Consider the following 576,716-nt stretch of genomic DNA (forward strand, 5'->3'; position numbering starts at 1 on the left):
GTGTTTGCAGGTATGATGATGACCAGTTGTCTAAAGAATCTGCTTGTTCTGAACTTGGAGATACGAGAATTGTAACTGTGAAAGAAGAGAGAGAGATGCCACATGGCTGCTTGTTAACAGAGACAGATGACACGTTAGTGATACTACTTTTTTTTTTTGCATGTTTTGCATTTGAAAATATTTTACATTGAATTTATTATCACATTTAATTTTGTTTATTAGAAACTCATGTCATTCATGCTCTGATTCATTATCTAAAACATCTTGGTATGTAGTGGTTGGTCCAGTCCTGAGGCAAAAATCTGAGAGAGATTTTGGAAAACTTGTAAGACTCTTAGGGAACACACAGCAAACCTGCCTGTTCAGTGACTGCCTTCTTTAATTGTTTGCAAGAATCATGAGTGGAACAAGAAAATAGCTAGTACTTCACATGTATCCTAGTGATTTTAGTAAACAGTTAGATTTTTTTACAGTAGTCCAGTCTCCAGGCAAGTGCAATTGTGCGTGCTTTAGCCTTTCTCAAAAGACAAATGTTTCATTGTTGATTAAGTGATAATACATACAAAGTGATGTGTTAACCTATCTAAAAATAGTGCCGTGCTCAACGAGGCAACCACACCATCAGTCGACTGCTGATTTCTTTTACCGCAGTGTCATCAGTAACTGAGGCATTCACAGTTGAGATCAGAGGAGCCTCAAATAGGTATGCTTGTCCATTACTCTTTATTTAGGTTTCAATTATCCACAACAGTGTTACTGAATAATTGTAATTTCATGCATGTCTTAGTGATCTGACCTTTAAAAAAATGTATCTTTTAATGTGTGCAGGGGGACACTGAGAAGCTAGGACATTACATTGGCATTGCATGGTGTGTCCAAACCCCTCGCTAATATGGTGAAGTATGTAATGCATGTAACATGTTTGTCTGATTCTCATTTTCTGCTGTGGTTTTGCTTGTGACTTTCCTAATTCTTCGTACTTTTGATTTCAGTAGGTGAACAAGTTGGGGTTCTGAAAGAAATTCTGTGGCACAGAAGAATTCTTGGAAGCTAGGTCAGGAAAAAATAAATACCAGTGCTGCTGAAGCTGACAAATTCAAGTACACTCTTCAAAATAGCATTTTTCTCTGGCAATATAATTGTAGTTTGGAGTGCAGCAATAATTGAATTCCTGGGACTGATTTGATACAGGTGAGATGGAAGGTTTGTTCGTAATTGATTGCTTATTTCAGACTTCTGAGATTTGAGACATTGTGAAAAGTTATTTGTCATGAGAAAAATTTTGTTACCTTAAAAGGTGAAGTATAGGATGCTTTGTTACAGTCTCATGATACCTATGTGGTAGCTAAATCACACCGAGTATGTAGACTTCTGGATAAATGGTCAGTCATGTATGCAGTGGTAATTGTATAAAGCTAAGAAGTGACAGCTGTCTAAGAATAAAGAGATTCAAAAATAAGAGTTTTACGGGACAGACATCCTAGGGCATACTCTGTTATTCTAGGGAATATTTACCTACCCTGAGTAGTTGTGTAGCCTCTCCAAGAGGAAGATAATTGTTTTGTGTTTCGGTGTCTGAACACTGCAACACTGGTAATGCTTTTGTGTTTGTTTTTCATTCCCAGTATAGCAGTGAGGTAGAGTGATGGTGTTATTCAGGGATTCTTACTAGCTCTGGAGTATCTGTGCAGTGGTAAAGTGATTTTGCCCAAAGTCACGTTGGTAGTTGAACTTGGATCTTAAAAGTAAGACTAAACTCAATTATTAACTCGGTGTTTTTAGATGGGTGGGCAGAATTCTTAATTGTAGAAAATAGTTGTTTTCCTTCAGAAAGGAACAGTGGTTATGTTAATGTATACTCTTTTTTTTCTTCTTGTTTTTAAAGGTGTGGTACTGCACTTCCTATTGAAGGGTGGAGATGAAGGCAGGTATTTCCTGCTTTCCAGGCATTTGAGTGTCATGTTTTCCTGTTGCTGTTACTGTTTTGGGCCTTACAGAGTATGTCTTTTCATTCTCTGCTGCTATATAAAGGACAGGAAAAGAACGTGGTCTCGTTGAAGGTGCTTTATTAGCAGATTCTGAATTAATAGTCACAAAGCAGCTGTTGCATTTTAGGCCTTTTACTATCTAGTCTAGTTTTAAGTTGGCTAAACACTGACTGTTAAGGAACTGGAAATATCAAAGGTAATGGAGCAAGAACACTTAAAGTCACTTGATTGATCAGTGGCTTTAATGTTTGGTTTCTGTCTTGGTTTTGGAGTATTGCCTGATGATGTTAGCTTTCAGAGGTTGCTGCTGTTGTAGAGAATTTAGTTGATGGAGAACCAGGGAGGGAATCAAGTAGTAGGGATTTCAAGATTCTTGCCAGGTGAAATGTTACGTTTTTTCAAATTCTGGCCATTGTGAAATGTTGGAATGCTGAAATAATACAGGAAGAAAAGAATGTACGGAAATCTGACTTAAAGTATTATTAGCAGGGCATAAGCAAAGGGAAGTGTTACTGAACCATTTTCATTTAGGTTCCTGAATACATTCAGTTCTCTAATGCTTCTTCAGTTAGTAACTTCAAACTCTAACACTGAGAATATCAACCAAACTAGATTCAAATTATTTTTCTGATTGACATGTAACAAGTACGAAACTGTCAAAGCAGGTAATAAACAATTTATTGTTTTTTCTTCTATGTTTATTATGTACTCTGACATTAAGATTGAAGAATGATGAATCAAAGTAGTTGAATAGGGGTTTTTGAGGAAGGTTCGAGGGATTTAGGTTCTTTTACTTCTGCAGTATTTGAGTGGAAGAGATTCAATAGCTCCTTTACCTGTACTTTTATTAATGAGACAGATATTCATGATAGAACTGACTTTCCTGGGATTTGATTATGGAATGTAGCTTTCTTTTTTTTCCTTGATTCACTAAGAAATGAAACGGAATACAAATAAATACTTGAAAGTGCCACAGCAGTTTGGCGAGGAAGACTGAAACCTGTAGGATGAGTTGCTGTCAGTCAGTAATAAATGATTAGTTGGGAAGCCCTGACTTTGAAGGTACACCTCAGCTTCAGGTTCTGTCTCTCCTAAAATAGTAGTGGCAACTCCTTTTATAACAATTTTTGTTACATAACTTTTCTCACAATTGAGGGATCTTGCAAGAGTCTGTATTGCAGAACTTTTCTTTATCTTAAGTAATCTTTTGTCTGAAAAGTGTGATTAATTTCCAGACAAGGCAGTTGTAAAGTATAATTCCCAAACTTGGAAAGAAAATAAACAATCTTGAGGAAAAGTCCAGCAAGCTGTTAATGCTAAAGACTTACCATGACACCAGTGTGAACTGCTAAGGAGCTTCTTGGCAAGCAGGAAAGTAAAACTTAAATTATGTTTAAAAGGAAAAAAAAAAAAACAAAACAAAACACATAAACCCCCTCCAAACAAGCAAACAAAAAACCACAAAAACAAACAAAGAAAACAAAACCAAACAAAAACCCAAGCATAAACAAACAAACAAAACCACAAACAAACAAAAAAAAACCCCACCCTGATAAAATAACCTGCTCAGTAGGACAGCTTCCTGTGTTCTAACAACAAACTGATTTTTGATGACGTGTTTTCTGCACGTGTTGGTTTTGGTGTTTAGCGTTCATAGTTTGTTTTTAATTTAGAAAAAAAAAAAACAAAACTAAAAAAAAAAAACCAACAAAACAGAACCAAAAAACCCACCACACCCCCACCTCCTGACAAACCCAGTCTGGTTATTTCACTAATGTAACTTGAAAGTGAATATGTAACACTGCTTTTCCTTACAGAAAATTTAGATTGAGTAGTTAGTCTAAGACAAATAATTTGCTTTATCGTAATGCTAAATGTTGATCTGTATTTCACTATAGTGAAACCTACATACATACATCATAAGATCAGGTGATGTTGGTCTGATTATATGTATTACACATACAAAAGCACAAATGGAATTACTGTAACATTTTCCATTATTTCAAAGTTAGAAGATTATATTGGGGGAATGTACTTGCTTAGATATACTTTGTGAAACAATGCAAACATATTTCATATTTAGATACTTGAATGTCGTATTGTAACTGTTATCATTGTGTTCCTTTCCAGGGTGACCAGCAAGAAGAAAATCAAGCTCTTGCATAACAATACTGGGACAGTTTCTGGTCCATTTTGATTTTGCTGTGAGGGTGTTGTGGCCTATAAAGAATTATTGTAAGTTGTAGTATTAAATTCCATGTTACTTGTTGAACAGCACATTAAACTTAATTACCTGAAGTTTTATTGCGTTATGTTAACATTAATAAAGTGTATGGAGTGGATTATTTCACTGAGAGTCTGTACATAGTTCTCTGAAGGGCAACAAGAAACAAGAAGCCAAAATGCTAATAGGTATTGCTCAAGCTTATTCAGAATTTATTAACTTTCTGTAGCTTGTGTTAATGAAAAAGTTCCTCACCTTTTATTTAAAGGGTTAAAATAGAAATAACATTCTAGTAGCAGTTGCAGCATCCAGCATGCTTCCATCCTGAATGGGTTTCTTGGAATGCTTTTTCTTAGGGAACAGATTTAACATACTAGAAGGTATCCCTGTGGTTTACAGATGCACTCAAAAATGATGGGTAAAAATACTGGACTATATAGTGTGTTCTGTTAGTGCCTTCTAAAAAATGAGTAATCAAGATCACATACTATATCATTTATCTAAATACATTTCATTACTGAGTAATTTGATCTCTTGCTTTGGCTTTTGATACTACGAAAGCTGATACATGATGCCTCTTAATTATTTTCTTTGCTAACAAAGATGGAGTAAGTGTGCAGTACTTTCAGTAACTGAAGTTCAACAGAGTGGTGTTGGCAGTTCTGAATTTGTTTTGTAGTTACTAAGTATGAGTAATCCTGGAAAGTTTTTAACTGAGAAACTGAAATTAATATGATTGTATTCAATGTATCTTGGTCAGAAGGACAGAAACTCCTAGTCTTCTGATTTTATTTTTTTTTTTCTTCAACTGCACACTTTCGTAAGTGTTTAGGTCTTGATCTGACAGTATTCAAGCCAGCTGGGTTTTCCTATGAACTTTCGTTAGAACAGCGTCTCTCTATGGAGAAGTTGTCCTAATTAGGTCATTACACTCAACATTCAGTTTTTTTAATGAGCTGCTTCACCTCCTATAAGAAACTGCTGCTCTTAAATATTCTTTTGTTGCTTTTGAAGTACTAAAATTGAATGTTGACTTATTAACAATAAATCTTTTGCTGAACGTTGCACAGATAGCTCTTTTTTTTTTTTTTTTTTTTTTTTTTTTTAAATCAGAGAATATAATTTGTTGAAGCTTTCACAAAATGAAAATGCCACTTCGAAGTTTTTCTGTGTTCTCTCTGCTCTGTACATTTCAAGTTCTTCTTACCAAGCGGTCATTAATGTAAATGACTCAGTTTGGCTCACAGAAAAATTATGAATAGTGACACTAGTTCTCAGTGAAGTGTCTTTCAGCACGCTCAGATTTTCTGTTGTCCATGTGATCACAGTGAAAATGGAAGAGGACTCGGCCTCCAGTATAATCAGTTATGTTTTCCTCCAAAGTCTACAAGATAATCTGCAACTGAAGTAACTTATTTCAGTAAGGACCTCTGCCCTTCTGTGGCATTTGAACACCGTATTGTCAGCCTGTTCCGCCTAGTTCTTGTGCCTTTGCAGAAGTACACTGAAAATTCTTACATTATTTAATGATTTCTTATTGTGGAAGTAAACTAATACTGCGAATGCACGATGTCTTGAGGTGCACTCACTACATCAAGTTACCGGTAGAATGATTATTCTGGTGTGTAGTACTTGAATATAGTATGATTCAGCCCATCCTGTGTTTCCCCCCAAAACCTCTCATTAGACATGATGAAGAAAAATCAAGAGAAAAGTAGACGTTTTAAAACTTCCTTTTGTAATGTTATAATATGCATGGATGATATATTTTAGGTTGTTACATCAACATATGCCTTTGAATATCTGACTTCTGTAGAGCAGGCTATTATCATTAGTATTTTCGAGTAAACTTTGCACTATAGTGAATGGTAATAATTCTGAAACAAGATTCTTAGTTCTGCCAAGAATGTGACGAGCAATGGCTATGCTTTTGTCAAAAGAGCTGTTTTTCTGTACCTATGAGTATGGGAATTGCTGAACTTGAATATGTTCAAATGTCAGAGCTAAATCTGTACTAATTGTTTACATTGTTGTTCCAATGATACATGAACAATATATACATAGAATAACTATTCTAAGAAAAATAGTTTCTTGCGTTCCTGGCAATACTGAGTATAGATTTCTGATTTAAGTAATGTGAAAATGAGAAAATTGTCCGTATGGGTTTATAGGGAAAGGCAAACAGTGGCTGTAAAAGCACAGAATTTTTTTGTGTTTGTAATGTGGCATTATGATCCCAGTTGTTTTCTTTAGAACTGTGGATCTATCAAACAAATCTTTTGAAATGTGAGTATGAAGTATGTAAACTGGGAAACTTCCATTCAAATAAGGACAGTTTCTGGGTCAGAACTTAAATTTCAAACCATTAGGTAAAGAACTTCACTTACAATGCACCAGATTTTATACTACTAACTGTATATTCCATTATTTTGCCTTTACAAGAAGTGATTTTCCAAAATCACAGTGATTATGATTGTGCTCTTAGCTCAATTAACTTAGTATTACATGAAAACTTCATATGTTTTGTTTGGGAAAGGCGATCTGTTCTATTTATGTTTTACTTTGACAGTAAAAAAACCTACAGAATGTGAGGAGATAAAAAAATAGCTCTCGCAGGGTTTTTTTGGTGAAATCGGTAGCTTTTGTATATCATCACAGACACCACTGTGGGGGATGGAACTGAGGTGAGACAGACTGGAGTAGGTGGTTTTAGAAAATAATAATGTTTCAATGTCCTGTTTTCTTACCATTTAGAATGGCAGTTTAATTCTTCAGCTCTTTTCTTACGCTGCATGCCTGTTTATGAAGCTTGATCATACAGTGAAAAGTTCAGGAGGAAGCAGAATGCTGCACCTAGATACATTATTTAAGAATATAACAGAGATATAGGAATCTGGGTTTATTCTGAATTCTTCAGGCTACATAGATCATCTTGTTGAAGTTGCTTCTCTTTCTTATATTGTGGTAAAATATGAATAAACTTCAAATTTAGCTTTTATAAGGTGTGATTGCTTGTATGTAAGAAAGATTTATGATAGTATTTCATACTATTAAGTGTGATAATGCTGGTTATTACTTTTTCAAGAGATTTTCATGTCCTGTGTCTGTTAGTGGCATGTCTTTTGGGCTTCTAAGTCAAGGCACCTTGAATGAGTTTCAGCAATGTGTCATGTAAACAACATTCTCTTGAGTCACTGCTGAAAATACTGATCAGAGGATGGCAGAAGGGAAAACTCATCAAAGGAGGAATTCCGAAGGTAGGAGTAGTGGAGTTTCAGTTTGAGATGTGTAAATGAAACGTGGGTTAGAGAGGAATGGTGAACCTGAACGTGTTTTGTGGTTTGAGTGGTTACCTGTCTTGGGACAAGCCTACTTCCTCTCTTTTCTGATGTCTCAGCAGAAGCAATTAATATTTCATCCCTTTATAATTCCAGAGAGATTCCTCATCACTACAGGAGTCAAAGCTCTGGGTAATGAGGACTGTGTTTTCATGAAGCTGAGGATTCGACAGATAAATTGGACAGTTCTGAGATCAGATAGAGCTGTTAAGTGTGAGAAGTCTTACATCTCTGCCACCTCACTTAAGTCATAAAGCCATACTTTCTTCTGTACTTGTTGTGTATAGATATAAAATTGTTGTGTATTTAAGATATCGAAATCAGTCTACCATTCAGTGTTTGTAATCTTGCATTATATGCAGTATTCAGTGTAGTTTTAGCTGTAGACTTGCTAGGGTATCTAGAAAGAGGGCAAGTGTGTTTGTGTGTATCTAGGTGTATACAAACACGCTCCCACTCTCCATTTTATTTTATAAAATCATAAACTAACATGGATTGGAAGGGACTTATGAAGGTCATCTCATTGAACCTTTGCTGAAAGCAGAGCTGGCATCATGTTTGGATCAGGTTACGTGGGGCCTTGGCTACCTGAGTTTTGAAAATTTCCAAGTATTTTATAGAACTTTGAAATGTCGTTTAAGATAACATAAGATCCAGAATGTAAGATTCATCTTGCATTACTGTTTTTAATTTTTCATTTGTTACTATTGCTCTAGTAGTCAAAGTCCTGATGCATGTTTTTTAATGGATGTGACCTAACAGCAGGGGAATGCTAAAAATGTGTTTATGTGGACACCTAAATTCTAAAACTGCAGACAATTACTGATTTTAATAGCTTTGTGCTAAATCAAAGTGTGTGCATGTGGAAAACGTTTTAAGATGTATCACAAAGACCTTACTTTCTCTGGCTTTAAGAGAGGATATGGTCTGAAGTGAGATGACCAGAGGTACTGTGTTCAGTATTCTTTCTTATGTGATTACTATTATATATGGTGTTTGTAATCATCTTGTGTTTATATTAGCAAAAAACTTCAGTGAATATGCAGTAGGTAGAGACATTGTAAAATCAGGGTATCTCGTATGGAGATACAATGATACTTAATGTAGTTACATTGGCTTTTTGGCTTTTATGAGATAAACTGAAAAACTGCATATATGTATCTTTTGCCAGACAAATGTTTTTTAGCCAAGTGATGGGTTAAGTTTAGGGTCTGGAACTAAACCAGAGTGGGGAAGCTTTTCTGTAATATACGACGGCTACAATTTTCTTAATGCCCTTTGAGAGACCCAACTTAACCATGTGCATTGTTATCAAGGCTTACCTCTGTGTCATAAATTGCCAACTAATCCAAATGTGTTTGAGCAACCTGGATCACCTGCAAATCAGTTACTCTTGACAGATGTCTGCAGCCCCCACAGTCGTTTGTGTTGTTCCAGGGCAAAACAGAGGAGGGAAGAGCAAAATAGAGAACAGAGGTTGAATGGTGTTTAAAACGCTGGAAAAACTTCCAGTGCTTTGTTAGGTTTTCTTAATCCTCATGATTCTTTTCACAAATTTCTTTTCTATCCTATATGTTCCTTCTTGGATGGTCAACCTTGCTGCAGATGTTAGAAGACATTCCAGCAGAAGAATTTCATCTGTGGTTGTAAGCTTTGTTTAAACAATCATTTCAAAACCATTCTTGAAGAGACCAATTTTTCAAATGAAAAAGTTGTGTAGCACTAAAATGAGAGGTGCTATCTTCAGTAGCAAAAAATAAAATCCTATTGTAGTAGTGGGATTTTATTGTAGTTTAAAAAAATCCATCATATGATAAACTTAACCTGGCTTTGAGTATAGTACAGTAGTTTCTATCTTGTGATTCAGCTGTTCATCCGGGGTGACAAGTTGAATCTGTACAAAGCTGCTCTGATACTTCCTGTGCTGTTTTTAATCACAAAATAGATAACTACTTGTGGACAATAGAGTGCAATTTATTTCATCTATACCAATGACTTGTCTTGTTTTTTCCAAAAAGGCAGCTGAAAGTACAGGTTGCAGTAGATGATATTCATAGGTGGAAATGTTTCTTGTCTCTTAACATCTCGATTCAGTATGTTAGTGTGGTCTCACAACTATGATCTTGGATGAGATTTAAGCACAAATACCTCAACAGATTGCACTTCGTGAACTTTGATCTACATTAAGACAGCTGTGGACGTAGCAGTAGGTGTGGTTTTGTATAAGTGTAGAAAACATAACTGTTCCTGTAATTCATGTAGCTGTTGTCTACCTGTATCTGAAATAGTCCTAAATCTGCATTTTTTTAAAAGTCTAGCCATAAAAGATTTGCAAAACTTTATTTCAAGATTGCTGAGTTTGCTGCAAATATACACACAGGAATAAGGTATTTTTTCTTTTTTATTAAGATAGCTTCCAAAAGGCATAGCCAGAAGAAGATCCCTAATCAGAGACTAAAAATGCTCTAGAGGATGTGCATAGTGTTCCTGTAAGCTTTTCATACCAAGACTGTACGCTTGCTGCAAGGCTGTCTATTCAGGGTAACGGGAATCCAGGGGGGTGTGGGGTCTGTGTGTGTGTGTGCAAGGGGAGGCCAGGCTCGCATTTCAGCAGCGCTGCCTACGCAGCTGCCATGCTCCCCTTCTCGTTCTGGGCATTTGTTCTGGTCTCACCATGGCTTCTACCCCTGATAGCACAGCACTTTGAGTCCATCTGGTAAACTGGGCACCAGAACTCATCTAGCTACAAAAATTCACCCTTAAAATGGTGGTGTCATTTTCCTTCACTCCTCATTTCCTTACTCTGGTTTAGTCATACAAACATCTGCTGGCACAACGGGAGGTGCTGCAAGGATGAGAACTAGTGGCAAGCCCAGGAAATGACACAACCACCGCAAGCTTGCTGTTGGAACTGGTGGCTAAATATTTATCTGTGATGTGAAATACCTTGTAGTCATTCATAAAAGCATTGAGGAGAACGCTGATCCAGTTACTTAAACTATTGTGTCAAGTTATTTTGAGATTTTAGGCAAATAATACCTATTTTCAGTGACAAAAACCTATTGCGTATTAGAAGTAGGATATTAAGGGTTTAACTTAACATGATAAGCCTCCAGAATGCTGGTTTTGAGAACTTTTTTTTCATTTGTCCACTTTGCCTCATCCCTTACTAAAACAAAAAAAAACAAACCACAAACTGGAACAGGGAGGTGAAGAGAAGGTTTGTGAAGATACTTAGTAAATGTTTTAAATTCATTTATTTTGAATGCTGATTACTTTTTGATATGTAAAGTGGCAAAGGTGTATTCCAAAATTCTGTGCAGTGTTGCAGTGTTGATGCATTTAATGGTGTAGTGAAAACATGAGTTGTCTAGAGTGTAAGTTTTCGTTTTAAAATTCTGTATTGGAAACTGGAAAGGGGAAAAAAGAAGATTATTAGATACAAATCTGTTCCTGTTTTGCATGTCTGGTGAATCTTTCTCTTATCCTGCTTGCCTTCATTCTAATGTTGTTTTATTCAGTTACAGTTTCTGGGAGATGAATATACAGTGTGTGCATCTGTATCAGGGTATATGGTTTTTCTTCCCCTCTTGTGTACTAAAACCCTGCCTTGGGAATTACTGTAACTGCTACACTGGAAATAACAGCCTTTCAGCCTTTTCTTACAAAGGAAGAAAATTAATGGAGTGAGATTTTCAGCTGCATTTAAAGTTTTAGGTTTGTGTAAAGATGGACAGAATCACAGATGTCTGATTTCCAAAAAAAGTTCAAAATCTGTGAATGGAAAATGCTATCTGTAGAAGTAATTGAAGACCGTTACTGGTGTTAATTATAGGAGGCATGCTTTTATCTGTTTTTGCTTGTTTAATCAAAATAGAGGAGAAATGAAGGAATGAGAATGTTTAAGTCATATGACATTACAGAAATATGCTTTAGCTGTACAGGGGCTATTAGCATAAGAGACTTTAAAAGCCTCTGAGCTGGTATCTTACCAAATGCAGTACTTACTGGTGTTGTCATACTAACACAAACTAAATTAATAATGCTGCCTTCAAAGCTTGTCCAAGCTAAGAGTGGGCCTAAGATCCCCCCTTTGAAATTAAAAGGGTGCTTTTATTTTGATCAACATTTCTATTAAAAACTAGAGGAAGTAAAACATGAAAAAAATGCTCCGAAAGGTCAGTCAGACAAGATCATCACTGATCCCAAACTTGCAAATAAAATCATTACTGGAGAGCTCTGTAACAGTGTATGACAAAGCAAATGCATTGAGTTACCACAGGTCAGTTTGCATAATTGTGCTTACATGAGTAGTCAATTTGATTCCCGCAAATGGCATCTTACTAAGTGTTTAATGGGGGGGGGGAGAGAAGAGAGAAACAAAGCTTTATTAAGCAAAATAAAGGCAATTTGAATGGAAAGTGCCATTAGGAATGTGATGGGGGGGAAATACAAATAGTTCATTGAAACTGGTTAGTAAAAAGTTAAAAATTCAGTTGAATCCATGGGCCTGCCGACACACTAATTAAACCATTGAGTTGCTGGCTTTCTGTAGTTGAATTTTTCCAGTCATCTGCCAGCACTGACCAACCACAGGGAAATCTGTCCGCAGTGTATGATTTGTGTAGCAGTTTTATTTACAGACATGTTCTAAAATTCATATTCTTACGTGGAGAGGTTCTAATGAATTAGAAAACTTAATGATGATGTGTGAAAGTTGGCTGATTTCAATTTTATGTTTGTGCTCTTGGGAGAAGGGGAAGTATGTATACTTTAACTGCAGCCTACTAGTATTTCAATTTACTCACAGTTTTTACGTTTGTTTATATCTTAGGATCTTGTTAGAAAATGGCTAGATTTTTTTTCCCACCCTATTTAGGTGTTATGGTTGCTATATTAGCATCTTGTATTTTGAGTAGGAAACTGCAAAGCTTTTGTACTTGGCAAGTTTCAGGATGCCTAAACAGCTATGATAAGACCAAAAAGCCCCATAGCTAATGCTATGGTATATGCTGTGGAGTTGATGCGTGTTACAGTTTTTTCTCTAATGCTATAGTCCATCCTCAGGAAAGCTTTATTTTTATAATATTTATTAATCTCTGTATATATCTTACATGTATATAAATGCTTCTATTCATGTTAGCTTTCTGTAACTTATGCTGAGAAAACTTTTCTTTTTTTCCTGAGCAATGTGTTGATTTTTCTTTGACCTATCTTTGCATCTTACTCATTTAATAACGAGCAATGGGGAACTGTATGTTGCTAACTGAAGCAACTGTAAAAATTAGAAGTGAATTGTTTCACATTCTTCTGTTCAGTTTTGTTATGATCCAAACAGGCAGTTTCTGTTGGCAACAGGGCTGCCTCACGAAACGCTGTGTAATAAATGTCGCTCAAACACTGGTAAGAAACTTCAGATCCTAGTCATGAGGGGGTTGTTTATTTGGTGATTTGCATAGTCTGTTACATCATTCTTTTTCTAACAGTTAAATGTGAATAGAAGAGTATCATCGCAAATTAACCATGGGCTAATTCAATCAGCAAAATAAATTGAGGTACAGTAGGTGATGAGCTCTGAAGAACTTGAGTCCTCAGAGCAGAGACAAATTTCTCTCTGTTGGACATCTATCAGTAATTACTGTCCCGGAGCTCCAGTGGCTTTCTGATCCCAGACTTGCTAGTTGGCTGTTCTCTGACACGCCTTCTGTAGTGGTCTTTCTGACTGCTGAGACTCATCTTAATATTTCTGCTCCTGATCTTGATGTTTCACTGACTGTGTCTGGTATTCTGAGTATCTGCAGAAGGGAACCATTTTCCCTGTGTTGTGCTGTTTTTCCCCAAGGGACTGACCTTTAGAGTGGTTATTATGTATGACCCAGGTGAAAATTTAGAAGTGACAGTTTCTGCCTCAACTTTATTTTCTATTTGTAGTAGATGTTAATTGTTTTTCATTTATGCTTTTTCTCGTTCCCAGTGTCAAAAGAATTTTGGTATTGATATTTTGACAACTCTTAGAAAAGAAAATAGTAATCTCAGGACCAGTCTGTGCTGTCCTTTATGTATTGCTAGACATATTAAGATGACCTTGAATCTTGAAAAGACTCCTGTTTGTCCCATCAGAAATATTTGTAGTTCTCCCCCACCTCTTTGGAGGTTGCTTGAACATCTCATGATTTGCACAGGACTCTAAAATAATCAGTCTATCGCAGCATTTGTTTGCATTTTTTTTTCTAAATTGTTTTAAAGTGCTTTTTGTTGTTCAGATAATTTATGTTATATTTTAGTTTTATTCTATATTTTCTGGGAGAAAATTATTCTATATTCTGGGAGAAAATGATCAGTTATTTCTGCCACATCCAGATTTCCGTAAATCCGTTTTCTTTCTCTGGCTGCCCACAGAGAAACTGGTTTACAAGAAGAAACTCTTCAAGTTTTCCCTTCCTCAAAAGAAGTTAATAGTGTGACGTTCTCTCTCCCGTCTATCAAATCTTTAAATGCTTTGATTTCTGTTGTGAAGATTAGGTGTAAACTTAAGTAAGTTTCGCAGAAAAAGCAATTAAATATGACAACCATTCTGAATAGTTGGAGATTTATTAGGAAGATAAAAAAAATCGGTTTGGCCAGACCCGAGGCTTACATACTTTAGTATTCTGTTTCTATAGTCAGGAAAAGAGATTCACAGGGAGCTCCATTTTATGCCAGTGTTAAAAATGCAAATACGGGCAAAACCAATTCTTGCTAGCTTTTGTGTAAATGGAGAAAAGAGATGGTCCTTGTATTGTATGACTTCTAATAGGGATGGAGAAGTCACTATTTTAAGTTGTTCAGGCTTTGGCTATGCAACTAAAAGTAATAATGCTAAATACTTCATATGGATATGAAAAATACTACCGCTATCATCATGTTCCTTGTAGGACCTATATTTGTGTGCTTTGAATTCAGCCAATTTTCTATCTTACAGGAATCTTACAGTATCTTTTTATGGATCATGAGGTTGTTCTCACTGTGGTTTTGCCTTGTTATATTATTTCAATAACATTTGTCTACTGAAAACAATTGCAATTTCTTAACCTTTGTGTAATAATGTTTTCGTACCTCATTATCTCATTAACTCTTCTCTGAACTTTTCTTAGTTCTGTAGTTATCCTTTTGGACAGAGTAAGAATTATTTCAGAGCAGACAGACATAAAGTATGTCTCTTTTTCACTGTTCTTTTTGGCTTTCTGCTGGCTGAGGGAATGGCATTCATTGATTTTAAAAACAAACAAACAAAAAACCAAACTAACACCAGTGGAACTGATTTTGAAACCTAGAGTGCTCTTTCATGAAAAGAATATTTTAAAGTACGTTTTTTTTACTGATGCTTATTAGTTTACACTTGGTATTGGTTTTAATTTGCCTCTGGTCGTTTCATTTGGCTTATTCACATTTCAATAATTCCTGTATGGTTTTGATTAATGTTAATAGTTCTATCATTTACTCATTTGCCTACCCTATTTTATACTCTCCACTCCCACTCGCCTGCCTTTTTCTGCCAACCAAACTACAACTTCTGTTACTGGTTCCGTAGAACTTGCATCTGCCATGTATAGTGGTACCGCTGCAGTTACCTCCTTCAGACGCCCAAAACACGAAACATCTCTTCCAGATGAACTGGACACTGGCAGCTTAATCTGCTGCTTTTTTTTTTTTTTTTTTTTTTTTGTGCAAGGTTTAGTTTGTTTATGATACAGTATCATAAAGGTACCTAATGTGGAAGTGCTAAAAGGAGACTGAAAAAGAATTCAGCTCAACATTAAGAGTAAAACTTCTGCCGTGGTGAATAGACTTGATGTTGGGCTGTTACTCTAAAAGACAAGTGCCAGCCTTTCTTAGTTTTAGTGGAAGGTTACATCATTTTCTTCAAATACTTACAGCTGTGTATGCATAGAAAATACTCTACACAGTTTGAGCTCTCAGAGAATTAAAAAGCCACAAAGATGCTTCCCACAGTGATGTTGTGGGACTGACCTATTCTGACAGCAAAAATGGAAGAGTTGTCAGTTTGGTCTCAGGTATGTTTTAACAGGTACTTCTAAGTGTTTACTGACAACAGAGTAGTTATACATCTCTTGATCAAGCCAAGAGATATGATGAATATCAAATGGCAAATTAACGTGAAGAAAAACCTTAGAGTTGTGCTTAAATGGGATCATAACTAATAGCAATAACTAATGATCAACATTAAATACAGTAAGTGTTGCAACTGGTGAGGTTCAGTTTCTCAAGACCTCATAGTGGTAGGACTCTGTTTAGAAGTGGGTAACAAAACAAAAATGTTTTTAATCACCAGGTCCAATTTTTTTCCGAGGTGTTAAAATTTTAAACATGAAATAGATGCATGAAGATTAATTAGCTATGTATTTGGCAAAGATCATACATCATGCAAGACTGAATTGCAAAGTAATGGAGGGTTTCACATTTCCAGTTAACAGAGTAATGCTGCTGTGGCTTTTCAAAATCCTTTTGTGGTGTCAGGATTTAGAGCTGCTTTATGAGTAATTATCCTTCGAGGGTGGATGGGATGCTTTCAATTTAAGGCACGCATTTGAATTTTCGTTGTTCGCTGTTGCTTGAAACAAGCCGAGGCGTAAGGGCTGTACATGCTTTATCTTTTTGGTTACTAACCGTGCCTACTCCATTCTAGTTTGGGGCGAGTCGACTACTCGCCTCCCAGAACCGCTTGAGGATGAAGGTCTCGCCTCGCAAAACTGCTTTTACAACCCAAGAAAGCGCGCTTTAGCCTCAGCCGTCAACAGGAACGCGGGGAGGGTGCAGTAACTGTAAAATACCGGAGAAAACGCCTCGCTCCGCTCCGCCCGGATCCGTTTTTCCTCACAGGAAACACCGGGGCGGCGCCTGCAGCCCGCGGCGGGGCCGCGCTGCCAGCACCGCCCCCGGCCGCGCAGTGTTTACAAACACGCGTCAGCGGCCATGGCAGCTCCGCTCCGCCCGCCTCCCCGGGCTGGCGGGCGGCGTGACCGGCGGGCGGGCGCCCGCGGAGCCCTCGGCCCCGGGCCGCCCTCAGGCAGCGCCGCCGGCGGGGGCGCGGGGCAGGCTGGGTAGGAGGGCGGGAAGCGCGCGGCGGGCTGAGGGGAGCGCGGGGTCCCGGTGAGGCGGGCGGCCGGGGCGGCCCCGGGTCTCCTGCGCCGGTAAAACTCGGGGACGCAGCGAGCGGCGGGGCCGTTGCGACTCGGACAGCACCGAGTCCCTTTCCCTCCGAGGACAGCAGGACGCGAACAAGTGGCTGGTGGAGGCTAAATAGCTGTTTTCGCCCTCTTCCGCGTTCCCCCTCAAACCCAACCAAAACGTGTTCATCTGGATATCTTGGGCATTTTCAAGAATATTACGCTTTCCGGTCTTTATTACTTACAGAGATTTGAAAGGCATCTGTAAAACCTATAAAAACAACTTATGAGGTATAGCTGTTTATTTTTTCCTATAAATTTTAAAGTCCCTTCAGGAGTTGGTTGGGTATGTAACCAGGCAGCCTCACACCATCCCGATCATTTGCTATTTTTAATATTTTGCAGTAATTACATGATGCTTCTTTAACGCTTTCCCCTTGACCAAAATGCGTTTGTGAGAAAATGACTAAATCGCAGCACGCGTCCTACTAAGTTTTCCACACATCGTTAAATTTAGGCATGTAAAGAGCTGCAGAATGGTTATCCGGATTACTTAAAAATGTGGTTGTGTATGGCAGCGGTTTTGAGGCTGTGTGTTGGAGGAAGTTATTACAGCTTATTATAGCTTCTCACCTAGTAAATTGAAAAAAAACTGTGCTTGTCAGGTGCAGGGATATCAATATGTGAAATCTTCATTCTGTTGTGCAGGTTTTGCTATGAAGTGCTTATCTTCTTAAATCGCATATGAATGCTACTGAGAAGTGGTTTTGCAAATTAACCTTGTAGGGTTTTGTTTAACAAATATCAAATCTCACTCAAAACTTGTGACACTTGCTGTAATAAAAAGATTATGGATAGCTTCTAATGGCTTTTAAAAGCTGTTTAATGCTGGTTGTGTCCAAGCAATTAGGGTCACTTAATGTACTTGATTATTCATCACATTCTTGTAGTAGTATTCCACGATTTCCAGAGCTGTGAAAATACTTCTTGAGAAGGCTGCTTCACCAATTCATAGCCCTCAGTACAGAGCACATATAATAAGAAAACCGAAGAAAGAAAACTTGATTATATGACAGTTTACTAGCCCCAAGCACAAGCAGACTGCAAATGGACACACTTTTGTTGCTATAGCATGAGCTTCAAGAAAAAAAGATCACATCTAAAAATATGTAGTCATTTTAAGGGAAGCTTGGTCAAATAAAATAGTATTAATGGATTAGACCTCACATAGTATTTATACATTTCTGTTAAGCTTAAATCAGATTGTTTTCTGTGATGCAGATGGGTTTTGATGTGGACTGGATAACACTGGGCTACTTAGCTCAGAGGTCCAAAAGTGGAGGAGTGCAGTGAGTGCTTGTTTAGTGTCAGTGGCAATTGCAGCAATTTGGTAACTCAGATTATATTTTGGTCAGTAACTTGGAGCCTTAGTTCTGTCCTTAATAGTTAAGGTGGATCCAAAGCAGGCAGAAAAAGAACGTCTTGTGCTTATACTCAGCTGGCAGGGAAAAAAATGTGTGGAACAGTAGGTATCTGCTATGCAGCTCTAACGTCAGGACAGGGTTATGTTCAAGAAGTGGGTTTCTGGGGAACCCAGACACCCTGAACAGCACTGGAGAGTTACATGTAAGCATGAGCTGTTCCACCACATCTAGCTGCTGTTTCTTGCTTTATACTAGTGGACAGGTTGGAATGACCTGTGACTGCATTTTTTTTTGGTCACAAAGAAAGTGAGTAAATCTGCACCAGTTCAGAAAAACATGGGCTGAAAGATTTCAGCTGTCCTCTTGAAATGAATATAGCTTCTGACAATGGAATCTGTTGTTTGTTCTACAGTGTTGGTAATACAAAAGTAAACCAACTTTCTGCTGGTGTTCAGTTGCTTTTTACAGAATAGCATACTGATGACTGGATGCTTGAAAAGTAATTTCAGTGTATATTACAAAACTCTGTTCAGAATTCTTTGTCAATAGCTGTGTTCTCTGTGCTGTTACATTATGAAAAGAACAGGAAGGTTTATCAGCTTTGTGGATGTTATTAATAAATTAATACACATTAACAAAGTTGTGTTTCACATAATGGAAAACGTTAAAGTAGCCTTTAACTTCTGCGAACTGAGCAACCGTAGGAGTGGTGGAAAGTGCTGCTGGCCTGATGGGAATTCACCTGGCTGCTCTCCCAATCTGCCTGTTTTCTCTCTGCGGGTGTGGGGGTGTGTTAGGAGATGGAATCCCATTGGTAATTTTCAGACGGCATACCCCTCAGGATCCCTAACCGATTGTTAGCAAAGCAGGCACAACATTTCTATAGTTGCAGCAGAGCCAAGGGATAAAAAAAAGCTGAGAATCAGGGAGTCATAACTGGCTCTCTGATGCTCCACATTTTCTGTGCCAAACATATGTTGGTATAGAAGAAAGTCTGATTCTAAATATCAAAGTGTGGGCAAGATTTAACTAAAGTTTTCTGTAAAAGAAACCAAAGCTCTAAACTGTTGCTATATTTTACTGCATCTGGTGTGCGTATGCGATTGTATAAATGGACTTAACCAGTATGGAATTGTGTTGTAGCTGCTTATAACAAGTGCCGATACAATCCTAGGCTAAAAACAAGGTTTGCTCTAACTTTGCAGGTAGCAGGCACTGTATTCTGTTCCTAAGCACACATAAAATATGTCTGCAATTAGAGACCTGTTGACTCAAATGTACAAAAACAGAAGTTTGAGTTTCAAATTTACTACTAAATGTTGTTAGCAAGTTGATTTTGTCCGGAACATAAAAATGTTATTAAAGGTTATTTTCAATTCCTGCAGAGCATGCGTGTACTACTGAAGGAAATATGTAAGTGTATTCTGAATGAGTAACAGTGAAATTCAGTACTGTAAAAAAGCTCAAATAAACAACAAAAAACCCCTTCTCAACAAAAAGTGCTTTAAAATATGGTAAGGCTAGCCGGGCTGTTACAATGAAGTGTTTATATCTGTATTTAGACATAAAGAAGTTTTAGCACCCTCTTCACAGTTTATATTCAAAAGTGTTTCTTAATTGTTTACTTCTCCATTCTGACAGAGTGCCTGGTCCTTGTAACAGTTAGAGGAGCACAGAGACATGTATAGAAGATTTTGATCAGGTAAAACATTCCCATTGCAGATAATATGTTTGATAAACCGGGTACAGTGAATGTCTTTGGTAGCCTGTAATATTTTAAGGTCTGAACCACTGTTGGGGATGCTCTATCAGTGTTTCCCATGCTGGTATTGGTGTAGTTTTCTCTCCCCTGTGCTGTGACCCCTGGGAGGAGTGACAGAGCACCAGCATTTGGGTGTTTCATTCTGTTTTGTCAGGTCAGATTGCTTGCTTGCTTTTTTGTGCCCTTGTGCATATGCGAAAACTACACCTAAACCGAGAGACACGTGTGCACAAATACACTGTCTTATCTGAAACTTTTAAATTTAAAGCACTGTCCTTGTTTTACGTGGATATTACAAAGCTACAAGGCAGGGAGTTACCTCTGGTTTTAACCTAACCCTTAAAAGGCCATCAGCTGTGTATGATGTATCAAACCTTCTTCCCCCCCGCACCCCCCCCGTGGTCTTTTGAGGCTAAATTTGAGGAGTTACAAACTACTTTGGCGGTGGTAGCCCACCCCCCAGCAACGGCTGGGTACTTGTATTTATTTTATTCTTCCTTCCCCCTCACCCTGACGCTGAGCGCCGTTTATGAACGCCCTGCGAGAGGAGGGCACGCGTGGTGCACGGTCCGCCGGGTGAAAAAAAAATCACGTCCATGGGCTGCGGCGGGTGCCGGCGGCCTCGCTCAGGCGCCCAGCGCCGGGGCCGCCCTCCCCGGGGGGGGCCGCCCGGCCTCCCGCAGGTGCCCGGGGCGGGCAGGGGCTCCGGCGGGGAAGATGGCAGGCAGGCCGGCCGGCCCCGCCGGGCTGAGCGAGCACGCTCCGCTCCGCGCCGCCGGGGAGGGGCTGCCCCGCCGCTCCCTCGGGGCTCGGTGGGACCGGGGCTGGCGCAGCCGCTCTCCCGGTGCGGCGGGGGGAGAAGGGTCGCTCCGCTTCCCCGCTCGCCGATCTGCTCCACGTTTTCCGGGCCTTTCCCGTCTCCTCCGGGCCCCGACACTCGAGCGTGCTGCGCGGCGCTGGCCGCGGCGCCGCTCGCCATTGGCCGCGCCGCCATAGCCCCATGGGCGTGCGGGCCGCGCATTGGCCCGGCGCCGCCGTCCATCAGGCAGCGGCGGACTGCGTCAGGTTGGGTTGAGCGGCGTCCCCTTCCCTGCCTGTGTCTGGCGGCGGCTGCGGCTGCGGGGCCGGTGCGGGCGGCGGGGCGCAGCGGAGGGCGGCCCGCTCCCTCCCTCCCTCCCTCCCTCGCTCGCTAAGATGGCGGCAGCGGCGGCGGCGGCCGTGGCGCGGCTGGAGGGCCGGGAGTTCGAGTACCTCATGAAAAAGCGCTCGGTGACCATCGGCCGCAACTCGTCGCAGGGCTCGGTGGATGTGAGCATGGGCCACTCCAGCTTCATCTCCCGGCGCCACCTGGAGATCTTCACCGCCGCTCCCCCGCCGCCGCCACCGGCCGGCGCGGACGGGCCGCCGCCTCCGCCTCAGGGGGACCCCGCAGCTGCCGCCGGCGGCGGCGGAGGGGACTTCTACCTGCGCTGTCTCGGCAAGAACGGCGTCTTCGTGGACGGCGTGTTCCAGAGGCGGGGGGCGCCGCCGCTGCAGCTGCCCCGAGTGTGAGTAAAGCGGGGGCCGGGCCTGCCGCCCTCCCTCATCGCGCCGGGGCCCGCCGGGCCCGGGCCCACCCGCGGGCGCCTCGCCGCGCCGGGCTGCCCCGTCCTCCCCGGCGGGGACCGGCTGCCGCGGCGGGGGTGGTGCCGCTGCTCATCCGCGCCGGTTGTCCCCGGCGCCGTTCGGCTGGCACATGGTGCGTGACAGGCGGGGAACCGGCCCGGTCCTGGCGACACAGGCGAGGGGTGCCCTAGGCCTCCTTTCTCCCCGGCGCCTCCGCCTGCCGCCCGCGAACGCGCCCTTCCTCCGGTGGCCCGGGCCCTGCCGGCAGCCGGTGCTGCAGGTGGGAAGCGCCGGGGCTGGCGGTTGACAAATGGTCACTCTCTTCCCGGGCTGTGTCTTGCACGTAGCAGCGTCTGTTGTGAATTCGGGAGCAAATCCGGCTGCAGCAGTGCTTGGAGGTATTGTAATTAGCAATCAGAATTGGATACACCCTTGAGTATTGTTTACGTCCTTCAAAGGAAACCAGTCAAGTGGTTATCCACATATCTGGGATTTCTGAATTTAAGATCAGTGCTGAGTAAATCTTGTAACACCCTCAGTGCTTTTGCACAATGTGGGGGGATTGTTTTGTGCGTGTGATTATCTTCTGGTTTTGTGGCAGTTTCTGCCTATTTGCAACGTTTATTTTTATGGGTAAACTGAATCATCCACGTGAAATACTTCTGCTAGTCTTCGCGTTTTAAAATGTGTTTCCTTACGTGACAACAAAACTATTAAGAGTCTTTAAATGGTAATACATTCCTGTACCATTACCAGACGTTAACTGTCTTTGCAAAATCATTTTCTGGGGGAGCATGTGAGGCCTACTTACTATCTTTAAGGATCTGTTTAACTGTAAGTAATTTATGTTTTGAGGAGTGGCATGTAGGAAAAGTGCAAGTGTTTTGGTTTAGTATATTTTAGTTGTGTAGACTAAGAAATAGCTAAAATATTATGAGTGTTTTACTTTTTATAAAACACATGCCATTAGTGACACAGTCTTTATGCCTCACAAATTTTTAAACTGTATTTAGGACATTGACAGTGCATGTTTTCCACCTTGACGTCTTAATGTTAGTTTCCCCACTTGGTTCCTCTGTGAAAATCAAATTGTCTTACCTTTGTGCTTTCTAGGAAACGCTCATTCTGAAAGGGTTTTAACAGTGCCAGTATGTGTGGAGTTGTATAATCATGAATACAGTTGGAGGACTTGTTTGACCTTTAACTGTAACTTCTATTTTCGCTTTTTGTTTTGTAATATTAATAATATTTTGGCATGTGGTTAATCTGTATTTTAATCTAACACATTTATGAAATACAGATCCAGTCTTTTTTTTTTTTTTTTTTTTTGTAAACAGAGGTTACAGGTATAATACACTAGTTGCGAGCAAGCCATTGTGTGTTACATGCATTGATTCCAAATGTAGTCTAGAATTGGTTCGAGTAATTCAGTCAGTAGCATTCTGTTAAATGCTTAAGACATCAGGAAAAAAAAGGTGCTGCTTCTTCATGCTGTCCGTGTAATTATTGACTTGTAATTTATTCTAGTTCTTTCTATCATTGTTGCTTTTTAAGTGGAAAGAAAATTCTGCAGGATTTTTTGTGTCACTTTTTTATTGAACAATGATGAAAACTTCTGTGCAGTTAAAATTTCTTCACGAGTGTACGTGGGTGGTGTTACAGAAACTAGCATTTGCTTGAAACTGTGTTCAGTGATTACACCATTTCTTAGACTGCACACTAGTAGCCTTCAGTTTCAAGATCTGTAATCTGGTTGAAGTAGTTATGTCCTGGTTACAAAATGTAGGTGTGATCTTCCATCAAGTCTTGTAAATAAAAGGTGGCATACTGTCAGTCCTGGCTGGAAACAATGGAGCTGTGTGTACACTGGGTGAACTAGGATTTCTTCAGTCAACAGGCGCAGGGATGAGTTTTATCTTGAAGGGCAGGCAAAATCTACAGGGTCATAGTTAGACTGGTGATTAAGATCAAATGCTGCTTTATTACTTTTATTAAAAAACCAAAACGTGTTTAAGAAAGGAAAGTCTTACTGGAGTTGTGTAGGGAAATAGTAGTTTCTTTATCTGCAAAGCTTTTTTTTTTAAACACAGGAGTCTTCAGGCAAACTCAAAGCAGACGTTATCGGCTTACAGCAAGTCATTACTGTGAATTACTGATGACTAATATTGTTTGTAACCGTGTTCTTGAGTTTCATTGTAGATTTAACTGGTCACACTGAAGATGATCTCCTGCATTTTAACAATTAAACTTAGTTACTTCAGTACAATGTAAACATTAATTAACAGTTAAAACATGATTGGAAAGAAAGTAGTTTTGGTATGAGTTCAGGATTGATGATTGCTAACCTCCAGCTCAAGTAATCACTAGATCTATTTTTGTTGTTGTTGTTTAATCCTACTATGTTGCCAGTAATATGCTTTGCCTGTGGCTGTACAATCATTTGAAATTTTAATGGCAGGTGAAGTTTTAAAAAAAATCAGGGTGGCCTGTTCCTTCTGTTTGTTTTTAAGGGATCTTGGAAACCAAGAACGGAGGGGTCCATCTCTGTTTTTTCTAATTAGTAGTGGCTTACAGATGACTCCAAGTAAAATATTTTTTTTATTATGTTATGGATTTGAAATGTCTTATTTAATTGTCACTAATAATTGTATAAATATGACTGCGTTAATAATGTTGTTGAACTTCCTGTTTTTGGAGGGGAAAAGCAGAAATACAGCTTTATAGTGTCCTGCAAAACATGTTTTTTTAACATCTGGGGAAATTAAATTACTAAGGTTAGAGTATACTTTTACCTGTAACAAAGACATCTTTCTACAGCTATAAACACCATGAAACACGGAATTACTGTGCATTAAGATAACTGTTCTGGTTGCTATTTTTAATGCTTCCCTGGAAGCTTCACTCACAATTCAAATGTTTAAGTTATCAAGCAGGAGGTAATAGCAGTGGGAAGTATGTTTTTGTTTTTCCGATTCTTGACAGACTCACATACTTGTGTATATACAAACCAGCTGTCATCTCGTTAGATGAATAAAATGAGGGCTGGGGGGAAATAACAATTTTTTTGTTCACGTCCGGTAAGTAGCTCTCCTGTCAATGTCATAGCATACAGAGGGATGGGATGAAAGAGGTTTTAGAGTCTCCTGTTAAATACACACAAATCAAAGCAGTTCAATTAGTCTTTTACAACTACCTTTAAGGTGCATGGACTATCACCGTCCAGTTCATAAAGGTCATGGTTTTTAATTGGTTTCATTTGATGCTTGTCAAATTTTCCCTGACTTCAGTGAAAGCATTGTTAGGATGTATTGCTAGGTAAATAATAACATTAATATTTGACTTTTGAGGTACTTGGCTTGAAAAATACCTTTTGTGCTGGGCACAGCGGCAGTTGTTGACAGAGCTCTTGTATTCAGCTTCTGAAGAGGCAGGATTCCAGACAGATGTAACTGATACAGCTGGAAAAAGCAGATTGACTTCTGGGTACAACTCAGCTTTGAAGAAGTTTTTTTGTTTTGTTTTTCTTTTGGGGTTTCTTGGATGTGCTCTGTATATTAGCATTTAAATTCACAACGATCCTGACTTCTTGGGCTTGACTGTTCCAAGAAATGTCATGTTCATTTTGACAAAACCTTATCTTCTGTATTTTAGTAAGTAGTTTTGGTTTTGTGCAAGTAGATTTGTGATTCTTTGTTAATTTGTTAAAATTAACATGAGAACAGCATTTCCAGGTCAGAGCAAAGATGCATCAACTCCATTCCTGCCTTCAGGAGTAGTCAGTAGCAGATGCCTAAGGACGAACATAAAAATGGATCAAGGTAAATGGTTGTGTATCCCTGGTTTTCTTTTGGATCAGAGCTGATTTCTCTTTGAGTTAAAACCATTTACTGTTTCCATTTTTTTCCTCTTTTTTGAAAAAAATAATGGTTTTGTTTTCTTTTGAATTTATATAAACCTCTTGTATCCACAGCATTCTTGGGCGGTGAGTTCCGCAACGTAGTTGGAGCCCATGTTGGGAAAAATACAACTTTTTGCTGAGTTTTTTTGAACTTGACACCTGGTAATTTCATTTGATGCAACTTAAGTTAGCTCTTTTATAATAAGAGTCAGTAAATAATTCTGCCATGCTGTCATTCATATTGTAGATGTATTTACATTACAAAGTATGGAAGCTCTTACAGTAACCTGCGATGACTATGTTTTACTTTAGCTTAACATCTACTAACTAACCATAAATCAAGACTATATGGCTGCAAACTAAAAATTTATTCGTGTTCTTCTGCTCTTCCTACTAGTATACAGAGGGCTGAATCAATATTTTTAATTTGGTCTTGTGGTCTGGATCTACGAAGTGGGGTTATTACTGCCTTTTAAATAGTAGCTGTTTTCTTGTCGATGAAGCCAGTAGATTTTGAACACGGATTAAGTATATCTATACACTAAGTAGATTCCTTGGAATATTTTATTGTGTTCAGCATTACCTGAGCAGGAAATAGCACAGCAGATTGTAGAGAATCTCTAATTTATCAGCGTACTTTTCTCTAGCATCTTCCTGCAGTTACTTAAATTATCTGCAAAGTTGTCATGGCTGTATGAGTTAGAGCTGTGGCTGCACACATGCCCAGTGAAAATTTCTCACTGGAAACAGCTGAGGTTTGATATAACAGGTGAGGTGAATGGATCATGACATCTCCTTAGGTAGTGTTACTTGGTAGCTTAGGAAGAATGTTCTTTCCTTAGTTTTGGCTTACGGTTTATGTTTCAAAGGTTTTCTTTATGGAAGTGTTAAATAGTATAAGAAATCAAACAAAACACTTTTTTCAAGCAATATATTTGCAAGTATAAATTAATACTTTAGGCTGGATTGGCACCTGCTTTTTCCTTTCTTGACAACACTTTTGATAGATACAGTCACTTGTAAGGAACACAAGTGGTTGAAATGTTTTTGAGACCTTATGATTGATTTGTGTTCAGAGGAGTATTCTGGAGTCCCATAATGAAACTGTTAAAATCCTTATTGAAACTGAGTTACTTATAAATTATTTCTAATCATAAAACTAAGAAACGTTGGAGTTGGCTATGGCTTCTCAATCACACTCCAGAAATTTTTATTGACTTTCTTTAGCATACACCGTGTCCCATGCCGTAGTGACTAATAAGGTTACCTGGGCTGTGTTTATAGGTGTTTTTTTGGCTACTTTGAAGTAGGATTTGCAAATGTCAAGCTCAGTAGCAGTACTGTTCTCACACAAGCAGATCTGATTGAAAAGGAACGTGGGAGGAAGAAGGTAGAGCGCATGTTATTTGAATTGAAAATAGAGAGATGAGCATGAAATTCCTATAATCATAATTTGTGCTACAATTGTTTCTGTCATCTAATTTTTTTCATATTTCCCTCTCAGTTGCACATGCCTTATGATTGAATTGGTTTTTTTGTTCCTGAAGCGGCGTTGCAAATTGCCGTACACCAATCAGGTAGCTGCAATAAAGCTTAAAGAGTTGTATATTTGGATTAATTCGCACTCGCTCTGCTTTTTCTGTTGTCATGATTGACGCGTATATGAAACTTCCTTACCCAATTCTGCAGTTTTACTGATCTTACAAACATTCTTATATCTGAAGTTAGCTATAGGAGTAAGTATATTAATTGATGGTTTCTTTATTGTCTGTTAAATTCCAGTTCTATGACAGAAGCAAGATTGGTCTTGTTTTGGTTTAAAAGTGCAAAGTCAGTATTAAAACTGTCTGTTCCAGGAATCTGTAGTTGAAAGTTTTGAGATTCTTACCTTCAGTTATAATAATGAGGTAAGGTATATTTAAATTAAATCATTCTTTCCCTTGCATTGATTAAATCAAATTCCAATACTGATCTTCGGCTGTGAAATGCAAAATATTTGAGTAGGAAGAGAAAACTTTTGCTATCAGATAAATGTAAGTTAAATAAGGTAATGAAGAAAATAAGTTAATCTTTTACCCTTTTCAAAATAAATATGTATGATTAATATCCATATAATTACGAAATAAAATTGTCTTCTAAATATTAGTCCTTCATGAGGGTAGATGTGTTTTTAAAAAAGAATTCTGCTGTGGAGGAATTCTGCAGCTGTTGGTTTTGGTTGTTTTTTGTGGGCTTTTTTTGTGTTTTTTCTTTTTTTTTTGAGCATGTGTAATTCTCATGCACAAAGCAAAAGATTTTCTCACAGTCATGGCTAAGCTATTCAAAATAAGATGATTGTTCATCTGATTTACTGTATTTTTCAGTAAATACAGCGCTGCCCTCAAGACCTCTCAAGTCCCGTTAACGTATGTAAAATTATGTAAAACACTGGAAAAATAAAATTTCAAAGAAAATTACAAATTTGTCATGTGGTAGAGCGAGGCCATCTCTTCTGCAGCCTATAAGGTGTTTTCACAACAGTCTTGTGTTTACTAATAAGCTGATGTCATTAATGCAACTTCATACTGAAGTATTGGGAAGGTGGTGGTTTTATCTACTGTCTTGGTTGTTTTCATGATAAAAAGTTGATGTGTAGTGACATTTGTCTCTTGCGACTTCCTGCCTTTAAGGAGTTTTTTGACCTAGATAAAGCAGTCAGAGGGGAGGAACCATATTTATTCTGCAGCTATTCCACACTGGGTGGCATAGAAAATAAAATGTTATATTCTTCAGTTAAGAATTCATCACTACTGTTTTATCACTGAAGGGTGCTGAGGCTTTCCAAAGTTACTTGAAGAGCTAGTGCAAATATTTTTAATTTTGTAATACATCATTTTTTACAGGGTTAAAGAAGGTCTATATATGATTGGAGTCTGTTTCTTCACATTTGTTTTTAGTAATTCTGCTGCAGCTACTGCATGTGCTTCTGTGCTGTTCTGTCCTCATTAGTACTGTGAATCATAAACTTTTACAAAGTGTTGTCTTCATGTATGCTGTACATTTGAGTATTTGTGGGAGTAAAACTTCCAGTATTCAGAATGTCTTAACATTTATATGAACATACCACCTTTTTGTTTGTCCATGTGCACCAAATAAAATGAAAAACATAAGCAGGTTGACAAACAGTTATCTCCATGCTAAACTAAACATTCCTGTTGACTCCAGTGAGATAGCTCATGTGGCTAAAGATGTATATGGAATTGAGCATTTGTAGAATCAGAGCTGTAAAGTGAAAAAGCCAGAGACATGTCATTATCGTAGCTTTATGAAGCATAACAAAATTAGTATAGAGTTGACTGGAATTAATTTTAAATCAGTGTTAATTTAAGGTTTTACATTAAGGATTATGGAAGGGACCTCCAGCCAAACCCCTGCTGAAAGCAGAAATTACTTCAACATTAGATTGGACTGCTCAGCACCTTGCCCATTTGAATTCTGAGTATCTCCAGAGATGGAGGTAACTAACTATAAAATGCTTCGTGTAACTACAACCCCATATTGAAAAAAACATCTGCATTTCCAATAGCAGAATTTTGGGAATGCACAGGCTGGTTAGAATAATGTGCAGCTTAGTGCTAAGTTGTCAAAAAAATACTTGATCGCGATTTGATATTACTACTTGATAACTTCTGTTGGTGATCTGAAGTAAATGCTAATGCTGATAAATATTTACATATTATATCAATGTTGGTAAATACTGTCCTCACAAATAATGAAGACAAAAAATGGACTTGGTCAATCTATTTGAGGGGAAAAAAAAAAAAAAAGGCATCTCAAAGGGTATGCAGGCCAGATCTACAGGGTAGGAAACTGTTCTGAAAAGTAATAATAGAGTGCATTTGAAACTCATGACTGTAGAGAAATTGATAGATGCCTGTACTGAGATGGTGTGTCAAAGCAGAATGATGTGAGGATTGTGTGGAAATAGGGGAGCTGTATCTGGGAGCACGGAGAGTGCTGGAACTTCATGTGGTTCTGGAATCAAAATTAGCGTTGAAGAATCTTGCAGAACTGCAAGGGTTTAAGGGGAGAATTGCTAAAAAGAATTGAAGGCTGCAGAAAATCCTCAATAGTGAGGGACTTAAGGAGTTCGGTATGTGTCTTACCAAAAAGGGGTGCAGGATGCCTGGGTGGTGTATCTACATTTTTATGGGAATGAGTAGAGTACTGAAAGGCTTGCTAATGGATCATGCACAGATATAAAAACCCAGAGACCGTAAACTAAACTCTCAAGGTTTGAACTAAGCATGTATTTTTGAGCAGTGTTGGAAGAGCTTACTAGGAAGAATGGTGATATCTCTATTTCACCATCTTGTGCTGATCAGAAATATATACCTTCTTAAAAAAGGTGCTTTAAGCAAAAAAATAAACTTTGCTATAGCCAGACCTGGTGATTTGGTGCGGTATAGGTATGGCTGGATGAAATTTCATGGCTTAGGGCTAGAAAATGTACAAGTAGGTGAAGCTTCATAGCTGTTCAGCCTTTACTTCCTCTGCAAGTCCTTTTTTTAATAATCTCCCATTGGGTTATAGCAAGAGACTTTTTTATTATGTGTTTTAACAAGGAGTCAGTACTTGGCTTGGGTTTTAATTAAAATTGTTTCTAAAGCATGAAACATCTAGTTGGGCAGTTGTTGATTTAAACTTGCCAGCAGTGTTTTCACAGGCAAATGATTTTGATGCTTTTGTTCATTATCTTAGTCTTCATAGTGGAGTACACCATAAAGTTTCAAAGATAATTTTCGTGTAATATACAGTGATTCTTCAAAAATTCTTGTTCTGCAAATAGGTCTTAGACATAGCTTATGAGGTATAAGTCTCCTAGTTCTTGTGTTGGTATGAAATCAGCTTAGCATGTAATAGAAAAAGTGTTTACACCTTGTTCTGAAATTAAAATCAGGTTTTCTAAATCACTTAAATGAATGTGTGGTTTGGCTCAGAGGTGATATGGATGAGCTAACATGTTGATAGAAGTTGCTTTTAAATTCTGATTTTTACTGACATGTTGCAGTATGGGAGCAGATAATTTGCTTAGCCTTTTCCTTTTTTTTTCTTTTTTTCTTCCTTTTTGTCCCTGTCACAGTTGGGAAAAAATAGTTTAGTTTCCACTGAAGCATCAATTTCCTCAAAAAAGTATGCCTGAAATATTAATGACTTAGCACAGTTTACGATACATTGTTTTACTACATGTAAAGTAAAAGTCTGATGTATTTATTAAGATACAGACACATCATTATCTGTTTTTTTTTTTGTGTGTGTGTTTTTGATTTATCACTTTGTATTGTCCGATGGACATATTTGGGGTGTTCTAGCTTGAATATAATTTGAGCAGACAAGGCATATATATTCACATTTTATATACTTTAGTAGTAGGCAAGCTTGTTGGTTACAATATCAGTGCAGTAAACATGCAAGGAAAGTATTTGGAAAGCATAAATGATGGAAGTTGACTCTTAAAGAATTTCCCTCCTTAGATGATACTGCTATCTTCTGGTCATTCTAGACAGGTAAAGGCCTCTGTAGCAATGAGGGAAGACAGAGACTTAGATTAAAAAGAGTAAGGCTTAGACAAAGGAAGGATGAAAGTACTCATGTAAAATTCTGTGTGGAGATAAGTTATAATTTGAATGAGAACAAGCTGATTATTTAAGAAAGCAAAAAAACTTGTAGGAATAATGGTAAAGAGGATGATTTTAGCATCATGCCATGTACAGATTAGAAAAGTGGAAGAGGAGAATTCAGTTACTACATGGTAAGGATGAGGACATAGGCCAACGTGGTTTGCATTAATATCTGGACAGGATATTAGTGGCGTTTGTAGTTACGTGAGGAGAAATGAAAGGGTTTGCAGGGAGGCTTGAAAACAGGGTTGGAAAAAGTTAAGGACTATCTCAAGTTTAAGAGCTGAGACTGAGAAGTAATAGATTTGTTACCCTTACAGAATATAAGGAGGCTCTGGCTTTTGATAATTGATTTGGGAAATATGATTCAGAACAATCTAGGGTCTCACTTCTTAGAAACGTAGGCTGTGTTGTACTGAGCGTCTGAGCTAATCTAGTGTTTCACTGCTGCTGAAATGGAGCATGGGAGGGGAAGGTCTTGTTTTCTGCAGTGCTCCCAACTGCAGGTTAGTGCTGGCTTTGAAGCTCATCAGATGTTCCATAAGTCGCTGATGTCTGCTTTTTTGCTATTTTTGGGTCGTTTTCTGTTGTGTTGAAGTGGCTCACAGAGAGGTCTGGCAAGCAGTGGAGCTGGCATGAAGTATGTGGTGGGCCTGCACAGAATTTCAGCAACAGTCAGCTTGCTGTGTCTTGTGGAATTGTACATTAAGGGATTGTAGTTATAAGAGCCGTTATGCTCTGTGAAATAAAAATGGAAAAGAAGAGAAAGATCCAAAACATTGGAAGACCAAAAATAATTTTGGTGTATTAAAAAAGCACTTGCAATGTAATATAAAAATGTTTAAATCCTAAAAGTTCTTGAGACAGTATGCTTTTTGATAAAGGGCTATGCTAAGTATTAGTTTTAAGTTAAAAAAAATAAAGAGAAATTAAGTAGACTGGATGCTGAGATGACGCAGTTGTGTTATACCTCTGGTTAATATGTGCTTTCTGGTCCTTTTTTTTAACCTCTGCATAAACACAAATACATAGAGAAAACCACTTGAGGAAAAGGGATACAAGTTCCTTGGCTGTAGATCATCTCATAACAGAGGACAGAATTAATGTATGGGCTTCATTCCATGTGCTAGTCATCGTATCTCCGGCTTTAAGGTTCTTAAAGGTCCTGCTCCATAGGTCATTATTTCAGTTGGTGGCTTAAGTATGTTGTAGACTGGGGAAGTCACAAGCTCTAGGGAGAAGTGAACATTAAGGATATAGTGGAAGTAGAGGTCCTTTTAAAAAATGTTATGTGTTGTTGTTCTTTGTAGTTTCCACCCCATCCCCCTCTCCCCCCCCCCCAGCAAAACTACTTTTATCTTGGAAAGCAGATTTCTCTACCTGTAAGGCAGGTGACTGAATAGAGTTTGTGCAGCATTCTATCATCTGCCTGGAAATAAAAAATACATATTTTGAAGAAAATGGCAAAAACCCTTCTGTTTTTTACATGTCCTTTACTGCAGGGGCTTCATATATCCACAGTATTTTCTCAGGAAATAATGTAAATCTGCTGAAGCTGGCTATTCAAGTAGAATCAGATGTGATTTAGATTTCTTACATTTTCTTTGAGGGTCTCTGCTTGATAGGATGCAGAAACATCGAGAGAGAGAGTGAGAGCGAGCTTTTTCTTTCCCTTCTTTATGCAGGATAGTAAAACCAGACTGCCATTTAAGGTGAACGTGTTAGTAGTCAATAAATAAATTCAGTGGACTGATCCTTCCAAATCTTTTTAGGTAGCAGGCTTGAAAGTAGCTGTGCATTTGCTCCTGGTTTTGATTTAACAGACTTCTCACTGTCACTCTGAGACTTCCTTCAGAGGGGATGAGGTGAAACATTTAAGAAAAATAATCATTTGAAGGAGGAGCAAATTATAACAAAAAGTGTCCTTCATTTCTAGTGCAGTGTTCAGTGGACTTGGACGCTGGCAAAAGTTAGTAGGAGTGAATTACATACATTATCATCAGTCAGAATCATCTTTAACTTCCACAGATGTAGGCATTAAATAACGTATTGATTAAAGATTTGTTAAAGGAAGCAAGTTACTTCCTTTCCTTACATGTGTGAATATACGGGGTGTGGCTGGGTTAGGTTCAGATAAGATTTCTGCTAGGTATTCCTCCTGATCTGCCTTACATGGTCATTGGTTGATGCACTTGTTTTCGGGTGACCAACTGAAGCACTTCGTGTGTGTGTGGAGATGTGACCCAAGATGTTCTTTTATCAGGTAGAGGGGGTCAATGGCTGTAGTCCTTTCTGCCTTTTCGTTTTAGGAAATGTTTGCTTTTTAGTAGCATTAGGGGCTGCAAGCGAAACGACGAACTGTTACGCTGTTCCAGTGGCATGAAAACACTGCTTTGAAGAGTGTGAAATCTATTCTTAAGTAACTTTATTAAAATTACTAGATTGGGTAATAAGATTCTCATAGAATGATGAAATTCATCCTCATATAGTCCTGCTCCCAGTGATACTATCAAGAGTACAGCCTTTTTCCTGGCAGCACTTTTGTAGCTTCATCACTGTGCTGAAGAATAAATGCATTATTTTAAGGTGGTTACCTTCTGCTCTGAATGTGTGTTCTGAAATGAATGCAGAACTGAATTCTGAGCTTAGGGTGGGCTCCACAGTTTCTGGTTGATTACAGTATTATTCATGCAGCTTTCTAGGTATTGATAATGGCTACAAACATTTTGGACCTGGAAACCACAGTGTGTATCTTGGCTGAAATGTTCAGATGACAGGCACATTTAGCAACACAGGAAAGAGATGCAATAGGTAAAAACCACAGCAGAACTTCAGTTGTTTGTTTATTCTCTGGAATTGAAATTCAAGCCTTTTGTTTTTAAAACCTCTTCCTGGTATTGGTCTGTCCATAAAGCTGAGAAATGCAACTAGTCTGTATTATCAGCAAATTCCGGAACTGTTAACAGTGCTCAAATGCCTTGTGAACCCTGGCAAGACAAAATAACCTTCTGCAGTGATTGGTACAAAGCTGTATCATTTCTTGCCTGTTTCATTACGTAGTTCTTGACTAGCTGCATCCCTTCTATTTTTTCTTTCCTCCCGAAGGACTGCTGGCCTCTGAGGAGTGCTGCTGTTTGAGCAGAATCACATAATGACTTCAGAAGTTTTTGTGAGCCGACTGAACTGTACAAGTTCTTGTGAGTGGTTAAGCAGGGGAATGGGGGTGAGATGGAGGGAATTGTGAGCAGCAAGCTGACAACAAAACAGGCTTTTCTGGAAGTGTTTCATTTTTATTTGTGTTATTTGCTTGACTATTCAATCCTATGAACGTCCAGGCGTCTGTAGCAAAGCTTTCTTCATTATAGCTGAGATTCTGACAGAATTCTGTTAGAACGTTTTAAAAAAAATAATTTTCACTTGTTTTCTGTTTTGTAGCTTTTTCTTTGGGCTAAGGTACTTTTTTCTCATATGGTATTTTTTCTTTAGCTACACCAGGATATAAGATATAGGAAATATTACCTGTTTCAGGTAGAAAAATTTGGCACTAATTAAACGTTAAAGAAACTTGTCCGAAGATGAAATGGGAAACATCATTCAGTTGGGAGAAGAATTCAGATCCTTCCACCTGTCTCTGTTTTAAAGATGCAGGTTAAATTCAGAAAGCAATTTGTGCTGAAGATTTTAAATTTTCTTCATTAATTTTGGCCTGTGTGAATAGCTCTTACTGTCTGCTGCAGTACAGGCAGCCAGAGCAATCATCTGCAAGCACACCCTAGTACACAAATGTTTACTTTTCTATCAGTAGTGAAATAACCGTGCTTGTTTTATGGTGTGGTTATTCTGAGGTTGGAAGATTGTTGAGCCTGGAAGAGATCACTAACCCCAGCTTGCTATTTAGCTATAAATAAGTTTGGTCTGTTGTGAGTTAGTAAGTACCCAAGATTCTTATGTGAGGTTATTCACTATTATCTAAGGTTATCATCAAAACGGTTGTTTTTAAGACTTTAAAGAAAAGAGGCATGCAAACCATGCAAAAAAAAAAAAAAAAAAAACCAAAACAAAACAAAAAAACACTTGTGAATGTAAATAATTCAGTCCTCAGAGTATAAAATAAAACTCTATAAAGATTTGCATTTGGGGCTAGTGTTTTAAAGTTATTTCAGCATAGTAGTATCTGAAGAAAACGTTACTCATTTGTCTATGCATGTTCTTTGTGTTAGCTGGAATGTAGCTGAGAAGTGTGCCATAAAATAATTGAACTTCATCTGAAAAGTTTAAAAGCATGGTTATATAGAATACAAAATCATAATGTGAGGGAGTGTGACTGACTATTTGGAGAAATAACAGGATAGTAGGTAGGGAGAAGAGACTGAGGAAGCTGCTTCTGAGCAATCGAATTTGATAGTTTAATCAGAAATGCTGATTGTAAAAAGTTAGGCTTTTCTACAGTTCTTGAAATAATGAAAAAAACCTTGCAGTTGTGGAAATGAGCATGGGAGATGGCAATGAGGAAATATGTTGCCCAAGTCATTTTTGTTTGGGGAGACTTGAGAAGGCAGAACATGTTTTTGGTAATTTTCATAATACTTTGATTCCATTCTTGCACTGGAATGTGGTTACGTGCCTTATCTCCAAGGTAAGCTTGTGTCTGCAACTTTCTCTTTTTGCAACAACATTTGTTATTAGGAGGAGGAGGGCTAGGTGGTTTTCTTGTTCTTCCAGTTAAATTTATTATCTTGAAGGTCTGAGTAGTTTAGGGTTAATTACTTTCAGATAAATATAGGTAAGTACCAGGGGGGTTGGGTGCCTGTTGCAGTGACATTGCATTTCAACTTGGAGATCCCTGGGCTCTGATTAAGGAAGTGTTGGTTACTGGATGTGTTACACTAATGCAATTTTGTCCTACTTAGGACTGTTTCATCTTTGTGGTAGCTGTTTGTTCACACTTTCTCCAAGAGATGTAAAGAAGAGAATATATGACTGCTTTGTGGTTCTATAGGGATGTTTTGTAGTAAATAAATTGCAGAGAACATACTGACAGTGTCTAATACAGAGGGAGCAAGAAGTTGGACTGGTAAAGTTCTTCACTGAGTGAAGGAGACTTTTATTTTTAAATCTGAAAGGTCCTTAGATACTTGTATTGTGATGGTTCACTCCATCTTTAAGTCATTAGAATAACCCTCTTAAAGGTGTTCTAAATGGAGACAGGATTTGACTTGTGCAGGTAATGATTTAATACAAAAATACAAAGGAAAGAGAAATTGCTGTAGGGGACTTAAAATTAAAATACTACAGGATGAGTATTTAAAAGGAAGTAAATAGATCTAATCATAGCCACTGGTTTGAATGCAGAAGGGGTTGACACGGTCAGAAATTAGCATAGAGTAGTGAGGTGGTGATCCTTTCTCAAATGATCTCTGTGTCAGCGCTAGATGCAACATTTTGTTACAACTTTGACAGAAATGGAGATGACTGTAGCTTGGGGAGGCAGAGCTGGCTGTTCCAGAAAGCGGGTATTTGAAGTTGCGTGTTTGAACTCCCAGCTGAGTTAGTCCTTTTCCTCTATGTTTTGGAGCCTTAAAGCTACACGGTTACATTTCATTGTCATCTGGGCAGTGCATTGCATCATGTTACTTACTGCCATGTGTGAGACTGTGAATGTGTAGAGAAGTTGTGCACAACTTCTAAGTGTGTTGCTGTTCTGAAGTTTAAGTGCATGCACATCCAGTCCATAGCATGGATCCAGGCAGAAAGTTGCCTCTAGGAATCACAGATACTACAATAGTCTTTTTATATAATCTTACATAAACTGAGTCTACTGGTTTTAAAAGTTGCTTCATACTACCACTGGTTATATTTAATATAAGCCCTTCAAATGAGTTAGTGCCAAGCAAAGCATTGTTTGGAGCATGGAGAAATAACCTGCAAGCCAAAATTAGCATGTATTAATTTTGAGTGGTGTGTGTTTCGTCAGGGCTGCCCAGATCATGTCGTCCCTGAAGGCAGCGCATTTCAAATTTAAATGTTTAAGCTATTACAACATGGAACATGCCGGTGAATGGTGCCAATAACATACGCTGAACATATGACCAGCACATGCCCTCTCTTCAGCGTACGCCATGAATTATTTAGTTGTGTTCCAAGCTGTTTATTTTTGAGAGGTTTTTTTCCCTCTGTCACTGTCAAGCACTGAGCCTTTTGGTTTTTGTTTTTTTGTTTTTTGGTTTTTTTTTTTTTTTTCACTTCTTTTCTACTGTTGCTATTGATGCTGTATTTCTAAAATTTCTGCTGTGTTTACCACCACCCTACCCCTATTTTGTGCTAGTTCTTTCAGGATGCGATCCTTGGTATCTCACGTGGTAGTGTCATAGAGACTGTGGAGACTATTCTGATTATTTTCAACTCGACATTGAGAGATAAAATGACCTTATACTTAATCTTTTGGGACTTGGTCTATATTCATTAGTTAGCTGTGATACCTCTTCTCTGTGTAAATTTTTTACCATTATGTTTAACATTTGTGAAATGGCAGGTTTTTTTCTCTATTCCCGTGTCATCTATGCTTAGATAAATGGTTTTAAGCATATGTTCCATAGGCCAGTTGTGATCTTTAAAACCATTTTTGATCACAGCTCATGTTCACAGGCTGCTTGTGTCTCTTCAGTTGCAGCAACTTTGTGCTGTGGATTCTGGTACAAAATGTCTGAATGAGCACTGACCTGGACTGACAGGCTGGGGAGTACTGGGGAGCAACAATAAATATAACTTCAATGTACATACAAATATATTGCATCTTTGCAGTACATTTTATAACATTTATGGGAGTATTACCTCTCTGATGGGGTCACGCTTGACACAAAGAAAATTTTACTCAGTGATCTTTTCAGAATGCAGCATCTTAATATTATTTGTGTGTGCACTGTAGGTAGCATGTTTAACAATGCATGCTTCTTTTTTAAATACCGTTTTTTCCTGAGAGTGCATTGAGTTAAAGGATACACTGCTACAGAAAGCTCTTGCTTTTCATGTTAAGTATATTGGTAAACTTTATTTTTCAAGCTTTTGCAGAAATTTAAAGTATCTTTCTCATTGTTCCTGTTTTTTAAAAGGGACTTTTTTAGTCGTCACATTGGATTTTTACAGTAGTACAGCTTTATTAAAATATGAACAGCACTTTCATCTCACTTAAAGCATACCTCTGTATAAGATTCAGGCTGTGAAGATAAACTATAATTAACCCTTTGGTTTCAAGGTTAGTTAGAACAAGGCAAATGGGAGTTAGAACTGAAAGAACCATCCTGTTCTGTCCCGTCTGTTAGCTCTGGTGTTTACATTGTGTGTTCAAGTCAGATTAGTTTACTGGTAGGCCTGAAAACCAATCTCTTGGAAGAGGAGAGGCAGGTTCAGGATTAGTTTTCTGTCAAGTCAGAAGTGCAGTTTTTTCCACTACCAGATGGGAAGAAATTAGTAAGATTGATAAGATATATTCACAGTATCTTACGTAGCAGCTTTATCAGCATTTGAGCTGCTGTAAAGTTTCTTTGCACCTGAAAGGCCTTGGACATTCTTCCTAATTCCTGATCCTGGCCCCACTGGTCCAGCCGCTCCCTTACACCAGCTCTGGTGCCACTAGGTCCCTTGTTAGCCAGTTCTCTCACTAGCGCCAGAGATTACTGTTTTCCTCTGAAAAATTTTGTTTTGCTACATTAGTTGGTGCTGCATTAGTGAGTTGAATCAGCTATCTGAGGGGCCTAACAAGCCCTCCACTTAGCAAAGTCGCCCCTGGTCTCCTACTCCATGGGCAAAAAAGCTACATGTTTCTGCACTCTGGTTCTGCGAGGAGCGCAAGTTTGTAGTCAGAGATGCTATCCACATACCTCCGAAGAAGGGGGAAAAAAATAAAAAAAGTAAAAGGTGACCATTGTGGGCATCACCACTGTGGACTGTAAAAGCAACAAAACTGTGCTTGTACTATTTTTAGTAGTTTCCAAAATGTTTGTACGATTGATGGTCCTCATTTTGCACTTCACCACAGAAATACCGTCACACAGATACTTAGAACTAGTTTCTGGTAGTTTCTGTTAAGCTTTGTGTTTTGTTTTTTGAGCAGTGACAAAGAGTTTGAGAGTTTCATAGTACATTTCAAGCTTTCTGCATCAGGTGATAGTGTCCTGTCTCATTGCCTTTACAGTTCTTATGGAAAAGTCACTGATTCTTGTGACACTTTCATATAAACTCACTTGTTTTCTCAGGAGAGAAAGCAGAACTGACTGTAAGAAATAATTTTGTAACTGAACTAATTAGTGTTCTTAAAGTCTTCCCAATGTGATTCCTGATGATCATTGAAAGAGTGGTAGTTTAAAAATACCTAGTGAACCTTTTCGACTCTTTCTAAAAGCCATGACGAAGATGTGCATTGAAGTTAACATTTAGGGAAATACTTGTAATATGTGGGGAAAAAGTCTTGATATTTTTTTTTTGTTGTTTTGTTTGTTTTGGGAAGGATGTTAAAAACCATAGTTTTATACAGATTGTTTTTAATCATCTGAGGTGTCTGTTGTTTTGGTTTTTAACTTCTCTGACTTAAAGCCTGTGCATTGTTCTCTATATACTGGAAAAGTGTACATGTTATTAGAGTACAGGATAAGGCCATGGTTATGCCCTCCAGGATTGTTAAAATGTCTCTTAGATTCTTCATATTTTAATTTTTATTCTCTTCTGTGTTTTTTTTCTTTGATTTTTTTTTTTTTTAATAGAATTTAAACCCAGAAATATTAGTCTTTCAATTTTCCAGATGGATGTTTTTAAGATCATAAAATAATTCCATGTATGGCTTAAAATTGAGGGAAATGGGCTCCAAATACGTAGTAGTATTTGTTACTACTTCTGTATTAATGATAACTTTAATTTAGGGGCCACCTTGGATAGCATAGTAAATGCCACATTTTTTTATGGTGCTTCGTGTACTAACGTATGAATTTTAAAAAAACACATTCTCAAAGGGAAGTATAGTATAATACCTTACACATCTATGGAAATTAGGAAACGCTTTCTATAGCTAGGGATTAACATTTCATTTCAACATAACACATCTTTCTGAAAATATGAATCTTTCAAATATTGGTTGGTTTTCAAGTCTAAATTGAAACATGTTAATTTAAGTACTGTGAAAATTAGTGTTTGCAGTTCTTTTTTTGTGCAGTAATTTATGCATGGAACTTATTTGCATCTTTTCAGCTTTGCTATACAAGTGGATTCTACAGTGGAATTTTGAGAAAATCACATGACTGATGAAATTGTTCTTAAATATGCAATCTTACATTCAGATTTCACAACAGAAATTTATGATTTTATAGCAATAAGTATTTGTGGATGACAGAAATTAAATAGTAACAGCACATGGCCTTTTGATATAGGGAAGATCCAGCCGATAGATACGTGGGGAGGGGAAGATGTGGAGTTTTTAATCAGTAATTTTTGGAGGATATTTTTATGACAGTTTTGACAGCCCCGTTTTGGGAATAATGATGCTCAGTTGATAATCTGGAGAAGCCTGACTTGAACAAGTGTCACTTCCTTTTTCCGGGCAGTGAAGGAAGGTCACATGGCTTTCTATCTATCCATCTTGGCAAATTTCTGCTCATCAAGCAAAGTTTAATTGTTTGAGCAGTTCAGCAGAATGTTCCTCTGTGTAGCTGTACAAGAACCTCTTTGGGATTGCTAGCAGCTTGCTTTTTTTCATCATTTCAAAGCATTTTATTAATTTAACCATATCAGTTTGGCTGCAGATGATGAAGAGAAGACTGGACTCAACATTAATTTTTATTCTGGAAGAGCTTAACTGTTGTGTCAGTTACTGCTTACGAAGTTGGTTTGGCTGTAGCATATCTCAGAAGGACCAGAGTTTAAAGCAGAGTGATGTACAGTGAAATAGTGCATTATTTACTGAGATAATTTTTCTCCATTTTGATGTTCTGTTTTTAGAAAATTTAGTGGTCTGAAAAAGCTAAATCACAGAATAATAATAAAGGTCTGGAATTTGAAGCTAAACCAAAAGAAACCGGCCTCAAGAGATGGTTGTTTTAGTATCAGAAAACCTCAGATTGGGTTTGGTTTACACAACCAAACGGCGTACTTTTTGGGTGGGATCGATCCAGTTATTGTGAATTCTGGTGCCTGTCTATAGGAATGCGATTAAAGTAAAAACAACTTGAATAATGTACGGCAGTGTTCTTTATCTAAGTAGGACAAAAAATAAATAGAGTGAAGATAGTACTTGTCATATATTTACCTCTGCAAAACAGTTCGGTTATTGCAAAAGAAATTAGTAATACGGCTTTTTTGGCCAGTGAAAGTTTTTGCAATTTCATTACATTGGTATGGGGCAATGTAGGAGTATGATTAATTTTGTTTATATATGTTATATCTGCTATTTTTAATCAAAGTTCTCCAATATAGCAACCAGGTAGGACCTACTCTTACTTTTTACCACCTCCAGCTGTGTGTTGCTGGGACAATTGCAGGTTCTGCACTAGTACAAGTAACAGACATGAATGAGTAACAGTTTTAGTAGCTTGACACCTATTCATCATCTTGAATGAGGAACTCTCATTTATTACTAAAGGAAAGCAAATGAAGAGTCCTTTTTCCCCAGTTATTTTTCAGTATTTAGGCTATAAATTTCAGCTTTTTCTGCTTTATTTTTGGTTTTGGTTTTGTTTTTTTTTTAATTATTTGGAATACTGTTTTAATTTTTTTCTGTTTAATAATGGAAAAACTCCCACCTGCTTGTCATAGATACATAGGAAATGAGGTTTGCGTAGCTTCACGTCTTCAAGTATTTCAGTATACAACTGTATGCATTTTATATGCAGTTTTCATGGTGTAATAGTGAAGGACTGGTGAAATGAAAATTACTTTGTTTTTGTGAGTATGTGGCATATTGTTTAAGATATAGGTGCATGGTTTACTTCTTGCCATGTAGTCTTCACAGCCACTACTTTTTTGCTCCTTAAGGAGCTACTCCTGTGCAACAAATGCTTAATTATAATTTAAATAATCTTCCTTTTATTGCACATGTGTGTTTCAGCTGGTATTCTGCCTCTTAAAGTGCTTGTAGGAGAAGGAAGACTTAAGGGATGATCCAGTGATTTAAACAAAGATTGGGTGTTGGGAAAAACTATGCTCTGTTCCCAGCTCTGTTGTGCACTTGCCAAAATTACTTGGCCAAGTCACAAATCTGTTTAATCTGTTTTTAAAAATGGGGATAGTACTTCATGGGCGGAGGCAGGAGGGATGATGAAATTTCAGTGCTCTTTTCTAGCACTTTTTATCAAGAGCTGTGCCTCGCCTTTTAAAATTAATTCCTTGGGTTAAGAAGTGGCTTACTTTGTCTGCAGTGTAAACACCTTAGTTCTCTCCCTTTCCAACTTGCTTCCCCTCTCTCTGTTTTTGAGGACTCTTGGTTCTGGTTTTGCCAGTGCTCCAGTCTTTCTTACATACACTATTCCTGTGTGAATGCTACTATCCCTAAACTTCAGTGTGCCTAGGGGAGGGCGAAAAACACTGGATCTAATGTGTCATGCTGATGTGTGCTCCATACTACTGTGTTTTCTAATGGAAGATGTTATGGAAATGTGGAGTGGTACGTTTGTTCAATTATAGTTGAGACCCTGAAAGTAGTATATGTGGGAACATAGAAATGCCTTAGTTATTTACTAATACATAGTTGCCTTTACTCTGACAAGCTTTATTCCTAGTGTAGTTTCTAGTATGTGTACATCTTTAGAATGGTAGAGATGTTGTGATGAACGCTTGACTTAAGTGGTCATAATCCATTCTGTTAACAGTATCTGCAGTCAAAATACTGACTTTCTTCATCAAACTAAAAGGTCCCGAGTTAAGCAGACTTTATTCTGTTGAAACACATTGAATATGTGCTCTTGTTTACAAACCGACTTCTGCGCTTCCTTTTACGACTAGTAACTTCTGGAAGCTAATTTTTCTGTATTAGTTCAAATTTTCATCCTTTCAAAGAGAACGGTTAGAACAGTCACATAATAAAACATTTTTTTATGTAGTAAATACAATAGAGCTTTAAAACTCAGGTGTCATGATGGTTTTGCTTTATCTTTTTGAAGAGAGATTAGACTGCGAGATGACTTAAACTTCCTAAAACATCAGCAAACTTCTAGCTTTGGGCTAGAGGAGTTTTCTGCTGGATGAGTAAATTAGCTGGAGATACCAGTGGCTCCTGGTAGCAGGTAAGCAGGGTAGTTGTGTGGCTGGGGACAGATGTGGTGCAAGAGGCAGGGAAGAGCCTGCCCCATTTGGCAGTGCTGAGCTGTGACATGGCTGTATCCCATGAAACCACCACCAAGGTGAAGCTTTTATTGCTAAGAGCCTGGTTGGTACCTGTGCCTCAGGAATATCGGCTTATATTTTTCATTACTTTAGTAGATGTTGGTCGGAGTGGGTTTCATTTTGCTTAATACTGGGAGGGGGGAGGTGAGTGGGAGTATATGTGTGTGTCTACACCTAGAGTCCCTTTAAATTAAATGAAAAAGAGGCATCTCTAGACCTGCTATCTCCAAACCAATTTAGGCTTTTCCATTCTATTGTATGTACACTGTTAAATGTCTGTTAATTTTCAGTTGCTATAAAGATAGATGACTAACACAGGTTTACACGTGGAGAAATTAATCCCATGCTTCATGTTTGTGTGCTATACCCTTTCCTTCTCTATGCTGTAGTTCCTTTATCAGTGCAGTGACAATGGTTAGCATATATTCTGATGAAGACTTGTATTTAGTCTTATATTTTTATTCCTGGACAGATTTTTCACTTGCATGACTATCTGACTTGTTAAATCATGTCTGTTATTTTTATTTGTTTTTATCCTTCTGTGCTTTCCTGCTGCCCCTTGCAACAGCCCACGATTTGAAAATTTGGCATGGTCTTAGAAGAATAGCTCAGGAGGAGTGCTTCTTGAGGAATACTTTCCAATAACAACGTGTTTGTTGTAGATTAAATAGTTTCTTTGCTTTGCAGCCTTTCAGGCTTATTGGAGTCTTGATTGGTTCTTGAGTGCCCACACAAGTGATTAAGGAAAGTAAGTTTCTGTAATGCTATGGAGCAATCCATGCATATAAAATTTCTAGGAGGTCTGCACCTTTACTAGAAAAGTTTTAGGAATTTTCAAATAGAAGAAAATTGAAAAGTGGTTTGAACACATGTTCTGCAGAGTACAGTTGGTTAAAAATCCCATCTCGGAATATAATATAAAATCTTGATTTCCATTGAGATACCCAGCCCAGCAGTATCACCAAAGTGAAGCAAGTATGGAATGGTCCTTGAACATCAAACATCTTTAGGTAGGTAATTGTGAAATGTAATTAATGCCCATAGCTTTTTGAGAGAAGTCTGAAAAAAAGTCTGTTCTTTGATCAAACAGGCAGATTTAAGGGGGAAATTAAACACTGCTGTCTACTGAAAATTAGAGTTGGTAGGAAGCAGTTTTTGTCACTCTTCAATGGCCTGAGTTAGTCATGGGTTTCTGAGTGAAATAAAGGACTGCTCTACTCTTGGAATAGAGTTCTGTCTTGAAAAGCCTATCTAAAATAAACTTTGCTTCCTTGATTCAGGAGTAACCTTTTTTTCTGTGCAGTCTTGCCTCTGTGGGTAGCTGTCCTTTTGGTCATGATTTGGAGTTTTGGCATAATTTTACAGTAGAATGCAGGTCTCTGATGAGGTAATAAATGAAGTCTTTTGTTACTGAAGTAATGTGTGAGTCATAAGAGCTTTTTTTATGATTATGCTTGCGTCAAAACACATCATGACAGCACTTGTTCACTGTACTTCCCCCTACTGTTTTAATTGTAAGGAATAGTAAAATGCCAAGTGCTGTATGTTTGGCTCTGAGCAGTTTTGTTTGGTTTGCCGATAGCTTTTTATTTAGCACTGAAAAATATTATTAAAGCTTCAGTGTTTCGGTATGAACTTTTGCATCCCCATGAGTACCCCACAACTGAGGGTGAAATGCCAGTCTCCTCTGTAACTAGCTAACTTGGTGATAAAGGATATAGTGGGTTTGGTTTGTCTACTTCAGCTAAGGTATGATTGTAAATGGTATGCTTTATGAAAAGTTTTTGAATGGTATTTACTGTCGTGGTGAAAGTTTGAGATTGCATATTTGATTCTAGGAAACCATTGTTAAATGCAGTTATCTGGAAGGAAGAAAAAATGGTGATTGATTTTTACTTTCCTGTTGCAAGTGTTTTCTGTTTTTTAAACAGGAAACTATTGTGTTATATAGTTATGTATGCTCTGTTGGGACTCAAAATAGCTATTTGAAATTTGGCAAAGATAGAGGCACACAATCTATTGGACATACTTTAATTTGTTTTTATAGTTTAGAATGAAATTTAGGAATAGAGACCACACAACCTGACTCTGCCTATGGCTTTTGTGTACAGAGATGCTAAATACCCGAAAATGCAGTGTTTCCATAGGCGGAGTTTCTTTTGTATTCACAGGCTGGGGAGCCTCAAATTCCAGAGGCATTACATGAGCAGTTTTAATGAATTAGTGTCTGGTTTTCCTGCAGCAGATGTGACAAGCAGCTTTATAAGCTGCTTCCCATCGATCGCTGTTTTCCAGCTCTTTTGTGTCTTTCTTTTGCTTAGAGAAAAGCAACGAAGAGCTTGGTTTCTACAGTAACTGCTGCCTACATTCTTGCCTGCAGGCCAATTTCTTTCTCAGTTCCTGCTGCCTGTGCAGGGCTACTGTATTGAATTTCTTTAGATTTTGTTTGGTATTTTTTTATTTCCTTCTTGCTGGTTTAAATATTTTACCATTTAAGAAAAGAGGAGAATGGAGTGGGAATTTGTGATTTTGAGAGATGTATTTTTAATTAACCATAGCACATTCCCATGACTGTAGGATAACATGAATGTTTTTGCTGCTGATCAATACCAATGTTTGTGTGCTTGGTATATAAAGAAAATGAAGTGTCTGATGGCTGAAACAAGAACCTTTGAAAATTTGTAATAGGACTTTCATTAATGCTTGTTTCTGCGGCATAATAATGCAAGGGAGGAGTGAGATCATCTTTAAGTTGTTAATAGAATCATTCACACTTTGCAGCAAAATTTGCTGTAGTTGAACAACTTCAGGACATGTCTTTTTCAGTCTCAACTCTTAAATGCCCTTAGAGAAGCTGTTGTGAACATAGGGTTAAAAATGCATTGTTCCTTACGAAGTTAGCTTTCTTAAGTGGGAAGGAAGAATTGAACACCATTTCAAACAAGAACATGTGTTTACTACTCCGTATGTGTTTTCTGTTAATGGTTCAGGAATGTTCCTGTTGTCGTCATCAATGCGCTGTTGTCATAGGATCATTTTTTGACGCAGACAGGCTTGTTCCAGATTCTTCTGAAAGTGGGTTAGCACAATTCCTGTAGCAGATACCAGCAACTTTACATACTACTTATGCACTTGCTAGAACATGAGTGGGGAAGCACGTAACCTAGGTTTTCTGTGGGGGAGCCATTAATTTACAACTAGATCATATCTCCAGCCTTTTCTTAGAATTTGGTAGAAGTGTTTTGTTGAATTAACACAAGGCTGCAGCAATATTTCATCACTTCTGATGATGTGTAGATCATTGCTTCTTAATCTTAAAACATCTGAGTCTATAGAGAGATCAGTGATCTTTTTCTTTACGGTGTTTTTTCATACTGCTTTATGTCACTGTTTGGACAGTGATGGCACACCTGAAAAACCACACAAATACTTGTGAAAAGGGTGCCCAGTGTTGAGAATAAAAAGTCTAACTGGTGGTTTAAAGAAATCTGAGTGTTTTGTTCCTTGTGGTATTAGAGGTTGAGCTTGCGATAGAGCCCTCACATTTTCTGTCTGTGGAGGACATGCTTTGCAACTATTGATCTTTGGTCAACAGAAATCAATTGCAAAGGATACAGAGAATTAGGGGAGACATGCATGAGGTCATGATTCACTCCCGGGAGGAAAAAGCTGCCACTTTTTAAAGAGCAGTTGCTTTTTGGGTAACCTCTAGGAATGTCCTGACTAATAATGGCCAAACATAATTGCATGTAAGTTTATGGTAAATTAGCCAAATTAGGACTTAGTTTAAAACCATGGAGGCAGGGAGGAGGAATCCATCCTAACATAACGTGTATGTGCACTTGTAGGAAGTGATGCTGTGTTCCTGCTGGGGTAGTTTCTCACATTGCTGTACAGGGTGTGGTCAACTGCAAGAAGAGCATTAAAAACTTCCTTTTTAAAAAGCTAGTAGAGGAGTTGGGCTTTATGTTGCTTTAATACACATTTTAGAAGTAAAATCTTTTGACAACGCCCACCCCCAAAGTCAGTAAAAGAAAATGGATACTCCTTTCTTCTATTGCCATCAATGTAGAAAGTTTTACAAATGTAATGTTAAAGCTAAAATTTCTGGTACAATTTGTTAATGTAGATGATTAAAAATTGCCCATTGAGAAAGTTTGCTCTGGTTTGGACAATAAAAAATAATCCGATTATATTATAATATATAGGATTACCCTTTTTCAGTGTACCCATTATAAAATTTCCTATATTCTTAGCATTTTTCTAATTATGGGTAAATTTTATAGGATCACTTTTTTATGTAATCCTATAAAAGACTTGGTAAAACAAACCTCTGAACAGGTATTTATGTTTAAAGAATTAAGAAAATGCTTACTACAAAAAATTGTGTAATTTTTTTTCTAATCTACTAGTAGTCATTTAGTGTTGGGAGTTTTTAGGTGGCTATTTAATATTGTGACTGTTTTGATGGATTTATTGATCTGTGTTAATTATTAGTTCGGAAACCCAGATTTTTAACTGTTGGGTACTTCAAGATTATCTTGGAATTTTGACCCTGCGCTGAAGCAGTTCAGTTCAGTTTGTCTCTTTTTAATAAGTTTTGGTTTTGTTGATTCTGTTTAGATCTAAAGGTGATGATTATGTTCTGGAAGCGGACTGCAGTATTGACTTCCAGTTCAATTAAACACAGCCCAAAGTCTTAAAAATAAATTCTGGATGTGAATAGTTTAGTATTCCTGCTCTTGGTGTTGAACAATCAGAAATGCTTTGATATAAAACTCATGAGGAAGTTAGAAAATGTAATTATGTTTCTTTTGGAAAAGGGTATAGGCTGAGTGAAGCTGCCACTTTTTTCTTGGTATGGGAATTGTTGCTTTTCTCCAAGTTAACAGAAATTACTTCTTTCAGGTATCTACAAGACATGGAGTTGCATCTCTTCTTACGGGTTTCCCAGTGTTTTGTATGTGTCACAGTTTGCTCAGAGAGGAACAGTGCTCAGCTGTTTCTTTAGAGATGCACCTTTTTCTCAGGGCGTGAAGGCACAATACACAGATTTTACACCGATTGAAGTTATATGTAATGGTACTTCTAGAACTTTTTTTACTTCTATGTTATTTCTAGTTGTTCAAATTGTTGGTCCTTGTTTTTTCATACTGAAATTCACCCATTAGCAGAAGTCATACAAAATGTCATTTCCAAGTACCGTGTTGCTGTGGACACTTGAGTGCCACCCAGTTTTGACATGCTGGTCTTAGATTTCATTGACAGATGTTACGTAGAACAGCGCAGAGGAAGTGGTACCCTTGTATGTCTTTCTAACCTTGTCGAGTTGGGGTGAGTGCTGTTATTCATCAGTAACCTGGGATATGGGACAGAGTACCTGTTGCAGGGTGCCGGTAATGCCGAATTGGGGGTGGGGAGTGGTTAACACTCCGGAGAGAAGTGCCACTGACAAGCTGGAGGGGCGGACTGACAGGAACCTGGTGAAGTTCAGCAAAGACAAATGTAAAACCCTGCATCTGGGGTTGGAAAGGCTGGGAATGACTGACTGGGGAGCAGCTTTGCAGAGGAGGACGGGGGAGTCCTGGGGGAGAGGAGCTTGTGTGTGTGTCAGCACTGTGCCCTTGTGATGATGGAGGCTGGCCTCGTACCGCGTGGTAGTGGTGTCTGGTTTTGGGCCCCCAGTACAAACAGAAGTGATGACAGACTGGAAGGATGAGTGGAGGACTGCAGAGATGTGTAGGGAACTGGCACATATGGCATATGAGGAGAGGCTAAAGGACCTTGGGGTTTTTTTGTTGTGTGGTTTTTTTGGTTTGTTTGTTTTTTTTTTTTTTTTCCCCTTTCCTGGAGAAGCCCAAAGGTGAATCCAATTGCGGTCTTCCCCTGCCTAAAGAGTGGTTGTAGAAAAGATGCAGCCAGGCTGTGCCGAGAGGCTCACAGTTTGAGCATGAGCAGCTGTAGCAAGTTGCAACTAAGAAACTTTACCTGGACAAATGAGAAAAATTCTTCACCGATAGAGTAGCTAATTACAGGGGTGAATTGCCCAACTCAATCCTTGGAAGGCTTCAGAATTTGATTAGGCAAGGCCCTGAGCAACCTGGTCTAACTTGGAAGTTAACCCTGCTTTGAGCAGGAGACTGGGCTAAAGAACTTCCAAGGTCCCTTTTAAACTCAGTTTCTCTGTGGTCCTATCTGAATGATGTAAAAAAAAAACAACAGTTTTTGCTTGACTTTTAAAATACAATTGAATCAAAAATGGGCCTGGAAACGTGCACTGTATTATTTTACTGGTGACTTAAGCTTCAGAGTGTGCATATCTTCTACCAGAAGTATAAATAAATTAATCGGTTGTGAGAATCATTTTTACTGGAGTGATGGGGAAAGAGTAATTGGGAGGTGAGTCATAAGCAGGTAGGTAAGAAGAATTGGAAAAGGGATTAGTTTCAAATCTCCCTTTCATGGGAGGGAGGCCATATCTAGAATATGGTGATTTCTGTCTTTTTTTGTTAGTTCACTGATCAAAATAGGGGAGAAGAAAGTACGAATAGCATCATCTTAGCCTGCTGTACTATCAGAGAAAACCTAAGTCACAAAAAGTCTGTTTAGTGATACAGGTGGTGTTAATTACCTCAGTCTCTCCTTGAGATGAGTTAGACTGTTGCACATGCTTGTATTTGAAGTAAAAAAAATGCCAAAATCTCCCAGATGCTGACAGGGTTCTTTTTTGTGGGCCTTACCTTTTTGATGTAAAAAGTTGAAGCTCTCCTTGGCTTTCAGTAAATCAATGAGTTTGAAAACTCTTACCTTGTTATTCTTTTGGATCTGTTTAAAAAACAGGGGGATCCTTAAGTTAACTAGTGTTCAGTGTCATAGTCAATGTAAAAGAGCTGAACTACACAGTTGTAGCTACCATGACATTAGTGCCGAACCCCTGTAATCTATTTGAACGTAAAATCCAGAGGTGCTGATAAAAGAGCAGTAGGATGGCAGCTTCTGTCCAATTTCTGTCCTGGTTCTTAATAGACAATTGAAACAGAGTAATGCAGAGTTTACTGAGGCATGGAGTGTCATAGCAGGGTTTACATACAGGGTGGAAATTGAATTCCTCTTTCTATGTTTTGGCTCCCCAGGTGGAGACAGGACAGAATTCCTCATCTTCAATCAGGTGGTATTTTCATATAGTCAGAATTACAAGTGTATAATTAGGTGTTACCTGCAGTACAGACTGAACTGCTGGGGGGAAGTGAGAAAATATTAGAAATACAGATGTGACAAAACTAGACTTTTCTCACAAGACACTTATCTTTCACCCTGCAAAGATGCTAAACTCTTTAGGGGTAGAGCCTAGATCAGTGCATCTCCGTTTTGCTGAGAGCTGTAGAGATAGTAAGAGTTTTATAGGATGTAGTTTGATATGGTTTGATGCTTCTTGTCTGTTTTCCAGTAGTCAACACAGAATGAACTTTTTACAAAAGAATAATTAGTATCATGAGTTGCATTTTAGTTGTGACAGCTCTACTGCAGTTTCCTAGATTGCACACTGTCCTCCTTTGTGATGCTCGGTAGAAAGCACAAAGCAAGTATTCATCATAATCACGAAATGTACAAAATTATTTAAGTGTGGGTACTCTGAATAGTTGTTTGAAATACATAAAATACAATGCTGGCACATCAGCTAAATAGTATGATTTGTTTTCATCACTTAGATACGTAACACACTTTTCACCATATAACTGTTTAAACATGGATGTTCTGTAAACATTTGTTTTAGGAATCTTTTGGATCAATCTTGGTGGCTCTGTTTGATTCCCTACTCAGAATGGCATCATCCTATAAAGGAAGAATGGTAGTTGTGTAGATGAGATATAGAGTGACAGCTTGCAAAACTTATGTTTTTCTTTTTTTTTTTCTTTTTTTTTTTTTTAAGTGGGTTGTTATAGATGAGTTTCTTATAGCAACCATCCTGAAATTATTGTAAACGCTTTAAACAGAGAGTAAAATCAAATTCAGCTTGCTGTAGACGAAATGTTTGATTAGGTCTCTCCCTGTGGGCGTATTGTGGTTTTTGTTTATTTCACTTTATAACTAAAGAATATGCCAAAACCAACTTGATTCTGATCAAAATAGAACACGTTCCTTACTTTGATTTTGGAAGTGTAATATGTTTGTATTAATGCAATTTATTCAGAAAATCTGTTGGTTAGTATACACTCTTTATTCTGTTTTTTGGCTGAATTCCAGCTATAAAAACCATGCTTCTATTAAAAAACTCTGTTTACAAATATGAATCAATTGACAGATGTGGTATCTTGATAATATTCAGGTTCTAACCAGATAGTGATTTGTAGGTATATTGTGTCTTCCTTAATAATGCCATCCTTTCAAGCACAGCATGTGAAATGTCATAAACTGTGATAGTAACACCCTTAGGTTTTAATATAGTTCCTGACTATAAGTTTCATGTTTGTTTGGCACATTTATAACCTATACAGTACCCTTGGTTAGTCAAAGTTCATGGTTTGGGGGGTGATTTATGGTTTTGTTTTTGTTTTTTTGCAAAACTTGATTGACGTTTGAGAGCACTGTGTCTCTGCTATACTTGGAAATCTGTGCTTTAGTCTTATCTGAGTATGCTGCCTGTACCTTGTTTGCAAAAGGTGCCCACAGGGGACATAATGCATTAAGGTAGTTCAGTAGTGTGAGAAGGGAGATATTTTAATATGCATACTTCCATGGAATTTTGAAGGAACTGTTGAGTATACCTGTTACATGTTTCTGTATTTTTGGTACTTGTGTCTAAGCAGTGAATATCTACCACCTCGCCATCCTTACCCCACTCCAGCACTGTAGGGCTCTGCTTGCTCATTATTATGTACTGGATTTTTTTTACTAGGCAGTACTAGTGAGAGAGCATCTAAAGCTATGTCCAGTTCCCCCGTTTTTCTTAAGTTGAAATGTTTGGTCTGAAAAGCATTAAGTGAAATTTGCAAGTATGGAATAGCCTCAAAAAAAATAGCAAACAGGTGACTAAAATTGAAACCTGTCTCTATGTCAAACAGATGTTGTTTTTCACTTTCTCACAGGGATTTTTATTTAATCTTTAGAGAAGAGGATGCCCTGGGCTACCCTCTTTGCATACACTTAAGGAGTAGTGTTGTCATTATTGCTGATTAACTGAAATGTTTAGAAAACATTTTTATTACCAAAACAGCTGACACATCTTTGAATTGTCGCTACAACAGTATAAGCAAAAAATAATTTCTACTGGAAAAAGCAAATAAATGAGTTGTCCCTGAAGATATAACAAAAAAAAAAAAAAAAACCACACCAAACTACCCAACCCAGAAACTGGTCCATTTAACTTTCTTGCTGAAATGCATGTGCAGTTTTTTGGCATAGATTCGGTTTCTAATTTAGTACATTGAGCATGTTTCAGAAATAGGTCGTCTGTTAAATTCGGACATGGTCCATACTGAGAAGTAAGACTGAGAGAAAAGGAAGGTCATTGTCAATTCTTTTTCCTTATTATTGGGTGTGTATTGTAAGAAAAAAGAATCACTGTGGTGCATGTGGAAAGAAACACTGTCAAAATCAAATGCTGCCTTTGTTCTATAAACACCCTTGGATGAATTTTAAGAAATAAAAAACAAAACTCATGAGAATTAGTATTTTTAAGGCTACTCCACAGCTGAGTGCTCCTTCCAATTCTTACATCACTTATGTTTAATATATTTTTCCAGAGAAATGTTCACTTTTGTTTACAGTCTGTATCTTGCATTCATAGCTATGTTTCTTAGGCCTGTTCGAGCATGCTGCTATTTCCTTTCTTTATAAAACTAGATCTACCTAAAATCACTTTAAAACCCCCCCAATTTCTAAGGCTTGTTTCTGGGTATTGTGTTGTCGGGAAGTCGTTTTCATCATGTGACAGAGGTGTGTAAATATAATTGTGGGTTTAGTGCTGAGTGTAGTCTAACAGCTTTAAGAATGAGGAGATAGTAAAGTTATTTGAACTGTATTTTTATAGATGCTTTTGTTGATAGAAAATTAAGTTTCTTGTTTGCTTAATTTACTGGGAAGTTATAAATAGCCTGTTCTGTTTAATTGGGCTAACTTCCAAATGCTATATACAGAGATGTAGAAAGGAAAATACTCAAAAGTGCATTCACTGTATTTTATTTTCCAAAGTTTTCATTTATCATTAGTCTTTAAATTTGGGCATGCAAACTTTACTAATACACAAAAATGGGCAGTTTATTGAAATTGGCTTTTAAATTCAGCTCTGAAAAAAGATATTTAAATGTAGTAGTACAACAGCAATATACTCTGTAAATGATCAGAAATAGGATTGATATGTGTTTAATTTAATAAGTATTTTAAGAGAAGAGAAACCAAATCTTTTAGTTAGACCAGTCTCTGAAACTGGGTAGACATCAAATTGTCCAACATTTATACTCCTGATTAATTTTGATATCATTACTTACTTGTTCATTTGCCAAAGCTGTTTGTTGGCATCCTAAAATAATAGACTTTTATCTTCAAAACAGTACTTCTTTTAGGGATAGTTGCAAGATCAGGATGAACCTCAAGAAATTTAGAGACAACGCACACATAAACTGCCCTTGTTAGAAAGAATTGTATTTGCTTATATTTCTTACCAGATTCTAAAATTGCTTTCTTGAGGATCTCTTTCTGGTCCCATTGATGTTTCTGTATGATCTGTAAAATGAAGATGGTTACACGTAATTACATAAGATACTGTACCTTTTAATTTTAAAATAAGGTTAGGTAATATGTGCAAGTTAAGCAGAAAATATTACATTCTGTAAACAAGTGGCTTATATATTTGTTTTTTATTTTTCAGCTGTACTTTCAGGTTTCCCAGCACAAACATCAAGATAACATTCACAGCTCTGTCCAATGAAAAGAGAGAAAAACAGGAGGCCCCGGAGTCCCCAGTGAAGCCTGTGCAACCCCAGATCTCTCCCTTAACAATAAACATTCCAGACAACATGGCTCACCTGATCAGCCCTCTCCCTTCTCCCACAGGAACTATCAGGTATTTAAACCTGCAGATGGGATATAGGGCAATGTATGGTTACAGACTGGAGACGGCTTTCTAATTCATTTTAAGTATTTTGCTTTTGTGGTTAAAGTTTAGGTGAAGCTCAGCCTTGGAGAAAACCACCATTCTGCTAACTAACCAGATAGTTGTATGAACAGCCTTTAATATTCAAATTTAATATGTTAAATGTGTAACAGTGTGCTCAGGAGCTTGGCGTTCTTAGCACAACAAAGGAGCCTATCTTTTTCTTGCATTCCAGATGATTGAGATTGCTTTTTACTCTTGCATACTTTACTCTTGCATAGCAACACTTTAAATGAGATAAGTCTAAATTACACCATTCTTAACATTCTGTTAATTACTGTCTCCCTGAAGTGTATTATCAGAAAAAAAGTTTTTTGCTTATCGTTAGTGTGGAAAACAGTCTGATCTCCTACTCCAGAAGATTAATTATTGATTAGTCATTGCTGGAAGTAAACAGACATTTTACTTAAAATACAGGGCAAGATGTAGAGTTTAGTGTAGGGGGAAGTCTTCTGCAGGGGAGATTAATCTGGGGTTTTTTACTTGCTGTGCTGCTTAATTTGGTAATTATAGCCATTGTTGGACTTGTTATTTGGGACCAAACTCAATTAAACGTAGGCAGGCTGTCCTCACAAACTGGTAAAATTAGTTTAGACACAATTTTAAAAATTCATAGAGAGTTCAGGAGAAGGCACTGAAAGTTGTGTTTCAAAGGCACATACGTGCTTTCTAAAGTTTTTCCGACCTCTCTCACTTCCTGTATCTTCACTTGAGGGAAGGACTGTTAATGCTTGATTTTTAAAAATGTACATCTTGTTAATGAAATTTGAATGTAAGGATAATTGAGTTCTTTCATGCTTGTCAAGATCTTGATCACAACATTGTAGTGTTTAATGAGATTTATATAAATGGTGGAAGTAGAGAGTAAAAAGCACTAGACTCAACTGGGTATCATGTTTGCTTGCTTATTAATATTCAGGGAAAACGTATCTTGCCCAAGAAACGACAGAGCAGCTCATAAATATTTTGGATAGTATCACATATATCATCACAGTCTTCGCCTAACTATGAATTTTGTAATTTTCTTCAGGGCTTTCATGCACCTGTTGAGTATAGTTCATTATAAAAAAAGAACCACTACAATTTTGAGTCTGTTTTCAGAGCAAAGCTTGACAGTTTCTCTACAAATCATCCTGTGTTGTAGAAGCCTTGTAAACTTGCTTTGATTATACCATATGTGTCGCTTTGTCAATATATGCTAAAGTGAGCACAGTAGAGGGATGTTGGCAGTTGATATGTGAAAACATAGAACAGCAATGACCTGTAGTTAAAAAAGAAAATAATTAGTTACACCTTTTGGCTCTAATCAAGGATTCTTCCACACAACACTTAAAAAAATCCAATCTCCTTTGTTTAGTAGATTACTAATAGCAAATTGTTGGTGGGTTTATTGTGATGTGAAACTTGAAGAATATTTTTTAATATATATTGCCCAATCTACAGTGCCTGCTTTGTTTCTGTATATAAAAAGGGAGGTAGCAAAAAACTTGAGAGGCCAGGCAGACAAACAAAACTTGACAGATGTAAATTTGTTAAAGCTTTTATTGTATAAATCTAAATAACATTCTCTAGCTTTATTTGTTACTTGATGTTTTGAACCATAGATTGAAGTTAGGTTAGAGATTGTCTTTGGAGATAAGGCTGGTTCTGGGGGCACAGCAGGTTTTGTTAGTCTGATTTTTAGGTAACTTTTTTGGAATTTCTGAGGTCTGTGTTGAAATCAGTTACAGTATGAATTGCTGAGAAGTATGCATCCTTGCAGAGAACTGCCAAAATTTTTTTGGGGGGAAGGGGACAGACATCACCGGCTGATTGTCTCTTTCCTGTTGGCTAAGTGGAAACTGTAGAAGAAAGCCAGATTTGTGCAGCTGTGGTTCCTGTGGACTGTGCAAGGCAGGAGGACAACTGTTAGGAAGATGTTACAGTGAATTTATATACAATTTTATCTTGGTTTTCTGTGACGCATAGCAAAGCAGGAGGTATCGAGAGACACTCCCTTTGTTTGGCACTCTCTTTTATTTTGTAACAGTGTATCTGCTCTGTTGGCCTAATAGTATGTTAAATGAGATGGGTCAGTGCTGATGCATCCCATTTATAGATAAGTTTATGTATGTGTGTGTATATATATATGTGTGTATGTATGTATGCACATACCTGGAAACACTTAATATAGTGTTGGTTTAGATTTAAGTGAGAATCAAAACTTTTTTTTTCCTCACTGCTTGCTATATTTTCTCAAATATGCAAAAATACTGCACAGGAGAGATGTTCTTTTTTGAGCAGACTGAATACAAGCATATGGCAGAAATTTCATGCAAAATCTGTTTCTTGTTTCAAATGAGTGTCTTAAATTTTGTGGTTGTTTATGCAGTTAAAGTGGTCTTTTCTGCTAGCAAATCTTAAACACACACGGTACAACCTAATAAATCAGTTAATCCTTCTGAGGAGGAAAGCCTGAGCTTCATTTGACGGGTTTCTTCCTGCAGTGATTTTAATTCCCATGGATGAGTTAAAAAGGCTTGGAAGATGGGGTTTATAATGGAAATACTGACAGACCCTTAACTGTAGCCTAGAAGCTCTGGTAGTGGGCTTTTCTGCAATAAGAGCTTTTTGATTAGACATAATGTGGTGATATACTGTATAACAAAATAGTAGGATCTTCTTTTTGTGCTCTACAGTGCTGCAAATTCCTGCCCATCTAGCCCCCGTGGTGCAGGCTCTTCAGGGTACAAAATGAGTCGTGTAATACCATCTGACCTACATTTAATGGCTGACAACTCACAGTCAGAAAATGACAAGGAAGCATCGGGTGGAGATAGCCCAAAGGTAAACAGTATTTGAAATCAATCCCATAAATTACATTGTAAGTGAATTTAAGACTCCTGAAATTTTGTTTTCTAACATATATGCATGTCATAATTGCATATTACAGACTTTAAAAACAGTTTGTAGGATTTTGTGATTAGATGTGAGATTTATTTATTTATTTGCTTTTCTTCCATTTGTGGGAGGGTCTGTATGTATTTTCAGTTCTGTATCTGTTTATAGGCTATTGAAAATTCTTTACTGTTGTATGTTTCTCTAAGTCTTTCATGTTATCTTAAAATCTGCTAATCAGAAGAGCAAAATTGTCTTAATTTCTTTTCTGGCTCAAGATTTTGGTTGTCCAAAAGTACCTTAAATCAAGTTAACTGTGCTTTGTAACATTTGATTTAGAAGGGGGGTGTATATCTTTAAAGTTTATTAATGGAGACTTCTCTTTTTCTTGTACAGGACGACTCTAAACCACCTTACTCCTATGCACAATTAATAGTACAAGCAATTACGATGGCACCTGATAAGCAGCTTACACTAAATGGAATTTATACGCACATAACTAAAAACTACCCATACTACAGGACAGCAGACAAGGGCTGGCAGGTAAATTTGCTTTCTGGAATGTGTTTTTGTTAGTTGTGAGTAATACTGGCAGCTATAGGTGGTCACAAGAAGTCAATAGGTGAGCCTGACAGCCCTTCATAAAAAGAATTTGTCAAATGCACGTGTTGTCTTTTTCCTGATTGTGAGTTCTCCAGCAAAGTAGGCAATTTACATTAATCTGTATTTGAAACGTTGCTTTATTCATGGAATGGTGTTCTCTAAACCTCTAGGAGGGAAACATACAGACACTCAAGGAAGAGAAGTACAGTTGGCACTGTAGATTTAAATACAAGTATGCTATCTAGGAATGTAGTTGTGTTCTGTAACTTATAATTGTGTAAACATCCATATTGTTATCTTGAGATAAAAGTAAAATATTAAATGTTACAAGCTCAGTTTTATTTGAAAATGGTGATCTTGACCATGCAATACAGTGAAGGAACAAGCGTGTATGTTATCTGTTGTTATCTTGCACTATTATGTGCCCTTTTTTATTTGTGCAGCATAGTCTATTTGTGAACATAATTGTTTCTGAACTGAGTTAGGTCAGGCGCTTCAATTCTGTAGAATTAATTTCTGCTTTCTTTTCATTTTTAAAGAGACCAACCTCAGTAGTTGCCAGGATGACTAACTGAGTATGAATCAGTCTGGCATAGTCCTTCCAGATACACATAAAGGTTCAATGTCTTTGCTGCTGTTTTTAGTTTCAGCAAAGGACAGAAGAACGCAATTAGCAGGACTGGCCAGTTTGCCCGAATAACATTCAGACTGCACTGTTGAACGTGGAGTATCGATTTCACTGTGTTGCTGCTTAGGACAGTCATGAGCTGCAGCAGAGGCATGCTCTGAAGTTATTTTCAGGGAAGTAAAATCTGGAGAGACTGGGGGAGGGGAAGAGTGAGGAAGTGTTAATACTCTGCTTGTACAAGTAGACTAAAGAATTACATGCCTTCTCAGTAGAGGAGTAGATTTTAAAATATTAGTCACACAGTTATTCGTCATAGGGCCTATTTGAAAGTTGAATCACTCCTAGAGGGATTCCAAGGTTAGTGGGGAATGTAACTGTTCCAAGCTTTTTTGCTGATGGTTTGGCTAGTAAAGGACTTTGCTGTTGTTGTGGCTAGGAAGTCTCTTTTGTTTCCCTTTCACACATAAGCAGTGCAGAATCCTGGCTGCAGTCATACTAACAGATCTGTTCTAGCAACAAGATTCCGTTTCTAAAATGTTAATGTTAGTGTGCTTTTTGCTCCCTGGTCTGGATACCCCAAATATCTGTGTGTATAATGCTTCTTTATGTAAGCATCATGGAACCGAACATGCTCACACATTGTAAGGATGGTTAAAGAATTCTGCCTCAGAACAGTGTATGTATTTAGATGTATAATACTTCACAAAACCAAGGTGATAGTCACAGCAGACATAGTATGTTCTGGAATAATTAGCACCTATTCATAAAAACAAGTGGAAAAGCTGAAAATCAGATGCTGTTCGGTCACTAGTTATATAAAGCCCTGCTGTAACACTAACAGGTGTACCTCAGGTAGGAATAGCTCTGCTAGGTTTTATCCATCAGGTGTTAGATTACAGTTAGGGTGGCTTACGGATAGATGTTTTAAATAATATTTGAAGCTATATATGTGCATATTATTTAAAACATAGAATACAAACATGTGTACAGTATCCAAATCCTGTAGCTTAACAAATTGTATTGAGGTATTGATTTCCTTTATTATATAAAGGTCTCATTTTGTTAAGCATTTGATGACTCCTCTTTGTGAGCTTATTTTAGCAGGTACTTTCAGATCTATTCTTTTCTTCTAGCATATGGAGAAATAAATACAATTTATAAACGTGTTCTTGGCATCTTTCTAGTCCTGTTTCAGTTTTTGGCAGGGAAAACCATTTCCGGTTTCATCAGTTTGCATTTAAGAAGCCATACATGGTTATCATTGCTTTAAGTTTTCCGAACTTGCTATCAAGGTTGTGAAATCAGACATTTGAGCAAGATTTGCATTTGATTTTGCAAATTTTTAAGAGCTTTTGTTGACATAAAGCTTTTTCTCCATTTTCCCTCTGTTCCCTCACAAGTATTTCAGTATGTGTGCTTATCATTACTTTCTTCTTGTCCAGTGGTAATATTTTGAGAGATTTTGGGTTTATCTATCTTAAAAAAAAAAAAAAAAAATTAAAAATTGTACATGCAAAGCCAAGCATGGATACAACTACTTCACGGTGTTAGCAGTTTTCTACATCTCTCTGATTGAAGGGTTGTGTGTGTGTGTTATAGGAAAGTGAGGATGAAGTAATGTGCAAACTAGAGTGCAGTAACAAAGGTCTCACTGAAGAGCTGTTTTAGGACCCACTGCCATTTGTTGTTTTTCTAGACACACTAAATCCTTGGCTCCTTTGTTGAGACAGACTGGACTGTGGGTGAACTCCCAACTATCTAGCTGCATTTGGAACTTGTGTAATTTAACCTTTTCTTTCTATATTGTGGAACCAGTAACAAGATTATCATACAAGATCGGAATCAGTATATGCTGTATTTTACTGGCCCTCCTAGAGTGAACTGACATTTTCTTTGACACCTGGGGAAGGGTGGTGTTCGAAGACTGATTTTTCTTTCTTTTTTTTTTTTTTTTTTTTATTACATTGCATTATGTGCAAGTATTTGTAGTGTGCTAACAGTTTGTTGCAATCGCTGTGTTTCCCATTAGAGAATCAAATGGGATTCCTGTTACTACCACATTAGTGTACTGATTTTTTAATTGTTGGGAAAGATTTGAAAAAATGCAAGAGTCCTTTCAGGTTTATGGCACTGCCTTTGTAGTGCTCTGAGTTCTGTTGAATTAAGGAATTAAAGTGCTGAACCCCGAGTCTCCTATAGTACAAACTGCTGCAGTAGGCCACATTCTGACTTGGAAAAGTTATATGAATTCTACATATTTTTTTATGTTCCATAGAATTCAATACGTCACAATCTCTCTCTGAATCGTTATTTCATCAAAGTACCACGTTCCCAGGAAGAACCAGGCAAAGGCTCATTCTGGAGGATAGACCCTGCCTCTGAAAGCAAATTAATAGAGCAGGCTTTTAGGAAAAGGCGGCCTAGGGGAGTACCTTGCTTTAGAACCCCTCTGGGACCACTCTCTTCTAGGTAAGGAAAAACAGATGAACAAAAAGACTATGGCTGTTGTTTAATCTTCAGGCTGATACAGACTCGATAGTTTTGGATACAGTCACAAGTTTAGTAATTTAATTTAATCCAGACTCAGTATTTGAATTCTGTATGGTTTACTAGGAGGCTGCCCCATACTCTAGGCTTGTTTTTATTGCTTGTTTTTAGTGTTAAAGAACTGACTCAGTTTGCATAACTATCAGATTGTTAACATAAGCAAGCCTTTCTGTACCTTTGGGCTTTTTCTTTTTGCAGAATTATAATTTCATTTCTAACTGACATCTACTGCATTTTAAAACTGTTTGCAAAGAAAATTACCAAATACCAACTACCATTTTATTGAACTTAGAGATGACAATGTATTTAGTTTGATAATGTTCAAGCAGAATTCATGCTGGGGAAATACGTGGGTTTAAATTGTTCCCTCTGTAAAGTTACAGCCTTTCTGCTGGTGCAGATCTTTTATTACTTGCCCTGTAGACTGAGATTTGCTCATCATTCTTCTCCACCAGAAGAAACGTTCATGTTTCACAGATTACTTAGAGAGTCTCCCTAAGAAGGCATCCAGCCACTTCTTCTCCATTAACTATACCTGATGTTTGCTTTTAAATTCTGTCCCTGTTTAACAGAAGCTTTATAAAACATCATCAGAACTGCTCTGGCTTGTAACTGTACTTGCCAGCAGGCAGAGGTGCCCTCCTGTGGGCAGTGTGTGTTATGGTCTCTTTAGAGGGAAGGTCGCTGTCTTTCACCATTCAGAAGTTAAAACACATCAGCTGCTGCTTTCATTTTTAAATACAGAAGTGCCCCAGCTTCTCCTAATCACTCTGGAGTGTTGTCTGCGCACTCCAGTGGAGTCCAGACCCCCGAGAGTCTGTCCAGGGAAGGATCTCCAGTCCCCATGGAACCTGAGCCTAGTGCTATCCAGCCAAAACTAGCGGTAATACAAGAAGCGCGATTTGCACAGAGTGCCCCAGGTGAGGAATCCTGAAATAAGCGTTTGGGCGTTGGAGGTGGGAGAGGGCTAACATATAAATAACACCAAGACTTCACATGTACACCAAAAAAAAGGGTTAACCTCTTAACGTTTAAAGCAAATCTTCGAAAAACACGAATACATGCCCGGGAAATTCTGTTTGCATGCATATAGACTGTTATCTGTGAGCTGTTCCGGCACCCTTGAGCACTTTGTTACTAAGCAGAGGTTGTGCTTCTGTCCTGTATAGGACTGTACTGTCTTGTAACAGTTGTCACTTCCTTTCAAAATGTATTCTTTCTGGTTTAGAAAAAAAACCCGAAAAACTAGGTCACGTGGGTTACAGAAATAAGCAAATGTCTTGCATGCCTCTACGGTTATGTCACCCTTTCAAAGGTGGAGGTAAAGAGTCGAAAAGATAAAGAGAGAAAGGATAAATTTGTGTGATAAATTTCCTATTTAAAAAAATAAAAAGAAGGAGCATAAGGCACGATGGGTTAAGGATGTATTTGTCTCTTTACCTTAGTTTATATACTTCTGCCATCCATTTTTTTAATTGTATTCTGGTACTACAGAAGAGCCAGTGATTGTTCTGTGGCAAGCATGGTCCTAAGCAGAGGCACCAGGCTTTCCCCAGCCTAGGAAGCTGAGAGTTTTGCCAATGCAGACATTCTCCACATAATACCTGAAGCACATATATGTTCCCACCTATGGAAAGGACTTTTACTAAATGAGTATCAAACATAGCTTTGGTAGCATAGTTACGTTTGGGGTGAGGGGGGAGGGGGCTTTTGCCCAAATGGTGTATGGGTCTTACTGAGCTAATACAGCACTTACCTTGAATACGTGGCTTGGAATAGCCACGTGCCATAATCTTCATTGTCCGGTTTTAGCTTTTGGATCATTCAGGCATTAGTGAAGGAGGTTGTTAATCCTTTGAGGCTTTAGTGTGAGTTTAAAAGAATGACTGGCTTTAAAGAAATAATTGAAATTGGCAGCCTAATTTTTATCTCTTTCTTGGTAGGATCACCTCTATCTAGCCAACCAGTTTTAATTACTGTACAACGGCAGCTACCACAAACTATTAAACCCGTCACCTACACTGTTGCAACTCCTGTGACAACATCAACATCCCAGCAGCCTGTAGTTCAGACAGTTCATGTTGTCCACCAGATACCAGCTGTGTCTGTTACAAATGTGACCGGATTAGCACCAGCAAACACTTACACTGTAGCTGGACAGGCAGTAGTCACGCAAGCTGCGATGGTAACCCAGCCCAAGGCAGAACCTCAAGAGAATGGAGACCACAAGGAAGTAAAAGGTGAGAACCTGTGGAGTTAGTTGGTTTGCTTTGTTAGTTTGTTAGCGCTGTATACAGAAGGATTGTTATTTGAAATTTACTTTCAGATGAATGCTTGAAATGTTTGGCTAAAACTGAAGATTTTGGATTAAGATTTCTCAGATATGTTGGAGCTAGTAATAAAACAGTTTACTTGTTCCCTGAGGATTGATTGAGTAAAAAGAAATGGTTCTTCAACACTTTCTGGTTTTTAAGAATGTTTTATCTTCTGTTTTTCAGTTAAAGTGGAGCCTATACCTGCTATTAGTCATGCTACAATAGGAGCTGCTAGTCGTATCATTCAGACATCTCAGACCACACCCTTACAGACAGTTACGATAGTACAACAGGCACCTCTAGGTCAACACCAGCTACCAATAAAAACTGTAACACAGAACGGAACGCACATAGTACCTATCACCACTGCGATACAAGGACAGGGCAACGCTGGTACGTACTGTGTTAAGGTGTTCTGTTGCTTTGTATGTGTTAAAACCTCGATGTGACCAGTGCAGAATTTTTGAATCCTGCTTTCATGTCTTTCCTAGTTACACTGAAAACTAAGTTCTACAAAAAAATTAGATTACAGCCCTGGAAGGGATTGTTCCCTCCCTGTTGGTAAGAACCAGTGTTTCTCTTCATTGACGATTGCCTGAACAGCTATTTATTCTCTTTGTGGTTATTATAGGGATGTACTTAGTGGTGACAACCCGTCTTCCCTCCTCATTAAACCCAGGATATAAACAAGTTTTAAAAGAAGTTCCTGTAAAACAGTGCCATTAAAATGGTAACTGCTCCCCAGATGATTTGTCAAGAACCAACCAACAGGAAAACAAGACAGAACTTGCTTGTGGGTTGGCTTTTTGAACTGTTACTTTTTATTGTGTTTTTATTGAACCTGTACTAAAAATGACAAAAATTCTGTAAGATTTTGAGAGCCTTGTCTGAATACCATCTTTCCCCTCTCAGACTCGGCAGTCTGAGTGCGTAGCAGTAATTTTTTGTAGTTTTCATATATTCACACTTGTTCACAGAATGTTCAGTTTTGGTTTGGTTTGCAGGTGCATACAGCTTGTTCTAACAGCTTCAGTTTGAGCTGTTATCTGATACTGATGGAGCTTTTCTGTCATAAAATGTGTTTACATAAATAGTTTTAGGCTATCTTATTTATTACCTGTATTTCTGCTCTGAAGTCTTTCTAATGGAGTGAATTATCTGCTTTGGTTTTTTTCTACTCGTCTTCCATCACTGACATTTATAGGTCAGTGTTCTGTCTGCTTCTACTTCATTTCCAACTTAAGTAAAGCAAAAGCAATTGCTGTCAGACTTCATATACACTTTTTTTTTTTGCCAGAAGGGATGTATGAATTGAGCTGAGAGTCATATGAAATATACTGAAAAGTTATTTTTTAAAAGTAAGAAATAATTCCTTTTGTCTTTTTCCTGGGCTCTGAAAACTCAGCTAATTTCAACATGTTTTCCTTGGTAGGGAAGCCTCATGGATGCTAGGTGTGTTTAAGAAATGTGCCTGAGCGTAGAATTGTGGTGCTTCTCACTGTTTCACTGTGTGCGATAGGGATGAGCTTGCAGTGATGGGAGTTTTTACTCTGAGATTCTTGGGCTTGAATACCTCATGAGATGTTTGCATTTTGAACAGCAAGTGAGGTGTATTCCAGGTCCTGGTCTCTCTGTTACAGTAACTCCTAAACCAGCAAGAAAGCAGTTCTCAGGAAAAGCATCTAAAGGGGGAACTAGGTCTACAGAAATACAGATTTGTCTGTATGTGTCTACAAATACGTCTGTGTTCACACTCATATATCTACATATGTCTGTATACATCTGTATTTACACACACATTTGTTACGTGTGTGTGTGTGTTTATCTCTGCCTTTGGGGAAAGAAGATTTGTACAGTGTGAAAGCTAAAAAGTCCAGAGCAACTACTGTTTCTTCTAACATCTATTTGTAGTAAGAAGGTGCTTTTGGATCTTAATCTCAGCAAAACAGTTTGGCAGCGCTTTTTACTACTTGTCAGTCTAACTGAAAGCTGTGAAGTCCAAAATAAATTCAGGTCTCTCATTGCAGAATAAAATGATGTAACTAGTTATTCTTTGTTTTGACTTTCAGTGTAGATTTCAAACATCCTTGCTCTTCTGTGTATTTTGTAGTTCCATGCAGCAGCTGTGGCTGCAGCCAGCAAGTCTCTTCCTACTAAACAGACCCCGGAGTGAATAGTGCTGTAATAGTCTTAATGCATGTTTGAAGACGAGGGGTGAACTTCTTGTTTTCATTTAAAGCAACAATAAATTTGCAGTAAAGCATTTGATTCAGAAGTAACTCTCTCTAAGACATCTATTCAGAAACTGTATAAGGAATAGCTTTTCTAATAGAAGCTGAATGAATGTTGAGATACAAGAACAAATTCTTTTACAGTTGCAGTGAAGCTTTTTGCATCAGGTAAATATTTTCTGAAGTATTTGTTCTACCAATAAAGACTGAGTACAAAACAGTTTGGTTACATGCAGAGGTGATATTCCAGATACTCCCTAGAATAGCTTACTAAGAACAAATGTAACAAGTTTAGCAAATAAGAATTCCCTATGGACTTCATCTTTAAGCTCCGCTAGCAGTGAGTGCTGTAATGATGTCATTAAAGCAGTGGTGCTGAAGGAAGGGAGCTTGTGTGTAAAAAAAGCAGGTGGTCTGATAATGTTTAGATAAATTTTTATGAAATGCAATGAGCAAATAAATACATAATTAATATTTCGCATTATGTGCAAAGACACTTGAATAGTTGGTTTAATAAAGTCAGGGTGGATATTGAGAAATAGACTGCTAACAGCAAGGAGAGGGAAGGAACCTTTGTGTGTCTCGGGGTTTAAAGGACTGTACTCGCCCATTAATGGTGACTTGTACTATCTCTTCCATGGAATGAGGAAGATTAAAATCTTGTACAGGATGTTTGAACTGTATACGTTTCTGTTGATCTCATTCAGTTGTACACTTGAATCAAATGTGTCATTTCTGAACTCTGCAACTTGTTAAAGCACTGCCTTTTCCTTACATTGTGCGTCAATGCCTCGTTATCTGTCCAAGAGGAATTGCTGCTGGAGTCGTGTGCATCTCATGGCTGTGTGAATTCCATAGGTTTTCTTAAATAACTCACGGCCCCAGATGAGTATGACATGGTGGTGCTCTCCTTCCGGGCCACGGAATGCGTTCTGCAGTGATCCACAGGCATGGCCAGAACCTACTGAAAGGGGATTTTGAATTTGCGTCCCAGTTCTGTCACAGATGACAGTGTAGATTGGCTTTCAGTCATTTAGTCCTCCTCTGTCTTCAGCTCCCCAGTGACAAAGTGGAGATACTTCCTGGTTTTCCTGCTTTTGTGCAAATCTGCATGAATGTTGAGTGGTTTGGGAAGATGTCCTTCAGGTTTGTACAAAGGTTAAACGTTTGGACCTGAAACTCAACTGGGATAGCTAATACCCCGCGTAGTGCCAATAGAGGAGTTTGTCATTTTAATGAAAATGCAAGTTTGCTTTCAGTATCAGCTGTTTTGACAAGGATTAGGGTGCTGAAGTTTTTATTATCTTTTCACAGCTGCTGCGAGTCCTTTGCATATGTTAGCAACCCATGCATCTGCATCGGCATCTCTTCCAACAAAGCGCCAGAACGGAGACCAGTCAGAACAGCAGGAACTCAAACGTATCAAAACAGAAGATGGAGAGAGCATAGTCATAGCTGTTAACGTGGACACCCCGTCTGTGGCAGTGAGTGATAAAGGCAGCCAGAACTAGAAACTATGGGGAGTTTTCTTTTTTTTTTTTTAAAAAAAAAAAATAAACTCCATGGTGCCAAAAGGAGACACTTAAATATAACACCTAAAATGTTGGAACATGTTCTCACGCAGTGGGGAAAGGGGCCCTGTGATCAGACTTCAACTTTCAGCACTGAAAAAAACCCAACACAGGTGGCCTTAAAACTTGGTAATTTAAAGTCAAACTGCAAAACATCTTGTTCCAGAGGCTGTGACCCCCGCTCCTCCCTGCCCCCTACCGAACTGTGCACACTGAGAAATACAGTGTTGGGGAGGGCTGCAGCTTTAAAAAAATCTTTATCAGATTATTTTAAGGACTGAGTATCTCAGTGTAACGGCAGCATGATAAGCGCTTAGTGTGAACTGGTTTCAAACGATTGTATATTCCTCAAAGGGAACAGAGGCAAGGAGCCATTTCCTACATCTTGGCAGCTAGCCTTTCATAATGACCTACCCGATGCAGTTGTTGGTAGATATGCAGTATTTTGTTGTTCACATGTGGAATTAGAAATTTTTGAGGTGTATTTTCATTTCTTTGCAAAATAATGGGGTCTTTGACATTTCAAATCACTCCATTTCTACTCCGGAAACTTTGGAATCACACAATACTTTTCATGTGAAATTTTGTTTGGTAAAAAACTGAATGTAGGGTTTTTTTAACCAATGGAATGATTTACTTTTGTCTGTCCTGTTAAAGTTCAGATAAAGCTACTTTATTACATCTGCAAATTTTCATATTTTAGCAGTTGCCTGATAAATTTAATCAAATTTTATTACCATGTGTAGTGATCAAATGCTTCTTTGGGCTTGCATGTAACTGATTAGAAATTACAATGTAAATGAGCCGTTAACTGACGTAAAGAACTGCTATGAATTTGACCAGAGCTGCACTTACCTGTTTCTCTTTCTGCTACCTTTTGCTGTTTGTTACTTTGTGTTGACTTTGACTGTCCCTGGCATATTTTTCCAGTCTAAAGTAAAACAAGAGTCTCGCTTAATATTGTGTATGTTTAAGATAACAGACTGTTCTTCATTTAGAAAGATTAAATTCTTTATCACAAGTCCTTTTAAAAAGAGTAAAATTATCTTGTCAGAGGTATATTCGATATTTTTAAGCTTAAGCACCCATCAGTAGAAATTAATCTGACCAGTTTCTCCATAACACTTTTGATGTCATACACTGACCTTTTGGGGTCTCCATTAAGAGTAGCTGTTGTGGTTTTCTAACAGTGGCTACCATATTATTATAATAATTTTTTTTAAGTGTGTGTTCTGCAGTTGAACATTTTAAAATGTATTGGTAATTTCTCACTTTAATTGTGGTAATAGATTCCACTTTACATTTCAAAATTAAATTTAAACGTAAGGCTGCTGTTCAGTCTTTAATTCACATAACGTCTTATTTCCTCATGCAGTAAGGTGAGTGAAAGCTAGATAGTTGGCTTAATTTGAATCTGATTTTTGTCATTTTCTGTAATAATGATGCATTATTTATATTTCCTTTCCCGCTATGAAAGGAAAAACTGTATTTTCATGATGGACTGAACAGTTTGGAGTGGTTTATTTAGGCAGCTTTTGGGAACTATTTACCTAAAGACCAAATACGAGAAATCTGTACAAGTTTTGTGTTCATCCACAAAATGGAACTGTTACAATGTCTCTGCAGATAATACATATTAAAAAACTATGAAAAAAAAAGAACTCTACACAAGCTGAATTTATAACAGGCATTTAAAAAAAAAGCATAACCTGAAAAGAAACATTTCTGTAAAATTGCAACATTTTCTTTAGAGGTTTTAAAAATAAAAAAAAGTAAAGTTTTAACATACTTTTTTTAAGAAAAAAATCCAGTACTAGTAATTTAATTTGGTGTTGAATGAATTGACTAGAATGTGGTTTATTTTCAGAAGTGAGAATCTGTTCACAACTAGGGCTAGGTGAATAATAGTGTATAAGATTTTTTAAATAAAATTAAATTTTATTCAGCAAATCAACTAAGTTGAAATTACTCAACAAGTGTGTTTGAAATATTGATGTACATTTTGGGGTGATGAATCCAGTTTATGTTGGCAGTGCCACAGGAAATGCTGCCAGGCCAGGCAGGCCCTGGTGATCCTGGCTGTCGGTTACCGGCTGCGCGTGGTGCCTCCCGGCTGGGGGGAGAGGGGAATTCGGCCCCTCCCGGGGGGGTGCCACCTTCTGCTGTGCGATGCGAGGAAACTGTTTACGTTCTTCCATAAAAATAACATCTGCTGAGCCGTGCTTTATCCGTGCTTTTGGTGATGCTCAGGAATGCTCCTGTGGGATCATCTCCCGTGCTTCTGTCTAACGCAGGCTCCTCTCCCTGCTGTGTCCGGCCTCCCCGGGCCGAGTCGTTGGGTTGTTGAAACAAACCCGTTCCCTGGTTTGTCTGTGTGTTTCTGGGCTTCCCACTGCTAATGCAGCGATGGGCACAGCGTAAGGGCAAGGGCTGAACGAGGCTCCCGTCGCGCCGCTGCTGCTGGGGGGACGCTCGTGACCTTAAATGGGTCTTACGTGCCGCTCATCCTGGACTCCTGTGGTCAGTATGATCTTTCTTTCGCAAATGGAAAATTTCTTCAAGTGATTCACATGTGTAGAGCTTTAACCTCTCTTCAGGAATTGATGTACCTTTTCCAGTTACCTTTTGGGTTTTATGATGTGTGGTATTATTTCCTTTTCTGCTCCTCCTAGGCTGCCTGTTCAGTGCTCTTTCTGTTAAGAGCTGTTGTGTAATCCTTAAAATTACTTCGGAAAAAAGACTCAGAATTCTGACATAGGGAAGACCTAGGCGTGCACCTGCTTCTGGCGACACAAGTGTTTGTCTCCACTGCTGGCAGCTTCTGCCCTCCTTGGGCCAGAGCCCCCTCCCTGTCCTTAGGCCAGCCTTGGTTTGGGGCAGGGGCCGGGGGGGCTCGGGGCCGTGGGCCGTTCTCACCTTCCGCTGCTGCAGTCCTGGCCCGGTGCTGCCCGGGGGGGGCCGGCAAAGCGACACCCGAGTCCCCAAACCGGCGAGGACACCGCGGGGGGTGGGAAAGGCTGATTCGCTGTGCTGGCCGTGGTTAATCTCTGTCCTGAGCTGCTGCTGCCTCCCCTGCCCGGATTGCAACACCCTTCCCCACCGGCAGCAGGGCTGGTTGTGCCGTTTCCAGCCGCGCTGATCGGGGCGAATACCTGCGCCCCGCTAATCCCAACCACCACCTGCAGCAGCGCTTGTGCCTCAGGAACCGCTTCCCCGGGCAGCTTGCCGTGCAGGGGGCAAGGCTGGGAAGGCTTTGCCTCTGCTTGTGTGGTTGTTACAGTGTAGGTTCATTTTAACATTAGGTTTTTATAATTGCTACATCCTCAAGTGGAACTTGAAGTTTCAACAATCGACTTGCAGATTTGTGTTTTGTATCTTGACTTAATTTCCCCCAAAAGATAAATTTTGAGGGGTTGGTAGTCATTAATACAGGTTGGGTTGTGATTTTATATAGTAGTGATTTTTATTTTTTATATCTATATGTGTGTGTATTTATCTAAAAATATTTCATATATATATATCATTTACACTAAGTTAAGTGCTGCTTTCTACTAACCTGATTGAGCCCTTTCTATACACATCTCACCTACATAATTTAACATTCTTACTGAGAATCCTGCGCTGTGTCTGACACACAATTGCTGATAGAGGGAGCGTCTGAAGTTAGCACGCAGGCTGCTTTTAACCATCAGGTTGTTCTTGATCTTATTTGTGGACTAGCAGATGAAAATAGACTTTATTGCTGCTTCTGCTTCTACTTGTTTTCTTTCCCAACTATTAATAATCAAGCCAGACTTTGAATTATTTTCTGCCTATGTCAGAGTCTGATTCCTCTGTAAGTTGTGCAGCATCTGGGGCTGATCTCAGGTATGCGGCCAGGGATTTGCATTAGTGCACTGATTTGACTTCAAAAAATGTTGGCCACGGATGTGTTGATTTAGCACAGACTGCTATGGTGACAGATAGAAGATTTTTTTTTTTTAAGAGTAACGAGCTGTGTGCTTTCTGGAATAATTTTCATTGATGTTGACTTGGTTTCTGATCCTCTTTTTATGCATTAGTTTTGTTCTTGTTTCTCATCATAGTTGGGGAAATGCTTTTGTCTGAAGTACTATAAAAACTTCCTAGGATGCTGGGGCAGGTTTTCACGTCAATACTTCCAAGAAATGTGGAGAAATCAAAGGAGGGCTATGAAACTGCTGTCCAGGGCAGGAATATCGGAAGCTGGAAGAGCATAACCTATTCCTTGAACAAAAAGAATGGTCTATTGTGTGACATTGCGCAGGATCTCTTACAGACCAGAAGAGTCGCTGGCTTGTTTAAACAAACACAACCTTTGGGGAAGAAAAACCAGAGCTGCAGTAGAATGGGCGCATTGAAACGGTTCAGTAAGAACGGGGCGGCTTCGCTAGCGTGGGGCTCGGCACGGGAGTGCCTGTCTGAAGCGCACGTTGTTCTGCAGCCTCTGTGTTCTGCTCAGCAGCGTCTGGCACAGCCCTTTCGGCCTACAGGTGGAACAGGCTTGTGGCTCGCCCTGTCTGACTTCACTGATTAATCTTTTATTTGCTACTTCAGCGTGAGTACATAAAACTTCTGAAAGAAACACTCGTTTCTGAAAGAGATGGCTCTTGCTGGCAAATACTTGGAGTTACCGTTGAATTTATTGCACTGGCTAATCTTTTTGATTTCCTTTCAGGATTTGGAACTGTGAAGCAGGTGCTACGGACAGAGACTGCAAAATAGGGGGAGAGAAGGCGTTTGGTTATTTTTAAATGCAAAATAAATTAATAATCTATTTGTTTAAATAGCTGATGCTGGTGGACATACACTGTTGTTCAGGAATAGTCATATTTTAGACTGACTTTGCAAATTCTGCCATTTCTTCCCAGCTGAGCACAGCCTGCACCCCGGCCTGTGTCCCTCCAAGTCAGCCGGGCTCCATTGAGCCGGGCCATCTCCCGCAGCCACGTGTTTCTAGCTGCGCGTTAAGACACCTGTACTTAAAGGAATAAATGCTGTTGGACCTCTGGACTGTAATACTCACCTTAAGCTAACAACTTGACATTTTTAAATCTATTTAATCCTCTTTTGTCGCATAAAGCAGACTTCTGACAGCTTGCCTTGCCCCCCTTTTACTCTGCACCTTCCCACAGAGCAGGGGGACGTTGGAGAGGTGACCGGTTGCTTAGTCTGGTCTTTTGAAATTGGCCCTCGGGCGCTGCGTGTCCCTCCCTGGGGAAAGCCGTTCCTCGACCTCCTGCCCGGCCAGTCTGGCTGCCCCAGCGCTGTGGTCAGAGGCGGCCTCTGGCTCCCAGGGCCAGTGCCGCTGCTGGGCCAAGAGCGGCTCACCCAGCTGCTCCTCCATTTGACCGCAGAGGCAGGTGTCCCCCCCTTTGGTTCCACTGTCCTGTGTAACGCACTGCAGCAGCCGCTGCTGCGCTCAAGTACTGGCAGGGCACTCTGGAGCAAACACCAGGTGCGAAGACTCATTGTTTTACTTAGTTTTCAATCCCTGTAAAATAGCCTAGATCATTACAGATACGGATTTGCAAGAAGGAATTTGAGATTAAATGTTCAGGTACAGCAGCACCAGTACCTGCCTGGGCAGGGGGTGTCTGCTTCGTTCTTGCTGTCACACTAGAGCAGACGTTTAGGGGAAGTTCTACAAGTTCACTAGACTTTTAATCCACCAAGATCTACGCTCATAGTCTCTCTGGTCAACTCTAGGATAACTTTAATGGGAGGGCAGGGGGATGGTGCTTCAGTGGATTAAGATACCTAAAACCTTCAAAGCACCGAGCAGAAGGCTTAATGTTTTAGTTAAAGCAGTTTTCTTGCTATTTACAGTGAGTGCAGCTGACGGGCTCATAAACAGCTTACAGCTGCACCAGAGAGGATTTAAATCATCCTTGGAGAAGGGTTTCTGATGCTTTCCTGTGTGTGTACTTCTCCAGGGAGGGGGCGGTTTCCAGCTGGTCCTTTGACTCCTCCAGCTGTTAAAAGGTAAGAAGCTTCAGAAGAGCAGCTGTGGAGAATGATGCTGTAAACAGTGCTGAACACTAACTGGTTTGCACTGGAAGTTCGACTTGGTTTGGTATAAATCCCCCCCTTTGTGTACTTCCTGGCCTCTGGTTACATGGCCTGTGCAGTGAGATTCACTTCTGTCCTTTAACAGCCACCACTGTTTACTCGGTTATAGATTTAGTCCCCAGAGCGTACAGCAGTAGGAACTGTGCCTGTGATCATCAGTGAATACAGCAAAATTAGTCACTTTTATTTAAAAGAAATAACATATTACAAATAAGTGTGCAAAACAAGTTCTGTGATTAAATACACATAAAAGCAACATGCAACCTTGACATCAAAATCTGCGTAGAAGTTAGTCCTTAGTATGTTACGTGACACTAAAAGAAACTTGTCAGATTTAGAGTTTGCAGCTAAACAATCTTAGAGTGAACTGGCGTGTTAGATTTGAAGCATTAGTGAAATTAAACTTCAGAAGAGCAAGAACTCCCTCCCCCGGTGTTCAGTGCTGAGCGGAGAGCTTGTGTCTAGTTCAGTTCCTAGTTCAGTCTCTTGTGCCTTAGTTCAGCAGTAAATGTTAATTGCCATGAAACAATTTCAGGAAAGAGTTTATAAGTCAGTTTAGTCTAACCTAACTGTCCCTAGGCCAACAGTATTTAGTATGCAACATCTCAAAATTAAAAAAAAAAAAACAGTTTGCAAGTTGTAAAGCCATCGCAGCCATGTGCTGTGTGCCACCTCGGTCACTGATGGTGCTGGCTGCGCCGGCTCAGCCGCAGGCCCCGACCCGGGGGGGCTGTTACAGCGGGAGTGGCTGTTTTGTTACAGAAGGAACCAGCTCAGGAGCTCCAGCTGCCCCCTGCCCCAAGGGAGCTCAGCCCCTCAGCACAGTTGGGCACCTGTGGCCGGTGGTGCTGAGCTGTTGATCCCTCACCCGGCAGCTGGGAGGGGGACAGGAGCCCCAGGGCTCCCCTGCCCCACAGCCCGGGGGCAAGTGGGGGGCAGGCTGCTCCTCTGTTACCCTAAGATGGGCTCGGGGAGGGGGGACAGCACTTGGGCTCCTGGCCCAGCTGCCAGAGGTTGATTTGAGCGTGATCCCTCGTGTTCCCCCCGCTCCCAGCCAGTCAGTGGAAGTAAAGCAATGCCTAGAGTCTTCTGTTTTCATTCCTTTTTTTCTAAGGCTACTTGTACATGTGTACAGCCTCCTGCAGATCTCTTAGTGTGGCAGGCACTCGTGTTTAATCTAAAGTCATTTCACAGTTTCGATTAAGAGAAACCCAATAGGCACAAGCTTGTTGAAAGCCACATCCTGAAAACGAGTTGATGACTGTAACCCAAAGAGATTTTAATGATGAATATTTGCAGAAATGAGAATAAACATACGTAGTCCACTACTTCAGAGCTTGTTGTGATCATGTTGGGCCAGGCTTCTCAGTGAGGTCTGCTAAACTTCTTGATCAGTATTGGACATTCGTATACTGTCCCTCCAAAGGTGTGGAAGAGCCAGGGCAGGACTTTGACCCACGCGCTCCCCTCACCTCAGTCAAAGCTTGTCATCCGTCATTTCTAGAAACTGAGCATAGACATCCCTTGAGCATTCCCCTTTTTGGTTGAATAAGAACTTGTAGTAGCTGCCATCTGCACATATTGCTGCAACAAAAACAAACATGCTCAGTTCAGCTGTTGAGAGGTTCCGTTCTGTTCCTGCAGCTCCAGCCTGAGCTGCCCTGGGGAGCCAAGAGAGCGACCGTGGGGCGGAGGCTCTGGAGGGACCCGAGGTCAGTCAGCACCTCAGGCTGGGCCCTGCTCTACCCCCCACCCCCCCCCCGGCGCTGCGTGATGGGTCGCACCCGCAGCGCGGGGCGGCCAGAGCTGGCAGGGACACGCACCCTCATCTCCTCTGAGCATTCCCCGCAGCCCCTGGAGGTCAAGTCCTGGTTCTCCAGCCAGAACCCCGGGGAGGCGCCGTTACTTACCTATGACAGCATTTGGCTCCGTTCCAAAGGCACAAATGCACGGAGAGCCTGAGGGAACCTGAAATTTGGAAAAACTCCATTTGGAACTGAAGTATTTGGGGAGAAAGCTGGCAGAGGCCAAACTGCAAGAGAGAAAGAAAAAAAAGTAACAACTTAGTAAGGTGTTGGTGAGTTAATTTAGAACTGCTGGCACCTTTGAACAAGTCCCAGGGTTCACACTACCAGCTGGTTTTGATTGGCTTTGTGTTTTCTTCTACCATGTACCAGGCAACACATACAATTCCCCTTCTAGGGAAGGGGGACCCTACAACTACCTTTCTGGCTTTATGTTTCTAAGTGACTGCAAAAACTGCCAAAAGGACTGATTTTCAGTAGAGATTGTTTTATGTGCAAGTGTCTACAAAGTATGTTCATTCGAAGCTGCTAAAAACACACCCTGACCTTCTGCTGGAATTCTGCAGCTCTGCAAAGGACAGCAGAAACCCGGCAGCTGCGATACAGCCCGAAGTGTGCAACTTCGCTCACGCACTGCAGAGGAGTCTTGCCACCACCCGTAGTGCAGGTAACTGCTGCCGCTTGCCAGGAGCCGGGTTTTAAACTTAAAAGGTCAAGCCCCAGCGCCCCCCCACCCCCCCCAAAGGCTTCAGAAAGGGTCAAATCCTACCTTGACTGCTTATTTCTTTTAGGGTCTTCTGCAGCAAAAATATGTACTGTGCCGTGGTCGCTGGACACGCAGATGAGGGAAGCATCCTGATTGAAGTTAATACTGTAGAGAACAGAGACAGCGGCCGGGTTTCCACTGGAACGCGGCTGCGGCCGGGGCCCGGAGCGGCGCCCGCCCGCCCCGCGAGGCGGCAGCAGCAGCGACACCCCCATCCCGCGGCTCTGCTGACAGGACCACCCCCCCGGGCTGGGTGAGCGACCGCCCTCGGAACCAAGGAGCTGCTTTCTCGGGCCCCGCGCTGCAGCAGGCGCCCCGACACCAACAGAGATCGGTGTGGGCTGCCCTGCTGCTGCTGGAAGAAACTGCCCGACCTCTGCGCCGAGGAGTCGGCAGGTTTTGGATAAAACCCACACGGCCGCTACCCCCGTGGTGCTCAGCAGGAGGAGGGGAGTGTCCCCACACCCGGGAAGGCGCCTCCAGCAGTGGATTAGAGCCAACCTCGGGCTCTCGCAGGCAGAGCGGCGCTGGGCCGCAACAAACCTCCGCTCAGCCTGGCAGGTGTCAGACCGCAGCCCTGCGCTCCCCACGTTTCGGTGGGAGGGTGAAGCGTCCCCCCGGCCCTTCTGTGCAGAGACACGGGCCCTGCCCCACGCACGTTTTGGTCCCAGCCCCCGGGGCCGGGCTCCCCAGCGCTGCCAGCCCCGCCTGGCTGAAGGACTCGGGCGCCGGTCCCCAGGCTGCCTCGGCACAGCACTGCCCGCTAGAAGACAAAGCAGAAGCAATTCAACATACCAGTAGATATTGGCTGCCTGTGATCCTCTTCGTAGCTCCTGGATTAAATGCCCTGATGAAGTATCAAATATTCTTATGAGGGTCCCCTTGAAAAGGAATCAAACATTATATTAGGAAAGACAGAAAACTCTTTATATCTGTGAACGCATCCTAAAATTCTAGCTGACCGGCGTGTCCCTACGTACACCGTTGTGTTTTTCAACATGGTGGGTTTGAGAGAACCTTTGGGAGAACCTCTCAGTGGTAAATTTTGGGAAGAATATTGATTCCCCCCACACCATCACCACACTGTTGTTACCTAGCTCCTCAAATAAGTTTCTCCCAAGCTATGTTCTGAAGCACCAGTGCAGCCCTGGCATTAGTCTGCAAATAAAAGGCTGTGCCCAGGCTCTGTGAATCATTTCCATTGTGCTTCCCACAGTCACTACTCTCCTGATTGCTACTGTCCAATTTTTTTTTCCACTGTGATCAGGCTGGGGCTTGTCTTGCCTTACAATTAGTTCAGCTGAAGGAATTAGTTACCTATCACGCTCATTATCTGCATTGATCCAAATCTGCAAGACCCCATGGATGGGTTGGGTTACAGACATAATACTGCACTAGTAAACTCAGTTTGACACCAGCGATGCAAAACAAGTCCATGTATCCCAAATAAAGTGATCAACAGTTCAGTACTTTAATCTGAGGAGTTGCATCTGCATTGTCACCTACAGCTCATGTTCTACACCTGGTTAACAAATGAATCTCTCTAGTCACACACCAGAAACAGAACCCAGCAGTGAGTTTTGGGTAAATGTCAGCTTAGTTTTGATTTAAGACACAAACTTGAGATGTTTGCTTACAGTATGCTCAGCATGGCAGTTGGCCCATACTCCCATTTCAGTTTGCAAGTGCTGTTTAAACTTTTTCTCTATGCAAAAAAAGGAATGTCTTAATAGAGATTCAGCAGATTATTATTCTATTTAGCAATGGAGTTGGCAGTTTTAAGAGTTTTGTTTAGAAGACGCACATTAATTAAGCTTAGTTAAGAGAGGCTATGGCTGCATTTTCTTTAAGCTCTCTGAGCTGTAGGCCGTGCAGTGTAAACTATTCTAAACGGGCTGGTTGCATTAACGCAGCTTGTCCTGGAGCAGCTCAATTCAGCTGAGTGGAAGGAGGCAGCGAGTACTCCACTCGCCGGGTGGATGGGGACAGCAGCTGGGTGCATCTGCCTTTGTCCCTTTGTCCTGCCACCCCGGGGTGACCCTCGCAGCGCTCCCCGCCGTGCCAGCGCCGGGACTGGCTCAGCGCTCGGCGCCCCGCGGCAGCCCAGCCCCGCCGGGCTCGCACCGGGCAGCAACACCAGGTCCCTGCCAGCACCCTGCCTTCCTTAGCCCCGTGTAACTCGTGGCCACACACAGTTTGGTAAAAATTCCAAGAATCATTTTATCGTTTACACTCTATGGAAACAGCTGCAGTGGGTGTATGAGAAAAACAGGGGCAGTGCACGTCCCTCCTGGTCTGTAGCAGGAGTTAAGCCACAGCAGAAATAAGTTCTCCAGTGTGACAGACCTATTTACAAGTACTTCTTTAGCCAGTGGTTTTACAGTGAATTTAAGCAGAAACTAATAAAGGTGAAAAAATGCAAATGAGCTTCCCCCCCCCCTCCCCCCCCATTATTTTTAAAAGGAATAATATTTCTTCAGGAATACATGAAACATGAACTGCTGGGGCCAGATCCTCATTCAAATGTCACTGCTACAGTCGGCTAAAACAGAACCAGCACCTCTGGCCCAGCGTTTGGATTGCTGTTTGGATATCCTAAAGGAGCAGTAAAGGTAAAGGAAGACCAAGAACACGTATTTCAGTGACAAATGGTCCAGTTGGTTATTTCTGTCTTTCCTAGGAAAGGATACGACTTCCTATTTCAGGAGGAGTTACTACACTAGAACACATAGGAAATCAGAGGTAGGAGGAGATTATTCTTACTTTTTCTGATGCTGTTGCAATTCTTGTTCCCTGCAGGTTTAAAGCTATACAGCTCAAGACTCCCTCGTGAGCAGGTATGTCTACAGGAGGCTTTTCTGTATTAGCGAGATCCACTATCTGCACATGCCCAGTATGTGTTCCAGGAAATGCAAGAAGAGAATTATTACTATTTGGACAAAGGACACAGAGACCTAAAAGAGAAAAAACAAAACAAAACAAAACAAAAACAAACAAACAACAACTGTGTAGTTTCCATAACCTAATAACATTTTCAAATACAAGCTTCTAAAATACCAGTAATTTCAGAACAAACATACATACGTGTAATAAATCAGAATTTCATTTTAAAGGCTACTGCAGTATCCCAAAACGTGATCCATCCATAAGTGCAGAGCACAGAGAAGTAGGGGAGTACTATAATTATATCTTGCTCTCGTGACTTTATTTCAAAGTAACCTAGTTGTGGTTATCCAAAACCTGGATGTTTTTGGAGATCAGCTCCATCAGTCTGTTACAGCAAAGCGATTTAAAGCACCATGGAAAGTCTCCTTAGGAGCTCGAAAAGAGTAGAGTTTATAATAGCTGATATTTTAGTTTCTCCTCTATCAATAAAACTGATTATTAATTTGTGTTTGAACTTGGTTCTTATGGCACCTGCACTTTTTTCTTCATAGCCTTTCACAGACCATTTAAGGTAAATCACCTCTCTCCCAGGTGTTCTGCTGTTCCCAAGTGAGCTCCTGCGAACCCAGCCCGCAGCGGGCAGAGCCCCAGGTGGGTGTCACAGGGAACATCATCCTTCCGCACCTTCCACCTTGCGCCCACCAGCCTGGAAGCGAGTCAGCACCCCGAACCCAGTGCGCAGCCACAGCCTCTCTGCTCGCTTCTGGCAGGCTTGAAAACCTCCGAAGACGCGGAGCCTGCGTAACCTCCCGGTGGAGAGGACATCTTCCCGATGCCCAGGCTGCTCCCCCCCAGGTACCAAGCACGGCCAACACCCCCTGATCCACCGGCTGCCGCTCCCCGGAGGAGTTTGGCTGCAGCGTCTCTGGGACTGTCCCTCGGGGAGCTGCTCATCGCCCTTCCGTCTCCCTTTCGCATGAGGGAACGAGGCCAAGGCCTCACCCTCCCCGTGCAGCCGTGCGCTTCGGGGCCCTGACCTGGCGGCAGATGCTCGCAGAGCTGCCATCACACCCCTCTGGTTTCAGACCTTCCCTGACACACCTAGTCTGAAGTGTGCAGCCGGCAGAGGAGTATGCTCATCGCTTCACCCTCTCGGCTCTCCTTCCAGACAGCACCTCCCTTTCTCAGCAAAACCTGCTGTAACAAAACCCTTTCCTTAGGTCAAACCCAAGCCTGCCTCCTCCCACACCTACCTGGGCCCTAGAGCTACACCGTACCGGGCCTGTGGCACTACTGCGCGGCTGGGTTCGGGATACCTTCTGCTCACTGCAACCAAAGACAAAGCCATGCCTTGCTATTTAAAAAGAACACTATCAGTTTGCTACTTAGGCTCTTGTTGACACTGTAGAAGATAGTTTGCTAGGCAGTTCTAGCTCTATTAGATGAAGTACTTCAGCAGAGTTTGTGTTTATGATTGAGCTTTCAGCACAAAACACATCAAGTTTACAGGTTGTTTACTGAAGAAAGGATAAAGCTCTTACAGAAACCCAATCTGTAATGTAACAGGAGTACGTGAAAAAGTTTTTATCTGGCAAGTATTAATACATTTTAATAACCATTTTATAATCACAAAAGTATCTCCAAAGGGCACAACTCCTGTGCAATAAGTAAACTGTTTAATGACTTAAAGAACTGATTCAGGAAGCTAAAGATAAATAGCATGTCAAGAACAGAATAAACTTGCTTCCATTCCCCGACCCACAGAATACAACTAACCTTTAGGGTTGTAGCAGGTTTCAAAGACGTGCAACTGGTGGGGATTGTGTGTGAATGTGAAAACTTTAATCATCGAGTCCAAGACTACCACAATTCTGAAACAGACAAGAAGTTCCTATGACTTGGGGAGGATAAAACAGGGACACAGATACCAAATCAGATCTGCAAAGGCTTTCAACTCATTTAACGGCTGTATTCTTTCTGCCCCCACAAAAGACTCACAGCCTTGCAAAAAAACACACAACTATGAGCCTGCAAAGCACTTTTATCCAAAGCTGTGACAGCAGAACCCCTCCGCCCACACACACAGACTCCAGCTGTTAATAGATGCTCTTGCTCTAAAGATCCACTTGAATTCCCTCCACACTCCTCCATACCCAGAACAGCAGCCAGCAGCAGCCACACGAGAACATTTCCCTACATCAGGGGGCCAGGAAGTCTTACAGGCTTTTCACCAAAGTTTCAGACACCAGTGTACTTGAGCTGTTAACACCTAACACTTGCCCCCAAAAGTCCAGTTTGCTTTTAATTGCTGGTGTTAAAGCAGGATCTTTTCTTTCTACAGTGAGTGTACAAAGCCCGGCTGCGCGTTTGGAACATGTTGGCTGTACCTACCTATCTCTCCGCAGCTTAACTGCTTTGACTTCTGTAGAAAACTCTATCTCGATGACAGTCTTCTTCTTCAGGTCATCCCAGATCATTACTAGAACAGTGCAGAGATCGTATCAGATCCTGAAGGCAGATCTGAAGAGCCGTATCCTCTCCCTTATAACAATTTCTAGTTTCGGAGAAGGCTAATCAAGAGGCGCACCCAACGGCCAAGCAGTTACACACTGGCAGCCTGCTAACCAGAAGGTATTCAGCTGCTACGTAGCAACCCACTCTCTCACGCTATGACTCATGCAGGTAGGAGTTGGTAAACTCTAACCACAAAAGCTGACAATTCAAAATACATTTTTCTAAAGACAATCAGCTCTTTTGGTTTGTTCTGAGGGTTATCAATGAAATAAGGCAGCAGTCAAACCAAGCAGCATGTTTTCCTGCAAAGCTTGCCAACCAGGGACCTTTCCCCCCTCAGGCTGCCGAGCCACAGAGTCTCGTCGCACAGTTCCCCGTGAGAGGCGCAGGCTGTCGGCAGGGCTCGGACGGGTTGCTGCAGGTAACCGCCTGCCAACACCGCAACAGCAGCGATGCAGCTTAGTTCACCACAGTGATTTAAACCTGCTGCAACACCCACTCCATCCAACCTTCAGAGTAGCAGATCCCAGCTCCAGGCATCTGGTTTGGGAGGTCTTTAGGCAATTTCACGCAGATAGCAAAGCAAACGTTGACGAGATCTCCTCCTCAAGACTCACCTTTGTTAGGTGGGTACTTCGGCTTTTTTCCTCCACCGACTAGTGCTAAATAGTTGCAACGAAACAACATTTCGACATGGCCAACACCACCTTCTAGAAATTCTGAAAGACAAACGTATTTTATTTAGGAGTGCCAGGACCTGTTAAAGTGCCATCTAATTTTTATGACTGTCAGAAGAAAACCTCACATTATCTAGCACTTCTCCCAGGCACCTGACAAGAACAGTATCATCCTATCTTGGCTCACCTTAAAAAGCAGAGAATCCTCCAAGAGTGAGGGTGACAGACAAAAAATCCTGACTAAAAGGGTGGGGGATTTTTCATTTTTGTTTTGGAGTGGTTTTTGCTAGTTTGTTTGTTTGTTTATTTTTTTGGTGCTTGTTTAAAATTAGGATTCTCAGCAAGGTTGCTTTATTTTTCACAGCAATGAAGATCACCACTGTTGTTAGCACACAGTTGGGACTGGCCTCATTTTCATATATAAAAAAAAAAAACCACAGCAAGGTTTTAATGTTATATTAAAACATGATGCATGAGAGGAGATCAAGCAATATCATGGCAGCTTGATCATTTCTATTATACAGTGGGCTTATAAATATGTTTAGAAAGCCTGTCCAATTAGCTCAAATTCATTGCCCACACACACACACGCATTTCAAGCCTGTTGTTGCTCTATTACGCTAACGCCATGCATTTAGAAAAGCACCAATAGTACTCACTAGTTGTGAACCTCTTCATTTGCGAGGGGATTTGTCTCTAAAGATTTGGTGCATTTGCAGAAAGAAGGCAAAACACACACGTATGTAACTGAACTGGAATCTTAGTGCTATTCCCTGCACCATACCTGTAGCTGCTAGAATAGGGAAGAAATATGGTCCGGCTCCCGCGAGCTTCTTATCAATGATGCAGAAAACATAGTGGAAGCAAAATAGATCAGGTGGTGCAGTATCTCTACTTACAGTGCAAGGAAAAGGGTTTTTTTTCTTTTTACAAATCTCAACTGCAGAGGAAGTAAAGTGCCATGCTTATGGTGCAAGTGGAGGAGCAAAACATCAACCAGGGGATTTTTATAATAATAGAATTTTTTTATTTGATGGCATTTGAGTGGGGTCATGTCTTTGTTTACATAGCCAAGAAGGCGGCTTGGCACTCCACTGGGGAGAGGGAACCAAACTATCAGGAAAGGCTGTAACTGTGCCCTTCAAGGTAGTTGAGCAGAGTTAAAAACAAACTTCAACCTTAAAAGACTGTCCAGTAACTCCACACACTGGCAGGTTGCAGCAGGAAAAGTGGATGACAGTAGTAAACAGTTTCAAAGCTAGAGAAGTTGAAATTTCACAAGGACTCAAGAAAGATCTACTGTCAGAAATAGGGATGGGAGAAAACTGCAAAAGTGTCTGAGGAAGCTCTACAGTGGAAAGATGTCCATGTGCCTGAAGGATAGGACAGAGGAGAGCCAGGGAGACATTACGCAGCACTGCAGTTTCTCTGTATGAGGAGTGTATGTTGGGACTTGACCACACCACGCCGAAGGTAGATGCCTGGACAGATATTCATGTTGGAGCAACAAGGAAAGCCTTGGATTTCGTGCAAGTCCTTGTGGTTTATTCAACAACACTTTTGACTGCCAAGTTTCCTTCCTGAACAGTTATATTTGGACACCACCCCCTTCTGCACTGGATCTTAACTCCATTAAAGTATTTAAAGCATGACAGCACATTTTGTTATGAAGAGGTATTCTCACCACAACAAAAAGTCTTAAAATATTTACCAGTTATAACCTGAGACAATATCAGAATATGCAATGTGTTCGGAATCTGTGCTACTACAGACACTTTAATCATTCTCTTTACAGTTCTGACAGGTGCTGTTTGAATGGGGAACTTCATGGAACTCCTGGATATACGAAAGGATATAATATATACTATTTACAATTTTATATGTACAAATTAAAATTTACAGAGGATATAAGCCAAGGTGTAGCCATTAAGACTTGGTTTCATACTGGGTTACAGAAATCAGACAGACCCAGTTGGAGCTTGTCTATCTCAGGTAAGTTTAAATACACATGAAAGATTTCTCTGTGTGCATATGCAGCCAGCACAGTCTGACCTCTCCAAATCCACAGGGGAAAGGCCATCTGACTTGTAAGAAATGTTTCATGATAGAAGTCCTGAAAGTATGTCTAGAGCTACTGTCCGGGAGAGTTTTGACAAGGAACTCAACAGGATTTCAAAGTCTGATCCTTTTAGCACACTATCACAGATGACAGTCCGATATGTTGCTTATGGAAGAATTTAGTATTAAGAACAGAAAACAGTTTGTCAGCTTTGGGTCACATGGACAGTGACTGAAATCTCTGACAGCACTAGAAAGTGAAGGCATGCTTGGTGTCACAGGAATTGCTATTTTAAATACATCTTTTCTTTTATTAAATCCTTTCTATTACCACAGGCTGGAAGTGCAGGGAAACCTAATCAGCATGGCAGCTTTCTGTGTGTATTTAGGGTTAGAATCACATGGCTAGGTTTAATTTTCCCATATTTTGGCTCAGTTATGTTTGCTTTCTGATAAAAAGCCCCACTACCTGTTAATATAGCTTATCTAGTTATTTCTATTAAGACATCATACTAGGTTTACCACCTTAAGATCCTCCCAAATTTTTTAAGCATACAGAGAATATAAAATTTAGAGTATTAGAGGTCTGAGCTCACAGTGCTCTTGCAAGCAATACTCTAAAGTACGAGAAACATTATTTTCAGATCTGCAATAAAGAGGCAGCAGTTTTATTGCTGTACTAGATCATCCAGATTACTGCCTAAGAACAGAAGAACTTCTCTTGATGGTACATAATACCACTATAGCGAGCAACACTTCTCCCACTTGTGAATAACACATAACCAGGCAACTTATCTCCTATTCAGGACTACAGACATCAGCAACGGCTAACACAATTCAGCTTCTGCAAGATGGTAAGAGACATTCATCATCAGCCAGCTTTATGCAAATTAACAGCATATAAACATCTGATCAGGCAGTGGCATAAGTGACAGTCCCTTTGGGACCAACACGGACTTCCTTTCTTGAGACTTTATTCAAAGCCTTCCAGTGAAGGAATAGTGAGAGCTAAGCAAGAATCTTACAGAAAAAAAAAATTGTGGAGGCTGAGCTTCCAACACAGAACTAGCATGGTATAATAAGTAAGCATTTTACCTTGTTTCTCTTTTTCTTTGAGTGGATCTGCATTATAAACTCGGAATCCATTTTCCATTCCACATGCAAAGCATCCTGTAGTAAAAAGCACATATATATATATATATATATATATATATACACACACACATATATATAGTAATTGTGAGATACACTCAAGAACTAAGCAAGAGCCAGAGGGTTAAGAGGATTGCTCGATAACTAAATTGTTAAATTCAAGCTGAAGACCACTTGCAGGCTTTGTTAGTGTTTCCAAGTGAAAACCGCTTAGAGGAGTATGCCTGTCTCTTTTGAGAGTGGAAAGTTCTCAGTATTCTATTAAGATAGGTGAGAAAACAATGGAAGGAAAGGAGAGCAATTCCCAACCCATCTTATCCTACTCCATGCACTATACAGAGAAGGAAACCTGCTTTTTAACTTTGATGGGCCAACAGTCATTATGAAGCAAACCCACTCCTTTCTTATCAGATCCAAATTTACATTATGACCCTATGAAGCATAATCTGTTGTTCATGTTTCCACAGGAGACAGGTTCTCAAACATAATTTTTAAGAATGCTCTAACGATGCCAGTAATTACATGCCAATAGTTTAAGTCTAAATCAGGGAATGATTAGAAGCCAGATTAAAATACTGTGGAAAATTATTTTAGCCACTTTTACATTCAGAATTATGCATGTGCCATTTTAGTGGAATCTGTCAAACTACCAGTATCCTGTCCTGCTGTTTTACTCACTAGTGGGTGAATGCAGTTACTAACATAAAGAGATGCCAGTGTGAAGTTAGAACAATTACAAGTCACTAAGAAGCAGCTATTGTCGATAGAGGCAGACTGACAGATTATCTGCACACAATTTATGTGCACTGTATCAAAAATCCAGTTAAGATCTTGAAGGCACTGGAACAGAGATATTCAAATGACTATTGTTTTATTCTTATACGTTACAACGGCTGCAGTGATTTGAACCCTTCAAATAAAAATTGAGAAGCGATGTCGAAATGCACCCCTTCCCCAAACTCAATACCCAAAAATCACAGGGTAGGTGGGGGAAGGAGGGAAGGAAGCTTTCACTCTTAACGTAAGGTCTCCAAACCACTTGCTCATAGCTCAGTGACCCATGACTCCCTACACACAAGACAAGACTGGTTTGCTGGGGAGCAGTGGCTCAAAAGCTGGCAAAAGGACTCAGACCACAGGAGACTGTTTCAGGTACTCCCGGTGTTAATGGTCACAAGCAGCCAACAATGGTCCTCACAACACAGGCATGACTATCTTGGTGGTTTGCATACTGTTAGCTTAATACGAGCTCAATTTAAAAAAATGCATGTGCTCACTGAAGAGCAAGTGAGCAACATTCAATATATGTCTTCCACTGGTCATGTCATGATGCAGGTTAAGATGTCAGAAGAAATAATGTAAGTGGTGACATCTTTGTTGTTGCTGTTGTAACAGAACAAAATCAATGTTATCACATAACAATACAAAACTGTATAATAAACTTGATCTTGACAACAGTATTGTTTTAAAAACTCCACCATTCGGGAAAAATAATGCAGCCAGTTTGAGATTCCTTTGTAATACTTCAAGAGTTTAATTCCAGGTAGGACCACTTAAACAAAACAAACCAAGAAAAAAAACCCAACCAAGCACACATCTTGCCAACCAACCAAAACCCAAGAGCAACAAAAAAAAAAGGCATCACACACATCCCCTGCTTTTACAGCCCAGTATCTCATGAGGTGTGGGGGTGTATGTTTGGCAGCATCCTTAGGGCTGCCATTCACTGAACTCACACATACAAAGGAAAAATTACTATAAGATCCATCTCTGCACCCTTCAATGTAGAAAGGAAAGAAATTAACCCTCTTATTTTACCTATAGTCACTAACAGACCCAATATACCTGACTGTCCTAACAGTACAAGAGTTACACAGTGAAGAAAAAAACCCAACAAAACAAAACCCACACAATAAATCTAGTCCCCCAACCCAAAAGACTCACAGGCACAACTTCACCCTGCCCAAGATTCTGTAATAAATTAAGTGAAAAAATATTGTGTGAAAAAACATACCTAGAAAGTGGTTAAGAGGAATATAATAATTAAAGAAAGATTACTAAACGTATTGAAATAGATGCTTTTAAATTAGCTATATTAATTTTACCTCCTCCCTTCTCGGTGCATCATTCATTCTTGAGTTTGCTCTGGCAGTCTAATACATAAGAGCATGCTGTGTTGAAATCACAGCACTAGTAAGCTGCCACCTCGTGCAGTATACCTTACTGGGATAACTAGAAAGCAAATTACATGGAAACATTTCTCTACACACAAAGCAATACTGTACAGGATGAAAACTAATTTGTTTCTGGTAGCTGTTGTGTGTATCCACATAATTATGTTTCCAGCAACAGTTTCATAATAAAATATTGTATTTCCAGGAGAGAAGAAGGACAAGGATGCTGGAACTGTTCTATAGTAAAAAAGCACTGTGAAGTTTTACTTGTGTTAATACCAGCATAAGAAACCCAAAGGGAGCATTCCTAACGGAATACAATGCAGATGTTACATTCCCTGTAGCACCACTACAGCTTTTCTGCAGGGCTAAACTCACAGCTAAGACGTGGGCTGCTTTTAATGCCTTGGGAATAGCTACATTTTTAACTGGAGACAATACACCAGAACTGAGGGAATGCAAGGAATGGTGATATTCCCCACAGTCGATTATTACTGAGAGAGGTATGAAGTTCTCAGTCAAGGCAGCCCCTGAGCCAAACAAGAAATAAAAAAAAACATAGAGGAAGATTACTGCTACTCATTCAATTCCAGGTTACAGGAACAGCTTCAGAGCCCAGTGTTTCCTATCTGACTGGTCCAGGTGTTTATGAGTAGGATCACAAATTCAACAGCTACAGCTAGAGCTTGTAAACTCTTACGCATGAGGGAGCTGGGGAAGGGCTGTCAGAAGAGGGAATTGCTGCAATAATGGGTACACTTCTTTCCACAGGAAGTTCACATGTTATTTTAAGAAGGGATAGACATGCTGTCAAAGAGCCACCGACAGAAGGCAACTCTGATACTTAAAAAAAACCCAAAAAAACAAAAAACCAAAAAACAACAACAACAACAAAAAAATATTACCCTAACCCACAGTTGTGCTTGTTCCTACTATTTGACAACAGTCCCAGTGAGGCCACAGTGAGTCTTGTTTGTTTTTCTAAAACCAAATTAAAAAGAAGGGTTAAATTAACAACTATCCTAGAAAACACCACAAGCTGAAGGGAGCATGCTGACATAAATCTGCGGTCTCTAGGGCCTAAGATCCAGAAATTGCAACAGTGAAGTCCAGGGAAGTGACTATGGCAGGTGCAGTTCATAGCATGTTAGTTTTCCTCACCACAGCAAATTTTGTCCAAAGCCGTAAAAGAGCACACAGAATCCTGTGTGGGGTCCTATAGCTAAGCATTTCAGTCCACTAAAGGAGATCATATGAATAATCCAAGTGTTTCAACACCAAAACAAGTCCACACCTCAGTTTTCAAATTAGCTTTAGACTATACCAGTGACAAAAGAAAAACTCGTCAGCAATATTTTCTAGTATGGTAATTTATTATGATGTTTTGTCCATTTGTTTCTGTAAAGCACTTAAACATCCTTCTGAAACCATTAGAAAAGTGCCTTAAATCAGGAGTATAGCAGCTTGAAATTAAGAACCTAAAGTCAGAGAATTCTGTTTTAAAACAATTGAAAACACCCTGCAATGTGGGCCTTACTTCTTTTGGGGGGGGCGGGGGGGGGGGGTTTACACTGTTTATTTTTTAATTTAAAAACGAAAAGCAGCAAAGGCACCCAATATAAAATTTAGTATCACCCAAAGAGTAAGGGAAGCACGTTTCAGAAAAACAGCAGGCGCTAGCTGTATCACTTGTCAGTCATGGAAGTTAGGACTTCAAGAGACTTATTAGATCATTCCTCCCATCTTCCCATCATTATGTGATTGGCTAATCTTAAATTACCAAGAAATTAGGTTACTGTGACAATATACACAGACACGCACACTACTAAGCTTCAGCTCTCAAATGACTCATTTCTATTTTTGGTAGAAGCAATAAGGAAGAAGTGAGCTTTTCCTCTTACCTACTCTTCTTTGAGCAGCCAAAGAATTACCTACCCTTTAACACTATACAAAGGTCCTAAACTAGTAAAAAGTTATCATGCTACCTACAGTTCAAAGCCATCATTCATCAGCAGGAACAGCTCCAGGAGCCTGCAAATGAAAGCCAAACATAGTTTTTCCTCAGGTTTTCTGTTGTTATTTGTTTGGCTGGCCAGGCTACGTAGGATGAGACTTGAATACTGTCAGCTCACAGATTCCCAAGACAAATTCCTTAACGTACTTTGGATGTGACATTATTCAAAAAAGTTTTTATTTTGCATTTATGGCTACAGAATTTAAAGAAGCCTTTGAAACAAAGAACAAGTTTTACATACTAAAATGGTGTTTGAAAGGCATTTTGCAGTAAAAGAGAAACTTATCTTCTTACACAGTTCTCTAACTCACCCTCATCGCAGGCCAAGCATCAAATATTACCACTTCATTCCAGACACCTGCAAATTTGAAATGAATCTCATCCTCACAAATCTATTTTTCCATCTCTGTTGCAAATGCAAGAGGAAAACAAGTTCAAACAGAGCTGCTGAAAAACAGACTACTCTGTTGCTTTCAAGTCAACAGGAGAGCATGAAGGCAGCTACCAAGAAACTCAGTTCATTCACAACTTGGTATACTACTGACAAAATGTCACCAGAGATGTTAGACTAAAATCAACAAGATAATTTGTGTTTACACACAACTGTGACAGCATCAGCAACAGGTATATGAACTACAGTCTACAATGACAAAAGCTGCAAGAGTGTCTTAGGCAACAGTACCATTTGTTAAGACAAAAGGATGTTACAAAATTATGACCTTCTATTCCTTATTCCACAAAAATGACACTTACTCATAATACCAGTGCTATTTTTATATTGCAAAAGCAAGATGAGGCGTATGCACCCTCCTTTCTAGAAGAGGCCTTCCCCTTTGTAACAAAGAAAAAGAATGAACTAAGCATACAGTGAAGCTTTTCAGTGATCCATTTATCTGCACTTGTCTGCCAGTATGATTAGTAGTCTTAACCATAATTTTAAAAATACAAATCAGGCAAAAAGAAAAAGAGAAGTTCCACCACTAATTTTGAACGCAAAGTCCTTACACTGAGGAAGTGGCATTCTGCGAGTTACCTTTTCAGCAATGCCGTTTCAAAAGAGCATCCCTTTAAACACAGATTTTAAGACGGACTACCCAAGGGAAGGTAGCCAGTTTTAAGCAGCGCAACTCGCCATCTGAGAAGCAGATGTATTTGAAGATGCACGTTAAACACAAGCGTTCCCCCTCCCCTCCCCCGACTCCACCCAACCAACTCTCTCCGAAGTGGCCGGGTACGCGCTGCCAGACCAGAGCTGGAACAAGGGGGGGGGGGGTTAAGGGGTCCCCCTGCACACACAGCGGGCTGGAGCCGGCCCCAGGCCCGGGCAGCCGCGGCGGGGGCACCACGGAACGGGACACGGCGCCCCACCCTCCCGCCGCCTTCCGCGGGTGGGCGCCGCAGGCCCGGGGCGGGCAGCGCGGGCCGCCCACGCTGGTCCCGGGCACCCGCGGCAGGCCCAGACGCCGCGCCCCCCTCAGCGGCGGCGGGCGGTTACCGCCGCCGGGCCTCCCCCGCCGCTGCCCGGCTCCCCAGGGCCGAGGGGCCTCCGGGCCGCGCCCCCTCACCGTGGTCCTGGTTGAAGCCGGCGTAGAGCAGCCCGTTGCCGTGTGGGTTGGCCGGGAGCAGGTTCATGGCTCCTGCCCGTTCGCTTCCGCCCGCCGCGCTTTAAACCATAGCGGCGCCCGCCCGCCTCAGCCCCGCCGCGGGAGCCGAGCCGAGCCGAGCGGCGCCGAGCTGAGCCGAACCGAACCGAGCGGCGCCGGGCCGGACAGGCCGGCGGCTGCTTCCGACCCTGCCAGGCAGCGCCGCCGGAGCGCAGAGGCCATCCAACCCGCCAGGGTGAGGAGCGCCGAGCAATGGAGTGGCCCCGCCCCACGGCGCGGCGGGCAATGGCGGCGGGCGCGGCCGGCTGCCGGGGCGGGGAGCGGGCCGTGCTGCTGGGCGGGAGAAGGGCCCCTGCAGCACCCGGACGCGTCTGTGGGGAAGAGGGGTTTTCTCAGGGGGCTGCGTAGGCCCAGCTGTGGGGAGGATGTGGCCGGAGCCCGCGCCTCGGGAAAACCGGCCCAGAGCTTTACCCCCCCGCACCTGGCCGGGGCTGGCAGGGCTGTGGGGATCCCCTCGCCCTCACAGGGCAGCACCCCGGCCTTCCCGCCGGGCCCGGGGCCGGCCCTGGGCCTCTCCCGCACTGAGGGGCCGCTGGGCAGAGTCTCACCTCGGGCACAGACCGAGTATCGAACTAGGAAGAATAGAAGAAATAGGACGTGCTAAAATCGGGGGGCCCCTAACCTGACAAGAACAAAACCACCACCACTACAAAAAAGCCTTGAAAAATTTTGAGTTTTCAAGACCCACAGCCCTAAGTAACCTGACCAGGGTTCAACAGTGAATCTACATTAAGCACAATGTTGGACATGATGGCCTGCTGAGGCCCCTTCCACCCTGATTTATTTCACAACTACAAATAGCTGTAAGCCCACATGTGTGTTCTCACACAAATGCCAGCTATACCCTATCCTTGTGCATTCACTTCCTTTTGTATACTTGTTCTGCACCTTCCATGGCAATGGCTTGATGTTGTATTCCAGATTTGTGACCAACTCTTCTCCAGCACAGACTTCAGTTTGAAAATTACTACAGCTTTTCAGTTTACAATGGCCCATTACAATTCTGGAACCATCTGCTTTCTGCACTTACATAAAAAAAAAAAAAAAAAAATCACGGTGCATCTTTACAAGATTTTGTCTCCTTGGGTAGTCAGGAGACTTGGTATATGAGATAACAAGCCTTTCTTTGCTTACTTTAAACCTCTCTCTTTCCAACTACAGCCTCAGCTTTACTTACTCCATGTGGAATTGCTGCAGGCATTACCAGCAGCGAGGAGTGCTGCTCATCTCCTCTTCACCTTGCCTTTACACTGCCTGGCAGCAGGAATAGAGAATCTGACCTTGAGGACACACACATGCGTATTAACACTCTCTCCAGCTGGGCATTCTTTCTGCATATCACATACAGAACGGAAACAAACTAATGACCTGGTGCTTTAAGAGGCCAAGATTATAATTCAGAAGAAACTTACAACAGTACAGCAATGTGCACAGAAGAGAACTCCATCCCGCACTCAGCCACGAGTCAACCACAGTCAGATTGCTGCCCGAGTACAGACGTCTCAGATTCAGGTTTAAACTCTTGTAGCTGTAGGCTGCTATGTACACTTTTTAAAGCTGTGGAGATGCAATCCCTAGAGCCTGCCAGCTGCATCCTGCCCCGCACAGCATTCCTCTGCAGCTCCCTCGGCAGCGGCAGGCACAGCGCGCTCGCTGCGGGAGCTGTCCCGCAGGAGTTCCCTCCACAGCGCTTTGCTTTGCCCTTTAGCCTTAACTACAGGAAGACTTGTTCTTGATTGTGCTTTTCTTTTAGTGATGCATTGATGGTCCAGGTCCTGGCATAACTTTGGCATTTTACTCACTTTGGCTTGAATTTTCTGTAATTGCCTCCACAGACTATGGATGTCTATGCTGATCCAGAAGGAATATTACAGATATGTAACTTGATGGTATCTCACAACAGTGAAGACACCCAAAAGAAACTGGGCATCTCAAAGGACTGTTATTACTCAGGAGAACAAGTCACACAGTTCCTTCACAAATGGAAGACTTGACATGTATTATTCTTCCATGTTTCAGTTAACAATATTGACGACAGATGTTGTATCAAAAGCATTACATGATGCTTTTAGGATAATGTCACATTCGCAGGGTCTAGTCCAGGTACATTGTTTTTCAAATTCTTCTAATGGAAGATAAAGACAACCTTCCCCCGTTAAAGAAAGCATAATAGGATTTATTTTCCAGAAACATTTATTTATTTTTTAAACAGTGTTCTTGCCTTATAAAGCAGATCTTCTAGTCATGTTCCTTTTACCACAGTGTCTTTGGCATTTTCTTCCTAGAACTTTCTTGTAGAGTGGTATAAAATGTAATTTATTTATTTTTTTTACCGAAAAATAAGTATTTAAACCACAAATTAATCCCCCAAAGTATTAAATAACATACCAAAAACTTTATCAAATCTATTACATACACTAATGGGACAAAACCTTGTGTATGTGCATAATAATTATATATACATTTTTAGCTTAGTTAAGTTAGTGCTTCAAAGTTATCAGGGAAGCTTTACAAAAAAATCCAAATGCACAATTGCAGTATTACTAGAATTTGTCACACTATTTGTAGAATTTAACAATGTATACAATACATTGCATTTAAAAACCTCTGCCTGAATATGCAAACCGATGACTCATTCTTACATTTTTGAATAGTTTGCAAAAAGACAGGATTTTATACAATTACACAGTAAGTCACTTTCCAGATTCCATGGATTTAAGAACTGAATATAATAATTATCCCCTACATGAAAACACATCTACTAGTAAAAACAATGGCATCATGCACATCAGAAACTAAAATGCAGTATGAAAATCCAACAGCAAAATGTCACATCCTTTCAGTTGCACTGAACATGTCATTCATTCCAAAGCAGCATTACTGTAGTGAGCAAGCTCTTAAATAAGACTTATTTTTCTTATTTTTGCCTATGTAGTGTGATACATACATAGAGTGTGCTCAACCATTAAACAACGAGACCTTGTGTTCAACACTTCACATGAGGGGATTCCATCCAGGTTCCTTTTCCCACAGAGAGCTCAAGAAATTTTACAGCTGTTTCTAGTACAGTTTTTTGGTGGGCTCTGCAGTGGACGGATAATTTTAGCTTTCTTTAAGCTGTTCCTTTTATTGATGTTGCTGGATGTGAGGGAGTATGAGCGTCCATGCATCATCCTGGCATTAAGGCCGTTTGCCATGGAGAAAGATTTGAGATGGCTTCTTAAGGCAACAGGGAGAGGCAGCTTGTCAACAAGATGCACAGGGGTACAGGAAACTATGGCACGGCAACAAAGGTCTTGCAGACTCAGTACTTAAAAACAGACATAAAACTTGCATTATAATAGCATGCTTCTGTCAGCCACATGGTAGTAGCATACCCAGCACACTGCATGCACTCTATACTTCCAGGATGAATTCTCATTTCTCTTCCCACACGCTTTCCCACATATACATTACCCAAAATATCTGCTGCCTCAGTTTCCTATTTATGTCTTAATACTTAGATGACTGAGCATCTAAGTTCTAGGAAAGGTAAGTTATTTCCCACAAAAGCAGAACAGGTTATGCCTGCAGAAATATATTTTCTCTTTAGAAAGTAAATTGCACAGGGTTTTTGACTCTTCTTTTTTGATGCTGTTGCATCAGGGTTAAAGCTTCTGAAAATTATTTTATACTAGTAAACCATAAACATTAGATAGGACTAAATTTACACATTTTCAGTGTATATCGCTTACCCTTGTTCGGCCTCCAGAGCCTGTCCATTCCATGTCTCATCAATACTATTCTTGCTAGCTCAGTAAAGGACTCTGTAATGTTGAAATTACAAAGTGGACTGACTTCAAAAAAAGTCATGCCCAACCTCTCAGCATAGGCTTGTGCTTGTTCAGTAGACACTTGGCGCTTGAAGGCCAAGTGAAGGCGATTTCCAACCAGGATTTTTGGTACACCAGGAGCATGCTGAGCAAAGAGAAGCAATAAAAAATTAATAGCTTGGCTTCCATTTCCATTCCGCCCCCCCCCCCCCCCCGCTCAATTAAAACAAGCAAAAGCTTTGTCAAGATTTAAAGACTAATTGGCAGGTTGGACCAGATGATCTCTAGAGGTCCCTTCCAGCTTAAATTACTCTCTGATTCTCAGATCTAAAAACATCCCTCCCTCAGAGAAGACAAGCTTGCACAGATGATGTGGCAGAACTATAGCAAGACTAGGACTACAATATGAAATCTTTGCCCTCCATATGGTTTCCATCAACACCTTTGAAGAAATCAGACACTTTAGCTGATAAGTTTTCAACTTTCTAGAATTGTAAACATAGAAAGAAAATTGTAAACTTGGCATCTCGGATAGCTCTGTAGTAAGCACTGCCTGAAAATGCCAGTAAAAAGAGTAGAAAAATATTATAAGCAGCTGGTCTTATCTGTTACAGGCTAGTGACACTCTGGCATTGTACCTTACCTCATCTATTTCTTTTATCCATCGATCGATTCCATCAAATGACCAACGATTTGTAATATCATACACTAGTATTACTCCCTGTATTAAAAAAAAAAAAAAATTCTAAGTTTAACAGAGGCATAACACAGAGAATACTATCTGTAAATTCTCCAATTCTGAAATAATATTGTAAGATGCTGAGCAACTTCTCATTGGATCAAAACCTCAGCATCCTGTGAAACCAAGCCCCATCTCTGCGTAGATTACAGATCAGCTAAGGGGCAGAAACCCTGATGTGGTTTTAGGGTCTAATGTATTGGTAAATATTTCTTTTTATAGCGGACAAGTTTGGTTGATCATACACACATCACAAGTCACAGCAAATAAGTATTTTTGGTGACATCTGGTAACTTGAAGAATCAATCCTGTTTGCAACTCTGGCACACAACAGATGCAACTCATCAGAACATGTCATGAATTATAGCAATACTTTGAAGTCTGAAGCTACAGTGACTTTTAGTGTGTCTTTTTTATTCTTATTATTAAATTTATTTCCTTACAAGTCATTGCACTTCATCACATTTTAGACTGTGTTTTTATTTTTCACATCACTCTTGACAGTTTTATGTTACCAATTTCTCTAACTTGGCACACAGTTTTAAAAAGTAGTATTAGCATTGCTTTCATGTGAACAAAGTAAGATAACTTGCTTAAGTTATTGAGGTAACCAACAAGAAGGCATAAAAAAAAATATATCCCTATATTTTACCCCGATTCAACTTCAATCTCATGGATTTTCCCTCCACAAAAGAAAATCCTGCCCATTGTTATTGCCCATGTTTTATGTTGTCTTCAGACTATTATTACTGAATCTGGACACAATCTACAAGTGAGCTATAGAAGCCATCATGATGGTTTGCTAACTCTGCTTTCATTCATCCAGCAACCATTACTCATCACTGAGAAAACTGTACTTTCCTTACCTGAGCACCTCTTGAGTAAGACCGAAATATGGTGCAGAATCTCCCTTGCCCTGATGTATCCCTAAACAAAATAAATTACAGATAGTTTTAAAAGACGTAGGTGGCCTCCTAAGCTAAAAGTTCAACTCGATTAACCTATCTGTACTGATCAGTATCAGCTCCTCTTCTATTAGTCACGTAGTAGCAGTCACTAATGCATAAGAGCTCTTCTCGCACTCAGCAGTTTTTCCCCACTGGCATTCTGCCCTGTCCTCTACATTTCTCAGATTTCTCAGGATAAGAGGACAAGAACTTCAAACTTTATTCTTGTGATTGCCCTTGGAAAACAAAGGCTATTACTCAAGTGTATGTATGCCACTAAACTTTGCATTGAGTTCAGCTTGAAGAGAGATTCTGTTTTCATAGCAAAAGAAAAATGGGAGGAAACAATAGCTAATCATCAAAGAAACTAATGGAAAAATGGTATATTCTTGATTACAGCAGCAATAGTTCATCATGAGTCTAGTATGCTGAAGGCATCCCATCCCTACAGAGACACAGACAGCGCAGAATTTCAGAAAAGCATGCACCAAAAAAAAAAAAAAAAGAAAAAATCACTGCATAAAGTATTTGGAAACAAAATCAAATTTATAGTGAATAATGTGATAAGAAGCAAAATTCCATAAAGACTTTTTGTGGTAGATTATAGATCTTCAAATGCAAGACACGTATTTCCGTATATGGTCAACTGCAGAAACATTTCCAGTCTGCTATTTTAAGGAGTCCAAAGAATATCCTTGCCCTTCACAAAAAGAATTAAAAATTAAAACATCACCTTCCTGGCTGCTTCTCAAATAAGCTTTATGTAGTGTCTTTGCTAAGATACATAAAGTGAAATACAGAAGAAGAAAAAGAAGGTAGGTGAACAAAATATCAAGTAGTGAAGATACCATATAGCAGAGTACTATTATCCATTATTGCATTTAACATTCAAAACATTATTTTTAAAATCATATGGGCAAAAACAATCAGTGAGGAATAAATTAACTTAGCTCTGACATATAGGCATTTAGCTCCAGTAATTAAAGAAGTTTCAAACAAAAATAAACACCAAAATTAATGTTAAAGATAAAAATGGTACAGAATTGTCTCTAGGAGGAAAAGGATATAATGGTAATAATTAATTTTCACCTCCAGTTCTCTACTCTATCTGAACACTACTTGTTCCCAGAACCTGTTTCTCTGATTTATCTAAATTATGGTTCCTGAGAAATCACACTCCATCTCCTTTTTGCTCTTCACTGACCTTACTTCTCCCTCTTTTATGCCATGAGTTTAGGGAAAGAAGAAAACAATGTATTTAAGAGGCAGCAATGTTGCTGCACTTTTCAAGTTGTATCACTTGCTGACTATTACTAAATGAACCAGAAGATGGCCATCTTCAAACAACCTGAACACAAAAGCATGCTGACATCAAATATTTGACCCTACAGGAAAACTACAGGCTGTAAAATAACTTTATTTCTTCTCAACATATTTTTGTAAGGATCAGATCACATCAGATTGCATATCAATTAAATTATATGAGCAGTAACACTGCTTTTTTTTTTTTAATAATACTGTGGTTATTTAGTTCATAATTACTAATAATAAACTGAGCAAAATAATGTTGCTATACAATCACTGTATGCTTTCTAAAGTACTTTCATGGTTCTCATTACATATTTTATAATCTTTGAAGGCACTTTTAATCTATCTTGAAGGCACTTGTAATATTTTATGCCTTTCTTCTGCATTTGTTACAAATCTCATGTAGAGAAATTGCAAAGTTCCCTGTTTTACATTAAATAGATGCAAAATGAGGTAAAGAGAAGGCATGACATACTCAAAGGGCTAGCTGCCTGGCTCACTCTTCCTCAGTTGACAAGATATTTCTGAAGCATAAGGGAGAACTCCTGCCCTGAAGAGCTGCAATTTTGTTTCTTTGAAATATAAATTATGAGGAAAGGTGGAGCACATGCTTACCAGAGTTGTAGCTTGATTCGCCGGCCATCCAGAAGAATTGTTGTAGTCTTATAATCTATACCTGTGGGGAAGACAGTCATGCAAATCTTAGAGCAGCTTGCAGGTGTACAATACACACACAGACAGTTACAGATTTCAAAGAAGCTGACCTTAAAAAAAGGTATCTGTCATTAGTACTCCATGAAATACATATGGATAACAACTGGTTCATATGAAGTTACAAAGACCTTTCATATTACTTAAGATTGGTCTGTTCAGAGCAGATGCCTCAGGTTCCCTTCAGGTTGATAAATGGCCTGTTTCATTCATTATCATGACAATATATATGCTGAAAGTTTTGTCTCATCAACAAAAGAAGGTAGAACTAGGTTTTTGCCTTTTCTCTCATACATGTGTTGCAGACTAAATGCTGCTCTCTTCCTCTATTCCCTAGCTTTACTGCCTCTATCATTTCTTCCTTCCTTATCATCTCTGACTCACAGACAGCTCTTATATCAGATACACGTGTCCCCCCTCATATAAAAGCCGCCAGTGGTGCAAGAAGTGGCTTGTATTTTGTCTTCCAGCCTTTCCCATTCCCCTTGATGACAGCCTTCTCAGCCCAAAGACCTATGCAGCCAGTGTCCAGCAGAACGCTGGCAGGTTCCATTTAGTCCTCTCCATGACATGCCCAGACCTTGTGGTGGTTGAGCTACAGTACCTCTATTGGATGAGCTGAAGTACTGCAGTGTTGAAGGGAAGTAGGTATTGTAACTATACATACTTACACATGGATACACGTGCACATATATAACTCACCTCACATCTTTATAGTACGTTTTTTAGTCTTTGCAAACAACTTTCAATACTACATAATATTACCTTTTTACTGATAACCTGACATGCCCCAGGAAGCAATTAAACTATGTAAAAACGAGCTCACATCTAGCATTGCTGTTTTCTTGGGCAAAATGGGTGAGTTAGTTTCAGTTATATTAAGTAAAACTAATCAGAAGCAGTTGTGTAGCTGCAGTTGACCCCTGAAAATATCCAACACCATGCTAGGCTTAATCGAATATGAACACTGTGCTTCAGTACTGCATCCACAAATTGTATAATTATAAACATTAAAAGAAAGAGAAGCTTTTATTTTATTAAATGTTATTTTAAAAGTGTGCATGTAGTATTCACACTGTGCAGCCAACCAACACAGTTTCACTGGTAAATGCATTTTTCTCATGTTTTCTTTGCTGTGTCATAGTTAACTTCTTGACTTGAACGTTTATTCACAGAGTCCTCATTATGAAGTTTGAAAAGCATGGAAACTACCTCTGAAAAAAAGTACTAAAATATAATGAGACTTGCACCTTTAAAAAAAAAGACGTGCTTTGTTTTTTCAGCATAAACAAAACAAGGGAGTAAGAAAAACACATTGTTGTAGAAAAACAAATGCATGCATAAGAGTGCCCTAATTACTAAAGATTTCAGCACATTTTTTACCAGAGGAACAGGGATGACAGTGCTGAAAATGATGCTCTAAGTGTAAGATTCATTATTATGGGTGGCGTCAACATCTGGAACAAAAAAGTTAATCTATGTATCAATGTTTGTACTGATAAACATAAAAATGCTTACCAATAAGATTTTTTTTTTCTGTATTTAAGGGGGAAAGAGAAGTTTGAAAGTTTAATAAGAAAATGTTTCAATTACTTATATCACTCTCACAAAGAAAAAGTATAGCATAGCATGGCACATAAACAAGGAATGAAAATCTGTCTCAACTGCAAGCACAACTCTGGGGAGACACCTACCATGCAGGAGACTTACTCTCTGGCTGAAAACCTGCTTTTTTCTGCAAGTTAACAAAACGGACTTCCTGTTACTTCTCCGGTAGAGTATTGCTAAAGTGCTGCTGCCAGTTGTCATGAAGAGATCCCTGAAGCAGTCACTGACAGTCAGTTACCTCCATTTTTGTAAACCAAAAATAGGTTTAAACCCTCTGGCAAAAATAAGCAGACACAGAAAAAGAAGCCTTACCCACCACTCTTTTCCTCAAGAAAGGAGTTTGTAAGACTAGGTCTGGAATAAAGAACGTATGTTAAATTACCAAACGCAAGTTAATGCAAGGTAACAGTTGTCAGCGGAGTTGGCTCCCCCTGTAGCCATAGGCAAAGGAAAGAGATGCATCATTTGTGCTTCTAAAATTTGCACCATACTAAACCGCTCAAAAGGCATTTGTCACATGTAAAACGCTGAAGCAAACAAAATTTGAGCCCATTTTATGAAAACAACCAGAAACCTGAATTCACTAAGTTATAATCACAAGACACTACCGTTTAAAAGGAGATATGGATGTGTTACCCCACAAAACATTCTCCTAGTTACAAATCAGGATAATTTCCTGCCCAGAGGTCAGTGCCCCATTACCCAGTGCAGCTATCTTCAGGTTTTAGTCTCAGGACAACTCATTTGTACACAACTATCACCAATTTGTCCTCCAGAACAGACACTGAGGTACTCTGAATGCTTTTATTACACAGCAGAATAGCATCAACTCCTTTTTTGTCACATACCTTTTGTAACATAGACACTAAAGCATAGAGTGAAACAAATTCTTTATTTCTAGTACAAATAACCTCACTTCTCTAATTTCCTGGCTTCTTGCATGCCAAAATCTACATCTGTAGATTAAAGAGCTTGTAGTCAAAAACTTTCATAGCAATATTAGCAAATCATTTTTACTTCTGTATTGTATTTGCTAATGTTATTAGTAGAGTTAAACCAGCTTTAAACTTTCTAAGTTGAAAGAGATTTAAAAACAATTTTTGAAGGACAGTTGCACTGCAGTACTATTAATTAAAAATATTTTTATCTACGAATTTGACTTCTTAAATGGTTTATGCCATTTCTGGCAGCAGTAGCAACTACTAAAAATCTGCCCAATTTGAAAGCCAAGAAAAACAGAGGAGTGTTAAGTCACCCTGCCATAGCACTACATAAATGGGTATTTGCAGTTCTGGGAGCAAGGGCATTTCTTAACTGTGAGAAGCCAAGAGGGATTGCCTGTTACCAAGAGCCTGGTAAGGAAGAAGCTAGCAATGACCAGAGAGGTAATAGAAAGTGAGCTTAAGAAGCAGTTTTGCTGTGATACAAAGACCAGGTAAGAAAGAAGATCAGGAAGACAGAGGCACTGTGATGCTAAGTCACACATTATTAGGAAGCATATTTCAAAGATGCCACTTAATTTCTATTGCCTGCAGGATAGTTCACTTGAGTCACATTTGCTACTCCCACTTTTACAAATGAATGAATGAATACATCTTATTGTTAAGTAGCAGTATATTAGGAAAGAATCTCTTGACACAGCTCCTTCTAGTCTGGCAGCAAAGAGAGGGAGCTAAATTCTTCTAATCATTCCAACTCCTATCAGAGGCTGGTTCAGTGCCATGCCAACTTCACAGTTCGCAGATAAGCACGGAGCTGAAAGGCCAAGGACGGCAATAATAGGCATTTCAAGCTTTTTGCTTACTACACAAGTATGAATTGAAGCATCTTCTGCATTTAATTCTGCCTCTTACCTATACATTTGGAAAGATACACACACAAAAAAACCCCCAATGTATTACACTTAGTTTTGGGAGACTTATTTTCCTTTATTGGCCAAAGTGTTCAAGTTCTCCAGCAGTATTAGGAAATAGTCAAATCTACAAACCACTAGTTAAAATAAAAAATAATAATTAAAAAGCCTCAAACCTATAGACAAAGTCTTGGGACACTGAACAGACTAGGACATTGAAACTGTGCACTGCAAGAACAAGTTTTATCATTTCAGAAATTCTTGAAAACATAAAACATGCAGAACAAACCCTGCATAACACTATGTAACTCATTCCGGCATCCTGTGATACTGCTGATATTTCCCGCAGGGTGAAATACCTCCACTAGTTTATCTAAAGTTAATGAAGAGTCACAGACCATGTTTAGCAAACACTGACACATCCCACACAGTGAACGGACATCCATCATTCTGTTAAAAGACATACCAAGCATAGAAAATTAGTATTGCATAGCTAGAGGATACACAGCTGAATAAACCTGGCACTGTGCTTTGCACCGCAGACCATAAACTGCAAGTTGCTCATGTTTATCCATACACATAATGCAAAATGTTACCCTTTTTTTTTTTAACATGACATGCACAAGACAAGTCTGAAAAATATACTATTACCAGCTGCTGTTTATGAAAGCATCTTACCAGTTTCTCAAAAAATTTTTCACGAGATGGATTCAGAAACTTCCTTATTCTTCAGCTATTATACAGACAGAGTAGTCGACAATATAACCTGAACATCTCTGCAATTAGCATTTGCCATTGATTAAGAATAAAACCAAAAAGCCTTTTGCCATGAATCATCAGGAACAGCATGAAACCGTAACAATGAGACCAACAGATGTGGATTGTGCTGCTGTAGAAATCAAATGTCCTTCCAGAACATTATTCACTCATTTAGTAGGACAGAATAGCTTTGTTTGGATATGCAACTAAAAGGTATCTCTATACAAGAAAGGGAAGAAAAGGGCTGCTAAATCAAAAAAGTTCAACTTTGAAGTAAAACAGAAAAACCTCCCAGTGCCTAATACTTTCACATGGATGTTTGTTAATAAAAAATATTTACCTAAAGCCACAAATTGAAGTTAAAGAACTTGAAACAAGTCACTATCCTTGCTGAAGGGTTTGGATTGCTTGGATCTAATTGATTTGTAACAGATTTTGTTCTTCGCAAACACAAAATTAACAGATAGAAAACAAAGAAATATTACTGAACCCAGGAATGTAGTAAGATTCCCAAAAAAGCATTCAGCTGTTTGGTAACAAGTGCAGTAAATAGGAAGCCATCCTCTCTGCATCGATGCTTCACAGCCATTACCACACTATCACTTATGCTTCACTGACCACCCTGCATTCGTGTCAACATTGAATATTTTAAGGCTTCCTGTGAATATCTGCTTCTCTTGGTAGTGTATCAAAGTTTCTGGGCTTTGTGATGGGTCTCTTTAGGGCAAGATCCTTCCGTCACTGAAGTTGCTCATTTTGTGTTCCACCAAAGCCAGTATTATTACACCAAAAGTATTTTCTCTTAATACTTGAGATTGAATGACCTACAGTGTGACTAACAGCCAGTTGTCTAGCTCTGCAGCAGTGAAAAACACACTGACTGACTTAAAATTTGAAGCAATGGACTACAGACCAACCACTGGTTGTATCTTGATAATATAACAGAGTAAAATCCATATTTGTCCCTCAAATTTTTTCATAGGAATGGGATGTTAACCTAATGTTTTAAAGGCTTGGAGCTTGTTCTGCATTTGCTTTGGACCCGTGTTTCAATTTTAATGTTATAGGAGAGGGGAGAAAGAAAAACAGGGGAAAAAACCCAAGAACTTTAAGACAGATTCTTCAGAGCTGTGCTTTACCAATTCAGCACTGAAAGATTTTATTCAGCAGCACATTTGTCTTAGAAATGCTCCTAAACCCAACCCTTTTTATACCTGAGAAAGTACAGAATATATAACTCTTCATCTTTGAATGTGGTGCTGTTGCATTTTAGCTCATAAATACTACAAGAACTGGTTTCATTGTTTTTACTCATTCCTCTTGATGTGTCCTTTCTTTAAAGTTTAAGGCATGTTGTTCCTTGTAGATGTCAGATTAGCAGCTTTCAGATTTAATTAAAACAGAATCTAACTACTTCTAAATAATAATAATTAACAATAATAAAACATACCAACTCCCTGCCTCCATGGCCTGACTGCCTGCCAGAGATTTCAGTGTTAAACACCTTCTTCAGCAATCATTCACTCCATTAGTTTGTCCAAATTAAACATTCAATAATAGTTATCTCAGACACGTACTAATGTCTCCTTCCTACTGTCTGTTTCTATGCCAATAATTAAGTGTCTACAAATAAATATATATACTCAGTGGGACTCTGGGCTCATATTTTACAAAGTCCACTGAAAACATCCTTCAGGTTCAAAGACTGCTGACTGCACTTCAAAAACACAGTTTTAGATTTCAGAGAGTGCTTAAAACCATTTTCTCGTAGGCATGATGAGAATTCAATGGTCTCATCACTTTCCACTTTAAGTTTCCTCAGCTCTTCATATACGTGTTAAAATTAAAGTCTAATATTTCTCTTCAGAACACCTTTGTAACTGTTTCAAGTGTATTTGACAAGTGGCACAACTTCCATTCATTTATTGTTCACAAATGAACCCACAGCATTCTTTTGAATCAAAATTCAACCAAATTTTAAAAACTAAGCCCCATGTTTTCAACATTCATGATGCAAAGTTATAAACTCTTTGTAATAAAACTGGACTATATCTTTTGATATGTAAGCACGAAGGTCAGGTTATGTGACAGTCATATCTGCCTTCTGCTTGCCATTTCAGAATAATCACCACTTTCCAAATCCCAGTTTTTTCCATCACACTTAATTACTGCAGTAAAAGCCATGAGTTTGAAAAGCACAGATTGCCTATTTGGATTGAAATAGAGACACTAAAATTTTAGATCTAGATTATATTCTTCACTTCATTAATCCAGCCATAAACAATTACAAAGTCTCACAACTAATTCACTCATTTCAATGATGTGACAATTATCCCATTTTTAAAAAGAAGATATTTGTATCAGAAAGCTCAGATTTATATTTAGCTTTGTTTATGGTCACAGACACATGCCCCAATATCACAATCTCTCCTTCAGTACACCTGTTTTCCTTTAAATATTCCAAGGAATTAAGTTTACAAGAAATCTACATTTAAAAAAACAAACGTGCACTTTAACAATTACATAGAAGCTTTTCACAGTTACAAAATTTTGAGGGCACCAGATTAAAATCTGAAGATCTCGGAGCACTTCTAGCTGGCTCTAGTCCAGACTGTTGTCCTTTGAACCACATCAAATGGTATAGGAGTAAGAAGTTTGACACAGCTTTATGGCATGCCTCCAGTACTAATCTGAAAACAAAATTAACTAAGACTCCAAAATCCACATAAACTCCTCAAAATTACTTAGTCAGGCTGCTAATGTACAGAGGCAATAACTCAATAAGGTTCTGTTCATCCTCCTAGTACCAGCCTTAATAAGTAAACAAGTCAATACTTTGCATATTAAATTCACACCCTCCCCCAAAACAACATGCAAACAACTTGTTACGTACATGGGGTTTTTTAATCATGCCTTAGCTTGCAGTATTTCTGCTTAGATGGCTAAATAAAAACTAAACATTCAAAGCAGACAACTGTTTGGAAAGAACTATTTGACATCAGCTATCAACTTTTAACCAAAACTAATGAAAAATGCATTTCCATTCACATTAAGAGGAAAGGAAATAAAGATCCCAAGATCATTGTTCATTCTCCTCTGTCTTAACATTTACTTGTCAACAACAAAGCAGCCTCCTTACAATCTAAGCCCTTAGAAATTCATTTTATAAGAAGCAAGAGAACTGTTCCCATCCCCCAGGTCAGGAAGAAGCAGAACCATCATTTCCTTTTTTCCACTCCAAGAGAAAAGGATATCGGATGCATACGGTAAGCTTGTCAAATCAAATGTTTACCTACAAGTTGCAGCTAACATCCTCAGATGAAAGATGCTATATATAAACACGTTGTTGTTTATAAATAGTAACACTGCAGGAAAAGGGAATGTTATTAATAGCACTACTGACAAAAAAAAAAAAAAGTTCTTCCTCTATTTCAGCACATTTTATTAATAACTTTGAAATAAATTGGGAAGAGATTAATATGTCAGTGCCAGCAATCTTGTAAGTGAGGTGGTTTTTTTCTTCACCCTTTTTTCCACAGATATGAAAGAATCAAGTGAAACAAGGAGCCTGGGGTGATCAGTGATCACCAGACACTCTGGTGCCTGGCACATCTATATTCTCCTGCATTTTCATCCTACTACTCATGCACAACACTACAACTCATGCTTCTGACTAGAAAATTCATGTTAAAAGACAAGATCCCCAAAACTACTGACAGCTCTGGAGAGGGATTGGGATAGGATTGTTATTGACTGGTAGCAATTATTAGCCAAAGTTTTTTTAAATAGTTATTTAAAGCCCATAACATCAGGTTATGATTTAAGAGTGAATGTGGATCACTCAGTTCCCTACACTGGGAAAGGAACACACTGCTGGCAGAAGACAACAGACACTAGCTTTATGATTTCCCTGCTTGTCTCCAACTCAACATACAAAAAAGTAACATCAAGAAGTTCCCAGTTCATAGCCATTAGTATAAAACAGCAACAATACTTTAAAACAGCTCTTTTCAACTTAGGATTTACATTTTATAAAAATAATTGCCCTCAACTTAGTCAATTTAATATCAAAGTAAAGCCAACCATAACCTAGCACCAGTGAATTTAATTTAGAAATTAACCTCTATTCTAAGTACAGGGGGGAAAAAAATGAAAAAAATTCTTCTACGATGCCATCTTCTTCCTGTTGCTGTTCATCAGTTCCTATAAGAGCTGAATTGCAAGAAGAGTTCCTATGCATACATCAGACATGTTGTTAACAGCATCCTATCTTCTTAAAAAACTTGGTTACATTATTTTCAAAGAGCATCAGCTCTCAAGGGCAGCCTCTCATTTACAATCCCATCTCTACTCTCCTTGCAATTAAATCAACTTTCAAACATGATTCTTTGCTTCATCTTCTTTGAGATACACCTGTATCCCAAGAAACAGCTATGATGTGGTGCTCTGCACATCCATGGAAAATACAGTGAAGAGAAGCTTGGCCAGACCCCCAAAAAGTGGAATAAGTTTTATATTACAGTTGATTGTCCAGTATTTTCAGTGCTTGTGGATATCTTCATGATGTATTAATTATTTATCATAAAGCTTAACAGTGGGGGTCAAATCATTCTGGTGCATGAGGAAAAGACCAGAAGGCAAGTTACATATATTTTAAAATCCTACAAACTGAGAAAGAAACGGGACACAGCCATGCAGAACTTGCCCTTAGTTATATCTTAAACACTAGGTTTGACATGAGGCCAGAATCTGGAAGGAAGAATAGTTTCAAACCTACCATAAAATATTAAAAACAGATGCAATATTTCACATTTTACAATGTTTTCCAAAAGAGGACAATGACCTTTTATGTCTTGACACTTCATTAGCAGCAAACCAGTTCAAAAATAATTGGCATGAGAAGAACTGCAAGAATATCCAGCCACCATTATTCTGAGCTACAGGTCTAAGAGCTCACTGAGAACATTTGCAAAACTCTCCAAACTCTCCCTAGGCTTTAAATCAAGTCTCAAATATAGGACTCTAAAGAATTAAACCACCACTTTCAGTTAAGCATATCAATACATCATAACAATTAGAAAAATCATAATTGTTTCATAAACATAAGTATGTTACAAAATTGTAAGTAATACTTATGAAAAATGTCAAGATATAACCAAAGTTTACAAAAAACAATCCAAAGAGCCTACTCTAAGATGCCATCAATACTCCCAGAAGTCACAGCAGTATGTGGCACCAAGCATAGTAAAAGAAAACAAACAAACAAACAAACAGATTTATTTTGCACCCTACAAAGCACTATTTGTTGAAAGAGGAAAAAAAAATTACTTGAAAAATAATTCTTTGAGCTGGACAAGTAATGAATTCTGTCATTATGATAAAGTGAAGATCAAAGTGGGAATTCACAACAAGTAGGTGTAAGTGCAATAATTTTGTTTTAAAGATGCCAGAGAGCAAAATTCATATTGTTATTGAAAAATTATTGTGGTTATCATGCAGAAAATATACAACCATCATTTCCAAAGGACAGATACTTGAAGAGGAAGAGCCTTCAAACTAAACTCCAAAACAAGTAACAGAAGACCAACTGCACTTCTTAAATTTGGAATTCCAACTGAAACACATGCTGCAGTAAAATGGGCTTTATAGATAAAGTTACAATTAACTCAAGGCATTCCCAAGTCATGAGGTATCTTCAGGACATAGATTTCCATTAGAAAAATGAAGAAAATTAAGTTTGGCTTGGATTATGCTTCCACTTCCGCCCCTCTCCTTCTCCCCAGTTATTCCAGCAGAAGAGCTGCCAAAGTTATAACTGTACTGCTTTTCCAGGACAAAAAAATCAACACAAAAAGCTAACAAACTATCTTTGTAAGGATTGAAAGGACAAAGACAGACTCTACATTAATGATAGAAAGCTCTTTTTCTATTCATCATTTAGTTTGTTTCAGTTTTTCAAAAAATTAAATTAAACTCATTTCAGGTGAATAGGATCAAAGGAGCAGCTCCCCTGGGGGGCCGGGCTGAGAGAGTTGGGGGGTTCAGCCTGGAGAAGAGAAGGCTCCGGGGGGACCTTCGAGCGGCCTCCCAGGGCTTAAAGGGGGGACAGGAAAGGGGGGGGGGGGGGGGGACTCTGGGTCAGGGGGTGGGGATGGGATGAGGGGGGACGGTTTTGCACCGAAAAAGGGCAGATTTAGATGAGATCTAAGGCAGAAATCCTTCCCTGTGTGGGGGGTGAGGTGCTGGCCCAGGGTGCCCAGAGCAGCTGTGGCTGCCCCCTCCCTGGAAGGGTTCCAGGCCAGGTTGGACGGGGCTGGGAGCCCCCTGGGCTGGGGGAAGGGGGCCCTGCCTGGGGCAGGGGGGGGTACTGGGGGGGCTTTAAAGTCCCTTCCAACCCAAACCATCCTGTAAAATTTCAGGTTGAAGCAATCTCAGAAAGTCATCTAGATCAACCTCCTGCTCAAAACAGGGTCAAATACGAAGTCTGGAGACTGCATAACCCCTCTGGGCAACCTGTTCCACAGCTTGGCTGTCTTCGTGGTAAAAATGTTTTTCCTCTAACACATTCTGAACCTCCTGTTTCAACTTACACCAGTTGTCTCTTACCCCCCCACCACGTACAGAGCCTCACTGTTCTCTTGCTGACCTCCTCATGAGTACCAGGAGGCTGCCCTTAGGTTACCCACCCAAAGATCTCTCTTCTCCAGAAAGGGTAGCCTGGAGCCAAACTTCATTTAAGTTGTTAAAGCTGCAGACTTTTCTTCACTTAAAAACTATGTAATTACTTTTCATGTAGTCTTCTGCATTGAACTAGCCTGTCTTGCAGATGTTGAAGACAAATACAGCATAGAGTGATAAGTGAGTCTGCCTGTAAAACTATAGTTCTCAAACAGTACTGGATTAAATCCCTGTTTGGAGACAAAACCCAGAATTTATATGGAGAAATTATTACACCATATATATTATTGGACTCTAGATTTTTCTTGCTCCGAGACTAACATAATTCTAAAAGGAACTGTGTCTCTTATCGGAATGGAAAAAGAAAATAAATTTTAAAGTTTAGAGGTTATGAACTTGTTTAAAATTCCATTTATCATGCTTCTATTTGACAAAGTACGTGTTCAAGTTAAACCACAATCTACTAATTCAGAAGTGGTTTGAAAAGTCAAGGTTGTGCTTTATACAAACTTCACTTAGCATATTTACCAAAGCAAACATACAGAAGGATTAGAAGAACAGGGTCTTGACTGACTGAGATCATGCACTGTGTATAGAGATTGCTAAAACAATTAGAAAATAAATTCATATATCCAGATATCCATGGTTTTGCACCACAGGACTCTTGGTACACTGACTCAATCATTCCACTGAATGCATCAGCTACATGAGCCTCTTTTCCTCAGTCTAGTCTCGAGAGAGTATTAAAAAGGCTGCCAGACCTGCTGGGTCTCTTCTGGGTTTTCCAGCTGGCAGTTTCATATTTCATGCACTTAAATATCCCATTTTAAGGCAGTGCATAAAGTCAGCTTGCAAACAAAGTATAAGGATGGGCACAAGAGATATATTAACACCTCATTATCCCTAAATTTTTGAAGGGATTATTTTGATTCAAAACTTATGGTCTAAAATATCTCTACACCTCTTTTTATTTCTTTTAATTAAACTGTTTCTTAAAAAATAGTTTCTGTATGGCTCATTCACTATAAAAATTGGCAAATTACACATATAACCCTCAAATACACTTATGACTGCTCCTTCAATATATTTTTTCAATATACATAAGCATTCTTTGCTATTTCAGATTTGCTGATCTGGGATTACAAGTCAAAATATGTTGGTAAGGTCAGGGTAGGGCTCTTTGTATGAAGTCATAGCCCAGAGAAAAAATGAGAGCAATGGCAGAAGCATAACAGCAAGTTACTAACTATTAAGATGTGCTCAACATACCTAATATAAAAACTGGGAGAAAATAAAGAGGTAAAATCTTAATCATAAACCTGGAACATGCCACACAATAAACACATTCTGGTTATTAAATACAAGTGATCAGATTGATTCAAAGTGTGAAATATCAGCTGCAATTCATCTAGTGCAAATGTGTCGCTCTTGGACTGCAGCTCACTTTTCAATGTTGCCACATGTTCAGTCTCCTCCACATTTACATCTGCACTCACATGGGGCTAGCTAACCATATATTAAGAATAACTGGAACTTTTTAATAGATAGGTTATCTTCTTCTGATCCAAGAATGAAAGTATTTTTACAAAACTTTTCTCCAAAGTTTTGTGTAGTAAAGTACATTTAAAATATATGCACTATTTTAACAAACACAGTTAAAACAGGCATTTATGGCATCAGGAGCTTATGTTATATGAGTATGAACCCAAGACCCAGAAATAATTTATTGGGGGAAACTCTAAACATTTTGATTTTGCATCAGTAAACATCTTATCTTACAGCTGCATTTTTCTGTAGGGTCATAGCAGTCCAGAGGTGTGTCTACACTAATCTGTATGGAAAGTTTCAAAGGAGGTCACAGAATCCCACTAACTCTAGTATAAGAGAAAAGAAATGCAGTGAAATGGTTTCTTTATATAAATTAGGAAAAAGCTATAGAAAGTTGCAACTATAATTTTTAATTTAGGAAGAGCACACAGATTACCCATTTTCATAAATGAAGTAGCTGCAAAGAATTCTAAATCTCCAAATATTGGATTAGGAAGGTTGGCAGGCACATGAGGGAAGCAGACCTCAGAAAGCAGCCAGATTTGCATGTTCCTCCTAAATAGAATCTCTCTTACCATTTTTAACAGTGCTAGGCTAAACGAGCTCAAGATGACACTTCTTATGTTCTTAATTTAGAAGTCAGTTACTTTTAAAAACACATGGAAATCTCTATTCCAGAAATTCTCATTATAGTTACTCCGCCTCTGCATATTAAACTACCAGTTTCTACTTTGAAATCCAATGTTATACAAATAATTTTAATGTCCAAGATAACTCTGGAGTAACAGCCTTGGCTCTTCTAGTGGCCTCATGCTCACCAGCTGTTGCTTCATCACCTCCATCTTCTGACACCACTTGCTGAGTTCACACAGCGCGTTCGTATCAGCACTCTTCAACGGCAAATCCCACGCAACAACAAAAAATAGCAAAGCTGTTATACTGGCTTTTTGCTTAGCACAAGACTACATCTCGTGAACAATAAATAGCTTTCTCTGCTTCTGACAACAAACATGATTCCAAAATCCTTCATCTTCACTGTTTATACGCCTACAAAACAGTAAGAAAGCACTGACTTGACAGAAACGTTTTTGTATGCATGCAAGGGTGTTTTCACTGCTAGGTCCTACCTGTCCTTCTCCAGTTGGAGAAGAGTTACTTCTCTGTCCTAGAGAGGACTCTCACCTGGCCTTGAGCACAGTTCAGACATTTGGTTCAGCCAGTCTGAATGTTATATAAACCAGAATGTGTTCTGCTTCCTTAGAGATCCTTTAGAGTTCATGCCTCCTGTAAAGAATCACTGACCAGATCCAGTGAGTCTCAGCTGAACACAGCACATACATTCCTTTTAACAGGGTGTATTCAAAGTAACAGTCTAATTAACATATCAAACAAGAATGTAATTATATCAAAAGCAGGTATGTACTACATTAAAGCTGTAAGGCAGCTGTTCTTCAACACACTTTGTCACTTGGCACAGCTCATTACTGATGATACTTTCTCTTTTCTGCTTAACCCACCCCACTAAAGTGGATACTCTCTTCAATACTGTCAAGATGAGAGCCAGGCTAGTGGCTGGACCTTTAAGCCTCCTCCATCCCTGGGCAGAAATGACATCCTAACTTCACAGTACCTAGTTTTCTAACTTTCCATAGATTTCCACAGATTTGAGTGACTATCTAGATTGTTCATGACAAACAGCTGTTGTGAACACCAATATTTTTGTGGACTTTGCCCTGAGTAGGTACTAAATTACAGCCAATACTGTCAGATTATTTTATCTTACCTTTCTGAAACACTGGACATCTAATATACAGTATATGTTGATAAATCAGTGTTTGAGCTGTAACAACTTCACTTATGAACTTGCAGCTCTTACTGGAGTATTTGACTGCTTAGCTTGCCCAGTTCATACTTCCATATTACAATATGTACAGACATAAAAGAAAGGAACAATTATTTGTACAGATGCGTTCTACTATATCAACAGATTTAGATGTAGATTTAAAAAGCCTAGCAAACCCAAACAAAACATGTTTGGTGTATTGTTTGAGATTACCCTTAAATAAAACCAGCGTGAGAAACATTAGCCCATGTTGAGTATTCTGTGTAAATACGGCATTAGTTTCATATTTTCAGTCTTATATTAAACAAAACCCAGAAGATCTGAATAAAATGGGATACAAACAAAACTTTGAAAGCTAGTTATTTTCTATTCTTGTTTAGCTCCCAGAACAAAAACAAATTCACAGCAATATGTAAACGTAATTTAACCAGCATATTGGATAAAAATTCTGGCACAGGCAAACACAATTTTGGTCAGGCCAAAACAGCTTAAAAGGACTCAATTACCTTGAAGTCTGACCACTTTTCAAAATATCCTGGACTTTGTCTTTCATGTTGCACACCTGTCTGGGAGCCGCATGGTAATTTGGGGGGGGGGGGGGGGGGGGGGCAGGCAGGTTTGTCACTTTCCCACTCCCTCACATCTAGGAAAAAAATAGGGGGGGGGGGGGGAAAGACAGCAGTAGCCCAAGGAAGACTGAGACAGGCAGCACACAGGGCTATTGAATGAACGTGCATGAGAAAGACAAAAAGTAAACTAGTGCCAGAGTGTCTTTTGCCACAACGATTTAAAGTATTACACGTAGCAATAACAGATATCAAATTCAGACAAGTGTGTGCAGGTTGGTGTTAGTCAGGAATCTGAAAAACATTTGCACGCTGTTAAGATTTCAAGGCTTCTTCATTCTGAAATTATACAATAATATGCTTGGCCAAAATTTAGGTGCTTGCTTTGTTTGGTCTTTTGTTGTTGAATAGGCCATGCTAAGAAACATAAAGGCCAGTTATTGGAAAAGAACAAGCTACACAAATATCTGGTTTGAATATGTGCATGCATACACAGTTTTGATTTTTTTCCTTCCGATATGGTTGGGTGAGGAGAGAGCTATGAAGAGAAATAACTCAAGCCTATTGGATTAAGTGCGTTTCAAAACATCACCATAAGATGACCCAGCTTCTGGCCTCCACGAAATTGTAAGAGACTTTTTGTCCATGAGATGGATATGAGTGCATGATACTTGAGTTGTAATATTAAAACAGATTATTCATATATTAAACCAAAGAGAAATGGACAGGTGTGCAATAAAGCAAAACTAATTTTATTCAATGTTTGACAAAACATATGAAAAACCATACACTGCCAAGCAGACCTAGGATGTATATTGCTCCATTAAATCAAGCAAGGTGAATATTCACTGTTTCAACAGATGTGCAAGATCAGCTAACAAATACAAAACCCATCCTTGACCGATTGACCTGACCGTCACAGGAAATGCTACAGTATCTTTTACCACATTGTTTACGAAGAATGTGGAAAATGAGGTAAAAAAGGTGTCAATTGGGTATGCTGCCACATGTCAGGGAAGAAAATATGATGTACTGGTCTCACAAGACAGGCAATTCCTAGCATGACAAAGTTAGCATGAGACTCCAAACTCAAGATTTGGGCACAGGGGAAAGGCATGCAAATGGAAGCAAAGAACAAAGCCAATGTGGATTAGAACATAAGCACCTTTTTCTTTTTTTCAGGATGTAAAGTATCTGACATAAGTAGTGAAATAATAAATGGTATCAGGTCAAACCAGGATTCACATTTTCAGCTAACATACACCTCATAATTGCCTGCCTATTAAAAAGAATTGCTACTCCACAATGCTACCACCTGGAAGAGACAAAATACAGTTATAGGTGATGGAAAAGGGGGAAATAATTTCCATTTTTCTCTTTTAAACACAGTGAAAGGAAAAGAGCAAGTACAGAGTGGGTAGCCATTTCTGTTTACTGAACTTTCTTCACATGCAATGGATAATACAATTTAAAATTCATGTCATCTTTCAGCAGTAAGCACAGATCTTGTAAGATCAACATTAAAGGGACAGTCATAACTAACATATTTAGAGTAGGATCTATTACTACTTTACAGACTCATCCCAAAATAGGTTAGATGTCCTATTTGAAGCAACTATTTCTTTCCACCAATGCCACAGAAGCCTATAGTAATGAGATAAGACACTAGATGTCTTTTAGGCACTTAAACTTGGCATAAGAAATCAAAGTTTAAATCCTTTTAAACTAAGATCAATGGTCATACAACTGAATTTTAACAAAATTCAAGGCCGGGGGGGGCGTGTCTGGGGAAATTCATGCCTATTCAACCTTTCAGGGAAAGTTACTTCATGACAGCTAAAAGTGATCAATTTTTGCTCTCCTTGTGCTGGGAGATAAAGTCTAGTCTATTTATAGGCAAGTATAATTAACCTCAAAAGATGTTTATTTACTCACAGATACTGGTGCTCAGCACCTTTAAATAGCTTCTGCTGGAGAAATCCTAATAGAATCAACTGAAGATTGTTCCTAAAGGCTGGTGTTACGTGCAAATAAATAGAGACATTTAATGATGTTGCCCTTAGCTTTATTGTAATCTTTAGATCATGTTGTGTTTAGGAAAATAATGGTTTCAAAATAAGTCAATGATAAGCAACTCTATTCATTATTATACTGGTAGGAAAACAAAACAATTTTATTTCCCCTTCCTTTCAGCCAAGCAACATTTTCAAAACATAGTTTTATGAAGACAGAACAGAGAAACTTAACATAAAATCTTAGTGTTAAGACTTTTACTTCTTTTAGTTCTCTATCTGGTCTTGGGTGCGAGGGGAGGAAATAACAGTCAGCTCACAAACCTGTCTTTTAATTTCGCATGTTAACAATATTTCCTTTTGTTTCCTTATTTTAGTTCGGGCCCATCCCTCCTCTTTACACCAAAGAATGGCTTTGATCTGCGTATTAAGTTATCAGGAAGAGCCACCACAAACTGTAAGTTTGTCTGCTGGGATGCGAGCAGCTGACAGCTATCCCAGTCTAAATGCTCCGGGTGCATAAGGGTAATCCCGCTCTCCCCGTAAGGTCTGTTGAGGCTGGGCCATCGTAGCTCCAGGCCTGTGTTCTAACCACTTCGTGATCGAGACAACCACTTGTTAACACCCACAGCTATTACACACCAGGATATTTTCAAGCATTCAGCTAAGGCAACGAATACCCCAGTAAAGTTCTCAATCTAGGTACAGACAGAATTTATGGGATGACAAACAACTGTGAGATGAACTTAAGAGGGTACAAAAAGGTCACTAGGTGAGAAAGGATGAGAGACAATTTGTCAGTTTAAAGCTGATGTTCCTGCACAAAAAGGAGTACAGAGCTCTGAACAATCATTCCTTTCAGTCCCTGTGTCACACAATCACACTGCAAGCATATGTTAGTATGAAAGCAAACCAGAATCCAGCTGGATAAAAATCTATTGGTACAAAACATCAAAATATTTTTCTAACTAGTCACAGCACATCTAGTCTAGAAGCAATTATTTCTTCTGAATTTATTCTGATGAGAAATTAAAAATGCTTAAAAGCAAAGTTTCAACAGCTCTCTAAGATCATTTTTGTGCAGTTTTTCTTACCAGGTTAGAGACCAAGTGTGCCCAATCCACTGTAATTTCAGTTTTGAGCAACACATGGGAGAACTATAAAGGCAGGTTACCCAGACAACTAACATTACTGCCTACCTGTCCATCTCCAAGATAGCTGCTTTCTAAATTATCTCTGTGAATCATATTCACCAATGCATCTTCCATGGCAGTCCTTACTTTGTTATGTTAATAAATCTTCTTTATAACCCAGAGCCTTTTGGTCATTAAGAAAAAAAATCAAAAACCAAGAGACTGTACTCCTTAATAGTTGAACTATGTCAAATGCTTTCAAACCATGGCTTGTGGACCAGCAGCAGCTTGCAGGGACTTGACTGATCACATGATTCTGGCTTCTCTTCCCATCTCCAGATTTCATATCATCTTTGTGTACTGACAGAAAACAGTAAGGTATAATGACTGCCATATTTTCTTGACAATGAGAAAGATGGCAGATTTATTTTTGAATAGTTAATAAAGTGCCTGTGAAAAATTAATTTGTGGTTTATATAATTAAAGTTTGAGCCCAGAGAGTTGAGATGAGACAGTTATATAGCTGCACACAAAGCCTTCAGGAATCTGATGGCTTAAAAAATAAAACACCCAAAAAACCACACCACAGCCCCCACTGTTCTAGTCAACTCCAGGTTTTATTTTACCTTCATTGTTTTCATCTGCTTAACTGTCTTTGATGCTGAAAACAACAACCAACCAAAAGGCTCTTGATCTTTCTTTGCTGATGAGTCCATCCTCACTCAGCCTTTCTTTCACCTCTCAATATCACATGGAGAATTTAGATTCTCCTCCTTCCCAAAGGAGAGACCACGCTCTGTTCAACACCCTGTCCTTCCCTATACCTACATACAAGGATCCTGTGACTCTACTTCTTACAGCACTGCAGTGCATCTTAGCAACACCTCCTTTTGTTTAGCACAAGAACAAACCCTATGTCAAAGCTAAATTCTAACTTTTTTTCCTCAACTCTGATGCGCTACTCTCCTTTCTGAAACCCAGCCCCTGTAACTTCAGGGTCTTCTTCCCATTTTATCCACAGAACTGGTAAGCTCTCTGAACAACTGGTCTTACTCAAGGCCTCATCTGTCCTTCATTTTGATCACCCTTTGTATCTCGTTCTTTCCAAACTTCTCAACGTTCATCTTCCCACCTTCAATTTACTAAATTTCAGCAGCACGAGTAACCTCTTTCCTATTGCAATACACATCAAATTCTGTCTCTCTTGCATACACATATTTAAACAACTGTCCAAATTCCCATGCTTCATCACATGAATTTGTTTGTTCTCATTTTCAAGGCCCCTCAGTACTCTTCCTCCCCTCAGTTGCTCTTGTCTTTTACCACATCATCTCTCTCCTCTTCCATTGTGGTCTCAAAGCTATTCCCTTTCACCAAGATCCACAACAAAGTTATGTCATTTCAAACCTTATACATGTGGCACATTTTGACAGAATCTAGACTTTCTCTAGACCATTAGACTTTCTCTTTAGAAACCTAGAGCTTTCTAGGCACCCAGCTGAAAGTGGTAGATCCTGGCAGTTTACTACAGACTTGAAAATGGTGAAAAAGTCATTGTTTATCAAGCTTTTTAATCAAGTTAAATTAAAAAATGAGTCATAATACCAACAGGATGTTTAACTATCTCTCCCTGCACCTCTTTTTTCATAGTCCTTGAGTCTGCACAGATTCCTCACAGATGCATCCTACACGGCCACGCTCCAATGATGTAGGGAAGACTGAGGGGATACAGACAAAGAAGGGATATCAGGTACAGACCACCAACTAAACTGGGCAACTTACATGCAGTGTCCAAAAGTATTTCAAGTTTGATGCATTCAAGAACATTACAAATTGAAAAGTGATAAAATATTTTTTACGAACTGTCACAGTTAAAATCCTTCCTTAAGTGAGACTAGACAGTATACTATGATTGTGTAAACACTGAGGCTCAGTGTGAACAAAAATTCTTAATTATGACACTAGTTGCATAAAATTAAAAAATCAGATTATATTCCTTCCACATTTTACTACCATCCTATCTGTTGTAACTGCTGTCCTCTTATAACTCATATCCCTCTCTTCAGACACAATCTCCTTCTTGGGGCTAAGAACTTCTTTCAGTCTCTGTAAAACAGTGACCTTTGCACAGCAGGCTTAAGTCCTGAATTACCATATTTGCCTAACCTTGTATAGTTCAGATTGACAAATATCCTGGTGAAGAGACTACTATTCATGAAATAGTGCATAAAACTTACAATCCTGTATGCATATATTCTGAAGTTATTAGTAGTGATGAAGAATTTCCAAGCTGCATGTTAAGTACTTGCAAAATAATTCAAAAAGAATATTTTTATTTCTTGGCTAGTAAGATATCTATTCACAGAGTTACAGTGTTAGCCACATGATTTAAATATTTTTAAGAGCAAAACCACAAGCATTACCAGGTTTACATGCATAAGCCTGAAGTAAGACTGATAAGCTCAGGAGCTGGTCAAATGTTCTCTTACTTACATCAAGACACATTGGAGACTGTGCTCCTCCAGCATAAGACCTTATAAACTAGATTGCAGAACAGAGCCAGACTAGGCACACTCTTCCCAAGCTTTCTGTCCCTTTTCTTCAACCACCTAAAGAGTAAACACACTGCAACACCCCAAGGAGTAATTCAGCAAAACTATTAAGCAAACATGTTAAAATGTACATTGATGCCTTCAAGGTACAGTCTGACTCATAAGCAATGGTACAGAGAACTCTCCTCCCTCCCTCCAGTTCTTCACTGTGAATCAGTACTATGAACTCAACATAATAACAGATCCTAAGTCAATGTAAAGCCTTCCAGTGAATTAACTAGTCACAGACCAGCTGTAAATCAAAGCAACGGGTAATTCGACAAGATAATTTGCTTTTTAATATGCCACGTGATAGATTTGCATGAGGGAAAAAAGTAAGTGAAACTAGAGCATGTTCTGGGCAAACAAGATTGGGGGAAAGAGGAGAATGGGAGGGAAGGAAAATAGAAAACCCCTCTTCCCCAAGCCATTAACTTAGTTTTAAATCAGTCTGCAATGTTCACAACTCTCAGTTCTGCAGACAGAATATATCTGGCATGGATGAGGCTCTTCAGTCGTGCCCTTTGAAAAGCTTAAGTGAAAGAACATACTACAAACATGAACCTTGATCTTAAAGGGCTACTATTCTGATATTAGGAACGTGACAGTGGAAAAAAAGGAGGAAAAAGCATGTCCTTTTCTGCTCTTTCAGTGAAACCAGTTTCACAGAAAATACCTTTGCTATGTAACAAAGATCCTTTACTAGAAAAACATTTTTTATTAGTATTTCCTTTTACTCACTGACCACAACAGAAAAACAACTGCTTAAGAAGATAAATCTTATCACCTTGATCAATACATTCTGTGCATCAAGAGCTTCTTAAACTTGAGCTCCAAAGCCACTTCTGCACACGAGATCACCTGCGTGGGGTTTTATTCCCCAACAACAATTCCACCTCCCTTCTGAAAACTATGTACAGCAGAACATCATTCCGCATGTCTTCGCCCTTTTCTCCTTCGGTGCTCCCTGGGAGCTCCCCAAATCAGCAGGAACCTGCAGAAGCAGCTGGTTTCAGCTGCTGGGGCGGTCGTGGGATTTCCCAGCCCGAGAAGCCGCCAGCAGCGGCCGGGGGGCCCGGGGGGGCGGCGGGCAGGAACCCCGGGGGTGCAGCTTACCCAGGTTGTACCCGTAGGGCGACTCGGTGGCCCCGTCCTGCAGGCTGGCCAGGATCTCCCCCTTGCCCACGTCGCTGTCACCCACCAGCAGGAATTTCAGCAGGAAATCGTAGGCTTTCACCGGGCTTCCCACGTGGCTCATCCTCCTCGTCGCTTCCCCCGGCGGATCAGCTCCCGCGGCCCATCCCGGGGCCCGGGGGGGCCAGGTCACGGCGGCGGGCGGCGGGGCGGGCGGGCAGCGGCATTCCGGGCGCTGGCGGGGCGGGCAGGCGGCAGGCAGCGGCGCGGTCCCGTCACGGCAGCGCCCGCCGCGCCATCCCCCGCCGCGGCCGGAGCGGGCAAGGCTGTCGGGGCGCGCCTCCTGCGGCGGCGGGAAACGGCGGTGTCAGCGGCGGCAGCGCGCGTCGTGCCGTGACAGAACGAAGGCGACCGTCTCCTCCAGCGGGGGGGGGGGCCCGCCCCGCTCCAGGCGGGGCGCTGCCCGAGAAGGCGAGGGAGCAGCGGGGCGGCCGCCGGGGCTCCGTCCCTCTCCTCCACCTGCGCGCTGCCGCCTCCCGCCGCGCTCTGACAGGCCGCCGAGCCCCGCCCCCGAACCCCACCATTGGGCGGCTTGTTTCCACCCCCGCCCTCCTCACCAGTCATTGGAGGGCCGGAACGGCGGCCCCGCCCCCTCCCGCGTCTACGAGGGCTCTGCCATCCCCTTCGCGTTCGCCTACTGGTGCGCCGAAAAAGCATTAGCCCCGCCCCCCTCGGCTTCCATTGGGGGAACGCAAACCTCGACCGCCCCCTTCCTCGTGGTCCCAGCGGCACGCAGCAGGCCAGTTGCTATGGCACTCTAAGGCGGCCATTGGTTCTTTCCCACATCAATCGCACTTCGTCACCCCGCCCCGCTGGAGGGGCGCGGTTTGCCGGCAGCGAAGAGGTGAGACCGCGAGTTGGAGCCCCGCGGCGGCCCGGGGCGGGACGGAGCCCGGTAGCCGGGACTGCTGCGGGCTCCTCGCCCGGGCTTGCGGTAACTGCAGTGTTCGCGGGAGGCGAACGGCCCCGGGACTCTGGTAGGGTGGTGGAGGAGCGGCGGGGGGAGGCCTTTGCGAAGTAACAGCAGTTTCTGGAGAAGGCACATTCCTGGGCTTCGCACCAGCACCCGCCCCGAGCAGCCGTCCCGCAGAAGGCAAGGATCAGCTGCTGCGATGGGCCTGCAGGTCACTCACCCTGCACACCTTAGTCTGGCTTTTACGATGTCCGTAGCCGAAAGAGACACACCTCCTTATCCACATTCAAATGTTACCACGTATTCATAAAAATCGGGGATGAGATTTGCCGAGAGGTCAGCAAGCCTCTTGGTCCTGTGATCCAGCCTGACCATAAAAGCATGCAAAACTGCCCTTGTCGACACTGCAAAACATATACTAAAATGAAGTACAGAGCGAGCTGAGGGAAAGGGGTCATCTTTAGAGTAACTGCTCATTCTTTATGTGGCATTAAAATAAATTTAGCAGGTTTCTAAAATGAGGTGCATCACCTCTAACCCCAGGTGTTGGGCCAGCGAGAAAACCTGCAAGCAACTGAACAAAGACTTCAGGAAAATCACATTTCTTAAACCTTACCCTAATGCATGTTTGGGGCCTCAGCTCTCCACTAGGCCTTTTATGACGTTGTTGCAGTTTGCTTGTAGTAAATCTCCCAGCAAAAAGACTTTTTAAAAAATTCTTTAAGAAAATTTTGGAAATTCTTTAAGAAAGTTTTGGTAACCCTGAAGAATTCCCAAATATGAAAAGAAAACTTAGTGGTATCAAACTGGTATAAAAATACATCTGTACAAAGACAGGAACAAACGTCAAAAATAGAGCTGTATGCACAAAGTATCGCTCCACATAAAAATTACAACTTAATGAAAGGTCTTTATGTCCATGTTTTATTAGACCTCACACACACTTTTTGCCCAAAGCACATCTAATTTAGAGGATATAACTACACTGTACACGTAGGACTTTGCATTATCTGCAGCCAAATGTAAACCCTAAATTCAAAGAGATATGTCTATACCTCATATTTCTACTCAAATGAAAACAAAGAAGTCCTTCACTAATGAAGTCTCTTTGTATTGGTACAATACAACATCAATTTACTGGTCTCTTAAAGAAAAAAAAAAAAGTCGTAACATAATTTCAAGACTGCAAAAAAAAAAATGTGAACTCATGAGTATCATTGTATCATTTCTCGGTAATTTTATTTGGTGCAAACAGTACAAAGTGTCCTGTAGCAGCCACCTGTGGCCAAAGCATCACATTCCCAGTGTCAGACAGGCGATTTTCCCTCTAGCATACTCAAGCATCCAATAATTGCACCTCTTTATAATCCAGTCATCACTTTATGGAATCAAAGTCCAATTGGAGGTGGGATAATAAATTTGCAGCAATGAACTACAGTTTCACAGGCTCTAGTGCTTTACTGTTGAAGGCCTGTGTACACATAGAATGATAGAGACGTGCTCTTCTTCCAGATGCGTCATCTGTCAGAGCTTCTATTTCAGATTTTAATTTGAAATAGGCTAAATGTAGTCGTAGTAGTCATTTGTACTTTTCCTGTGGAAGCAACTTCTAGACAGCTGGCGTACAGCCGTGGGCATCAGGAAACTGGTTGCTCTAATCCCAGTTCTAACACAGATTTCCTTCACAAACTTGGCCAGTTTACTCAAATTCTTTCTGCCTCAGGTTTCCAGACCTACCAAAGCTATTTGCTGCATCTATTACAAAGGAGTGTTATGGGATTTTAACCACAAATTTCAGTGAAGTGCTTTGAGGTGCCCTAAGAAAAATGCTGAAGTACAAACTAATCATCGTATCTTGCTTTACTGAAACTGTACGTCTGATTTCTCCCAAAGTTCACTAAGGAATAGTGGAGAATAAACCCAAGCATTTTCATAACAACAAACTTGGCAATTAAAGGTAATTTGCCCTTACTTTTAAATTAAAAAAAAAAAACATTAAGAGTTTTTCAGTTGCTCAAAATTAAGAGCTAATGCTTTTCAAATGTCTGTTTTGATGCCACAAATAACAGAAGTCTGGATTATTTCCACTTTCCTGAGTATTTCCACTTACCTGACATTTACATGTAATCATGTTTAGAACATAAATCTGTGCCAAGCCCAGGTTTATTTTGAGGGCAGCTCATGGTTATACTTTATACAGGAACTAATGACCTACAATACACCCACAAATATTTAACCCATCATCTGTCTGAACAATATAAAAGAAAATACATTTGCTAATCCACTTTCAAGCATTAAGATAACCCAGCTAGGGGCAGCTGAAAGGAGAAATAAAGACATGGATATTGCTCTTTTCCTGTGCCATACAGAACCGGGCTAAACAAAAGTCAGAACTGCAAACAATAATAGCTGTCTCTTAATCAGGATTAAAAAAAAAAAAAGGCTCTCAAACAGCTATATTTATGGAAACCCCTCACTATTTTACTCTCACAAAGAGCACAATTTCTTACTCTTTATTACTAAAGTGATCCAAAAACCCAAACATTCTCCCTGAACTTCTTGTTGATGGGCAGAAATTTGTGAACAACAAAACCCGCTGGCAATCTGGCATAGTCTGCATCAAAAAGAGAGAAAAGACAAAGCCAAAACAGTAAACTCTGGAAAAAAGTTCTCCGATTTCTGTTTCTGCAACAAACAAGAACAAGTCCTCTGGCTTTGGTCATACTTTCATTCAGATTGTGCCCTAAATCATGCCCCTGAAATCACTACAGAAACTGTTGAAAACTAATCCATGAAGGCATTAACTCTGCAAATGAACACACACATCAATGACTCTGATTCCGGTGTCTCTGCATAATCAGAACAATGGCCAAATTCTGCTCTGAGGTCTATTTCAGTTTGTTATTTTGATAATAGAACTTCTCATTCCATTTCCATTTATCTGCTCCTACAGCTGACCCCAGGAATTTTTTAAAAAACTTTGTCTTTTAGGGTGAATTATGTTTAAGGAAAGAGAGTGAAAAACAAACACCAACACCAAATCTCGATGAGTGTTTTATAATGGATGAGTGTTTTCTGTAATGGAAAGTCCTACATCCTTCCTGATCCACCCTCTCAGCCTATCCATGGATGTGGGAGAGGAAAAAAAACAGCCCAAAGCGCATTTCTCATAAATAGACACTTGGAGTTCTAAAAGCCCTAATGCTTATTTTTTATTTATATATATAAACCAACCAATAAAAGACTACACATACCAATTACCTTTTCTCTTCTTGTACATACTGTCAAGCAGTAAACAGAAATCAGCAGCTGCAGTGCTTTTTTATTCAGGATGTGTATATTAACTGGTGACTCACCAAATAATTTGCAGCCCAGCATGACAGTTGTCTTCTCCTCCACAGAAAGAAACACTATTTTAAACAGAAAGTTAACCACTGTGGAACTTGCAGGCAAGCCAGCATGCATCAGAACAAGATAAATATTGCTGGTGGATCCCAACAGGGCAGAGGAAATGGGGTGGTTCCAATAGCATATTGCAAGCTTTTTAAAATACTCAAATTGGAATAAATAATACATGGTGGGGAAAGCGGAGGCCAAGAAGAAAGGATTATCACAGAGTCAACCCACACTGCCACATGGCCTTTTGTGGCACATGCTGCCTTCACACAGCAGGCAAGACCTGCGCTGCATTAACAACTTCAGTATATGGCTAAGCTTTTTTTTTTGTAGTCCTCTGTAAGCACATTTGCGGTCTGACTCAATAGTTTATTTCAAGTAGGGAACAGTAATCTATGGCACAGAGGCCTAAGATGGCATGCAGCAGGCTTAGGGAGGGCTTCGATGTGGAACTTGCATGGAAAAAGGTATCTGTGAAAAGATGGCTCCCAAATCCTGGCTCTCATTGGGCTCCAATGTCTGCAGGAGTTGGGAGCCCGTGGTTCTTGCAAACAGATGCTCTGTAGCATCTTCAGGAATTGTGGGTCTTGCTGAGTTTCTTCCAGAACACTTAACCTCTCCTTTGGAGAGCAAGCTGACAGTTCTTCCTTCAGATTACGTCCACCATGTAATTAATGAGCTTGACATTATAATTTTGGCCAAACTTCTGTTACATCCTATCTGATCGGATGCGATCAGAAAGGAGTACAATCCAATTAAATTCTAGGAAATTAAGGGCAATCGCTCTCTACTCCTACAATATTCACTGTGCTGTTCTTTAGTGCAGCATGAAAAACTTCTTTACTGACAGTACAAAATACTACTATGACTTAAGTATTTTAAGACTGAACCACACATTTCATTCTGTTTTAACTCCATTCAAAATCTATTTAACAAATTCTGATCTGTTTCCAATTGCCTTGTCAAAAGAAGAAATAAAAAAAAAAAAAAATCAGACACAACAGGAATTCTCCAAGAGTTGCAGAAGTGTCATTTAATAAAAATGTGGGGTTTTAATTCTTCCTAATCTTATAGTTCTTTAAGAACTACAAAATGAGAAAGCAAGTCTCCTTGATCTCAGAAGAGACATTACTCCTTTGCTCTCTGCTTAAGAAAGAAGGTTCAAAGAAAACTCACAGCATTATTGTCCATAGCACCCGCTGCTAATTCCTAGACTCCAATATGCATAAAGTCTCCCTCTGTATAATCTCAATCATTGTTCATCAACCATTGCAGACATCTGAATCAAACTTTGGCAACATGGGTTTAAAGCTATTTTTACAGTCAGGAGAGCCAATATGTGGCAGAAAACAGATTCCAGCATACAAAACCACGTTCGCATTACAGTATTCTTGTGGTTCTCAATAAACCACAGGTTCTTCTGCTTTAGGATATCACTGTCACACCCCCAAAATACAACGCCCTCTGCAGCCAACTCTGTTCAGTGAAATCCCTGCTCTGCTACACAAAAAGGCAAGATAATACAAACCATCCAACCAACCTTCTGCAAGCAAGATTTAGCATGCTCATGACGTATTTGGAATGGCTAAAGGCCCAAGCTGCAGCTATCGTGTATCAGTTCAGGATTTTTTAGACTGATAATGAACGTGTGCTTCTAAAAAACACTGACTTGGTGCAAACAGCATATTGATGATTTGTTTAGCTCCGTAGAAATAGCCAGAAACATAGAAGTCTAACAAAAATATGGCAAGTCTGCCAGGACTGCTGTAGATCCAGAAATCCTGCCAAATTCAAAATATCAGCTTCTACATGAATAAAGTTCAGATTAAAAAAAAAAAAAAAGATGAAAGCTGTATAGCATCTCTTGAAAATGAAAGGTACACAGACTTCTATAAATAAAGTTCACTCCTTTCACCATTTGCTATTTTGCTGCTCCACAGGAACTACTAGAGGACTCTGAGCTGTAATTCTCCTGCACTAAACTCCCAAAAGAAAATTTCTAAAGCAAAATCCAGTTTAAAATTTGAAAGTACACATCAATAACTCTAAATTAAGCTTAACTGCTATTTGCATAAACTACTGTGTAGGAACAGATGTATATTCATAGGTCTCTAAATCATTCAGGCAGCACAGCAATACTCTTAAAAACCCCAAGCAAGACAAATCAGTATAGTGAATAGGGAGGTAGGTGGGAGTAATTAAAGATGAATTAGTGATTGTAACCATTGAGATCACAGACCTTTAAGGAAATAGTAGAAAATGAAAGCAATCTTGTACTAAAAGACAAACAAAAGATCAGTTGGATCTCTTCCAGATTCCAATATTCAGAAATGCGTATTTTAAATAAGAAGTTAGTTGCTAAATAAGTAACAAAATCTAATGGAAAAGAACATATTCATACTTCAGACCTATACTGGCCAGTGTCCAGCAATAGCAAGGTGTTCTTGCTGAAAAACAGATCTGAGCATGTACCTTTAGAATACCCAGAAAGCACATTAAATCCAAATACTTAAAAATTACTATCCATTGCCTTTGTTATATGTTTTGCCCTCCTCCAACATCTTTTCTTCGACGTGTGCATTCTCTGCATTTATAGTAGGAAAGAATTCACCACACACCCAAGGCAAATGAGCTCAAACAGAAACACATTTACAAGCTGTCTACAGGACAAAACACGTTCCAGGAGCGCGGGGATACTGGCAGACATTCTTTAGTATCTTGCCCAACCCTACGGGGCCGAGGCCTCTCCCGGGCGCGGCCGGCTGGCACAGCGGCAAAGCGGAGAGGAAGCCCCTTCGCCACCTCCAAACCGCAACCGCTTCGTTCCCCTGAGGCACAGATCGCTTCAGCCCAGCACCCCATTCCTCCCCCTCTGTCTCTGAGAAGCGCTTTTACACTTCTTCCCCCAGCTGGGAAGAAGCGGCTCCTTCCGGGTCCCTCCCCAGCGCCTCCCCCTTGGCCAGTCCCTGTGCTGGGCCAGTAGCCAACCTCTCCCTCTCCCCCTCAGCCGCCGCCGCCATTTTACCAGCCCCGCCTGCCCGCCCGCCGTCGGCTGCGCCGCGCAGGCGCAGTGCCGTGCCGGCCGCGGCAGGCAGCATGGAGGAGGCGCTGAGGCGGGCGCTGGGCACCGCGGTGCTCCGGCCGACGGGGCACTCGGGGGGTGGCTGCATCAGCCAGGGCCAGAGTTACGACACGGACTGCGGCCGGGTGTACGTGAAGAGCAACTCCAAGGCGGAGGTGTGTGGGGGTCGCGGGCGGGGTCCGTGTGGCGGGCCCGCGGGGCGGGGCGGGGCGGGAGGGCAGGCGAGGCCGCCGTGAGGGCGGTCGCGCTGAGGAGGTGGGCGCTGAGCTGGTCTAAGCCCGTGACTGCCTCTCCCCGACGGAGGGAGGTTTGCTGGCCGGCCTTTGGCTGTAAAATTTCTACTGCTGGTGTCAGGGAGGTCGCCTGCCGCCGGGCATAGAGGTCTGCTTTGTCTGGCAGCTTCTGCCGTGTGCGGGGTCTGGCTGGATGTTGCGGTGGGGGTGCCCCGGGACGGGGACGCCACGGTGCGGGTAGGCGCTGGGAGAGGAAGCAGCGTTTCTGGCGGGACGCTGTTGCGGGTTCAGTGTTATTTGTGTAGGGTAGGCAGTGCAGTGGCAGGCTGTTGTCAGTTCTGACGGGGATAATGATGTCACTGTGGCTGCATGTGCTGTGAAAGTGGAGCAACCCTGAAGGTATAAAATGGTCTAGTGAGGGTATGGGTCTTTCTTTGTTGTGACAAAACCAGTAATTCCCTGCACATAAGAAGGAGCTTTTCTCAATAAATTATATTTTTCCAGAATTGTTGTTCAAGACTTTCTTCTTTCAATATCTGGTACCAGCTACTGTAGAAGGTAGATATCTGCATTTGATAGAGATAAGTATAATGCACCATTCCTGTATGACATCCTTATTTTCAAAAGCAATGATCAGGTGGAATTACTTTAAAGGTACTCTACATTTGTGTCTGCCAAATTAGTAGCTGTATGGGAAGAACAAAATTCAGAATTTGTATCTACCCTTAAGAGCAAACAAATGTTTCTGAAAGCATGTGTGCAACTATATTCCAAATTTGTCTACGCTTTCTGATCATATCAGTGACCTGGATGGATGCACTGAGGTGATAACGTGTGAAAATATGGAAGGGTTATCCTGCTTTACATTAGACTGAAAATAGTTTGAATTGATAGTAATATAGCACTTCCACTTAGGCATTTGTTAATTGTTTTTAGGTATACAGTCCACCTAGCTGCAACATAGGGCTTGGAAAAGAAAAGATCTGTATAGATTTTTCTCTTCAGTAATCATTTCATTGTCTGTGCTTTTGCCTGTATGTGGGTTCTGCATGCTGATTAAAGCAAACTTTGCCATACTATTATAACATTGTGCTGTGTGTGCAGCAGTGGATATATATCAGCAGTTTCTTTACAAAACCAAAGTTCTTTAGAAAATACTGTGGTTTTTACTCTATTTAAAGTTAACAGCTTCATGGCTCAGTAATTCAGTAGTTCTTAATTCTTGATCTCCTGTAGGCTTTGGAATTTTTAGTCAATGTCTATTCCAAATTTACCTTTGACTGTTTCATGTACCAGTACTAAAGGACTAGTATTCTGTTTCTATTTTATTCATTATATTTCCTTGCTTTCACTTTTAGCAGATACCATAGATTTCCCACATACCCTTTTTCTGCAGCCTCTGCCTAAGTCTTCTAGAGTAGCATTTCTTTGTGTGACTAGTGTCACCGATGTCAGTGAAGCAACTCAAGAAAATAGATTTTTACTTGGTGTGGATACCAGTTGCAGAAACAGGTCCTAAATTCAGAATGCCTTCAAATCAAATGCAGTTGTTAGTGGCTTGGGTTCTAAGGGCTTCTGTGTGCAAGTGTGGTAAGGAGCATTTGGCTGCTATCATTGATATTCTTGTTTTTTTTTTTTTGGTTTTTTTTTTTTTTTTTTTTTTTTGTTTTTTTTTTTTTTTGTTTTTTTCTCCACATGAGGCAAAAGAAAGAGGCCAGGGAAAATAATTTGGTGACTGCAAATTAGAATATTTTGAAGATATTACTGAGTAGTCTGTGTCAGGAAAGTCATGAAGACTATGAATGTCAGCACCATGCTTCTAGTCTCTCAGCTGATGATGGATATTGCCCGTAGCTTTCTAGGCATTTGCTGCGTAATCCATTAATAAAATATTGCTTACATTTTATATAGATTCAGTTTGCACTCCTTCAATTGTAAACAGACTTTCTAAGTTACTTTTATGATTACAGAGATTTCTAGCACCTAAGTCACTTCCATGGAGTTTGTTTATGAAGAGAAATTTCTTTATTTGTAAAATTACTCTAAGTCTGGTGGTGTGGATCTATTTGTATCTTGTATGTGCAGTAACCACTTGCTCCAAACTTTTTATTTAACGTTTACAGCTTTGATTGGTTTTGTGAAAGAGCTTTGTTTATCTGGGACTGGCATTGGTAGAGACTAATGCTTTCCTTTAATATTTGACAGGCTAGAAGAATGTTTGAAGGAGAAATGGCAAGTTTGGAAGCCCTTTTGAAAACACAGACAATAAAAGTGCCTAAACCCATCAAAGTTATAGACCTGCCTGGGGGCAGTACTCTGTTTGTGATGGAACATTTAGAAATGAGAGGCTTAAACAGGTAAAACACAGTATTACCTTTGTTTCCTTTAGCCAGAAATTTTGACTATTATGACAATTAAATCACTTGTTTTCAGAGGGGAAACCTTTTTTTTTTTAAGCAAATCAAGATACAGGCAAGAACTGTATAAAAGGTTTCATAATACTTCACCTAGCAAATAGGTCATGCATGGAGATGTGAGTGTGGTTTTTTTCTTTAGTTTTGGGTTTGTTTTTTTATAAGCAATTAGTGATTTTTCCAGTCAGGAAAATTACTGACCTGATCACCTGTTTTGTGTCCTTGCCTTTGGTGTAAGAACCAATGTTTGATATTGCTTGTCATCATGATGTAGGGGCACTTCCCCAAATGAATACATTCTGATTTTAGTATTTTTACAACCCTCACTTTGATTCTTATAGTTTCAAACTTTTGTTCCTCCTCTGTGGCAAACACTTCAGCAAATTAAAATATGATGAATACTTCTGTCTGGTTCCTTAAGGGAGGTGGGCATGACCAATTTCTCATCCCAATCTCAGAAATTCTGCAGCCAGTTTAAAGTCCTATCCTTCATCCTGCTCATCCACAGAATTTCTAAGTCACGAAGCTGATGATTTAGTGAGCTTCAAGAGAAGGAGCTGAAATCCTGTTGTGTTTGGGCTGATTGAGATGAAAAGTGTGTAACTGCAACATTTGGCATACAAATTTCAGGGGATAACTACAGTCTGTGTTAACAGAAACAAAAGTAAGAAATAACTTTGCCTTAAATGACAGTGCCTTGAGAACAGGGAAAGATGTGGGAAGTGAGGTAGGAACAGAAACATACTTTTCTTAACATGTGAGGCAACTGGCTGTAAGAGTAGTTTGTAGTTGCGGCAAGGCTTTCCTGAACTTTGTAGAGGATGAGCTTTTATTAAAAATAGATGAATAAATAAGGCCCACCTGACTCTTCCATCTTCTAGGCCTTTTAGAGAGGACAAGCCAAAGACAGAGATATAAAGAGGATGAGTTTTGTTTGCCTCCATTTCCCAAAGATTGTTATTAAATTTATGATTGCTGCTCACTTTCACTTTTAATAGTGTTGTCAGAAACAACCATGTAGGTACATTTTGTTTTATGTTAATACATAATCTTTATAGGAAGAGAAGGCATTTATAGCTGGAATATTTTGAAAATGTACTTTGTTAGAGATACAGAATTTCTTTTACTCACTTGATAAGTCTTTTCAATTAATTCCTGGAATATCAAGAACTGGATTCATTCATGTGTGTCAGTGTTGCTAAGAATACTTTTGGTTTTTAGACATTCAGCAAAGCTTGGAACGCAACTCGCTGATCTCCACCTTCATAACCAGCAACTTCGAGAGAAGCTGAAGAAGGAAGAGAGCACAGTTGGTACAGTACACAACTGTTTGCAAATTTAATTGTTCCATAGATTATTATTAACTAGGTTAAAATAGCTTGTGTTATTTCAGGATAAGTTCATCTTCTTCCACTAAAGATATTACAAAAATAGATGTGGATGAAACACTCAGGGGCGGGTCTTCCTTTTGTTTTTGTTTGGTGTATTTGTATCTCTGTAAGCAAAATGTTTATTCAGTTTGGGACCCTTAGGATCCTGAACCACAGTTTCTGCGAGGACATGGTATCAGAGGAGATACATTACCTCAAAATATGATTATGAAGATTATAATATAGCTGCTTTACATCAAGCTTATAACTTAAAACCCAACAGCAACAACAACTATAACAAAAAGAGCATTAAGGTGCAATTTTTTAATTCTCAGTAGAAGAAGCATTGTACCCTTGTGTAGTTTTTAAGGTCCATTTGCATTGCAGATACCTAGAATCTTGTCATTAGTATTGGATTTTTGTCTTTGGTTTGAAAGGTAAAGGTCAAGGGCAAATGGAAGTCCAGTTTGTGGATCAATTTGGCTTTCATACAGTTACCTGCTGTGGCTATCTTCCACAGGTAGGTTGTACTTCATCAAACTGATAGAATTTTAAGTTTATCTTATTTTCCCTTCGGTGACACAAGGGCCAAAATTATCATAATGGAAATTAATTTATTTATGTGGAGTCATAAAAAGAAAAAACATTATTCAGCCTGATAAGGAAAGTAGTGCTTCAGACAGCACTTCCAGCTGCATTGGACATCAATAGCTCTTCAATTTCTTGGGTTTTATCACTTAAATTATTTATTCCCCCAATTTAATGTTTTAAGATAACAGTATTAAGTGGTAGCATTTACTTTCCTGGAGTGTATCAGCACAAAGGCTGTATAATCCTCCAAAGCTTTATTTGAAAAAGAAGAAAATCTGTATTTTGTGTGATGTAGAGCTAACATGGGCTGTCCTGTTCCTGCAGGTGAATGACTGGCAGAGTGACTGGGTGACTTTCTTTGCCAAGCAAAGAATCCAGCCCCAGATGGACATGATTGAAGAGAATTCAGGAGACAGAGAAGCAAGAGAACTTTGGGCACAGCTTCAGGTAGGAAAAGTTCTCTCAATTCTCATTATACTGATAGCTAGGTATCAGTTGTTTAGATTTTCTTTTCATAAAACAAAGTTTCTGTTTGTTAGTATGCTTCAGGTTCTGTTGGTAAGAGACTCCATTTTTTAGGGATTAAAATGACCTTTATTCTAACGCGTGATGGATCACATCACTCTATGCTGATATTACAAAGTGAATGTGTGCCAAGTAGCACTTTGCCTTACTGTTTGGGAAATACTAGATCGAATTCACATTTCTCATTTGCTGTAACATGTTTGTGATGAGAAATGTATATAAGCAGTTCAGTTCTACACATCATCTATTCATGTAAGGCTTGCATCTGATTAAGTGACTGCAGTATTAGCTATTTGGGTATTTGCAGAAGTCTCTTCAAGGTTGGTGAGAGATCCCTGAGCCTTCTAATGATGAAGTGGGTGGTGGTTGTTGTTAAAGCTGGTCAATACTGCAGAGCTGAATGCAGTTATAAATTTTTTGTTTTCTTGCTAAAAAACAGTTGGATGATTATTCTTCAGCTGCTGGCTTTTATGAAAAATAGAAATCCTCTTGATTTTCTTAGCATCTCTGTTGACTAGGTCCTATGCTGTTTAAAGTTTTGGGTTTTTTTTTAACTAACTATTAAGAAGTTTCCATTCATGCTCTGCATGTATGCAGATAAAACTACAATCATTCACCTTAAAATGTAGTACTTACACATCTTGTTTTTTTCCCCCTGCAGCTGAAGATACCCAGTTTGTTCTGTGATGTAGAAATTGTTCCTGCTCTCCTGCATGGAGATCTCTGGGGAGGAAATGTAGCTGAGGATGATTCTGGTCCAATTATCTTCGATCCGGCTTCTTTCTATGGCCATTCAGAGTATGAGCTTGCGATAGCTGGGATGTTTGGTGGCTTCAGCAGTTCTTTTTACTCTGCTTATCACAGTAAAATTCCCAAAGCTGCAGGGTTTGAGAAACGCCTAAAGCTTTATCAGCTTTTTCACTACATGAACCATTGGAACCATTTTGGTACAGGGTACAGAGGATCTTCTCTAAACATTATGAGAAACCTTATAAAGTGACTTGCTGCTTAAGCGGAATACTTTTTATGTTGCTTGGAAAACGCCATACTTGGCAGTGCAACTATGGGAGTAGTAATGTTAAAAAAACCCTACTAGACCCTTGACCTTGTTGCACAGCTAAAGACCTAGAGTCGGCAAGTCCTGCTCAATACCAAGTGTAACATAGTCACCCCTTTTTAGGATAGTTGGGAATAACTTTATGAGGGAAATCTCTAAGGAAGGAGTTTATTCAGTTGCACAAAAGATCCACGAGTGTCAGAAAAGCATTGAATGCTTGAGACTAGGCGAGGTAATACAAATCAAGCACTCAAGTGTAAATTATTTTGCAGTTTTCTCTTAGGGACCAGTTGTGCTTCAGAGTAGAAAAATAGCAGGATTTGCATTTGCACCCTAATGAAAAACATTAGAGAAGTGTTTGTGAAATGGAAAATTGCTTTTCTCGGTTACTGAGATGGCTAAAGAAGTTGTCCATTGCTTTTTGCTGTTCCCCTCCCACCTTTATGGTAGATTGCTCAGACTATTTCGGTTCTTCATGTCCAGTTATGTGCACGGGAACAATGTGAAGAAAGTATTTTGAAAGTCAGCAAGAAAATTATGTAATGGGAACTGTGAAAAATGGTTGGACTTGCTATTCATTATGTTAATGTGATTCTATTGGATGGAGACTGCTTCCTGTTCTGTTAGAAATCTGTGTGAAAATGCTTATAACTTTTCCTGGCATGTGCATTTTGGTGCCTCATGGCATTCATGTAGGCTGTTCTGTGCTTGCCGGTCAGTGGGCTCTTATCCACAGCAATTTTGTTTTCACCAGAGCTAGCTTTCTCTTCTTTTCTGGATTATGCTTTTGTCCAATAATGTGTATTCTTAAAGATCTTTCAGATAAGACACTTTACATGTGAAGATGTACTCTCTCACTAACACAAACAGAAGATGTACTTTTTGACTGTCATTGCCCACAGGATAATGCCAACTACTTGTGGTACAGGCTTCATATAAATTTTCTGTAGTTTAGGCTATAAGCCAACTTTTTTCTTCAGTCCCCACTAAGTGCACTTTGTAGCTCTTGGGATAAGAGACATGAAACCAAAGGAAGTTAAAATGTAACTCACAGAACAGCAGCTCCACACCGCTGTCAGAAGTTCTTCAAGGACAGCTTTGCAGACTAGCTATTTATTGTTCCTGCAAGATGGTAATAAAAAAAATTGTACAATTGTACTCTTTTTGATGTAGGCTGGTAATCATATTTCAGTGCAAGTGTACCAGGTAAGTGAGATGCATGATTCCTAACATGCATTTTGAGTGTGGGAATGACTTAAATTAAAAACTAATTTTTCATTGTATATTGGTAGGTTACTGATTTTTTTTTTTTTTTTTTTTTTTTTTTAGTTTCTGTTTTTGCAGTTATTTATACAAATTTGAAGGAAATTTAGAGAAGGCTATCACTTGATATAACTTTCTCTCCTTAATTCTACTACTGTTCTCACTGGCTGTTTAAATTTTGCTACAAAAAAGTTTTAAAGCCTTGCTTGGTAGAATAGCTTTTACTTTTACCTTGTTGCTTAAATAAAAAGTTTCCCAGCTGATTACTGTTGTCTGTCTTTTCTGAGTTAACCTTACAGCTTGCATTCGTTCTTGGGGAGCTACTTGCTCTAACATGTTAAAGGTCCCTAGCTTGTCAGACAATTATGGTCGTCAGAGGTGTTGATGGGTACATGGTTACGGATTTTTATCTGGAGCAGTGTGTCACTGAAGAGAACTTACATGTTGTTCAGTTACAGTATCATTTGAGGTCATACCTGTGCCTTCAAACTTTTATGTGTTGTACCAGCTCTTCAGATGTTTTTGATGTTATGTTTGTGCCCATATCCTTATCCCATTCACCCAAATTTAACACAGCTTAGCGCAGCTGACTGAAGAAATGCTGTGGAATTTTAGCCAGCAGTCAATCTGGCTAGATCACTGCAGTGTTTATTTCCATATGCTTTCATAATAAAGTTAGAAGTTATTTAACAAGGTCATTCTGTTTACAAGTCTTTGACAAATCAACATGTTTATTGGAATACCTAAATACTTTTTATTATTAGAAGGTGAAAAGTGATATGAAGGTAGATAAACTTGAGTGATAAATGGTAAATCTTCAAAGATCACCTTTTCCTAACAGAATTGAATCAAAATCTTTTTGTGATTGAAGGAAAATTGTGTTGTATGTGAGTTATGTAAATAGAAACAACTGTACTTAGAGTTTTCATTTAAGGGATAGTATGCTCACTTTTTGAAAACTATTTTGTGCTGCAATTAAAAATGGAAGGGGTGTAGGGAGGTATACAAACGGTATGTAGCAGCAAGCTCTATTCTACCACATTTCCCTTGGTTTTGAATTTTTATAGACAGCAGTTGAATCAGGGGATGAAGAAGGGGCGGAAGTCTTCTGAAGGCTGCTGGTGGACTCTTAAGAAATTGCTGCAGTTCCATAAGGTATATTTTTTTTTTTCTTATGCATTGTATAGTTCTGCATTGCTCTTAGAATTCTCTTTGATTATTTTGTTGCATTATACGTTCTAGGCATGCATTTGTTACTCCTTACCTCTTTCTGTCATAGTTTAAAGCTAATGTGTCCTGCTTTTCCTACTCATATGTTCTTGGCACCCTCTGTACTTTATAAACCTGGTGAGTGTGTTTCCTTGTACCCATACTCATTATGTATTTCCTGGTTCTGTATCATAATTTTTCTGTCTTTCCATTCCTGTTTGGACAAGGAAAAAAAGGGTAAAAGAATGACTGAATTTCTCTTAAATACACAGTGTACGTTTATTTATACATTATAAAAAAATTGTAATATCCTCTCATGATGCTTCTAAGTCTTCTCAAGATGGATCGCAATACATATGTTGCACATGTAGACTAAAGCATCTCAAGGCATTTAGTACTTTGAAATCTAGATCTCCTTTTTTTTCATTAATTTAAACTAAATTTTGAAATTAATTCCATAGGGAATTAATTAGTGGGTTGGCATATGATTCTGCATCATTTTAATAACATCAGCTTCTGCCCTGGAGAGGATTTAGGGGAATGGAAACTTGGAAGTCTGGACTCAATTGTTAGGATCATAATGAAATTCAGGTTGGGATAGACCTCAGGAGGTTACTTAATTCAATCTCCTGCTTAAAGCAGGATGAGTTATGAGGACAAACCAGTTACTTAGGTCTTTGTGTGATCTTGAAACCCCCCTGCACAACCTCCCTGGACTTCACTGTCCTAATTGTGAAAATACATCCAAGTGTGAATCTCTGCAAGAACCTGTATTTTTACTGAATTGCCTATAGTTCCTATGTACCCTACATTTCAGTGTGATTTTTGTTTTCATTCTCATGGACTGCTGCCATCTGCAAATAGCAATGTTGCACTCTAGTACTGGTTTTCTTTGTTTTTCATATTCACTGCTGTCCCAAGATATATCTGATGATTTTAACTGACGTTGGGCTGTTCTAGCAGAAGTAAAAGCAGGTGGGAAGTGATATATAATTAGCTGCTCCTGTAGGCACTGATTGTGACAGAAGATTTAAGGAGAAAATTTATTTCTGGTAATTAAGCCACACCAAAATTTGAGTAGGTTTATTATTTTTATTGTAAAATAATATTCAATTACTCTTCAACACATTTTTTCAATGAAATCTCAAAAGAATTCATTGAAATATCCCAAGATGTGGTTGATACTGTATACAGAGATCCAGCCTGTGCAGTTTTGCTGAAGATCAGATCTGTAGGATTAAAAGAGCTCTCAATTATTTGTCCTTGGATAGCTCTTTACTGAGAAACTATAACTTCTGTCAAAGGAAGGGAAGTTTTTATGATGGACAGTCTTTTCTTGCTCACAGCTTACACTGTTCTGTGTAGCTTTCTGTGGTTCTTTAGTTACTGTTGCTCCCGAAGGAGAAGTAAGCAATCCCTTTTTTCCGTTGTTACACACGGGGATATCAGTCTTCTGGACAGTGAAAGGCAACATATTAGAAGCAGATGTGAGCAAAACAAGGAAGGAGCTGGGAGACTGAACAGTTACAAGCTCCCCTCCAAGGATAACCCTGGGGCTGGGTCTCAGAGCAGGGCCGCCCCCCGGCAGTGGGCGCGGCCCGGGCGCTGGCCGTGGTGCTGAACCCGGCGGGCCGGGGCGGCTCCGGGCACCGGCGCTGCAAGCGCCGTGTTCCTCCGAGCCCAGCTGGGACGCTTTTCGAGTTGTTTTACTTCCAGTGTTCGAAATTGTTAGTTTGAAGTTGCTTGGCTGGAAACAATGCGAACAAAAGTGTTAGGAAACCAGGCCTCTCACCTGTGCGTTACTAGTTAAATACCGATTCAGTGTGGAAGTAAACAGATGGCTTTTCTATCTCTTGGCTTCTGTGTAAGTGAAGCAACATATTTGGGTTAACACAGTCCCATTTCTGATTTAACCAAAAATAAAATAAATAGAATGCTGAAAGAAGTGTTACAGTCAGTAATTATTAGCATTTTTGCTGGAAATTATAGGAGAGAAGTCCACGGCATATTAGACAGCAAAAATTTTGGGTTCAGTAGTAGTATTGTGGATGAAGATCCATTCTCCTTGTTTGTTTTGGGGCTTTGAGTTGTTTGTTGTTCTGTTTGGTTTTTTTTGTTTGCTGTTTTGTTTTCTCCTTAACAGGTAAGTAGAAAAATGAATTAGGGTACTTTTCACTATGCAGAAATATGGGTCCCCACTCACTGTCATTAATTTTGTTGCCAAAAGGCTTTATTCCTTTCCCCAGATGGTCCATTGCAACCCAGGGTATGATTACCTCCTTTCAGCAGTAGGGTTCTTTCTCTTCAGGGCTTCATACATCCCGAAATTCCAATTGCTTAGCATTTTCACTATCTATAAATCAGTCATACGAGTCATATTAACTGCCCCAAACTCCAAGATCTAGAGCCATAATCAAGTTGCTTTGAGTGCATGTGCACTGGTTTACTGGAATTTAATGTACATGCTGAGCACTTATAGTTTAAGTTTTATTTGGTCGGGGCATAGTTGTTTGCTTTAGCAGCTGCAGCTCACTTCCTAGGTACAAATGCTCTATAAGAGTGCATGGACAAACTCTTTAAGACTCCGACAGAAGTGCTGACTTCTTCTCTACCTCTCGCCAACATGACTTTTTGTAGCTCTATTTTGTGAATAATCTGTTTTGCAATTAGTATATCAGTGATGTGATGGTTATAAAATACTATAGCTAGACTTTGTAGAAAGATTGCCAAAGCAGTCATTGGTTACTTTAGATATACAATGCACAGTCACTGGTTACTTTAGACGTGTAATGCAAATGTCCAACCAAGATGTGTAACTTCAAATGTGACTTCTTGCTGTTCTTGAATACTCTTCCGTATTTGAATCACTGTTTCTGATTCCAGGTCATAAACTGCGCTTTTCCAGCTTGTGCTTTTACTTTATAAACAATGCCTTGCTCAGATAAATCTGGATGTTATAAAAGTTCCTCCTTAGCCAATCTGTCGCTTTGAGTTCTGCTGTGTTCCAGCTGCTCTGTACCATAAGGAACTATGGTCTGAGAAATCACTTGTACTATACCTGTATTTTTAAATCCATCTAGGCCTGGAACCATTTGTGAATGTAGTAAAAAGCCTACCTCAATGAAGCCAGTATTTGTCCAGTAATCATTCCTTTCTCTGTCGAAACCAAATAGCTTATATGAATCAATGCAAACAAATAGTAGAGAAAAGAGGGATAAATGCATGAAAGCACAGTGCGGCAGTGGCAACAGAATCCAGAAATTCCCTGGGGAGATGACGGGCATTGCTGCTCCAAGTGAGAGCAAGAACTGCAGCCTTTTCCATGTGCTAGGAGTCAGTCACAGCCACCTAACCAAATATATTTACACAGACATTATTAAAACAAATATTGTAGGGTCTGGGTTATGACATCATGTTTTCAAGGTTTAACGCTTTATACCTGAGGGTGTCAGTGCGCTTTGCAAGTATGAAGCGATTAAATTCAGCAATGCCCAAGGGATCTTTCTGTTACAAACTGTGAAAGGAGAGAAAAAGGTGAAATGACATCCTAAAGATCATGTTAGATCTGGAGAAGCATGTAGGAACAGTATCCTAAATTTATTACCAGCTTGATGATTTTACTATAAATTTTCACTTGATAATGTCCAGCCCTGAGCATGTTACTATCTCACTGAATTGAGGGCACTTTCAGGCAGTAGGAATCTTTTGACTGTGTCTGACGAGATTGAATTATGCCCCAAGAAGGGAAGGTGTTTTAAAGATGTTGGTGATGGCAACAGAACTCCAGCCCACACAAAGCAACTACAAGCAGTGAAAAAGCTCACTGATGTTTCCACATTTTTCTGGTGGCTGATTTATGGTCAGCAGCATGATTTAATTACATCCTTCTGGACTGCAACTTCAGTTTTCATTTTAAAAAAAACATTATACAACACGCGTACAATTTGTATTGTTACATTTAGACTCCCTCTAGTGGCTTGGTTTAAAAATGACCCCTTTCACAAAGCGATCACAGAGCTTAAAAAAGAAAAACGGGTCCAAACTACAAATACCAGCAGCTCTCAGCACAGTTGAGAGAGGACCCAGGACACACCTCTCGATTTTATTCTAGCAAGTATTTCGAAAATTTTTATTTTTCGCGTATAGCTATAAAAGCCCATGAGAAACAAAGCATTTTGAAACATTTTCTCTGGATTTCCTTTCTGTTTTTTTGGCTGCTATTTTTCTTTTTTTTTTTTTTTTTTTTTTTATTTGGTGGGTGGCCCTTTCTACCTCATAGCACAGTGACAGTGAAAGAAGGACCCAAACCTTTAATCTTGTTTTGCAGTGGATTTAGCAGAGAAAGCAGCTGCAGCAGCCTGGAAATTACCATGGAAAAAATCCTTAAAACAGAATTGAAAACTTCTCTTCTGAAGGCATTTGGAAGTTCCGGAGGAGGATACATTAGCCAAAGCCAAGGTTATGAAACAGACAGTGGACGAATATTTGTTAAAATCAACCACAAACCTCAGGTTAATGCTAGCAGATATTTAACTATTAATGCTATTGCATGTAGAGAGCTTTTTATTTTAAAAGCACCTGATTGTTAATAATTTAGAGTTCTGCATTTTTCAGGCTGACTGTTAATTATTCCAGTTTTTCTTTCAGTTTTATTTTAAAAGCTGTATTTCATATCAAGTGTTAATGCAGCAGGTTTGGTTAGTGCAAAATGAGGTGGAATGAAATGTGATAACCCTCGACAATAGCAATTGGCATTGCAGTATGTAAATTGAAGCTAAGTACAGAGCTGTTATTGTAGTCCTTAGCGTTTGGAAAAGCCTAAAGCTGAATTTGCATTCACTGCATTCTTTCCCATGTTTCAGTTGGGAGGACAGGATAGTCGGAGGGAGGAAACAGGGTCCCAGTGCTAAAACTCATACGTTATTTTTAAAGCTACAGAAGTGTTAGACTTTTCTGTACTTCTAGCAGTAAGATTCTTGCAGTATTTCAGACCAAGCTCTTGACTTCTGTTACTAAATTAATATTCAGTTGCTTTTGTAACGCCACAGTGCATCAGAAGTTTGCTTTATCAATATCAAAAACATCCTAAAACTGCTGTGAAGAATGGCATCTTTACTCAAAAATGCACAGTACAGGTTTAATGTTTGTACAGCCATCTCCATCTGGTGGCCACTGACCTGCATGGAAAGGAGAACCAGTTTAAGGATTCAGTCTTTTACTTAATTTAGAGTGGTCATCTGTGGTTTTGAAGCAGCTTGTCTTGGGTATTATCCTCAGAGATACTGTTATGTCTGAGTAGTTTGGTATCTCCATAAGCAACTGGAAATCATGGTGAAATATGACATATCCTACAATACTGGAATGAATTTGAGGAAAAAAATAAGTTAGAATTTAGGCACTGAAGTCTCCCTGTATGGACTGAAACCTTGCTGCAGCTACATTCTTTTATCAAGATGAATTAACTCCTTGTAACTTTGTAAAGAATGCTATTTTTTCCAAAGTAATTGCTTCAGACATCCATAGTTTAGCCCAAGGATATTCTTTTTCCTTGACAGGCTAGAAAAATGTTTGAAGGGGAAATGGCAAGTTTGGAAGCTATTCAGAAAACCAATATTGTGAGAGTGCCTCAACCTATTAAAGTAATTGACCTACCTGGAGGAGGAGCAATGTTTGTCATGGAGTACCTAAAGATGAAGCATCTCAACAAGTATGTCTGTACATCTCATTTTCTTTTTACTACATTTTGGGGCATGTTTTCTTACATCTTAGTCAGAAAACTTCAAGAGACGAACTTCTTTATTCTCTCAGAGATAGATCTTATATCTGTCAAGGTCTGCGTGTGTGTATGTGTACATACTAAAAAAACAAAACAAAACCAAAAAGCCAGAACAAACCAAAAACTTATTTATACATGTGTATGTATACACTCCTTCCCCATATTTTGCTCTTCCCTGACCCTCTGCCTGCACTAGAAATGGCATGCTGTCACTAGCCTAGAGCTTTGTATGCTGGTCCACATGTGCTACGTGCTACTGAAGCGAATGTGATAACAGCTGAATTTAGCCCATCTTTCCCTCATGAGATTTTTCATTTGAGTTTCTTTACCCAGACTATCAGTTTTCTTTAAACTTATAGGCTTCTTATGTCTTTGAAACCTCTGCTTCTGTAAGTATAATCTTCAAGTATGATTGGAGTCAGTCAACAAGGTCAAAGGCGCTAGGGAGAGGAAGAACTAAATGGGTAGATAACATGAAGTTCCATTTCATCTGTCAGCCAGCCTGAACATGGAATTCAGGAGTCATAGGCATTCAGGAGTTAGCTGCTTCATTCTGGGCCTCTATGGAACACAGCAATGCCTGTGGCTCTTCTGGCAGTTTTATTTCCAACTTACCTGTTTTTATTGGGAGAATAATGACAGTTCCACAGCCTCCCCAGTCTTTAGGAAAGACTTTTCTAATGTCTAACCTCCGTTCTCCTGGTTGCAATTTTAAACCCATTATTTTCTAACCATTCTGGGCCTGAAGAAGAAATTAGTTTCTCTCCTTGCAGCTCCTGTTGAGATATCTGTGCAATGTTTTAACTGTTTTTTTCAGTTTTGTCTTCTGCATTAAGCAACTTCAACTCAATCCTTGCCTATGGTGCTTTTTTAGACTTACCATTCTTACTGCTGTTCAGCTGATATCAAAGTATGAGGCCCAAAAATAGATACCATGTTCTGTTCTCTGCTTATTGATGTGGAGCTGATAAGCAGGACTACTTGATCCCCCTGTGCTCTATGCTCCTGTTTATACAACCTTGTGTTCTGTTTATCTTTCTTGCAAGAGCATTGGCTTGCGTTCATTTTCTTATCTGCTACAACCATTTCTTCAGAGTTGTTGTCTATTCATTTACTCCCTTTTATGTACTTGGGAATTTGATTAAGGTTCTATATTTGCCAAAAATTTTCTTGGTCAGATTTAATTGAGATTTTTTTTTTTCCCTGTAATATTTTGTTCATTTGTCTTTTGTTTTTTTGATCCTACAGATATTCTTCAAAGCTTGGAGAGCAGATAGCAGATCTTCATCTTTATAACCAGAAACTTGGAGAGAAATTGAGAAAGGAGGGAAACACAATTGGTAGAGTACTGATATAATGTACTAAAACAAAAATTAAATAATTAATTTGGCTGTGGTACAGTATTGCATTGTAATTTTAATGATAATTAAAGTTAATACTGGGACACTATTTCACGGTATAAGTCTCTCCTGTCCCTATGTCACACTTCTTAAAGGTACATTACATACACAGGAGCTATAATTAGTATTATAATTTTTAGGCCTATCATTTTAACCTTAACAAAACTAAATTAATTTATTTTTAATTCTTCATTTTGTATATACTTTGTCGTATAAAATTATGTGGATACTGAAATTTAGTAAGATATGGTGAAACTACTTGATAGTTAGAACTTTCAGCATTTCATAAGTCAAACAGAAAATTTGGCCTAATTGCTTTTTTTCAGTGTCAGTTAAACCTTTCAGCCTCATGTACCATCAATCTCTTAAAATGTTCTTGACCATACAGACATCCTTTTTTTTTGTTTACTGTTGGTTTAGACAATTATTATGGAATGTGGTCCCAGTTAGTAAACACTTAAGTTCCCCTTTTAAGATGTTGGGGATTACATTTTTGAACTCAGATATGTAGCAAAACATACAACTGCTGCTCCTTGAAGACAAATGTAATTCAGCAGTGTAAGGTCATGATCCAGTTTCTACTGACTCCAATGAAAGTACCTCTCATCGTTCTTTGGAAAGTGGATTAAGGCATAAATGGGAAAAAAGAAAAAGGAAACTGCAAATAATTATTCTTTCAGAGTTGTTGGTATTAAAATCTGAACCACCAATCTGTATCTGTGTCTCTCCCATGGCATCAGGAATGGACTGGATTTGAATCTTAGTGGTGGACATATTATAGTTCATTATTTTTGAGTGAGGCCAAATTACAAGCAGGTCACAAAAAAACCTGTAAGCCATGTTTAATGAGAATATGTTCAAGTGCCAGAACAGTAGATTGTGAGTCTGGTATCTGGACTCTGTTCCTGAATGTCGAACTCATTTATCCAAAGAAAAGTCACTAACTGTGCCTCCATTTCCGTTAGGTATCTTCAAGTTTAAGAGATTACTTTCCATCTTTATAGAGGGTTGTGACCATAAAATAAGTGTAACATATTGCTTAAAATTATTTTGTATGAATAGTCTCTGAAATTTAGTTGTGTGTTTGCAAACTTTACTACATAAGGATCTCAAAACTCCCAATATTTATTTTGTTTCTTAGGTAAAGGAGCAGGTCACTCTGAGTCTCAGTATGTGGATAAGTTTGGATTCCATACAGCCACTTGCTGTGGTTATATACCACAGGTATGTTCCATGCCTCTGAAAGCTATCATGCACTCATATAGTTCTATAAACTCCCTATACAAAAGTTTGTTTCATTGGCCTTCAGCTTTATGATCACAGTTTTGCTTCCACTGTTTCATTCTGACCCAATAGTGAAGGGGTTATGATGGATATTCAATGTGTGTGTCTTCCTACAATGCTTGTAGCAAGCAGACACTGTGGATGGAATAAGAATTTGAAATTATGTGATGGTTCTTTAGCTTGATGATACTTAATAAAATAACTATCCCTTCACATACCATGTCTAAGTTTTGTTTTTTCTAAACCTCAACTAGATGGATCTCAAGTGGCAAAATCCACTGCTTTTAGAGAGCCTCATCATGTAGCACATCACATAAGACTCTCAGAAAGGGCTCTCTCAGATGAATCAGTCATCTGCTGCCTCTGCACATGGTGGAATTTTGTTCTATTGTTTGACTGAATGAACTTCCAATATCTTAAACTCTTTGCTAAGTACAACTTTTCAAAAAATTAGAAATGCATTGCCTAGTAGAAATGAACAACTGCTTCTGCATTTCCAGAAAGGTTTTTGAATATAGCATGGAACAACTGAAATGATATTACCAGAAAATTTCCCTCTACAATACATTAAGAAAATTTGAGTGAATGAAAGTAACCAGAACCTCAATTTAAATCTCATGTTAAAGACAGCCCAATGTAATTATGGAAGAGAGCATCATACCCAAAAGATCAATCAACAAAACGTTGAATATTGTACGTAGGTAGTACTAATATTGTCTAGGCCATTGTGTCAGCATTGAATGTTTTGACTTGACATATATGTGTTATTAATACTCACTATGTATAAGTTAAAATTGTTTATTACAAACCTCTGTATCATATTTTCTAGGTGAATGAATGGCAGAGTGATTGGCCTTCCTTCTTTATTCGTCACCGACTCCAAGCTCAGTTGGATTTGATTGAAAAAGATTATGGAGACAGAGAAGCCAGAGAACTTTGGTCACAGCTGAAAGTATGAACCATGTCTTAAACCTGTTTTTTAGAATGTTAGAAACTATGTATCAGTGGAAATTTAAAGGTGTTTTATGAGATTTACATAGCTTTTAATGAACAGGGGTAACTGGACTAGCTTCACAGCTGGTCCAGCAACATTGTCAGCTGAAAAGAATTCATATTGCTCTTTCAGTTTTTTGAATAGATAGTGAAAAGAAACCTTCAATTCAGCACTGACGTTTATTTAGCAGAATACAGCTAATAATAAAAAGATGGTATATCCTACGAACTTGGTGTTACAAAGTAGGTAAGATTCTGCTGCCCAGGTAGATTTTTTTTTTTAATTTTTTTTTTTTCAAATTGATCTAGGCTCACAGCTGAGATTGTGGTTCAGGTCACACTCCATACAGCACTTAAGAAACAGCAAGGAATGTATTCTTCTGCAAGCTCTACATCACAAATTTGTTCCTTAATTGTGGTTAATCGGCACTGATGTTTACTGCTTCCCTTTTTGCCACTGAAACCTTTTAAATTTAAATGAAATTTTTATTTCTTGTGCCAGCCAATACTATCCATGTGTAGAAACAATATATTAATACTAGATGTTGATACTAGACTGTGAATTACATTATTTGCTAAGTTCTGTCAAGAACAATCAAGAACATTTATTGCTGGCATACTGTTTAGGTTTATGCTTGTAGCCATCAACTTCAGAAGTACTCCGAGAGGACTGAAGATAGGCGGTATTTGACCAGCTTAGTCTCTTATACACTACAGTATTTTATTTAGTATTTTCCTCAAAACTCTTTAATTGTTATGTGTTTGTTCATGCCTTTTCAGCTAAAGATTCCTGAAATGTTCTGTGATGTAGAAATCGTTCCTGCTCTCCTACATGGGGACCTGTGGGCAGGAAATGTGGCTGAAGACGACTCTGGGCCAATTATCTTTGATCCTGCTTCCTTCTATGGCCATTCAGAATTTGAACTGGCCATTGCTGGAATGTTTGGTGGGTTCAGCAGCTGTTTTTTTTCTGCCTATCACAGTAAAATACCCAAAGCTCCAGGATTTGAGAAACGAAACAAATTGTATCAGCTCTTTAATTACATAAACCACTGGAATCATTTTGGGACAGGGTACAGGGGATCTACCCTAAATGTAATGAGAAAACTTTTAAAGTAACCAGATAGGTTTGAGAAATTCTGACATAGTCCCTGAGTAGTGAACAGTCCCTGCTTATCAGAAGTACCACAAATGAGGAATTAATGTTGATGATAAAACATCTGACTGTAAAAGCCTTAGTACACTTTTGAACTTCACTAAATGTTGAGTGATTTTTAACTTATATACTAGTTTAGGAGCACAGATTCATACTGAAGGAAAAGACTGTGTTGTTTGTGAAGACTCCACTAGGTTGGAAAAGTAGCATGACAGTCAGCCTGACCTTACTCTCTGTGGAGAGTCTCCCTGCATAGCTGCTGCGTTTCCACAGTTGTTTGCATCTTCCCACTTCTGCTACTGCTCTATCAGCAGTTCATTATTGAGAACTACTGCTGTGGGATTGTGGTGCTGGAAGTAATAGCTAGTTCCTTACGTCTCCCCTTTTTTGTTCTGTTTTAGTTTTCTGTCTCTGTTTCCATCCCTTTTTCCATTTATGTTTCTGTCGTCTTCTACATGTTAAGTGTCCTAATCGAAAACTTAAATCAGATTCTATGAATCTGAAAATGAAAACATGCTCTTTTTGATTTAAAGAGGAGACAAGGCCCTTTGGACTGCACTTGGCAAACATATATAATTAATAACATTACTAATATTTATTTTAATTTAATGTAATTTATTTACATGATTTTTTCTCTTGCTATAAGAAATTAAATTACAGTGGTATTTCATAAAAAGGATGTCTCTAGTTCCCTGGTAATTAACTGTATGGTCTGAAAGTGGGTTATTACCACACAAGTTTGATAATAACATGTCATAGTTTTAGTATGATATTTTAGTGTGTCACACTATGATAGTAACATATTTAAATAACTTTGTAAAAAGATAGCAAAAAGTGGGAGGGAGCGTAGTGTTCTGATGACAAGAAAGCATCTGTTGCTGCTGTGTTGGTTGGTGCTTGATACATTTTCAATTTTACGAAATAAAACTGAGGCAAAGCTAGTCTGTTCTGCCATTGCTGGATTGCTGAAGGAACAGTGTCAAATTGGATGGCTTTATTATATTTTTTAATATTCTTAACTGCTTTGTTTTTACAGAAAACATAGGCAATGAGAATTTGGAGAGAAAACTGCAACAAAGATACTGGCATACAATGTCAGCTAGAGTACATTAGCAAATCTATGGGTTTTTTAATGGGAGAAAGTGGTAAAGAAAGTAAATGTAAGTGCAGTCCAACAAATGCTTATGTGAATCAGAAGACTTGAATGACTGTACTTAAGTATTTTGGCTTTAGACAGTTGCCATTATTAATATGTAAAATATATATTTTAAATGCTCAAATATGTTTAGACTTTTTTTCAATTTTAAACGGCTGTCCTACAAAGATTTCATATAGTTAGATGTTGCAATTAATACGATTAAAAAAATGCATTTAATTTCCTATAAATATAATATAAATAGATTTTTTTACTTCCTTCGAATTTGGGCTACAATTAGAGGAAGTTGTCATGGTGTGGTTATAACACTTAATAGTATTATAACAATGGAAAAGTAGAATAATAGAATACAGTTGAAATCCTAGCTGGTAACTAGAAGATCCGGGTCTGAGAAAACAGCAAAGTGCATGTGTACTAGCATTTATTAATGTTAACAAAAATACATGCATTACATTGGAAAGTACATGTGAACTTAAGGTCTTTCTCAAATAAAATACTTGCCTTGCAGAAACTAGGTGCTTGGTGTACCTGCATTTTGTGATTGTGGTTTGCTTTAATGAATTTGAGCTTGAAGATATGTTATTTGGGTGTGGATGGAGTTGCTGGGTGCAGGGAGAAGTTACCTGTCCTAACATCCTGGCCAGACTGAAGTGTCTGCCTCAATTTCCTTTATAATCAGTGGAGTGAAAGAAGCACCTCCTCGAAGTGACTTACCTCACCCTGAGCACCCATTTTAGTTTGTCAGCTGATCTGATCCTTCAAGTTTATTTTCTATTAAGTAAAAAGATAACCTAAAGCGAGTTTGCCAGTGTCCACTTCAGTCCCTAAGTTTGGTTTTCTAGTGGTGGCGGTGGTGTCAAGACAGAAGTGGCAAAGTAGCGGTTATGCTGTTATCTGGTAAAATATTGAGCAACTAGGGCAAAAGTGTGTGGGAAGAGTGGATGGAGATATGGTATGTCTTGGACTGAAATATGACAAAATATCTACCCGAGAAAGCTAACGGGAATGAATGTGGCATGTGAGATAATAACTTATGTGAGGGGCAGACATTTGTTTGAGTCTGCCCACTTCCTTTCTTCCCCCCCCCCCCCACCCCGTGGTTGTAGCTTTCAGCATTCCAACTTTGTTTCCAGAATTTTATAAGATTTAGATAATGCGTTATGACATTAACCATATAATTCAACGTTCTGCTGTGGTAAGAAACGGAGGCTACGGATAACTGCGTAATCCACCTGCCTTCCACACGCCTTTCGAAACCTGCGCAGTACGACTTGAGAGGCAAATTCAGGACCCTTCTTCCTGGCACGGCAGCACTTCTGTGCCCGGCGGCCTGGCAGAAACACGGCCAGAGCGGGGCAGAGCCTGCGCCACGGCCGAGAAAACGAGGGGCGTTTCCCCGGCTCGCTGAAGAAACGTAAAGCACGGGCTGTGGCGGCCGAGAGATCGCAGGATCCCGGACACAGAGGGGCCGCCGCCCGCCCGCTCCCCGCCAACCTTCCCCTCAGCCGCCCGCCCGCGCCCCGTTAACCTCAGCTCCCCCTCAGCCGCCCGCCGGCAGGGGCGGGGCCGCCGCGGCAGCGCAGCCGCCTCTGCAGCCGTTGGTCCCGCGCGGCGCCCCGTAGGAGGGAGGTTGCGCCCGGCAGCGCGCGCGGAGCAGGCTGCGGGGAGTGGAGCGGCGTTGCCCGGGTAATGCGGACGGGAGCTCCCGGCTTAGGGCCGGGGCTGGGAAAGGGGGGGTCGCTCGCCGTCCCCGGTGCTGTCGCCGACGCCTTCGCTGCTTCCGAGAGCCGCCCGCCGTGTGGGAGGGCCGGGCCGGGCCTCCGCTGCGCGGCGGGTGAGGGGCGCGGTGGGCAGCATGGCGGCGGGCAGGGCGGGGCGGGGCTGGGCCGCGGCTGGCGCGAGCCGGGGCTGAGGGGCGAGCGGCAGCGGGGGGCGACCCCCCGGCTCCGCGCCCCGCGGGAGGGACAGCCTGACTGACCGGCTGCTGTTCCAGGGAGCGCGGCCGGCCGGGCGCGGGCATGGCTTTGGGCGAGATGGATGGAGCGGGGCCGGAGGCAGAAGAAGGCAAGAATCAGGAGCCGGGTGTCATCGCCACGAGGAATATCCTGGAGGGTTTCACAGAAGGTCAGGAAGTCAGGGGGCTCATCGGCAACCTGAAGGGAGCCTTTGGGGATATGGTGACTCGGGAAATGACCGTGGAAAAATTCATAGGTGAGCACATCATCCAAAGTGAGCATGTTCTTATATTGCTTACAGAAACTTATTGCTAAAAAAGGACTAAACCGCTAATTTTGATTTAGTGATAATGCTGTAACTCAATCAACAGGTAGTTTAGATTTATTTTTTTACTATTTTTTTTCCCCAGATAGATATTCTATTACTACATGGTATTTAACCATTGTAAATAAAACCCCAGGTCTTAGATTTAAGAAATCTGTATTCAGCCCATGTTTAGCCTTCAGTTTTCTATTTGAATGCAGGCAGTAATTCAGTTAAAGTTTCTATGTCTGTCAAAGATATACCTAAGAGCTTGTTAAAAATGCATGAATTTTGAGCTTTAAAGTGGTAATTTAATATTTTTACTTTTATATTTCATAGGAAATATGAAGGGCATGTGAATCCATACAGATTATGTAATTGTTTATGAGTGGAGGCAACTTGGATCTGACTTAATAACTGAGCCTTTGTGCCATCTAATGAAAGTTGTTCTGCTTCTAGACCTCAGCTGAATATAGAAGTGGTATAATTACCCAGATGTAACAGTGACCTAGGTAATTAGCCTGTTATAATGCACATCTGTGTATTGGATCCAATATTGTGACCAGGTGATTTGCAAAAGTTAATTTAAGGTTTCATGCATTTGCAAATCAAATTAAGTGGACTAGCATTCTGCAAGTACTTTTGCAAGAATGGTGAAACTGCAAAAATTTACAGACAAAATATTGATCTTGTGTCTTTATTTTTGACAAGAAGAAACTAGGTAGGCAAACAATAAACCAGAAAACCCAAAATTTGGAAATCTGACCCTGCAGAAGTTACTCAGTAGTGTCATACTCAATTGACTTAACTGACTGTTCCATCTGGGGAGGTTAATGCTGAACATGTAATTGTACAAGAAAGAAGTAGCAAGAATGGTCACATTTGTGTTGATTGTTCAGTGTCACAGGTGAAATAGTTAGATGGGATAGAAAAGCCATTACTGAAAAAAATCTCAGTGTGTGAAAGGCCATCATCTTCTCCAACCGATCATCTTGCTGTGCCTCTTGGTGTTTCTTACTGTGTGTACAGTCTCTGTGTATTTAAATTGTAGCTATGAACTTTCTGCATGCATATCACTGCCCAGTAAATACAGTGTTAATATACTTAAAACTGATAGGTACTGTACATGTTCAATATTTGTGTATACTATTTAGAGTTGTAAGGTATCATTTGATCCTTCTCGGGCAAAATATCCCAAATATGGTAACAAGCTAAATGTGTGGGTTATAATGTTGAAGCTTATGGAATACCTTTAATGTTTGTTCAGATAACGCAGTAATCATCAGTTACAGAGGATTTTAATGCAGGTCTCTGAAACATTCACAAAAACATGTTATGCTCATTTTTTTGTGAACTGTTAGAGACAGAAGTTTAGAAGATAGTTTAATCTGCAAATATAATTTTGTAGGAAAATGTAGGAAGATTTTTTTTTTTTAATAATAGCATTATAATAACTTTTTTTAAGTTAATTCTCTTCAGCATTTAGATTTAGGGTTTTATTTTAAATGGCCAGACTGTGATCTGGGAGAACAATTCAGTGAGATAAGGAATTTGTTATTAAATTCCACTTCTGCTTGAGAGCTATTGCTTTATTACAGTGCGTAGTTAGTGACGATTGGGAGCTCAGGCTTCCCACTTGATAGGAGACAGCACTGTGGTACCCCAATGGAGTTGCACAAGTTAGTTCAAGGATACTGTTGGCAGGCTGGTGTCTTGAAAGTGGTTGCGCAGTATCATCAACAAGTCAGCTACAGCACTGTTGGAGTTAAGTCTTAAATCTGAGTGGTGATATGACAAGTGAAGAAGAGGGATAGAGAGCAAAAAAGTTTGAGAGAAACAAATACAGGAGAAGGACAGGTTAAGAAGGTATTCTAGTTTTCTTATAAAAAGGTATTTTCTGACCAAATATCTAAGATGATCCAGGCAACCTCCAGCACAGTGCTGGATCACTTGATGATCTCTTCTGAAATCCAACTTTAATTTCTGTAGCTTCTTTTCATTGATTCTAGGTTTAAATTGAAATGCTGTTATTTCTAAAAACTGTGTCAAGTTGTTCTTAGTTTCTTTTCAACATTCAATTTCAGTTTGTCTTTCCTCAAGTAGATTCTCAAAAGGAATCATAGACTTACAGAATACTAGGTTGGAAGGAACATCAAGGATCATCTGGTCCAACCTTTCTTGGCAAAAGCCCGGTCTAGATAAGATGGCCCAGCGCCCTGTCCAGCGGAATCTTAGAAGTGTCAAATGTTGGGGAATCCACCACTTCACTGAGGAGATTATTCCAGTGGCTGATGGTTCTCCTTATGAAAAAATTTGCCTCGTGTCCAGTCAGGATCTCCCCAGGATTAATTTGGGATTACCCCTCATCTTTTCCATGGGACTCTGTAAAAAGGGAGTCTCCGTTGTCTTTGTAGCCACCCTTTAAATACTGCAACATGGTGAAAAGGTCTCCCCTAAGCCTTCTCTTCTCAAGGCTAGACAAACCCAATTCTCTCAGCTTTTCCTTGTATAGCAGGCTTTCCTGATAACATATCACTGGCAACAAGATAAAGAAAACAATGTGAAAAGTTCTGAGGAGCACAGATAGTAATAGCTACAGTTTGTCCAGGTTAAAATTTGTCAAGGATTCTTTGATCTTTGCTGAATGATTTCCTGTGTTATATTTCAAAACAAAAAACTAGCTCTGAGAATTGTGAAGAGCACCTTCCCTTGCAAAGTACTACTATGTTGGGTTTTTTCTTGCTATAGTCAGGTAGCTCAAAAGAAAGATAAGAACTTTGCAATATCTATACCCTGTTTCAGTAGAGATCCTGAGTGGTGGAACTATGTCTTTAAATGTGTTCCAGGCATGGGAAGGAAAATAGCCTTGTGGTGAAACCCAGTGTGTCCAGGGAGAATTTCCCCATGGCTGCCTTAGCCTCAGGGTTGGAAAAGTGCTACTACACTTTGTGATGTTGAGGTATCTCTGTGTGTATATTTTTAAAGACACATTTAGTAATTTGACATGCTAACAAGTAGAACAGTGTGTGAAAGTAAGTGGGATTCCATATCTTAATGAAGAAGATGTGAACAGCAAGGCAGAAAGGTGTAAAGCAGCATTCTGGTTGCTGTGTGGGTAGGAGTGCAGTGTAAAGCTGGTATGCCTGGAGCAGCTACAGTCAATAGTGATTTAATGTTGTCCTCTGTTTGCCGAGTTCCATCAGAAATGGTGTGCTGGTAAGTTGTACTTGGGGAAGGAGACCCACAAAGAGCTCTGCAGTGAAGAACTGCAACAAACTGAGTGATTGCTTGTTTCATCTAGCTGTGAGGTTTGTCCACAATAATTTGAGAAACTCCTGAAGGGAGTTTATGATTCCATGTAGGTAAATGATTGCACTGTAGAAGTGGACAGAACGTATTTTTACAGTTATTTCTCTGTATTTTTCTTACTTTTTGACCTCCCTTACAGGTGGTGGCAACCCTTAGCTCAAGGATACTGAAATCTTAAGCTAAAGTTGTCTATAATTGAAATGTATCTCACAATTAATGCCTGTAAGATCCTTTAATTTGACTAGCTTATTACACATATCTTTTCCTTTTCCAGGTATAATGGACAAGTACCAGGAGCAGCCTCACTTGTTGGATCGCCACTTAGGTGGGAATGTCATGTTTAAATAATATACTTGAGAATCTAACTAGAAGTTCCATATTTGCATTACAAGATTGCCATGGTTGATATTACTTATATGTCTATTATCTCCCTCTTTATTATTAGAAGTATGAGAAACTGTAAGCTAACTGCATGTAATATCACTTTTTTCCTCTCCTTTCATTAGAGTGGATGATGAATTCCTTGTTGGATATAGTACGGGACAAGGGATCTCCTCCTCCGCTAGTGCACCTGGCTTTTAAATTTCTTTACATCATTACAAAGGTAAAACCCCCCAAATTTAACATGCTGTAACTGAAATGTGTAAGTCTCTAATATTTTCTTTGTTGTTTAAACAACTTTAAAACATTTCATGTTTTCAAAAATAGTAGAATAAATAAAGAGATAATTTTCTAAGTAAAGCTATGAAATGTTTTAAATTATACTGTGAAGGATTAGTTCTTTTTTTTATTGTTTTCATGATAGCTTATGCTATTTAATGATCCAGAGTAATAAAAATCAAAGTCTGAATGCAAAAAAAATTGCAGACATCAAGATACTGAGTGGTAAAACGAGTCCTAATGTTAAAAGAAGAGTAAAATATGACGAAGAATTAGATGAGTTGTGGAATTTCAATGTGAGCATAAGATGACATTTTTTTACTGTGAGGGTTGAACACTGGAGTCGATTGCTCAGAGAGGTTGTGGTGTCTTCATCTCTGGAGATACTGAGCATCCTACTGGACACTGTCCTAGGCAGCCTGCTGTGGGTGACTTTATCAGGAGAGTTGGACTAGACAATCTCCAGAGACCCCTTTTTTAAAGAATTATCATTCAATTAATTCTTAGTAAGTTTGTAAAAACATAAAAATCTCAATATCCTTATTGTTCTTACTACATGAGGATCATATACAAGAGGCTCCTCAGAGGGTCTTTTCTTGTTCTTCAGTACTTGATGATGCCAGATGCCTTACTAAATTTTGAAACTTTCTGTTATAGGTGAGAGGCTACAAACTTTTCCTCCCACTGTTTCCTCATGAAGTAGGTGATTTACAGCCAGTTTTGGATATGCTTGTAGACCAGAATCCAAAAGACTCTGAGGTGAGAACTTGCTGTACTCTTTGTTTAACTTTTGTGTCCCCAGCAGAAAAAGCTGATGAACAGTGCAAGAAAAAAATCTGAAAAAAAGTGTATAAAGTAGTGATACACCCTATCTGGTGTTAACTGAACATCTGGATTTAGTGCGAAAGTCATCTTGTCAGAAGAGAAATGTCGTATTGAAGGAGAGGTCTTGTGTTTTTCTTTTGTGGGATATATTTGAAGGATTTGGAAGTGATGGCAGTAGAGGAGCAAATGAAATCTTTAACCACTCATAAAAGGGAACAAATTAATTGAAACAACAGTAATAAGAAAGGCAGTGAAAGAGATTTAACTTCTAAAAGGAGTAACTGAGAAGTCCTCTTCCTGCTATGCATATCATTAATGGTCATGTTAATTTAGGTTGAAGTCATAAAAGTAAATCACAGGAAATGGAGGATGTAGATTTATGTATTTATTATTTCATAATGTGAAGAGGCTGTTTTGGGGTTTTGTCAAAGTTGGTATAGGAACTATTATTTTGATGAGGAAATGAAGATGATAGTTATTTTTCCTTGTTTAATTTCATAAAATGTTTTTTTCTTCTTCAACCCCCCCCCTCAATATCTGTCATCATATCTGTGAGGGGTTTTGTTTTGCTGTTTTTTTTTTTGTTGGTTTGATTTGTTTGGTTGGTTGTTTTTTTTTTTTCTTTTCTTTTTAAAGGGGGGAGGTGAAGACTGGAGAAAATTGCACAGTTATGGCGTGAGGCATGAATTGCTTGGATTTTTGCCTTTTGATAATATATTCCTGGGAATGGAAAAATAACACGGAATTTAAGATTTTTTTTTTTTCCTACCTGTTTGTAGTTTGAAAAACAGGGCAACACCACTTCATTATATGTCCTGATTCGAAGTTTTATTTGGCTGGGAATGTTCTTGGCAAGAATTCTGATTTGAAAAAATATTTAAGCAAAGAATTTTTAAGCATGTATTGAGATCATAGAGTCATAGAATGTCTTGAATTGAAAGGGACCCATAAGCATCATCGAGTCCAACTCCAAGATAACATAGTTCATAATCTTATATTTTTAAATAAGGAAAAATAAGAATTCCAGAAGGCTTATTAAGATAAATGATTTTTAAGAGAGAATATAATCTATTATAAGTAACAAAAAATCATGGATATGAAGACAGTAATTGTATTGCTGCTCTAAATTAAAACAATTTTTTAATAAACATTATAAGTTCTGACCACTTTGCTGTTGTTGTACATCTTTAAAGCTTGTCAGAGTTCCTTGCTGTCTGTCTGTCTCTCAAAACACATCTAAAGTTGTTTCAGTAAACCCATGAAAGCAATTCATAAGAAATTAGGAAGAAGAACACGTTTCTCTCATATTTGTGACTGGAGGCACAGATGGACTGAGGGAAGGAGAAAACATGAAAATGGCAACATGCAGTTTTCCTTTGGGAAGGAAATAAACTTCTAGATTTCAGATTGAGAGGGGAGGGTCCATTCATTTTGTTAGTGTTCTCCTGTTGGGAATCACTTGTAGTTCTGTCTCCTTTGGTGTTTCCGAGCATTCAGGTTCAGAGTTTTCTCTTCATCAACTTAATTTGAAAGTTCCTTGGAGCTAGCGGATAGTTTCTGTTCTAGGCGCTTTGTTGGAATATGTTCCAGAAAATGGAGTGCATATTTTGTTTTACCATTCTTTTCCAGACTTGGGAAACTCGTTATATGCTTTTATTATGGCTCTCCATGATATGCTTGATTCCTTTTGATCTGGCCCGTTTTGATGGAAATATTATTTCTGAGGAAGGGCATGCTCGTATGCCAACAATGGATCGCATACTTAAAATAGCTAAAGTAAGTGTAATACACCTTGTAATACTTTAAAGCCTGTGATATTTTTCTTACACTTCATCTTTCAATATGCAATAAGTTACTGTCTTTTCAGAATATTATTTGAGCCCATATTTTCTTATCTAATCTGTAAAGAATTTCTCCATAGTTTTGGAATCTTCAGTGTGTTCGTTGCTGTTTTCGTGTCAGATGAAACACTTCCTTTTCCTGAAGTAATAAACTGTCTTATTTTATGACTGTCTGATACGAATCCGTGCCTTTGATTATGTTAACAGCTTTTAACATATGAAAATACTAGTTAGCTTTTTCAGAAAGTCAAGTTTGATTCATGTAGGAAATTATAATTCTGTCAGGATGAGTAACACTGGAAGCTATGACTGCTTGAAGAATTTTCAGTGAAGATAATAAAGTTTCACCAGGCATAAGATGAAGTGGCTAACTTTTCATCCCTTTAAGATAAAAATAAACAACCACCCCCTCCCCATAAATACCTGAACAGTTTATGATTTCGATGCTTGCAGCACTTAAGTGGCTTATCATTTGTAGGCATGTGGTAGCACAAATATGACTGTAAGTTATGGTTTCAGTAAAGGTAAACCTGCTTTGAAAGATGCTAGAAGGGAGATTGTGTCTAAAATATGGTTTGTTATGGGAAATTTAATTTTTTATAATCTTAAACTCAGATTGTAATAATAATGTTTGTAATCATAATTATTAAGTAGTATATTAATGTACAAAGTTGTTACCTAGTTGTTTTTAAATCTACATGTATGAATTCTTTTACAGTTAGTTTTCTTTTACCTTTAGTGTTACTTGATTGTCAGTGATAAGGCTCGAGATGCAGCTGCTGTACTGGTTTCAAAGTAAGTCTCTTTTGTGCTTCTTGGCAGAAAGGAAAAAAGCTAGTTCCCATTTCTCCTGCCATTTTTTAGTTTGACATACTACTAATGACAGCATTGGGAGGACTGGAAGTTGCCAACTCTGTGTGGGATGTTTCACTTGCTTGAATCAGATCTAATAGTGTGTTTATTATTGGACATACCGTGTTTTCTTTTGCTTACTAGAGGAACAGGTATCTATCACAAGTGATACAGATCTTCACTGTTGACGAGATACTGTTCAGATTGCCTTCTAGGGATGGGTTTGTGATGCAGGGTTTCAGAAAGATAGAGTTACCTTGTCTTGCTGCTGACATTTGCTGTGTGTTGCATGGTTTATTACTGGCTTGATGTTTTATAGCAGTACTTAAGTTACGTGAAAGGAAATAGTAATGCTAGAACTTATTTCCTTAATATCCCTCTTGTCACTTCCTTCATTCTTTCATCCAAAAAACAGTGCTTCTGTTTTCTTACGGTTATTGTCAAATGATCAAATGAAACAGGTGTAGGTTAATGAAACTTTCTAAATATCATTGTTTTACACAGTTGATGTTCAGGCACTGAACAATTTGTGATAGAGGTGCACTTGTTCTGACATTTTTTGCATCACTTCAGTAATACCGATGCTAGGGTTGTTTTTATAAATTTGGAATAACGAACTTCTGTATCTGTTCTTTCCTCTACTAGTGCATTAGTGGAGATTTGGTTTCATTTGTGATGCATATGAAAATAAATTACAAAGACCATAAACTGTACTAGTACACACTGTCTTTTTTTCAGTATGTATCACAGTACATATTCCGATATATTCTAGTGGAAGGGGGATTTGATCAGCTCAGTTTGTCATTTGGTTTTTCTTTCTTTTTTCCTTTGTTTTAAAGCAAGAAAAACCCCAGAATCTTTACACTACTGTATACTCTGTCTACACTAGGGGGCTCTGCCAACACAGTTTTGCCAGGGTAGCTATAGGAGCAGAGGCTCTGTAGGGTGAACAAGATGAAATTATGATAGTGGATGTGGGTAGCTACTCTGAGCAATAAAATCTGTGTTAAAGTTTTTCTCTGGATTAAGAGGCATGAAATTTGTGGGACTGATTGTATCAAAATACTTGTTAAATGCAACATTAAGTAGAGCAGATCCTAACTGTCTTTTTGGGAAATAACTGTCCATGTACTTATTTAAAATCTGTTCTGAACTTCAGTCATGGGACTTAATGCTTTAGAAATTTGATTTTATTGAGTATAAGGCAACAATTCTGAATCTGATGACAAAATAAAGAATTTTTTTGTTTTAGAACTAACAGTGTCATGTGGAAAATTCGTGAAGGAATTGAGACTAGAATCATAGTTCTCTGGTGACTAATCCTGTACTTTTCTGATTTACTCTGAAATATTTCAGGGCAAAATTTAAGTGAATGCATGAACCATTTAAATAGTCTTTAATAAATAATCTTGCCTGTTACATACTTATTTCCATGTGACAGAACGTAGGTTTGTCTCCGTATCATAATTAGTTTTTTGCAGTAATTTTGGAAGTGATAATTGGAAGTTGTTTTTCTGGGATTTTTATGTATCTGCATTGGTAATGTGCTTTGTCACAAGTTGTCAGAAGCAGAGGATTTGAGGTGAAAGTGTGACATAGAGTGAATTATTCTTGAGCATTCATATGTGCCTGTATGTGTCTATCTTCTTCACTTCCTAAAAAGCCAAAAAAACGCCCAAATCAACCAACTGTGATAGGCTTTTCAAGGTACATCCAGTATTTGGAAGCATTCTCAAGTAAGGATGACTAATTTTAGAAGATTCTTTCATTACATTGTACTAATTGATTTTGCACTTCATTTGTACTCCAAGGTATTTGTAAAACTAAATTACTAGTGAAAGCATATATACAGTAATGTGATTGATTACAGCACTGCATTCAGCAAAACTTCATGTTTATGCAGTGCTCAACCCTGGATTTCAGGGGGATTTCCTAAGTGCTTGTCATCCTAATGCAGCATACTATACAGGCATATTATTAGCAGTTGTCTTATGCTCTCTTCACCTCTTGCTTTATTGGCTGAATTAATTCTTATTAAAAATATGTATTTGTAACAAATAAGGGGATAGAATACATTAAGGTGATTGTAGTACCAGCTGTATCAAGGTGTGTAAGGCTCTAATGGGAGCAAAATTACTATTTAATGTGCTTACAATTATTGAGTTTATTATGAAAACACCAATTTCAAAATAGCATAATGATTAAAACACTTCACCAGGAGTTAGAAGACTCGGTCCAAGGCCTTTTGGCGTTGGTGCACTTGAATTCATTGCTTTCACATCCCAAAACAGTTCATTAATGAATGGGTATAGTTATTCTGAGATGAGATCACTGTTTGATCTTCTTGAAGTTAGACTGTTGGGTAGGCAGGAATACAAAAGTCTTAGGACAGACAGATAAGATACAGGAATCTAAGTCTGTAACACGCCGAGTAGGAAATTCCTTGGGGAGGAAGAGGAAGTCTGGGTTCTGGTTCCTGCTCTAAGGAGTTTATGAATTTCAAGTGAAGTTTAGAAACATTAGAATCCAATATTTCCTGTTTTCCAAAATAATTTATGTTTCATAGGGCAAAGGAGCTGGAGTTTGTTTCATGAATTCTCTTTTTTGTCTGCTCAGTGACCTGGCTGCAGTAGGAGGAGATGAGGTTTATCCTTATCTTGCTTGTAGTCTAGAGGTTAGGGCGCTCCTTTGAGAAATTAAGATTTAAACGCCTTTGGGCTGAGAAGGGGTCTAGGAACCAGTTCATCTACTTTACAGGTTAATTCTCTTACCTCTGTTATTGTGCAAAAGCAGGCTTTGTCCTTGCTGCTCTGTTATAAAACAGCCCCCCACCCCCCAGATAACTCCTGCCCCAATCTTCATTGTTCTCTTGCTGAACACAATAGATACTGACTTTGAAGACAATTCAAGTGATCATATGTCAGCACACTGTTACCTGTGTTCTCTGTGTTTAATATTCCCCATCAGTTAGCTCTTGGTGCAGTTCCCCATTTAATTTGTAGGTGTATAACGTAACCAGATACAGGCTCTGCATACATCCTTCTTTAAGTGCTATGGATTGTACTTTGTGGGCTTTCCCATGTACCTTGTTTCCTTTGATTGTATTGAGAACAAAGTTTCTTAATTTAGTCTGAATCTCTGCTGGAACAGGACCCAAATTTTTAGGTGCTAAGAATACTGAATTAGATAACTGAAGCAGATGCCCTGACTGTAGCTTGGCTGGCGCTGATGGTGACTGAGTATAGGTTTACAGAACTAGTTTAACCATGGTGAATCTATTGCCCTCTCTAAGATGGGTAAAAATGCATCTCTTGACCCATCCATTGTGCTAAATAACAGGTGCTTGACCTTATCAAATATCTGAAAAAACAAATATGGCACTAATGATTACTTTTTACATGCCTGGCTGATAACAGAGTATGGACCAATTGTTGATTTGCACCAATATTTAGATTTGCAGAATAGCTGTTCCTGGTGAGAATGGTGTAGAATCCTCATATTGGTTTCAGGTTTTCACTAATTCTGATGGAAATAATTTTTATGTGGGACCTTTGGAAAGTTTGTTACTTTACAGTTAAGATGAGAAATCTCTAGAATCCAAGTTCATAGATTGGTTTGAAGTGAAAATGAAATTCTGGGTCAGAGCCTTGCTCAGAAACAGAAGGGCTGAACATATGATGGTTTGGAGTATTCGCACCCTCAGTGATTTAGGTAAATACCCATTGGAAAATTGCTTTTAGGAACTGCAAGCAGTTTGGATAGCAGGAAAAATTATTCATTAAGAGTCATAAAGTTAGTAACTGCAGTGTTTTGTGTTCTTCTGTGACAGATTTATTGTCCGCCCTGATGTCAGGCAAAAAAGGATGGCAGACTTCCTGGACTGGACACTTTCAATGTTATCTAAGTCCTCCTTCCAGACCATGGAGGGAACCGTTGTTATAAATGGCATGCTCCAGGCCCTGGTAAATACTGTTTTTCCTTTAAAAGATGATTGTATTTATGATCACACAATACTGTTATGGTAGACCTTCAATAGCAAATGTAAGAGATATTCCTGTTTATTAAAAAAGGGTAAGATTATACACAGATAGAATTTCCTCCACAACAGTTTTTAAGATGTAAATTTCCATGTATGTATATTTTCTTTAAGTATTTTTGTAATCACCAAATAAAAGTGAAGTTGCTGGTATAGATACTGATAAATCAAAAATGCTTTTAAATATATGATTGTATATTAGTAGTCATTTCAAAATTCAGTTTGGGTTGGTTTATTTTGCTTTGAAACTGTACAAAATTAAGAGATTGGGCTTCTGACATAGTGGTCTCCCCTAGACAGTTCAAAACTGATAACCAAAGTCCAAGTGATTCTTCAAAGTTGTATCCATTTTTTTTCAACTAAAATATTGTTCTCAATAGTTTTAATAAGACATACTAAACTTGTTAGACAGCGACCTTCAATAGTGTGAAAAAATGCACTATTTCCTGTGGGTTTACTCGCTAATCTGAAGAAGTTTTTCGTTTAATGCTCCTTACCTTGTGAAGTAACAATAGTTTATGATTCAAAGAGCTGAACTCTTAGTTTGGGTTTTAAAATTTATGTACTATGCATGGGAAAAAATCTGTAATACCTGAGCTACTTCTATATGATAGCACTCCTCTTGTACGTTCTAAGAATATCTTTTTATAAAAGCTTTCTTGTAATTTTACACCCTTAAAAGTGTTGGTGTGCATTTTGAAATACTTTGAATAACAGTTCTGGTATCTGTTCCAGTTTTGATGTTTCAATATATTTGGGTGGAATGGGGGAGTTTGTGTGGGTGGAGTTGTTCCTTCTTGGTTTTGTTGTTGACCAAGATTGAGGTAGTGCAAGCAAAGTCCGATGAGATGCACTTGTGTAGTCTTTGCACAGGTTTAAGGATTTGCTGGTGTTTGTACGAGTTTCTGTAATTTGCATAAATTTTCTGCTCTTTTTAAATAATTGCTATGAGGACTTGTATGCAGTGTGTTACTGAACATCAAAGCAAAGTTCTGGAACAGGTGTGTGGTGTGTGTTTTGGTTGATTTGTTTTGTTTTTTTTTTTTTTTCTCTAGCACCTCTTCCAAATCAGAAGATATAAGAAATGATCTATATTTAGAATAACTTAGGACTTGCTGCTTAAGCAGGAGGAAGCAATATTTGTATGCATTGCAGTATGTTTCAAAAGACAGAATGATGTTTCATCATTTTATTGTCAGATCTGGAAAGGGAGACTGACTGCCATTCTAGGTGCATGATGAGACCTGTAGGATGTATAATACATTAGTGTTTTGTCATAATTCCTTTGAGTTTGGCTTTGGCTCTATCCACCTGTTCATTAGTGCATACTAAGCGAAACAGGTGAATACTTAACAAGTAGAATCGAAACTAGAATGCGATACAATATACCTGGAAGCAGAAGCCTGCCTTCTTGCATTTATATGACATTTTCCTTTTCTCTAGGATAGGAGAAGGTATTTATCAGGCCAGTTTTATTTGTGTCCTACAGCTCATAACTCCTGTTCCAGTTGGTAGGTATGAGCAGCCTGGATTTTTTAAAGCCTTTTCTTGCATTCAGTCTTCAATTTTTAATTTCAGTTACTACAATGTAAGCATGAATTGTATCAGTAGGGAATAAAGGTTTTCAGAATGATACGTATGCAGGTATGTGTGTATGCAGACATGCTTAAGTGGAGTAGGAAATACTTATTTCAAGAGTTTAATATTCAGAATTTTGTAACACATTTGTAACAATAGCGTGTTGTCAAACCAAAAGTATCAGCTGAAAATAAAAACAGTGTTTAAAATAAGTAGACCTTTACTCTTAAACATAAAAGTTTCTAACAGTCTGTACAGAAACACAGGAAGTAATTACTAAGTGTGTAAAGCAGAACACATCCTCATGAGAGACGACTAAAACTGGTGCCATAAAGCTTCAAAATTCTTTGCCCTTGGATTCGTCCAGTGCTTTGTTACTTTGAGAGTCAAACTGTAGTTGCCTGGGCATTTCTGTCTGAGAAAGCAGGAGAAAAAAGACCATTTTTCTGTTTCTGATCAGTACAGCAAGGCAGGTTTTGGGAAAGTAACCCACCAGGGTGGGGATAAAAAGTCTTTCTCTCTCTTCATCAGATCTGTTTAGGGCTGCCCCTAGCAGGGTGGATTTCAGCCAGATTATGATATTATGCTGCTGATGGTCTGCATTTAGGAGAGAGTTTGTAGTGAGATCGGCAAGGAAAAACTGTTTTAAAAAGACATGAAACTCTTGCATTTCAATGAACTGAAACTGCAAGTTAGGTACGCAATGAGTAGTTCGACGTTGCTGCACTTTGATCTGCCTCTTTGTGGCCTTAAGTCTTGGTGATTAGGTATGCTACTGTTTAATCTAACTCAGCATTATGTGTAGAACAAGTACTACTGTTTCATGATTCTTGTTGAAACACGCAGCCTGCATTACATATTTTAATTCCACTGATGCTTTTTTCTTTTTTTTCTTTACACCTGTCGTCAGTAATATATCATTTCACAACAGGTGTGTTCTAGCAGAAATCTTTGCTTACAGTATTTCAGATTTGGTTTTAAAACTGGCCTCTCTTGATAAAACTAACTTTGCAATATTGAAATAAATTCTGTTTTGTGCTCTGATACTTTGTATATTTGAAGGATTATAAATGTTGGTTTAATAAGGAATTGCTACATTTTTTTATAACATTTGTTTACTTGAAGGAAACTTCTAACCTGTTTCACGAATCTGCATTTCAAATTCTCTTGGTCTGGAGGTTTGCTTTTAAACCTGCCATTATATCAAACAGCTTTTTAGTTATTGCTGCAGGGTGTAGCACTCCCAGTTCTTGCGTGACAGAGATGTCATCATGTTGAGGTAGCCTTGGGCATTGAAACTTATTAAACCTTATTTGTTTTATAAGTGATTCAGTATACAAGTGTGAGTAATAATTAAAAAAAATAAAACGCCCTACACAGTGATCTGATGAAACTTGGGAGTCTTAAGAACAGGGCATTTCCCTGAGCTGTCTCTAATGCAGAAGTTATTTAGCAATAGCTACATGCTTATGTAAATTTTGCTCCAGGGAAGAAAGAACTCTCTAACTCTATTCTTTCAGACCCAGAGGCACAGAAATAGAATATTTCCAAATAGAATGTTTCCCAAGTCTCTGTATTTTTGGCATTCTTGAAGAATTAGCAATGCTAGGATTGTCTTTTGGTGTTATTTTTTTAAAAAAGGTGTTGTTGCTTAGTGGTTTGGTGATAAAGGTGTACAAAAGCAGTGTTGATGTAAGGAGAAGAAAAAAAGTTCTTATGTCTGCAGATGCCAAGGACACAGACTCCTTGCTGGTAATATTGTTATCCCCTCTCTTTCTGGATGGCACAGAGTACTGTAACGTGGCCTTGTCTGATACTTCTGAGTTCTTTCCTTCTCACCAGGTTTGCAGTTAGTTCAAGGTTCAGAAGTTCTGTTACCAGAAGACTGTTTCTTTTTCCTGTTAGAATATAGTGTTGTCTCAAGCTGCTACTTTGTTTTTGTTTTTTTATTTCTTTCACATATTTCAAGTGTGTGTTTTGGGGTAGTCTTGTTAAGAGGGAAGGGAACCATTCTTTTACCTCTCCATGTGTTAGTCTAAACTTTTCAGGCTTTCAACTGCTGAAGAACTAAGATCTTAGGAAAAGTCAACTCCTTTTGCCACCCATTTACCTGGGCTCTGTATTGAAGTTTGTCAGCTGAAGTACCATGTTGATGATCAGTACCCTGACAAATACATGTGACCTATAGGAGGAGTACTGTTTGTGTTGAAGACGTAGTAAGAACAAGGGCTTTATTTAATCTATTTTATCATTATCTGCAAAGATTATGCATTAAATATTCTCTACTTTTAAGTGAATTTATTATTCTGACAGCATGTCCTCCCTCACCTTGTTTACCTCCCCACATCTGGCCTGAAGGCAGGGATGGCTGATAGCTTTCCCTGGACCTGGATTTGTGTGACTACTAGGGGGTGCTCCAGAGTAATGAAAGATATAATTCTATTCTCTTCCCATAGAGACTGAAATTATCCTCCCAATCATTGACTTGGTTGGTTACAACCAGAGGGTAGATTCAGACTTGTGTCTCCTGCTTTGCAGGAAGATATACTTGCTACCAAACAGTCAGGCCATCCTTAATGGTGATTTGTATAGCTTGGGGAACATGTCCTGGAGATGATCCTGATTGATATATCTCATGCAGGTCGGGCCTAAAGTGGGTTATGCAGACAATGGGAAGGTGTGGTGTGTTTCTTCTGTGATTACTAAGAAACTAGGCTTTGTTTTCCTTGCACCATGCTATTTCTAAAGCAAAACCAGACTTGACAGTCGTCATTGCTTGCACACCACTGATTTTCTCTAATTTGTAGGTGGCTTAATTATTTATAAGAGAGGGAGTCACATACTTTTCAACAGTTCAACAGGTTGGGTAAGTTGGTGTGTGCTGTATGTCCTCATTAAAGTGAAGAGACCATGGCGTAACTTTGATTGCCTGGATACTCCAATAGACAGGCTCCTTACTGTCCGTATTGTTAGTTGCTGACACTAAAATGTCTATGCAGGTGGCAAACCAAGCTTATTAATTATTTTGTTTGTATCAGATTTTTTGAAATGGTGTGTCTTGGATGTTTTTCTTCCTCCAAGGCAGGAAGTTTAAGCTGAATACTGTAATGCTGATTTGTCTTTTTTCTATTTTTTTTTTGATGTTTTTTGTTCATGCATCACATACTTCTTAGTATAATCCCTGTAAACTTTAGGTTTGCCAACATCAGTTAAAGTGCTCTTTTATTTCCTCTGGAAAATATATCCACTAAGCTCAAAAGTTTGGGAAATTTGGGCGTGTGAATATTTTGCATGCTTTGACTTATAAAGAAGTAATGAAACTTTTTTCCTTGACATTTCTACAATCAGAAAAAAAACCCCAGACACTGGATTTCCTGCTGTTTTGATTATATGAAGAGTAGTTCTCAACAGTTGGCTATTACCTCTTTACTTCTATAAAAATTGTTTTAAAAATGGCTGTTAAACTTTTCTCTGATGCAGAGAAATACCTGATATGTCACTTGCTGAAGCACCAGTAATCTGGTAGAAGGTTACATCTGAACTGCAATGTACATTTAGTGGGTTCAAACAGAACTTTCTTTTTTTTTTTTTCAGACAGTTGTCATTTTTCAGCTGTGTTTATTCTGAAATCAGTAGGTAACATACTTTAGTGAACAAAACCATGTAAACATTAAAGTCCATTTTTTAGAGTTTCATTGTTAAACTCAGTGTTCTTTAGCAAATTTTTACTTCCCCTGAAAATTTGTATTGATAAAATAAAATCCCTTAATCCATACCTCAGTTGATTTACAGCAGTTGCTACGATGACTTTAACATCTGAAATTATATTAAATCCTTGCAGTATTTTGTTTGAGAATAGACATTCTGAGTTGAATATTAGATGTGAAAACAGTTTGTTATTTAAGTAAGTAGTGAAACTGATGTAGGGAAACAATGTATGTTTCACTTCTTTGTTCAGAAAATAATAGAAATGGTTGTGAAATGGAATCTGTCAAGTTCACTGTTCTAAACTGACTCATAGGTGTGTGAGGCTGTTTTCTTACTTCTTTTCTAAAAAGCATTAAAAAAATTTCTTGTACAATATTTGAAGAGTTTTCTCATTTCCTGCTTGTGTGTTGGTTAATTTCTTCCCACATCTTGCTTAGAGGTTGTACCTTCTAGTTATGTTTCTCTTGGGGAGTCAGAACTGAATTCAGAGTTGGCCTTAAGGATGTAAAAACTCATGGAGAAGCTTGTAGAAAGGTGCCAGAATTTAGGAACTGCGTAAGACTGAGAATACATAGATGTTTTGAGGATTCTATTAAGTTTCTGCACCAGCTCCTAGACATTATGCTGAGAAGTATGAGTGTAGAAATTCAAAAGCATTTGTCCAGGAGCATTCCCAAGGCTATATTAAAAAGCTGTTTCTCTACATTATCACTACTTCAGGAATTATACTGTATTTTGTTTGAGTATGCTTGAATATAGTCCTAATAATCTGGAGACAGCCTGTGTGTGCCTTAAAACCAGTATTTGCTCTTCACTGGGTTTTTGTACGGAAAGAATTAATTGTGAAGGTAAGGTGCTGCAGAAATGCTGCAGTATCTCCTAACATCTGCTACAAACTTGCTATCTTGTGAAGAAACCTTCTGATAGGTTTTTGAAGCAGAACACAGGAACAAAGTTATGAAGAAATGAGCTTCTGTATGTTTCAGCAAAGAGGTAGAAAAATTTTAGAGGTGCTCTAGATTTGTTAATTACACAAAAGATTTACAGATTTTCTGTTGTTTTTTCTTTAGACTCTTTAATACAAGCAGAGTGTTGTTGTATATCTGTGGGAATTTTTATTTTTTTTTTTAATACTGATATGGTATATTGGTAAAATCTATGATATCCCATTTGTTTTGGTAGTTACTTGTTAGCAGTTCTTCTGAACCTGAAGTAGTTCTGTAGCATTACTGCTTTGTAAATCTAGTTTGTAAAGGGTGCCTTACAGTCACCTAGTTACTCATGAAAGCATTAAAAATTTTAAATAATTCAGTATATATTATCAGATTACCCTATATAGCTTGTAGTAGAGTTGATCAGAAGTGCTAATTTAGGATCCTAAAATGCAATTTAGTAACAAAACAAAATAGAATGGGTACATAGCCTAAAGGTGTTTTTATTGCCTTTGTTGCTCTTAACCACACCTGCAGTATGGGAGGCATGTGTGTGTTTGGTATGTGTGAGAAAGTACATATTTTTCAGGTAAGTCTGTTCTTGTTTAACTCCTAGGCATATTTATTGAGGAAGATTTTTCTTCTGGTGAGTGACAAAGCAAGGAAAAATAAGTGACTGAACAGGGTAGCTTTGATGCATACTAAGTGAACTGAGGAAACTTTCAGCGTGTAACATGTTTTTGTCAGGTGTTAATAGTCCATTTGTTTCACTGTAGTGCTGGGGCGTAATGTTACTGGAATATTTAATTGTATATAAAATTATTTTGGAAGCTCTTTGCTTCTTTAAATCCCTCAGCACAGAAATTAAAGGTTGCCTGTTGGAGGTATATTTGTAGCAGGCTTGCAGTCAGAGATTTCTGTAGCTGGTTTTGTTTAGTTTAACATGGACTTCTCAAAAGCTGTTGGAGAAACAGGGTAAAATACCCACCAATTTAGCTTGTACTGTGTCCTGTCTGTCAGCATGCGGTTGCTGCTACTAAGTTCACTCATGTGTGTCCACCTGCCCTGCTTCTTAGCAGTGACCAAAGTGTTGATGTGTACTGTGTGCTGGGTCATCTAAATCATGAGCAAGGCTTGTTCAGTTTGGAGGCATTCAGTGTCAGGAAGTCCCAAACAGGTTATTGAGTTCCCCTAGTTACTCTGCCTTTATTCATGTTCTACAAATTCTGCTTCACTTTTTGGAGGTTCAAAGCAACACGAGCTATTTGAGATAATAGGTGCTGTGCTTGCACCTGTAATGAGCTCATGTGACCAAGCACTGAGCTGGATGGTTCAGATAGCTGAGCTGGCTGAAAACTAGTGCCTTTTTCCTCTCTATTCTTTTTTTTTTTTTTTTTTTTACCCTATTTTTTTTTCTTTTCTCTTGAGTGTTTTTTGGCCAACTCAGCTTCCTGAGTTGCTTGCCTGCATGATTGTATGGGTGGGAGGGGAGGGCTGGGCTACAGTATCCTTGACTTGCATTGACTTAAAAAGAAGTAAAACTGCACCCTGAGACTCTTTTCCTTTTATACTATTTAAATTAGTAAACACTATAGATTATTGCAAGAACATTAAAAAAGTAGTTTAGAACTACATGCTTGATATATTGCACTTTAAAATCTCTGTATTCTCATGTCTGTTTTCCCTATTTTAATTGTAGGCACAGTTATTTAAACATGGCAAAAGAGAAGACTGTTTACCATATGGTGAGTCTGTAATATTCTGATTTCTGTCTTTAAGGCCATTCCAATAAAAAAAGGAAAGAAAGATCAAACTGATAACAAGCGGTGCTATAAAGAGTGAAATCAACAGGGAAGTTATAAAGCATGAAGAATGAGGGGGGAAAAAAGAAGAGATGACAGTGAGGGAGGAGCAGATGCCACTGGGGAATGTTATGTTGGAACAGCTCATGAAAGAATTTGGCAGGTGATCACATTGGCCATTGCTAGAATACAGGAGCTAAACAGAACACATAAACTATAAGATGTGGAAAATGTTTTTAAAAATTCATTAGAACATAAACTGGTTTTATACATATTACTGCTGAAAATTTTGCAGAAAATCTTCAAGTTTTAACATAAGCAAGGATTTTAGAAATCCCAAGTTTAAAGAACTTACTGTGTACAGGACCCAACTGGAATCAAGTAGTGATACTGTTGAAATGAGAAAAAGTTTTTGGTGAAAAGAGGTTATAATGGATGCAAATAGGGATAGGCAGATAACCAGAAGGAGAGCACAAAAGTTTCTGGACAGTGTAGCTTCATGTTGGAATTACGTTCATCTCATGATAAATCCTGGAATATAGTCAGAAGTGACTACAAAATAATAGCTTGGTTTTTATTGATAGAAATAAAGAGAGGTAGGGAAAGATGGTGGCTAATTACAAAACACTACAAAACACCATGTCAGTTTTGTGGAGCTTATCAAAGCAGCAGAAATGTAGTTTGTGCTATTCATAGGAATCAAGCAGTGATGTAAACTGATTTTAGAATGCTTATGATTTCACTTAATGGAATTATTTTGATGTCTGAGAAGAAACGTCATAGATCTAGTGCTGAAAACAGTTTTGTTCTCCCTGTTACTAAGTCTGAGCTGCAGACGCTTCCTTACAAAATGCCTGAGATATAGGTAAAGATGGAGATAAGATAGTGAAGACAAGCAGAATGGAATGATATATGTGCTGTACAGCTGGTCAGGAATGAACAGAAAGTACTAAGGAATGTAGTCACATAGAAATAGCAGCCAGCACTATGGAAGCTTAAAGAGTAATAAGGCTGCCAGATAACCAGAATAATAAACGGTCTAGATAAAATACAGTATAATACAAAATTATGTGATTTAAAAGATGCAACTGTACAACATGTCATAATTGATGCAAAAAACCCGATACTTGGCTTACAACATTAACGCTGCTGGGTAAAATGAGACGTTTTGGCCTATGGCTTATAGAAAGAATATGAAGCAGTTACAAATCTGGTAATAAGAGAAAAATCAGGGTCATACCAGTGAATAAATGTACCATAGAAGAGATAGAATGCTCACAATGAAGAAGCAAATATTCAAACAAACTATTAGGCATAAGACAATGACAAACACATAATATTAAAATTTTAAAATCATTACAGGTTATAACAGATCTGAGGATCAAACAGGAAAAAAATAGACAATTGTCAAAGGAAGATCCTATTTGAAATCTTTTGCAACATAGAACTTGCTATTCCTGAAGCCATCTGCATGGGTCTGTAGATATTTTAGTGATTCAAGAGTTGGCAGGACTTGGAAGATCCTTATATTGATAGATTCTTAATTTTTTTTCTATCTGTGAATATTTATGTTTCTGCAGTCTCTTCCTCTTAAACTGTTAGTCTCTAACTTTTGCAACTGCAAAAAAATCAGTACTGCTGGAACATATCAAAGTAATAGTCATTACTGGCTTTACCGTTTTGTCTGCTTGTATTATTTTACTAATATTTTAGTATGTCAGGATAAACCATAAGCCTTTTTAAAAACTGAGGCGCTTTTTAAGTCATGTCCTACAATTTCTGAGACTTTAAAACAGCTGTTTGGTGTGTTTGTTCTGTTAGTATTTTGAAAACCCTGATACAAGACTTGAAGAGGTTGCGGAGTATTTTGCTGGTATGATTCTATATTTGCAATGCTTATAGCAAGAATGATAGGTCCTTCAGAGTGCAAGTTGTTAGTCTCTATTAACTTAATGATCAGCCTTCAAAACAGTAATTAATTGTTTCAGGCTAAAAATGCAAAAGGACTATTTTATTTGCAACAGGAATGTGTTCCTTGTGAAAATTCTGAATCCTGGAACTTCATACTCATTAATCCAAGATTCTCCTTTCGTCTGTGTTTTTTTTTCACTGTGCTGGACAAATAACTTTGTTACCTTTGATGTGCCCAAATGAAAGGTTTTGTTGCTGATTGTTTACACATACACAGTATTTCTCATGTCTAAATGTTTATGGACATTCATCATAAAAATTTCTGTGCCAGAGGAGTTAAGTTGGTGCTGCCTGAAAATAATAAATGAAGAAAGGGAATGATTTCTTCGTATGCAGAAACTGGCTACAGAGTAAATTAATTAGTTTTCTGACTCCTGGTTCTGCTAGACTACTGAAAATTCTTAGATCCCAAAAGGTACTCGAATGTGTTACTTCCAGTGAGAATTAGAGGCATAAATGCTCTCAGAATCTGGATTCATTATAATTTTCATAGTCAAAAGTAATCCTTAAAGCAGTCCTTCCTGTTCAGTAGGTGAAGAATATTACCACTATTTGACCAGTGTCAAAGCTACAACAAAGTAGCTAATAAGGCATTTGCATTTCAGTAGTACATTTAAACATCTAAATCTTCCAAAGAACTTTCAAAACTTACCAAATATTCTTAGGTTTGGTTTTTTTTTTTTTTAACAGTTTTTCTAGCTTGTTTATTTTCTTTTACAGCTGCTACTGTTCTTGTGTGTCTTGATAACTGCAAGCTGTCACAAAGTAATCAAATGGTTCTTCGCAAACTAGGGATGAAACTTGTTCAGCGACTTGGACTGACATTTGTGAAACCAAAGGTAGCAAAATGGAGGTTAGTTAAAAAAAAAAAAAAAAAAAATCCAAAAGCACTCACCAAACTTAAAAATACCTGAATCTATACATTTGACTACTGGCTTTCTGCCCTCCTAACCTCTTAAAAGAAAAAGAAAGAAATCCCCATGTTACTTGGGAATGAACACATTCTTCATTTGCACTATTTGGAGAAGGTAGATTTATGCTGCTGTATTTAGTTTCCTGTAATTTTTTTTTAGTTTTGGTATGGTAAACTAGTGCTGTGACAAGCTAAATCTTCTGACTCTTTATGTTGCACGTTACACAAGCAGTAGCCTGTTCCTATATAATGCATAACTTGGTAAAGATGGGAAGACAGTGATCTTTTTAACTGAAGTTGATTTAGTACAATTTTGTAAGAATGAATGTAACTTTTTCCATTACATAGTTCTACCCTGATTCGATAGAAAGTTCACAGGGGAAAAGTGGTTTGCAATCCCACTTGTGTTTTGCATATTAGTCAGGTTTTGGTGTCTGGTTTTACTTACTGCCAGAGGGCGAACTCTTTTTCAGATTTCTCGCACTGATATTTTAAAATTGCAGGCTCCCTTGGTGACTATTTTTATTATATTTCTTTTACCAACTTTTGAGAACGTCCTTAGGCATAGAAAATTCTTTTTAGGTGGAGAGTGTACCTTGCCCAATGGCAAAAGTCAGTTTAGCATGTAAAGTATATCTTTTGTAAGAATGTATCTACACCACGGGCTAAATATCTGAGTACAGCTTGGTCAGAATGTACTAAGCTAGCTTTAACATTTAAAAAACAATTTTTAATAAGTTGATTTTATTAATTTTTTTTTGTTGTTTTTTTTTGGTTTTGAAGAGGTTTTTAGGGCATGGGAATTTCGCTTCTCTTTATTGTCAGCAGTGGAAAGTAGGTTATACTGAAACAGGAAAGGGAGATCATGAAAAGGAACCATTTAAATAGTCTAGCTCTTCTCAGCTTGGGAAAGAGACAGCTGGGTCAGGAGGAAGGAGAATGGCATACTTTTCGCTTTCCTTTAAGAAACCAGTAAACAACTGGAGAGCTCTACACTGGGAGGTGTAGTAACTTGACAGGCAGGCTTTATGACAGTATGTAGCTATTTCAGTTGAAACTTAAATCAGAAAAATCAATTAACTGTGTCTTTCTTGTGCAGATACCAGCGTGGCTGTCGATCTCTGGCTGCCAATCTGCAAGCTCAGGGTTCAGTTGTGCAGAATCAAATTATAACAGTTGCTGCTGATGATGCTGACGATGAGGAGGAATATGACATTCCAGGAGAGATTGAAAACGTTGTAGGTGTGTTAAAACTGGACAGAAATCATTGTAATGCCTGCAAATTAAACATATTGGAAAACAGCCTTCTTTGAGCTAAGAAAGTCATGTAGGTATCTGTGCTAATGTGAACAATTGGAAAGACTAAAATTTCAGTCTATTCAACTGATTAAAATATACTATATTTTTATCAAATTATTTGGATTTCAGAATCTCAAGCAGAAACTCAATAATGTAGCATTTGTTGTGGGGTTGGGGGGATGGAGTTACTGAAATATATTTTACTAATTTTATCCTGCAATATGAAAGACCTATCTTGAACCTTTCACAGATGAAACGATGAATTAATATTCATCATGAAAAACAAAACAAAAACTTGTGTTACATGAAAGCTAAAGAATTATTAAATTTTTAAAGCTGTGGTAATATCAGAGGAACAGAATTTTTTCTAGTAGTATGCAGTCGTACAGCAGGTTCTCTGCTAGCTTGCTGGTGGATATGCTATAAATAAATAGGCAAAAACTGCATCAGAAGGCTTTTATAGCTGAACATTCTAATGAGCCACTGAAAAAAAGCACCATGACCTCCATTTTGAATCTTCCACAGCACTTAAAATTTCAAACCAAATTATCTTTTTTAGAAAACAATTTTGACTTCTTTCTTCTTTCTTTGTTTTCAAGTCATACTTGTGTGACAAACAGAACTGTGGATACAAATATTTTTATTTAAGAGGCAGTTATGTTAAGAGGAAAATTAATTTTGAACATTTTAAGAAATCTTTCTGCTGTTAAATGAGAATAATCTGTTTTGTTCAACTAAAACTATCTGCAGAGCAATTGTTGGTTGGACTGAAAGACAAAGACACTATTGTCAGGTGGTCTGCAGCGAAAGGGTACGTTTCTTATGGTTATTCTAAACTAATAAACAACATAGAAATACAGTCTGATGTAATCCGTGATTGATAATTTGTGTGTGTTGTCAATATTCACAGTTACTTCAAATGATTTCAACACAGCTCAGGGTATAAAGATGTTTGTATCTTTTTCTGATATGAAATTGGGCTAGTCTTCAGGAAAACTTCAGATAGGCTTGGAAATAAATGTTCTGGATAAGACTTGATTTGAAGGGTATAAAGTAGCAATTCTTCAAAATGTTTTTTTCTCTTCCACTTTAGAACACGTATTTCTGTGTTAAGTTCACTACTGTGTTTGAGCTAGTTGTTTTAGGGTAATGGTGTTAGGGTTGTGTATTGTCATCTTGAGGTCAGTCATCTTATTGTAAGTTTCCAGTAGCTACATTTTTTTATAGAACTTATTAATCAAATGCAGTACTGATGAATCATTGTATGCTCTTTTCTTTTTTTTTTTTTTTCTTTTAATTTCTGTAGAATTGGTAGAATAACTGGAAGACTTCCAAAAGAATTAGCAGATGATGTGATTGGGTCTCTCTTGGACTGTTTTAGGTAAAAATCTTATTTAACACTTTACATGCATCTGAAACGCCTGCTTATGAAACAGGAGGACAACAGTTAGGAAGACAGGTCTAAAATAAATTTTGTTGCCCCCATTGTCCCAGATTTCAAGATCTTCTAAGGCATGTGTGTGCTAAGGGTGTTCAATAAAGAAATTATTCCTAATCCATCATCTTCACCCCATTCTAAAGTAATGTGGAAGAACTGAAGTTGTACTTCACAAAAATAAAAAACGCTCATTAACTTGCTGCTTTAAAAATTCCTGGTGTGCTCATGTCTTGAGCATTAGTTTGAATCTTCAGGAACATAGTAGGACTGGAAATTATATTCAAAAGGGGTTTGAGAATCACCAGAGATAAGAAGCAATCTCTATGTGAAGGGAGGCTAAAACATCTAGGAAGAGTGAGGAATAAATGGAGTATAATAGAGGTTTATGAAATCATGAATGGCATGGAAATGATTGCCCTCTAGATTTTGTGTTATTAGAAGCAAACTGAAATATCAGGTGGCAGGTTTGGAATAAAGAAATGGTGGTGGTCATTCACACAGCACATAGTTAAACTGTAAAAACTTCGCTTCTTGCTGTCAGGATGTTGTGGATGCTAAGAGTACATGCCTGAATAAAAAATGTTTTTCTTTTCTGCAAATTTGTTCATGATCTGCCAGAGTTTGGAAGTGCTTTGGAGAGTGTTGCAGTATGTTTGTTGTTATACTATACCTAAATCACAGTCAGATGTGACCATGTCAGAGTGAGACTTTCAAGCTAGCTGAAACTCTGATTTGATCACATATACCTACTAGGATGCTCTTCTGATGCTCTGCATTATTGGGTGTTTTGTTTCTGCCTCTGAAGAGTATGTAAGGACTAAATTATTAAACAAGTACCATATGCTTTTTTTTTAATATCAAATTGCTCATCAGGTCTGCTTTGTGTACTTGAGCTTTAAGATCTAAACTAGTGTTTTAGAGTAAGTTAATAACAAAAATAATTTTTTTATTGGCAAAGAATGTTGGTAATTTTCAGTTTGTTTTTAAAAAAATCTCATTGTTTGTGAGTACAGATCAAAAACCCCAGCTCAAAAGATAACACATTAAAAAAAAAAAAGGTATAAAATCTTAAAAACTTGCAAGGAAAGTATCTACTTAGCCAATAGTTCAACTGTGTTACTATGATTAATTTAAGAGGTGCTGCTGATCTCAATTATCCCTGGAGCTTCAAAGACCTGTACTCACTGTGTTTTCTTTCCTTGTTTTTCAAGTCATAGGGATGAGTAATCCCAACTAGTAATTGAGTGACCTGCTTTCTTCAGAAACACCTGGGAACAAATGTAGACAAGGACAAAGGGAATATCTTCTATATTCTTTGCACTAAGTATCTACTGACCAAAATAAAAATGTCAGTTTCTCATCAGAGGCATTTTGTTATTTCTGTTGGGATGAGAAGAAAGGATTACTTATATGTAGATAGATTAGAAGACAAGAGATGGGGAAGCAGTTTTCACTATGTAGTGAGATTCTCACCACAGTCCCACAGGGTTCTGTATGAGCACTGTGCTGTTCAACATACTCATAAAAATGATGGAAAAAAGGTGAACAATGTGGTAAGGAAATCATCAGTTGATTTAAAGTTAGCTAATGTAGTGAAAACTAAAGGTGACAGAAAAGATTATGTTATGTAAGCCTAAGTAACTAGACAGTAAATGACATGAAATACAATGTCTAGTGAATGCAAACTAATGCACTTAGGGAAAAATACAGCTAGCTATAAAACAGTTATTACTACTCAGGAAAGAGATCTTGAAGTCATTGATAGTTCTGTCAAAATGTCAGTGGAGTGCTCAGCAGCTGTCAAAAAAGAAGGGCAGATGGAACACTAGGTATTATTAGGAAAGGAAGGGATAATAAAACTGAATCACTGAGAAATGATTTAACTGATGGGGATTCTTCCAAGTGGACAGTAAAAATAGAGGGATATAATGGAGATATATAAAATCATAAATATGAAAGAAAGAGGGGAAAGTGAGTAGTTATTTACTCTTCACTTTTTCTCATAATGTGAGAACTAGGAAGCATCAGGAAGTACATTTTCATGCAATTATAATTAAACAGTGGAAGTCATTGCCACAGGATGTTATGGAAGCCAAAAGTGTAAAGGGAGTTCAAAAAGGGATTATAGAAATTAATGGAAGAGAGTCCCATCAGAGGCTATTAAGTATGACATTCTGGCTGCAACCTCTGGCTTCGGAAGTCTCTGTACTGCTGATTGCCAAAGCTAGGAGGAGGCTAATAGGGAAATGATCCTTGATGCTTCTTCTTTGGCTAAGCATCTGCTATTGGTCCATGTCAGAGACTGGGAGAGATGAACCTCTGATATGACCTAGTCTGTCTGTTCAACATTTTATTCTTAGATTCCTATGCCTAGTTTAATAGTAAATGAACTTTTTACATGTTTAGTCATGCAGCGTGCAACCTTTTCACTCCTCTATCTACCAGTCCACCAAAAATTGTGTACCATTTTTTATATTTTTTGCTATGTTCACTACAAGTTGTTCTGTTTAGTTTTATGTTTTTTAAGGATGGATAAACACCACCGTTGGCCCACTGCGTAAGCTCATATAATGGGTTTACTGGAAACTATCACTTGAACCTTCTTTGTTAGTTAAGGACTGTGTTTGGCACAAAATTCATTAGTTATTTTGGGTGTGTTCTGAAAAATATGCATCTTTTGCCAGTGTACTAGAAAGTTGTTTTCCTTTTCTAGATGAGTTTTAGGTATTGTACTCTTCTGTGTTGCGGTTACATTTATATTGATAAATGGAGTTTTTGCTTATTTAGTCATGTTTATAGCAGTATGTATGTTGCACAAAATGAGAAAGAAAACATGTTCAACTTGTCATTTTTATATTTTAGAAGTCTAACAGGATTAATAACACAATAAACACATGTTGGTTTGGATTATGTATCTTTTAAAATGTTAGGATTTGACCATGAAGAATGAAATCCCAAAATGAAAGGCTAGTCTTAACAAAACTTGTCTTTGTTCTGAAATTAGTTTCCAGGAAACAGACAATGCATGGCATGGTGGATGCCTGGCTCTGGCCGAATTAGGCAGAAGAGGATTGTTACTCCCTTCCCGAATTTCAGATGGTGAGTTGTAGTTGCTGAATGTCAGTAAATTCATGAATTAACAGTTTATAGTGTTAGAGATTGAATGTGTGGCAATAGACTGGGATTTGCTGATGTGAATGTGCTGAATAATGACTGTAGTATTGAATTCTAGAGTAAAAAATAGGCCTATGGGAATATTTAAGCTACTTCTGTCAAAAGTGTTGTCTTGGGTGTGCCTTTTTTATGCTTAATAAATTTTTCTTTCCAAAAGGAAATTAGTTTCTTGGGGTTTTCTTCTTTCTTCCTCCCTCCTATGTTTCTTCATACAGTTGTATAAAAATAATTCTGTATGTCTCTATATTGTGTCACTGCCATTATTTAAATAGAATATATTAAATAATTGATGACTAACTTGCACTTTAATAGCTTATGCTATTTGTTTCTGATTAAATTTCAGAGGCCAATTTCACATAATTCATACATGAATTGTTTAAGTTTTTAATGGGTTTTTGAAATATCAGGATGGAAAGAAAAACAGGGCAGAGGAATTGTTTCTTTGTGTGTTCTGTACATTGAAGTACAAAGATACTAATGTGAATGTAGTAGTTCTCTGGTTTGTGATTTTGGTCAATTTTTTATAAAATGACAAAAGCATAATGTGGTAGTACACATCCACTGTTGGGCACTTCTGCAGCAGTATCTTGGGCTAGGTGGTTCTTTTGATCCCGTCTGGTACTTCTGTGTTGAACAGAGAAGTTGAAAACTCATTTTCAAAAATGTTTCAAAACTGGTGCTTCATAGCAGTAAGTTAGGTTGACAAATCTTTTTTATTCCAAAGATTTGTTGACGTGTTCTAGAAGAAACTGTAAAATATAATATTTAACACAGTTTATTATTGTCTCCATTAAAAGAATTCATGTCCAATATAGTATTTGTTTTGCATGTGGGAATTTTTGTGCAGCTAGCCTTCAGTTGGTTTCCCTTTTCTAATTACTTTTGCCCTTCTATGATAAAGATGAAACAGTTAAAAAACTCCAACTTTAAGAATGGGAAGCCATTCAAAGGTAAGCCTCTATTTTAGTTCTAATAAAGCTGTATACCTCTCTCAAGAAATGAGGAAAGCCTTGTGTAATACTTTTTTTTGTTGGTTTTTTTTTTGTTTGTTTGTTTTTTTTTATCTAAACTGGAAGTTTCATGCGAATTTGATATTATATAGGACTGCAAAAGACATGAGTGAATCCTCACTGTGTTAGTGATACTACATGCTCTGTGAAACTATCTCTTCACTTTTTAGGTTGAGTTTTTGTATATGTAGAATGAGAATGACAGCTGTATTCTTCACACCCTTCTTTCTCTGCAGAGGTGTGGTGGAAATATATTGCTGCCTGTGAAGGTGATTTTAATATCCATAGGCTTATGTGCAGATTTTTTTATTTGCCACATTGTATATGATGTATCCTTCCTGGGGTGGAAGAATATAGAACTAAGATAGGGGAGGAAGGGAAGGAGAGAATCCAGTCATGGCATCAAGGTCTTTCTGCAAAAGAGGTAGGCATAAAGGTCTGAGGAAAAATTATAGGCATTGGAAGTTTCTTAATAAAACAGTGCTGAGAATTCCAGCAGTCATTCTAGAAGAAGATGGGTAAGAAACCTAATTGGAGACTGTCTTGACTAAACCGCAACTCCTTCAGTTATCTGATACTCAAGAATGAGTTACACAGCAGGTAGAAAGCTATGGTACGGTGGAGGATGAGTAAAAGAGGATAATCCAAATTTGTAGGGATAGAATGTGGAAAGACTTGGACATAAAATAGGATGCAGCTAGTGAATAATATAACTGGTAATGAAAAATTATCTTCATCAAAGTCAAACCTTTATTATTGCTGAGCAGATCTAGGCTGCAGGATAGCCCTGGCACACTTGACATCGCCCCTTCAGTACTTTTTTCCTTTTGCTTTAGTGGACCTTTTTTTCCATTTAAATTAATTAAAAAAAATAAGTATACTAAATACAGTATATTCTAGTTTTACTTGCAAGTCTGCCTTATTCAGTTTTGTTTTATTTAAGTTATCCAATCCACTATTAATGTAGCAATTCAAAGTCAAGTATAATAATTTGGAGAAAGACAAAGGATTGGATTTTGCAAGTTGGAAGAAAACCTAACTCAGTGATGTCAAGAGGAGTTGCGTGGTACTTTGAAAGACAGACTTATGTTCAAATTGTCCTTAGCAATTTCTTAAATCATTTTAAGACCAGTGCAAAGTAGTATTCCTAGTTAGGAGAAAGTAACTACACAATTCAAGATACAGGGAGTCACTTCTAGGCAGAAATTATACAGGAAGGGACTTTAAGAGTTCATGTGGGTCAGCCACATCAATCAACAATTTTATTTATCTCAGTAGAATAAGATGGTGAAAAAGAAGTCATAAACGCAGTGTGGTAATCCATCTCACTTGATACTAATGTTATGACACATAGGGCACTCATCCTAGGACATCACACTTAAATGATTATTTAAAGAAAGCTAGCCTAAAGCAGCAGGAATCATAAGAATAGAAAATAAGACCAACAGGGAAAGAGTGAAACAACCAAGGTTATTTGGTTGAGAGACAAAGCTGAAAGCTTATTCACTTCCTCTTAAAAGAAAACCTTTACTTTTGACAACCATTTTCAGTTACCAGCACAAGACTACAGGTAATGGCTATAATTTGCAGCAAGAGAATAGTAAGATAAGCATTAGGACTGGTTTTCTTATTCTAAAGGAACTGGAACCCTACAATATTTTGTTCATGGACATTGAGTTAGAAATATTTCTACTAGGAAGGACAGAAATATATTTAATCAAGGTATGGAGAGCTGTTTTGGTAGTTAACCTTCATGTTTCCCTTCAGCCCAGTTTTTATTTAATTTGAGAAATGGAGATGAGGTGGACTTCACCACTGGAGCTTGCGTTTATAAACAATATTTATATAGAGATGGTGAAGAATAAATCCCTGAACTGAATGGATAAACCACCAAACAGTTTTTCTTTGTAGACTTAAAAAAATTAAAAACAAGAGACATGGAATTTTTAAAAATCAGGGATAAGGGAAACTGTGGAACTTCCTGTTTCCAGAGATAACTGAGGCAGATATCTTAATGTAGTTAAAAAACAGCAGTGGCAATACTAGACTTCATATTTTCATGTTTGAAAATTATGGATTTTGTAGCATACATCCCTAAGGTTGAAACTTTAAACTTTCTTTCTCCTAGTTTCATCACATAATGATGTACAACTTGATATATCATGCTTTGTTACTGCCTTGCTGTTGTGATTTTAATTAACTGGACTTTTTCTGTTACAATATACCCCTTCTTCAAACTCAGATTGATATTATTGTCTTTTGATAATGTAGGAAAAGCTTTTCTCTGTGAAAGACTAAATTAAAGATTGATGTTGTTACTCTTTTTCTGTTTCTTAGCTCAGAAACTTAACCCCTGTAATTTACTCTTTGATGGTAAACTTCTTACAGTGTTCAGACTGAGCCAGTAGCTCAAAACACCATAGCACAAAAAGTTGGGAAAAAAAAAACCTGGGAACTCTACACTGCATTGAATGCAGCTCCGCTTCCTTACATAGGTTTATACCTATTGTACATTATTACTATTATAGTAATGTTTAGGCAGATGATGGTGTCATATCTGTAGTTTTAAGTGAATAATACTTGAGTCCAGGATTGTTTTACTTAGACTGATAGTGCATACTGTGCAAATTTACATGGGGTATTTATACAGTGGAACAGCCTTATTTTAGTTAAACTTTTATAGAAGTTTTGATAAGCATGACAGCAGCTTTAAGGCAGAGGGAATTCTGAGGTTTGTCATACGGAGCCAAAGTACAGATGAATCAGTCTGCATAATGAACTTCTTTCACTGAAGGAAGCTCCTTTTTTACAGTTGATTGGTAGTCCATGATGAATTCTACTTGTAACTTGAAAATTCAGTTAGCAACTACTTTGCCAATTTTTCTTCAAAATATGTGTTACAGATAGTGTAGTGAATGTATTGGCGTTCATTAATGACTTTCCATATATTTTAAGTACAGGTCAGATTTATTTGAAAAATTGGAAGTGTATATACACAGATATAGAAGCAGGAAGTAGTTTTAGGGTGTATGTAGCAGCACACTGAAACAGGTAATTAGTGATACATGTAAACTGAAATAAGACCTTCACCAGGAGAGTTTGCCTCAGGTGAAATAAATTATATAAATAACCTTTTAGGTTTGGAGTTTGAAGGTTGCCCAGAGTCTGTCTAGCCTCAGAGGATTAGGCAACTAAATTGTTTAGAACTTCATATTTTCAGGATTGTTTTCATAGTAGTTCAGTTAAATGTGAATATAACCTGCATTTGTTAAATTGGTGCAAGCTTTCTTTGGTTAACTTGAATCTTGTTCTTAGCTGACATAAGAAAAGCTTGCTCATGCAACGTTTCAGTTTGTTTAAACTGGCAACCGCCTCTGAGTAACAAAATCTGGTCTGTTGTTTGTATTATGGCAAAATGCATTAATACACAGAGCAGTTCTTACGGTAAATTCTAAATAGCCAGCTTTAATCATAAGCTTACTTAAACTACTGTACAGTGAAATAAGAAGTTTTTCAAAGAAAAAAGACAAAAACCCCTATTAAATGAAAATAAGACTGAAAAGGACTATGACAGCATGTTATTGAACAATATTGTTTCTAGAGCTTAAACATCTTTTAAAAGTTGTAGAAGTCATTTTACAGTAATACAATTGCAAAAACCCTTGAAGATTCATCTAATGTACTTTGGTTTTAGTAATGAATGCAAAAACTCACTCATCAAAATCTGAGCTTATACAAGGGAAAGTTCAGTTACTTAAAAATATTAATATAAAATTATAAACATTATTTACATGAGAGAGATTGAATGTCTCTTGTCGTGGACCAAACCCAATAAGAGGCTGTTTGTAGAAATTTTATGATGTTGCTGGTAACTAGCTTCTATGACCAGAAACTCATTGGCAAGTGAAATATTAAGATACTCTTGTTCTCTTCCTTAAAGTGAAGACTCTGCTACAGTCATTTGGCCTAACTCTTTTAGTGCCTTGCTGTGATTTTGCTGATTCTTTTTGATTTGTCCTTTTTTGTCCTTTTACTTTTTGATTGCACTGCGTATCCTGAGTATCAGAAGAATTAAGAGTAGCTTCTGTACATGAAGCATTACTGTCCTGAGGACTCTGCCCTTCGTTGTCCATTCTAACTTTGCTTGGGCTGTATGCAGCTAGCTGACAGAGAGCTACAGCTGCTGTTTGTTTCTGTTCATCACAGCTGTCAATTATTCTTAAGTCTTGAGCTTCATTAGGGTGAGCTGTGAAAGATTTGTCACAGGCACTGTTAATTGGGTTCTTGGCATTACATGCATCTGCTCCGGAGGTTTCGTTTTCAGTGTTTGGAGAAGTAGCAGCACCATTATTGTGAGATGGACTGTGGAATGAAGTTTTCAGGCTTACTGTGTTACAGGAATCTTTCACGGAGAGGTTCAAAGGCATGTCTTGCAATTCTAGAAAGTTCTGACTTTCTGTTTTGGATGTGGCTTTGTATGCATGCTCATTAATAGGTCCTGTGTTTGTGTCAGCCTTTTTTGAAAGATTAAGGGGAACTATCCCTGTGTCTTCTTCCGTGTTGGACAGTGAGCCTTCATTGTTACGGCATTCGTTCTGTGTATGTGAATCTTCATCAGTGACGTTAATGCTGGAAGAAATAAGGAAAAAAGAGAATTCACTATCAGTTGCTCTTTTAAACTGGGGCTGAGGAGGTGGACGGGAAGAAGAGAAAAAAGTCTGGCTAGAAGTCTGACAATTTTGTTGTTTCTCCTTTAACTCCCTCGAGTCCCTTTCACCATACTCATCACTGTAATACAGGTAATTTCCTGAAATACACAGACACATACATAGTAATGGTATTACAAATATCTGATATACTTAAGGAGAATGAGTGGTCTACTCACTATAGCAACAGTGAATGTACTGTGAGTTGCGCAGTTAATATACAACAAATTATCTCAATGCTGTAAATGTAAATCTGTTTTAGAGGTATTGCATGAAATGTGTCCATCTATCTTTGTGTGTCCCTAGTAAATATGACAAGAATTTGCAAAGTGATTTTATTATTTTACCTGGTAGGTGAATCTCCTCTATCTTGCTGTGTCTGCACACTTTGAAGTAGAGTTGGTTGATCAGTGCTTTTTCTCACAGGTCTGAAAGCTGTGAAGTTTTCTTCTGGCTGATCATACTTGCCAAACGATGTGGAGGATGACTTGTTAGAGAGGTCAAATAAGCCTTCACATGCATGGCTTGTCTGAGTGAAGTTGGTTGGGCTAGGTCTGCCAGGGGAGCCTGTTGCTGCACTTCCTGCAAGAGGGCTCATTTTAGCATTCTCTCTTTCATTTTGGTCATCTTTGGAATTACTTTTGGCATGCAATAATGTAATTTCTTTTTCATAATCTGCTTGTTTTTTATGTGAACTTAGAGGGTATTGTTGGGATGGGCTTAACGAAGCTGGATACAGCAAGGTAGTTTCTTCCATTAGATGAGAATTTTGATCTCTGTTAATACCAGCTACATGTGAAAATCTGTAAAATGGAGGATCTGTTGGCCTACAAAATCCATATGGTATCGGAGGAGTGGAATGATATTGTTGGAACAATCGATAGTGCTCATACGCTGATGGATTTATGGGTTTTGGAAGTGGCCCAGGGTGGGGAAGAAAATGTCTTTGATCTTGTGTGCCATAGACAGACAGAGCAGAGCTTTCACATTCTGAATTACCTGGAAGCAAGTAAGGTGTATAGATAGCCAGCCTGTGCTCATAAAAATGGGGTGAGTACTCAGGAATCATTGGTTGCATGTAAGGTGAAATGGAACCAAAGCCTTTTGTGGGAGCAACTTTATGTGGAAACTCTGGGAGGAAAGGAGAACCTGCTTTCCATGGGTGACTTGGTGCATGAAATGCAGACTTAGTGTGGAAAGGTGAACTTTTGTTAGAGAGCGATATAATTTCAGATACTTCAGAAGTTTCCGGGCCTTTACTATCTCGGTGTTCTCCTACAGGAACAAAAGCTGAGGGCCTTACAATGCTGTCCAAAAGGGGCTGCATGCTGATAGCGCTTTCTGTTGTAGTATTGGCAGGGGTTAATTCCTTCTGAATTGCAGGTTTTTGTCCTTGAATTGTTGTGTTTGTTGCCTGGTTTTGTAATTCAACGTTTTCCTTGGCATCTTCTTTTGCAAAAGGATATTGAGGCTTTGAATCAAGATTTGAGAGTCCATTTGTGACAGATTTAGAAGAAGTTGGTTTGACTGCAGATTCAAGCTGATTGATCTGTTTGGCCTCCAAGGAAGTTGTCTTTGGACACTTGATAACACGATCCTGCTCTGATACTAAAGTAATTGAGTTTTTGCAGAGGCCATACTTCATATGGTTAAAAAGATGTGATTTCTCATTGCAAGTAAAGGGGCACTGAAAGCACTTGTACTTAAATGGCTTTCCTGGTGGTCTTGGGATGTAATGAGGCTTCTTTGGTTTACGCTCTTTGAGGAGACTCATTTTTTTTTCTGCTTTAAACAATTAAACGTAATGATTCTTTATAAAAACTTTCTTGTGGTTAGCCTTCTTCAGTTTTAGCCTCTTGATGTTTCCAGTTTTTCAGGTTTCTAGAGTCCTTTTTCCCAGGTGAAGAGGGGAAGCCAACTCCCGCGGTGTCTCAGAGCAAAGGGGATGCCGGAAAACAACACTTTTGCAACTGGTAGTGCAGGAACTGTAACAAAAAGTTTAAAATTAGCTGTAGTGGAACATTGGAACTAAATACAAAGTAATACATTATTTTAACTGTATACCCCCTCATATTACATATGGTGTGTTGTAGGTTTTTTTTTAAACAAAACAAAAATGCTAGATGCTGAACTCGAGGTAGACATGCATTAAACTTTGTGACATTCTTACACACCTAAACGTAGTCAAAGAAGTGGCCTAATTCTCAGCAGTGCTAGTCACCTGCCACTGCTATTGGCTTGAAGGAGTTTTCTTTGAAAACTGAGGGAACATTCATTCAGAAGATGAAAGTAGAAATCTAGGAGGAGCTGTTGAGAGAGAAGTGGAGGTGGGTAGAATGAGAAGAGGCAGGTCCTGGCAGCAACTGGATATGGGGCAAGCCTGTCAGGCCGGTTGGGGAGAGAGAGGAGGGAATTTCCTGCTTTGGTGAAATGAGGGTGGAGTGGATTGGTTGCACTTGGGTAGCTGACTTGGCTCTTTCAGAGACTGACCAACCCCCTCTTTCAACTGGCATGGCATTTCCTAACAGCCTAATCTCAGTGGATACCTCAAAAGTGGCCAATCTCTCGAAGGATAAAACCACACCAATTTTCTTCCTCTTCCTAATTCAATTAAGAGAAACGAGTACTGTAATATCTGACTAATAGAATCTTCTGCTTGATAAACACATTTCACATTCTTCTGCCGTGTAGCATCCTACATATTGCATATAGTTAACACAGACACACAAGTGTATTAATTCAGGTAAAAAAGTGCCTGACAGTAATTGATTTATAGGGGAATAATCTGTCTGCCTTTCTTCAGAAAAAGTAAGGTTGTGGATACTTTATACAACCTAATGATTTGCTCAGTAGATAAGTCAGGAGGGCTTGTATCAGCTTGTTCCATTATGTTCACTGATTCTGAAGGCGTGAGAAACTCTCAGAGTCAAGTTCTCATGATTTTATAGGATGTGTTATGGCAGAGATCTAAAAACTGATGATTTCATCATGAACTATAAGCATCATTATCAAAATGATGACTGTTGCAAAACCACGTACTGTATCTATTGTGTTACCCGAAACTACGGGAATACTAATTGTAAGAGTGACTAGATAGCTTGATACTTATTTTTTTTAAAAAACAGCTTTTTGCATAGAAGTTTGAATTAGTAACTATAAAATACTAAGTTTATGAAAAGAATTGCTGGTAATTACATGCTGTGAGATTTTAGTTAAAGTAGAGATGTTTTGCATTTCTTAAATCAGAGATTATTTAATAGAAAATGACATGCAACACATTATGAAAACTGAAGGCAAACCTACAGAATTGCTGCTTGTTTCATCAGGTATAGTAATTCTAGCAAATTGTATTAAATGTTGTTTCTGATGTCATAGAAATATTAATTTTGTTAAAATAGTAATTGTAAAGGCGCCTTGAAAAATGCAAAGCTGTTCTGTAAGTAGAAAAAGCAATCAAGCTTTTTCTTAAAATTAACAAATTATTAAATATGCGGTAGCCTAAAGAAAAAGGAATGTGTAGAAAAGTAGTGCTTTGTTTTTCAGGTTTTAGCAAAGCTTTTTTGCTTGTTTGAGTTGGATACTGATACTGTAACAATGAAAAAAAATTTGAATTATACAGCAACATGTTAAAGTTGTCATGGGAGTCTGGTTAAAATGGTAGTTCAGGAAAATAAAAAAAATATCATATAGTGTTTACAAAATATTTTAAATAATGATAGCCAGAATTACTTTAAAATATTAAGAATAATGCTTTTACATAAAAAATAATAAATAAAATATTGATGCATAGGAGGGGAGGTTCAGGTAGGGAACTAGTTGTTTTTTTCTGCCTTCAGTGAGCTTGTTGCATTTATTTTTGAGTAGTGATGTATAACTAACATGAACAGTTTGTAAGGGAGTCGGTCAAGTCAGTTTGTACCTGCTGTTCTTTATATCTTCTCGGAAGTACCTGTACTAATTATTCTTGAAAAAAAGATACTGTTGTCAAAACTCCATTGCATTCTTAGTTAAACCAATTTATGATAACAGTCCGAATTTGCATTCAGGTGCAGCACTTATAATAAAGAGATGTTAATTAGATTTTCTTGTTCTGCTAGCTTTCCTCTGCTTAATAATGAAAATTCCTGTGTGTCCTGTTCCCCCCCACCCCGACTTTGTACTTGGTATTTAACTTTGATTCAAGTTATTCCTGTTCAACAGAGTATTAACTGTTGTTTCTTAATAAGATAAAATGCACTGCTGCAGTTTTAGTGTTAGAAATTTAGAATATTGGAGCTTCTCTGCCATGTGTACAGTGGGAGAGAATTACAGTAGCTTTTTTTATTTATTTTAAAATTTGTTTTGATGGCATGCTCAGCCTGCAGACAGCAGTGTTCCCAGAACCTGCTGCTCGGACTCGAGAGGTGTAAAACAAGCAGCTTATTTTAAAGGATGTTTACCCTTTCGTAAATTTAGGCTAGTGTCAGCCAGATAAATGTTCTGTTTCTCTCTTTTACTACTTAATCCCTTTTTTTTTCTCATGGTTTAAAAATGGCAGTAATAAAATATGTGTAAACTCAGACAAGAAGGATAATTTCTTTTCCAATCTCTAAGTAAAACACAAGAATATCTGGCAGAGTTACATATTTCATAATTAATAAAAACTATAACTACTTGATCCCACACATACAGCCGGAAAAGACATTAATGGTTTAAAATAGGTGCAACCAATTAAAACTGTCTCTATAATAATAATGTTAGTTGCTTACAGTTGTACAATATATGTTTTGTGCTCCCAAAATTAAAATGTAGTATTATAAAGAAAAATCAAAATAAGTAGTTGCTTTTTCCTTAAACTTGAATGCCATATTTTGTGATACCCTTTAAAGATGCAAAAAAGTTCTTCAGTAGCAGGATAATAATTTTCATGTAACTTTTTTTTTTTTTGGATTGAGATTTTATTTCCTGTATACTTGATTTTAGAAGTGCAGATAATTATATATTATTATAATTCTCTCTTTCCAGTTTTGAAATGTAGTAGTGTTATTTATATTTTTATTGGAAACATGCTATTCAGATAATATTGCTTAAACTTGAGGTTGTCTTAGTTGTTTATTGTCAATGGTATACCTCCTCATGGCTTTTTAATCTGTAGCCCTTTCCAACCTGAGACTGATAGCTACAAGTTTTCTTTCTTTTATTTTTAAAAGTATGTTGTTGCTACCTCCTTCCCTTTAACATATTAGCGAGTTCAGAAAACAAGAGTATCGTTTAACAGTGTGCATGTATGTGTGTAGTATAAATATGTAAACAAAAATGTACGTGGGTATAAGTATATACACACACATGCACATATGTATTCATACACACACATATATATGTACATATATATATGTGCATGTTGTTTTTTAGATTTTTAAGTAGTCTAAATTGTTTAAGATGCCTAGTTGATCAAAGAGGAAATTTCAAAATGTCTTTTATTACAAGCAGGGGTGGTAATTATATTTCTTTTTAGGACACTGCTTTAGCAAACTACGTAACAGTTTGTCATGCACACTCCATTATTACTGCAGTATCCTTTTGGTGATGTTGATCTCTCTGACCAGGAGTACTCACTGGGGTGGAACATTTTGAAGGACATGCTATAATTAAAATATTGTGATGTGGCATTATTGCATAACTCAAGGACGTGCCATTGTCACCTACCTAGAGTGTTGCAAGAACGAGATTTGTGAGTTTTATTCTAGCTGAGATTTTCCAGTGATTAACTACCACTCCCTTCTAAACTTCCAGTTCCTTTAAACTGAAAGACAAATTTTAATGCAACTGTTTGTTAATTAGGGGGAAACATGGGTGAGAGGAGTGGGTTGGCGAGGACTGGCAAGGAAGCATGTGTTGAAGGTACTGACCGAAGACGACTGCGTGCTTGTGTGTGAGTGCGTGCATGTGTCCGTGTGTGCATGTGTGTGAGAGGAAGTACAGAAACTGATTAAATACATTCGTTAGGCAGTGTGGATAAGAAATACAAATTGTTGTAAATACTAAGTTAATAATTTGATGTCTTAATACACTTTAATTTATTAGAGAGAGGATAACTCAAAACAATCCAATTTTCTGTGCTAAATTTCCAGAAGCTGGAAAAACTAATAAATCAAAATTGGAGTACCTTATATTCACACAAGCTTTTCAGGCTAACCCGACACTACTTAATGAAGAATAGTTGGCAGACTAAACATAGCAATTTTAATCAATACAGCTTTTTATCATACTTCAATACAATACATTAAATTCCTGTATGAAACAAGGTGCTTAAAACACTTTTCACCAGCAAGAGTTAATGATTGTAAAAACTTGCAAGAGTTAGTTTTTCTCTCAAACTAAAATATTTTCCTCTCCTGTTGAAACTTTCAGCTGAAAGCTTAAACTGGTGGAGTAAATGCACCTGCTCAGAGTAACCTAGGCTTTTGAGACAGCTGAAAAAGTAATACCTCTCATTTACTTTTTAGGTGTTAATATGAACACACTTTATTTGAAAAAAAAAAAATGCTCTAAAGAAGTGTACTTACCAGATACATAGATGTCTGAAACCTTCAAGGTGATCGCTGTTGGTAAGCTGTAGCTGTCACTGCTGAGGGAGAAGTACCTGTTCTCTGCTTGATCTCTAAGTGAAACTGCAGGAGGTTGTTTCAGGGGGAGGGACTTAAGAAGTGTAGGAGTTGAGCCCTCGGGGTGTAGAGATGCACCTGATATTACTCCAGCCTGAAGCTACGATTCATTTGTTTGCGTCCACTGCTTTCATTCAGCATTACCTCAGCATCTAAGCTATCGAAGAGAGCTCTTGTTGCTTTTGTGCCCTCCAACAACCAAGTTTTACTCTAAACTGTAGTGTCTGTTCTCTGAGTAGCAATCTGCAATTTGGGGTCAAAAATAGTTTAGGTAATATACTGAGCTTTTAATATATTTAACTTTTGTAGAAGTGACTCGTGGGCAGCAGAATTTACTGTACAGAGGGAGTAGCAAAGCTTAGAAATAATGGTTTTACTCTTTTATTAGAGACTAGACATTTTTTATTGAATGCCTTTGTGGCTTTAATATTCTCGCTCTTTTTTTTCCTTCTCCTCTCCATTTTTATTTAAATCTTTTTGTCCTTCATGAGTCTCCTTTCCGAAGGCGGGACTGAACTAACTCCAAGCTTGCTTGCCACAGGAACCTGCCAAAGCTTGCCTATAATCAACAGTCAAATGTACATATCCTGTAAATGGAAAGGAGTCACCTCAGTAAGAAATTGATTATCATGTCGATATGTTTGCTTAGGAGCTGTGAAATGGAATGGTGAAAGGAGAAGTCAACTGATCATCCACAGATTAGTGCTGGTACTTGCTTTCAGTTGCATTTTAGTTAGAGTAAAAATCACGAATTTATTAATGTATTTGCCAGTCATCTAGTGACATTGCTGAGTTGTTCGGTGAAATAATAACCTCTTACATACTGGTTGTTAAAAGGAAAATCTGAAAGATCTAGCTCTCTCTTAAAAACATTCTCATTACTGGATGTAAAACCAGGAGTTTGGGGATATTAATTCTAATATTATTGAGATGTTAAAATTTCTGTTCAGAACTGTTAAATGCAGCTGGGTGAGCATGATAACCCTCTTGTTTCACCCACTGCTGTATAAATAAGAGTTGCAGATTATTGAAACTTTTAAACATAGAAGTATGATGAATTTTATACTTAGCAAAAGTACGGCCTTTTGAATTAAAATTATTAAGGAATTGTCACTACGAATCCTGTTTAGGCAGTGGGTAAAAGTTGTTTCAAAATCAGTGTCTTAAAAATAATTTTCAAGGTGTGGCTTTTATCTTGATGGAATGACTTACGGACAGCTACTTTCCTATCTAGGTATGCAGATCACCATCCTTCCCCTTGCTATGCCAACGTAGTTTTCTGGAAAATTTTTCTGAATATAAACAATCACAAATTTTAAGGTAGAAAGGTGGCTTTTGGTTGTTTTGTTGTGGGTTTTGTTTAGTTTTTTAATTTTTTTTTTTAATTTAGTTTTTTAATTTAGTTTTTATGTTCCTATAATGAAGCTTAGCAGTGTTAAAAGATGTCATATTACTGTCTAGCTCTTTTTAAATCCTATGGCTTTAGATGGAATAACAAAAGAGTTTGTAGTCTCTTGGTCTTCCACTTAGTTGTAAAACGTTTTGAAAAAAAGTAGTATATTAGAAAATTATACCTGCAGAGAAAGATCTTGTAATGTCTGCACTCAGAAGCATTTCTGAGAAGACCTAAGGAGAAAAGTCTTTTGCTTTCTCAGCAGATGATGTTATTCAGTAATCCCCACTTGGTAACAAATAGCCTTTCATTCATGTCAGGAGGCTTGTGTGCCATATCAATCTACATAACTGTCCTATTTTTTCTTCTGCAAGTGTGGATCATTTTATATTATTGGTAGCTGAAGGAAGGTACGATCAGGTTTCTTTTTTTGCATGTGATGGGGTGGAGGTAGGTTTCCTTGAATAGAATCAGATCAGATTTTTTTTTTTTTTTTTTGAAAGAAAATTGTAATTTCTGGCATCTGGAGGAGGCTGTTGAAAGACTTACTTAATATAGGTGACTGAATACTTAATATAGGTGACTGAACTGGGATATAAGGCAGTAAATATTTGAACTTTGATTTTTATTGTTCCCCCCCTTCTTCTTATCCTCCTTCCTTGATCTGCTATGTGGAGGAGAGACATGATGCCCAGTTGCTGCCTTGACCCAAGGAAAATAATGTTTCAAATCTAGCTGCTTCCTGAAGTTGCTATTATTAGTCAAGTCAGTTGAAACCAGCTGTGAACAAAGTAGAACTGGACAAAAAAAGAACAGCTAATGTAAATGGTCCTTTTCCTGGTGCTTGAAGGGTATTAAAAATCCAAATCTGGAGGAGCAGATTCATTGATAGACCCCAGAAAAGGAATGTGAGAACTCCTGTTTATGACAATATTTCTAGAAGTAATAAATCTTGATTGCAGTGATGATGTTTCATCACTTATTTTTGTTAACTCATTATACTTGCATCCTGAATATTAAATAAACTGAACCCAGTCACCTGTTGGTAGCACCTCTTTTAGTTTACCTGAGCACAAGTCAGATTTACTTAAGAGCACAAGGATTGACATAGTTAAATTTGGATTTATTGATATTTTTCTTCCAAGTAGTTTTTTTTTTTTTTAAATGTGATTATTTTTGTATTTCTGGAGTGCTAAGGCTTTAGTTTATTATCTTCTTTAGTGTAGAAGATACTTCTTTGTTCTGTTTCAAATTCACTATCAAGTAAGTGTTGTTTAGCTGTAGTTGGATTTCATAGGTTTAAGTACTATAGCATAAAAGGGCTATTCTAAAAATGTTACCAACTTCCTTCTTAATGTTTTTATATTAATTTTTTGGTTCAGCTTTAGCACTGAGTAGAAAAAAAAATGCCACTATCAGAAATCATACATACTAATGGAATAAACTTAACCCATTCTCGATACATTGCTTACCTAATTTTTATTTTCCTCTTGTACTTAAAAATTCCATTCCCTAGATTTATGAAAGAGTGCCAAGTGTTGCTCTGGTCCGTTATCAACCCCTCTGTTGATCAGATAATTCTTAACTTTCTGCTCTAGTTCAAAGAATGGCCCTGGTGGCTGAGTAGTTCTGATGTTTTGACTTTACCTTCTATCAGTCAGATCTCTGGTACTGGCTTTCTGAAGATGTCCACTGGTTGTCAGTCATCAACAACGTTTCCATATCTTTCTAGAGATGCCTTACAAATTTGTGAACTAGTTAGTTATTCCAAGAAGAACGATCATAGGTGAATGTGTATAATCTCATGTAGTTGAATACTGACAGACACGGAGCTAGTTAAGCTTAGCTTGCCATATAAAGGAAACATCTTAGAATTGTGTGACTGGCAATATTCACTTCTGTCTTTTTCATCTTAGTTATCTATCTAGATGTGTTGCTTTGAGCTAAATGTTCAAGAAAGTAATTTTTCTTTCTTTGATCAGTTGAGCTGAAGTTATTGACAGATTTTGCTATCTGTATTAGCATGTTTGGACTAGGTTATTCCATACCATTCCCAGAAGGGGGCAAATGTATTTGAGTATAATTGCTATAACTCACACTATGCCCCAAAACATTACATGATTCTTGTACAATATTCTCATAATTATTTTCTTCTATCCCATATGAATAGTTATTAGTCTTAATGCTTTTCGAGTAACACCTTTGAAATGTGCCTTTGTTTTTCATAATGATTCCAGTTCCTGACTTTGGAGATATGTCTGGGCAGATTACCATGCTGATGTTTGTGAGCCACTTGTTCATGATTACGAGAGCAAATTATTTGTATGGGAAAAGAATACAAGCTCAGCAGTTAATAGCAACTGCAGATCATATTTTTAGATATTTATTGTGGCCTGTACTGCTAGTGTTTGGCCTGGAACTAGGATGATCTTCCTTCTGGTTCCTGTCCTCACCCTTGGGCAGTGAAACATCTTGGGGGAAGTAGGTAATATCAGAAATTGAGACTACATGCAAAACTATGAACTGTTTATAAGAAGGAGTTTTTCATAATCATTCTTTTCATTGTTAGTCATTCTAGCAGAGATGTAAAATGCACCTTTCTTCAGTTTCTACTTGATGCTTTGGTAATAATTCCCTTTTATTATTTTTAAAATATTTTTCATGCAGAATGTTTTTTCCTTTTCTGCCTTGATTTCAAGAATTATGTGAGAGATTCTGAGACAGTTCTCTCAGCTAGATGAACTTTTTCCTCATAGAATCCAGTAGTAGGACTGGAGTTGTGCCACGTGCAGTTTTAGTGTATATAAAGTCAGTCCTGCACATTTTTCTTTGAGGCATAATTGGCGTTGAACTGTGATGCCACTCTCACAGAGAGAGCAGTGAGGCATATAATGAATACTCCTAGTCTCAAAATATTTTTAGCTTTCAGTTATTCTTTGAAACATGTCAAATTTTATAAATATTATTATGATTAATATATGTTATCTACTATTTAAATAAACTTTAAAAGTGGAGAATACAAACCAGCAAGTGAAATCTGATGTTTTATTTTACTCTATTAAAACAATACTAATACTGCTGTTCTTGAACTGCAGTTTGTCTGTTATGGTTTTGAATTCAAAGTTACTTGTTACCATTTAGCTGTAAAATTTCAGTCGTTTTTAGGATGGATCATGCAGCTAAATTTGCAGATAGGGAAAACTTTTTTAATCAAAATGGTCAGAAATAATTTAAAATCTTACAATTTGATGAATTATTGTGTGATTATTATTTGTGTGAATTTCTACATTTGGAATTGTAGCACTCCCAAATGAAACATTTCTTACTGTACAGCATATGGTAGGGCCAAAAACTTGCATTTCAGTGTGGTTTCAGTATGATTTCACATCTTTTGTTTTGTGCTGTATTTGTGGTTTTGTAGGCTTCAGACTATTATTTATAGGGGTTTTTTATTTAATTGGGTGGGGATAAATACTAAACAAACGAGAATCCTCGTTTACTTGAATTTCTGGTTTGCTTGTGAAAGGACGTTATTAAAATTTCTCTTGATGACAGCATAGTATAAACTTTCTAGCTAATAAGGTGTGTCATTTATAGGAACATGAAACTTCCTAGGTGTTCTTAATATGTCAGTGGTGAGATTAAAAGTATTCCGGTGTTAAACTCCCTCAACGGCTTGCTGACCACTGAATAGTTGCAGCTGTATCTGTTAAATGGCTAGGGCCCTAACCTTTCTCTACTTAAAGCTATGGAGAGTCTCTTAAATGAAATCAGTGGTAGAACTATTAGTGTTTCACAGTCAAAGATAACTTGCTCTCTTTTTTTTGTTTGCTTTGCATTATGTGATCCTATTTTTGCTATAAAACCAGATATGTTTAAGATTGGAAACATTTGCGTCTCTCAAGAGTAAGAAAAGGAAGCCAGGGAAGGAATATTAGAAGAACTGCGTGGTTACGCTCGCAATGAATTGGTGCTTATTTTGGAAGGATTCCACTCAGAAAGATGTTATTTTTGACCTGCTTGCCTTCTTACATACTCTTACCCATTCACAGTGAATAGACTGAAGCAACCCAACAATCCCTCTGTCCTTTTTTAACTCTGGCAGCAATGAAAGCAACATTTAAACAAAAGGCAGTAATGCTGCTGAGATACACAGATAATGGCTGATTCAGAAGTGTGATAGTGGCGGGTCAGTGCAAGTGATCTAAATCTTGACTTTGATTTTTTTAAATCTCATAATAAAAAGAAAGGGTAGAAATAGAGTGGAAAAAAACAACTCATGAAGAGCCACGCTTCATTTCTTCTGTTTATAAATTACCTTCAGAATAAAAGGAGAAACAAAATTTTAAGAAGAAAGTAGGGAGCACTGAAGTCTGCAGTTAAGTACTGTTAGTGAGGGCACTGAAATAGAGTTGAGAGGGGACTCGGCAGGTTATGACGTCTTGGGAGTCAGTGACAAAATCTGGATGCTTTTTACCTTTTCAAAGAGGTCAGGCACAATACTACTAGGATCCAGAAAGACCCTGGCTTAGGGAGATATTTTGTCTATTATTTCTGCTGAATGGAAAGCACATTGTTTAAATAGGAAACACTGGTTATTTCAGTTGACATTTTTTCTCTTTTAAAAATGTCCCATTGTCAAGTATATCTTTTTGGTGAAAAGTTTGTATGAAATGAAGTATCTCATGCTGTCAGAAGATTTCAAATGGATGCAGCTAATTTCAATAGCAGATGCTATTGAGTATCTGTGTATGCATGAATTCTCTGTCTGCAATTTTAAAATTCTCTCAGCTTCTGCTGCAAATATCTTACTAATTTGGTTAGAGTGGATAGTGCTCTCTGGTAGTACCAGATTATCTGTTCCTGGTACAGAGAATGCTTGCATATTTGCTAGTATTGATAAGATATTGGATTCCTGTGTATTTTGTCTGAGAGTACAGAAAATGGGGCTTCCTGATATTTATATAGTGCTTAATATACTTGAAAAAAAACTGAAGTCTGAAAAACGCTGCACACAATGAAAAAAGCATTTTTGCTTGTCTGGTTGCACTGTGCCATTTATTAAGAGAAAAATGAAATAGTCTTATAGAAATATATAACTTCTTAAACTTGTTTACATACTCTGTTTTTAAGGATTACCTTCTGTGTTTTCATACTCCAGAGTAAGTTGTTTGATACTGATTTGCAGCTGTCACGGTTTATGGAGGAGGATGCATGAGGAAGTCAGGCTTCTGAAATGTGTTAGTCTATTCTGTGGTGGTAGTTAATTGTGAGGCTTTTGGCAAGATTCCAGGTACTTTTCATCATAGATACAGGGAAAAAAAAAAAAAAATCCACCTGTCTTAGGTGGACTCTTAGAAAATAGAGAACACCCAAACCTGAAAGGCTGGTTATAGAAGAATTCCTTTTCTCTAACACCCAGGTGAACTTTAAAAATGATGCGTGGTCTTGAAAAGAGTATTTTAAAAAGTTATAATGCATATGTCACTGTAATAGTTTTCAAATTAGCAAGGAAGAATTATAAATAGTGCAGATGGTTTGTTGTTTTTTTGTTTTTTTTTTTTTTTTCACTAGCCAGCAGGTATGAGCAAGAATAAATGCCGTAGCTGAAGTTGTAGCAGGAAAGATCCCTCCCCCGGTGCAACTGGGAAAAGGTATAAATACTAATCAGGGAATAAATGACAATGAATTGCTTCTAGCTTTCTCACTGTAGGGTTTATCTCAGTATTACACAAGCTTAGCCTAAAGGTTGGGGTTTCTTTGGTGATTTTTCTGACATACAGTGTTATAAGTTTACAAAATTTTTATACTCCTTGAGAGTAATTCATTTACTACTTAGGATTTCCTTGTAAGCCTGTTTCTTCATGTTCTTAACCTGCAGTTTGCAACTGGTCAAGTTAAAGTAAGAGCTATATTAGCTGTAAACCTCTGTGAAGGTCTCTAGTATGGCCTTGGGTATGAGTGGGTAGATGAATCCCCAAAATATTCATCGCTCTGTGTTTCAGAAAAGGTAGACCAATACTGTCCTAGGTCAGCTGCGGGCCTTTCAGTGTAAGCAGGTATAGGGGTGCTTGAAGATTTTGAGTTTTTATGGCTGTGTTACATAATGATGTTGAGATAGACTGGCCAAAATCCAGATTTGTCTGCTTCCTCATTGGCCCCTTGCCATACTCAAAAGTTCACACTAATTTCAGAGCTGTAGCAGTTCTGCAAACCTGGCATTAGTTTATTGAAGCAGATACCTGGGAAATGAGAGCCAGTGTCCATTTCTTTTAAATACTGTATTTAAGTAATGAGACTGGTATCAAACAGCAAGTCTTTGGCAGAGATGTAGTTAGAATGTAGTTCTTTAGGGCAACATCCAACCTAACCAACAATCCCTTCTCTCTGCCTGAAAGCCAGTTTTTGCAATACATATTTTCCTCCCTCAGCAGTGAGGCAGACAACAATCTTCTTTGCTGCCCAGCTGTGATTCATCGCTAGAGCAGGTCTTTCCTGTGTGCTGATTGAGATAGGTCCATGGAAAAAAAATATCACGTGATCATATAATTAAAGACTCTCTTAATTCATTACGTAGTGAGAGACTGAGCTGAGATTGCAACCAGACAGACACAGCCCTTCATAGTCACGGGTTAGAAAATACTTACTTGGTTTGTGGATATGCATGTATATAGCCTTCTGTACGTGGGTCAGTGTTAAGAATTGTGAGAAAGTTATGCTAGTTTAAGAGACTTCAGCTGTTAAATTCTCACGTATCTTCTGAGCGTGGATGAATTGTAATACTCTTCCTTTCCTCCCTGTCAGACTCCTAACTAGGTCAAACCTGGGTGCAGGAATGAGAGAAGAGAGGCCGCCTGTTGACAGTTTTTAGGTACTTGCCCTGCAGGATGCAGTGTTAGAGAATTGCACAGAAATACTGAAATTTTTTCAACAGACAAAGCAGCACATGTGTTTTCTGATCCTCACTGGAGAATTTATCCTCTGGATGAAAGTCATTTAAGAATAAATTCTGAAGTAGACAGCTTGTATAGAAAATGAGAACAAATTATAAATGTTTGGCAGAACTTTAAAGAAATACTTATTTCTGATAATCGGTCTAACCTGAAATTATCTATGTTTGCATCTGTGTTGATATATTAAATAGTAGTATAACAGCCCTAATGAAGTTACAATTAGGTCCTGCCTCTTTTTCTAGAAGAGGTTAGAGTGCCTTGTAAAAGCATGTGGTCTCAAATCTGAAATTCTTTACACTGAAAAGGCAGAGTTCTTTTTTTAGCATATGAATGATAGCGGTAGGTATGCTATTTAAAACATAGGAAGCTGACATACAGTAGATATGGCTGTTTACACTTTTTTTTAATGCCTGAGGCTCACAAAGAGGATGAACCTACCGAAGGACACTTCTGCAATTAGTTAGTTTAATTGAAGAAAAATTCGAAGCATAAAATTATTAATCTTTGTATTGATACTTATAACTGTGTTTAAGCTTTATAATTCATTAATAGTAATGTTCTTAGCTGCTCCTACAGTGATACTGTGTACAGTACTTCTTTCTGTAATGGCAGATACCCATTTTTTTTTAGAACTATATATAAGAAAAAATACTAAAATAGATTATTTTGCAATTTATTACTTATGAATTGAGAAGACTTCTCTGCATTAATGGTCCATGTAAAATGAAGAACTTAGATAAGAGGTAACATTAGCTTAATCTGTTTTAAGAGTGGCGTATTTTAAACAAAAGTTCTTAATTAACTTGAGATCCAGTGAAAATGTGTTTTAAATGAAACAGAGTTGACAGTTTTCTTGTGGACACAAGACCTAAGGCTAAGGAACAGTTTTTTATTGTTGTTGTTTGTTTAATTGCTATATTTGTATGTTTTTTATGATAAACATTGCAGCAAATTTTAAAAAAATTACAGTCTGAAGTTAAAGTAACGTAGGGCTCCTGATGGCATGTGTTATAGTCTAGGTTTGTGCAAAGTATGTTTTTAAAGGCGCTTTTTTAAAGGAATAATATGAGGCATTTTTTATTTGTGTACATGTGACCTTTCAGTAGACAGTATCTTCTGTAAGGTTTCTTAATTAGTTGTCTAGTGTCTATCACCTGCACCTGAAAGGTGCTTAGCATCTGATTGTTTAAAATCTGTGTTTAAAAAGCAAAATATCTGTGCAACCTGTATGAGGAAAAAAAAAAAAAATCTCTTATTTGTAATGCTTTGAAGCCAGAAGTTGTTTCTTTATTTTCACAAGGCTTGAGCAAAGAGCTGTGTTGCAACCTGCAGTTATGTTGTTAGGTAAGGCAGGGTGGAGTGTAACAGGTGCTTATTAATACCTCTAGGCTACAGGTAAAGGTGACTGTATTTTCTTGAGCATTCACAGACCCAAACAGGTGGATATTGTTTTAATAATTAGGTTGAGAGTGGACACTATTTGTCCTCTGATTTTAATGGCAAACTTTTAACATAGATTTGTGAAAGAAATGGTAACTTTTAAAGTTAACAGTTCAGGTCTTGTCCTTGTTGTATCTCCTAGCCTTCTACTTTTACATAGAAGGAGCATGCTCATAATTTCAAAAATGAAGAAAATTGTCTCCACCCTTCAAAACTAAAATAAGTTTCTTCTGGAATTTTTTTATTATAAAGCCTTTTTTATTTGTGGGGTTTTTTTTAATAAACTGGTTTTAGGTATTAATTCAACATGATATTAAATTTGAAAAAAATGAAATAGAGCAGCACAGAACAACACTGACCATCCTGAATATTTGAGAAGTGATTATAATGTTGAATTGAAATTGCATAGCAGATACAAAATGCAGAAGCTGACTACAAAGCTGTGGACTTCATTGCTACTTTGTATATCAAAAATACTTTAGAAGAGTATGAATGTGAGCAGTTTAAACCAGAGAAAAACATTAAATAAAATTCAACTTAGTGTTTTGTGTTTAGACTGAAGATGAAAAGTGAACATGAGATAATGTGAATACAGAGTCTGTCAAACTGTGGATTAGGAAGGTGTTTTCTAAGAGACTTCAGTTACAGTGGACTAAATACTACAGATAGTTCTGCCTGTACTGTTCCTTCATGACTTCCTTCAGCCAGGCTTTTCCGACACTGCAGGAAGCCGTAGCAAAAACAATCCCCACATTGTGTTTGAAGAACTGTATGGTAAATAACGAAGTGAAACCTGGAATTTTTGGGTAGTGTTTCTTTAGGGTTTTTATGACTCTTAAATACCAACAGGAAATGCAGTTCTGGATGTACTTTTTCAAACATGCAAACGTTTGTCAGGAGCAATTTTTTTATAGTATTTCCTGTAGTCCACAGTCCACCAGTAAATATTCAGTCAGTGATAGCACAAAAACTTTAACAGATGACCCCTAGATCAGTATTTCCCTTGTTGTCGTTGTTGTATTTATATTTACTTAGCCCTTACTGCTGTATACTTCACCTTGTTTTTCCTTTTTCTCCCACCTTCTAAATGTCCTTTTCTGTATCCTTCCTTTTCATTGTCCCCCTTCCCTCTCCAGACTTCGCAGTCGCATTGGTTCTCTGGCAGCAGCAATGCTTTGAGTCCCAGACACAGGAGTAGGACATCAGAGGTGTGAGTCCAAAGGCCTGCTGACAGATAATGGGGAAGGCTTGAGCTGCTCAGAGGAATAGTGCTGCTGTTCTGGCATTTTCTTAGTATCTGCTGTTACAGACCCCTGGAAGCATCACCTCTGTCTTAGACTGATCCTAATAAGCTAGGTGTCATTTAGTATTGGCCCTACCATTTAGGAAATTAATGCCCTGAACTGAAAAAAATTTGGTTTTTTTCTTTCATATAGACAATATAAATGTGAGGAGCTGGTAGTGGGGCCTTCTTCCACCTTTCCTTCAGTACACAGAGAGGTGAGAGTGCACTCACAGCTGTTGAAAGTAGCTGGAGTAATCACCCTGTGCTGAAGGAAATTTGCAGCAGCTTTGCAAAATTGCCTTTGGCATCTGTTTTAGTGTTCCTGTAGAACCTGCAAATGACTTTTTTTTTTTTTTTTTTTTCATCAGTTGATGCAGCATTTTTCAAAACAAGCTAGTCTACATTTTTAAAGATTTTTATTGCAGTTTCTTTCAGAACTGGAAAGTGCCCAAATATCCATCCATCTTTGCTATATCATTGTTCCTGAATGAGAATTGCTTTTTTTTTCCCCATGTAGTGCTAGTGCTCCTAATAGTCATATCTTGACCATCCCTCTAATTACTGCTTTATTTTCTTTAGTAGGTAAAAATGAAGCTAAATGGCATTTTAACACTTCTCCAGCTGTGATGCATAATTTATTTGTTTAAAACATCAGGCATACAGTGATGAACAGTACACTGAAGTTTAATTATTTTCTGATTATATCCACTCAAGTATATCCAGGCACAGTTTGCTAATGAAATACAGTTCAGTGATCCCATTTCTTGTACAGTGGGATCACCTTTTGACGAGCATTTTCTAAAGAAAAAAGATGCATTTGATAAATTTGATACAAGGAAGGAGAAAAATTGTTTCTTTTTATTTTTTTTTTCCTTCTTTCTAGAGGCTGTTGTTTCTGCAGACATTATTCATTTGTTAAAAGACATACCATCTAGAGAGAGACATATTCAAATTATATATCTGGATTTGTAGATACCAAAAGAAAGCCCTCCAGGGAGCCTTGCATATATACAGTATTTCTTAAACTCTGACAGGATATACTACAACTGTGCAAGAGATTCCTCTATAAGTTTTTTGGAAGTAGAAAAATTGTATTGACTTTTGCTGTTTTGATGGGAATATAAGCATGAAAGTGAAATTCTTAATCTACTTCTTTTCCTAAGTTTATTTTTGTCACTTCCTTATGATAACCGTATCTGTGTTCCGAGGCCTTTGTGATAAGGTTCTGGGATCTTCATTTGCCTTTACTTCTGTTTTACGACTTGTGTTTTCTCTGTTTTCCTCAATGAGACTGAAAACCAGAAGAGCTGTACTCCTACCACTGTCCCACCGCAACAGTATTGTATGGTTCCAGTGCTCAGCCCGGGCTTTTGCTCTGTGCAACTGCATTTTCTCTGGAGCTCCCTCAATAAAATGTGGCACAGAGACACGTTATACTGAGGTCTGCGGCTTTTAGGCCTTTGTTGGCTAAACGTACTCAATCCAAAGTTTTCTCATGTTGTTCATTAAATGGAAACAGTGCCTGATACATGCATTTCAAAGAGCTGCCTTGGATAAGATGTCTATCATATCAGTTGATTTTTGGATGGTGATTTGTTTCATGAACACAGGTAATGCCCCTTTTCTCCCAGAAGGAAGCTCTGTGTTCTGGAGTATGCATGTCATTAAAGCGATCAGTAAGGAGAAGCAGAGTATTCTTAAGAATACAGAGTATATTATTTCCATTCAGAAACACAGTGTATTCCTGCTGATGATCTTTCAAATTCCTATAACTAGCTGGATTCAAGTGTAACATTAACAGTCTGATGTATAGCTTAGTTTCTGTTAAATGTTGTCTTGTGTTTTAGTGTCCCTCCCTGTCCACACCATCCCAAATAAGCATGACTGTGAAATAAAAGGCACCTTCCCAGGATGGCTGTCTTGAGTCTCTCTGCTGGGCCTCATGAGACAGCATTTTCAGATTTGGACATTAGAATCAATTTCAGTGCATTTTGAGTACATTTGGAAGTGCAGTGCAGGATTCCATATTGCTGTTTAGGATGCAAAGATCTCCATCTTACTTCCTTACTGTCTAACAAAAACTGATGTTGGTGAAATTGATATAATTAACATGACTGATAGGAAAAAAAAAAAAAAAACCACAACACAAAACACGAACTAAAAATAGTAAATGTCTTTTTTGGGGGGTGGTGGTGGGTATACTGTTTTCCTTCATCAAAGGCTTCTGGTCTGTCATTAAATCATTCTGTGCTGGTGGGGAGGCATGTAGTCATCAGTGTTGTTTTGGATGTCTGAGCAGAAATTAGACCAAAGCCCACCTGTTTGCATTTCTAGGTTACGTTGCAGTTTATACATATTCTGTCTTTATAATCTGTGCAGTTTGGCAGTGCTGATAGGTTCAAGCTTAAAAGACTGTATTGTAGTCCTGCCAAGTATCAGTTCTATGGTGAATAAAGTATCACAACTTACTTGCTTAATGAAAGAATGATGTCGAATGTGTCACTTCGCTTTCTGATTATGCAAAAACTGTACTTAAGTCCCTTTCAGGATTGGAATATTGATGATTCACAAGAACTGTTAATTAAGAAGAGTTTGTCATAATAGGACCTCTACTGTGGTAACTGTTGCCTGCTAAAAGATGGATAATGATTCTTTTACTTTGTGGTAGCTACGATATTGTATTTCTTAAGAAATACTTTTTTTCTAGTAATAGGTGCTGCTGTAATAATTAAAGTCCAGTACTTTAAAAAGCAGACAGTTTAAAGTTTTGCATTTTAAAATTACTTTGACTTCTAAACGTGTATCACTGAGTAATAAATGATAGCAGTGTTACTTCTTATGTAGCCCACTTGCTTTAATCCTCATTGAATTATATATGAAGGAAATAAAAAAATAAACTGCTACAGAGAAAGAAACAAAATAGTGTATTAAGAAAAGAACCCGTCTTTCTAATCAACTTCAAAATTAGCACATACTAAGAGCCATGTTTTTCTTTCAGAACATACAACTCCACCCTGTGTCTTTTCTCTAATGATCACTGAATGCTCTTATACCTTTTGTTTTTGGTTCACTGTATGGTCCTAATTGTTGCTTTTGTATGTTTTTCAATCTAACAGTTGTTCCTGTCATTTTGAAAGCGCTGTCATATGATGAGAAGAGGGGGGCATGCAGCGTGGGTTCCAATGTAAGAGATGCAGCGTGCTATGTGTGCTGGGCCTTTGCTCGTGCTTATGATCCTGCAGAACTCATACCATTTATTAATCAGATTTCAAGGTAAGTTGTGGCAATAAGAAACCAAGCTATTCACAGTTAATTTTTAAACTTTGGTCAAAATTAGGAAGGAGCTAGAAGTTAATCTAATAGTCTAATTACGTATATTCTAGAAGTTAATAATCTAGGAGTCTAATGCTCTATATTTAAGACACTTAAAGTTAGATATTGATGAAAAGTGATACATCCATTTAGGGGAAATACCTTCATGGTTAAAATGTGTGTCCCATATAATGTGAATGAAATTCATTGATCTCTGGATATTGTTTGCCAAGGAATGTATATTTTTGCTTCTCCATGATAATTTTGAAAAAAGTTGATTAATTCATGCTAGCAGACATGCTGAATATCTTAAAGAATTTAATATGGGTGGGATGACGATGACATAAACGATACTGTTGCCTTTCCATGTCATTGTTGAAGTCTGAAATTTCTTGTCGTTGCTGTATGATGCAGTTTAACTTTTTGGATTGAAATGCATCTAAGTATTTCCTTATCAGTTGTGATGACTTAATTTCCTTCTATTTATCTGTCATGAGAAAACCAAAGAAAAATCCAAACAAATTCACTGTAGGAAGATTCAGAGAAATTAGTGGAGACTTGGGTTGGGGGGCAGGGGGAATGTCATCTGCTGTCTGCTTGATCATCAGCTTTAAGATGAAGAATTGGAACCTTAGTGCAGTACAGGTAGAAATAACAAACCACTCTAAAATTGGGGAGTTGCTTTATGGAGTCATAAAGAGCTAGAAATATTAGAAGAAGACAAAACTTATGGAAGAAGTTACTTTTTACCTTTTCAAGTGAACACATATTTCTAATGATTCAGGAGTTTTGGTACTATGGCACATGGGTATTGTGCAAAGAATATAGCATGTCTTTATTGACCAGCTTACAACTTGCAAGTTGAGCAGGTTTGGTCTAAAAGATGAAACTACACTTCAGCTCTTCTCTAAATAGCCATTTTGGAGCCTCATGGTTCTTCTGTACAGTTTATAATTTTCATTTTGGAGAGTTCCAATTCAAAGATTATTTTGAGTAAATCATGAGACCATTTCCAGTTTGTGGAAGTGATGGGAACTTTAGCTGTATATAGTAATTCTGAATTCTTAGTAACATATCACTTTTGAATAATGTTGTTATTATACCTAATGAGACGTTCTAAAATTAACAAATACATGAGAAAATTTTGTTTTTTGATACCTTCTGCTTTTACAGAGTACCCCAGTCCAGAACGACCAGGGTACTAAACACTACTTACAGTTGAACGGAAACACATGCATGTACTTCTTTTTCAATCTGTGGTTTCTGTTTTGAAGTTTTCAAAAATTTTCAGAAGATTCCAAATCAGAATCTGTGATACTGCAATGGTGAACTAGAGCTTGGTGCAGCTTTTCACTCAATACCAATGATACTTTTGCAGATAAAAATTGATTTTACCTTTTTCTTTTTTCTTTCATCTCATGCTTTTCCTCCTATTTGCTTGTGGGATTCTCTCTTTAGCACTTAGTCTTTTTGTTGGCAGCACACTGGCTGACATTTCAAGGTGTCTTTAATAGGTGCTTTGCACTGCAAGCACAGAGGGAACTTCTAACAGTTTTTTGGCAGATTTTTAGTATAAACATTGATAGTAGCAACTCAGGCATCTTTGTCTCCATTAGAGGGGTTTTGAGCAGTAGTTATTTAGTATTATATTTTTAAAAAATAAAAAAAAAGTTTGGACTATACAGTGATTTGTGCTCCTGGGCATCTGTCTAGGAGCTGGCTTGCTTTCAGATTGCTGACAGAAGTATGTCAATCTCATCCAAAAAGCCTTGTTTGGAAACACAGGACTACTTACTTAGTCCAATATGTGACTTTTTATTTCTTCTATAAAAGCTGATTTTAAAGTTCGTTGGGGCAGTCTGTGAGCCCTACATATCCATTTTTATTACTTGATCCTGATTGCACTGTCCCCTTGCCAGTCCCTGTGGTTCTTCATCCTTGTATCCTCACTTTTCAGTGCTCATCCTTTAGTGCAGGGTCACACAACAGTGTCTCTTATCTGTGTGGTACTTGCTCCTGGGCTTTTTTGAGACCCTGATAAAATCTTTCCATCCAAGAACCTGATGTCAAGTTTCTTTTTCAAAGGCCAAACACTGTTTTTCTTCTTTTTTTTTTTAAGCTGTCATGTCTTTTCTCTGAAGTGTGCAGAGAAAAAATTCTAAGACATCTTAGCCTTGTGTCTCTGATAAAGTAGTTTAATGTTTTTTTTTGATGTTTCATCTACAATAGTGTAGATGTTAAAGGAGAGGAGTCTTGTAACACAATGCTGTGCTAGAACATGATGACATCCACTGTTTCTGGATGACTTTCAGAAAGAGAATGTGGTGCTCCTGAGTAGACCTTATTTCAGTTAAGCATGCTAGAAATACTGATGTTTGCCATAGTAAGTCATTGAAGGAATATTTTATTTTGCAGGGTCATACTTAATTCCCTTCTAGCTGAGTTCATGGTAAACTACATATAGGATGAAATTCTTAACATAAAGGTACCTAAAGATGTGCTTGCACAGTGAAATAATATGATCATATCTTGAGTTGTATTCCTATTTTGAATCTAAACAGCACAGGTAGCAGTGAAGTCACAGTGACACCCATGACCAGAATGTTAACAAATGTTTCTAGCAGGCTGTTACCTGTGCAGAGTTATTTGCTGCAAGTTTAAGGACAGCGGTAATACATTTATGTTCTCACTGCGAGCAGATCTTCAGGATGAGTACAGCCATACCAGTACTAAAGTCTGGTTCAAAACTGGTGCTTTTTGTAGATTTGGTCAGAAGCCTTATGAAAATACATCCTCTGCTTCTATCTTCTGACTTTAAGGTTTCTTTTGAGGTCTGGTAAACTTGTTTCTTGTGAAATTTTAAAAAAGACGAAGTGGGAGTGTGTAAGCTTTCTATTTATCAGAATTTTTCTTCCACTCATGATGCTTTGAGGAATATATTTCTTTTACTTCTTTCACCCTGCCATGGTGAAGAATCATGTTTTTCTCCATACATTAGATGCAAGCTCATCATTTTAACTTCTCATGGTGTGTGTTATTTTGCTTTACTGTCACAAAGCAGTTAGTGGGAACTTGTGGACAGGTATGAAGGAGTTTATGCTTCTGAAGAAGCTCCTGTCTTTTAGCTCTCAGACTGTTCTGGAAACAAATTCTTTTTTTTCTTTTTAGGAAAATGTCAAATGCAAATAATTGATATCTTCTACCTAAGGTAGTAATACCAATTAACACTCTGGCTATGCCAGATACGACAACTTTGGAATAAGTTGGTGCAGTGGAGACAAGCACAGGGTGGATGGCAAGGGGGAAGCTGAGAATTGCTTATGATCAGTTGTAACGTGGTGTGGTTTGTACATGCTTTGTTTTCTAACAATGCTGGACAGTGTTTTAGCAAGTATTAATGCTATATTAAGGCTTTACTTAAATACCTTTGTAGATACCTTTGTAGTTATGTTAGCCGTACCTTTTCTAAATATAATCAACTCTTGAAGGTAGAATTGCCACTCTGAAGAGAAACGGTGAAAAAAAAAAAATTCAAATAAAGTATGACACACAGTTTCACCTATTGTGTCAGCAAGCCGATAATTACATACAGCTTTTTTTTTAAATCTAGCCTTAGGTGTGTCACTGTTTTACTTAAAGAAGAGTCATACTTCTAGCCACAAGCAAATTGTTGCTACCCTTAAAAAATGCAGAACTCAGCATCTTGAAACAAGGTATATAATATCCATTGTGAGCTGAATTACACAGCAAAAACATCTGCCTGTATAAGAACACAAGCTATTAGATTCTTGTAGAAAAATAATAAATTGTTTACCTGAAAGGAAAAGGCTACCTCCTTAAAAAAAAATTGAGTGATTGCAATGCTGAACTGTTTTCTTTGTCTTGGTGCTAGAAATTGCAGATGGTTTATCCTTCATTTGCAGTCTTTAGCGCTGCTGTTTAGCTGTTTGGAGGAACACAGATAATGCTGAACTTGGAGTGTAAGTAGCTGGCTGCTACGCTCAGACTTGAAAGGCAAGGTGGTCTCCATCATAGACTAAGTGTACTGGTGGTAACAAGAAGGTGTTGAGTTGAAGAGAGCTGCTTCATGTCTTCCTGCTTCATGTCATGGTCTTTGGCATGTTAGTGTGTCTTGTTGGGAAAACTCACTTGGGTACCAAAATACAGAAGTAGTACGCTACTTAAGCTGGGTCCTGCCCCACAACCCATTCAGACTGTGGTTCTGTAGTTACACATTAAAGCAGAGGGGTAATTCGATGGTGATTTTTTTTTGTGATGGAAAGACATTGTCTTCTGTGTTCTCAGCAGTCAAGGGAAATAAATATTTCACTTTTGACTAGTGAAAAATTAACCACTTAAATAGTATTCTTAAAGTACAATTTATGACAATATTATAAAAGAAATACCTGTCTCCGTATTCACTGATAGAAGTTTCTTTTCTGCTTTCTTATGACTGTTGTGTTATTAAGTGATGAAATTGTCAATATATTGAAGTTACAGACTTAAATTGCTGTAGATGATACATCAGACCTTTTCCTTCCTGACCTTACCACTCTTAAGGGGATGGGAAAAAAAAAAAAAAAAAGGACAGTTGTTAGAAATATTTCAACAAGAATTGAAATACTTCAACAAGATACACTTGCTCATATTTGCTTATTTACTTTCTAAAGCCTAGTTAAACTGGTTTCTAAAACCCTACCTGATCTATTCAAACTACAGCACCACAAAAAGAACCTTCTTGGCAAAGTAGATGAAACTTCACTTTTATTGCAGGATAACCCTATTACGTTTGAAATTGCATGTACTGGTGTTGCTATTCAAGCATATCTTATAAAAGCACTACTTGACTGAGATTTTGTTCTCTCCCAGTCACTACATGCATGCTGTCTTTTTAAGCTTACCTATGAGGAAAATTAAACATAATTTAATAACTTTGAAATACAGGTAATTTGATTCCTGCCCCCTTGGGTGTGGAAGTTACTGTGAAGTGGCAGGTGCACACTAAGAAGCTAGGCTGTTTTGTTTAAAACCCAAACTAAAAATAAAAAGGAAAACATATTTCTACTCTATTATACAATTATAGTGATTAAATTGTAGCTGGCTATCTTACTTATTTGGAACTGTTGCATAGTCAGAATGTAGTTTCATTTATCTGTCATTCGATAGTGTAGGTAATCAATAAATGAATCATTATTTAGGAAGATGTAATTGCTGTCTCCCGTTCAGCAGAATACTAATACAAACGGTGCGTACAGTGCAGGAGTGCAGGCGGCTTTGTCTTCCCTGAGGTGGTGCGTTGTTTTTGCAGAGGGGAAGGAAAAAAAAAAAAAGGAAGGTGTGGCTATGTATGGATGAATGGTGTAGCTTGCTCCAGGGCAAGATTGTCCTGTAGAATTGGGGAAATCTGAAGCATTGCTTTGAGCTACATCTTGTACCATGATGAAATACTGAGAATAGCTTTCTTCTTTTATGTATTTGAATGTTGCCTTCAGAAGAGAGTTGTGTGCTTACTGTGTCTTGCACTTGTGTAAAGTTGTTTCCTACAGGGGCATTATATGCCTTTTTCTGTTCTTTATTTTAACGGCAGCATTGGTAACTCCTGTTCTAAGCATTTTTCTTATTGCTTTTTTCTACATGTGTGTGTATTATACTTCCATCATTTTACCCCAGAACTTTGGGATTGGAGTAACACACCAAACAGTGTAGGTCATTGGGTGACTAGCAGGGTGTGAGCTGGATTAGAGGGACTGTGAAAGTATGCAGTGTAGAAGTGGAAATGGTCACTGCATTTCTCCTTTTCTTCAGACCTTCTCCTTCCTAGATAAAGAGGAGGAATTAAATCTGAAACTGTAGTCTGAAGGGCTTTTCCCCCTAGCAGTGCTGGCTGAAGCAGGCACTTTTGCTTTCTCCTTCACCTGTGTTGCTCCTGCAGCTGAGTGTAGCACAGCTGCATGTAATAAAGTGAATGGGGGGAGCTTCTCTGGTTTAAAAAAAAAACAAGACCTAGCAAAAGAAAAATTAATTGAGCCTCGATCTGTTTTCATCATCCAGCTCACTGTGTAGCCATTCCAGGTGGGGTACTGCCATGACTGAAGAGGTGTGAACAGGGCTGTTACCAGCAGCAGCAGCTCTCAACAGAGTTGGGTCTGACTCTGGTCTCACCTCCTTTTTTTTAACTTGCTGGGATTGTTCAAAACTATTTTGCTTGCGATTATTGTTATCATGCCTTCCCTAATGTATAGTAGGGAGGAGGGGTTTCTGACCTGTTACAAGTTAGACTTTTTCCTTTTTTGGGCTCAGGAAGAAAATTTTGTTTTTGTGCCAAATTGGCAAGAGGTTTGAGAGTTTATTTTTTTTCTTCCCACAGCTTCAGGGTGGTATGCTTGAATTAATAGTAGCAAATTCTCAGAGGTTAGCAATAATATAAGCTTCTTGCTGCTTGAGACTACTGTAGAATAGAAGTGCCTGCTACAGGTGATAAAGGAAATTCAGATTTATTGTCTGGTACATCTGGTGCTTATAAGGAGAGGGTAAACTGATATTTCTGTATTCTGATGTCTCACCTGGCTGGCCTCTGCTCTCCGATTCTTTATGCCTTGTTTGGGGGAAGGTAGTGACATTGGTGTTGGGCTGAGAAAATGAGCCGGTAACATACTTTGAGTCCTTTTAGCTTCCCTTGAAGCTAGTTAAGTGAGTAGCTGAGGGAGAGTGGAAGAGAGAGGGAAGAAAGGAAGAATTATGAATTGACTGATAGAATTGCAACTTGCTTTTTTAAAGTCCATTTGTGTTGTACACTTAATTGCTTGTTGTGCATACAGGCTAAATACACCTCAAGGAACTACAAAAAGTGTTTCTTAGAGACTGAAAGATGCAAAGCCATTCTTTGCTCTACCTGTTAGTAGTCAGGTGTGGTACATTTCAGGCAAGTCAAGACATGATTCTTTAACTGGCTTAAAAAAATATCCCACTTTGTTTGACATAAACAGTTTCTTTATGTTAGGAAATCCTGGTGGAGTATCACATAAACTCCCACGACAAAGCAGACAGGTGAAGACACCTTGGACATGTTTCATCTTAGGCATGTTGCTGTCCTTGCTAATCCCTGTGTTACGGCAGACTGTGGCTGCATTTTCAAATAGGAATTAACTTGAAAAAATTATTTGTGTAGTTTGATAAGTTTAAAATATTTAACATAAAACAGTGACTACAATATGATTTATAAATATAATGGGGCTATGGGGGCAATGAAAAATTCCTGTGTTTTTTTTTTTTATTGTTTTGTTTTTCTTGAACGTAGTATTCAGTTGCAGCACTGAATAACTCAGGTGGCATCACACAGACAGTATGTTGTTTTGCTTGTTTTATTTATATATGATTGTCTTAAGGTAACAGAAGCATCTCATTTAACTTCTTACCTGTCCTCTTAAAATTATTTTAAAGTTTCTCTGTATGCCAGAGAAGAAAATTAGCAAACCTGGTATGAAGATAATATATTTAACCCAGCACTTTTTTAGCAGTTAGCCATATATGCTATTTCCTAATGGAATGCTTCCTCAACATTTACTCTTTCAAATGCTATCGTTTGGATGACCTCCTTTTGTCTTATAATCACCTAATGTCTTTGTGTCAGAGAGAGGAATTGCTCATGCAAGTAGCAATAAGAAAGCATTAACTGTCTTTAGAACAATTTATTGAGGTTTATTTTCATTTCATTCTTGCTTTCTGTTTCTTGTTTTCCTTAATGGAGATAAACTGAAATTACAGAGGCAACATTGATTGTGCATTTCAGTGAATTTTAACAACACAGTATTCTTCACTATAGAAAACTGATAGCTACTACCTGGGGAAGCTTGATATTATCAGTGTAATTAATATCTTTATGCTAAAGCAAGGCTATCTTGGATTTACTTTTCAGCCAGTATTTATTTCATGTTTTGCCTGGAGTCAATAAATAATGTAATGAAGAGTTTCAGCATTTGAAAGGAATAATTTTCTGCTTAAATGATTCTCCTGAAGTGATGTTTATTTGTCACTCAAGTTAATTGAATGCTGGAGGTGGATTTCTAAAGCTGTAGACTTTGTGTCCTGGGATATATTCTCTCTCTTCTGTTGTCTAGCACATCTTTTAAAAGCAGTTCCTTTGAGGTAGAAGAATTAAACTGTGCAGGGTTACCAGACTACCAGACTTCATGCACAAAGAAATAGTTTCATATAATCATGCCTCTGTATCTACAGGTCACCTTTTAAAGAAAACTGCTTTGCAATTTATCTGGCAGGTCACATTTATCAGGATTTGCATATTGTTTTCTGATTTTTGTTACTTACAGGATGTGATTGTTCTTGTAGAGATAGCTGTAAGTTTCCATTGCTTAACTTCTAGTTTTGCTTAAGCCTTACATAAGACTTGCCATGCATTTTGTTATTGAGAAACTGTATTTCCAAGTTTTAATTTAAAATTGCATTGTAGGAGTCTCACATTAGAGAAGATAGTTATGTCCGAGTTTTAAACTCCTGCTATATTTAATATAGAAAACTTTTCTATGCAGGTAAATGTATTTGCATACTCCTTAGATTGCTTTGATACAGTAAGATGACAGTGGTCTGTTTATGCTATGGAAAATCCACAGCAAACTAGAGAAACGAGGAAGTACATGGTTATTTCACCTCAGTTTTTCGTTTACGCTTGTATTTATAAATAATACACTCCTTAGAGGAAATGCTACATGTTCTGCTTAGAAATCTAAATGTTGAAATGATGGTGTTACACATACCTTCTCATATTTTTGGTACTAATACTCAATATTGTATTTCCCCAGTGCATTGGTTATTGCTGCAGTATTTGATCGTGATGTTAATTGCAGAAGAGCTGCTTCTGTAAGTTACCACTTTCTATCTTGTACGTTTCTGTTATTTTTTGTTTTGTTTTCATTTAATTTAATAATTTGTAGACTTAGCTATGTAGAACAACAGTATATAAGCAATATATTGTGTTGTGAACAAAAATGTGCTTTTCAAAAAATCTTTAAAAGTATAGTATGGTGTGAATTTAGATTTTAAATTACATAATCCACAGATCCACATCTTGATTTATGGCCACAGTCCACGATCTGCTGTATTGTTGTCATGATGGTTAAGATAAAGTATCTAAGAAAGAGCTGTTTAGCATTTTCTAGTCACGATATCAGAGACAGAAGGGTCATACATAATATACAAGCACTGTATCTTTTTCAAGTCACTAAGCTGTTAAAATTTGTGATGTTATACTTACTTTTCTAATGGTTCATCAACTGTTAGTCTGTAATTGTGGTAAACTGAAAATTTCTAGAAGAGTATCTCTCCTTCAGTATGTCCTTCAAATACATTTTCAGTTGTATAAAGCTCTTTCTATAGGACTGGGAATTTTTAAAATAAAGTGATAAATCCATCAGGCAGATTATGTTATCTAGTTAGTAGCACTGACACCAAAGTATATTCTGTGGAACCTTTCTGTAGAAAATATTTATGCTGTTGAAAATTGAAAAGAATGTGTGATTGTTCTTAAGAGAAGGGACTATATGGAGGAGAGGTTATAGAATTTGAGAAGAAAGGTGGACAACTTATCTTTGAGAATTTAAGTCAATGAGTTGCTTGTATATATTGAACTTGCTTTCTTAAAAAAAAAATAAATTATGAGCTGTCTATTTCAACAGATAAAACAAACTCTCTTACACAAATGTAAAAAACTCACACCCTGTACCTGTATTAACTCAAACCTGGGACCAGTGTCTGTCAAAGAAGCAGATGTCTCTGTTCCTAAATTCATTGTGAATGCATTTAATACCAAACCAAAATAAAATTTCAAAAAAGGCAGTCTTTGCAACGTGCAAATTAATTAACAAGTCTGTCATATTTTTTTGACTGAAAATTTGAAAGTTAATGCACTTACAACATAAGAAGGATTTCTCAGATATACCTGGATATCATCCTTATTTTTTCCTAGCCGCAGCTCTGCTTGAGAGTTTAAACTGTTGAATGAAGCTGCAGCATAATTGCTGGGGAAGTGAGTCAGTTGCTTGTGTAATCATATCACAAATCACTTGTCTAAATAGGTTAAAACCAAAGCATGGAAGCTAAGATGCCGAGTACTGATATAACATATTCTTCACTGGACAACTAATGAACATGAGCCACGCTAATTTCCCCCACATTTCAATTCCAAAATTTTAGGAACTGTAGAATTTTCTGTTCTTGGCTAATTAAGTCACTTTATTCAAATAAAATCCTTAGAGGAAAACAGAGGTAGCTTTGCTTTCCCAAAAACTGCACATTAAGGAGTACAGACAGTGAAAAGTGAATTACTCATCGTCCCAGGAACCAGTGGTAATATATATAAAGAGGAGAATTCTTTTTAACGTGATTGCTACTACAAAGGTACTGCTTACCTTTAGTGGCTTGATCTAATTGTCATATGTAATCTTCATTGTGTTTCTGTGCTTAAACATAAACTAATAGTTTGACCATGGAATATGGTGCTGAACCTGATACATTTACTAATGCCATAAGCTTAATGCAGACTGTGCTTCCATATTCAAATTAGTACAAAATACAATACATTTTCTTCTCACTTTCTACTTCTACTTTAAACCAAGCTACCGAGCATTCCACAATTCAGTTATTTTCAGTCAAAGTAATTTTTTCATTAGTACTTTCTAATTTAGACCTGGTCAAAGTTTTCATTTGCTGTTTTGATGGATAGTTATGAAAGTACTGAAACCTGTTTTCTTATTTTAGAATGGCAGGCAAAAAAATACTTTGTGTTTACCAGGCATTGCTACAGTTTTGAAGAAAAATACCTGGGAGTCCTAATTATTTCCAATCATTGCTGCAGTTAAATATATATTTAAATAAACAAGTTTTACTAGATTTTCCATCTATTACAATATGCGGTATATAATAACGCAGAGCAACAATACAGCAAAATAGCTTATAGAGATATTTTGAACCCTGAGGTTAGAGAGAATAAAACAAGACTGTTCATTTAGAGTTCCCAAAGCATTCTGAGCTGACTTCTGCAATTCTTTCATGAATAATAATTAGAAGGAAAATTCACGTGAATAAGTGATCTCAGATTGGGCTCCATTCTGCTCTGACATGTTAAAGAGAGGGTTTTTTTCTTTTGGTTGATAGCTTTTAAAATCATGATTTAGAGAATGTTTTTGTACTTTTTCAGTTTTCGTGGGAAAGCAAAGTATTCAGGTTACAAGGCTAGTTGGTCATCTTCGTTCTGGTATAATGGAATCTTTAAATTAAGATTTTTGCATCCAATTTTTCCATCTCCAGAAGGAGACTGTATGAAAACTGAAAAATTATTATGATAAGACAGTTGAAGTATTTGGCATCTTTTAGGAATTGGCAGTTGTTTGTAAGTATGATTGAAATAGTAACATTTTCAGTTACTGAAAAACTCCCCAAGTATTATGAGAAAAAATCTTTTGTGAAACAATAAAAAAGTGATGAAGGAGCAAGGAAGGAATTCTGTGAGCATTAAATGAGCTCTAGAAAATTTTGTTTTCACTTGGATGAATACTATGTTTAATTATTTTCATATTCTGTTTTACTTTCTCTCACATAGCTTTAACAGAATAATATTGTCGGGGTGGTTTTCCTTGCAACTTTTTCTGTTCAGTGTACTCCTTGTGACCCAGGAAAAATAATTTAACATCTCACATTTTTGTTGCTAAAATTGGGATTAGATGCTCTTCTCCTAGAACAGTAAATGTGTTTAAATTATCACAGCTGGAAAGCTGCAAAGCCTTCTTAAAACAGTGGTGAAATTTTCCAAATATGACTCTAAACATGCTAGGGTTCTGTTTTTACATTTCTTTGTGGGCTTTCTCTGTTTTTGTTTTAATATCTTGGTTTTCATTGTAAATTTCCCCGTAATTGGCTGAAAACTTATTTGCAGAAGAGGCACCTTCTTGCTTTTTAAAATGCACAACAACAATGCAGAAGCTGAGACGTTTGTGGTGATACATGTGAGCCTCCCTCAACCTTAGCAACCAGCTGTGAATCAAATTATTATGCAGTTTTAGTCTGCAACTGGAATATTTTCTATTTACTGAGCTACAGATACAGGAATTTGCTAGTTATCATATTTCTCTTCAAACTTCTATGGATTATGAATTCATAAAACAAGTGTGAGAATCTATAACAAACTGATTATTTTTCTCCATGGCTATTAAATTGAAATAATCAACAAATGTATTTATAGTAAGGCAATACTAAGATTTATCTTTGTAAGCAGTGGTTAGTTATATGTTTTTTAATACATAAAGTAATAAAATAGGTATAAATTAACAAGTAAATTAGATGTTTAGAATGAACCAGATGAATGCTAAGTATTTTTGTCATGCTGCTGAACCATTTCTTAGACCTTCAGGATTGTTTTTCTAAGTTAAAATATGAAATGGTGATATAGCAGTGGAATTTTAAAATTCCTACATAAAGTAAACAAACCACGTGAAATGTTTGGGTAGAATAGCTTTTTTGCCGCAACATTGTCTATAGGCCCCTATACATCTTTTGCCAATGGTTTTGCCACAGTATACTTCAGTCCTGGGCCTACAGCTGTCTTGTAAATGTAATTAAACTTTCACTGTTTTGACTTAAATTGTTTGGATATCAAAGTTCCTGGTTTAATTACCAAAAAAAAAGGCCTTTACAGATTTTGTATCATTAAGGCACTGTCTGAGCAGTACATTTTTAAAAGAAATTGTAATGCAGTGATTAAACTATTAAATCCCTTGGATGTGATAGTTGAGAGCATCATCCTTGCTGAAATGTCCCTGTGGTGAGTAAAAGTGTCTCAATAGCATAAAAGGGGATCTAAAGCTAACGTGTAAGTAAAGAGAAATAAATGATGCGGGGTGCCATGAAACAATGCCCTGGCAAATCCTGGCTGGGAGTGTATGTTGGTAGAGAGGTAAGGAGTGAAAAAACCCCATGTCAGAAGCTGGGCTACAGCATACAACGAGGAACAAGTGCAGCTCATGTTCCTGTTCTGGAAGGCTGCTTTATGTGTTGCCCAAGGGTGTATCTACGCAGCCACCACTGCGGAGGGTAGCCCATGCAGTGCTACCCGAGGCAATCCTAAACTGGTTAGCTCAGGGGCACTGCTGGCAGCGCGGCTGCAACTGCGAGCAGGCTAAGGTGGGCTCCAGAACCTGCCAAGGTGGTGGGTAAGTGGTTTGGAGTCAGCCTGTGCTACGTGTCCTGCGATGGATACACTGCGAGCAGGAGCTGAACTAGCCTGGGCAAGTCTACAGGAACTGCTGTCATTATCCTAAACAGACATAACCTCAGAAATGCACTCAGAGACTCTGGCTTCATTAGGGCTTGCTTCACCTGGGTTCTGTGAGTGCTTGCTCCATATGTCGTGTATGATACCTTGGTGAGCTAACTTAACCTTTTGTTTTTACAGGTGGATTACCACATGTGTACTGTATTTATGTATGAAATAAAACCACTCTGTCTGTCAAAGTTCTTGTGGCATTTTCAGTAAAGATTGAGACTTTTCCCCCTGTATGTTAAATACAAGTTGTCAGGTGACAAGTGCTGTGTGTTGCTGGAGATCTGTGTTTGTAGATAGAGTGACATTTCCTAAGAGAAGTGTTCAGATAATGACAATCTCTCCTCTTTGAAAAGAGTTAAAATTTACAGAAGCTTTTATTAGTACTTATGATTGTATATCCTTTTAAGGAACAAAAAATAATTGGCTTTTTTGAGGGAGGGAGAAAATTCAGCTAGGGCATAGGGAGTTAAGTAGATTTCATTCTGTAGAGAGATTAATTTTATGGTTGTATTTGTTGCATTTTGCAAGATTTTGAGTTTATTTAATGCAAAACACAAGTAACATACGTGAATTTTTGTCTTCAGGTTTTATAATTTCAGTGTTTTAGCATGCCTTCAGATCTGTGTCTTTCAAATAAGTATTGCATTCTCACTATTTTTTGTTTGAAATTCTCACTGGCAAAGAATCAAACTTCGCCTACTATTAGCAAATTACATTGAAGTAGTTAGACAAAAACGAGCTGTCTCAATTTCTGTTGTCTACAGGTACTGACTTTCAATTCCAGAGCGAAGCCTTGTGTCACTACTCAAAAGCACTCTTGTGGGTGTGACTAGTTTAATAAACTTGCAGTCTTAAACTGCTGTAGTGCAACATACAGCTTTAAGAACACCAGAACATAGAGACGCAGAAACAAAAAAGCCCTGTGGGCTTGTTCTACTGACAAAGCTTACTTTATTTAAAAAAGAAAAGCCATGGGTCATTTATATTGTTGTGTGTTTTGAATTCATCATCTGGTGTTTATCAAAAAGCAAACCTGACTCGTTTTGGTATGTTTGTTCTCTGTTCCTTAGGCTGCCTTCCAGGAGAATGTTGGGAGACAGGTATGGTAACTTTCCTGAATCTTCATTCATTAGTGCCTTGGAGGTTACTGTAAACATGTAGTACCTAAAATCAAAATTAGATGCTGTGGCTTTGGAGAAATTGAGTAAAAGGATGTCACAAAATAATTATTTTCGTTATCAACAGACAAGTTCTTGTGGAATATTTTTCTGAGATGGGAGTTTTATTTTAGTAATCTAGTTTTGAAAGAAAATGAGCTTTCTGCTAATTTTCAGTCATTCTGAAAGGCAAAATCAGCATGTATGACAGCCATTATACACCTTGTAAACAGCAATGCTCTTAAAGCAGGAAAAGTGTAAATTTGGGTTTTTTTTGTTTCATTGACTTTCTAGTTTTTAATAGAAGTAGAACAGCTGAAGTGCTGCACCATCTTTGCTGTGGTTGGTGATGCAACAATGAGTTAAGCTTAAGAGTCTTCAACTCAATAATTTGTTTTTTTCCTGTTGTACCATAATGCTACCATCTAGATAAATTGTGAAAACTGTTAATTTGGAGGTATGTAAGTGCTTCCCTATACAAAAGTATATCCTACCCTAGAAGGTAGGTTCCCTTGTAACTTAGCAACATTTAAGTATCTAAAATACTCAGATAACTTTGATTTGCAACCTTGGAGGAGGAGCAAATAGAGTGAAGACCGGGATTTCAAAGTTTCCTGGTTTCTCATCAGAAATTAATAAAGCTGAGAATACAACTTAAAGGGAAAAATGGTGGGGAGCAAATGGTTCAGTGAATTCCTGTGACATGAGTCACATGAGTGGGGCAAGTGAGCATGGTTAAAGCAAACTTTGTTATCAATAAGCCATTCTTTAAGGGGTGTTTGTTAAAATGCTGTCTAGCTTTCCCTGACACCATTCCTGAAGATCTTTGTGTTGTGAGCCAGGATATTATTCCTTTAGAACTATGGGTATTAAGCAATGTGTCTATAACTGGTGTGTGTATTTCTAGATACAATTAGGTTAATAGAGGAGAAAGGATGCAAGAAGACTAGGAGGAAGAGGGTAGGTATTATTGGTGACCTGACCTGACTAGGTCAGTGATAAGTTGGAGCCGGCATGATTCTTCCCTGGGTCTGTAGTTACTGGTCTGGAGAGGTTAGTCATCACACAGCGACTCAGCCTTATTCTACTTCATGAGGTACTGAATGAAGTAAACACCTTACTGTGACTTCAGTTCCAGGTGAGGTAGGGCTCCTGGGTGCTGCAGATTTAGAAATGCTTCCATGTAGCAAAAGTTTTGTGGAGTTTTTTATTTCTTAATCAGAGTACAGTCTACATTAGTTTGCAACCAGAAAGTTTCCTTATTGACTCTGTTTTGACCCATGATTGAAATTTGTCAGGTGTTAATAGAACACACAACAATTTTAGCTTATATGTCAGCATGTTAAGGAGGAGTTATCAGTGAAATAGTAAGTTTTCACGCCATGAAGAATGCTACCAGTCTCCAGTTGGTTCCTGTAGTAGTTCAGACATTTTACTTACTGAACCATTCCTTACTGCCTGAGAAAATGATTACTTAATCAGTGGATACACTCTCTGTAGTTCTTTCCCTGGATGTAACATGTTGAAAGAGACACCTTTTCTCTGAATTGGAAGGAGCTAAAACATACTCTCCATCTGAAGTAACAATGCTGATATTAAATAGGTGGAGAAAAAATTTGTCCTTGCTTACTTCCTGGTTTCTGCCTGCTTCACCTTGGCGATTCAACGTGCCCCGATTCCAAGAGCTTGCTTTTATGGCCTCAGAAAAAGAAGCCATTGTGACTTAAACTTCATGGAAATGGAAATGGAAAAATTTAAAGATTTTTTTTTTTTTAAAGCATAATTCTTCAGAAATGCACATACTTCTCATAAGACAAACTTTTATATCTGAGTAGTAAGTTTAAAGTGTTCTGACAGAATGGAAACTGTTGGCTTTTCCTCTGAAGTCTGTCTCTCCCATCGGCCACGACCTCTGTACTCATGAACTTGGTGTCAGGAATTTTGCTGTCTCACTGACATGCACTGTGGCACCCCGACCTTTGGTGAGATGGCATCAAACTGGCACACTTACAGCCAAGTCATAAATAGCAAGGTCCAGCTAGCAGCTATAATTGAAATTGTTTAGCTGTGATTTTACTTTTATACAGTATGCATTCTTACGTATTTCATTGTATGTCTTGTTGTTTGGCTATAAATCATACTGAGGTATTTCTCATGTGTACATTTTTCTTCCTAATCAGTGTTTCATTAGGCTTTTGGGGAGTGCATTCATTTCAACTTTGATTTATTAGGGCTTGCCTCCTGGATAAGTTATAAATATGCTGTCTGTCCTTCATGGTTCAGTCAGATTCCAGGCCCTGGTTTTTTGGACTGTTGGCATTATGCTTCCCAGAATAAGACCTCTGCAGTAGCTCACAGCTTCCCACTGCTTGCAGTCTATACTAGTTTAATTATTCGGGCTTAGATCTAGAGATACTTTCTACTATTTTTGCATGGTTGTATGCTAATGTGGAAGGGATGAGTGAGCTGTAAACAAACAAAACTGTATCATATCCAGAACCTGTACTTCCACATAGCCTTACTGCTTAAATATCATATGATTGTCCCTTTTGTAAGCGAGCATAGTGTCTTTCAGTTGCCTGTTTTCCATTTGTACTTAATTATGGCTTGTGGAGGCTATGCTACCTCCTCCGTTCCAAAACACAACCTTGCTGCGTAATACAATATTAAATTAGTCATAGCCAGTCAAAAATCTGACTATCTGAAGTGTATTGCTTATATAAAAAGGCAAATTCGTAGGTTGCAGTTGCATATTTAGAAAGATAATTTATCTTCTAAAAGCATAGGTTTTGAGCAGTGATGTCAGAAGTGTGATACTTCGGTAGGATTCAATGTTTCAGGCTTGCTGAGAGCCAATGTCCTTTTTAAAAACAAACTAATCCCAGTTTTTTAATTCACTAATAAGTCATAAAACATAGGTGCAAGTAAAAACAAATAGAAGTAATTGAACTCCCATGTGTTCTATACGTGATGTATTTCTTGGTGCCTAAATCTCTAATTTTATACTTCAGAAAACTCGCATCAGATAATTGTTTCTTCACATAAACTGAAAACATGTTTACATTTACCTAAACCTTCCTTTAGAGAAATAATTTTTTGTGTACGTAGTCATGCATTCACCAAGTATATATTTGGGTATGACTTGAAGGTGTTAAGATATCTATTGCATAGTTTATTACCTGCTGCTATTTACTTTGACTGTTTATCACTGGCTCCTGAGCAAAGCTAGGTATTTTGCTGTTTATATTTCCAGTATCCTCTATATCTTTAGTACAAGTGGTTTTAATATAAATTAGAAATTAAATTGTATTTTTTCAGTGCTTGGAGAGTAGTAGGAGATTTGTTTTCAATAATGTTGCCTATTTGGAAAGTATTTTACATTTTAAAATATTTCCTTATTTTTTTTCCCTATTCCCTGTGATACTTGTAGGGCACTTTTCCACATGGCATAGACATTCTAACTGCAGCTGATTATTTTGCTGTTGGTAACAGAGTTAACTGTTATCTGACTATAAGGTAAGTTTGCAAGCATTCGTTTTCCTAAACATGAGGGATCTCTTTTACATAATGAAGTATTTGTCTGATTGTTTCACCTCACTGAACATTATGTTTATTACTGTTGTTTTTGAATAAATTAAAATTTGATTTTTCTAATTTCTGCATCAAACTGCTTATTACGTGTAAGACACACTGAAAATGTGACCATGATTTCCTTGTCTACATAGAGGAAGCAGCAAAGAGGCGAGATTTGTGGGTGTCACAAAACTCTCTAAACTGGTCAAGCTTAGAGAACACTAGGGGATTTTGAAGAGCTGCAGTAAAAGAAGAGGCTGTTATGATGGCAGATAGACTCTGATGTGGGCAAGAAAATAAACTAAAACCCTTTTAAAAAAATACTTCACACAAGTTGTTGCATTTGTGTTCTCTGCGTAGACTTTTAACTTGAGTGCTTATATTTTTCATAGATAGCTCAGTGAAAATCTAACCACAGTATTTAGTAATGTTTGAAAAAGCAAACTGATCACTGTAGTATGGAGACTGCAAAGAATGTAATGGGAAATACCGAAACTCATGTGGTGCTCTTATAAATCAGTGGCTTGTCTTGGAATACTGTTTTCTGTTCTGGTCAGCTATCTGAAAATACAATAATGCTGAAGTCAGGGGAATTCAGAGGCAAGCTGAGTGCACAGGATGACTAAAATGAACTTCCTCGTGAGAAGATGAAAAAGACTGAGGGCTGGGTTCTAGCTTTAGTTGTCTAAGACAGACAGTCTAGCCGATGTGTCTAGCCTCTCTCATAGCCAATGCAAAGAGACAGGCACCTACAGAAGGTGATTCAGACCATTTTAAGATAGGTCAGATAAATTGCCCTGTGGAGTTGCTTGTTATTCAGAAGCCAACAGGTTAGAAAGGCTTAAAGAGATTACATTCTTGGGGAACGTAAATAGCAAACAGGTATATGATGGCTTATGCTCCCTTGCCAGCTTTGTGACTTCCAGCGAGCAGTTTTTTAAGATAATTTGCACTGGAACCCTCTATCCTCTCCTCGTCTATTTTTTAAATTAATCTGTCCGCCTCCATATTGTCCTTTTTGTGCATAATCATTTCACTCTGTACATATCTTCACCTTTTACCTACTGTCATTCCTCCTGGGGTCCACACCCTCCTCCTACACTCTTCCCCAGAGCTCCCGCCTACTGAGCTGAGATGGGGAAATGCAGTGGCTTGGTATTCAGTGCTGCTCTAGATCCATAGAGCATCAATGTGATTTTTGAAAATGGCTGTTTGAACTAGTAGAAAATTGAAAATATTCAAAATCGACACAGCAGTGTTTATTTTTTCACTTTTATAATTTTGGCTTGGAGAGTAATTATGTTCTCCTTACATTTTGAGAGTTGAATTGTAATTTTTTTTTTTTTCCAAATGCTTATTTATTACTCCTTTCATTGTGATTTCCAGGGGTTTTGTAGGAGTGTTACGTATAAAAGTAAAAATTCTTTTACTCTTGATTTCTTTCTTGTGCCTTTCTTTAAATTGTGCGACAGAAAGAATGTTTGCAAGTTGTGTGCATGTAATTTATGCAGTTAGTAGCACGATTCCTTGAAACCATGTTCAGTGTTATTAGTCAAACTCTTCTTTGTAAAGTATTTGTCATCTCATTCATTCTATTACTTTTAAAAATCTTCACCACTTTGCTCTTCAAGCAGGATGTAATTATTTGGGTCAATATTTAATTATTTCCTTATTTTTGTCTGAGTAACATCAAAGGAAAAATACATAAGCATATATTTGGCTGCACAGAAAACATGTATCATTGCAGTGTGGTAGGAAGAATGGACCTTTCTGATCGGTATGCCTTAAGGTGGTGTAATTGTTTATGTAGCTGGAAAAAGCTGCTTGAGGTTCACATTTCAGATCTAGAATCTTCAGCTGTCATTCCCCCACCCAGATAAAACAGTCCTGGGACACTTTGTATGCCAGCACAGTGCCGCTATGTGCAAGGAAGCTGTGCAGGTGCAAGGGTTGGTACTACTAGATTCATCTGATCAATAAAAGCTCAAAAAAGAGGTGTCAAATTCTACAGCTGAATTTGGGTTTGATTAATAATTTATGATAGACAGGCAGTATCATGTACATTTTTATATATATATGAGATACGTGTGTGTGTATAAATAGTTACTTGTATCCTTTCTAAATATCTAAATATTTTTTATGCAAGTTTTTCATGCTGGGTGCTCTATTGAAACTTCTTGCTGATATTCTTTGATGGATTCAGCTCAAATATCACAATCTAGTTATGAGCATGGAAGGTAGAGGAAACCCATTTTGTATGAACTGAGAGTGAAGAGGTTGTGATTCCAGGAGTTCTGGGCTTGGTAAAAGCAGAGTTAAGGAAGAAGCTTCTTAATCAGAGTATGATACAAAAATCTTACCAGCAACATTATCAGGAAGGCTGGGCTCGTATTCAAGCCTACTTGCACTAAATACTCAAGGTACAAAAGATGAGGGCTGTATTTAAAGATAGTTCTAAACTAAAACTAAAAGGGGGATTGGACTGCAGACATGACCAAAGAGATCAACTTTGATGAGCTGGACAAGGAAATTCAGATTAAAATGGTTGGAAAGAAAGGTGAGTGCTAAAACTGAGACCCAAAAAGCAACTGCGAAGAAGAGAGGAGAACTCAAATATGGCAGGGGAAATGTGCCTATTATTGTATGTTCTTCCAAAATAGGGAAAGGAATCAAAGAGTAATGAGTGTTACCATTTCTCTGCTGGCATCAACAACCAGTTAAACCAACTGTCTAATCCCCTCTAGGGCTCATAGCAGCAGTAGATAGTTCTTCTATATCCTGTATTGGCTCAAGCGACTGAGGTCTGTGCTGTGTATTTAAGGATTCCTACTCTTCTGATGAACTATATAGATATCAGAATGGTAACATGCAACAGTATTAGGTTTTTGTCTTTGTTTTGCTTCTAATTACACACACATATATTAATGGAACACTATTATGGTTGCAAAATTAATCACTCAAAAGAAATAAAAAGGTGAAATTAAGGTAATCTCTTTCCTTAATTTTGTCCCCTTGTGCATGCCGTTTTGACACAAACGTGTTCTACTCATTGTTTAGCTTTCCAAGATTGTTTAACATAAATCAGATGTACTGAAAAAACATTTCACTTGACTTCTGTTGACCTTAGCTTTCAATAGTTGCTGCTGCTGACGAATGGAAAGCAAGTGTGTCTGTAAAGTTCAATAATTACGCAGGCTACCTAGATGATTAATTCTGGTGTTCCCTGATATTTTAGATCTTGACTTTGTAACACTAACATTTTTTGTCAGAATTGACTTTTTGTGTATGTTTTGATTTTTAAAAAGGACAAATTGAAAACCCATCTTCAATTTTGGACAGTTGTATTTATGAAGACGTAACACATTTCTTTATGTTAATTTTACTGTGGATTACATCATTAATGTTTGTTCAATCTGAAGTAATTGTATAAATTAATACACACATCTAGATTTTCTAGAATGTAACGATGGGAAATGAATGTTTATTTTTGCTTTTTGTATGTATAGCACTTTTTATAAAGAGTCTGAAAGTTTTACAAAAGTGATTTCATGTCTTTTTCAGTGATGGTTAAGTATTTCCTGTTATTTCATTCAGCTGCCTCTCATTTAGGAGAAGACCTGTTTAAGTAATTTTTTCTGTTGCTTTAAAACTAGAGGATTTAAATCTTTGGAGTAGCTTGTGTTAAAATGCATACAGATGTTGATTCTGTACTCTCTCTCTATGGACGTTTCTTTTTCAGCGTGTATATTGCTGGCTTTCCTGAGTATACACAGCCAATGATTGATCATTTAGTTAACATGAAGATTAACCACTGGGATAGGTAAGTTCATGAAGTCTAATTATTAACATCCAGGAATTGGCTGTTCTGTGTATCATGCTTTCATAGATTATTTTTATAAATTTTACTTTTATTAGAGTATAAGTTGACTGAAGGAAATTGGACAAGAAGTAGCTGATGTCATCTGTAACTCCCGAGCATATTGTCACTTAAAACATGTTCATGAATTTTGTCTTTTTGCCATGACCTCAATCTGTTAATAGATTAATAAAACACATTCATATGTTATATAGTATATGTGAGGGGTAAACACCGTCACCATACAATTATCATAATTGAACTAGATTTCATGCATAGAGATGGTGCTTAGTCATATTCAGTGTTCATGAAGATTAAAATGTGTCCATATAACACAAATGAGATTATATCAGTGTTGATAATAGTTTGCATCATGAGAAATAATAATAGTTTACTGTAGTGTCCCTGCCAATACATAGAATGAACCCTCAGGTTCTACCATCCACACTTAGATTTTTCTTTGTCTCTTTCAGCAATAAGTTCTATTCATACAGCTAAAAGCTAGCTGTAGGCTGTCTGTTTGGTCCACTGTTTTGTTTTCTTGTCTTTTTTTGATGAGGGGAAGCATGGGATGGACAGAGAGTACTGTAATTTTTAATATTACTGGGGTCTTTGTTTGTTCAAGGACAGGAGTCCCTGTCTTTTTTTTTTTTTTTCTTAATACATTACTTCTACAAAATTGCTAACCCAAAAAAATCCCAAAATTCTTTTTTACATCTTCAGTGTTATTCGAGAACTTTCAACCAAAGCTCTGCATAACCTTACTCCACGGGCTCCTGAATACATGGCAAATGTGGGTATGTAACAAATAAGTTCTGCATAGCATGCCATATCAAGCGCTCTAGCTAATGTAGCAAAATTGTATTAAGAAGATTTAAACAGGCACCACGACTTAATAAAAATTAAGATTTCCCCTAATACAGTGTAGTGGCCCTAGTAGTTTTATGAGTTTTCAGATTTTATGCAAAAATTAGAAAATGCTGCTAGATCTTTTTTTATCTGGGGACTGGACTTTAGTTATCTGGCTACGCTGGACCCTACTGGTTCCAAGAAGAATAAATGGGTGTAGTTCTGTTGCAGCAATTCAGGCAGCTAGCACTCAGATTCCTAGCTTTTGCTTTATTGATATGACTTTGATGTTGTAAAGGGTGGGGGGACCTGTTTTGTCTTGTCCATTCGGACATCTTCAGAAGAACTTCTTTTTGTCTGTTATTTGTGTAATCAGATGTTTCTTAGCATGAATTCAGGATCCTTTGTTCAGCCCACTTAGATTCTGAGGATGTACCAGCTGCTTTTTAATATGGCTGAAAGACAGCAGCTGATACCCAGGTGAATGCGTAGTTCCAGATCTTGCCTACCTCCCTATAGTGGACTGGGAGGGTGGCAGTTTTACATGGAAGTCCAAGCCCCATTTCTCTTACTGCTCAGCCAGTCCAATGCCTAATAGCAAGTATATTCTTTTATTTACTCTAAACATGGAGCTAGTTATGAGTGCAAATTTCTTTGGTGTGGTTTAGTATGCTTTGTCAGAATTTACTAATCTTTTTAAAACTTGGATTTCATATAATGGCCAGTATACATTGGCCTAATTTTCCAGAAACAGTTTTCCCATGTTATTTCTAGGCAGACATAATTACATTTAGAACTGTGATCTGTCACTATGCTTTGTCTAAAAAAAAAAAAAAAAAAAATTTAATCTCTTTCAGTTTTGCCAAGACTTCTGCCTTTATCAGTGGGCACAGATCTGCACACACGCCATGGGGCAATTCTTGCCTGTGCTGAGATCACCCATGCACTATGTAAACTAGCAGAAGAGAGTAAGAGGTATAAATGCAATATTATCTTGACTATAAATTTTCCTTTCATGTTTGGTCTATTGAAAGCTTCCTGAGTCTAATTATGGAAATCTCCATCTTACTGAACAACTTTTCCATTTAATTTTTGTTTGTTTTGATCAGTCATGCCAAACCTTCACATTTTATTTGGTGATGTTATAAACTTAAATTTAAATTCATCATCAGGAAAGTGAGATCATTTGCTGCCTTACTTGAAGAGTTCAAAGTTATCATTTAAATATAGATGTAACCCCCTTTCCCTATAAGTATGGTGTCTTCCTGGTGAGGGGAGTCTTTCATCTTCAGTTTCAGAGAAATATCTACTCAAGCAGCTTGTTGAGTTGAACCGATTCAAGTGATATATATATGGGCATATGTGTATGTACACACACACTTACTACATATAGGTGATGTAGCCAGAATAATTGACAAAATTATTTGGGAGATGTCTTTGCTTTAATGTTATGATTAAAGAAATTAGTCATTTACCTTTTCTTTCCTTCACAAGAATCACATGTGAAAAATGGTTGAAAAGTCTTTATTACAAAATCTAGATTTTGGAAGTTAGGTTAGCAGTAGAATTTTATACTAGTGTGATTTAAATTGGAATGAGCAGCTGTTTTAAGATCAAGGCAGTGGAAAATAAGACTCCAAAGTGCAAACTTCAATGAAAATAAATACACTTCTGCAGGAGTCATAGATATGCATACACTGAAGAAATATATTTTAAAAAGACAGACTTTCTGGGTCATTTTTGTTCTAAAAGTTGGATAATTACTCTGATGAAACTTTTACTTCTGAGAACATTCTGATGCAGTCATATAAAGATATCTAAAGTGGTGACACCTAACAAGTCTAATGTTGTCGTTGTTTGTACAAGTTAAATATACTGAGATTAATTCAAATAACAGATATCAAAAATGTGCACTGAATTTTATGGCTTTAATTATTGACAAATGGGAATTGTATTTGCCATCAGTGTCTATCAAAAGAATTTGTGTTAATCTTAAGAATTCCTTTTTCAAGTAAGTTGAAAAGTTAGAGAAAGATGCAGAGCATTTTTAGTAGTAGGAAATACTTGAAATGGATGGAAAAATCACAGAAGTGTTGGAGTCCAAAAATAAAACTGAGCTGAGAAGGGTTATTGGTGTATTACTGATTATAATGTTATTAGGAAGTGACACTAATTTTTATAGGCCTTTAAGAATGAATTTTCTACATAAGGGAAGATCTTATGTTTGCTGAACTATTTAAAATTAAATACTGTGTATTTCTGTTGAACATAATTTGGAAATCAAAATATTATTTTTCTATTTGAAAGTACAATGAAGTCATGGAAGAAAAATTATTCATAGCATGATTAGGAAACCACTCTTAATTTTGTATACCTTTGCAGATCTGTAACATATTATTTCAATGAAAAATCATTGGAGGGACTTAAGCAAATCCATCCAGAGGTTTGTAGCAAGTATAAATGTATCTTTTAACCTTGTATGTTATATTATTTTTTAAACAAACTTTTACAGTTAAGACAGTTGTTCTCCATCTTCCTCTTCCCCTTGCCAAAATTAAACAGTCTCACAAATACGAATTTGGACACACACTTCAGACTGTCTGATAGCTAGATATCCTTGACTGTGTGTCTTATCCCAATATAATTTTGTATTTGGTCCCTTTCTGTTTCTGCCAGCTTCTTAGCTGAGCCACTTTCCCTGATGCTGTCAGGTACACTTGTGAAAAACTGCATGGAGTTCTGCTTTTTCTTTTCCCTTTGTTTCTTCTCCCTTTCTGTACTTACTGACTGGCCTTGCAGATACAGGTACAGCTGTTGCCTTAATGTGACCATGCTCAAGTGAGATTTCCTAGTGAGTCTGTTCTCTGTTCTTTCCATTTTATTTATTTATTTATTTTTTACTTTCTTGAGATTTCATTGCTAAATCCTTGCATTCATAATTTACCTGTTTTTTGAACTTTAAAGGCATAGGCTGTATTTCAACTGTTGCATTGTCTTTATCTCTACTTATGACAAATTAAGTCTTGTCCTGCTAATAGCAATTTAAAATGCTTCTACTGAGGTAATTTTGCCTAACTTGTCCCTTTTGGCTCCTATTTTTTCACATTATGGAACAGACAATATTTCAGCATTCAGGCTCCTACTCATTTTCTGCAGTATCTGTAGTACCTTTAGTACCAGTTCCAGTGTGCTAAAGTTGTCAGACTTCACCATTTACCCTTATATTTAAAGTACACAGGTGCTTGGTTAATTCTCTGCATAAGTGAAAGCTGCTGCTACAGATTGAAAAAGCATCTTTGTCCTTGTTAAACTTTGTTGTGTTGAAATGCTTGAAAGCTTGATCAGCAGTTCTGTACTCCTACAGTGGCCTTAATTTGTTATGATACTTCCCAGTTTCTGCTGTTGTCTGTTCTTATAATTAATCTGCAAAGTCATTTTAAGGTCCTTTTTTTTAAAAATCTGTTTTTTCAGGTTTTTACTACATAGAAATTTGAAAAACTCCGATTTTTGAAGTTAGCCTACTGTAATGTTAAGAATGAGATAATGTTTTTCAGTCATATTTTAACTCTTATTTAAGTTTTTTCGGTTGCAATCTGTTATTTTCAGTTATTTTCAGTTTTCAGGCAATTCAGTATATCATCATTTTAAAAGGGCCTACTGTTTAAAGCAAATGTGTTTTAAAAAGCCAAACTAGCTTTCAGGGTATGTGCAGGAGCAGCTAGGATTTGGATTTAAGAAAATTAGTGCTTTATAAATGTGTTAAATTGATTTTCTTTGAATGTAAAATTCAAATGGATATAGAGATGTTTTTTAAAAAATACTTTTCCTTTGAATTTTACTTTTAAAATAATCCAAAGTGTTGCATAAGTCACAGCATATAGACGTTGCATGTGAAGAGGAAAAATGAAAACACTTATATCAAAAAACCCCTGCTAATATTAATATTTGCTTCCCTCCCCAGCTTTGCAGTCGTCAACTGTACAGGTAAGAAAATGAGGCAAAATAATTATTTTACATATTGGAAAGTATCAATTAGAAGTAAGGAAAACAGTAGAATCCTAGGGGATCTTTTGGTTTGTACAAGTTACTTACACCTACCATAGACTACCAGTCTCTCCCAGTTCATCAAACACAAGCATATACATTCTTTTGGCTTTTGTACCTATTACAGAGGCTGATGTTGTTTTATAATGGTTGTGGTGTTGAGAGAGTGCGACTCACAGGCACGTTAGATTAATGGGAAAGTGGGAAGGACCGGTCTCGATAATTGAGATAGAGACAGTGAAAGAATGTGGAGCACAGTATGCTCACTAATCCATGGCTTCAGCAGTGTGTAATGGATTTCTTTCCTATTATTCACTTGTACTGTAGTACTTGTATGGTTCAAAGAAGTCTATAGAAATGACATTTAACTAATAAGTTAGAGTCCAAAAGTTATTTATTTTTTTCTAAAGGAGCTTCTATTTAAATGCTAGAATTACTTTCTTCATCCTGTGTAATGAGTAGGCCAGGAGTATTACAAAAGGCTCAATGCAATTTTTCAACTCTTGTGCCAAAGAAAATGTAAATGAGTTTTCACTGAGTTGTTTTCATTTCCTATTTATTGACACTTCCAGGAAATAAAGGGAGATTGATTAGGTAACAGCTAAGTAAATGTGTTTGAAAACTTGTATGTGACTTCAGAGTTTGTTCCTAAATTTAAGGAAATCAAAACATAATTAATGACTTGTGTTCCCTAACGATTGTATATGTGAATGAGGGGTCTTTTGCTGCTATAACTGACAAATTCTTTGAGCTTTGGACAGTTCAGTTCACTTCTTTGCACATGACATATCTGAGAACAGTAAAGCTTAAGTAGTTTTTTTGTCTAATAATTATCATTTAAAGAATTTTTATGTAAGTTTTTGTATCCTGAAACTTTCTGGAAAAAATGTTAAAATGTAGTACTTGAGGGTCATGCATACTGATGTGAAACTTCCACTCCAAAGTTAGCTTGTACTGGCAGATGGTTTTAATGCTGATACTGTATATTAGTGTCTTTGTGGGTGGCTGTCTTGGCTCCCATAAATTCTTTAATGTCAGGGTGGAGCTTGGGTGTAATTTGTTTTTGTCATAATGTGCACTTCTTGCACTTAATGGTATTTATAAGATGCCTACAGAAATGTTTGCATTCTAGATAAGACTTCTAATACAACTCCAAGCAAAATTGATTCACTGCTATTTACTCTAATACTTAGGCTGAGACAGAGATGTCTACTATAATCCATATTTTAAAATATCGGCATGCATAAAATATTATAAAATAGGACAAGAAAAATAAACTAGGTTATAAAAACAAACCAGCAATTTGAGTATTGCTGGGCAAGCATTTAGTGAAACAAGCCAAACTTGTTCTGTGATGAGTAATTATTGCACATAATATTCCAAAGATTTCCATTTGAGAAATTGCTACCGGGAATTTTCGGTGTAACAACATCTTGTAGGAATGCTGAAAACCTGTGTGTTTTGTTTGTGTTTCTAGTTTTTAAACTGCATTAACAAAAAGCATCAGGCCACATGTCTCAACTGTTATTTAGGTATTTTGCTTTCACTTCTGGCAACAAAATAGCTGTCTTTTTGTGGACTGAATGGATTTTAATGCTTTGATCAAGCTGTTTTCAGAAATTGTGTTGGTCTGTGAGAAAGGGAAAAGGAAGTAAAGTGTAAAAATGCTATAATTTTGTTGTTGTTTAAAAGTTGTAAGTTACAAATTTTAAGCTGGAAAAATGGGTTGTGAGTTTCTTGATTGTCTAATGTCTAGGATTGCACTGAATCCATAAGTACATCAAGTCAAAAAAGATAAAGCCAAAGTGCTTTAATAGAGACCTTAATTTAACTAACCATCTTACTTTGTTTAGCAACTCTTGTAATGTCTTCAACCTGATTTTGAATGATGGTCATGAATTATCCTTCAGACAGGAAGCAGTCCAAAATTGAGTTACACTGCACAGTCTCTCAATTTTGAGTATACTTGGAGCAATCAAATTTGTTTACAGTAGTTGTAGAAAATCCTGTCCTCTACTGTATTAACATTTATTAAAAAATGCAAGTATCTTCTGTCTTCCTGTAGAAGTCCATTTCTGGGTTTACCATAGTACGTTGAAAGAAGGGAATGCAAGTCCAGGCACATCACTTTGTACTTCCTTCCTTAGTCTCGGTTCTGACACAATTGAAGCACTAGTTTGTCTTGAGGAGCTGGTTGGTTTAAGCATTTGCATGTGCACTTCCAGTTGAGTATTGCGCAGTGAGCCTGATTTTCTGTATTAAATGGGTACTAGTTATAGCAAGTCATATGCAAACCATGCCACTTAAACACAGTATTTGTCCATTGTGCCTGTTTTGCACTATATGGGTTGGAGAGTTATAAAAAGTGAGCTATATTTTATTTGCTTTAAACATTGCTTCTATATATAAAAACCTAAGACAAAAACTTGTGGCATCTGTTGCCTTAAGCAGTCTTACTTGGGACAGGAGGTCAGTCTGCCAGTTTAAACTCAGTGTTAATGATCTGCCTGATTTGTATTATGATATATATTCACTGAACCTGCATAGTTAGTATTTTTTTTTTTGTAGCAGATACATTTCTGTAGTGCATCTAAGACCTTGTACTAGTTCTCATTATGAAAAGTCCTCAAGAAGAAAGTATTTTTAATAGTAGTTCTGTTAAGATTCTTTAAAAATGCATCACCTGGTATAAGGTTCTTGACTGATTATTCAGCTGAATACATTTGGGTTTGTTTGTTTGTTTGTTTTTTTTTGTTGTTGTTTTTTTGTTTTTGTTTTTGTTTTTTTTTTGTTTGTTTTGTTTTGGTTTTTTTAACTTCCTTTCTTGTAGGCAATTCTGAGTCTGATAATACTGGTCTTAATACACAGAGTTGGGTAACAAGATAATTTAGGGACGGATATGGAAGTGCTGCAGATAGATATGCTGGGCTTCTTCCAGGCAGTTGCACTGCGCTTCTGTATTTCAGCAAATGTTCTATTTATTGGGCCTTCAGGGTTTCCATCGGAGCTGGGTATGGCAGGATGCATGGTGTTTGTACTCCCACACAGGATGATTCAGTTAGTGCAGTGTGCTGCATGCTGAGTTTTGCTCTGATCTCATTCTTGTAACATAAGAAGACTGGCTGCATGGATTACACAGTCAGCTATGTGAGGCAAGTAATTTTAGGTTTTCAGAATAGTAGGCAGTGTAAGTTGGACTGTCATCTCAAGAGTTTCAACTTTTCCAGTAGTGTAAGTTCACCTATAGGTGTTGACAGGTGCTAGGCAGAAGAGAAACAAACTTGTCTCATTTCAAAGACCTTTAAGGTTGCAACTAATCTTGATGGTTTCAGGGCAAATGTGTTTCTTAGCAGTCATCTACATAAAAGTTTTTAAGGCATATTAACTTAATCGGCAAATAATTCTAGCCTTGCAACAAAACTCATCTTAACAATTCTTCCAAGTTTAAATTATTTTTTGTAACCAGTAGTGTGATGGTTCTAGGAGATGGTGCTGTACTATGTTCTGAAGAGTCGCAAGGTGAAATTCTTTTGCCACTAACTGAAGTCACTGAGGAAACTCTTACTTCCATAGAGCCAGGATTTCACCTGTAGTCTTTTGGTGTTAGAATATAATACAAAATGTGTACGGTCAGCATATGAATTTATAGTAATCTAAAAATAGGTGTTTGTTCACGTAGTATAGTTTATTTTCTGCATCTTCGAGGGATGACCATAAGAGCTTTATTAAATACACTGGCTTTTTCATCTGTGCTCAGAGGTATCTCTTTCCTCCTCTGTGTACCTTGCGATAAAGCCATTTAGTACTTCCAAAGCCCAGTGTGTGTACAACCCGGACCTTTTAAGATACCTCTATTTGGGACAAAGAGTTCCCATGAAGAATAATTGGATATTATTCATATGGAGGTAGAAATACTTTTTCAGCAAGTGTTCTTAGCTTCCTGGAAATTGAGTATTTGCAATTGAATCTCTTCAGCTATTCCAGTAGTTTTAACTTCAGATTCAGATGTTTATGAAAACGTAGATGCTATTCAGTGCTAAACAGTTTCAGTTACTGTTATTTTTATAATCTTAAAAGATGAATTCTGAACTTTTCACAAAAAGCAGGTTTTAAATAATTTAAAAAAGAAAATCCACAGAAGTACGTTGAACTTTTGTATGCACTGAAAGCAGCACTGTGATTGGTTCTGATTCAGGCCTACATAATTTTAAGAGATACCAGCATTCTTAGGTCAGTAATCTTAATTCATTGGTTCTACAAGAGATTACACATTTTGATTACATTTTCCACAAAGAAATTGTGACTCATCCTAAGACATTTCTAGTAGAGAAGCATTGCTGTGGAACTGCACATAGGAAGGAATGATTAGGAGCTCATGAAACCTGGGCACTGCATCAGTCAGTTTACAAACTGAATTAATAATTAAACCTTGAAACAGGTACATCTAATAATGTGATGCAACTTGTGGATGTGTCTTTGGAAGAAAAAAGAGAATACTGACTGTACAGCAAAATTCAGAATCTCTGAATTAGGTAGATCCGTATCTTTTTAATTTAGTGAAATACTCTAGAGCAAGATAAAGTTAATAAAAAGATGTGCATCATGTTTGACAAACTAAACACTGACTGAGGGAAGATCTAGAATTACGATAGAATTCTCAGTTCTTAAAATTGAAATATGTATGAGCTGTAAAAAGGGGAGAAAAATTTAGATATATTGATGAACGTACTGTGATGTCTAGGCAAGAAGTAACTTGAAAAGTTTTGCAGAGAACACCACATGGTATCACAGTGCCTTCAAAGATAGACTTGATTATAGTTTCTTCATTACATGGAAATCTTACTATGCAAATCACTGTCACCATTCTTCATTCTCGCACAGGGACCAACAATCCTCAGTGAAGCTCTAAACTCTGAAATTAAATTGAGTTGATGTAATGCCAGAGGAAGGGATAGCTGTCAAATTATTAACATAAGAGTAGCTTTAAGTGGCCTGACTTCCTTATTGGCAGTGTGAAGAAGTGGAGAAGAGCAGCCTTTATGACTCAGTTCTTGCTTTGTAGTTTGAACAGAAGTCCGTATCTGAATCCTTACATCAGCAGACTGTTGCACACCAAACAAATTTACAAGATCATTATTTTATACTCATTTGCAGTAAGACAACAGACAAAAGGCAAGGAATGGGTGAGAACAAAATAAAGGGAAAAGAAGTGTTGAAGAGGAAGCAAGCCTTGCCACATCATTCTTCTATTTTTGCTGCTGTTTTGACTCCTTGCATCACTTCTTTGTTTTCTAATTTACATTTTTTAGAAGCTGGAGAGCGGACAACATGGCAGGAAGGTGGAGTAGATAATACAAAGCCCTTATCAGCATGGGGATGTGGAATCTATGCTTGCTTCCTACAATGATAAACTGAGATGTGGGTTATTACGTTGAGCTTAATATATTGATTGTTGAAAGCAAAAGTTTCCCAATTAAAGGAAGTGCTGATCTGTGGCAAATGAAAATATTGTGGAGTTGCCTTCTCTGTATTACCTGAAAAACCAATGAAAATGTTGAGCAGTCAAAAACCTAGTGCATGTTACAGGAGGCACCTACTTGTATGGAATAGAAAAGCTTGTTTAAAATGTTTAGGCTTTTGAAGCTCATATAAAAGGGTAAATTGGAGAACAAAGTTCTAAGAGTTGTTAGGGTTGCTAAGTTTGCCTTCTGAGCATAGCTACTAATTTTATTGTGGGGAGGGAGGAGGAGAGGAGGGAAGAAAATGTTTTCAAAAAAAAAAAAAAAAGGCAAGCAAATAAACAAAAAAGCCTTTGTTGTTCCTCCCCCCTTTTTGGGAGTTTCTGCCAGAGCATGGCCATACACACAGGTGATTAAAGGTGTGGCACACCTCAGGGAGGAAATATTCCAGCAGAAGTGAAGGGAGATGAGAATAAGGAATTGAGGGAGGAAATATCCAAAGGAAGGGCAGGAGTCAAAGGTTCATAAAATGGAAAAATTAAGCCACAGAGGGTGACACTGAGCAGAACACCCCGAGCAGTGCTCACAGCACCTTGAGGATATCCATGTAACCATCAGACATTGCTCAGTGGGGTGAGGAGACATGTCTGCTCAGAGACATGAGAAACTAAAGAATGGAAACAGGCCCTGCCATTTCCAGGACTCTTCTCCCTCTTCCTGCTGTCTGCCCGGTTCAGACTTCTTTCTCCGAGTGCTGCCAGTGACCAGGCTAATGTTCAGACAGGATAACTGGGCTGGATAAGCCTGAGGTCTGAAATGGTGAGACCATCCTTATGTAACATACACTTCAGGAGGATCTGAAGCATATCGAGCCATTTGTTTCTCTCCACTCTCTGATGTGTTGGAAGTTTTTACTCCCTTGCTTGTCGCGATGAATGCAAAATCACCTGGGAGGCTTTACCAAGGAAGGAGAGGGTGAGAAGGGCAAGAAACTTCACTAGGAAAGCAAACCAGTTACCATTTGTGAAAATGGAAACTGGTAAATGAAGTTCCTATTTAATGTTCCAGAGATGAAGATTTGTTAAAAAACTCCATGTAATTGCTTTTCGGTTGTGAAAGTCAGAAGTTCATAGAGACTGTATGACTGAAAAGTCCTGTGTCAAGTTCTACAGGCTTTGGAGTGCTCCTGAAACAAGTGAAAAGAAAACCAGGATGAACTTGACAGTCTTTTATTATTCATATTAAAAGTTGGAAAGACTGAGACTGCATTTTTGCAAGAAGAAAGTTAAATGTTCAGGAAGGTTTTGTATAAATCATGCTGAAGTCAAGACAACAGTTGATTTTAACAAGATGTGTTTTATAGTTGGTCAAATACAAAATTGCAGGTATTTTGTGATCTGCCTTCATTCTGAAATGGTTTTGAGGTTGTTTTTTTTTTTTTCTCACTAAGCAATGCACTTGGATTGCTTGTGGTAGATTATTTTCTGAAGGCTATGTTTCTGCTTTGCAGGGGTTTAGGTGGAGAACTGATGAGACCAGCTGGTAAGTATCACAGCTGCAGTGTGAAAGTAGAAAATGTGCAGCAATTAATTCTTCTGTTTACTTTCTCCCAGTTTGTTTTGCATATATTGTGTTGAATGCATAATTCAAGTATGCACAGCAATCAAAAAAATACAAAGTTTGGAGGCCAATCAGAAGACAGGTACACCAGAACATTGGTTGCCAGCACGCTTGTGAATAACCCTGTTTGTCTAAGAGTTGGAGATAGTTCTTGGGTTTATGTCACACATTCTTTCTTTCCATTGTTGCACATGGGGAACTTTCTCCAGGGTTGAATTGGCTTCCTTCATTGGTTTACTCAGATCTCTCTCCAGAAGAGAGATGATCTGCCCATTAAGACAGATGCCATCGTATAACTAATGATTTTATCATGATACATGTGTGCACAAAGGTGAAGAATAAACACCATATAAACAACAGGTTGTGGAGGTGCTGGTATCACATAAAAGATGATGGGTTGTTCACATGGATTTTGAAGGTTGCTATATACAGAACCACTGTAAAAAAGAAGGGCATTGCAGGAAAAAGCATCCATCCAGGTAGCCTGGGTGGATAAGGAAATGATGCCAACTTGTTTTCTGTTCACGAATTGAATAAAGGAAGTGCTACATAGCAGATTGTGGCTCTGAAGATGTGAAGCCATCCAAACATAGTGGGTAAAGGAGTTTCAGCACCAAGATGGAAGAATGATCAAATAGAAGGGGTGAAAGGGGCAAGGGGATTTGTGCAGTCTTTGAATGAATTCAGTCTTGTGGCATAACAATGCAGGCTGAAAGAATAGGTAGGTTTTTTTAATATGTTTTAGCTTTTAAGCAGCTGAATATTTCTTAGTTTTAGAGAAGTACAAATGGCAGTATTTTGGCATGACGCAGCTGTGTGGGTGGAATAAGAGCAGAATTGAAAATGTTCCACAAATTGCCTGCATGTCTAATGAAGATGATGGTCTTGACCACAATAGAGCATAAAGAAGTGTAGAGAACTGAGGAGGAACTTTAAGAGACTTGGGTTTAGTCATATAGTACTTAACCTTGTCTCAGAATAAATATTTAGAACAAAGAAGCTGACGTGTCGCATTGAATGAAGTTTGAGCACAGGGAGCCTGATTGTGTGACATTACCATGGTAAGGACCGAATTCAGGAGTAGACTTGGAGCCCAGTAAGTTGGTTATAAATGAAGAAGCTGATGAACTGTATACAGAGCCTGGAGTAAGATTGAAAGATTAAGTTGTGGGAGGAGAGGAAAACATAAAGGTGGCATTATATAGTAGCTTATTCTGTCCTCTCCACCAGCTCTAAAGCAGTCAGATAGCGAATATGGATGTATACCAATCTGTTCTATTTGCACTGATCACCAGGAGGTGAAAGATACTGTATTCCCTAAGTGCTGAGTTTTAATTTGAGCAATGCAGTCAATCTATGGTATAATAAAAGTTTGCAGTGTTTACCATGTTAATCTCTACTCCCCAAAGCAGCTTTGAAACACTAAAAAAATACTATTCTGAAAGTGGTTTTGTAAGCTCAGAACTCTTTTGAGTTTAGAGATTTAAAATAATGACTTAAAATGACATTTTCTTGTATTCCAAGTATCAAAGGAAATAAAGCTGCATCCAGTTTTAGAGCGCCTAGCTCTGTGCAGTGAATAGATGTCACTCCTTGCAGGTCCAGGAAAATGCCTGTTAAAAAGTAGGAAAACGTTTCATATATATTTGAATGGTTTATTAGTGGCTGTAGTAATATCCTTATCCAAGTTGGTTTACTGTCAATGATACTACATAGCCAATTACAGACTGGTACAGAAACAGAAAGACGGCCAATATATACGTAAGCACTTTAAATGAAAGGGGGAAAAACATACCACCAAACAATGGATTTGCATGAATAATGGGACTAACTCATGTCAGAGAACAGTTACTGCACAGTAGCATTTTTTGAATGTAAGAATCACAAGTTTAATTTCCTTTCAGTTTCTAACTTCACATATTTTGAACTTCTATTGATGGATTTTCTTCAACTTAATCCTAATGTAACCTGATGTGGTTGTATCTTCAAAATTGGTGCAATTTCAATTTTTTTTGTATTTATCCAATTATCAAATATATTTTCTTACAGTCTGCACATTAATTGAAAAGTTGTCACTATCAAAAATGCCATTTAGAGAAGATCCAATAATCGGTATGTCATATTTTAAATAACCTTCTGTTATCTTAGTAGTTATTCATTAAGATAAAGTACTAATTAATGATGTTTTCAAAGGAGCAAAATTAGTGAGATGGGGTGGCCTAACAAATAAAAAAATATCAAAAAGATACACAAATATCGCAACAGATGGTGATGTTATCTGAAGATTTGTTTTGTAGCTGTTTACTTATTCTTTTATTTTCCTGTCAAGTTTTCAGCATCACCAGACGCAGTGTTTGCGCTATGTACATTGTAAACCAGTCCAGAATAGCTGTACTAAGTGAGAATCAAAACCAAGGATATATATCAATATGTATAATTGCTGGTTTTTGTAAAACAAAGAGTGTTGAACATGAGAAAGTAAGAAAAATTAATAGCATTTTCTGTTCCTTACTATTTCAGGTGGCTGGCAGTGGTTAATAAATGACAGTCTAAGAAGTCTCACTCTTGTTTCAAGCACTGCACGACAGCATATAAAGGTACAATAGCTCCTCCCTCTTCATGTAGTCACATTAAATACGGAATTAGAAATATTTTTGCTTTTCATTGGTGGATTATTTTCCATGAAATCTAATCGGTTCTTGAATGTTTGTTTCTTAGATAGGTAAGAAGGGTTATTTTTTTGAAAAACTTTTAATTCCTCAAAATTCAAATGGACATTTTTGATTAATACTTGAACAGCTATTACGAAGGTTATTCCTCTGTGTATGTTGGGCCAAAGTAATTGACAGGTGCTGGCATCCACAGCGGGCTGGCGGTGAGTAGCCACTGATGGTTGCTTGAAGCTACTTGCTGTTGGCTTTCTGGTTACATTGATGCGGTGTTTTGTGTCTGTTTTGGTGTACCTCTAGTACGTATAAGATATCTCGCTTTTGGTATTTTCAGAGAACTTTTGTGTGAATTAAAAAGAATCTCTGGATGATGTCCTCAGGCCCTCATGTACTGAGTGCATGTTTGTTAACAGTGAAAACATTGGTATGATCAGCCAGAGTTACTCAGGACAATGTACTTAAGTTTTCCATTAAACTGTTGCAAATCCTTTTACTGTGTTCCCAAGCTACTCTGATTCTGAACATTAAACACACTGATGGATATGTTTCATGCTATTTTATGTACATGATCTTAACACCTCCAGTTATTTGCCTTAATTTTCCCAAGTAATACCATGACAGTTTGCTCTTGCACTCTTAAAGGCTCTACTGAATTATAAAGACCAGTTTTGTCTGCCCTGTTAGAACTTATAGTCATAACAGAGACAATTTGAATATAACATATTGTCTTAATTTTGTTTGGTTTTAAAAATAAGATAAAAAGCCATTGCAAGTATCTGATAGCTCATCTTTTAAAGTCTTCCTGGGAAGACAGAGTAGACTAGGATGTATCCAAATCACTGAAGAAAATTAAAAGATGAAATTTGAATTCTTGGAATATTCTTTTGGCATTAGCTATTTATTCAGAGAGTTTGTACGTCTTACAACTGGAACTTCTAACCCAAGCTTAGAGGAATTAATTATAGTCTTTAGAGAATTTTGACTTGTTTGGTTAACATGAATTATTGTTGAGCAAAGTATGTTTAGTAAATGCTAATTCTCTCTTGATTCCTGAATGTATTTTAGAGAGAAATAAGTTTAAGGGCAAGTTTAAGACATTGAAGAGTAATTTTTTTTTTTTCTGACATAAAGTATACTCTTCCACTATAACTTCATGTATTTAAGGTGAAAACCATTCTCTTCAGAAAACAACCTGATCTGAACAACCTGATCTAGTTGAAGATCTCCCAGCTCATTGCAGGGGGATTGGACTAGATGACCTTTAAAGGCCCCTGCCAACCCGAGCTGTTCTATGATCTACAGCAATTAGATAATTCTATATATTTTGCTACTGTAATGCCTGTGGTAGTTAGAATATTATTTAGGTGAATACTGGTTTTCTTTCAAGTCCTTGGTTTTGCATAGAGAACAAGGCTGACATGTCTTTGAGGGTAGAATAAATAGGCTGTACAGGACTCCGGTGTTATCATTTAAGATGTCTTGTACCTGGAGAGCATGAGTATTAATAGGTATTGTTCCTATTAATATAGAGTGACCGGTGCATAGTTTTTGTAGTCTCTCAAATTTATTGTAATTTTGGTCAGCATTGTATTATTAGCTGGAAATTATAGTTCAACCATAAATTTTATGAGAAAACTGGTTACATGTTTTTTGAAATAGCAGCTGTATTGGTCTTGTGTTCTGTATCAGTGACCGCAACCACTCTAAAGATGAGGAGGTTCAGGCATAATACACCTTTTATAATTTTCTAAACCAATTAAGATTGAGGCACAAGGACTGTGATACTGAATATTTTGGGGTTTTTGTTTAACCTTCAGTCCATGTTTTTCTTTTTTTCCCTTTTGGCTTTCTATAGCTTTCTGGGGAAATACAAAAATGATGAATCTGGCATCAATATACTGAAAATGAAGTAATGTGACTTCTGCATTTTGTAATACTGTGTCATCCTGGAGGTCTTTCAACTGAACTGAAATTACAGTTGATACATTACTATTAATGTCTTAAACATTAATTTAGCTTACTGGTGTGTTTGAAGGACTAAGAGTAGAATCTGTTGGAGTTTTTAATTACATAGGTTTCCTGTTCGACTGTTCTTAAATGAATATTGGGAAGGAAAAAAAGGAAGTAGATGTCAGTAGCTGAATGGAATGATTTTTTTTAAAGAATCCACTGTCTTTTCTTAACCTTTTAATTCTAAGCACAGTTATCATAAAGTATGACCTTATTAAATATATCAAGTTCACAGTTTTGCCTTTGTTACAGGAGTCTGCGGTCTCTGCACTGGCTGCACTGTGTAATGAATATTACATCAACGAAAAGGGAGAAGCTGATCCAGCTGTACAGGGTAATGACTCATGTTTACATTAGAGGCAGAAAATACTGGGCTGGACCTAACTTGCACTTTGGAGGTATTGAATAGAATGGGGAGGAGCATCACTAATGTTAAAGGACAGGAAGGAACAATAAAGCCAACTGAAAGTCTAGGCAATGTCTTGGGGGTTTTGCTTGTTTTAGACTGGAGGTGAATACAAGGTACCCTAATAGTGAATATTAGGAAAAACTGATTACTTTTCTATTCCATGCAGTAAAACAAAGAAACAAAGAATATGTGTTTGTGTCAAATCCTAAATTTTAATGAAGTGAGACATTTTCACATCATATTTTGATAAACTCTATGCCAGAGATCGTGGCTAGCTTGAAGAAGACTTGGTTAGGAATAAGAAGAGAAAGATAGCAAGGAGACCCAGAGTTTTTGCAAATGTGCATATGAAACCTCATCTGTTTGGATTTGGATCAGTAATACAGGAGTAGGTTTAAACTTTTGTTAGAGGCATATGAATCAACATCTTTTTTTTTTTATACTGGTTTTCTTGGATCTTCCTTTGTTTCAAGTATCAAATTTTATTGTGTCTATCAGAGACAGATTTCTGGATTGTATAGATAGAATTTTAAGAATAACAACATTTATGTTCTTGTTTTTCTAAATATGACAGTGAAATTACATATACTTAACAAAATAATGTTTTAATTTCCTATTTTTTTGCCACTACCAAGTCATTCCCAAATTGGGTAACAAAATGCCTTATTAGTTATTTCTATCACGGTACTTCCCAGAATGAACCTGATACCTATCACATATATAGGAACATGCAGTTATGCCCCAAAGAAGTTATGGCTGATACATAAAAGCAGCCTATCTTGATTTTTAAGTCTTCTCTGTATAGTTAAATCTCTATAATTTTGTCCAAAAAAAACTTTCTAAAAATAGCCCATTCCTTCATGCAGGTTGTCACTGCATGCCTGATTTTGTGTGGGCAGCATGGGAAGATGTGATATGGTACTGAGGCAGATTAGTTTTAAAAAAAAAAAAACACCTCAGAAAAGGGTAGTTTTGTAAAGGTAGAGCACTTTGGTCAAGAGAAGACAGTGCTGCATCAAAGAAAGCAAGCTAAAAATTAGTTGAAAGGCTAATAGGTCCCATTTTATGTAAGGATGAAGTTTCAAGCTTCTGTAAAAGTGGACCAGAAAACTCAGCCAGATGTCAAAATCAAGAAGGAAAGAGGATCTTCTGGAAGAACTTCCTATAGGTGGCTGCAGCTTTTCGTATGCTCAATTCTTTTAGATGCTTATGAAGCTTGGTGGTTTTTTTCCTGGATTCTGGGTTAGCTTTTCATCTGTCTTGTGCTTGAAGGGATCAAGGCGATGTAACCATGATGATCTAGGGACATAATTAGAGTCAGATTTGTAGGTACAGACAGATTTTTTCATCAGACATTCAATCAGGAGTGATTTAGAGAATCGAATTGTGAATTGGAAAATTTTCTGTTCTAAAAAGCTCTAGTCAGCTGGCCCTGTACTGCTCTAAAGCCTCTTCCACACATGGTAAGAAAAGTGCCATTATACATGCAAACATCTTTTAAAAGAAAAAAAAAAAAGTGTATTTTCATCTTTGTGCCAGTAAAAACTATGAATTTCATGACCATTGAATTCTGTATGTTGTGAGGTATATGTGTATGTTCTCTATGGTGAAATTCGCTACTAAAATTCCTCCCCATAATGTCCAATGTATGCATGTATGTGTGGAAGCTACAGTGCAGAAGCCATTCAGTGACAACGCAGATGCCTTATCTAAGTCAGTTAAAGCAGGTCTAAACATGATTCAAGGGGATTAGGGGAAAAAAACAAAACAAAACAGAAAAACAAAACAAAAAAACCCCCACCTTTTGGTAAAATTTAACAAGTAGTTTCACTGTGGCTTGACAGATTGAAATGAAAACACTAATGAAAGATACTTCAGTGATTCAGCATTCTCAATCTGTCCCTATAAGACTGCAATGTTACTGAATCACTTTTTGGCTTCTGTTTTCACCTTTTGTTTTATTTTTTCTGTCTTAATGTGTTCTGGCTTGGCTTTGATGACTTTCTCTTTTAATATTCTTTAAGGATGGGTTGTGTTGAATTAATGTTGTAGACACTTTATAAGCCATGTTGTTTTATGAAACTGAAGACTCTTGGAAGAATATTAACATTTGCATTACCCTCACTAGCATAATTACTAAGTAGTTGTAAGTAAAGAGCTGTTTGTTTGCTAGTTGTCATGTCTTAATTTCATGTCATTTGGCTAAAATGTCAATCTTAAATTTGCATCAATCAAAGGGAAGACTGGCCATGTCTTACTGTCTAAGATCATCTTGCTGTCTAAGCAAGCATTGCATCTTCATATGGCCTCAAGACTCTATCTTACACTCCAGTGGTTTAGAAATTTTAAAATAATAGATGTGCTTATATGAAGGTATTGCTAACCTCTGGTCAGGGAACTAGTTGCCTGATGTGAGGAACTAGTTGAGGCTTGTGATTCCATAGGGATTAAAAGAGAAAAAAAAAAAAGTCAATCATGAGTTATGATTAATGTGTAGTTTCTTATGGTAACTATTCTTTTTTCCTCTAGCAAATATTGGTCAGTCATTTAAATCTCAGATGACTGTAAACAATGGCACTATTATGTAATCTTCCTTGGGTCTCTGATTCTTTGAGGATTTAAAAGTGCATATTCAGTAAAGTGATTAATAAGACTGCCTTTTTCCTTTTTGAACCAGAGTTGTGTTTATTGCAGCTATCTTGGTTGTTCTTAGAAGGTTTTGTGGAGTACCTTGTTTTTCTCTGCATTTTACAGAAGAGGTTAATACAGTAGCTGAAAAATCTGGTAAAGGAAGTGCGTACCATCTGTTAGGTCTATGATAAAGACTACACTAGAAATACATAGATAGATTCCTGACTTTATTATTTTTTTTTCATTCATCCTCATTTTCTTCTCCTATTGCTTTACTGCATTGCTGAGCCTCCTTTATTGATGCCCAGTTCAGTTTATTCGAGTGCCTTTTGTATGTGCTAATGTTTGTAGAGCCATTGTCCTGTTTTGTCATGTAACAATGCACACAGTCTGATCACAGCATCCCTACTTAAAAGTGGTCACTTCTTTTTGAGTTTTGTCCCACAAGAAGCCCAACTTTATTTTTGTCTCTATATAAAAAGTGATACGAAATTATCTCATTGCTTTGGTATGATCTGGGTGTGTGTTTAAACCCTGAGTTCAATTAAGACTTTTTTGGGGGGGAAAATTGTCAAATAACTGACCTTTGCATATCCAGAGACATCTTCTTCCTAACACAGTATACTTGTCTAATTATGAAAAATGATGACAAGATAACTTGTTCCCCTCTGTTTGCATAGAAGTTTGTGCTTATTCTTTAGATTTTTAAAGCATTGTAACTTTTTAAAAATGAGAACTTTGTCTTTTCTCTCTCTGAATGACTAGGATTAGTCAGTCTAAAAATGTGACTTTATGTTTAGAAAATAAGAATTCATTCATGTAACAGTGAACACCTTAAAGTCTTTAACTTTTTTCTGTAGGAAGTGAAAGCCATTCTGTATTTTATTTTAATGAATTATATAATTTTCTAACTGCTCTGTTTTGACAATGTTTTCCTGTTTTATTTTTTTGTTAGCCAAACATGTAATGGTAATGTGGTAGTTGCTTTTCACTCTGCAATTGTATTTTTTCTAGATGAGCTGGTGACACAGTACGTTTCAGAACTACAAAACACAGAGGAAATGATTCGTTGTGGCTTTTCACGAGCTCTTGGGGCCCTTCCAAAATTTCTGCTAAAGGGCAGGCTCCAACAGGTGAGAAAATACGATCATTGTAATGAGAGGAGGGCACACAGTATTTTGAATGAAACCTATGATGGTAATCAAATAAATAATAAAAATTATAATTAAAGGTCTTTGTGAAAGGGGTTTGGATTCTAATGCATAGTAACTCCAGAAAATCATCATGAGTTTAGCTTGCTATAGGTTCTGATAATTAAAGTTTAGTCCTGCTTTGGTTGTGTTAATGGAAAACCCAGAGATTGACTTATCCCTTTGCTATGGAACATTCATCCAAAGGGAAAAGTGAGGCATACTTACAAGTCCTTGTGAGAAACCAAACACTGTTGCCTGCTTGGTTCTCATATGTGATTGAGTTCATTTTAATATGATACCTAAATTTAACATTTATCATAAATAATGCATTGGATTTAAATACCTCCATTTTTATATTTTTTCAGGTTTTGGAAGGTTTGAAAAAAGTTACATCAATTTCCCCTGCAGACGTGAGCTTTGCAGAATCCAGAAGAGATGCTCTCATAGCAATTGCAAAGTATGTTTATCGTCTTTATTTTTGTCTAATTTTAATTCTTTCACAAGAAGCTTTCTTCTGTTCATTCTGCTTTCTGTTGTGAGCTTGTAGAATGATTCTTGAAATCAGTTACACTATGATGTGCACATTTTTAGTGTGCAACTGTATGCATCTCCATTATTCAATATATCTTTGATTCAGAGGATTATCACCCATCTGAGAGTGGAGTACAATTCTGATGGGGTTGTGGGTTTTTTAGTCAATTAACTGACTAGAGTGTATTTTAAAGTTTGCCTTTCTCATGAGCTGCAATTTAGTGAGCTTTAGTGAGGAGGAAGAATATATGTTTTTTCCACGTTCTTAATAGAAGATTGAGTTGATTTAAAGAAACTGTACTTCTCTAAAGGAGTATTTTCTATGTTGACATGCCACGGTGTAGTTAGTGTTAATTATATCATAGTACATATACTCTTAAACTGTCACAGTGCAGAAAACCCATGTCTTCAAGTGTAAAGAAATTTGTTAATGTCAAATTCAATGCACATTGTATTAGTCTTTTGCTCTTCTTGCTTACTTCAAGGCTAGTTCAGAAAATGGCAGGTACTTTAAGTGTGTTCCTCTTTGTAGTATTACAGGCATAAAACCAATCTGTTGACTTTTTAGTCTTGCCAGTGTTCCTTTAAACCCACACGCTGATCAGAAACTGTCAGGTCAAATAAAACACAGCAGGCTCAGAAAGATTCTTCATACTGTTTGTGGCAGATGTTACAGGTGTTTAGAATACTGTATGTCTGGGGAATTTTATTAAACAACAGAACAAAGCTATGATCTTAATGTTTCTCCTTGCTGGCATTGTGTTTTTACCCCCCTCTTTTTTTTAAAGGGTTTGCCAGACAATAGGTGTAAAGGGAGAAGGATCCCAGGAAGAATATGTCTGCAAAGATAACGTTACTCAGATTTATGCTACACTACTTAATGGTGTGACTGACTACACCACAGACAGCCGGGGAGATGTGGGAGGATGGTAAGATGCCTTACAAACTGAGATGTAAACTTAATTGTCATGTTTGATTTCTAATTAGAAATTGATGTCTTTTGAAACCCTGTTAGAAATAGATAGCTCCAAATTTTTGGAGGTTTGAGGCTAGGTAGAAATAGACTGGGGGAAGAAGAGCAGAAAGTGAAAGGAAAGGCTGACAAGGATTTTTTCATCCCTTGCCTCCAAAGTTAGGAAGATGGGGGTCTACTGTGTTTTAAACTGAAGTTCAGCCTTATTCTGGCTTTGTGGATGACATTATTTTCTTTTAGTGAATATCAGCAATGTATTTAGTTGTAAAAAGTGCATAGACTTAAAACATTACTTCTATTTATTTGAAATACCACATTTACTCCTTAGTGAACTCACCTATTGTATGTTCATGTGGGGATTTTTTTGCCAGGAGAGGGAGTAGTTGCATAACGTGTCAGTGACAAATTTTCAAGGCTAGCGACTCTGAGATGAATAAAAACTTTATAAACTGTGCTGTGGTGTTACTGACTCTTTTGTAAGTTTAGGGTTTCAATGATTTCAGCTATGAGATTGCACGAATAATTAAATCGTAAGTCTGTAGGAAGGTATCTACTGATGTGAAGTCTATAGAGTAAGTATATGATTAAGTCTGTAGCAATCATATTATTGTGATCTTCTTCAGTCTTCACAGTTCCCTTAATATATTAAAGATTCAGTATATAATATTGCATTCATCTGAATTCGGTATTCCTTCAGTAACAGTGATCTGCAAATGCAGTTTATAAATTGATGAACCAAAGCTATAAAGGCTTAAGTCCTTCTCTGGATTAGTGTTTGATTTCTAAAGAAGCTTCAGTTGGGGATGTAACATCACTTACTGATTGGAAGTTCCTGCAATCTTTGTGGTGGACAGAGCAGCAATGAAGATTTCATGGTATTCACTTCATCCTGTAGAATTCCACAAGGTAGTTACAGGTTGAGAAAAACATCCGAAATATGGATCTTGGAGATCAAATGAGTACTAAGGAGACATACAGGCTCTCTTGTCGGGGTACTTTTCTGTGTATATTTATGAGCACAAATATGCCCAGCCTGAAATAGTACTTGTTAATAAAAAGTATTAAATTGTCAGAACTCAGGAATAAATCCAATATCAGCAAATTTAAAATACTTGGCAATTTTGTTGCTGTGTAGAAGGTTCAAAGCAGTAACACTTAATTGTTCTATAGAGAAGCCATAAACTAAGCAAATGAACGTGATAAATTAATTTTCATTGTCTGTTGTTGGAAATTGATTTTGAGTAAAATGCTGGTTTTGACAAAGACTTCTTAATTTTATTGTTTCAACCAATGATTTTAGTTTGAAAGTATGCAGATATATGTTGCTTTTAGATACGATTCTGTACATAAGATACCAGCACTATTTAACAGTATGGGTAATACTGTTTGTATGATGTGGTATGGTAATGACATGGCAATATATGTTTGACCTGTCTGGGAACTACATGAAGCATATCAGGGTACAGAGGTTCATGTTCAGGATTGTAAATTAACAACCTGTAGATTGTTCCTATCTAGTATCTGGCTATGCTTTTATTACATTTGAGGCAGGAAGGGGGGAGTGCCTGAGCAGTACTGGTATGAAATAATTTTGTTGGTTGAAAGTATTGCCTTATTTTCCTGGTTTACTGAAAAAGCTCTTGTCTAATAGTGCTGAGTCACGTTGGAGGGCTTTGGTGTTTCGTTTCAGTCATATGCTTGCAGGGTGTTTGTATGAAGTAACTGGTTTAGACTTTTTTTCAATCACTATCCTCTTCTTTGAAGGGTGTTTTCAACAGTAGTATATGAACATGAAGCATAATTTCCTTTAATTTAATTGAGTGGCATCTACTATATTGTAACTGGCAGCTGAGACGCAACAGGTGAGGAGGGATGGAGGACTGCTGAAATGAAAGGCTCCAAACTAGCTATGGTGTGGCTATAGCAAAGTTGGCAGAGCTCACAGATGATGGTTGCGACCTGTGATGGTAATTGCTGACTTGGGAAGGCTACAAAGGGTGAGGTGTGAGCTGTGCCTTTCAGGGGAGGGTGTGCACTCCTCCTTGCTCATCACACTTCTTTCTGCGGCCAAAACAGTCTTGGTCACTTGCCTGCTCCCTCCTCCCTGCTGCGAGCAAAACAGTCTGGTTCTGGAGCACTGGCTGTATTCAGCTTCAGCAGCCATGCATAGCATGCTGATCCGTGTTCAGATCCGGTACAATAATACATGATGCCAAATATGCATTGTTGTGAGTTTGGGAACATTTTGTTTAGGCTCAAATTTCTGGTTATCTGTTTTAGAATTCTGTCCCACTCATTCTTGACTTTAATGTCGTTTATTCTATTTAGTAGCACCAGTTTTGCTTTAAAAAAAAGACAAAAAATAATTACAGTGTCACTCTCCTCTTTAAGATTGCTTGTTAGGTAGATGAACCCAGGGGCAGGTGCTATAAAGTACATTTGTAATTACCATGAGGAACAGGAGCTACTATAACACACCCTATAACCAACTCTTGTCTTAGGTAGGAAAGAAAGTTGGATTGTGCTTTTTTTGTGCAATATGTATCATGCTAGAGTGTTTCATTGCCAGAAATCATTGGGTAGTTTATACTACTGTCAAACTTCAATGCTTGTGCTCTACCCAGTCATTATCAGTCACTGAGATCTCGTCAGTTCCAGCATGAGTTGCAATAGTTAGTTATAACTGCTCTGTCTTTGAACAGAAGGTGAAGTGTTAAATTCTACACTGCAAAGCAGAAGAAAGGTATTTTGTGCTATGTTAGCATTGAGCGCTTTTAAAATTGACGAACCTTGTTCCTTTAAGGTACTTCACTACAATATTTACAAATGTGTTGGAAAAGTACACAGAGCAAATAATCCAGACTGCTCTAACCAGCCTGAGTTAATACTTAGGTGTTTGTATTTTTCTTCTTTTGTATAATGATACCCAGATCCTCAGCCTTCAGCACTGGTTGTTAAAATTGTCATACAACAGGGAAATAATAACACAGGACAAGAAATCAGAGAAAAGTAGGTGTATGTGACTTCTCAAACTTAGAAGAGGAAACAAGGAATCAAACTAGTAAGGATCAAGAGTAGGTCATTCCAGCCTGCCCAAGGGAAGAAGGAGCTTGTCTTTCCCTCACCTCCTTCGTCAGCCATCAAAGACTCAAGAGGGAGGTGAATGGATCTCTAGCTCAGAGAATTTAGTAACACAAGAGAGAGGTGTAGCTGAAAGAAAATGTAAGAGCAACCATACAGGGTGGGGAGTCAGAGAAGGGGAAGAGATACTAAGCTTTTTGCTTTAAAAATTAGGCGAGATACTGAAGTAGATAAGAACCTAGCTAAGTATAATTAGGTATTCAGGTTAACTTCCACATCTGACAGCTCTCACTTAAGTTCCCCATACCTATTGTTTATCCTTCTGTCTATGCCCTAATTTAAAAACAAAACTCTACAAAGTGGAAATTTTCAAAGAAATCCTGAGGAAATTAAATTCCCAACAGCCATTAAAATTCAAATGTGCTTTGAGCACCAGATTCTTTTTAAGCTTCTTTGGCAATGCCAGCCAAAATCAAGTCAAGAAACATGTAAATTAAAGGGGGAAGGGGAATCCTTTCTCATAGCAAACTGTTGGCAGCTTAATACTTCTGTGGCCTCTCAAATATGAATGTTTTCTCATTCTGTTTCTTCTAAACCATTGACTAAGATGGAAAGATATGGGGAGAATTGCCATTTCTCTGGAGAGGCCTTGTCTTTGGTGTGTAATTGTTGTCTTTCTTTAATGGAATCGTGGGAAAGTTTAACCAACTTTAGTTTCCATATGCGAACTTTACATTTCTTCTGACAGGTTGTTTGCTGGGACTTGTCCAATCTGTCTACAGGTGTTAGACATGAATATCTAATAGTCAGATACTATATGAAAAACTAGGAAAACATACTTTGATGAAAGATTGCCAAACTTGTATTAAGCCCCTCATGAAAAAATGATGTAATTCACCTTTTTTTACCATTGCAACAAATGTCCCACCCAGTTTTAGATTGCATGGACAACTTGTTTTCAGCTGGTTTTGGAAATTAGAAACTGGAGTATTTCTTTTCACAGTAGGCAGGTGTACCTTTTCAAATATTCAAATTATTATTGAGAAGGGATGACACTACCATGCATGACTAATGTGATGAATGTGTTGGTCCTGGTCTTCTGCAGGAACCAGTTGAGAATCTGCCATAGTCTTAAGAAAGAAACTGCTTTTAACAACTCACATATTGACAAGGCGTGTGATTCAAAACAGGCGTATTGATTTTTTTTTTTGATTGAAATCAAACTGTTGTTGGCTTTTTTAATATTGATACTATATTTAGACATTTTGAAGGCAGAAAATCTTCACCATATAAAGAGGATGCACTTCAAGCACAATTTAGTATTACTTTAGCTAATCTGTTTCATAAAACTAATTATTATTTAGCATAGAGATTTAAGCCATTCTGAGTCACTGTTTTTTTTAATGTTGGAAATACTAAGATCAAAAATTTACAGGAATATGACACTTTTAACAATGCTTAAATATCTTAATGTCAAAATGTGGATTGGCCTTTTTAGAAGATGAATTAAAGCAGACAGAGCACTTAGGTTTGAATACATCTACTTGCACACTAAATATTATTATTCCTCGATTTCAGTCTTCTTAAAAATAAACCTGATGACATCTAGCTGGAATAAAAAATAAGATGATGAGGCAGGGGGCTTGCCTGGAACTATAATGACTGTTGTACCCTCACTGCAGTGAGGGCTTCAATTCCCAGAATGAGGCTTGGGGGTATAGCAGTACATACTCCTCTTCCTCCCAAAAATATGAAAGCTGCTCTTAGTGGTCATTGCTTTCATTATTTTGAATTTTTGCCAGTGTCTAACTTAACTGCTGATGTATGTATTTAAAAAAATACTGATGTAACTACCCTAATATGTGTCTGTTTCAACAGGGTACGTGAAGCTGCTATGACAAGTTTAATGGAAGTGACGCTTCTGCTGGTTCAGAATGAAGCGGAGTTAATTAATGCCAACATGTATGCTACTTGTACTATTCTTGTGTCTTATCTTGTATAACTACATTCCAATCCATACAAGAAAGTATTGCTTATATATTGTATACTTACTCCTTTCCTGAGTGTGACAAAACTTTTGAGAGAAGTGCATCAAGCTTACAGCCACAGAAATGGTGAGAATATCGTATCTGTTTTTCAGAGAGGCTAACCTTATTGAGAGAAACTGGGTGGCAGTCCCACCTTTGAAATACAGTGCAACTGTGAGATTTGGTCTATACTTGCTGCTTCTGTGGAGCTTGCCAGTTATTGTTCACTTAAATAGAAAACAAATTTGCCTCCTTGTTCAGAGCATTGCATCATTAATTTGGAATGTACTGATATGTGGAGATGAGTTTGTATTCATTTCTGTCTTCCTTGCAAAATTCTTAGTAAGGAAATACAGAAAAAGATAATTTATGCTGAGCTTCTGACTTTTAATTTCATGATACCTGTCACCCTGTTGATGTCTTAGATCACTTGTACGTTCATTATGTACTTTCATAGCAGGATATTTTTTATATCATTGAAACAATTTAAATAGACATTCTACTGATTAAATTATGTAATTAACTGTTTTCTTCTTTGTAGCTGCAAACAGATTATGTGCTGGCTGGCTCAACAGTCAGCTGAAAAAATAGATAAATTTCGAGCTCATGCAGGATCTGTGTTCCTTACTCTTTTACATTTTGACCATCCACCAGTTCCACACATACCTCATCGAGAAGAGCTAGAGAGGATATTTCCAAGGTAATATATTGAAAAACATCATAAACTAGTGAAAGTAAAAGATACATGCGCACACCTGATGTAAATTTTGTGCCCAAATAACCTAAGATGTGTATGGAGGAATATTTGGTGATGTTTTTCAGAATTTCATTGAGGTATCCAGTGAATATGCATAAACATATCAAATATTCAGAAGAAGAACTTACAGTACGGGTTTCTGTTAAAACCAGTTTCCTATGGAGATAGGTCTTATATGGTCTTGCCACTTAAGTCTTTCTCTAGATCAACCCCAATAATTTCTGAACCTGTCAGCTGATTTTGTGGTGGATGGTAGAGATCATGTCAGTAGTAGATTGGAGACCACTGGTAAGACAGAACTGCTGGGAGCTGTGTTTTGGTAATCCCGCTGTTTATGAAATGTCTGGTTTATAATTTCATTTTCTTTTCATAATGTGAGAGCTGGAACTTATTGGAAGTCCCCCTTCCTGATTTTATTTTTTTTTTTTTCCCCTGGCTGGAAAACACTGATTGATCACAATGATAATTTTTAATGAATAGTAGTATTTTAACCAACCTCTAGTTGCAGTAATTTTCCCAGATGGAATTTCTAGTTAAAGCAAGAGTGAGAGCAACTCATTCCTGAATGGTGATTATAATGCTTGATTGGGATGAGGAATATCCAACTTTGTGTCCCCATTCTGTTCAGCAGAATCTCAACCTCCTGTAACTCAAAAAGTGCTGTCTGCTAGGCTGCTGATTGATCAGTGGTGAGGTGCATGTGTGTCAGCCTTTCCTGGGTCTCTTTGTATCATTTGTTGACTAGCAGTTGGTGGGAGAGAACTCAGAGTGGAACACAAAAAAAGAGAACTTGTTTTCTTGGTGTAGAGAAAAGTGCACGTGGAAAGGAAACTAGTTCAAATCCCTTATCTGAATCAGAACAAGGACGTGAAGATTGCTTCACTTTATTGTCAGTGGCTGAAGTTTTGATTTGTATTTTCCCCATATGCTTAAAGTCCAATGATGAATTTAAGTAATTCGGAGACTTTCTTCACTGACATGCTGCTTGAGGATGAGGAGCTATTATAGGAATGTATGGAGAAGAAAGGCAGTACACACATACAACATGATTTTTTTTTCCCTTCCCCTTTACCCAGGTCAGAGAAAGAGACTCTAAACTGGAATGCCGCTTCAGAAGCTTTCCCTCGAATCACCCAGCTTTTGGCTTTGCCAACATACCAATACTATGTGCTTTTGGGTCTCTCAGTGTCTGTTGGTGGATTAACAGAGACAACGGTAAGAAAGCAGGATGGTTTTCCTGTTTGGTAGAAGAATGCATTTACCTGATAAAATTGCTCACTAAAGCGTTCAGTCTGTGACACTGGGTATTGCAAATAGTTATTTCTGTGAGATTTTCAGATACAAGATTTTTAAAAGAAAACAAGGCACACTTTTAAACCTGATGGGCTTTATATTTTTAATCTTTAAAAGTATTATTTTCTTGACTTACTGAGCATGCAGGAAACAAGGAGTAAGGACACTGTTTCTCATTCCCTGGCCTGATGGAACCTGAGAGTTCCAGCCTGTTGGCTCAATCAACTCTTAGGTTTATTTGCTCACCCTTCTAGCAGTTAACAGAGGAGGAGCCCTTCAGCTAAATGTTGTGGCTAAATGCAAGGTGATTGCTCTTTTTAAATGAGATGAATGCTTGTTTCATTTGTAACCTGATGCAAGGTGTTAACAGTTGTCAATATATGTTAGCAGTATGTTTAGATTTTTTTAAATTTTGATATGATTTCTACAAAAGTACCAAAGAGATGCCAGAAGTTACATTACAAACAAGTATTCAAATGGCTGCCTGAATCCTATGAGCTTTGCAATCTCTGTTTCATTCTTCTGTGTCTGAACAGTCTTTATCACTGGTTTTGGTAGTCTGTTATGTGGCCAAAATCTTGCAGACTTTATTGTAATTTTAGTGTATCCTTCTATCCTTATGTTACAGCTTGTCTTGTTAGTCACAGAATTATTGGTTTCAAGATATTTGGCTTCTAACTTTTTTGCTATTTGATGTAGCCAAAGATGTAACATACATGGAAACAACTATTGGGGTAAGGACGCTGTTCAGTATGACACTACAGAGAAATGTCAGACCACTAGCAGAATATTCTGGACTGTCAGTTAAATCTTTAAATTGTAGTGGACCTGCAACAGGAAGAGGAGGTAATGAGTCAGCACCCCAACAGTGTATAAGGGTGTTTCTAATTAAGATTGTCTCTAATTAAGACAGCCAGTAGAAAAGTGATAAGTGTCTGGAAATACAGGTTTTGTGGAGAGAGGACAGCTCCTGCTGGGTTCACAGAAGGAAGGAGGTAATCATTTCAAGCTTGTCTCCCATGGCTTCCACTTTTCAGTTTTACCATGAGCTGTTCAGAATGTGCCCAGATGGTGGGTTTTGCCTGGTGCCATGGCTTCTGCACTTGTGATCAAGAGATGTCCGTATGCCTTTGGGTTTCGTGTAGCTGACAATTTGGTGTCTGTGCAGTCTCATGTATTTAAACCAATTTTGAGAATTTTAATGTTTCTAAAATAGCAACTAATTATATAGCAATGGCTGTTTTAGAACCTTGAAAACATATGCTTATTGGTTTGTGACAATAATTACCGGATAGACAATGTAACTCCTAACAGATTTTTTTAATAGCAGACATGCACATCAAATTCAGCTTTTAGTCAAACACAGCTAATTAAAGGAGGCTCCACCAAAACCAAAGTTATTCATATAAGTATAATAAGGGAGGAAAGTTGTGGAGAAACAGACATTCTGACTGCTAGCCGAGGTCAGAGGAAAATTCTTATTCAACGTTTTAATATCTTTTGGGGTTTTTTAAGTTCTGGTTGTGCTTGATTTTGGAAAGTGTAAACAGTTCAGTTACTTTTACCTCCCTTCACTTATTACCATCTGACAGTATATTTAAGGGAAACCTTCTGTACTCTTTTCAAAATATGATTTTGAAATGTTAACTTTCTGTGACCCTGCATTTTTCTTTAATGCTAAAGGATTGTTCTGGTTAAGATATTCTTAAGGGGTTTGGCTTTAGAAACAAGATGACCTAATTCTCTTTTGAGCCAGATAGAAGTGCAAGAGAGGCTCAAAGTATGGGGTGCTTACACTTGGGATTACACAGTGTGTGGTGAATTACATTTAATATTTAAAGTGTGATATATAAATTAGAATTGATGTGTCTTCTAATGACTTTTGTTTCAAACCATTCTATCAAAGCTCATAGTGTTCTTTACTGAATATCCAGGGACTGATTTAAAACATTAATAGAAAATTTCAAGAACTGTTCCTATTAAATCCATATGAAAGAAGCAAATTTTTTAAATCTTGGATCAAGAAAAAGGATTATTCAAATACATGTTCATGCAATAACCTGCGTGGGCTCTTGTGATCTCTCCTTTATTCCCTCTCTCACATAAAAAAATATAAACACACATGCACAAGTGGACACAGAAGTTAGAAAGTTAGAAGATTCTTGTATACTAATCTGAGTTCAAATGTTAATTTGTCTTTAAATCATCTCGGAGAATTAGTAGGAGAAAGGCTCCATTGTAGTTCCATGTTCAATGGCTATTTTTCCATAGTTAAAATTGCTCTGCATATATTTAGCACGAGGAGTTCTTTGTTTTCCTTTTCAAAGAGATTTTCTGAAATGGGCTGTGTGGGGTATCTCAGAAACGTTTTGGTGACAGCATGGTTGCTGAAGGAATTATAGCATGAGCATTTGAAGTAAATCTGGAAAAACAGAAGATGTCATTCCCTTTGGGATTTGGCATTCTGCTACATCGCCTTGGTTCAAAGGGCACTTTCTCTGTGTAAAAGAATCTTTTAATTATATATCTGGCCCACAATGATGCATATTTCTTATGGCTGCATAAAAAATCCTCTCAGTATATGGAGATGAGAACTATACAATGATGTTCTTTCTCCAGTTCACAAACCCTGTAGTTCCAGGGGTCAGGATACAATTTTTATATAATTTCATTATTGTTGAACTGCACTACATTTAAAGTTTTGTTAAAGCACAGAATGTTCTGTGATTTCTACTCCCCCCATAAAGACTGAAGATTACTTTTTAAAATGTTATAGAAATTTTAAGTAAAACCTTAAGGAAGAAAAAAAAAAAAAGGCAGCAACCTATTTTGAAAATTGTCTCCCAAACTAGTACCAGGGTTCCAACTTGAGATGCCAAAGACCTTTAACAATTTGAGTATCCAGTTCCAAAACTATCTGATGGATGCATATGTATGTTAAAGCACCTGACCAGAATTAAAGCCCATCTGTGGCATATGGATGTCAACATTATCTATGTGCCATATACATGATACAATTTAAGTTTTACTTTCCTCAAAATGGACTCATTGTTTGCCAGTGCTATTTATGACTGTCTGCACCATTCAGAGCAAATACTGGGCTTTGAACAGCAGTGTTAGTTCTTACAAATGAAAATGTTGGGACATTTGTAGAGGATGTTCTAAAACATCTGGTTACTGTGACAAATTGTATGCAAATTAATGCATATTTTGTTTGAAAGAACAGGCCCTAAATTCAGTTTTCTTTGTTGATGATTGCTGAGCAAAATACATTTGAGAATAATTTTTCACGTTCTTTTTTTAAAGAAAAAATTAGTGGGAATTAAGCTATTCCTACTTCTTGTAAAATAGCACTGACTTGAGTCTTAGAGTTACTGGCCTCCAAAGACTTGATATCTTAAAAAGAATGTTGCAGGTTAAACAAGGGAGACATGGTTTCGCTTGTGCTAAAATTTGAATCTCATGCATTTTTTTCTAAAGTTACTGGGGAAATAGGCTACTGCCACTTCAGTGCTGTAAATTTGTCAGGATAAGAAATGATCTCAAATCAGTGTTACTTATTGAGCGTAACATGTTTTTTTCTGCATGTGTTACAGAAACGTTCTGACTCTGTGAGTAGGTCTTGCTCTGTTGAAATGCTTCTATGAAAACTGCAGCCTTCAGCAATTATTTATACATCTGATTTTGTCCAGGCTTCCCCAGTAGTTGCTCACTTGACTTCCATTTGTGGTGCATAAGACTGAATATTTTTAAGATACCTGGGGCTTCAAGGAGACTGGTTAGATGGGACACTGACAGTCATCCAAGTATATCAATCTACTGAACATCTTCGGTACAGTCTTTTCCTTTTTCATCATTCCCCACTGGCTTTTTTTATCAGGTCTGTCCAAGATAGTACTGTGAAGTAAGAATCAGAACCCTTATGTGGATTTAGCCTCTTTATAGCTGATGGATATCTGAGATTTTGAATGCTTTTTTACATACTAGGTGCCTAAACTAACTTTCTTCTGGCTGTATCAGTCCCACTTGCTGCCTTGAGACTGTTTTTAGAAGCATAGTACTTCGGCTTTGCAACAAGCTGACCAGGATGCAATTTCAGGAAGGTTGTGCAGGCACCTTATTTATACACCACGTGCCTGTCCAGAGCTGTAATTGCCTTCTCCCCTTGCTGTAGCTACACTTCCTCATGCTTTTCCCCTGGTTCAGGAGGTAAAATCATTAGGACTTTAGTTTTATCATCAAATGAATGGTCCCTTTGAACGCTGATCGCCTTATCGTGCATTGCCTATCACTGAAGTATCCACTATTGGCTTAAATGATGGGAGAGTCAAGCCTTGGCAAATCCTGTTTCTACTATGTTTAATAAGAACAAGGTCATTCTCAGGCCTCCTCTTAAATTCTTATTCAGAGTTGTCCCAGTTCCAACCCATTAACCTCCTAACTTCCTCCTCCAGTCCTCATGTAACCCCAGGGGAAGGTAAATGTCACACATTTGATATAGTGTGAATTCTGAGTTCTCAATTGGCGAGGAAGAAATTTGGAAATGCTCTTTTCTGCAAATACTCACAAGCAGCTAAGGTTGTAGTTCAGATGTTGTCCTCATCGGTTATCTGGGAAAAAAGGAGCGATCACCTGAGGAGGAAATACAAATTTATCCTGATCATATAATGTTATCTTGTTATGTTGGAGTTTCTTCTGGAAAAGTTTGTATGGTCTATGCTGACTGTTTGGAAAATGTCCCATTTTTAAATCTCCCAAGCAGTATGTGATGGCTTATCCATACCTGTACTTTTGTATTGTTTATTTACTTGCTAATGAAGAAATGTTGTCTTAATTAGACAGTTTTTTTGATTATCCTGCTACTCTGTCTTGGTTTTGCACAGCTTTGGAACATCCTATGCATAGCTATGCTGGCCCTTTTCTTTTGTGTCCATTCTTGCCTTTTCAATCATTTAAATCTACAGGTGAATCATTGAGTAATTAAGGTTTCTTTAAAAATGGTGTGGGATCTGCAAGGTAGTTTAAAAGACAAAAGAAATAGGAGAGAAAACTGCATAGTTAACCATATGTGTTTTAAGAGCTTTTCCTGAGACTTGACTCAGATATAACTTTTCTTCTGCTTATAATTGATCTCCGCTAGTGTAAGGTATTAAGAGAAGATATTTATTCTTTATTTGTAATGGTCTTAAATGCACAGATTGTTTTAAAGGGTAGTATACAATAATGAATCAGGTTTTAAATTTTCAGGAAATCTCTCTTCCTTACTGTTGTCTATCCTGTAAAGACCTTTCAGTGTAAGGATACAGATAATACTCAGCTTACAGGGAGACATACCAATGTTACTTCTGGCATATGGAAGAACCACAGTTCAATTCTGTATTTCAGTTTAGTAGATGTAGCTTTTACAAATGTTTAAACAATTTTTACAGAGCTTATACTGTCATTTTGAAATGCAAAATAACAGAATAATTTCTTATAAATTGCTTGACCTTTTTAAAGAAATATTTCTGCTGCTGCGTTGCCCAGGATCTTTCATTATAGAACAAATTGTTAAAATAGCAGACTGTGGTACGTTCCAGGTAATATGGATTGTTGTGCTATGGTGTTTACAGGTAGGCTAAAGCTTTTGAAGACTAGTTCAGAGTTTTGATTCAAGGCTAAAAGGTTTATTGTTCTGTGCTGATGCACCCATAAATGTTACTGATATAAAATTTAAATTAGATAAAAAGTTTAAATAGAGATTCCTCTCTTTTGCTTTCAGGAAGACACTTGTGGCACTTCTCATACTGATCTAATTTTTTTTTTTTTTTTTTATGATTCTTTCCTTGATAAAAGGGTCGATCTTCTGAGGGAACAAATTGCACCTGTGAATGAGCTATCAAAATCTGAGTTCAGAAAGAAAATCTCCACTGACTGAATAGGCTTACTTACTGCTTTCAGGCACCTCTTGACTCAACAAATATTATTTAACACTTGCAACCAAAACTGAAAGAAGTTCATATTTCAAAACTGCTCTGCCCCATCTACCCTTCCCACTGCCTCCTTCATTGGAAGCCAGTTTCTTATAGGGGGGCACCCCCTCCGCCCCCTTCCCTAAGCAACTTGACCAAGCCCCAGCAGGACTGATAATCCTTCACACTGGAGTCAGGAAAATTCGGAAATCTGATTATGTTTACCCTCAACGAGGTATTTTCTTTTGAGGTAGTTTCTGTAACAAAAAATACCAAATTCTTCTTTTTGTCCTCAGGGGAAGTCAATCAGTATTTGAAAAGATGACCCTGGAAACTAAAATCCCTACCTCTCCCAGAAACGGAAGATCTTAGCATTAGTAGTGATGTTCATGTAGCCTGTTGCAGTCCTTGTCCTGCCGCTGCAGGGTGGACTGGGGGCTGCCGGGGGGGGTTCCTGCAGGAGAGAGGGGGGTCCCGCAGGGGAGGGGGAATCCCCCGGGGCCCCCAACCGCCACCCCGAGCAGGGGCTGTGAGGGGCCGCAGCCTGACCCGCGCTGAGCCGCCGGCCCAGCCACGGGCACGAGTGCTCAAACCTCCTTCTGCCGTCTTCCTAAACGAGCTGATTAACACAATAAACTTCAGGCAAGAGTCATTATTTCTGAGGTGTTTAGAATTTTTAACCTGAGTTTACCACTGGTTTGTGTGGCCTGCACCATGTGCCCAAGAGCTTGCCTGCATTTTTCAATTACATCAGCTTGTTTAATAAATATTGCCTCTTGAACTTCTTGTGTACTCTTTAACTTTCAGAGACATAATAATATTATTATTTGAAGTAAAGCAGGATAATCACAGCGGTTTGGGGATGTTTTATTTTGAGAGAAAGAAAATATTAAACCTTTAAAGTGGTCTTTTTTTCCTACAATGGCAAAACTTTAACAGGGGAAAAACCCCTTTCCTTGAAAAAGGATTAATGAAAGTAAAATAGACATCTTCCTGTCAAATATCATTATTAAATTTATACACTCGGCTGCTGTTGGAAGAGTGTGTTCACAGTGCCGGTGTGAGCGATAAGCGTGATTCTGTGTAGTCGCCGTTTCTGTGAGTTGCAGCGGGGTTTAATCCTTGAGTCCTCATTTGAGGTTCCTTCTGTTGTAGCTCAGATACTCTGCCCAGAGCCTTTTTGACTACATGAAGAAAATCCAGAATGATTCCAGTGCTATGGAGAGCTTTTGTGAGACGTTGCTAAAGGTCTTTGAAGACAACCTGCGGAATGACCGGTAATGTTTTTCTTTTGCTTTATCTTTAACAGCAGGATTATTTGAAGTATCTGGGCATCTAATATTTTTTAATATGCCTAGATGAAGTATGCCTGAGCCATATAAGTTTGTTTTAATAAGTCTGTTTGGTACATCAGTACCTTTGGTAAAACATATAACAAAGGAGTGATGGTAGAATATTTTGCATTTACTGTAGTTTAATATTGTTCACAATGTGATAAGCACCAGTTTTTATATAATGCAATATTGGAGCTTGTATACTGCTGCACACTTTTCAGTGTAGTCCAGTCTGCATTTTGTTTAGGTAGTGTTTTTTCACAAATACTTGAAGTATAATTTTCTTGTGAAGATTTTTCTTTGAAAGTGACTCATTCTGCATAATGAGATTAATTTCTCTAAGCCTTGCTTATCAAACATGTGGAAAATAAAAAATTTTCCCTAGAGAACACACCCCACAATTATTAATATAATTTTCAGGTTTATTTTATTTTTATTTTGTTTCTTGTGTCAGCCATTGAAAGCATGACCAACTGGAATACAGTTGACGTGTGCTTATTCATTTGGTCATTACCTGTAGTGAGGTGTAACTTCTGTTACAATTCTGTTGTAGAATATGTCATTTATATACTGGAAAATAAATTAATATTTTCTGCTACTGTTAATTGTGTTTTCAGGACCCTGCAAGTTTAAACCAGGCATGTTGTTAATTGGGTTTTTTTTTCCTTTTGGCTGTAATGGAATGTCACGCTCTCAGCCAAGGCGGATGATTTAGCCAACACACAGAAGTTACCGAGCAACCCTCCTCTGTGTAAATTATTCTAATTTAAATATGTGTAGGTAGATAGGAAGTTTCTTTCTTTGCTTCTAATTAAAAATAGTGTGTAAATGTATGCCAAGAAGTGTATTTACATTGTTAAATTATTTTCTTTCATCAGGGTGTCGGTACCTCTCCTGACAATGCTGGACCAAATGCTGGCAAATGGCTGTTTTGATATATTTACCATGCAAGAGGAGTAAGTTGTTGAAAGTCTTTTTTGTTTATTTTCCACCATACAACAGGCCTTTTAAATCTTACGCTGACTGCCGCTGACTGTTGCTCTAGGTGTGGGTACATAGGACTCTTGAGTGGGAGTGTATATGGATATAATTTAATTTTCCTGAAGTGGGACAGCTCTGACAAATTGTGGACCAGATAGCCTTGAAAGGATCTTGATAAAATCTTCAACTCTCATATCAGTGTAGAAGTTGGTAATTGGTTCGTTGTTTAACAACCAGAACGTTAATCAAATTCAATTTGCATGTTTCACCTGGCAGACGTGGGCCACTAGCAGATCTATTTAACTTCTTTCCTTTACTAGTTTCCTCACTTCATGCTTCTTGGAGTACGTTCTTCACTGTACCGTGAGCCTTTAGCAATGGCAGTGTCCTGTTGTGATGCTGCAAAATAGTGTACCTACAAGCTGTCGCTTCCAAAATCACACTGCTTTTGTGAATGTGAGTATCTCCAAATAAGTTAACTAAGATTCTAGTAAGAATCATAAAGAAGGTGTGTCCCAGCTTTTCCACACCAAGTTCAGTCTTCTGGAAAGTATGTAGTTCAGAAATGGATAAACATGAATAAGATATTCCAATGTGAAATCATGTTTTTTTGCAGATGTTTCAGAAGAGAATTATTTTAATTTCAGTAATATTAAAATATATTCCACAAACTCTCAGGTAGCATCTTAGCACATCTGCAGATATTTGCAGAATTGTACAACGTGAATCCTACAAGCACATACACTGAATTTGGAATCCACTGATTCAAGAATTGTTCGCAGCAGATAAATTTGAAAAGCTTTTATCGCTCTAAAAGTTTAATTGAGTCTACTCTTGTTTTGAAGTGTGTATTTAGATAATCTCTCTTCAACCAAATTTGTCAGTCCCTTTTTGAATGGGAATTTAAAGTGAGTCAAGTACTCACAGATTGAATGAATATTGCTCATTCAGTTTGGTAATGATGGCAGTGATCTGGGACTTCCACATAGGCTCCAGTCTTCCCTGCTGGGGAAGATGGTAGATTACGGGTGGAAATCCCAGGTAAAGTCTGCCTTCGTGTCATGGGTCACTAAACAGAAAGCATGTGGTAGCATCACTGCATTTGCTGTGTAAGTGAAACTCAAACTCAATCCTGCAGTGCCATTATAATGTTTTATTAAAAAGCCCTGAAATAAAATCCAGGGGGGTTATGGGGGAAAAGAGGAAAGATTTTGAAGGTGACCCAAATGTATTTGCTTCCAGTTTGATCATGAATCCAAAAAAAGAGAAGTAATAATTATACAGCCCAGTGTCTCGTGGCAAAGGAATGAAATACTGTCATGAAGCACAAGAACTCATGATCATACAAAAACTCTGGAAGGCCAGAGCTCTATAAAGTTTGAAGACAGATGATCTGGTTCCTGCATGTAACAGTTTACCTTATGGTCGAGAGGTAATCATAAAAAGGTTACTGTGTGTACTACATGGAGAGCCAAGTGAGCCTGGCATGTTGGGTGCTGTAAGAGCCTGTGTGCAGGTCAGCTCAGTGTGGTAGATTGGGGAACCCAAAATTCTATTTAGTGCAATACTTGGATTTTCTTAATTTGGCAATGTTGTTTGGGTATAGCTACAGATGGATAAACACTGATCCTGGCTCCAAGGCCTGCCCGCCTGCACTGTTGGATGCCACATAGTCCTTATTACAGAGAAGAAAAGTCTGACTTTGGGCCTGGTTTCTTGAATGGGAGCATTTCCTCCTTTTTCAAAGCAGCGTGCTATAAAAATGTAGCAATACAATGCAGAATGAACCTGAAAACTGAGACACTGTTTGGTGGCATGAAAAGGCCATGTGTGCATGCAGGTTCAGATACTTTCATATTAAGTATGCCCGTAATAAGAGGGATGAGGTGCATTTTTTTTTTTTTTTAGAGAGGATAGTCTTACTGCTGGTAAACAACTTCCCTGTTGCTTCTGTTCTTCTATAAACTTCTCTCTTGTCATAGAGCAAATGACAAAACTTTTCTGAGAAGCCGGAAGTGAAGCGTTAGCATTCCTTGGGGTGTTTTGCTCCCATTTCATCTCCTTCCCTCATTTTTTTACCACATTGGGCTGAGTGGAGTTTTAGCAAGAGAACTTGGGTTGTAGGATGTCTGGCATCAGGATTATGCCTGTATCAGCTGCTTATTAGTCAACTGTCACACTATAAAAAAGTATTTGCAAGTGCGTTTTGAAGTTGTAAATGGATATTGTGCACTATCCTGGACTTTTTTTTTTTCCTAATGAAACATTAGCAATCCAGAGCAGATAATATCCTACGCTGCTCGATTTAAACAGGATAAATAGCTGTTGGCTGAATTAGTCTGACACTTGTTAGGAGCTCAGTGCTCCAGTTAAAGCAAATTGCCACATGGTGTCACTCCCGCCCTGCAGAGATCTAACCCGGGGTGCATTTTCCTGCCTCTTCGACCCACATAGTGCATCAAGTTTAAAATACACAGCTTGACATTTCTGGCGTAGTTTTGTAGATGAGTTTTAGTGTTTGGGAGGCTCCCTGTATGGCTGGTCTTGTGAGGTCTGTGCAGGAGGGCAAGTGAGCCACTGGGTGTTTCTCCTCAGTTACCGTATTTTGAATGTTTGTGTTTCAAGGGAGATTTATTTGTCATGCGTGGGTCATTTCTCTGCCAGGGCCCTGCTGAACCTGCCAGCAGGGAAGCAAAGTGTCCTGTCCGGTGGGGTTTGAAATGAATCAACTTTAGTATGATTGGGGTAATCAAAAGACTATCAGCAGCAGCTTTTCTTTGTTGTGCTTGGCTTAGCTTGAATCTGTAGTACGAAAAGCTCTGCCTGCCATTTTTCAGGCTGTTACCTCCTACTCATCTGATGCTGGCATAAACCTGCATGAAACTTTTCCTCTCCCTTGAACTGGCAGGAATGGTTTGTCTTGCTACGTGATAAATGGCATTACGAAACTGTTCCAGGTTAAAAATACCCTTCTTCCAGTAAAATTCAGCTTGAGGTAGTTCCTTGGTTTGTTCTGCTGGGTGCTCACAAGCTGTGCCAAAATGAGGGAGGTGGGGGGAAAACCATTTCTTCTGGCAGCAGTACAGGTGTCTGCTGGCTGACAACATTTGTGAAACTGCAATCTGTCATTCACCTGCTATTTCCTCCCTGCCCTGTGTGCCCTCCCACCCCAAACAGGGCGGTAGTTTTCAGTTGAAATGTAATTTCTTCCCTGAGGTAGCACAACCTGAAACCTCCTGATTTCATCTCGGGTACCTTGTGAATTTTTAGAGCCGTATTCATAATAATGTGGAGAGTGTTAAATGATTAGAGAGACTGCTGGAGGCCAAGGACAACGTGCTTGAAACAGAGCTGTCATAAGTAAATCAGAGCATGTTGGGCTTTTTTAAACTCGCCAGTGGCTACTCTTAAAAGACAATGGTAACTGTCAGCTCTCTGCCGGTAGTGGGACAAGAGATAGGGAGAATAAAGGAGATTGATCTGGAGCCGCTTGCAGAACTGGCACTGGAGTGTTATTTTCTGGTCATGGCTCGTGCAGTCATTCCGCCGGTCTCGTGAGTGAACGATCACCAGAGGTGCTCAGTCTGCCAGGAGCCCAGGTGGATTGCCAGTTCCGTAGGAAGGACGGTAGGACTGGTCTGGTACTCAGGCCCACGTGGACAGAATAGCCTTGGAACGACAATTCAGGGGGTCGTGCTTTCTGGAGTAAAAAGTAAAAGTGGCGTTTCTCTTTCTTTTGTGTGTATATTTTACATGTGCAGCAGAAGTGTGCATGCATTATACATGTAAGATATTTTTCTGGTGTTCTTAGTATGTTAAGATGGTACGTGTCCCCACTGATCTCTGACTGATGATTTCTGTGTATTACATGCTCCTGTAGATTTTTTTAAAAACTATATTTGCCTAATAAACCATAAAGTGAAGAGCACGGCAATGGCTATCCTCTGGTTTCACAGCCACCCCAGTTGACATCAGCTGAACTGGTGAAACCCTGTCTGCCTTCAGGAGGAAAAAGCCTGCACCTTTTTGCAGTACCACGTGCGCCCAGTTTACATAATGTAAAGACTTTAGACTGATCCCTTTTCCCCAGATGCCGACTCTGTTTCTGCTGGCACTGTGCCCACACAGGAGAAGGAATTTTCTCAATTTCCTTTAAAGAGGCCAAGCTATTTGAGTCATTTGAGATCACACATAGGTTAGGTTTAGTTATTACAAATGTGAAATTGGCAAATGACAGAAAGGAGAGTGCATCTGTTTTAAACAGAAAATGCTGCACATAAGGTTACGTGCATTAAATTTATTCCAGATGCTCTTATTCCAATTGGCCTCTTTGTTGCTGTACTTCTCAGCGATGTCCCAGTTGTTCGACCAATTTAAATCTCACCTAATTCACTCTGTTGCTGTTGTTCTGTGCTGATAGCCAGGCATGCATTGCAGGTATTGTAATTAGTTGTCCACACAGTGTCTTTGTGTAATTGGGGGTGGGAGAAGGAGAAATTTCATGAAGGTAAGAAAAACATGCCTCCTCTTAGTATTAAGAGAGCAGATACGCTCATTCCTCAACTACCCAGCCAAGTCAGTGGCTGCACACACACACAGAGTCAGTCGTGAGGTGTCTGCCACTCTCAGGACAGGTCTCCTACACGCGTGCTTTCTGTGCTTATCACACCCCTTAACATGTGGACATGGTGCTGGCGTGGCCGCAGGCAGTGGATGGCAAGGAGCTTGCTCTTTCCCCATCTGATGGAGGTATTTAAAATCAGCCCTCCCCAGCCTCTTTGGTCCTGAAAGCCACTCTCAGCTCTGGAAGTGTCTTAGGAAGCCTCAATATCTGGCAGTTCTGTTTACTCCTTTAGTGTGGTTTTCTGGACAATACTGAGACAGCCATATTCAGCATTCTTTAGCTTAATGATTCCATGGTTTGTTATTCAGGTTTTTTTAACCAAGTCAATATTTGCCAGTATATGCCAGTATTTTGGTAAGAATTTTTTTAAAGTACTTAAAAAACCCTAACTCTTGTCTGGAAAACTATATATAACAAGGTGCATTAACTTAACAAAACATCTTGTCACTCCTATAAGCATCTTGTTTTACGTGTTCTGGTTTTCAACAGATTATGCTACACTGTGCTTTTGGGTAGTTTTTATCCACAGCTTTGAATCATGGTACCAGAAAATAAATGTTAGTATTTTTGCTGTCTGCTTTACATAAACAATATAGTGAGGTTTCCAAAATATGCAGTCTAGAAGCGATTGTGCTTACTAGACAAATATGAAATAGTTTCTTTTGCATCAATGGCACTTCAGCTTTGAGTGTAGCAAGTAAAAGATTAAATAATTTGTACTGAAATAAAAGCAATATTCCCTCTTTACTTCTCTTTAATAGATCCTTGGAATACGCTAACAATACTTGTGTTTGTATGAGTGTCTGGGAAAGAGCTGTGAGAATCACGTTTCCCAGACTGTGTGGAAAAAGAAAAGAATTTGCTAAATATATTTAAAGATGGCTTCATGACTCGTACACTTAACAGAACTGTAAGCCCTGTGTTTAATTACGTTGTCTGGAATCACTAAAGGAATTTGGGCTGTGAAATGGTAGAGTATTTAAGAACAACATTCATCCCCTTTTATGTAAAGTTTGGTTGAAGACCCTAGGGAGCGACCAGGACACCACAAGGATACACAGACTAAATAAATTTTATTTGGCTATAGAATATTCTAATTCCTGACATAGTATTTCTGATCATGCCATGCTTTGTTGTAAACACAAGCCATGGCTAGGTGATTATCAGGCATCTGCTGAATCTGACCGGATAAATGTAGTTCATGCTTCACCATACAGGTAATAGGAATGCAAATAATTAATACTAATTTATTTCTTTCCCTATTTAAAAAACAAAACAAAACAGAGGCCCAGTAAGGTGGTGGCCAAACTCACCTGTATCTTCACCTAAAGCAGGGTGTGCAAGAGGCATGTCTTTTGTGCCTTTCCTTGCCTTTGAATGTTAGTTTTCTTTACAATCATTAAATGTGTTTGAAATTCTACTGAAATCTATTTCCAATCTTTTTTCTTTCCCATTTCAGCCATCCCTTTTCAGTGAAGTTATTTACCCTTTGTAAAGAAGAGATCAAAAGATCCAAAGACATCCGGAAGCTTCGCTCCAGCATTGGAGTGTGAGTTGATTAAATAATCTTTTCTCTGCTCATAAAAAGTGAAGAAAATTTAAGTGTAGTATATACCAGCTGTAACAGCTAAGTCTATTTCATGTGAAATTTAAATGCAAAATGCACACAAATGCATGTAATATAAGGTTGTGAGAGTTTCGTGTACTTCTGGGTGATTGGGGTGAAAATATATGAAGGATCTGATAAAATTTAACTACTTGTAAAATGCTGATATTCTTAAAGATGCAGCGAATCATTTGCTTTTTGCTTGTAGAGAGCTTGACTTGGTGCCAATGCAAAATATGTGTAAGATTAGATCTTAGATGTGCACTAGAAAGAGCTGAAAACATCTGCAAAATTATTGTCTGGCTTTCGGGTGAAATCCCTCAGTTCCAATAGCAGAGAAGGCAAACCAAACCGTAGCAGTCAGGAAAGACAATACTGGGTGAGGAGAGGAGGAGGAAAAAGACAAAGCATTGCCAAGTTGAACAAAGGTTCGTTGGCAGAAACTTGGCAAAATTATTCAGGTATAACGATGTCAAGCGAAGATTTTATTGACTCTTACTCCATTTCTTTATTGGCAATATTTTCGGAGTGCACGAAAGCCTAGAATGAGATGTACCCATGTTGCTGATTCGCCTTTCACGCTGAACGGCAGCACACCCCCACCAGCCTCCCCTGCGCTTGTGTTGTCTGGCGTCGGGGCCAGAGCTTGGCTCACACGTGTTTAGCACAGGCTTTGGTGCTGCTGGTCAGTAGTTTTAAAACCATGTTTGTACTTGGCACAGACGTGGGGCATCTCGGTAACCCTTAAGGATTTCATGCACTTACCTCAGTGTTTGCTTTCCCACAGCACTCGGAACTGACATTTCCTGGGGGCAGCAAAGCGTCCCCTCCCGCCCTTTTTTGTGATACACATCTTCATTCTGATCCTCAAAATGTACTTTTGCAGTCATAACACAAGATCTGTTTTTTTTCCTTATGTTTTCTAGGTTTTGTGGCCTGATTCAATTTCAAGGAGACATGAGGGAGAAAGTTTTCTTTCAGTTGTTTCTTCTTCTTTGCCATCCATTTCCTGTCGTAAGTACTGAAGACATTGCATATTATCAAATGTATTATTTAAAATACTTCACAAGTAGAAAGTAATTTAAAGTGCATGAAGGCAGCAATCGCTTAAACGTATTATTGTATATAATAGGTTTATATTCCTTAAGGGTCTGCTCTGTGCAATGCTGCCACCTGAAACAGGCTACTGGATACTTGCAGCGTACCTGGCTATTCCATCTGCTCCTCTTCCACCTTCTGTCCTTGCTGTTTTAAACTAGAAGCAATTTAGATGCTTAAATAAGTTGCTTGCTTCTTTTATGCAGCACCCAGCACAGTGAAGATCTGTTCACAGTTTAGTGCGGGAAAGCTCCAGTCAGATGAGTTACTGTTAGTTTTGCTGTATTTCTGACAGTAGCACCACAGTAGCAGTTCTGGTTCAAGAAGGTATCGGTTCTTTTTGTCAGGTGTGACGAAAACTTGTGAAACACGGGAAAGTCTATCAATCAGAATTGTACCTTTTTCCTAGAACTAACTGAAGGCAGGGCACTAAACCCAAGTTGTTACTCAGTATGTACAGGAGAAGATCATACGTGGGTGCTCCTGTGAGGGAGGGAGAGACCAGCACCTCAGCTGCCAGCGGCGGCCAGGACGCTGCACCTGTACTGGAGCGGTGCAGGAGGAACAAAGGCTGTCAGAAGTGATTGCAAGGGTGCACAGAAAGAACCTGAAAACCCATGAGGTCTTAAAGTGGTTTGAGAGCACACTGAAGAGCCTGGTGTCTGGCCAGTGCAAATCACCATTGTTTATTCTAACAGTGATTACTTTTGCTGATTACTTTTTGATAAGGTTAAAATCATACGGTACTTGGCAAAGTTCAGTACTTCAGATTTTCAGTCCAACTGTTTCTATGTTGTGTGTACTTGCTACAGGAAGGGCACAATGTAAGAACTGAAGAGAGATCATTTCAATTTCATGTTTTATCGGTATTTTACATCATAAATATGTTTTGTATTTACAGATGGGTCAACTGAATTTGGCTCTACTACTCCAGAAATAATCCTATAATTTCTTCGCCTTCCTTTGGTTAATCATCATCAGGCTTTCTTAAAAAAAAAAAGCAGTTAGTTTTTGTTGCAGTTTTGCTGTCTTCCATTTAGTGTATTTCTACACCTCATACTTCAGAAACCAGCCTAGCTGGCTTTTTCTGTATGCACACCAACATCTCTATTAAACAGTGCTCTGGGAAAAATACTTGCAAATTAACTGCTTCCGGAAACTGGAGTGTAAAAAGCTAATGTCACTCACGTCATCATCTATCTCCAGCAGTTTTTTTAAAGAGTTTTGCTGACTCTTACACTCTCCAGACTGGGAAATACGTTTTGTGAGCTTACAGCAACCAACATTAGAGCCAGACTTTGGCTCAGCCAGTCATTTCAAGAACAGAAATGTTCCTGTTTGAGACTGGCCTAACAGTTGAATTCCCTGTGAGGGACAGACAGAGCAGTAGCCTTCTTAATCTGAAATACTGGAAAAGTTTAGGGAAAATATGCCAACTGTAGTAGGATTCATTTCTTTGAGGTGCTAGAAATGAATTCCCTTCCTGCAGCTAATCACTGTTAGAGGCAAGAACAGAGTGTAGTTCTGAGCCCTGCAACGTGTCCACCATAAAATGGTTGTCAGGATGAGGAACTGGCGCTGGGCTCCTCCAGACACGACTCTGGACACTTACTTCACTGAAGCTTCCTCTGCCTTTTCCCCATAGATACGGAAGACGACAGCCAGTCAGGTTTATGAAATGCTGATAACCTACAGTGATGTAGCTGATCCTGCCATTATGGATGAGGTTATGACCATACTCAGCGATACCAACTGGTAAGTGAATTTGTTGCCAGATTGTAGTAAGAGCTGAAATAAGTTTTGTACCACTGAAGTTGAAAAAAAGTCAGTGCCTTTGAAAGGAAAGGATACTGTAGTTTTTAGCTATTTATTGCTTCTGGGATAGAAAAGCATTGCAGAAAATAATTCTTCTGTTCTAAAGAGCTATCTAGTATATTGTCCCAGTGGAAGTGGTATGTATAAAATCATCACTAGATAAAGTAAAATGTCTGTATTTTTCTAACAACATAAAGAGGGAGGAGATCTTGGAAATTCTCCATGAAATGGAGAGAGACGGGGCTGTGCAAACAGTCAAACTTCAATTGCACAGACAGTTTCTTGGCACTGATGAGCACTGGCAGGATTTTGGGAAAGGAAGGATCTCTGCAAGCTGGAAAACAACAGAATTAGCAGAACAGCTCAAATCTCCCATGAAATGTAATTATTCAAAATGCTACAAACGTTGTATTCAAGCAAATATTTGAATTGGAACAGTTTAGATGTTTCCCAAGCATAACGCTGCATGAATTAAACAACCATGTATATATAACATAATTCATTTTTTTACCTACTGTTACCTGTGACCTTAGTGTCTTCCAAGGGCGGGGGCAGCAGGGTCCCGTCCTTCCTGAGCGAGAGTCCCCCAGGTGCCTTCCTGGGGCGGGAGGGACTCGGTCTGTCAGCACCTTCAAAGTGCCAGGAGGAGAGAAAACTCACCATAATTTTGGCACTGTTATTCCCCGTGCTGCAGAGTTTAGCATTGTGCACTACAGGCACCTGGAAAAGTTTATGAAAGAACCGCATGACTCAGAAATTTGAGGAAATACGGAGTTTTAAGATACTAATTAGTTTATTAGTTTTGCTGCCATGTTAAACAATTTTCCTTGTTACAGATGACTCTCCTGGGTCATGGGTCTTACTAACCCACGCTCTGGCTGAAACAGTAGTCATAGTTAACACATGAGAATAGACAGCTACAAAAAAATATATAATTTATTTAGTCATTTTATTAAATGGCTTTTTGTCTTCAGCAACATTTCATAGAAATAAAAATAACCTAGACGTGTTCAGAGAACAAATACACCTTAAGGTTGTGGTTTACATATTGTCAGACTGCATGCTTACATTATTTAACTTTTGTTTATTTTCTAGTTTATTTCTGTGCTAGATCTTAAATAGTTTTCTTTTCCCGAATATAAAGTTCAGTTTGTCATTGTAAGGGGTGGCTGCTGCCGTTTGTCTGAATTTGATACTCTCATTTTGTACTGGAAGTCTCAGATTTGAAGAATCAGTTATCACAATTTTGCCTGTTAAAATTACTTGCTTATCTACATATTGCTGTTTAGTATTGTGTTTGGTGTGATTCAGTGCTTGCTTATGGAACCTGAATTTAAGAGCAGGCTTGCGTAGAAGTTTCAGGCAGAATCTGTCAACAAAAGCAGTTGTGTAGGATTACATTCCTGCTGTCACAAAGGGACGTTTACAATACCAAAATTAGAAGTGGTACACACCAAATTGCTACAGAAGCAGCAGTGGTAGTACAGCTCTACTCATAAATGGGTCACTAAAACAAAGCAAAATACTTCCTAAAAACACTTCAGAAACGTAACTGTTCTGTTTTCACCTTGTCATTTGTAAGGTGTGACTGGCTGCCTGCTTTAGACTGAGGTCCCTGGTACAATACATCCATTGCACAAAGATTAAATATGAAGAGCTAGTTCACTTAAAACTTAATTGTTTTATCTTGGTAGATTTGACGTGTTTACAAAAGAAGATATTTGAAGTCCTTGCGGGGTGTCAGAGAGCGCTGCTTGTTATTCTCAAGCGCTCTCGGTGCTGAAACAATCACTGTAAATTCTGAATTACAATAAGCATTAACATCAGGAAGTCAAATGAGAATTAATATTTGAGGAAGATGACAATTACTGGCATACGCATATTTGTTCCTTGTTGGAACTACAGACAGTTTATCATACAATTTGTAATTCAGCGTTTAAAGAAATTACTCTATAAATAACTTTTGTTTAGCTACAGGAAGGCTTCCAGTATTAAATATGGCAAATTGTCCAAGATATCAAAAAAAAAAGTTCAGGTTATTGATAACTTGCCCTTTATGCTTTTTCTCAGTAGTTTTGGACTCTGTTTATGTGCTAAGAGTTAAATTTTTAAAAGCCCATTTACAGTTGTTACTTAAGAAAAACAAAATAAATCTTCTGAATTGGTGAGTAATACTAGTGGTCTCACAGCATTCCAGTTAGAGTAGTCGATTTTTACACGGAAAAGAATGTTGTCTGTATGGATTTTTTGGCATTTGGGAGCTTCTTGTAACTTGGCAGTTCTTGAAGAAATTCTCATAGCCATGGTGCTATTTCAGAAACTTTTTGAAAGACTCACAAGTTTTAGGTCTGGATTATCGACTACAGGAGCAAGCGTCTTTCAATAGTACAATGTTCTCCAAATCCAGTGCCATTTATTTTAATTCTTAATGTGAAACCTTCTTAAGCAAAAAGGAGCTTGTAACTTTAGAGAATAAATCAGTGAATGTCTAGTCAAAAGGGTCGTATGAATAAGTGTTATTTTGTTTTTCATACAAAAACCTAAGAGAACAGTCTTGGACATTTTACTAGTAACTGGTCACTTCTGGAGGACGTATTTATGGTTTGTGTGGCTTAAGCTGCTATAAAAATGTTACATTAGTCTTAAAATGTGACACAACAGCTTCTACAATGTGAAATGTACATGAAAGTATAGATGCATACATAGCGATACAACACTGACATGGAGAGCTTGAGAAGCTGCATGCATGTAGCCAACTTCAGGTTTTCCTTTTTGAATTAACTGGAAAATACTTCCTCCTGCAGGGAAGCTGAGCTGCCAGTAGTAAGAGAGAAACGCAACTGTCTCTGTGATCTCATGAAAGTGCCCAAACCGCAGCTGGTGTCCAAGGTGAAGTATGGAACCGTGCTCCGGGGGGGGTTAAGGAAACACAGTGATGATCAGTTGTTCCACCCCATCTACCGCGTCCTTCTGTGCGACAGATGCAGTTCTCCACTGCGTCATGGATGTGTCAGTGTGCACCAGGAGGAACGTCCTCTCAGCTAACTACAGAGAATATACGGAATTGCTGAAGACTGTTGTCTTAAGCCCTTCCAGTCTCGTTTCTTGAAAACCTTCCAGACATGTAGTGTGACATCTTACTTGGGCAAAATGCAAGAATGAAATAATGCGGTACAGATGTTCCAGACACTGTTCATCTGCCCTTTCTGGGGAAATAAAAAGGATAAAAACTTCCCAGTCAATATCAACAACAAAATTGTGACGTGGTTGTGCAAGCCACAGAAATCTAACACTGCCCAAGAGGAAGAATATAATCCAAAAGCTAATACCGACGGCATATCCATATGTAGGTCCCATTTAATTTCGATAGGTTCGAGTTGCCCATCTGCTCTGTATTTCACAAGTACAGAATCTTCTGCTTTGGTAAGGGTTTCTGAGAGGTTCCTTTCCTCTCTGTCCAAAAATGAGGAGGCTCAATTATTACTGTCTTAGAGAACACGTGCTAACATGACAAGCTACTTCCCTAGGGTCACAAGCACCCACAGCATGTAATCTATCCTATAAACTGATTAAGTTTAAAAATAGCGGTATATCAATTTAAAAATTAGAAAGGCCAAGACTCTTACCTCGTAGTTCTAGAAAGTTTTATCCTTTGTAATTATTTTAGAATTCAGGAACATCACCTGTGCAGTCTTCTTTCTAAAGTTTTTCCTAGTAGGGTGGATCTTCGTTCCCTTTATTTATCTAAAATACTTGAACACCATTAAGTTTATTTTCATTACTAGAATTATGCAAAGCATTATTTTGTTGTTGCCCTGCACAGCTCCACTTCAGAATTGCATTAGCCTTTTTCACAGCTGCGGCGTCTAAAGGTGATCTTCGCTCATGGAGCTTTTAGAGGCCTTTGGACTGGCTCGCTGTGGCATTACCTTGTGCACATCAGCCAGTTCTTCCTCTGTAATATTCTGATAATCCTTTACACTGAAGATGCTTCCTAATGTAAGTAGGTCCTATGGTTTGAGTTGTCATGGATATAAAAATATATATGGATTTTTGAAATGTGTATTTTAAAAATTGGTCAGAGGACTAATAACTAACTAAAATATCTATAAATAACCCTCAAAGACACCCTGCTGTCCCCGTAGCAGTTTCTTTACTCATCTTCCAGTTTTACCATCGTGTCTACAGTCTTCTGCTTTTACTACAATTTTATGAAACTTGCAACTAACATTTTTGTAATTTTGGAAAACAAGAATCAGAACCTCTTGCCCATACAACAATTGTTTTTAGAGCAAAAATTGACCTGAGCATTGCTGTTTCAAGGTTTTCTAGTCAGCTAAGATAAATGTTATGTTTAAAATAAAGATATGTCACAAGATGAACTTCTGAACTCAAAAATAACTTATTTCAACTCCCTAATTATTGGAAGCTGAGAGAAGCCTGACAAGTTAGGAGAAAACCATCTCTAATATAAACAGAATAATAAGAAATAGTCAAATATACAGACAGGTATTTTGGATGCAGCTGTTACCAATAGTATCACATGCAGTCTGGAACTTAGCTGCTGAATTTGGAACTTTACCATTTCCTCCTCTTTTAACATAAGCAAATAGCTAGTGTAACTTTGAGCGGGAAGTTAAGCCTGCACCTGCACCGAGATGGAGCTCACTCTGAGAGCGATACTGAACGCGGAGCATTTCTCACAGCTGTCCCCATGTCCCCACTAGCAGCCACCGTGTGCTCACACAACACTCTGCTCTTCTTCAGGAGCTCGTAGACCCTGAGAACCGGGGAGAAACAGTAGAGGAAGCCAAAGTATAACATTATGAAAAGGTGAAATCAACACCTGCCATTCCTTTAAAATTTGTACAACTGAAATTGAGTAAGGGGCAGTCAAAAAGTAAATGTTACAGCTTTGTGCATCTGTATTTTCTTCGTTTAGTTTCGTTAACGACATGATTGGGATAATGTTAAATCATGATACGTGCGTACTCCGTGTGACCTCTCTTTTTTTCCCTCTCTCTCCTGCAGAGTTCGGCACAGTGATGCTGCAGGCAGGGGCTGCTGGTTTCTAAAGGGAAGCTCTTGGTTCCGGTGCCGTTAGGACTGGAGGAGTTCTGCTGCCGCATCCTCACAAACGGGATTCTCAGCACGAGCTGCGAAGTGCACTGGTTAACAGCATAAGAGGCAGAGATTGCGTCTTAAAGCATTGTGCAGATATGCCATAAGAAGGCAACAAAAGATTCATTATGTTTTCAGTTTTTAAAGTCATTATCTGTAGCCACAAGATGGCGGTTTCTCTTCATACTTCTGTCACAACTGACCTCGGGGTTTTTTGATGTCAATGATTTATACTTCTCTAACTGAATGGAGCCATTCAGCCTGTGCTTGCTGTACACACATCAAGTATTAAACCTGACTTGCTGCATTAGTCTCTTAAAATAATTGTCAGCGCTAAGAATGGCAATGCCCAGTGACAATGAAACCTTCCTGAGCATAAATTAGCTCTGTGGCTGAGTCTGTCATTCCTGTGTCACAGTCGAACAAAAATTCCAGGTTTCACTTTAGCTAAAGTCAAAGCCTCTCTTAATAGCTCTTTATATAACTAAATCAAGCAAATATTTTTTTTGTGGTAAACCAGCTTTAGGGACTGAAGCTTTATTTTTTTCCCATGAAGAAGAGAGGTGAATTAATACATTCAACAAGTGCTAGGAATTTAGACCATTTCTTATTGACTGTAAAATGAAATGGCTGTAACATTTATCTTTAGTAAGACTAACGTGATAGGGAGGACAAACACACAGGCAACATGATATTTTAATTACACTGTGTTATTTGACAGTTCTAATTAAATCCCACTGTCCCAGCACTACAAGTAGAACAGTGGCTGTGTGTGTGAATGAGAAGTTGAAAGGATGGAAAAATTTAGGCAGAGGAACTAAACAAGCCAGTTTCTCTGTGAAGTACCTGCTCCAAACTGCAGCGACCTTCTACTGCAGGTGTTCATTTCCCAAACTACAACCTATCTGTCTCAAAGAGCCTTTTTCCTTTTTAAGAAGGTAACTATGAATTATATTATTCAATGCTTCTTAAGTATACTTGCAACCTGGACTGGCAGGTGAATTCAGTGTGGGTCAGTGTTATTCACTGACCAACTGCTGAACAGCACTTAATTCACAATACTGTGCAACAGGCCGAGTTGGCCACGTGGCCGCACACACCACAGGGGCTGCTCCCGCCTGTTCCTGCAGAAGCAAAACTCCTGATCCCACAGCCCCCAGGTTTCTACGCTGTCATTAAAAGCAAGGTTTCTAGAACGTTCTTGAAAGATCTTGGTTCTGCAGAATCCATACCTACAGGTCCCTGCTGCAAGAAAAACGCAAGTTGCGTTGGCAAAGCCTGCTTAGTCAGAAAAACCTGAGACAGCCCAGTGCCAATTGTGAGCATCTGTACCTGCGATCAGCTGGCTGCCAGCTGAGGCTGCAGCCACGACTGTGCCCTTGGCAGAGCCCCAAGGGGAGGAGGCTGTGGCCGAAGGGCCCCCCCAGCCCCGGGCAGAGCTGCCCCTCGCCAGCACCAGCTGCTGCTCCCAGTAGCAGGAAACGAGCCAGGGGCAGGGAAGGGCTGAGGGCCCCAAGCAGTGTTTGACAGAAACCTCTCTTTACACTTCCAGTGGTTGCCGGCTTTGCTTGATGCATTTTTAAGGCTTCCCTATGGTAACAGCCCTCTTGTAATCTTACAGCCTATATTTGATGGTTATTTAAATTAGAAATACAATTTAACAATCAAACCAAGTTTGGTAAACAAGTGGCGTGCAATAGTAAAATGAGCAGATAGCATTAGCTGTGACATAAGTTGGACCTTCCTTAGGGGTTACTCAGCACAAAGATTAATGAAGCACAAATTTCTAAAAAACTCTAAACCTCTGAACGCTTTGGTCTTCTTACACCCAGGTACACAGAGAATAACACAGCTTCAGTATGACTGCCATACCTTGGCTTTTAGTTAAAGTGATAATAATCCACCCCTTCCTTCAAGTTCAGCGTGTTCAGGTTTGCTTCAAATGCTCCACCTGTCAAATCCTGTGAGGGAAGAAAAAGAGAATTAGATCAACCAAACTCATTTTGGGTTGTAACACATTTTGGTTATTTTGGTTCTTTAGAGCACAGAAGAAAGTCCCATGTGCGGAACTAAACATAAATAAACCAAGGCTCAGTAATGTTTCCATTCAAAAATTAAGTGTATGTTGAAAACTTAGTGCTCAAATTAATACGTTGGGGGCAGCGGGAGGGCAGGTTAGACAACTCATTCTCACGCTGCTCTCTAGAACACAGGGCTGTACTAAGCACAGCTCTGCCGACAGCTACCTGCACATTTTGTTTTCCACTGCAGGCGTTTTCAGAGAATGGACCCAGGGATTGAGTGACAAAACAGTCATTTTTGTAGATGTTGAACAATGATTACCTTAGCTGGTGAAACAAACCCTTCATCAAGCAACTGAAATACTTTGCATAGTTAAAGGTGTTTCCTTTTGAGCCCTAGTTATGTTAGCTGAACAGGAACCCGGGAGGTTTGCTCCATGAGCAATCTTGCAAGGCAGTGATGTCATTAAGAAAACACACCAACCTCAGTGTTTCTGAGCATTTCTACTTTAGTTGTCCTGGAGTCCTTAATTCTACAGATCTTAAGGAATGTCACCAAAAAAAAAAAAAAAAAAAGGAATTAAAGTTCACAATACTCTAGGAGGTAGGTAAGAGATTGCTAGTGTTCTTTTGGTTGGCCCAGAGCGGCGATACTGAAGTTTTCACAATGCACAACAGGACTGCAAGTGTTTAGGACAGGAAGTTACAAAACCAGAGTCCAACAGAAACTCTGGAATTCAAGGAGGTAGAACACTAGATTTTGGCTAGAATAATTGGATTCAAAAAATTGCTCTGGGATCTTGAATGAACCCGAGTTCAGAAACTTAAGGTTTCTGCCTCAGGCGGAGGACAGTACGTCCCCCTTCCCAGCTCGCCGTGGACCCGCCGGCGGAACGGCTCAGACATGCCCCAGCGCTCGGGAGCCTTCCCTTCGAGGAACACTGCCAGCTCCATCAGCAGGGATCTAATAACAAAACAAGCTGACTTGTCTCCTCCAAACCTCTGCATTGTTTCTGCTGCCTGAATTTGTATCGGAAAGGATACACACTGCGTGCGTTACAGACCTCTCGCCCAAAGCCGCGGGCCGGGCCTCGGGAGCCCAGATGAACTCCCCTTTCACCTGCACGATTCTCACCCACCTGCCGTGTTCTTCCACTGTCACCAGCAATGCCAAAAAATACAGAGATGACATACTCTGATCCAGAACGCCAACACATAACCACCAGTCATGAAATTCATAATTGAGCTCTGATGTTTACTAACTATAACAAAAAATAAGAATAGCTAATGAATAATTTGGAGAAGGGCAGGAAAGGGCCCATGGCACAAAGGCTCCACTTCCCTAAGGTGGCCAGATTGTTATCTGAGTGATAAAGCTCTGATTGGGAAAGATGTTGAGTACTTATAATTTTTACTTGAAATCAAGAACACTTGATGGTACTTAATACTTTGAAGGGCTGGGTCCTAGTTTTGCAATGCAGTTAAGGTCCCAAACCATCACTGGTCCATCTATTAAACTTCCTATTCACATCAACAGGGAATTCTACTCAAAAATGTAGGCTCTGGCTACAACCTTTAGCCTCCACTAGTGACTTCATAAACCCAAGATTTTGCAGGTTAGGACATCAGGTATGAAACAGTTGCATCTAGCTTGCTGAAAAATCAACCTGCTCTAAAGAACGGTTAAAAGAATACGTATATAAAAAAGCCCAGATGCTAAATTCAGCAGGAGAGTTAAAAGCAAATCTTACATTCCCAGAGCACAAGACTGAGGTGACAGAACAAGGCAGGGTTTACAATAACTGGTCTAACAGTAAATTTACTGAAAACTCGATACAATTAAACTAGTTTAATTACCGAGACAGAAAAATAAAAATCCCCTTCATTTCAAGCACTTGGAATCCACGCCAAAACAGGGCACAATACATGATTTCTGAGTGTTTTTCTTTTACCTCAAAGCGAGAGAAAATACACAGTTCAAGCCCTTAGGTGAAGTGGTACTGCAGGCTGCTACACAATTTTGACGAGCTAAAGCCCCACTTTTATTCTTTTCAGCAAAAACTTACGCAGACACACAGAGGAATTTCAGCTACAGCCCTTTGTGAAGCCATTTTAAAAAGCAAACTGAGCAAAGATCATGTAGGGTGGCTGCTTTTACAAAAATTATATGTTAACCAAGTAATGCCAATGCTAGCAAGGGAGGAACTGCCTAAAAACATAAATAAGCAAACACTGCTCCAAGTACATGGCCAGCAGAGTCATTTCTTGCAAACAACCCACTTCATAAACATATCTAATCTTCCGAATTACCCTCTTAGAGCTGCATATAAACATGCAATTTTTGTCTCTATCAAAACTAAAAGTAATCCCCTACTATGAACAGCAAAATAAAAGACAATAAGGCCCCAGGCCACTTTCTTCTTCAGAAGGATGGTGATGAACTTATGTTGGTAAATAATAAAGCTAAATTTGGAAGTCTTGGACGTTTAGGAATTTTTTAATGACTTTTGTTAAAGAAATTTGCTGAGAGGGTCTGTGGCTACGTCTGCCTTACATAAACTTCCAACAGTTCCATGCAGCATGGAGCTAGGTTGGAGTTGTTGCATTGACAGCTGTCTACACAAGAAATGTCTGTACGCTCACTGGGGATTTTGTATGTTTGCTTGCTGCGTGACCTGAAACAGAGCAGGGTAAAGCTACTTGCCCTAAATACTCTGAAAATACATGTCACTTGTAACCTCTCAAACACAGGAGTTTTGGTTTCCCCCCCACAGCATGCACAAGGATAGCAGCCTTTTTGCAGGGGAATTTTGTGTCTCTGATTTAGTCTTTCACATCAGCCTGGGACTTCAACTTGTAACAGCATTTTTTGCACAGTTTGATTTGATAAATCTGGGTGAATAGCATCAGAGAAGCAGTGACAGCTATAGCAAAAAAGTCCACATTTTTCATTTGATGCAGTCTTAATATTTTATGTACTTAGCCCCGAATCCTACTTTTTCCTGTGCTCCCACTTTCAAAAACTGTGTTGGAAGAACAAATGCAGAAAAGGTGTTTAAAGAAAAGCAAGTGGGAAATTTTGTCTTTAGGTGTTCCTTCAGGTGTGGGTTGCACAGAAAGCAAGGCAAAGTCAACCGATAAACACAGGGAAGACAAATCCTCAGCACTGTACTTGGCCTTCACAATATCAACACAGATGAATGAACAAGTTCAATACTCTGCTCTTCTCAACCCATTTAGAAACCATTTCTTTTAGTGGTCAGGTCTCAAAGCTCAAACGCTGCTGCTGCAGACAAGATACCTGAATATTTCAAACCACAGACCTTTATCAGCTTCTTTTGTTTTGGTAGAAGACTACTTTCCATGACAAAACTACTACTGAAAACTGTGGCCATTTCAATCCAGCCACAACCTTGCAAGTAGTAAGAGTGGGATTTCACAGATTCTGACAGTCTCCACGATGACTGTGAACAGTAACAGAATACAGCAAGCCTGACAGCGGCTGAAAGAGGTTGCTAAAAACCATTCTGTAAACCCAGCTGTGAAACCCAGTGGTACAGAAAAGGAGGGTCGAGCAGACTTGGTTCTGGAGTGGGACTGAGCGCTGCTGCTTGCTTCCTGAGACCCTCTGATTCCTTTTCTGTCTCCACTGGCTTTTACACTTCCCACACTTTGGTACACATCTATTTACGGTTGTTATTTCTTTCTTACGTTGCCTGTGGTTCCTCAGGTGATAGCAGGGTATTAGGCACCGCTAACAGAAAAATTTTGTTTCAGTTCTTTATTATAAGCTTGTTTTTCTAGCAACCCGATTCTCTGTCTTTGTAATATTAAAATAATAATATGGTATAATGACACTGGTGTACTGTGAGGTTCATATTATTAACAGGTATCAGTATGTTTAAAATCTGTAGAGAGGTAGCTCCATTATGGACTTTCACTGTGTTGTTATGCCAGTTTACTATCAGCATTGTTCTTGTCTGTTTGGCCACTATTTTGTTTTCCCAGTGTATAATGCTGCTAGAACTCCACCTGCACTGATCTTTCCTTACCTCTGCACGAGGGGGTGTTTGCCATCAGCTCTTGTAACACAACTTTCACAGTAGTCAACTGTGTAATTTAATCATGAAGTGAGAGGAGATAACTTGCCTGCAGTTTCTAGAGATTTGGCTCCACACAAATGGCTATTGACTTTCTTAAGTTCTCCTAAAAGGTGAGCTGCTTCAAAGAGATTTTAGAAGCAACTTTACAAACTCTGAAACTGTTTCAAGTAGATCAAATTGTATTTCCCAAGAAAATACTGTGAATTACTTAGACAATACCATGGCCTATAGTGTTCTGTGATCAGCAAGTAGAACACTCCCAGTGGCCGTGAGTGGAGAAATACACTGAAACCAAAACTGAAGTCGTGGACCAGAGTTTTCAGGGAAGATGTTGTATAATAGTCTCATTGTAAGGGCTTCACAAGTTAAATGTGCTTTATAACAGGTTGCACAGATGTTTTGTCTAGGGACTTCCACCCACCATTATATGTAGTATGAAATATTAAATTGGCTGTAGTATCACTAGCTTATCCAAGAGTTTATCAACCAACAGTACATGATAATGCCCTAAGGTACTTTCAGTCTGGCTTCGCAACTCATGATCTCAGGGTTGACTGTAAAGTCGGGAGTGCCAAGTTAAAAGCAGACTCTACCAGATGAGATTCAGCTAATCAAACTCTGAACAGATCTAGTCCAGCGTTAGAATGTCACTGTTTATATGTAGCAACAGGTTTTAGTTACTGTTAGAGACTTTTTCACTCGTGTTTGCAACTAGAATGTATTTGCCATGTTGCTTTAAAAGTTCTGTGTTATCCCATACACTGTGCTTTGCTATTTTAAATATGACTGCAAAATAACTGCTGGTTATCATCTTCTAGTTATGTTATTAGGTCAATTAAACTAGTAGAAATAAGAAAGATACCACAGTCAGGCACAGAAGAGGCTTCAGAACTGGCAGTGCCAAACAAAATGGCTTTTAAGGTCTGATTTAAAAACCAAAGCCTTTGCCATACATAGGGCTGCAAAATATTAGGAATAAACAAGGCCAGGAGGCTGACTGGGTGTGCTCATTTGTGTGTATAATGTTGCTGGGCAAGAAAGTAAAACAGATCCAAGATCTTTGACAGAAGCTGTACCTTTTATTATTCTTAATACTACTTCACTTAATACTGCCGTTTTGAATCCCTGAAATACTCTGAACGATCAGTTTGATAAAAAAGGCCATTCAATTGCATAATAAAAGCTTCTGGGGAAAGCTACTTACAGTAAATAGAAATTAAATTTCATAAGGAGCAAAAACTGATTTTGCACATAAAGCTGAGGCTTACGGTGGTACTCACCAGCTTCACGCAGATAATGAAAGGTGGAGTTGCGTCTCTGAAGTGACATACAGGAATTTTTGGTTTTGGTCTCTCCTGCAAGAAAAAGCAGTAGACTTCAGCAGAGAGGCACACAGGGTTACTTGTTCGCTTAGTTTCAGGAGCTACTAAACACTATAAAGGCAAAAAATTATTTTGAGACTTCATGCTAAGTAGTCCAACTGGTCACATGCTACTACTCACTATTTTGTCAGTTGTTTCGAGTATCCCTGATTTTCTTACCATAATTTTTCAATACAATTGTGTTTCTTTGAACAAAGTTACACATTATACCAGATCAGAATTGAGAGCTTTCTGCTATTGAAAGAAGGTCCGACTCCTCCACTGCTTCCTCCTCACCTCCAAGCTCTACTTTTAGCCCTTTCCCAAATGATTCCCTCTTTGCTCCGATTGCAAGGTATGCTGCTTTAATAGCCTTCTTCATAAAAAATACATTATTTTTTTGGCAGATTAATTTTCTGCTACTTTAGTGAGCTGCATCAGCTTACAGTGCCATCAGAGAAGCATCAGAGCAGGCACAATAGCAGATATAAAAGAGAATATTTCCCTCTCAGTGGGAGCTGCTAAATGGCTTATACCCAGCTGGGACTTCACCATGGATCCAAGCTGCAGAATCTTCTAAGGATTCACAACAGGTTGCAGTGCAAACTTCTTTACAACGATCTGAGAGGATGGGTCTGTCAGGAAGACCAATGCACAGGATCTGTAATAATTCTGCTGACAGAATTACTGCACTGGTCGCTCGTGACTCCTCAGCATTTCAGGTCAAAATCCTGAACTCCGGTTGCTTTCATGCAGCTGAAAGCACGCGTTAGCTTCCCCGTATGGAATTTGATTGTACAGTTACTCTAGCCTAACCACAAGCCGTATCTGAGGAGGTGCCCCTCCTCTCCCTCTACCCCTCCCTCAGTCCTGCTCCCATCAGATATAAGGATCGTGCAACCTCAGGGTAATTTGATTCACAAGATAACTTGCTGGAAAACTTTTTATTTTGAGGGTTCCTTTTCTGCCAGGTCAGCTAAGTGAATCAAGCCATCCTTTAGCCGCAGGACTGCTCGACCCACTCTAAACAAAGCAGCGGGGGGTGGCCGGGGCCGGCGAGCGCAGTCGGACCGGCTGAGCCCTAACGTCAAATCGCCCTCGCGGAAGGCGGCGGATCTGGTCACGGGATCTCATCCAATGCCCAGGGAAACCCAGAACTGTCCTCGCCAACTGTTGGGACTGATCCTGGATGAAACTTTAATGATAGCTGTTAGCTCAAGACCTGGAGTTAAATTAATACTGCTTTGATACAAGACTCTTTTTCTCTATGGTTTGTTTGTTGCCACCCAAATATCATGCTTCCTTGTCTAGGGAATGAAACGTTGCTGCGTACAATTTTAGGCTCCCAAGGAACCTAACAGGTTTATTCAGATACAGTATAACTATAATACACAGATAGGTTACAATTAGTCACAGAAGCTTTCTTTATTTTAATAGATATTTGACCTTTATCCATCACAAGCCAAATTCTACTTCCACTTAAGGGCAAAAACTGTCAGTGAAGGCTGTGTTTTTCCCCATCATCAGAATCCTTTCAGAGCATATATGTTTTTGTCTTTCTAAACTGACTTCAGTGAGTGTGAGGTCCATAGTTCTGGCTCCATAGTTTGCACTCCAGCATCAATTCCCAGCTCTCTAGTCTTCTGTCACAGCTTCCTTACCAAAATGAGTTGCTATACAATATTTAAAATCAACGATGTATTCTTTCATCACATTTCCCAGAACACTTCCAGATCACAGTAAAGAATGCAAGAGTACTTATAACTCACCTCAGATTCTTCATAAGTGTAGAATCCTTTTGTTATTTTCTTTTCATCAACATCACAAAATGCAGTTACCTGACAAAACAGAAGCAGATCATTTCCATACCATTCCTTGCTACCAGCAGACATTTCACCTGTAGGGTACGTATGGAAGCAATGCTACAGGCGTGTGAATGAACACAGGGACAGGGCAACGCACCCTGGTCCTCCTCCGGAGCTGAAAAGTTCATTAAATCCTTTCTGGGTGTATCTAAAGGAGATGGGCAAATTTTGCAGTTATCTGTGAGCACATTATGTTTTATGAATGTGAGAAAGGGTGATCTAAGCTACTGCCTGTGTAAGGGAAAACATCTGTGAGATCATCAACTTCATCCTCAGCGATATGCTAAGTAAACTAAAACCAGAGACTAGCCTCCTCATTTTGGCACTTCCACTAAACACCTGAGATCAGATAATGCAAACCTTGCTCTTTCTGCCCACCCCAAGCACATAATCTACCACCGGATACCTCAGTAGAGCAGCAATGCGCTGCTATTGCTTTGGATGCTCTGGTGATACCAGCCTCAGTTCTAAGTCATAACACACCAAGTTTGGGAATTCCTATGGTTTAGGACTTTGTATTTTTCACCTGAAAAGTTCAGCAGATTTGGTGTTTAAACACATATAATTACTGCTTCATTTTGGTTATTCTTACTGAAGTTATGGAAGCATTATTTGCAGCCCTAGTTGCCAAATATTTCAGATGTTTTTTTATTTGCATTCCTCATAAATATGCAGGCAGAATAAATGCCTGCAATCCAAAATACACAGTAGCCTCATTTTTGAACCATTAGGTTGCCAGTAACATTTCTGAAGACTTTTTAAAATAAGCAGAGTGGTGTTTTTCTCTGACTTCCACTGGATGTATTCATATTATCTACACAGAACTCTTACACTGAAGCAGAACAGTTAAGATATTTAAGGTCTTGCAGAAATCAATTATTCTGGTGAAAGCTAGAGAGCAGTTTTCCTATCTTTTTAATTGTTGCATTAAAAATTGATTAACAACACTTACTGCTGAGAAAATTTGAAAAGCCAAACAGCTGTTTATTAATTTATTAAGTTAGAGAAAGCTGCAAAATGCTGGCTTGCTTTATGTGTCTACAAATCTTTCTCACGCATTTTCCTCCTGTGGGTGCGATAGTTTTCTTTTACCTAAAGTGACCTCATTCTGTTTGTGCAGAGCAAAACACTGACACAAGAGCACTGGTTTCATAACGCCGAACTTTTGCATTCTTTGTTGCTACTTCACCCCTGCTGCAGCGCCACCTTTACAGCCCAAGGGCAAAACCCGCAGAGGAACTGATTTGTTCCATGTCCTTTCAGGCAATGGCCAGATAAAGCTGCATTCTCTTGCAACATAAAAGGTGGTTTTACATCAAAAATACTTTGCAGATATTTCCACTATCCAACGGAACAGTTTTCTGTCCAAATTCTTAAATACCATAATATCAGTTCTTCCATTAAACATCAGTGGAAAGAGAATACGAATAAAACCATCAAGGGACTACAAATAGGGCGAAGCGCCACCACCGTGCCAAGTCAAGGTGGAAAATATAGCCAGTAAAGTGGAGGGGGTGGGCAGGGATAGTCTTTGGAACCACTTAGAGGTAGACACACATACCTGGAAAATAGGTTGCCTCAAAACAGGCACCGAAAGAAAGAACAGAAGATTGAGGAAACATTAAATTTTCCCTTTGGGGCTCTATGACTAAAGGAATCACATTACAGGCCAGCAGATACGGACTTTTGCTTTGGATGCTCCTGATACAGGGATTGCACTAAGGACACTTAGCCCTGTTTCAGGCATTATAATGGAAATAAAAAGAAAGGAGGGAGTTCAGGGCAGTACTAGGAAGTTACTACACGTTGTACAAGGTCTTTGTGGCTGATGCAGGCTGGGTTAGACAGTAGCAAACACAAGCAACTCCTTCAAGCACAAAGACTAAGAAACAGGATCCTTCTGAGGCTTTCTTTTTTCTCTTAAACACAAGTTAATACACTTTACATCCCCGGCCCTATTTCCATGACCACCGTAATGCTTTATTGTACTGCAGACTGAGCGCAGTAAACTACATCCCAAGACTTCCTCTACCCATCTTATTTATGTGTGTGTATATATATGTATGTATAAGAAGGGAAGCAAATAGAAGCCACAGTGGAAAGAGAGGTTACTTAGCTGTATACTTTTTATTCTGTGTTAACCACCTTTAAAATTTCCCAATATTCTGCAGTTCTCAGTTCCACCACTAAGATTTTTTTGTCCTAGAAGCTCTGTTCATTATAAACAAAATTTAGCAGGTTGTCTTCACTGTCAACCCAACAGAGTTCGGGGAATAGAGTCCAATACACTGACTCATCTTGTGATAATTGAAGCTATTTTTTCAGCTGCTCACACTGCTGTAGATGTTAAAAACCAAACTAAAACACCAAAAGTTCTGACATAAGGTAAAGTGAATTTCTATCTATACTTTCATGTCAGTAACTGAGAATTCAGCTGTAAGATCTGTGCTGGAAAGTGTCACACTGTTCACCATGTTATGATACAGTTAACAGAAACACCCGACTAGTGCATAGATTTCTTCTTGATATGCACAGTGTTAGAGAACCAAAGATAGTTCTTGTATCACCAGATTACCAATAATCATAATACTTCCTCTTATTCTGTGCCATAACAATATTACCATGTGTAAAAAATTCTGCAAGCTGCCTTTGCCATACTAACCACCCAGGCCCCAGACAATCGAGCACACAAAACTCCCAGTAACAGCAGCTGTGTGAAAAAAACACTTGACAGGTAAGTCTGTGACAATTTTCCCTTGGAAGATGGAAATGACTGTAACCTTTTTTTAGAGTTACCACTAAGGTATCTCCACATACAATTTTTCAATGGATTGAGCCAGCTTAAATCTGATATTTACAGCATTATAAAACAGGTCAGACTTGAATGGGCAATTTTTCTGCCAGACTCTACACCACGTGGGTGGCCAAAATGCAAGTCAACTATTTTTCTGACACACATTATTTATTTTCCTATTAAAGAAAATCTATGTCTGGAGTCTAAATACAGGACTTACACACAGTTGTTTATCCTGTAAGGAGAACTCCAGGCATCAGGCTTATGAGAGATATTTACTTTATACTATTAGGATAAACCCAGAGTTACCTATTTATTTTCCTGCATTAATGGGCTGCTTTCTCGTATCTTTTATGAAGACCATCTATCCATACATGAACTACTGCCTCCCAGGAAGGAATTCAGGAATCGTAAACCTATAAAGCACTCTCCAGATGTTTTTTTTCCCCCCTCCTTCTAGCAAAATGGCTCTTTTGCAATGCCTCTAACAATATGACACCATTGAAGCTTATGGAATCCTCAGATCACACTTTATTTTAAAAATATATAAATAACTTATTTTTGTATAGAACATCACTTGTATGAAAATCATCATAATTCCAAAATAAGGAAAAAAGACTGCTATTTCTCTCAGCTAAAAACTGGAAGAGACTTCTAGATATCTGTTTTATACAAGCTAAATAATTACTGTAAGTGATTTTTATAAATATGGTTTGCAACACACATTAACAACAGTGTAAAGGAAAAAGGATAAATAGTTTTCTCCCTCATGAGAGAAAGTTTGTATGTCTTGAAAGATAAGATATTTACTCCAAAAAAACCTCTGCTAGGGGAAGACACATTTGCAGAAGATAAAAGCACTTCTCTGGCTGGTTCTTTTTAATAAACACAGCAGCTGTGTGAAGGGACACACAGGCTGTGCCTATCAGACCTCCCTGTGGTAAAAGGAGATTAATGTGCAGCAGATTAATCCTACTCCAAATGCACAACCAAATAAGTCAGTAAGAGGGGGCTTGTGGTACAACAGTAATTACCTAGCTGTTTGAGCTCTGCTACTATTACACAAGAATTAAGTTTGTTTCATAGTTGAGTTGTTTACTGCCTTGCTGGCTGCTGCAGAGGATGTTTCCTTACACTTCCCATTCAACTCAGATTTCCTAATGGAAAAACTGAAAGATTTCATCAGCCTAATAATGTCTTTTTGTGGTGAGTGGTCTTCATAGGATTTTATTCCCTCATCTTATTTTCACCTCTGGTCTACTTTAGGTCTGTAATGATCACTTACAGAAAACAACAAAACATAATGATGGCAAATTCTTCAGACCTGTTCTAGCTGGAAGGATATGAGAGGCAAGTTTTACAAGGGAGAGTGAATAACGTAGTAGAGCATGATAGAAAAAATGGACAACCCTTTTGATAAATGGTCATCTGCACATTTTCTCCTCTCCCTCCTCATTACAGCAATTGGTCTCAAAATTTTTCTTTAAAGAAGACAACCTGCAAACTCTCTACAAAATTCTGTATGAGCAGATCTTCCCTATTGCATCCCGTCCACATCTCAGGCAATCCATCCTTCACCCATTTGAAACTTCTAGTGACCCTGTTGATTCTCCTATTTATAATTCTTTCATTCAAACTTATATAAAGCCTTGGAAGCGTGTTAATATACATCTCCACAAAAGTTAAATCCATTTTGGCCATTCCTGTCAAAACAAAGTAACTAAAAGCATTATAATGCAAGTTTAAATAGATACAGTTAATGACAAACAGAAGAGACAAGCAGAGGCATAAACATCTTCCAGCACACCACAAGTGGAACCAGGAAACTAGCAAGCAACTCCGTCCCAGCCTGAGTGATTTTCAGTATCAGGGTGCTGCTTTTATTTCACCTCTTTAGCATTATAGCCATGACAGAAGCTGTGGGTATCTCTAAATTCCAAGCACATATTTCACAACTCCATTTAAAGACGCTATTCCATTAAAGATATCAGCATCATCCCCCTTTGCACATGTACATAAAAAGTCGCTCAAGAGAATTTTAATACCAGAATCCAATGTGCAAAATGAGCTTCTAAATATTGTACATACAAAATTTCCCTTATTACACACAAATGCCTTTATGTGTAACAGTGTAGGAACTAGTTGCAAGCGTCTCGTTTCTCTGGAACAGATAACTGCATTAGTTATGTCAGCAGCTTTCCAAGCGTGCATGCCTCTGTACTGACAAAACGGACATTGCAAAAAGCGCATCTTCCTGATTGGAAGCAGCAGGGAGATTTCCCTGTCCTATTTCAGCATGAAGTATTTGCTATAGTCAAAAATGAAGCCTTTATTTTACTCCACGTCATTTTAAGATCCTTTCTACCTGGATTTAACTGCAGCTTTCAAATTTCATGTCTCACTTCTTGTTCTGTACGCTCTCTTTTAACTCGCTTTCATGTTGTCATTCTATCTTTCACTACACAGTCAAGGTGGGTGTGATATTCTTCCCGTTAAGTTTCTTTGCTTTTTACATGTCCCCACTTCAGTCTCTCATACTGCCATATACTTTAGAGTAGTTAAAATGATACAAAACTTACACATTTCTTGCTTTTGTGAGTGAGCTGAAGAATCACAGTTGAAGTACATGGTTTAGTGATTTTGCTCTTAGAAAAAGGTGAAGGGAAACCGAGAGATGGTTCTAAATGGTTAATGAGCTAGGAAAAAGGGTGAACAAAATATTTCTTGAAGCTTTCAAGTTTGCCACTGGTGGATATGGTTGTCATAGAGAAACTTCATGGGCTGGCTGTGTACTAGTACTGTTTCCATGCCACTAATTAGCTGATGCTTATTTTGTCCTTTCTCCCTCCTTTTTTGTTAGTAGCTACTTGAGCACTATTTTCAGCTATCGGAAATGACACAAAATGTTAATGCTGAAGTTCTCCTTTTAGCTAAAGTTTGACGGAGAATAAAAGAGCAGACAAGACAGCTCAGAAAACCTCCAGGCATATGTAGCATCCCAAAAACATTTGGTTTCCATCTTCAGCTGCAAATTATAGAGCAGACGGATGTGTTTTAAACAAAAAACAAAAAAAGGTCTGTTCGACTTCATTCTTGCAGAAACGCTAATACTGAACCACTGTCAACTGCGTGAATCAAGAAGGGGACAGCCAGGAAACAGAATTTCCCTAAGAATACTGAGATCTGGTAATTAATTCATAAAAAACCTACTAGTTGAATAATTATTTTTTTTCTTGTGTTGCTGTTTAGCAAAAATACTGAGCCTTGGATTTTTGCCTGAACTCTTTGGAGACAAAGCATTATTTTAATATTCACCATACATATGTCTGAGGAAAAGAGACTATTGCTTAGGTGTCCTTTTCTCTTTTAACATAGCCATAATTCAAATTCAGACTGTTTTCCAAACAGACTAGACTAATAATTTGTTAGTGACTATGAGCATACACAGACTGCTGCTTCCTGGAATTGCCAAAATTTTGTTTTCTAAGAAACAATGCTGTTCAGTACGCAACATATTTATACTTTCCAGACAACCCACAAAAACCTAGTCAGTATAAGAAATACAACTGCTTTGTTTATCGGGTTCTAAAAATACCAGAAGCATTCTTTTTTGAAAAACATGTTTTCTTACATGCCCTAAGCTTAACAGTTCAAATTAATTAATTCTCTTCCTGAAGATTTAGTAGAGAGTTGGTTTTTTTTTTTTTTCCACAATTACAAAATAATACAAGCTGTATGTAATAGTTTTTTGTTTGGTTGGGGTTTTTTTTATTATTATTTATTCTAGGAGTATGTGTCCCAAAATTTCTACAGGTACTTTGTGCCAATTTAGAAAACACTGCTGTGATGCAACATTCCAAGCAAAATCAGTCTCATGACATTTAATGAAATTCTGAATCTCAATAAAAGTGTGCAGCAACGGTGAAGCAGAGCATAGGTGAAATTTTCAAGAGTCTAAACCAACTTAAAGTATAAACCCAACTGAAATTAAATTTAGACAGTTGAATTAAATACCTTAGTTAGATTATACTGCTTTTTTTGGCAATTTTACCTGCATTTCAAAGGGTATTAGAACTTCTAAGATCACAGTTTTACACAACTGGACCTTCAGAGGAGAAAATGGTATTTGTATTGATGTAATACATCATATTTTGTCTTAAGGGGCTTTTGGAATTGTATTTTAAAGGTCTCTGTGTTATATATTTGATTAATTCATATCCCAGGGCCTCCATTTACAAGAGAACACTAGATTCTACTTGTAGATTCAAAATGATACTGAATCTCTAGTGTTCTCATAATTAACAAAATATACGAAAGCTTAAATCTTGTTAAGGTAGTCTTTTAAGGGTGATACAAGAAAAGTATTTTATTTGGTTTAGGCCTGGCAAGGACGAAGCAACAACTATTTACAATCTTTGTTCATATGAGATTTTAGAGTCTTTGGCAAGAGTTGGAGATTAGTCACAAAATACCTGGAGGATTTTTGAGGAAAAGTATAAGATGAGGTTTAACTAGCCTCCTTTTCCTGTTTTTAATTTAAAATAAAATGAAGATTGCCATGTATTAACTACTGCAAATTCTATGAATTTGTTTCCTGAAAATCCAGCAGCATAATCCTTCGATTAGCACCTGGACAAGTGAGATATTTTAACTACTTCTACAGCCTTTTGCCAATAACTTACTATGAAACATTAGGATATCATTTAAGCTTCAGTTCTGACAGAGATGGAAAGACGGGATCTCGCTTTTGGCAAAGGTAGGAAGTTACAATGGCAATCATAACGAGCCTCAACAACTACATGAAACTAGGGCTTTATTCATTACAGATAATACTAACTTAATCAGAAATTAGCTATCCAAAAGCTAGATCTCTACTAGCACTTGGGATGATACAAGTCACTTTCTGAAACTATTTATCTTCATTGGTTATTGAGAAAACCACTGAATACTTCAGATGACACGTCCAACTTAGTGGATAAAATCTGAGTACTCTAAATAAGGTATTAAGGATCAGACTGTGACTTTATTTCAGCAGTAGTTTTCTGAAGTACATTTGCAAAATGAGTCACGCTTGGCATGTGCAATTGCATCTGGCATGTAAGCTTGCTAAATGTATCTGGTATAGTATCCAGTACTTAGTGGGTTAATGCTCAATGCAATATTTCAGTATCAAACTAAAGCATACTGGAATATGTGCAAATGTAACCTTGACAGAAGCAAAACAGTATCATGGCCTGCAACACTGCCAAAGCAAACGTTATGTAAAGGTCAGCTGGAAAGAACGTCAAATCCAGTTAATTAGAAGCACACTGCCGGTGCTAGCATCCCGGGGAATGAAGGTTGTTCCTTACTGAAGGAGAGGTAAACTTTGGTTCTTTGGCAGAAAAGTGGCAAAAAAAAAATATTATTTTTCTCTTGTCCTTTTTATCAACTCTGCAGTGACATCTTCAAATTACCATTGTGTTTGCTGAACAGGATGTGAAGTCCTGAATGAGTCACCTACAGAAGTAGGTGGCAGATGTAACCCAAACTAGAGAGATGGTTCTATCTTAATATCAATCTCCATTTTGGCTTGGCACAAAAAAAGCTAGAAAACAAAACAAAACCAAAAAAACCCAACGCCTAAGATGGTGAGACACTGCTACAAAAACAACAGTGTCTATTTTTTCCATAACATCTCAAAAATCTACCAGACAAGCTGCCACCTTTTCTCTTTGAACTTATTTTCTAATTCTTATAAATTTGCAGACAGAAAAGTGCAATGGTTGCTAGCAAGTTAGTGGAACTTGCAAAGTACTCTGCAAAATACTGATGAAATAGAACATTTTCCTAAACTCCACCCAAAGTCATGTGCACACTGTACTGCATGACCAAGGTAACTCAATACATTTAACGGACAGTTCTGTCCTCTTTGAATGAAGTAACTGATTGGAGACACACAGCATTTAATCTTCCTTCTTCATACAGTTCACCCACTGCCACGTGATGGCAATGAAGCAGGGATAGCACTGGAATATCAAGCAGGAAACTCAGGTTCAATTCTTGTGCTGTATATTTCTGCTGTGAGCGTCTCCCATGTCTATTCAGTAATTTCAACTACGGGTATACAAATTTCTTCCATTCTTTTTCATATGTGTGTGGTCTGAGGGCCATAACATTAATCAGGTTTACATATACATTTGTCATTTTGTCTTCCCATCCATATTTTTAAGAAAAGAAAACACATTCGGTAATAAAATGAATGTTCTGTGGCTCTTGATAAGAAACAGCCATTTGACATTAGCCCCAAAGCCTTTATCTAAAAAAAAGTTGTTACACAACAGAAAATGCTATAAAAGTAAGGTATTTAAACTCTCAGACAAATCTCTCCTGAGAAATATCTTCCACTGCCAAACATAAGTAACCTCCACATTTTCAAGTGATTGTGAATTAGATAGTCATGTACAATAGTTTCTACTTGCCTGTTCACCCTGCTCCCCACCCCTATTTTTAAACAATCAAGCTTTTCAGAAGGGAGTTACAGTACAACTAGTCCTCATAATACAAGCCAGGTTGATCAGCATCCGATAGGGACCTGTCCAGTATCCACTTCAGAACTGGGCAAATATTATTCATGTATATGTACTGGACATGAATAATCCTGGACAAGGTAGTTTAGTATTACAACATCCAAATAAAGAGTTATTCTACTCACCCTGGGTACTTGGCTACTACACTAGCAGGCCATAAACAGTTATATGGTGTGTCTAACTATTACTGTGCATAGCCACCAGCAAGCAGGAACACGGGTGCACATGTAGCACTACCTACAGACCGTACGCTCTAAATAAAGTAATACAGCATTTTAAAAGAAGAAATACATCATGGAGAATTTCCCCAATTTATCTTAATCATCAGCTAGTACTTTGGGGACAAAATATCCTATGAGAATTTTGCTACATTATGTTAGACGAAGCAAAAAGGCATATGAAAGAGAAGAAAGTGGGTTTGTATAGATGCTACCCACTCTTTCTAGCTCACCTTTTTCTGATTAGCTGGTGACAAGCTTCTGTAGAGCTTCTTGCCTTGTTTGCCAGCATTCCAAATGGTGAATGTTGTCCAGGAGCTCAGGACTCTGTCTTCAAGAAACCAGACTCGGTGATTCCAGATGGTTCCCCTCGAGAGTTAGGAAAAGGTTGGATTTTAGCATTATTAAAACTTTTAGCATTATTATATACCTATATGCATACGTACATAGTCACATAAATATAACCCTGACCAAACTGATTCACAACACACGATACAAAAAAAATTACACCAAAGCATTATACTTGAAATTTCCAAGTGAAATGTAAACTGTTGCTATAAAAAAAAGAAATTTTGTGGAAGTTCTCAGACAAAAATCATTATTGTGGGGCAGCTACAGTAACCTGCTTCTGGTCTGCAAGCACAGCTAGAGATTTTATAGAAAAATCAAAATCCGTTCAAGTTTCCCTGACTTAAAGGATCTAACTGTCCATGTGGGTAGTCCCCAGGTTCCAGTGAGGAACAGGAGCTGCTACAGCTATGCTGTTGTCAGTCACTGTCATCTATGAATCAGGCTGCTCCACCTCCTAGTTGCAGTTCTGATTATCCATAATCCTGTATGCATTACACCAATTTTGGTTCTATTACAAAACAGTAAAATACATGAGTATGATCACTAGAGATGTCCGATGATCTGGCATTACAGTAACATCTGATTTCTACCACAGGTTTTCACATTTCTCCTTTTCATAATAGATCATCAAATTTCACAAAGCCCCACAACAGATACAAATTTACTATTCCAGATCATTCTTATGAAGTGTACCTCTGAGGTACAAATATAGTATTTGAGCTTATTGAAGTCAATAGGTAACTTAATTTGGTCCCAAAAGTTTGTTAGCAAACTTTTCTAATATTTTAATGACAGGAATTTGGTGTTTTTATTTATGTCATTCCTTCACAGCCCTGAGTTATGGTTTGAAAAGCATGCAGCCTGCTTAGTACGAAGACATTTGGATTCTTGCTGGGATTATTAGTCAGCTCCAGAGAGCCCACTTCACGTTAGCATGCGATTCTTGAGCACAGCCAAATCCTGCTTAGCACTTCATCATTGATTGTGGTGTGATAACTTGGAAAGAACTTCACACACAAATAAATGTACCCAAGAAGAACAGCTACTTCACATAAAATTTCCACACTGTTTCGAGGACTACGACCGTGCACCAGCACTTCAACTAATGGAGAAAAAAAATCTTGGATTTGACTGCAAATTTCTTCTAATGCAACCACAAGCTGCATTCCTGCTGCAAAGCTTTAGCTGCTGCTGGCACCCTTTGACACTTGCCTTTTTCCATGTTCATTAGAGCATACTATATTCCCAGAAGGAAAGTTAAAGGAAAGAAATGTGAAGGTCAAGTATTTTTCCAGGATCACTTTACTGGAAATTTTAGAGCTTCTGCTAGCTTCTAAAACGGATGATTATTGCTTTACACGTAAGTGGAAAGGTTTTAAAACTGATTTTACTTTGAAATGCGACTTCAGAAGGATAACACTGTATTACACTCCAGAGTTACTTCAGAATCTGTTCTATTCAGTTGAGTGACACAGGCAAGTTTCTTTTCCACTTGAGTTCGCAAAATTAAGAAAGCTAAGGGAAAAATAGGCAATGTAAAGCATAAAAAGAATTATCAACTAACTTCTAGTTGTAGGGCAAACACTGGAATCTGTGTCCAAGCACACAGAAAATGTTTCTAATTATCATGGAGATGTCTCAGTACATTCACAGTACTAGTTCCTTCCAGACAGTATGCATTTACTGTCCAGGTGATGGGGGCCTATATTCCACAGGAGTCACTATGAAGGTAAAATTCAAGCAGACCAAATCTCATTGCTGGTAATCACCCACAAAAATTTCAGACTGAAGCAGATTTACTGACCCAATCTTATCTATGAATGTTATATTGAGAAATGCAAGTGGAGAAAGTATGTAAGAGAATTGCATTCAGAAATAAAAGGATATGAAAGTTTTTAAACTCCAAATTAATTTGATCATTGTTCAAATACAAGCATGTTGTCAGACAGCTTCACTTAAGCACCAATAAATGGCTTTCTTAAAGACCTGTTTTGAGTTGTGAAAGTGAAACTAATATACCCAGCAGTTGTGATTTTTTGTTTGTATCACTACGAGGCACTTAAGAAAATGCTCACAGAAAAGAATTTAAAAATCATATCTCCATATTGTGTGTGTCCTTTTTAATGAAAATTCTAAGTTATATCAAACACTTTGCAGTCCTGAGTTAACCCTGAAACACTTCCGGCAGTGCAAGGCAAGATCATCTGATAAATGCACAATTGAGGGGACAATTTGTGACTGAGCTTTAGAGTGACAGTCACAGTCTTTGCGAAAACTTGCTCTGCACAAACAATGTATCTCACATGTTGAGGCAAAAGGTGGCTTAAGGAGTGTCAAAAGAGAGTTTCAGTTACCCCCTTCAGGTTTCTGGTTCACCTAATTTGCCACATTTTTTTGATGTTTCCAGAACAGGTAACTGGGATTCCTGCCTTAAGGGAATGCCATTTTCCCACCCTTTAAGAGCCAGTGCAGGTGCAACAAGTGGGAACTGTAGCAACGTGCAAAGGATGATTAAAGAAAATGCCTGAAACAATCTAGAAGTTGTACAAACCACTGTGAGATGATTCTCACAGCTATTTTCAGATTTTGCATTATTACATATTCATAGCCACCAGCAAAAACTAGGAGGTATTACTACTCTGCATCATCCCAAATCAAGGCTGCTTTTCCTAGCCGTGTCAGAAAGGACTGAAGAAAGCCATTTCCCAGTAACCTTTACTATCATTTCCCAGCCGGTATTGAGTTAACAAGATTTTCCTCAGCCAGAAGGTAGGATCCAAATTCTTCTGACTATAGAAGTTTGTTTCCACATCCTAATCATCCTCCGTGATCCAAATTCTTGAAATACATTATTTTTCCCATTTCTTTCATTTTTTTTGTCACTTCTTAACAACAGAAATATTAGAAGTATACATTTTCCTACTTGGAAAATAATTCTTAAGGCTTACATAATTTTCCTAAGATCACACTTGCTGTGGCCCCTCAAAACCCATCAGTTATGTAGTCTGGCAGGGAGGAGAGGAGCCAAAATTCTGCAGGAGTGAAATGAGGGTATTCATGCAGTGGGTAAGTATGACTACGAAGTGTGTGCCTCAGTCCCAAGTAGTTATTACCATACCATGCACCCAAGTAATATAACAATGGAGCTCTGTTAAAATATGTGGTGACCTACTGACTGAATACAGGAGTCAAGAAACATCTGCTCTACTCCTATTTTGAAATGAAAGATAATGTGACAATAAAAGCTATATGATTTAATGTCTGAGCTCAGTTAAACCTCGCCATATTGTTTGACTGCCTTTCCCCTCCTTCCCCCAGTGAGGCTACATAAGTGAATCAACAGAGCAAGGACAGATGTACAAGTACTTGAGAAATGTGCAAATACCAGCCCAATGTCCTAAGCAGTACTGGAATTTTAGGCATTGATTACCATCCACAGTAATACTATAAATCTATAAATCTGACCTTTTCTATACACGTTGGTCCCGCACGCTACTCGGGTAACACCAGACAGGGAGAGGAGCTATTCAAGTGAATGGCCTCTTCCAGTGGTTTTTTATTCATGGCAGGATAAGAGAGTTCTATATTATAGGTGAATCTCACCTGATAGATAATCCAGAGGTGGGAGAACAGAGAATGTTTTTATCACAGTGAGAGCTGAAAGAACAGATGCCTTATACCTAGTTTTGCATGCAGAATTCAAGGACCTTACTCTGCACAGGAAATTCAGAAATGAATCCCATTTGAACCTTGACCATACTGGTGAATAAACTGATTTTTTTTTTTTTTTTTGTCGTTGTTGTTCTGTTGAACTTCATGTGAACTTATTAATTGCTGGCCTACATCGTCCCACTGAGTTATTACATTTACACTGTTAATAGGTTCTATTAATGTCTGAGTTCATCTTCAGGTCATGGGTCATTAACTGAGGCATGGTTTGCAATGTGGCCTATTTTTCATGAAAGGCTTATTAAGAAAGACAGAGACTATCAATGTTAATGCCATTTACTTTTCAAGAATCTAATGAGGTCATTAGTTTCCATGTTTAATTGAAGTGCCAAATGCAAGAATGGAAGATAAAAATGCAGTTGGCCTCATCTTTATTTCAGTTGCACAGGAATACGTTACGCTATTCCTCTCTCCTGTCTATTTTTGGACGCGTATGTTTTTGCAGGAAATGAAGCAGGCATTCCTGCGCTCATCAGTGACACGAGACCCATCCTCAGAGTCCCCCTAAAACAACCAAACGTATGTTTCAGACTAAGTGCCTGTTCTCCTTTGCTTAGATGACACTGGAAGATTCTAGTGCCTGAAACCAGATGGTTTCAATAGGTTATGTAATTTTGGTTATTTCTGCAGAACAAGCTCTTAACAATATTATACTTATTCTGAATACATGGCATATGAAATTACTGTAAGCCTTGTAAGTACGCTTCACATTTTCTGCATAAAAGGGAATCGCCCAAATCTCAAACGGAGGGTACAAACCTTATGTTCTGCATATATTAAATTTCTCTTGACCAAAAGCTTGTAAATGGCTACAGATTAGCTACCTGCCCCAGCTGTGTCTTCATGAGCAATACCACCTAAAGACAAGTACAGTGTTTTATTGCTCAACTGGTTCCAAGCTGACTTTTATCTCGCCATGAGGTACATTGTTTTATATACAGTTCATTTTTCTCCCCTTTGGTAAGATAAAAATCTATGAATTTTACAATGTTTTTATTATACACCAAACTTTCTTACTACAGTACTTCTCACTATAAAGCCAGCTCTGATCTTGCATCAAATCAGTGTAATGTAGCCATGTAGCACAAAGTACACACAGCCCTAGGACACAAGCTGTGAGATAAAATGATTTAGATTTAAGAGATACAATATGTAGGATTTTGTGTTGTAAATTCCTGGCTGAGGAGAAGTTTCTCAAAAATTATATTGCTCATTCACATTTAGCAGGTATCCATCATAGACTTTAGGTGAAATTACAATGAGAACGTTTATATTTCTGTATACACCTAATGAAATCTAAATATAGACACTGTACTTCATTCAGATTCTGTCACACACCCAAAACATTTAACACAGCCTGATGCCTCCAGGGAAAGGGAGAATGCAAGTAAGATTTTGTTTCCTGCTTCACAGATACTTTCACCTCTAGATATTTGTTCCAGAAGGATACTAATCATAGGAAATGACCTAGAAATCATTAGTGTTTACAATTATACACAGTAAGTAACAAGAACAAAATGTCACTTGCCAAGTAGTTTTATATGTATTTTAGAAAGTCTGAAAATGCAAAATAAGGCATTATTTTCCCCTGAACAGTAATGAAAGACACTCATGTACACTGAAATCAGCCTATAACAGGCTAGGAGCAACTGCTGTCTTCGCTGAGAAGACTGAATCACCACCAATTTTGTATAAACAAGTCCTATTAACCAGATCTATTTTTTAAGACTGAATCTAGGCATAAACTGTTTAAAATTTAAAAGAAACAACTTTCCTACAAGCATCATCTTGATTTCAGACAAGATATGAATCTGATTCATGAGTTATTACTCCAAATCCAGGTCTAGGCTAACTCTGAAAATTCAAAGACAACGTAGGCCAATGGTGAAAGGCAAAATACCACAGAAAACTGCTCAAACAAAACACACCATGAAAAAAAAAAAAAGGGGGGGGGGGCAAAAAAACAAAACCAAACCAGCAACCAGACTTCTCGAAAAGGTAGAACATGCATTAAATAAGGTGAGGTTACCAAAAGGCAAATTACTAAAGCCCAAATTTAAATTATAAACTTAAACCTTTGTGATGAGTCCACTGATCTCTCTTTGCTCAATGCACACCTCAGTCTTTAGAAACAAATGCTGGCCAGCCCTTCAGAACTTAGGCAACAAACAAGGGAACAAGCCAATAAGCGACGTTACACAACCTCATATTTGAAAGTTTGCACAAAATATTAACAGTAATACCAGCAAAAAGCCAACAGGAAGACTGGCTAGCCTGATGACTTAGAATGAGACAAGAAAGGTGCCAATTTGGACATGCAAACTGCACATCTGAAACAGCTTACAGTGTTTCCACATTCTCACAGTATGTTGTAATTCAGGGTGCTTGTGCCACACAACCTTGTAGATCTGAATAAGCAACAGCTTGCAGTAAATTCAAAACAAACCCATTTCCAAGAATAAGATGTTTTCCCACAGATACAAGCAACAGGCTTCCAAGAGTTCTAGCATCCCATGATGCATGGCTGAAAAGTTTGTAACTAACTGCCAAAATGATCACGTACTAAAAAATAAAAAAACCATTTACATTTAAACACCCATAAAAAGGAAAATAATTAACCTCATATTTGTTTGCAAAATTAAAAGAATATATTCTATTTGCTTGGAATGAGTGTTTCAGAGTTAAATGATTTTACATACATATGCATAGATATATATATATATTTATAAAGAATTATAGTACCATTAACCATGAGAATGATATTTATGCTAGCATACTATAGTATTTACAATAATATAGTGATATACAACTAAAATGTACATTAAAATGTTTAGTTTGACTAGTCAGTTCAACAAAGCCATACAAATAGGACTGACTGAAGAATGTACTTATATCATCAATCAGTAAGAAAATATTTTACTTAATTACCACTGTGATTCTGGTGTGGGACTCCTAAAGGACAGTAAAACTTGCATGATTTTTCATTAATGTTAATACATAAGAGAAAGAAACAACTTTGGCTCAGCCTGCAAGACTCCTGATCATGAAGAACACCTTTGATGGGTAAAATGAGCATGTAGAAGAATTGACAAGTGGCAATTTAACATTTTCTTTAAGGGTAGATGAGCACTGTAAAAGCAATAGGCAACAGCTTACAAGGAAGCACCTGAGATAATTGCTACTAAACATCCTCAGGTATTTTTCAAACCTCATTATCTGATTTAGATGATTTAGACCTGTTAAAATAGGAAAATAATATGTGTAAATGTAGCACATTATCAGATGAAAGGTTTTGGTTTTATATATTTTTTTAAAAGTAGCATTTTGTTGGTACTACAAGTCTCTACTTTTTTTAAATTGAGACAGTTCGTTTTGAAATTAGGCTTTAAAATTAAAAAAAAAAAAAACATCATGGTTCACATGATACGAGAATAAAAACCTCACATATTAAAAATCCTGATTAAAAATCCTAATAAAATTTCACCACTAGGATATATTTCAAACATGTTCTTGCAATTGTGTTCAAAGCATTGAAGAAGTTATTGCTTTACTTCTTGCTTTTGCCATGTTCAGCAGATGAGATACACAATCATACAAAGTATTCTTAATCTGCTTTGAGGGTAAGAAACTCGGATGCTTTTGATAATCAGCGAGGTTATTCAGGCAGATTACGAGGTCTCACGTGAGCAGTTAAGGGTCTGAGCTGAAGGAACGGTAACTAGAAGTTGAGAAACAGTACTGCTGTAGTGCAGTCCCCAATATGCTTCATTGCTCTTACAATACTTACTGTGAAATAATTTCAAAAACAGTTGCAAAGATGAAACAATTTCTTAGAATATTTGTCAAATGTTGAAAGTGCCCCCACCCCATCCCTGCCTCACTAAGTCATTAGCACAGGTACACTGACAGTGTATGGGCAACTGTACCCGAACCAAAGATTTCAATTCGTAATTTGATTTCCAGCATTATGGTATGTTACTCAAATTATAGCAAGAACAAACAGAAAATTAACCTTCCACCATCAAAAGAGGATACTACCAGTATATTATGTTATGCTTGCTTTTTAGCTTTTAAAAAAAAAAAACAAACAATTAAACACAACTAAGTAATTATTTTGCTGTGTGATATCTTGAAGAGATTAGCATCTTTACTGCCAATCATCCAAGATGAAGCTAATTTTTCAGTTCTACCAAAAAATGCAACTTACTCTAGGACGGAATGAGTTGCAGCCTGTGGATGGTAACGGTACAGCAGGAGGCAATGGTTTACTCGAAAGACTTCACCGCCCTTTTGGATATGTTTATAAAAAAACAACAAATCTTCTGGAACACCCTGGAAGAGAAGCAGTTATTTCAAACCAGGAAGTGGCCAGTATTCATAGTTACATGAGAAGACATGTTTTATTTTTCTGCCAAATTAATAAGATTTAACATAATTTTATTCATATTATGTCTGTATGTCTCCATGAAGTTATCTAATGGGACATTAAACATATCTGTAGAAAAGATAAAGCTATTAAAAAAGTAACAGTGCAATTTAAAAATTAAGTACAGCTGACCACAAGGACAAGGGTAGAATAATAAATATCATCTCATTTTGACAGGGATATAAAGCTTGGTACAGGTTAGTCCCAAAAGAGAGAAACCCAGCTGCTGTACAGTTACGAAGTCTGGATGCCACATAACCAAATAGTTTACTGAAAGGGATCCATGACTTCAGAAGACCGTTTTTTCACTTTACTAGAATTATCATTCTTTTTGGTTGCCTTACAAATATGTACATTGGTGTCTACTTAGGAAAGGTGAATCAAGAAAGAAAACTTTTTTTTTGTCTTGCAACTTATTTCCACAGTACGCTCTTTCTAACGGGATTGCAAGCAATACTGCTGAAACACTACAAGAAAAAAATCTCCTAGAATTGTGGATCTATCAGGCTCTAGGAAATATTAGAGATTTCATGATCATATACAACACTTCCCACCTAAATATCAGGAAATCTTCATGCCAGAGATACACCGTCAGAAGTGCAACCTTATGGCACACAGTATTCCATTACACATCATAGCATACAAAAGCATAAACCCACCGTTAAAGATACAGCCCTATACCGAAGGTAAAAAAGTAGCATCTATTTACATTTTGCAATGGTGCAACTTCTTAAAATATGGCTATAACATTTAAATCTTCTATGTTTAAATACAAGTTTTTCTTTACCCCAACCCAATGTTTAAAAGGTCTTTATCAAACTAAAAATGTCTGATACATATAACCAGGTGGTCTAAACAAAATATTTAAGTGTAGCATCAATAAAAAGCTGAAAGGTAACATGACAAAGTTGGGAAGGAAAAGTAAAAGGGAAATATATTGAAATACGTTTCTTTCTGTAGGCAATATCACATACATGAACAACAGGGGCATAAACCTCAACTTCAACTGTAGATATTCTATTTCAACATAGAAAAATAATAACAGCACAAGCTTAAAAAAAAATAAACTGCATTTTTTCCCCACATTGTTTCCCCATTACCACAGCTGCTGAGTTTCTTCCATAATTAAGAAAAGCAGATTCTCTAATTAAAGTGCTGGACACAAAATCCCTCTGTGGTTTCTTCTGGCCTTCTAGTTACAAGAGCAATACAGTTCAGTGACTGTTTCTCATACCCACCAGACTGAGCAGCCGAGGGGGTGTGGGGAGGGGAAGAGAAATGAGACAGAAAAAGCTTTGAACCCTGGAAAACAAATCCAAAAAACTCAATTGAACATATGTATCTTGGGAGAAATCAGAACCAAATCAAGCTCTGTACTCTGCAGCTCCAGACTTCGCTATATGATAGATTGATTTAAGACACTGAATTGGGCCATACTCCCAGATTCTGAAAAAAATTGATTCCAATGTGACTGCTTGCTAAGGGCATCTTATCTGTAGCCATTGTTTGTCTTTGTAGATATTTGTCTGACTTCTAGTTTAAGAGTTGCAATGCAGAAGAAAATTTTTCGACAACTTCATACAATTTATGTTTTACATGAATCTACTTTGAAAGCCACAAAGGAAATCTGGGGCAAGTTGGAGTAGCAGACAGCAACCACAGTCATCAAGAATATAAGGAAAATACAAACTCAAATTCTTTCCATTTATTTTGTAGCCCTTTCTTTTTCTTATTCTGGACTTTAATGGAAATACTGAGAGTTAGCAGCAGTTTGAACCTCTTTTCCAGTCACACACTAGACTGTGTCAGGCAGGGCACAAATTTTGCAGCACATATCAACTTACTGCAGTAGTCATATTTTGATTCAGATACATGATTGCATCACATACATATCTGCAATTCATTTTCTTTCAGATAAGCATTTACAGTATTCAAGATAACCGTTAATATGTATATTAAACAAGAGAGTTACTGCAAAAGTAAAAGATGCCGTTTGGTTCTGAGTGCTCTTTTCCTTTACTTTAACTGGCAGAAATACTTTGAAATAAAGTACATTCACCCCCAGGAATGAGCAGGTGCCTTGTGTTGCTCAGCAGTGGCCTCTCACATTACAAAGGAGCAGCACTGCCATGCATTTTTCAGGGAAGGAAAGATGTTGACTGTGTTATAGATCCTGCAGGGATGGGACTTCCTACGGCTCTTGAGCGTGTAAGCTTGTTGCAATACAAGAGTTTCTTCCCAATTGAGACATACTATTGGATCCAGATGGCATTTTAAACACCAGGAATCTTTGTCAAACAACACAAGAAAGCTGTTTAACCACTAAAGGAATATCTGAATGTATTTTTTGAAAATTAATATCTATAACTAAAAGTATCAAATTAACAACCCACCATTTCAGCAATAGGCTACCACATAATTAGTTTTCAGCATTAATAAATACAATTAAATTGCGCAGTTTACATGTTACTGGACTACATACAGAATTTTCCACATTATAGGCAAAACCAAACCCTACATGCTCTGCTGCACTAAGGGATACACTCACTAGCCTGCCTCACTCAAGGCATTGGCTCATTATTTGCTGATTACTCCTAGTGAAAACCACAGTCTGCGCCTGCTCTGTTCTAACCAGCATGCACTAGCCACATGCAAAATCATCATTCACTTTAATGTATTAACTACTAAGCAGGTGAAGGATCTGTCTTTACCCAGTGTTTTGGGCAGGTATCACTTGCTGTGCTGATGGCTATACAGATGAGGGGATTGATTTTGCACACTCATTGGGAGGACAAGTGGAACCTAACCTGAATGAAAGTAATTCCTTGTTGAGGAACCAAACTAAATATTCCAAGATTCTTCTCTTGCCATCTTCTCATTGCTTGCTGTTTCTCACTCCTAGCAGATTACTGTGCATGAAACTGTACTCCAACTACAGTGTCCTCAACATGTGTATTTGGCAAGGAGGTGCAAACTACCTACAGTTACAACAAGCAATTCTGGCTACGATTTTTGCAGCTCCACCATCAGTAATGGTGAGGAGGATCAGTAAGGATGAAGATAATCAGCAATTTTTGGAGGACTTCTAATGGAAGAGTGGCCCTCTGAGCAATGTTGTAACTAGTAACACCTGGTGAGAGATCAGGCTGTAGCCCTGGGATGACCAACAGTAACTACTGCAGAACTTCAGGCTGACGGAAGTCTTTTCTTCGGTCACTTGGACACAACTTACTATTAGGCTGTACAGGAATAAACACAATATAAGAGCTGCCTTTTACTGCTAAACCTAATACAGGAGATTGATTCTGTGGCAAAATCAATCTGTCCCAACTTCCTCATCCATCTCTTCTCCCTCCATTCACACTTCTCTCAACTATCTTTGACATGTCCTTTTCCAGCTGACAGGCATTATAGTAGAAGCAGCAGATCCTTGTAAGCAAAACCAGTGGAGATTTAGCCTATCCTGAGCAGTCTACCTAGTGAAAATGAGAAATCTAACACTGAATGTTTTGTATTTCAAAAATACATGCATTTATAACAAAAAGTGATGACAAGACAAGGGAAGTAAGTCTATCCACACATGAAAAGGACCCTGCAGGTTTTGGAAAGCTTAGCCGTTCCTCTTGACTAGAGGCATCAAGGAGAATTGGGCTATAGCTTGGTACACTTTTTGCAACTAAGACAGCAACATCAGGCTAATTGTTGGACAGAATTAGCCAAATTGCTTTAATTCCCCAGAGGATCCTAAACTTGGTGAATGGAAAGAATGTATTAAAACCAAAGTAACTTTTGATTCCATTCTAACCTGTTTCTTACAGGACTTTGGAAAGAGTTTGCTTCATTGCTATTTTTTAAACTAACTCATCTCATACCGCATATTTTAGAACATTCATTTAAAAAGAAAAACATTTCAGTATTAATATTATGCTATAGTTGCATAAAAAGCAGGTCAAATAGTTTATGTTACAACATCTAAGATTAAACAGGGAGAAAAATTTTAGACTGAGTCATTTAGCAACAAAGCAGAGATGTTGAGTAAAAAAATCAAAGTACTTTTTGGTGGGTTTTGTTTGTTTGTTTGTGTTGTGGCTTTTTTGTTTGGGTTTTTTTGGTTTTGTTTTGTGTTTTTTTAAATACATATGCCAACAGCTGTCCAACAGTATTTCCTCAAAGTCTTGAGCTAAATCTTGGACCTACAAAAATAACACATACTGAGGGGTTGGTTGCATGGAAGTCAACACAAAAGACATCCTACTTCAAAGGAAGTACTCCTGTCTCAGAAACAAATGCTGTTCTGTCAGGCATTAAACTTACCAACAAATCCTTTTCAAAGTGTGCTGCTAATGGGGAACAGCTATTAAGCTGCTGGAAGCTAAAATTAAATAAGAAATTGCAGCTCTTCTCCAATTTAAATGTAAAGGTGGAAAAAAATAGGAACTAAAGTAATTTATCAAGAATTAGCTGTCCTTCAATCTTTCCCTAAAAGCAAATTTTGTATTCAATGTCAATTGTATTTTTCTTCTGTAATGAACAACTTCTCATTGAAATTACTTATTTGCAGGTGAAATTATCATTATTTGAAAATAATCCTTATTTTAACTTCCTTTAGGATAGTCACCAGAGGTATTCAAGCAGACTAACCACAAGTTAATTCCACATTAAATAGCTATTAATAGCTTCTCTTCAGGATTATCCAAGATATGCTTAAGGCTCTTTCTGCATATCTGTCAATTCTTTTTTTTGGCTCCCATCCAGTTCATGTCTCGACATAATTTTTGCCTCCATTGTAAGATCTGAAGCCTCTGACATTTACTTTATTGTTTGGGAAGTAACAGGTTAGAGTAAGCTCCAAAAGATTGCTTTCATCCAGATCAGTTAAACAAAGATGATGGGTAAGTCAAATGGAAGGGAGGTGGTAAATTCTAAATGATATTTATTAACAGACTAGCAAAAAATGTCATCAGATATGGGATATACGGTGAATTTTCAAATAGCTTATCAAACGTACTTAATCATTGGCTCCATCACTTTTTCTTTCCTTTTTAGATCAAATATGGATCTCTGTTCAGCTTTAACTATATCAAGCCAAAAACATTAGTGCCTGTGTTTTATCTAAGATTTTTCCCCAGAGCACCTTGATAGCTTACTTGACAGACTGACCATATTTTAATTCATGTTCCAAAAACCCAAATTCCTACTTAGCCTTTTACCTTTTAGGCGTTATTGTAACTGCCTGCCTTTCTGGAGGGAATGACATTTGTGTGCTCTGGCAGAGAAAAATCGAAAAATGCATCAGTTAGTGCCTAATAGCACATGAAGTTATCTTAGAACTTTGCAGCATGTGCTACAGTCTCCTGTGCACCAAAGGGTATTTTGACACCTCCTCAATTCATGTTTTTTGTGACCTTTTATCACAAAAATAGATCAAAACAGCTCCAGACACTTTTTTTGGAGTCACATTTTGTGTTATGAAAGGCCGGTGGCTTATAATATGCTATTCCATCTGGGGCTCATTAAGAATAATTTCCCTCTGTTTACATTTTGAGATTAGTATAGAACTTTAAGGTTGTCACTACATTTTTAGTTTTCATACACTTAAAAAGGAAGGTTAAATACAGAGGTGATGGGAAATTTGGGACCAAGTTGTGGTATAACTCTAGAGAAAGAAACAAGTGTGGCATATTACAGTTGTGATGTCAAGAATAATACTGCTTGAAAAAAGCCAAAACTATACAATTTGCTGCATTTGCATGGAGTAGACTCTGCAGGTTAAGTAATGCTCATTTATACAGTTCTTACTGTACTGAAGAATTCTTACAGGATTTATCTAAAGCAACAAGCTAGGTTGTTTTAGCTTAGTGCCATTACACAGAAGTGACTAGAGCAAAAGAACAACATGCCAAAAGAAACAAATAATATGCCTTCTCAGCGATCTCCACTGGGACATTAGTAGCAAACAAAATCTGTTTTCCACCTGAAGAACACATTTTGGTAGAAGTACACAAGGTCAGTCATATACAACTACAAAACAGTGGTTTTGTAGGCAAATTGAAGTGCACTGTCAAACATATGAAGCAATAACATTGATTAGCTAGTAACAGACACCACGTCTACCACAGCGCATGACTAAGTTCCATACTTTAACAGATGATACTGCTTCGAAATCTGCTTTTCGTATTATACAAGACCATGTACGTTTTTCCTCAGCATAACTTTTTGTGACACTTTTGGACCCAGCTATGACTTTTACACAATGGTGCCACCTGTTAGAAGCCACCAAAACGTATAGGAGCAAGACCAATCATGCAGATAATGTTGCGCACTAATTTTCAAGTATGAGTTCTGAATGGTTTAGTAAAGTCCTGCTACTTCTTTCAGTAAGGAAGTATTGTACTCTTTATCCAAATCAGTTGGATAACAGGAAGATTATTTCCCTTCAGTTTTCTAAAAAAGCAAGTCAGAAGTATTGTTCACGTGACTCTCCTCTTAGCAGTGGATACTACTTAAAATTTTACGTCATAGGCTTGTGACCATTTCTATAGTGTTATCTTAGTCTCAGCACAGCATTAGAACTTGCTAAAATCAACTACTTTCTAGTACTTCTGCTTTAATTATCATATATCAGAGGTTGCATAAAACACACCTGTACCATTTTAGTTAATTAGTGCATAAAGCAAACCTGTCAGGCCCTTAGCCACCACTTATGAAGCATTTAGGATTTTGCTTGGACATTGCCACAGTGATTACATAAAAGGATTACATTTCCAACAACTGCAGGTCTTGACCAGAAAGAACATAATTTCTAAAAATATTTTGTAAATATTTTTTAAAAATCTGTTTCACATAAAGCCTGGATGGATGGAGAGATACATGCATACATGTATACCTACCTTTAATACAATAAAAATTACATCATAGCTTATATATTTTTATACTATCGGTCCACCCATACTACTAACATAAACAGCAAATCACAAATTTCTTCCATGAAAGAATTATCTTCCATTTGTTCTAAGCACTGAAATATGAAGAACAGGTGTTTGGATTTAATTCCAAATGAGAAATGCAGCTTTTTGGCATGGAAACTGCTTAGCAGATGGAGAAGGCTGAAATGTGGAGATTGCTGGCCTGTTTCTGTGTTTACTTGCAGCAATATGACACTTACAGGTCACACTGTTAAATACTAACCCAAAAATGGAGATGGAAGTGATCAAATTAACATAGTCAGATCATGGGTCAGGTCAGAACATACACACAGATGGATAAGATCCTTTAGAGTACACAGTAATAGTTTATAACAGCTCTATTGATACACAGACAAAATCTTCCTTTGCCTCAAAGGAATTCTTGTCAAATGAAAATGAATGAGTTAGATCAACGCTAAATACTTTACAGTGCTAAATGCTAAAACATTTAGGACTTGATTTTGTGTCCTCTAAACCCACATAGGACAAAGGTTTGACTCCTCTGCTTATGTTCATTGCTCTGTTCAGATCTGTCATCACCCTTGTACATAGGATATTTTTTTGAAGGTCCCCTGTATCAGCCAGAGTTTGAGTTTTGACAACTTCACAATAGGGGCAAACAAAAAGTTTAACTTATCACTTATAAGTTACTGAAACTGAAAGGACATATCACACATTGTAGCTGAAAAATCATTAGGATTATCACTGTATTACATCTGAATAACCAGTGGCAGAGCCCCTACACAACTAAATATATATGAAGCAAAACACACACACAAAAAAAATCCAAAACCCAAACCCAAAACTAAAAGCAAAAGCACACAACAATAGTCTGTTTAATTTAACCTCTTGTACTTTATCATTAGGCTTGCTGTTCTACTGCTGTTATTATGTTTTAGCTTGCTTTCTTTTTTGAGCTTACTAACAATGTTTAGGAAGTTAAGTCAAACATTCTCCAGAGAATGAAAATACAATGATAAGGAATAAAAGTAAAAAGGAAATAAAAAGCAAGGGTCAGCGAATGTAGATTGTATTGGGAGCCAGGCACCATTCCCAGCTCTTCCACTCACCTGCCATGTAATTAAGGGCAAATCTTTTCATCACTCTGAATAACTCTGTTCTCTGTCTGCTGTCTCCTTAAATTATACCTTTTTTGGCAGCCCAAAGAATAGCATTTGTATATGCTCATACATACATATACATGTGTGAGTATGTATGTATGTATATATACACACTGCATGGCACAGGAGGGCTCCATTTAGAGGCTATAAAAACAGTAATAATTATAATATGTTGCAGTTTAAAGAATAGGAAATAGCCTTAAGCACAATTTTTTTAGAGTACTATTAAATGAAGGCTTTCCAAAAAAAATTCAGAACCACCCATCCTAGCCCTAAAACCTCACCAAAACCACTGGAAGCAAAACCCCTCAGGCCAAAACCACACAGAATGGATCCAAATGCATCTGGAATTAGATCTATTTGCCACCATATTTCTTTTGGTACCACAACAAATGCCACCAAATGACATCCCTGGATTTTATTCTATAAATCTGCTGATGAGCCTAAAGCAACCAAATTGAACTTGTACACAAAAATCTATAAACAAAAATAACACCTAACTGTCAGCAGAGGAACAATTCTCAGATGACAATTGTTTCATTTGCAACCTCTCATTCATGATCCTTGAGAAAAAGCTACTTAACATCTTCCAAGGACAAGCCTGAGAACTAATATTGACAAGTGGATGAGACAAACAGTTAAATGAGATTTAATGAGAATAGTTTTACGGCACATTGTGACCTCCCCTCCTCCCTTCTTTCTTCATTTTAGGGATATAAATCTTTCCCCTTAGGAGAACATATTACCATCTCTTTGCCATCCTGTACCTTTCTTCCCTTCCAATCTCTTTCACCAAATCTATTCTACCTTTCAGAGTTGGTTCATAATGAAACTATGAGCTGACTTTTGTTTAGCTTTCAGATCTGCTACATCTATTTCAGGTACTGAAGAGAAGCTTGAATGTCTGAACCCTTTAATTTTTCCAGCTATGCTGACACACCTAACAAATGTGTTAGATTTATCTACAAAGCCCATCTCAGTTATGTTCTTCAATCACCAGAGTTACTCCAAAACAACTGTACTTGATTAACAACTGTTTGTTTGTTTGTTTGTTTTTAAAAAGTATACAGTATGACCCAGATTTTTTTAGACCTCAATTTTTATCTATACCCCTTTGCCTAGCATTTCTTAATAACAGAGGCTGATAGACAAAGAGATGGCACCTGGACTACGTATCATGCATATCATCTGTAGCACTCACCTTTCCACCCTCATCAAATTTTCCCACATGAAAAAACCATTCTCGAGAACAGAACCAGGTTGGCATAATCACAGTAGGTCCATGAGAGGTAAACACCTAGGAAAAAGGTGAAAAAAGCCAGTCTTAATTAATGAAATGTCAAAACCAGCATCTGTTGGGGAACAAAGTAGACCTTAAACATTCAATCTGAAAACCTGCAAATACTTATGCCTATACTTGATCTTCAGCAATTTTAAGTACTGAGAAATGCAAGTGCTTAAAATTTAGCATGTGCTTAGTGTTTAAAATGGGTTTTTTACCAACACCTTTGAGGTGTCACAGGCCAACAGATGAATCTACTTCTTGCTTCATATTCCATAACCTTCTCTTCTATTGTAAGTTGCAACACACGTAGAGAACTTCAAACTTTATTTCAAATTTTGAGAGTCATACTGAAAATGATACTTCTATTAATAATGGCAATGTTGATATTGAAGTGAATGAATTGAGAAGAATCTTAATGAGTTAAAGTTCTTAAACTTAACCCTACAAATTGTGCACTGATTTTCCATTTTATATTCCTTATACATATATTAAGGAGGAACTTTCATTGATCTTTGATTTCTGCCAAAGACACTTAAATCTTAATCAAGTCTGGACAAGTAAGATGCATTTTAAACATTACCAGAGCACTATGGGTTTGCAACCCAGTGGTACTTACCTTAAAAGGTTGTTGGAAGGAAAACGTTTTAGGGATTGAAAAGGGAGTGGCTATTAATTTCATCCTCTTGACTAGTGACAGCCAAGAACTATACAAATGATTCCTTGCAGCTTTAAACAAACTTGTTGTAAACACAACTATGAAATAAACCAGAATCTGAATTACAGAAGGTAAACTGGTTCTTTCTTTTATTACAAGATGAAGTATCTAGCCAAACAAGAGACTGAACTTGTCAAACAGAATGTGCAAAGTTAAGACAGGAGGCTGTTCCTGCTTCCAAGAACTACAGAGGAAATAAAAAGCACAGCCTGGTTTCCAAGGGCAGAAGAAAGAAACCCCACAATTACTGTCAGTCTTTAAACACTAATGAAAATGCTGATCTTATGAGCAGATGATTTCACAGCATGCTATAGTGGTAATAGTAATATCCCTGTATAGTTGAAAATTTTAAACATCAGTGCATGAATGTAAATTTTATCATGTGCATCCACACATTAGCATTTTAAAGGTGTTCCTCTTGATTTCAACCTGGGATGAAGCTCCTTAAACTATTCTTATGTCTGGCAACTTCAATTTCCACAGATATTGAAAGCCTAAATTTTACACACTCGGTTCTATACAGACACTTAGACCAACTCTCCAAGCAAATCAGATTAGAAATCTAATCAGAATTCAACACACGATCTACTCCCACTTTTCTTATGGCATGAATCATCTGACCAAACACAGGGATCCAACTTAGGGTGAAACATATCACATGCTAACCCCAGGAACGTAATGATAGAACATCACTGTCCGTAAAGGAGTCCTAGGGTGACCCATCTCGATATAGACACTTAAATTTTAGGCAGTCACATTTAGTCAGAATAATCCTATCACTTAATGCCTATGACTTAAAAATGAAATACACTAGCCTCAGAGGTGATGAATGTCAAAAACGCCCCCCAAAAAGTCAGTGGGAGGTGAAAGAGTCAAAACAATCCCAGAAAACCAGAGCAGACATGATTAGTCAGTACGTGGTTATTAGCTCCACACTAATTACAAGGGCAATTGAGTATGTCCTGAACCGAACAATGACCAAACAGTAATCCCAAAAGAAAACAGTAGGGAGAAAAGCTAGGCTAGAATGCATTGCATTGAATCTCATTTCTGAATGGAAGAAAATCTTCAAAAGAAAGTCTTGAGCCTGTTGGAAAACGTGAAATGTGTTTGGAGAGGCTAGAATGCCATTTCCTCAGTGCAGCCAGGTTCAGAGAACATAAATGCACTTAAAGATGTAGCTCGATGTAATTAGTCATGCTCACGTGCAAAGTATGCATCCTAAATATTTTAGATAATGTGTTCCATTGATGTATATACTTAAGTGAAACCAAATAGAACAAATTTGAAACACTGAGAAAACAAAGAAAATCAAAATGTCACTTCTGTTAACATAGATGATGATATGATGATGACTACATGGTAGGCCATCACACACTGCATACAGTGATGGCTTTCCTAAATCAAACAGTGTTCTATGGGTCACTGTCCATCCCAGAAAAGATACTAGAGGGAAATCACACAGACAAAACAGACTGATGATGAGGTGGCTGGATTGCCACATATGATTTCAGGGTCTTACCCTTCAAGAAAGTCTTCGTACCTGGAACAGTACACCAGCTAAGAGTCAAAGAATTGGTAAAAAAAGCTTTTTCTATATGAATATTTATCATGCGACATCAAAATAGACTTTAGGAAATATAAATTTGTGCTGCTGCCACAATGGACAAATTCATGCTGCCTTGTCCCTTGCTATGCCAAAAACAACATTTGTGAAGCTGAATTCTGAATTCTTTTTTTTGCTAGCTTAGTTTTCAGCTGGACCTGCCCCCTGATCCAACTAACCACAAAAACACTAGTGTTACCACAAAGGATCATGTAGGAAAAGAGGGCACAAAACATGGAGGACAGCAAGATCATTCTTCTCAGCAGCAATATAGATAATCCATAAGTAATCTTTAACCTGATAGGGGGAACTGTATGCTCAAAGTCTAGATTTACAGTACATTTATATTAATTGAAGAGCTCTCCCACTCCGCCTGCCTTTGGCTATGCATCGCAGTCACTTATAACAGCACTGGCACTCACCTGACCCCATGGTCAGCTAGATCCGAGCACTACATCATTAAGAAAGCTATTATTTTCTCTCTTTTTTTTTTTTTTTTAGTGTTAGTTTTCTACAGCTTTAGTTCTCTCAATCAGTTCACTGCGGGGTCAGACTAGCAATAGTGCTGACATACTGGAGGGGTAAGGAACAAGCTTTGGAGAAGAAAACAAGACCTCCCTTTTTGGTCGTTGCCCACAGTTAATCAGTCCAGTTGTAATATAAAACGGCACCCTCTGTCTGAATACTCACAGTGATGGGAGGAGAACTGGCTTAGGAAAAATACTAAACACCTAACAACTGTATTGAAACACTGCAGCATTTGCCAAACTTTTGAAAACTACCTTCAAGCGCTTTTGAAATTTCATCTGCAAGAGGAAAAGAATTAACCTCAACCTTCTGCAGTTTGGAAATTCCAGATTTCAGCTTGGTTTAGTCATATGGGAAAGTCTCCTCTGGATTTCTTTTTTGCCTACTCTTGTCATACAGACTTGCCAAGGTGTTAAAAAATGGTCAGATTGGCTGACTGTGGTAAAAACTGCAACTTCTCACTTTGTGAGATTGCCACCTAAGATTTTATCCATAAATCTTTTAGAATGCGTGGACAGGAACAAAAGAAACAAAGAGGACATCCTAGCCTTAATCTGAAAATCAAACAAAAATCAGAATTTGAATTATGATGCAGCTCTGCAACAGCTATGTTTAATTTTCTTGGAAACATTCTCCAGCTCTGCCCAACAAATGTCCTATATCACCTTGGAGCCTCAATGGGCTTTCAGTCCGCCTTGAGGAGTTAATTCAGTATATTGGAAAGCAGTTTGGACCTGTGAACCTTTCATACACAGCTCTATTGGAAGATTAATGCTTAATTATAGTTGTCATTCATTACAGTACACTGTAAAGATTATCTAAATAGAATATAGTTGAATGAAACCAACCTTTAAAAAACTAACTACAGAGCTTGTAGGTGAAGGTATAAATCTGTTTAGGATGTAGAATTCCTGAAGAACATGGTGCTGTCAGAACCAAACTGGAATCCATCGTCATCAGTTTCCAGGTGACAGAGACAAGCTGCTATTTCAGCACTGTATTTGTTAAATTATTTAGAACTTTTATTGTTCTCTGGTTTTATTCCAAGGATCAAGTAACAAGTAATTGAAACTGATTTACTCTAGTTTGTTCTTGCTAACTGCCTATCAAATTACAGTCAACTATTACAGAGATTCCCTGAAAGTAAATCTAAATAATGTAAAGAGTTGATAAAGTGACTTTCATTTGTTGTGGTTCAAAGCTGTCAACAACACATGTAATTCTGGTCCCCACTGATGCTCACTTCAGCTCATGTCAGCATTCAATATGAAACTGAAGTTCCAATACTGAGAAAGGCATTCATGTGTTTATAGGAACTCTTCAAGGAAAGTTCTGTTTCCAGAACCAACAAATCAAAATCTAAAAGCGATGTGCCAAAAGAATACATGCAGATGGTGAAACAACCTCATCTCATTATGTCATGCAGAATATAGAGAGGAAATCAGGCAGTTCACAAGAGCATCATACTTAATCAAGGGCCCAGACTGCTTTCCAATGTAACAAGCTAATGCCCCAAAATATGCTACACATTTAATTCTATTCATGCTAGAGCATTTATGAAAATTATATCCACACAGATCAAGGATTAGAAGCAACCTATGTTATGATAAATACAGTTTTCTAATACCCAGGGTCATATATTAACATGTTAGAAGGTGAAAACCAAACCAAAACAACACAAAAAAAAAATCACATGGCAGAAGGCCACAATGATTTTGTGACCTGTAGGCAGACTATAGGCTAAAGGATGTCACTCCTGACTTAGAAAAAAATTATGTGTTAAGATACCAGTGCATTAATTCAGCAGTGAATGTACCAGGACCTCACTACTAAAGATTACCAGGTTTACATCCAGAATCAGGTGTGTATATTAGTGTGACAGAAGAGGTATGGAAAACAGGGAAGAAAAGACTCCCTATCCTACTTCAAAAAAGTATTTGGCAAATAAGATTTTTCAAAAAAAAAGAATTACAGCAAACTTTATTAAGCTTTAAGGAACCTAAACACCCAATCTGGTATGGATTACATTCAGTTAGTTTATATTGTACTGAACTGTTTTACCCTTTCATATGCCTATGTAAATAATTGCCTGTATCACCTAATCATTGTATGCTTTGACATTAGCTGAAAATCCCTGCTCTAAAGAAGCGGGGATCTGGCACCGCAAAAAGTACATTTCAAAAATAAAACATGCCACAACTCTCCATACTGAAAGGTTGATATATACATAGTAATTCTGTTACAGGCTTGACTAAAAAATTCAGCATTACTCAACCTTCACAATCACAAACTCTGCTTAGCAACAAACTAATCAAAAAGAATTAAAGAGTCCTGAGAATTGCTAATGCCAGTGAAAGCAGAGAACATTCAGCACCTCTGAGAAGGTATTCCGGTCCTGCTCTTGGAAAAATTATGACCTACAGCTCCCCATGATTTCCTCAGGATTTGAAACTTTAATGAAGGCTGAAATGTTTCAGTTTGCAGGAAACACAGACTCTGCAAGAATGGAACCAATAACAGCAGCTGTAAGATGCTGCTTTCTCAGTTACTGTATCTGTTTTTCTATCTCGTGTTTCTTACCACTGTTTGAAGAGACCTATACTGTTTATTTTCTGTAATGACTTAACTAGATTATACAGCCAGTTCCCTTTTCAGTATATATCTGGAGAGCAGAAGTACTGCATTGCAGACATGTTCTCTTACAACTCTGAGTACAGTCCCTTCCAACAACGCAAAACTTAATTGAAGTTTAAATTAAGATACCATTAAAAAAAAAGTTATAAAACTTATAAAAAGGTTATAAAAGTGTACTCTCTCTTTCTTTCGTCAATCTTCCACACAAATACAGTCCAAGGATCAAATCAGTGTACAAGAGGTAGCAATAATAATTTACGTTTGATACTTTCACCTACACAGCCACTGTATGATTGATAGTTAACTTTTTTGAAATATATGTAAAAAGCCTTAAGCCTATTCAATGGTGCAGCCTGTCAACAGTATAATATAGAATACCTAAGTAACAAAGTATTGCATGATTTATTGAGTGCCAGGAATATACATAAATATATATAAAAAAAAAAAAGTAAAAAAGATTCTTCATTCAAAGTTATTAGAAGCCTAATTATCTAGGTTAAATAATAACACTTGAAAGTGTTCACTTTCATACATAGCCAGTTTTCCTGAAAGCCCAGAAGGTTAACCAAGACATAAATATTATTACATGAAAATCTGAAGTTTGCTTTTTGTTTTATCTTTTTATGCAGATTTAAAAGAAAAACTGTTAATGAAAACATTTATGGTATATTTAATTACCTTCTGAAGCATGCATAAAACTCTAGGGACAAGATGCATGAATCTTTCATACAAATCCCTGCTTCCCACTTCCCTACATCCCAACACTTCCAGTTCTCATGATGTAAGCAGACAACAGTAATGGGAGGCAAGTTGGGAGACCAGTAGTGCTGGGAGAAAAAAAGTTTAATTTTTTTAACTGCTCTAATGAACTCTCCTGTTCCTCACAGTTTATTACCTTCTTAGTGCTTTTCATTAGGCCATTCACTTTAAGAGAAGTATGATAGTCCTCTTTATACCTATTAGTCCATTTTACCAACACATGACATTCTATATGAGTAGTATTCCCTATGTTACATAAAATTGCAGTATCAAGTCTCTGCACTGTTGCATGTGAAACCACCATCTGAAATAAGTGCAACAGTGAGTATTAACATGGCATCACCTCCTCCTGACATCTCTGGCTACAACAAAGCGCCACAAAGAATGAAGTGCAGAAAAGATTGCTTACATCCAGCTCCACTTTACCTACTTTTTTTAAAAAAAATAATTTTAAAAAATCTGCTGCTGAAAGGAAATCTGTTTACAAACTTTCTAAAGGTAAATATATTACCTTTGGGTTTATAGTCTAATACATACGTATTGAATTAGCTGTGCTTTTGCTTTATGTGAGCTAGCCCATGCCAGCCTCATTGTGCTGGATAATTGAGAGCTGACTATACTGCTGAATATCTCTTTTTTGTAGTTGAATGCTCCCAGTAAAACCCAATAGCAAGCACCATTCTTCTAGTCTTTTTCAGAGCTTTTATCTATTAATAACGATGAATTAACCTACTGCTCAAACCAAAAGAATAGATGCATACAAAGGGAATAGCCTGTATGATTTTAGCATGTCTTACATCTTTTTTTCTTGTCTGTAAGCTGCTAAAAGTGGTCTTTATAACATCCATGCCTTAACAAGTCTCTCTAATTTTTGGAGAGTTTCCAGTATTTAAAGAGTCAAGTATTTACAATGGAAGAATTACTCCCGTCCAGTAAAATGAAGCATTCTGTACCAAGAGGCTGCCTACTTGGCTTGCTGTTTATGCTGAGCTTTTAATGCAAAAGGAAGAAAACAATCTGCTTAAAGTCATATTAGCAGATACTAAATTGTGATTAGAGCAAACAAGAAATCTGTTAAGAAGCAACACTGACCAATGCTCATGTTATAAGTCTTAAAAATGACCTTTCCATTTGACTTTTGGGCATGTGGGCATGTCATTTAGTATTTTCACAAGATGAAGACTGAATAGGTCTTTTAGATTTTTGAGACATACTCAAATGAAGGTAACATAACTGAAATATTCTAAGTTATTACAACAAAATTTATAATTAAATAGTGATTTTCATCTCATCCATGAAAAACAAAACAACACAAATGTCTTTTTTGCAGTGATAGGACAATTCTGCTCTTACAAAGTTATAAAATATGTAGTGTTCACAAGATTATTTGAAAGTATGATTCATTTTCTGTCTATAAAAACCATCAGCTATGTTTGCAACTTAATAGTATTTAATAGACAACAACACTTACAGCACAAAGACAATCATGCTAGCCCTGCAATGGTCTGGAAAATCCTCTTTCCTTTGCATTTACACTGTTACTTCTGAAGAACATGTCCTGCTTCAGTAGTAAGGAGTGCCAGCTCTGAGGAAGCACATGCTGCGGTTTGATGAGCATTTTACTAATCTCTTCCTTTCCTTCCCATCTTCCTGACTACTTCTCTTCCAACTTCATCTCCCTACATGGTGTGCAGCAAAAAAAAAAGTAAGACTATCCTGCCTTTTAAAGTGCATGACGCTATGTCCACAATTAACTAAGTAGTCAGTTGTTAGCTTCTCTAAAACTTGCTAGTAAAGAGGAAAATAAATTCACATAAAAAGCAACATAAGAAACTTTTCCACATAACACCTTCTAAAATTAATGTTCAGCTGATATGTGAATAAACCTCCTGGCAAAACTCAACTTCAGCAAATTTTAAATGCAGGCACATTTTGAGAGAGAAACATTAAATATTTTTGAGTGTTTGGGTTTATCCAAAAGCATAACATATCCTACCTACTAATGCTCACCGATTCTCCTTTTCAAATGAATGCTCATGTTATAAAAGTTGTATGCAACTTGGAAGCGGGGGGACATAAGGAGATCCCTTCTGAATTTTAAAAGTTCAACTGTGTGCTTTGTACATGCAAAAGCTCCACGGGAGAAATATTAAACATTCATGCAAACTTGCTGTATTTATTCCACAATAAATGGTATTTCTTTTGTGTGTGTGTGTGTGTTTTTTTTTTTTCCCCCCTAGATACTTTTAACATTTAGAGTAGGCAAAAAGAGAAAAATTATATTCTGATTATTTGATTAACAACTGCAATAGTAGAATGTTTTCTTTAGAAAATCAAAGCAAACTTTACCCTAAATATTTCCTCATGTCTTCCATCATATCACAAGTCTTTGAGGGGTATTAAAGTACCAAATGCATTCCAGTGCCCAGCGAGTGTTTGATTTGCATTCTCTATCACTTCAAAATTGTGAATGGGAGAAAACAAAGAAAAGACAGAAAATAAAAATCAGTTATTTAATTATTGTAGAAAAATAAATTGCATTGCTAGCACAAAAACCAGTAATGCAACATATTTCACATGGAGGGGAGGAATTAAACTCTTCTCAGAGTGTCGTTTTACATAAATGGCCAAATACTAGTCTTCTCTACACTGTTTTAAATCTTTTACCCCATTATACTCTCTCATAATGTTCTTTACTAACTGAAGGGAAAAAAAATAATCCAGTGCCTCAGCAAAAGTTTCTACACACACATACGTTTTTGATAATGAAAGTGACCTAATGCATGGCAAGAGCCCAGTTATCTGTTACAATAGTTTGTTTTCAACAGTGCCGAAAACAAAACTAGAAAGACCTCAGCCAATCCTGAGGATACACAGAAATAAAAATTAAGTGCCCATCAATTTGTAAAAGTCTGAGAAAAAACAGAGCTGAGAGCACTACAAAGCTTTTCCCTCCTATCTGCATTCTCTTGTTTCAGCCTCCCTAATAACTTGTTGATGGGTTTATATGTGGGATTTGATTTTGTAGGTTCTTTCACTGCCGCCCAGCCAACAATCTGACCAACATTTCCTTTTATTTGTGACTGCTTACTCTATAATCAAAACTCTCATAGCATGGGTAGTTTGAAGGTCATATCCTATCTTTGAAATTGGGCTCTAGGCATGCATCGTTCCTGACATTTATTCCTATATTAAATTCTGTCTGAACTTGGCATTCCCTGTCACTGGTTTGAATTAGTTAATAGTCACTCAATCTATCCAGCATGTTAAAATATTTTCAAAGTGTCAAGAATTCAGTGATAAGAAGGAAGGTAATAAATACCTTAAGATCTTCCAAGTGGATGCTGCTATGAGTTAGCTTCAGGGCATCTGTGCTCCAATTATAACAATACAAATCAACACTAAAGAGCGAGGATTAGGGCCCAGATTCATCCTACATCAGCAGTGTATAAGCAAACAGTCCAGGCAATATGGGTCCTCTCTACTCAGAGAATTTCTGCCATGGGGCAACTCAATTCATCTAAGATCTCTGCTGCTATCACTAATGAATACAGTGGAGGTCCTAAAGAGTGAGGCTTCTAAATTCACTAGTTTAGGTAAACGCCTTTAAATGGGTGAGTATCCCCCTAAGCCCCATGTATCCATGCATTCCTATGATCCAACTATTATAATTATCCTCAAATTGATTAAATGAATTTCTGTAAAAAGAAATTATCTCTAAAAAACTGCTTCAGTATGCTATGTGAATCTGATAATAAGCAAAGGGCAGCTACAATGTTCAAATAATTAAGAGGAAGTAATTTTTGCTACCTATATGAAAAAGGTTTTTTACATTATTTTTTAATACCTTATTTCTTATCCTGTCCTGCAGAAATATATACACCTACAAGGATAGTGGACATGTACTATTCAGCACTCAGTGTGTATCATCAGTAAATCGTAATGGCATTGTAGAAACATGGAAGCAAAAAGTGTCTTACTATAATTTAAAAAAAAAAAAAAACCAAAACACTATCTAAACAAAGCCAACTGAATCAGAAAATAAAATGTTGATTTTTTCAGATGCCAAAAAGCTGAAAGTCAGTGGAGGAAACAGGTGCTAGAGTTGTACTTAACGTAATTTAAAATTTGAAAACAGAACAGCAGTTTGCTATACTGAAAACCAAATATGGCAATAGCACCAGCTGGGAAGAATCTAGTAAGCAGCTCTTGTGATTTATATCTTTGAAAGTTTCATGGGTCACTCAGCATAAACACCTTTGTTTGTCACACGCATCCTGCTAAAAATGATTAAGATTTAAATGAGGTTTCAAATTTCTGAATTACAAATTCTGAAAAAAGGTAGTGCAAAACACAAAAGCACAGTAACAATGTATCTTACAAATACTGTGTTTAAAAATATTTAATCATCCTAATTTCCCTGTCATTATTTGGTAAAACTTAGATAAAATCTTTGAGAATTTTCAAAAAAACTCCATGAAATTGGTAACAAGAACTTTGCACATGCTGCTTGTAAAAAAAAATAAAATGAGAAGAAACACAGCAATCCAAGAGGAACTGCCAGCAAAGCTTTCTTTGCACTTTTTTCTAATAGTTGTTGATGCAAATTATTATGAAGGTCCAATCTTTCCCATAGTAAGGGAAGACACCAGTTTGGACATTCCTATAAGGATGAGCAAATCTCTGCCAGCATGGATGGAGTGTTCAGTGTTACAAAACAGTGTTTCACTGCAACAAACAAGTCATGGTGACAAAACATCTACAACTTTGAAGCTCAAGTACAATGCCAGCATAACAAAAAAATAAAAAGAGTAAGAGCACTAATCAGATCTCCCCATAAAGCTTTATCCAACTTTACTTTGTATTAAGCACAATCAATATATCAACAATACTTTTTCCTATTTCTTATATTTACTATTCTTCATAATTGTTGCACTGAGACATTATGACTTCTAAGTACTATTTTGACTCCAGATACCCATGGAAATCTGTAAGAAATTAAGCTCCTAATTAACATCTATGATTTCTAAGCCTGAAGCTCTGAGTCCCTGTGCATGATGCAAAAAAAGCACATTTCTAGACTTCAGGCACTTCTGCCCTGCAGTATCCCCAAACACTTTTGGCTAGAGTTCCTCCTGGCCAGCACAGGCAATTCTGGCTGTTCCAAATCCAGTTCAGAAACACCGACATCCTTCCCTTCATTGCATAAGAAACTCAGCAAATCTAACACTCTGGTAATTAAATTCCTGTGTTTGGTTTAATAATATCCAACATAAGCACTTTGACCTCTTTTTGGAAGCGGGGATTTCTGCCTTTTTCAAAACTGCACCATTTCACAGGGAAATCCTATGCAAAAATAAATTATAGAACCGTAAGTATCCACATATTGCAGTAACGGAGTCTAAGTTCCAAAATCAGCATAACCTCAGAAATAATCCATTAAATCCTGATTCAGGAAATCATTGCTTTAGTAGCATATACATAGGCAAGCTACATATGTTTAAATATTTATCTAGGTTGAGACACTTATGAACAGCAATTTTTCACACGTGCACATGAGTTATTCTGCCCCAGCAAAATTCTTTGGAGATTGGAAGGAGAAAAAAGCAGCCTTTTAAAGAGAAAATGGATCTTGAAAAATATGTCAATTCATCTATAAAAACTATATTTATGTTCTGAAGGTTACTCGCATCTTCTCTACTAGCAACAAGTCTTATTTTCCAATTTGAATTCAGCAAAAGAACAGCAAGTTGTGATCTTCTAAAAACAGCTGAAGTATTTTTGCCACGCACCCAGTTTCAAGATAATAAACATGTTCTTCCCCTTCAAAAAAAAACTTCAAATACTGCCAAAAGACCATAAAACTAATGAGGTATAATACCTTCAGGACTTGTTATTCTGGCATATTTCAACCAACACCCTGTGAAAAATGACAGCGATGCTGAACCTATGAAATACAGCCTGTGTTAGTGCAATAACTGGTCACTGAGGTACCAGTCGAAGAAGAAAGAGGGAACTCCAACAGCAGTCCTCTGGACTGAAACCTTCAAATTCAGCAACATCATTTCTAAATCCACAAAAAAATACTGACTGGCAAGTCTTCCAGCTTGCTAAAAAAAAATGAGAAGAAATCAGCTCTTTAAAGCTTATGGAACATGAGAAGACATCCTGTTTAGCTAAAATTTCGCTTTGTTTTCCTACTTCACTGAAATGTGAGAAAACTTAATTCTAAGAAGTAGTAGAGAATGTGGTGCTGTATGTTATTGCTGCTATTTGTACAGTACAACTGCCATGGAGGATGAGGAAAGAAAATATCCTCCAGGCTGAGAAAAACCTCCCTTTAATAGGAGTACCAGAGGAAATGAGGGAAGGACATTTACTTTAATCCCTACTTCATGCTTTAGGTTCTTCCCTGCACCAGGTCTGCCAAGCTTTTAACATTGAAGCAAGTGTGACACTTCAAGCACTTTAATTTGAATTAGGTTGTTTATAATAACCTCTTCCTTTCATTTCCAAGGGGAACTTCTCACATGTTTCATTCTATACAATGATACTATGTTTATACCAACTGCCAGTTAGAAAAGACATAAACCAGGTTTATATACAGTATCTGCAAAATGTAAAGTTAAAAAATTACACAAAACGGCTGTACAGTGTTTTTAGTTAAATAGAAGAGGTTTCTGTTTCCACTTATATCAGTGAAAATATAGACTACCTTCGCTGACTTCAGTAGAATTACTGCATCCAGTACATAACTGGATGTAATGTTTATACCTTCTGATCCATAATACATTTCTGACATAGCTACAAGATCCTCTGCAGGCAGATACAAACTCTTGGAGGGAGGAGGGTGCAGGCATTGTGTTGTGCCAAGCCTGGACACAGGGCTTCCAGTCAGACCAGTGAGTCAGCAAAATTAATTCATCACTACTATGACCTCAGATAAAATACATCAGCATTGAATGCATCAACATATACCCACAACAGGAGGCACTTCTGCTTACTTATGAGGCCTTCTAAAATGGCCTGCCCAGACACTAGCTCATTTGGACATCAAGAACGTACCTGAAAGTTAAGCAAGCATAAATATTTTAAAGCACAACTGCAAGTAAAATACTCCCAGTTGCGTACATAAAGAACAAAATAGAATAGAACAGAACAGAATAGAATAGACTATTTCAGTTGGAAGGGACCTACAACAATCATCTAGTCCAACTACCTGACCAGTTCAGGGCTGCCCGAGTTAAAGCATGTTATTGAAGGCATTGTCCAAATTCCTCTTAAACACTGACAGGCTTGGGGCATCGGCCACCTCTCTAGGGAGTCTGTTCAAAAATAACAGACACTTTTATTTTATGATCACCAAAAGATAATTGGACAAGTTTTACTCAGCCTCATCATATCACTTTCGATATTTCTGTGACAGGCAGGGTTCATTCTCAATTTCCAAGTTGTAAAGTTTCCAACTTCCAAGCGATCAGTCCAGATAAACTTCTGCACATCCTTTCCCTTCACATTTGCTCTGCTAATTCCACTGGGCCCCGCTGGCCACCCCACCCCATCTCACCAACTCCTCTGAAGTGTCTGCTCCCACACATCAACCCCGCAGTGGGATTACCAGTGGGATGGCAGCAGACAGCAGTTTGCCTTTCATGTCACTCAAATTCAAGTATTCCTTCCTACGCTTGAAATTTTCTTTAAATGAAGGAAGGGTGTGTCTTCCAGTTTTAGGTTAGGGAGCACAAAATAAACAAGCTGTCTTTTGAAGGAAAAGCATAAGAAAATAACAAGGTCTTCCAGAAAAGAAAAACAAAGAATAAAAGAAAAAAAGGAGAAAACTTGAAACTTCCTATGCTGTCACAGCTGTTCTGGTCCTTTCATTCTGTTTAAATATTTTTCAAGTCTAACAGTCAAACAATTCAAAATAACATAACGCGTATGCTGTACAACAACTATCAGACCTGGGTTATCTCATTTCTGCTGCAACATGACACCTAGCACCTCTTCACACAAATTGAAATAAATAAATAAAAAGAAGCTTTTAAGATCAATGTCATGACAAATGATTCAAACTTCATCTTTTGTTTTTCTAAATCTTAGAAAGCTAATTATAACTTTTGATAACAAAATTTCCATTGTAGCTCAAAGAAAATACTGTATTCATGATCCAAGTACTTTTGGCAGAAGTACACTAATACAAACTATAATGCTATGGAATTCGTAACAAATTTTTATTTCAAATAAAAAGATATGTACCTCAAAGGGTTAGTTTATCTTTTGAGCTACACAAAAGATTACAAGGATAGCAACCAGTGATTCAAATCAACTTATTCAAGCCAAAAACCACCATGCCTTCTTCCTAAAAACCCTGCATTTCCTAATGATGACACTTTACAGAAATTGAAAATTAATCTAGCTTCAGTAGTCATTTACTAAAAATGAATCTCAATGTTTATTGTACTAAACTAAATATTACAAGTCAGAAGTACTAAGAAAAAAAAAATGGGTACATAGAAGCATGTTCCTCTTGGATTGCTGTGTTTTAACAGATGTTATTTTCACAGGGTGGCAACTTTCAAAATCTCAAATGAAGTTTTTTCAGTGATGAACACTAATACAAAGGTTTGCTTTTTAAGCATATTTAATTCCTTCCCTTTATATAAACAGGTCTGGGTCAATGATCTTTTTCTTTAAATCAAACTATGCATAGTTTTGACATCTTAGTGTTTCACTAATTTTTTTTATCACCTACTGTCACAATAGTCTTGTCATTCTAAACTGTTCTGGACATAATTTCTTTTCTTAATTTACTAAGAATAATAAGGTAAGTAATTAGAATTTTCCAATTCAACATAATTTCTTGTTAGACAGCTGCAATCAGAAGATATCCTTAGCATTGCAGCTGCTTCACAAGTCCAACAATTATTTTAAACATCAATATTTAAAACAGCAACAGAAGTTAAAATCCAAAATCTATTCCATATTAAAAACCATCATCTTGTCAGGAATGTCCTTTATGTTCTAAATATTTCCATTTAGCTGAAATAAACCATTCTCTTGACAAGACTGTGAAAGCAAGGCTTTTTCTAATGCAAAAGAAAACTAAGAATTTTTATGCTTCACGTTTGAAGCTCTTTCCAAGCGTGCCGTTTCAAACCCAGTTTCTGCCAATCCTTTCACCCAGTGAAGACCGCGCTGCTCCTAAACGAGCCCTTGGACTGCAAACGAACCCTGCAGCTTTAAAGTAATTGTGGAACCACAGAAATGTATTATATGCCACTACGCGGGCCTGTACTGTAATTCATTTTCAGCTGGAGCAAAGTATGAGCTTTTTGCAGCATATTACTTTGCCATTGTTGTTGCTTTTCAAAAACAAGATAAATAGACCTGCAATGCACTGGCCCGTGTCCTACAATTCCAAGGCAGCCCAGACCTTGTGCGGTGGGTTGACCTTGGCTGGCTGCCTGGTGCCCACCAAGCCGCTCCCCCACTCCCAGCTCCTCAGCAGGATGGGGAGAAAATAAGATGAAAAAGTCATGGGTCAAGATAAATGCAGTTTACTGGGGGGGGGGGGGTGGGAAGAAAATGCTGCACAAAAAAAAAAAAAAAAATATTCTCTACTTCCTACCAGCAGGCAAAGTCCAGGCACACCTGGGAAGTAGGACCTCAGTACACATCCTGGCTGCTTTAGAAGACAAATGCCTTAATAACAAATGCACCTCCCCCCTTCCTCCTCTTAGCTTTTATTGCTGAGCGTGACCTCATAGCAATGTCCCTTGGGTCAGCTGTCCTGGCCGTGTCCCCTCCCAGCCCAGAGGGGTGGTGGGCACCCGCAGGGCCAACCTCCAGGCTGTGCGCGCCCAGCTCAGCACCAGCCAAAGCACTGGTGTGTTACCAACACCCTTCCAGCCTCACCCACAGAGCACAGAACCGCATGGGCTGCTCCCAGTTCGAACCTTTAAAAAGTTTTTTAAAAAAGGGTTTGCACATCCTGTCAGTAAAATCAAGAAATCTCCTTAAGCTGCAAATAGTTATTCTGTTAGTAGTTTTTATCAGTGAGCAAAACCATGAGGTTTTTAAATTTAAATCTTATCTAAAAATTAAAAGCTTGGCTACATATTTAGCCCTCAGTTAAGAGGAATAAATAGCTTCCCTTCAGTGCATCAAAAGGCAGAGCATAGTGCTAAAATCTCAAATAAGTAACTCATGATCTGATGACAGATCACAAGTTTTAATTCTGTAAGGAGAAAGTTCTTTACTTAAAAGAAAGGCTCTTGGAACACACAGATGATTTATGTCACCCGTGGGCATTTCTCTCTTGGTCTCAAAATAAAAAATAAATTGTTAACACAATCTTCTGATCAAAGAGCATCACAAGGAAACAGAATATAAATTTTTCTTTTTGTGTTTGAAAAGGTAAAACCTCAGTGTCCTCTGGGAAAAAAAGAAAAATAATCACAAGTAGAATTATGAAAGAAAGTTTCAAAGGTAAAGGAAGATTAAAAATCAGCTCTGCTGCTACATATTCTGTCAGCCTCCTATGCAGGCGTTCCACACTAAAAATGCTCAGGCACTCTTCAGGTGCAGGTTCAATCTCTCTCAAGATGACAATTACAGTATCTGACCTGTATGCAGCAAAACCAAACTATATTCAAGTTTCAGTATGGAATAGGTAACTGAAGCAAAATGTAGAGACAGAAGGAGAGAAATGGAGCAGGAGGAAAGTGACAGAAATACAAACACCCTGCGGAAGACTCTTGGGCAGGACCCAAAAGCTGCAGAGGGGACTGCAAGAACTTGCAGAAAAACCTGCAAAGCTGGAAACAGTGAGCAAAGAAATTGCTTACCTTTGCTTCACTTTATGCTTTATTCAGGAAAAAAATGAATAAATCAGATTTTGCACAGGTAAAGAAATTAGACTATGACAGGAAATACCTGCTGCTTTCATCAGCTTAACCCATAACAGAAACAACTCACAAGACCCCGAAGTCCGCCCATCTACTCAATTCATGAGGTGATGCTGTGTATAAAGCTAATGACTTTCAACATCTTCCAACACATCTTGTAACTCCACAGTTGAGTCTAATTCACATAAAGTCATCTTAAAGAAAAACAAAAGTAACGTGATATGCTCATTTATTTTATAAATGTCTGCATTTACAGACTAAAACATGTGGATTTAGTTTTATTTTAATCTACACAGTTTTATTGATGATCTTCCTAAATCACCCTACGTCAAATAGATACCAATAAAGTAGAATCACAGAGTGGTTTGGTAAGAAGGGACCTTAAAGATCATCTAGTTCCAACCTCCCTGCTGTGGGTAGGGACACCTTCCACTAGACCAGGTTGCTCAATATAGAATCATAATTAAATCAATTTTAATACATTTTCTCACTCTTTGCTAAGCTGTTGAGACTATCAGAATATATCATAAAAATGTCTTTCACAGGTTTCATGAGATACACAGAACATGGAAAGAATAATTTCAATCATTAATCAGAAATTACTTCCTTGCCATTAATGTTTTTGTTTTTCTCTGAAAGTTTATCATTCACAGAAAGCAGAAACAACAGATGAGTAAGGAAAAGAAACAGGTTTTATTTGTCTTTTCATAAACATTGCCTCTCAGTGGGATCTGCCTGAAGCGTAAGGTTTAGCCTGGTATACAACACATTCCTAGTAAAAGGAATTGAGATACTGGTCTGATAGAAAGGGTCACAGTAGCATCTTACAAAGAAAATCCAGGGGATGCACTTGCATGGAATATATATCAGCATATATCAAAATAAATCCAACCAAACATAAAGCTTGTTCACAGTTACGCCTCATTTCATATTTGAATATAGACCACATGTTTGAGGATTAAGCTGGTGAACCCAATCCATCTCTTCCAGGAAACAGTACTGTAACAATTGGGTTGCAGAACTGTCAATTATAGTCCAGCTGTGCACAAAGTATGTTGTGCTCCAAAACACAGACCTTTACTACAAGAAGATCTTCTGTAACAAGAGCCTTAAACTCAAAACACACCCACATGTAATTGAGCCAGTAGTCTTTCCACAGGAGAGAAGAAAAATAAACCTACACACGTTAATACTTCAAGAGGACATTCACTACATTTCAGAGTTCTCCCAGTCTGAAGTGGACTTCAACTATCCCTATTTTCATGTAATACTTCATTTACTGGGAGCTTCTTTCCTATGCAGAATGGTCAAAAAAGACAACAAAAAAGGGAAATTGCACTTGTACTTTCTCCATCTACTTTATTGCTGTCCAAATTATGTTTCACCAGACAGCAAGTAAGACCTGTATGGAGAAAACAGCCTGCCAAATTCTAGAACTACAGGTTAAAAAACAGACACGAGCCAAATGATCAGCACAGGATCCATAAATCTCAGGCAACACTAAATTGAACTGAAGCTTATTTTTCCTTTTGATCTCACTCAGCAGATTAACCAAGCTTTTCCAGCAATCAGTACCTAATACTTTGAAAAGAGACACACAGAAAAGCTGACGGTTTTTATAAATCATTTCCAATACTTATGCTTTTTTTCAACTCTTTTCAAGAGTTAATACTTGCACATGACTTCAGAGGTATACAGAAAAGATGGATAGTAAATCCTGAGGAGGAAAAAGGCCCCTATTGCTTCTTGTCTTGCACTTCTAAAAAAGTAAACGTTAATGTTATGAGTTATGTTAATGACTTATGTTAGTAAGTCACATTTAATCATACATGTTTTGTAAAAAACTTCCAGACAATAACAGCTGAAGGAAGAGCCACAGTCTTGTCACATGGGTACCTCTTTTCCCTTTAGAAGACAAACTTATAAAGTAAATCAGGTTGTTAAATGAACTATAGAAGTAAGTCAACGATGTCTCATCTAGGAATCAGCATCAAGTGGAAGAAATAACCACAGGTACAATTCAGATAGTCACAACACCCTTAAAGAAAGCATGACTCACAAAGTTACTAAAAAATGTCTCTTTTAAACTATCAAAAGCTTCTTACTTTTGGATGTACGTTGATTTTCACTATTCGAAGATTTTCCCTTTAAGAACTTGCCACATGTGACCATATTACAGTAGCAGGGTACAGTTCCTTCAATCTTTTTAAAAATTGCACAAGAAAAGTCTCTTGCAGTGCAGGATTCATTTTCATCCTTCAAATCACCTGTCTGACTTACTAAAACGAATATGCATAAATTTACATAATCTTATGCATAACATAACCTCATTCTGCATAGATAACCTTATTACATAACAAACATGCAACAGTAAAATAGACACATTTTAGAAACGTCTATGTAAACATAAAAATCTACATGATTTTGTGTAAGAATACACCTGAAATTCTGTTCCAAGATGACACCACAAGACTTTTAAGTCTAAAGTTCCTGTGCCTATGAGTAAATATTTTCACTTACAAGCAGTACTACTGCCTGTCACAGTAGTGTTTCTTTTTTTATTTTATAATGAATGATTCAGGAATACACTGATTGCAAGAAAAAGGTAATGATAAAAGCGTGTACCTTATGTTCCAAAATTATACTTTCTGTTTGCAGAATTTGTATTCATCTCCATATATTTCCAGTCCTATGACAAAAGTTTGTGATACAAGAATAGGGCCTAAAATGAGACTTAGAATACTTTAATGGAGTATTGCTTCAAGAAATTAGGTAAACATTTTACTTCTGTTATGAAACACTGACATAAACGGTTGAAATGCAACTCCATGTGGGTCAGAAGTATGCCTTCTCTCAGTAATCAATACAGAGTTAAGATCGTAGGCTGTAGACTTTGGCAGCTTCCCTGTGTCACACTGTGGCAAGCATGATCTGAAAACTCTGAACATAATTCAGCATTGAGACAGGAAAAGAGATTAGAAATGAAAATCTTGTTCAAAGTTGATACTTATGCCAGACCCACCAAGTTGCTTAGAGAAAGCTTTATACAGAGAGTTAAAGCTGCTTTGTTAGGCAGCTTTAGAAATATTTTGAGCTGTGGGAATTTCTCCCCAGTTCTCCCTTCTCCCCTCCCTTTTTTAAATAAGAACTTTTATGAACCAGTATTCAACTCCAAACTTCAGAAAGCATACAGGGCCATTAGGTCATCTGCATTACAATGCCTGATTCATCATGTATTTATAACGTAAATTACGTTTCACTATAAGAAAAATAATTTCCTGTCAAAATTAAAATGCTCCAATTTTGACAGTTAATTTATATGCCTGACCAAAAAATAGACCCCAGCCAAAAAGCCTCATTAACTTAATTTTATCTAATGCATACCCATATGGAGGCAGAGAGGACAATTACAGATTCATAACTTTATTATCTGGATCAGAAGATTATTTTTGAATAGGCAAAAAATGGTCTTAAATAGCTGTAAACATAAAAAATGTTAAGATACCAGACTATTAACCACATCTGTATTGGTTATATCCATATTTTAGTAATCTTGTCGGTTTTTTCCTTATGAAATCTAAAATACTTACCTTAGTAGTTTAGAGCTTCAAGTGATCTCAATTTTTCTCTTAGAAAAATTTTGTTTGAGACAGAAATATTGTATATTACCAGTTTTATTTTGTATTGTTCCCTTACAAAATAATAGATTTCTGGGGCCTTGCACTGTTCTCTCCAAAGCAAAGTAATGCATGAGTAAAACAAGTTATATTTGTGTATCTGTGAACATAAATAAATCAGTGCTGTCAAGTTTCATTCAGTAACTATGGAACTTTCAAAAATGCCATTCTCCAAATGCAAGTTATTTCTCAGCAAAAAAACTTATACAATTTTACAGTTTAGTCATACTACAAAGTATCTTAATTGAGATAGTAATGTCTACATTTTTTTTGCCCTCTTCCCCCCAACGCCCCCCCCCCCAGTGAGTTCTTGGCTTGAAACTTCAGAATCTAGTAAAACAGCCTATCCTGTCCCTGAGAGGAAAGGTCCAGTTTATAACCTTCTGACTTTCAAAAGTGCCACTATCAAAGAAGACAAGGAAGAATCAAACAAACAACCAAAACAGAGGTAGAAAATAAAACGTGGGGGATTTTTAGAAAAATAAATACACCCCAAAAAGTGAGCTGAGAGCTAAGCTTCTACTCAGCAAAGTCTGTGAAAACTCTACATTCTGCTGAGTGGTCAAGAAGGTTTTAAGGTACGGAAACATTTTAGCCACTTGTATTCTATTGGTACTTGCATCTTTACAGATACTGCTTTGACCAGATACTTTTACAGATCTCTACACTTGGAGCCTTGCAAACCTCTGAACATGCACATGTGGAAACTGCTCATGGAGACCACTGACTTCCTTTAGCAGAATAATCAGAATGATGGAAAGCAGACATCACAATGGAGTTTTATTTCTAATAAACAGGCTGAAATATTAGGAGGCTTACTGACAGAAATCTACTTTCTAAGGTGAGAAAGTTGTATTCTTGATTCACCATCTACTGGCATCTACTTCACTGTTTTCATTGGAGGAGCTGCAATGAAAATCAATCTCCCCTGAAGAAGTCAATAGGAATGGCTAAGCCATTTCCAAAGTCAGGATCTTGTACCTCCTTTCTGTTAGCAGAAACTCTCCTATTATGTACAGACCCCTACTGTGTATCAGCAGATGCTGCCAATATTTTGAGGCATTTTTGAACATGTTTGTTTCTCTATATCACACTAGAAAAACTTCCTCATCCCTCAGGAAAATTATACATCAGTCCAAGTGTTTGCCATCCTTCTTGTTTCAAAATAACAGACAAGAAAAATGTCCACGTAGACATTTCTCCTCCTGTATACTTGTAAGTCAACTACTAAGTCTGGATGAAAATCCACAATGAACACAAAGCACAGAATTAGGGCAGAAAACCAGCATTTGCTCTTAATGCCACTCTGAACAAAAAGTGGCAAGTAAGCTTCATCACTTTCAGACTTAAACTATTCCAGATTAATGCATCTGGAATTAATACACCTGTACTGACACATTAATACAGAGCACATAATAAAAAACAGACCTTGAGGAACTGTTGGAACAAGGGTAAATATAACCAGGTTTCTACTTTTCTACTTTTTTTGAATAATATTTTCTGATTTCTACAGGTTTTAACTTTGGTCTTAGATGCAAACAATACAGCTTCAGAATACCAGCACTTCCCAATAGCTTGAAAATGTAAGTGTCACTGACAGATTTCATTCAATGAAAATGATATTAACTGTCAACAAACCAAATAGTATGAATGAATTAGAATTCCTTTTCTTCATTAAACTCTCATAATCACACAATTACTGCTTGTTAGGACAAGTTCCCCACACAGTCCTTCTGTCAACAACAAATAATCAGCCTCACCCACCTGAAAAGTCAGATAAACTATTTGAAGTAATAATGGGGAGCCTGCATGAGTCCACTCTTTGTCTTCATTCAAGGTATGTCGAAGCAAACAAAAAACAGAGTAGATTCAATGAGATTGAACAGTGCACTCATCTGCTCAGTTATCTTTCTAAAATTCAGGTATTTTGGGTTCATCTAGGCAGCTATACAAAGCATTACCAGCTCAAAACATGATTCATTTTCATCTGACCACCTTTTAAACTTGTCACAGCATTATTACATCCAGTTTAATCAGTAGGAAGATACACAGCCCCCTGCTCATGAGCCTGTGAAAGTGCAAGCCTGAATTAACCTCAGATATAACAGCAGTCTACCAGCACTACTACCACATCAAGGTAATTTTCTTCCCTTGACCACCTAAGGCAGTTTACCACATTTTCTGATAGGCAAGTGCTTTGGCCTGGGATTCACCTATAATGAATCCTCAAGTTTCTCACTCAGATCCATGGGTCCTGCCTTAATTTTCTCAGTAACTCCCAAAAGAGTGAACCCTGAAAACCAAAGAATTATTCTGCTCAATTTCTCTACCACAGTTTACTGGAAGGAAATCAGATTTGGAGCCACTGTCTTACCCAATATAAAACTGAACAAGTCAGCTCAAATTAAAAATTGCATGTGTAGAGCAGAGTAATGCATTTTCAAGAAGGTATTAGCGCTTTTAATACAGGATTACTGAATGCGGCATTGGAAGCTGTGATGATATGAAAATAACTGTACGAATCCAGTAGGAAGAGAGCTTTGCTGGAAATCTTACATAAGGACAAATTCCCTAGGTTAAAGGATTTAAACAATGAACTGTCAAACAAGACTTCTAAGAGTATTTACAAGATGAATTACTATCTTAAAATCATAGCAAACTTTCCTGTACTGCCCAATGAAAGCAATATAGCTATTTGTTCTAACATTCATGCTAACAGCCCAGTCAAGCTGTGCCACATTAACAACTGTAATACTTAACAGAGCACAAATGAAGAGGTATCCTCCTCCTTAGGGGAATGAGACATAAAAAGGATATTAGAATGCTCAACTGCCAGATTCTTAAGACCTGGATTTGGATTCTACACAACTACAATCACAGAAGCAACAGTTGGAACATGTAAAATGGAGGAGAAATTAGATTTACTAGAACAGTGCAAAGTTTCTCTAGCGGAACAAACATATCCAGTAATTCTGATATTCTGCTGCCTGCACAACATAATCAGAAGGAGGATTTAATGCTGTTAGAAAGCAGTAAACAAGAACCACATAGCCTCATACTTGTTTTTGTCTTCTGCTCTAAACATGCAGCACATCTTCAAGAGGAAAATGCGTTATTCTGCATCCTGCCAAAAATATGACAAAGGTTACCAATAATCAGTGTTTGAGATGACACAGACGGTGTCAACGTTGAAAGCTTCTACAATAGAAGTTGTTAATTTAAATTCTTCTCTCTTGTCAGGGCTTTAATATCATCTTATCACCACCTATACGGTATAACATCCTGCATGTCTTTTTCCTAACTTTCATGCTTTTCTATCCAAATGAGAACATTATAAACACTTATTTTCCTAGTATTACTTATAAACCCACTGGCATTCCGTATTTTTGTTGTGCAACTCAAATGATGCATATGTATGAATAGATGTACATGCAAAGATCTGAAAAATACCCAGTGCTTGCAGGTGCAAAATTGCACCTGTTGCATCCAGTTTTTATCTTTTTATCTTAACACTGGGCTCAATACTATCCTGGATACATGTAGAAATAGAATTTACTTTTCATTTTTGAAGAGCTTTAAGAAAGTCAGAAAAGCTCTAAGGAACTGAGATGTGCACCTCTAACTTTTGTTAGAGCCTTTGAAGCTTACAGCAACATTTAATTGACTGATATATTTCCATCCAGTTCAGTAATTCAGAGGCTAAAGGGGAGAAACTGGAGGGAGGAGAGAGGCTTCAGCAACTTCTTGGCAGTATTGAATTGTAAATAAAGGTTTAAGCCACTCAAAATTCTGTCTTTTGTGTGGATTTCATAAAGTCTTCACAGATATCAATTAGTATTATTCAAGGCCTACAGGTGTCTCAGATTCCTTAGATGTCCTTGTGATTTTAAAGTGCTTTTAAATGTATGCTTTATAACCGTTGTTATGCTTTCTAAACAAGCAAATTAAAATTCCATAGACTAGGAATGCAGGGATTGTTTCAGTTCATTAGAGTTTGATCCCTAACTTCCATTTTCTGAAAAGCCATTTTGCTAGATAAGACTAAGTTTACATTGCATTAAATAGTTACCTTATTTTTTTCCAAATACTTGCCTCAAATTAGCTCTACAAGTTCCCCAAGAAGCTTGTCAAAAGTATGCACTTTTGCTTTTAATCAAGGGATACTAGTCTAATGGATAGCACATTGAACATATAAATGTTCTACACTCCCTAACAAAACCAAAGCTGATTGGCAATTTATTTTCTTAAGGGAAGAATCACAGTAACTGCTACAATTTCCAGATGTAACTACGGATTCCCTAACAAAGAGCAGTTTAATTCTCCTATGCCAAATAAGCATGAAGGTTAGGAACTGGTAGGAAATAAACAGAACAGATTAAAACTAATGTTAAGAGAACGTATTTGGATGACCTGTGAATAAATCAATGAAATGACTACAGATGACAATCTATCAAAATCCGCTAAAACAGAGATGATCAACTTATGGTCTGCAAGAAAATACATACCTCCTCTGCATCAGCAGCAATCTTTGCTAGCAACTAATAAAGACACCTATCAGTTTAGAGGTGTTTTCTTCATGCTTGCTAGTTAAAGATGAACAGAACCAGAAACAAAACCCATGGGAAAATTTCTGAGTTACAGATAACATCAAGCCAGGATCAGCTCAAACTGAAAGAGGAAAAAAAAGGAAAAACATTTGTCTGAATAATCCCTTTGAAGTTTTTCAATAGACAAATATCGTGTAGGTTTTGTTCATAGTGCAAGAATACTGTAAACTCAGAAGCATTACAGCTGCCAACTGAATTTTCCCCAGCTACATCTGAAAAAGGGCTGATATCAACACACACCATTGTTAAAATGCTTTATTAAATGGCGCACTACCTAATACAATGTCTCAGTTGTGAAAAAGCCTTAAATTCTCCTGTTGCTAAAACTGCAAGTAGACATTTGTCCTGATCACGATGATTCTGTGTATATATTGTATTGCCTCTTTTGCTTTATGAAAGGGATGCTCATATCTTCCTGGAACACTTTATAGAAATGTGATTATGAAAGTGAAGCCAGAGAAAAACAGCTAACATTGCAGAAAAATCTCTTATCTAAGCAGAGGCTCAACTAACGCTTTTGTAACATAACAGGCTTTGTTCACCTACAAAATATCTATGATATTTTAAAAAGACATTAAAAAACATTATCAGTTACTGTCTATACAAGACCTATTGCCCTATGTTCTTCTGAAACATATATACAATTGCCAGTAATTTTTTGTCTGGTACTTTACTGTATAAACAGCCTGTTAGAAAAGTCACCATCACCAGCAATGCTCCTCCCCAGCTAAATCCCTCTTTTGGCTTTGCCACACTGTCTTTTTAAACAGGAAGCTAAAACGTAAGTTTTCTTCTTTCTTTTCTTTTCCTTTTTTTTTTTTCTTTTTTTTAAATAAGGATGCTCTCTCGGTTTATTTTTTTTTTTTTTAATAAGTATGACTTCTAAGTCTTTATCTAAAAATACTTCAAACATTGAGACTACCCTTCACCCAACTGCTCCACCTACACATCAGTAATACAATGCTAAAAGAAAAGCAGAACTTTCCATAAGTCATATTCATAAGTCTATGAATCAAATGTTTAAGTTTCTTCATCATTTTTGCTTTAAAATAACGTGCATAGAAAATACTTCCTAAAAACTGCAATGATCAAGTGTAATTGTAAGAACAAACTTGTTTTATTATATACCTTGATGTATATCTAAGGCAACTAAGTTCTGAAAACCACGTCAAAGGGCAAGAGTGACTGGACTGGTGACATTAGAAAGGAAAACAACATATTAGGGCAATAAAGAGGCACTAAGTTTGATTACTCATGAAAACAAAGAGGAGTCAAATTTGGATAAATAACTTCTGTCAGATTGCTATCACCCTCCCTTTTGATTGAAAGTGCTGCACCATGAGTTCAATTGCACTGTTTATAGCCAAAAAGGGAAAAGGTAGCCCCGTATTCCTGGCCACAAATGCCCATTCCCTCCCTTGCATTGGTTTTGGCACTCCTTCAGCTATATGATGAACTGATTCAGCTTGCTAAACCGGCAAAAAAAGGATATGACCAAATGAGGAAAAAAAAAAACAAAAAAACAAAAAAAAACCCAAAAAGGACGTGAGGGGAAGAGAGAGGGAGGAGCTTGGCTGAAATTTTTGGTGGCAGTAAGCCACGAGATCAGCTCTGCTGCATTATGTAGCTGCCCCATGAACGTGAAGCTCTACAAGACTGAGCTGATGTAACTGCACATCACTGCGGTTATGCAGAGGATCTGCTGCTCTTTCCCTCCTGGCCACACATTCCCCACCATTTCCCTTGCTACAGCCCTACTGTTTGTCTGAATCCTCAGCAAGTCAATTCAGCAATTAAAAAAAAATATATTTATCTCTCTTTATTTCCTACCTGACTAACAAGCTGAATTGGCATTGAGAAGCACCAGAAATGGCTCAAGAGAGGGTGCCGGGCTGCCCTGCTGGCACTCAGGTTTTTTGGGTGACACTGAATTCTTAGACAAGCTCAGCAGCTCTTAAGGAACCTTAGGCCGCAACCCTTATACAAATCTAAGTCAACAACTGCCTTGTTTCTGCCCCCTCCCTCCATTGTGCCAGTGCAGGTGCTCCTCCACACCTTGATAAAGGAGTTAAGAATATTAAACAAACAGGAAAACTTTTTTTCTTTTCTTTGTAAAGAGCTGAATTGGCTCATTAAGAAGTCTGTTAAATCCTTGTACCAGCAAGGAAATGGGTGGGATCATGAAGAAAGGAGAGAGAGAGAGGGTATGACTTATGTAAACTAAAATATCAAAGCACCACATCTTAAAAATACAGTGAAGTGCATTTAGATACAGAGGCTGAGATTTTTCTGAATTCAGTCTGAAATAGGTATTTACTGCAAGACATTCTTCATGCTGAATGATGCTTCATTAAAAAATAAAAATGGCATTGCTGCTTTGTTTAGACTAACAAAGTACAGAAATAAACACAACTTTGCTTTACAATTGTGTAAAAATAAAAGATAGTTTGCAGTGTTTTCTGTCTTCCAAGTATTACTATTAACTAAAAGTCTTCTACGCATTTACCTTTATTTTCACAACTTTTGTAGGTAATACAACAGCATCTACAACACAATCATAAAGGATCTAATACAAAACGACCTGGAGACATGTCAGTGCTATTTTCTCTGTAGTATACACAGAGATAACAGCCACTTACTTTCTGATAACACTAAATATTACCTACTGTCTGAGCCATCACTTCTGAGAAGATGGCTTCCCCAGTAAGGACCCTTCTCAGCAGTTCACTATAAACAGAGTACTACTAAATAATATGAAAAATCCTGTATATCAAAGCTGTAATTGGTTCAGTTATAAATAGCAAAGGACTTACTGATTTCACATTTTTACTTCAAATTTCCAACTACATATGGATACTGGTGCTCCAAGTAAACAGTCAGGCTAATCTGGCAACTATATAATACATCAGCCCAGATCAGACTGATCATATTTCACTTTTAATCCCACATATAAAATCAACCAAGTGAGCAAAGTGGAGGTCTTCATTCTAATCCCAATTTTGCTCTTGCTATATATCTCATCATAGTATTCATTTCTCCTGAAAAGAAGGAGACAGGACTACTATGTTTTACAGAAACTAGAAATTTGGAAATGCTGCAATCATGAACACTGGTTGAAAAATGTCACAAAAAATAACTGCAGGAATGTAGCTTGTTGTGCAGGCTGGGGAAGGCAATGAAAAAACAGAATACTCCCCTCTTGGACACCACCAGCAGAGTGGTGTGGGAGTCCTTAAAGGATGAAAGATCTAATCTGTTCCTAATTCAGACACTTTCCCTTCAACATGTAGGTCTTTCACAGAGGCTTGCACTTACTTCCATGGAAAGCCTGAAACTCAGCAAAGTCTGTGGGCTGGCAACCAAATGGGATGCATATTCAGCAGCAAAGATTCCTTTACCTGACTTCCCCAGAGTAAATCCATGGCAAACGTCTTTGAAGCTAACAAGGTTGGAATTAGGTTAGCCTGTGCTTGTCCCATGGGTACGTTGGTTCTAGTTTCTGACTTGAGCAAGTAATGAATCTTGAAGCTGAAGACTCATTCAGAATTCAATAGCAACTGCAGGAGGACTTCTCACTTGGTCTTTTTCCAGATAGTACGAGCATTAAGAATGCAAATCTGAATGCAGAATACGATGCTCAGATCAAAGGATAAAAATAGGCCTTCAGAAAAGGCATCAAAATAGACAAGGGAAAACACTGCACAGATAGAAAAAAAAAAAAAAAAATCAAACAGCAGGTTTTTCTGACTCACAGGTGGGTGAGATACTCTCCAGTGGCAACAGACAAACTCACACTTTCATTTAAGTCACCATGCAGTTACAGCTCACCTCTACAGATGTTGCAAAAGAAGAGCTTTCCATATGGAAATACTCAGTGTGAGGGCACACTTGGATTCTCTACCAAAAGACCGTTCTGTCACACTGCTGCTGGCTTAGATGCCAAAATAAACTAATTGCTAAGATAGTCCTTTAAAGGAGCTCGGATCCAGCTTAAGAAAAACCCAACCATTTTTGTGCTCTGGTTTCAGAAACATATTGGAAAGCAGTTTTGATTTTAGAGACTACGTGACATTGTATCTTAAGGTTCACAGAACAGACAGATGTGTTCATATGACACTCAGGTGACAATTAGAAAGTTCTCAGAAATTCTAGATACTAGACATAGCATGAAGTAAAATTTTGAAAGACAGAGTTATGACGTTTCTTCTATAAACTTTTGCTTAACATTATGTCACAGAGGTGACTTTCCACACTCTTAATTATTCCATGGCTTCGAGTATCATCTAACCTACTCTTACACCTTTGCAAATGACGACATCATATTACCTTATGTAAGATACTGCTATTCACATTTAGTGACTCTAAATTCAGGCAAATAATCCAAACATTTCAGCCCAAATAAAGGGTAGCGCATATAAACCTTTATATGGTCTTCACTGCTGAATATGTGCCTGTTGCATTCCCCCAACACATTAAATCATGACATGGTATCATGACAGACTTTTGTTTGTCCTGGTATTCCTGGAAACCAATAAGTCAGACTTGTCAATACTTTTCTTGAATGATGGTTAAGTCCTTGAAACAGCTACAGAAAAAAAAGCAGATCAAGAACCTAAGAAATAGTTAATTATTAGAAAGAAATACACATCTCTCTTAAATCAAGTTTTCACTATTTTTAGAGATCAATCCTGTGATGGCTTAAGTCATGCACTTCTGTATTACAATTCCAAGCAGATGTTACCATTTCCAAGGGTAAACGCATTCCATTTGAGCTAAGTGCACAATGAAGGTCAAATCTGTGAATCCATATAGAGCCTAAATTTACTAGTGGGTAGAGAATAGTCCAAATATCTCTTGACTGGCTGCAACTCAAGTAATTAGAAAAATACTCTTGAAGTAGCAGCTGAATGGAAGGATAATAATCAAGAATTCAAGGCTGTGAGATAAGAATAATAATGGGTTTTAAACTAAAACAATACATTTTTACAAAACAATTATTCCAGGCACAGGGGTTTTGACAATGAGCTGAAAACATTTTCAGTTTTTTTCCCAATTACACAAACAAGTACTTTACTCAAATACCACATGTATTGTTCTTGTTTTCTTGGAGCTTAAAGTAGTGAAATAACAGCTACTTTTTAATGTAAGAAATAAAAATGGTTAAATTCAGTCACTTCTGTGCAAAGTTAAGAAAGCCATACAGTAGTTAGCTTTACGCATCCCCCAAGATGAGTCACTTAACCATTTTTCAACTGCTAGTACTTATTTTCTGTTTGACAGTAAATGATAGACAAGCTTCACTATTCACTGTATACTGTATAGTAACTGGTTTGATGTCAATACCAGAAATAAATTCTTATTCTGTTTCATAATTAGTACTGCGGCCAGAAGGTGGTCAACTTTTACTATTGAGAACCATGTTTAAATACTGGGGTTTATTCTTTTTGTCTGAGATACTAGTAGAATAAAGGCCAATCGTTCACTTTGCTAGAAAAAAAAAATAAATAAAGAACCACTTCCCTCTAGTGTTAAAATTCACCACATCTTTAGATTTAAGTTTTTGCAGCTGACAGAATTAAGAATAAACATTACCATACTAAAAATGCTGACACAAGTACTAAACCATCGAGCAGCTGATCTTATGTGCGTGCATAATAATGAACTCCCTGATGTAGTTTTCAACTTGGAAAACCCTATGTGTCTTCTATTTTAGATTCCTTTCAACAGTTAACAACTAAAGGCCTTATTCATGAGGTAAATTTATCTTGGGAAATGCCCTGAAAGCACAGACTGTACTCTTCCTATGTACAGTAGCTTACTATTTTCTGAAGATTTATCACATACATTTCTCAGTAAGAGATTACATTTTATTATTTCCAAAACTGATTATATTATACATATTATACAGTACTTTTTAGTAAAAGTAAAGTATTTTTTCAGGATCCTTCTCTTTTGAACAGACTTACCTGGTTATATAAATCTTGTAATTAAGGGATTTAGGCTCAATCATTTTATCCTTGTTTTTTATTGTGTTCTGTTTATTTATTGTTACAACAGCAGCTGAAGGAAGAATTTGGAAAGATCTCACAAGGAAAAATTCTTGTTGGCTTTTCCCACTCTAAGTGTCCAGCCAGCTTCTGTATAATCACACAATAGCTAGTGAATTATAGAGTGTGGATTTTAATTTATTGGCAACACAGATCTCCAGTCCAAGAACGACATCCAAAGTCTAGATGGCACTGGGTTCTGGTTTCAGTTCATTCTTTACTTTGGCCATGATGTGAAATATAAATCAACCATACAATGGAATGTAGCTGATGTTTGCTAGCATTTATTTGACACTGAAATGCAGGGATTTGACATGAGAAACCCAAAGAACAAGCATATAAAGAGGCATGGTGAATATTTATGTAACTATTAAATTGTAAGCACTATTCTTCTCTTGTGTTGCTAAAGGGTATGATTCCATCTCCTGAGAGCATCATCTCCCATCCAACTGAACTAAAGAATGTGAAGAAAAAAATAAAATGTTATATTTTAACGCATTATTCATTTAGGTTATATTTTAAATTATGACCTGAGTAAAAGAATTTGGCTGTAGATGACAAAAAACTTGATCAAATACTTCTAGGTAAGAATATTAATTTCCTTTAGGTTTAAATCCTTGTCTACCAAAATGTCCTATTCCAGGCTACTTTCTAAAAGCATAAAAATGCAAGTAAGCTTTACCCAAAGTAGTTGAAAGATGTCTCAAATTTTAGTTACACGTGTAATAAGAAACTTGGGATTTTTCTGAACACAGGAAAGCACGTTCACTTTCTGATCCACACAACTCAAGAAAACCGATTCAGAGATTTAAAGGTGCAAAAATACACACGGAAGGATGGTTTTGAAGCCAAGTACACAGGTTTGATAACACACCTATTCTGTATGAGCATCTTAAGAGTTCTGATTGACATTATGAAACTTTTGGTTCATAACTGCTTTGATATATGTGAAATCTATGCATTCTTTTGCATCAGTATTTTACTGATCGGGAAGTGCCAAGCTACACAAAACAGATCTACCATTTATTCTGCAATTCCTTGAATTTCATGAAGATTCCCAAGGTAGAAGGATAGCAATAACAAAAGAAGCATTTGAAAGGGCTGTACCACCAACTAAAACATGGGATAAGGGAATGAACAATATTGCAAACAAGTAACAAGAGTGAGCATTTTAAAAGCAGGAGAATTATGTTCAACTGAAAGATCAACTGAGAAATAAGAGAACTGATTATAACAGAAAAAGAAGGAGATGACATGTATTCTGAAATAAAGACTTGTAAACAAGGGCGCAAGGCAGTATCTGACAGCAAGAGGACTGTTATCTATATCCATAAATATGAGGCCGCAGTTTGTGCAAACAAGGAAAGAGTTGAAGAGCATTTCTTTTTTGTGTACTTGAAGCAACACATAGCAGCCTGGAGAGAGAACCAAACTGGTTTCATTCCTGTAAACACTTCTTAATGCATGCAGATACTGTATTCCTAAATTGTACCCTGAAAAACGATTAATGAAATTTCTGTGTTAACACTTGTAAATTGAATTACTTCTCAATATAAACAAACATCAGAACATACAGACAATGTGCGAACAAGCAGGGGACATGCTTGTGCCACATGCCTCTGTAGGTGTTACTGATACTCAGTCAGTTCAGTAACACAGTCACAGGAACTCAGTGGCAACACCAATAACCTTCATCAGTTTAAACTCTTAAGAGGCTCAGCCTACTTCCACAGACTTGACTTCTTGGCCTGCTTTTTCCTACAGATTTCCAAAGCATCTCCTAGGTTTAAATTTCCATATTGCTCAGTTCAGTTCACTCCAACAGACACTGCTGATCTGCTGAGCTCTGCCTGTTCCATTTCTGAACCTGGGAAACTCAGAGTCCATTTCTTTTTCCCTTGTCCTTCACTGGAAAACCTTACAGGTAAATCTTTGCCTTCTTCAGTTCTACTCTCATTTAATAATCTCTTCTTGGGGCAAGGAGACTATACAAAATACAACCATCTTCTTTATTATGCTTTGCCACTATATATACTAAGTATGGTGGCTGCATAGATTTTAATTTGTGATTTTTTTCTGAACATATATATATAGATAAATCCTACAGGGTTGTGGTTTTGGTGGTTTGGTTGTTTAGGTTTTTTTCACATTTTTGCATCAATTTCCAACATCCACTTCTCTACATTTTAACATCACTCTGTGACAGGTGGTCTAGGCTTTTTTATTGGGTCGTTTGGTTGGTTGTTTTTTCTTTCTTTGTTTTTTTTTTCTTTAAACAGCTTTTGTGGTGGTAACAGTCTCAGTTTCAAGTTCTTTGTCACGTTTTCATTCTCCTGTAATTCAGTAATACCTTGTAGAGGTCTGAGTTTTGTTTTCTTTTAAGCATCATTTAGGGTTTTCTGATATCATAGTTCACAAGACTATTATATGACAGATACTCTTAAGTACCATGCATAAAATCACACCATGCTGGCAACATTTCAACTCATAACAATCAAATAGTGATATGCTGTCACTGCTAGAAGCTGCAAACCTTAAAAATGAAATGCAGCTTTTACACATAAGATTTTATACCTTTTCCAATACTTCTATTTTCTAAATAAAAAACCAAAATCCACTTATAATTTTTCACTTGATGGCCATATCAAGTCTTCTGAGAGCAATATAAATTATCTCTGCCATTTCTCCTAGCACAGAGTGAGGTTTCCTTTGGGTACATTTGCATGGCTGACTTGTTTTTTGTGATGAGGTATAACTTCCTCGTGGTAAAAAAGATTTTTACTATACCCCCCAAATTTTTATCCTGATTGGGATTATCAACTCATTGGAAGTTTAGTTTTTTCTTTTACTATACCTGTACTTTCAGTTTGCTTTTTCTTTAGATACTTGCAGGTTGTTGTCCTACAACAAAATCTCTCCCAACAACTGACAGCCTTAGTTCATAGCAGCTATTTTCTCATCGAGTGAATTAAATTAAAGAAAATAAAATCAAGAGCCAGAAACAGAATAAACAATTTGCAGGGCATTAGAGGGGGAAGAACAGAGTGAAAACACTACAGGTCTCTCGGGATGCTGTGCAACTGCTCTCACCAAAAAAAATCTGCTTCAATAAAATGCCTAGAAACAACACATTTTAAACAAAACTTCAAATAGTCAGACACAACATGCATAGTACAAACTGGAATTCACCCATAATTCCCCACCATGAAAAAGTAGAAAAATATAAACATTATCTCATTTTGCCATTACTGGTGCAAGATAGTAGACATGACAGAAAAGCCCAGTGACAAAAAGAAGCAGCACATTTTCCTGTGGCTACCTCATCTTCTTGCACACTGACTGTCACTTAATTCTTCTGAAAATACACACTGTTGTTTTATAAACATAATTTTCATTTCCTTTTCAGGGAGTTGTCTATCAACAGTCATTATTATAGTGCCCTTACTATGTCAACTCCATATAAAAGTTCCAGCCTTCTATCCAAACATCCCTCAGCTTCTTTCTCAAAGGCTTATAAGAAAACAGAAGGAAACACAATATAAAAGCACTGGAGCATATGTCTATACATCTCCACCACCAAAATAGAAAAATCACTGACCCAGAAATACCCTGAACTGTGTATGGTTCTCTAAAGACCACAAGCAATCAACAGAATGTATCTTGGCTCTATACAACTCGTAATAATATTTTTCTTTTTTTTCCTCTCTTTTTTTTTTTTCCTTAAATAAGTGTAATTGTAACCTCTCATGGCATGTGATGATGTCTATGGTAAGAATGCTGGAAGTAAAATCAGGGTGCCACAGAGTCTGTGGAAATACAGACACTGATTTAAATGAAACTAGAACTCTAACCTGCTAGAAAAAAAGGGATTGACTTAAATACTTTTCTTGATGAAAAACATTCTAAAACCTCTGTTAAGTGTGGCATCTGAGAGAAGTGGAACGGTTCTTTTTCTCCAAAACATAGCGTGGTACATTTTCATAGCAGTTAGAAAGTAACAGTAGAGTGGAATTATGTAACAGTAGTAGTTGATGGGACTACTTGGTTTTTCTAGCAAAATTAGTTGGTTTTTTTGTTTTGTTTTGTTTTTTTTTATGTTCTCTGCCATATGTTGAATTTGTTGGACACCTGCTTATGAAGTATGTGCTTGTTTGCAGCACAACCTCAAGAATTCTTTGTTTTTCTCCATCTACTTAGTCAATACTAGATTTTTTGGTAGGTTTTAAAGACCTCATCCCATTAAATAAGTCAAAAAGAGATGCTTTGATTATTGTATAACACCAGGGAAATAAGCACTTTTAGCTGCTGTCATACCATGGTTACCTTAAATTGTGGAATGTCTTCTCTAAAATTCTCTCAAACAACTGATGGAATTATTACATCTATGTAGCATAATGCATTTTCTTTGATTTTCATATATAAAAAAAGAAGTGCTTTATACCCAATCCTGTAGTGGATCCAAAAAATGGAAAAAAGCAAGTACATCTCTCTTCAAATGCTTACCTTAAAGATGCTATCACCTCTTTAAATTAAGAATAAATTAGCAAGCAGTAAGATAGCACTTCCTAAAATGTCTAACACACAAAATACAATCATTGCTACAACTGCCATGTCAGCAAATAAAATGTCAAATAAAAGCTAAACCTACTGGCTTCTAATCTGCATAATAACCTTATGTGTCTTGTGTAAACATATTAGCTACTAAAATGCAAGCTTTAAAATATAAAGAAAAAAACCCCAGTTCTTCCATTATACTATTCAAAGGCTGATTCTGAAACAACAACTGAGACAACACTAATTTGTAACTTAAAGGAAGAAAAGCCTAAAAGTAGGCAAAATACTGAATAACCTTATCTTTATATGTTTGCATTAATTAAAAAAGCCATCAAAACTCATAAAGCTTTAGTTCAGATTAAAAATAAAAAATCCTTTGTTCGACATCAATAATAACTTAATGTTGCATACACAGAATTCCAAGCTGCCTTCATATACAAATTGTCATAGTGACAGTAAGTCAGTGAGTCTTTCATACACCAGCCCCTTTGATCCAAACATGTAAAAAGCTCATGCCCAAACACACTCACTGAATCTTCATGCTTCAATTCACAAAGGACAGAACAGCAGTTTTAATGTCAGACTTGTTAAGCAAGAGCAAGAAGATAATCCAGAAACAGTCACACAATTTGTTATTTCATTCCAACAATAATTGGCATTTTTCAGCAAAGATTTTTTACTATTACAACCAATTTCTGAGTGCTAATATAGCTCTTTTGATGGTTCACCAAATTCACACTAAGCCATGAAAAATAACCCCCCAAGAGATTGGAAGAGATTTGGCAATTTCAGTTTCCAAGGTAGACAAACCAGTATTGTTAATTTTGCCTTCTCCTCTCAGTCTTTTGCATACAAATTACCTTTCTTGAACTCCCGTCTCTCATTTCAGATTCTTTCCTCCCATATCTCTCAAGACAACTTTCAAAACTACAGCCCTCAGTAAGCTTCCCAATCCCTTCCTTTTTACTGATTCTCTGAAAAAAAACAACCCTACATGCACAGCATTTCTTATCCCATTCCTGGCATTTAGTAGTCTCGCTGTCCGGTGGACATAGCAAACCATTCCATTAAATTGTGATATGCTCTGAGGGTTTCACAGCAAGCATCTAAGAATGCTCTGTGTGTCTGTGGAGAGCACTTGTGCATTAGATTTGAAACAACACGCTGAGTTCAGCAAAAAGATTGCTGGACCTTGCAACTGCATAAAAAAGGCTGTCAGGGTGAGAGAGAGAAAGCCATTCATGTTTGATGAGAAAGGTAGAAGTATTTTGGTTTAAGACTATTCTTTTCTGATTGAAACAAAGGCTAAGGAAAAAGAGGCATTTTGTTGTCTAACTGTATTCCAAATTATGCCTTCATTGATGGAGCACGGAATTCTGGCAGGGAGGGTGGTTAATGCAGAGGAAGAGTTCGTGAACCCAGGGGATACAACAAAATCATCTGCTAGAGGAGTAAAAACAACAGACAAAATGGACTGCAAATGTTAAAGAAAAAGGCAACAGCAGAGGCCTGTATATCAAGAAAATGAAGGGGACTGAACAATAGCAGTACATCTCTGGGTATCAAAAGACTAAAAATCCAATGGCATTATACATGCAAAAACAGTGTATATTACTTAAGTTGTTTATATTGGTAGGTGTGAAGGTCAGCTACTTAGGGGCACTTAATGTCAAGTGACATTAACAAGGACAAAACAGGATCCTACTTTAAAATTGACACTTTGTTTTTACTGACTTCTAATGAGATATATAATCTAAAGGGTTTTAAGAGGGACTGGCAGACAAAATAATTATTTATGAATCTAAGGATAACTAGCTAAACAAATGCAATTAGGAGTGAAAATAAAGGGTTAAAACAGTCAGTTTTGTGCTAAAACAAACAAACACACACTATTCAATTCAGGCTTAAAGGTTCTCACTTCTCCCATAACAGGATACAGATGATTCACAGCTGTTTGGCATCTGTTGCACTTCCACCTAGTGAATGCATTCTCTTTGTCATTAGATATCTCCAAACACATGAACTGGAGTACTCACATCCAGCTCACTGGAGTATGAGCATCCTGCATATTACTCAACATTTCTTATACATTTCTGATAGTGGAAATTAAGAACTACACACCTACAGGCACAGTAATATGAAAGCAGTGCCTGCTTACTTATGCCTAAGAAAATGCATTTTAACTTAGTACAGCTATTTCATTTGTGAAGGAATCTAAAAGCATCACCCTTCAATTCAAAGTAAGATTTTTATTACATAAGTTGTTAGTAAATAAAATACTTCCTGCAGTTAGAAAGGCAGAACAGTATCAGTTCTGATTTATGATCAGTCTCATGTATACTGGATGATTCAGAAAATGTAGTTGCTACTTAGCTGCAGTATTTTGTAAAAGCAAGATGAGCTAAACTTTTGGTTATTTTGTGTTGAAATGCAGAAACTTTTGACCATATGAATCCAATCTTATGTATGCCACTGATTCAAAAATTTTTTAAATGTTTACGTATTACTTTTGGCATCAAATTATTACATAGTATCACGTGGATAAAATATCTCAGTTGAAACAGCTGTGCAAAGTACTCACATCGGATTGCTTTCTTCCTCTTTGATAAATCTCTAGCCTGCTTGGAAATTCCTATTTTTTTCTAGATCTCAGTTTGGTAGGCTTATTTGGCAATCTGTCATCTTTCAGAGGCACATACTCTCTCATTTTCTAGCAGCTGTGGACATCCAAATTTCCATAAAAATCTACACATATCCACTTAAAAGATTAGATTCAGAAGCTTCAAACCTGCTAATGCAGGAAAGAAAAACAGTAAAGCACAAGTAGCAGTTCTTGAGATAAATTACAAAAATAAGATATAAAAGTGACATTTACCTATTTTCTCTTCTAAAAGATAAAAAAAAAAGGCATCAAGTTTTCAAGATAATACAAGCATATCTATCAAGAAATATGAAATTAATATGAAGAAATGTATCTATCAAGAAACATTGACATTAATATGTGCTAGCCCTGTAACACCACCCCAAAACATGAAGAACAAATGTTTACCCTAAATGTAGCAATTTAAAATGAATGAACAGCAACAAATGTAAAGTTCTGGTCAAAAGATACACAAACACAAAACAGTTGATGTATATGTAAAAGCACTGTAAAATGGCATATGATTTGCATACACATGCTATAGCTGGACACATATATAATCCAGAGCTCTTGTTATTTGTAAATTCCTGATAATTAGGAGCCCTGAAATAACAGAAATATTTAACACCATTTCATGCCAGTAGAAATACACAATTGCCCATCATAGCATGTTAAGACAATTCTGCAGCCTATTCATGACTATGGCTAAGGCCACAACATCCTTGTTTTTAGCAGAAGTGGAAGAATTTTTTCAAGTATTGTTAGAATGATTCCCCGATCCTCCCTCCCCCTGCAAAGCTCTGCACTAAGATTAATGAAATAGTTCACGCCTTTCAGAGCTACAGGAAGCTGAAATAATGACTAAATATTCTTTGGTTATGTTTTCAGACTTTTCTGTATAACTCTCTTAAACTCAGACTCTGATAAGATTACATTGCTCTATCTCTACAGGAGCTGTCTACCTGTAGCAGTCTTGTTAATATTCTGATTTTCTCTATGATAATTATTCCAGTTTATTGGAGGACTAGTGGCATAATTCCTTGGTAAAGTATCTCAAATTCATGCAGGCATAGTGAAAACACATTTTAGAAGACAATTATGGAAACTGTTCCTGAATAAGGGTCTGGTTTTGCAAAAGGTAGATAAGCTACTTTTCTTTGCCAGTTGCTCACATATAATTATGCAAAGTTAGTGAAGCAGATGTTGAGTTTTCACGTACACAACGTACAAACATCTTTTTGCTTTAAAAAGAGGTTTGGCAGAAGTTATAAAAGCCAAAACATGTTATTTTTATTATCGCTATAAACTGACAGTAAAAATATTACCAAGAAACATTTTTGGTTTGCTGATGTTGGTGATAGGTAACATAATTGTAATCATCAAAGTTACCAGGAAAAAAAGTAATCAAATATATCAAACAAATACCAAATGGAAATTCAAACAACCTTCAGAATATGTGAAGCAGTAGCAGAGATACGTAATGAGTTTAGAAAGAAGTTTATTCACTGTAAAATTTATTATTTGTGTTTATAGAGCTCTCTGGTAAAGATCAAAACTGAGAAAAGATTGCACTTCAGGCTATTCATCAAAAGTCCTATAAACAACAGTGTCCCAGTGTCACAAAGATGGAACATCAGTCTGCCTTCCCACAAAATAAGATAACTATTTAGCTTATAATTTTACTTGTAACTTTGGAAAGCTTCTCACTTGACCAGCAAATATACATTGAGTCAATATTAAAAACATAAATAGTCCCTCTCCCAGCAAAACTAGAACCACCCCCTGCCCCCAAAACCAAATTATCTTTCTCTCCCTACAAACTTTAAACCTAATCATATAAATCAATAGCCAGCAATCCTACCACCTTAACAGTCCTTTTATTGAAGTTCTTACCGCTGTATACAAATACATTTATCTTAAGAATATTTATTTTAAGGCTTCTGAGCTAGCACAAATTAAGCTAAGTAACTATTAAGCATTTGCCTTCATTTACAATTTTTAATATTTATAAATGTACTACCTGTATTGCAAAATATATGTACCAACACTGTCACTTAATTTACCAATTGTAACCGATTCTGAGGCACTGGGGGAAAAAAAGCTGCTTAGTTTACTGCTCTGAGATTCCAAATCACAATTATATAACTTAAAGAAAGCTGACCCCATCTAAACTGGGACGATCAAATGTGTGTGTTAAGTGCAAGTCAAAATATTTCTATCAATTAAAAAAATTCAGTAGCCTGGATTAAAAAGCCGTGGTCCCTACTTTAAATTCTCCAATGGTTTGCTTCCCAGTTTCAGCAGAAAAACAAAAACCAATTCCCTGCAACTCCCTCTTGTTAATATCCCCATCCTCCCACATGTTACTATTGCCCGTCAATATAATATTCTACATGGCACATCTTTAAAATTAATCTAGAGAAAGTAGATGATACTGTAATCTCATCTTTTATGGTATATTTAAAAAAAACCCAAAATAACAGCTACCATTTTCAACATGTTTGTAGCTAAATACTGCCTTAATTTCCATATCCACCAAACATTTACACCTCCTAGAATCAGATATTACATTACATAATTTGGCCTAACATTTGGTTGTCTATACATTATCACTATGAAACAATGGACAGTTTTCAGTTAATTTGCAAGTAAATACGTCAGCATGACACATTCTAAATATATGGTCTGGCACAGATTGCTTTATACAGTATAGTTACAGGAAACTGCCACTATTATTACATAATTTTCCTGCCTTCACAAGGCTAAGAATGTTACTCCCCCCACCAGTGCTGCTCGGCGAGGTTGTTCGTCGCTGGTGTGTGACCCAGCTGCAGCCATGGGGCTGTCCAGCTCTGCCATTCACAAGCAGATGCTCTGGCCTCTCTCATACTAAAAATCCATACGTTCTAGCATTGCTTATGTTTTATTCCCAACAAATTAGCACAAACCCTGCCACAGCAACAGCAGTTTGCCATTAAGACTCAAGCTACATTACGATTTACAGTAAAGTTGAATTGAATTTTATGTGTAGCTGCTCACACCTGGTATCCTACTATAAAAGGAGACTTTGGACTTCACCTATCCTTAATACAGAACTTGAAACTAAAGTATTAGAAAAAACATTCTTGCTACTGAGGCATATAATTTCTTCCTTCCTCTTTATTCTAAAATTATTCACACTACCTACTTGACCAAAAAAAGCCCAAGCAACCTAAGATTTGACACACAGAGAACATGGCAGATTCTTATCACTGGGACGCTTTTATCACTAAACAGTGAAACATGTGCTGTCCTCAGTCAGACAGAAAATAATTTCTTGTTTCTGAATAACAAAATCTGTATTTACAACAGATACCGTTTCAGCCATTTAAGAAATATTTTTATGCTTTACTTTTATTTTATCAATGCTCTATTTGTGTTCAGTAGTGTCCTCTATTGTACAAAACACCAAGGTGACAAACCCAACTGATAGAATGTGACATGAATGTGCTCACATTCCATATCCACAGCTTTATTATAAAAGCCATAAAAGAGTGAATTTAAATATATCAGAACAACAGACATTTTTTTTCATTTCCAATTCTAGAAACTATCTTTCTGACCCTGAACAGCAACCAGGCCCACAAAATTTCTCCTTCCACAACACTGTATTTTTGTTCATTTTCCTCTTCCCATGGTCTCCAAAAGGGCAAGTGATGCTTCCTTCGTGACTACCTATACCTGTTCGACTTCATCAAAATTGTTTATTTGCAGAAGAAATTTTTATTAGTTTTCCATCACTAATAATACATGGTTATTTATATAGCTCCACCAACAAAGAGGAAAATGGGAATTCACTGGTCATGGCATCAGCCATCATCATTACTTCAACAACCCCATTCTGTTTGAGACAAAATGAGCTGCAGTTGAAAATTCCTTCAACTACTGGGAAATGCCTATTTACACCAGCATGCCAAGCAGCACTGTCAACAGAGGAGATGCCCCAGGTCACTTGCAACCATGAGAATTTTAAAGGAAACTGCTCTGAAGGCAAAAGGATAACAATCATTTTTAATTTGAATGAAATAGCTAGCATTTAAGTTCTTGAACAAAAATACATTAAAATTTGGGGGGGATTGTGCTTTAAATAGGGTTCAAGCTAAAAGAATTAAAATGTGAAATGATACGCTGGCAATTACTGTAGTAAATGAAAGGGTCAGCTGTTCTACGCTTTCTAAAAGAAGGCAAACATCTAGCAAAGAAACACAAAATCCATGAAAAGTTTTTAACCCACAATTTTGTATCAATAGACACATCTCACAGAACACTGAGCCTTCTAGTACCATTATTCTTTCAGCTGAGGGACAGAACCAAGGCCTCACAAAAGTGACTTTGTATAATTTAACTGGGCTATAGACCACAAAAACTGCTATCGCTGACGCCCAGCGTGCTGACAGGAAATAGTTGCTGCCTTGAGCCTTGATCTGCCCACGTGAAATGGAGCTTGCTGGCTGACCACAGACAGGCCTCTGTTCTCTTTGTAATTGTCAACATCTGCTCTGCAGATCTATGAATAATTTTATGACACACACACAAAAAAAATCTCTCCTACTGACTCCAAATGTTGTTGGTTTTGGTTTTTTCTTTTTAAACGTGTAATCTGACACTGAGATTAAGAGAAAGCCTGTTTTGCTCATAGGTTAAGATCTACATTCTTCTGAAGGATGCCATTAAAATGGAATTCGGGGTGGGTAGGAAAAGCTAATGCTGACTGCTACCTTCTATAATCAGGCACCCGAATAAATGTTGGCAGTTGAAATATAATTTTCAAATATTGTAGGTAAATGAAGCAACAGTCCACTGGTGTGGGCTCTGTAGTAGCTACCTCCATGAGATGTAGCTGTGATTCTCCTGACTGCCTGATTCATGCCAAGTACAACAAACATCGACTCAAACATCTTGCGCCTGAAGAAGTGAGGATGCAGATACACCAATGGACATATTCAACATGACTTGAGTTTCAGTTAAAAGAGGAGGACAGTTTAGCAGCACTGTTACTTGAAAACTTAAGTTTCCTGCTCTTTGAAGTGAGACATCAGGGGTTCCAAGACTGTCAAGCATTTGAATGTAACAGCTTCTAATTCATTTTCATTTCACAATCGCAGATTTATTTCTATATTTATTTTTATAGAAGAGTACCAATATGAAAGATATGGATAAAACTCTAGGGACATGGCCACACTACAGTTTTAGATTGTCACCATGCCTATCTAAAAAGGAAGAGAAGTAAAGAAAAACAGAGATACATAGATGTATTGCCACTGGCCTGCCCACAGTACTTATCGGCGATGCTACTCTTCATGATCAGTAAAAGCAGAATAGTGGAAACAGAAATAATTAAAGAACAAATCACAAGGGGAGTGAGTACTTGCCAGTGTAATTCTCAGACAGTTTTCCAGAACTGGAACATAACATGACAAGGCTTTCTTGACTGACTCCTGCACACAGGACAGGTAGACTGTTGGCTGCATAGGGGACAGAACTAGAAAAAAATAAATCCTTTCTCCTTTAGCTTAAATACCCAGGAAATACACAGAAGGAAAAGAACTGTGAGAAGCATAAACATGGTCCTTCTAGTGTCTTGCTGAAGCGTACAGTATATTCAGGTTCACTGCAATGACTTTATCTCTCTTTCTGGCTTCTATTATAATCAAGTTGAGAATTTTCCTGCAATTTCTCAGATGTAAATGCTGCGACAGTAAGATTACTTCTTGCTAGCTTAGGTTCAGTATTACCTTTCTGGCCTGGCAGTGCCCTAAATGAGGTGTGTTGAAGTGTATGAGCATGTTTAGTTTAGCACTGCTTAGCAGATGTCTGTACAGACTTGTAGAATCTGGTTTCTCTTGGAAACATTTAAAGCTTTAAATGCAACTGCCAACCTGATGACCAATTTACCTCTTTTCCCTGAGACTTTGACTCAATAGATAGTGTTTCATGGATACAGTACTGTTTTCTCCTGAATATGAAGATGATTATTAATCTGCTACTTTCTTGCATTCATGGGTGGTTACATTTCCATTTCTTTGTTAGAAACTACTATGTAATTTGCTCCTTGCAAAATGAATGGGCAATTAAGTATGTGGTGAACTTGTGGCTCTCTTGTGAAACATCAGGGAAAGACAAAATTATTTGGGGGAAGAGATGAAACCGAGAATGAAACGGGAAAGTGAAAGCTGCTGAATGATGTCACAGCCATAACAACCACTTCCAAAAGTTTGCAGTGGAAAACAGCAAAAAACTTCAGGACACATAAAAGAAAATATATAGTATGAAATCTGACCATACAGTCCCCAAAGTCCCCCAAAATTACACAAAGTCAGATGGGCTTCAGTCACATAAAAGTCTGGCATGTATGTTTAAAATAAATTTAAAACACGATGTATAAAAAAGTATCATTATAATGGGATGTTAAGCACAAACTTGGACCCTATTTTACTAGCTTTTTACAAAGAACACGGACATGACTCACTCCAGAGAATTCACAGTTCTGCTGCAGAGGTGCTTAAAAAGGACAAGGAATGACAGATGGGGAAGACAATAAAGAATGTGAATGTTAGATGAGGCAAAAATCAAAACAGATGCACACCAGGTAAATCTAGTGCAGAAGTCTGTGCTAAGTGGCTGTGGAAGGGCCATTTGTATAACATGCTGCAGCCTGAATTGAAAAACAAAAACAAACCCCCAAAACATAACAAAGAAAAAAAAAAAAAAAAGGATGTGCATCTTAAGAGCCACTGCTTAGGATTTGAACTCAATCATATTATTTTGTCCTGTATTATACTTACACAGCAGGAGATGACCCAGAGAGTACCAGGAAGATGAAAAAATGTTAGGAATACACTACATCAATTCAAAGTTCTTGCCCTATAGCATCAATGCAACAGGCTACACAAGGCATAAATATCTTTATGTAAGAAATGGCTATGCTACAGAGACTTGTATATATCTTAGTATAATCACAGCAGTGCAGCTCTAGTAGAGATGTGGCTATATTTGTACAAAAGTTGTAGGTAGAGATATAACTATGAGCTATGCTGGTACAAATCACTTATACGAGTGAACTCGCATAAGGGCTTTCAATAGTATATTCTGGCATCAAATCCCTAATCAGATAGATAAAACAATAAACCTTCTACAAGCTTACAAACTTAAGCTGAATAGCAGACAGCACACTTACTTTGTCTTTAGTAGCAGAATAAACTCTCCAAAGTGATAAAGATTAAAACAGTAGTTTAAGTAAAATTTGAAACATTCTTGAAACAGCAAGAGTTTGTCTTAATTTGTCTTTACCACTTCATAAAATAATCATAATCCTGAGATTAGTGTGTTCATTACCACATTTATTTCATTCTGACATTATTAGGGTACAGGTATGCAAGGAATTATCCAAAATAAATACAGACATCTTGGCATGCTAAGAAATTATATGCCTGAAAATAATAATTCCTTTTATTGTACACATTTTCTGAACACCTACCTTTTATGTTGGCAGGCATGCTTAATATCTACTCCAATAAATTCAACACCATAAATGAATGGAAAATCTTGGAAAACACTTCAAATTTGTCTAATTAAAAAAAAGTCTGGTAAAGTTTGGGGGTTTTTTCCCTGTTTCAGTAGCTCTAAAAAAGTCATTATAATCTGTAGCAACTACTAAGCCATCATACTTTGTTTACTAGCAGCATCAGAATTTTCAATTTCTCTATGGTATTATGTTTGTAAAACGAAGGATATAAAACTGCTGGGTTTACATTTCTCTTCTGCTGCCTTTTCCTGTGCTGTGGGAACAGTTATTGCAAGTGATGCAAAAGGTTAAAATCCACCCACATCATAGAAACCAACTCATCCAGAGAGGTGGCAAAGGACCAACAGTTACACTAGAAGCCAGATGCAAGGCCATTTCCTTCCTTGTTATACACCCCATGCACTGCAACCGCTCAGATTTCCGTTTGGGCCAGGGCTTGACTATCCCGCCGCTAACCACAAAGCACATGCCTACTCCACCTCTTTCACATGTGATCATTCTAGTTCTCAAAATGCAAGCTGCATACACAAGCACTACTTCTAGAGGAACTAGATGTGCTAATCAACCTTAACATCATGTAACTACAATAAATGAATAGACAAATATCTATTCTTTACTAAAAAGGACACATTACACTCAGCTACAGTTGATCCAAACCAGCACTCTGAATAACTCACTATTATTTTTTTATTTGCATAACTTCGCCTCAAAAACTTCTAATCACAACCCATTTGGCCAAGGCTTTACAGAACAGAATAAAAATCCCATGTCCCAGTTTGTCACACATACACTAAGAAAAAAAAAATCTATAAGAAATTTAATTAATCATTAAATCCAGATCCTTATACTCAAAAGTTGACTGGACCAGAATTTGTTCTTTTTATAACACAGAAAGAAAAACAAAAAACCCAAAACCCTCTAACATAATAGTATAACATATATTGTTAATATTTATAAGAGGATATGGTAGATATAAATATTTTTAAATTCAGCTTCCTTAACTAGTCAAAAAAATCAGAAAAGCAAGAACTGCTGTAGAGATAATTGTTAAACATGGCAGGGTGAGGTCAGTATAAAAAAATATTAAGAAACAAAATCTTGACTGTGATAGATCAAACTGACCTTTAGACCTACTATCCATTATGGAGAATGATATTTTCATACTCACACATTCAGCCACTCCAATTACTACGGAAATTACTGACCTCTCCTGAAAATTTGGCCCAGTACGTTTATCACTAAAAGCTGAGACCAAAAAAGGAAGTTATTTTCCAATAATAAAGAGAATGCACTTAACTCGTGCTCATATACCATTTTTAAAATGGTGAAGAACCGTTCAGTGCCTAGTTGCAAGAGACAAATAAATGTATTTTCCTATATATAGGGCTATCATGGGGAGCTGCATTGCGGTAAAAATATGTTTGAAATAAATAATTTTTACTACTCTAAAAGCCATGTAAAAATATTTCCATTTTTTGCAGACCCAGCACTTTAATTTTCAAATTCAAAGAAAATTACAGGAAGTTAAGGGTGTATCTGCTCTGTGCTCCCACATATGGAGGACCAACTGAAAAATAAACATCACTAAATTAGTTGGAAACTTGTATTTGGAGTAGGCTTTTGTTTTGGGGAAAAAAAAAAATGTTAGGGCTACTTCAGTATCTCACCTATCATTTTACAACAAAAACCGTTTTTTGTCCCCAGTCTGTTAGACAAAAGTAGTTTCCTTAAGCTATAAAAGAGAATGAGATAGAAGCCCAAAGCAAAGCTTAAAGACTGTTCATTTGTAAACTAGCATGTCAACAGGATAAACATGGAAGATCAAACAAGAATAAGCGGAGCATTCAGAAACTGGAAGTTGGTTCCATCTATTACCTTAACTGCAGTGCTACATTAATAACAAAGTCCTGATTTTATTTTAACCTATTGCTCTATTTTTCAAAGTAATTTTCAGAGCTACTGAGAAGACATAATAGTTTGGAAAACTAATTATGAATTTCTGAAAATTTAATCCTTGACAGTTTTCCTTTACACTTGGCATTACCTGTCCACTTCTTACATAAAATATCTTAATAAAAATGTTTTTTTTAGCATTCAAACATGTTGCACTCTATATTGGTATGATTAATTACTTAAAATACAAGAAAAGATCAGCAACTAGAACAAATTGTAGCTCAAATCAAAGATAAACTATTTTCTACCTGCTTAATTTCAATGTCCATCAAAATCATATCGTGCTTTTTCTGTAATACAAGTTTCCATCGCGCTGTATAACTGTATCCATCAAGAACTTAATGGAATAACACCAAATTTATTGTACTCCCAAGTTGCTTTTATACTATATTATAATATTTCTATTCTATTTAAATATTACCACATATTATAAACCAAATTCAAGCCTTGTTTAAGCATGCAAATTATCAAACAAAATCCAAGTTACTTAACAATCTTTCCCCTACGGTATACCTTTAAGCTCATGCAAAGCTGCTGATACACAAAGCAAATCTGTATACATTTCCAAACTACTGCAAACCTGATTCTAAGTTAAAAAATGTGATCCCAAGATGCCTTTACATAAAGCCTCACTAGGAAATTCTAATTGTGCTTTGAGTTCACAGATGTGGGTAAGCCACTTCTCATTAAACTTTCTAGAACCCCATGAACCCCTTTGACATGCATTTTCAATTGTAAATATAAACACTGACTAGGTTGTGAAACTTTGTTTCATTCTCCTCCAGAGAAGAACAAGGATCAACCACAAAAGGAAACAACCAATTTGTTTTTCTCTTATATGGTATATGCTTAATCCCAAACAAACTAGTAGAATCTACTGTAATTAACCAGCTTCTGACTTTGGTTCTTTTGCTCAGTAGAAAAACATCAGGAGTTCACCATTAATAACACATTTTTAGATAACATGGGTGAAGTAAGAGGAAACAGTCACAAAAAATCCCAAGAAAGTGTTGAGCATCTTTTTACTGAAAGACAACAAATACAAGTGAGCCATTAATAGTGGCAAATATATAGGGCGGGCAGGGGGAGATCTCAATCAGCCTTTTCATGTTTTATTCATTCTTAAGTAAGAAAGCCTTACCCTCTGTCCAGTTTTTGCCTTTACCAACAAAACCAGACAACTGGCATTGCATATATCCACTTTCAGATTGCCACATCAATTATTATTTCAGCCCTGACACGCTGACAGCAAAGGAGGAATTTTCTGGTCCGCAAGTAGACAAACCAGATGCTCTAAACCAGAGATACTCAGTCTGTGGCCCACCCTACCTGCAGTCTATCCCTATTAGCCTTTTCCCCATAAGAAGTTGCCTGTTAAGATACATGATGACGGTGCAATATTGGGTGTATTGAATTTACGGAAAAGGCCCTTCTCTCCTTAAAAAGAAGCTACGTGCTCGACTCAACCAAAAAGCTGGATCTATTTCCAAAACAAATAGATTTAAATAATTAAAATAATAAATACAGGAGGGACTTTATAAGCAGAGAAGCACAGATTTTAAGACTATTAGCTAAAATCAACATGCACCTGTAACAGCACAGTGTATGTTACAAAACTCTAATGTGTTAATTAATCTTCTGCCAGGTGGTCCCAACAGATTATTGGTAAGAACTACAAATCACCTGTGATTTATCCAACACAACTCTGAGATAATCTGCAAGTGCAGTATGTATCGAGAAGCAAAACAGACACATGATGGTGGACAACAGACATACAGAATCATCATGTTCTGTTCAGATTATTTTTCTAAATTAGGACAGTCCAGCCTTATCAACTATAGAGCCCACTCCTTTTTGCAAGAGTCTCCTCACATTTCACTCTAAGCTTGCCATCTGCTTTCTAAGTGAACAACCATATGAAAGCAGAGAAGTCTCTCGTCATTGGGGAAGAAAAAATGGTAGATCAGATGGAATTATGCTTCAGGCTGAATATGCTGAATTATGCTTCACAGGCTGTGAGACTAAACTAACCTAAAGTAGTGATTTAACAGACATGAACTCAGCTGTTTTACTTACAGTGAGCAATAACCCTTAAAAAATACTTGTATAAATATTTATGTAATTAATACAACTTTAAAACCATTCAGACCTTTTTACTTATATGGCACAGTAAAATTTCCAGTGTGTAAGAAGGTCTGCATGATCAAACTACAACCACATTTCAAGCACATTTCAGTCTCTGATATCCTGTAGGTTTAGTTTTAATCTATATTTTTCCACTTAATCCAACAACAAAACAGTCAGTTCACTTAATTTGTTTTCTCATTTTCTTCTGGTACCTGTCACCATGCTTTGCACTTACTGAACAGTTAAAATTATATATTTTTTTTTCCCTACTATTGGCCAAAAAGATAGCAAGTGCACCAGAACACATATACATATATTTTAAGGCTTATATTAGTATATCTATAAAATCATGTTTTAATCACTCATTGTTTATACAGAAGATAAATATTTGCTTATTTAAGGTTATCTTTTACAAAGTCATTTTCTCATTATTATGCTCTCTTTGTACTCTCTTATTCTGCTCCCCACCCCCCCACCCCCCGGGGTATATATTCTGAAATTTCATGCATACCATAAAGTATCTTTGGAATGTTACAGTATAATTGTTTAGAGAAACATTTAATGGATGAGTAAGCATCAAGAGGCCATGGTTAAGGGAAAAGAAAAGTTAAAATGCTAGAATCACTTTGTATTGAATGATCTTCTCAGCATGAGGACAGAGAATGGACATTTGATCCAAAAATCTGATATTGACTCAAGCGATAGAAAACCAACAGCTAGCATCGAAGCACATGAATCCATCCAAACACCTAACAAAACATCTGCTACCACCCACCTCTTTCAAACCAGACTTTAGTCACTGTCTCTTAAAGCAATCAAGTGCTATAGGGTATTCTTTGATCAATAACATTATGATAGGGAATTACTTGATCTTGGCTATTTTTTCTTAACTGGATGCTTGGTTTCCCAATTTACAATACAAATAATTTGCATGTGCAGGATACAGAAATGCAACAGAAGCAACTGGAAGAAAAGCTGGGCACTGAGTACAGAGGCAGCTAAAAAAAAGCTGAACATTCTTTCACTACAGGATACTGCTGGAGACAATATGCTGTAAATTAAATTTTCCTGAATTCCCTGAAGGACTGCTCCTCCCAGAGATTCTACAAATCCATTAGCAAAGGCCCATCTTTATAGTTTCCTTGGGGCTTATTTACTGAAGAGAGTTTAAAAAAGCACACCCAGAATAAAACGTACGGTGTATCAGAGGCAGAGGAGTGGGACAAATCAGGCCTAACCTTACATAATCGATTCATAACCTGATTATTAGAGCACAGCTGAGATGGTTTTTACTCCCAGTTCCTCCTCCTCCTCCCCATACTTTTTTAAGTCAAGGAAAAGCAAAATAATTACCTCCCTACCTGAATTTCTGATCCGAGGAATGGATACTAAGGCAGGAGAGGTACCATATGCTGACATGCACTGCTCTGGAAATTAAGCAGTTCTTTTAGCACCAGTGTTAAAAAAGCCGAGCTTCCTATATGCTTGTGTCACAGCTGAATCTTGTCTTATGATTGGGCACCTAAAATCTCTGTTCAAGTGGATTCTGTTGTGCTTAACAACATATGAATTCCAGCTGGTGCAGTACAATCTCTCCTAGCTTCATACTTGCACAGAATTTTCAGAAATCTAGTATCTTTGAGGAACTTCTATTTCTGCATTAAATTTGGTGGAGAACAGGTTACAAGTTAAGAAAATTAATTAGAAACACATAAGTAGTGTGATTCAATAAATCTCATCTTGTTAATAAACTCATGAACTAGTAGCACAAGTTCTGCTATGCAGCCTTCTGGTTCCAAACCCAATATATTTCCCAAAATTTCTCATCTATTTGTAAAATGTGTGAATCTAAATCACATGTAAAAATAATGGATTGCACATGCTGCTTGATTAAGGCTTTAAGAAGTATTTGCAGGCACATAAGATTTCAAGGGACTTCCCAGGTCACTATGTTTGTAACCTACTATCAGAAACACTATCTGAAATAACCTCTTCGAAAAGACATACATCTCAATCTTAAAATCAGTTTTCTTTTTGCATACCCTCCCTTAAATTATCTCAAGATTAGGATATTTCTTTTAATTTCCAGCTTAATTCATTAAAGATCCCATCCAGTGGCCACTTAGATGAAACTTCAGATTGTGTAGGAAAAGTTTTTACATCCTCAAGTTTTTCTTTCTCTTCTCTTCAACAACACAATGACCCAGATGTTGCTGTCAGATAAATTCACTGTTTTAAATCTACTTTTTTTTTTTTTTTCTAATGCCATACTCAAATGCAAATATAAATATTCCACAGGTAACTTTTTCTGTAACTACTTTAACTTGGTGAAATATAGGGAACCATAATACTACTGCTAATTTTTAAACCAAGTGTATAGATTCCATCTTGTGTTACAATAACCATACCAGAGCCTGTAAGCATGTCTTTGGGGGTTAGGGTAACAGGGAACACAACACAGTTTACAAAGACGTCTAACAAACAAGGGTATGTTAATCTTTTCAGCCACTTAAATACAGGAAAATCAAAAGCGAATGTCTTCCTACCATAGCATCACAAAACCCAACCTCAAATACTTGCATCTTAATGCCTGCTGGGATGTTTTCTGCTAACCATCCATTAGATTTCTTATAATACTCAGTACACACATTCTTCCACAAGCCGGATTGATTTCTTCCACAGTTTAACTTGCTTTTGCCAAAGTCTCTTTTAATTCAGCATTGGCTGCCTGCCTAACAAAACAACCTTTCTTCATGCCAGAACTGTCATCTTCAGTCGCACAAGACGTATCTTACTTACAAACATGTTTAACGAGCCCAATGTTTAATACTTGAAGAACTGCTATTTTAAAATGATCTCTAGCAAAACTTAAACAGATACAGAAGTGGTCAGTACCTAAACCTTGGCAGAGGGTAAGGGGGAAGAAGGGAATCATTCTCAAGAAAGATTTTATTTCCTTTTGTTTTTAAATACACCTTTTAAAGAGAAAACCTTAAGCTAGTCATTAGAACATGAAAGCGCAGGCACTTAACCACAGACAGCAGTGAGAAATGTAAGGTTCATTCTGAACCCAAAGTTGAAAGCTTCATACTCAGTGTGAAGTCATCATTACATAATGATCCCAAGCACCATAAAGTTGTCTTCTATTGAAAAGACTAGCTTTTAAATGTAAGAATCTGAAAACTTTAGTAAGTTATCAACTATTGCTAGTGACCGAAAAAAATCCATCTAAATAAACCTGTTGCTCTATTTGGCTATTGTAACTTTAGTCACAGCCGAACAACAATACCTGTGTAAGAAGTTGTTCTTCAGTCAGATTATTGATCCAACGAGTATACCGCTCAGTAGAGTCCAGTGGCTCCCTTCTGACTTGGCAACCAACAATCTAAAGCAAAATGAGATAAATCACATACTGTAAACTGCTGTACACCTACAAGGCAACAAAACAAGATTATAAAATAAGTATTCAAAACATGGTAAATCCAAGAATTAAAATTATTTATACATTCTTTATTAGCCCTCTTCTATGTTCATAATATAGTATAGTATTATGTAATATAATATGTCACAGTTGCTCTGCTCAAATGTCAAATAGTTACAGACTTTCAAAGGTCTCTAGAAAACTAACACTGAGAAGTGTCTTTCCAACAGCTTCAGTCTTGGGAATATTTGAAACATTTTGGTTGAAATTTTCAAAAGAAAGACATCCAAAGGCAGACATCTAGAATGCAAAATTTCAACCAAAATAGTTAAAGTTTGTCAAATGAAAATTAGAACTTGGATAACACCAGACAATCGTACCAACAGTGCCATAACCTATAATACCACACATTACTTATAATTCATATAAAATAAGGAGAAAAAAGAAAAATCTGTATTTTGATCTGTCTCATTCATGGTAGAACAATGTAGACACCCCATTTTGATTTGTTCAATGAAGTACTATATACCCATTCAAACAACATTTTCTTCCCTAATACTGTTCTGTAGCTGTACAGATTAAATATTAACTTTAATATTCTGAACACTTATTGGTCTAATAAATAGCTTCCAACTGCATCAAACAGAATATTAGAGGGATTTCATATTATCTGTAGCTGCATAGACACATATTAATGCAATTTCACACAAACACTAAACCACTTTACAAATATCTGGTTAGATGAAGAAGCCACCAAGGAGAACCCTAGGAGTGTGACTATACAGAACTCTGCTGTTTGCTGCTCTTAATGGGCTGTAGTCTACCCTAAACCCGCAGGGTACTACAGGACTTAATTATAGATGCAAAGTAAGCTGATACTGTTTTATACCAACTACTGCACTCCTGTCATACTCTGAGTGTCTATTTCTCTTCCAGATTTTTATGGGTACTTCCTGGTGCATTTGTTCATTGGGAATTAACACCAAAACATAGGTATTAGCATTTCTGAACACTAATTCCAGATAATCAAGTTCTGTTCAAGAACAGTGTGGAAAACTTATTTGTTTTACTTTCCACCCTAAGCATTCACAAGGAATGTAAGTATATATACTGAGCACAGCAAGTTTAAATCTTTCAGGTATCTCTATTTACAGAGCTTTAAACCCCACACAGATGTAAGTAGTCAGGATAGAATTCTGCATGTGCAGTTATGAACAGTTTTGATGTGGGAACAAAAACACCACGAAGAGATCTTGCTGGGGGACTCCTGGCAATGAAACATCACAATTTAGATTATGATTAAATACAATCAAAATAACAAACATGAAAAGAAAAAGAAAACATATTTGCTTATCCCATAAGAATAAAACAGAATGTCTCTGAACTATTAAATTTTTCCTCAACGACAACTATGAATTATTATGGACAACTCCAATCCTAATTTTGTCCTGAATTACAGCTAAGTAATACTAAGACATTTTCCAAAGGTTAACCCCAAATTCTTTTAAACTGAATATCAATTAGAAGAGTTCATATATGCATTTTTAAAGGGGGCACTTCACAGATATAAAAATTCCACAGAAGTTGTGTCAGATGTACATATATTCTGTTCTGTGAGGATGATTTTTGAAGAATAGAACTATATACAGAACTCTTACTAGTATTCATTAACCAAGATCTCATTAACCTCCTCTTGCCTATCATGGGATTTATAACTTACAAAGACACTTTACAAAACCACGCATAAAAGACAGAATGGAAAAATCACAAAACACTTCTTTTTCTCAAAAGATATTCTATAACAATACAATATGGAAACTTAGCTTCTTTATTCAAATAGTCACAATCTAAGCTGAACAAACACAGAATCACAAACAGCTTTCACAAAGTAAGAGATAAAAAGGAGAACCTCGATTTTTTCCTGAAAACCTGGTTTTCAATTAGAGCCAAGTAGTAAGTGCAGTCATCAATATGCAACTTGAAATTTAAATGAGAAGCAGACAACAGATTTTCAGATTTTTACATTAATTTCTGACCAGTCTGACCATTTTCATAAATGCTGTTGATAGTTTAACCAATCTTAAAAAAATGTTGAATTCGGTTGTTCAGCTAAAGGGCTGTAATTCCCTGAAGTCCAAAGAATCATTGGTTCAAATCTCAACTCCTTATGCTTCCAGAGAAAATTTAATGTGTTTGATCAATTATCTGTACATACACTCAAGGAGAGGTGAAGGCAGACAGAATAACTGCAATTAAATTGGATCCTGACAGCTCTTTTCTGTATCATACATCACTTTTTGTAATTTCTAGAGTTTGACTTAGAATCCAAGCCAAAATTTCCTCCTCTTTCCACAGAGCCATATACATAATTCCACTGCACACTCCAATTTATTTCTCTGATTTTGGCTTGTAACAACGACTCTGTACTTACTGTATGTAGGTCTTAAAATATGTTGAGTCTTTTGGAATTAAAAACACCATAATTAGGGAAAAAAGCCTCATCAAATAAACAAGTTATTTAGGAATTACTGTTATAGCAGTGATGTAAATCCAGAACAGAAAAAACAAAGGGTTACATTGAATTTCACCATAACTTCGGGCAGAATCCTTGGAACTGTAACTTTACAAACTCCTATCAACTGATATGCCTAATGGCAAGACAGAGTGAGAGGATAACAATCTAGAGCCTTATATACAAACACACTAATCAAAAAAATAGGTTTTATTTTTTGTACACAAAAATTTTGTTTTCTACAGCAAAGCTTAACCTAATGTTTAGAACAATAGTAAAACCAGTATAAGATATTAATCTAGAAAAATATAGAAAGAAATACAGCAGAAAGTAACAGAATTGGTCTCTGACCTTTATGAGTCGTATGTTAGAGTAACTCAGTGTTTCAAGAATCCAATTACATATTTTATCTAATCCAGTTAAAACTTAGAATAATCACTGGTGTGACCCTTCTGTTGTGACTCAAAGTCCCTTTAGCAGCACATTAAACACCTAAAGGTTCATGGCATTAAGTCTAAATGTAGTTTTACTAGAATTGATGGCAAAGGTTTAGAACAATGAGCTATCTCCAAAGCAGTAGATTTCACTTCCATGACTAAACAGGATACAGTCAATGACTCTTGGTCCTTGAATTCTCAAAATAAGACTCTAAAACCCTCCATACTGCAATCACTAATAAAGTGTTATGATGACCTAGTCTAGTATCAATGAACACTAAAAAGAAAGAACAGTAAAACCAAGGCTGAGAATTAATGTGAGAAAGAAAAGCTACTAGCTGGAAAAAATGAAGATAGTGCAAAATGTAACTTAGAAAAACAAGATTTTCTGAGACTGTTTCTCCAAATGATATTTGGACTATTTCCTATTTCTCCAAATGATATTTGGACTATTTCTTATTTCTCCAAATGATATTTAATATACCATATTTTTCCCCCTCACCTTTGGCTTTTCTTAGTCTTTTCTAGTTTGATCTCTAAAAGGCAGGCGTTATTGATGAATGAAATGGCTCCAATGAAGTTAATATAAAGATGAGGTTAAGATTTCACTCTAATTTCTTCCATACACACTGAATAGGATCATTATCTAAACAATAAAATATCATAATACATACTTAGCTATCTTATACTTATCTCATATATAGAATTAAAGGAAGACAGACAGGAAAAGAGGGACTAATATACTTAAAACTTTACTAAAATATCTTCCATAGTAGTGGCTTTAAGTTTGCCTTTTCTTAAAATTACCTAAACATTCTATCTACACATACAACTATAGTATTTATTTCCAGAAGGCTTTCTAATTATTCCTGAAATCTATTCTTTCACAAGCAAATTGAATGGCTGTCTTCTCTCCTCCTCATCATCCAAAACACCAAACCCACAACCTGACAATGCCTTTCTTTAAAAGCAAAGGAACAAAACAGTGATAGTTGGATGTTCTTAGTGGCCTTTCCTAAGGCTTCCATGGATGTACCAAACCCATCAGCAGGGCACATAAAAGCAAGGATCTTCCTCCTGCAGAAGATAGCATTGTAAAACATCATTTAACCACATTCTTTAGATTTAATGGTATCATAGCAAAATACTTTTAACAATATAAATGCATGTTATTTACAATAGCTGCATTTTGATCTTGCAACACAGCAGGAAAAAAACTACAAATGCATAACAAAGTCAACATTTTGTAAGAAGTGAAATGTTCACACTTCCCTCTACCCTAACATAACAGTGAAGTGTTTTGCACAGCACACAGACTTCCTGCTTTCTTTTCATTCTCAGAACCAATACCACTCAAGACTGCTTGTATCATCATCTTGAGAGGTCTTCTACAGACAAATCTTTAAATTATCACTATGCAATCAAACTTTTTTCTAGAACCTCAGCCAAAAAAATGCCACACCTTTCTGCTCATTAGCTGTACCAGTCCCGTCCCAATGGGACTCTGACTCATGACTGGGATTCTTGACTTATACGGTTGCAAGATAAACATCACCAACAGAGTTGTTTGATACAGCTTCTGTAAAGCATAGCTCATTTAACCAGCTTCTTTCATCCAATCAAAACCAGGATTATTTAGAGTACAAACGGATTCCTCTAGTTCCCCTGTGTATGGTGTGGCATCAGAAGCAACTGCACACGGTTCCCATTTCCTCCATGTCTCGCACAGCTTTTATATTCACTTCACTGAGTATTTCCTTATAGCTTCTAAACTGAAGTGAGAAGTTTTTCACTGTTGCTTCCTTCATAAGTTTTCAAATACTTTGATAAAAATCTTTCTGGCCTATTTTACACCCATTCAGACTTCCAGAAAATGAAAGAAACTCTCTGTATTAGAAATATTTTTTCAATATTTTGCATATATGTTTCTATGCAAAAATTGGAGTTCATCCAAGTTTCAACTTTTTGGTAGCTAATTAGGTAAGCTTGTTTTTATTATTTCAAATGCTAAGTGTATACTGGCATATACCTGTACCTAAATTAAACTACATAATATATACAACAAATGCAATATGCTTCATATTCCAACTGGAAACCTGCTGTAATTCAGTATTTATATTACTTGTACAGGAAGCAGTAACATGTGCCATCAACACAAATTTTTTCTGGTTTATAGCAAAGACTATGGTAGTTCATGGAAGAACAAAACTCTAATCAAGAGAGAAAATCATGGCAATACTTTCTGCTACAACATCAGATGAGGTAATTCACTTTCTGGACAGACAATTACTTTTTTATGTATTAAATCTAACTTCTGGGTTATTTAGCAATTTACTTAATTGCATTCAGTACTGGCCTTTCTGGAAAGAAATACAAAACAATTTATAATTTATGGCAGCAAGAAACAGTGATAGGTAAGAACATTAAGAGCATAAAATAGTGGTCTGGTTTTATCTTAACTACCAACAAATACATACGCCGAAAAGCCATACAAGAAACTTTTAAAAACATAAATGGCTTAAAATGAGCTTTGTAGGAGGAAGTGGCCAAATATAAGCACCTATCTTATGGCCCTACAGTCCTGCCTGGCCTCCAGACACCGCTTCACAGAAGGACCAGGCCTCTAGTATCTGCCAGCCCTGGCCAGATGGTCTCAGACAGCCTAAAGTGTCAAAACAGCATTATATGTCTATGTTTAGGCACCTGAATCACTCCTCTCTAATAACTCTACCACTTCACATGATTAGGAGTGGAGTTAATTAATTGAATCTAAATAAGATTGTCAGAATCAAAGTCATGGATATATACTTTATGCCACCACATTTAAAATATTTTCAGGAGTTAGAGTACTATAAAACTAATAAATTATAATTTTGATACCATTAAAACAGTACAAACAACAATATAAAACTAGAATAATGGGGTTCTGCATGAAACAGATGTTCTAAACTGGTCACAGTACACTGGGCTAGCCACGATGTATGAAACCTGATGAGCAAATTCAACCAACTTGGTGATCAATGCAAGCTTCAGAATTATGATCACTTTCAGATGATCTAGGCAGGATTGTTACAAACCTTACAAAACGGTACTATGAGCACATATAGTCACTGTTCTGTGAGTTACAAAACTGTTCCACTAAAATACTAAAATAGTATGTATATGATCACATATCTGATATGTACAAAACCCAGCATTCTATACCCAGCAGCAGTATCATTCATCCACTTACATGCTACAACTTGTTTCAACTTTTCACGAGTGTTTGTTTTTAAATGCAATATTCAGGTAGAGATGTTTTCATCATTTTAGGTTTTTATGTTTTGCCTTGCACATATAAATGGAAAAGGAAGTGGGTGAGAGGAAACAAAGATTAAATGAATTGACTGTAATTAAAAACAACATACTTTCTGCAGATGTGGCGCTTTTTTGGTTTTTAATCACTACAACTTCCCCTAACACAAAGAATCTTTCTTATTCAGGAGACAGCCTATAGGTCAGAACCCTCCTGTTGCACTAAAGAGGAAATGAGGATGAAAAATTAATTGGTCTCCAATTTTATCCCAATTTTTTCCATCCTAGTTTTATAAAGAGGGGAAATGAACAAAAACGGGCAAAAGCATAATGTCTCTCTAAGGTATATACATATATACAATGTTTTCTTATAATGCATCTTTTTTTAAGGAACTTTGTTTTATTAAGGTTTTTTAATTAACCAACCAATAGTGATAGTGAAGCAGGTATTGGAAAAATATGTATTTTTAGCAAGGAAAAATCCACAGCCTTCCTGTACAAAATTGCTTCCCTCAACTTATGGTATTAAATGAAATGCAACTTTCAAAGGTTAAGTACAAAACTTTCTACACACTGAGAAAAAGTGTGGAGTGTTGAGTTTCGTGTTAGAAATATGACTGAATGATGTAAACCTCCTAGAAAAGAATTTAATTAACCACTTAGTGAAGCTTTAATTAGAAATAGCATGACATATGATCGTAGATAATGTTCCATGAGAAGAAAGACTATTCAAATAACAAGCAATACAGGAAGGATTATCTCTAGTGCCCAATACCTTTTCCCCCAGTATGCCTCTTTATGATTGCCCACAGAGGGAAATTTCCTAAACTGAAAAAGCTAATAAGAGACATTTACCTAATCCTGAACATTTAAGAACAGTTTTTGTTAATCATGCCTACATCTTGATGTGTGAAGTAAAGGTAGATGTCACTTGTGCTGTCTCCAAACCCTACTTCCATTATTTTTGTTGTATTAATTTCCACTTCTGTCCCCCCCTCCATTCATGTGACACTGCAAACATATCCTGAAATTCAGAAGAAAACTTGGCAGGAGAGTGAAAATTTTTCTGTCTTCCCTCTGTATTGATTTCTTTGGTTTTAATTCATGTAATATTTTAAATATTACCTGCTTGTAAAAACTTCTATAAAAGTTTTAATTTTTTTTTTCCTGGGTGTGCACAGTGCCCTTTACAAATGCCTGTATTTCTACACCTTTGTCTAAAAGATCAGCAAAGCTTTAGGTGTTGGTACCTCTAAAACTAGCTGTTACAAGTATGGATCAGCAGCATCCCTAGTATGTTTTATTGGTAGTGTCAAGTAGAAATCTACCATGAAAAGAGCAATTGATTGAAACAGTCTAGGATCTCTTTTCAAGTAGACATGAAACAGTGCTTGAAGCGTAATTTTTTATGGCACAGCTTTGACTCAGCATTATCTTGTTAGGTCACCCACTTCTCACAGGAAAGATGATTAACACAATCTTCCACGAGTATTTATTTATAATTTTGTCAGAATAGCTAGAATTTTATTATGTTAACTAGCATGATTGTAAAACTAAGATTTAACCATTAAAATATCTAAGTATTGGGTAAGCTTTTCAGCCAGTGGTAATAAACATTGTTTCACTCATTTTAAGTAAATGTGAACAAGTGATTACACATATATTATTTGTTCCTTCACCCAGTTAAGGTAAAGAAGAAGAATATTTGGAATTGTATGTTAAAATCTATTTTAATTGCTTAATACTAGAACAGGCAAACAAGATCATCTTGAAGAAATTTATCAGCTCTGTTTTCAGTTCTGCTTCTTATTATTAATTATTTTCTCTAAGTAAGAAAGTTCTATATAGCTAAATCTGCATTTTGTAGAAATATATTGGGAGATAGATAGATAGATAGATAGATAGATAGATAGATAGATAGATAGATAGATAGATAGATAGATAGATAGATAGATAGATAGATAGATAGGATATTATTGGATGGTCTTCCTTCAAATTGTGGTGGTGCTACAGAAGAAACTGTCCATAAAACATTAACCATTAAGGAAATAAAATTGTGTCAATAATAACAATTCCTCTTTAGGCCCGATTTAACTACCATCTAACCAAATTTCCCTTATGCTATCACATATTCCATTAAAAGTAACATTAACTACAAGAATTCATAAAGTTTCTCTAAAACTCAAGAGAATTTGTATTTGGATAATGTGACAAAATTACAGGGTGGTTAATCCAAAAACCTATATTACCTGAAAGATAAAGAGAGATATACAAAATACAGCTATTTACTGAGTACACTTTACATTGAGTTCAGGACAAGTACATGGTGATTACAGGAACTAGAACAACTACTTTAATCAATAAGAAACTTATATGGCAGAGCAACAGCTAAACAGATTAGATATTTATACCAACAATTAGCATTTTGGATTTGGACCTTACTAAAAACAAGCTTTGAAATGTAATGTTGTTAAAAATACTGAAATTTTATTTAAATTATATTGTGTTTGTCTAGAGGCCCATGATCTTCTATTTTTTAATGCAGCAGAATGATGAAATGATTGAATATACTAGTGGCTTTAAGAAGTATTTTGTGATCATCAACACAATCAAAAAAGGAAAATAAATGGAAGGAATATTTACGTGGTTAAAAATCTTTCCAAAACTATTTACTGAGTGAAGAAGGTAGTAAAATGTATTTCCTCTCCCCTCCATTTTCAGTGGAGGAAACAGTGTTCTTCAAAACACATAACACCTGTGAGGTAATTTGCATTAGGTGTAAATATACAAAACACACCCTAGTGTACTTGAAGCATGTTCTAAAAATTATAAAACATGTTGATAGTGCTGAGTCCTCAGAGAATCATTAGGTCAGGCGAATATCCATTTCCACAGATGTTTTTATCCTGTAGCAATCCATTTTTAAGAACACCTGTGAAGCGTTCTGCTTGGCACTAGTTCAAGTCCCAAGTCCACAATAGGATGTTAGGTGTTTGTTTTCAGAACATTAAAAAAAAAAAGAGTAATTAAAACCCAAGGAAGTCTGAACTTTCTTTAGTGAATTTATATGAAAAAAAGCAAGAAGTGAAGGTTGTGTAATCAGAATGACCACAGCTGAGTATCACACCAGATGTACATTTGAAAAGGATGTTGTCATACATATGAAATCGTGAAATACAAACATGACATTTTTGGAAAAACTTCAAGTATCACTGAAGAGATACTACAGCAAGTCTGTAGATACTACAGCAGATTAAATGAGTTTCAGAAGTCCTTTCTGTATGCAAATGAGTAAGACCCAGAATTTTGATAACTAGCTTAGGTAGGAAAAAGTACCAGGCCTAAGAAGTCCTCATTCAAAACCTGCCATCCTGGGATAAAAAAGATCTGAGGGGTCAACCTTTCTAATACACTAGTGCACCTGCAATGTGATGCAAATTAAGTAAACTCTTTGGACCCTGTCAAGAAGCTTATATAACCAGTCCTTTGCATAAAGCTTAAGAATAGTCAAAAAGAGCAATAAGTTTGCACAATTTCTATTTTAAAACCAATTTCTCTTGTGTCTGTAGCTCCACAAAGTGTGATTGGATTAATAATAGTTATCACCACAGCAAAATATCTAAACACGAGGAAGGGATCTTAATTTTTAAATGTTTCATGCTTCAGACATAGTTTTAAAAATTAAAAATGTTGAAAGTCTACATTACAATCAGAAATTCATGAGTATCAAACTCTAGTAATAACCATCGTTTGATGGGGTTGTTGGCATGTGGAGGCCATATTAAACACAAATTTAATTACAAAGTGGTGTAAGTTGGGATGTTTCTCATTTGGGATATTTGATTAAATATAGAACAGACTTAAACTGACATGATGACTTTGAAAATGCACTGCGGTTTTTCAGAAATACCAAATTAAAAAGAATCTCTAAGGAAGCTGCCTAATAAAAAGCAAAGACACAGATGAATTCCAGCAGATCTGGGTGATATAGATGGAAAGGCTCAATTAATGAAAACCACCATAAGAATAATAATCTCATTGTCAAACAAAGAATTTTCATATTCTTCAGTGCAGAGAAAGAAAAGGAATCATATTTTCTCCTCTTAAATAGACTCCACTGTCACCACTTTAGTACAAAACATTCATACAACTGCTGCTCTAGTTTCTATCCTCCATACCAGAAGAAGATTATTGAAATATTATAAATAACTTTTAAAAACCTTTAATGACAATTTCCCAAAGTCATAAATATATATATTTTTGCAAGTATGTATACTGCATAGCCTTAATTTAGAGTTACATTTTTCATAGGCTGCAGAGAAATGTTAAAGACCTGTAGTTTGTTTATGGTGTGCAGTATATGGGAACTGAGTACAAAGTATTCACGTTCTAATGACCAGAATACTTAGACTAGTTCATGAAAAAGCCTCCTCAGACCTGCTTGGCTCATTTAGTGGAGCAAATTCTTATTAACAGGGTCAAACGAAGAAATTTGATCTATTCATCTACCCTTCATGACATGCCACTATCCAATTAATTTCTCTTTATTAGCTGTTCTATGAATTAATGCTTATATTAAAACTAAACTCTATAGGCACTGCTTGCTAGGACGTGCCTGGGCAACACACACTGATGTGTCTCAAATATACCAAGTAAGGCAGACAGACGGAGAGCTGATGAAAATTAACAAAGGCAAACAAAGACTACTTAAGTTCTACACAATGAAGATTTTAATCAAGTTCATGTCCAAAATGAAAGCATTTCTTGCTAAGCTATATGCAACAAATGGAAGACAAAACAATAAAATGGAGATTGGTAAAACCTGGACTTCAGTAAAAGGCACAGAATAAGAGAAGATCACCAACAACCATTAAATTGTTGCACACAGGAAGGATGGAATTTAAATGGAGGGACTTTTCTATTACACCGAACAGGGAGGTAATATTTCAGCATGATGTAGTTATGCTTAATGACAGTTTAGCAAAGCTTCACATATGCTTACTATCTTTTCACACCTGCAATTTTACATACAAGATACTACTTAGCTATTTTTGAAGTCCAGACCAAACACTGCCTAATTTAAGTAGAGAAAAGGTAATAAAATCCTTTATGAATAAAGGCTTAGGCTACAGAACAATGTTGCTGACCACTTCCTTAAAAAAGTAGATGAGGAATGGCAAAGCCACTCTTGAGGCAAATTTGTATCTTCTCACTCCTAAATGAAGTCCTTGTCCATTGGCATCACACTACTTCAATTAAACAAGACCTGATCTAAAGCTCCTAAAGAATAAGTCTTTTATAGACAGATATAACCCCAGTCTGCCCATATTCCAGGCTGACCAGAAGCTGTGGAACTGCTGTAAGAGCAGATACAAGTCCTGCTATGTCCTGGGTTGAGTGGTGGAGTTTTTTGGTGGCAGGGGAGGGGGCTATCGGGGTGGCCCCCTGTGAGAAGCTTCTCGAAGCTCCCCCAGCTCCAAGTCAGCTCCACTTCTGTTTGGGAAATTGAGCCAATCGCCTGCGCCTCTGCGATAAAGTATTTAAGAAGGGACGTGGTGACGTGCAGACTTGTGAGGAGGAGTTGCTGCAGCTGCCTGAACACCAAGGTCAGTGGAGGAACGGAGGAAGAAAGGAGGGGGGAGGTGTGCCGGAGCAGAGACCCCCCTGTATCCTGTGGTGAGACGGCAGGGCGGCCCCCCCCCCTGCCACCCATGAAGATCTACGGTGGAGCAGACATTGATTTATGGCCTGTGGCTCCTGCTCAGATGATCAAGGTTCTGCGCCCGAAGAAGGCCGGGGTCTCATGGGAAAAGGTAGCCCCACTGCTGTAATTCAGTGCTGGGAGGATTGCAGCATGTGGGGGAGTCCCACGCCTGAGCAGCTCGGGAAGGGCTGCAGCCGTGGGAGGGAATCCAGTCGGAGGAAGTTAGTGACCCATGACGGAGCAGTGTGGGGAATGCTGCGGCCCATGGGAGGAATTCATGTCGGAGAAAGTTTGTGGAGGACTGTCTCCTGTGAGAGGGGGACCACGATGGGGCAGGAGGAACAAGTTCCAGACACTCCCCTCACCGAAGATAAGGGAAGTGGCAGCGCTGACTGCACCCCCCATTCCCTGCCCCTGCGCCACTGGGGGAGGAGGTAGAGATATCGGGAGCAGAGCTGAGCCCAGGAAGAAGGGAGGGGTGGGGGGAAGGTGTTCTCAAGATGTGGCAATGCTTCTCACTGTCCTACTCTGTTATGTGTTGTTAGTGTCTGTAATAAATGTATGGGTTTTTTTCTTCCCCTAACGAGTCTGCCTTTTGCTCATGATCATAAAGGGGATTTTTTCCCCATCCCAGTCCTATCTCGAACCCCAAGCCTGGCTCTCTGTCCCTTCTCATTGCCGGAGGGGAAGGGAGACAGAGCTGCTGCATTGTGGTTGGCTGCCAACCAGGCCTAAACCACAACATGCTAATACTGTTGTAAGGCAGGAAATATTAGCTAGGGTTCAGCAGTGCTCTAATCACAGCTATAAAGTTTTCAGCTGGAGCAAGCTTCTGTCTGCTAAACCCGCCCAAAAAGATATACTCCTAATATAGCACATATTTTTTTGCTGTGTAACTTCATACCGTGATCCTAATATGCTGAATAGCTCATGAACACATTTAGACTTCAGATTACTTCTTAATGAGTTTACTAAAGACTTGTAACTCCACTTTAACAATATAACATCTAATAAACTGTTCCTTTGCATGGTGTCCAGTTTTAAAAAAAAGTATTAGGTGCAATTATATGAAAAACCATACAAGTTTTAGATATTATGAATTCCAATTAGTACTATTTTAAGAACAAGACATAGGTATAGGATACATGCATCATCTCAATTTTGCCAGCTCTAGTCATACAACTAAGAATACCTTCTTCATTAGATAGAATAAATGCATATCGAAGTACAATGTAATCACCAGACTGCATAATAACAATTTTGACTCCCAAGAGAAAGTACACAGGAAGAAGCACAGCATGCACTCTGAAAGGTAATCTGTTATTTTCAGAACTATTCTAACATCAGACTAATAAGAAGATACAGCAAAGAAAAGGCTTTGAGATCTTTCAGAGGTGACCAAACTCCATTGGTACGTGAAACGTAAAAATCACTGCACACCGAGGACTGCCAATATTCCCAAACTGCTACTGTTGACTGCCAGTGTATAAGGTGGCCTCCCTCTTTATTATTCTTCCTATTTTTATTTTTTATCTCATGCTCTCTTTCATTATGAAGTAGCCTGGCCTGGCACAAGACAGATAAAACAATCTTCTGCCTTTATTTCAGACTTGTGATAATAAGTAGGAACAAAAAAACCCACATTAATGTGATATTTTATGGCACAGCTGTTCTGTAAAGGGCTACACTGAAAAGTTTCTGCTGTACAAGACAGTGTTCCAGTGAGTGACACTGCACTGGAATTCTATCACAAGAGTTTCTACAATGCACACCTGAGAGAAGATGGAAACAGTTGTCTGGATGTTTTTTCCACTAGTTAAGTACACAATGTCTTAACTACTCAGCAAAACACTTAGAACACACTATTTACAAAACAATCGGTGCACACTCTGACTTAAAGACCTGCTCTGATATGCAAGACAGTATATGGAAAATGGCCATACTACCTAGAATTACTTCCCTCCCTCTGAGGACAAAAGCTAGATCTAAAATATGGAACTCACTGACAGATGATATAAGAATGTCTAATAATCTTTTTAGCAATCAGAACAAAAAAAGCTCGATATTTGTTAAGCCACTTCCACAGACCTGCTCTCATGGATTACCCCCTATAAAAGCCCTGTCTCTTGATAATGTAAAAATAGCTGAAACACTGACAATCTTTAGGTATTTTGAAAAATAATCAGATCTCATCATGACAGCTATATAAACACTCAGAATTATGATCTTAAAAGCTCTGCTCCACATGAATATCTACTTCATGTACCACTGAATCTTCACTTCAACTATTTCTGAGAGGATCTACTAATTTTACTGTATACTCTTACTGTTGCAGCTAAGAAAATCTTTACTTCCAATTTCAGATATTGATTTAAATGAATAAGATGGAAGCTGAAAGGACTGACATAGCCAAGAATTAATGAAATCTGAACATTTTAGTCACAAAAAAGAGAAAGTAAAATGATTCAAACTAGTGCTCAATAAGCAATAGGTAAGGCAAATGATAGGGTTAAAAAAACAGTCTTTCTTACATGTAATAGTTGAGGCAAGTAGAGTGGCACAAGACAGAGTGACAATACAAAGAACTTATCTATCGGACTATAACTTTCAAAATAAATAAATGTATGTGTCCACATCAAAAGGGGAAAAAACAAACAAACAACAACAACAAAAAAACCAAACCAAAACAAACAAACAAACAAAAAAACAAAAACAAACACTCATTTCTAAATTTGGTTAATTTGTGAGCTTCAGTGGGGTGGGGGAAGAGACAGACAATGCCTTTGGCTTAGAGATGTGCCTTAAAGAAAGGATCAAGCTCAGCCACCTTGTTGATTTGTTCATCTCTCCAATTCATTTGCTGATTGCGCAGTATTTGTTTACAGCTTTCCCAGAGGCAGACAAACAGGTCTGTGAACTAGTAGTGCCATGCATTGTTCAAGTTCACTCAATCCAATCAACTATCTTGGAGTCACATTAACCATCAAAGATATGCAGAGTTTAGTCAGTTGGTTAACACATTCAGATAATGCAATAAGTTAAAATGGCCTTAGGCATTGCAGTTCTTGATCTACATCCAAGCTACAGAATATGCCAAAAATTTGCTTTAGAGATGCAAAACAGTGAGAATTTCTCATTGAATAAATGCAAATGGTTATACTCAATGTTCTCTCACATGCCGAAGTATCCCACATGTTTGAGAAAGAGGCTAATAATTTTACAACAAAAAGAAAGGTGTTCATTCTGACACTGGTACAGATTCACCTCTTATTCAGTCAGTGAAAACAAAAAGAAATAATGTTCTTTATTTCCATTGTCCACATTTTAATTCCAGCTGTTGAGGTGGGAGACAGTGAGAAATAGCTTAGGTATTTTATAAGCAATTCTGCGGAAATAGATACAAAAATTTGAAGTCACATGCTGTTCATGTGCAGTCATATTCTGGGGGCACACATATACTCAAATTAAACAGTGTTGAGAGGAAGAATAAAGTAACATTATGCCCAGCAGACAATATGGGGTCCAAAACTATTCAGTATGGCTCTAAGACAGATGAGAAAAATCAGTGGGGTTTGAGTGTGAATAGAGCATCTCATTTTAGCACCCTTATTTTCTCCTTCTAGTATCTGGAATCCTTAAGAAAAACTGGAAGAGTATTCTAAGTGCTGCACTATTCATGAAAGCCTCCATAATAGCGCAGTGCTTTGGCAGAGTGCAGCCAGGTACCTGTGCATCTCAGCAATGAAGCACCTTCCAGAGAAGCTCTTTAATGCTACTCGTGCTCTCAGAGAGTACTCAAACCACATCCAGAGATTTCACCTCAGCATGCCCACAGTAGGTCCTGATTCAAGCACCCAGCAACAAGACAACACAGGAGCATATACTGCTAACAATCTCCTCTCTCCTTGAAACAAAAAGCTTTTGAAGTTCTTAAATGGTAATACTCTGCTCAAATAAAATAACAGACTAAATGCGGGACATAGGCATGAAAGACTGCATTATGTGTGTGTGTATGATTTGGGAAATTCCTGGGCTACTCCAAACTCAGAAGCTGTGTTCAACAGAAAACTAGTATGTACATGAAATTGGATCTCCTCCAGAACACAAGCATAAGTAAAATAAAATAGGAAGGCCTGATATTTTCAGAATTAAGGGAAATGTGATCTTGAATCTTCCCACTCATTAGTTGCCAACAAAGCATATGTGATTTGTGGTTGGTAAATAAGCAACACCTGGCTTACCCTGGATAAATGGGATAGATGCTGCTTCCAGGGATCAAACAAAAACTAGAGCAAGAAATTTTAGTAACAGTTGTTCGTCCTCTAGCAACCAAGTAATTTCTTATCAGATTAGAGCATAAGCAATTTGAAGGCATGCTTGTATGCAGCATAACATAAGTGTATGTGTGGACTGGACAAACAGTGCCAAAAGGTTGGTAGATAATATACTATCAATAGACAGTACTATGTCCCTAAGCTTTCAGACCGCTAAAAGTAGGTATTCATATTGAGCTAGCAGACCTTATGCATTTGTAGTATAAATATGCAGTCTCAAAAACTTGTGTCTTCTGGGAGTGTCCTATTTATAGAATCTTTGTCAACAGGACTTAGAGATAATGTAAAAGATTCAGCAGAGGACAAGATGACAGCAGTCCTAGTGAGCTGCAGTTAATAAAAATCACAATGTATTGGAAATTTGTCTTTTAAGATCCAAAATTCTCCACACTAAATACTACTGATGACAAAAGAATTCCAACCTACAAGATTCTTTTTTCATAAGTCTTCCAGATAAGAACAGATTAAGAGAGTAGAAATTAATTTGCTCTTGTTCTTTAAAGCATGATTAAGTAGTCTACAATACAGGAAATTAGACTAATAAAGCTACAGCTGCTGCAGTGTTTCCCCAATCACATTCTAGCACAGGGAGGCAAGCCTCTTGCTGTTTCAGATAGAGACACCAGTTTCTTGGAAGGACAACTGGTTGGGAGTCATTTCTAAGGCATCTGACATCTTTGGTTCTGCTGTTTAGTAACCAGGCTTCAAGTCACAGTAAGACAATCTGCATTTAGGAATAACATGAAAGAGAAGAACCTCAGGGATTAGTTAGGATCTGGGAGAAGATTTCTCTTGGTGGAGAAAGTTGGAGACTTTTCTTACCTGTAAATCTATAGTAGTAATGATAGTAGACTGGAGATTCCAATATTAGAGCCCACTGGGAATACCAGTCTTCAAATCTGGTTCTTAGTAACAACCAGCAAGGCTAGGATTAGGAACAAAATTTCTGAAAGTACACAGACTACATAATCAAAAATCTAAGTCAGAAGAAGTTGCAAAACAGTGGAAAGTCCAAGTCTGCAAATTAGAATTTCAGGAACAAACCAAAAAAACTCACTGCTTCACAGGCATTTCTCAAGCTTCTGCTTTTTTTTTTTTTCCCTCCACCTACTTTGGCTTATCATACTGACTGAAGCTAGGGTCAGAACTTCAAATATAAAACAGAACTATCTCCAACCATCTTCCATGGCCAGAAAATTCAATGGCATGATTATTCTGAGGACAGTAGAGAGATCATTCTTTTAAAAACAGCAGTCCACCCTGACATTGGTCAGTAGATTTGTGGCCAGGTGGTCATCTTTTCTTTTCTCAAAGTAACTCAAGTTGTGTCAAAACTATTGGGGAGCTCTGGACCAAACTGATGTATTTGCTCATCAGGAACAGCTGGATATGTTCTCATTTATCCTTTCAGGCCTTTGAACTAGAGTTCTGTAAAACACAACATTAACCCAGAAGGTACGCTTCCCTTAGGCATTAAAAACATTTTCTATACCTGTAAAATGGAAAAACATGGTTCCATTCAATTCAAACAAAAGATTCATTTTTGCCTTTGTAGGGTTCAAGAACAAAAAGGAAAATCCTCACACCTAAAAGGCAACACAAGGCAAGAAGTAATAAATAAAAACCAATATAATTTTAAAGAAAAGAGAAAAAAAGAAAACCACAGTCATTGCCCAGAAAGCTGTGAGGAAACCTTCCAATTCAGTGGATATTTGAGAGAAAGCGATGGCATGAGACAGGCTCTAGCCAGATGTACTACCACTATTCCATATGTGGATCACAAACACATCTACCATTTTTCTTAAGGTTTAAAATCTCAGGCCTTTCTCTACATTCACTTCTGAGAATTTTTACTTTCCTAAATTGAAGATTTTAGGTACTGATACGTCAGATAACTGAAAGGTGGAAACCCTTATTTCCCATGCTAAATCAGACTGACTTTGGCTAGTTTTAGTTAGTAAAGCACAAATGTCAAGTTAAGCTTTGCTTACAGTAGTACTCTATTCAGTCTGGCTGAGATGGAGTTAATTTTCCCCGTAGCAGCCCTCACAGTGTTTCACATTGCACAGGTACCTAGAAAGGTGTTAATAACAGACCAGTGTTTTGTCTACTGATGAACAGTTCTGGCACAGCATCGAGGCTCTCTCCGACATTCCCCCCTTACCCTGGGAGGGGACATAGCCAGGACAGCTGACCCAAAGTGACCAAAGGTACCATGTGATATCTGCTCAGCAATAAAAACTAAGAGAAAGGAAGAAGACGAGGGTCATTCTTTATTACAACATTTGCCTTCCAGAGCAACTGCTATGTGTACTGAAGTCCTACTTCCTGGGAAGTGGCTGGATATCACCTACCAATGGAAAGTAGAGAATAAATCTTTTGGTTTTCTTTGCTTCTGTGCTCAGCCTTTGATTTTTCTTTTAATGAACCGCCCTTATTTTGACCCATGAGTTTTTTCCATCTTATTTTCTCCCACACAGCCCCTATCCTGCTGAGAAGGGGAGTGATAGAGTGGCTTGGTGGGCACCTGGTGTCCAGTCAAGGTCAACTCACAACAAATACCACACTAAAACAGGAACACAAGTTTAGATTAGTTTAGAGCATGGGAAGAACAAGTTTGTTTTGCTTAGAATATATAATGAAGACGTACCCTTCAGTCTACTCAGGCAGTCATTATTACTTATTTGTCATTTAATAGTTAATACTGAATGTTGTTAGGTACTAAAGTGTAACAGAATATAAGCAAAACAGTTTAAGTGTTTTCTAAATAGACTATAAACTGTTTAGTTGAAATTACTCTAACTAAAAAAAAGTCTTAATATACAGATATAAAAGTCATATAAGGAAGCTCCTAACACTAGTTTCCATAAAACAAGGTTACTGGATCAACTTGCCTCTCCGGTTTTTTGGCATTTTACTACAGAATTACATTAACTGATTGATATCAGAACAAAACCAACTTTCCATGTATCATTTTATTATGTTCCTAATGTGAACTAGGTTAACTGCTACTCAGGTACTACTAAGACTATAATTTGATAAATTATATCCTAAGGATTATCAGATTTCACAAGAGACCTAATACAGGTGGTGCAATGAGCAGGTACACATCCCACCGCTAAGCAGCATGTTGTTTGGCAGACATCCCACAGCTGAAACAACCACAATAGTCTCTACTTCGAAGTAAGTGTGTTTCGGAGGAAAAGTTCAAAAGGTGTTTAATTTCCTGATAGTGATAATCTTAAAACTGTCTATTTTGTTCTGAGACATGCAGGAAATGCTTTCTTGACAGATCAAGTCAATTGACCTTATCTTTCCAGAAACCTCTTGCACATTGAAATAAATCTCACAATAGAAAATGTCAGAGATATGAAAATAAAAAGCCTGCTTTTGCTGAACATGGCTGATAGGAATACAAACTCAGTTTTCAAGTTTATAAAAGAGTATCTATGTCAATAACATTGACAAAGAAAGTAATTACTATAACAAATTATTTATATTTATTATCTTCAGGTAAGTAGGATATATAAAAACTCTTTCTAAAGGATATTGGCCCTAATCACATAAATTTATTTAAAATCAAAATCATATCTTTGTTTTATGTTCTATCTCACAGAATTTTTTAGAGAGTTATTTCATGAGAATAAAGAATGGCATTCTAATAATGTTTTATTTCACAGGCATACGTAGGGAGAAACATCAATTTAACTGTAGGCCAGTTTATTAATGATAACAACCCATACAGTCGTTACAGTTTAAAGTTTCTTAAATATCACAAATAGATAAATTATAGCTGTAGCCAATCCTTTGCAGCTTTTCACATTACTTAGTAAGGCTACATAAAAAAGGCATTCTCTGTTACATGACATACATTAGCGAAACCTGTATACTTATTGGAAAAAGAGTATCACTGTCATAAGGAGACTTGGTTTACTGAACAGAGAAAATGAATGGAAGAAAGGAAGTTCAATCAAAGCTACTATTCAGCACAAGGATTAAAAATAAAGGAAAAGAATACACTGGTTATTGCTTTGCCTCCACCAGCCCTACTGTGAAATTTTCATATCCTTTTAAAGATGTATCCGGCACTCTGTAGAAGAAAAACACACAAATACACACAAGAAAAAAGTACTCACACTGTTTGGGTGTTGAATGGCAGCTTCGTGCTGCAGTCTAACCCGCTGTGGCATCATCACATCATCCTGGAATAAATAGCACACTGTTACTGAACATAAAAAGGGTCACAGTACAGTACTCAGACACACATTAGAATATGCTGCTAAATTAACATCATTTTACTGGCTTGCAGTCAGAAATACAAATGGAACAAATATTAAGAGACATTAGACTTTTAGTGGATTAAACTTGATCCATTCCACTTGGAAGTAATCAAAACTACTATGCAACAACTGTGTTGTGATCTCAACATATATCTTACGTGCACACACCCATTTTATACTTCTAAATAAATTCACCAACTCTGTAACAACTCTAATAGCAGTACTGGCAGTCTGTGTGGACAAGGAACTACCCTTGATTAAAAGCATGAGATTTGAGACATTCTAGCAATATGAGCAAATGCTCTTTGTAGTCTGGTTGTACCTCATTTCATTGATAAGGAAAGGCCCTCAGTCTCTAGATCTACCAATACGTCATATTTCACAAACATAAAACCTAGTATTTGTAAAATGATAAAATTCTAAGAAAAAAAAAAAAAAGAAAAAAAAGGAAAAACACTCACAAAATGCATCAGCATTGACACTGGCTTTAAAACACACTATCTAGATTTAAATTTTTCGTTAATCCTTCTTCAACCTGTAGTGTAAAGGTCTAATTTGTTTACATACAAAAAGACAGGTTGCCTTGTAGAGAGTTAGTAACCTTGCAATCTTTCTTTGAACAGACATGAGATATTAATTTCAAAATTATATTATTTCCTGTTCAGAATTATATCCTTTCTAGACTATGGTTTTAGTCTATTAAAGTGCCCAAATGTAGCACCAATTTTCTCCCTAAATTTAGTGTCCTTAGGTTTCTACCTGTATTATTTCCCATTTTGGTGCCATATTTCTTCCCTGTTAAAGGATCCGTTCAATCTTTCTTAGATGCTGGTTAAAGCTAACATAGCCTATTTCTTCTCAGAATATTTCCAATTTACACTACCTTATCAAGCAAATATAATTCAAAGGAGCCCTGAATTCCTGTTCTACATCCACTCTTTTAACAGTTCCTCACATTAAAATAATTCTAAGGAGATTCCTACTAAAGCCAAAAAACCAAATACTGAATTTCCAAAAACTTTTACATTAAAACTTGCAGTCAAATCAATGGTAACAAAACATATATTAGTACTTAAATATCTAAGTGGGCTGAATGACCTTGATATAAAGGTGACACTGGTTTTGTCAAAAACAATGCAAGGATGAAAAAGGTTTCAGAAATAGAACCAACTATTTAATACAATTCAAAGTTAAAGATAAAACAAATGAATAATAAAACCAACCCTTACCACATGCAGATTTATAAAAGATGGAAGGAATACATTGTCAAAAGCATTTTTCTGTATTTTGTTTTTAGAATATATTTAGTAATAAGCATGAGATGTTATTGACTTTCAAAGCCAATAAAGTGAAAAAAAAAAAGCACTTCTGATTTCTCAACTTCAGTACATCAGTTACTCTAAAACTACAATGATGTTATTTACCATCTAATCCACTTTAATAGTAAGGCACCAGAATTCAAATACTGTATCAAGCAAATGTTCCAGTAAAACATTTACCCTTCTTCCCATAATAAGAACCACAATCCTATTTCTTTATGTCAAATTCACCACTGATTTTTGTAAATTAAAAACCTGGTTTTCGTATAAGCAGTAGGAGATATATTTTAACTGAGTTTTGTTCACTCCTTTACTAATTACTTGGGATTCTCATATGTCGTCTTGGTAAATCCCCCAAAAACAAGAATGCAAAAGAAATCCATCAAAAAGCAAAGAAATGCAATGCTTAGAACAATGTTACTATTATATCTGACAATATACAACATGTGCTCTTCTGCTAAAAGATTCCACTGTTTATGATCCTGCACAACAGAGATAAATTTAACAGAACTCATGCATTCACGAAGATGAAAAATAATCTACTTGATTTAAAAAGGTTAAATCAGCGTGGAAAGCATTCAAACCAATTTCAAATATCCTATTCACCAAACAGGTCAGCATTATGTTTTTATAAGCAGACAACTTGACAGGAAAGGTCTAGTTCCCCCTAACAAAACACTCTGTCATTTTGATGCTATTGGCAAAACTAACAAGTCTACAGATTTGGGTCTTAGGCTATCATCAAGGTCATCAGTATTCTGCAAAATCCAGCTAAAGAGAGAGCATTATAAGCACAAAAACTTCAAAATGTCTTTTTTTTTTATTAATACATCTTTGTTCTCTAATGCTGGAAAACTCTATGAACTCTTATCCTGAGTAACCCTTAATTATTTTTTTTTAAATAATTTTGTTCTTTTTTTTCTTATTAGCTGTTTTACATATTTGATGCATTGCTGTGCAGTTCTGTGATACCTTCCAGGTTCATGGAAGGAGAAAGAAATGAAAAAAAAAAAAAAAAAAAAAAAAAAAAAATTGTAGTTTAAGTCATAATCCCAAATAAAATAATAAAGCAATTAGTTGAGGAGGAAGAACAGCACAAAATACAAATCACATCCCAGACAAAACTGAGTCATGTCAGCCATTTAGCTTTTTAGACTCAGGTTGGGCAACTATAAAAGAAAGCTAACTGCAAAATACAACTTCAACACATCACAGATTCTTTACTATTGATGACTGGGCAGGTAACCACGAAGTGGAAAACAGAATATATTTATACAGAAATAATCTTAAGTAATGGGGTTGTAATCTAGACCAGTGTTTAAAAAACAAATTGAATTCTAATGAGTAAACCAAAAATGATTGTACCACAAAATAAGAGCACTTTAAATTTTTTCAACTTCATAGGCCATTGATATGAGTGAGATGCCCAACTCTGCACTGTACTAATAATTTACAGAGTTTAAGCAACTCTAGTATTAGACAAGTAAGATGTTAAAATATTTATCCAGCTATACCTAATGTCATCACAAGTTTTATATGAAAACTATAGTATTTATGATACTGACTTCAACAACTGTGTTACCTGACTTTGGTTTCTACAGTCAACAGAGTTCAGTCATCTCTTTTGGTGTAAAGATGAGAACAAAACCTCAGTAATTAGACACACACTTTCCACATTATTTTTCACTTGTCATGTCAGATTAAAAAAATAAAAAGTACATATCTGGATGTAGCTGCTACATTAAAAAGGGAAGTATAGTTAGTTTGTTTCTGTCTCCTAGGTGCAGTTAGGGAAGATAACAAGGCTAGCAGTAAATTACATTGAATACATAATTTTAAAAAACGGAAGTTTAACAGGAGTTTCCACTGAAATTCAATTTTCCCTGTTAACATGCAAGTCTCTGATGATTGTCTCCTAGCAGATAGGCTGATAGGAAGAAGAGAGATTGCCCCCACTGAAAGAATGGTCGAAAGAACAGATTTTAAATAAATCCTAGATAAATGCATGCCTTCACTAAGCATATACTTGCAATAGGGTAGATAAATAAAAAAGAATCTGGAAGTAAATCTATTTTCATGTGATCCCACTCACCAAATTTAGAAAAATTAAGAAAAATCTCAGATAATAGCTGGTTTTACTGTTATCTAAATATGTACATACATACAATGCAAACAAGGCCAAATGAACAGGTAAACAGCAAGCAATAAAGCAACATAAATAGTAACCTACTTTAGGCACTCAAAATAACCTAGAATTTATAGGAATTCTGTTGATTACAAACATGCTTCCTGTTCTTCAGTGTCCATTCTGAATAGGAAAACAATTTGCTCAAAGATGGGAGAATGAAAAGGACTTTATTTCGCATGAAAAGCCAGCAAGGATTTCTAAACAAGCCCAGATGTGTTTCTGTCAGTGGGGGGCTGTGATCTCCATCACCTTTCAGTCCGACAAGCATTCTGCCTGATTGGGTTCCTATCAAATATAGCCCTTCTGCAGAAAGCTGGCTTGCTCCTGTCAAGTTCCACACCACTTACAGATGCTGCCAAATCAGAAAACCTACTTATACAACTATCAGCTGGGTTGTTTTCCTTCCAACCAGAGGCGCCATTCTTTATAAAAACCCACACAATTTACACTGAGCTAATTGTTTTGTTTTACTTTACTCATATGTTTAGTTGAAGAAAAGGAAAACTAAATCAATAGACTGAGCTTAAGAATATTACTCAAAGCTGTTGTTGTTTCAGTATGTGTCACTTAAACCAGTTTGGGTAAATCCAAATGACAAGCATTCACTGTCTCTTCAATCAGGCCATCTGGACCACACTGAACTCCACAGTGATAACTTCATGATTTTCCCCTAAAAGTGGGGGGTTTTGCACTTCAGAAAGCAAAACAAAACATACAACTCAACATACAATACATATCTACTTCTTAAAACCACAGACAAATTCACCTAAAACAACACACTAATTATAGCTCAGTATAGAAGTGCTTTCTTAAGCTCACATTACAGACTCAACATCACATGCTTTTCCAAATTCCTTCATATTTGGCTGCTCAAAAAAAAAAAAAAAAAAAAAAAGAGTGAGCTGACACACTCTGTCTTCACAGTAATAGCACCTTTTCATTGCAGCTATTACACATAAAATACAACCTGTAGCAACACCAGGAGGAATGTTTGACTCACTGAGAAACAATATGGCATCTCCAAAGTCTTTCAATCCATCAAATGGTCATTCATTTATCCTGCACCTGCTCAGACTATAGTGAAAATCTTTCTTTGTTATTGTTCAGTTCAACTCCATGAACCAGAGAAGTAAAAGGCCTGGGACCTCCAAAAACTGGCTGGGCAGCAGCACTACCACAGCAAATACACTGATCTTAGGCAATTTTCCAGGAGGTGGGTTTTTAAAGAAGCCCCACACTATCAAACGTGTTAGAATCATGCACTCTAATGGCCACACAACAGTCACCTGAGCAGAACACACCCTAGTGATCTGTCAGTACTTGCAAGATTATAGGAAAAAATTACTACTTTTCTATTTCTACTTCTGAATTAAAATGAAAAAAAAAGGGACAACAAAGAAAACACTTCAAAGTTTAAGAAGCTGACTTTATTGAGCACCTTTCTTAAGCACAGTAACAAAAAGGTCTACATGGGAGGATATCTGTGGTGTTCTTATGCATCCAAATGACTGGTACCTTCCATCAGTATAAAATCAATTTCAATCTTTTAATGGAATCTTCTAATTCAGCACCACTATTAATTGACCAAGAAATTTTTGCTGCTGAGGCAGCTCCCCCCTTGGTGCATTTGTTCAGCAAATGCAGACACGTGCCTTTCCATATCTAGCATTTCTGTAGTCACTGGAGATCACCCTAGATCCTTCTCACAGTTAGGTCACTGAAAAAAAAGTACATGAGTGTCTGCAAACAAGGGAAGCAAGTAACTGACACAGTGTTCAACAGCGAAGTCAGTAAACTCAGACAAGAGTGAAATCTTCACTGTCAATTCCAAACACCCACTTAAACTAAAAAATAGATGAAAGTATATGTAGGGAGAGCTCATGGCTACCAAGTGTTGGGGGTTTGCTTCTTCATTTATGAAAGAGAAAAATAACATTTTACATTCCAGATAAAAGCATTTAATCTGTTTTCAATATATGCACTTCATTACAGAACAACAAAAGGAACGATGCGTTCAAGCACTCGTAGTTTGATTTTTTTGGTGCTCATTAGTGACTCAGAAACATGCACAACTCTTCTGGACAGAAGGGGCTTCTGGTAATGGGGTTCATAACTACATCAACTCACCTATTTGCGTAACACCTTATACTAGTTTTTAAATCAGAGGATCAAATTTGCAAGGAATAGTATGTTAAAACAACAACATAAAGCAAATGTGTGAAGTCGGATCACTGCTTCATTTCCTAAGCTATAAAGATGTTAACTTGAAAGAAACAAAGAATATTTCAAAAGTTTATTAATGCCTGTAATGTATAATGGCAACTAACAAGAAACTAACCTTTCCAAACCTGGCAAGTTATGGAGGCTGGAAAAACAAGCAGCTATGTTTATAACTGAAAGCTAGATTGAAGGCTGGAGTCCCTGAAACATCTACCGAGTCTGGCTAGCTAAGGTCCAACCACCTTCTTCCAAGACATCTACAAATACCCCCTCAATGAAGTGTTTTTGAACTTGAAACTCAAGAAAAGCATGCAATTTCACAGCAATTAAGAATTAACATTCCCAACTTAAATCACACAAGCAAATCTCACAAACGGAAAGGCACAGGTCAGCAGCTGCCAATTCAAACATGGGAATGCCGATTCTGGTGGTCCATCCCCACTTCTGGTGAATAAAACTTAACTGTTTCCCTATCTCATTTTCAACTTAGCAAACAGTGACACTATGGCAACATGGTTTAGAGTCACATCTTTGAACTGGCTAAGAATCTCAGAAATAGCAATACATTGCCAACAGAGCTTAAAAGACAAAAACAAGTGTGTCAAGGACTGAAGTGAATATGACTGGCTTTGAAATACTGCAGGTCAAAAAAGGACACATTTTTATATTTCTTCTTTAACAGTCAGAAACCCTCCAACACCACATTGATTAAACCTGAAATAATGGGAAACTACGCAGATTAATAGGATTAAATGAAAGCACGTTCCTTTTTAAAGAAATAGTTTTATACAAGTATAGGCATGTTTAAGTGAATGTCAATTAAAATAGCAATTCAAAGCAGAAAACAGAATTTTTAGTGTAAGAGTTCTGCTGTGCCACAACTGAGTAAATGATTATAGCAAAGATGGTAACCACCCCAGAGAACTGACAAACTAATGTTACAATAAAATGCAACTGGTAGATAAACTGCAGACAATTTGAATAACAGTAAAACTAACAGTGAAACGTATCTGCATAATTAGCTCATTCTATTGTTATGACCAAGATTTTCTGAGACTATGTATGTTAAATATGAACAATTTGTTAAGTATCTTCAATTTCTCTACTTGTTTTCCTGGTGGGAAAAATGTCTCAGTAGCTTAGAGGTGAAATCTGTAACAACAACCACAGCAAAAAACCTCTCCATAATAGCTATTAGTCAAACAGCTGCCACTTCATACTAGAATAGGCTGATCAAATTCTGACAGTTCTGAGCTCTGTAACCTTTTTTTCCACATTTCTTCCCAATTTGTTGTCCTCACAAATCTGTGTTGAGAGACATAACACAAGCAGCTTGACTCCAGCTGGAATGGCAAGCAAAACAGCCTCTCTGGAGCCAGTAGTTCCAAAGATGCTCCCAAATATGCTCATTTCTTTGAGTGAAATGAATGTACAAGGAGCCACGTTGTATTTTTCCACCTATATGAAATGTACACAAACTGCTGACCCAGCCCCATTTCTCTCCACATTCACCTATAACAAACCTGAAATTATGGCTGCACTTCTGAAGGTCAATTCCCTGGCATTACTGCAGCACATTCCAAAAGGCTGATATCAACATTCCTTCCTAGAGAGCTTGATACTGGATTGGTGACTGAAATGAAGAAGGTAGGTGGAGTGCAGAAGCGGAGTTGTTAAACAGCTGGCAACATCTGTGTTTCAGCTATTATCACACAACATTTACTAACTACAGCCAAAATATTGAGCAATTTTTAGACTTGCAGCAGTTTCCACATTAATTTTATTTCCTCCAATCTGTTTACAGCAAAAAATGGTAGTCAAAGAGAGACAGTAGAAAATACAATTGAGTTAACACCAATCATTTAATATTTCTTTTGTATCAAGATTAGGCTTCTGACAGTTCAGAATGCCTTCTATTTTGAAGCATCTAGCTCAATATCAGGAATAGAAATGCATAAAACAGAAAATCTTGGTGTCTTCTTCCAAGTTTATCCACAATGTAAGTTATGAAATTCTCAAATCACTTCGAGTAGGTCTTCATTATATTAAATATAAACTTATGCTAATGATAATATTGCAGAAATACAAAATCATCACCTGTTACATTCTTTAATAGTTGTAATTTGTTCCCCTGATGTTTTCTTATCCTGCTCAGCTAGACAGCAAACAGAAACACCACAGCAGCATGAAGATGCATACTGTATAAACACCATAAGGTAAATAACAAATTAAGAATTCTGAAAATATCTCTATAAAAATATTAATTAACTTAATTTTTAAAATTTCCTAGTTTACTGCAAGTGATTTACAAACAAACTAGGTCTGTTTAGATTGAAAAGAAAGACTAATCCAAAACTGACCTCAGTAAATTATTCTATACAGATTTGAAACAGAAGACACGAAGTTCCATGGAACTAGAGAATAGCAGGTTAATTTCTCACTCACACGTAACTCAGCTAACTTCAGGCAGTGTAAGTACATACATAACTTATCCTACATCCTCCCTAGAATGCCCCATACAATGTGGTATCTGTCCAAGCCTGGAATACTTGAACTTTGCAAATCATAAATAAGTTCTAATTTTTTTTAATTTTAGATGTGTGAACAGCCACACTGACTCACAATATAGGACAGTTAAATCCACAGAACCATTCATATACATTAAATGGCACTTAGGTTTGTGTCTACCTGAAGTAAAGCCAAAAGAACTGCATCCCAAGTTCATGCATCTCAGCAAAACTGGCAAAACCCCAATTACTTCATGGCATAATTTATGATGTCCCTACACTCTTTCAAAATCTGGTGAATCAGGTGATCAAAAACAGAGCAGTGGCTTTTGTGCTCATGCTGCCTCAAAATGATTTCTTTACGAAACAGACACTGATGCTCAGTGCTGGATATGAAATACTTATTGTCTGATGTATGGTAAACTGACCTTTCCAAGCACCATTACTTTGTATATGTGATTGTGAATTCTGTATATTCAAAGGATGTTCAAAATTTTGTTTCTAAAATACCCATATATACCCATATGTATCAGATACTGCTTTTCAAATCTTCACCCTCCATAAGCTTATATACAAAGATTTACATGAAATATAATTGATAAAACAAATAAACAAAAAGCCCAAACCAAAAAACTGTTAAATGGAAACTAGGATATATTCAAATAAACTCATTTAAAAGGACACACTATATTGCTAAATACAGTAATAGCTTAATAAAAGCTTGAATAAAGGCCAGGAAAGCCACCTGCAAAACTTAATTTCTTAAATAGTAAGACAAGAAGCTTCTGCTGCATTGCCTTGAGTCAGAAGAAACATACCAGCACTTAACCATGTCTTGCAACAGTAAACTAATTCATTCACAAAATTTTGACACACAAACAAAAAAATCTTTCCATGTAGTTGAAACAACAAATGGAGTTTGCAAACTGAAAGATTACCCAAATTAAAACCTGTGTGGTTATAAAGCTGCAGAGTTTACATCCCTGCTCTCATGACACCTTTTAATAAGCACAATGATAACATTAAGTTGAATCTTACCTGAAAACCTACACTTCCAGCAGCCAGTTCACCTTAGTACTACACTAAACCATAGTTCAATTCCAATTCAGAGGAAAGAATCAATCTTCAGGTGAAATTACATGAGATCAGTGAGCCTTAAAGGTCCTGCTCTTCTTGCCTGATCCTAGCCACATGGCACCATTCCTCCGATCAGCTATGCACATTTGTGAAACCCTTCACTGCATATTAAGCTGCATAAAGTCAGATAGCTATCTGTGGGTTAGTGAGCTGAATGGGTGCACAGAAGGTATCCAACAAAGGACAGGAAAAAAAATTTAAAGATGGAAGGTGAGACCTCTCCTATTTTGCATCAAAAAGCCAGTGGATTAGCTCTTAGTTTCTCATCAATATAATTTTCTGAAGAATGTGGAAAGAAAAATCCTGAAAACAACTAAATACCAGCCTTGTCCAACCCTGCTCACAATAGCTTGTGAAATCTGATAGGATCAAAGAATGGTGTAAGACTGTAGGCTTTCTACAGGTTGGCAGACAACTTTACAACTATAAATAGTAGCCAGCACATTTAACACCCAAACACCTTTAAACAGCTTGTCTTTAAGGGTAAACCAAAAACTACATTAAAAACAAAAGAATTTTATTGACAAAACTAAGTTAGACAAAATGCATTAACTTACCGAATCCAGAAAGCAGAGATAGGTACCTGAGCTCTGAATCACTGCTTGATTTTTAGCAAATCCAACTGTTGAGAAAACAAAGATGAAATTATGTGGCAGTTTTTACCTTTGTATTTTTAAAATCTTATTACAGTCAGGAACAGATGAAATGAAATATGAAAATCAGTATCAGGTAAAGTATGCAATTTTTCCATATTTAAAATAATGTGTAAATATTTAAATAGGATGCCTATTTCAGTCGCCTTCTCCAAGTGATTATGAGTTGTATGCGTTACAATTCTGCCACCAAGTAGAATTAGACTACTTCTGCTAGCCCTCCACAAAGACATAATATGTAATACACATCTTGAAGAGTTCAGCTACCTAGGTTTCACATCCAGTACTTCAGATCATAGACTCACAGAATGGTTCGGGTTGGAAGGGACTTTTAAAGGTCATCTAGTCCAACCCCCCTGCAATAAGCAGATGCTGAAAACCCTTGGCTGTATATACATATCCATCTCAAGTCATAACAAATAGTAACAAAACATAAAAAGGCAAAGAAAGAACAAGAGATTGCTAGGCAACTTGTTCTTCCCATCAGAGGGCCAGGTCCTCAGGAGGACTCAAAAAAAAGTTCTGTTCCATTATGCTTGCTAAATATAAAGTGTACAAATATAAAAACTTTATGTACCATTTATATAATGGCACATGTAATGCAGAGGGGAACCAAAGCAGAATAACATAGGTACAAGGAGCACAAACCTGGCTTACTTATACCATGTCATGTTATACCATCTATGGAAGACCACATTGAAATATAAATTCAGTCAAATGACAACATTGGCATCTAGGGTCTTTTAGTTTCTGACTCCCTGATAGTTGTATCTTTTACCAAGCTCTTTCAGGAAGTTGAACCAAAAGAAAACTTTTTTGTCAGCTTAATTGCTGAAGCAGATGCCAGCACTGGAAGGTCAAACAAATGGCAGTCAGAAAAAAAGGGGGGGAGCCAGAATACACAGCCAAGGGTGAGGATGGGACTGCAGCAACCAGCATTAGGATAAACTCAGCTTACCACTGAAATACATCGGCAAGGTAGGAGTGTTTACCTGGGATAATTTTATGTGTAGACAAGGTCTAACTAAGAACATTAGAGTCTTTGAATTATTCTCCTGGGCATCATTATAAGAAGAGACCATGCTATGCCCAGTATTATTCTGAAAAATGCTATATGAATTCCACTTGGTCATATACATAATATTTAAGCTTTGTTTAAAGTATTTATGGAACCAAATCAGGGAATCCAGCAAAGGATTACCCTGACATGCAAACCAAGTGATGTCAAGATATGCAATACCATGGGGTTTTTATTCTTTAATAGAAAAACTGGAAGTGTAAAGCCAGAAAATATCACCATGAAGTGGATCAGGATAATTTCAAATAATATTACCCCTAAAGTTCCTGATTTAGTATTTGAAAAAAGCAGACTTCTGTAATTCTCTAATCTTTCTATGGGATACAAGTTTAAGTTTGATCAGGAAACAAATTTAACTAGTCTCAAAGGTTCACTTAGCACATGCTCCTTGGCTATTTCGCTGACCTGTCCAAGTACGGAAAAAGACTTATGACTGCATTTCCTACTGCCTCAAAGGAACATTATGTCAACTACCAATAGAACACCAGTAATAAAGGCTTTTCTTATAATTGTGTTATTCTTTTCTTATGTATTTTGAGTATTTTAATCCTCACCTTAACTTCTCATCATGGATTTCTTGGACTTATTATCTTATAGTATATTTACATATTACTTTTTATACATATAAGAATATCTAATCTCATATATATAATTACTCTCTTTCTCCTTCCTGTTGGCAGTAAAAAAGCAGCTGGCAAAGTCAGTAGCTACCACAACGGCAGAGCTGAATCTTGGCATGAGCAGTTTTAGTGGGAAACAACCAATGCAAGTTAGCAGGTCTGGACATGCCAAACAAGCAAAGTCCTAATACGGTGGAGGTCCCTACTAAAGCAGGAGGTAAAAGAACAGGATGGAACTAAATTTGCCCAACACCAAGCCAATCAGTGCTCTCATACATCCTTACCAGATGTAAAGCAGCCTGTACTTACATTTCAATGCTGTCATTAGCACACCGCCAACATTTCAACAACTTTCAATGGAATATAATTAAATACTAGGAATCTATAATGTAGAAAAAAAGTGAAGGAGACTCAAAGGCAACTACAAAATGACAAATATATTACTCTATGAACCTTTTGAAATATCTCATATCTCATTTTCAAATAAAATGCTTAAAATAAATATTTAATATTTGTCATGAGAAAAAGTTAGAAAATCTTCCTTTCAAAGATTAAGACAGAAACCATCCTGAAGTTTTTCATATACCAGCTATATTTTTTGAGGGGAGAAAATACACATATTTTTTTAAATTATTAATAAGAGAGATGTAACTCCCTGTAGAAGAAACTAGATATTAAAAATAGTTTCACCACAACAAATCCTGTATTTGGCATGAATAAAATTTTCTTTAATATTACTCTACTGAACAAAATCAAATGTTTGTGCCAGGTTTCTGAGTTTTGTAAGGCCTGCTTACTTGCTGAAAAGGGCCTGTTACCATGGTTACAGCCGTAAAAACTTAAGCCTCAGTGAGATATTAACATTCCTCACTCTTGGAAAGAAAAAGGTTTCCTTTTTTTAGGCTAGTGACCCTTTCTTTTTTTCTAGGTTCTCCCCCCCTTCTTTTACATGTTAGAAAAGAATCAGAAATAAATCCTAATCTTGTGTAAATAGTTGAAGATGTGAAGCCTGACTAGTACATTGTTTCTGTACTAAAGCATCTTCTTTTAAAGGAAAGACTCCTTACAGTTGTAACTAGTCCTTAACATAATAAAAGTAAATCACTGAAAGCAAACAAATACTATGGATTTCAAGTAACCTGCTCCTATAATGTAACAACCACGAAGAAAAGATGTCCTCATTTTAATGGTGACCTGAGAGTGACTTCCACATGAATAAGCTTGGTTTTGTATTTTGGTTTGGGGTTTTTTGTTTGTTTGTTTGTTTTTTAAACAACTATGCATTTCATACTATTATTTAAAACAATGCTCACAGCTGCATCCCCCACTACCAATTTATTAAACATTTGTTCAGGTTTCAGCTATCCCAACACTGGCATATGTCACATTAATTTTTGTTTTAACATGCATTTCTCTAATGGCACAAAATACTTCTTGTATTTCACAACTCGAACTTAGTTTTAGTGCCAGTTTCCTAAAATGGTGAGCTGAGTTCAGAATGTTAACATAAATTATTTTCCATACATTGCACTTGTATGCTTTTGCAAACTAAAAACTAGTTTACATGCACAATTAATACAACATTCCATTAGGAACAAGACTTTATACATAGAAAATTTTTTATAAAAATGGAAAATATATGATATAACAAGTTAATATTAACAAAAACATATATGATATAACAAGTTAATATTAACAAAAACATTACTAAGCTTTCCTAGGTACCATAATTAACAACTTCTGGTATTATTATTTGACTTTTTTCCTGAGAAATCACAACCTGTGTAGCTTCTAGAGCATCAACTACTAAGAGAAATAAGACTTTAAAGAAGACTGATCATCCAGTAGTTGAATAAGGAAAAAAGATAGATAAATTTCCAGGAATACACGCAATTTTTGACATTGCTCAACTCCAGCTTTATCAATTGCCCAAAAGAGACTAATTCCCTCTACAAACCTTGTCTGTCTCTTGTCATCACCAGCTCGATAATGCCAATATTACAAGTTGCACTGTCAAAACAACACCAGTTCATGCTAGAGATATTAAGATACTAAAAGTATTTACTGTAACAGTTATGCTGTGTTACTTCAGTATTGCTAGGTCTGACAACTGTTTAAAAAACAGCTTTAAAGAAGTCTATATTCAAAAGAAATTACAAGAAATAAAGCCAAGGGCCTATACCAAGTTGCAGATTAATTCAGTGCACAAAATCCTATTTATTTGCATGTTTCAACACAGGGATGAAAATTAAGCCTTCTGAAACAGAACTGGCCTTTTCATAGTAAGACTGTTTTGAGGAGACAGTAGTAAGCCTAGGTTCCTTTCCTGCTACAAACAGGATATTTTGTTAAAAAAAAAAAAAAAAAGAAACTGACAGGATTTCGTGTTACAGTGTTTCCAAGTGTATCTTTTAAGGGACATAACTGGAAAGCCATAAATTTGGAACCAGTTTGATATCAATTCCTACCTGTCTACTCATCGCCACAAAATCCAGAATGATAGAAAGATTAGTTATACAGCTCCCATACAAAATGTGAGCACACTGCTCTGCCTGCTTTGTCCTGTAGTTCTCCTTCAGAACACAGACATGATCTTCCCCTTTCAATGCCATTCAACACCAGCTTCTTCAAAGAGCAATACACTTCCATTTCTAGTTCACATTTTAGCAAGCTTGTCCACTAAAAAACCCTAAATGTAAAACAACCAAAACAAGCAAAGGAAAAACTGATAGAGAGATTTGTTTGTTATCTCCTCCAGTGGGTAATTCATATTAGCACATAAATCAATAAGGAATCACACCATACAACTACCTGGTAGCTCACTAAACTTACTGGTTTAGCCCCTTGTGTAAATACTCAGGGACATCAAAAATGCATTTTGTTCTATTTCAGGGTCTATTATACAAGACTGAAAGATATGCATTTGCTTTTTAAATCATTACATAAGAAATTTTTGATTTATTTTTTCTTAAAACCCATCTCCTAAAGATAAATCAGATAGAAGAAAGCCTCAGTAAAAGTGTAAGCATTAACAACACTGTGTATATTACAATTAAACAAAATTCTTTTGCTGAGTAGAACACAAGTGTTAAGCCAAGTTCTTCTTTCCTGGACATATAAACAAATTCTACAGAGCCAAAACCAACAGGGCCAAATTCTAAACCAGAATGAGTTTTTGAACAGCGAGCTCTGGAAAATAGTGTGCCTTTTTCCCATTGCAATGCAAGGGGCCACAAAGAGGCTTTAAAACGTAAAAAACAGAAGATGCCTGCAATAACAACCCAACTCTCAAAAAATTGTTATTAAGCTACATACCACCTCGAGGCTCAGATGAATCGCTACTACCAATGATTACTGGAACACCAGCATCTTCCAACTTGATCTTCCATTTTTCAATGATTTCAGCTGAACCATCCTAGAAAAATGATGACATAGATGCAGCTATTTTAACTTGTATGGTGAACCAAATACAGTCCAAAACAGAAGTTCCTATCAGAGACATTATTTACTCGGACATTATTTCAAATAAGGCCTGAAACATACCTTACTGGCATCATTAAAAACTGACAGCTCCATGGTTTCTTTAAAATCTTGTTCCCAAACTGACTTCAAGCATTCATCTAACCAGCATTCGCTATTGTGAACAGGCACAATGACAGACTAGAAAAAAAAAAATAACAAAACAAAAATCCAAATGTATGTCAATAAGCACTATTTTCGTTTACTTACAGTAGAAGAATATTCATGAAAAGGAGGAAGTGCCAGATCTTTCTGAAACTTTCAGAAAAAAATGAATCTTAAAAATATAAAAATAGGCTAAGTTCCCTTAATTTAATTATAAATATAAGATTTACCTTCTTCTCTATCAAACTGCTTTTTCAGTTTTTGAGTTCTACAAGATGGCTTTTGGTAGACCTCCAAGGAAACAAGAGAATACTGAACCAAAAATGCTAATAAAACATCTAGAATGCCACACTAACCTGTTGCATTTCTTCCTCTTTACTTCAGTCTTACATTAATGTATCCTACTCCTCAATTTTACTTTAAGCTTGATACCTAATTGGAGATGTTCTTATACGCAGCCTGTCCCATTGAGCTCTAGCCAAGTTTTAAAAAATTATTCCTTCTAAAACTGCTGTTAAGCACATTAGAAGGTGACATATGGCATAGTTCCATAGTCTACCATTTCAAGTGCAGGCTTTCCTATTCTAACCTCTGTTAGTTCAGCCACATACAGTCAAAGCATGAAAACTTATCTGGAATATTTTAAAATTTGTTAAAAAACAGAGATAAGGGATCTCGCTGTGCAGTTACTCACTACTGTTCTAATTACCCCCAAAAAGCCAACACCCCCACGCCCCCAATTCTTTCAGTATTCCATTCACAGAATGCAAAGTCCTAAAAAATTAGCACAGTAATACACTGGCCGCTAGTAAAGGGAGAGTCCAAATGTACCTGTTAAGATCCCTTACAGATGGGGAACTTAAGGCAAAGAGCCTAAGTGACTTGTAAAAAGTCTCATGGGACATTTAAAGAAGTTCCCAGAAACAGAACTCAAACTCCTTATAGTATGGTGGAACCATAAACACATCATTTGAAGAAACAGAGGATTAGTTCCTATTGTGAGCATGTGAAAATCTTTAGAAAGAAAATACTAGAAGATACTGAAATTTAATTATTCAAGATGTAGTGACGTGAGTACATGTACATTGTGCAAATCCATGCAAATGCATACATTAGTTGGCAGATTTTGTGGACATTGAGGAGTGTATTTTTGGTTTTTTATCGAGTATGATGTATGTACATGCAGGTATTACAGAATATGATGTATGGTCCAATGACAAACCAAAAGAAATTTAACAACATTTCACAGCAAAATAAAACAAACTACACTTGCCTAAAATAAATGAACATCATGATTTTTGGGAGGATGCTCTAACAGGAGAAAGAGGTACTTAAAAGAAGTAGGAGGAAAGCTATCTAAAATTTTAAGCAAAGCAGGTCTTTTTGACTTCTGTTTAGGAAAGATAAATAAGTAAAATAAGGAAAAATAAAATAAAAAAAAAGTGAAATTGATTACCAAATAATTACAACATACAGACAAAAAATATTATTTCAGAACTGTCTCAGATCAGTACTTTAAGACTAAAAAAATAAGCAAGAATCTGAGATTCTAAACCAATATATTCAATTTACTCAGGATTTTAATATCCTTTATGTCTAGATGGCAATTAAAACATAACTCTATACATTCATACTAATCAATCTAACACATTCATTCAGAAAGAAAAGGGTTCTACAATTCTTCCAATGACAATATAAACTAGCTACAGTTTTGCACATCCAGAGAAATGAGTAATTTTCCAATCTGTTTGCTAATTAACTCAGTAAAACTTTGACTATGACATCACAAAGTAGCTTGATACTGGCTTAAAAACTGTAAAATTGGAACTTCTTTGCTTTTTTTTATCATGAACTCCTGTCTTAAGTCAGGCCAGCAGTACAAAATATCAAGATTATGTTTAGACCTCTCTGTTTAGTTTGAACCGAAAACAGAAAAAACAGTACTCTAATGGCAGCACATACAAAACAATCCCTAAATACCTGATGGCACTAAGGTACTCTGAACTCAGCATCATAACTCATAATATATTAGCATGCTCCTACACACATTACTGTAAATTCTACTTCCACAGAACTATCACAACAGTGTTGAGCTAGATGCCTGCCAAAACACGGTACAGAGCCGAATTGCTGATGACACTTCTGTGCAAAACCTGAAAAATTAACAAATCCATATAAATAACTGTACACAGCCCTATAAGAATACCAGAGTACTGCTAACACTGCATACTAAAGGTTCTTTAGGTTCTACAATTCTTACTCAGTTTACTGTTTTTCTGTGTTTAATTTCTTTCTTTTAAGCCAAATATAAATTAAAAACACCACAGAGCTAAACTTTCATGTTTTCCTAATTAATTTGTACATTTGTAGTATGGCTTAAAAGATGCAGTTGGTACTTGTCCTGGACTAGGCATTCATAAATTGGCCTTTAGCATCGTATGACTATATCAGAACACTTTAATCTACTCGGTTCATTTAAAGAGGGGAAAAACATGAACCAGGGCACTGTTTCACTTATAGATGCAGATTCATAGTAAAAAACCCAGGAGGTAGTAATGTCAAGAGACTGTGTTTATTTCTTCTGTCCCAAAACAACATCAACTACAGCTACAGCACTGCTGCCAAACTATCATCTCCAGAGACAGAAACACCAACCTTGCTAAGGCAATCTCTAAAAGCAGGCATAAGGGAGACATGGAATACAGTTTTCCCAATGTCTGAAGTCCTTTTGCTGCAGTTTATGCCAGCTACTACTTCCCAATCCCAGCACAGATTATTATTCAAGGTTTTTTTGCAGTATCTTTTCTTATATTTGAAGACTGCTACCATAATAGTGAGCTACAGAAATATGCATAAAGCTCTTTCAAAGTTATTTTGAGTCAACACAGGGACATAAATTGCAAACAATTAATGTATTTTTGTCATTACAAGATCAGGTGAGTGGCAACTGAGTCTGAATTCTCATTTCATTAACTGAGACCGATTTATAGCAGAATCCAACAGAGGAGCATTTTCATGGCCTATGAGTCAAGTACAACAGCTAAAATACAGAACTATGAAACAGATCTGGATTTGAGCATTGTGGCACTACCTGGTTTTCCCTGAACTTCACACATTCCTCAGTAAGACCTGAAGCAATTTTAGGTATTTTTACTAATGTAGTTTTGCCATCACTAAGCTGAAGGCACACTGCAAAATAGTTAACAGATAGTCTATAAATGTATTACTCAACCAAAAAACTCCCTTCCCCCTAGCTAGTGCACTGAAAAACAATACATCAATCACACAATTGAAATGGAGAAACGTGAGGTTTAAAAAAAAAAAGGTGTCAGAAACTGTTCAACTGAATGTTTTGCATCCAAGAAATGTCCGGTTTCTGGCGTTACCGCCATCATCCTCTACTAAGAATATAAGAATATACATGATAAACAACTCCACAGTGAAAACTTTTCTGTTTCCGCAAATTTCAGCTTAAGTAGACCCCCACCTACCTCCTTATCTGAATGCAAAAAATAAAATCATTTTAACATGGCTGAAGATTTTATCAGTCAGAAAGTGTTATTTTTAAATTGAGTTTTCATGTGTGTCATTATTCCAAACCATTTAGAAACTCGTGGCTCTTGGCAGAAACGTACTAGTTTTGTCAAATCTCATATATGGGATACTTTAAGAAAACCCAGAGATTTTCAGGCCACAATCTTTGACCTGCCTTTAGAATCTGAGACTCTGGGAAGTTTTTCATCATTTTTACTTGCCCATTGATTTGTATGGTTTTGCTTTTCAAACGTTTGCCTCACTAAAACTGTCGCTAAAAATCAGTTGTACGTGTGTAAATTTGTAAAACTAATTTAAACACAGCCCAACATTGTTACTGGGCGTAACAAAAAGAACGAAGCGCACTGCAAAAAAAAATTGAAAACTCCTGTTTTCAAACTCCATGTAAGCAAAAGTGCCCAGCTTGCCATTCTATATGGCCGGCCCTCACAAAACCAAGGCCAAAAGCCCCTCCTGGAAACCCCCGCCGCTTCCCTCCCTCGGCAGCGCCCACAGCGCGGCAGGAGCCCGGCTGGCGGCCACGGCCGCTCAGGAGGCCGCTCCTTCCCCAGAGCCCCGGCCCGCCGCCCGCCCCACACGTACCACCTGCACGGGGGGGGCCGGCGCCTGCCGAGGCCCCGGAGGGCGGCGGGCAGCGGCGGGGCTGCCGCTAGCTCCCCCCGCCTCCGCCATGGCCGCCTCCGACCCTCAGCGGGGGGGGGGGGGGGGGGGGCGCGCTCAGTCCAGGCGGCGGAGGGGTGCTGCCAGCCGCTGCCCCCCACCCCCCGACCCGGTTTTCTCTTCAGGACCGGCCCCGCTCCCCTCCCGCCCCCCCCACCCCCCGCGCGGGGAAAGCCCAGCGGGAGGAACAACGAGCGATAACGGCGGCTGGAAAGGCCGGAAGCGCCGCCGCTGCGCCGCGCGACAGTCTAGGGCGGCGGCGGGCAGCGAGGCGCTGAGGGGCGGGCGGCGGGGCCGGGGCCGCTCCCGGCCGGTTTAATGTTTTAAATCGTCGCTCCCCGCTGTCTGTGCGGTATCGCCTCCGGCGCGGCCCCCCCTGGCTCGGGGCGTGCGGGTCAGGCCGTGGCAGAGCTGAAGGTCCTGTCTGTGGAGGTGCTACTTTCTTAAATTAATGGTGCCTGCAGTCTCCCACCTGTTCTCAATAGTTTGGTGGTTTTTTTTTTTTTGTTGTTGTTTTTTTTTTTCTGTACTTGTATCTCTCCAGTCCACACTTTTCTTGATCAAGACTGGTCTGTTCCATGCTACCAGTGCCTTTTTTATTTTTTAACAGCTTTTTAGAGTGGGAAAATACTTGTTGGTGGTAATGATACCATTATTGATAATTTACTTACTGAAACTATGATTGTGCAACCACTTACTCCCTTGAAAGTATTCACAACTAAAAGGGATAGCAAGACCAGGCCCTATACAACAACCTATTCAGAATTTTTAAAATTTGCACAAAGCAATCTTTGTTGACCAAAATCCTGAGATTATCCCTTGTTTATCTGAAGAGCCTGTAAAACAGCTAGACAATTCAAGGAGCAAACAGAGCAGAGTTATCTTAAAATGTTTGTTGGCACACAAATCTGAGAACTGAGGAGGTGAGGAAGACAGCCAAGCAGTAATTCACCCTCGGAATCTATTTCAAATTATCTACACAGCTTCTCTCCATCCAGCCTGAGTTTAATCTCTCTGTGAACAGCACTGCTAAATATGATCATTTCTTTTTCTGGCGACGAAGGCTGCTAGCACTTTTATGTTGCCTGCATGCCTTGCTTTATCTAAGAAAGTGTAGCAGAGTATTGCTTTACTCGTGCTGAACCAAACAAAAGTCCTAGTCAGGGACCAAGGCCTCATTATGCGAAGCAGGCTAGAAAATGCAGAGCAAAGCCCATGCTTCCTTCTCTGAGGAAAACAGAGAACCAATCAAAACCACCAGAAATGTTTTCTAAGTTATATTCTGTAGCTGACCACAGAGGGTAATTAAATACAAACATCTACTTAAAATGTGATTTTCATTTGGGGAGATTTTGGACAGACTTTTAAAGGCCCACAAACATGCAAAAACTAGAGAAATTTTCAGCACAACCTAGGCATCCAGCTTCCATTGTGAGAGTCATTACCTACTGGCTTTTGAAAATCTAGCAGGCATTTCTGTGTTCTTGGGCAACTAAATAGTTTTCAAAATATAGTCCATTGTTTCAGTGCCTATTCCTCTTTCATGTGGGTCAGGATGGAAAGAGATCTAATGCTGTCATGACAAACTCATTTAGAAGCACGCAAAAACTGTTTGGTCCTACTTGTACTTCCAGTTGCTCTACTTCAGAGATTTTTCAGCATGGTAGGGAAGAGCACACAAGGCAGTTCTTACAGCTAAAAGCATTACAGAACCAAAGACATTTCTCATCATACTAGTTTTTAGCTTTTATTTCTGATAAAACAATCTCTTGAAGATCATTACTGTGAACCTAAAACTTGCAAATTCTGGAGGCTGTAGCTATCAAATAGAAATTTTCCTCATTTTGTTGGAAAGATGTAGTATCTAGAAAGTTGTTTTGCTTTCCTTACATTTATCTCCCATTTGAGAAATGACACAGACTAGTTATAGGATGGACAACTTAGACCTATTGACTTCTGAGGACATATCTCAACTGTTTTCACTGAGAGTTTTAAAAAAGTTTAAAAAGGACTGCTTGTGTAAGGTATTGCTAGGGTTATTTAGACCAAGTAGTCTTGGGATTAGCTTCTTTTTGAAGAGGTCAAATTGTAACTGAGGGGTAAAAGAATGTCCTTAAAAACAAATCTCGGTTTTGGTTCTAGTTTTATAGGCAACTTAAATTTAGTTGTATCTTTAATGGAAAGACAGAATGAGTATAAAATTTTCTTCTAACATATTTGTCACTGAACTTACAGGCTTCAGTACTGAAGTATTTCTAGAACACACCATGCTGAAAGGATCATTCAACACAGTAGGTAAAATATTCAGCTTAGAGCTAGTTTTGAAACCACTTCTATTCAAAGAATGCTTTGAGCTTCCAGAAATGCTCCCTTATTTTCATAAAATGTCACAGCCGAGTGGCAAGAAAAAGAGGGATGCAATATTTCTCATTATAGTACTGTAGGGCAGAATGGGACTTTGGAAGCTCATCTGATAGTCCTACCATCCTGAGCCAAGATCAACTTTGTCATGCTTGACAAATACCTACTAGTTTATTCTCAGAGGCCTTCCTCAGACAATTTATTACAGTCCTCACTATCTTTACCGTTAGAAATAATTTCTTAATACCTAACATAGATCTTGCTGTGATTTCCAAGGCCCCCCCTCAAATTTTTCAGGCTAAATCTTCTCCCCCAAGCAAAAAAATCCAGACACCTGTCATCTCCCTGGTTTCAGAACTGTTGAGGCTGAGCCTATTACATAACTTTTCCCTTTTATACAGAAGCATCTTGCTATCTCTCTCCCTCCATAGACTAAAGTCTTCAGCTGCCAAGATACAGTTCCTCAGTTTGAATCCTCTGTTAGTAACAGGAGTTTAAATATTTTCCCTTAGGCAAAAATGATCCCCCTTTTCTCCTACCTTAGTTGATTCAGCATTTTGACCACACTTCAGGCCAGATGTGAAAAGTTTTGCTGGGCTATTAAAAAACAAAACAAAACAACCCACAAACAACACCCCAAAACCTTAGCACCCTATCCTGCCTTTTTGCAGGCCTAAAAAATAAAAAAAAAAAAAAAAAAAAAGAAAAAAATAGCCCTTTCATAGCCAAACACAGAGTAAATACAAAGGAGGAGGTCAGTAACCTGCCAAAGATAAGACTCAGTCTCTTATAAAGGACACAGCCCAACATCCCTTAAGCCTGTATCTCTGCCCTGAGAGGCTCCCTCAGCCCCTCCTTAAGGGGTCCCCTGATAGCCCTCTCCCGAGTGTTTTTATCCCCTGCAGCTGTGTCCCTTCTCAGCTGCTTTCTTGCTAATGCCCATGTTAACCCTTTCTTTGCCTTACAGGGCTTTCAAACTCCATCCCAAAGCTGCTATTCCTTATCCACCCCGCACACAGAAAACAAGTCATTCCCTTCCTCTCCCACAGCCACAATTTATGTATTTGCAAACTGTTGTTACGTTTCCCTCCCACCCTGCTCTCTTGTTTAGGTTACGCACATCTGATTCATTCAGTCCTTCCTTGCTGGCCATGCTTTAGCCCTCTTGTTTATTCTCATCGCTCTCTCCAGGACTCTTTCTGGGCGCTTTGCATCTCTGCTGCAGAATGAGACCCAGAGCCGGTGTTCCCGCTGGGGCTGTACCAGTGCTGGGCAGAGCAGGATTACTTCCCATGTCTTGCAAGCCATACTCCTGTTTGCACAGCTTAGTGCAGTGTTTGCCTTTTTCACAATGGCTTGACACTGTTGACTCCTAATCAGCTTGTGATCTATTATATCCCCTAGATCTTTTTCTGCATGAGGGAAACAGTATTTTAGCAGTTTTATTCCAGTCAGCCACATGAGAAGAAAATGACTGAAGTAGTGTGAGTGAGATTATCTGCTTTGTGCTTCAATACCAGAATTGTTTACTGGTTTCCAATTAGTTACATGTGTACACCCTGTTAAGGGAGTTGCACAAGTGTTGCTAATGCCTTCCTTTGGCCTTCAGAGCCTTTATTACTAGTGGGGACTAGTACATAAGAGTTGTTTGGGCCAATTTCCCTGTGTACTCAAGACTTCAAATGCTCAGCTGAAATTGCAGGGCTAATTGCTCTGAAGAAAACCTCTTATAATTTAGACATAGTGAGTTTGAATAACCTCACTGAAAAATGCTGTTGCTCTTAAGAACTGTTGTGTGATACATTTCTGTCTTCTAAATATTAGCTGTCGTTATAAAGGATGTTGCTGTTGCTTGTTTCTTTTTTTAAATGAGTCAATCTGAAGAAACCTGTGGTTGTTTTTATGTGTTGGCAAATGTCATAAATATTCTGTTAACAGGAGTACTGGACTTAGGTACATTTGAGGGTAAACTAGAAAGATCCCACTCATTTCAGTACCAGTCCACACCTCCAAACATACACTCTTCTTGACCACCACCAGTCATCCCACTCCCTCTGCACGTTCATATCCTCTCATCAGTCTGCTGGGCCACCTTGCAATTTTGTTCAGGTTCCCTGTTCTGCTTGAGCCATTCTCTTAGCTGCTCTAGTTCAGGCTGTTGAGTACACCTCTATGTTTAGTGTGGTTTTGTGGCATTTTGACTGCAGGAGATGTGGCAAGAGAGAGGCACAGTTCTTCCAGAGAATTGAACAAGATCAATGCAGGTCTTCAATAATTTTAGGGGGTTTTTTACTTAGCGATTTTTTCTTTAAGGGATTTTTCTATATAAAGCTGTATTTTTAAAATACAATAAAAGAAACATCTTTACTGTTTAGGTGGTGAAATCTGCTGGAGAATCCAGTGATAGGCAACTGATTATGGTCTAACCACCTTGGATAATAGAGTTTGGTTTTGTTATTAAGTAACCCATCTGACACCCAGTAAAGTAATAATGGTATTTTCCTTACTTACCCAAAAAGCTTTATAAGTAAGTTATTTGTGGGGAAAAAATCTTATTTACAAAAGATAGCAAGATTCAGATAATGGAAATAGATAAGAGTTAGCCTTGAAATCCCGTTTTCCTAATCTTGTCAGGTTCATGTGTGCCACAGGTGATAACCCTTTAGAATCAAAGCTTCTACTTGAAGAAGAACAAACCTTTAGAAAGTTCAGTTTGGATTCTTTGTTTTCTGTTGATCTTCCTGATGACTGAAGTGTTAAACACTTACAAAATAAAGTTATGCTAGGGAGGTGAGGGAAGTAGGTGGAATTCTATGTTTCCCAGAGATTCACTGGTAAATTCATACTGTCCACAGTCAGAATTTTGTTGAACTTCAGTACCTTTGGGAGCTTAAACTTCTTTGTATATAAGTACAGGAAGCATCTGACATTTTAAGATGTGAAAGTTCTTAAAGAAATAAATCATATCCTTACAAAGGAATGTATACATAACAGGAACTGGGATGTGTATAATATACAGAGATCCACAAGACAATGTATTGGATGCACATCATTACATGACATACAGACAGGAAGGGAAATGAGTAACATTTTGAATTATGAATTAGCCAAAGGCCTCTGAAAAAAAGATTACAATAATTGTATGGCTCTAGAGAATACAGCAACATTTACTCTATACATCTTCATTGAAAGCAGAATTCAATGGGTTCTTTAAATCTTTATGCTACCCTATAAAAGACATCTTATAATATCTTGAAATATAATTCTTAAAATACTATTCTGCTCTGAAAAGTGGGTCTTGAAGTATGATTTATTGTGACTAATTCCATTTCAGTTTTGTTTAATTTCCAAGCAAAGACTGTTTTTCTATTTTCCTGTAAATGCCAATTCTTCAGACTCACCCTGGGTTATGAAATTCAAAGTTCTTTCAGGTCCATGCATCTTCAGTAAAACAGATTTTACAGCTTCATTAAAGTTAATAATACTTCTGGTAATACAAAGGCTAGTATAGTGAGCAGCTTACTCCCTTCCAGCTGTATTGGCTGTGTGTTGTAAAAGAGCAGTAAAGATGTAATCCTTGTCAGAAAGTTGACCAGATGTGAGCAGAACAGAGACAGGAAACTGTTCTCTCTCAATGAAAAGCTGTTACTCCATTTTAATGTACTTTATTTTCTGAATGTAACTCTTCTCAAGGCCAGGAAGGCCTTTGAACAGCCTCACAAATACGCTGCTAACCTGAGGACCTCCAGCTCTATGAGGAAACAAGCCAACAAGCTGTGCAAATGGTATCTGTGAGGGCTTGTTGCTATCTTATCCAACTGTGTGTGTGCCTCTTGGGCTGGGGGGCGGACAGAGGCACAGCCCCCGTGTGAGATCGCCTGTCAAGACTCATGATAGTGACATCCTCATGCTGGGCCACTGAGCCCAGCGGGAGAAGTGTGGGCTGCTGTGGGAGTAGGAGGGGATGGCACCACCAGCTCCCGGAGTGGCACAGCGCTGCTGCTTGTCCCTGGCTTCAGGGCAGCTGGGCAGCAGCCGCAGACCCAGGCAGCATTAGGGACTGGGGGGGGCTGCCAGCACTGGGACACATGAGAGGGAAAGGAAAGGAAGGTCTGGAGCCCTTTAGACCTCAGCAAATCTGTCTGTATAATAATCCTTTCAGAAGGCATTATCAATTCACAATAACTTTGCGTGAATAAACTAACAATTGTGTCAAGTATTTTTTTTTTTTTAGGTAAGGTTATGATATCTGTCACATTACAGATAGAATTTGGCTATTGAAAATGTTTTAGTAGGTCTATGGAGACTACATTCTTGTGCTAGCAGGATATAAGAGATGACAGTAACTTATTTCATTGTGTAGAGGCTCCCTCATAACACCATCCTGATGCCATTAGAGCTTGCAATAAACCACCATACACAAAAGACTCTGCTTCTCCCTCCCTGTGACAAACCCTTTCTCATCTACTTCTGCAGAATACTCTTATTCTTTCCATAATCAACCCAGCTACTTAACTTCTACCCAAACTTTCCCTTCCCAAGTAAGGTACTTATTTTTTTCTACTCCAAGAGATAGAGAGATTTAATTTCACCATCTGGGAAGCCAAGATCCTCATTTTCAAGTGAAATCACCTAAACCTAGCATTTTGCTGACCTTGCTTCTTGTGCTATGTCCAATACTCTGCCTATTGAGACAGAGTTCAAGGATATATAGGTGTCCAACTCCATTGTTAGCATTGGCCTAGAAGCAGATCCTGCAGGTATTTAAGCAGTGGGGTATCGGTATATACATATCAGAAGTTTAATTTTGTTTTAAAACCTCCAACTGTATAAAGTTGTATTTGTTAGTGTTCCCATCTTAGGTTCTCAGATTATTTATGCACCCAATAATCTATGTGCCAATTGTGGCTATTATGCATGTAAACTTGAACTTTGACATTTCATACTGTTGCAGAACCTTGGTATGTGCATTCTTTTATCTTCCCATCGTCTCTGCAGTTGCTCTTCATTATTGTCAGTGCTTATTAGTTAGAAAACTACATTCCATTTTGTTTGGACCAATTAACTGGTTGGAGAGAGCAGCTCTTCTAGGATCCCCGCTAACTGTGTATCACCAGCCATCATCTATTGATTCATTAAATAAACCTGAGCTCTGCTACACTCAAAGAAGCAAATTCTTGTTTCTCAGTTGATCAACTTGCAAAAACTCTTCAGACTTTTGGGTATTTCACTCTCTTATGACAATTAAAGGGGAAAAGACATTGTGTAGCCAGTTAAATGAGAGCTTTTGTCTGATTATTGTCCTAATTACTTTATATGCATTTTCATGTGTTTAGGATGCTGTCTTCCTAAATGCCAGGGAAGAATACCAGCAGAGGAAACAGTCCTTGTGCTGCTTCAATATTGTGACTTGCAGCCTGTCTGAAAGCATAACAAAGACTTGATTGTGCAAGTGCCCAGCTGATCCAACAAGCAATGAATAAGTGAGCAGTGGTCAACAGTGAAGGAGTGGATATCACAGAGGGCAATTCAAAAAGGTTATAGTGCTGTGAAGTGAGGGAAGCGTGAAATGAAATAGAACTAGAGATACAAAGATAATCAACCATTTGGGTTAGGTTGTTTTTTTTTTTTTCTTGAAATGTTCATTATTTCTGGATAAAATAGAAGAAAAATATGACTGTAGACTGGTAAAAGGTTACAGTATGGAAGAAAGTAATCTAATTCTTCCAGTCTAAATGAAGGATAATTTAAAAACAGAATCTGATCTAAGTTATGAATGAGATCTCCAGAAATCTGCCTGGAAGACATGTTAGGTAGTTTGAGATAGGTCACTGTCAGGGGAAAGAAGTACAGACTGTCAGATTTTTGTGTCCATTCAAGCATTTGGGTCCACATAAGGCTCAATCCAGTCTTGTCAGCATGAGATTTAGGAATAAAAGAATGAGAAAGTTTGATAAGTAACAAGAGACTTCCTCCAGTTCTTTATGGGAGCACAAGTATCCAGAGAAATCAACAGCAGGGAGGATTCCATTTCCTTCAAAGTCTTACACTAGTCTTTTTACCCTTGAGTGGATTTGATTGGATTTTCAGCCAGAATCCTCTCTGAGAAGGAAGATACATAGACATATATTACCAAGATAGCAAAGTTCAGATTTGATACTTACATACTGCTTCAAGGACTTCTCCCAAAAGCATAAAAAGAAAGAGAGTTTGGGTGACCACTGTGTCTTCTAAAAATATTAAAATTTATTCTGGCTTCATGGTGTATCTAAATAAAAATACTTTCTGATTTGCTAGCCATTATTTATCAGTTTTCGTTAGATTTCGTGGCTAGTCACTGTCCTTGGGACATTTCAAATTAAAATATTTTAGCCTCAACAAGGCCTGTTACCACATCTTCAAGCTTTCGTGTTATTTTTCTTTGCCACTGCTTTCACAACAATAAATTGGCAGAGCACCATGAATTTATGTCAACTGATTTTCAGAGTTCCTTATCAACTAAATTCAGCATCATAATATAGAAAAATTATTTTCAGAAGGTCATGCAAGGAACTGAGTGGAGACTTTGACAGAGAACCTAACTTACCTCTTCTTCAGCCCACTACTTACTCAGTGGAGCATTTCTCTGGTCAGATTTATTGGCACCTAAATGGGAGTGTAATCTGACCTAATAAAGCCATGATAGCCAAAACATGCTTTGAACCAAAGAAAAAGAAAAAAAAAAGTCAGAATCTCTTACAGCAGATGTATTGTTTGTCATCTGAAAACTTTGCAAAATAGAGATTCTCACCCAAGCTTCGGGTCTCTTTTGGGGAGTTCTCTTGCTGCTGTGCTGGGTGGTGCTAAAAGGGACAGGGGGATGCAGAGCCCTTTAGCCCTTCCTCAGATACATCTGCCCTTCAAATACTGCCACAAAGCAGCACAAAGGACTCTACTTTGTGGAGCAACATAGATCTGATTTCATGATCTGATCCACTGTTTTTCCTTAAGCAAATATGTAATAATGTCGGAATTTATGGATTAGTTAGACAATCCCTGATCTGATTTAATCAGAATTAGTACTTTTCCTCCCAGAATGGCTGATAGGAGTACTGTGCAGACAGATTGGGTAGGTACAGAGAACTCTTCTAATTTTATTTGTTAATGCTGCAATATTTGGTAATAAATAAATCATTCAGTGAATGATGGAGTTTAAGAAGACATGAAAATTCATGTGCTGTTAATAATAACTGGGCAAACCTCGCTGCCCTTTTTCTAGTAAAACCACAATTGTATTCGGGAGGAGGGAAGTTTTTCATAGAAAAACGACCCCATGGGCCAAATCTGTCTCACAGGAGCATGTCAGCCTTGCTCTAAAAAATCACTGTCATCAGATCTGAGGTTGATTAGAGCTCTGAAAAGACCTGATGTTGAAAATTAAGTGTGAAATTTGAAAATGATTAAGTTGAATTATTTACCTTGTTAGTTCATCATGTCTGCAAAAATATTCTCTTCCCTTCTAGTAACCTAGCAACAAATACACAGTGCACAATTATTTTTTCACAATTTGTAGGAGAGTTGCATTAAAATGCATGTCAGTGTCTTTTATTTCATGACAGGCATATAGCAAACAACACTGCAAATGTTTGTTTATCCTGGCAAGGGCTGGATTTGTTTAGTGTAACTTGCATTAGTTTTGTCTAAGTTCTGAAGCAGAAAGGAAAATACATTCTTGTTTGCAGAGCAGTGTTACAAATATTATCTTTAGCTTTGTTTTTATTACGAGAAGTGCCTACTAATGGATTTAGACCTGTCCTCTGCTATCAGATTCTCCCACCATGTACCTGAAACTTCTAAATGTGTTTGAAGAACTATTGATTGCACAGGCTGAGTCTACAGGTTGCAGAGTGTACACAGGCTGGAGGAACTGGAGAAAATGAAAAACTAAGCCAGCCAAGAGGATATGCATCAAGATAAATATCAATTTCACCAGTGGCATAAATTACGTTTTCTAAAACAGGAAATTAATGTTCATTAGATGGTAGAAATAAACAACTGGTCCTCTTGAAAAGTCCTCAGATTAAATGCTGGGTTTCTGAGTGCTTTTTGGCAGACATTTTAAATACCTAGGTTATTGTGAAATGAAAAGAAAACACTAATTCTTGTGGATGAAATGCACAGGACTATCCCCAAAACAACAATATGCTGAGGCCTCTTTAGAGGTTTTTGTTTTTGACTTCAGCTTTATCCGGTCTCAGGCATGCAAGCATGAGTTAATGCTTGCAACCCAGAGGAGTCTCTAGGCTTAGGCACTAAATCCTCTGCCTGGGTCCCCAGGTCCTGAGACAGCGTTGCTGTGTGGGATGGCAAATGATCTGTGTTTCTTAGCCATCTTTTGTGCTTTGTGTTACCTTTTTGATCCTCTCAATAGGCTGCTTGGGTCCAGACATCATTCCCTTCACTGCTTTTCAGTTTGATGTGCAAAGAGTAAAACGCAAATTCCTGTCTGCATCGGCTGGGTTGCTTAACAGTTTAAGGTGTTTGGCGAAGGGGGAATAGTGAGAGAAAAGCACCAGAACTATTGCTACCACGATGCTGTGGCCTTTGCCTTGATGAAAACCAAGCTGTGTGGTTTGGGAAAATGGTCTTTGGTATCCTAAAGCTATGGTTTTAGTACTATCACAGAGCACAGGTTTAGTCCTTACTCCATCCTTTGCCAAGATTACACCTCACTCAGCCTCCCTAATCTGCATGTAGTTTAGCTGGCTGAGGTGCTTAAATTAAGATTAGTGTAGCCAGGAGTGTGGTCTCCCTCTGCAGTCAGCATGGAGAGGCAGGCACTTGCTGAAGGTGATTCAGCTCTTACCTGGCTGTCAGCGGGCCCTGCAGAGGGGCTTCACTCCCCATTGCCTCTGTGGGACCGGGGGTGGGGGGTGGGGGGGGTGGGGGGGGAGAGCACGCCTGACTTGCCCACTTAAAAGCCAGAGTTAGCCCCATGTTTTACCCTGCTCCGTCTCTGTGAGATGGAAGTAAAGACCATGAGGAGAAAGGGACATTTATTTGCCAGCACTTCTAAACTGTAGAAATTTCAAAACTAAAATATACACATTGGCTAAACTGCTGATTTGCCTTAAATGTCTGAGTATTCACGGTGAAGGAGTTTCACTGCCTGCAGGGGCAGCATCCCTGTTTTCACAGTCCCTCATGCAGTGAGAGCCTATAGGTGTAACTTTAGGTACAACTACTGGTTTGGCCACATCACAAGTCTGGGCATTTCTACTTATTTATTTATTTATTTTGGTGTTATGTCTTGTAATTAACTTGTCCAAATAATGATTTTTTTTTCCCCCAGAGTTTTTCTGGTTATCTGACAATTAAGACCGAAACCCCTTACGTATCACTTTTGTGCCCTCAGCGAAGTCCATTGATTTGGGTGGGAGCTGCTGGGGATCCCACCACCAACCCCCCGAGGCAGGGGCTGGGCCGTGAGGAGCTGTGGGGAGCTGTGGGGTGCCGTGGGGAGCTGTGGGTGCCGTGGGGAGCTGTGGGGAGCTGTGGGGTGCATGGGGTGCTGTGGGGTGCCGTGGGGAGCCGTGGGGTGCTGTGGGGAGCTGTGGGGTGCTGTGGAGAGCTGTGGGGAGCTGTGGGGAGCTGTGGGGTGCTGTGGGGAGCTGTGGGGTGCCGTGGGGAGCCGTGGGGAGCTGGGGGGTGCCGTGGGGAGCTGGGGGGTGCCCGTGGGCAGCTCCGCTCCCAGCACAACCCACCCCCGCTTTCCGCACTTCTCCAACGCTACCTCAGTCTTTCAAAAGCCATCACTAAATTGACACTGCTCCTTCAGAAATCCTCTTGTCCTACGACTTGATTTCAGGCATACAGTTTATGCTAGCTTCTGCTAGGAAAGATTTGCTTATTTTTCTTTAAATGTGTGTCGTTTTCTGTTACATTCCAAAGGCCAAAACTTTTCCATTTAAAACAAGAAAATCAAGTAAGTAGTAGTGATTTTAAAATAATAGGAGCTATGTTCAGATATTAGTACTAACAGAAGTAAGGAGGAATAAGCAGAAGGGTGCAATTATGGATGAATATATTTTCATTACTAATTGTAATTTCGTAAGATCAAGTGACATAGTCCCCCCTCACCACACACAAAGATTTCCCACTGTCCCTTCAGCCACTGAACCTTTCCCTGTTTTGTTATTCTGCTTGCTCGTGTCTGCCTGATGGATTTACCTTACAAATTTTATTTATTTCATACAGCTCCTGTATTAATTTCTATTGTCCTGTCTGTGGCTTGTTTGAATTCTTAAACCACTCTCCTCTCCCTCCTGCTTTGCCATGCATGCTGTTTAGCTATGGCTTTGCCTTTCCAGAAAATACCCTCCTTCTCCTCCTTCCCCCTCCTCCTTTAAAGTTTCAGATTTCCCTTCCTGGCAGGCAGCGAGGGGCTGCACACCACGCACTAGCCGTTGGGTCTGCTCTGTAACCACAGGACCTGATTCACCTCCTGCAAGCTGAGTAGCATGAAAATAAATCAGCTGAGAGGGAGCTGGTTGGGAGCTGCAAAACACGGGGACACATGGCAAAACCAACACATGGGCCGGGTAGTGACCAGCAAGGCTCTCAATGAGTTTGCAGTTCTCCCATATATATATATATTCCCTTTGGGACAGCAATGCTGAGTGAGACCTTTCAACAGATTAGCTCTGCTGCACTGTTTAAACCAGCTTTGCATGTTCTGCTGAGATGTGTTTAACCCAAAATCCTGCATCTGGAAGTGCCCATCCTATGCCTTGCAGCTGGGTCTCAACTTGGCAGGATAATTTTGTCCCTAATACCTAGGATCTAAACACAGCCATGCTTTGAAGAAAATGTAAATCCAGACCTGAGCGTGAGGCCATCTCTAATCACCGCATGATTTTTTTTTTTCTTTCTAAATCTACACACTTGAGAACTGAAGCAAGTCAGTCACCTCTCCTTCAACAGGTTCTCCTCTTGCAGCCGCCTGTTCTCTGGCTTTTAAAATCGCCGCTGTTTGTGCCTGGGTTTGTAGCCGGGCCAAGCAAATATTTAAAGTGAATTTAGAAGCAAATGTCCTAAGTGACTGCATAGATCCTCATCATTGAGTTGCTCCTTGAAGAAGGCAATGGAGCTTTATTTGGGCTCAGGTGTTTGCGTTCATGAAGCTGTTTCCAGAATTTGTATCGAGTCCTGCCACATTATTAGGCCAGTGTAGAAACTTAGTGACTTCTGTTTTCAGAGTAGTGTGAAGTCTCCGCTGCAAAGGATTTATGTTTTCTTTTGACATTATACAATATTTTCCTCCCAGATTTCAGTGAAGTTCTGCTCTTTCTGAATTGTAAATGCAAAAAAATTACTGTTCAGAGTGTTCTCTCTTGAAAAGATGTTTGCTTTTCACAGCTCAAACAGAAAACAGCTCAGTGCATCCAAAAGCTGCCTCACCCTTTGAGCGTGTTCCCAGATCTCAGCCAAGAGCACTACTATGGAATAGCTGTGAGTAGCCGGAAGAGCATTGTGGGGATTGAGATGCAAATGAGCAAACCAAACAGCCCCCTTCGCTGCAGAGGTTCCCTATCTCCCTCTGCCCCTCACTTCTGAACTGGGGGAGACTTAACCTGGCCATGGCTCTGCAGCCGCAACCCCGGGCTTTGCTCATTTGTGAGACTCAGCAGCTCCCGTCAGCTGAAGAACTGGATCAGCATCACGAAGGCGTGGAGGACAGGAGGGGCTTTCAAAGCCCCCAGGTTGCCATTATTTTTCTAGGTCCCCACAACTAACTGCTGGTGCCTTTTCTGAGCTAAAAGGAGGAGAGTGAAAGCCACTGCAAAATAGCACACACTGTTCCATATCTTAAAAGTTCACAGTTTTCAGGCAGTTTCAAAAGTTCCAAAGTGTAACGTGAGCAGCTGCCTGGGCACTTGTTTGTTTTATCAAATGCAGAGAGTTAGAATATTGCAAAGGAAATCAGATACAGTAAGGTGGGGGGCATGCAGAGGGTTGCACATATAAACATGCTGAGGAATAAAGCAATACGGTGTTTTCTCTGTATGCTTTTTTTTCCAGTATGAGGGAAAGAAGCAAAACATTCTAACAAAATCTCCTTCTAAAAAAATAATCAAGGCACAGAGCTCTAAAGCCCGTGTCGCTGCACATGAGCAGGAGAATAAGGCATTTTGCATGGTTGCATGCTGTCATCACTTTGCTCAGTGTTGTCCCTGCATGCTAATTACATGTTTACATGCATTGCATCATTTGACATAATTACTGTAATTATGTTAATACTTTGTAATCAACAGAACAGTACCTGTAATTTACCAAACAAAAACGACATGAAAAGCTCAACCCACAAATGGAAGGGGATAGACTGCGAAGGGTTTAATCCTGGGTGCAGGAGCAGGCAGGAAGCACTCAGAGCTGGAATATCCTGGTTTAGCCATCAGATCCTCCCAGACAGCAACCCGGCACTTCGCAAGGTGGTTTAAAAGGTACTAACGAGGTAACACACCGAACTGTGAACGGGGTGTAAATGTTTAATACTCATCCATGAACTCTCACCTAGAAAAATCTGTGCAGTGCCCTTAACAAAGCTGCGTGACAGACACTTGAAAGAACAACAGGAGACTGAGAAAGTCAGTGGTCTGGAAATATTTTAACCCCTCTCCTATCTGCGGATGTACAAGATCAATCTCGACCCCCTTGTTACTTCTTTGAAAGAAATATGTGGCGCTGGCATATCGGAGCGCAGCCTGTGCAGCTGGATGCTCTCCGCGCCCCCCCCCCCCCCCCCCCCCCCCCCATCCTCACATCTAGTTGTTTTGGTTTTTTTTTCCCCCCGTTTGTCTTGGCCCGGGTAGTTTGGGTTTGGGGCTGATTCACCCCCTGCACTCCCCTCACAACTTGGAAGCCACTTCTTTGCCTCCGGTTTCTCGCAGAAGAGTCTCTGCCACCAAGAGTTAAGTGTCCGCAGACAACTAAGGGATAAACAGGGACATTAAAGAGGACAAGGAGTTATCCCGAGTGGTCATTAAGTGCTGGAGAGTTTTACAAATAAGATCGAGTCCAAGTGCTTCCTGCTAAGTGGAGACCCAAGAAGGTTCCAGCAAAACGCTCAGTCTCCGGCCGGTCAGGCTCCGCGCCCGGGTGCAGATCCTGCTGCGGGCACGGGGACGCGGTGCAGCGCGGTGCAGCGCGGTGCAGCGCGGTGCAGCGCGGTGCAGCGCGGTGCAGCGCGGTGCAGCGCGGTGCAGCGCGGACACCCCGCTCGCCCAGGCGCAGGCAGCGCAGCGCAGCGCGGCGCTGCCCGCACCCACCGCTTCCCCCCGCGCAGAACGAGCAGCCCGGGGACCTTCCCGACCAAAGGAAACTCTTTGCTCTCCCCGGGCACCCGCCCGTCCCTGCACACCCCCGGGGGGGGGGGCTCACACCGCGGGACGCGGCGGTTCCCGATCCGGCGCCGCGTTTTGCTGGAGCAGCAAGTGCCGGCCCCGCCGGGGGGGTGGGGAGGGAAAGGGGGGGGGGGGAGGAGGAGGAGGGGGAGGAGCAGGCAGAGCCGCTCCCCGCCCCTCAGCTGGGAGCCCGCAGCGAGCTGGTGCAAACTTCAGAGCGGAGCCGGAGCGGCGCAGCGCGGAGCCGGGCATGGGGTAGCCGCTCCCCACCATGTAGCCGAGCCCTCGGGCGCTGCGCGCATCGCTCCGCGCCGCGTTACGCACCGCGCCGGGACCATGCGGAGCGCCCCGGCCGCCGGGCTCCTGCCGCTGCTCCTGGGGCTGCGGCTGCTGCTGGGCGGCGGCGCCGCGGCTCAATATTCCAGCGACCTGTGCAACTGGAAGGGGAGGTGAGACCCCGCCGCGCTTGCAGGGGAGGGGGAGAAGGCGAGGGCGTGGGGGGGGGGAAGAGCGGGAGCTGCCACGTCCATCCCCGCCCCGTCGGGGAAGGGAGGGGGGGTGTGGGTGGCAGAAGTTGGTGCCGAAAACAAAAGGGAGAGCCCTCCCGCTGCGGAGCGGCGCAGGGCGCTGCGATGCCCGGCCGGGGCTCGGGGAAGGGGCGGCACAAGGCGGGGAGCCGGGGCTGCGGGGTGGCTCTGCCCCCACCCCCCCCCCCCCGGGCTCGCCGCGACGGGGCGCGGGGCAGGGATGGAGGGGCCGGAGCGGGCTGGGCTGGGCTCCCCCCTGCCCGGCGGCGCGGCTCGGTGGGCTGGGGAAGGAGGAGGGCGGTGCCATGTCCGCCACGGAGAAGTTTTTTCCCCGCGACCATCTTCTCGCGGTCCTCAGCGCTCCGCGGACGCGGTGGCCGCGCCGGGGGGGTTCGGCGGGGCCGGGCGGGCTCCGGCCGCGCCGCGCTCGGGGCAGCCCCGGGGATCCCCCCCCCCGCCCCGGTTTCTCCCGCCGCCGCTGGGACCGGCCCCGGGGTGCGGTGCACCTGCGGAGCTGCCCTGCCCTCCCCTCCCCGCCGCACCGCACCGCAGCCCCGGTGTCACTCCCCGCTCCCGGGAAATCAGCCCCGCACTTCGTCCCGCGGGGATGATGATGATGATGATGAGCCCTGGCAGCAGGGGCTGGCACAGCGGCCTCGCTTCTGATTTATTCTAATTGCGCTGGTTGTGAAACCTCTCCAGTTCTCAAGTGTTTATCTCTCAAATTATCTCCCCTTTAATTGCTTGCAATAAGTTTAACGTGTGTGGTTGGGTCTGTGACCTCTTCCACTGCTCGCAGTTTTAAAAAGCAACGCTGCTAACAAGCAAATGTTGCTGGGTCAGGCTTTCTGTGATTGGAGAGTAAAACTCTATTTTGACTCTAATATTCTGCTCAAATCTGCTTTTCTTTAAAATATAAGTTTGGCCAGCTTGTATCAGTAGGGTGTTTTGGAGTAGGGAGTATTCAAGTTGGGAAACAGCTGAATTGACTTTCAACACGGTAATTTCTTATCTGTTACTGTCTGAAATGTGCAGATGTTTGGTATTTACTTTTTTCTGAACTTTTCTTGACTCTTGACAATTTATACGTAGTTAGTAGCATCAAATCCACTTGAAGGTGAGTCTGTTTGATAGGGACCAAGCCTATAAGTTCTGTGGCAAACTCCTAACTGCATCATTTTGCTTTACCAACCTTCCCTCCTCCCCTAAAGCTGTACCTACTTTCATCCCTAAGCACTGTAGCTGCATGTACTTACCTGGACCTTACCACATGGTACCACAGTGTATTTTTTAAAAGAATGATGACAAACCCCTGTAATTCTGTCCTGTTTGGTTCTTATTTTTGTCCTGTTTTCTTAGAGCAAGCAGTGACCACCCATGTCACCTGAGCAGGGCTGGAATAAGCAATGCCTTGGGTATCAACTAAAGGGGTGATGCTTGGGGAGGGGGGGGAAGTGAAGTATCATTTCCTGTAGCTGAGTTTGGGGTGAACTCATGGTGCAAGCTTGGGCTCGCCCTCCTGTTGTTGCCCTGGTGAGCCAAGGCGGTGACAGCTCCGTGATGATGCTGTTGGAGGCACCGGGAAGGAAGAGCTGCCGTCTTGCACGCACAGCTCAGTCTGGGGGGTTTCACTTGTGTGAGTCCCGGAGTCCAGGTGGGCAGGAGCTGTGGGAGGGGGGTGATGTAAACCAGGCTGGCTGTGGCTGTGCTGGTAGCAAACAGGTGTTGTCAGAAATGCTGGTAGTCCCCAGGCTGTTAAACATCATCTGCTTTGACCTAAAAGACTAGTAGTTAAGAAGGAAAGAAAGGTAATTTGATGTACCAATAAATACCGTCTAATTAACTATTTCAGTGTGGATACTAATAGCTATATGGGTCAGAAAGGATTTTTTTTTTTTAATGTGGAATATAATGTTTTGAAATCATATAAAGTTTTTTACCTTCACTAACTGTTTGAAAAACCTATGAACCTAAATGCCAAAATGTAGTCTGACTTCCCACAGTGAAGTTCTAGGTTGTTTTGTGCTGGCACATATGAGTCTAGTCAGACAGTAAGCCTGAAGGTATTTTCTTACCTTTATACATGTCTATATTAAAAGCAACAATCTTAGAAGTCGAATATTCTGGATATGATTTTTTTTACCCCCCCCATTAGCTTGTGGAGAAGTGACGAGCTTGTGTGCCTGACCAGTATAAAAAGCTTCACTAGGATTCCTGTAGATATCCCTCATGCTTCCAGGGAAATCTGATGCAATGCACAGCTTGACACCTGCAATTTAAATACGCTCAATAGGCCACAGCAGCATCTTAATAAATAGCTTGGCAGAGAGCTTCCAGGAAAGCTTTGTCCAGAAGAAAGCAGAAACTTCACTATGGTGTGTGTCTGGTTATTACTCTTACTGTAACTTCAGGTTTTCGTACTTCAATGACCTCTCGATGCTTTGGGCAAAAATGCTTCAGTGACATGCTGAGAATATGCTAGTCTGGCATTTTTGACTGTAGAAGAGAGAATTCAGCTCTGCTGTGGCTGCTTATGTTCATCGACCTTGCCCTCTGCACTGGTGGATGCTTTGGGGAAGTCTCGATGCTCTGGGCAAGTTTCGTTCTTTAGATTGTCATCTTTAACTATGAACTCCAAGTTAGGAGTGAAAGTTCCCTGTGTTCATGAGGGGTGCTGGGAGGACATGGGTACTTCTGGGGCTCTTCAGAGCATCTGTAATAAAATAAATAAATAGCTAAAGTGGATAGTGTGAATATTCATCCCACTCCCTTTTTCTTTAAATAACACCTGTTGCATGTTGCAGCATAACATTTGATTGCACCGATACTGTAATAGATCTTTCAGGGCAGATGCAGGGGGATGGCTGAAACCAAAAAGGGAGAAGAGTGAGGAGGCAAATGCAGTGATTCAGGATGTCCTCATGGATCGGTATGAGGAAGTAGTATTTGTTGTGGAAGTAAGTCCCAATAAACAGCACAGATTTGAAAGGGAGGATGGATGGCTCATCCATCACTGTAACCATGAAACAACTGTCCTATCTCCTTGCCATATACTTAAAAAAAAAACAAAAACAAAACTAAAATGAGCTTGGGAAAAAAAAAAAAAGGCTCCTGGACCTCCATTATTTTATGGACATGGTGTGTCTGATGACTGGCTAGTGAGAACTGAACACGACATTAAACAATCTCTAATGTGGTGACATATCGTTTTGACAGAAAGCAAAGCGACAGGTTTTACTGGGTGATGATGGCTGCTGTTAAGTAATGTGAGCATGTATTTTGAAATCTGCCTAACTTTTGAGTCATCCTTTATTATAAGGCTTAATGTGTACAGGTACTTGTGCTTGATGTATCTGTCTAATGGCATCACTCTTGCCTGTGGGATATAATTGGCTTTCAGAAGATAATTTCAGCGTCCACCCTGTTTTTTGTTTGAACAGCATGAACGTTTGAACAAAATGAATGTTAAGGCTTTTTTCTCTGGCAGAAGTTCACTGCCTCGGTGTTGTTGGGATCACTTGCAACAGCAGTTTCACTACACAAGTTCAGAGTTTTGCTCCTGGTACCTTCCTTCTGTTTAAGCACTCAGGCTTCAGGGTGGAATTTGCCTCTATAAGTCCTGTAAAACCTCTGCTGCTTATTTTGATGTCTTGAGTAGGAACAAGTGATGTGTGAGGGTAGTTTTTTGTCCCTTTGCTGAGGGATAAGCTTTACACTCTTTAATTTTACATACTGCTTGCACATAAACAGACTTCTGTGTTTTCTGTTGAGTGGCATCATACGCATGCTGTGGTGAAAACTGATTTTGTGGACCAGATGTGGATTTACAGTCAACTTGAAATATCCCATTGCAAGTTAAGTTTCCTGAATGTGCTAAGTACTACTGAATTTGAGGGCAAGAGACTAAAGGTCAAAAACTTGTCCCTCTTTTCTCCTCATCTGTGTTCTTGATGTGGCTTTCAAGATTATTCAAAAGCACATGTTTGCAGGCACTATTGTTATTAAATATGACTTTTTTTTTTCTGAGCTTCCTCATGTAACCTCTATCAAGTGGGTCACACTGACACTCACAATAATGAGTCACATCAACAGTAAATGCAAACCATATGGGTTTTTTCCCCTTTCTTTTACACATGGCCTCTTGTTACTTTCTAAATCCTGACTTGAATTTAAACCCTGTTCAGCACCTGACTATATCTTTGGGGTGGGGAACTGTGTATTTGGAGGCTTCTGTTGAGAAACCAGAACTTGATGTCATTAATTGAACTATACTAAAATATGTTCTTTGCCACAGATTTCCTGTGTAACCTCAGACGAGTCACTTATCCTTTTTAATTATTTTTTTTCCCTGTCTTGTTTCACCTGCCCACGAGGGGGAATGTTGTGAAGCTTCTCTAAAGTCCTGCAAAGCAGATGCCTGAGCTGCGTTGAAGAGTCTCATTTTGGGTGGTGCTCTACAGGCATGGAATAAAAGATGCTTACGTTTGGGAACTAGGTGTGCAAAGCGTAGGAGGAGAAACAAGCTTGATGGTGATTTGCTCATATTCGCATAATAGGTTTGTGACAGGACAGTGACTGGGACCAAAGGATTTTTTTGCCTAATGTCCCAAATACTGCAACCAACAAATCAGGCTTCCCACAACTTTTCCTTTTAACTGGAGTGCCTACAGCATGCAGTGTCATATTAATGCTTTGAGTCACTCTGGGTAGAGAAGCTGTGGGGTTGGTCCAGCATCAGTGACAGGCAGCAAGGGTTGTTTAGAGCTGTCCTCAGTTTAGGCTGTGAGCATGCAAGTCATGGGGATTTATTAGTCATCCTGCCTAAGCAGGGCAATTTGCTCTCCTTTCACTCGCAGTTGGCCCTGGGATCCCTGTTTTGTTCTCCTACTCCATCTCTGTGATCACCAGCTTGGCTCTTGAAACAGCTGTTGAGGTGTTAATTTTTGGCCCTGGTGTTGGGTAAGGACACAGGACTGATGGTGGCCCTGTGCCCAAGCTATGGTAACTGGCCACGTGTTCTCTTTTTTGCTGAACACTCATAGCTGTGTGTCTGCTCATAGCCCATTGGAGCTGGGCAGTAAAATAAGCTAAGCTTAAATCTCATACTGGGGAGAAGTGGGGGAACAGGTACATACCAAAGACAGCAGCATAGTTCAGTGCTTGCCCAGCTATGACTTGGGAGTGTAGTGTCTTCTCTCTTCTCCCTACTTTCCAGTTTGGAGACTGGGGCTGCCCAGCTGGGGTAGGGGGTATCAGTAGCACCCAGAGCATCCCTTTGCTCCAGTTCACAAGGCGAGCTTGGCATCCCTCCCAGTTTCAGATCCATTGGGAATATAGACTTGGAAGGGGAACAAAGTACTTGGGAGAAGGTGGAGTCCGATCGGTGAAGCTGGAGAACATGCTAGTTTAAGCCACCAGGAAGGGAGTTGAAGCGTACGTGTTTTACTTAGTATGCGCCAAGTCATTTGCCACAGCTCAGCTGATGGGCAGTAACTGAGGCTGTAGTAATTTAATTGCATTTGATCATGTGCTTATATCCTACTTAATTTTGAAGTCAGTTACTAGTGGTTTGACTTTTGGGAGATGATTTCAAATTTTTCCATAATATTAAGGCTACAGCCTTGCAAGAGACAAGCACTTCTGATGGCTGCTGAGCTGGATGGGCTAATACTCAGTACTGTCACAGGTTTCCTGCGTTTGTTTACGTGGGTCTTTGAAGGTTTGAGGTTATGACAGTCACCTTACTAGCTCTGTCATTTCTCTAACTTTCTCTTTCTTTCTTCCCCCAGTGGCTTAACTCACGAGTCTCACAAGAAGGATGTTGAACAGGTCTACCTCCGCTGTTCGGAAGGGTCAATAGAGTGGATGTATCCCACAGGAGCACTCATAGTCAACCTGCGACCCAATACTTCACCCGCCTCTTACAAACATTTGACTGTTTGCATAAAGCCCTTCAAGGACTCTGCAGGAGCAAATATTTATTTGGAAAAAACTGGAGAACTGAAACTCTTGGTCCGAGATGGAGATCGCAGCCCCGGTAAAGTGTATTGCTTCGGCTATGATCAAGGGGGCCTGTTTATTGAGGCCACTCCTCAGCAGGACATTAGCAGGAAAATTACGGGCTTCCAGTATGAATTGATGAACAAGGGGATAGCATCTGATTTGCACACAGTTTCTGGTGAGTTCTGGGATATTGGTCATATTTTCATGTACTGTATTGGATGCATAACAGATGGTAGAATGAGTGAGTGGGAAAGTGGTTGAGTCTGAATTTCATGTGCTTTTAAGGACATGTTTTATAAACAGGCTATTGCGGAAGAATTGATTTTATTTTTTTGTTGTTTTTTGGAAGCCGGTAGCATAGGCTGAATTCCAAATGATTTAAGGGCTACATTGTGAACGATTCTCCCCTTGCAGGCATGGGGTGAACGCAGGAGCTGGCTTTACCCTACAGTGAACTCTAGTGTGAACTGGGCTTCCGAGCCTTCCGAGCCTTGCTGTAACAGTTTTCTAACTACTTTTTTACTCAGTTTTTAAGACCCTGCTGCATGTTTTGAATAATAAACATTTAAACAAGGAGGAACTCCTTTTCCTTTTTTTTTTTTTTCTCTGAAACTACCGCTACTTGCTGACCTAATTATTGCCTTTTTCTTTTTTTTTTTTTAAAACCAGGAAAATGGTGTGTTCCTTCCTAAGCTCTGTTTATTACAATCTCTTGAGCATTATTGTGCCATGTCAGAGCTCTTCAACACCATGACAATACTTTTACAGTGCCAGTGTTGTCTTCTCTCTCAACCATTATGAAAAGCAAGTTTTGTAGGGAGAAATCTTATTCCAACAAAAAGCGTGAGGAAGGGGGAGTGGACAAACTGAAAGAGCTTACAAGCCTGTAAAGCCTGATAGTAAATAGCAAGCTAAATACCATTTGGGAACGATAGCTCTAGATATAACCTAATTATGCTATTCAGTTAGTTTGAGAAGAAGTAAATGTAGCATTTGGGAGGATGACAGGGGAGAAGGGGGAATTCCCTTTAGATAGGCGGTATCTGGTTCATGCATCTCCTCCATTCAGAATTGCCTCTATCCCCGAAACCAAGGAGGGGAGATTTCCAGAATAGCCTGAGGAATAGGAGATCTAGGGTGGTTTGTCCCAAATGACTAGGGGGGCTTCAAGGTTTAGATATTTTAAGTGGGGAGCCTAGGACAGCAGCCAGATTTCTCTTTTCAAATGGTAGGGAGTGAAGACAGCCCCGCAGCAGGGGAGAAGAGTCCTCACAGCACACTTGAGATGACTTGGCCCAGGGTAAAATCCGATGTAAAGTGAGCCTAAGATGCTGTACGTAGGCTGTCTAGATTCTGCGGTAGTGATGCCATATGCTTTGCCTGAGATGCTACTTGATAAGCTGTGGTGTGGCTAATTAAACTGCAGCTGTATCTTCCAGGCATTGCATCCCTCCTTTTTGGGGATAAGTGATTGCAGAACTTGAGCTCCATCCTCTCCCCTTCCCTGGCTCCCTTCCACAACAGGACTCTGGGTTTATATGTTTGTATATTTGTGCATACTCACGACCCTGCTAGTGTTTAGATGTTAGCACACCGATTCAGATGTGGCTTTTTTTTTTTTTACAGATCTTAGTTGGATTGAGATGAACAGTTCTTAACTCAGCAGGATGGTAGTTGGCTGAGGGCTAATGCAGTAACCCCCATAACTGATAGATGGCGTGTTTGCCATTAAAACAAAGAACTATAACCACAAATATTAAAATATTCACGCTGCCTTCTTTACTCTTGCCATGTATGCAACTTGTAGCTTAATAGCAAGAGGTCTGCATTTGGAGCAGACTTCTCTGCTTCTAAATTTTAGAAGTGCTACAAAAGAAGTAGGGTATCTGCTGCAGAGCTGTTTTCCCAGTAAGATCATTTATGCAAAGATGAATATGTTGTGCAGAATGTTAGCTATGTAGTAAAATTCCATTGCAGAAGACATTAAATACACTGTTTAATCAGTTATTTGGAGAATGTTCCCAGATTCAGTGCTTCTTTCTTTGACAGGCTATGAGGATGGGGACACAGTCAGGCTACTGAAAGTCACTTTAAACTTACCAAGAACAGTCCTATACTTTTTTTTTTTCCCCCCCAAAAAAGTTGAAATTACTTTTGCATGTAGTAAAATATTATGTGAGAAATACTGTTTATCACTGCTGTTTGCAGTTTGTATATAGATATGGTTTCTCCTGAGCTTTAAAATGAAGAGGACTTGCTGCTGGCATACTTCAGCATCACAAGCCAGCACAAACTGCTGTGTTTTTAGAACTAAGTGCTCTTCATTCCACATAAAATCTTGGAGATTTTTAAAGCTGATGGGAGTTGTTTTTTTTTTTTTCAGAGACTTTCAGAAGTCAAACCGAGGACTGAATCCAATTACAGCCGTCCTCTTTGATAGTCATATTAAATCACTTTTTCTGTGACTGCTGTATTTTCAGCTGTAACAGACACTGGTTGAATTTCAGTGCTGTCATATAAAACAATGTGGTGGGCTATCTGCCTCACCCTCCGAGTGTCTTGTTTGGACAGAAGAAGCTCTTTAATAGTTCATCAGCAGAGCCTTCAGGGCAAACTAGGGATCTCTATTGTATTTTAAATTATTTCTCTCGCCTTTTTTTGGCTCCCTAGACTCTGGGGAGGGGCAGTGGGGGGTGAAAACATGATGGAAATGCCATACATGACTCTTTCCACTACTCAGTCAGATGAGCACTTTTATTCTCCTATAAATATCTGTATGTCTGGGGAAACTGCCAAATAGCTGTCTTGTGAGGCTTCTATAGAGCAATATATTTGGGGCTCTTTGCAGTTCGTGGACCTCCTTTCTTCTGGAGCTGCTTCTAGTTTTTCTGTGAAACCTTCAAAGAGATGCCCTTTAGTAAGCTGTGGATTTGTAGGGGAAGTTTACAATCAATTGACTGAAATCACTGGTGGCTTCTTCATCAGAGAGGAGGCTCAAGCCAGAGGCAAGTTCTGACCTTAGAGGAGCTGCAAACTGGATTTAAGGTTCTGCATTTCTCTCCAAGCATGCTTCTGTCCCTGGGTCACAAATGTGTTTTACAGTGGTTTGGCTGTTGCACACGGGAAAAACGAGCCCGCTCATCTCTCGGTTGCAGTTTGAGGGAGCGCAGCAGGGCTGGCAGTACGTGTGAGGAGATGACAAAGATGTGAGATGCTGTTGCTGATGGGGCTGAGATGTGGGGGCAGAGCCGGGCAGAGGAAGCTCACGCGCTTCCTGGTCTCGCTCAGCGCTGCGGCGCTTCATCTGATGGCGAAAGACCGAAAGTCACAACTATTGCATTATTTTCTTACAACTGCAGAGTGGGGGAGATGACTATCATAAAAGACCCAGGTGTGGGGCTCAGTAATCCAGCCCTTTCCTTGTGCAATAACTACTTGCTAACAACTTCTCCCCACTTTCCCTAAACGGTCTGTTTGTTTCCTGGTGATAATTATTGTACTCTGCCCTTGAGTTTACTCTCTCTTCCTAACCTGGCATCCCAGCTCTGATTAAAGAGTATAAGTCATCTGTTTAATACTTTAATGACCTGTTGTGTCCTCAGAGTCCTGACATTGCAGGGTGCATCAACAAATCAACGTTTGGCAGAGTGCCTGTGGTTTAATTAGAAAACCTCAAGTTTTATTAGTTTACAGTCATTCTTTCCCACTTAATCAGAGTCTAGCAAATAATTCAGCAGAAAACATACACAGGTTCTGAATGGGCCTTTCCCTTTTCTTGGGAAGGTTGAACGGCACCGCAGCCTTACAGTTTTCCAGATTTTTGGGACTCAGCCTTTTCTTGTCTCTGAGTCTGCCTTATCACATACTCTTAAGACTTCCCGAACTGTAAGAAGTATTTGTAGTATACTGATAGGTTTTAATTCAGATTGCTGAAATTTGGTATGGGTAGGTTTTTACTGTCATAGTAACAAGCAAGAAAAAGCATGTTGCTGGGGGTTTGTAGGTTCTTAAGCTGGGTTGAGGAGCAAAGGCAGGCATGCTACAGTGCTTGTCATCATTTTATGTGAGTAGTCCCTAAGAGGGGTCACCTTGACAATTCAGACATCTTGATGGGTGTTTTCTCTTGATACCCAAAGTGATGGGTGACTGAAAGTGATTTTGACTTCAGATTAGGTTTTGGATTGGATCACTGTATTATTCCCATCCACATGGATGGGATCCACTTCAGCTCATGCTTGCAGTAGGGCTCTGAAGCCTTGGTGTTTGCCCAGCTGAGGATCTGTGACATTCTGGCCTGCAGACATTTCAGAAGCAGCATAAATTGTTGAATTTTGTTGATTCTAATCTTTTCTGCTTGTGCTGGAAGAAAATACTCTGGGTCTCTGCTATACTGCCTATGTAGATGGAGGTTTTGGCAAAAGTGTTGTTTGGCTGTATAGTTCCTAGAAGTTTTCTGAAGGTGATGACCCACATGAGCTTCTCAGCGCTAGTGGAGCGTGTGCCTGGTCTAGGTCTGCCTTGCACCACAGCAAGTTGCTTGGATTCAATTCTTACAAAAAATGCAAAGGTCCCTTGAGAGTCATTTGCTTTCTAAGCTCTTCAATTTCTGTTCAGCTAGTTTGAAACAAGAACCTATAGGTTTAACCAAATGTTTTGGAGAGGAAGGTCAATCCTTCCCTCCCTCCCACCAAATGACTTTTGTTTTGTTACATAAAGTCTGTGTTTCAAGAGTGTCACATCCAAGCTCTGGATCCAGCTTAATTAAGGTCTGTAGTTTGCTTTTCCCCTTGCACACTCATGGGGATGTCTGTAATTTGGTTGTTAGAGCTCGAGAGGTAAATTAAAAGCCCTTTCATTACCCACCCGCTTTTGTGTAGTAAAGAAGTCAAACTTTAACAAAAATGTCCCTTTATCTTGATGGCATCTACTGACTTAGTGCAGGTTCTAGTAACTGTTTTATAAATTTTCTTTATTAATGCTGGGTACCTGGCTGAGAATATTAATAGATAGAAGGTATAGCACTCAAGTGGGTATCTGAGAAACAAGGAAAAACTGGATAAATCCAGTTAAGTAATTAAGAACAGTATTCAGCTATTTCCTGTATGCTATTAATTCACGTGCCTGAGAAAAGAGATTGGAAATTAAGAAAGCTCGTAAGTATTTGGGCTATGCCAATGTTTCTACTAGGAAATGGCTTTTTGAAGCACTGTCTTAACTATCGATCTCTAATGCAGTTTGGGTTTGGCAGAGGTGGGGCACCAATCTGCTGTATCTCTGCAGGTATTCTCCCAGAGCGTTGTAGGCTCTTAATCTCAGGCTTTCTTCTGGTTGATCCCAAATATGCATTACTTTTATTCTTTCTTGGAGGCTGAATGCGCCGCTAAGCTCTGTAGCCTGAAGCAGCAGACATGCTGGTGTATTTTTTACTTCTTGTCAGAGTAGAAAGGTTGTTGGTTTTTGTCCCAGAGGCAGGTGAGGAGGCTGGTGTGCCCGCTCTCTGCCAAGGTGTTTGCAATATGGAAATCATGGTCAGTCCCTCTGTGCTCATTGCTGCCACTAGCAGAAGAGGTGATGGAAAGAGGCACTTGGAACACTTAAATTGAAAGTCCCCGTGACCTTTACGCTTAGCACAGGTTCTGCTTGAGTCATTGTCACCGGGATGTTGGCACTGCGCAGTGTGGCAGGGGTGGGAGCACCGCTGTGTGCTGCAGGGTTGGCAGGGATGTGTATTCCAAAAAAAAGGCTTCCTTGGTCTCCTCCCCTCACCCTGTTTTCTGCACAGGATAAAACTTTCACATGTCTTGGGGTTAATCAGTGTTAGGGGAAAAAACCCCAAATCTGAGTGTAGTCTGTTTTGATTTGCACAGAAGAACAGAACTGATATTGATACTCCTCCAGTCAGGATTTGCTGGTGAAATGCATGATGTTCCTGTCTTTTCCCCATAGTAAACAATGATACAAAGCTAGATGCAAAGTAATGTTTTACAAAAGAATGAATAGTATTCCCTAACACTGTATGTCTTTGAAAAAAAAACATTTTAAGCTGATTTTTGAGGGCATACCACTGAACTTGGTGTCATGGATCAACATCTAAATTGATCCGGCTGGCTGCTATATAACAGAGCCTGGAGTGGGATTAATTCTGAGGAGCTAGAAATCTGCTCTAATTATTCATGTGCCTAAAGTGGTCAGATTTGCAGTGAATGATTGACTGTGGGGGGAGAGTTTGAGAGCAAAGTTTTTGAGTTTCTTCCTCTGTGAAATGATTTCAGAGTGCAGTTCTGATGTTCAGGGAACACACACACTGTTATATGTTCCTAAATTGAGCAGGGGTGACTTTTTCAGGATCTGAGCCTCAATAAGGTCAAAAATGTTGTACTAAGAAGTCTTCACCTTAAAGAAAAAATCAAACCAAAATTCGAGGGATGCCCTAATTTAATCTCTCTATCCCCCAAGAAAATGAGTTTGACAGCAGTCTCTTCTGGTCTTGCTGGCCTTTGATGTTGCCAGGACAGTAGTTGGTTTTGCAGTGGGCAGAGGAGGTGACAATGGAGCTGCAATGATAAATACACAGCTGCAGGGGAGAGGGGGTAAGAAAATAGCTTATTTTTGCTAGACTGGCCACGAATGCCGTTAGCTTATTTCTCAACTCAGTGGGCAGTCAAAACCAATAAGCAGTCAGGTGTATTGTCCGGACAGCTGGGGCTCTGCTTTGCTCTGACCTTTATGTATTGCAGAAGATAGTCTCACAAATAGATTTGCAATCCAGCGGAGTTGCTTGGCAGTCTTTAATAATGCTCTTTGCTTGCTCTGCAAAACTGTTTAGTTTGCTAATTCCTGAGGCTGTAGTTAAAGAAGGGATGGGAGGGTGGGGGAACTGCATTCCTCTTCCTGCCCCCCACCTTCCCAGAGGAATAAGAAACTTACTGAAACATGGGCCAAATTTTTCCTGTTAGGGCCTTGATTTGCACAACACAAAATATCTTTCTCCTTAATCTGCTGTGGAAGCCAGAAAATATACACTGTAATATTGCATGGATGCTTGGAAGCCACCCTGGACCCAAAGCTGTGATATGCTAAATCTGGCCTTGGGAGGTTTAATACTGGGTCAAAAGAGCTGCTGCCATATGACACGCAGCTTTGATCCAGCAGTAACTTCTGATGCTGAGTCACATCGTGGAAGGATTTTTTTTTTTTGTATTGGTACCTCCTGGGATGTATCTCTGCACCGCTGTGACTCCTGTTGTTTGCCCGAGTCAAAGCCCCGCTGCTGGGAGACTTGTGATCGTTAGTGCCGGGATATGAACACGGAGCCTGGCCTGGCTTTCCAACGCCTTAACACCACCCCCTCTCCCCCAGGGTTGTTCCTGTTTGTATAGGATGCACCGCTGCCCCACCAGAACTGTTAGTAGCTTTACAGTGACTTCATCTATGTATAAGTGGATGTGAGAAATTTAAGGAAAAAAAAAAAAAAAAAAACAACAAAAAACCCCAAACAAACAAAAAACTGCACCCCAACAACAAAAAGGAAAATAGTCCAGACTTACGTAGAGCCAGAAAATGATCTTAATATGACAAAGAAATGTGTGTTGTTAAGTAAAAGAAGTGTATATACCTTAAAGCTTTTCCTGTTTCAAAAGGAAAACCTTTAATAACTTTTTTTTGGGTTAACTGAACACAGTTATAACATTGAAGATCACACTGCGTGAGATGTTGCCCTTCCACAGTCCTCAAGAATAGGCTAATCAAATAAATGTGGTTTTAAAATTAAAACTGGCCTTGTTCCTTCAGAGCTCTCCCACATACCAAAAAGAATTTGATTTCTAGAAACATGAAGGAGAAGGACCTGTGTGGATGTGAGTGCACATACGCTACTATATTTATTTTATTTTTTTTTTTAAAGACTCACTTAATCTTTGATCTGTCATTGTTCCACTCTCAGGGTTTAACTTTAACCAGCCACTTGTTACTTAATTCTATTCCTCTGCTCCACAGGAGGCATTAATGGTCCAGACCGAAGAGGAGGGTGGTGGGGAGGGAGGGAAGGCTTTGTGTTCCTGGCAGGTATCCAGCCTGGTAGTAGGTGCTGGCTCCTGCCTTTCCTATAGCCCTGGCATGGGCAGAGGGAAGCTCTGGCACCAGAGCCATGTGCCTGGCTGCACAGCTTCCCCCGGCACAGGAGTAAAAAACACCATTTTCATTTTCTGCCTTGCAAGCACTGCATGACAGCTGAGTGTTTTGTTAGCTATCAGAGACAAAACCAAACAAGACCTCAAAGCTTTCTTCATTATTTAATGCTTTCCTAGATCTGATTAGTGTGTTCTTTTATAAGGCTTTGGAAGGATGTTTTCTTTAGAAGAAAAACTAAATATTTTCTGAGTGAACTCTAGGAGGGGATGAGCCAAGCCATAAACCTTTGTGGATTTTGAGTTGGTAAAAAATAGCTGCTTTGGTCCTGTGCTGCCAGGCGGTGGATGGGCAGCGTGGAGGTGCGGTGCTGCAGGCAACTCATTCATCCTCACACCTGCCCAGCGCTTCCCATTCCTAATCCCCCTTGGGGAGCAGCGGTGAGTTTGAGGAAGGAGAGGTATTTTCTGTCAGATAAACAAATAGCTATATTTTTTTACGGCTTTATATTGGTGTTTTGTGTATATGCAGCAGGAGAAATTCCCAGCAGTTACCTTGCTGCCTGCTTTTCTCTTTAATTGCAATTAGGAAGGGGGAGAGAGAAAGCAAAGAGATGGCAGACAATGACAAATGCTTGCACAGAAATATGGACTAAGACAGTTGCAGAGATGCTTCTTGTTTGCTAGGCTCACTCTTCTGCTGCAATTCAGGCAGGAGGAATTTAACTGAAAATCTGATCTGCTGAGTAGGACTTTTTGGACGTGATACATTGCAGACTTGACTGCAACTGAGGATTTTTATAGGGCTGGTGATGCAATGGGTAAGTGTAGGAGCTTGGCTGGGAGTTGGCACAGGCCCTGTTACCATTACGTCGCTGCCCACCCCAGCACCGAGGTTTGCCACGGCAGCGTGGGAGCCCGAAGCCCGGCGCTGCCCTGGGATCGGGAGGGTGGGGAGGGCTGGGGAAGCGATGGAGCCTGAGCCCTGAGCCCTGAGCCGTGCCTCTCAGGGAGACCGTGTTTGGCACAGGCATTAGTGTTTCCTGGTGGAGCAATAAGCAGCCCAGAGGAGGTGGGACAGAAAGAAGTCTCTCAAAGATATTCCACTTCTCATAATTTCTCCTGGGTTGATGCAACTCATGCGTGGGCCTGGAGGTAGACTTTAATAGTGTCTAATGCTGCATGAATAAAAACTGCTCTGTTTTTTTTTTTTTTCCCGTTTTTTTTTCCTTTTTTTTTTAAACAAATGGCTGTTTGTGTTTCTAGCTGACCTTTCAGCTCATTTGTTAGAATGGGTGCTTCATCTTGGAACAGCAAACAGGCATTGACTCTGCAATCCCAGAGGATCCTTACGTGCTCTGTAGCTGCTGAGCCAAGTTTCATTTTGAAAGCTGTTGCAAATGGAGCTTGCCTAGTACCAAATCTCTTCCTCACGCTGTTTACATAAATAGTCTTCTTTGGTACTTAAGGACTTTAATACCCTCTTGGAAGACATTTTTGTGAAAAGATAAATTTCTGGTTTATGGTCTCTTGTCTTAACATTTCTCAGAACACAAAGGTCATCACATCTCTAATGATGAGGTTTACAATATGCTTTTTTATTCCTTCTTTGCAGGAAGGAAGTGGTATTAACTCAATTCTCTTGGCACAAACCATGCCACAGCATATGAAAGTCTGCATTTCATTAAACTTTTTTGCAGGTTTAAATTGTTCTTGGCCAGTGTCTGTATTTTCCAAGTTACTTTTGGAAACTTGTACATATGTGCAAGCTGAACAAAACGTTAGAAATGAGCTAAGGCAGGGAGCTGGAGTTGATACTTTCTTTTCAGAAGAGGCAAAATCACCAATATCCCTGCTTCACATAAAGAAGTCAGGGAAGAATGTCCACTGCAGCATCATGATTTTGGTCCAGCTGCTGAGTCACCATCTTGTCCTGTACCAAATCTTGGCTGTGTTTTGGCTGCAGAAGAAGGGAGTCTTTGAGGTTTGTGTCTTTGCTCATGGTCCTTGTTCTGAGCTGCCTTTTCTGCTCAGCACAGGGGCTCAGATTAATGTTCCAGCAAATATGGGGATGAATTCTTCTGCCTTCAGAAGAGCACTAAGCTCTCTCAGTATGTTATTCATAGCGTTAACCTTCTATTCATTGAAGAAGCACAAACATTTTGAATCTCATGTCTGAGGCTCATTGAGCCAAGGGCTTGGGAGTAGCGCAAGTCCAGCTCTTGGGTTTGCTCCCTGACTTGGCGTTTTCATACTGACATGCTGGAAAAAGTGCAGTGCTTGCAGAAAGCCATGTAATCCTATCCCATCCAAAGACAGGAAAACCTTGTAAAACAAAAGAGTGATGAGAGAGCTCCTCTGTGTGTTGTGACTGGGTGTCAGTAACTTCCAGCCCAGCTGCGGAGATGCTCTGTGTCATCTGGCCACGTTTTCCCTCCCTGCGTGGCTGCAGGTATTATGTTAAATGCAGGTGTGCTGGATGCAGCTCTGCTGGCCTGAGCTCCCAGCTAGCATGTTCATTTTAAATTTGAGATGCACTGAGGTGCAGATGCATTGAAGTAGTTTAGATGGTGTTTTGGTGTGGGGGTTGAGTGTTTTGAGGTTGACTTATTTTGGCTTGCTCAGGAAGAGCGTTCTGAGAGGGTGAGGAAAGTTGAAGTTATATCTAGAAAGGAGATGACTAGTCACAGCCTGGTAAACCAGAGTGGTTGTCAAATTCTTGTCCACCTCCATTGCAGAGTAGCAGATCTTTTTGTTTGGGATATGAGCTGAGAGGTTTGTTTTACGGCAGAAGTGTTGCCTCTCCAGAGAGGAAGCCTAGGCAAACTTAGGAAGAAATAATTACAAGGATTTATTCTACTTCTTGATTAGCCAAAGCAGGATCAGGGCAGGATTTTTTTTTTTTTTTCTTGCTCATATGATGTTTGCCCTTAAACTCTTGTCTCACATCTAGATCACTGATCCAGTAATCAGTTGAGACATAGTCATTTCTGCCTAGGACTCAGAAAAATGACAGAGAAATGCACCATCATTGGAGAAACCGCATCTCTATTTTTATAGTCTGCTCTCGGAAGTCTGTACTCTGTGTTTCCAGGAAGGAGACTCATCCTATGATGCCCTTTCCAGTATGGTTGCAATTACAGAGCTGCCACCAAGAATTTGAAGGGTGTGGGTGGTTTTTTTTTTGTCCATATGAACTAATGCTGATGTCAGGCTGTGAGCTTTCATCGTCTGCTGTGGCCCCACACTGGTACGGCTTGAGACGCTGCAATACAGGCTGGCATAGCTTAAATCAGCTGGGTCTGTGACAAGACGTGTTTGAATGTCTTCTGCTGAGCATGCAAGAGAAAAGACTACTTGTTTTAATAAAAAGATTTAAACCTAAGAACTAACAGAAAATAATACTCCAACCCTGCCTGGGCCTCCTCAGTAGCTTTTGATACTTGAAAGGTCTGATTGCTCTTCAAAGGATTCGTCAGAAATACTAATGTGTGGGTGATGTATGCCACGGAAACTGGAAGTGCAGATAAACCAGCTCTATGTTTCCTCCCCCACCATCCACACCTCTACCACACTGCACGCGTATACAAACTTCTTAATAAAACCAAAGGGTATTCCTCGGTAAAGCGGTTTTCTGCAATTACTTTGTGTTAAACATTTTCACTTCTGCTTAAAGGGTGTCTCTCTTCCTGTGCATGCTGCCGGAGTAGTGACGTATGTTCAGCAGAACCTACCCAGAGACGTAGGGTAGATGGAGAAGGTCTTTTGGGCTCAGGAAGTAGAGCTTTGGGACAGTGTATAGAGACTTGCAGCCTGGTTTGTCTAGTCGTCTTGATAGTTGTGAGGTTGTAGAGCGTGTTGAAACAGTTCAGGACAGACAGAGGAGAGTTCTTACTTACGGGTTGGAAGCTGGTTTTAGGGTAAGGTAAGGTCAGTCAGACCCATGGGTGGCTGTTGAAACACAAATGTTTCAAAAGAAGATCAGGCTCATTCATGTGGTTTCTGTGATGCCTGCAGCCAGAGCCAGCATGTCTCGGTCTGAACGGGTCCTGGGGGGAGCTGTCATCCTAAACCATGACGATGGCCCTTCAAATAACCCCCGTCTCCTATTTTCAGATAGAAGGGTTACGTGTTGCAAACCAAAGGAGGAAGGACTGGCCTTTGTGTGTGCTGAGAGAGGGCGGCAACACCTACCCACACCTCTCAAGGCAGAGGAGGCACATGCTAAATTGCAGCACTGAAGGTGCACTTAAATCCATCCCCAATATTGGAGGAGATCCTTTTGAGACAACTCAACTGCCTGGTGCTGGCTGAGCTGGGGACCTTCTGAAGCACGTGGCATCTCCTCAGGGCACGTTCCTCTCTCTTCCTGAGCATTTCTGCCTCCCCGTGGAAAGGACCAGCAACACGTTTGACAGAGCTGTTGGCCAACAAGTGCAGGCTATTGTTAGTATTGCCATGTCCTCCTCGGTAACATCAGGTTCAGAGGGCAAATCGCTCAAAGCAGCTGGGACATGACTGCTGGCTTGTGAGGAATGATGTAATTACATCTCCCTCTGCGGGGAGGTGAATAGAGAGGCCTTTGGAGGCACTGGACTGGGGGGGTGGAGGGAAAGGGCTGCCTCAGGTTACTTCAGGTCAGGATACTGTCAAAATCCATCAAAGGCATTCCCAGGAGAGTCGGCAGCCGACGTGCACAATGCAGGCTTTATGCCACCAGCAGTGGAGTTGAGTTATAGGCATCTGGGCTTTAGAGGGCTTCAATAAAACATTGCTTTTCTCTCTCTCTTCCCCCCCCCCCCAACTCTTCCCCTGCTGCTGTATGAATTAAGGCTCTTTGGCTTATCGAGTTTAAAGGAATTAGAGCAGCTGACGTTGATATTGTTGTTGTTGCAAGTTCATAGACTCGCTTTTGGATGAGAGAACCTGGGCAGCCCTTGAGACATCCCCAGGGGGTCGGGCATCCGGCAAACACAGCCGTCTTGTTTAGTAACCAGGCCTGTTTCCCCAGAAAACGAACATCTTCACCTGCTGTGCATGAGTGAAGTGCTTTTTTTTTTTTGCCTTTTTTTTTTTTTTTTTTTAGTTATAATGATGCTTCCCATTTTAGCCTGAGGTATGTGTGTCATTTTGACCTACAGATAGAGGAAAACACCTGCTGCCGATCCCAGGGTGAATGAGTGCTGAATTGCAGCTAAAAGCACTAACTTGCAGCATAATCACACAGATTCCTTAGTGGCTGTGATTAAAAAGAAAGTGTAGGCATTGCCTCCTCCGAAGGATTTTGTTTCTTTTATGAGACTGCATAGGAATGAAGCTTTGGTTGTAGCGAGTGAATGTTATTTGCTTTTTAATGGTCCATTTACCTCGGCAGTAATCCTTCACGACTCGTTTTCCATCTGTGCTTGCATACCTTGTTTTTGCCACTTGCAAGATATATTTGATACTCTGTGAATACAGATGTGGGAGTTGTTCCACAGAAGAGGATTTCTGTTCTTCATATGTCTGGTATTGAAGTGATGGGTGGTGGTAAATGGTTGTTAAATAAGCTTGCATGCCACCAAACTGCTGTGAGTCAGCATGGATCTGAAGTAGGTTTTAAGTAATGATCTAGTGTGAGCAATGCTGAGTACTTTTAATTTCCTTTTGCATTTGAAATGGATGTAGGATTTTGCCTAGAATCCACAATTAAGATTATTTGATTCTGTGTATATGTGGAGGTTTGTTAATTTGATTTATTATAGTGTCAGTCTATTCAAATAGAAGGAACCACTTTTAAAGTATTTTGCTTTTTATCTTTAATGCTGTTGCACTCCATTTGAGAACAAAAATGGCTTAGTCATTTTGTTTTTTTCAATTTTCTGATGGGGTTGGACGAACTACAGAGATGTCTGGTCTAAACCAAGACTGTTTTCACTCAGACTTAAAAAGGCCAAGATGCCTTTTTATTATTAGATTTTTGCAGAACAAAATATCTGAAATCCAGTGTCTGAAATCCAGCTGTGGATTTTGAGGATGTCCATCAGCTGTACTTTTTTTTAGAGCTTCTGTCCATGTGAAAATGCTGTAGGATTTGCACAGGTTTGCAGGTTCCCTCCATTTGATCTAACTTGGGTCCTGATTTGGGCAGAGGGGAGGCTGGGGAAGAGGAACATTTGCCCTATGTGAATTTGGTAGGTGCCATGAATGAAAAAATTCCATAGTAGGATGTTATATGACTAATATAATTTTCTCTGTCAGGTGAAACTTGGATGTTTGGTCTGGCCACTAATCAAAATCCCTTGAGTTTCAAAATTGAGGTATCTTGAGACTGTATTTATTGTACTACTCCAATTATGTGCAGGCTTTGGATGGCTCTGTATTCCTTCTGATATTAAGCAGTTTTCAAATTTTTCCAAAAAAAGAGAGTTGAAATAGTATGTGGGGGGGAAAAAAGGGTGGTAAAGGCTGACTTGTTTCTATAGGCCCTGGAGGCATTCACACTTGACTAAACAGAAATGCCTGATGGATCCAGATGCTTCAACAAAACTATTTTGCCTATTCCTTGTCTCTTCTTTTGGTGCTTTTTAACCTTCTTGAATTATTTCTTCAAATATCGCTGCCCAGAAATGTGCATTTTACGTTCTCTTTAATCCTATTAAACAGCGTGTTACACTGTGTATTAATCATCTGACTGGAGCAAATCTGGTGGATTTGGTTCAATAATCCTTCTTTCTGGATCACTGCCTTTCTGGGACCTTGGAAAAAATAAGAGATTTGCCATGTCTTACGTTAAAGAATGGCTTGTGCCGACTAACAGAGGAAGGCTAATAGCTGAGTGTTGTAGGCACAAGCTATGCGTTGTCTAGACTAGTTTAAATCTACTCCTTAGTGCAATGGATAAACTTCTCCGGGAAGCAGGCGGGGGTGAGAGGAAGGGCGTGACTTTTGGGGGGTCTGGTAATTGAGTGTTGTCAGATGTTGAGCTTCAAAACCTAAATTTTTTGAAGGTGGGGAGAAGTGGAGTAGCTTCAGCTTGCGGTTTGATCATGGACTGTGTGATGAAACATGCTGTAGCTCCAGTGCTTCACCTCGTCTCCAGCGTGAGCCCTGCCTTGCTGCTGTCTTTGCCCGTACTAAGCCAGGCAGAGCAGCATGCTTGATGGGTTTCCATTTTTCTGACTGATGTGCAAGTGCCACTTCAAGATGACATCAAGTGAAAGACGTGGGCTCTGATCCTTGGGCCACCAGTGGACAGACTTAATTAGCATCGCTGGGCAGGGCAGGCCCTGATAGTAAGCACATTCCTGAACTCAACAGGGTGTTATAGAAACATCTGTACCGCAACTACAGTACCTTCTCTGCAGAAATAGCTGGCTGAGTACAAAGAGGAGCCACATTCTTGCATTGATTAGATTAGTGCAGATCTCCAAATGTTTCCAGCAGTACAGGAAATGGTCTTTGTGCTGCTTGAGCTCTAACAGATACAGGCTCGAGTTTCCGCTTTGCCTCGACGCCCTCAAACACATGCGCTGGGGGTTTTTTTCCTCCCTTCTTTGCCTCCCCCACTCTGAAACCTCCTGGATCTTTGATGTGGTGATAGGCTAAATGACTTGTGAAATAGCCCAACAACACTTGATAGAAATTGTAAGAAAGAAGCTTTGCCATCAGAGTTTAAAAGGCACATGATCTTCAAAGCCTTTTTGAGAGCTTTGAATTTACAACAGAGCAGGCTGCACATGCACCCAGTATCAAAATGTATTTTGCATGAGTGCAGCGAGTGTGTGGGGTGTTTGCTAGATAATGTATCCCAGCAGGAGCATTAAAGAGATCCATATTCCTGCTTAAGTACAAAAATCTCATGGGGGCTAGGGTTAGCCTCCAATTCTTGTAGCGTTACTGATGCCTGGCAGGTCTTTTGACCACTTGTCCTCATGTTGTGTGTGTGTATGTGTGTGTCCAGATTTTGGTTAATTTAAATTTTGGTTAATTTAAATACCAGTTTATTTCTTTAAGGATTTGCTAATCCTTACCCTTTCTCTCCAGCTCCCTGCCGACCATGCAGTGACACAGAGGTCCTCTTGGCTGTCTGCACTAGTGATTTTGGTGAGTTGTTGCTTTCCCCCTTCCCTTCTCCCCCCAGGTGTCTCACTTGAATGTGACATCCATAAACACTGGTGGACACTCTACTTAATGCTTGGCAACTCCCACCAGCAGAAAATGTGGTCTAAAGGGGCTGTGTGCATGGGAGAGGGAGGAGGACACGGTGTGAAGGACCTCAAAACCATGCACCCAGATAGTACTTCCCCAGGGTAGACAGCAAACAACCCAGCAGTTACAATGGAAGTAGAAGTTCAAAGGCTTGGGTGCATCTAGGGGAAGCCTTTACTTGCTGCCCTAAAATGGACTGTTGATAAAAGACCAAAAGTTTCAATAATTCTCCATGCTTCCCTTTTTAAAGGGGAAATTAATATTAGCTGGTATCCGTAATGGCTGAAGAACAGAAAGTATGTTGGCAGGGAGCATTAAGCATGTATCTTGTTAGAACTCTTTATCATGATTGATGCTATTTTTCTGATGTAATTTTTGTGTTTAAATTTAGCATGTGGGTCCCCTTTGCTGGACAGGTTACAAATATAAACTGTAACAAATAGAAATACATGCTGGAGGTTACTGATATAAACTTAACTCTAAAAATAACAAAGGACCAAAACTGTGGCTGCTGTATTGAAACCAGTTCCCCTTGACCTGCTTGGCTGAGTTCAGACCTGGTTCTTTCAGAGGGATTTTGGGTAACTCTTCCTTATGTCCTTTTTCTGTTCCCAGTGATCAGAGGCTCCATTCAAGATGTAACGAACGAGGCAGAAGAGCAAGAATCCATAATTCATGTCGGTGTCAACAAACTGTACAGGCAGAAGAGCAAAGTCTTTCAGCTCACAGGGGAGAGTGGGAACTGGCGAGGACAAATAAAGACCTTGCTGGAATGTGGGGTGAAACCAGGAGACGGAGACTTCCTTTTCACGGGACGCATGCACTTTGGGGAGGCCAGGTTAGGCTGTGCCCCTCGTTTCAAAGACTTCCAAAGGATGTACAAAGAGGCAAAAGACAAAGGGCTAAACCCATGTGAAATTGGTCCAGATTGAAATCCCCTGTTTGGCTGAAGATTGCTTTTAGCATTTGGCCGGGAATATTTCCTGGCCATGGTGAAAACTGAACAAAAACGGTAACTGAGAGCATGGACAGATCTGGAGTGCAGGCTGAGACCCCGCAGGACACGTGTGCAGCCTGTGGTGCTGTTAGACTAATGGAAGCAACAGAGGTACGAGCTCAGAAGGCTGCCAAGCAAGCAAGGCTGGATTTTTAACCAATCTTGTCCTTACGAATTAAGTTATTATATTTTTTTAGTGACTTCCTTAGGAAAACAAACAAAGAAAACTCCCATGTCTTAATAAAAAACCCAAATGAAAGCCAACATGCCTTTGTATCTTTTTAATACTAATTTTTAAAAATGTCTTAAGCTGATGTAGCATTTGGAATGGCGTATTCTGTATAAATGGCCAAGAATGTGATAGAGCACGGTAAAACATCTTAACATTGACGCTTTGTAAAAAGCTTGGTGTACAATTCTAAGTTGTTTCTTATGACAGAAATTTATGGAGCCAAACTCTTGTGTGTTTGTTTCTTTTTCTTGTGTGTGTGTGGTTGGTTTTTTTTTGTTTTGTTTTTTTTTTTTTTTTTTAATTTGAAAGAATGTACAATCACCGCCTGCAATTTTTTGTCCAGGCTGGCAAATTCTTTCCATTCCAGAGAAATAAAGGTCCCTGGATTTGACACATGCTGTTTAAAATCTTTTATTTTTTTCTTCTCTGTAAGGCTGATCTCGGCTAGTCCAGATGTGCTCATACATCAATTCTGGGCTGCTCGCTTATTTTGTGGCTTCTCTGAGCAGAAGCAGAGTTCCTGTGAGGCATTGGGAACCGCAGTGTTTTTCAAAGGGGAAGCAGGAGCTATTTTTGGAGATTTTTAGACACGTGTCCAGGCAAAGGCTCTAAGTGTTCTTCTCTCTGATGCCTATGGGGTTATTTTGGGAACAGCTCCAAAGAGCTGGCTGCCCCTTCGTGTTTAGCTTGAAGCTTTTAATTGTGCTGGCTTGTAGCTTGGCGCAAGGCAGACGTTCATGCTGGCCTGCAAATCCTGGGGGGCAGGATCAGGCCACCTTGTGAAAAATAAGCACTTTAATAACGTTGGGCTATTTTTGCAGGCAGTGTCCCATGGGAGGCACAGGAGCTCTTCCCCCTTGTTCAGCCCCATCATTCCGTATAACCAATGCATCACTTTAATGGTACCTTCACAAGGATTTTCAACCTCTTACCCATGTTCATTCTTCAGTGCTTTCTACTGTCCCAACTTTTATTTTAGGCCATCAGATTCTTTAAATAAAAAAGTTTCCACTTAGTGCCTCTTTTTGCCTCATCCCTCGTATCTTCTTTATGTAATTGTTGTTTCTGAGGCTCGGGGAGGGTGTCTGGGGCGACTCAGAGGATGGTCTTCTAGGGTGGATGCAGGAAGTTCTAAGATGGATGGGACAGAGATGTCGTACAAGATTTACTGAGGTTAAAAAAAAACAGGGTTGTACTGAAATACTACCCTGAAGTAGGACCAAAATCCTTCTGAAAGTATTTCTGTAGCCTTCTCTCAGCAAGATTCTTTCTTGTAGGCCTGCAGGAGAAGAGGAGTTTCTTTTAGCTGTGCTAAAATGATCCTAAGAGGCTTCAGGAGACTGTGACTACTGCAAAGACCTCTAAACCCTATTTAGCACCTGTCTATCTGCTGCTTTGAGCCTGGCTGCTTTCCAGCCTCCTGTAAGCAAAGCACCACAACGAGCATCAGTACATCCAAGGGGGTGTTTCAGAAGCCCTGTACCTAACCTCTCCTGTTGTGTTTCATGAGCTTTTTCCAGTGGCTGCTGGCAGGCTGAGGAGAGGAGAACAACATGTTCCTGGAATTGTCTCCAACCTGCCCACTCTCCTCTTCCTATGCAAGTCTGTGGGAGCAAGGGGAAGAAGCTGAATTAAATGTTCAGCCAGTATTTGTGAGGACAGTGCTAGCAAAATACAAACAGTCAGGGAGGCTTTGGCCTTGGCATTCCAGCTTTGGTTGTGGTTTAATTTTTATGGCACTTTAAGTTGTTTGTAGACTTTTTTTTTCTTAAATACCCTTTGAATCACACTTGGAGCCAAGCACTGAATTGGTGCTTTTCTTTACTCCAGTGTCTTGTTTGCCTACCCAAGGAGGAGCAGCGCTGTGCCTTCCCCCACCTCCACCGGTATTGGCCCTGTTCCCTGCTGAATTGCTCCCCCCCAAGAGGCTGCCTGTGTCCTGTCAGCTCCCTGGAAATCCTTGGCAGAAGAGGAAATATTGCCCTGCTGATTTTTGCTCTGCCTCAGCCCCACAACCAACTGCAGGGATGTACTGTTGCAGTGCTCTGTAGTTGCCAGGTATCCATCACATTGGTGGTGCTTGCACGCCTACAATTACCGAGCATCAGAGGGAGTGGCTGGATGAGCAATAACTGCTAAGAACCCAGTTCTTTAATCAAAGTGGCACTGAGATCTTGCTCTGCAACATTTTCTTCCCCCCACCCTCTCCTTGTCCCTGTCTCGTTCACTGCAGCATCACAGGTTGGCTGATGTTCATCATCCCCATCAAGTCATCGGTAATCGCAGGACTTGCTCCAGGCCACAGGGCCTGGTGCCACATCTCTCAGTAATTAGGCGTATGTGCACTTTGTACAGCAGGAGGGATTGGGATTCCACCCATTGCCCTAAAATCCAGTTCCCAAATGCTCACCCTTAAGTCTTTGAAACATGATTACAGTTTGACCTGTCTGGCAACAGAGTCAGGGATAGAAAGGATGGATTAAAAATTACTGTCTTTGCTCACATGTGCTGACTCTGCTCTATAATGAGAAGCAAATGACATATTGATGCTTGGTGCCACCTAATGAAAAACTCTTGGATTAAGGTGACTCAGGACAGAGGTGGAGCAGGTGCTTGCAAAGCATTGCTTTTCTTACTGCTGCAGCTCTCTGAAGATGAAGGGCTTCCTCTTGATACCTAATTAACATAATTGAATTCCTCTTAAAAGCAACAGGCTGACTTATCTGTTCCTAAGAAAGCAGAACTAATGAACTTGAATTGTCTTCGTTAGAGCTCCGTTCAGTTGGGCAATACTACCCATAAATAGGCACAAGGCATCTGCTGTGTTTTTGCATCTGAACTCTGGCAAGCATGTGGTTTGGGTTGTTAGTGAAAACACTTTCCATGGTAACCCTCTATTTCTCTGATTTTTTCATAAAACATCAGTAACGAGCCACTGGTGACCTAAGTCACCTCCTAGGTAAGAGCCATCCAGAGCTTACCACGGGACAGATGGGGAGGTTGAGAGACTTGTGTGGGTGTCTACACGGGTCTGTTTGAGGTCTATGAGATGCTGCCTGCCTGGGGGAAAGTTTGCCGCCTTTCATCCTGTGGAGATGGAGGATCATCTCTTCTCCAAACACCACGACCTCAGTGCCCAGCACGGAGGGGAGTGAGATCACTGTGCTTGGTTTGCCTACAGCCAGACCGGAGGTTATTGATTAAAAGACCTGTTTGCTTCCCGTTCAGGAAGAACCGGCCATTTTCCCCCGAGCTATGCTGGTACACTTTGCCACTCACACGTGAGCCATGGCCACGCTGCAGGGAGGTTCGTGCCCCACCGCCTGCCCTGCGGGGTGATGGCCCATCCTGCGCCCGGGCCGACGGGCTAGTAAGATCAGAGACATTTGTAGGCAGCTTTTCATCAAGCTCTTTTCTGCTGCTGCCACCTTCTCCCAGCTCTGCTGGTGATCCCAGTTTCCATGCTGGGAAACATCAGATGTTGCTTTTGTACCAACCTGCTGCAGCTCCCTCCTCCCAGGAAGGGAGAAGCACCTTATCGTCAGCGTGGCTCAGCCTGTGCTCCACCGGGCAGGGAACTGCCCTGATTTATCTACTGTCTTGGGGCACGTTGTGGTCTGGTCCTCTGTGCAACAGCTTCTCTCTACTCTAAGGACACATGGGCTGTTGGGGAGGACACTGTGGCCACACTCAAGCAAAACAGTAGCCAAGCTTTTGCCACCTACAACACCAGCATCAGTGTCTTCTTCAATACAGAGAGAGACCTGCTTGGTCCTGTGCTGCTTGAAATGAGAGGGGGAAAGATGTAATTTGAAGTGAGTCACCCTGGCAGAAGGCAGGAGAGGTGATCTGGCTCTTGCATCAGGCTCCTCTGAGCATCTATGAGTGTTCACAGGCTGGGGAGGAGGCTGTGCACCCAGGGACGTGCCGTGGTGCAATGCACCAGGTGTTTCCTGCATACCTCGCCTTTGAAGTGTGACAGGACTTGTATAAGCTCCAAGCCTGACCAGCTGATGTGGTGCAACACCTCCGAGCGATATAGGAGCTCTCCTTCTGCTCATCACAAACTTAATTAGATGATACTTATTTTTGGAACTGGAAAAGTCTCTTAGTGATGCTTGTCAGAGATGCTGGTTGAATGGTAAATAAGGTTAGCAATATTGGGACCAGATGTTCCGGGAGATATCAAATTGAAAACCAAATTGGTTGTTAAGTAAAACAAAAATATCAGGAGGGAGACATATGCAAGTCTCTGAGAGGGGTTAGAAGCAATACAGAGCCAGAAAAATGTGCAGAAACGTCTTGACAGCAACAAGAATCAGGCCTGGAGGAGTGGAGCTGCTGCGGTGAGGGAGGAGAAATCAAGTTCCTCCTTTCCCGCTTGACAGAAGCGATTCCCCTTTCTGCTGCAGGGACCAGCCCTCTCTTCAGCTGACTTTGATCCTCCTTTTAATGAGGATCAGCCAGCCTTACTCCGGCTGGCTGCGGGTGGGCAGGAATGTGGTGCAATGGTCCAGGTGCTGAAGCAAAGAAGACACCTCCTGCAGATAATCTTTTCTCCTTCATCATCATCAGTCTTTGCCTCAGAACTTCTCTAAGAGTCACTGAGGGACAAACCCTATGAGTAACTGTGAGGGCTCTCCTCCTACTACTCCTTCCCCTTTCCTCCTCCCCTACCAAAAGTGAGATGCTTAGTGGCAAGGAAAGCAAAACAACCTTGTGAAGTTCATTTTGGGGTGTCACATCCACCTATCTCAGCATCACCTAAATGCCTTGAATTTGCCCCAAGCAGCGTTTGGAAACCTCTGGCCAAGACTGGGCAGAAGATATGGAACAGGGCCATGTGTCTCATGTCCCTCCTCCGTGGTTCTCCTGGGCTGTGTGCTGGAGCTGAGCGTGGGTGACAGGGATGCCCACGGCAGGCTGGGAGCACACCGGCCAGCAGCATGTACTGGCACCAGTACGTGGTCATCGCTGCAGCCAGCGCCTGGCTGCTCACTCACATCACGATGCGGGCAGGGCATCATGTAGTTGGGCTGAGGCCAAGCAGCAGTTTCTAAGGGAAGACACTCCTTTTGGCCTCTGGGATAGGAACATCCATGGAGATACCCAGCTAGATCTAAGTGAGAGCAGTGGGGAGAGGGGAAGACAAAAGAAAGGGTAGTTTTCAATAGTTATCTCACCTAGCTTAAAGAAATGTGTCTCATATTTTATTCCTCTCCCTGTTCCCTGCAGCGAAGGAGACGCAGAACCTCCAGATATAATAATCTGGGGGAAGCTGTGGCAAGCAGCCTTTGCAGGCATGGGGATTTGCAAAGACTCGGAGGGGCCCAGCTTGTAGGAAAGGTTTTGAAGAGACAGACAGACAGCTCCTAGGATGGTTGAGTCTGCCTGTTCGTGGCTGTGAAGCACAGTAATGGGAGCACCAGTAGTGAGCACTGGGTCATCTGGGGCCTCCTCCTTGCCTCTTTTCCCCAGCTGAAGCATGTTGAGCTGAGGCTGCTGTAGCAACATGGGTGCTATATAACCCAGTTCCCAGCTCTCCTCCTCAGCCTTCCTCTGTGCTGTTGGTAGCGTATGTTGTTGGTAGGTTTGTGGCAGATGCCTTGGTCCTTGCATGGAGTTAACTGGCCCTGAGCTGTGGATAGCGACAGGCTGCTCCGCTGTTTGAGGTCTTCAGTCTGCAAAGCCTCCCTCGTGCTCCCTCTGTGCAGGCTGACACGGTGCTGCCAGGGCAAGGACCAGGCTGCCGGCAGTGCTGAGAGGGAGAGGAGTGCCGGCTTGTGCTTGCAGCAGAGCTGACTCAGGGCTTTCTCTCCAGGGCTGGGTGCTGACTCAGCTGCTTTGCCTTTTACTGGCTTCTCTGAAAACCAGGGGCATCTCCTGGGGCTCAGGGGCCATAGCAGTGCAGCAGGAGCGAGCGGCTGTCTGGTTTTGAGTCATGTCTTGGATGTTTGGGGGCAACAACCAAGAAGTTCAGTAAAAGCTTCAGGGTTGCTTCTGGGTGTATATTTTGCACTCTTGCTGAGGAGGCTGTGCTGTCCAGCCTGGACTAATGACTGGGGCAAATGCATGTTGCAGCAGTGCTGCTTTTGCTGCTACGTCCCTCCCCATTGTGGGGGTGAATCAGTGCACGGAGGCTCTTCCTCCGGCTGGCAGAGTTTCACTGGAGTGTTTTTCATGGTATTACTCATGCATATGTCAGAACAAAACTACTATGGAGGAGGCTGGGTGAGGCCACGATGAGCTTCTGGATTGAAAAATATACCATGGAGGTCTTGTCTCCTGCTGGGTGTGGGGCCATGATGGGCTAGCAGCATTTGGGACACCTGAGTTTTGGCTCTGCAGCCAGTGACCACGTCGTTTAAGCGCTGGGCCGGGATGTGTGAAACATCTTGTGCATGTAATGAGGATCTACCTGCGCGTCTAATCTACTGGAGAGATCTCCCAGTAATAGCAGTGCGTGGGGTGCTGGGTGAGGCTCCCTGCTCCGTCTCCACTGCAGCAGGTCTCACCTCCAGGACCCGCAGCAGCACGTTGCTCGCGGGCAGCGGCGTGTGCCGCGTGCGTCGGGGAGCGCGGAGCCGGTTCTCCCGCCCTGCGGCCCCCGTCCTGCGGCGTTAGTGGGTCGGGGGTGCAGAAGTGGGGAGCCCCCTTGGAGCTGCTGCCTCTCGTATGGCTCCTGGTGAGACCTGCTCTGGGAAGGAGGTGATTTCTTAGCCTGGAGCCTGAGATGATGTGGGACCCTGCTCCGGCCAAAGGGATGCTGATCCCAGCACCTTTGCTGCCAATTCCAGGGTGCCCTGAAAGGTCTGTTGGTCTTGCCTGATGCTTCCATCAACCCTTTTCTTCAGGTGGGAGCCTGGGTGACATGTGAGGCTGAATCCTGCTCGGTCCTGACCGCTCCTGTGATAAACAAGTTTATCCCATTTGAAATGAGCTGAGGGAGAAGGGCTTTGGGCCAAGCTTGAAAGAGATCCCTGCTGCCACATACAGTGAGGAAGGCATTTATTGCCCTGCATGTGAACCTGCTGAAATTCCTTACTAAAAGGAGGGAGATGAAGAAGGGGTGGATGAAGCAGCGTGGATGCCACTGCCACCTCTGCGGGTGGGGGGAGCTGGGACAGGTGCCCATCCAGGACCGTGGTGGTTGTGGAGGGGTTGCCCCATCACCAACCAGTTTCTCCGGTTCCTTAGGGAAGTGCCAAATCCAGACAGAGTCAGACTGGTTTGTGCAGAGGCTTTATTTGCCCAGAGAGGAAAAAATAATAATAATAATGAAAAGAATCAGTTCAGTTGCCTCAACTCAGAGTTGTGTTTCTAAAGAGAGCGGTGTGGGGGACTACTGGGCACCCCCCACACTGCCCTTGTGCTGTCACCATGCTGGAGCCTGCCCTGGAGCTGAATTACACTGTGGTTTTTACAGAGGACAACTGGAGATTCGAATGAGATGCAAACAGACACATCTTTCATTATGATCTGGATGGCAGAGTTTCTTGGAGACGTGTCAAGGAGCTGTTCATTGGATGGAGATGACAGCGTGCCGGTAGTACAGTTTGCCTGTGCATCGTCGCCTGATGGGAGGATGAAATTCAGGCACGGACACATCCCAGGGACAGCTTTCAGCATGGACACGAGATCGTTACACAGGGCTCAGGCTGCTGAGCTGCGGTAGCTCAGCAGCAGCAGCCTGAGCCCTGTGTAAAAACAGCTTAGGCAGCTAAGCCAAGCTTGCCGTGCCCTTGGGCTTTTTCCTTCTGACTATGCAGTGTTACCACTCTTCCTTGGGTTGTTCTCAGTCTGCTTACTCCAGAGAAATCCTGTTTGCCTATTACTGTGCCCCAAATGCAAAAAGACTTTGTGTCTTCCCCAGAGTGGAAAAAAAAGGCTTTCAAAATCCACCCCAAATGCTGCTACTCTGCAACAGTTTTCTTTAATCCTCCAGGGGATGTTTTAATCTGTGGCTGCTTTTTGCTAATAACACAGTGCTGAATTTTTGTCAGTGCTTGGGGGTACACAGGGATATCCCAGCCCTGAATGCTGTCAGATACTGGGGAGCTGGTTGAGTGTGGTGGATTTTGGACAAGGAAGATCTGGGCTGGTCAGACTGGCTCAAGCACTGACTAACTTCAGCTGGTGAGTGCCATGGTCCTGGTCCTGGTTGGGCTCGTCTAGTTCAATTGCCCCTTTGCACTGAGAGGAGACCAAGTGCCTTCTGCTGACTCATAGGTGCAAACACCTCCTTATGCCATGGGTGTAAACACTGCAGGAGTGGCTCCTGAAGGTGAAAGGATCTAGTATGTGTATTAATTGTGCTTGAGAGACTTTTAAAAGTAGCTAAACTTTGGCCTTTATTTCACATAGCTTTTTTTTTCCACTGTTTCTGACCTTCAGAAGGGATGGATTCAGCCCATGAGTCAAGCCAGCCATGTCTGCCCACCTTTGCAGGATTGTTTTGGCTCGCTGCCTTATCTCCCTTGTGATACCACATGCCCTTTGCTTCCCCCTTTGTGACACAGGGCCCTCTGAGAGCAGGGAATGGGCGATGACGTTAAGCAAGCCCTGTGTAAGCAGCCTGGTTTTGGGGAACTGCTGCAGAGGCAGCAGAAGTGAAGCTGGATGGAAAAACCCCTCTACGCTTCTTGTTGAACTTTCAAAACCAATGTAGCCTTAGCTTAACATCCAAAACTAAACTATCATTTCCCTCAGAACCATAGGTAGCAGAATATGTGACACTTGGAAATATCAGGGGACAAATTTTATCTGCTGTGAGATTGTTTGCTGGCTATAGAGATGGTCAGTGACTGCCATAATTTGCAGAACTGATGGGTACCAGCAGCTCTCGCTCGGGCTGCACCTCTGAGTGGGGCAGCACTCCCTGTTGTTGGCTCTTTTGCTTCAGCATTTCCCTTCTTTCCATGTCTGCAGACTGGGATTAGTCTGTTGTGGGTGTGAATGGGCACACCTGGGCTGATGTGCCCTGACTGGGCTCTCCCTGGGTGTTTCCCCAAAGCCTTTTGGGACTCCCTTTGCCTTGTTTGCCATGATTTGCAGGACAACTTGGCCATTCTTGGCAGACGAGGCTGGGCTGGGGGTGAGCACAATTCAGGCATTTCATTTTTGCTTATAGGACCCCTGGTAACCTGATTCAAAAGCACCACGAGGTCAGGGCAGGGGGTCTGTGTTGTGGCATCCCACAGCTGTGGACACTCTTCATGATGGGGTGAGTATGGCCTTCTGTGAGCTTGTCCAGTGCAAGCTGCAGCTGCCCTTGATGGCACTACGGAAAGAAAAAAATGTCAGAAAAAATCCAGGCTCTCCAATACTCATTCAGAGGTAAACAAAGACGTAAGTGGAGCATGGACAGAGAAGGGCATGGGCACACCACTGACCTGAGAGCATTGCTGTCTGCACCCAATCCAACTGGCTTCTTCTCTCAGGGACACCAAGGACCAGCATAGAGGTGCTGGTGGCCCCTGCTATGGTCTGACATATGATGTGGGTCTATTTAAACACCGAGGGTTTAAGCATATGGCCTGTCCATATTGTCCCTGGGGCGTTGATGCTGCCTGTAGCTATGGGGAGCTGCAAAGAAGTGGGCTGGCAGGGAGCAGAGCCCCCAGCTCCTTAGTGCTGCCCTGGCTGGGCACGTCTGGGAATCACTGTCTAGGGGACTATGATGGCTGTAACGTGTTCCTACCCGGGTCAGCATGTACCAAAGTCTGATGCTGATCCACAAAACGGAGCCTGGGCTGCCCCTGGTTGGCCCCTGAGCAGAAGAGACTTGCCCTGCTCATGTCCAGTGGAAAATCTCTCAGAGTAAATCAAGCACCTTGTGAACTGTTGCTGTTGTTTAGATGGATGTGAGATAGTTCAGCCTGGAGTCGAGTTCAGCCGCTGGGCTCCGTAAGTTTAACACATACAAATGCTGCTGAAGAGTTAATGGGAAACAGAGTGTGGAGGAAAATAAAGAAAGACCTTTTGAGGTCTCAGCTGCTCAGAGTAATATTTGGGTTTGGTGACTCTCCGTATCTTAGAGATGGGAATGCAGCAAAGCTCTTTCAGTCCAGAGTATACATGGAGCCCGACAAGATTGTGGGCTAATATCAACAAACCTTTTGGAAAAGCAGATCCTGTCTGCTCCAGCAAAGCCACAGTGTTATTTTTCTTTCAACAAATGTATTGAGACAATAATAATGCTGTGCAGATTGGTTGTCCCTGGCCTACATGATTTATTAGGAAACAGAAACAATTGCAGTTGCTGAAAAAAAGAAAAGAGCTTTGGACATGGATTTTTTTCCTCTTTCTATTTTCTTTTTTCCCCCTTGAATTCCTCATGAACTAAAAAAAGGCCACCTACTCTGGTCCCAGGAGAGGGGTTGCCTCCCTGCTTGCATGTCTTACTGGACCACCAACCCTGGGCTTGCTGCTTAAATATTTCAGTACTGGGGAAGAGGGGAAGAGTGAAATAGTGCTGGGGGGAGAGGTTGGGAGGAGGTGATACAGCCATAGAATAACATTCCCAGGCAGAGAAGCAGAGCAGGTCTGGAGGAGGAGACCTGCAATCTGTTCCTAGCTGTCGGTGACTCAGGGACAAGTTGCTTCCTCTCTCTGAGCCTCCCTTCCCCTTTATTTATCCTATTTATTTAGTGCAAAAGCTCTTGAGAGCGGTGCTGCTGGCTGCATGCATGCTGAGCTGGGGTCCTCAGCCCGGCTCATACCTGCAGGTGCAATCGAAGCACAAGAGCTGATTGTGGTTGCATGCTGCTCGCCGTCGCTGGTGGCACTCGGCTCCTGCCCCTTGGCTTCAGCAGAGGACAGCTTCACTTTAGAGTGGTTTTATTTGTCACCTCGTTGGCCATTAAGAAGGGGGAAGAGGCAGACAGGGCAGGCAAGCAGCTCCCCGGTGCCGGTAGCCTTCCCCTCACTGCTCAGAAGTTACAAAAGCCGTGAGTTAGTCGGTTTACAGAGCAGAGCATCACACTGTTTCTGGTGGATGCCCCCAGGCAGCCAACTGCTGGCTACAGCCATGCCCGCCTCGTCCCCACAACGCTGTTCCACACTTGCCCACCCTGCCTTTGCATGTCACGGGGGTAGACAAGCTTTTTTGCTGGAAGGCAAGGTCTCCTTGGGACCCGTGTGTCTGTAGACAAGCTTTTTTGCAAGGTCTCCTTGGGACCCGTGCGTTTGGGATGCTTCTCCATCAATGGGCAGTGGCCCCTGGGGGCAGTGAGATGCAGCCTTTCTGTAGCATGAGGTTTCCTCACCTCCCCGGCTTGCTGGCAGCCACCCAAAGCTCCGCAGGAGCTCCGGGGGGCCGTGTCCTCCCCCCGCACCCCGAGGCTGCCGCTGCAGCTCAGTTATGGCTCAGGCAGGCTGCCCGGCGCTGGGGCCGGCGGCCTGGCGCTGGCCTGGGAGCCGGGGGAGCTCACCGGCCTTGACAAGGGACGGCTGGAGGACGAGGCTGCTCCTCCACCGCGAAAGCCCCTGATGCAGATGTGTGGGGGGGTTCTGCTTGGGATGGGTGCGAGCAGCTCCCCAAAACGCCCCATGGGGATGAAGGAGGGCTGAGCTCCACCGCGTTGGGGCTGAGCCCAACCTCACACGGTCCTGCTTGCACCCACAGACCCACACTTCAGTTTTGCTGGGTTTTCTAAAAAGAAACCCATAGTTTTGGTTAATAAAGTGCAAGGGGCTCCCTTACAGCTCACCAAAGCGTCTCTGATTGCTTTATTGAGGCAGTGGGACCAGGTGCTTTGGCAGTGAACTGCCGACTGAGCGTCTGCACAAGTAAGTGATATCATCATGGTTTGCTTTGCCTTCAGAAATGACTAAACAGATTTTCTCTGGTTTCCAGTTGACCCCGTGGCTCGCTGTCGATGATGGGAGCAGGCTGTTGAGGTTTGAGTTAACGCTGCCCTGACCAGTCCTGAATCAACCTCAAAAACTGGAGATGGATTCAGCAGGTAGAGGGACGGAAGAAATCTGCATCCACTGAACCCAGCTCTCACTGTTATTAAATAAAGGATGGCTGGGAATCATCTCTGATTCATTCTCCAGCTGAAACACAAGTATTTTGCATTTGCCTGAAAGGATTAAGTTTTTAAAGCTCCTGCCCTTCTGGCTGGATGTTTTTCTCTGAGGGGTTAGTTAGCCTCAGCTCCCAATTTTAAAGGAAAAAAAAAAAAAAAAAGACTGGGGGGGTTGGATATGGTTTTCCTTTGTGATCTTTCTGTTCCATGTGTGTAGTCAGTGCAAATTAGCTATATTTGGTTATTACAGGGGGCTACAGGAGCCCTTCAATTGCTGTATTTGGTTCCTTTTCTCTTGGGTTTCACTGACATTTCAGATAGAAAATGAGCAGTTCCTTTCCCCTACAGATGTTTTCTGTTGGTCATAGTTGGGAAGAGACCTTAGATGCTAAATCCATGTGCTTCATTTGTGGTTCTTCTAGGCTTGTTTAAATCAGCGTGGGTCACAGGGCTTGCTTGGCTCTGGATGCTCCTGTCACTGGGGCACGTAGGGGTAGACCGCAGCGGGGGTCCTCGGCGTGGCTCTGGGAAGTGGAGCCCTCCCTCCCCTCCCTTCTTGCCTAAAAGAGGAGGTAGAGAAAAAATGAATCTCAGTGGCCAGACCCCCACAACATTTTTTAAATTTTCTATGGCTGCAGGGTGCCAGGTCCCTTCCCTCCTCAGCCCAGCCCTGCCAGATCGGCTAAAGCACAGACTGCTCAGATGAGCACAGCGGGTTCATGCCAGAGAGGTCCCAGGAGGAATGAAACGGATCCGGTTGTAACCACCCAGCTCGCTTTTCACCCCCAGCCTCTTTCTGTCAGCATCGGAAAGCTGCAGGCACGGGGCCATGTCGTTAGATGAAAAGGCTCGCGGGTGCACGCCATCCTCCCGTGGGCTGCAGGGCTTCCTCCGAGCTGGGAGCTGGATGGAGCAGGACTGCGGCGCTGGGCCAGACCTGCCTGTGCTTTTGTTTCACCTGCCAGTGTCGAATCTGCATGTCTGCTGCTACGGCCTTGAGCTCCGCTTCACCCCTGGACCAGCATCTTGTTAGATACAGGCCATGATGAAATGTGCTCCAGAACGAGGGAAGGGAAATACAGCTTTTTGTGCTGGCTCTGGGTAATTTCTCTCTTAATCCAGGCACATACACACATCCTGGAACATGATGGGATATTTGTGGGCTCCCAGGATTTTCCTGGGCTCCTGTGGGCTGCCTCCACTGAGCATCCATGCTTAAGGACACGTACGAGGTCTAAACATTGCTTGCATTTTGGGGAGAAAGATTATGTCAAAATTGCTTACAGGTTTTTCTTGGCTCACCAGAGAAGGTGCATCATCTTCACTGGTGCTAGCTGAAAACAGAGGAGCAACCAAAAGAAAGCTACAAGGCATAAATCATCTCTACATAACCAAGCACAGGTCTGGATTCCACTGCACTAGAATACAAAGGATGAAGAGAGTCCACAAGATCTTAAAATCTTTAAATAACGAAGTTATAAATAAAGCCTAGATGTTGCTGAACAACCTCCAAGTGATAAAGACTCACTCTGCCTTTGCTTTGGACTGGTACAATGGGAATGGAGAGTAGCCATCAGGCTATTGCAATGATTCAGTGGTTTGCAGCCTCCCAAGGCTGGCTGCCATCCTCAGACCCGCTCTCATACATATTTTTCATGAAAAGGCAGTAGCCTGCAGAGGCTCAGTGACCCAGGGTTATGGGTGCTGTACAGTTTCGAGACACTCAGCCAGACCTGAGGGGCCTTAAACCCCAAAACACCCAGTGGGGAGACAAGAAGCCTTTGAAGTTCCCCCAGTCCGCCCAAGCTGCAGAGCGGGGTTGTGAACCTTGTCATTCTCTGTGAGAATGTTGCTTTTACAATTAAAACCCACGCAAACCCCTGGCCCTCGCTACCACTTGTGTTACCCCGGCGAGATATCTGACATTTGAGACAGAATGGGAAGTCAAAGAATGTGAGGAATTTGGTGACTCAACATAGAGTTTATTATACCAGTCCTACCGTTTAAGCCCATGTAATGTAAAATTGTTTTATGGCATGTGGCACAGTTCTGTGGGTTAATTTATAAGCAAACAATAATTATTCAAATTGGACTTTTTTTCTGTGCCTACATAAACTTGTTATCTGTTTGGCAGCAGGGGATGCTGCAAAGAAACGCACATTTACATTTTTTGCATTGATGCTATTTGCTTTTCCTGGAGCAGCTCAATGGTGCATTGACTATGAGGGCTTACTACTGAACTTGATCTGGGAGTGGCATGGAGATAAGCCAAATGCTAAGAGAAAAGGAGCTCTTTGTGCTGAGATGCCAGTATATAAGGTCTCACTTTTAGGTCACACACTTGTTAAGGGTTCCTTCAAAGTGATGGATTCTTCTGCTAAAATTTAATGATGTCCGTTAAATCACAGGGTCATGAACCAGTGCATGTGCTGAAACTGGTTTGTCAAGGGACCATGAAGACAAGGCCTTGTGTCAGGAGACTTCCAAAGCAAATTGGATTTTCCACACAGCAATGGCTGCGTTTGAAGGTCTGTCAGTGGCCTGTAAAATTCTCCACCAGTGATAACAAGACAGACTTGCACTGAAGCAGTGCCACAAGCGTTACAGAACAATTCACTCCCCTCTCAGTACATAATAGCTTCTTGATCATCAGTCAAAGAAAGAATTATCCTAACCAGCAAACAGGCTGGAGGAGGCTCCCTCTCTGCCAGGAGATTATCCCAAAGTTCCTGGGTTAAATCTGCTGCGGAGAGCCTGAGGGTTTCTGGGAATGTCAGTCTGGAGCTGAGCGGTTGGGTAGGTGGATTTTAGGTTGGGTGCACAGAAAAGAATGAAGCAACTAGATGTCAAGACTTGTATTTCTGGGCAGCCCCATGGGGTCGCCTGGCCCTGCTGGTGTCCAGTCCCAGGACAAGTGCTGCTCAGGTACGTCTGTGCTGAAGGAAATGTGGAGCAGTGCAAGCATAGTTGGGTATCTGTGTGGACAAGTCACTCTCTGGTCTGATGCTAACCTGATCTCTGCCTGGGTTTTTCAGTCAGGGTGCTATGGAGGGGGGGTGCAGGGAATGACTTTACCTTCAGCATACTGTGAGATGGGGTCACTCGTGTGTTTAGGTACTCATCTGATGGGAGGAAGGCATGGGATGATCCTATTTCAGAAAAGGATTGGGTGGAAGAGGCTGAGCCTGCCTGCTCTCAGTCTATGGCGAGAAGAGTCTTAGAAGTCTTCCCTCCCTAACTTCTTTTCTATGCCTGCTCTCTTCTGGACATGGGTTGTGTGTCACCTGCTGGGTGGGAGATTCTACAGCTTGTGTGCAGATCCATAAACAGAGAGTTTTCTACCTTCTGTATTGTGACCCTTTAGGACAGGACTCTTTAATCATGATATCCTTCCACCCATCCCACAACTATTTATATAAGGATTACATACAACAAGCGTTTCCGACAGATTGCTAAAATTATTGAAGCAGAATAACCTCTAGCCCAGCCCCATTGGCTGTGTTGGAGTTGCAGGAAGGATGATTTGGCTCATTACATAACATCCTTAACTTCAATGGCTTGCGAGGCATCTTAATGTGGAGCCAGGAGGTCGGGGGTTCAACTTGAACTTAAACCTAATGCTAACAAATGGGGGAAGTTCCAGTTGTGATGGCAGTATATTTTAATGATGAGGTCATGTAAAATGTCTGTTAAAGATGACTTCTGTCCTAAGCGTGAGAAAACACAGTGAAAGCTAAAAGCCTCAAGGAAGACATCTCAGAAAATAGTCTAAATCCCAGTGGTCTGGTCAGCTCTTCTTTAGTTGTTTTTATTAAGAACTTCAATGTGATGGAGGAGGGATGCCATGGCTGCAATGTATTTTCAGAGCAGGTAACACCACCACACTTGATATTTGAGATTTGGGGCTCTTCATAAACCTTATGAAAGGATGATTTAGAGTCACATTCACTTTCATTATCTAATGTTGGTGTTCTTTTAAAGCCTGTTGACATATGAGCACTTTTTGAGCTCTAAAAAGACACATGTTGTCCTGCAGTGATGTTGCACCCATGCTGTAGCCCTCAGCTTGAGGTTCCCAGGAATCAGGAGAAGCTGGAGCAACCAGGGGACCTGAGCTGTAATTCCCTGCCTTCCCTGCATCTTCTGCTACCGTGGGCCAGCTCTTTAGCCTCAGTTTCTTCCTTTATACCGTGGTGTGATGATACCTTATGAAGATGAAGAGGATAATGTAAATGTTGAGAACAGTTGCTATAATTGGTTTGCTTCTCTGGGTTTCCTAATGGCCCATGTACATTTGTGGGTTGACCTGCCTGTTCCAATCATTCCACCATCTGTACTGAAGATTTCTTTGTAAAAACAGAAAATAAGTTTCTTTCTTCCTTCATCTCCAAAATAGTAAGGCCGGGTTTCTGTATTTTTGTCCCTTCCTTCACATACCAGGGAAGTCCGTTTTCCTCCCATTTCCCATTCCATGAATTTTAATTGATTTTACAAGTAATCAATCTAAGGCAAGCTGTTGGGAATGCAGCCTGAATCATTCATACTGAATCCACAAAATACCTGCCTGCACTATTGCTGCTGGTCTCAAGGCTGGATTCCAGCCATTCTCACAGCAGTTTGGCTGAACTGGTTTTAATAGCAGTTTGGAGGCAAACGGCCCTTGTGCTGACAGTGTTATGTACTTAACCATGCCCTCCCCAAGCCTCAGCTTGTGTTGCCACCTCCGAAAGCAGAGGGGAGTTCAAGCCCATCTGGCCCTGACCTTTCAGCTGAGATTTCCACCGTGAAGATGGGTAGTTCCTGATTTCTCACCAGGGGAAGCTGCAGGCAGATAAATAAATATCGGAGTGTTTTGGAACAAGAGATCTGCCATCAATTTGCCTGTGTTAGCTGTAGGAAAGCCAAGAGCTCCTTCCCGGGCCAGCAGCCTGGTCTCAGGCTGATGCTGGACGGGGGAACACATCGGTCACGCATACACTGTCCACTGGCTTCACAGGCTGAGCCTGGATTGAGTGATGGGGAAGGCAGTTCTGGTTCCACCCAGTCTCTGAAGGATTTGATATATTTTACTGCCAAAAGAAAGCAGCATAAATCATCTCTGAGTGAGGAGCTCTCTGGCTCCCTTGGAGGGAAAGTGCAGTTAGGGTGGGGCAAGAGGACACAAGGGTGCAACATTGCTTTTAGACTGGTGTGGTATAAAAATCCCCTCCAAGCTGCCTTCAGCCCAATAAAATCTGGGAGGTGGGTGGCTCTGTCAAGGCAGAGCCAAGTGATTTCTTGGAAGAGAGGGTGCCTGGAGACCGCTGCTGGGGTGATGCTGCACGGAACCCGGGATGGCCTAGGGGTTTATCCTGTTTCCAGTGCGATGTGTGTGCATGTTTATGAAATCTGTCTCCCTGGGTGATGTCATGACATGATGAGAAACTGGGTCATAAATTAAAGGAAGAAAAAAAAAAAATATAGACCCCACTGTGGGTCAGATGCTGGCAATAAATTCAGATAACAGCTCATCAGTGCCTCTTCCCTTGTTCTTGTATGTGTATGCATTTTTTTTTTTTCCAGTTGGGAGAAGAGCTGGTGAAAAAGCAGCTGTTTTTTATTTGTTCTCCATCCACATCTGATTAGATAGTCCTCCTTCTGCCCACTGAGACGTGCTCGGGAACTCTCCCAGCCCCTATGCGCACTCATTTCCTTGGGCATCAAGGAGTTTAAGACTGTTGGAGCTTTGTTTCACAAGCTGACAGCATTTCAGATGTACAAAGGGCTCCTTCATGATCACAGGGCTCAGGTCCCACCGGCCCAGAGGGCATGGCCAGATCCTGTGGTGGGGCTGTCTATGAGGTGCTATGGGTTTGGGCCTGGGAAGGCAGCAGTGGAGATGTATTTCTCTCCCTGACATTAAGCTATTAATTTGTTTTTAGGCAGTTCTGGGGCTCTGCAGCCTAGGAGGAGGGTAGTTTCCCTCCAGGCTCTGTGAATGTGCTCACCACTGAGGCTGATGGGGAAGCAGCCGTGCTGTAATGAGGAAAGCAGGTTGTGGTTTTGGACCAGTGGGAGAAGACAACATAACGGTTAGGTGCGTAGTGTGTGTGTGGGAGAAACCAGGGTGAGGGCAGGGACATCTGTACCCCTAAATGTATTTCTTATTAAAGGCTAAACAAGGAAAACAGTGAGCTTCTGCCTTGTTAAAGCCAATGTCCTGTCAGCTCCACTGAACTTCAGATCAGACATTTCCATCAGGTTTCTTCACAGCATGCTACTGGAGGACTCTCCCATTGAAGCATTTTGCAGGCAGATGTCTTCTTTCGGGAGTGTTTTGCTCAGGGCAAGAAGACTGTTCTGGTCCTGTCCTGCCTCTGCCTTCCCTTCCTCTTGCTATGCTACTGGTTGGCAAAATTAAGATGTCTGGTCCTTCTCTTCTCCTCCTCCTGCTGCAGCTGCCAGTTGGTGTCTGGATCCTTAGTGCAGACATAAACCATTAGCAAAGGTGGTTAGTCATGGGATGGATGAGCCTGTTATCAAAACAAAACTTTGAACCAGAGCTTCCCTGGTCAGCAGCCCTCCTCAAGCACAAAGAAAAGGACAGATAAGCTTATCTGAGCCTGAGAACTTTTTTTTTTTTTTTTTTGCTAGGTGGGAAGGGGATCTCCTGTTACAAGTCTGAAGCTGTGATGTTGAGCTCCCGGTGCTGTGCCTGGGCAAGTCCTGACCGCGCTCCCCCATCATGTGCTGAGAAGTGAACTTGCAGCTCACGTAACCCTCACCTGTTAACCGGTGGGGGTTATGGGCTCTGTGGCTTTGCCTCAGGTTCCCAAGAGAATTTCTGGGAGTCCCCAGTTAAATCCTGTGCAGAGGATGAGTGGGGATTGCAGAGCCCCTGAAGCAGAGGTTCTTGGAGAAGAGGGAGAGGGATGTGACCCTCCTGTATGTCAAATGCAAACATGGAAATTATAAGGTGGGAAACATTCTTGAACATGTCTCAGAAACAAGTTTTCTTTGGGTCAGCTTAAATTTCTGGCAAAAATTCACAGCTGATTTTGTTCCAGACTTGTTTCTCCATTCCCTTTTATCCATGCAGCTTGCATGCTAAAAGCCGTGGGGGCAATTCAACCCCATGCAGAGGAGCAGCCAGTGTCCATGCATCCCTCAGATGTGTGCTGTGCCCTGGAGGTTTCCATGACATGCAGGGTGCAGCCAAGGGGAGGGCAAGGAGGGGTTTACCTTGCCCAGATGCTGGGGATGACACAAAACTTGGCCCATGTTACAGCTGCTCTGGCCTGCAGTGACCATGTTGGTGCAAAACCTCCATCTGACTCTGTATCAACAAGTTCAGTTTCGAAAAGGATAAATTGTTTTATTTTACCAAAGCTTTATGAGATAGTGGGGTTTCCGGATAGGATCTGCAATGCTCAGGTTCAGGTATCAGTTGCATAATTTCCTGTGTTATTTCAACACTCTAGTCTTTTTTCCTTTTCTGTCTTTCTTTTTTTTTTTTTTTTTTTTTTCATGAGCTTCTTTGCATACTGGATAAGTCTTATATAAGCATATGTTGGGTTGGAATTTTTTTTTTTAAGTATTTTTTTTGGCAGAGAACTGCTGGCACATGATACAGCACTCAGAGCCATCAACCGTAGCTGTGATACAGATGTTCATTGCCTGTATAATCTTTCTCATATCAAGCAATTACCCTGAGCCAATTTCTTTATTTTAAGCACCTTGTTGTGGGAACAGAGTTGTAAATGCATGAATTACTGAGTTCCCCTATACTGTTTTACAGCAGACAAACAAAAAAAATCAGCAAAGGGTCTCAGTGAAAATCAAACACGCAGAGTGCTTTAGATAAGAAAGGACAGTCACTAACAGAGACCTTAAAAAAAAAGAAGTCCCTCTCGAAAGAGATACACTGGAGGAGTGCCAATAGCACATAGCTGTGTGGAGACTAAATAAAACCAGGTGAGTTTCCTGCCATTGTGGAATATCAAATGTGATTTCCATTTGTGATGGACGTGCTGTTTCTGCCAAGATCATCTGGAGGTTTTCAGTTTAGGACTTATTATTTTTGTTGGCCTAATACAGAGCTACAGCCCAGAGCGCTAAAAGGGAACATTGCAGCAGTGACATTCACAGCAGATGAAGAAAAATGCCTTTATCAGAATGAAAGGCTCTTCCTGGGAGAAGACTTTTCTCCTATCATCAGTATAGGTGTTAGGATTACTTCTAATGCAAAACAAATAGGAAAATCTAATGAGAGGAAACAATGCATTAGCATTCATCCTTGCTCCAGAGCTACCAGGTAACATCCTTCCAAATTAAGAATCTGGCTCAGTCCAAAAATATAATTCAAAAACTAGGTGTGAACCTGAGATCTAGATCAGGCTGTTTTGCACTTCTAAAGTGATACAAAGAGGCTGGCAAGGTGCCTTATAACAACAACAAAAAAAAATCAGAGAAGGTTCCTCTCTCCCAGAGTGATGTGCATGGGTGGAGCAGAGTTGGAAGGGGCCCTCCTGCAGCCGCAGCGTGTCGGGACAGGGGGATCTGCCCCGGGTTTGCTTTGCCACAGGCTCAGAGCGGAGCTGCGGGCCACGGCGGGTGTGTGTCACTGCCGCGATGCTCAGCTCCTCTCTGCCCATTTCGTCCTCCTCCAGCTCGGGAGCCTCAGGACCTTGGTGCTGTTCTGCTCCATGAAGTGGAGCACAGTTGCCATGAAGACGTGCTCAGGGGTGCCCACCGGTCCAGTTGTGAAGTACATGCTAATGGAGCATCACATGTGCAGGAAATTTGGGAGGAGCGCTTTGCTGCAGCTTGGAGTGCACCAAGTTCACTTGAGCGAATGCTCGAGGGATTGCCTGGAGCAAGGCCCAAAGGGGGATCCACTTACATGAATAACAACAATATGCAGTAAAAATAGTTAATGATAATGACGTTCTGAAAGGGATGTTAAACTCAAAGCTTCAGGGCCAAGCAATCTGCAGCTCTAGAAAGTCAGTGTTAAATATTACGCGCTGGAAAATGAGTCCAGATCTGCTACTGGCTCAGGTGGCTGGAGCCCTGAGACATAATGGTCTCCTGGTATCGTGAATCGGGCATTTTTGAGGTTTTTGCAGATGGACTTGAGCTGATTCCTGAGCAACAGTTGTTTACTTATACAAATGCCATGTAACTGAACACCAGCTTGCTTGTAAGAGATCTTTTAAAACAGGGGCTTGTAAGGAGGGCAGCCTCCCAGCAAAATCCATACCTAGTTTGGGAACGGTACAGTCATTTACATGCTCTGTGCCTCTCACCTGAGGTATAAATTCCTCCTCTTAGAAAGTAAGTCATTAAAATCTTGTTTGGGTGGCCATGGACTAGGGAAGAAGGAGAAGAAAGTGCAGATATGACAACCCATCGTGGTCCTTTCCAGCTGCCCAGGTTGTGTTCTCTTACCATGGAGTGGTGACAACAAGCAGCTACTGGATATACTGGTGCAGTAGTTATGGGTGGGAGTGAAAAAAGAAATATGGGGGCACCTGTCATTCGCAGGTGGGTGAATGCACTCGTTACTCAGTCCTGTGTCTCACAGTGCACATGAAGCATCTGAGCCAGACCTGGTGTGACCTGAGATGCTGGGATCCAGCCTGTGCCTCTGGAGCATGGCCCTGAGGTGTGTGGTATGTGGAGGTGCCAGACTCAGAGGGAACACTGGGGGCTTTGACCTGCCTCTGAAGAGAAAGGGGATGTGGGCCAGAGCAAGACCTGGACATTCCCTGAATGTTTTCGTCCTGCTGCAGGGATCTTTGCTGTGCCCAAGGTCATCCTACATAGAGGTGGCACTGCTACTGCCATCCTGCTGGGAAGTTTCTTTCCCTGCAAAGCCAAATTCCCCGACTGGTCCATGTCCCTATGCCATTGCTTGGCTCCAGAAGAAGCTATGACCAGCCCATCCCATCTGCTCTCCACAGCCACCTTCTGAGAGTCACTACATCTGATCCAATTGTTTGGTTCTGTTTTTCCCTAATCCGTTCTGAGTTAAACTGTAGGAAATTATTAGAAATAGGAAAAGATAGTAACACAGTTCATATGTTGGGGAAGGGGTAATGACACAGACAAGGAGAGATGAAGCATTAGAGGGGGCAGTGATTCCTGCAGCTGGAACAGGCTGAGGGGAGCACTCACGTAACTGGCACCCCAAAAGCATATATGACTCTGGTGTGTGGCTCCAGGTGTTGGCATGCAAGGGTTCTTTAGCCCCAATCCCACCATTGCAGCTCAACAGGAGTGAAACTACTTTCTTCACCAGTCTGAAGCCATCTGAAGACTGCAGAGCAGTTCAGCTCCCCGACCCAGACCCAGGAGAGCAGCTGCTGCAGGGGAAAGGACAGGAGTGGTCACCCTGGCCTTGAGGCCATAGGAGATCTGGTAGGACAGTGGTGTTAGGGTCGGCCAAAAGAAATGGAATAATTCAAAAAATGCAATGGCTGCAGAAGGGGCTGAAACAGTATGCTTTCTACCTACCCTCCTCACATCTGGGTTCTCGGCACCCTCCCACCAGCCCCTTGCTGGGCCTAGGATCAAGAGGGATTATGTAGATATTTGCTTGCTATTCTGAAGTTATTCAATTGCTCCTGGAATAGCTGAGTCTGAGCCGGGATTTTGTAGGGATTTTGCAAGAGCCTCTGTAATGGACAGAAGTTGTTCACTCCTCAGGAATTCTCCAGGCTCAGCGGTCTAAGGAAGGTTCATCTGTCAACAATTGTTGATGATGTTGGTTAGCACCAGCTCTTCCCTTTGACAGATCATGCTACTCTCTTCCAGGAGTTTCATTTACAGGACACTTCTGTCAGCCTGCTTCTTCCTAGATAGAAAAGCCAAAAACCAGTCTGTTCCTTCTCCTCACCAGATTCATAATGTCATTTCTTCAGAGACAGGTTCTCATCTGTGCTGAACCTTGGTGGAAGCTTGCTGATTTTTTTCTCCATTTCTTCGCCAAACCATTCTTGCTCTGCATGTATTGTTGGGAGATGTGTGAAAATTTGCCATGTGTTTTTCCTAAAAAGATAGTAGGGAATAGGTGCATTTGGAAACGTGGGTCTCGTTTTGACTATTTTTCCTTTTCCCCTGAAAGTGAAGAACTGTGAAGCAGGCTCAAAGCAAGTTTGGCTTGCTAGAAGCCAAAGGTAAAACATCCACAGCCCTCCCTGAGAGGGCATAAACTGTGTTTATGGTTATGCTGTTGCAGCAGGCGCAACTCCTTTGTGTCTCACAGAGTTTAGTAGCTGTTCTGCCATCATTGCTCTTTGAAATGAGAGAGCAAAATTAATTTCAGGAGAGAAATAAATGGATTTAGAGCAAGGATGAGTTTGGCTTCTTGTGCCACAGGAATGCAAGAAATCACCAAGCAAAAGAAAGAAAGACCATGCAAACCTCATATAAATCTGGGAAGAAATTTTAATCTGAAATACTCCAGTACTGACCTTCACTGATGCTCCCCTTCATCTCATTGGTATTTCATTCTTCTTAAACCCAGCCCCACCTCTTCAGTGAAGTCAATTCTTGTACAAACAGGAAAGCAGACTCCCTTCCCACTAATTTAGGTGGTGTTTCCAGTCAGTGACCAGAGGACACAGGGGCAGGGAGGTATGTTTGCCTCCAGGACCAGGTTTGAGGCTGGTCTGGAAGAGATTAATTCCACAGGCAGGCAGATCTAGCTCTTCCCAGGTGTCAAATTCAGAGCCAGTTTAGGGGCAAATTCAGAAATTTCATCTGGCTGTCCTGTGGGGAACTGATTTATGGTCCTGACTGTTTCACCTCATGCCATGCATCCAGGAGTGTCCAAGTGTCGGACTCTTACCACTGACCCCCCATGAGTACAATTTCTCAAAGACTGTACTGGATGTAAGTCAATCCCATTTCAATTTAATGAAGTAAAATTAAACACGGTATCTGGGACCAACTTACCTGGATCTTCTCCTTCCCCCGTGACTGTCACAACTCTTGCAGCAGCATCTGAGATTATCCAAGCATCTGGGGGCCCAGGTTTTGCCGCTGCCTTTGATCTTGTGCTACCCAGCCAAGATGTAAACTGGCAGAGGCCACACTGGAGGCAGGAGGAAAATGTGAGCTTGTTCCACCTCTTCAGGTTGAACGAGCAGGACAGGAGGTGAATTTAGGAAAATAAGCAGCTTGTAGGGATGGTGGAAGGACAAGGGCTGGAAGGAGCTGATTGGGGCTGAGGTGGGATGGCAGTGAAGGTGGAAGTGATCAGGGAAACCCCTTGTAAAAGCAGCCAGGGTGGCTTAGGTGCTTCTATAGCATTTTGCCTAATGGGAACAAAAAGGAGCCAGAATAGGGCTGGAGGGTCTGCTGGCCTCAAACAGTCAAGCTGGAAACCTGGGCAAGCTGGTGTGGAAGTCACTGGAATATTTTGAAGGTCTTTTTTACCTAAAGGCTAGGACAACTAGACTGTGCAATCCAATTTCTAAGGAGAGGCATAAACCACAGTTTGTGCCTAGGAAATGGACTGGAAAAGCTAAAAGAGGGACCAGCAGTGCAGCCTTGTTAGGCTAAGGTGAGCTAAACACAGGACAGTGATGGGGGCCCAGCGTGGGAGCCTGGAACTGGTTGTTAGAGGGAACCCTTGCAGGGTCTGGGGTAGGGGGGTTGCACTGTGCCACTCTGGAGCAGGGCAGAGCACACATTAACAGGGTATGGTGGGAAAGAGCTCTTTCCAGTGCTGCTGGCTTGACTTGTATGCAAGTTCAGTGGGAATGGGCAGTGTAATTACAACAAAGAAGTTGTCCTGATGGACCAGAAAAGTCTTCGGGCATGCTTTTTTCATGGAAGGCCAGTTTCATCCTATTATAACCCAGAGTACACCTCCTAGGTGCAGAGCTTGCTGGCAATGCATATAAAGGCAAATAACCACAAGGAATGTGGCCATTTAAATTTCAGTTTTTATAACCTGCAAAAAGTGAAATGGGAAAACACTCAGCCGACATTCCAGACCAGAAGGTTTTCTCCACACAGATCTGGCGCATGCACCCAGCCTGCTCCTGACACACTTCCAAGAATCCCTGTCTGAGTCCCCAAACCCCCCCCCAACCACTCGGTGTCAAGAAGAGGCCAATTCAAGACCCAGCACACGCGGCCTGTGCTGTTCACATTTCCAGATTCTGAATCATTTCCTCCATTCACGCAGACGTCTCTCTCCATCTGGGTTTGGTCCCATCCAGCTCTCCAATTTCTTCGCTTCCTGAGCCGTGCAGGCCTTGAGTGCTGCCCTGGCTGTGTTACCGTGGCTGGAGATGAGTCTCTGGTGGGCTGCCAGCAGAAGCATCCCTTGGTGCTGCTGGGTTCGGCTATGGAAGAAGTCAGCTGCCGTTGCTGCCTCTCTTGGGACAGGGTAGGTAGAGGGTCTCCAGGGAGACATTGTGTACAACCCAATTTGGGAGAACAGACAGAAATCTCTTCCCCAAGTGCTGGGTTTATCCTGGGGTGACCTCTCAGTTTATCCGCAGTAGGACCCCCTTGGATAACTCCTCCCAGTGCTCCCAGACCCATGAGATGGACACAGCTCTGGGCGCAGAGCTTGGTGGGAGGAAGAGATGGGGACAAGGTGGTGAAATCCCCAACAAAGGGTGACTGTTGGCCTGGCCTGGGAAAGAGGGATGCCCTCAACCCTTGCACGGCTGCCCCGAGCACTGGCACGGCTGGCAACGTGCTCGCTGCCGGATACAGGCTAGGAGGGACGTGGGCTGGGATTTATCTGCTTCCTTTCAAGTCCTTTCCTCTGCTCACACCCTTGTACTTCCCCTCCATGCACAACTACTCCGATATATTGCAGCTAGGTCGTGGAAAAGCATAAACAGAAAGATTAAAAGTAGTAATCTTCACTAGATCCTGTGTATCTCTTAATGGCCTTAGAGCAAGGAGAAAATAGTTTGGGTTTGTGGTGCATGAAGGTGCAGGAGTATTCAAACTGCGAGCTGCAAGGGCAGTGCGCACACGACCCAGAAATACTCTGGCTGATGCCTAGAGGAAGAACTGTCTTTTACAACTGATCAGCTGCCAGAAATCCTGTTTGACTTTGCTGGCCTCTCTCTGCGTTGTCCAGCACACTAGATACATTCTGGAGCATTTGCATCTGGGTTTCCACTAAATAGACATAATCAGACCTTTGAGGATTTAAGTATTTGAGAAGGCAACCTGTCCTTTATTGAGAAGGTAAAATGTTTGCAGAAGAGGAAGTGAAAACAACATGGAAAAAGGTGAAATCACTGACTTCAGAGGAGTTTGTCATTAAAATCTCTGGGTTTCCCTGTGGTAATTAACAGATTGGCACAACCACATGGACGATAGGTACTGCTGTGTCACTTGTGAAAAACGAGCTGGTTAGAGGAAACTGAAACATATTCATTTCTTGAAAACGTTATGTGGCATGCATGAAACACGAGGTGCCCGTGCCTGCCTGGCAGGAGCTGGTGGGCCAGGGCTTATCACCGGGAGCAGCCAGGGCTCCCCAGGTCCCCGGGCCAAGTGCTATTTTGGCTTGGCCAAAACAAATGGCAGTTTCCCCTCTCTTTGCAAGTTTTAAAACATAGGTTGTCATGTGAAGGAAATTGTGCACGACGATGATGAATGGTTGTGAAATACTATTTGCCAGAAATATTTCTGGATTCTGCAATTTAGTTGCAAATTACAGAACTCCAAACGCAGCCTTATGGGGAGGATAAAACCAATCTTCCCCAGCTATGCTGGCAGTCATACCCCTCTCTTCCCTTTTCCTTCACCCACCTCACTCCACCCAGCCATTTTTAGCTCTGGGGCATTTTCAGAAGACAACATTCACCGTCCGACAGCCACTGCCGGGTCCTCAACTGGGATAAACTGCACAAGTTTGGCTGCAAGCAGATGAGCTCTGACAGCTCACATCTGCTGGCGGTCTGGCCCCGCACCCCTTCTGAGCTATTTCAAGATGAGCAAAATGGATTCGTTGGAAATTGCGGGTTAGTTCAGCAGTCTTGGCTATCATGCTGGATGGCGCTGAAGTAGGCATAGCAACAGGAAAGGAATGTTCCCTGTAAAAAGATAACTGTGCTTTGCCGAGGACGTGGAACAGTAAAGTTTGTTAAAGCAATCAGTATGTGTCATAATGTTTATTTAACTGAGAGCAGGGACGATGGAAAAGCATTGCAGCTGTGGAGAAACCCAAGAGTGCTAAGGAGAGGGATGGGGAGTGTAGATTTAGTAGCTGTCTTCCCTTGAAAAAGAAAACAAGCTGTGCTATCAAACAATCGATGGGGCAGATAGCAGGAGAGCACACAAGGTAGCTGCTGACTGCTAGCTCTTCTGAAGGGGTGAGGTTAGAGTTTTATTATCTGAAGTTCACTTTCAGGTTAACAGCTTTGAGGATGTGGTTGCAACTCTAAAGGGAACAAAATTTAATTCTTTTCTAAACATAAGCTATTTCTGTTTGAAGGCAGATAACCTTTTTGGCTGTGTTATTTGCCAGTGGTAGATAGAAAGATTGGAGCAGTAGAGTGATGCTTGAATTCCTCCAGCAAATAAAAGGGGATAACTTGACACCATGGAGTCAATGTGGGGCCAAATTCTGCTTTAGCCCATTTCCTGGGGAGCCCTTGCAAAGAGTAGCTCTGGTGTGACTCCTTCTGCAGGAGGCCAAAGCAAGGCCGAAACAGGACGCCCGATAATTCGTACAGCAATAGATGAAATCAAATACTCAGCCCAGTGCTCTGGCAGTGGGATCTGTTAGGCTGCAGAGCAGTGCCAAGGGATGTGGGAAACTTGATGGGCTTGCTGCAAGAAGCAGAATTTTTCCACCAAAAAAAAAAAAAAAAAAAAAAAAAGCTACAAATTTTGACTCATTTTTTTAACAGAAGTTCAAACTGCTTTTGGTCAACATTGGCAATGATGCAACTTTGGGGGTTTTGTTTTTCTTATTGTATTTTAGTTGAAGGCAACGTTTTCTATCAATAAGGGGAAAATATTTTCTCAGTTGTTCTTGGGCCATCTAACACTTAGTCAGCCAAAGTACAGGCAATATATTGAGTAGGAAACAACGCTGCGTTGGCTGCCCAGGAGCGAGCCATCCTCTTCCCCCCCCAGCTCCCTGTGTTGGTGTGTGAATGAAGCCTTGCAGAGCCCTCCCCATCTCAGATGCAGGACAGTGGCTACCTCCAAACCTGCTCTCCTATTTTCTCAAAATATACAGCCCCTGTGAGACCTACCACTCAGTTCTGCCTTCACCAGGGAGCTGGCACATACGTCTTTCCCCCAGGGATCTGCAGGAGCAGCCCTGTAACATACATTGCTTTTCTTCTGCTCCTCTCTCTGCCGGATCAACCGCTATCTCTGTAACACACTCCAGGCTTCCTGGTCACCCTGCAGAAAAAAAACATAAAGCCCATTTCAGAGACCAAATTGCCCATAATTTACATGCCTCTCCTCACTTTGAAACGCAAGACGGCTGATGATAACATCGGGAGTGACAGAAGTGGTATCTGTTGCTAATTACAAGCTGACATTATGGTCAAGCAGAGCCATGAGGCCCATAAAAAGCTTATTCAAAGTTTCTTTTCTCCCACTTCAAACACAGGCTGGACACAATGCCAGGCATTTTCCACCTTCAGAAGGAGCACTCCCTCTGAGCTGGCCTGGCGGGCTCCTTCAGGAGAAAAATTGCTCAAAGAAATAGCAGAGGTTACAACAGCCTGGTCCTCACATGGACTGAGCTGACCCTTTAATGATGAAATTTGTTCATCTTTCATGGAGAAAAACAATAGCCATTTTGATTTCCAAAACACCTTCCCCCTCACAGGCTCTTTCAAGCTGTCCTAAAGGCTGTGCTCCTGCAGCACACCCGGGAAGGGTCACCACTGCCCGCTGCTCAACTGAGGCATGAAAGGGTGCAGTGGGGAGCCCGGGGTTGCTCCACGATGGAGGAGCATGGCATGGGTGCCTCAGTCTCCTTACTCCAGCCACCAACCTGCCTGCCTCACTAGAACTGGGGACTCAGAAGTGCTGATGTCTCTGTTTTCTTGCTGTGACGGCCACACATGCTGTTCCTAGCACTGTGCTCCCGAAAATTTGTTTTTTCCACCCTGCTGTTTTTTTTCAAGCACTACTCTCCCCTGCACAGTTCTTGCTGATGCTTGTCTCGTGGCTGCTCACAGGACTTCTGTTTTTCTGTTTCTGAGGCTGTCAGCTTTCATGAATGCTGACCTTCAAGCAAGTGCTCCTATTGAGAAGTCATTGCTTCACTTCTGGCTGTGCACAGAGCGCTCTCCCACCCCACATCTCCAGCAAAGCTGATTCTGCAACCCCGTGGCTGTGTGGCATCTCCCTGCACCCAAACCTGCATCTGCTCTACCTCTGCTCAGTACAAAGAGCAGCGCGGGCTCCTCGACAGCCTGTTTCAAACATTAATTAAGTTGACACAAGGCTGTGCAGGGATATTATTGCCCATTTAAACCCACCTTATCTCATGCTGGGATGTAACACAGGGTGTGTGAGTACAGCTGAATTACACATGGTAAATTAAGAGACCCCAGTGGATAGTCCCTCTGTGACTGATACAAACATGAGCCCAAAAGTCCCTCATGTGCTGTTGGGGTCTGTGCTTCACTTGATTCATGCAGGCTTTCTCTAAGTATTTGCTACTGGCCAATAAAAGTCCTGGTATAGCACAACAGGGCTTTATCTGACCTGGAGCAGTAGCTGATAGTTCACATTGATACCTAAATAATCCCTGTAACCGAAGTGGACGTGACTTCACCTTTCTAAGTCTGAAACACGGAGCTTCTGAAGTGAACTTAATTTGCTCGTGGAGACGTGGCACCAAGCAGTGAAAAGGGGGAGGCAAGCAGCAGTTCTCTAGGGGCAGGAATATGTGGTAAATCCCCTGACCTGCAGTGAGAGCACCACAAAAGGGGCACTGGCTGGCCGAAGAGTGTGGACAAGGGCACTGAACTGCTTTAGGCAAACAGCTTTTTCAACTGAGGGTTCAAACTGGAGTGTGGGTCTGCTGGGGCTTGTGAGCAGTGTTAGTGGGGCTGCAGAGCTGGTTCCTCCTGCCTCGTGGCTGCGGTGGGGCTGCAGGAGCTCATGGGGCAGTTTGCTCTTTCTGCAGCCCTGACAGTCTGTGAGGGAGGGGGGAGCAAGGCAGGACAGGGCTTGGGGTTCCCCTAACCTGGATGCAGGCTCTGGGGTGTGCAGGTTGGAAATGGTGCACAGGCCTTTCTAATGTCACTTTTCTGTAGTCTGAGGGAAGCAGGATGTGGAAACACGTCCTCTGCCTTCCCCATGTGCAAGGAGTCCCCCGTCATCCCTGGCCCCAGAGCAAATCCTTCGTGTTAGCCCTGAAAACTGGGGAGAGCTTCCCTCGCAGGGGGAGGTAGTGTTGCAGGGGATGGGGAGCGATACAGTGAGGCAGCTGCTCCCCCAGTCCATAACCCAGAGTGATGAAAACAGGGAGCTGTGGTTGGTCTCTTTTCCCAACAAGAGGAAAAGGCCTCAAGTTGTGCCAGGGGAGGTTTAGGTTGGATATTAGGAAAAATTTACTGACAAAAAGGGTTATCAAACACTGGAACAGGCTGCCTGGGGAAGTGGTTGAGTCACCATCCCTGGAGGTATTTAAAACACGTGTAGATGTGGCACTTAGGGACATGGCTTAGTGGTGGACTTGGCAGTGTTATGTTTATGGTTGGACTTCATGATCTTAAAGGTCTTTTCCAACCTAAATGCTTCTCTGAGTCCTATGCCTAGTGGGACCTCTATCAGATACCATTACAATTGATGATTAAAATCCCATTAAATCTCCCCACTATACTTTTCGGACTTTGCCACAGCCCAAACTGAATTCCTTCTTTCATCCTAAGGACAAACCCAAGCTTGGTGCCACTTGTTTCTCTGGTGTAACCTTCATTTCTTTCTTGCAGCCTCTGGCCTTGGCTGGACGCTGCTGTGTAGGCAGAAAAATTCATCCAGACCGCATTTTCACAGTGACATTATGTGGCGCTCCATGGAGCTCCTTTTGGGACCTTTCTCCATTGTCTGCTGTGGAAAAAGCGTCTTCACTCCCAGCCTATGGAAAGAGGGACCAAAAATAAGGCTTAGGAGACACAGCAGCCAATGGGCAACGGATCCTGCACTACAAACCTAGTTCCAGCAAGAAGTAAAGGAGAGTGTTTCCGACCAAAATGTGCAAGTACCTCAACTACGCAGTGGGGAGCAGGGCCAACGCAAAGAGCTCTCTGCACCCTGCCTGGTGGGGGTAAATAAAGCCCCCTGTAGAAAGGTTGCTGGCCTGAATTTCCAAGTATTCATTCCGTTTCTCAGATTCAGATTGCAGTGCTGCCCCCAGCCCCCAAGCCTGCCCGGCAGCATCCCTGCAAAGGAGATGTCCCCCAGTGCCACTGCATTGTATCTCAGTGGTTTGAGCTCTGCCTGCGAGAGGCATTTTGTAAAGTTTCTGCTGTCCCAGCACCCTGCAAGGAGCATGCGGATCTCCGGCAACTCCTCAGAGGTGTGCCAACGATTGCATCAGGGGTTTGGATGCTGAAGCCATAAAGCCTGGCAGAGGTTTTGCTGTTAAATGTAAGGGTGGGAAAGTTATCTTGTTTACTGATGGTAATAGGAGAGGAGGCCCATCAGTACAAACCTCCACAAGTGCCAGTCTGCAATCCTCCTGGCAAATAGGGGTTGCCCATCACAGCAGAGAAGGGCATGGTGGGGTGGGCTCCTTTCAAGAGCAAAATCTTGTGGGCCTTTTCCAGTTGCAGGGGAGGTCACTTGACAAGCACCAGGAAGATCTGTTGTGAGATTTGCTTGGTTTACGCAATTCATAATGAATGGCTCATTGGCAGCTGCACTGTGCAGATAAACCTTGCCCTTCCAGAGGAGGATGGACAGAACTTGCTGCATTGGGCTCGGTTGGCACAAATCACACAGTAGTTTATCTCATCAAACTCAAGCATGAAAACTGATGACTCGGGCTAACTCCACCCTGGGAGCTTTTGCCAGAAGAGTAATGTCAGTCGGGGCGTGGAGCCTTGGGTTTCTTTGGTGGCATTTTCACATAGACTAAGAGCTCTGACAGATGGCCTCACTGCAGATGCTGAAGCCTTCACTTTCCTTAGGGACCCATCTCATCCCTCCAGCAGGATTTCTGTCCCTCAGCTCCTCACCTCCTGCAGTTAACTCCCCCTGCAAGGAGGCTGGCTGGTGCTGCAGTGCCTAAATCAGGAACAGCTAAGGGGCAAGCAGAAGCTCCCCTGCTTTGGGAGCAGATGTCTCCAAGTTGTGGAGTGGTTGCACAGAGCAGGTGTGTGTGTTTGTGCCTTAAGTTGCTGCAGCTGTGGAGTTGGTGCAAATGAGTGAGAGCTGAAATGCTCCAGCTAAACTGCCACAGAAGACTTTGCTCGAAGAGTTTATTTAGTTTGCTGAGCTGGTATAAAACTGTAGGTAGGACTAAGCATGCTCTTTCTGTAGAAATTTCAGCCTAAGCTAATTACTGTGGCCCTGCCATGTTAGTGTTGTTCTTTGGTCACCTGTGATGTGCTGAGAATGTGCTGCTGATGGGGAGCGCTGCTGCCCTGGGCTCTGCTGCCACTGGCTTGCAGGAGGTGGGCAGGTGGGGGTGTGGGGCCTGGCAAGGAGGTGGGAGCCCACTTCTCTCTTTCGGGTCTATTGACTGAATTAAGCCACCCCACCTGCAAGGTCATCCCTGCTTGCTCGCAGCAGGGAGGTGCTATGGGTAAGTGCCTAGGAGCTGCGTGTCTGGGGGGGTCGGTTGGGGATGGGGTCATGCAGCGGTGGGGGATTCAGAGGACAGTGAGTGTGCAGTTTGGGGTGAGAGAAGCCAATACAGCTTTCAAAGGAGAAATGGTATGGCAGTAATTTAACAGGAGTAATCAAGTTTACTTGGCTTGAGAGCTGCTAGGCCTGGGGCAGGAGCCCTGGGACTGCCTTCTCAGGGGATGTTGGTTTTTCAAAGATGCTGTTTAAGGCACGTGAGAGCTGCTTGTGTGGGGAGCATTGGAGTGATGCTGGGCATGAAACTGGAACCTTGGAACAGCTTCCCTTGGCCTGTGGGCTTGTTTCCCCTGAAGCTGTGGAATAAAAAGGAAAATCCAGACAGATAAGGACAAGGTAGCTGAGATGAGGCTTTGTTTTGTTTATTTGCTGCTTTGACTTGTGACTTTCCAAGTATAGAGAAACCTGAGGATTTCCTAGAATGTGGCTAGTGTGAAGCAGGTCTTGCCGTCCTGCTTCTCCTATCCCAGAGCCCTGCTGTGGGTAATGGTAAGAGGCAGGAGCAGCAAATAAAGGTCCATGGTCATCAGTTTAGGACTGGAAGGAAGCATATGGGTGAGGGCAGTTAACTTTGTGAGGCCCCAGCCTCCCTTTGCTGGCTCTGTGGATGTGCTCATCCACGTGTGCTACAGACCACCGAACCCCTCGTGGGATACAAGACTAACTTCAGAGGCCTGGAGATCTACAGCCATATCTGTGAGAGAATGAGCAGAAGAGATGGGTGTTTGCTCCCTTCTGTACAATAAGGGATATATTGTGCAGCTCTTCTGGGTGATCTCTGGAAGAAAATCCTCTTTTTTTTTTTTTTTTTGCCTCTAAAGGATTTTTAGCATGTGTTCCCTCTGTTCCTTTCAAGGAACCAATGGTGACCTGAGGTACTTGCAGTACAGATTTTTTTGTGTTGAAAGAAGGGCAATGGGGCTGGTGAATGATCTAGAGAGCGAGTCCTATGAGGAGAGACTGAGATAACAGGGGTTGTTTAGCCTGGAGAAAAGGAGGCTCGGTGGAGACCTTATCACTCTCTACAGTTACTGAAAGGAGATTGTAGCAAGGTGAGTGTTGGTCTCTTGTCCCAGAACAAGAGAAAATGGCCTCAAGTTGTGCCAGGACAGCTTCAGATTGGTTGCTAGGAAAAAGTGCTTCACCAAAAGGGTTATCAAGCACTATAACAGGCTGCCCAGGGAAGTGGTTGAGTTACCATCCCTGAAGGTATTTAAGAGATGTGTAGATGCCGTGCTTAGGGACATGGCCAAGTAGACTTGGCAGCGTTATGTTTATGGTTGGACTTGATGATCTTAAATGTATTTTTCAAACTAAATGTTTCTAAAGGGAAAGACTGGTGGTGTTTGCTGTCCTGGGCTTTGGGAGCTCCCTCCACAAAGCGCCCAACTGTATGGGGATGTCTTGGATTCATCCGGACAACAGCCAACAAGTGGTCAGTGTTCAGCCCCTAAGTGAAAGTAGCCTGTGTGGGACTGGTGGGTGCTCAGAAGAAAATTGCAGGTGGAGGGGTGTACTTGATGGGAGCACTGGCTGTTCCCCGTGGTGGCAGGGGTGGTCGTCTCGTGGCGTGGGCACAAGCTCCCAGGGAGCCTCTGCTGTACTGGGTCCTTGGACTTGTCTCTGCAGTAGGCTTCATGGGGATGCTCTGGAGCATGTCTCTGCATGTTATTCCCTCCCTACGACCACAAAAGCAGTTCTCAGACAGCCCTTACCCCTGTGGCAGCAAATACTAGTACATACATGTGTGTGTGTACGCTTTGCCCTGGAGGAGCAGTGGAAGCTGAGTGCAGGCTGCAGGGCCCTGGGATGGGTTGGTTGCTGCTCTGCTCAGAAAAGGCTGGTTCAGGGTTAATTCTGCAACAGTGCAGAGATGCAACGCCCTTGGCAAGGCAAGAGGTGTCAAACTGTAAAAACCCCATGACTATCGGACTGAGGGCTTGCAGGAGGAGCTGCTTCTCTGCCTGTGCGGGCTTGTTCTTTACAGCAGGTGCTTGCTGCAGCCAGCTCAGGCAACTGGGAGTTGAGAAAAGCTCTTCTCTGCTCTGGTTTTGACTTGGTGGCTGAGCCTGAGAGGAGGGTTGTGCCTTTGTTAGCCTGTTGGAATGGACAAGATGCCACACAGCCGAAAGGCTTCCTCAGCCCCTTACTTGCAGCCTGCAAAGCCTCTGGCTCAGGGTGCTTTGAAGAGTGCAAACTGTGGAGTGGGGCTGTTGTGGTGCAGGATGGCTCTCTTCCAGCCCAGGTGATTTGACTGTTTCTGCTTTTTGTCCTTAAATGTATCTCTAGCTGTGGTTTATCCTTTCCCTGCTCTAATCGCATACAGCTTGTTGGGCTGGGGATTTTGCTCTGTGAACATCTTTAATGGATATTTGAGAAAGCTGAAATGTCAGATTGACCTTTTGAGGTTTTTCTTTTCTTGAGGAAGAAGGTTTCTATACAATTCATGTCATGAATCAATCCAAAGGGATGCATTTTTCTACACCAGTTAAATAAAAGATCATTAAACCTAACAAATGTTTCCCAGCTTGCCTGCACTTTCACGCAGTGTTCAGCTATAAATATGATCTGTGCTTATGACAACATAAACAATGTGCTACTCAAAAGCAGGAGAGACTATATACCTCTTTTCTTTTTATTTTTAAGCTGCCCAAGAAATATATACACACATTCCTAATATGTTTACTTAAGCAGGAAGCAGAATAGTTTAAGATAATGTTTCAGCCTATTGTGAGTTACATGCTCCTCAAAGATTGTTTCCTTTATGTAGTAACTTTTCAGAGAGAAAAAGCTGAAAAATCTTGTCAATTCCTTAATTGTATGAAAGATTTGCAGGAATTTCCACTGCATTTCTCTCTCAAAGTGACATTTGAGACCACTAATAAGGAGAAAAGGAGATTAAATAGTCCTAATTATTTTCATATATTATGGAGGCTAATTCCTCTTGCTCTCACCACCATGTCCAGCTGACTGGCTTGCTGCTTATTTCCCCTGCATGTGGGGAGATCTGAGAGGTCGTATGAGTTTGAAGGCCTGGAGAAGGATGAGATCAGTTTAAAGGAAGATGCTTAATTTGTAGGCAAAGTTTATTCTGGATTTGTTCACACCCTATACTTATGCTGGGCTTTTTTCCCCCCTCTGCTAAAATATCTTTTGGCTGACATCACCAGTGAAATGGGACATCAGAGTGAATTTTAAATGATACAGTACTTGAGTTCTGGCAGCTGATGAAACCTTATCTCTGGCAGGGTGACCAGTGGTCTGCAGGCACAGCCTAGGGAGACCAGCAGAAACCTTTCTATAAGCTGTGGAGAAGGGCTGTGTAAAGCTTCTCTATCTTTGAAAATCACCCCAGATGGGGCAAATGACCTCTTCTACTCGAGCCTGCCTGCAAGGGAGAGGGTGACTCAGGAGTTGTCCCATACGTGCTTGTACCTGAGATGAGTCTCCATTGCCACGTCCTTCCCATGGCAGTGCAGCAAGGTCTAGGGCAGTCCCTCTCCCATCCGTCCTGCAATACTCTGTGTTATGTGCTTCCCAGGGGAAAAAAAAAAAACAGGTTCCCAAGGAGCTTGCTGCACTCCAGCCCTGGGGCACAGTCCCTTACCTTACCCTATCCTGCAGCAAAGGCCAAGAATGGGACTTCATGCCAAAAATTGCAAAATGCAAACCAGCGAATAGGCAGCTCATTGGAGTCAAATTCTGGCCTAGGCCATGCTTGAGCACCCACGGTGAATTTTATTTTTGTCTCCAGGTCGGTCAGGACAATTATTTAGCTTTTTGTGCACCGTGAGTGCTGCACTGGTGGGTGGGGGAGCCCCCTGAGCTCGCTGGGTGTTGGGAGCAGGGGGAAGAAAGAACTGTTTAACTTGCGAGATGCTTAGATGGGCTACAAATAGCTTGGCGGGTGCGTATTCTTCCCTCTCATCACCCCAGTGCGTGTCTCGCCCGGCGCCATGGGAACCTGGAGGGACCACCGTCTGCGCCCATGGCAACGGCTCCTTGGGTGTCATTCCTCCTCAGCCCGTGATGCTGAGCGGGGCTGTTGTGGTGGCTGGAGACCACAATGAAGGTAAAGAGGAGAAGCTGGGGACTCCTGGTGTCAGGAGTAAATTAAAGCTGGGTGAAGAATGAGGCTCTGATGGCGGTTTCCCCAGCCTGGGATCCTGTCCTGAGTCAATGGGGACACTCAAAGCCTGATGAGCAGCTTTGTGGGGTATCCTAAATCTGATGGACAGCTCTCTGATAGGCAGATAAAAGGCAAGGATGTATAAGGAAATAATTGTGATGGGGCTGGAGTCTAATTAAAACAGGGGTTATTGGTCAAAAGTGAAAAGAAAAATGCAGCCTGAGAAAAGGCAACTGGAAGCAAACAGACGGGATGAACTGTGACCTCTCCAGCTGGGAAGGGAAAGGGAGGTGGTGGGCAGCTCTGTCCTCTGCCAGGGCCTGGGGGTCCTGGAGGCTGATGGCCAGGACTGAATCCAACCTACAGCTCACTCCTTCGGAGCAGGTTCCTCCTTGGGATCCTCCTTCAGCAGCATATGAAGGTACCTGCTCAGACCTCCCTCTGGTAAGCAGGGAAATGGGGTGCTTTGGGCAAGTTCTCCAGTGCCCAGCAAGGTCCATGGGGTGCAGATGCCACGATTGCAGTCAATGGGATGAGAGAAGGTGCTCCAAATGCCTGTAGAGTTTGCTTGCCCAGCTCTGGGGATAGAGTCCTTGTAGGCTGCTATTCTTACAGCTTCCTTAGGGCATGCTGACCGCTCAGTGTAGGGACATCCGAACTGCCCTTGCAAAGGTTGACCCCAGCCTGAGGCACTTCATGAAATCCCTCGGGCCTCTCCTCCCATCCAAACACCATCCAGATTTAGAAAACTGCATTATCGGGGTCCCTGGCACACCGCCGCTCTGAGCGTCAAGTCGTACAGCATCGTTTTTCTACCCCTCGATGTGGTGTAAACACAGCAGTGGGTGCAGTGACCCTGGCTCGGCTGCCGCGAGTCGCAGCAGGGTTTGTGCAGAGCTCCCATGCACCGTCCCCCAGCCAAGAGGATCTGCTGGGGGTGGTGGTGGGAGCTGGAAGAGATGGGGGACGTGTCCTGCCCCCCCGCTCGCTTTGGCGCTGACCCTGCGAAGGGCTCGGGGCTGCTGGCGGGGGGTGAGTAACTGACACCGGGTGCAGCAACTGCGCAACTGCTCTCATTAGGGCTGTTTGTTTTTTGCAGTGAACTGTGTGTCACACTGAAAACTGATACTGCAGAGAGAAAATGGTGTCTGTCCTTCCCCCACCCCCTTATGGAAATGAAGGGGCAGTATATATTTACTTGTAAAGAGATACGGGTGACTTGGTGAAATAATAAAGGAGCTATTAAAGAAGCAAAAATTCCCAAGTAGGGAGAATAAGTAGAGGTTGTATTCTTTTTATTACATTCTGCTTTCAGTAAGCACAAATATAAGCTCAGCAGTAAGGGATGTGTCCCTGTGGTGCACAGAGGGGCTTGTGACTGAGAGAAGGTGGCAGAGGCAGCGTGGAGCTGAGTCCAGTCGTGCTGGCACGTGGACATCACCTCAATTACACAGTTGTTAATTTACAGCCTTGTAATCCCATTGAAATCACCACTGAATGGACAGAGAGACTGGGAGATGTGGTTTGGATAAGTATCCAAATCTCCTGATCTTTACAGGAGCATTAGAGCTGGCAAATGAAGTTCTGCAAGAAATGGGCCATCTCTGAAGTTTTCTGATGCCCTGAGCTGCTCCTCTGACTGATGCTAAGAAAGGGCAGGGGCTGTGGCACTGGGAACCACCCGACAGCTCTGTTCACATTTCCTTCTTCACTTGTAAGTGCACTCAGTCTGAGCTTTGTGTGGACTCCTCCTACGTTCAAGCCAACTTTAGTACAACAATGGTACCAGGGCAAACTAAAAACGAGATAAAATTAAACATAGCAGTCACCTATAGCAAGTTGAAATTAGTTTGTTGAGCTGCACTTTTCCTAAAGGATAGGTGTGTCCAGCACCCTGGCATAGTTAAGCAGGGCAGTGTGTGTGTCTATATATATCTGTGTCTTTTTTTGCACTCACTTTATTCTAGTGCCTGTCTTGGGCCCAGGTCCATTGGGTTAAGTGCTCTGTGTCTGCAGTCAACGACAAAGCTCAAAGGGAGCTCTAAGCATTTGCCCTCTGTTCCTGTTTTGGTTTAGTCTAATTCACTCTAAAAAGCTATTTTGGTTCAATGTCCCCCTCCGTGCCCTACCTACCCTCTCCTCTGCTGTTTGTCTGCCTTTGCTCAGAGGTGCCGCCAGCACTATCTCGGAAGGGAGCTGGAGTCAATGCTCTGATAAATGAGCTGTGTTTGTTCTGCGTAAAGCATTGCACCGTTCCCAGCTGTATTGTTGGTCTTGGCTGGAAAGTTTCTTGCTGTTTTCTAATTTGAATCCAAGCCCTGGTTCCTGGACTACTGCAACGTTCTGCCCGTGCGTAGTCCCCATGTGTGCCAGCCAGACGGGGACCTTGGCCCTGGCTGAAGGTCTGCAAAGTGGATGGTTGGCATTTGTTCTGCTTGTTGCAGCTCTTTGCTTGGAGGGACGAGGGCATGTGTGTTTAGTGGGATGGCCCAGCTAGAGTAGCCAGGGGCTGGTGGACAAGATTTTGTCATATGATCTTGGCTCTGTAATGGGCATCCTGCATGGGTGTGCTGCTCTTCCGTGCCTGAGATGTAAGGGAAGATGAGGAGCACAACCCTGATCTGTGGTGTAAGAATCGTGCAACTGTGAAGGGGTTATTTCTCAAGTAGTGCTAGAACCAGTGTAAAACTTTTTCATTTTCCATTGATTTTTCTTTCTATTTTTTTCCCCCCCAAAGCTTTTAATTTTCTGTGCAGAGAGTACATTTAAATTCAGACTCTGCAGCTCTCAAAATGAGCCATGAATCCACACCTTGATGCAGAATCAATAATTTAGTCATGTCAGCTGGATTTTAAATATGTTTTGAAACCTAGTAAAGGAACAAATATAGGAAAAATGTGCTGGCCTCAGCAGGCGGTACCTGCCAGCCCCTGGGCTGTGAAGAGCAGTGTTCAGCGCAGCAAAGCTCTGCATATGGAGGAGCTCAAGTAAAAATAACTATTTGGTTTCTCACATCCAGCATCTAAATATAATGTCCTGGGTATGATTCTCTTACTGGGCTTTACAGATGCAGGAATGAGAGCGCAAATGGGAGAAACATGAGGAGGGGGGAAAAAAAAAACACCACCAAAACAACAATAAAACTAAGCAAACAAAAACTAAACCAAACTTGGCTTAGGATAGAAAGGGAAAACTTTAGAATAAGAAAGGGCTGTGCTGTTGCAGTGGCTGATTCAGCCTTGCATCCAGCCTGGAGGAGGATTATGGGCTGATTCTGGCACCTGGTTGTTAAAACACTGGATTTTTCCATGGAAACAGTTACTGACTGTCCCATTCATAGTTTACTTTACTCATTCATTAGTTTCAGGTAAACCCAGGTTTTTCCATAGTAGCTGTCCAGACCAGGTTTTCAGAAGGCTGGTCTAGATGATTTGGTGTGAAGGAAACTGGATTTTGCTCCAACATAAAGCAAATGGTATTGATGGAGCAAACCTGCAAAAATGACAAGTATCAGCAGTCACAGCCAGATTCATTAAATCGCCTCTACTCGGATAAACACCCCCAATTATTGGGATTTCAGAGGTGCTCAAATACTAAGTTTATATTGGATGCAGAGCAATGTTATATCTGAAAAAGAAATTTAGTTCCACTGTGGAGTAAAGTAATCATGGGGTGCAGGTCAGGCATAAGTTTTAATATTTTTTTTAAATTTTTCATTTTTTAAGAGCTTTTGATTCTCTTCTTGAAATGTGTTTGTCCTCTGCTAACTGCAGCAAAGCCCTGGAGTGAACCTGCACCCACTGACACCTGTTTATCCCGAGTGGTCTGCATGTCAGAGCCAAACATCGGTCTTTCCTACACGTTCCCTCAGTTAACTCTGGATTTATGCCAGAAAGATACATTTAATCCTTTGATTTCTTTGGGGTTTCTAGTCCAGGCAGTGATGAATCTAGGCATATAGAACTAGTTTTTATACACTGTAGTGTCATCTCTGATTAAAACCAATAATACTACAACAAAGCTATATCTGATTTTGTATGAAAACAGGTATTTTAAGTTTTAGTGCTAAATAGTACAGGGATGGAGGGGAAATTTATATAGAACCTTGTATAAATCACAATTTAGCATTCTTGGGTTTCTCTAGTCATGGCTAGTGAGCAATTCCTGCTCCCACAGCTACGCTGAGGTCACTGGTGTTGCATATATAAAGACATAAGCAAAAGCCATATTCATGATGAATTCCACTCGAGGACACAGTGAGAACAGTGCCTGCCAACCAGGAGGATGAGGTCATTGGAGGAATTCTTTACATTCTGTTTTCTGTATAGGGTGCCTGAGCAACGAGAGTAGGACTATAACAATAACCAACAAATGGGAAGCTCTAAATGGAACCAGGTCTGGTTTTGTTCCCCCTCACCCACTCCCCAGCAGAATATGGAGTGAATAAAGAGTTAAATGAGGTTCTATAGTCTGTAGGACTATATAAGCCCTACAGTTGGCTCTGTTGCTCATTAGGAGTCGGTATGTTGGGGGCTACAACAGCTCTGGCCCCAGCCCATCGGTACTCCCAGTGGTATCCATACCGTAGGCCATGTGATGGGGAGGCTTGTGAGCCGCTCTGAAGCTCTGCCATCCATGCTGTGGCTTATTAACCATAAATAAAAGTAATTCTGTGAGTACTGAAATTGCTGGGGCTCAGTTTACTGTTGAGTAGTGTCTAGTGACTCGTTCAGGTTTTATTAATTGTATTAAAACTGCAGCATAAGCCCTGTCCTCCTTAGCTTCTAGAAAATCCAGACTAATAAGAAATGTTTCTGGAATAGGTTCCTCAGGATATGAAAATCCTGACCAAAGCTTTTTCCTCCCCATGGTGGGGGCATGCCTAACCTCTTTCTCGTGCCCCAAGAGATTTTCTGGTGTGCAAAGGATTGATCTTTATGCTACTGTCTTTCACTGGAAATGTTAATTGAGCTCCTTCCCTTCTACTCATTTTCTTTTGCTTGCCAAACTTGAAGTAAGTTAATATCTCAGATCTGTAGTCCCTGTCAAAAATGGGTAACAGGCTCAAATGCTGGATACGATGAAATGTGCATAGTGTGACTCCATAAACCTTGTTTCATTTGGAAAGCAGGATAAAAGATCTCAGTAATGAATTTGAATCCTTGTGATTAATGAGTAAAGCCAAAGAGCCTTCATTTTGCTCATGGCTATTCTGTGGGCAAAGGCTGTTTGTATTTGACGATTTTATTATTTGCTGCTGTTTATTCTTTCATTTCTAACATAAGAGTCTTCATAATTTTTTCCATAGATACCGGGACCAAAAGTGACTTTAAATCATCCGGGCTGTGACCTCCTGTACAGCACAGGCCAGAGAATTTCAACCCTTATTGAACCCAGTAACTCCCATTTGACAAAAGCACATCTTCCAAAAAACCATCCAGTCTTGATTTAAAGGCAAGAGATGGTAGCTGCCTTGGGAATAGCTAGAAAAATAAGGCTTCTGCAGCTGCCTTGGTGTTTAATGTTATTCTCAGGGGAGTGGGAGAAAACAACAACCCTAGCTTGTTTTAATGTCTTGGCAGCTCTAGTTTATGACCTTGTGCTGTTGGTATTATCCTCCAGCATTTAGCAGCATTTTCCTGACCAGCCCTTGCTCTGGGTGTTTGTTATTCTGGGCACTTACATGTTTTGGGAGATGCCAGGTAGGCAAAAACATGGTGGGTCTGGATGAGTTCAGTGGAAGTCTGATTTTTCTTCTTTTAGTCACAAATGGGCACTGCAAGAGCTCTGTAAGCAGCTTCATGCTGAGACACTCACAGCTCCAGAAGATCCATGGTTTCTCTTGTTCTCCAGGAAAAATTAAGGCACTGCCTTGCTCCCTGTCCTTGCAGGACTCTTATCTACTTGGATCTGAGCTGAGGCCATGACTTCTTTTAGGGAGGTTCCCCAAACAACTGCCAGATGGCAATCGCATTCAGTTCCTCCAATCGGGCTGGTTTTGAACCACTGACAACAGGGTAATAACTGCATATTCCTATTCCTTAAACCAGCCAAATCCCGAGCTGGGCTTTCTTCCTTCCTTGTCCAAATGTTTGAATAAGTGAAGCCAAGTTTTCTGTTTTTTATGAAATAATATTGCCTTGATTCATGTAGATGTTAAATAAACATGTAAAGTAAACAGACTGTGAAGCAGCACTGAGTGCAAAGCTGAATTCCCATGGTCCTTGGCTTTGAGGATCTGCTTTCCTGACCTCTTCTGTGGCAGGGCAGGGTGCCTTTGGTTCTCCATGTCTTCTAAATGGACAGGCTGCTGTCATTTTCTCACTTCTATGATTTTACATGGAAGGGGTTCAGGACAAGCAAGACCAGTAAAGACTTACAGGGACCAATTATCTCCTGATGCCAAAAGGTCCCATGTCATTCATGTTTTTGGACCTCCAGGCCTCAGCATCCTGGTGGTAGAAATGCCTTTAACATCAGCCCTTAATCTCCCTTGCCTTTGCCCCTGCCACTCATCCCTGCTGAAATAAGTTTGTCTCTTGTCACAGCTCTTATGCTTGAGCCACGTTACGTTTCCCCTTGGTCTCTTCTCTCTCAAAACCAAGAAGCCCAGGGAGCAGTCACTTTTGGGGAAGTGCAGCTGTTAAAAGGACAGACATTTGGTAAACCCCTCTCACCTCTACCCTAGACCTGCCATGGTGACCCTGGGCAAGTTCTTCCACCTTGGTTTGGCTCTTTCATTTTTGTCGACTAATCAGCAGTCATGTTCTACAGGATTCCTTCCCTGTGTGTTGGACTCTTCTTTCCAAGTGGGGCACTTTGTTTTGGAATATAATTTTTAATTTTTAGAACTTTTTTTGGCACTACTCCCATCTCTCCCTGAACTCCTGCAAAGATTAAAGAGCCTGAGCTGACAATGAAACAAAGAGCTCCATCACCTTTCAGTTCTGGCCTATTGCTCGCTCCTCCTTCCTGAACCTCTGCCTGCCCTCAGTTGGGGGTTGCATGTAGTGCTCTTCTCTTTTTCCTCCTTGGAGTAAGGTTCATGTTTCCATGTGCTTCCAAAGCCTCAGGCTGTGAGGGTGCTTTAGAAATAAATCATTCTATCACCCAATTGCTGTAGTGTTTAATTACCCCCTACTTGATGGAGATGTCTGGAAACATAAACAAAAGGGATTCCAGCAGTTCTCCCAGTGTCTGAATGTTTGAACCACATTGCGTGCTTCATGCTCCATCCTTTGCCACCCTTCCAACATCTGCCTGTCTCTTATTTCCAGTACAGTGTTGCTCTCTGCTGAATGCTCTGTTCTGATGATGTTTAGGTCTGTTAAGCACTTCTTACCAGGAAAGGTGGCTGCAAAGCAGGAGGGAATTGTGTGCACTACACTTTTGAAGAAAGACACAATTAGTGGGCATGTTGTCATCCCCAAGTGTATAAGAATTTCAAGCTATTGGATATTTAGTCCTTCACATACTTAAATTTATTAATATATTTCAGCCCTGATTAATGACTTGCATGAAACATGAGTCTTTACCTTCACCTGTGCTGTGCATGTATCGTGTTCTCTTGCAGCTGACTGCGCTCCAGGGGATGGGCAAGCATAGGCATGCTTAATTTCATGACCTCACACAAACCAATTACCCCATTTACAAGCAGCATTATGCTGTGCTGAGTCAAAAGCCAGTTTTACAGCATTTTAACACCAGGAGTTAATGTTTCTTTTCTTTCCCTTTCAAGAAAAGAGCTGTCATTCATCCTTTCCCTTCTTTAAACCTGCTAGATAAATCTGTTCTGACTTTTCTGGTGTGCCTTGGTGAACTCCCCTGCAGGTTTAGGCTGGTATATAATGAGAGAATTTGGATTACTTTTCTTTCCCATCAGTTTAGTAACAAAGTGTGTGTGTTTTCTTCTTTATTTATTTTTTTTTAATTTAATGAAAGGCTGGGATGCAGTAATGGGGATGCAGAGGTATTGCATCTCTAATACTTGTGCTGTTCCAGGAGCATCCAGCTCTGAAGCATCTTTCAAAGTCCCAGGTACTGTATTTGACTGTTTTCTGGAGGCACTTGAAAGTTCAGAGGATTATCCAGAGTTTATCCAAACTTGTTAGGAGCTCTTGGTCTGGACTGAGTTCTGGAAGCTTCACAACATTAGAAGCAGCTTGTATGAGGTTTCCACTGCTCCTTGGTTTTGCCAGAGTGGAGGCATGAGGAGATCAGCTTCTCTCGCAGTATTATGGCCTCAGGTACGTGCCAAAGCCAACAAAATGCAGAGATGTGCAAAATGCTAAAATAGAGCCTGGCAAAAAAAAATGTTAGCTTTATGTTTTCAAACCTCAGTAAAGGGTTGGCTTGAGTCTGGCTAGTTCAGGTTTGGGCTGGATCCTTCATCTGCTGAATCTAAGACTGGAGGCACCAGTGAATGCCAGAAACCAAACCCTGATCGTGGTGTGTCTGCTGCGAGCAGTGGCGGGGCCTCTGAAGCTGTGTTGAGGACCTTGTGTTCCTCCTGAGAGGGAGGGACAGGAGATGGCTTGAACTTTGTCCAAACTATAAGGTCAGACCCAAACTTGGAGTTTGTTTTGTTTGGGTGTTTCTGCTTCCAACCCTCTGTCAGAGTGACAGATGTGGGGCTGGGTTCCTCCTCGGAGCATGTGAGGAGGTTGCATTGGCTCTCTGGGGTCTTTCAACCCCCCTGGTTAGCTTTCGTGTCAGCAGTGAACCATCACACCAGGCCATGCTTGCTTTGGCCGAATGGGATGGCTATCGGAGCAGCCTTGGCTTTCTGAAAGGCCCAGCTGTTTCTGCAACCATGAGGAATGTGTGCTGATGAGCACTTGATCTAATTCTCATCCTTTGGCCGGGGGTTGTCATTTCAGCATTTCTGCTCAGTTGCTCCATTCACCACGTGCTTGGCGTGACAATAGCAGAGGTTGCACGAGGAAGGTGAAGGGTTTTCTCTGGCACAGTGAATCTCCTGGGATCTGCAGCAGGCCAAGGAAAACTTTTTGCTTCCTTCCCATGTGCCATATTGGAGGTAGCTCATTAACCCATCAGCCCTTAATTTGTCCGGTAGCTGTGGAGCTGTCACTTCCTCCTCTCCTCTGTGAGATGAGAAATTCATGCGGAATTAAGCACACATGGCTGAGGATGCATTTTGCTGGAGGTGGGGACTGGTTGTTATCTTTGCTAACTGGGAAGTTATTTTTGACTCTGTCCTGCAATTTGATTTTCTTTCCTATTTGATAGTGGGAGGGGTTTTGGTTTATGTAACTGTTCTTGTTCAGCTGCTTTTCAGCTGATGGCCCATCGTTCCTGGTCTGGAATGAACCAAGGTTTCCATAAGCAAACAGGAGGGTGAATCAGAGGGAGGACCATCAACTCAGGTGTACCACCTTCCACAATCCACGCTCTATTTTCATCTTGCTCTCCATTTGGAGATTCCAAAATGCTTTTCCACCTACACAAGCCCTGTCAGAGGAAAGCTCAGAAAGGGGAGATGATGCACAAAAAGGTGAAGCAGCTCCAAATGCAAGGCCAAGTGTCCATGCAGTGGAGAAAGCAACCACAGCCAACAGTGCAGAACAATGTGGTGGCAAGGGGATGCCTACCCAAAGAAAGGCAAAGTACCTATTAAAGCCAGTGGGAAATTTTCTTGGGTACAGGATTGCTGAGTTCGGCCCTATAAATATTCGTATCATTGGTTTTGTGGTTTAATCCATGGGCCTGCTTTAAAAATGAGAACTTTCTTAAAACAAGCAAGAGCTCCCTCTTCCCCTGCTCTCTGTCTGGTCTCTTCAGCTCCAGTGAATAGAGCTCGGCTCTCCTGGGCCCTCCTCCCTGCTGCGGCATGGCACAACTCCCCTGTCAGCAGCACATTGTTCTCATTGACTTTTATTATTCCATGGGCTAAATTACTGTGCGCTTTGATCTTCTGTTGGACTCACTGCTCAGAAAGAAGGGAAAAGGTTGAATTTTTTTTTTTTTTTTGCATCTGCCTCACTCATGCTAAAAGGTCAGGCTATGGAAGGAGACAAAATGCAAGGGAGAGACTATGAGGTTTTGGAAGTCTTTGATAGAGAGAACACTCTAGATACGTCAAAGTGAAGTCTCAATGGAAGACTACCTGCTAAATAGCTTTTATCCAACCCTGTGCCACAGTACCACCAATTGTTGTGAGCAGGGTGCCGCGGTGCTGACATGGGTACTGTCAGTGCTTAGCAGAGAAGGCAAATAAAGCTTGGAAAGACAAGGCTATAAAATTTGTGGGTGGTGGGGAATGGGGACCCCTGCCCCCAGGGTGAGACTCACCCTGCCCTTAGACTGAACCTTGTCCTATGGGATATGCTGAGCTGCTTGTGGGGATGCTCTGCCAGAAGCTCTTGCTTTGCTCTGGCACGTCCTTTTGAGCCTTGCTCTCACTGTATGTCCTATTTTTCTCCTGCCCCCATACCTGTTCATGGTTTTTTCTTCCTGAGGTTCTTGACAGGCAAGTTCCACCTCATCCCTCTCTCCCAGGCATGGTGGTACTGGTGGTGGCATACCTACCACTGCTGTTGTGCTTAGTGCAAGAATGGAAAGACTTTACTGAGGTGACCTTTTGCAAAAAGTCATGGTGGGGATGGATCCCACTGTTTCCAATACAGGCACCGTCTCTATGCCTGGGAGCTGTTCTCCTTGCCAGCTGAGTTAGTTTAACACTGGAGGGACTGGCCAGGGCAGAACTGGTGCAGGAGGAGGGTAGGGAAAAGCACCTCACTTCCACACTTGCTGAATGTACAAGTTGTTAGATTCATATTGCCCTTGGGTGTGAACTTTTGTGGAACTACTGAGCTGCTGGGAGTGTGTAAAGCTGAAAATGCTTTCAGGGAGAAGTTGTCTGAGCCTGTGAAAGAAGGTGGCAAGTTTATGAATAATGAACACTGATCTTGGGACTGGTAAAATTCACACGTGGTGCATATTGCTAAGGGCTCTGCTAGGATAGCTCCCCACATGCAGTCTTTGCACTGCTACTGCAGTTCAAAGCAGTCATGATGGTGGACACTGCAACTGGGAGGAGATGTTGCTCAGGGCTTTGGAAAAATGTCTTTGGGCTCGGTCAAGAGCCCTAAGATGTTCTGGAGAAAGGAAAGGAAAGATAGACCCTGAGGGATGTGTTTCTATGACCACAGCAACTTCCTCTGACCCCTGCTTGCTCATCAGCAGGCAAAGATGGTTTGAGCCAGTGACAATAACTCCAGTACTGCATGTGATGTTAATGACCCCTCAAGAGGCTCAGCACCACTCAACACCCTTTTAATCTCCTGGCATCAATACAAGAACAGAAGAGCTTGGAGAAAGCATGTACATTATCACATTGTAGAGCTGCTCCTCAAAATCAGAGGTCCTAAAAGCATTTAAGCCTTCCCTGTGCTGTTCCAAAAGAGACATTTTTAAACCTCAAGTTAACTAGTAGGTCAGCACAGTAATGTGTGCCTCAATAAATCTACAGTGTCCTGTTACTACTCTTTTGGAAGAGTGCATGTGCTTTACTTGTTTCAAAGATCCCACCACCTCTCTATCAATGATTGCCATGCTTAGCCTGACACAGAAGTGATAATAAGATAAAAGGAGATGGTGTCTTTGATCTGATTTGTATTCTCATATTTTAGGTTGAACCCAAAGATGATAGAATGGCCAAACCCTGTGACAAACCTCTATGAAATGGTTTGTTTGAAAACAAACCAGTCTTTGTATCTTGATATTCAAGAGCAGGAGCTAAGACAATTTCTGGACACTGCAGGTTCTGTCTGCTGGTCTGATGATCCCTGGAATAACTACATATTCTTTATAAAACCTGGATTTGTGTACTACACAAATGCATTGTCCTGTTCATTCTATGGCCCTCCAAGCAGAACCTGAGGACATATTCACAGGAGTTGTTTCCGTGTGAAGTTTCAGCTCACCAGAAAGGAGAATTCCTGGATGTAAAGGCATGAATTGCTGTACAAGATCACTCCAGGATAAGGCCAGTTACAGCACTAATAGGTTGCTTTTGATCCATCCCCAAGGAAATCACCAAGTATTGGAGATGGAAGAGAGACTGTTGCACCGGGAGAACCAAGATGACTGTGAATAAGTAAGTGCCCATTACATGAAGAAATACCTTTTCAAATGTTCCCTTAGTCTTGTCATAACTCAACTATTGACTGACCTCTTGATTTTCTTTCCACAAAGTGTCTGGTTTGTTGTCTTTGTGTAATTACTCAGTAGATGTTACTTCTTAATATTTATGTGAGCAGTGCAATACCAGGTGAGAGGGGGCTGCTGCTGGCTTGCATGATTATTTGCAGATTGATAGCAACCCAAGGCCTTGCAGGACTGTGGTCCTGCTGGGCTGCATGTTCCAGAACGAGTAGTCAAACGTGGTCAAGTTTGCAAGCTGGCACCCCGATTCAGCAAAGCTGTTGAAAAAATGCTTATGTCCTGCTAAAATAGGTGAAGCTTCCTGTTCTTTTAAGGACAGCTTGAGCATAAGTTTACCTTAAAACATGTGTTTACTGAGTAGGGATGTGAGAAAATAAGAGTACTTCTGAAGAGTGATTTCGCATGATCTGAACTGCTCTTTTGCTTTTTTGTGTCTCGATCGATCAGTCTGGCTGTGCTCATGGATGTGGAAGAGACTCATCTGTCTGGGGCAATTGCTGTTCCCTATGTGTCTGAGCACCTTTCAGTGTAAGAGAACTGATCACAGCCTCAAGCACGGGTCTTGCCCTACCGTGAGACCTTCCAGTGTTCGTATCCCTGAAAAGGTGTCAGTGGAAAACTGTTCATCTTCACTCTTTTGACTTTCATGCTTTTATTCTCTTCTTGAGTAAATAGCTAGCTGCTGTTCTTGGTGCTGTGCTGTTGAAGTGTCTGACAAAGGAAATGACACTGATGTTCACATTAACCCTCTGACAATGTAAAAATAGCTGGGGTGAAATGCTGCCCCCGAGAGCAACTCTTGTCCTAGTTTAGTGCACCCTTATTCTGAGGAGAAAAAACACATACTAATTATAAAAAGAAATAAAGGGATGTTTTCCTGGACTTTGAAAGCTTTTGACCTTAGAGAAGAATGCTCTATTTATAACAGCAGGAATGTATATTTTTAAAGGCCTCGAAACACACGTGTGCTGAGGAGTCAGAGATGCTCTTTGACTCCAACTTCTTTTTTGACCTCTGCTAGATTAGTGAAGATATAATTTGCAACATGACCCCAAGAATCAAAAGTCTCTTTTTAATAAAAACTTCGGAAATGACCTCACTAGGGAGTTTGAACTGATGCATGCATAGATAAGAAATCCTCTACTGAAGCTCCTTTTGAGAATTAATGCACAGAACAGACGAAAATGTGGACATATTTGGGACAAAACTCATTCATTAAGCTGTGCAGCTAGAGAACTAAAGAAATGAGTAATAGATGAAGGATTTTAATATATAAATAGCATTAGTCCAGTATCTGTCTAAATTAGAACTATTGAGTAAAGTATTTCAGCACACGCTCAAATGAATACTTGAACATTTTTATGGTGTTACCAAATTTAGGTCCAAAAGTACCTAGTCCAGTCATCTAATTATATTTCCTCCCAACATTGGCCAAAGAAATTCACCTCCTTTTTTGACATCTCCTGTTGAAGATTTAGCATATATATTAGAGGGACCCAGATTTGGTTGCTGGAGATGCCGTTGTTGATTACTTTACTCTTTTGTGCAGTTGGGGTCACACCACCTAAAAAATCATTACTAAAAATGCTTGGTTTTGGTTTTTCCTCCCTGCCACCCACGCTTGTTGCTCTGTGCTCTGAGTTGTTTGGTGGTGTAGGGGAGTTGTTGATTCATTGGTTTTTCTCCTGCAGCCGTACCTCACTTAAGATTCTAGTGCAGGCAATCAGGTGGACAAACCTCACAGCAGAGGAGGGACAATACTTTTCTCAGTCCCACAGTTACCACAGGTCTGTTACCGCTGACAAATTTAGCTGTTAATTTGTGAGCACGTGGCACCGTGGTTTGTTGCAAGAAAGCCTTCAAGTGCCAGAGCAAAAGGGCAGAGTGATGCTTGCGAGAAGTCAGAAAGCATCTGCAAAACCAAACAAGTTTGTGACCATTTACTGGAATAAAAATAGTGAGTCACTGTGGTAAGACAGCAAACATTTTTAGTTAAGTGCTGTTCCTTCGGAGCTTTTGAAGTTTTATATGGAGCCAGGGCTGTACAAAGAAATTAAACACAGCACTTGAAGCTCACTTGGGTTACTTATAAAGCTTTGGCCATCTTGTCTTCAAGTGAACAAGGAACTGTAGAAAAAGTTTTGAATGGGTCATATTTTTGCTTTTCCACTAAGCAACACTGTGAAATGAAGAATTTCTTAGTGTCAGCAACTTTGAATAGAAACAGTATTCTGCTGGGCTTCTAGGCATTTTAAAGCAAGGGTGTGGGTGAGCTAAGACCCCATCCAAAATGAATAGTTTGTGCTGTGTTAGATGCAACACTGCTACCTGAGCAGGCTGCAGTGTGCCTCGGCTGGGAGCTCTTGGGTGCAAGGTGAGGGCTCCTGCTGAGCTCTTGCGGGTGTCTGCCATGCAGCTGTTTGTCTTAAAAAAAAAAAAAAAAAAAAAAAAGTAGTAGTGGAATGATACTATTCAACATGAAAACTTGGCTGTTGGGCATACCACCCACTTGGAGTGCCGGATGTGCAGCACTTGGAGTCCTCGGAAGCTGCGAAAGGCTGGGACTAAAGTGCTTTGCTGGCCTTGTGCTGAACCTCTACTGAAGAAGGGAGTTTCACCGAAACCAAAAAGAGAGAGCACGCGGCGTCTCGGCTGCACCAGGTCTTCCTGGCGGGATGTGCTTTTAGACTAAACTACCTGAGGCATTATGGGACAGCAAGTAATCCCGGCAGGGGAACCTGAGCTTTGTAAACTGAGGGCACAGTGCAAAACAGTTGCCAAGCATGTAATCTCTGCTTATTATCTCCCTAATATACATCATCTGATTCACTGCCAGCACTTACTTCCGTCTCTCTGTCTTGCTACACCCCCCCTTCCTGCTTGCGCAGAAGATAAAATGTGTTGTTATAACTGCAAATGGGGCCCCTGGGACTGCTCCTGAAACCTTGGCAGTAAATTGCCCTTCGTCTCTGCAGATTGCCTTTGACATCTTTGGAGTTTAAAATGTAAAATAAATAAATTATATATAATATATATACACATAAAATACATGAAAATAATATAGATGTCACATTGCAAATCCAAGAAAAAAGTATTAACCATTTTATGCTGGACATATGGCTTAGCAACAAAACATCAGGGTTTCCTGTGCGTGCTTTTTACTATTTCCTCTCTACACTTGCTGTAATCTCGGAGACCTCTGGAAGCTCACATAAATGGAGGTTTGTCTTCTGGGTTAATGTCAGTTGGTCCCAGTTTTTGTTTCTGCTATGGGTCATACTGGCAGGAATCCTGAGGGTTTTTTTTTGTGTTGCTTTTTTTTTTTTTTTTTTTTTTCTGCCTTCCTTTACCAATGGGTCTTCAAGGATGGGGCTGTGTGTGCACAGCTCTCCCCTACCTCTGTAATCCTGGGGAAGCTCTTGAAGCTGTGACTTTTGGGCCCAGAAGGGAGGTGCCTGAAAGGAGCAGAGCTCACAGAATTCTGCAGCAGAAATCTTGCCCCAGCCCTGGGCCTGAGGGGTGTCTAGGGGGAGCTGGGGGAAGGACACTTATTGCTGACTGCAGAGGCGCAAAGCCGAATGCAAAAAGGCCATTATCCTTCTGAACCAAGTGGAAAAAGCAATGCTGTGTTCATGCACGGAGCTGAAATGCTCTGACCGGGGAAGAAAATCTGTAACTCACAACCTGATGAGAGGAGCAGCTCTCTTCACTCTTCTCTGTGCTTGGCAGAAAGCAGCCAAGCTACAAGAGATCTGAGGGCAAGGTGAGGGGTCCCTCCCCTCTTGCTTTGCTCCACAGGGTCCTTTCTGCTGCAGTCAGCCTCTAGAAACCACAGAGAGGTGCAGCAACAGAAAATATGAAAGCATTGTTAAAAGCTATGGTCCTGTTCCTGGTGGGTGGCTGCTCTGCATTTATATGGGGGGTCAGACCAGATCTAAGTGGTCCCTTTTGGTTTCAAAGTTTATAGCTTTATGAACACCTCACAGCATGCACTGCAGGGCCTGTCTCTACTCGATAATGCGGCTGTATGAAAGAGTCATAAATCAAATGTGAAATCTGGCAGGTTTAATAATAAATCCCAAACTTGTGCTAGGTCTGTGAACTTTGCAGTATAACTGAGGTGCTCTGAGAGTGAACCTGGGAAGTTTGATGGTTGCAGGAGGAAAACAGGCAGAACTCGTCAGTTTTGACCCCAAATCAAGGAAAACGTTGTGGTTTTGGCTAAGTGGGACTTTGTGGTTTTTGTTAACCTGAGGCTCAAAGCAAATGTGTGTTTGTGAGAGGCAGGGGGGGAAAAAAAGAGCACGAATTTAAATGGGAATGCTTTTTTGTCATGTTTCTCACTGATCTCACTTGGAAGAGGGTAATGCAAGGAAGCGATGGTTTATCTCTGTATCAGGAGAGTAAATAGTGCTATGGAAAACCCATTTTGTTACTTGTAAAGTTCACATGTTCAGATTCCAAATCCCGTGTAGCCCAAAAGTGATCCTTTCTGATCACTTTTGCTTCCTGCCCCCAGAGTCCCTTTGCACCATGTCTCCACTAAACAGAAGCAATTAATTCCCTGATGTGAGTTCAGATGCAGGTTAGTAAGGAGCAGCGAGGGATCCTTGGTAGCTCTGGACTTGTTTTGTGAAGGAGATATTTTCTGCTCAGAGAACACAAGTGCTTTTGGGTGTGAAGATACCAGGGGAAATGCTTCTTCCATGCTTTTTTCCTACCTCTCACTGCTCTGCTGAACAAGCAGCACTATCCGTGCCCCTAGACTCATCCTGTGAGCCTTGCAGAATCCCCACAAGTTACAAGTTGGGGGAAAAATTGTTCATGTGTTGTCTGTTTCTCCACCTCTCAAAGCATAGCAACAGAGCCAAAATGTGGGACATGGATTTTGCTGTCATCTCCATGGCAAGAAACAGTTTTAAGAGAAAAAGCTTCTCCTTTGGAGAATCCAATGTTTCCAGTGATTTTTAGCAAGGAACTACAGTTGTTGCCCAGTCTAGTTTTTGTACTCCCTGGGTTTCCCAGCTCTTACACACAGACTCTGGCTGGGTAGTCACACAGTATATCTGCCTGGAGCCTTGCTCTGATGCTGCCTTGGAGAGATATTCAGCATCTGATACTGTCTAACTGTTACTGGAAGTCAACATTTTTTGAAGGTGCAGGTCCCTAGGTGAGACTTTCAATTCAGGCAGGGACTCAGTGGTAGTTTCAAAACTCCAAGGCACCCTACTTGGAGAAAACTTTAGCAAGTTATGAGGTGCTTCTGTGGAAAAATCTCACTAGGCATCACTGTCTGCATCTTTTAGACCCTATATGACTTTAAGAGTTATTGACTTAATTGTTTATTAGCTTTATTGCTCTTGCTCACAGGACACAGCTGCTTGTGTAAGTAAATGCAAAGTACAGGCGTGAGCAAAATGTGCAGGGAAGTCCTTGGAATATGGGTCAGGGCAGAGGTGGCTAAAGGCTGAGGAGGAAACTTCCTGCTCTGGGGACAATAGCATGATTGATGCACCCAAAGAACTGATTTAATCCAGTTGAATTATTTCATCGTGAGGCATACAACTGCGATAAAGAGGCTTCCTCCTCTCTGGATTGATGCAGGGAGGCAGCCAGATAACAGGATTAATGATCTGAGCCTGCGGTTCAGGTTTCATCCCCAGTCGCAGTATGAATCAGATGTGACCCTGCTGACTTGGTTGCAGTTATTCCAGAAGGGCAGGGGTTTAATGAAAGGTGGAATTGAGCCTCCTGATCTCAAGGAGACTGGCTTTCTGGGCATGATTAATTTTTCTAAGTCAAACAGATCTTTTGGGCCAGTGAACAAGTCTTTGTTCAATGCTGGCAGGGACGTGTTAGGAGGAGGAGACTTCCCTGCTCTGGACTAGACCCCTTGGGGCCTGCTTGTCTCAAATTAGGATGTCGTTTATAGGTGATGAGATGTTCATTGTGTGTGTGAGTCGTATTCGACCTGCTGGCTTCAGACTGGGAGTGTTTATTAGGGTTGGCGCTGCAAGCTGCAAAATATGGGCCGCATCATGTTTGGTGTGTTTGGTGGTTTTGTGTTTTGTTTTTTGTTCGTTTTTTTTTTTTTTTTTTTTTTTGTTTGTTTGTTTGTTTGTTTGTTTGTTCTTCTCAGATGCAGTTTTTTAACTTGTAGGAAATACTTGAAGCAGGGGTGAGAAAAAGTGGGGAAAAAAAAATCTTTTTTTTTCAGCTGAATCAGTTTCCTAATCCAGTCTGCCATAGGGCCACATGAACAGTAGGGCTGGTGCAAGGGCTGGAGCAGATGGGCAGGGACATGCAGTGGGGAAGGGACTGCTCCTTTTTGGCAGCAGACACATCAGTGCTGGACTAAAGCGTCCCTGCAACTGCACCCAGTGAAGTCCCGCTGCACAGAAATGCTCCGGAGGGCTCCCACAAGCTTAGTGGGATTCCCTTTTGCCCTCATCTCAGAAGTTTCTCCATCTGGAAGGACCCAAGTGGTACAAAATAGCTGTTCCCAGAGCCTGGAAGGGAGCCATGGATAGTAGGCTCGAGCCCTAAAGTATGCATGTGAATGTAAATTCTGAACACCTCCAGTGTGCAGGCGGTTTGGATCCATGGCTCGAGCCTTGGCCTCCTTTCACGATGATCAGAAAGGGGTGGAAAATATTTATACTAACAGATTGTGAGCAGCTGTTTTAATGAAGCATTTATGTACTAGGCAAACTTTAAATTGCCCCAAAATGGGACACATGTGTTTTATAAATACACCATTATGAAGAATTGGGGAGTAAGAGGTTCTGGATCCAGAAGGCTGATCCTCCTACACTTATTTATTTTAATAAAGAGTTTATATGTTGGAAAGAAATGGTGTAGAAAATAAGTGTGGGGCTTTCCAGAATGCAACCATGATTCAAAACTGCAGCAGTGGAGAATTAACCTCTCTGGATCCAGCACATTACCTCTTGATTCTGCACACCAGCCTATTTAAAAATGTTTCTACCCCACTTTGAGCACGAAAACACTGAACAGGTATGGAGCCCTCCCCGTAGGAAGATGGCATTTAGAAGATGGATTTGTTATGGTTTTAGATCCATAATCCAAGCTTTTAAATACTTCCAGTTCTCTTCTTTCTTAGCAGATGATTAAAGGCGAGGAGCCTGATTCATGAAGTCCTGTCGTGTCAAACGCCACAGCGATTTTCTTAGGCAAAACTATCAATTGCTTGATTCTGGTGCAAGAAAACAAATTGAAGAAGGTTTTTGGGGCTAATATCCTCTTTATCTGCATGTCAATTCAGTGTCAGGTAGGAATGCAAAACCCTGTTTTGTGAAGATTTCCTCTTACCAGTACCGCTACCTTCTCCAGATCTTGGGAGCCTTTAATTCATAAAAGTTGTGGTGGGACACAGGTAAAATGTGTGCAAAGGCACACGTGCACTCACTCTGCCAATTAAAACCGGAGGTCCTGCCTAGAAAGTTGTTGAGAGTTAAACTTTGCTTACTTATTCAAATAGCATGTGGCCCTGCTGATCTGGGGAGGTTGTCATGGTTATCCCACATCAGCTGATGTCATCTCCTTTTCTGTAGAAATAAGCGCTTTTCAGCTGACCAGTTCAGGGTAAAGCTGTTTAAAATGCTAAGGCAGCCAGAGCAGCTCTCTGGGGTCTCTGCTATCGGGGAACATATAAAAGCTGTGAATCAGATGGCACTGCTAAATTGTGGAGGAATTGATGGGGAAACTAGTACGGACATGCTTGGATGGGGCAGACCCAGAGGTATTGTGGGTACACAATGGTGGCACTGAGGAAAGCGGCAGAGATTGGGATCGCTGGGGAAGCTAATTGAAGCAGTTGAATAGACGGAAGGAGAAAGGCAGTCAGAGGCGTACAAAAGCACAGAAAAATGAACCACTAAGTTGTTTGCCTTGTGACTTGGGGATTTTAAACCAGGATAAGGGTGCTGAGTGATAAATGGCTTTGGGATGTTAAATGTCAGGTCTGAGGGTCTGTGGCTGGCATCTGTATGTCCAGTGTTTAAGCCTTGCGTGAATAACGGCATTTTGCTGGTGGGGAAGAGCCCTCTTTGTGCCAGGCAGTGCTGCGACGGCCGAGCCGCACGGCTGCCGGGGAGATAAGGGCAGCCTCGTGGAGGCAGGCTATGGGGACCAGCCCGCCCGCGAGACAGGCAGCGCTCACCTGGCAAAAAATGCCAGGGACCAAAGGTTCATTCATGGTAAGATTCAGGAAAAGATGTGAACAAGAGTCTTAAAATCTCGCTTTTGGGGATAGGATGAAAGTGGTAAGGTTTATAAGCATGAATTAGTTGAAGATGCTACACCAATACCCACGTTAGGGTGCACTTACACCATTCTGTGTGAGAAAAGCAGCTGGTTCTGCTTCAGAGGCAGGAGGCAGCCTTGGACAAACCATGGCAGAAACTGGATCTGGTGATTCCTAGGTTTTCTTTAGTATCCATATGTAGGTATGGAAATGTATTCGGTTCAGAGCTGGAGCAACGCAGCCAGGAAGTTGCTTGCTTGAGATTTCTGAGGTCTGGTGAGGGTTGAGGAAACCTTGCTGCAATTTGGGGTGTTAGAGTGGCTCTGGAAACTACAGAACTTGTAGGGTCTGAGTATCCTTCTGAGGTCTATTCCTTTATCAAATGTGGTTGAAATGGGCCATGAGGTTCAACAGCTTCAGGGGAGAAGTAGTGGAGAGGAAGGGACAAAGAAATAGGCAGTGCTGCTGTCTATGACTCATTTTCTTAGGAATCCTGGCTGTAAAAATAACAATCCTACTCATCATTTTACAAATGCTTTTACAAGCACTTAAACATGGGATGTTAATGTTAAGTGTTGATCAAAATGCTCTGAGCATGAAAGCTTCATTAATCTGGATGAAAACATGTATAATGATAAGATAATGTGTACTCACAGTCACAGCAATGTAAACTGATCACTTGGGTTCCCAGCAGTGTAAATGGGAGAAGAATATGCTTTTTTATTTTTAATTTTTTTTTTTTTTCTGTTATTGCTGGAGATCTATGTCCAGTCTTCCTTTCAGGCTGGGAGGTTTTTTCCCGCTAAGGAAAAAATAAAGATCCAGCCCCTGGAGGAAACCTGATCAGAGACACACTGACTTATACACACACTCCAGGTCTATTGATCTCCCCCGTCCCCTCTGCCCTCTCAGTCTGTAGGTTATAGAAACAATGTCTGTCAGCAGCAAGTCTGCTTTCCGTGCTGGTTAATAACTCTCTGGCAGAAGGGAGTCTGCTCTCCCTTTATGGGGTCCCAAGACCCACAACGAACTTAACAAACCAGAGGGAATATCTCCAGGACCTACCCTTTTGTACACAAAGCCCTGTAGTTTCTTAAAAAAGAATAAAGTATCAGGACGCATAGCTGTGCGAGGGTTGAACAAATCTAATGAAAAATGCAGAAAATGCCTATTGAAGCCTGAGTTTGGGCAAGTATCAAATGTGTTTTCTTGCAGGTGCTGTGGGTGCAACCTGTTGCATGTCACCCTTTGGTTTATGACTTTACACAAGAGAAAAGAATCATAATTTCAGCTACTGGGCAGGCAAATACTGAGAAAACTTCATCCTACTGGGAAAAACCTGTAAGAAACCAAATTCCTTTGGCTTTATTTGCCCCTGAAGTTAAAAATTTCTTCAGCACCACTCCAAGGCACTTTCACCAAAATCCTAACCCTGCGTCAACAGTCAGTAGGAAATCACAGTAGCTCACTCTGGTTCTTCAAATTTCTGTAGGGAAGATATAGGGAACATTGTCCCAGGGATTTTAGATCATGGAACAGCAAACTTTCAATCCATCTCCACATTCTATGTGCCCCAGATATAAACTGTTAGACATCTTTGCTCTGAGTTCTTGCATTGAACTGGGCTGTCTCCAAGGGTCTGACAGGGTCCTCTCCAGCACTGCAATCCACTCACACTTGTGCCTCAAAATAGAACATTATAATTTTGTTTATTTGCAGTCAGCTCATCCTGCCCCTTCAATTAACATACTTCTGCTATGTATTAATAACTTACTCTTGATCTTAGAATAGTCATAGTGCTGGTGTTATCTTCAGAGGGTTCTTGAGGGTCTTATTTCAGGAATGCAGTTGTAAGTCCTAAAATGCAATGTGTCATAAAACTGAGATGGATCTAGAATGTCCCTTGGAGAAATTCATCATAGCTTTTGAGTAGTGTAACATGCCGTTAATTTCCATTCTTTACATCACCAAGATGCTTCAGAAAAATGCCTGCTCTTCGTCCCCAAATTCTTTGCTTCATCGGTATCCTTTGTGCTTGTGAACACTGCATGTTTGCAGGGGTGATGCCACTGAGGGGGTTTATTTGCCTTGTGAGAGTCCAGCAGCCAGTGCAGCAGTTGCTGGGATCTAGCTGCTCTCTGCCGTCATCCTTGCTCTTCAAGTTGCTTCCCCGCTTGTTTTTATGTAGGACATGTCAAGCAGAAGTCAGCAGAAAGAAATCCACAGTACGTGGGTCTGTGGTAGCTTTTGAGCCGTGCACAGCAGTCTGTCCACGTCCGTGCTGGAGCACACTTGCTGCAGTGCTTCCTGGCAGCACAGGCACTGGGATGGGGATGGAGTGAGGCTGAAGGAGGAGGCTAAGGACACTTTGCTGAAAGCTGTGAGCCATGTTTCCATTGCCAGACTCGGGCTCAAGTTTGAATTTTGTACAGATTCCCTGGCTGATGCCTTAAAGGCTTCAAGTCCTCAGAGCAAATCTGGAATCAGTTTGGTGTGGACCATTTGGTTTTAAGTAGAAACCAGGCGTAACTGTAAGCTGTTGACCAAGCTTTTCTGTTTTTTGTTCTTACCCAAACAAGCAGGAACTGAGAAAATGTCAATGTGAAACTCTGCGAGCCTAAACCTGAGCATAGACTGCGTCTTGCCTGCTTTTGACTTCTGACAACAAAGCTGGCGTCTTTCCATGGTAAATCATGTAGTGTCTTCACGTTGTAACTGAGGATTCAGCTGGATCATTGAGTTTTAGACAGCATTAAATGGATATCGGACTGCAGGCTTTGGAAAGGTGAAAGATTCTCTGGGCCTGTGTTGAGACCCTTAAAGTCTGGCTCCTGCTGCCAAAAACTGGGTCTAATATATTATTTCGTCTGGCTCTCCATTTGGAAAACTGCTCTTGGCTGTACTTTCCTTTGCTACCCCTTCAGATGGAATATACGATACTCTCCCCACTTGCTATAGATGTAGAAATTCCCGCTAGCGTTTCTGCTTTCATTTGCCTAAAATATTCCAATTAGATACAATCAGTGACTTGGCATAGCATGACTTTTTGAAACTCTACTCCCTCTGCCTAGGCTCCTCTTCACAGCATTTCCTAATTGGTGTGAAATCTCCCCCCTTGCCCTGCAGCCTGTGTCAAAGTTGCTCTTCTATAAATTGCTGTGTCGTGTCCCTGGACCTTGTTAAGGCAGAGAGATGTGGGCTGTGTTCAGTCCTGGGGGGGATCCCTTGAGCTTGCAAAGGCATCTCCTGTTTCAGCATCTGGCCTTCCTGTAGGGCAATCACATGTACGTTCTCCTGACCTACTGCCTTGTTAAGCTGAGGGTTCATTAACCTGTAGTAAGTGGTTTTGGTGTATATTGCTACTTCTTGATTCTTCAGCTACCCACTGAAGAAATTCAGTCTGCTATATCTGTTAATCTATCCTATTCCTCCTGTGTGAAAATAAGTTCAGTTACTGTAGGTACTTCTGTCCTTTGCTGTGCAAATGTTCCTGTGCTCTTTTCTCTGCTTGACTGTAGAGTTTCTTGTTGGGATTTTTTGATTTCCCATTTACATGCTTTCTTAGAGCTGTAGAGCAAATGTTTACTCCCAGTGAAGTTGACTTGACTTGGTTTCCAACTTTTTCTGAATGGATATGAGCCAAGATCCCACGCAGGGTTTAGATGCCTAATTTATCATTGATTTCATCCTGATGACATGGACCTTAGTGCCTGTGCAACTGGAATTGGAAAGGGGGTGCCAGCAGGTCGCCCTGGGACTGCCCCATGTAGAGGTGCACTGTTCCCACTCTGCTGGGGGATACTGGAAGTCATTATTTTCCTCCAGAAAATTTTGCCCACAAAGTTTCAGACATCAAAGATAAGACCTTGAGGCATGACTATAATCTCAGTAAACAAACAACCACAGAAATAATTTGTGTGTACAGTGTGCTGTTGTGGAGCAGTTGCAGTGTGTTTATGCTGCCAGTGAAAGGGAAAATAAATGAAAGTGGTTTTTGTTTGTTTTTTCTTTCCTGTTTTTTTGTTGGATTTTTTTTTTTTTTTTTTTTTTAGTTATTGCTTAAATGGCTGGCTCCCCCAAGCCTCTGAGTAAGGCAGTGCACAGTGCCATGGTCATCAGTCACCATGCCTGGTTTGGCTGGCTGAATATTTCTGAGGAAGAAGAAAGAAATTTCTTGGCAGCAAGTGCTGAATAACCTATACTTAGGGGAAAGATTTTTCTTAATCCTTTAAGGGTTGGCTTATGGCTTGAAGGCTGAAGGCTTTCTAACCCTGACAAACGTAATCTTACCTGGTGTAACATTAGGTGCTGCTGTCTTGACAAACATAAAAATCCTTCTTTGATTTCTGATAAGCAATGGATCTTGAGAAAACCATGTGCCAGTGAGTAATCTGGATTGTCTGGTTGTTGCGTAAGGAGCTGTGCAAGAAGATGTTGTGGCAGCAAGCAGGACGCCCTGTGGATGCTAAGTGGTGTTTAGGACTTGTTTGCTGACAGAAGTGAAGATCGCGATGAGATAAGTGGGTATTGCAACAGCATATGGCATAAGAGCTGTTTGTCCACATAAACAACACTCCTACAACAGGCGTTCTGCAGTGGTAGATATGGGTATTTTTGGAGCTGCTACATGTGTTTAATGCAAATTGCTTTAGAGAAGGAGCAGGGACGTTTCTTCCTGTGATCTAAATGTGTTCACGGAGCACCTAGGCCAGGGCAAGCTGAACTGGATTGGGGCTCAGTGCAAAAGAAGCAGTAATTTAGTGCTGATGGAGTCAGGGCAGAGGTTGGTGCTACAAGTTAAACATGACTCATTAGTCACAAAGTACACTGGAGATTAAAAAAACCTCATGAGATAGGTACTCTGTAATTAAGATTCCCCCACGTCTCTTGTTATCAAGCCAGCCGGTGCCTAGGAAGTGCCTTTACTGGGCTGCCACCTCAAGGACATGCTCTGCCATGTGCCACCTCCTCTGAGCATCCCTGGTACCTCACCCACAGGCAGTGCTGGGCCCATGGTCCCCATCACTGGCAGCTGACCTGTTACCTGTGCAAAGAGAGGAGCAAGGGACACCCAGGGGTTTCTCTTCCCTTCCTCCTGCTGCAACAAACCCACCGTGGCTTTCTGCCACCACCTTTCAAGCAAGCCAGTGCAGACCCTGTCTCACCAGCACTCGGGAGGCAAGGTCCCAAAGGAAGTCCTCGGGGGAACGAGTGCAGTGCTGAACAGTAGGTACACGACAATACCCTAATAAAACCCAGGAACCACTTCTACCTATGCTAGCACTTGTCTTCTGCTGAACTCATGTAACACACTTCTTTTTAGTGTCAGAGATTGAGAGGAGAATTCCTGCTGTTCTCCCCTCTGTTTTGGGCAAGGCTGAGCTCAACTGCAAGTAGAAAAAGGCCAACTTTTTTTTTTTTTTTTTTTTTAAGAAAATTTTGGGGCTGAATCTGGGGTATGTTGCTGCTTGAAGTATTCACCCTTTTATTTATAATATGTGTCCTTTGAGGGCAGCAGGAGAATTGGTTAACTTCAACAGGGTCACTGTAAGTATTAGGCTCCAGTGTAGAGAAAGAAGATGGATTTTGGCTTGGAGGAGTTGGTTGCACGGCTGGTTTAACAGCCTTCTATAACCTGCAGAGCAAATGTATTTGCTTTGGCTGCTGAACAATCTAAACACTCCTCCGAGAGCTTCGGCTCTGCTGCACACGGCGGATTTATCTGCATTTGTTTCAAAGCTGTGTCAGTCGCAGCCAGCAGCTCCTCTGACATAATCTCATCTCCATCTGTCCTAACAGGCAGTCAAATACACCCGGGTGCAGAGGGCCCCGACAAGGTGCTGTGCATCCCTACAGCTCACCCAGGCCATCAGCCGTGATTCAGCCTGATTTACACACGCCTCACCCACTCTCTCTGCTTTAATTGCTCTTGGCTACACCTACAAAGGGATTGAGGTAGGACTGCGGTGCTCTGGTCCAAAACTAAAGCCCCCAAAGACACTGCTGGTGTGTTGGTACTCACTATCCAGCACTGAAGTCCCTCTGAAGCTGAAGTTTTGTAGCTGGTGTGCACAGGAGCTTCTTGGCTTGACAGTATCTGACTTGGTTGGGATGTACCTGCTTGGTAAATAAGGAGCTCCCATGCCTGCCTTGGCTGGGAGGTTTGGGCTGGCGGGTGGTCTCTTCCCATACCTAAAGGGAACCCCTCCAGCCCCATAGCATGCTAGTAAAGATATGCTGTCCTGTGGCGAGTGTTGTTTCTTTGCTCTTGTCTTTCTTCTTAAGCAAATCCCACCCCTTCCTTTTCACTTTGCTTTTCTGAGCATGCTGGAATATGGGTACCAAAGGCACAAGGCTTTCGGAGCAGGGATCAGCGCGCTGGGCTCCCTGCCTGCCACTGAGGGTGGAAGCAAAACGAAGAGCGGGCTGTGACAAGTGATGCTTCAAGTTGGGCTTGTGTGCAGCTTTCCAAGACAAACACGAGCCTGCCTCTGGGCTCACCCTTCTCCCCCCAAACTCCCAGCGCGTGACTCGGAGCAGGGTAGCGGACACCGAAGGAAAGTGCCAAATTCATTATTTAACTTTGTCAGCTCGGTAAAACAGTCTGATGTTGGTAGGAGGTTATGTTTTCATAGAGAAAGCCTTGGAGAAAATAAAACAAAACCAGCCTCCCCTCCTGTCCTGGGGCCTCACTCGGTTTCAGGTTGGGGCCAGGGCTGCTGACTCATCAAACGCGCAGGTGTCGGGGAGCCTTCCCCCGTGGCGAGCACCACCTCGCCGCCGGCCCTCTGGGATGGGTTTTAAGCTTTGCCCCCATTTCCACTGCAGAACAGATCCTGGATCACCCTATTCTTCTGGGTGCAGGTCCGCTGGTTTTGCAGCGCACTGCTTTGCATCGCAGTTGCATGCGACCACTCTAGCACATAATTTGGCCCAGTGCCTCTCTTCTTTCCTTTTTCTGTACCACAGGAAGCAGCATTTATAAAATCCCTAATGATCCTGTCAGCTTTTATACATTTCCTGTCTTGCTTTTTAAATGAAAGAGGAAAACATAGCACTTTTGACCTGAATTAGTTTGGATTGTGTTTGCTGGATGTGGTATTAGTCACTGGTCTGCTTTGCTTCTCTCATCCGTGATGCCAGGATGGCTGTGTCTGCTTCCATGTCCTTATCAAGGTCCTGGCAACTTTAATGATTTCCTTAACACTCCTTCTTCCCCATTCTGATTCAGGGAGAGCCTGAGTTCTGGTTTAAAAAGTTACATGAGAAAACTGTTTTATGTTTTGGAGTCATAAAGAAAACCTGGAAAGTGTGAATCTTTTTCACCCTGCATACTAAATACCAGGAGGCAAATAAAAACATCTTAAACTGTGTTACTTAAGATGAAGCAGCCCTGATTTTTAAGCTAACCTACCCAGTGTACATGCAGAATTACCTCTTTGCAGGAGACTATCTGGTTTGACATATAACTCACAACATTGTTGAGGCCGTAGATGGATTAATTAGAAGATGTAAGAAGTCCTGAGAGCTCTAACCATGTACCTAACAGTAGATTTGAATCCTATATTAATTCTGTCTCTGTTTTTTTGCAGTGCAGTTAAGAAAGAACAATCCAAGTGACACACCTCAGTTTTCCTCTGCCAATACCCAGGTTTTTCAGGGCTTTTCACAGGCAGCCTGCATCCTCAAGGCACATGAAGTCGTAGCTGTGCTGGGCAGGAACTCCTCAAAGCCAAGGGTTGCAACACTTTGTCTGTTCTTGATGGGTGATGTTGTGTTACAGCAATCCCTGCTCATCCAAGGGACCATTTCCCACCAGTGCTCCTGATCACTTTGGGAGGGCGACCTCCTGCAGCACTTTGCAGGGCATGCAGCAGGAGAGGCGTTTTTCTCCTAGAGCACTCCTTGGTGTGCGTAAGAGCAGCAAAGTTTGGACCAGTTTCTGACAAAAGATAAAGACGACTGACTCTTGTATCCTCATTACTTTGAACCTTCCCAACAGAATTTCCTGCATTGGTGGAAAACTTAAAAACCCAGACATTAACTGCTGAGTTGAAAAATGTGTTATTCCATCCGCTTTCTTTGCTGCCTTGCTTTTTTCTTCAGAAGCCCTCTCTGAATACCATTCCTATCCATAACTTTGTGAAATGTGGAGGCCAAGTGCCTGGAAACTGTATAACTAGCATAAAGCCATCTTCTGAGCTGACTTGCACGTAGCATTGCAAATAAAAGTAACTGCTGGAGTCATTGGAGCTTAACCAGACTGAAAACTAGTCTAAGTAAGAAAAATACTGCTCTGACTGCTATAAAGAGGCATTACTCTGCAGCATTTATGAAATCACAATGTTATAACCAGGTGTCTTGAGCAAGGAAAAAAGTGGTTGAGTGGTACATAAAAAATTTCAGGCTCACTTTCTTCACCTAAAATAGGGAGCAAATGGCCAAGGACATCACTGGTTAAACAGGCTATTAAATCAGCTTTAGGGGGAGCTGGATGCAGTTTTGCAAGGGGAAGAAATCAGGAGGACCAGCTGTGAACTGGATATTTTGCAGTTAAGATGAGGTAATATGGTCAAATATGTGCCTCTGCAAGTGAGGCTAGTTATTTATTCCCTTCAAAGACCTTCCTGTGTCTATGCAGTCTGAAGATTATTTTTACGGTTAGGATCAGCCTGGCACAGGCCACACTTGTTCTGCTGCTGCTGGTACCGCTGAAGCAGCGGAGGAGCGGCCATCTCTGAAGCCCAGGGGCCCTTTGATCAGGGTCTGCAGGACTCCCAGCGACCCAGAGGAAGCCACAAGTGCAGATTGTCTTTATCAGGCACTCGAGCTGAGGTTACATGAAGCAAGTCAGAACGCAGCTGGACTGATACTGCTGTGTTTGACTCTATCAGCAGCCAAGAACGGAAGGCTCGGGGGAGCTACGCCGAGTTTACCAGGCCCATCTGCACTGCGAGGGTGGACCCCAATGTGCCTCGTGCTGGGTCCGTGTGTTTGGGGCAGGGTATCACAGAGCATGATGCAGCCTCCCTGGGGCATCATGTTGTGTGTGCATGCTCTTTCTTTCAGTGTCCTTAGGTGCAATTTTTTGTCTTCAGGACCAAGTGGAAGAATCTCTTGATGCTTGTCTAGCCTGCCTGGCTCCACTGAACCAGCCCCTGGGTGCCTGGAGCCCCCAGAGTGCCCCAGCACAGGGAGCCAAAGAGCTCGTGGACTTGCTGCAGCGGATGCGCCTTGTCCTAGACCATCGGAGCAGTGGCACTCGACTACTTTCAAACCAAGACTGGGCTGTGGTGCAAGATAGAGCCCTGTGAGATCCCCTGAACCTTGCTCTGTTTACCTCAGTGCGTTTGGTGGGAAGCAGGCTGGGGTGGGTTACCTAGTGTCTGCTGACAACACGGGCTGTGGGAACCAGTTTCTGTGAGCCGGATAGGAAATAGCATAAAATGCTGCACAGAGTGGTGTTTGACACCCACTAGTGATGGGGAGGCACCAGTGCTGTGTTTCTAGGTGATTAACAGCTCTGGTGTCACACACTCCCCTGACTCTGGCGCTGTGCTCTGTACTGCACCCCATGCCCTGGTCTGGCTGTGCCATCCTTTCCAATAAGCTCCAGCACTCTCGTTGGAGCTGGGGTCCTACCATCCATTGTGTCTGCTCCAGAAATGAGGGTGCAAAAGTGCAGGAGATGGGCCTGTCTGTATCTTCAGTGAAGGGCTGGAGCAGAGCAAGGGTAACAGCAGTGGTTGTGCCCATCTTCTGCACCAAGTGGAGATCAGCTAATCTGGGTCTAAGCTTGGGTTTACACTCTGGAAAGTGAAAGATGGAAAAAAATGTGCTTCTGTTTCTGCCTGTGCTCTCTGGTGTTGGGAAACATGCTCAAAGCTGGAGAGTTACCCTTTAAGGAGCCTTTCAGCAAATTTCAGACTTGAGCGAGATGAAAGGAGACTTCCGAGAAGCATAGCCAAAAAGGGGGGAAAAAAAAAAAAAGCGAGAGAAATATTTGCTTTGAGATTCTGCTCTGAGAGACTTGGGGTTATCTGGGTTTGGAACACTTAAATTAAGGGAGAAGTTAAAGAAACAGAAGACGTCACCAGGATATTTTGAAGCAAGGTGATTTCTTAACACACATGGATCACTTGTGACTTTAGGAGATTTACCCATGCTTAGTTTAGAGACTGGACTTGGAAAAACCAGCACAGCGCTCGGATTTCTTACCAGGGGGTTTGGTTTGCAACTGCCATGTTTGGCAGGAGATGCATTTTACTGGTCTTACACAACCTGGTCTTTCCAGTGCCTCTGCTGAGCTTTCCATCACATGCAGTCCCCTGCTCCCCTCCTCCTGCTGTGGCTGATGCCGTGTTACTCAATTTTGAGACCTCAAGCACGCAAGGATCTATAATTCAATCCCATTTTCAGTTCTTACTGGATTTTTTCGAGGCCTTTTCCTCCAAGGGCTCCTTGCATGAAAGTCTCAAACAGGTTTCTCCATGTTTCTGACGCTGCTGGCTGCCGTGTCCCCTGCCAGCCTTGCCTCTTGTCACCAGCTCACTGGCATTTTTGGGCTGCCTGGAACAACACATCAGTGCCCTGGAAAGCAGTGGGAAAACAGCAAAAGTCATGTTGGAACTTTATTTTTCTTTCTTGTTTTGACAACCTCTGGCAAGAATCTAGATGCAAACAGAGGGGCTACAGGAATGATTGAGGAGGGATTTTTCTGTGTGGTGTTTTTTTTAAGATAGGATTTGCCAGGAAAGCCACCCACCTGTTCAGACAAGGCCTCAATTGTGGTAGATGGTGGTGAACAACCAAGTATCTGTGTTCCCCTCCAAGAGCCGCAATTCCTGGGTTATTTTTAGCAGATTTGCACACCTCTGTTTATTTGCTCTCCCTGGTGCACATTCCTCAGTCCCTGTGACTTCCTCCATAACACGGCCAAAGCCAGAGGCAGAGAGGAGCTTTCTGCGAGAGCACTCTGCTGCTAATAGGAAAGGATTGAGGGACTGACTTTCATCCCAGTACGTGTTCAATATAAACCACAGTTGTGGGCTTTGCCTCTGAGGGTCTCTGAGAGTCATTCCCTTTCGCAGTGGCGATGCCCTGCCACCTCTCCTGTGCCTCTCTGGATCATTTTAAAGCTTATAGGGGCTGTATCTTCATCTGCTTTTAATTTCCTTGGATGCTGCTGGGCTCTTGGCTTTTTTTGTCCTTAATGGCAAATTGCTGTTCTGCACAGTCTCCAAGACAAGGGAGGTGTTTAGTCTGCTACAGGTTTTTTCTGTGCTCATAAAATAAGGGAGAGAGTAACTGATGTCTTGGGCATGGAGGGAAGAGATTTATCAGTGCAGAAAATTGGACCAGTCTGAAGGAGTCCTATTAGATGTGAGTCCTTAAGTGGCAAAAATAATCAGTCAGCTGCATAAAACAAAGTGCTTGTGGACTTGAGTGATGCTGTTGGAGCCTGGCTATCGGTGTGGTTTCCTTACCACAGTCCCCAACTGACGCTGGTGTGCATCTTCTTGATGTGCCTGTAAAAAAGGAAAGGGATTTCTTATCCTTCTCATTGGAAAGAGCTGAGAAGTGGAGAGATTGCTGCCTGTCAGCCCTGCGGGATGGGTCAGGCTCCCAGGGCCACCCTGGATCCAACAGTTTTGTCTTAGCCTCTGTGACCTACCCAAGGTCATGCAGGAAAGTCCATCGTAAAGTGCAGATTTTTCAGTGTAGGAAGGTTTAATCACCAGGGACCATCCTTCTGTTTCCTTCCCTTTACTGCAGTTACTACTGACGTGCTCCTTGGGTGGGTCTCTGCTCTTTTTCTCTGTGCTTGGGACATCGTTACTCATTTGCACAGGTAGGAAGGCTGTTGGACAACTCTATTTCCTTTCATTCTGTGTTTTCTCTCTGGGTCTGCATTAACCCTTGATCTAATGCATTTTCAATGTGAGCTTGCATTCCTTACTCCTTATGTCAAGATCTTTGGTCATTGCAGCGTGGTCACTTGGGAAGGTTAGCGGTTTGAGGCTCAGCTTTGAAATATTCAGACTCATGAACCACAGCAAAACTGGCTCAGCCCTTCCCTGTTTCCATCAGAGCCAGCTCCACTCAGTTACAGGAACGCAGAATGTAGACTGGGTCCAGTATGACTAAAACCAACGTGACTTTTGTTAGGAATTTCCTTGGTTGCCTGTAACACTTCTGCTGCTATCAGAGCTGCTCTTTACAAGACATGTCTGTTGGCCTCCCTGCAGTTTAATGTTGGATGATGTGAAGGAGGATCTTAGAAGGCAATGTCTGGGCAACTCTGTGTCACTGCACACCTCCACCTCAGTACCCTGAACTGAAATTTCCCATCTCATTTGCTGCTGTGCCACGCAGTTGTCTGGGCTGGTACCTACACCTGAGTCGGAGCGGTGTGTTACAGGAATCTGGGCAGTATGTGATGGACAAGCTCCAAAGTGCTTTGGGATACGGTTAGGATGTAGCCTGCCTGCCTAGGCTCAGCTTGGTTTGCAGGAAGGTTATAGGATCACTGAGATGTTTCTATCGGAAATATAGTAGTTACACTGGGTGTAGCATATGGCTTTGTGTCTGGGAATACATGGGGAAGATACCCAGGTCCTGGTAGAGCATCTCACTTGTTTCTTGTCCTCCTACTCAAGGCAAAAGCAGTTTTTCTGGGCTGACTGGGTCCTAAGCAGACTTTGCCCGTGGATGGAGACATCCACTCGTGTTGCACTTGGAGGCTGTTGTCTGTTTTTGTAGAGGAGCTGATGATCTCTCACATCCATCTTAACTGTTGGGTGGTGATTACTTGGTGATTCAAGACACAGTATCAGTATTTAAACATGAAATGTTGACAGTGATCCTGACGGCGCTGGGATTAGCAGCATCGCTCCTCTCCTGCCACCTGCCACTTGCAGTCTCACAGCAGTGGAACTAGAAACAATAGGAGCAAATTCCTTATACTGCTTTAATATGGTTTGGACATGAAACTATGTACACTCTAACCAGCTTGCTGTATGTTAAACAAACAGGGAGACTCCTCGTTGTAGTGAAAGCAGAACCATTAATAACATTGTTTATAATGTGCTTATTTGCTGATTTGGAGGTCAAGCATGTTTGACATTCCTGCTGTTCAAAGGGGGTTCACTTAGCAAGGACCTCTGCTTTCCATCGGACACATCTCCTTTTTTTGCAAACCACATCTACATTTTCCTGAGAAATGTTTACGGTTTGGAGGTCACTGACATAATTTTAAACATCTGCTCAGCTCAGAAAGGGAGAGATTGTAATTGTTTTTGCCATGGCCCTCTTAAGCCTCAGTTATTTCTTTCATGTGCCATGATTCATGTGTCACACTCTTGCTTGCTTCAAGCATCTCAAAATGTGCAAGCAGCAATTACTTCATAGCCAGCGAAAGCAAACAGCTCAGCACCTGCCACCTGCACGCTGTCACCGCGACTTTAAAGAAGACTCTTAAAATTAATTTTTCATTTTCGTGGGAAGCCCAGCCTTGATAGTGCAGGGGAAGGAGGTTTTGCCTTCAGCCTCCCATGCCAAGCAAGTGAGGAAGATGGGGACACACACTGCCTAACTTCATACCTGCTTTGGAAGGACCAGCTGGGAGGCTGGGGAGATTGCCCAGCAGGTGTTCTTTGTGCTGGGTGTTGGTCCTATGAAGGTCTTCCACCGTTTTGTCAATACCAGAGACACCTTTCGACACCTGGAGTGTGGCTATAGCTAGAGCCCTGGTCTGTGCTGATGGTTTGATTGGGGGCTTGTCTCTGTGTGATGGAGATGAGGTTATCTGCAACTTTGTCCTGGCTCAGCAGGCCTGTGGATAAATATGAAGAGACAGCAGCTGTTCAAAGCTTTTTTCTTATGTCACTTCAGGAGCTTACAGCTGGGGTATCTTCTGAAAACTGTGGCTGAACTAAAAGTGTTAAAATATGCCTTTCTCTAATTTTTGTGTACTGTGCCTGACATTACTTTATAGCTCTCTCTCTGCTAAATGGGACTGTCTTATCATTCAGAGCCTGAAATGGAGGTAGAGTTTGATGTGATGATGTCTCTGGAAAATAGCTGATGACAATGACACAATGAGTGATTTATGGAAGTAGTTTCTATTTTCTGAAAGCAACCCATTTCTCTGCAAAGCACACCATCAGACAAACAAGGCAAGGGAAACAGATGCATTATCAATCTATGAAACAAACTGGGCTGCCTTTCAAATATGAAAGAGATACCCAAAGGCTGCCAGAATGCATTTTGGTGAGGAAAGAAAGATGACAAACTACTTTTACTATAGAGAGAACGGGCCAGGATTCAGAGTTGTGCATTTACCACCTCTAGAGAGAAGCGCACAGAAATTTGTGTCTCAACATTTCTATAATGAGCAAGTATGAACCCCTGCCCCGAAGGAAGGAATAAATCCATATGGGATTACACCAAAACACAAGTATGGAGCTCTGTGTCTTTTGGAAATCTGTCCCCTCTTGTGGATCCTGCCCTCTTAAATTTGAGCTAAAAAAATCTGCCTTTGGAAACATATTTGTTGGTCAGCCTGTACGTGTGTGCAGGCTGGGCAGGGTGATGATCTTTGCCTTTCCTGCAGCGCCAAGAGTCAAGGTATCTCTTCCTATTACTCAGGAGCTGATTTAAAAAAAAAAACATGTGGGGACTCTGTCTTGAAGACTTCCACCCATGTCTCACACGTGGCTGATCCCAGCCAACTGCATACAAACATCTTTTGGGGGCGTGAAGACTTGCAGAGGCTGTGATCACAGAAGACTTGTTTCTTTACAAAACTTAGCTAAAAATAGGAAATGATGTAGATTGTCATGGCAGAATTTCAAGTTCTAAATAGTATTTTAATTTTATTTTAATTCTAGCTCCCTAAGGAGAAAAGGATGGCGTGTTCATATGGGGCTACGTGTATGTGTGTTTGTGTGTGTTTATCCATGCATATTCACTCCTGCATGCTAGTTTTTGAACCCCTGGGCCAATTTCAGCAAAACATGACACTGTGATAGTGGTCTCGATTTTAAATCTCTCAGATTGTGTGGGAATAAGCAACTCAAAAGAGAAAAGCATTTTTATTAATAGCTGCAGTGAGGAGAAGACTGACGTTGAAGCTCAACCCTTAGTAGACAGCACAGAATCCACATAGGGGGGATTGTTAGAAATGCTCCGACCACAGAAGGAGTTTCTATCACAGCACATCCTTTATTGTGCACCAGAGAATCTAACCACAATGCAGAAATCCCCAGGACACTACCCTGTGTTATTTCTGCTGCTTATAGAAAAACTCATCTGGTCTATTTGTTTGTTTATGTGTGTTTTTGGTTGTTTTTTTTAAATTTTATTTTATGGGGAAGTTGCAGGGCATGACATTTTAAATTAGGATTATATTGCTATAGGAAATGGTGAGAAAGGTCACAGAAATATCCCTCACTTGGCAACGAAAGACTTTTAAAACCAAGTCCAGGCTGCGCTCTGCTGAGCAGGGTGTTGAAGATGTGCTGAAACAAGGCGTGGGAACGTGGAGCCGTGTGCTGGGCAGCCCTCTTGGGAGTGATGGGAGTATTTGGGAGGTTAACGTGGCCTGCCAGCACTGTGCTGCCCCGGGAACCTCTCCCCAGCCCCATGTTCAGTTGCTGTGCCCACTGCCATGCTGCTGCTCGCTCCCGTGGGGTTACTGTGCTGTAGGCAAATAGGGGCTGTAACAATACGGGCTCCAAAGAGGGACCAGACTTTCATATGATATCGGTGGTGGGATTCATTTCACCAAACCATAGCTGTCTACAAGATATCCAAGGCTAAGCTGTTTTCTGTAAGATCTCTTTATAATCAGAATAAATGGGCAAAAATAGAGTAACCTCCCCCTGAAGGTACCCCATCCGAAGGTAGGTGGGGGCCCATCATCTGGGGGTGATTGCTTCTCATCATGGACTTCAACAGAGTTCAAGGTGATCTGTTTAGATTTGGTCATCTCACTTTTAGACACCCTGTTTAGGGGAGCTGAATTCCACTCAAGCCATTTTAGGTCACAGTGGTGGTTTCTGGAAAAGAGGTGTTTTTTGTGCAGGGGTTTAGTCCACCTCTACCAACAAGCTCAGTTTGAGACTGAGATTGAGATGATGAGCAGCTATTGCCACCATCCAGCTGCTGTGAAATCTCCCCACTGCTCCGAAGCATCTGATGGGGTTAGGGTGCTGCTAGAGGGACCTTAAGTTTGATCTGCCTCCGAAAATAAAGCTCAAAAAACTTCTTGCATGGAAATTATGACTAGGGCAAGCACCTGGTTCTGAGGAGTGTGCTCTGAGGATGTTCATGTCCTGCTGCTCAGTAAGGATGATTTACAGACATCCTCTATGTTGGCTGACTAGTACCTATGAACATTTTATCACTCTTTATAGTGGCAGCAAAGAGCAGAAATTAGAGGAGATGTTGGAAATCCTAACTGGTAAGAGCTTTTCTGGTTATGCTGACAAATAACTATGATGCATTTAATTTTTTTTTTTTTTCTTCTTTGCTCTCTGTTTGCTGATGTTCTCGGCACAATGGGGAGGCAGCTATACTGCTGCCACTAATCGAGCCCAGCTGATTCTTGCAAAGAAAGTTTCTGCTTGGAATGACAATGCTTTTCTTGTGATTATATTAAGAGAACATGGCAGCCTCTAGTTCTCCTTTTGCCATTTCTATCTGTAGCTGTATATCCAAGTGTCGGGGGTGTGTGACCATATGCGCACTCGCGCTTTTATGGGTACTCTGCCCTGACTGTGTTTTCACTCTTTCTATTATTTCTGCACACTGTAAAAGTTACGAAACTTGAAGAAAGAAGCCAGCAATGTGGCGTGTTCTAGCCAGAGATGCTCTTTCTATGTGAGGACTGGGGTGTTGGAAAGACTGACACTTGTGTTTTGTCATAAAAACTGCTTTTGCTAATTCTAGTCTGGCTTAGTAATTCCTCCGCAAGATCCTTGGCGGTTCCAAATACCCTTTTGCTATGCTCTCTGCAATTGTTTATTTTGTGGTGTTGACTACTTTGTATTGTTAGGACATCATTGCAGGCCAATATTTTACTTGGCAAAAATCTTTGAGTCACAAGCTCAGTCTCTCAAAATTTCCCACTGTGAGTGATCAGTGAGACCTAAGCATGCTCATACATCTGCGAAGGATTTATGGGTAAAAGAGGGGGATTAGCAAAGAGGTGATCTCAGCCGCTTGCACTCTGCATGCAGCATATGGGGTAATTTAACAATCATAACTTAAAGTGCTGCAAGATGATGCTTGTGACTCCTCCCCAGTGTCTACAGCTGTGAAGTGCTAAAGCACGCCACTATGCTTTATTGGAGGCTGGAGACCAAAACCAGTTGGAAATTTGAAATGAAAACTTAGCCCTTATTGAATTTGTCACCCCTGAGGTGTGAATGCACACCCTTGTGTGTACACACACACAGAGGCTCACAAAGAGCAGTTGGTTGTTTTAGGAACAGAGATGGATGGAGGTGGATGCTGTGTTTGCGGATTTGGTCTGGTGAAGTTTCTCTTATTAAGAAGTATTGAAACTCTCATCTGAAATGTGATGGGTCAGGTTCTCCAGACAGGTAAAGGAATTGTGGTACAAATTTGGAGAGGGGATTTTCTGAATGCAGAGATGGCTCAGTCTGGATGTCTCATCACCATGCCCTTATTTAGAGTTTGATGTTGGAGAAATTAATTGCTCTATTTTTATTAAAGTCTTGGCATATATCTTCTTTTGCTGTCAGGCTGTTGCAACCGTTTGCTCCGGATTAGCCTTGTACCTATTGTTTTGCAGAGAAGCCACCATGTCCTGGTGAACTGGAGCATAAACCTGTCGCAATGAGTCGAAAAGCAGAGATTACTGCAGTCATGGTCGCCTAAATCCTAGTCGCAGGAAAGCCCTGTCCACCCACTAGCAGGCAACGCTCCTCATAATGCTCCTGCTTGTGAGAAGCACAAATGGGCACATCTGCTCCAGCTTCTCTGTTCCACAAGAGCTTCTTCCACAGTAAATGGCTTTTTCTGTCTTGCCAAACTGGCTCTCCCTCAGCAGTGATACCTGTGATGGAGCTGGGACAGGGTGTCGCTGCATCCTGGTTTGGGTGGCCCTCTGGCCGTTGGCCATCTCACAGATTTAACAGGCGTTGGCCAGGTGGCTCTGCTTAAAGGCTTGAGGACTGGGGTCACCAACAGATGAGTCTTAATTATGTAGGAACGAACCATCACAGCTCACAGTTTTGTTAGTCAGAAGCAGGATCTAAGCCTGGATAGCCTGAGCAGCCGAGAGTGGGTTGTGTTTCATCCCAGGAGAATTTTGAGGGTTATTTTGGCAGAGCACAATGGAAAAAGCATGGACTGTGGCTGCCTTCGCAACTCTTGGCTGTGTAGATGACAAAGTTTGCCTTCTGGCCTGCCAGGCCTTTTTGCCTTCATTAGCACAAACTTATTTTGGAGCCTTTTTTTCTTTCACTTTTTTTTCTTTTCTTTCAGTCTCCTTCTGACTGGTCATTTTCCTGCAAGCCCACACTGATGGGAGCATCCAGATAAGAAAATGGTGCGAGTTACATTTTGCATCATCTATGGTTGGAATTTCAGTGCTGCAGGGTCAGCTTTAAATTATCCCTGGAGGGTTGGTAGTGTTTTATAAGCTGGATGGCTTGGCTCACAGCCGTTTGATTTTTCCAAATAGTATAAATCTATAGACATTTGCCTTTGGCGCAAAAAACCTCCCTACTTCGAAGTCAAGAATAATTATTTTCCCAGAGCCAAGGTCAGCAGCTGGAGTCAAATAATGGGATGAAAAAAGCCACTCATTGCTTTTCACATGATTTTTTTAAAAAGTAGTTTCAGCACATTAGCATCTGCCCCTTGTTTTCCACGGCAGCCGAGACAGAGTTCCTTAACCCAGGTACAGCTCCCAGTATTCTCCAACAGGGCAGAAATTTCCTCAAAAGATGGATGCCACTCATGTAAAAACCTGGAATATCACCCTCACCTTCTCTAGCTTCCTGAACAAAAGTTTGGAAAACCTGAGCTGAATTAGTCATAAATAAGGTTATATCGAGACAAAAACCCAGCATATTTGTCAATACAATCCATGCTGTTGTCAGAATGGATGTTTTGCAACACTTGCTAGTTTTTCACCTTAACCCAAAGTCTTATAAATAAAAGGGAGAAAAGCAGGGAGAAAATGAGGACTGGTTTGGAAATCGCCTTGGGGCAAGCCTTGGGTTCTGCCATTGCGTGATTTGCATCTACCCACTAAAGAGCTCAAAATCCGCTCCCGCCTCAGCAAGAGCACATGGGTACGTCTGAGTGTGATGGTTTTAACGGTATTTATTGTCAACCTCCCTGAGACAGCTTAGTTCTGCTTGTGGGCCCAGACGTATCGCCAGGTTGCCACGGTGCAGTGAGCTGCCCAAGCCCACCGAGCTGTGCTGGCTCCTCACGCGTGCCCTCTGCTACCGGCACGTGCCAGGTCGTGAGACTCAGCTCCACCTGCAGTGACAAATGCATGGAAAGCCACAAGAAATGGCACACAGCCAGTATTCCCCCTGCCTAATGGTGGGTGTTTCCCTAAGATTTTCCATACTAGTCCAGAAACTCGCAATATCCTTTTTTTTTTTTTTTTTTTTTTATGAAGAGCTGGAAAGGATGTAGTTCACGTCAATTCAAATCTTTCATTTGGATTCCTCCTTTTTCAGGGAGAAATTCTCTTAGCAAGTAACTTGCACTAAAAATTCCAATTTCAGCTTTAAAAAAAGAATTGAAATGTAAAAATTGGGGAATACTAAAATTCCTTCCCAAGAGAATTTGGAGGGGATGAGGTTCTTACTCTGCTCCTTCGGAGCAGCCAGAGCTCCCTGGCTGGCCACGGTGCTGCCGTGCTGCGTGGCAGGGCCTCTTCTGCTGCAGGTTTAGGGACGAGCCCCTGGACAACTTGGCTCAGTAGAGAAGACTTGGGATGCCGGGGGAAAGTGCCCCACTGCTGGCCCAACTGGTGGTTTGGGGGAGAAAAATGTACACTGCATCTGTATAGTATAGTATTGGTTATATCTAGCATGATTTTCCTTCCTGAGACTGTTGAATTTATTAAGGATTATTATTTCAGGCATCCTTTTCCCCTGCTACTGAAAGCCCATTAATATGGAAAACAAACCCTGCTCTCTCTGAACACATGGATCCTTTTGGTCTGGACCAGCTTGTGTCAGAGTGACATAACCCAAAAAACCAGTAGGAACCATTTGACTGATATTCTGCTGCCAGAAATATTGAAGGTTAAAATAATTCTTGGCAGGGTCTCCCTCCCCTGTGGATCCCAGGTGTTGGACACGCAGATTCCAGCTCTGCCTTTGCTGCTTTGGCCTCCTGCGTGGCTGTGAGGCAATTCATGGCAGAGAAAGCAAAGGGCGAGGAGCCACGGCCGAGTGGGACAGGCTGGGCTCGGGCCAGCACACGTTTCCCTCTCCAGCTCCACAGCTCCTCGTGCTCTCAGCTTGATACAGATTTAGCTGCATCCGGGTAGTGCTGGGGGACCTGGGCTTTCAGGGATTTTCTTGGGCTGGGGTGGGGGGCACCCCTGGGCTTTTCCATGGGCCATTGCTGCCAGGCCAGGCCTCCTGGCTGTGCAAAATGAGGGAAACTCAGGCAAAAAAACCAGATCAGACAACAGCAGTGAGATGTGAAAGTGTTCTCCATTGAAAAATACAGGTGATGGCTGAGGGGAGGTGACAGGTATTGCTTTGCAATAGTAGGAACATCCTGGTTCCATATAGGTGTGCCTTTTCTTCCCCTTTATGTAATTTGTATGGCAATATTGAAGGTGTTACTTGTTATCTTTTCTACATAGTTAATGTATTTCCCCCTTCATCCTCCTCAGTGCTAGTTGTATTTCCTGGGTAAACATTGGCTGTTCTGCTCTCCCCCTGCTAAAAAACAGACCCCTGGGGCTGCTCGGGGTATCGGCCAACAAGACTGGCTCCAGGGGACGGGTAGCAGCTGAGGTGACTGATGTCCCTGAAGACTTCAGTGAAAATCCCCCAACATTTAGTGTGACTTTGGGTAATTCACTACTTATTTCCTTGTCTCACTTCCAAATTTGTTGAATAATGGAAATAACGTTTCCTCCCTTCTAAGATAGGTCAACATCTGGGTGATCAGCCTTATTATGAATTTTAGAGGAATGGGCCCGTTTTTTTGAAACAGCCAGACTCCTGGCTGGTGTGTAAATCAGGACAGTTTTGTCACAATCAGTCAGAGCAGAGCTATTTTGCACCAGCTGGAGATGTGCCCCCCAGACATCCACTTTGCAGCTTTACATACGGGCGTGTCATTTTATAAAGTATGAATACGGTTTTCAGAGGAATTAAATCTCTTTGTGTAAAGAGCTTTCAGATCAATGGATATATCACGTTTCAGTTTAACACTTAATAAAACTTTCTATCTTCAAAGCAATCTCCAAAGATTGCCCGATCAAGCCTCAAAATCCCCCCTGGGCAGCAAGCAAGTTTTATTAGTCTCATTTTACATAGCGGCAAACCAACACTGGGGTTAAGGCTGTCACTTTGGAAAGCTGCCTCTAATTCTGGGTGCCTTTAGGTTTTATTCCCATCCTCCAGTGTGCCGAGGGTGCTGCCACCCTTGCTGCCATCATGAGATGGTGCTCGGTGAGTGTCTGATCTTCAGCTTGTGCTGAGAAGTGGGATGGTGATGGCAAAGCTGAGGGAGGAAAGGCAGTTTGGGTGATGGATGCCCGCGAGCCATGCGGTTGCTGTTGGGATTATCATCTGACTGCACCATGGGTTCCCAACCCACCCCAGCTTTACCAACTCCAGTGGGGCAGGAGGACCAGATTTGGAGATCTTCAAATTCTTTTGCACACTGGGCATTGCCCTTTGGGCTGTTCACTGTAATTCCTGGTATCAGATGAGGAACCATCGCCCAAGGGAGCGAGGCCGACTGTTCGCCTGCCTGTTTCTCCGTTGCTCTGCACCTGGTGTTGTCGTTCCTGCCTGTTCCGAGTGGGTGTATAATGGCTCCCACTCACATTTCACAGGCGCCCTGGATGGGTAAACAAGGTGAGGGCTGGGATGGTCTGGCTCAGAGAGCTGAGATGAACATACCTACCTGCACAGCTTATACCACTAATACATTCTTTGTACCCATGGGTCATTCCCTCCCCAGATACCCACAGAGTTTCGCTATTTGGGTAAGTGGTGCAACCAAGTCATGCAGAAAGGACTCCAGTAAACACTCAGCAAAAGAGCAGCTCTCCCTTGCCGATCCTACAGCCTAATGAGGCATGGGTTTAAGAGGCTGAGAAGGATCATAGAATCATAGAATGGTTTGGGTTGGAAATGACCTTAAAGATCACCTAGTTCCAAACCCCCTGCCATGGGCAGGGACACCTTCCACGAGATCAGGTTGCTCAAAGCCCCATCCAGCCTGGCCTTGAACCCTTCCAGGGAGGGAGCATCCTTGAATATGTATTTTCCACATAATAAGAAGGACGTTGATGAGTTTTGTTCACTCCAGGTTGCCCAAAGTATGTTTGTTCACAGGTACAAGCCCCTCCAAATGAAGCAGGGCACTGAAGTCCTTTTGTGTGTACTTGGTGTGATCTGTCCTTCACTTTAAGCCTCATACACTGGTAATGTTTCTTGGGAAACAAAAAGTTTGCACCAAGTTTATTTCCTGTGGATGGTCGCTTCTGATTTCAGTTGGCTCTACATCCATGTTGCACTAACAGAAGTGGAAATGGGAGTAGCTACAGTTCCACCATGGGCCACAGCTTCAGATGGGTTTTGAAGAGAGATGGCTGCAAGGTCTGTGCAAAACTTCAGCCCTGATTAAGCCATCTTGGCATCAGGTGGTGCCTGCAGATTTTGGTGGCATAGGTATGGAGCACACCTTCCCGCAGGCAGAGTGTGGCATGTGGGGAAACTGTTGGGGGGTAGAAGAGGAGACAGGGCTGGGGAGACCTGGGCTGCATCAGCAAAACATGGCTGAAGTCCAAATGTTTCGACAAAATGAGAAAAATGAAAGCTAATTGTGGGAAGAAGGTGCAGATTACTAAAAAGAGACATTGGTAGAGAGAGACTGGGCTCAAGCATGAGGTAAATCAGGTGGGTGTCCAATTGTTAAAGCCACGGATTAAATATAGGACATGGGACTTGGCATACAGGGCAAGCTACTGCTCAGGTTTGAGGCATCTTGGCGTTACCAGCCAGAACAGGTCTATTTCAAATTACACATGTCAGTCTTTTATATTCATGGAGGTGCCACGATCACTTGCATTGAGTCATCAGGAATGAACAATTCTCTGAATAGTAGTATAATGTAGCATTGGATCTGATATCACCATCTCTTTGAACTAGAATTTGATTTTTTATTTCTCCACTCCTCGTGCTGCCAGTGGTGAAGCTTGCAGGACCAATTTATCTGTCCACTGGTAGAACCTTAATTTTAGATACCGGTAGAACTTGACTTCTGCTCATAGGACCATCTTTCCCACCCTCATTAATATTGAAATAAATTTTCCTATGACAGAAAATACCAAAGAGCTGTATAAGAGGCAAACATTGGACTGGAAGGACAGGAAGAAAAGGTGCCGCCCAGAAATTAAGTCCAACAACTTTGGAGTTTTGGCCCCATTCAAATGAGTGGTGAAATTTGCATCAGCTTCAGCTGAGCTGAGATAAACCTTAATCTATTATAGATCATAACTCTTTGCTGCTTATAATGTGAGTAGCATGAATATGGGTTTCTAGGCTTCAGGCGAGTCTGATCATGGGTTGGTTCATAGTTGCCTTACCGAAGCCAATTGCAAAAGTCATATTGACTTCAATGCAACCAGGTTGGGCCCTGAGGCAATCTTAGCCTTTTAGTCAGTCGAGATCAAGTGTTATATGGATTCAATACCTGATGAATCACCTCTTAGGATATAATTTTTCCCAATGTAGGGAAAGGGGTGTATCTGACAACCCAATATGATCCTTCCCTCTTTAACTACTAAGAAACTAATCCAACTAAATCTTCTGGCAGCAGACATCTGAAAAACACTAGAAACTGCCATGCCACAAACGTGGCAATATGCTGTAAAAATAGCTTTACACTGAAATGCTATTTTATTACAGCAGTTGCTATAGTTTCTGGTTCTGGCAGAGATTCCCTCCCCGTAAACCCTGGCTTTAAAGGGGAGTGTTGTAAGTCAGCTGTTGTGATTCCCATTAGGCTGAAACTTGGCACCAGGACATCCGTACGTTAAACTCATCCCCTGCAGGTCTTCTGAGATTTCTCAAAGCGCGTGTGTGTGCCTTGTACACAAGAGAAATATCGACCCAGATTCACTGACTGCCCTAAAAGGCTCCTTTCTGTGTTACGGACAGTGGAGCCTTACTGGAAGGCAGGAGCAGTCCTAAGATCATCCCAGGGCAGGAGAAACCCAGCACAGGCATAGCTGTGTAAGCTGGAATATCAGTGCGAAGGTCAACTTCTTTATTACCATCTCCCTCTGTTTTGTATATTACATTTTGCTCTTTCCAAGGTGACAAGGTAGAAAATGAGAAAAGCCATATGTGTTCCTGGATCTCTGCTTCTCTGCACGACTTCCATCTGTCCCGAGCAGCAAGAGGTGGAAGCTGCAGGGAAAAGGGGAGAGCAGAGGGAGCCCTTACCAGCCAGGTCTGCCTTGGTTGAGTGTGCTGTGCCCCACAGCAGTAGGAAAGAAGATGAGTGCGGACATCCCCCACTGCCACTCGAGCATCACCAGGGAGAAGCTCATCACGAAGAGCTGGTGTATCTTCCACCTCTCCTGAGCTGCGTGTAGGACCAGTGCTGACCTCTCTGCAGAAGGCAGATGTTCTCTTGGGGCTTATTCAGGAGGACTGGAGGCCAAGGTGTGGAAAAGATGACTAAATTTTTAATTTCCTGACAACAGTTCACAGTCATTTTTGGTTAGCAAGAAGCAAATACTTGCTTTTTTTTTTCAGTTAGCATGATGCAAACCACCACTAGAAATATCCCACCTTGAGGTAAGTGTTTCTTGTAAAGGTGGAGACATGTCACTGCAAGATGTCAGCTAAACTAAAGCCTTGAAGTGAATGATTTGTTTGGGGTCACTACAACAGAGCTAAGCAGAAAGTGGTTATTTGTGTCATGGTCTGTTCTCATCCCAAGCATCGGGGTCTGCACTGCTGCAGAAAGCTGTTGGTGAGGGAGGGGACTGGGCAGCATCCCTTTGGGGGATGTGCATCCACACACCGCTCTTGGGAATCCCCAGCTCAGAGAGACTCAGGTCAGGCTGGCCATGTCAGAGCTGCAGAGAAGGGAAGGGGCAAGAAGGTCTTTAGAAAAAAAAAGAAAAAGAAAAATCCTTTCCATCCTTTGGTGCCTCTGGTCCCTGCGTTGTGTCAACACTCAGGAATCACCCACGTGGCATGGGTGATGCTGTGGGTTACCTGTTGTGGGGGGACAGACCTGTTGCAGGCGGGTCACTCAGCCGGTTTCTGTTTGAAGTTTATGCAAGGTCTGGATATTCTTTCTCTTTTCTTTTTTTCTTCTTGCCTTGCCGGGACAAATGCACTCCTGTTGTTCTGGCGCCAGCTGTGCTTTATGCAAACCAGATGCCCATGGCAGACGGCTGTCAGGTGTTGCTGCCACTGGCCGGCTTGTGCCATGTCTGATCTGTGCTGGTATGGGAAAACCACAGCTCTGCTCCAGCCCAGTGCTCTTCCCATGGCAGCGCCGGTGTCCCCACTGAGGCACCGAGGCTGCACAGGACCCACGTTTCTGCAGCATCTCCCAAAGCTCCCCCAGGTGGGACCCATCTGAACCTGATTCAACTGTGCAGCCGCTGCCTTGGGGGAAAGATGCTTTCAGAAAAAAGGGAGCGTGAGGAGCAGTTATTGAGAGAAATGCGAGATGGCCTGCGGAGATCACAGCCTCCCACTTGCTCCTGCAGAGCCCCAGGCAGGCAGGGGAGATGGGATACTTCCCTCTCCCTCCTAAACCAGGGTTTGCTTATGAAAAATGAACCACGTGCCCTGGTCTTCGCCACCAACTCCTATCCTTGCGGGTTTCTGTGTGCTGCAGTTGCATTTTGCAGACATCTGGATTCAATAACCCCGTTGATACAGCCCATAAAATTAGAAACCGAACACTGCGGAAGGCAGAGGTCAGCAAGTGATTCATCCTGATATAATGTACTGGGGCTGGAGCACTCCATGACTCAGGATGGGGCTTTGCGGGGCCCTGGGGGTGCAGCAGGGCAGCCCCCTGCCCACAGCTCCCTGTGCTCTGTGAGGAGAGGTGGGAAAGCAGGGGGAGGCGTTCATCTCCTCTGGCGTTTCCCTGACCTTGGAGGGAGAGACCTGGCACCTCCCGCCCCTGAGCATCTCTGCGGCTTGCAGAGGAAGTGCTGTGCATCCCATTATTGGGAGGCTAGTCAAGGACTTGGAAAATTGGGCTCGTTTCCTCTCTACAAGCTTCTTGTGTAACTCCAGGCAAATCCCTGCTTTCCTTCTGGCCTACTGCTGTGGCCATAAAACCAGGACTTGAGCCTGCTGAAAGTCCCATTTTGGGTGGATAAGTCTCCATGTGTGCATTAGCTTATCCCTGCAGTGTGCTGGGCAGCAAGGCTGAACTGCAGCCTGTCGCTGGTCTTCCCTGCCCTTGCAATGCTCTCCGAGCACCCAAATACCTGTGCCATCACCCCTGAGGAGCAGGAGGAGGTGGCTGCAGTGTCCCCTGAATGCTGCCCTGGCTGGGCGAGGTACCGGCTGGAGTCTGGCTCTGCCCGGCAGGTCCCTTGCTGCCAGCTGGCACCCGTGCTTGGTGCCCCGAGCCTTGCTATGGATGGTTTCACCACCCCAAACTCCTTCCTGCCCCAGTGGCTCTGGGTCACCACTGTCTTCAGCCAGGTTTGGGAAGGTGAGAAGTGTGGTTCCCTCTCTGCAGTGACTTGTCGCTCTTCTCTCTCTGGTAAGCAGAGCTGGAGCCGACGTTTTGTTCTGCAACGCGCCAGCCCCAGGCCTGAGCGGGGACCAAAGGATGGGTATGGGGTTTAAAGCTCATGCTTTAATATATTAAAACAGAGAAAGAAAGAGGAGAGGAGGGGATGGAAGAGATCAGAGAGTAGAGCAGAGGGTTGGACCAGACTGCTGTACTGCTGAGCAAAAATTCAGAAAGCCCATGGATAGCCTCATGCCTGCAGGCACAGGTGTATGTGCCGCCTGGTGTGCATGCAGGCTGGTAGGTCTGGATTTCCCTTCTGATTTCTGAGCCTCAGTGGTACTTGCTCTCTTCACATTCTCTCTGCAGCCAAGAGGGTGAGAAACTTGCATATTTGTGAGGTGACAGTATGCAATCCACTGCCTCCAGAGTGCAAAGGCACTCACTAGAGGGATGAAGGATTATTTTTCATGATTGTACGTGTGGGCACTGACTCACAGAGGGACACACTGGATGATGCGGGAGGGATTTAAAAGTCCGCAGGAAAGCCAGAGCCTGAATCCTGCCAACAGAGCTTACCTGCAGGGCTGCAAAGGCTTTCAGATGGCATTTGCTACAGCGAGATGTCCCTTGTGATCTCATCTGGAAGTTGATTATTGCCCAGTGTGTGGGACTTGGCTCTTGTAGGAAATGCAGAAGAGGACGCCGGTCAGAGCAGGGACTGCTGCAGTGGCAAGCAGGCAGCGGTGTCACACCAGCTCCGGGCTGGGGATGTGCACTGGCCAAACTGGGGAGCTGGGCCGGGGCTTGGTGCCACTGCTTTGGTTCTCATAGAGCTCTGCAGCAATGGCATTTGCTGGTCCTGATCAGAAAGAAGAGGAGGAGTTTAAGCCACCCCATGCAGGACCCAGTTTAGACAAGAGGTCTTATTATAACTATTATTTTTAATCCTAATTGTTCCTCCATTTTGATTCCCCCTGCTTGACCTCAGCACATTGAGACCACTGGTCCTGTTGGCATGAAACCATGTTTTCCTACTATCCTGTAGCCAAGATGATAATCTCCGGAGCCACTTCCTGGGCAATTTTTTGGTATATAATATCTGTGGTTTCCGTTGTGTTTGCACAAGTATTTATAGCTGCAAACATATAGAGCAACTCTCAGCCCTGGTATTGCAGAGGAGCATCTTATACTTGCAATCCCTGAAGACTTGGAGACTTCTCCCTCTGAGCCTTCAGCCAGGGTGAAGCCGTTAATCTCGCTGCCTGTGACACACTCTTTCACACCCACCCTGCCAAATCCCTCACTTTTCTGGGAGGGAGCTTGCTGACAACTTGCAGTGTTTATAGCTGCCCAGGTGCTCTGGCACGGAAGGGTTTTGTGTCACTCCTCAGGGCTCTCAGGGGAGGAGGCACAAGCCACACTGCCTGGGGGGCTGCCTTCCCCAGCCGTGCCTATGCCGAGTTTTTTGTGGAAACCGAGCTTTGTGGCATTGCCTGAGCATGGTTTTAGTAGCAGTGGGGGATAATCTGACCCAGGAGGCAACTGCCTTCCCTTCACCCTGCAGCATCGATCCCGGTGTTGACGTCTCAGGGACGTTCCTCCCCCTCATTCCCCCTGTTGCTGGTGCGAGGGGGATCCCTTAAAGTTAAGGTGGGAGATGGGATTTTTGCAGAAGCCTCAGTATCCAGTGCTGGACAAACGAGTGGCCAAGAGAAGGTCTTGTGTTTTGCCGTGAGGCTGGACTTCAGCAGATGGAGCTGGACGCTGGGGGCAGAGGGGCTCTTGTGCTTCTAACGTCTGATCATGGATTTAAACGCTGGATTGGCAGGTGCTGCAACAGTGCAGACCTCAGCCAGGAGGCTCGGGAGGGCGGGGGGTCTGCCTGCCCCCATAGTGCGGTAGGAGGGTGCCCAGAAGCGGCCCCGTGGCGCAGGCTGTGCGTGCTCAGCATCGCGCGGCTTCGCAGGGACGGCTCTCGGCCACTTCCCTGCCCAGTGCTGGTCTTGCTCCTTTTACAGTGAATTTTAATCCCACCTAACTTTGCTGAAGGCAAACTGATATTCCCCGAGGAGGCACAGGCAGGATCAAAGACCAGCAAGATCATTTCTCTGAAAAGTGTGGCTGGATTAGTCTAGGCTTTTATAAATATGCAGATCAAGTACATGACCTGTGTTTCATTTCAAGGATATTTTATTAACTTTATTTTTTTGACTTGTCACGGCTTGAGTGTGGCTTGGCTGAACGGCTTCAGACTGTTAATAGCTTTGGCCTTGGTGCGAGCTTGTGCTGTTAACTAATTTGCAATGGGTTTCTTTAATTAGAAATGCTCTTACTTTTTACACATCATCACAGTCTGCGTGGCAGACACATCTTTCTAGAAAACACGTGCCTAGGCCATGAGGGATTTGTAAAGGCTGTGGCCCAGCTGGGAGTGCAGGCGTGGGCCACACAGGCATCAGGACATCTGCAGGCAGAGGACCACGCATGCACTGGGAACACCGAAGAGGAAAACTGGTGTGTGGAGCTCTTTGCAAGAGGATGGAAGCTCAAAATTGCTGAAAAATCACACCCAAGTAGTCCCAAATGATGCAGCCAGAGTCGTCAGCTGCAGATGAAAAATCCCTGTCTTTATCTCTCCCCAGCAGAGTTTCTGCTCTGCGATGGGGGCTGCAAGTGTTTCCGAGCCGGCAGAGCAGTGAGGAGGCTGAAGCACCTTTGCAGGGTGGCATCTGGGGAGGAAACGCCCAGCTGAAGGAGGAAAAACAAATTAAATAAAAGCTCTTTCTGTTTTTCTAATTGCTGGTGTTTCAAAAAAGACACAAACAAAAAAACCCTCAAAGGAGTTCACGGTGGGACAGGAGCTCCGTTTTGGTGCGTTGTAGCTCTGGCTGGTTTTAGTGAAGCTGCTCTCGGTGCTGGGGCTGCTCCCTGCTGCTGGAGCTCTTCGGGGGAACTGAGGCAAATCAGGCTGCCCACTGCAAAGGGAAAGGCAAGCGCTGAAACAAAAGGCTGTGCTGCCTGCTCAGCAGGCTGGAGAAGCTGTGGAGTCCTGACTTTGTGCAGAAATCAGCCACAGAGGGAAAGAGAAGTTAATTCGATGGAATAAATTGCATTATGGACCTTGCTGGTAACTGGGTGCAGGGAAGCTGCGGCGGCTGAGGAGCGGCTTTGCGGCAGGCGGTGTGTCCTCCGGACATGCTGCCACCAGACTGGGGCTGTGGGGGGTGATCTGACTCGCTTGTAGCAAGGATGTGTTCAGGGGAAAGATCTGGGCTTTGAGGTGCAGCTGAGCCCTGGCAGGTTTAGCCTCAGGGTTACAAGAAAGAGTTGGGGTGCAGGAGGTGTTTGGCATTTGGTAGGTCCAGCTCCCCTCCTCTTGTTGCATTTTTTGCTTTGCATCTGCACCCCAGCGCCAACACCCGACAGGGTAACGTGTGTCGTGGTGGTGGCCCACACGTGACGTGCAAGCGCTGCGTGGGCTGAGCCCGAGGGCTCCGCTTCCCTGTGCCGGGTCCGGCCCCGCGGGGCAGCCCGAGCGTGGTGCACAGCGGGAGCTGCTGGCTTCTGAATCACACTTTGGCTCTGGCCGGCCAAACCACACGTGCTCTGAAGCCGTGCAGTTCAGATCCGAAAAAATAAAAAGCTCTTCTAATTTCCCCCCCCCACTCCTTCCCTCGCCCCCAGCTCCAAAAGCAAAAGGAGAGTTCAGGAGTTTCACACAGCATCCAGTTTCAGGCAAATGTTTTCTGTAAAGCTAATTGAAAATATTTCTCCGCACTGTTCCCACTCGCACGAGTCCGTTAGGAAGGTCAGGGCTGTGGGGATGTTCTCGCGCATCCCTGGGATGGGGCTCGGGCAGCCGCCGTCCGGCAAGTGGTGCTGAGGAAGGTATTGAGTGGTTATAGCAGGAGCCGGGAGGTTTTGTCAGATCCTCATAAACTCTTGGAGCTTTATGGCAACTGCTCAGCCCTGGAGAACAGCCGTCCCAAAGAATTTATGATGCAAATATTCATCCCAGACTTCTCAGAGGCGACTGTGAAATGGCTTAAATCATCGGGATTTGCCTAGCATGAGCCGATTGGGAAGCGTGGCATCCCGTGAAAATATTTTTAGCAAAGCCTCTCTCCCTCACCTCTCTAGTCTTTGAGGCCCACCTTGCTCCCCGGGGCGGGAGCCATCCCAGGGGATCCCCGCTGGGCCCGATACAGGGAGGCAGCGCCTGATGGCCGCGCGTCTCCGAGGGGCCCTGGGCTGGCTGGGCTGGGCCTGGGCCTGGGCCTGCCGGCGGGCCCCTGCCTGGGTGCAGCCCCACCACGTGCCTTTCGGGCGCGGGGACAAGGGCTGCGGCAGGAGCGAGCCTCCCTGCGAAGGCTCAGGTTTAGGAGCTGGGCACTGACTTTTGGTGAATTACCTTCATATTCTTAGTTCTCCGCTCACTTGCGAGTGTCACAACAAGAGAGCCTGGAAAGACGCCCAAACACACCAGAAAGGAATCTAATTTCTTTTCGAGGGAGTTGCTGCAGAAAAACATTTGAGTTATTTGCTAAGCTCTAATAATGATACTTTGCATTTGCATTGCAGCTTCCACCTAAGGGCATCTTGGCACAGCCGGTAATTAAACCTCCAAGTCCTTGTGAGGGAGACAAAGCCCTTTTCTAACATTTGACAGACAGCTAAACTTTGGGCCAGGGTCAGATTAAGTGGCTTGCTCAGAGATGTACATTGAGTGTTCAGCAAATCCAAACTCAAACAAGAGCCTCGCTCAGCCCAAAGAGACATTTGGGATTCTGGTCCCTCCGCTCTGCTCCAGTTGGCTTTTTGTAAGCCTCTGTCGTTTGATGGCAGCTCAGAGACATCCCTTCTTGGTCTTAAATGCGGGAAGGTCTTTTGTTGGGCTGAGGCAACAAGGAGAGCTAATTGCAAATTCAATTTTGATTTAGAAAATGCAGCTTGGTCTACATTACCTTAGCAGCCAAAGAGTTATCTCTTAGGACTTTGCACCAGCACTATATTAATTTCAGGTCTGTTTTCTTTAGAGCTTTATGGTCAGTAATTAATGGTATAATTACACATCGACATAATGACAGCTCCTGACACGGCAAGGCTCAGGGGCAGGGCACTGAGTGTCACTCATTGTTCATTCCTGTTTCTTTATTTTGGAGGGTGAAAGCGGCTTCGGGTTGCCTAGTTCCCCATGGGGGAGGCCTTGTGCATCGCTGGTGGGTCGGAAGGCACCAGCACCGAACAGAAACCCCCATGTCCCTTTGCTCTGCTGGCAAGTCTCCTATCATTTTTTACTGCCCATCCCGCTCACCAGCTGCCTTCATCCACTGGGCAAATCCTGAAGGTGACAACCCAGTGGGAATTCAACGAGTTGGCCGCCCGTCAGCGGGGCAGAGCTGAGCCTGGCAGAGCTGTTTGAACTGAAGGAGTTTTCTCTGTTCCTCTGGGCTGTTTCTGGGGTTTCCAAATTACCTCCCCTCCATGTAGCGTCTTGGCTGAACAAGTGTGGTTCTGGGAGGTGGGGGCTGAGTGTGCTCGGGGGGGTTACAGCGTGCAGGCACAGGCAAGGAGGGGCATGTGATGGGCTCTTGGGGTTCTCTCTCCCATAAGGAGCCACACTTGGCAGAACAGTGTCATTGGGTAGTGGTGCTGCAGGCAGAATGAGGTCCTGGACCTGGTCTCTGGTCCCCTTCAACCTCCAAGGCAGGCAGTGGAGACATCCATGGTGAGGACAGCTCTCCCTACTCTGGACTGTCGGGGGACAGGCAGACCCCAGGGACATCTGGTGAAGTTATTTTAAGGTTTATCACCTATACGTGCTGCCCTAGGGATGGGGGTATAAGCTCTTGGGTGTTTTTCCTGCTTCCAAGTCATGCAGCCCCTATCGGAGCCCGTCTCTGCCCTGCCCTGAGCGTGGCCAGCGCAGCCGCTGGTGCCACCTGAGCCCTGACAGCCATCAGGACACAGCCAGGCTGGAGGGACACGGTCGCCCGTGGATCAGACCTTGGCTGCTCTTCCATCCCCATCTACTGGCCAGCCTGGAAAAGAGCTTTCCAGGGAAATTTTATGTGTCTGCGCAGTTTGTGGACAGGCATGGGGGGCACAGTCAACTCACATCAACCCTGTGGTCCTTGTGTCATCCCCACTTGGCCATGGTCAGGAAGGTGGGACCAGAAGTGGGTCTGGCTGTGAGGAGAAAGCAGTTCCTATTGGGTTGAATCAAAGAAGTTCACTCTGAATTTGGGGGGGACCTCTGCAAGACCCTGTCAAGTCTGTACGCAGAGGGTGAACATGCTTTGTGCTCAGCTCAGATTGGTGTTGGGTCTCTAACGATGTGTTGGAGTTTGTCCTTCTCCTTCCTGTTCTGGATCTTAGAAAACAAAGTAATGCTGGAAGGCTGGGAGTGGGACGGCATCTCTGCCACCCCGGCCCATTGCGAACTCTGCACATCTTCAAGCAAGTTCTCAGCTTTCTGCTTTCTCAGTGTACTTTTCCAAAAAACAAGAGCAGCAAAACCTTCATACCTCACTGAGAGACTGCTGGGCACGTTTGGTGTTCCCAGGTAAAGCTGGTTCACTCTTGTTTTCTTGCCCTTGTGTGAAGGGAGCAGAAAATCCTGGTGAGCTGGGATGGTGGCTGGATGCAGGGAGAGGGCAGGCAGGTCTTGATGGATTTTCTGCGCTGCTTCAGTACTGCTTCTGGTCCCTTGTTTTTTCCTGGTCATGATCAATGCTATGCAAGCTGATGGCAGCAATGTTGTGAGGGTGCTTTACTGGTGGAGCTTGTTCCCAGAGGTGGGAATGAAATGGTGATGCTGTGGGCACTGGGCATGCTGCCGCCAGACTGGAAATGCGACAGTGGACGGTGTCTCTTTTGCAGGCAGGGGAAAGGGAGGGTTGAGTCAGGGTAATCAAAGAAGGTCAGCAGCCTCACTGGTGCTCCCTGCAGAGAAATCAGCTCGGAGATGCCTCTGGGAATTGCAGACATCAGGTTTTGCAGGTTCCCGGCAGTGGTGGCTGAGCCCCAGCCCTCCCTTGGAGGATTTGGCTCCCCGCAGCACAGTACTGACCTCTGGTTTTAATTGATATTTCAATTTGGTTGATCTCTCCATCTCAGCACTCAGGGAGAGAAAACTCCAAGGGGGGGAAAGCCCTACGCAGACAGGAGGCCTGGCCCATGCCCAAAGCAATAAAGCACCAGAACAGAAGGAAAAAATGAGAAGACAATAAGGCCTCAGAAAGCCCAGCCCAGCAGGAAGGTTTACTCTGCCTTCTAGGCAGCTTTCGAGTCACATTGTCTGATTATCCTGCAGCATGAACAAATTAGCTTGTGATTTAAATGGAGGGGTGTAATTACCAGCCATCAGACCTGGGTGCTGCCGACCCCCTCTCCTCCCTGGCGAGGCAGGTGCTCGCACCTTCATGCCCAAGCAGACACTGTGTTTTCTTGCTCCTTGTGATGCTGGCAAAGCTGCTGGTAGCACAAGGCTAAATTTCTACCCAGGATGCTCACGTCTCTGGGCAGGAATGTTACAAGGAGGTTGTGCCAGGAAGACCGTTCCTCTGGTCACCCACCGAAAGGGTGATGGTGGCTCCTGCTGGCACGGGGACATGGGGCCAGGGGAGGCCAAGAGAGGCCAGGTACCCCTTGTTCACCCAGGGAATCACTGAAAAGAGGAAGGTGTATGCTCAAGGGAAGCGATTTCATCTCCTCCCCGCTCTTAATGACATGGTAATTTTCACTGTGGATTTTTTTATAAAATAGGAAAGAAAACAGAATTGGTGTCCCTAAAAACATTCTGGTGGTCAAGTGTAACATTCAGAAACCCCTCCGCAGTTCTTTTACTAATTTCTGATTTAGATTAAATGCTCACCCTGTGTTTACGATGGTGGGAGAAATCGCGGGTTGGACAGGAATGGTTTTCCCTGAGTCCTGAGGAGTTGGGTGTGCCTGTCTGGCAGCCTCAGCCACCCGGGATGGGGGGACCCACCTGAGCTCTGCTCAGCCCTTTCACCTGAAGTTTCCTGTTCAGATGCATTGACAATGCAATTTCTGCCTTCTGCAGACACAGATCTGGAAGGAGGAGAGATCCTGGCAGCTCTCAGCAAAGAAAATCAATAAGTTGGTGTCGAACAGCAATGCGCTTTATAATTTTGAGATCAAAATGCCACTGACTGCATTTGCAGTGAGGTCAGCTTATCCCCGTGCTGATTAATAGGAATTGAGAGCTGTGGTGAGAGGAGCCATCCCAAAACCCAAACCAGCCATAGCCATCCTCATGCTCAGAGACTGAGCTGCAGCCCAGGCTGGTTTGTTCAGAGACACGTCCCTGCTTTTGCTGTCAGGGCCTGTTTAGCTTCAATAAACCCTAATGATAGCACAGCTAAAGCACAACCCCTCTGATCTCAGATCCAAGTGCAGCTTTTCATGTTTAAAACAAAAAAGGAAAGTCCTCCTAAAGATGCAGCCAAAGCAGTGGTGACGCAGGACCTGGGGATGGGTTGTGGGATTATGGATACTGGCTGCAAAATCTTCATGGATTATCCTGAAAGGATGATGTGTAGTTGCAGATGGGTTACTAAGTGTCTACTTCATACATCTACTGCTACCAGAAAAAAATGATGAGAAAGTAAGTTGTACTGGCAGCTAAAACCAGAGTATCTGCTAAATCTCAGGCGGGCAGTTGAGCCTGGATTTTGTTCCAGCAGCTGCTAGTAATGGCTCACGCATCACACACCCTCCTGAACCTGGGAATACACTGAACCATCAAACACAGTGAAAAGTAGAATGCAAACTCAGCCGCAGAGAGAGGTACGTGCTGCAGCCCCCTCTGCTTAGTGGACAATTAGGAACACTTCTGAAATTCAGTATGTGCTTGAGATCAGGTGGATCCAGCGTCTGGATTCTGCCCCCCCAACACACCTGATGGGATTTTGTGTTAGATTGAATCCTGGGGAGCATATATTTATGCCACAGTCATGGTAGCTGATGTAATGTATACATGGGACACATGCCTCTCTCACTTGGGCACAGCATGGGATGTGGAGAGGGCTGTCCTTGGTAGCTGATGTGAGCAACAGACCCCAGAGCTCCCCAACTGCGAAGGCGGTGGCAAACTGGAAGCACTGGACTTCTGGGGAGACCATCATTAAGAGCAAACTCATTTGGATCCAATTACTTCAGTGCAACAAGTTGTACTGTGTGGGAAGCTTGTGTACTGTTCCTCTTGCCATCTGCTGGCAATTAAAAATCTGGCCACTAGTTTTATTCCAAGGAAACAAAAATATCCCTTTGTAGCACCAGTGGGAGACTGGATGATGCTGGATCCTTGAAACCACCTTATTTCCCAAACCCCAATACCAGGGTTCTGGGCTGAGGACGGCTCTGTGCAGTAGAGCAGTGTTTATATGTATTGTACAGTTTTGTGTGTATGCAAAAAAAAAAAAACAAACCAAACCCAAAGTACTCAAATTCCAAAGCCCTCACTTTCCAGGCCCATCTGGAAGGCATTTTTCCCTCTGACAAGTTTAGCAAGAGTTTACTAACAACAACCAGCAAGATCTGTTTTGGTGAGTAGCCCTGGGAGCTGGAAGATAGCTCTTGGGGTTATTTTTGCAGGTTTGAACTGAGGGTGAAAATGCTGCCTTTGCCCCAGCAAAAAGAAACATGAGAAAGGGAGGTGAAGGCTGGCGAGGAGCAGAGTGATGCTTTGCTTGTCTGAACAGGGCGGGTCCTTTCTGACCACATGAGCTGTCCCAGCCCCAGGCACAGCCTCCGTAGCATGGTGCAGGGCCATCTGCTCAGGCAGGTCGGTGGCACCGTGCCCATGGCACAGGTCAAGGTCTGAAGTCCTGCAGGAAGGTGCAGGATGGGTTCCCAAGGACAACCTTTCCCTTGTGCATGAACCCGGCAGCTTGGTGATTTCCAGCCTCAAGCTGCAGGGACGAGGTGTCTCAGGCACTTTGCGTTGGAGATGGGGAGTGGGAACTTGGTGGAGTCCAGTGATGGTGTTGGGCTCCAGCTGTGGTTCCTCCAAGCTCCTTGGGCTTTTCAGCAAGCTCTGACAGTGCACTGCATTCCTATTTCTGTGTTCCCATCCTGGCACTTGATGGTCTTCCAGGATGCTACACCCTCATGGTGCTGGAAAATCTCTTTCCTGACAAAGCTTTTCAATTTTCTGCTCCTTTGAGGGTCAGCTGTATTCTGCTCACATTCATTGTGCAAATGCTCCATCATCTACAGTCTGCTCTTCTCCAAGGACACCATTTCTTCCATTTCTGAGATTGTGCTGCTCTCAACAGGTGGCCAAACAGCCCAACTCTTTGGTGTCCACCTTCAGAGCATCTCCTGTCTAGCATCAACATGGAAAGCAGCAAGCACTGCTCCACTATCACAGTGTGGGGATTTTTATGAGCTTGAAGCAGGTGCTGAAGGCTTAATAAAAGGCGTCACATAATATGACTTCCAAGCGTTTTCACTACTGTTTAGGCACTAGGAGAAAACAGCTTAATCAGAGCCATCTGTAGAGATCTGTGATGCCAGACTTGGATGGCAGAGAGACTGGGGGCTGCTGACTTACTCCCAAAGAAATTTGGCTGCAGCAGTGCTGGACTGTGGCTGCATTTTTACAAACCATATAAATATATATATGTATGTATGGCATTAGTGGAAGTGCCTGAATTAGCCTGTGGAAAGAGATAAATGACCCTCCATAGACCTCAGGGAGGTGGTCCCATCTGCTGAGTGGGGAGACCCTCAGGGTCGCAGCAAGAGGGACGTGGACCACGGGGGATCATTGCTGTTGGAGGTCAGTAGCCAAGTAATTCCTCTATCCCACTCTGATCATTCATGTCACTGGGACCAGGGACAGGCCAGTGGCAAGAGCTTTTGGAAATGCCTTTGCCCGCATCCCCATGCTCCCCAGGGCAGCTGCCCAAAGCGTGTCCAGTACATCTGCCCACCAGCCCGACAACCCATCAGGGTGGGGAGCCCTGCAAACAAAACACAGGGTGCCTGCATGTTTGTGGGTGCTCCAGCAGTGGGGAGGAACCACCGCTGTGATGAATCCCAAGGTACAAGCACAGCTATCTCTCCCTTGATCTCTTCTAAATGTGCACTGAGACTGTCTGCCAATTTTGTAAAGGAGCCTATCTTTACAATTTTCTGTGATCCCCAGTGATATGAGACATTTAGTCAGTGTCTCCTGACTTCTTGTCAGATTAATTACCATCAGCATATGTATTTTCTGCTGGTTTTGGGGGAATCCGGTCATGGGAAAGTGAAAAACAGCTCTGCTTATTCCAGCGGGGCTTGCAGGAGGAGGGAGGGCACCGCGGGTCTCGTGGCTCTGTGGTGGGGTGTCCACGTGCACCGTTGCTTCTGCGGGTTTCTGTGAGCCCATCCTGCATCCCTGGGCTGGCCTGGTTTTGCAGGCAATATCAGCTGGAGCATTCCTCACTTACAAGCATATATTCTACTCTGCAAGACTCCTGCGAGGAGCCAGAGCAGCAGTGCAAAGCCTTCCCGGTCAGCGTGGGTGAGCCCTTGCTCTGTCAGCCAGAAGGGACAGGACTGTGGGGGAAGAGAGGGGAAAGGAAATGGGAAAAAGGGTTTTGGCTCCTGGGGAACGGCACGAGGCTCTTCCCCTTCAATCCGTGGGCAGCAATAATTTTGGCAGCTGCTCCGCTGACGGCGTGGGCTGCTTTCGTGTGTTCGTCCCCCCTCCTGGTTTCTCAGGCTGCAGCCCCGCTCTGAAAGTGAGCCGAGGCGTGGAAACCTAATCCCGTACGGGGGCGGCGTGCCTGTCCCCAAATGCTTTCGGGATGGCGGCCGCCCAGTTTTCTCCTCTGTAATTCCAACGTGGTGCTCTGCAGTGGGTCCCCTCTCTCACGCTGGGGCCGGGTGGGGGGATGCTGTGCGAGTGCTGCTCTGCACGTGGTACCCGTCAGGGATCCTGGGTGTACAAACGAGCGGGCGAAACAGGGAAAAGCTGGGGCTGTGGTGAGCAGTGGGCAGGGCTGCCTATTCCCACTTCTCCCAGCTGGCCCTGATTAGGAACCCGACATGCTCCGACCAAACGGTAGCAGAGGCTCATTTCCACGGCTGTCGTTGGGCTGAGGTCCCCCCGTGCCCCGGCGAGTGGCACTTTCTCTGCTGTGTTTTACGAGGGTGGTGTGGCGATGTGCTGTTCCGCTGCTGGGTTTCACCACCTCCTCCCCCTGGCTGCCTGCAGGCAGGGGGGTGCGATGCCTCCACCGGCAGCATCGCCCGGGGCAGGAAACCCACTGGTGGCCTCGTCCCCGTGGGGTCCTGTGGTGCTTGTAGCACTGACCTGCTGCTTGTTCCCACTTGGCTGTGGGCAGGTCCAGGAGGATATGCTGGGGAGAATAAACTGCAGCTCCCGAAAGACAGACCTAAATTCACTCTTTTCCTAAAAGATAGTGTTTCCCTTGAACAAAGACACTGGGGGGATCGGCTAGCTCTGCATCGAGTGCGGGAAATGCCTGGCTGAGAAGTGTGGCAGGTGACTGCTCCCGAGTTCAGCAGCACTGAGTGGCCAATGTGGTTGGAGTTGCTGAGGTTTTGTTCTTCTTTTCCAAAAAAGTAGATAAAATCAGAGATATTTTCCCGGAAATCCCCCCGCTCCCTGACAGAGGCTGCAGAGCAGAAATGTGTTTGAAGCCCCTTGGGCTTTTCCCATGGAGCTCTCGGCTTGTTAAAATATTTTACATCAGGGTTCTTTATTACCTGCAATAAAATGCCTCTGCTAATCTTTAACATGCAGCGTGTCAGAGAAAAAGGATTGCATTAAAAACCTGTTTATGGGAGTGTTACTAAAACTTGTAAAAAGGAGTAAAAGTGAATGATGACTGAAAAAACTTCACTTCTGTGACAGCAAAGGTGCTCCCCGGCCAGACAGTGCCTGGCAAAACTGCAGAGAGATGTTTGGTCCAGACCTGAACCCAAGGCTCAGTGCGAGGATGAACTAGCACCTCACTCCCTCCCCACCTTTGATTTGCAGCGATTTCCAGGCCTGATGCTTTTTCCCCCTCCAGTCTTAATTTAAAACTTCTCCTTCAGCAAGCCAATCTGCAAACATGTCTGAGCTCAGCTCAGCCTGCCTGGGGGCACGGCCAGAGCCGCAGCGCTGCCCCGTCCACCTGGCACTCGGGTTCAGTGTTTTATGACAGCTTTCCCTCTTTTATGTAGTTTGGAGAGTGTTTGAATATTATAAAACTAGGCTTTCTTGCAGCATTTAGGTTTTTATGAGGCAGCCATTTACTGCAATATCTTAATGCCTTGTGGTTTTCAGTATTTTCATCTGTTGTCCCCATTGCCTGAGTGGGGAACAGAGTGAAGCAGCTGTGGTCCCAGGGCGAGATGGCAGCACCATACCTGCTGCTTCGATAACCTAACAAAAACATTTCAGCCTTTTAGAAGTATAATTTGGTCTCAGCTTCTGTTCAAGACAAGGTCTGGGAGTGTCTGAGCTGTAATCGCACGGACATGCCTGTTCCCAGAGCTCGGCTATTGGATTTCAGACAACGGAGAGGAACAGCATCAGGTGTTGAATTTTTTTCTGCTGCTTCTACTCCACAGTCTATTTTTAATATCATTTTTATTGCATTGAAGATAAACAAGAAGTGGATGAGTTCCCATGGGAATCAGGATCCATCCACTGCTCACATCAGTTTAGCTGAGAGGAAAGTACAGTCACGTGAGAGTCTCCAGTGATTTTGGTGCGGGAGTGGTAAGATTTCCCCTCTTTTTATGATTTCATTATATTTACCAAAGCTGGTTCCCATTAAGCCATGAAGCGACTGCTGCGTTGCCCTGTGGTGGCGGGGGGGGGAGGGGAAAGGGCTCTTTCTCCACGTCTGGCGTTGCGCTCTGATCCTCGCCTCCCTGCCAGAGCAGGGCGGGAGTGGAGGCACAATTGGTGTCACCTCGAGTGCTGCTGACAGCAGCTCTGAGCAGGATGAAGGGGATGCAGGACCCTCTCCTGATCACCCCTGCATGATCCTAGAGTGGGACCAACATGTCCTTGATGTCCCCAGCTTGTTCACAGCTGCTTTGATCTGGAAGAGGGTGTTTGAGTTGGTCCAAACCAGAGTATTGATGTAGCACTGCCCCAACTTAGGCCTGGGAGATGTACCACGGCTCTGTGTCCCACCAGCCCTGGAGAAATATCTCCAGTGCATCGGGTGGGCTGGCTACCCCTGATCTGGGAACGAAATTCCATCTGCCTCAGATGTTTGGATGCTGAGAGCATCCTTGGACAGGATGTTTGCTGCCTTGTTGGTCCGGGCGTGACTTGGGCACCGTTACAGTCCAGTCATGAAGCCAACAAATCAAGTGACCTGTGGACACACTGGCTTGCGTCAATGTATGATGAATGTCAGAAGGTCCTGGGTGGTTACGCTCTGTGGAAGTGGTTTCTGAAGGACAGATGCTGTTGAGTGCTGGGACAGCATGTGCTTGGACTGGGAGGCTGAGCATGAGGCCAACAATAGGATGTCCATGACCCACAGGAAATCTCCATCCATGTGTGATGGTGATGGATTTGGTGACAGACCCAGCAAACAGCAGTGTAAGGAGTGGGAAGGAGATGTGAGAAAGAGCTGTTGGATGCAAAAGGCATAGGAGAGCTGGAGCATCTTCTGCAACTGCAGTCAGGAAAGCCTCTGGAGGTGGGACTGGTGTCATCTGTGGAGATGGGTGATGGCAGACGGAGCCAGAGGGGACCTTTGCATGTACCCACTTCATGCCACATCTGTCCCTGGTAGTTACAGCGTTAGATCTGGAAGAATTTCTTGCTTTTATGCTGGAAACTGAGACCTCAGAGCAAGGGCCCCGCCAGATGAGGCTTGGAGAGAAAAATTCTTTTCTGTGGTTGCGTTTTTGAGAAGCCAAAAGTCAGAGTGAGGCTCTTCAAAGGCAGCGCTGCCGGCCCTGCTCTGCAGATGGGCCAACTCGCGCCTGCTCCCATGCATCTCCCTCTCACGAGCTCAAACCGGGCCCACGCTGCTCAGATCTGAGCTGCTTCATGTAAATCATATGTGAAGCAGCTGGAGGAAATCAGTAGGTGAGGGATTGGAAGTGGGGCTGGGATCTCAGGCAGAGTGTTAATAAGGTGTTTAGTGCAGCCTGTGGAGGCTGAGGCTTTGGTTTGGGGGGCCTGTGGCCCAGCAGGGTACTGGGGAGGGGTGTCGCTCATCCCCTGTGTCCTTGGAGGGGGTGGCACAGCTCCTGATCTCCAGGGGATCAGTGGTTCATCACTGGGGCACCTTTTAATGGGGTACCATCACTGGAGGCACAGTGCTGGCCAGGATGCTGTGCTGACCCCAGTGCTCATGGAGATGCTCAGACCCGTGCCCTCTGTGCTTTCTTCCAGGTCCCGACTTCATCAATGTGTCACCCTTCCACATGACACAGGGATGACAGACTGGCCGGGTCCCCTCCCTGGGCGCTGCCCTGCTCTCTCTGGGTGCACCAGCTAATGCCCCACAGATGGGCAGAGCCAGGAACCTGCTCAGCGTGAAATGCAGCCTCCTCTATGTCATGGTAATCTGCTCCACACCTCTTTGGCCTGAGGCCAGCACTGGGCCAGGGGGACATTAATAGATGGTACCTGCTGACAGCAGCGAGGAAGCCAGGAGGTGAGACATGGGAGGTCATGGTGCTCTGAATGGTGACAGACCACTTGTGGGAGGAATTTCCAAACTTCTGTCTAATTGCAGCATGGTACCTCACATGCTGGATGGAGCAGAGTGGATTTGGGTTCTTCCTCGTCCCTCACCAGAGCCAGAAGCTGATGGTGGTGGGACCATGATCTCCATGTATGGGCCAGGGATGTGTCCAAGTGCCTGGGCTCCCCGCGCTGCTGTGGCCCGGTCAATGCGATGGTGCTGGAGGCCATCCCGGCGCTGCAGACATGGAGGCTCCATCCCTCCCAAACATCACTGCCCTGCCTGGGCTGAGTCACCATCTCCTGGCTGTAAACCCAGCAGACAGTTTTGTCTCACACCTCGCAGCCTCACGGTGTTTGCTCGCTGCTACCTTGGCACTCGGGAGATGCTTAATGGGCTCCGGTGCCTCCCTGGGGTGTGCTGAGTCACGGAGGGGAGCAGAAATATTTCCCCCCTGCACGTCTCAATTAAAACAAGTTTTCCTCCCAGAGCGGGGCAGAGCGTTGGTGCCCCCAAACCTGCTCTGGCAGGGATTTATTGCACCCGCCGGGAGCTCCCCGACACGGGGCCACACCTGAGCTTGCCGGCGGTTGTCCTGCTCTGGGGGCCTCCCGGCATCTGCCGAGCGGGACCAGGCGGCACGTAGGGCCCACGAGCCAAGGCGGAGGTGAATACCTCCTTTGACACCAAGAACTAGACCGAAACTATGTCAACGAGGGAGCTGGGGCAGCTTTTCCTGTTTTTCCTGTTGGAGGCTTTGAACTGTGTCCTGCTGGGTCAGTGGCAGGGAGACACCTTGGGCTGGGATGGGGAGGGTCTGAAATCCTAGACCCTGGGAAAGGGGAGACTGATTGCCTGGGAGAGGTATGGGTGGGAGAGCCTGCAGAGCCCATCCATCCCAGGGAATTAGCCAGGAGGAGGAATCAGGGGACGAGCAGCAACCCATGTTTTCCAGAGGTGGCTTGGGGTAAGGGAGGAGAGAAAATGTGATGTTGGGGTGATCTGTCTTTGAAATGCCACCTCTGCCCTACATGCAATGCCATTTTGGCTGGTTTGGCTGCTATGGGTAAGGATGTGGTCTACAAGGAAAACTATGAATGCCCCAGAGCCTTGGGGGATCTCAAAGCACCAGTGTAACCTGAAGGGGGCCCCTTGGCTGCAGCCCAACTCTGGATTCAGGAGTCCCAGAAGGATGTTTCATGTTTTGCTGTAAGATGGTCACTGCCCAGACCGGGTAGGTGGCCCAAAGTCAAGACTGCGATGACTACGCAGCTGCATCTGTGGGGGCAGATTTTAGGGGCAGGGTATTTACCAGGGCTCAGTGATCCATTCTCCTGCTCTTGCACAAAGAGGCCATCACAGACCTCAAACTTTTCAGCTCTCAGTCCTGTCCAAAATGTGGGTAAAAGCTGCTGGGAGAGGGTAACACCCCAGCTCAGGAAGGGCAGGTAAAGCCTTGGGGCCACTCATCACGCAGATTCCATCCCCTCTGCTGCAAGTGCTGCAGTCGGATTTTATTGCTACAGCTATAAAGATACAAAAGCTGATAGCACAGACCCTTTCTCCTGGTATACAGGAAGGTGTTTTGTGCTGCAGGTTGTTGTTCTGCTGACAGAGCAAGGGGCAGGTCGTACCTGCGGGCGACGTTGCGTAATCCCGGGCTTCAAAGGGTGTCTGCAGAAGTAGGGGAGCAGTGCTGGTTGGTTAAATCTGCTGTACTGGAGAAGCTGGGCCCTGGGCCAGCATCATATCCCCCCACCACTGAAAATGTACGTGCAAAGTAAATGCTGTGTTGCTGGTCTGTGAGTATCTCGGGATTTTGCTGACACAGACGAGTCAGTCTAGGGTTGCACCGTGCCCCATCCAGGACTCACGGAGAGGCACTGGGTCTCCTCTGAGTGGGTCTTCCCTGACACTCTCCGCCCAGTCTGGCTGTTGCTACAGCAAATGGGTTTATTGGTGTCAGGCTGTGTGTTTTAGTGGTCTGGTGGAAATTTCTGCCAGATTTAGGCTGGCCCACCAGATACAACTCTGAGTTATTTTCGTTCTTCTGCTGACATCTAGTGTATGAAAACCTGTAACACACTGCACTGAGTGGGTTGGGAAATTTGGATATGGGACAAATGGGACTGTTTCTTGCCCTATTCATGACCAAACAGGCACCAGCGTCTTCCTCCAGTTCCTCCCTGGGAGCCTCAGTGACCCGGGTGACCACCAGCAAGGGGGGATCCCGCAGGCTGGTGCTGACTGGTATTTTCAGGTAGAGCTGCTGAAAATTAATCCTGACCAGAGTAGGAGAATGAATTCGAAGCGGATTATTGTCCAAGCCTCTTGCTCAACACACCCTGTTTTGACGGGTGGTGAATGGGCCAGTGGAAATAAGGAGCTGCTGCATTATCATGGAGATGTGTCCTCCGTTCAGGGTCCACCTCTGCAAGGAGGTTCAGGGCTGTGCATCTGTGCTGGATGGGGAGGAGAGGGGGGAACGGGGAGCAGCAGTTCCTTGGGTTTGGCTCTTTCCCCCTTATTCTGCTTCTGGTCAGAGCTTCTGGGCTCGTCTCTAAACGTTACCTCAGGACAGTGAGTTCTCCTGTTAAAATAAGTAATTTTAAATGTCTGCTGGTGAATAATTCTTATTAATGTCAACTTATATCCTGGCCTAGTATTCTTGCCATCTGCCTCAGTACACAAGAGTGTCAGGAGCTGTAGGGTGCGATGGTGCCCCAGACATGGGGTTGGTAATTGTGGGTCCATCTCCTGATGCTGCACAGAAAGCACGAGCTGGAGGAGGCTCCTTGGGGACACAGTGGTAACCTCTGGAGATGACAGGTGACATTAATAATCACACTTACTACTTTTGTTTGATTTTGTAAACCTGGGCTGGTTCTGGCTGAAAGCGAGAAGCAGATGATTTCAACTGCAGAAATAAATCATGCCCCACTGAGAAGATGTTTTTCTGCAAAAAGCAAGGTCTGTGCTGGTCTCTTTGGACAAGAGCAAGAGAATGGATCAGTGAGCCCTGGGAAATAGCCTGCCCCCAAAACTTGCCCCTCCAGACGCATCTGTGTACAGTCATCTGCCTGGCCTTAGCATTGGCCCCTGCACATTTCCCGCCCTGGGAGTTTAAATTTTTCCATTTCATTGTGTTTCTCCTAGTTGTGATAGGAGCCCAGCTTTTGGCATGCAGGGCTGTTATGACTTTATCACCCCTCCAGTGTTCAACAGGCTGGCCTTGAGCCCCCAGAATGACCCAAACTCAGGCTGTTGCTGTAGGTTGAGGTGGGGAACCTCTGCACACCCCAAAGCATCACAGAGAACAGAGGGGACCACGACTTAGACCTGCCCTGTGTCCTGACTGGTCTTGTCCTACGGTCACTGGCACAGAGCATGGCACCCACGGGCAGTGGTGGCCCTGGGGCTGGGCACACCAGCACCCACCCGGGGCACCCGCTCCTGCCCCGCGGGGCAGCGCCAGTCCCTCGTTCCAGCCTGGTCACAGTAAATCCTCCTGACACTGCTATGGGACGTCCGGCGGCTTCAGAGTTCTGTCGTGTCACATCACAGGATGGAGACGGGCAAGTGATCCTCTGTCCTTGCATGTAAAACGCACTTTAAGATAAAAAGTGCTGTGGGAAATCTTAAGTTGAACCGTTTACACTGCTGTTCACATGACTTTATTTTGTAAAAAACCTCTCAAATCTTGCCAGAAGTCAAGGTTTATTTCCCCATCCTGAGGGTATTTAATCCTCATCTCATTAACTTGCATTTTAATGTACAATTGCTGAGGAGAGAAAATAACCGAAATATTATGTCTTAGGGAAAAGATCAGATAAAAATCTATCCCAAAGCCATCAGAGATTCTTATCAGCATGTTTTTCTCTCTTCCCTAGCTGCATGAGCTTGCAGAAGAACCAGTTTTGCTTGGCTTGTGGCTTTCTGAGAGAAGAAATGCTTGCTGGAGAAATTTAGCTGGGCAGCAAGTCCCTGCTCGGGATGGTTGATAATTTGAGCATGGGATAGGAAACGAGAAACATCACTGCGTGGGATCATGTTGGGGTGCCCTGGGCAGTGGAAGGACTTGGCTCTAAAAAAAAGGAGAGATTTTTTTTTTTTCCCAATAATTTATGCAGAAAAACATCCTCTGAGTGGGGCGTAACTATTTCTGCAGGTGAAATCATTTGCTTCTCACTTTCAGCTAGAACCAGCCCAGGTTTACAAGATCAAACAAAAGTGTTAAGTGTGATTATTAACCCAGATCTCACCTTCTCCCTCAGACTTTGCTGAGGCTGTACCCAGGCACAGGGCTGTCCGGGGATAGAGCACATCAGGGCTTTCAACCAGCCCCATCTGTGAGTGCTGCTCTGGGTTAACGGGTGGAAACTAATACTGGTAAAATGACTTTTTGCAAAGCTGGAGTTAACTTTGCTTAAGAACTGCTTGAAACATGAACTTTTGGCAAATATGTCAGCAAAAAGCAATAGGAAAGGGCAGTTATTTTTTCCCATTTTGGTACTTTCCAGCCACTTTATGTTTCCTACTTTCTGTAGGAGATTAAAACAGGAGACAAATGCTCCAGCTGCTGCAGGTAGAGGCATGGAGAGTGATGGAAGTGGAAGTGGGAAGGCTGAGATGGCTTGGGGGGGGGGGGGGGGGGGGGGCAGATGGGGCTGAGCAGGCAGATTCCCCACAGAGCCGCCCTGCTGTAGCAAGGACAGAAAGAGTTAAGCCACAGCGTTGCTGGGGAGCTCAGGTGTGGCTCTGCTTTCCTTCCTGGCCTCCAGGATTAGAGCACCGTCTTGCCAGGCTTTGGGGAGACGTTAGGAAATGCCTGTCCCAGATCTGGGGCCAGGGTTCCTGTCCCTGCAGTGTGGGGTCTGAGGACAGCACCTTCCCCGGGGACAAAGCTGGCCCAGGGGACATCGTCGGTGGTGAAGGCAAAGCAGATGGTGCACCCAGATTTGCCCTGTGCGGGCTGGTTTTGAACGGCTCTGAGAAAGCAGCCGGTGCTCAGGAGAGCAAAAAGGCTGAGATTCCCTGTGACAGCTGCCTGGCCGAGGAGGGGGCGGTGGAGACGTCCTGCCTTGCCTGCCGGGAGCATCGCCAGGCTGCCCCGGGGAGCAGTGAGCTGCACCTGCAGCCCCTCCGAGGACGCCGAGCTGCCAACCCGCGGGTTAGAGCCCTTAACTCTAGAACCAGAAACCTGGTCATGAGGGAACAGCCTGGGTAAGTGAAGCGTACTTATTTTTAGGTGTAACCCTAGAAGCAAGTAAGTGGGAAAGAGTGAGGTTTGTAAAACAATGCTCTTTGTCCTTTCTCTGTATGGATTTACTTTCTCCCCCTGGGAGGAGGAGGGCTCTGCTTGCAAAGCAAGTGGTGGTTGCCAGTGTGGGAATGGAAAGTTTAATAAAACTTTTGGTCCTGTGCATTTACCAGATGTTGTGGCCAGTGCTGTGCAGGGCATCCCACACTGCATCCCACAAAGCTGGACAATATGGGGTGATCTCTTCTGGTGCTGTTAAACAGGTGCAGTCATCCACCTTGGATGGTGACCTGGTCTTTTTTGCTGGAGACGACTCCACTCCAGCTCTGGGCATCCAACACCTACCACAGGGCTCAGAGAGTTTCCCCTCCTTGGTCTTCTGACCCCAGAGAGAGTGCGTCAGTGATGGCTTTATGGTTTGTTCACAGGATGAGATTCTTCAGACCTACCCAGAGTATGACTGGAAGCTGAAATCTCTCGAGAAAGCAATTCTCAAAGTACAGAATAACACCCACTCTAGCACGGTAAGGCAGAACACAGCTGGGTTTGCTCCAGCTTGCTGTCGGTGCCAGGGGTGATCTGCCTCCCTGTATAATGATGATAGTCACAATTTTGCCCAATTTCTATCAGGTGGTTTCTGGGGGGCATCAGCAGAGCTCCTGTGGAGGAGGAGAACAGGGCTTAGTCTGTGGTGATGGAGATATCAGTTCAGTCTGTGTTTGTTAAAGCCGCGTGAGCTGGGAATGAACTGGTCTAAAATCCACAGTTTTGGCTGACATCTGGAGGATGAAGCCAGTGTAAGATGCTGTAGCGTGAGTTAAAAAGCCAAGGCTCCCTGGACTGAGCTCTTACTATGTGTGGATTTGGCTTTCAAGTGTCTCTGTAATGCACAGTTCAGCATGAGGTTACTCCCATATACAGACCCTGGGTGCTTTGGCCTTCAGAAAAAGTCAGACCATGTCAGTCCCTGCTGACGCTGTGGAGCAGTCCTGCTCTGGGATGAGCTGGGTCTCACCCAGCCAAGCCGGAAATCTGAATCCCAAACTCCATGTATTCCCAATAAAAGCCAAACTCACCAAGATCCTGTTTTTCAGGATGATTTCTTTTAAGCCTAAATGAAGATTTCTCCATCTCAGGAAGGTGGAACTCCCTTATGAAGGGTTTTGTTGGAGAATTACCCTCCAAACTAAACCTTGGTTATATCATCCAGCTGCTTTTTGGGTACATCTTTGGTGAATCATCATCTTGAGGGCAGAAACCACCCAAAGAGCAGTGTCACCTACTGCTAGATGTAACTAACAGAATCACTTGCCATCTTCAGCAAAGCATGAGCCATAATGGAAGTTATAACACCCAAAATAGTCATAGTGGTTGCCTGGTATGACCAGCTTTGTTACAAACTTCCTTGAAAAACAGCCTCAGTCCCATGTTTCAAGGCTACCACAGCCACAACTGTCTCTGTGCTGCTGAGTTTTCCATTTCCAAAAGGCATCGGACATGCCAGTGTTTGCAGGGGAGGTACCCTGGAGTGGAGAGGGGCTGATAGGAGCAGGAGATGACTTGAAGGACGGTACAACAGGTGACTTCTGTCCCATAGGCATCTGTCCTGGGTGTGGAAAGCCTTGTGGGAGGGTTTAGGCTGCTGCTGGTGGCAGTGGGGAGAGCACAGCAGGAGGTAGCGGCCTTTCTCAAGGAGAATTGATTGTGGCTGTGAACCACATCAACAGGATAAAGATCCACGCAGCATACAAGTGAGCCTTCATTGAGAATAAGCTCAAACTGGAGAAGATGTCTGCTCAGAGCACCAAGTGCCTCTTCTTAAAAGTAGGGTAGTCTGAGGTGCCTCCCAGTACAATGACCAGAGGGACAGGGAGACAGGAGAGTGGTGCCTGCCCTGACCACCGCAGCATGCCATAACTGCTTGCAAAATGCCTCCAACACACGCTATCAGAGCCTAAACCAGGTGAATATTTTTGTTTATTTTGTGGCTAGGAGTGCTGTGAATTCAGGAAGAGCTCCAGGGTGGATGCTTCTCCCCATGTTTACATCAGGCTGAAGGACAAACTGTCTCAAATCAGGTGGGTCAACATGGAGCCTGATATCTGCTTGTACTTATTTTTGCAAAGCTGCACCTGAGGGCATGTGCTTGCTTATAAACAGCTCTGTGCTGTCACCAAGTGGAAAAAGCAAGGGCCCAGAAAATTGCTTGTGAACCAGGCTGGAGCCCACCATACTGCCCTTTCTCTGTGGTAAGATTAGTGCTTTGGATTTGCAACATTACACTGGCTGCTGTGACAGCAAGCACATCAGGACAGGAGCTTAAATTTTTTTGATTTGCTGAAATTGGAACTTTTCTGAGGTCCTGATAAAACTTCTCCTAAGAACATGTTTCAAATCCAGGAGAGACTTTCTTGTCAGACCTAGAGAGAATGAGAAACAGCCAGATAAAAAGGGCATGAACTCGCAGTGTGAGCAACAGAGACCAAACTCCCTGCTCATCTCGCTCGAGACAAGATGCATGAACTCACCGTCCTGCTGAGTCCCCTGAGACCGGGGTCAGGCCAGGAGCTAACTCTGCTTTATCTTGTGGTGAATAATTTCAGGTCTCATCTTGACAGGGAATGGGAAAACCATGGTGATTGCAAGATGCTTTTGGAGCTGACAGCACCGTTTCTTGCCTGGCTTTAGTGACAGGTTGTGATGAGGCGTTAGCAGGTTGAGGGATGATCAAAGGGAGAGGGGAGGGATTCCCCAGGCCAAGAGGGATGCTGGGTCTCTCTCCAACACCACCTTAGAGCAGAGGGCAAGAAAGACCAGGGTTTTATGCCTCCCCCACTATGGCTTTGTCCTGATCTTTCTTTAATATGATAAACAGCAGCAGTCAGCTAATAATGATTTAGTATGTGGAAAGCCTGAGCTTTATCGGCGTCCCTATCCCAGTTCCTTTTAAGTCTCCGGTGGGAATCTCATGAGCAGTAAGATATAAACTGGCTGAGTTTGTACCCACACAAGGTAATATGGCTGAGCCTCATAAATCCCACTAGTTTGAATATATCAGCCCAGTTTCCCCAGCAAAGGCAAAACTACCAGGTACCAGCAGTGTTGAAGAGAAAGATTTGTGCTGGCTGGGGTCAATCTCGAAAAGTGCTTTGCACCCCAAATGTCAGCAGAGATGGGTGCTCTGCAGTGCATTTGGGGTGCTGAACCAGCCTCTCGCCTGTTTTTAGGCAAGAATAATTTCTCATACAAACGGTGGTCGAGCAGCCCTGCAAAACAGCTCCGATGCCTCTAGGCGGCACGAGAGTGTGTCTGATCACAGCCGGACACGCAGCCCCTTGCTTCTTGCCTGACTCTGCATGAACTGCTTGCAGATCCCGGGGTCAGGGAGTTCTCTCTGATCTCTGTCCCCTGTCATTGCGTGTGGTTGTGGGCTGGAGGAAGCAGGGGTGCTGTGCAGAGCACCCCGAGCCCCAGGTTGTGTCCCAAAATGCTGAGAGGCCGAAGTGGGGTTCTGCAATGTGAAACTGGAATCAGGCTCCACATCTGCATCTGCTTACAAAATCCTCTGTTTGGATGGAACCTCCACAGCACTGGCGGGTCCTCATCCTCCAGACAACGTGAGGAGCTGGTTCTGCACAGCTGGGAACCATTGCCCCTGTCCCCATGGTGCGTGAGTCCCAGGTACCAGGGCCCCTGGTTAGTGCTAGGGCAGCAACCATTTCTCTCTTTCCTTTTATTCCTGAAGAAAACTGCAGGATCAAAATGATGGTGTTTGCAACTGGACCACCCAACTGTCACATCTCTGCCCCCCAACCAAAGACAATGAGTGATTTCCTCAAGTGTAGGTCCTGAGTTTGATGGTTTTAATACTGACCTGCCTTTTAGGGGGAGGTGGAGGTTGGTAAGAAATTTCTAGAGATACCGAGTGAAATCCATCTCCCCTGTCTTGGACACACACTTCCATCACGGGTGGTGCAGCAGGGTCTGGAGGTGACTGTCTCCTGCCACTGACTGCAGAGAGAGCCTCAGGGTCTGGCTTAGACTCATAAGAACATGTAGGAAAGAAAATCCAAATTAAATAAAGGTTTATGGATTAAACTCTTTGGTAGGAGACTCTTACAAGGAATTCAGTTTAATTGATTTAAGGAAAACTAAACTGAGTCATGATCATTTTAATTCTGCTAAAAATGATACAAAGAAGTTTAACGTGACTTATCTTAATCCACTTGAAAAATCAATTCAGATTAATTTTCTTGAGTGTCTTGCATAGTTTGCCTTTGTTTTTTCACATGTTAATTGGTTTTATTGTGCATGGCTGAAACCTAGCATGACTGTAGCTTCCATTAGTCACAGAAAATGCTCCTGTGGTTATGTGCAGACTTTAAATACAAGGCTCATGTTGGGTAACCAGGATAGAGAATGCTCCTGGATAGGTCCTGTTAACGACTGCACAGAACCACTGTGGTTAGCAGGGACCTCTGGAGGTCTTGAGTCCAGCCTGTCTGCGTAGAGAGGGTTCACCTGGGGCAAGCCGTCCGGGGCTGTGTCCAGTTGGGTTTGATTATCTGCAAGGGTGGAGACTCCACAACCTATCTGAGCAAACTTTTCCAATATTTGACCATCTGTACAGTAAAAAAAAAAAAGTTTCTCTTATGTTTCAAAATCACTCCTTTCTATTCTTCTGTTTCTCTTAGCATGTGATGCAGAGCTGGAGACAACAAAAAAGTGACCAGCACTGCTCCATGGGAACAGCCTTACCCAGATCATCGTGGAAGACTGGAACACTGGCATCAAGTGCCGTCTGACAAGAGTTTGTACTTCACCTGCTACTATTTTGAGCTTGAGATACCTGGGGCTGATATTTACCTTGGCATGACGTACAGAAGCATTGACCAGACAGGTTCAGAAAGCAACTGCTGCACCGTGGGGAACTGCTGGAACATCCTGCAGAAGGGGAAAGGGTTTTCTGCATGGCACAGCGATGTGGACGTGCCCCTCAAACTGGATGTGTTTGGTAGGATGGGGGCCTACCCGAACTACCCTTGCAGAACCTAGTCATTTTACAGGGTCACCTATGATGACGTGACCTTGATGCACCAGCCTGAATATGATTTTGCTGAGCCGCTCAACCCCAACTTTTGGCTTTTAAAGAAAGAAAACTGTCAGGATAATGCGGCTGGGGGAATAAGCTGAGAAGATCCCAGTGTCCTTGCGTTACTTTGGGGAGCTACGCTCTTGAAAGCATCTGAGTCAGAAGAACTGGCCAGTGCTTAGTTTATGGTGTGATGCCAATGCTTTTGCCACAGGTAACTGGCTGAAGAAGGGAGAGATGTTTCAATAACGACTCTTGTAATCAAATGTGGTTCTGAGAATTCTATATTTTAGAGATGGGAAAGGCTTGAGAGTTCATGCAGCTGCTTGTCCAGCGGTCAGTGCAGGTTGTTCCCAGCAGTATATCCACTAATATTTTGTTTAGTACATGTTAAAGCCTTTTTCATTTTGTTGTTGTTGTTGTTTTATTTCCATCCCCCCCTAAGGATGGTGTTGTGTCACTGCCCTGACCTGTTGGTTTTACTGTACTGATGTGAGTGAGCAGACAGAAGCTGGCCAGCCCATGGTTGTGTTACCCTTTTCCAACCGCTGCGCCTGGATAAACGATCTCAGCCCCCAGCTCAGTTTCCAACGGGTTTCAGGCCCAGGGTGGCACTGGGGCACAGAAAGGTCCCTCTTGGTCCCCCTCCCACCCCCTGGTCCGTGCTGGGAACAAAGTGAATGAGGCTGGTGCCGGCTGGGTTGAGGGAGGCGAGGCCATGCGGTGCCCCCCAGGAGCAGCCCAACACCACCCCCCCCCCCGTCCTTCTCGGGAGGTGGCCGGGGCGCGGGTGGGATGCGCGGACGCTGCGCGGGGCGCGGGAGACCCGCGGAGGGTCGGGAGCCGGAGGAGCAGCCGGCGGGGCCGCGTCCCCGGGCCGAGCCGCCGCCGCGCAGCCCGCTCCCCGCAGGGGGGCGCTCTCGGCCCGCCGCTGCCTTCCTCTGCCTCCTCCTCCTCTGCCAGCGGTAGCGGGGACAGGGCCCGGCAGCCCCCCCCCACGCCACGGGCACGCCGGTGGCCTCCCAGCCCTGCCGCCGTGTCCCTCGCTCGCTGCCGAGGGACCCCACGGTGGTCTGACACGGTGGGTGACAGGGGTGCCCCAGCACCCCGCGCCCTGCCCGTGCTCCGCTCCCCCTTGGCGGCTTTCGGCTTGGGCACGGCTTTTGGGGTGCAGTGCTAGCGGAGGGAGCTGCTGTGAGAGGGTCCCCGCGTGGGCTGCTTTAGCTGCGGGCTCTGCTAAGTGACCTCTGGGGACCCAGAGTGACCTTGGCAGCCCCTTGCACCCAGGGACAGGCAACACAAATGGGTGGGAAGCAGAGAAAATTCGCTGCACACACAAGTTGCTCGTCAGCAGGATGGGGCAAGCTGCAGGCGGCTGATCGGTGGAGCTGCAGGGACTGCTGAGAAACTCAAAATTTCCATCCCCCAGAAGTCAGCAGAGCGAGAAGAAAAAGGGAAAGAAGCTTTTCCAAAGCACTTTGCAGAGGAGGTGAATTCATCATCGCTCCATTCTGCCAGTGGGGAAACTGAGGCAGGGGTTGGAGGAACCATTTGCCAGCGCTCACCTAGCAGAGATGCAGTTAGGTGTCAGGGTGCCTTGTCTGCACTGGGCCAAGTGCAGTGTTAGTACTAAGTTACTGCCTTTATCCCAGGTACTTTCAGTCTTGGGGCTGTGATGGGTAAATGTTTATTGTGCTCTCTGTACAACACGAAGATAGAAGTGGCGAGTTAGGGTAGAGGAAAATAAAAGGCACCAAAGCTTGGGAATCTATGCATGGTTCTTCTACTGCTCACCAAAGGGCTGGCCAGAAGCCAGATTTTAATTTCTGAAAGTGTTTCTGGGGAGAAAAAGACAAAACACTGAGCAAGGCCAAACCAAAGCCATTGGCTGTTGAAATCCAAATGTTTAAAGTTTATTCTTATTTAACCCCTATACAAATATGTGAAATGGAAAAAGAAATCTCATTTCTTATGACCCAGTAAGTCAAGAGTTAGTGTTTCGCAAAAAGATCCAACAAAACCCAGTGTCTTGGAGATGAAGCTGGACAGTGGCATCTGGACAGGAGATGCCCAGTTCCATAGCAAGGGCTGGAACAACCAGGACCCCTTAGCTGGGGTGGCTTCTCCACTGCCAAAGGCCAGGAAGTGAGTGGTTGTGTAGCTAAAAGAGAAGTTGCTCTGGTGATGGGTATGTAACAGCTGGTACTTAGAGAGGCTCTTTGGTCTGTGTTATGAGAAATGTCAAATCACACAATTAAATCAGTCCCTGTTGGTTTTAAGCCTCATGGACCTGTAATCCTAAGGGTGCACTGATGGATTTACTTCCATTTCACCGGTACTTGTTACAAGAGTATTTTGTTTCAAGGCAGTAACTAGAGCAAAGGGGCTGTAAATTGCACCCATGCATCAGCCCTGGCAGGAGAGGATCTGATGCTCTAGAGGGTCCAAAGGGGACAGCGTGGCTGAAGCAGAGGCTTCCCCCAGCTGTGTGGTCTCAGGGGGATTTGAAAAGAGGATATGGGAAGCAAAGGGGCTTCAGTGAGCCTCCAGGGACAGGGTAGAGCATTGCTTCTCCTCTCTTTGCAGGCTGAAGTTTCCTTTCTCCTGGCAGCATGCTGCACCCACACCTGGAACATCTCTGTCTGTGTCCATGCCTGCACTTGTGCTGCCAGAAGTAAGATTTCATGTAGGAGAGATGTGCTTCCAGACCACCCTGGCATGGACAGGAAGAAGAAGGCACAAAACTTGCTCATCTTGAGCTGTTGCAGATGTGGGCTCAGCCACGGACCCAACTCCCATGTTCAGCTGCAAAACTGACTCCTGTGTCCAGGCTCAGTCCTGCTCTCCCTTCAACCCCAGCACACAGCACCAAATTCCACTTCCCAGCACCCATGTAGTGGGTGTTCCTGACTGCAGGAAGGGATGATGGTGATGGCACTGCATAGCCCCATGCCCCAGTGCCACAGCTAAGGACAGAGCTGGAGGAACCTCCACCCAAAGCTGGCTCTGCTGCTCTTCTCAGCTCTCATTTTAGCTTGGCAGCCCATGCCCAGGGGGGTAGGTATTTTATCCCCACAGTGCCAAGCCTCTCCATACCCAGGCTGCATTCAGGGATTGGCATGCAAATAAGCCCACTGCTGCCTCAGACTGTGATAATTAAAAGTGAAGTTGTAAAACAAGCAGCATCAATTTTTGGTGCACGTCCCTAGCAACACATGGTGATTGGACTGAGTTAGGAGACATTTCCAGCTACGCAGCAAACTCTAAATAGCCTGGAGAGAATACATGGGAGTTTAGCTTGTGCAGCAATTTCAGATGTCAAAACAAGTTTCCTTGTTAATATGAAACTATTTGGACTTTGCATTTTTAATTAAAGCTTTTAATTATCCAACTGTATTTTATTAGCTTTTATGAAGACAGCTGCTTTAAATGCTATAAGCCAAATCTGTGCTCTGAAGCACTACTTGTTCGAGACAGCGTTTTGGTTGTGAACAGCCTTCATTGTGAGTAAATGGGGTTGTTTAATTTAAACTAGAATTTACTGTCCCAGCCTGATTGAAACTCTTTTATGGCAGAGACAATAAATAGCCTTGGTGGGGGCCTTTGTGTGCCCATGGCTGGGAGTGGGTGCTGTGCTGGCACCCCGGGCACTTGCCTGTCAGCCCTTTCAAGAATGACCATCAACTCCTTCTGGAAAGGGTTTCTCTGCCCACCTCACCTCCCTTCTCACCTTGTTTTGTCTTTGAGCACTAGACCGAGACTGAAAGGTCCTGGGTGGAAGCCTCTTGCACCCTTGTGGTAGGTTTTGAGGTGCCGAGGCCCCGGAGCTGGTGCTGCAGGTGGGTCCCTGCAGAGCAACGGAGTCACCCACTCCAGGGCAGGGGCTCAGGGGAGCTCGCTGGGCTCTGGTTTGCAGGAGGTCAGGCTTCATGGCTGGTCTTCTCCTGTGCCTGCTCTTCGGTGCTGTAATCACAGACTATCTTGATCAAGCAATAGCTAGTGCTTGTGTTCCCGTCCATAACCTGGATTACTTATTCACTGGGATCATGTTATTTACAACTGCAGTGTGGCAGCATGCCAATAATTGAACAGGTTGTAGAAGCCTTTATGTCCTTCCTGTGCAGGAGGAGAGGCAAAGAACAATAGAGTATCTGAATACAATTGCAAGGGAAGAGCTGACAATCCGGACAGGGTTTCTGGCTGAAGCACAGCGCTGTGCTGAGCTCAGCGCCAGCTTCACAGAGAGCGCTCCGGTTTGAGACCTTGCTCTTCATCACTGTCAAAAATCAGCAAACTAAATCAGCTGTAGTTTGCCAAGAAGAAAGGCAAAGCAGGCAGCTTTTAAGCACTGATGGAGGTCAATCCACAGACCTAGCAGGATCACAGGCTGAAGTGATGATGCTGCGTGTGAAAGGGCAGCTCAGGACCCTGTGTGTGTGTCTCTGCGTTAGAGGACAGATCAAAAGCCTTGGTGCTGGGCAGGACTGTTCTCACCAGACCTGTGGTAGCTGCTGGCGATGAACTTTCTTTTGACCCCTTTTGTGTTTCAGGGCAGCTCACACTGGGATTGATACAGGTGGAATATTGTTCAGAGGAGATGCCACTACCTAGCATGGCATGCAGGGGCCGAAAGGACAGTAGTGCACACACTGTTAAGGAACACATCTGTATGCTTGTGCAGGGGCTGGAAGATCAATGAATCAAATGTCTTCTGGCTTCCCTTGGACCAATGCCTGTGCTGACAATTTGTACCTGTAGAGCATTGCAGTGCAGACCACAGACGGATTCCTCCAACAAATGGATTCAGATGTATCTCCTATTTATCCCATCCCCAGAGAAAGCTGCTGTTTGCACTGGGAGCTGCCCTGTGCTTGGGGATATTTTTTCTCTGATGATGGCATCTGTGTTGAGCAGTATGCTGGAAAGGGCACTGACACCCAGGCAGGGGCATGTCCCAGGAGACCTCTGAATGGAAAGACAGCGATGGGGATCATGTCCAGCTGGCGGATGGCACATGTAGACAGAGCAACAGAACACAGAGACTTGGTTGGGCTGGGACTCGGTGTTGTCATGGTTTAACCTCAGCTGGAAACTAGGCCCCACACAGCTGCTTGCTCATTCCCACCCAGTGGGATGGGGGAGAGAATCGGAAGAGTAAAAGTGAGAAAACTCGTGGGTTGAGATAAAGGCAGTTTAACAGGTAAAGCAAAAGCCACACAGAAGCAAAGCACAGCAAGGGATTCCCTCCCCACGGCCCAGGGCGGGCAGGCTCAGCCCTCCCCAGGACAGCCGGGCTCCATCACGCGTGACGGTGACTGGGGAGGACAAACGCCGTCACTCCGAGCGTCCCCCCTTCCTCCCCCTTCCCCCAGCTCTATGTGCTGAGCATGGCACCGTGTGGGCTGGGATGGCCCCGGGGTCGGTTGGGGTCAGCTGTCCCCGCCGGGTCCCCTCCCAGCTCCTTGTGCCCCCCCAGCCGCTCGCTGCTGGGGTGGGCTGAGAGGCAGAAAAGGCCTCGGCTCTGTGTGAGCCCTGCTCAGCACTGACTGGAGCATCCCGGTGTTAGCACCACTGTTTCCAGCACAAATCCCAAACGTAGCCCCGTACCAGCTACTAGAAAGAAAATTAACTCTGCCCCAGCCCAAACCAGTGCACTAAGGCAGAGGGTGGCTCAAAAAATCTTATGATCTGAGTCCTGGTCAAAGTCCAGTTGTCTTGCCCTTAGCAGGGACTCAGTCTGACAGCTCTGCTGTGGCCTGGTGAGTTTATTGGCCTCGTTAGGAAAACAACAGGCATCATTTGGTGTAATTTCATTTGTCTTTCCTTTTCCCTGCCTGGTCTGAGCCTGATGCTAACACTGAAACTCAACCAGCCCTTCTCTGGCATGGGGCTGGAAGGAGCCGGTGCTGTGAACGTGCCACAGATGCTCCTGCTGGGTGAGTGGTAAATGTGGACTTGGCTTCTTGTTGCTGCCAGTCTCTTCACCAGCCAGTGGGATTGTAAGAGGGGGGAGAAAACTGAAGGGAGAAATGAGAAATCTAATGAACTTGAAAAATGGATGCAAGGAAGGAGTCAAAGTGGAGCTGGAAGGGAACAGGCTTGTTGTCACTTAATAAACATGTTCATGCTGCTGACAGCGTCTCTCTCTTGATTTGTAGGGGCAGTTTTTAGAAGAAAGCAAGCACCGGGCTGTGGCTCTGTGGGGATGCCCCAGGGAGCGGGGAGCCACCTTCCTGAGGGGGGTCAACAGGATATCCAAAGGATGGGCCTGGAGCAGAAATTCTGACTTCACCCGCTCCTAATTGTGGAGTTACATCAGCTGTGGGGCTGGCTCCTCACCGGGCACGGCCGGCAGCCCTGGCCAGGGCAGCAGCTCTGCTGCTGCGTGGCGAGAGGGCTGGGGCTGTCCCAGCGTTTTGCTCCCTAAAAGGCACCGAGGGCTGCAGAGGCACATGGGGATTTCAAAATCCCGAGTGAACGGTCCTGCTGTTCACAGTCTCTGCAGCTGAGCGCCGCAGTGAGCCGTGCCTGGTGACAGCTGAGCTCTGCCCATGGGGCTGAGTGTGGCCGGGACAGGGATGTCACCGCGCACACTGGTGTGTGTTGGGGCTCTGCTCGCCCCGTGCTGCAGGGCTGGCTCTGCCCCGGTGCTGCGTCCTGTACGCCAAAGCACCATGCCCCACACAGGGATGGCTTGTGTCTGCTGGGGTGGCACGGAGGTGGCTCAGGTGTGAGTGTCCATCTTCATCCCTGTAAGGATGCCCAGCTGCTGAGGGCTTGTCCCTGCTTCAGGCTGCGTATAACCTTGGGAAGAACCAATTTACCTCTTAATAAAATGGCAGTAATGACCCTCTGCTACCATACTGGGGCTGGAAAGCCCTTGCAAGGCCTGGCACAGCAGAGCAGGATCTTGAGGCCATGGGTCCATCACACTAGTCCTACTTACAGAAAGTAGGGTGAGCGTTGCTGTCCAGGGAAGCACTTATTTCTCTGGAGGTTTCAGAGCTAAAGGCCACAGTACTGTTTTGGTTTTTTTTTTTCCATTAAAAGGTAGAGAAGCCCATTCTGCGTGCAGTCCGATGCCTCAAAGGAGACAGTTGTGCTGTCCTGCAGACAGCATTGTCCATGCTGGGGTGAAGAGCAGAGGCGTGGGGGGCCTTCAAATCCTGCTTCTGCCTGGGAAAGCAGCACATGTTGGGTCCTGCACAGAGATAAATAATAAAAGGACTTGAATCTGATGCCAAATCTTCTTGTGTTGAAGGACACGGTGGCAGGCCAAGCACCTCCATGATGTGGAAATGAGGCAAAGAGATGAGAAGCAGCAATATTAGGTATATGTGTCACAGCTGCAGCAGAGACAGGACCTTCCATCCCGCTCCATGGCAGCACTCAGGGCAGACCTGGCTCCTCTGCATGTGAGAAATTGGTTTTAGGGTACTTTAATGTCTCTCAACCAAAAGGGGCTGGCCTGCAGGTGACACTCTGTGTAGGATGCTGGGACAAGATACAGGGAAGGAAGCACTCTGCAGACGGGAGGATACAGGCATTTGCTGAGTGTTTTTCTAGAGTATTTGAGGTTCAATCAGGATGGGAGAGCAACATACCAGTGATCATTAAAAAACCCACAGAGACCACAGCCTTGTCACACCTCTCTAGAGATACTGCCCTGAAGCTGGTGAATGCCTCTTGCTTTACACTTGCATGGGGGTGGACATGAGTCTCATCCAGACCTGTTGAGGAAGAGCAGCAATGTGATGATAAGGAGCCCATAAGGAGAGCATCTAGGGAGGAGGGCAGCGTGGCTAAGCTCATAAATCTTGGACTGGGACCAGCACTTAGAGACTTTTCAGAGTGAGCAGGATGAGAACAATGGCAGCAAGACAGCAGGACCATTGGGCTCTCTGCAGCAAAAAATCCTGGCTGAGTGCTGGTGCTGGCTCATGCAGAGTTGCAGTCTGGGCTCCACAGGGACCATGTGCAGGAGGTTGGGTGCCTTCAGGGTCTTCCCTCCAAAGAAGCCTGGAGCACAGATCAAGGCTTGTCTTCTGTGCTCCTGCATGGACGGTGGGCGAGTTTAGCCTTGGACAAGGCTGGGCTAGTGCTTAACTGGAACACGGACAGCTCTGGCTCTGCTGGAGCTGGGATGAGAGCTGGAGATTTCCAGTCTGCCTTGTTTGTCCAGGGCATGAGGATAAAGTGAAGACATTGTATTGCTCTGTGCGTAAAAAAAAACCAAAACATTGAGGAACACATGATGCTTTTAATGAAATTAAGCATTTTGGAAAGACTTAAATCTTGCCTGAAAAATAATGTATTTTAATGGTTCAGAAGAGTTGAAAGTTGTGACCAAATCTGGCCAGTTTCACTTCAGGCATTAAAGCTGGGTCAGAAAAAGGTACCAGGAAAGCCTGAATTCTGAACACTCAGCCACAAACCTATTTCAATGCAAAAGTCACTGTGATTAAGAAGAAATGAGGAGCAAGGAAGAAATGGAGTGTTGAGCATTGTCTATAAAGCAAAGCATGCCAGAATAGGGAGTGCAGCAGTGGCAGCTCCCTGGATGTTCCTGCTGGGCTGCCCTGGGGGCATCCTTCTTCCTTGGCCCTCTCTGCTCCCAAGGGTTAAAACCACTGTGTGACAGCCCTACCTTGCATGTGGCCTGGGTGTCCTGTTGCACCAGCCATCGTGGCTTGATCCTGCCTGGTTCTCAGTGCTGTTGTCCGGGGAACTTCTGCAGCAAAGATGCTCTGGGACAAGACAGCATCTCGCCCCTGCAGTACTGAAGCTGTGAAGGTGACACAAGGACTAGCAATACCCATGCCAGAGAGTATCTGTTTCTCAATACAAGAAGAGCCATAGGTTTTCATTCTCCCCTTGACTGCCCCTTTTTTGTTTATTCTTCCCCCTTGGGATCTTGAAGGGGAGGTTTCCAAAAAAAGATGCAGTATTCTGTGTCAGTATCTGGGCCTTGCTGCAGCTGAGAGCTTGTAATGATGAAGATTTAATGCAAATCAAATGGACTTTTCATCTTAGCAGAAAAGTATTTACAGCCCATTTAGTAGACGGGAAAACCGGTCATTTTTTTTGGAGGGGAGCAGAGAAAAAAAATAGTGCTGTGAAAAAAGTGGCCACAAAAGGCTCTTAGCTTGAGAAATTTAGCCTGAGAAATTTATCAGCTTTGGGGATGGAAAACTCATCATTTATATATAAAATATATCACTTTTAATTACACAGCCAACTTCAGCTTTACTCATTAGCTACTTACGCTACTCTGCCAAGTTACACAGTGGCGAGCTGGCTGGAATATTTTATATGGCATTTTATCTTGGATCAGAAAAGTCAGCATATGGCTCCATCAGCCTTTGTTTTCCTCGGTCATAGGGTAGGAAAATGAATGCAAAAAAAATGGAGAAAGGCTGGAGGACAGGATGGGAGGAGGAAGGTGAGTGCCTGCAAATGGGCTGATGCATCCATTTGGGATGGCTGGCTCTGGTACGTGTGGGTGCCTCTGGCTCTGCAGCTCTTTGCGTGTGGGTGCTCTGCTCCGAGGCCATGAAGCCAGGGCTGATGGTGAGGTATCAGAGACGGGAGCATCCCGGGTGAGGGGGCTCCAAACTGCCTTTTTTAGGTCTGACCCCTCTTCTTCACCTGGCACATCCACATCTCCTCCTGACTTATGCTTATGCCATCTTCAAATAGCTCTGATAAGGCCCTGACTAGTTGCTGGGATAGCTGATTTCTGCACCTAATCACTCTTGTTTCTAAGACAGTTTTTCTTAATGCCTTGCCTGAAATATTTCCATTTGTAACTTCAGGCCCCAGCACTCCTTGTTTTACCATTTCCAGATCATTTGAATAATCCCCTTTTCTCCTTTGATGGTATTTCCCTGGAGGTATTTATAGCATTATCACACTCCCATTTTAATCTCCTTTCTTGCAGACTGTATAAAATTAAACTCCCCCATCTCCTCTCCTTTGCCTGCTGTGCCCTCTCAGCTTTGTGTGTTTGTGGCAGCTTGTTTTGAGCTCTCTCCAGTTTGGGGTGACCCCTCTGATACCCCGCGGGAATCCATGGCCGAGGGCAGCCCATGACGGTGCAGCAGTGCAGGGCTGTGCAGAGTGCAGGGGTCGTGCAGTCCCTCAGAGGGTTTGCAAAGGGCCCTGTGTAGTTTACAGCATCTGTCAGTATTTTTCCAGGTGAGGAGAACTTTGCTGGGAAGCCTGGTGTGGTCTCTGTCTATGTTGTTTGGTATGAACAGTGTTAAGACAACCCTAAAATTCCGATTGGACACAAGAGGAAAATTTTTCGTGATGAGAACAATCAGCCACTGGAGTAATCTCCCCAGGGGAGTGGTGGATGCCCTGACATTGCACACTTCTAATAATCAGCTGGACAGGGTGCTGGGCCATCTTGCCATGAAAGGTTGGACCAGGTGATCCTCAAGGTCACGTCCAACCTCGTATTCTATGATTCTGTGATTCTTTGAAAATGTGCCTGGTGTGTCAAGGACAGCATCAGGAGATGGTACACCCTGACCAGCTGGATTTGCAGGAGACTGGTGGGGTGTGATGGGTCAGCCAGTGAAACTATAGAGAGCCACCAGCAGCAGGGGAATTTGGAGAGGATCTTCCTTTGAGATTCGGGGTATTTTCTGAGCACAAAATCCCCAGGAGTGTGAGCTGCTCTGAGCATGTGGGACACTGAAAGGGCACCCCAGCACCCCTATTCCTGCTGTGAAACCACACAAACCAAATGCAGCCAAACAAACGTGCTCAAGCAGAGCACAAAGTGTTTCAAAGAAGATTCTTTCTGGTCTCCTACTCCATCCCTTCCACCTGCCTGCTGCTCCCTCCTCCTCCCCTCCCTTCCTATCCCTCGTGGCAGAAGAGCTCAATCCTCTCACACTGAACCAAGCTGCAGCCTCCAGCCCCTGTGGGTGGGGAGCAGATGGTGTCGGGGGAGCAACAGTGTGAAATTTTAAATTGAAGGTCTTTTGTAGGGCCTACCATGTCTCTGGAAACATAAGTCTTTCAGGTAATGTCTGCTTTCCTTTTTTTACCCCCCTATCAGAAACTGAAATGTACATCTTTGCATTCTGGAAGAAAAGTAAAAAATTTCCAGGGAAAAATGGAAAATAGTTGATGTTTTTAGAACTTTCCCCAGAGGAGGGAGACCGTCACTCTTTTCCTTTACCTACAGTCTCCCAGGCCAAGCTGGAAGATTGCACAAAGCTGCTGGAAGTCTGCAGACCCTGGGTTAGAGAAATGTGGCTTTACCTCTACGATATGCCAGCTACAGAGGCCTTGTTTCTTCCTAGTCCAGCCATGATTGCCATTACATCCCCAGAGATGGTCTGAAGCAGAGGGAACAGCAGACAACAGGACTTCAGCAATACATAGTTCCTCTGCAGTTTGGGGAAGCCTGAAGCCCTGGGCAGCAATGGGGAACAGAGGGCTGCTCAGTGGAAGATGCCTGTGCCAACCAAGATGGATATAATCCCCCCCAAGGGGCAAAGCCATATTACTGGAGAAAGGGCAGATAAACCTTTGAAATGCTTGTATCTAATCAGTAACTTTGAAAAGATATCACCCTGGCAGCGTGATACTGACTGCCAGGAAGCTTTGAAACCTGGGCTGGAGAATACGGGCAGGTGAATACAGCTTTTTCCCCTTGAATGTGAAATATTCCCTTCAAATATAAAAAAAAACATTTCCCTTCTATGCGTTCTGGCAAACAATTGGGAATGGGAGCCAGTGGGCAGGGTCCAGTGTAAATGTGCAAACTGAAGGTTCCTGCTGAAACAGAAAAACTGAGAGTTTGTGCCTCCGATGGCTGAGTTTTGGGTGGGAGATGCCCAGTTTTGTAGTAGACATTCCTGTTGCTGCAGTTATATTTTTCCCCCACTAGAATCAGTACTCGCAGTGCACAGCCACACAAGGCTGCCATGGCACTGGTGTCTGCAGGACAGGAGGCTGAGAGCGCTGCCTCATGTTCCTTTCTGGCTCATAGCACCCAACACCTTGTGTCACCCAGTAAACTAGGATTAATGGGCAAAGTTCACAGTAGCATCATTGTTTTGCATGTGTGGGATATTGAAGGCAGCCCTCTCTTTTTGCAGTTACCTAACTGGCAAGAAATCAAGGGACGCTCAGAGCAGAAAGAAAAAAAAACAAACCAAAAACAACAAAACCCCCCAAAACCTGAAGTCTTATGTCAAACCTTAAGTCACATGACAGAGCAGTAAATAATGGATCTGGTGACCTAGACCTGCAAATATTTACATTCCCTTGGCTTGGCTGATAGCAGGGGTTCATCTTACCATGTCTCACCTAATTAGCAGAGGGCTACAAGAATCCAGTGGTGGGTTCTGTTTTTTTTTTTCACCTCGTTTGTAATGCATGCCGCTCTCTGGCTTGCCATGTAGTTTGCACATGGGTACATGTCAGCGGTAACATATGGGCAAGGTGTGTGGTTATGCCTGGGGACTGGCAGGACTCAAATGCATCAGCAGCTCGGAGGCCGACAACAAGTTCCTGCAGCCACCCAAGAAGGTGCTGGCCTTGATCCCCTCTTTTAGTCTGGATTGCAAAACCTGCCTGAGGGCTGTCAGTGTTACAAAATTCCCAGTGGACTGTGAGCTCCCTGATTTTAGGACTCTTCCACCCTAGGGGCTCAGCTGGTTGTACCTGTGCTCCTAATAAAACCTTGCCCGTACTGCTGCCTGGGAACAGTTCCTGGCCCATGCTCTGCCCTGATCCGTGCCCAGGCATGGGTTGGGAGGATGCTGGTTGGCACGGGTCAAAACCTGTGGTCACGAATGTCATAAACAATCAAACTCTGTAAATTGCAAGTTCATGTTCAGGCCTGTTTCCTGGCTTGGTTTAGTTTACATGTACAGAGGGAACTTGCTGAGAGCAGGACCGTTTTGTGCAGATGTAGGAATGTGTGGTAGGAGACACGCAGAGCTTAGGTGATTAGAAGAAAAAGAATAAAAAAAGGTGGAACAGTAATTGGCTACAGCTGATCAAACTGCATTGTGGTGAGTGGACAGAGGGTGTCCAAGCTGGCTCCAGCCAGCCAGTCTGAGCGTGGGTGCAGAGGGGCTGGACCTGCGTGGGGCTTGCTGTGGGGTGATATCTCCCTGCGGTTGCAGCCAAGATGCCCGTGGGGAGGGAACGTGATTGCGGATGATGGCTGACCTGGCAGCAGAGAAACAAAGGCAGAACTAGCTCCAGGTCAGGACACACAGTCAGTAGAAACTTTTATTAATTTTGAAAAATTCAACTTAAAACTCTCCTTTTGATGGAAGCTTGATTATATACTCACACAGCTTTTGGAACAAATGGTTCTGAAATAGTTGCATGATAAAATTGTTAAGTTGACCAATAATGGCAGTTTGGGAGTAATGGTTAAGTCTTCTTTACACCAATGGACAAGTTATTTTGCAACACAAACCGTCCAGGTCAGAGGTAGAAAATGCCAAAGTAGGAAAGAGGAATTAATTTCTTTCTTTTTTTTTTTTTTTTTTTTTTTGTTTTTTTTTTGTTTGTTTGTTTGTTTGTTTTTCCATGGGATATCCTTACCCCTTTTTCACCTATGTCTTTGACACAGGCAGTGCTCCAGAAATTGTCAACTTTTTAAAGGATCCCTTCAGAAAAAATTTCTATTTTCTAACCTCAATGATGGGTTGAAAATAGGTGCTAAAGTACTTAACACTTAGATAACTATATTTCCATTGTTCTATTAAATCATAGTTTAGTCTTTCTAATTGCAAACACTTTAACTGGGCACAGAAAGGAACTAGAAGCAGACACTCCCTTTCCATTGCACAGAAATGGAAGTATCTGGCTTTGTAATTGCATTTGTTCTGTGGACCAGCTGACGTTCATGTACCATCAGCGGTCTGCAGATCACAGCTGAACAGCTCTCCAAGCCCACACACTGTGAGTGAGGTGCTGCTGTCCAGGAGCCTGTCTGGCTCATGAAATGTCAACTATGAATACTTGGAGCTGAGAAGGGCTCTTTTCCCTGCCTGCTCTCAGCTCCTGCATGAGATACCAAGATACATCAGAGCATGTGTGCCTTCAGGGCAGGCTGGAAAGTCTGCCACCCCCCCATGACTTTGGGCTGTAGAATGGAGGTTTTGGCTCCACGTGCTGCATGGGGATGGACCGAGAGGGAGCCAGGGGCTCCCAAACAGAGCCTGGGTTTGGTGAAGGCTTTTAGTTGGAGACCTTCCTGCTTTCCCTGAGCTCTTGTTGTGCTTTAAACACTATGAAGGCTGTTTAAAAATGATCTTTGTTGATTATACTGTTTTACCCAGCAGCTGCACAGATCCAGCTTTGCTGACAGCCCCGCTGGTGGGGCTTCTACTTTCATAGCCCAGCTCCCACCAAGCCATCAATTAAACCTGTCTCATTTCCATCTGTAGGTCACTTCACCTCCAGCAACGATGCCTAAGGAAAGCAGGACGCATGGAGCATCCCTCGGAGCTTGCACAGGCACACACGGTGTCCTTTCCCGGTTGCAGCTGTGCTGGGGAGAGCCGTATCTCTATCACGCCTTTGCTGCTGCTGCTGAGCTGCTCTGGTGCCCGTTCCCCAGCAGTGACAGATTGAGATGGCTGGTTTGGCTGGAAATGAGTGGTGTGGGCCTGCTGGCAGGCTGGGAGCTGGCACAAGCCCTGGGCAGGGAGGCAGGCTGGGGCACGTAGGGTGTTGGTCTGGTACCGGGGTGAACACCTGCAGATACACAGGCTGCCACGCGTGAGGTGGGGCGTGCTGATACGACCACACCGTACGGCTCCGCGTTTGCCTTCACACAGGGCTCTGCTTGTCTCAGTTCCAAAACACCTCCTGGTTTCAGCTTTGTCCTTTTTCCTCAGTCTCTCAGCAGAAGTGGTGAGCATAGGAAGAGACCTAGAGATCAAAGATGGACAGTTTTCATCTCATGAAAACAAATCTCCTGCATTTTTTTTTGGTGCTTTTTTGGGGGGGATTTTTTTTTTTTTTGTGACCTTCTGTTGGCCAGGTGCTTGCAAACAGGAGGTAAAGCATTGCCCTGTGTTGGATGGGTATTGCCCTATGTGAGAAAGGAGAACACAAGGACTTGCAGACACAATCTGACTCTCCCCTCCTGCTCTGCTGATCACCTTTCATACCTGCATGCTCTGGCCACGCAATGGGCAAAAGCCTGGGCGCTGTTGTGCAAAGGCCATTCTTTCTCTGAGCTGCAGGTATTGCTTAAAAATGCCTTTTTCTTGACTTTCATGGGCATTTCAGCATCATTCAACAGTGCAGAACCCATTAGCTCCACTTCTTGGCTGAACAGCCTTTGCTTCTGCTGGGGCACTCTGCTAGCTCTTCCCAGAGTCCAAATAAAACTGTAAATGAAAAAAAAAAAACAGCCTGGGAATGCAGGGTTGTGTGACATGCTGGCCCAGCTTGGAGTAGCTTTGCTGCACAAGGATGGCCTTATTTTACTTCTTCTTGATCCCAGTGTGCAATGATGCAAAGCCCTTTTGAATTAAATTATTAAGCTGGTGATAAGAACATCATGCTCAATTTGTTGGTGTTCCGCTAAAATGTCACATACATGATTTATATGGAGGAAGGGATAAAAAGAGGGGTAAAATTATGAGGCTGACCCTACATAAATTAAGGAGAAGACCCATCCCCCCCAAAGCCAAGTTGTTTTTGCTGGGGTGGATTGGGTTACCAGAACAACACCACTGCGTGTAGAAATGCTGAGGGAAGGGGAAGTGGGGGGCTGGATGTAAAGGGCTGAATGTAAAGGGCTGAGTGTGCGGGGTGGCAGCAGCAACTGAGGGAATGGGTTGGGAAAGAAAAAAACAGTGTGAGTCTGTACAGTTGCCAACCAGAAGCAGTGGCTCTTGGGAATGAGTACTAAAGGAGTACAGCCCCTATGCTGCACTGTATATATTGCTGTTGGGCTTTTTATTTGACAAAACACTACCTCCAAAATGTGTGCACTGATATGTTTCAGTGGGAGGAGGGAAAAGCCGCTTCCCTCTCCTCTCCTTACTGTGAGTTACAAGCAAAACAACTGCTACCTGATGTAGGCTCTTTGTCAAAAGCTGGAATAAACCCATCCTTGTATCTGTCTTCAGTGGACTTTTCTCCCTAGGGTGCTTGATGCCAAGGAAAGAGGTAA

General features: G+C 40.4%; 9 protein-coding genes and 1 long non-coding RNA gene across 16 annotated transcripts; 6 read left to right on the forward strand and 4 right to left on the reverse strand.

Moving 5' to 3' along the window:
- The first annotated feature begins 16,710 nt into the window (after positions 1–16,710).
- On the forward strand, positions 16,711–69,307 carry FOXK2 (forkhead box K2). Of its 2 annotated transcripts, none has more exons than XM_042802340.1 (9): positions 16,711–21,450; positions 54,297–54,491; positions 57,260–57,407; positions 57,855–58,001; positions 60,965–61,158; positions 61,981–62,156; positions 63,180–63,476; positions 63,735–63,944; positions 67,097–69,307. In XM_042802340.1, exons 1-9 carry the CDS (start codon positions 21,098–21,100, stop codon positions 67,291–67,293), a joined length of 1,917 nt encoding a protein of 638 aa, XP_042658274.1. In that variant the 5' UTR covers positions 16,711–21,097; the 3' UTR covers positions 67,294–69,307. The 2 variants fall into 2 exon arrangements, with proteins under 2 accessions (XP_042658274.1, XP_042658275.1); XM_042802341.1 differs by lacking the exon at positions 16,711–21,450 and adding an exon at positions 25,499–25,568.
- A 5,394-nt stretch (positions 69,308–74,701) lies between these two features.
- Positions 74,702–91,333, reverse strand: WDR45B (WD repeat domain 45B). Its single transcript, XM_042802518.1, has 10 exons — positions 91,055–91,333; positions 85,245–85,319; positions 82,032–82,133; positions 81,292–81,379; positions 80,677–80,771; positions 78,778–78,968; positions 76,810–76,895; positions 76,018–76,119; positions 75,354–75,475; positions 74,702–75,027 (listed from the first exon to the last, which is right to left on the reverse strand). Exons 1-10 carry the CDS (start codon positions 91,119–91,121, stop codon positions 74,921–74,923), a joined length of 1,035 nt encoding a protein of 344 aa, XP_042658452.1. The 5' UTR covers positions 91,122–91,333; the 3' UTR covers positions 74,702–74,920.
- Positions 91,334–93,328: 1,995 nt separating this feature from the next.
- On the reverse strand, positions 93,329–120,951 carry RAB40B (RAB40B, member RAS oncogene family). Its single transcript, XM_033000296.2, has 6 exons — positions 120,377–120,951; positions 98,575–98,635; positions 96,571–96,631; positions 95,609–95,686; positions 94,888–95,110; positions 93,329–94,463 (listed from the first exon to the last, which is right to left on the reverse strand). The coding sequence occupies exons 1-6, from the start codon at positions 120,516–120,518 to the stop codon at positions 94,192–94,194; spliced, it is 837 nt and encodes a 278-aa protein (XP_032856187.1). The 5' UTR covers positions 120,519–120,951; the 3' UTR covers positions 93,329–94,191.
- A 6,858-nt stretch (positions 120,952–127,809) lies between these two features.
- On the forward strand, positions 127,810–135,561 carry LOC104368173 (fructosamine 3 kinase related protein). Its single transcript, XM_033000303.2, has 6 exons — positions 127,810–128,000; positions 130,284–130,435; positions 131,714–131,805; positions 132,300–132,382; positions 132,778–132,900; positions 133,640–135,561. The coding sequence occupies exons 1-6, from the start codon at positions 127,860–127,862 to the stop codon at positions 133,976–133,978; spliced, it is 930 nt and encodes a 309-aa protein (XP_032856194.2). The 5' UTR covers positions 127,810–127,859; the 3' UTR covers positions 133,979–135,561.
- A 76-nt stretch (positions 135,562–135,637) lies between these two features.
- Positions 135,638–148,805, forward strand: LOC104368172 (fructosamine-3-kinase). Of its 2 annotated transcripts, XM_033000304.2 has the most exons (7): positions 135,638–136,453; positions 140,835–141,018; positions 142,063–142,214; positions 143,532–143,623; positions 144,825–144,907; positions 145,797–145,919; positions 146,741–148,805. In XM_033000304.2, the coding sequence occupies exons 2-7, from the start codon at positions 140,878–140,880 to the stop codon at positions 147,077–147,079; spliced, it is 930 nt and encodes a 309-aa protein (XP_032856195.1). In that variant the 5' UTR covers positions 135,638–136,453; positions 140,835–140,877; the 3' UTR covers positions 147,080–148,805. The 2 variants fall into 2 exon arrangements, with proteins under 2 accessions (XP_032856195.1, XP_032856196.1); XM_033000305.2 differs by lacking the exon at positions 135,638–136,453 and having other exon boundaries at positions 140,865–140,965.
- A 780-nt stretch (positions 148,806–149,585) lies between these two features.
- TBCD (tubulin folding cofactor D) lies at positions 149,586–279,925 on the forward strand. Of its 4 annotated transcripts, XM_042802363.1 has the most exons (40): positions 149,586–149,958; positions 150,266–150,483; positions 154,115–154,165; positions 154,347–154,444; positions 155,158–155,259; positions 156,955–157,101; positions 157,906–157,961; positions 161,848–161,980; positions 169,972–170,017; positions 172,766–172,898; positions 174,058–174,200; positions 175,008–175,068; positions 175,564–175,638; positions 178,700–178,794; positions 205,417–205,573; positions 214,429–214,486; positions 220,013–220,042; positions 223,530–223,615; positions 227,412–227,492; positions 228,252–228,325; positions 229,235–229,352; positions 230,760–230,820; positions 232,339–232,361; positions 239,391–239,422; positions 241,550–241,612; positions 242,021–242,097; positions 244,432–244,513; positions 248,234–248,352; positions 248,778–248,869; positions 249,732–249,872; positions 254,876–254,959; positions 255,566–255,724; positions 256,858–256,996; positions 264,181–264,302; positions 265,238–265,315; positions 271,424–271,513; positions 272,497–272,584; positions 274,314–274,423; positions 277,288–277,372; positions 279,515–279,925. In XM_042802363.1, exons 2-40 carry the CDS (start codon positions 150,291–150,293, stop codon positions 279,527–279,529), a joined length of 3,597 nt encoding a protein of 1,198 aa, XP_042658297.1. In that variant the 5' UTR covers positions 149,586–149,958; positions 150,266–150,290; the 3' UTR covers positions 279,530–279,925. The 4 variants fall into 4 exon arrangements, with proteins under 4 accessions (XP_042658297.1, XP_042658295.1, XP_042658296.1 ...); XM_042802361.1 differs by having other exon boundaries at positions 277,288–279,925; XM_042802362.1 differs by lacking the exon at positions 149,586–149,958 and adding an exon at positions 150,001–150,106 and having other exon boundaries at positions 277,288–279,925.
- ZNF750 (zinc finger protein 750) lies at positions 182,828–191,230 on the reverse strand. Its single transcript, XM_009976379.3, has 3 exons — positions 191,131–191,230; positions 184,933–186,570; positions 182,828–184,508 (listed from the first exon to the last, which is right to left on the reverse strand). Exons 2-3 carry the CDS (start codon positions 186,357–186,359, stop codon positions 183,791–183,793), a joined length of 2,145 nt encoding a protein of 714 aa, XP_009974681.2. The 5' UTR covers positions 186,360–186,570; positions 191,131–191,230; the 3' UTR covers positions 182,828–183,790.
- On the reverse strand, positions 277,613–410,422 carry B3GNTL1 (UDP-GlcNAc:betaGal beta-1,3-N-acetylglucosaminyltransferase like 1). Of its 2 annotated transcripts, none has more exons than XM_042802365.1 (13): positions 410,197–410,422; positions 405,979–406,095; positions 405,751–405,850; positions 400,642–400,706; positions 390,570–390,635; positions 370,021–370,116; positions 316,329–316,424; positions 306,823–306,947; positions 298,769–298,904; positions 288,859–288,927; positions 287,009–287,083; positions 281,477–281,565; positions 277,613–277,689 (listed from the first exon to the last, which is right to left on the reverse strand). In XM_042802365.1, the coding sequence occupies exons 1-12, from the start codon at positions 410,284–410,286 to the stop codon at positions 281,485–281,487; spliced, it is 1,116 nt and encodes a 371-aa protein (XP_042658299.1). In that variant the 5' UTR covers positions 410,287–410,422; the 3' UTR covers positions 277,613–277,689; positions 281,477–281,484. The 2 variants fall into 2 exon arrangements, with proteins under 2 accessions (XP_042658299.1, XP_042658298.1); XM_042802364.1 differs by lacking the exon at positions 277,613–277,689 and adding an exon at positions 279,541–279,651.
- A 15,778-nt stretch (positions 410,423–426,200) lies between these two features.
- On the forward strand, positions 426,201–450,485 carry METRNL (meteorin like, glial cell differentiation regulator). Its single transcript, XM_042802755.1, has 4 exons — positions 426,201–426,466; positions 432,334–432,722; positions 448,699–448,758; positions 449,479–450,485. The coding sequence occupies exons 1-4, from the start codon at positions 426,354–426,356 to the stop codon at positions 449,793–449,795; spliced, it is 879 nt and encodes a 292-aa protein (XP_042658689.1). The 5' UTR covers positions 426,201–426,353; the 3' UTR covers positions 449,796–450,485.
- A 104,530-nt stretch (positions 450,486–555,015) lies between these two features.
- LOC116963485 lies at positions 555,016–560,952 on the forward strand. The gene is made up of 4 exons (XR_004408198.2): positions 555,016–555,413; positions 555,879–555,974; positions 557,443–557,528; positions 560,145–560,952. It is a non-coding gene; the product is annotated as an uncharacterized LOC116963485 (long non-coding RNA).
- Positions 560,953–576,716: the final 15,764 nt, after the last annotated feature.

Source organism: Tyto alba, unplaced genomic scaffold (genome assembly GCF_018691265.1).
Source record: "Tyto alba isolate M040663 unplaced genomic scaffold, T.alba_DEE_v4.0 Super-Scaffold_39, whole genome shotgun sequence".
NCBI lineage: Eukaryota > Metazoa > Chordata > Aves > Strigiformes > Tytonidae > Tyto > Tyto alba.

Excerpts from the sequence above, each read along its gene's own strand:
- FOXK2 (XM_042802340.1), top strand. The coding sequence starts at position 21,098 with ATGGCGGCAGCGGCGGCGGCGGCCGTGGCGCGGCTGGAGGGCCGGGAG. Across the intron at positions 63,477-63,734 it reads AGACCACAAGGAAGTAAAAG|TTAAAGTGGAGCCTATACCT; the intron begins GTGAGAACCTGT and ends TCTGTTTTTCAG. Across the intron at positions 63,945-67,096 it reads ACAAGGACAGGGCAACGCTG|CTGCTGCGAGTCCTTTGCAT; the intron begins GTACGTACTGTG and ends ATCTTTTCACAG.
- WDR45B (XM_042802518.1), bottom strand. The coding sequence starts at position 91,121 with ATGAACCTGCTCCCGGCCAACCCACACGGCAACGGGCTGCTCTACGCC. Across the intron at positions 82,134-85,244 it reads CAAAGAAAAAGAGAAACAAG|AATTTCTAGAAGGTGGTGTT; the intron begins GTAAAATGCTTA and ends TTTGTCTTTCAG. Across the intron at positions 78,969-80,676 it reads AACCTGCTACAACCCTAAAG|GTCTCTGTGTCCTTTGTCCA; the intron begins GTTAGTTGTATT and ends TTTCTCTTTTAG.
- RAB40B (XM_033000296.2), bottom strand. The coding sequence starts at position 120,518 with ATGAGCCACGTGGGAAGCCCGGTGAAAGCCTACGATTTCCTGCTGAAA. Across the intron at positions 95,111-95,608 it reads GGATAAAAGAAATAGATGAG|CATGCTCCTGGTGTACCAAA; the intron begins GTAAGGTACAAT and ends CTCTTTGCTCAG. Across the intron at positions 94,464-94,887 it reads GCTCTGGAGGCCGAACAAGG|TACTGAGTCTGCAAGACCTT; the intron begins GTAAGCGATATA and ends TCTGTTTTTAAG.
- LOC104368173 (XM_033000303.2), top strand. The coding sequence starts at position 127,860 with ATGGAGGAGGCGCTGAGGCGGGCGCTGGGCACCGCGGTGCTCCGGCCG. Across the intron at positions 131,806-132,299 it reads GAAGGAAGAGAGCACAGTTG|GTAAAGGTCAAGGGCAAATG; the intron begins GTACAGTACACA and ends TTGGTTTGAAAG. Across the intron at positions 132,901-133,639 it reads AACTTTGGGCACAGCTTCAG|CTGAAGATACCCAGTTTGTT; the intron begins GTAGGAAAAGTT and ends TTCCCCCTGCAG.
- LOC104368172 (XM_033000304.2), top strand. The coding sequence starts at position 140,878 with ATGGAAAAAATCCTTAAAACAGAATTGAAAACTTCTCTTCTGAAGGCA. Across the intron at positions 141,019-142,062 it reads AAATCAACCACAAACCTCAG|GCTAGAAAAATGTTTGAAGG; the intron begins GTTAATGCTAGC and ends TTTCCTTGACAG. Across the intron at positions 142,215-143,531 it reads AAGATGAAGCATCTCAACAA|ATATTCTTCAAAGCTTGGAG; the intron begins GTATGTCTGTAC and ends TTGATCCTACAG.
- TBCD (XM_042802361.1), top strand. The coding sequence starts at position 150,291 with ATGGCTTTGGGCGAGATGGATGGAGCGGGGCCGGAGGCAGAAGAAGGC. Across the intron at positions 174,201-175,007 it reads AGAGATTGAAAACGTTGTAG|AGCAATTGTTGGTTGGACTG; the intron begins GTGTGTTAAAAC and ends AACTATCTGCAG. Across the intron at positions 178,795-205,416 it reads CCCTTCCCGAATTTCAGATG|TTGTTCCTGTCATTTTGAAA; the intron begins GTGAGTTGTAGT and ends TCAATCTAACAG.
- ZNF750 (XM_009976379.3), bottom strand. The coding sequence starts at position 186,359 with ATGAGTCTCCTCAAAGAGCGTAAACCAAAGAAGCCTCATTACATCCCA. Across the intron at positions 184,509-184,932 it reads AGAGGAGATTCACCTACCAG|CATTAACGTCACTGATGAAG; the intron begins GTAAAATAATAA and ends TATTTCTTCCAG.
- B3GNTL1 (XM_042802365.1), bottom strand. The coding sequence starts at position 410,286 with ATGGCGGAGGCGGGGGGAGCTAGCGGCAGCCCCGCCGCTGCCCGCCGC. Across the intron at positions 288,928-298,768 it reads CACCAGCTAATCAGAAAAAG|GTAACTGCATTTTGTGATGT; the intron begins GTGAGCTAGAAA and ends CTGTTTTGTCAG. Across the intron at positions 281,566-287,008 it reads TCATTATCTGCGTGAAGCTG|GATTTGACAGGTGGAGCATT; the intron begins GTGAGTACCACC and ends CTTCCCTCACAG.
- METRNL (XM_042802755.1), top strand. The coding sequence starts at position 426,354 with ATGCGGAGCGCCCCGGCCGCCGGGCTCCTGCCGCTGCTCCTGGGGCTG. Across the intron at positions 432,723-448,698 it reads TGATTTGCACACAGTTTCTG|CTCCCTGCCGACCATGCAGT; the intron begins GTGAGTTCTGGG and ends CTTTCTCTCCAG. Across the intron at positions 448,759-449,478 it reads TGTCTGCACTAGTGATTTTG|TGATCAGAGGCTCCATTCAA; the intron begins GTGAGTTGTTGC and ends TTCTGTTCCCAG.